Genomic DNA, 510,380 nt, shown 5'->3' on the forward strand with positions numbered 1-510,380 from the left:
GGGTGTGACTGAGAGCCACACGGTCCCTTGGAGCGAGTGTTTACAAGTGTCGAGTCCTGTGAAAGAGCTCCAGATGGAACTGTTGTTTTGTGTTTAGCTTACAATTAAAGTTGTTGCACGTCTGCCGGTTCCCGCCTCAAAATGAGTGAGCTTGAGCCACTTAAATATTAAGGTAGTGTTCAGAAAAAAACAAAACACCAGCTAAGAAACTAAACACAGAGGAACATAAAAACCTCACTGCCAGCTAGCGTTTCAGAAGTGTTATTGCAGAACAACAAAAACAGCAGAATTATAAATGCACGGCTGCATTCAAGGCATGCGCCATGGGTCACGCTGATCACTAGATGAGGAGGTATAAACCAGGATTAAATCTTACCCAATATTAACGTCTTATGATGTTATGTGCCTGCTGGACAGTAACTAGATGCACTACAGAATGTTACGTTTACAAGTATGCACAAATTACATGTAAATATGTCAGCTTTATACAGCGTAATACTCACTACTCTTGAATACTTTTGAAAGGTCTAACTCTTACTCATACTTCAAGTAATATTCACAACAGGTATTTTTACTCTACTTGCACTACATTTTAGGCAAGTAATAGCACTTTTACTTAAGTATGATTTTTAGTACTCTTTCCACCACTGGGTATATCTTTCAGATGTGCTGAAACCTGCCATTTTATTTTATGTTGCTTAAGTTTATTTTTTGATGAAAGACCACCTCTGAAATTGGCTATATTTACATAATCCCAGTCTAAAATTTATTTTAGATGAATCCACAGGACATTTGTAATCAATGTACCAACATGGAGAATGATGAAGCCCATTAAGACTTGCTGAAATCTCAGGCCAGGAAAACAAATGGATATTCCTGGGTTGGGTGTTAGTAGAAGTGAGGGCAGTGGCAGGCTATTTTAGACCATTCAGTGCATTTGTATTCGCAGTTTTCTGTGAATTATGATGATTCAAATGCATTCGCCTGGTGTCGCTGAAAGGATCATAATAACAGCTGGGTGAATGAGTCCACTAATTGCGTGTGGGCAACTCTCCAAAGAGACCCTGTTTTGCGAGAAAAAAATAATAATTACACTAGTCTTCTGGAGTGGAATCAAAGTGGTTGATGCATCTCAGGAATTAATGAGTCATGCTATGGAAACCAGAGCTTTAGCGAGTAATCATCATCGTAAATGCTGCTGTAAACACACTTTAGCATATTGCCCACACTCCTAATATTGCATAATTTGCATGACACTTAAGATTACCATTAACGTCAGTGCTTAACTAAGTTTTAAGTGGTTCTTTGTGTTTTCAGATGAAGAAGGAACTTGGTGACAACGAATCCATCTCACAGGAAATAGTCGGCAATGCTCATATTGAGAATTACGCCTTGAAAATGTTCCTCTATGCAGACAATGAAGATCGATCAGAACGTTTCCACAAGTAAGTTAATGGTCAGGGTTGGATTATTTGGCCCTTCTAAATGTTTATTTTTTTTTTGTCTTTATTCACAGTGTACTTTCGCTGAAGTGTGACACAAAATAATTCCACTGTCACTATTGCACACACAAGGAGTGAGTAGCGGGCTAAAATTAGCCACAAAGCTGGCTCTGTACAGGGCAGTTGCCTGGGAGTGAGACAGCATGGATTAGCCAGGTGTAGCATTACAGGTCACAACAGTATAATGAAACTGTTGTGGACAGTGACGTCAAAAGCAGTGCAATGCTGGTAAAAGGGTCCAGGAGCTGAATACCTGGCAGTGACTCAGGCCTCAGGTTATTCGGACTGGCACTACCCAACATATTTTAAGTAATTGTTAGTTTGGTTGTTGCATCAAAGACGAGTTTTTATTTTTTTTCCCTACTGTTAATTTGTCCCCCAATTTTTGTTTAAAGTAGAGAAGATTTTTTTCAACACATTACTAACCATGATAGTTTTAATGACTCATTTCTAATAACTGATTTATTTTATCTTTGCCATGATGACATTAAATATTATTTTACTAGATATTTTTCAAGACACTTCTATACAGCTTAGTGATATTTAAAGGCTTAACTAGGTTAATTAGGTTAACTAGGCAGGTTAGGGTAATTAGATAAGTTATTGTATAACGATGGTTTGTTATGTAGATCGAAAAAATATATAGCTTAAAGGGGCTAATAATTTTGACCTTTAAACGTTTTTTAAAAATTAAAAACTGCTTTTATTGTAGCCGAAATAAAACAATTAAGACTTTCTCCTAAAGAAAAAAATATTACCAGACATACTGTAAATGTACTTGCTCTGTTAAACATCTTATAAAAATAAGAAAAAAAATATTCAAAGGGGGCTAATAATTCTGACTTTAACTGTATATAATTGTATTTTTTATATATTTATATACATTTAAATTCTTACTGACAAAAATCATCTTTTAGTGGTTAAAGTATGGTGGCAAAGTATAAAGATATGAATTGGCAATTATTAGTAATTTGAAGCTGCATTGTGATCCTTTTAAGGGGTGCTTTCACACTAGCACTTTTGGTCCGCACCTGGGTTCGTTTGACATCAAAGTATGGTACGTTTAGCTAGTGTGAACGTGTCTTCTGAACTCGGGTGTGCACCCATGAACCATACTTCTACATGACTTCTGCAGACATTGCATGATGTTCTGAATGATTTTAATGTTTTGTTTTTTTGCCGCAGATAGACACAAGTGGCTCTCTGTTTTTTGATTTTAGTAACAAAACCAAAAGATTCAGTAAAAGCAGAATGACTGTGAGATGCGGGCGTCTCCATTTTAGAAGCCATGCAAACAAAGCGGCAAAATGGAAAGATGTACACAATTCATAATGGCATCTATTTGCTGCAAAAAAACATAAAACATGTTCAGAGCATCACACAATAGCCCCTTTCACACAGTGATACCGGTAAATATCCGGAAAATTTCCGGAACGACTTTACCGGTATATTCAAAAAAGTGCTGTTCACACAGGCGAGGACGTTACGGAAATTTTCCAGAAAAGAGCATTCACACATCCAATCCAAAATACCGGTAAATTCTGACATCATTCACCACAAATGAGCTTTAAACGGCTGCGCTTGTATTTGTAAACATTTGACTAAATTACAAACTCTGTGGATGATCAATATTGTGAACAACTTTCGCAGGATCACTTTCGCATGTCGAGATGTTAATAATATGTGCGTGTGCAGGCGCTCACAGGCTGTTTCACAGGCACACGCAAAGCTTGAAGGTAAACAAACAACGGCTTATCATAAGCATCTCATCGATGATTATTTACACAGTTGGCATTAAGAAGAACATATAAACAAGATCTGACTAACTTCTAGCAGCTAAATGTGTCTGGAAAAATATTCAAAGGTTTTTATTCTCACAAACCGCGCGGACGTAAATGCGTCTGACTGTTGTGATTGGCTAAAGCAGACGTCTCACGTCAGCACGTTCTAGACGTGCACGCGCTTATTACGGTAATCTTCCTTCTGCATTCACACAGCGCAGCATTCCGGCAAATTGCCGGTAATGTTACAACTTCTCTTTCCGGAAAAAGGCCAGAACGAATTTACCGGTATTTTCAAAAAGGACCTGTTCACACATACAACCTTTACGGAAAATTGCCGGCAATTTTCCGGAAAGGTCTGTATGTGTGAAAGGGGCTATTGTCTGCAGAAGTCGTTTTTGGTGGAGACAAGAAGACATTCTCACTGTTTGCACTGGGTCAGTCTAGCTTGTCGCCAAGGTAGGTGATACACAGACATACACACACAAATGAACCTTATGAAAATGTTCAGTTGGCGGTTCACTTCCATTATTTAATATGATTGCATTCATATTAGAAGTGAACCGTACCAGAGTTTGTGCCTGAACTGTACCCCAGACCACTTCTTTCAGGCAAACCCGAGTTCAGAAGACAATGTTCACACTAGCTAAACCTACCATTCTCTAATGTCAAACCCAAAGTGCTAGTCCGGACCTAAAGTTCTAGTGTGAATAAACCCATAATATGTCATCAAGTGATTCTTGTTCTAAACATACCTAATTATATTTACTATTTAAACTAGTGGTGGATTGAATGACATTTTAGTTGGCAAATCATGATAAAATGTCTAAAGGTCATTCTTTTTTCATCATAAATAAATCAAATTGAACAGGATTTATTTTAATGCACTTGGGAAATTTAATGCACTGTAATTTTTTTTATTTTATTTTACATTTTAATTAATTAGGTCATTGAAAACCTTTTTTTGTTATAAATTCCTAGAAGAACGCACTCCAGGATGTTATCAGATGTTTAGTACACAATGCGGTCATGCTGGAAATACCTCTGTTTTGCTTGCAAACAAAACCTTAAGTTGATACAAGAGAAACAGCAGGTTCCCTCTGAGGTCTTAAAATACATTCTGAAGTGGATGAACTCTGGCATTTTGTGCCACTTTTGGCCTTATGCTCTTTGTCCTCTTCCTGCCGATGAGGTTTAGAGTGAGGATTAGTTATACCATAGGAAGCTGTCAGACCTGCATCCACTCCCTGTCCAGAGGCCACTCTTCAGGATGTATTCGCTTATTTAGGGTTTGTTCTAACAGTGCAAAAGGTGAATCATTGTGTACTTTATGGTTTTACTTTTAATAAGGTACTTTAGATCATGACATTTATTCTCATTCTGAAAAAAAGGATGTATTGTTTGTAAGTTTAAGTTTTTTTCAGCTGTATTTGTAATAAGGATTTATTTAAAGGCTGAGTGATTTTTTTTTAATGAACAATGGGCCTGAACATGAAAATATATGAGGCACTGTAAATTATATTTGTTTAATTTTAATTTTATTATTATACATTTCTTTTTATATAAGCGGAACAAACATGGCTTCAAATTAAGGTTGAACATTATTGGAAAGATCTAACATTGCGATATTTTTTTATTTTGCAATGTATAGACCATTTCAATGTGCTTTTGTCACTGGCCCATGAACGTTTCCTGCTTGATATCAAACTATTTCATTACTCTGACAAGAGGCAATTCAATCATATCTTAATGTTAATACAGCTGTCATAACATTATTTATCAATAAGTGGACCTTTTTGGATTCTCCAAAGTTATGGAAATTTAAAATGTAAAAGGAAATGCGTTAGAACTTTTGTTATTGTTTACATTCCTTAAAATGGTCTATATTGCATTTATGAATCGATTTCATTAGATGTGTTGAATAATTATTTGGAAAGAATTTGAAATTTTAGATTGATTGGGATGATTATGTAGGGGAGTACACATGCATAAAATATAAGAAACAATCTACAAGCATATAGAAATAGTCAATGAAGAAAAATGTACAAATTATCTAGACAGCATTTTATTGAACTGTATTCAGGTATACAGTCTTGAATAATCAAATGTAAAATAAAACTACATAGTCTTCATTTTATTAGCAATTTAATAGTATTTATTGTTACTAATTTGTCAAAAAAAAGGTTAAAAACAGTAGTTTCTTAGGCCTGAATGCTTTTTTTTAATATTCTCACAGTCACAGGCCTCAAAAAACATTTCCGAAATGAGAAATTCAAATCCAGATTAATTTTGCATATACTTGCGATGTGACTATTGCAAATGTTGACATTGCGACATCGATGCTGAAGCGATATACAGTTGAAGTCAGATTTATTAGCCCCCCTGTTTATTTTTTCCCACAAATTCTGTTTAACGGAGCAAAGATTTTTTTCCAACACATTTCTAAACATAATAGTGTTAATAGCTCATTTCTAATAACTAATTTATTTTATCTTTGCCATAAATTTATTGTAAAACGATGGTTTGTTCTGTAGAATTTCAAAAATATATATAGCTTAAAGGGGCTAATAATAAGTTTGACCTTAAAATGATTTTCAAAAAATTAAAAACTGCTTTTATTCTAGCCGAAATAAAACAAATAACACTTTCTGCAGAAGAAAAAATATTATCAGACATACTGTGAAAAATTCATTGCTCTGTTAAAGATCATTTAGGAAATATTTAAAAAAGAAAAAAAATTCAAAGGGGGGCTAATAATTCTGACTTTAGCTGTATTGTGCAGCCCTAGTTCGAACTGCAGACATATAATAAGTTTATAAGAGAAAGAAATAAATGTGTCTTGGTCCTACAATCAAATCTAGAAAAAGCATTAAGCTTAAGCCTCAGAGGGGTCACTTGTCAAAAAAATGTAAAAAAAAAAAAAAACTCTCCATCTGAATAATTTTGGGTGGAAGGTTTTTTGTTTCCTACATTAGAACTACTTAAGTCATTTTGACTTTTGTAATGTAATGTAATAACTTTGTTAAAATAATACCAGCTTTTTCTAAATATATGACATTGTTATTTCTTAAAATTACAAAACATCACAAAGGAGTTCTGAGAATTTCTACCTTGAATGACCATAGAGGTCAAGTTGACCATTTGCATTTCAGCATTTGCTACTTTTTCCCCAGAGCTTTGAGTTATGCATGCCTCTGTTGCCTAGCAACTTTGTTAGCTAAAACATACTTTTTTCATGTCTTTTAAACTTTAAAAAAAGCAACATTTTCACTTCTGTGAAAAAACTTTGCTTTGCCGCTTGGCAGACAGAGTGATGTATGCACTTTCAGGGTCAGTACGTACACATTAATAGGATATATATATATATATATATATATATATATATATATATATATATATATATATAATTAATTTGGGGGAGTAATAACTTTTAATAATTTAATAATCTCAATAGAAGCTTCACAAAAAAAATTATTTGGTATTGGGGCTGCAAAATATATGGTTTCAGCATCGGTATCGCAATGTGATCACTCGCAAGTATATGCAATGTCTGGATTCTAATTTATTAATTTGTAAGTGTTTTTGGGGGCCTGTGACTGTGTGGGGATTTTAAAAGCATTCAGGCATAAGAAATGTATCTTTGCAACTTTGAAAAAATAATAACTTTTAATTAATTGGAATTGTTTGCAAAACGAAGACTAGGCAGTATTATTTTACATTTGATTTAATCAATTACTGTGTGCCTGAATACATTTTTACTCTTTGGAAAACAATAAAATGCTGTATATTTAATTAGCATATTTTCTTTATTCAATTTATATATGCTTGTAGATTGTTTATTATACAAATATTGTGCTCAATGATAAAAATATGACGCTTATTATACAAGATGTATTGTGCTTAAACTTGAATTATATTTTCACATTTTCACACATTTGTCACATCCATAACGAAGCTTTTCCCTCATAAATGCAAAAATGTCAAATCAAATGAAATCAATCATGTTTGTTCTATAGAGAGCCAACTCTTATCTTGTTGATCATCATTATTTATTTTGGGTTGTGCAGTTTAATTCACAGAATTTCTACGCAGTATGTTGTATACTGTAAACTTGCAGACTTTTTAGGTCACATTCATAATGCATGTTTATTTTCCTCATTTAAAATATAAAAAATGTTTACAGATTGATATTTTTCGGATCCCATAACTCTGTTATAAAAATATAAACAAGATGTTTCAATATAATGTTAACGTATACTATCTATGTGGATTAACATGGAGCTTTTGTATGAGAATGACTCAGTGAAATGCAAGTGAAATAATAAAAAAAAACAACCAAACATGTCTTTGATAGTTCAAAATTTAATTTGATATTTTATGTAAGAAAACTACTTTAGGTTCCATAGCAAAAAGGAACAATTATTATGTCGTCAGTGCATTTTAATGTGCCATTTGTGAACAAATAAAACAACATGTTATAAATGGAAAACTTGGGTTAAACATTAAATGCATTGTGATTTGATGTAATGATTCTTCTCTTTTAGTTTCTCGAGTTCTTTATTTTTTCAGAAATGAACACTGTTGTAGTGTTTTGATGACCAATTGGCTTTTCAGATGCATCCTCATGCGCTTATAACGGAATATAATGATCACATCACAGTGTTAACGTTTTCGTGTGTGTTTTGATTACAGGAATATGATCAAGTCCTTCTACACCTCAAGTCTCCTGTTTGATGTGTTGAGTGTCTTTGGCGAATTGTCAGAAGAGGTGAGTCACTGTGGGTCTTTTCAGCTCCTACATACACCATCAACAGACTAGCTCTGATTTTTGCCAAGACTAGTATGTTGCATGGACATAAATATCAGCCTGAGATGTGTTTCTTGACACAGTCCCCCTGTGGCACAAACACTAGCACACCTAATTTAGTGGTACGTGAAAACATCTAATGGAATCAAATACATCATAAGAGCCGAATTCTCATGTTCAAATCTGAAAACTGCTACAAAAACATGAAAACGTGGAAATTAATGGCAAACCATAAAGCTGAGCCCAAGGACAGACAACGCCTCACCAGTCTCAGTGTACACAGAGGTTTTGAGAAGCCAGTTCTTGGCCAACTTGTGCCTGGAAAGTGTTGCTAATACCACCAGTTGAATCTGTGTATTTCCAGTGCGCTTATGAGACCATCTCTACTGGTCTCCATGGCCGCAGATGTCTCTTTTATACAGAAGGGAAGTGACCTGTGTCCGAAGATGGACAATGTTTCATTGAGTGTTGTTCGCTCCCTAAGGGCCAGACATTTTCCTACTGTAGAGAGCTCATTGGGTTGACTGTTTCAACAGTGCGCCTTCTCTGTGTAACACTAACCCAGACAATGAGCCCTCAGAATCTCTCCCTCCATTACTGTGCCGTTTCTCTCTGACAATGCCGCTAGGACTTGTGCCATATTGGATTACATGAGGAAAGGGAACTTTTTTTTTTTCTTAGTGCTAGACTTAAGAGAACTCAGATCTAATGTAGGTAAAAGTAGAAGTTGAAATGTGTACGAGCTTCAAGAGTCTGCAAATCTTTTTAGGGCATGTGAGTTGGTGGTGTAATCACAGGTTTCAGCACACTTCAGGTTGTTGAGAATAAAGCTCATACACTAAAGCCATTAAAAGTAGTGCAAATGTAGTAATTAAACTCATAGTAATAACATGGTGTCACCATTGCTTTATATAGAACGATATAATAAATATATTTCTCACTAGTTATAAAAAAAAAAAAACTTAATATAAAGACTGATTAGATATTAAAAAAAAAAACTGATTTGCTCACACATGCACATCTACTACTTTGTGGAACTGATCCAGCAGTTATCATGCTACAGGCTGCAGGGAGAATGCACTCCGCCAGTCTAGTGTTGTCAAAAAAACTTTGGTATAAAGTATGGGAAAATATAGTCTTGGAAAAAAAAATTTTTTTCCTGTTGTTTTTTTTTTGTTTTTTGTTTGTTTGATGCACCTGGACACACATGTGAAGTGTGTAAGCAATGTAAACCTTCTTGTGAAATTACATTCATATATTGCAGCCAAACAAAATACCTCAATGTCAACTTTTTCCAATATCGTGCTGCCCTAATAGCTTTTTATTTTCATTTTTTAAAACTGACAGCTTAAATGGGATTTATTCGTTCTCTCTATAGCAGAAATTTTTTATTCATTAATTTTTTATTACATTTAATAATTATATAAATTTTTTATACATTTTTTTATTTACATTTTTATTATACATTTTTAAATATACTTGGATGACCTTTTAAAGCATTTTAATGATGTTTAATTTTGTTCATAAAAATAGTTTGCTGTTCATTTAGTGTATACATATTCAACTAATTTCTAAACATAATAGTTTTAATAACAAATTTTTAATAACTGATATATATATATATATATATATATATATATATATATATATATATATATATATATATATATATATATATATATATATATATAAATATATTAGTGCTGTCAAAATTAACGTGTTAACACGTGCGATTAATTTAAAATAATTAACGCGTTAAAAAAATGTACGCAATTAATGCAGTTGCAGACTGTCATGTTTTTCTCCCTAAGTGAAAGTAAGATGTTACTTTTCGGGACAGAGCAGCCATGTGACATAATCTGCAGCCCATTGTTTTTTTTCTTTATTGACATTGGGCTGACCCAATCACAAACTTCCATGTTGGGCTCTGTGTAACGTAGGTGTGTATTTGTCAAAATATTCGAGAGTCACGCCTGTTTCTCACGCGCGGCAGCTTGAGAGCTGAAGCGGAGAGCAGCCAGGCACTTGCTTTTTGCGTCTGCACTCAGCAGCGTGCAGCGGAGCACAGGTCATTATATTCCTGTCTATTCTATCTAGTTACCTATCTGTCCATATAAATATACTATTTCTTTTTTTTTTTACTTTTAATCTGTACCACGGCCCGCGACAACTTCCTCCTGTGCTGTTTCCTTAACCTGCAAGTCTTTATTTTACAAATGATAAAGAATGTCTGCTTCTCAAGCTCTATGAGGGGTGTCAATCATGTATTTTAAGATGAACTCCGTCAGAAGACAATCGCATGAGATATCATGACATTGTATTTTTGATCGTCAGCATGATGTAGGCTTATAGTGACAATAATATTTATAAGGGTTGGGCATCTAAGCTATAATGCCGATCCGATATGCATCTCGATACAAAGAATACGATCCGATATATAGCGATACATTTGTGACATATTGTGATGCAACACGATACGATTCACACCCATATCACGATACAATGCGATAATTCAGCACTAACTAATTAGATCAAGTTTATGAGATGATGTGAAAGAGGATGCTGTGCCATTGAATGAGTTTGATTATTTGTTAACCAAGCAAAACTATGACTTTTTTTTACAAACTGGCTTTTCTCTCAGAGCCAGAGTGTCAGTTTACAGTAGAGGGCCATTTTAGAACCTATAGCACATATTATTTAAGTATTTTCAAGATAAACAGAATGTATAAGTGCAATATATATTAAAAAATATATATATTTGCACTCTTTCAACATAAAGGTTTATCATTGCACAACAGGAATTGTTATTTAACTTTTCAACTATGAAAACAAGTTTTACAAAGATATATTTTGCCACTGAATATTCAAAACTTAAGGTTGTGAACTAGCAGTGTTGTGCTGCTTTGAAACATCACTGTCACTGTAAACAACAGGCTGGTAAAAATATAACAAACCAGCAATCTTCTTGCTGTGAGGTGGTCATACTACCCACTGTGCCACCGTGACACCCATTATTTTTATCATTATTATTATTAATATTATTATTATAATTAAATAAAAATTAACAGGGGGTGGTGTTTAAAACCTTCGTTCTCCGTGACACTAGGCTGAATATCTTGCAGATGAACAATGCAATAACATCCGTTATTGGCGTAGAGCGCACAAAACTGTTGCGCATGGAAAAAACTTGCAGTGCTGTTCTCACCACTTTTGGAGCTGGTAGCTACAGTTGAAGCAAAGCAGGAAGCCGGGGATGCAGGAACACTGGAAGATGCTTTCACAACAACACCGTGGCGCCGCTTCAAGTGAGTTTTCAGATTAGTCGTACTGCCCGCGTATTTTACAGATGCGCGGCTCATTTTGCAAATTGCATCTGTCCTGTCAAGTCGTCCATCTTTAAATCCATAATGTTGCCATACTTTAGATTTAAAACTCAGTGGGGAATAAAATGTTTGTTTTGCTTCTCGCGCTTTCTGAGGGCGCTCCACTAGCTTCATCCGCACACCTGATACACTGAGTTGTAGTGTAAGTGTACACATCCGCAAATCCGTTGCTAAAGCATACTTTATGTAGGTCGATTAAATTATGCGCCAAAAACAGGTTGACAACACTTGCTAATAAATAAAAAATACATTCTATGTTAAAAATATAAGCTGTATCTTGGAAAAACCGATGCATCTCTCTCGCAAAAAACGATGCATCTCGATTTGCTTCCAAAATTTCATTCATCCTCTGATGCTCTATCGATGCACTCGCATCGTGCACGCGCATGACCGCGTATCGATACATATCGATTAATCTTCCCATCCCTAATATTTATACAATATGGTTATGATGATATTTATACATGATCAAACTAGTGTGGAACTTAAGCAACTTTTTTTTTACATTTAGTTTTGTAGTTCGGGCCCAAACTAATATTTGTTGCATTTTTCAATTGTTTAAGTTGATTTGATTGACAATGTAAAATCTTTTAGCTACGTTTGATGTTTCGTTGTTGAGTTAAACATTTTTTAGGCTCTCTGACACATTGCTTTTATTATTTATCTTTATTTTATTAATTAACATTGACTGTGTTCGTCAGCAGGAGTTTTTGTCATGTTCATTATTTATTAGGCTCCCTCAAAACACACAGGCACCCACATTTCCATTTCTTTTGACATTTTTTTTTTTTTGCAGCCTACTTAGAATCCCACATGGAAATCAATGTTTTCTTTATTGGCATTGATTGTTTTGAAATTCAAATGGCATTAACATGCCTGTGTTTTAATTTCTGTATTAAATATGGCTGTCCAGGATCTTGATGGTTTATTGTGGGTATGTTGTTTACATGAAGAAATCTGTGTTACAAGTTAAACAAAAATTCTAATAATGAATTATGTTTTGAATTTAAATTGTATTTGTCTTGCGTTTACATTATTTTACATTCGAATAGCCAAAATTACAAGTATCAGTCTTTTAAATGCAATTAATCGCGATAAATTTTTTTTTAAAAAAAGTGCAATTAATTAGTTAACTTTTTTTTAATCGATTGACAGCACTAATATATATATGATCTTTGCCATGATAGTAAATAATATTTGACTAGATATTTTTCAAGACACTTCTATATAGCTTAAAGTGACATTTAAAGGCTTAACTAGGTTAATTATGTAAACCAGGCAGGTTAGGGCATTTAGGCAAATTATTGTATAATGATAGTTTGTTCTGTAGACTATTGAGAGAGAGAGAGAGAGAGAGAGAGAGAGAGAGAGAGAGAAAAAAAGAAAAAAAAATTTATATATATATATATATATATATATATATATATATATATATATATATATATATATATATATATATATATATATATATATATATAGCTTAAAGGGGCTAATAATTTTGACCTTAAAATGCTTTTTAAAAATTAAAAACTGCTTTTCTAGCCAAATTAAATTTCTAGCCAAATTAAAAATTAAAAACACAAAAGACTTTCTTCAGAAGAAATAATATTATCAGACATACTGTGAAACTTTCCTTGCTCTTAAACATCATTTGGGAAACATTTAAAAAAGGAAAAAAAATTAAAGGTGGCTGATAATTCTAACTTTCTAACTTGCTTTGGTTGTCTGGTATTGCTACTGAATACTGAAATTTTAGTATTGTGACAACCCTACGCCAGTCATTAAACTCTGATTCATTAGCAAATGCGCCATATTTATAGTCACAAGCGAATCGATCATCAGTCAAGTATTATCAGTTTCATATCCTTTATCGCCTATTGTGTGGCCAGTAAAGTTCATTAATTGAGCACATCTTATCTTAATGATTCATTGGTTGATTCTCCTCTTTCCAGAACCTCCAGCAACGGAAGTACGCCAAGTGGAAAGCAGCCTACATCCACAACTGCCTGAAGAATGGCGAGACTCCACAGCCCGGGCCTATTGGAATGGAGGGGGAAGCATATGGTAGGTGCTGATATTATATCTCCTCCCCCCAGAACAATCCTGTGACTCCTGTTAACAAAATATACACACCAACCTGGGGGTCTTTCCCTGCTGCATTACTGTGTGGCTTCCTCGATGCAGGTCTGTTGTTACTGAGTCAGTAAATGTTAGCACATTGTTTGGCTTATCAAAGTTGAGAAGAACACAGGAGATGACCGCCTCACCCCTGCGAGTCAGCACAGGCTGCTATTTATGTAGTGATTATTTGAACAATCACTGAGCGGATCAGGGTTGCCACCCTTTTTTTAATAGTGTGAAAATTATTCACTGTTAGGTAACTAAACTATTTTAAGGTCAAATGATAGTTAATAGGAAGGAAAGCGCTGAAGCATCATGTCAAGTAAGGGTTACGGACAGCTTGAGTCAGAGCTGAATTGCGTCTTTATACGCAAATAAAAGCGTTCGACAAAGTATTGCAGTGTGTTGTGTACATAGTGCTGTTCCCAGAGTAGCTGATTAAGATTAGAACTGAACAAATTGAGAAAATATTTAAAAAATGTGCAAGTGTTAGTTATGGGTGTGCCGTCTGAGATCTTAAGTAGTTTGAAAGCAGACATATCTAACATATTTTCTGTAAATAAGTCCAAAACTGTTTGTGAAGCCTGCCAGGTCAGGAAAAATCTTGAGGTGGTGTGGAAGCAATGTAAAATTTCGTTCTGAAATCGTTTAGAATAGACTGTAAATGTGTATTATTTTCATAGTTTTTTAAATCAATCAGTATTAAGTTCGAATTATCGTTTAAGTTTTATTATTTTCTTCCCCATACTGATGCTCGGTTTAAACTGCAGCAGATTGTCTTGACCATTTCTACATGCCTAATTGTCTAAATAAAGTGGCCTGTAAGTGTTTATTTATTTATATATATATATATATATATATATATATATATATATATATATATATATATATATATACAGGGCTCGAAATTAACCTTTTTGCTTGGTAGCACCGGTGCTCCTAACTTTAAGGTGCATCAGCACCCACCAATTAGGAGCACCGTTACTACAAGTTTTATACAAACATATTTATTGTATTTGAAATCGACACTTATCGAACTAACAAGCGAAAAAAAAAAAAAAATATATATATATATATATATAACATAACCGAGTGACCAAATCATACGTTGAGAGCTCACTGGCCCTGCACGTACTGCTTGAATGAATCTGTTAACGGTATAACTATGCTGTTCTCACAAGTGATATTGTGCATCTGATATTGCACTGATGCTTTTGACACATACTGTACCTTATTATATGCATATATGTTAATAGCAATACTGGTCTTTTTAGGAGTAGCGATGTTAGTTTACTCAGTGCAAGCCGGTTCGTTATGGTGTACGTGGTGTTAAATTTGACATATAGCTGCCACTTGCACGGCAGACAGCATCTGGCGATTATATGAAGGATTAAACAGAAGCTCTTGTGCTAGATGTGGCAAACAGTTACCTGAAAACTCCATCCCACAGACTTTTCATGTTCGCGCATGTGGTGAACATTTTGCAGTAAAAACTGGTCGCACACAACAATTTTAAGCACTCGCAGAAATAAGTTTATAACAAAAAGGATATATATTTATGTATCCTATAAAGCCAGTATAAGATTCTGATGTTATGATAACCTTGGATAAAAATATCACGGTTTCACGATATCACAATATTGCAATTACCTTAAATGAAAGTGTGTGTGTGTGTGTGTGTGTGTATATACATTATTTATTTTAATGAATACACTTTTAGTATATGTTTTTAGATTTAGGTTTAGTTAGTTTTAAAAATAATAGCATATCAAACTTGTCATGTGTTTTTATTTAATCTCATACCCCTCTTATTCTGCACCAGTCCAGACCTGTGCGTGCTTTACATGTTTTTATTGCTTCATGTTAATTGCGTTGTATTAGCTTTGAAATTACTAGGATCATGTAAATTGCCATACAATATGAAATTGATTTCCCAAATCATTAGTGGATCTTGACATTTTCTTTCATCTTTGATGTAATTCTGTAATCAATTCCAGCGTAATTGGGCATTTCTTGCAGCTTTGTTAATTATAGTTTGCATGTAATCAGTGTTTAGGTCAAAGATTTACTCCTAAAATATGATTTCAGAGTTATATAAATGAGGGAGCACAAATGCATTTCTTACAGCTTGCTAATGCGTCTCTTTAATAAAAAAAAAGAAAAAAAAAGAAGGGTTAATCCATTAATTTTCTCATATACAAGGCCAAGGTTTGGATTTTGAAAAGGAAAGGAAAAGGTCATTTTATCCAGAAATTGTTTACTCAACAGCAATACCAAACCCATTTCCTCTTGAGGCTTTATTTGTAATCAATTATAGCCAGTTGTCGAACAGTATGATTGTGCCAATAGCAAATAGCAGACCAAACTAAAAAATTCATTAGGGGAAAAAAAAGCTAGAAGAGACTAACGGTGCATTGCCTGATACAAGAGCTGTACGTTATTTTAAAGTGCCTTTTCACATTGTTTTCTTCATAGTATTTTTGCATAAGGAAGTACGTTTTGACAGTTAATTGCGTTCATTAAGCTGAGCAACTTTTCTTCAAGTTCAGTTTGGAACTGTTGAGTTTTCAATGATGGTGCTTTTTTCAGTTTGTATAATTTGCTGATACAGTAAAAGATGCTTCAATGATTTTAAAACTGCTGTCACTGATAGACGACACACACATACTCCACAGAGCGTGGAGCATTTTCATCACAAGGAAAGTTGACAGTGAGAAAAGGAGTGAAATAACCCCAAATAAACTAGCAACTTTTTTTTTTTTTTATCTTTTTACTTTACAGGTCAGATTGCCCTCTAGTTTAAAGGGGAAATCACCCAAAAAAGAAATTTGGCTGTTTAGTTTTAACACCTCGGGTCATCCAAGATAAAGTAGACTTTTTATTATTATTTTTTAATTCAGTGCAACATTAAAGAAGATTTTATTTTCTTTTACTTTGTCCTTGCCTGTTTGTAGAATGCAAGTCTATGCATTATAAGAGTCAAAATATGTATATACAGGCAAAACAAACAAATATCCTTTGCTCCTGATATTGATGTCTTATGAAGTGAGACAGTCTGCACAAGAAACCGAACATTATTTATTTACAACTTTGTTATAATAAAGCAGTGGTTTCTAGCGCAATTCTAGTCCTTAGACCCCCCTGCCCTGCACATTTTGTATGTCTCTCTTATTTTGCACACAAAGATTAGTTCACAGTTCACTCTGTTAAAAAGCTGTTGATCTGAATCAGGTGTGTTGAGTAAGCAAGACATACAAACTATGCAAGGTGTGGGGGTCCGGCGACCGTAATTGAGAACCACTGCATTAAATACACAATATGTAAAAAAATTTTCACTAAATATCCAAAAAATCACTAAAACAGTTTTTATCATTGTGCAAAATGTTTTGAAGAATGTTCAAATACAGAAAAGTAAGCCATTTTAACAAGTGACACATGCCATTAAGTCGCCATGCTAGTGATGACATGCACCCTCAATTTCTGGTTTGGTTTTATAGAACATGGAAACATCTATGAAACTTTTTTTCTATTTGTAAATAGGCTCATTTTATAACTCTCGTATAGTTAAACTTGAGTTTTTTTATTTATTTATTTATTTTTATTATTTTTTTTATCCATTTAGCCAATCTCTGGGTCTGCCAGGAGCACTTTTAGCTTAGCTTAGCATAGCATAAATCATTGAATCGAACCGTTAGCATCTCACTCAAAAATAACCACAGAGTTTTGTTAATTTTACTATTTAAAACTTTTAATCACATTGTGTACTAGTACAAGGGGGGAAAAAGGAAAAGTTGCAATTTTCTAGACTGATATGGCTATTAACTATATTTTCATTACTGGATAATAATTAAAATACAGCACCCGAAAAAAGTCCCCAGCACCAAGTCCTACACTTGCGCCAGCAGTAAGAAGCTGCATGATTTCATTGCTATTTTCCAGACCTATTTTAAAGTAGAATAAGCTAATTTTATGATCAGTCTACACATTTGAAAAGATTTTTGCAGTTAATCAACTGAAATTTGAAAGACTGTTTACTTATACCAGTTACATGGTGGTGATGCTTTGTTTTAATCTCATGCGACCTTTAAAGTTTTTTTTTTAGATATTACTATCAGTATTGTTAGTTTTTAGTATATCTGTTAGCTAGTGTGCTTCAAAACGGTGACAATGGGCATTTAGAAGATATACTACTAATATAAACATGTAACTAAACATTTTTATTTTGTCACTTTTCACCTCATACTTTAATTTCTCATACTTTAGTTTCTCATGACCAAACAAAAGCTCTCTAGTATCTGACATGCCCCGCCTCTTCGAGATGCTTCATATTTGATGCGCTTGACCTCAACCACTCTCAATGGCAGAGCAATGATAAAAATATATATATATATATATATATATATATATATATATATATATATATATATATATATATATATATATATATATATATATTTTTTTTTTTTTTTTTTTAATAAAGAGAGTAGCTACACTATATCCCACCTTCTCTTTGTGTTTCAGACAGTTGAGATTACATCAAACATAGAATTAAAAATGCACATTTCAAACCACATCAAGGGTTTTTAATGGTCAAATCTAACGTAGACTGTAAGAGAACATTTGACTGCAACATAATGTGTTTGAAGTAGTTTTAAGTGAAGGATTTCCTCGTTCATCTGTAGGTCAAAATAGTGCTCGGTGGTGGGGTTCAGTTAGATCACTGTTCCCTCCACATCTGCTGGGCGTGCTGCTTTTTGACCTGACCTGCTCATGTCAGAGATGAAGTCATCAGTAGGCTGAGCCGTTGGGACGTACATATGCATGAAGTGTTCATGTAGCATGTGACATTGTTATCTTTCTTATAGCATTGTTTCTTAAACACTGCTTTTTATAATGTGCTAACACTTATTATTTAATCTGTTCTTAAAGCCCATATCTTTTCTTCAAGTTAGTACGGTATTTTCACTTTTATTTCTTCAACTTTAGATCGAGCAGCTGGGCCTCTCTTTGTTATGTAGTGACCTCATGCTCGGTTATTCCCACCGATGAGCTGCATTGCCAAGAGAAAAATGATAGCATGCTTTGACTCTGAGTTGAAGTACCTTATCACAATATCTGTCTCATTCCACATGTCTGTCACACTGCCTTTTCCATGTATGTCCCTTAGAAAAATAATTACAACAATATGCCATGATCTCTCTGTGCTGTATAACGAACACCAGATATTTTGTTTGAGGTCAAACTTTCATTCGGGTCAGCTGATTAACAGGTCAACTAGTATGCTTCTTTATATCTGAGGCCATAGGATGATATTTAAAATTACATTATTTTACTTATTTAGTGTACAAGAATTGGTAATATTCTTTATTACAGTGTTTCTTAAACACAATCTTGGGGGACCACCTGCTCTGCACATTTTCCATGTCTTCTTAGCCAAACCAAGTCATTTCACTTCGCGTCCATGTTTAAAATGCCTCTTGGGCAGTATGCTCGGGCATTTTGTCTGATTAGGGAAACATAAAATTCTCCAAAACTGTTTGCCAAGCTTAGATTACATTACATATTTGGAATCACCAATAAAATTAAACAACAACTGTCTCATAAGTTTAGTTTTTAAACATTCGAAACTAAATCTGCATTTTTTTCAGGTTGCCCAACCTAAATGCGCATGTGCACTCGAAACGACCGAGATCACGACACCAACCTCATTTATGGCTGTTCTACACATTATCATCCTCTGAATAATGATCATGTGATCGTGCTGGTCTTCAGAAGTAATCCACAACTTGGTCTTGATGGCAAATCTGCTCCAGAAATGACAGTGACTCTGTTTGAGTAGTTGCTGTCATCTGACACGCATTTGACTGGACAGACTGTACCTCACGTTCATTTCATATTAATTACAAAACAAAAACTTATTTGTCAAGTGTGTTGGTTCATTTGAAAGTACAGATTTCAAGCTTTATTTGGATACATTTCCTATGTCTGTGAAGCAAGTATTCGCTGAGATTCCAGTGTGTTTGTTGACCACCAAACTGTCGTAAAAGCACACATCTGATCTGAGCTTTTCCCCTGGAGAAACGTCAGTCTATAGTGATCGATGTTTGGCTCCTGTACTAGTAGGCTGGGCTTCATTAGCTAATTAGCAGAGACTGAAAGTCCTGTAATGGATTTGACAGACAATGGAGGCATCCAAAACATGTAGGGTGGTGGTCTTCCAGGAATGTGGTTGAGAAACACTGCTTTATTATACAGCTCTCCAGAATACTTGATTTTGATTAGTCAGTAATGGCATCCAGCAGTTTGATATCCCCTGATAAAAACAGATAACATCTGGGTAACAAATGTCAGCCCTGTGCGATTGCTAGGAAACTTTTTTTAATAGTATCTTGGTCAGACTTTACAAAAAGGTTTCATTAGATAATGTTAACACATTTTTGAAATATTGAACAGTACTTGTGCAGCATTTATTAATCATGGTTTAACATTTATGCATTATTAAAATCCAAATGTATGCTTGTTAACGCTAGATAATGAACTGTGATTTAACATGAACTATTTACTTAATTTTCATTAACAGACATTAATGTAGTTGAATAAATACTGTTATAAATGCATTGCACATTGCTTGTTACTACTGATACAAACTTATTGTAGTAGAGCTGTGTGATTTAATCAAAATCGAATCACAATTTGAAGTTATTTTATCGCAAGAGGCTGCAATATAAATATGCATTATTTAATTTCCCCCAACCAGAGCAAATGCGTGACTGCTGGTGTATTGACATTTTATCCTACACGTCAGATTATGCTACCAACACTGTATTTGAATGGTTCTGAGGTTAGAGTAAGGAATTGGGTAGCTTAGTGTGATAATAATCCACATAAAAAATTTCACACGTGTAGCAAAATCTGATGGGCAGCATATTGCATCATCAAAATGTGCTCCCTACTTTTTGAATGGGAGGTAGGTTAGGACAATCTGACAAAGTAGGACAAATCAACAGAACACTGGCTGTGTGTGATAGCCTTGCTAGCCAAATGAGTGAGCACTCTTTCATTCTGCCCAATCAGAAAAAAACAAACAAACAGGAGAGCCCTGACAAATGAGATTATGGCAGCTGATGCATCAGAAGCATTATTAGATGAATTAATATCAAAGGAAAAACAGCATTTGTAATATGGGAATATTTTGGTTTTAAAGTCACAGACACCAAGCAAAAACAGGTCCTTTTTGAGCTGTCGCAGAATTGCTGCCATGGCTTACAGATTATTGAGCTGAAGCTTGACTACAAAATTAAATTGTAAATTGCAATATTTATCATAAAATCGCAATTAGATATTTTCCCCAAATCGCACAGCCCTATTGTAAATTGTTACCTGTATCTATTTTGTGAGTTAATATAAAATGTTAAAACTTTTTTATTTTATTTAGTTTTTTTTTTTTTAATAGATTATTGCATATTGAATATGGACATCATCATTAATGACAGTTCTGTCATTTCTGTGGTAATCTGTATCTGCAAGTACAACTGTTTTGTAATACTCTGTTATTGATAAAGTGCTGTCGTCTCACAGCAAGAAGGTCGCTGGTTCGTGCCACGGCTGGGCGAGTTGTTGTTTCCCTGTGGAGTTTGCATGTTCTCCTCGCATTTGTGTGGGTTTCCTCCGGGTGATCCGGTTTCCTCCACAGTCCAAATACATGCTGTTAATGTGATTTGGGTATAGGTTAAATTGTCCGTAGTGAGAGTGTGTATGGATGTTTCCCAGAAACGGGTTGCAGCTGGAAGGGCATCCGCAGTGTAGAACGTGCTGGATAAGTTGGTGGTTCATTCTGCCGGGATTAATGAAGGGACTAAGTCGAAAAGAAAATGAATGAATGTATGAATGAATGTTATTGATATAGAGATAGCAAAGAAGTAATATTGGGTGGCATTATGTTAATCAAACAGACATAGACAGTCTGGTGAGTAGGGAAGGTATGGAATTTGTTGTTTGTTAGATTGAATGCCTTTTGCAACTTTCAGATCTTATGCATGCTCAAACAAATACAATGCACACAAAAAAAGGAAAACATCAAAAAGTGAGTGGTCTTTTTAAATGAATATTCTTAGTTCAGGATTTTTCCTTTTTATTAGAAAAAAAATGAGGGATGAAACTAAATGACATTTGTGGTAATCATCAGCATGCCTGCAGCTTGAACTTAAATTGTTGAATCTGGAATATTCCTTTAAGAACCATACTAGTGGTATTGTCTCCTCGCCATATGAGTTTGGCTTTCCCACTTACGGGAATATGTGCACTGCAAGCACACCCCGGGGCATGGGAAAAGGGCTTATTTGAAGGAAAGTGAACTGATCTGTAACAACTTTCTCAATTAGTATACTATTCCAAAGACTCATCTGCAATGTTTACACCAGTAGCCGTTCGTTACCTGGAGCAGGCTTTGCACCCATGCCATGACTCCATGGAAATAAAAGGTCTCTGCTTTAGCTTATTGAGAAATTAAGGTCAAACACAAATGGACTCTGGTGTCAGGACGAGTATTACTTGGAAAAAGTGAGAGGTTTAAAAAGTCAGGGAATAACATTCTGAAATCATTGTTTGAATGACTCTTCTGTACTATTCAGGTGTAGTGCTTCATTTTGCATTAAGTAGATTATATAACCAAGGATAACCCAAATTGAGATGAATATAGCATGAATGGCCATGTACAGTATGATTATGTGTAACATTTTAACTACATGTAGCATGACTGATTGCCAAAACGTGATTTGGACGGTGCCGCAAATGTAATCATTACTGATAATGAACCTTTTTTGCCCTGGCAAACTAAATCCCCCATAACTGATTGCCGCTGGTTTTTATTAATACAGAATCTTGCGGTGTTTCCTCAAATGTTGCTTGCATGTTACGATTCCACAAATGACATTTCCCTCCAGATAAACACGACTGCATCATTCGTCTTGTGTCTTAAAACAATTCCATCTGTTAACAATTTATCCATTCCCGCCCTGTCTCCAATTAGCGCAGAATACATTTTTTCTTTTAAGTGTAAAGTAGGTCACAATTTTTGGCCAGCGGCAGTAGAGTTCAGTCAAACACACCCATTAAAACTTTTTATAAATCAGCCATCAGCAGAGATCGATAATAAATAATGAGACATTGGGAAAGCGCTTCTAAGCCTCTTGTTGACTTTCATGAATCCATAGTTTGCTAGATCTAATGTATGTCTTTCTCCATCACCATTCCACTTAAAAATAAGAGCACGTTGCTGCATTTTAATGAGTGAGAATTTTAAGGGAGTTTAAAAGTAAGTTTACAAGATCTATATTTATAACTGGACTTGACTGAGAAACATGGGTCCTATATCTCAGAACCACCAGGATTTTATAAATGTGCAGTAAGGCTTAGCCTGCAGTGCTTATAATGACTGTTTATTACATACATTTCTAATGTAGAAGAACTTTTTACTTTTTTTTTTTTCTTTGCAAGGTTTTGTTTACAAATGTCACGGGTGCTAAAATATTCTTTTTAAAGTTGAACACAATTACAGGTGAAAGTATTTCTGCAGTAAATCATTTCAGATGACAATACATTTATTTAGAGATTTATTTTTGAGTTGGAATGTGATATCAAACCCTATATATACACATCCACTCATTGGCCCCTTTATAGGTACACATTACTAGTACCGAGTTGGACCTCTTTTTGCCTTTAGAACTGGCAATACTGGAAAAATTCCCCAGAGATTTTGGTCTATATTAACATAATAGCATTACACAGTTGCTGTAGATTTGTTAGCTGCACATCCATGATGCGAGTCTCCTAGTTCAACACATCCCAAAGGTGCTCTATTGGATTTAGGTCTGGTGACTGTGGAGGCCATTTGAGTACAGTGAACTCATTGGAGACATGGACATGGGATGGTCATGGTCAGCAACAATACTCAGGTAGGCTGTGCCTTGAGATGATGCTCAATTGGTACTAATGGGCCCAAAGTGTGGCAAGAAAATATCCCCCCACCGTTGAACCACCACCACTAGCCTAAACCTTTGATACAAGGCAAGATGGATCTATGCTTTCATGTCGTTGATGCCAAATTCTGAACCTAACATCTGAATGTTGCAGCAGAAATTGAGATTCATAATACTAGGCAACAATTTTCCAAACTTTTATTGTCCAATTTTGACACCCAGTGTAATATTTTGCTGCTGTAGCCTATCCGCCTCAAGGTTGGACGTGTTGTGCATTCAGAGATGCCCTTCTGCTTACCTCAGGTGTAACGAGTGGTTGTTTAAGTTACTGTTGCCTTTCTATCAGCTCGAACCTGTTTGACCATTTTCCTTGGGCATCATCAAGGCATTTGTGCCCACAGAACTGCCGCTCACTTGATATTTTCACTTTATCGAACCATTCTCTGTAAACCCTAAAGATGGTTGTAGGTGAAAATCCCAGTAGATGAGCAGTTTCTGAAATACTCAGACCAGCCTGCCTGGCACCAACAACCATACCACGTTCAAAGTCAATTCAATCACCTTACTTCCCCATTTTGATGCTCAGTTTGAACTGCAGCATATCATCTTGACCATGTCTACATGCCTAAATGCACTGAGTTGCTGCCATGGGATTGGCTGACTAAAATTTGCATTACCGAACAGTTGGACAGGTGTACCTAATAAAGTGGCCTTTGATTTTGCATGCATGTATACATATATGTGTAGATACTGCTTGGAAATCACATCTGATCACAAAATAAATTATCTATTTTTTTTAAATAGATATGTCATCCACCTATATTTATCAGGTGTTTTTGATCCATTTAAAACCATCTGCATTAGAGCCATGAAGCACAAGTCTCCCGAATCGCAAACTGGAAAACTTATTTTTAACAGTTACTGACAAACCTTTGAAGACAGACCTGTTGTGAGCTCAGAGGTTTTTAATCAATTGTATATGCTTTTCTTGAGCCTGTCTGTTTGCATTAATTCTGCTGTGTGAAGGCACCCAGTTGCGTAATGTCTGTTGCTGTCCAGTTTTTCCCTGTGCAATTGAATCGAATCCTTGCTTAAATGAAATGAAAGCTGTACAAAGCATAGTTTTTACACAATATTATTAGTCTGTATTGCTGAAATGAGTGCATCTCTATTTTTTAACTGTCCATTGCTCACTTGTCAACAGCAGTTTGGCTTTAAATCCAGGCCCTCGATGCTCAACAATCATGTTCTCAGTGTCAATTACTCCCATGGAAAAAGAAAAGAACATACATTTTCTATGTGCTGTATAGTTTGTGTTATACATTGCTGGTATTTATTTCCATCATTGCTCATGGGGAAAGCTTGATTACGTATATATATTCAGGTGCTTTCTCCAGAGCCACAGCGTGTTCATGCATAGCTCAGCTCTTCCTCAGTGTAGATTATAGCTCTTGAGAACAGAAGGGATGGCTTATTGTGGAGCTATCATTGTGTAATCACAACCTCTCTTTTCACTATAGCGCTACAAAGCTATCTTGAGTATAGACTTTCCTGGTTGTAGCCTGACAGGGTATAGTCTTTTTCACTATTCCTCATCTTCCTGCGACATCACTTCAGGAACAAAACTCTCATTTTGGATCTGTGGCCGATCAAGCTCCTCTGTCTGCACAGAAACCATATGAAGTCCATATTTTTATAAGAGTGTAATGTTTGTTTGATTTGCCCCACCTTCTTATTTCACTGCCGATTATGAAAATACCCCCCTGACACATGTCTGGAGAAAGGAAAATCGTCAGAAAGTCACGTTTAAATCAACCAAATTTGGAATTGGGTTTGGCATATGCTTCATTTACTTTTTTCAAGAGTTGAAATGATATTTTGAAGCTTTACCTTATTAAATGTTGCTGTAATGGTTCCAACCTCTAAACTTTGTTTAACTGTAATGTAATATTTTTGCAAAATCAAATAAGCCCAGGGGTTTTTAATTACATTATGAATGTGGGGTTGTAGTTACAGTGGAAGAATCTATCCATAGTTTATTCAAACGTCTTGCCTTTTTTTTCTTACTGTATTTATTTATATTCCTCACTCATTTTGAGGTGTCTGAAAGTTCAGCTTGCAATTGATTGAAATTGGTTCCACGCAATGACTGCTCTCATTCACTTATTCCAATGTTTTAAGGTACAAAAATGTGTCAAATCAAGCTAAATGTCACTTTGTATAACCAATTCGCTGATCGAATTCCACGTTCAAACATTTTATTTAGGGTTTGTTTTTCAAGATTTTCCTTGGTTACAGGATAGTAATACATTCAGATCGAAGACATTTCATCAGAGCTTTTTACAACTTTAATCAAAGCCCTAACTAAAGTCATTGCATTTAGGAACAGATATTAGGATCTTATATATATTATAGATATATATATCTTATAGATATTAGCCACCGAGCGGCGCTTCTGGTGTGCGACCTGCTTTAGAGAAACTTGTCCATGCTTTTATCACCAGCAGAGTGGATTACTGTAATGAACTCATCACTGGCCTTCCCAAAAAGACAGTAAGAAAGTTTATCCGGAATGCTGCTGCCAGGATTCTGACCAGAACTTGAAAATCCGAGCACATCACCCCTGTCCTCAGGTCTTTACACTGGCTCCAAGTTACATTCAGAATAGATATTAAAGTTTTATTGCTTGTCTATAAATCACAAAATTGACCTCAATACATTACATATACTTACTAAATACAACCCAAACAGATTACTCAGATCTTTAAGAACAAATAAATGAGAAATTCCAAGAGTTCAGTTAAAGCATGGTGAATCCACCATCAGCTACCACACCCCCACTGCATGAATCAGCTTCCAGAAATGATCAGATGTGCTCCAACAATAAGCACATTAAAATCAAGACTGAAAACACATCTGTTTAGCTGTGCCTTTTCCAAAGGAACACTGGGATATGTCCGACAGATCGCACTATTATGTCTTTCTTATATTATCTTATCTATTTATCTTTTTATAACCTCTTTAACCTGAGATGCTCCAATTGATTGGCTGGAGATCGGTATTGGCCGATAATTAGATTTCATGATTCGATCAGTACTCGATGATCTGGCCGACCTTATGAACTGATTGCAAGTGTTTGTTTACGAGTTTACAACCTGGGTTATACATCCACAGCGCTACAACACTTGAGCAATGTTTTCAAATCGTATTGTCAGTCATTTTTCTTACCATTTTTTTCCTGTTGTATCTATTATTTTTTGTCAAGATTCTTCTGACCATTTTTATATATGCAACATCCTTAATTTATCCTCTTAGGAAAGGTGAGATTTTATACATGGAGGCAAAAAGTGTGCTCATGCAATGGCAAAATTATATCAAGCTTGAACATCAGAATGGGTTCTTGGTATCGGCTGATCACAATGACAAGGAATTGGTACTTTATATCAGCTGCAAATATGATTGGAGCTACCTAGTTTTAACACATTTTAATCTGTTTTTAATAGTTTTTAATTCTTTTAATTATTTATATTTTCTTGTATCTTTTATTGTTGTTTATGTAAAGCACTTTGAATTGCGTATGAAATGTGCTATATAAATAAACTTGCCTTGCCTTGCCTTAAACATTTGACTGGCAATTGTTCCACGATTTGTATTCATGATACAATTATGCAAGAAAATAATGCTGTGAGCATTCCGCTCTAGATGGGATAATGTGAGAAAACAGAAAAGCCTGATAAGTGCTGGCGCCCGACTGTTCAGAGCTCCATTAGCTGTGGAAAAAGGATTCTTGGAAGAACATCTTTGCATTTATTTTATCAGTTTTCTCAAAGCTACGGCTTTTTATATAGATGTCACAACTTTCTGGAATCTTTCATCACAGTAGTGTTGACAATGCATAATACTGTTTGTAAGAACATATTTGCTTATGTTTTCCCCTCTTTACTTTAGATGATGAATTTGGTGCTGAGGGTGGTGGTCCCTCACAAGCTCCTGACAATCCTCCTCATTCCCAGCCTTCTTTCCGTGGCCATCCATCAGACCAACCCCCAACCTCCAATTTCAGCAATATTCAGATACCTCCTGGGTCACACGCTCCAGCCAATACACCTGCAGAGATACCCCATCCAGAAGGTAAGCTAGCTAAGCTCTTTAGTGCAATTTAAGCATCTCTTTAGGTCTTAAAAGTATAAATATATATATATATATATATATATATATATATATATATATATATATATATATATATATATATATATATATATATATATATATATATATATATATATATATATATATATATACAGACAGACAGAAAAGCATTGGGAGCAGAGAGAGGGGAAGAATTAGCATTGGACCTCGAGCTGGGAATTGAACTCTGGTCTCCGTGAGCACCATGGTGCTATATGTTAGCGCAGTTAACCACTAGACTATTGGCACAGAATTTGTGCAGAAGGTCTTAAATTCATAAAGCTGAACATGTCATTTGCTGCAAAAATACATAGCTTCCTTAGGGGTTTTGTTTTTCAAAGTAAATTCCTAAACATAGTTGACCAAAAATATACATACTTGAGAAACAAGGCTTGTCATGTTGATTCTGAGTGAATGTATCTCAATTAAAGAATCTTTAGGCATTTGGACTATAAAAGGAGACAAAAATACTGATAATGAATGAACTTATAATGAACACTTGATTGCAGTGTGACCAGAAAGTTTGTTTTTTTTTGTCACTTTTTTGTGTTTTTGAGCTCATTTAATAAAATGTTAATCTATATTTAGCAAAATGCAATATAGATAAATACAAAATAACCACTTTGAAAACATGAAATTGTGTTGTTATTATTATTTTTTTCTGTGTGGATGCACTAAATTGATTAAACTAACAGTAAAAATATTAATAATCTCCATACGAAAATATAAACATAAATGATGAATTTCAAAAATAATAATAATTTAAATATGGACATCAGGCTCAATTGTGCGTACTTCTGATACTCATATAAATATTCTTTTGAATGACAAATAAAAATCTTACAATCCCCAGACTTTAAATCAGAAGTGTGTCAATAATAAACATATCTTTATATATATATATATATTTCATATTTTATATTTTATATTTACTTATTTAAGCTAAGCAGTAGATGATGACAGAATGGATCTCTGCAACACCGTCTACCATTCATTAGTTAATTAGTACTTTTCAGATGGCTGACAGAGAGTTGTGTGTTTGCTAGTATATTTCCCATTCAGGTTTCCTGTTTTCCTTTAAAGAGCAGAAAGTCAGGCTCAGAGTACCCACGAGGGGCATGTTCCCCCTGGTAACTGCTGTCCTCTGTGATTAGTGCTCCAGCTCCCAGACACGGAAATGACTAATCTGCGACATGGCACCCTAGAGGTGCCAACACTTAATTTGATCATGCATAGCATTCTCTCATTTCCCTGCTCCTGTGTTTGACTCTGTCAGACTCTGGTTTAAACCAAAATGAACCTTATTTCACGTAAAATGTACCTTTTTGTTAATTTTTTTTAGTTAAAAGTCATGTTAAGACATAGCTATGTGTCTACACTACCAATCAACATTTTGGATTAAAAAAAATGGTTTTATGTATTTATTTATTTTTATTTTAAAAACCCTATTCTGCTCACCAAGACTGAATTGTTTGATCAAAAATACAGAAACTTTAATGCTTCTTTAAAACAACAGTTATTTGATTGAATTTAGTTTAACTTGATTTATTCCTTTGATTTAAAGCTTAATATCCAATATCATTTCTTCTATTTTAAGTGTCTCGTGGTCTTTTAGAAATACTAATGTGATGATCTGCTTAGGGTTGAGTGATGTTTACCAATTTGGCATCGTACAATGTCTAAAGTGAAACATTGCGATGGATGATGCCACCGTCGTCGTAGGTGGAGAGTAGGAGTGGTTGTTAAATATCAATCAATTCATAACGAATTAATTAATTGTACAAAAGTTTGGTTGCAGTTTACTGTAGTGCATACTTTTTCACAGCAAAATCCTCACCGCATGCGCAGATTTAGGAGACATTTATGCAGAATGCATCTTTGCACCTAAAAACGCCTAACGCAGCACTCACAAACAGACTAAAACAGTTGTTATGTGAACTTGCTGAAGTAAAAAAACCCGCAATGCTTGCCCTGCCTTTGTGCTCTTCTTATTGGCTCACTGCTCTAGAACTCAACGCGAATGATTGGTTAATATCAGCTGTCAATCACTCAGTTAGTGCCTTCTGCCTTCAGATGACAGGAGCTACAGTCGCGAAAATGTGAAGCACTGAAGATAAGAGAATGAAAATAACACTGACAGATTTACCTAAAGTTATAATGGCACATCTGATTAGTGATCATGTGCTAATTGTTAATCCACCATTTACACGTTTCCAAGAGTGGATAAAAGACTTTCAGTGGCTTCAGGTCCACTATGAAAATGACTTAAGCCGTTAACTGTAAAGTCTGGGGGACGAGGTTTGCAGGTAACAGCATTTGTCACTGAATCTACACATTTTTAGCACGAGAGGTACTGTATAATCCTTTATTTAATCCTCACGATGCTGTCAGCCATGCAAATGGCAGCTATATGTCAGATTTAACACAGCTCATGAAAAGACTGGTACTGCTATTAAGATGACATGCAAATAATAAGTTATATATCAATATAAATGTGGGGCGGGGTGATGGATCGCGATGCCGGCTCAGCATTGTGAAGTTTGTCGGCCATCGGTGATGGACGATGGCATCGTCTATCGGCACAACCCTAGATCTGCTGCTCAAAAACATTAATTATTTAAATGCATTTATTCATTACAGTTTTATCAGTGTTGAAAACTGTTATGGAAACTTTTGATTTAAGACCATTCATACAAACTTTTAAGTTCATTTACTTTTATTCATCAAAGAAAAGTTAAATTGTTCAAGAATGAAATAAAGAAATAATTAAATTTAGACAATTAGTTTGAACTTGTTTTCATCAAAGAATCCTAAGTAAACTGCATCACAGTTTCCACAAAATTCTGAAGCACAAAAGTTTTCAGCTTTGATAATTATTAGAATCATTAATATTGATTCAGCACCAAAAAATTTTGATCATCAGCATAATGGAATACTTTCTGAAGAGTCATGTAATGCTGAAGACTTGAGTATTTTTGCTTTAAATCTGTAACAGTGATGTAAAATATATGGAATGGTAATTTTGTGCATTGCTAACACTTTGTCAGCTATGAGTGCAAATGCAGAAGAGCATTTATGGTTAGACCTAATGGATTTTTTCCCATCTTTTGAAGCAGCACAGCCTGTCAAACCAGTGCCTGTTCCTCGAACCATGCCAGTGGTCGATCCTTCACTTCTAAACAATACCCAAGAAGGTAAGCTTTGTGTGTGTGATTGTGTGTATGTGTGTGTGTGGAAAGGACTCCTCTTCACAGAAATTCAATCTCATTGAACCCAGCCAAACAATCGTGATAGAAAGGATAGAACCTCATTTCTCCAATGTGATGGAGCTCATTTTCTGAACATAAGGCCAGAGAAGGAAAAAAAACAGACATTGCACTGGCTTTTCTAAATGAATGAAGGCTTTATGGGAAGCAGATTCACGGTTTGGCTTTTCATAGTGGAAGAGAATGTCCACAGCCTTAACTACCAGTCAGAGGAATGTACCTTTAATAAAAAAAAAATTCCTGGGCGAAATCTCATACGAGATTGAGCAAAGCTGAGATTTTCATGCACATCTTGTCAGGGAAGCTTGGTTTGGTCTGTAATAAATCTTCTCAGAAACTCCAAATGCACACAAAGGAGCCCAGGAAATCCACATAGCGGTTGTTGAATAAACATAAGATTTAACGGCTTTCATTGATTCAGCATGACTAATAAACACATGACCTTGGAATCATTTCACAAAAGGATTTATTTCAAACACTCAACTGAAGTTATGCGGTGAGTTTGCAGTAAAACCATGTTATTTTATGTGGTTATTTCACATACAGCATTTACTACAAAGAGCTGTACTTCATTGAGAAGCTACGCAAACATCTGTCATTATTAAAACATGTTTATCTTAATGTTATTATTGACAGATTAAATTTGATTTTAAAACCAATTTTTATGTTGCTTATCAGTGAACTATGTAAACTCTGCTCTATTCAAAAGCATGTGTTTTACTGACAAAACTAAGGCGATCTCCTGATGAAACTTACCTATTTTATGTATTGTGCGATAAGTGGCCAACAAAACTATTTTACGTATTGTAAGAAAAGTGGCCAACGTAACTATTTTACATATTGTCAGAAAAGTGGCCATTGTAACTATTTTACATATTGTCAGAAAAGTGGCCATTGTAACTATTTTACATATTGTCAGAAAAGTGGCCAACGTAAATATTTTACGTATTGTAAGAAAAGTGGCCAACGTAACTATTTTACGTATTGTAAGAAAAGTGGCCAACGTAACTATTTTACGCATTGTCAAAAAAGTGGCCATTGTAACTAATTTAGGTATTGTAAGAAAAGTGGCAATTGTAACTATTTTATGTATTGTCAGAAAAGTGGCCAACGTAACTATTTTACGTATTGTAAGAAAAGTGGCCATTGTAACTATTTTATGTATTGTCAGAAAAGTGGCCAACGTAACTATTTTACGTATTGTAAGAAAAGTGGCCATTGTAACTATTTTACGCATTGTCAAAAAAGTGGCCATTGTAACTAATTTAGGTATTGTAAGAAAAGTGGCAATTGTAACTATTTTATGTATTGTCAGAAAAGTGGCGAAACGTAACTATTTTACGTATTGTAAGAAAAGTGGCCATTGTAACTATTTTATGTATTGTCAGAAAAGTGGCCAACGTAACTATTTTACATATTGTAAGAAAAGTGGCCATTGTAACTATTTTACATATTGTCAGAAAAGTGGCCAACGTAACTATTTTACGTATTGTAAGAAAAGTGGCCAATGTAACTATTTTACGTATTGTAAGAAAAGTGGCCAACGTAACTATTTTACGCATTGTCAAAAAAGTGGCCATTGTAACTATTTTACGTATTGTCAGAAAAGTGGCCAACGTAACTATTTTACGTATTGTAAGAAAAGTGGCCATTGTAACTATTTTATGTATTGTCAGAAAAGTGGCCAACGTAACTATTTTACGTATTGTAAGAAAAGTGGCCATTGTAATTATTTTACTTATTGTAAGAAAAGTGGCCATTGTAACTATTTTATGTATTGTCAGAAAAGTGGCCAACGTAACTATTTTACGTATTGTAAGAAAAGTGGCCATTGTAACTATTTTATGTATTGTCAGAAAAGTGGCCAACGTAACTATTTTACGTATTGTAAGAAAAGTGGCCATTGTAACTATTTTACGTATTGTAAGAAAAGTGGCCATTGTAACTATTTTATGTATTGTAAGAAAAGTGGCCAATGTAACTATTTTCTGTATTGTCAGAAAAGTGGCCAACGTAACTATTTTATGTATTGTATGAAAAGTGGCCAACATAACTATTTTACATTTTGTCAGATAAGTGACAATTGCATACATTCGTATATTTCATTCGTAGTAAATTGTAGGATTTTTAAAAGGCTGTGTGTTCCCAAACCCCACCCCTAACCCTCATTGGGCTGAATTGTACTAAAAAGTACAAATTGGGTTATACAAAATTGTAATACATAAAATGACATGATTTGTCCAGTCACAAATTCTAAGACAAAACAAAAGCTGCTTTTCTAGATAAACCAGATGTGTATACAATGAAAACAGAGTATCATTTGATATTGTTTAGACTAGTCTGTCATAATTCGTTCAGACGTGGGAAGATGACACATAAATATAAGTTGCTATTAATAAGGCTTGGAATCGCATGCCCCCCCAAAATTTAAATATGAGAAGTGCAATGTCATATGACAAATTGCTTTTTTGAGAGTTGTTCTCTCTCAGCCGTTCAAGGTCTTTTTATGACAACAGATCAGCCATGACATCGTCTAATTGGTTTGAAGGGAAAGTCTGCACCACAAAAAGGCACTAATTGGGGATGTGAAACGTGGCCCTGAAGGTGAGATGATTTTGGTTTGGGGTCGTTCTCTCAGGGTCACAGAAACTGAAAAACCTGATTGCTTGATAGCACACAGACCAAAATAAAAAGCATTCAACCAGTAAACTAAAGGTTAGAATCTGTCCAACAATTATTTTGTTTTATTTTCACAGAATGTATCAATAAAGAGGTGTTTTTAGTATGGTTTATCAATAACTATTTTGATCACTTATATACTATAATAGTGCATTTTATATATTTTTTTACCATTAAAAATTTACTGTATTTTACTATAAAATTTTACTGTACATTGGCATGAATAAATTGAATTTTTTTCAATTAAGTTTCAGTTACTGGAAACGATTGTGATTGATTTTCATTTAATTTAATAACATAGAATCTTATTCTTTTGTAAATGTTTTATAACTATTATAAAAAACTTTTAAATGAGAAATATTTTTTTATTTATTTATTTAATTGTTTGTTTTTTTTATGGTTGTTTTGTAACATTTTAATCTTTGAATATTTTATCTTTCTGAAAACATAGGGTTGATCTCTGTTTTGTTGTTGTTGTTGTTGTTTTGTAAACCAGTTAAAAGACTTAATGAATGCAATCCTTTTTCTCAACCCATGCTAAGCTAATCTACATTTTTCAGAGTAGGTAATGGTGATCAATACTTGCAGTGCAGTGATTAAGAAGGCCAGAAAACAAGCTGATACACTGACATGCCCTCGGGACAATCTCTCAACTTACACCAAACAATAACAAACCTATTACCAATTACAACAACTCCCAAGGTAGATCATGTTGCTTTAGTGCAACTCGCATATGAGTCTTGGTTAACAAACAAATGCTCATGCCAGAGACAACTTCTTAATGTCAGTCATCGTGAAAGGATTGTAAAATGTATTTTCAAAAATTTTAACTTTTTTTTTCATGGGCCAGTGAATATTTTGAAGTGAAAATCTGAGAAAGTGGCCTAACCAAGTCAGAAGTATTTTAATGTTCTTTTATTTTTTTTGTCTTTGTCTTTTCCTTTATGTACATTTGTTTTTCACTTTAGCCAGTGAACATTTTGGCAAGATAGATGAAAATATGCACAACTGTTCAGATCATACCAGCAGTAAAATATATATTTTTTAATTTATTTGTCTCTTTTTTTTTTTTTATTTTGAGGAGTGCAATTTTTTTATTTTATTTATTTATTTATTTATTTTTTGCAGAACAAGTATAAATATGGTCTCATTGTACTTTTATTAGTGCTGGCAAGAAATTCATCGCATCTAAAATAAAAGTTTTTTTACTTGCATAATATATGTGTATATATAAATACACACATGTATCCATATATTTAAGAAAATGCTTTATATTTAATTTTTTTAAAAATACACTCACCAGCCACTTTATTAGGTACACCTGTCCAACTGCTCGTTAACGCAAATTTCTAATCAACCAATCACATGGCAGCAACTCAATGCATTTAGGCATGTAGACATGGTCCTGACGATCTGCTGCAGTTCAAACAGAGCATCAGAATAGGGAAGGAAGGTGATTTAAGTGACATTAAATGTGGCATGGTTGTTGATACCAGATGGACTGGTCTGAGTGTTTCAGAAATTGCTGATCTACTGGGATTTTCACACACAACCATCTCTAGGGTTTACGGAGAATGGTCCAAAAAGTAGAAAATATCCAGTAAGCGGCAGTTCTGTGGGCGCATATGCCTTGTTAATGCCGGAGACCAAAGGAGAATTCCCAGTCTGGTTCAAGCTGATAGGAAAGCAACACTAACTCAAATAACCACTCGTTACAACAGAGATCTCTGTTCAGCATCTCTGAACACCCGACACGCCCGACCTTGAGGCGAATAGGCTACAGCAGCAAAAAACCACACTGGATGCCACACATGTCAGCTAAGAGCATGAAACTGGGGCTACAATTCACACAATTTCACCAAAATTGGACAATAGAAGATTAGAAAAAACATTGTTCGAGAATCAGATTATAATGTCTGGATGAACTGATCTGAGATCGCAGCATGTGTTGTGAAAGACAGAGCTATCGATCCTCGAAATCTTGATCAGCAATGCATCGATTGGCTGATGGCACAGCAGCGTAATCACATCATCTGATTAATATACAATTATCCATGTGAACAAAATTATATCAAAATAGCAGTAATCGGTTTGTTAAATATGACACGCAATAACTTTCCACATTTGTTGTGAGCTGCAGGCTTTACACTTTCATGTGTCAAGAGTATTTATCATGTATTTCAATGCATTTAGTTTAGCATTTAGCACTTCTCTTTATTTAGAGAAGATTTTCTTTATTATAGCAGCCTAGGCCTACTCAAATTTTAATCGGCGTAAGTAATATCTGTATAAATTAATTTTGCATCAAAAAAGCATTTTGATATCGGTAAAGGTGTCGATCATTAGCATATTAGTGATCAAAACAATTGCATGACTACAGAAATTATAATCCTTTTTTTTAAGTCGAATATTGTGCATGTACACGTATGTATCTAAAAAGATCATATCAATTAATTTTCCCTTTGAACCAGCAGGCGGCAGCCTTTGTACTTTTATTTCAGAGTCCAGATTGGATAAGTTTTATTAATATATATTTTTAACTATATATATATATATATATATATATATATATATATATATATATATATATATATATATATATATATATATATATATATATATATATATATATATATACAGTTTTCCCAAGTGTATATAACTACTGTAAGAAGTTATTAGCATTTGTTACATACTATCAGTTCTAGCTTAGCTTGAACTGACCCAGTCTAATCCTGTTTACATTAAATGAACATGCTCCCATGCAGGTTTGAGCTACCAGAACTGTTGCCATGACAACAACTCTCAGATGAGTTTTGAAGAACGAAACGATCGTGGATCATGTCAAATTGTCAATATCCAAATCCAGCTAAATGAGTAATCCATGTACGAAGAACAGACCCCAGAAGTAAAAATCTCTGTTTGTTTTTACCTTTTTTTTTTTTTTTTTTTTTTTACTTTAAGTAACAGTGACAGTTTGTAACAATATGATCAACCCACTTGATTCAACCAGTAGTAAAAATCCAAAACAATGAGCCATGCTTTAGGATTTACTCTGACATGCATAAATATTATAATTTAATTAATGCTGCTGTGGCAATATAGCAGTATATTGTGACAACATTCAAAGATATGAGTGCCCAAACTCACCTTTTCTGTTCCTCATTTCACCCCTTCAACAGCCAAAACAAATGACAACCAAGGTCTTAACATGACTATTATTATAACTTGTTGAATTTTTCTTGAAATCATGCATCTCAGTTGAGACAGAACTGTGGTTTAATTCTTCCCCGTCTGTGTGTATTTTACAGCAATGGAGGTGCAAGCAATGCTATTGAATGAGGCTGAAATGTATTCTGGTTAAATATTAATATTGGAGACGAATAGGATTTTTAGCTTCCCAGAAATGCTTTTTTTAAGGCTCACATGTGCTGCGGTGATCGTCTGTGTCCAGTTCATTACTACGTTTCCACATTATGGATTCAGCTCAAACTGTCACTCAGTGTCGTTCTGGGAGCCAGCATAGTTTACATTGTGGTAAAGGCATTCATGCACCATCACTATATTATTACAAATGCTCAGTGGCAAATGCCTGAACTTAAGTATTCATAAAGGAGCCCAAGCTCAGCTCACCCTATAATTTAATGTGCCGGTGGGCAATGGAGAGACATGCATGTGTGAAATGGGTGCTTCACTTTTCCAGAATCTTCCCATGAGGAATCATTTAAATACTAGTAGTGAATTTCTGTTGATATCTGTGTCTTATTTATATGTGGACCAACATTTTTATTATATTTTGTTAATCAGATTTTTAAATAATCACTCATATAAATATATAATATATATAATATAATATATAATACTTTTTAAAAGAATATACTTGGAAATTTACTCACTGATTCTTTAAGTGATTCTACACCTGATTTTCTTTTCTCTGTTGAGTGCAAAAGAAGATATTTTTAGGAAAGCTGAAAACCTGTAACCATCCTATAGTAAGAAAAAAAAAATATTATGCAAATCAATAGTTACAGGATTCCAGCTTTCTTGAAAATATCTTTGTGTTCAACAGAAGAAAGTCAAACAGTTTTTGGAACAAGTTGAGAGTTAGTAAACGATTTTCAGTTTTGAGTTAACTATGCCTTTAATATTTATTAGTGCTTTTGAAAGATTCTTATGCTCAAAAACACTTTATTTATTATATAGAATCCATTTTCAAATGTCTGTATACATTTTAATACATTCGTATTGTACAAAATGTTTTTTTTTCTAAAGGTAATGGCTGAGAATTTTCAGGATCATTATAATCCAGTCTTTAGTGTCTCATGATGCTTCAGAAACCATTCAAATGTGTAGATTTGCTGCTTATTAACTTTTCAGATTATGAAAACTGCTCAAAAATTAAAATAAAGTACAAAAATGTATACTCACTCAAGTGTAGGATTAAGAAGAATGTTTATAACTAAACAATTGAGTGTAGTATTGTATGAAAAAATATTGTGGAGGTCAATATATTCAGGGTTACTGCAGGGTCTTGAAAAGTCTTACATTTCAAAAACTAAATGTTAGGCCTTAAAGTCTTAAATTCATTGAAATATTGTGTTGTAGGTTTTCAATAATTTCAAACAGGTCTTATTATTGCTTTGTCCAAGTAAAACTACTCAATTGGGCTGACATCATCCTATGACCAACAACCAGTGGTGGAAAGATCATACTTGAGACATACAGGGACAGACGAGTCTTCGCTGAGGCCCAGCTTCCAGCCTCCGGTGCTTAGACTGCAGCTCTGCACAAGACGTTTCGCCATTGGAGAAATGGTCGTACCCATCTGAGTCTGGTTCTCTCGAGGTTTTTTTCTTCACTTTCGCCAATTGGTGAAATTTTTTTGGAGAAATGGTCGTACCCATCTGAGTCTGGTTCTCTCAAGGTTTTTTTCTTCACTTTCGCCAATTGGTGAAATTTTTTTCCTCGTCATTAGATTGTATGGTTTGGGATCTGTAGGAGCTGCCCATCGATGGATTTGCTCTTTAGTGTTTGGACTCTCAGTAGTGATTATTAAACCACACTGAACTGAGCTACACTGAACTGAACTTAAACTTTAAATCTGAACTACACTGTTTCAATTTACTATGATCTTTTATATGAAGCTACTTTGACACAATCTACATTGTAAAAGCGCTATAGAAATAAAGGTGAATTGAATTGAAATGTTTTGAATTGATTTGATTAAGCTGATGCATATACATGTGATTTGTGTAAACGTAACATTCTGTAGTGCATCTAGTTACTGCCTAGAAGGCACATATTGACCTTATTCTAAAATGCGGAAGTGCGCCTTTTTCGCGATTGTTTTAGATCTTCCAATTCAGTGGCCTATGGGAGAAATGACTAGGAATAATAAACGGCAGAAAACGGTCAAACTATTTGCTCTACAAACAAATGTTTGCATGACTATATAGAAAATATCAGTTTGCAATATCAAACAGCGAAACGAGCAGTTTTTAATGTCTAAAAATGTAAATGCAAACCTTGCATTCTAGCTAACAAACAAATGTTCAAAAGAAATATATTAATACAATTCAAATATATAAAATATGAATTGATGTTTACTTTAAACTTATTATAAAAATATATTTATTGTTCAATTATAATGATTAAAATATATATTTTTTGTCAAATAATTTTGTGGCTAAAAAGTAGCGGTTCAGCCACCGTTTTGGCACCAGTACCAGGGCCGTTGCGGGGGGGGGGGCTTTGGGGGCTTAAGCCCCTGATGTATTGTCAAAAGCCCCTGATCTTTTGGAATATGTTGCACTTAAATAAAAATAGGTTGTATAACATTTATTTTGTTATCAAAGTTCTGACAATTAACACGTGTATATCACGTGTATTCTACCTAAAGCAGCGTTTGTGTCGGGTATTCAAAAAGTAATCTACTCAGCAGTACCTGTTTCTACCGGCAGGTAGGAGTGGCTCTGTTGTCACATGGTTTAACAATATTCCGCCACTGCACATCATTCATTATTTTGAGCAGCTGAAGCTGATGGGGTAATAATACAACTGTTTCACAAAACTGAATAGTTCTAGCTAAGTTACAGATGAAGCTTAATATTTGTTTTTACAGCAGAAATATGATATAGCCAGTCACATCTGTTTCTGTAATAGTTAAATCACAGTGAGTTCATGTATCTAGCATATTATTTTATGGCTATATTCTACAGTAACATGCTATGTCAGTTAGCAGCGGATTATAAATCGACTTTCTCATGAAAATACCTAATGCCCCCGGGGCCCCCTGTTTATTTTTTTAACACATTTCTAAACATAATAGTTTTAATAGCTCATCTCTAATAACTGATTTATTTTCTCTTTGCCATGATGACAGTTAGTAATACTTGACTAGACATTTTTAAAGAAACTTCTATACAGCTTAAAGTGACATTTAAAGGCAGGTTAGGGTAATTTGGCAAGTCATTGTATAACGATAGTTTTTTATGCTGACTATCGGAAAAAATATAGCTTAAAAGGGCTAATTATTTTGACCCTTAAATGGTTTTTAAAAAATGTAAAACTGCTTTTATTCTAGCCTAAATAAAACAAATAAGACTTTCTCCAGAAGAAAAAGTATTATCAGACATACTGTGAAAATTTCCTTGCTCTGTTAAACATCATTTTGAAAATATTTAAAATAGGAAAAAAAATTAAAAGGGGGGCTAATAATTCTGACTTCATCTACATTTATTGTCACAGTCGTGTAAATGATCAGTTTAAGCCTTTTTTATGTTTATTCAGATCTTATTTTCATTCAACTCTAGCAATAGCTGGATTCCTTCATCCATAATATTAGGGTTTTCCTGGAATATTCTACAACTTTTGTGAGGCATATATGGAATTTGTGCTCAAGTGTGAATGAAACAAGCATTACATGCATTCATAGTGCTACAATGCCCACATCAACCTATTTTGAGGAAAACTAAAAATCTCCCTCTAAAGAAATTTGAAGTAAACACATTTCTAGCATTTAAATCTTTATTTTTTTTTGTACTAATTTTGATACAATTGTTTCAAAAAAAGCCCATTGAATATCAATATTTTGCGAGGTATTGAATTTAGTAATTCCAGTATCTTGACAATACTACACCTCAGTAAATCACTCTGTCCAAATAAACATGTGTGTAGCTTTGTATCACATTGGATAACAACTTGGTCTATAAAATAAATCATATTTTCAGATTTGAAGACATGCAGAAATTTTTATTTTCAAAAAAACAAACAGAAACTACAAATCAGGAGAGGAGATAGGAGGCTCAAGGGGCATGATATGGTTCATAACAGAATAGTAAATAAGAAGTGGGTAATTTATCAATTTTTTTTCCCTTTTGGTGTTACAAGTCACAAAGCTTGCTAAGCCCCTTATCCCTTTCGACCCTAGCAACGCCCCTGACCAGTACCGTTTTAAAAGTATTGATTTAGCACCAGTATCAAAATAACCTCAAACGATACCCAATCCTAGGCACATAACATCATAAGACATTAATATTTGGTTAGATTAAGGTTGTGATGTTAGGTGACCAAAATTCAATGACTATCCAACGTCTAAGGACTATTTTATTTTGATGTCTAATAACGATCTCAAATGACTTTGATATTTGGTTGATGCTAGGTTGTGTTGGAAATGGACCAAAATCCAATGTCGAGCCAACATCTTAAACCAATGTAAAATACTGACATTAATTCGTCAGGTGTGGCAACCAAAATCCAACTGACATCTGATAGACGTCTTAGTGGTAACATCCACACAACGCCAAGCTGTAATGTCATTAGACCTTGATATTTGGTTGATTTCAGGTTGACCGTTGGACCCTGACGTCGGCTTGATGATGAGGTCTGACGTCAACCCGATTTTCATTATAAAACAAAATGGAACATCCCCATGACATTGGGATGCAACGTTAATCTGACGTCATGTTGACGCCTTGTGCTTGCTGAGTGTTTAAAGCCAATTCAGTCATACAATAAACATCCGTCTTCCAAACAGTTTGCTGCAATTATAAATCGCCCATGTCTTGAGGTAGTTCATTATGATGCGATTTGATTGGACAGAAATCACAGGACTGATTTTTCTTAAATCCTTCTTGCTTTCATTCAACTTGTTGGAAGAAGGATTTTTAAGAATGTTGCTGACTAAATAGATGACGATAATCATTTACTAGGAAGTCAAAGGGTAATGTCTTTAAAATATCACCTCTTGTGTTCAACACTAAAAGGAAACTCATGAATTGGAACAATCCATTGAGATAATTTAACACAAACATACTCATTTGTAAGTTGTTTGGACAAAAGCGTCTGCTAAATCACTAAATGTAAATGTGTAACTATCATATTGTATACTACACAGCTAGATTACACAGAGCTTCTAGAGTGCTTCATCTATAACTCCAGTAGAAAGAAATTTGCCCACTTTTGATTGTCTTTGTTCTCAAATCTTTTTAAGCCACTAAACTCCTTTGAGGGCGACACGGTGGCTCCGTGGTTAGCACTGTTGCCTTAAAGCAAGAAGGTTGCTGGCTTGAGTCTCGGCTGGGTCAATTGGCATTTCTGGTGCTCTGATTTCCCTCACAATCCAAAGACATGCACATATAGGTGAATTGAATAATCTAAATTGGCCGTAGTGTATGTTTGTGATTGGATGTTTCCCAGTATTGGGTTTCAGCTTTAAGGGCTTCCGCTGTGTAAAACATATGCTGGATAAGTTGAGGGATCATTCCGATGTGGCAACCCATGATGAATAAAAGGACTAAGCCAAAGGAAAATCAATGAATGATTGAATGAACTCCTTTGAAAGCTTTCAGATGCATGATTTAGTTTTTTTTATTTACTCATTTAACCAGGTCTCATTACTTATTTAATTACTTATTTAACCAGTCCCATTGAGATACAATATATCTTCTAAGTTTTCAAATCCATTCAAACTGTTGGTCCAAAATGGCACTAAATTGTGACCCTGAATCACAAAACCAGGGTTAATTAAAAAAAAAAAAAAAAAAAAAAAAAAGATTTATACATGAATAAATAAGCTTTCCATTATTTTGCAGGACAATATGCAACTATTGGAAAATTGGAGAATCTAAAAATTGAGAAAATATTAAATTTAAAGTTTTGCAAGTTGTGCTTTTAGTGCTTATAGTGAGGTTTTGATTTGTTTATAACAGGAAATCAACAAAATGTCCTCATGGAATATGGTCTTTACTTAATACTTGATTTTAATAAATGATTTTCGGCATAAAAAAATTTAATAGGTTATTTTGACTTCTTTTGGTGATTTTTATTACAGTATTTTGAATCGATAGTAAATTTGATTATTTTGACAAATTGATTACTTCGACTTAAAAAATCTATTATTTATTGATTTTTATTTTGACAAGTTATTGTTCCTACAAAAATACCTACGCAACTTATAGAGAAAAATAGAGACATAGAGATATATAAATATAGTGACATAGATAAAACTAGTCTGACAAGATGCCAGAAAAAACATTGACTTTATCGATTGATTTATCTTCAGTGTTTGTTTAACTTTCACACATCGATTTGTGTAAACCGCAGGTACAATTATGCTACTCGGCTCTATAAAGCAAATTAGTTTGCTAGTAAGGTTTTGATGTATGAGATTTGTAATCAAGGTAAAGATCATTTAAATTATGTTTTATTATATACCTGGGGTGGGCAAACTCGGTCCTGGAGGGCCGATGTCCTGCACAGTTTAGCTCCAACTTTAATCACACACACCTGCTTATAGATTTCTAGTGATCTTAAACAAAGACACTGATTAGCATTTTCAGGTGTGTATGATTAGTGTTGCAGCTTAACTATGCAGGACACCGGCCCTTCAGGACCGAGTTTGCCCACTCCTTATATATATGATCTGTTATTAATGCACAAAAATGTACAGTATATACATTCTTAACGCTCAGGACATGCATTGTATCACAGATACAGTACATTGTTTACAGTCAAACGAATGTTCTTTTGCAAATAGTTAATAAAAAAATTGCTTGGTTTTTAACTACTGGACAGTTTTCACTTGTCATAAGAAATTGCACATCCATTATACAAAATGTTATTGTGTTTAATAATACTTTATTGTATTTAAGTCTGGTTATTGTTGTCTGTTTCAGTTATATAAAGATGTACAGTGTAAAAAAATGCTGGGTTCTACAAAATTCCTTCATGTTGTCCCAACACAAATAGATTAAGTTTAAACGTAATTTCTTGACAAATTTAAATGGATTGAACATGAAACAATTACGTTTTTTTTTTTTTTTTTTTTTTTTTTGAACAAGCCGCAGAAATATATATATTTTTAAAGTTCATTTTTAAATAATCCATCTTTTTTTTATTATGGAAATAATGTATTGTGTAAGTGAATATTATATTGTCTTTATGAGATGAAAATTGTCCATTATTTAAATCAAAACAATCAATGTTTTTTAATAATTGAATGCAGGGTAATTAATGATGATGTCAACTAAATTACTTATTTAAAAAGACGATGGTGGGATTTAATTACTCTACACACTGAGGAAGACTTTGAGCCTAAACATTTATGTTTGTTTCCTCATGAATGTAAACATCAAAATACAAATGTTCATATGAGTTTGGATATGACTCAAAAAATTACGCTTGCTGTTTGTTTAAAGTACCTATTTAAAAATGAGCTAAAAAACACAATTCTTGTTTTTTTTGGGGGGGGGGGGGGGTGGACAACTTAATTTTTTTATGTTTAATCCACTTAAATTTGTAAAAACTAATAAGCTTCATGTTGTCCCAACACAGATTGTTCCTAACATTTATTTTACAGTTCACTACTTGCTTGTATTAGCAGTCGAACAGATTAAAGTACCAAGTGAAACAAAACTGAGTAGGAGTGTGGTGCAAACTACAATTGTCGAAGTGCATTGTTCACACACACACACACACACACACGCAATTAGGCTTTATTTAAAATGCTTTCACATTACATACAAACAGTGAACACTTTTTTTTCTTTGCAGGTGACGTGCGGCTCACACCAGAAGACTTCACTCGGGCTCAGAAATACTGTAAATACGCAGGCAGCGCACTGCAATATGAGGACGTGGGCACCGCCGTCCAGAATCTGCAGAAGGCCCTGAAGCTACTCACCACTGGCAAAGAATGAGAGCATTGTGCCGTCCCCTTAACACCACTTTATCAGAGATCTGGCTCAGAGAAACTGAAAAAGAGCCATTTCCCCCAGTCTTGCCTGAATCAAAAAGAAGACACCCCCACATCACTCAATACAACATCTGTTTCTCACATATTAGATGTCAATAGTTATTCATTACTACACCCATGAGATAAAGATGCAACACACACACACACACAAAAGTCAGGTGCATGTGTAAAAAATCTTCTTACATTCTGAGGAGTTCATACATATTTATGGTTTGGGTGTTTGCTTTTTTTCTGGCCTTGACAAAAATTGGGTTAGATATGCATAGACATGACAGCCCGTCTGAAGATGTCTCTTAAACAAAAACTCTAATCTCACCTCAGGCTCTGTGAAACAGGAGCATTGGAGACTTTATGACCTTAACTACTTTTACTACTTTCCGTTTGCTTCTCTGTATATGCTTCAGGTGGAAGGATTCTGTTAGTTTTCAGATCTTATTATGATCAAGAATAAACCTTTTTTTGATCCACTGTTTTTGGCATTTGCTGTCCATGTTTTTTTTTTTTTTTTTTAATCGTTTTAAAAATAATTTTAGCTTTTGGTAGTAAAACGTTAAATTGTACCAGTCATGATACTGATAGTAAAGATGGCTTCTGTTTGGGATCTGGTGCCATAGACCCTTTTCACGAGACTGTTTGATATGACTGTTAACAGTCATCAGCATATTTGATCCTTAAAAGTTTTTAATATTTAGATTTTTTTTTTTTAAACATCAATTTATATGTGTTTACGCTCACCGGCCACTTTATTAGGTACAACTGCTCGTTTCTATTGACTAAGTCATTCACATTACAGCAACTCAATGCATTTAGGCTTGTAGACATGGTTAAGACGATCTGCTGAAGTTCAAACCAAGCATCAGAAGAAGAAGAAAGGTGATTTAAGTGACTTTGATTGTGGCATGGTTGTTGGTGCCAGATGGGCTGGTCTGAGTATTTCAGAAACTGCTGATATACTGGGATCCAAAAAAGAGAAAATATCTAGTGAGCAAGAGTTATGTTGGCGCAAATGCCTTGTTGATAAAAGTGGAGAATGCCCAGACTGGTTCAAGCTGATAGAAAGCCAACAGTAAGACAAATAACCACTCGATACAACTGAGTTGTGCAGAAGAGCATCTCTAAAAGCACAACACATGAAACCTTGAGGCGGATGGGCTACAGCGGCAAAAGACCACATCTGTCGGCTAAGAACAGGAAACAGGCAAGAATTCACTCAAGCTCACCAAAATTTGACAACAGAAGATTGGAATAACATTGCTTAGCTTGATGAGTCTTGATTTCTACTGTGACATTTGAATAGTAGGGTCAGAGGTTGGTGTCAACAACATGAAAGCATGGATCCATTCTGCACTGTACCAACTGTTCAGGCTGGTGGTGGTTGTGTAATGGTGTGGGGGTTATCTCTTGGCACACTTTGGGCCCATTAGTGCTAATTGAGCATCATGTCAACGCCACAGCCTACCTAAATATATATTTGTTGTTCTCTCCAATTCACTCTGCTACAAGTTTACCCATCTATGACGTCTTCCGCTACTAAGAAACCCGTAAATGTGAGAAGTGGCCATTGTGCATTTTTAATGATTGCAGCACAAGTGGTCAGCTGAAGTGGATTATCCTGTTCACCTGGTATTAACGTGCATTGAATTGTGCATGCTATTTCATCATGCTTAACTTCACTTTTGCAGGAACTATATGTATGCAAAAGAAAAATCTGATTTATATTACTTTAAGTCTACAAATAGGATTTGACACAACTAAGATGTATGTCCTGAATGCATAATTGAGGTTTATAAGAGTGTTAACTGGCTTCTGTACAAAAGGGAAAAACACTATCAATTAAAAGCCAAATCAATTGGATATTCATGGAATTTGGCTAAAATAAATTACAAAGGCTTTCAGGCATTTTCTTCTGTTGATTTTACCTTTGATAAATGCTCGAGTCTGAATAAAATGTTTATGTTTCAGGTGGCAGTACAAGAAGGTAAGATTTCTACAAGATTGAAATATGGGGGGGTACTTAAAGGTAGCGCAGTTAGCATATTATAATATATTTGGCAATTTTACCTAGTCAGTCATATGCATCAATGAACTTGACCAGTATATTGTACATAATGAGGAGTTAATTCATTATGCTGTTCACATTCCATCGCACTCTTACAGGAACGACCACATGGAGGAGTTCCTTTATTGTGTGCATTGTTATGCATCATCAATAAGGTGTGTATTGATTTCTATCTCTGTTGCAGTTGGGGTGGTAGTGTAAAATTACAGATTTTTGTATAGTTATTTGTTTAAGTAAAATATACTCACCGGCCACTTTATTAGGTACAACAGTCCAACTGCTCGTTAATGCCAATTTGTAATCGGGTAAAGTGGCCGGGCAGTGTATACACTTAAAGTCAAACTTATTAACCCTCCTGTGAACTTTTAATTATTAAAGAAGTAGTGCTGTTTAACATTTTCAACTCTATTTTAAACATAATAGTTTAACTAATCTCCTTTGTCTTTGCCAGTATGTCTAAAAGTGCATTAGGTTAATTAAGCAAGTCATAGGACAACAGTGGGTAGTTCTATAGCCACTTGGGCAAAACTATTTTTTAAGGGGACTGAAAATATTGACCTTGAAAAATAAAAAAATAAAAAAAACTTCTTTTATTCCAGCCCCCAAAAAAAAAAAAAAAAAACGACAATAAATGACTTTCTCCAGAAGAAAAATTATGTTTGTATGAAATACTGTGAAATATTCCATTAAACTGTTTTAGTGATTATAACATGCACATGACTTTCAGATGCCCAAACATTTTTTCATAAAGAGAGGTGAAAATAATAGGTTTTATGTGAATTCTGTAAATGCAATGTAAAATGTAAAAGCAAAACTCTCTACAGCATTTTGCATTTCAGGTCTCAGCAGCAGTCACATTATTATTTCATAAAACTTCTAATGATCTTGAATATACAGAATGAAGGAAAAGACAGGATGCTAATATAATCATGATGGTTAATCAATTTATTCACCCTCATGTCCTTCCACACCCATAAGACTTTTGAAAATTTAAATTAATTTTAAGAAAATGAATACAACCTGAAAGATTTAAGCATATCTGTTGAAACGTTATTTGATAGCTTTAATCCCAATTTTATGCAAATTGTTGTGTGGAAAAAATATATTTTTGAATTTGATTTATTTAATGTCTTATTAGATTCCGTTTTAAACAATGAGAAAGTCTTCTGGGCTTGGAACAGCATGAGTAAATGCTGGAGTATATATATATATATATATATATATATATATATATATATATATTTTTTTTTTTTTTTTTCCTCCAGGTGACCTATATTTATGTTATTTGTTAATAAGAATTCTTAAAAAAAGAGACCATTTCATGAATAAATCTATTATTTTTTATTATCTATTATTATTATTTTAACTTAATATAAAATATTAAGTAAAAATTTTTTAAAAGTTACGTTTTTTTTCATTTAAATATTAGTGTTAAATAACATCTATGTTTTAGAACAGTCAGTTTCATTGGCAATACAAATATGTAAACAATGAAACACATTGATTAATTAGGATTAAGTAATGTTGAATCTTTATTTAAAATAGTTTTGTTAACTAATACCGCATATTGACATTTTAAGCTAATAAAATGTGAAAATAAAATAAAAAAAGTAATCTGCAAATCCCTGTTGTTTTCTTCTCAAATCTCTGATTCCTACATTGAATTAGCAGTGCCAGTTTTCCTTTTACCACAGTATTGCCTGAAGTGTAATAGAAAAGGCTTTTGATTTATCTGGAAGCAGACTGAGCTTTATCACTGCATGCATTTGCCTGAATCCTTTCCTGCATCATTGTGGATGCAAATGATGAACATCACCAGTGATTATTTTCCGTTTCGCTCCCTTATACTCTGCTTTAATTGGCTCAAGTGAATTTACAAAGCAGTTTAGTGCTTCAGATGCAATCCATCTTGCATATGCATTTACACCACAACAGGAATAAACCACAATGACCATAACATTTTGTCATTTAACTTTTAAAAATTAACCTGGGGGATTTTGTGACTTGTAATCCCTCTTTAGTGTTTAACGTGTGTTTAAGGTATTGACTTAGACGCTCAAAGAGATAACGTTTATTACTTGATCGCTATCTGTTCTGTGGGAATCGAGAAAGCTCACCTTTTTTTCTCTATTTCTTTTTCTTTATTTTATTTTTTCTCCATTGCAAATGCAGGATTATCATTAACATTTATATTGGCTATCGAGCAGAATAATTGAGTAATTTGTGAAGAGCTAAGCATCTGGAAGGATCGTCCAAATTGTAATTTCTGGCACTTAAGTTGTTTTACATTCAAAATCTTCATCCAAGTTCCTGTGTTCTGGTGATAAAACGTCACCGTGGCTGTAAATCTCAACGCTAAACAAAACACATAAATGAAGCTAGCCTGTAATAAATGTCCATGTTATTGTGCATGGCTTCTCACACCCACAATAGATCAAAACCAAAACAATCCTCAACAGGGACGAAAAACAAAAAGGCAGATTTTCATCTGAATAAATGTGTGCTATTATCATTTATCTACCAGCTCACAGGCTTGTAAACAGCTACATAACCTGAGATTTCTGTCGAGCATGCTATTTGACCTGAATGTTGTAATGTAAATATCAGAGGTACATGCAAATTCAGCTATCCGACTTAGGAGCTATCTAACTGGAAGATCTTCTCTGACGTTGAAAACAAAGCAGCTAGCATGGCTTAATGAGGACAAAACAGTGCATACAAGTCTTTGACTAGTTTGTTTTTCATGGAATTATAGCAAATGTTTACAGTATGTTGTTTTCATTTTCTTTATAAATCTAACAGAAAAACTAATTACAAAAGGTACTTTCATCATATTAATTATATTTTTGCATATTGGTTAGTGGTGGAATTGTGTCATTTAAAATTTAAGCACAAGCTACACTATCGGTCAAACTTTTAGGGTTTTATTTTTTTCATTTATTTTTATTTATTTATTTTGCTTTTATTACTATTACCATGAATAATATTGATAATAATAATATTAATTATTATTAGAGTGATTTCTGAAGGATCATGTGACTGAAGACTGGAGTAATGAAGCTAAAATTTAATCTTTAAAATCACTGGAATAAATGATTAAATTAAATTATAAACTACTTTTGAACAGTTATTTTATAGTGTAATAACATTTCACAATATTTAATAAAAGAAATGCAGCTTTGGTGAGCAGGATAGGCTTGTTTTAAATTAGACTCAAACATCTTACTGATCCTAAACTCTCTTATAAGCAAAAAAGCTAATGTTTTATTAATAGCCTATCTGTTCTCTGTTTCTCTCTACACTTGCAGACATGCATATTTAAATGTAAGTATATAAATAAATATTTGATTTTGCATAAGCACTATTTAGAAATGTAGTTATTTTATTTTTAAGCATGAACAAAAATAAATAGCACACAATAGAAAAAAGTATTTTAATACACGATTATGATATAATATTTTGTGTGTGTTTGTGTACACCCCCCCTCCCCCACCAATATCTCATTTAAACTAATGTTTTCTAAAGGATGCATTACAATATTCTATTTTTGCAAATTCATTAGTTTATTCAGTACTGAAGCCAGATCTAAGGCTAATCTAACAAAACAACTTACAATAATGGTTCAAAAATGAGTAGCCCAAATTTATATGTTAGGGGAAAATATTAAATACATTTTTCAAAAATAGCAAAAATCAAGAGAAGCAAAAATATATACAGTTTTGTTAAAATGTTGTAGTTTGTAAATATTTATTATTATTATTTTTTGCAATATCTTTCCATTTCTAAAGATGTTTTGTGACAAAATATTATTTTTAATAAATATATCTCTTTAATAAATCTGTTTTGTTCAAATGCACCAATATGTGAAGAGTTCAGATGCAAAAACCTCTAAATCCCGTCTGAAATTTTCCTCTAAACTGAGCATTTTTATCAGGCTCCTGTGGGTATGTTCAGTAATATTACTTTTATGGGAAAGAATAAGTTATCTTCCTGGTCTTTAAAGTAAAATATCTCAACATAAACAAAGGAGGCTGATAAAATTTCTAATGATTTTTGATAGAAATTTTACACGGCACTTAGAGTTTTTTGTATCTAAACTTTTTATATATTCCCCATATTCACTGAAAACTGGATACAACTGTTCATGTTGTTCGTTCATATTGTCACTGTTCAAACTGTTCGTATGTTTTGTTCATATCAAAATAGGGTGTACTCATTTATGCTGTATATAATCCTATTATTTATATATATATATATATATATATATATATATATATATATATATATATATATATATATATATATACATTTTATATATATATATATATATACATTTTATATATATATATATATATATATATATATATACATTTTATATATATATATATATATATATATATATATATATATATATATACACATTATATATATATATATATATATATATATATTATATATATATATATATATATATATATATATATATATATATATATATATATATATATATATATATATATATTATATATATATATATATATATATATATGCCTATTGTTCACACATACATTGTTTATTTTTTGTTAAAACATGTATAAATTACATGTGTAGGTCTGTTTGTAAATAAACATAATTATACATAATCACATGTTACTTTTAACTGGCTACATTTCTATCCGCCGTTTGGCGCGACAAAGACTTTTGTTTATCTCATTTACTGCTAGGAACAATGCTTAAGAAATGTTCATAGATGTAAATATGACAAACTATTGTGAAGAATTGGTGTTTAACTGTTTAACCTACTTGTCTTCTTTTTGGGGGTCTCCTCGGGATTTCTCTGCTGAAGGGTGGGGCTCCAGTCAGAACTGCCTCCAGCGGTTGGACAAGCGCAGTATTGTCTAGTAAACTCTTGTTAACGCTTAACCCAGCATCTGTCTGCCTGGAGCGCAGGTTCATCTGTCAAAAAACCGACATTTAATTGATTTCAGAATATCTGCGATGATGATAAAGAAGATGATGGTGTGTTTTAGCTGAGCTGTGGAGAGGCTCGTGTAAATTGACGGTGAAGTGACTGACTGACGCTCAAACTTCTCTCAAGTTGTTCAAACAGAAGAGATATCATGCTTCAAGCAGACGAGCTTCAATGAAACAATGTAAGTCACTGTTTAAACTTCTAATTAGTGATATTCGAAGTAAATCTGCAGTAAACAAATAAACTCTGTTTAACTTTCGACGTCAATAAAGCGCCCTGGTTATTTAATTATTTATTTTTATTCTTCTTTTTTTTTTGAAAGTCGAGTTAGGCTAAATCATAAGAGATTTGTGTTCTTTGTATATAAGTGAACAAAATTGTATTATCGTATTCAAATTATCCGTAAAATAAAAAAATAAAAAATCTCTATAACATTTGAGAACTTTTAAAGGTATTTTCACTATAAGTAATCAACAATATGACTACAGTTGTTTGTTTGTGTTATTGGCATATTGTTCATATTCTGTTGTGTTTTTTATTTTATGTTCCTTACTTATTTTACCAACAACAGTGACATATCCATGGCCCAAAAGAATGGGTGTCACGTTACAATGTTGGTGGGCAGATGAATTGCTTTTTGGACTTTTAGATGACCGCAAATAAAACGGTAAACAACTGAATAGTGCTTAAAATGTCAACCTTTAAATTATAGCTCCCACAGAAAGGTGTCTCTAAACTATAGTGAGCTGCCTGCCTACACAGCGATTTTGGGCATCAGAGACATTTGATGCCCGACTGTTTACATGAGTTTAAGGTACAACAGTGACGTAGTTTATAAGTTTTTTTTTTCTCTTATGTGTGAGAAAAAAATAATGGATGATAAATATCTAGTTTACCTGCATGTTGTGGTGACATTTCCAAAGTTGTTGACTTGTTTTTAGGTCACCTCTAATTGCAATCCTATTGTAATGGTTTTATATTGTATATACAGTATAGCAGCACTTAAGGTTTTAATCAATTTCTGTTAACACTTATTTATTGAATATAATATTTTTATATTATAAAATATACATATTCAACACTCATTGCTTGATAAATTTGATTATGAAATCTCATTATTTTTCATTATAATTTTTTAGTCTAAGGCTTATGAATGCCAGAAGGGACTGTTTCTGCTTTTCCAACTCATTTTGGCTTGATGAATCAAGTTCTTTATGCTGCTTGCATGTAGTCGCTCCATTCATGAGTATTTACATATGCTTTCAGAACAAAATTCATATGTCCTGTAATGTCATGCATTACATGAATTTTATATAGCGGTCAAAATAAATGGCCTCATTCTGTGTCAACAAGTGCTCCACCTTATAGAGATGCTGCGAGACTTTGTTTAGGGCTGAAAAATATGTAGTAACATTATGATTTGTAACAATGATTTATTTCAGGGTGTTGACTTGCATTCCTATTAAATAAGATCTTGTTTAAAGGGATAGTGTCCTAATTAATGGATTTTATTGTATCATTGTGGCCAGCTAATGAATGCGTCTGTTGAGGATGGTTAATAAAATATGAATTCTATTCTTCTCCTGGCTGATTTTGCCATCGCCAATCTGCTTTGTTTGCTGGGCGTAGAGATCTCTATTATCTTTCCACAATCCTTGTTGAAATGAAAGAAGATCTGAGGACCTCACGCAGGATCTTGTAACTTCACACACTTCATGTCTTGGCAACAAAAGCCTACAGTCTTAGGTGTTATTAGCCATAGTATCAAATGAAGCATCGCGATAATCTCATTAAAAAATACTCGGTCTCAAATGGAGGGAATTTTCCTTCCATTTGTTATAATGAAAACATTTATCAGCCTAATCCTAATGGAGACAATCAATGCCCAATTAAACAAATCTTGTCCTCATCAGAATAACTTATGAGGTCTTCTGATGTTAACATTTCCCTCTGAAATTTTTGTTTTCCATGAACTTCAAATATTGATTCCCCAGAACTTACTTTCATGGAAGCAGATTTTAGATGTGTTTGGTGAGATCCAATTTCCTTTAGTAGATCTTCATGTGGTGTGGTGAAAAGGTACATATATGTGCAATTGGTTAATCTGAGATGGATTGATTATATATGCTCTGTTGTTGTTTTGGAATTTTTGGTCTAGCAAATAACATTTTACATTTTACAACAACCCATACACCATATACAAAAGGGTATATGCAGAAGTATACGGAAAGACTTTTAATTTGTCAGTAACCTGAGTCTAGCGCTTTCGTTGAACTGTATGTCGCTACAAAATCGGCACATTTAAGGTCTGTTTTCTTTAAAAATCAGCAATCTCCACTGCCTGATTAATATGCGATATAAAGTGGGTCTCAGAATGTACAAGACGCTCTGCATTAAATTACATTTTTCCCCGCCATGTCTTTAAAATATAAACATTTATTTTACCACAGTATATTTAATGAAGCTTCTGCTCTTGTGTGCAAATCCTGACAAGCGAGTGCAAGTAAACGGCTTTTCATCTCGTTTTACACTTGAGCAACTAAATGAATGCTGAAGTCTATTTAACTGATTATATATTAATTACGTTTCAACATCAATGCTGTAAAAGAACATAAATCAAAAAAGTCACAACCGTTCACCGGAAGTTTATCAGTATGAGTAGAAGCACCAGTTCTGCATACTGTGTACCCTATTCTAGCCCCAACAAACAGTCCCCAAAAACTCTAAAACAATCTACATCTGAATGCTTCTTCTTTAAACGAAGCTTCCATTTAGAGCCCGAACAATTTAATTGTTATTCTATAAGGTATTGAACACAATCTGCCAACCTGAATGTCATAGGAATATCTTTTAGGGATGTTTATATATTTTAGTTTTTTTTTTCTTCCTAAAATGCTACCTTAGAAAACTAAACAAAGAAATCTTGAACTAAAAGTGAGTTTGGCTTTTCCATTTCAAACCAAGCCCTAAATCATAAAGCAATAGTTCACTCAAAATATACTGTTCACTCACCAATTTTCTTTTCAGTTTCAGACCACAAAATAAGATTTAAAAAAGTTCTGCTCATACTATGCCCTATAGTTGCAGTGAATAGTGACCAACATTATTCTATAAAAATGTTTGACAACACAGTGGCATGCTGTGCAATACAATTTGGTCAAATTTAATAGGCTATTTATTAAATATTCAGACAATCCCTTCCATTTTTTTGTACTCTACTACATTAATAAAACTCTTTTGATATTACAGTTAATTCCAACTCATCCAGCAACACACACACACACAGTGAGAAATCAACAATAGAAGATAACAATAGAAACACAATATATTCTATGTGCTTTATTTTGAGGTATAATATATATCTGTTGAGTCAGCTGTCATTTTTTGCCATCTGGCAATGTTGCATTTTGATAAATCTTGAGTTTAATAAATGCAAAGTTGTGCATAAAGATGACGTGTTGTATGGGACAAGTTTGTGATACTTTTGCATTGTTTCTTTTCTTCTTGATGTTTGTCATTATGCGCTATTATTACACTGCTTTGCTGTACACCCCTCACTAATCTATCTTTTATATTCATATTTTTAATAGGAAGATATACAATATTAATTTGTGCATATACATTATAGAATTGTCAGTACTGAAGCTAGATCTGGAGCTTATCTAAAAGAAACATAGAAAACAGTCCAAAAACTAGTACACCCAAATGTATATTTTATAGAAAAATATTAAACACAAATTTACAAAAGAGGAAAAATCAAAAGAAGCTACAAAAATAAAATAAAAAAATTGTTAAAGTTTTGTAGGTTGGAATTTGTTTTTGCAATATTTTGCTTGAATTTAATTGTATTATCCTTCAATTTCTAAATATATTTGGTGACTAAAATATTATTTTAATAAATATATCTGTTTAATAAATCTGTATTGTTTAAATGTACCAAAATATATTGCCTATATTCACCGAGAAATTGATAAAAATATTCATTTTCAAAATTGGCTGTATTCAGTTATGCTGAGCACTGTATTTGGACTTGTTTTACTTCCACATCTGTTTTCCAAAAAACAAATAAAGAAGTGTAGATGATGAAATAGTTTTCATTTTAGGTTAACTATCCCTTTAAATCTCTGTTGTTTTTGCAACAGGCAAGCAAGCAATCTGTAGCAAAAACTCCTTATAACATTTGAGAACACTGGTAGCCCTAAATTCTACAATTGGTTGCACCAACACTTGATTTAGTTGGAATTCAGCTCATTAGATTATAAGAATAAATTATTATTATTATTATTATTATTATTATTATTATTATTATTATTATTATTATTATTATTATTATTATTTTTATAGCCTCAAATGTTGTAAATTTGTAAATCATGATAACTGCAAGTACAGCTAAAGTCAAAATTACCCCCCCCCCCCCCTTTGAATATTTCCCAAATTATGTTGAACAAAGCAAGGAAATTTTCTCTGTATGTCTAATTTTTTTTTTTTTTTTTGTTCTGAAGAAAGTGTTATCTTTGTTATTTCGGTTAGAATAAAAGTAGTTTTTAATTTTTTAAAAGCCATTTTTAGGTCAAAATGATTAGCCCCTTTAAGCTATATAATTTTTTCGATAATCTACAGAACAAACCATCGTTATACAAGAACTTGCCCAATTACCCTAACCTGCCTAGTTAACCTAATTAACCTAGTTAAGCCTTTAAATGTGACTTTAATCTGTACAGATCTTAAAAAATATCTACTAATGACCTTTTGTATAATCGTTCAGCCGTAATCTTCTTCATTGTTACAGAGAAGGATAACATTGTTATAAACCAGATTAATTTGTCGCTCATTTCGAAGAGCTCTGTTACAAACTCAAACAGCGCTGTTTAGTGGTCATGTTAGTAAGTGTTTTAGAGAAACACGTTCACGCTAAAACTTTCTTTAACTGAGCCAATGAATGGTTTGTGTGTGTGTGCAGTTCAAGCAGGTAGCCAGTGTTTCGTTCTGCTTTGGCTGCTTTTCAGAACAAAGTTGAAGACTGATAGCATCACAAACTTTTGCTAGAACAACGCAGTCTTTTTTTATGAAGGAATAAGAGCAAGGGACACCTGGGCAATGCTCCATACAATCCATTATTTTAGATCTGAAGTACCAACACAGTGATCCATTCTGAACAGGTTTCAGTGTGCGGTCAATGCTTTTAATATGCTGTGGAGTATGTTCTTATGTATATACATATGCTTTATAACCTCTTTTTAGACATATAAGAACATTTATATGGCTTTTTACACTGAGCTTATCCCGGTGTTATTGTCATTCTGAACACCATTTTTAAACTAGGGATTAAGTGACTTCCACACTTGCCATTTAAAATGATTTTCTGCTAAATTTATGTTATGACTAGATGTTTAGGAATCAATGCAGTCCGTGCTTCTTATTCACATGCACTCTCAGAGAAGCGCTGGGTGTTAAAAACAGTTTTTTCAGTGTTTGGAAGGAAAATAGTGATGGAAAATGTAACAATTGGAGTTAAGACAGTGTTTTATTCTTCCCCTAAATATGTGGAAAGTTTGTTTAGGAACAAAAATCAATCAGTAGCAGTCAGCAGTATGTAATTTGAAGAAGTGTTGCAAATAAAGATGCTAGCTCATGGGTTTGGGATTTACAAGGCTGAAGAAAAACAGGATTTATAATGACCCAGAGTTAACTACTTCAAGTGTGAAAAACTTTTGTGTATTGTAGGGTTAAAAAGGTGCAATACACTCAACTGTGTGCTGTTCTAAAGCTGAAAACCCTTTATTTTTAGTCCATGTAGTTTACTCTGGACAAAATGCACACATTTGCACCCCATTGACATAAAATAACTTATTTTGTATTACACACAGTCACAAGATATGAAGTTAAGTGGTTAAAGATATAAGCTACATTTTTGATGAATTATCCCTTTAAATGGCACGGGGAATGAGTTGGTAAAAGCATTTATTTTACACTGTAAAAATTGGTAAAAATACACTACAGTAAAAATGAACAGTGAATAAACGTAAATGAACTTTTCATCAATTACCTTCATGATATTTAAATTTTAATGTTTTTTTTAACAATACTATTTTTTTCTCATCTGCTTTATTCAGTAAGGTTTTATGTTACATCTGATGTTATATTAAAATACTTAATGTCAAGTTTAGTATCATAATGGTATTCAATATGTGAATGACAGTGAGCACCTTCTATTAGTATTTGTCTATGCTTGCGGATATGCTGTTGACCAGCTGATCTGCTTGTGGTTGTGTTTTTATTTTGTCTGTGTAACCAAAGTATAATGGGTTGATGCTACGTCAACACTGTATAAAGTGAAACCAATAAAATACGGTAATTTTCTGTAAATTTTAAAATTAATCTTATGTTTAGACCATATTTAAATAAAAAAATTCTGACAATACTATTTTTTCTCATCTGCTTTGTTCATTAGAGTGTGATGCTACATCTAATGTTTTATTCAAATTCTTAATGTCAAGTTTATTATCTTATTATGGTGTTCAATATGTGAATGACATTTAGCACCCTATATTAGTATTTTTCTATGCTTGCTGATATGCTGTTGACCACCATCTGCTTTTGGTGGCTTTTTTTTCTTTGTGACCAAAGTACAATGGGTAGACGTTTAACGCTGTATGAATTGAAAACCAATGATATACGGTAATTTACTGTAAATTTTCTAATCAGTTTTACATTTAGGCCATATTTTAATACAAAAAGTCTAGCAACAAAACTGCTTTTTTGTTTTACGGATTATTTTAATGATGTTGATGCTCTTTTTCTACTGTAAAAACTGATTAGTTGACTTTACTTTAAAAAGCAACTAAGCTCATAGTTTTTACAGCAGTTATTTTACTTACAAAAGTGAGTAAACCTGTCTTTAAAGTGATTAGTTGACTCTACTCAGAGTAAACCAATTGCTTTGAAATTATTAAGTGGAACTTTATAATGATTACACACAATGAATAATCTATTAAGCATTATCAAATAGTGTATTTATTATCTGTTAAGCATTAATTTTACATTAATAGACATTACTAAGCAGATACAAATGCTGTTTTTTTGACTTATGAGCACATAAATAATGTGCTTAATGATTGTATTTTCATACTTTGTTAATTAGTATTTCTCATTAATAAATTAGGTATAAATTATTTAAAAACCAGTTATTTAAGAGAATCTGCTGGTTTTTAAAGATTATTCAGAAGTAAATGATTAATAAACTATTAAAATTACATTTATAATTCTTATCATTCAGGCATATATTATGGCTCGTTTCCTCTGACTAGTACAGTACGGTACTGTTCGGGTCGGTACGGGTCACCTTTATCAGACTTGCGTTTCGACTGCCAATGGTACCCTTTTGGTGGGCGTGGTGTATAACAGAGAGTTTCAGTCGACTTCATTTTCGCTTGAGAAAATGTCTGCAGTAAAGCCATACGGGTCGCTTACATATCATATGAGAAGCACTTCTCACAAAACAGAGGCTTTATACACATAAATACTTGTGTATAAATGTTTATTACTAACTTTTCTATGAACAGGATTTGATTATAACTGCAGATCAATGATAGTGCGAAATAGCCTAATGTAACGTCTGCAATTATATAAAATAAATAATTGCAACATATATGAACACATACAGACCCTTACAGTCACCGATATGTTACCAACTACAGAAAAACTTCACACAACAGACATTTAGTCCTTCTTTAGGTTCAAAAACTACACAAAATATAACCTACAGTCTGTGAAAACCTCTCATCTGTGTCTGTAATCTTCTGTAGCACATGTAGCCTCTGTTAGAGAGTCATTCCATCATTCTGAGTTCTTATTAGTCGAAAAGGTGATGATAAATGCTAAACATGGCAGTTTGTTCTCGATTCCAAAATAATGTGCTCCTTTTTTCCAGGCTTCTCCTTAGTTTTTTCGCGCTTCACTCCCGCATTTGTCAGTTTCTAACAGGATCAGGTTTCAAAAGCATGTCAATAATCAAGCGCACGTTATTATCATCAGCTAAAGAAGTTTGTTATTTCAGATATAGACGCGCGGCAATCGCAAGCAAGAAATCGAAACTGTTGCGCTTCAGACTGGCTCGTAAAAACTATAAGTCACAGGGTAAACCTGCTCTTCTTTTATGGCATTGTGGCTGTTCATCAAGTCAACGACGGTAACACTTTACAATAAGGTTCATTAGTTAATGCATTTACTAACATGAACTAATCATGAACAACACATGTACAGCATTTATTAATCATAATTGAACATTTACTAATGCATTTTTAATATTCAAGTCTATGCTTGTTAACATAAGTTAATGCACCATGAGTTAACATGAAACCAACAATGAACAACTGTATTTTCATTAACTAACGTTTATTAAGATGAATAACTACTGTGGTAAATGTATTGTTCATTGTTTGTTCATGTTAGTAATTGCATTACTTAACATTAACTAATGAACCTTATTGTAAAGTGTGACCTCAACGACAACGTTTGTTTAAGCCCGGGTCGACCATGGCTCGTTATTATATGTAATTACGCTGTAAAAGATCTCTCGGCTGTGTATTTTAAACATGGCGGCTCTTTTGTTTTCATTCTTGCTTGTTAAGTAAGTGAATGACGTATCTCTGTAAAACAATATCGTTAAGCTGTGCGTCTAGCTCCGCCTTTTTGTACCCTTTTTTGTGTTTGGTACCCTTTTGAAAGGGTGCCAAAAAAGTGGTATGGGATGGTTCAGTTCGGTACGCTCTTTGACACTAAAAACAGCCATAAAAGCGTACCAAACCAAACCGTACCGTACCACTCAGTGGAAACGAGCCATTTTTAGGTTCTTTGTGTGTTAAATGCTTTATTAACTCAACTTCATCCAGTTTTGTGACTTAATCTGAGCACTTTGTATGCTTTATAAATCTCCAATAAATGACAAATAAAGGCTCAGTATCAAATGAAAAAAAAATCTTTGCAATCTTTTCTAAAAATTAAAGTTACTGTGAAGTTTAAACATTGCACAATAACAGAAGTATCAAAATATAACATAAAACTGGATATAACAACAATATAATAATTTAACAATATGATATTGTGAATATTGATACACCATTTTATTATTATTTAGCGAAGTTTAAACTGTACAGTAATTTTAATTTAGGTAAGACTGCAAAGATTTATTTTTCGTTTGATGCTGTTTCATTTGTATCTTCAAATTAAAAGAAATGAATAAAGTACTCACTTTATTCACAACAACTCTACGCAAGTAACGTCAACTTAATTTTTAGGGCAGCTTCCTCACTCACTTTTAATGTACAGTGATTTTGCTTTTTGCAGTACTTGCTTTTCAATGCATGTTTAAGGTATAATTTTAGCATGAACGCTGCCCAAACTGTAAAAGTGCAACAGTCTACTTTAGATAACACACTGAAAGGCTCTCTAATGCAGTTTTTCAGCCTCTGGTTTCCTGTCATTTTTAGCTGTTCTTTGCAAACCCTTTGTAAACCTCATCGTCCGTGATCTTTTTCAGCAAACCTATTATGGCTGACGTGGGAGAGTGATTAGTCATTATGTAAGGGCAGTTTTTTGCATGGCTGTGGTCACTGTTCTGACATGAAAAAATAAAAAATAAAATCGTTCCATGCCTCAAATACATCATTTAAACCTTCAAAGTTCTCTCAAATTATAGACGCATGAATAAAGATATTGTGCTCCTGTGTGTGTGAGGCAGGGTGAAAAAAAGCTCATGCGTAAAGTTTATGCCAGTTAAAGTGTTTTGAGTCAGTGACTAAGAAAACCAGATGCAACAACAGTTCAAGATGATATTCACTTTTTTTTTTTTTTAAATCAAATTCATTTTTAAAGCATCGCTTGCATCAAAATATATCCTGTGGTTCATTTAACCAAACCTCTAATGTCATTACGGTATTTGTATAATTCTACTTTGCTAAATTAGCATGTAAGTAATAAATTGAATTGTGGTTTTGTTTTGAAACCTAATTTGCTAAATTTGATTGGCAGGATTTCGTTCATCAGTGGTCGGTGGTGGAGATGGAAGTTCCAGAATACTCTTGCAGTTTTCCTGCTGCTGATCTGCCTTTCCACCTCAGGTAAAGGAGCTCTTCAGTTCGAAGTGTAAACTGTTATGATGCCAATAGCGTGTTATCTGAAAATCCATAATTATGTTCTGATCTGATATTATGTGTATGTTTGTCATCAACATTGCTTTCATTTCATCAGTGCTTCTTTTTTCACTCCTAATTTCTCATTTCATATTTTCAACTGCTTCAGTATTCTTCCTTTCATTTTATAAATGTAGTCAAGTTTTTCTTTCTCTCAGCATTCTTGTGTCTGCATTGTTGCATTTGTGTCATGCTTTTTCTCCACCATTAACATGCTTTTGTTGTCCTTGTCCTTGCATTCTGTTCACTTAGAAGTCACAACAGTTGAGCGTGAAAAATATCTCAAAGGCATAAAAAGAAACTGAAACAAATGCTTCAGTTCATTAATTAAGTAATGCTACAGTCCTGCCCTGACTCATTTGAAAAATGTGGCAGATTTTTGCAAACCGCTGTAGACACTGAAACAACAAACTTGTATTCCTTTTCATGAAAATACAATTGAGGAGGCAGATGATGCATTAATGAAGGCTCATTCTGTAGGATTCTTTCCAATGTTTTCAAGACACTTTTACTATTGTGTATGATTAGTAAGGTTATGCATTTTAATATTTTCACAAAATTTCTGTCCCTATACACTTCAGGTAAAAGTACACTCGGGTGATATACTTCCTTAAAGGCACTAGAACGTACCATTTGGTTTCTATTTTTCATACATTCATTCACCTTTGGCTTAGTCACCTTATTCATCAGGGATCGCCACAGCGGAATGCACCACCAACTTCACCAGCTTGTTTTACACAGCGGATGCCTTTCCAGCTGCAGCACAATACTGGGAACATCCATACACACTTATTCACACACACACTATGGCCAATATGGTTTATTCAATTCACCTTTACCACATGGACTTTGGGGGAAACCTGATCCCCCGGAGGAAACCCACGCCAACATGGTGAGAACATGCAAACTCCACAGAGAAATGCCAATTGACCCAGCCAGGGCTCAAACCAGTGACCGTCTTGCTGTGAGGCAACAGTGCTAACCACTGGGCCACTGCTACAGTTTAATGATAAAACCTGAATTTTATTATTTTGTAGTTCAGGTGCTAATTTCAGGTAGTAAAACGTAGTATTGACATACTAATATGTACAGGTTTAATGGAAAGAGTTAATACTGTGATTGATCTCAATTTAAACAAAGTGTATTAATTCTGTGTTTTGGCAAAGAAAACAAAGCATTGAATTGGCAACTGGAGAGATCTATTCTGCTAATCACAATCTACTATGTATGGTTTCAAATTTTAGTGTAATGAATTAGCCCTTAGTGTATCATTATTATGAAGCTAAGCTAGGCTACGTTGAGTTCACTTCAGTTGAGTTGAGTTCACTTGAGTTGAGTTGAGTTAACTTTAACTGAGTTCACTTGAGTTGAATTCACTTTAGTTGAGTTGAGTTAACTTTAGTTCACTTTTAGTTGAGTTCACTTTAGTTGTGTTGTTGAGTTGAGTTTACTTGAGAGAAGTTGTTAAGTTGAGTTCACTTGAGTTGAGTTAATTTTTGCTGTTCACTTGAGTTCACTCTAGTTTAGTGGAGTTGAGATCACTTTACTTGAGTTGAATTCACTTGCATTGAGTTCACTTGAGTTATTGAGATAAATTGAGTTCACTTTACTTATGTTGAAATCACTTGCGTTCACTTGAGTTGAGTTGAGTTCACTTTAGAGTTGAGTTGAGCTCACTTTAGTGCAGTTGAGTTTACATTACTTGGTTTGAGTTCACTTTAGTTGACTTTACTTGAGTTGAGTTGAGTTCCCTTTAGAGTTGAGTTGAGCTCACTTTAGAGCAGTTGAGTTTACATTACTTGGTTTAAGTTCACTTTAGTTGAGTTTACTTTAGTTTGGTTGAGTTTAGTTCAGTTGAGTTTACATTACTTGTTTTGAGTTCACTTTAGTTGAGTTGAGTTCACTTTAGTTGAGTTCACTTTAGTTCACTTTTAATTGAGTTGAGTTCACTTTAGTTGTGTTGAGTTCACTTAAGTTGATTTTAGTTTAATTGAGTTCACTTGAGTTGAGTCGTTGAGTTTACTTGAGTGGAGTTGTTAAGTTGAGTCCACTTTAGTTGAGTTCACTTGAGTTGAGTTGAGTTCACTTTTGTTGAATTGAGTTGAGTTCACTTTAGTTAAGTTCTCTTTATTTGAGTTCACTTGAGTTGAGTTGAGTTCACTTTTGTTGAATTGAGTTGAGTTGAGTTCACTTGAGTATAGTTAAGTTTAGTTCACTTAAGTTGAGTTGTTGAGTTCACTTGAGTTGCCTGAGTTTACTTGAGTTGAGTTCACTTTACTTGAGCTGAATTCAATTGCATTGAGTTCACTTGAGTTGTTGCGATGAATTGAGTTCACTTGAGTTGAGTTGAGTTCAATTTAGTTGAGTTCACTTGAGTTGAGTTGAGTTCCCTTTAGTTGAGTTTAGTTCACTTTAGTTATGTTGAGTTGAGTTAACTTGAGTTAAGTTGAGTTCACTTTAGTTTGGTTGAGTTTAGTTCAGTTGAGTTTACATTACTTGGTTTGAGTTCACTTTAGCTGAGTTTACTTTAGTTGAGTTTATTTTAGTTCACTTTTAGTTGAGTTGAGTTCACTTTAGTTGTGTTGAGTTCACTTTAGTTAATTCCACTTGTGTTGAGTTGAATTCAGTTAAGTTGTTGAGTTTACTTGAGAGGAGTTGTTGAGTTCCCTTTAGTTTAGTTCACTTGAGTTGAGTTGAGTTCCCTTTAGTTGAGTTGAGTTCACTTTAGTTGAATTAAGTTGAGTTTACTTTAGTTAAGTTCACTTTGAGTTCACTTTAGTTGAGTTTACTTGAGTTCACTTTAGTTGAATTCACTTGTGTTGAGTTTAGGTCACTTCTGTTGAGTTTAGTTCAATTGAGTTGAGTTGTTGAGTTGAGTTCACTTGAGTATAGTTAAGTTTAGTTCACTTGAATTCAGTTGTTGAGTTGATATGTTGAGTTGAGTTGAGTTCACTTGAGTGAACTGAGTTCACTTGAGTTGAGTTCACTTTACTCGAGCTGAATTCACTTGTGTTGAGTTGAGTTCACTGGAGTTAATATGTTGAGTTGAGTTGTAAGGTTGAGTTGTTGAGTTGAGTTTACTTGAGTTGAGTTTAGTTGAGTTATTTCAGTTGAGTTAAGTTAAGTTAAGTTTAATTGAGGTAAGTTGAGTTCACTTGGGTTAGCCTAAGTTGAGTTCACTTGGGTTGGGCTAGGTTCAGGTTAGTTTAGTTTAGCCTAGCCTAATTTAGTTAAATCAGGTACTGATTACAACTTGGGTACAAATATATATCTTTAAGATACTAAAATGTAAATTCTTCTTCTAAAATATAGAGTTTAGGTGCCAATATATACAGTTTGCATAGTGATGTGTACATTGAATGTACCTGAATATGCAGTTGGGTACTAATACAGTTTAGGCACTAATATGTACAGTTTGTGTACTAACTCAAATGTAATTTTTTGCTGATAAAAACATTTTATATACTAATATGTACATTTTGATTACTATTATACACACTAAGAACTTAATCTAACGTACATTTGCATACAGCTTACGCAAAAAAATATATAGTATAGGTAGTGATGAGAACAGTTTAGGCAATAATATACAAAATTTGGCTACTAATGTTTACATTTAATCTATTACAATGTTTAATTAATAACCGTATGTCTACTAATTTGTAGTTTCAGCAAATGCATTTTTATCTCACATTTTTGTAAGCATAGGTATATATATATATATATTTGTAGATGTACATTGATTGATTTCTAAGCTTTCAAGAGTTGTGCATAAACCAGTGTTTTTAAACTCCAGTAACCTTTATCTGTTTCTGAGAAAACGATTCACACTTTACCGACCTGTTCTTTAGACATTTTGCTTTTAAACATCCACAAAGTCATATCCTTTTTGTCAAGTTGTCACCAAAGGCATGTATTTTTCATGAGCCTGGGTTGCCACAATCAGTTGTGTAGAAAGATCCTTCATGTTCTTTTACATATAAAAATGAAACCGAACCCCGAGGTGAGATTTGAGATATTGCCAACTCTCTCAGTGGTCCAACAGTGTGCATTGGCTGACTGAATGTTTACCGTGCCTGCTTCTGTTTGTAGGCCAGTCTTATTACACCCAACATTTGTAGTTTTTTTTTTTTTTTGTGAAACTTTGAATCTTTGTCAAAACAGAGACTGACTTAGTATTCAGGTGTGTTATCAATGATTTCAGCACCAGGGAAAATATGGATGTTCTCTAGACCTTAATAGCTCTTCTGTTGCTGAATTGAAGTTCCCTGTGAGCTGCATATGAAAAGCATGTGTCTTTTTAATATTAGTGGCATACCACAGCTCGCCTGATTTGTTCGTACCGTTATATTGGTCCAAGTAGGAACGTTTACAGTCTTTGGATGCCTGTCAGAAATGGTTTCGAGCAAAGATCAGATTTAATGCTGGGAATCGGCATCAGGGAATTTTTCTTAAGCGCTTTAATCGTTTAAACTGCAGACAACCAAGAGCTAATACTCTTTCGAAACAATAAAATTCTATTAATTTGAGCCGTGGCTAAAACAAATAGCGGAATAATGTTGTGTGGAAAGAGCCAAGAGTAATTTCGCACATCATTTTATAGGACGGTACGCCTCTGGAAGGCATTCCTAACCTCATTTAAATCACGCCTAAATCAGATGTTGCTCAAACTTGGAAAATTGGTGATGAAATAACTTGTTGATTAGATGTGATTTGTCACGTTCTGTAAACAGATTTTATATTCTGGGGCTCTTCTTTACTGTCCTCGTGCAAGAGCCTATCATTAAAACCAGATGTGAATATGGTCCGTCGAGGGAACACCCCTTTGTGCTTACATACACAGTATGCTTTGGTTGTTTGTGTTTGTATTAAAACAGCAAATGTACACACAGCTTGCATACCCATACTTTACTTTTAATTTCTCTGTCTGGATCCTTATAGAACAGATGCTCTGTGTTGATCAAGAAAAATATAGAAAATACATGCTGAAGTGATAGACTGAACTCAGGCATAGTTCCCCTAAATTGAAAATGATATTGTTTACTCACCCTCATGTCATTCCAGGTCTTTTTTTTTTCTTTCATAAAGCATAAAATGTGATGCTGGGCAAAGAGTCTGAGCTGTTTTTTCCATACAGTGAAAGTTTATGGATTTAAAATGATAAAAAAGACTCATAAATCTGTCATGACAGTAGTTAAATTTAAAAGCTTTGAATTAGAAGCAGAATAAAAATGTGTTAGTCATTAAAATTAAAAAGTGATTTTATTATATATTTATTTTAATTTATTTTTATTGATTTATTTTAAATTTTTAATTTCATTTAATTTTAATTTATTTACTTATTATTATTTATTGTATTTTATTTTTTGTTTGTTTGTTTGTTTATTTAGTATGTCTCTGTATGTGACTTATTTTATTTATTTATTATTTATTTATTGTTTGTTTGTTTAGCATGCACTTAAAGATCTCTGTCCCTGGCCTATTTTTTATTTAATACTTTTTTTATTTTATTTTATTTATTTTTTATTTTTGTTTGTTTGTTTAGAATGGGTTTAAAGACCTCTGTATCTGACCTATTTTATATTTATTTATTTAAATGTTTTTTGTTTATTTTATTTTTTTGTGTGTTTGTTTGTTTAATTAGTATGGGCTTAAAGATCTCTGTATCGGATCTTTTTTATTTATTTTTTAATGTATTTTATGGTATTTATTTAAGTTTATTTTATTATTTTTTTTAATTATTTAATTTAATTTATTTATTTTTATTTTTATATTTTTTATTTTATAATTTTTTGTTTTTTATTTAGTATGGGCTTAAAGATCTCTGTATCTGACTTATTTTATTTATTTATTTTAATGTATTTTTATTTTATCATTTTATTTAATTATTTTATTTGATTCATTGTCAAAAATGTGAATACAACTGGCAACTGGTAACCATTGCAGATGACTTTTACTTCTTTATTTATATAATTTTGTACTATAATAGAATGCTTGAATAAAAAAACTCAAACACAGCTCAAACACTGAACACTTCATGAAAGGAAAAAAAATTATAATACAGAGTTCTGGAATACCAGAGAAGTGAATAAATGTTGACAAGGATTACATTTTTGAGTGAACTGTTAACTGACTCTTGGCAGATTAATACAGCACACCTGAAGTACAAAGACAGGGGAACTGCAGAGAGTGAGAGAAATGAGACACTTGAGGATTAAAGCTTTCACAGAATGTGATGCTGCTGAAAGCGCTATTTTTAATCTCCAGCTCGTCTTAGTCTGAGATCCGTGTATCTGACATTGCATCTTTTGGCATCTTTCCTTCTGCTAAAAGGACATTCTGAGATCAAAGCTGCTCTTTTCTTCTGTTTAGTCAGGCATTCATTCATTGACCTTCACTTCATCAGCAGCCACTTCACAACACTGCTCAAATCACAGCATTTTCATTTTTTATTACATTTTATTTATTAAAATTAAATTAAATTTGATTGATTTTATTTTATAATTTTATTTTAGTTTTTTGTTCATTATTTTGCCCTTGAATATCTCTTATTTATTTGTTTATTTGTTTGTTTGTTTATTATTTTTTTGTTTGTTTGTTTGTTTATTCACTATGGCCTTAAAATCCTCTTTCTCTGACAGATTTAATTTAATTAAAATAAATGTAATTTATAAAAGAAATAGTTTTGTTATATTATGTTTTATTTTTGTTGTTTGTTTATTGCCCTCGAATGTCTCTTTTTTATTATTTTGCCCTTGAATGTCTCTTATTTATTTATTTATGTTTTTATTTCAGATTTTATTTCATTTTATTACTTTTATAAGCTTTATTATTTTTGTTTTATTAAGTGTTTTAGCAAATTTCGTTTTAAGTTTTTTGGGGGGGTATCCTTTGCCTTTTCTGGTATTTATATATGATAATTATGCTATAATTAATCAATAAATCCATTCTTGCTATGTCATTAATATATATATATTTATTATATTTATTTATTTATATCTATATTTAGCACATGTGTAATGTATGTATGACTTTAAATAACATTTTTATTTGTAATTATTATGATTATTATTTTTTGGAGGCAGTTTGTAAATTTACAACATGAAGTTGTATTTTTTTAACTTGCAAAAATTTCAGTCGAAAATTTCTGATTTAGTGTGCAATTAACTTTATTTTGAGATAACCTGCAAGATTACCCCTTTACTTGCCGCAAAAATAAAGAATTTAGATGCAAAACATTGATAAACCATAAGTTGCAACAATTTACCAACTCTTTGATTTAACTTAAAGCTTGCACAAAAAAAAAGAAAAATTAAGTTGAGACAGCCAAATAGCAGCATGACAGATATATTTAAATATTTTCACTAACAGTCAAGATGATTCAAAGTACTCGGATGAGCCTATGTCGAATTTATAAGCTTATAGTATGAATTTATTAGTTTTACTGGCTGTAATCGGTGATTACCTTGGGATGTCATGATTGACCAATCACAACCAAGTATTCCACAGAGAAGTGTAATAAAAACAATAAAAAAATAATTCATATATATATATATATATATATATATATATATATATATATATATATATATATATATATATATATATACAGTTGTAGAAGTCATATTTGTTTATTAGCTCCCTCTGTATTGTTCCCCAATTTCTGTTTAAAGGAAAGAAGATTTTTTTACCATATTTCTTAGCATAATAGCATTTATAACAAATTTCTAATAACTGATTTCTTTTATATTTGCCATGAGTTTTTTTTTTTAGTTTAACTTATTTAGTTTAATTGTTTTATGGTTTACAACTTGCAGCAATGCAGCCAAAAATCATTTTGCCATGGAGTCATAACACTCAATGTGGAATACTTCATTAAATTCAGAGTTGCTCTCCAAAAAGTCGCTTTTTTATTACATATTTTGCCTTTTCCTGACTTATTTAGTTTTAAATTTGGCTTGAAAGCTGGCGCAGGCTGTGGGAAGCAAACCCTAGATTGTTTTAGTGTTATTCCATTCAAAAGTGCTGAATTTTAGCACATACAGTAGTCGCTCGTTTGTAAAAATTGTGTATCTATTGCAGTTTGTTTTTTTATTGATGTTTATACACTGTGAAAAATAATGGATCATTATTGGCATAACAGTATTTTTATATTTGATTTGATTATTATTATTTTTTTTGCAGGATACTAGTATTTAGCTTAAAGTTTAATTTAATGGCTTAACTAATTAGATTGACAAGGCAAGTTAGCGTAATTAGGCAAGTCATAACGATAGTTTGTTCTGTAGACAAAAAATCAAAAATATTGCTTAAGGGGGCTAATAATATTGACCTTAAAAAAATAACTGCTTTTATTCAAGCTAAAATAAAGCAAATAAGACTTTCTTCATAAGAAAAAATATGTTTGGAATTATTGTGAAAAATTCCTTGCACTGTTAAACCTCTTTGGGAAGAGGAAAATAATTCACTGGAGGGCTAATAATTTTAACTTTAACTGTACATGTAAAAGACAATCTGTTACTGTTTTCTAGCATGACTTCACTGGTGAGTATCTGACCTTCGAGTGGAGTGATCCGTGTCTTATTTCATTCACTTGATTCATTAAAAACGGCAGGTGACGTGTTTGGTACCCTTGACGCTGTATTGACATGAACCCTGTCCTGAATCTGCCAGGCCGGAGCTGTGCATGGCTTCAGTAGCTCAGCTGGTCGTGCTGCTTTTTACTGCAGCCCGGTCCGACATCTATAAAACAGCAGGATATTCCAGTAGCGTGATTCCGGCCAATAGTGATTTCAGCCTCACAGGCCACTTGTCAAAAGCTGATCCCATTCCTTGCTTGTTTAAACCCCAGGCATGATGGCGGAAACTGTGATCTTTTTCCCCCTTACCTCTTTCCTTGTTTTCGCTGGACAAGCGCTATGAATTTTCCAGCGTTTTCAATCCCAGGTGTGCCGATGGGATCTTGTTGTGGTGGGTTTTGTAGTGACCCAGTTTGGCCTGGTCTAACGTTGTGATTTTTCTGCAGTGTATTTGATCTCCCATGCAGGGTGAATGAGAATACAGATGTGTAAGAGCACTCCAATTAAATAGGTCTGCTTGCTGTACATTTACATTACACAGTGTTGTTTTGAAGAATGTCTGCTGTCTTTTTATCATAACAAAATAAAGCATGAACTAAAATCTATTTTGTTTAATTGTTTTACAGTTTACTTCTTGCAGCAATACAGCCAAAGATTGTATTGCCTTGGAGTCGTAACACTCAATGTGGAATACGTCATTAAATTAAGAGTTGCTCTCCAAAAAGTCGCTTTTTTATTACATATTTTGCCTTTTCCTGACTTATTTAGTTTTAAATTTGGCTTGAAAGCTGGCGCAAGCTATGAGAAGCAAACTCTAAATTGTTTTAGTGTTATTCCATTCAAAAGTGATCTGTTAGTTTTAGCACATACTCACTCGATTGTAAAAATTGTGCATCTGTTGCAGTACGTTTCTTTATGGAAGTTTAGTCATGTATTACTCCCAATACACTGTAAAAAATAAAGGATTATTATTGGTACCATGAAGAACCTTAAACATCCATGTAATGTCTTCATTCCTCAAAACGCTCGTTATAAACATAAAAAGTTCTTCAGAGAACAACAACAACAAAAGGTTTGCAAAAATATGGTTCATCTATAAGAACTGTTCACTAAATGGCTTTTGGGGAACCAAAACGGTTCTTTTATGACATCCCTGCAAACCTTTTGGAACTTTTTTGTCTTAAAGTCATAAGAATACTTGGCTTAAGATCGCTTGACATTAGGGGTGTATAATGGAATACAAAATGTATAGTAAAGTAACTTTTGTATGGTACAATACACTTTTAGGGGGGGAAACATACAGTTGTTTATGGGTCAGAGAAATGCTCAGCTAATGCTGTATACTATGTAGGGAGCTCTATTACTGGCACATTATTATTATAGTAATGGCAGCAATTGACAACAGAGCCCAAACTGTTAAATTAAGCTGATAATCATTTTCAGAAATAATAATAAACAGTCAAATAAAACAAAATGGATGAAAAAAATGTTAATTGCACACAAAACAGGTTTTAATGTCTCTAAATCTAATTATTTAAAAAAGAACCAGAGGCTCATTGTGCTTTTAAAGCAATCTAAAAAATATCTCGATGAGAAAAATATAATAGAAAAAAATGGCAGCAACATTACATGTTGACTATTTTCAATTCCAAGCTAACAAAAATATTTGCCTGTATTAAAAATCTGATTATTCAAATTATAGTCTTAGTCCAGTTTCTTGTAGAAATGTACATTTTCGTGATAATAATTAAGACATACTAAAGGCCCTATCATACACCCGCCGCAATAAGGCACAAGAAGTGTTTGGTACAATTTGTTGCTATTTTCAAACCAGCGCAACCTTAATTTTCTTTTTTTTTGGCACCACATTGTATAGCAAAACCTTTTTGAGCTACTTTGTGAACTCATGGGTGTGCCGGTCTATACAGGAAGGTGTGTTAAGGCGCATTGTTGGTGCGATGCTATTTTAAGAAACTGATCTAGATGGCGCCATTGACCAAGTAAAAGCTGGTCTAAAGTCCAGCGCAGAGCGTGTTAGTTATGTGCCTTTGCAGGTTCAAACGTTTAACACACACAGGATGTACAACAATACACAAATATCTTACATCTGAAACAATAAAGGATTAAATTGTTACAAAAATTATTATTTTCTGCATAAATATAAAAACATAAATATAAAAACTTTCTTCATGTCGGGGGCCTTTTTTTCAGTTTATTCATGACAATTTGCATTAGTATAATATTATTATTATTACAGTATTATTTGTTATATGCATATATATATATATATATATATATATATATATATATATATATATATATATATATATATATATATATATATATATATATTTGTTTTATTATAAACAAGTTTAGATTTGTCCATCTGTCGAGTTTTGGAGATGTATGCATTACTATATGAGGCATAAGAATAGGACGTGTGTCTGGGTATAACCAACACTTTTTTTTTAACACTCTTCAGTAGCTGGAAATTAGAACCGAATTTAGAAATAGTTTTGAAACTAACTTTGAGCTTAACAAACAAAATTAAATATGTAGGCTAATGGATGTCTTCAGCGGAGTGAGTTTCCACCGTTTCCCTATCCATAAAAGTAAAGAAATAAAAGTAAAAAGAAAGTAAAGAGGCCGAATGGAGAAGGCTCATTCTTTATCGTCAAGCAGATGGTCTATGTAACTGTTTTGCTCAAAAGACACCCATAACTCATTAAGAAAATAAGCACAACCCTGTTAGACCGTGCGCCAAAGCACAGAGCATATTTTTCCATCCTTAAAATAGCAAAAGTAAAATTGGGACACACCCTTGATGCTTTTGCGTCAAAGAGTATCAAAACAGATTTTATTGTTTTAAGTGAAAAACCTGTGCTAAAACCTTTTTGCATTTGCAAAAGTAGTGGTAATAGCCATTCATGGGTATCCGTAATTAGACTTCTAAGCAGAGTAAAAAAGAAGAAAAAGTGTGTCGTTTTGATTTGTTGGCAGGTTGGATCGAATTGTAAGTGGTTTGAAATCCAGCCTCAGTATCAACTGTCCACTCTGGTGAACACAAGGCATGTAATGACTCTCTGAAGACTGCACAGTCTGTGGTTAAGGTTCTGTCCCCTTAAACAAGAGATCATTTTCCCTTTCTCTGTTGGATGCCCTTTATGGTTCTATTAAAGAGCAGTTCCCACGATTAAAATATCCTAACTTTATTGTCCCCCACCTGAAACCTGTATAAAGCCATCAAATTCCAATATTCCTGTTTCTCCAGAGGAACAGTCACTGTAGATGTGAATACTCAGTTTTTTGTTTTATGATCATCAATGGACCACAATGCTTGGAAATCCTTGATGCAAAAACTTTCACAATTTCATGGATGAAAATTTAATTTGTTGTTCTCAACAGTATCATTAACAGAAGGGAAAATTTGATTCCGCAGAGAGAGAGACAGAGAGAGAGAGAGAGAGAAAAAGTCATATGAAGTATTATTTACATGGAGAACATATTGTAAATCACTGAAATGAGTTCATCCTTTGACAGTTGGAATTGGTTATGAAATATAACCCTCAGTAATGTTTGTTTACATGCATAAGATTTGTCCCGGGGAAGCCACTGCGTCTTTAGAAAGTTAAATTGCTCAGTTTGCCAAATTGTGTTGTGTTTTTTTCTTATATGCTGTTCAGGACTGAATGAACAGACGCCATTGTCTCTGAGTCAAATCTCTATGCGCAAGAGTTGCCTTGAGGAAGCTTATAGGATGTGGTTGGTGACGTAGTTCACATTTCTATCAAATAGCTAAATTACAGTTTACAAATGGCTAAGGGATTCCTATATTTTAGGGTGCCTTTACACCTAGGAATTTGTTTTGGAACCTGTCTCGTTTGCCCTGTTAGCATGGTTCGTTTGGCATAGGCTATGTGAAACCCGCAATTGCGTTTGGAATCTGCACCAAATTAATCTGTCTTAGATCACCTAAACGAACTCTGGAGCGGATTAATTGTAGTGAGAAAGCAATACGACCCAACAAACTAATGAGCCTGGCTAGCCAGTGTATTATGTCTACGTAATAGTCATATTTCTGGCTATATGAAGAGAGAATGATGAGTAGGGCGGGATGTCATTCCTACCAGTAAATTTGCGTTTCATGTCGAATACGAAAGTGAAAGCATGCTAAAATATAACTGAGTGCTGTTTATTCGTTAGGAAAATAATAATTGATAATTTGTATTATATTTAAATCTTATAATATTTTGTATTAGGCCTTGTGTTTGGTTCATTTCTGCACTGACACCTTGAAAAAAAGATCAGCATTGATCTGCTTCATGATCTGACTACAGGATCGGTTCATCTGTTATTTTTCTCTATAATTTAAGCATATAATGCATAATTCTGGCCAAGGTTTTTTTTTTTTTCTTATTTTAATAGATTGATTGATTCAATAGATAGATTTATACATCCCTTGGCAACTGAAAGGATGCTATGTATGAGAAAGTCTTATCTACCTGATTGGTGTCAAAATTAAAGTGCACCCTTTCCCTTGTAATATCTTATTGCTTATCATCATGAATTAAAATACAATGCGACAGCTGAGCGGAATTCTTGGGATTCTAAAAAATAAACCCTGAAACTCTGACCATTGTGAGGAGAGTTTACTCGCACATGACTTGTTTTAACGCACCAAGAACAAAAATAAACATAACAATTTTAATCCCTAATTAACAATTTGTTTCAGAACAAAGCAATACACAGGTGTGAAAGCACCCTTATAGTCTTTCATAACTTCAATTCTAGAGGTTGACATATACAATAATCACATTACAGGATGTGCAAATTCATAATTGAAAGGTCATAATTAGTTTGATGTGTGGATTAATTGCAAACTAAATGTCAACTCTGGTCTGCAAAATTGTATCACTTGACTACGTGAGACCAATCGAGGATCAAAACATAACCTCTCTGGACAGAAATTTAAAACATAGACCAATTGCTTGCTTTTTTAAATGTCTCATCATCTTGTTTAATCCCGCCCCTTTCCGCAGCACTGTACTACAGAATTTTGCATGCACAAACTCTATTGTGACCTCAGCATTAGGCCCAACTTAGCAAATGATCATGGAATGAGTGGGATAATCAAAGGCTTGCTGTGTGTTAAAGGGTTTTAATGCATTTCATCTCCACTTTCGCTTAGAGTGGTGCTTTGCCTCCACGTTGTGCATTAATATTCTTTAACGCACAGCAAGCCATTGATTATCCCTTACTTAATTCATAGTAAAGGTACAGATCAACAACTTCAGTATTATTAAACTGATAGTATTACTGAATATTAGGAATCTTTTGACCATGCATGAGCAAGCAAATGACCACAGTAACGAGAAACCCAAACTCTGACCAACAACATGAAAAGAAAAACTAAATAAAATCAAATAAAAAAGCCTTGTGAGAAACTAGACTCAGTCTACCAGTTCTTCTCGGGCTTATATTAAAGAACATGTGATCGGGGTGCACTCAAACACTAGCATTAGTAGGGAAACAAGAGCTGCATTTTGTCCAGCAGGTTGTAACATGAAGATACTGTAGCTTTACCAACTGCCAATTTGCTCACAGTAGGTGAATAACTAATCATAGCCATTAAAGGATTAGTTCACCCCCAAAATATAAATGAAGTCATCATTTTCTCACCCTCACTGTGTTCTAAATCCACAAGTAAATTGATCATTGGATCGTAAATGATATTTTCAATGCTACTTGAGACATTTCTGTCCTTCACTTGAAAGTCTATTCATCCAAAACACTTTTTTACTCTTCTGAGGAGACTTCAGGAGGTTCATTTAGGCTTTAATTTGTGTATAAAATGCATTGAAAACTTTTATGTGATTAACACATTTCATTTAGGCTTTTATTCATGTACATTTATTCATAGGCACTGGCGTTGATTTTAAAACTGTCAATTTTTCACTGGTATCTTACAAAAAAAATACATAAATAAATAAAAAAACAGACATAATGTGTTCAAACAGCTCCTGGGTTTAAGTATTTGCGCTCAGGTCTGATATAATCACTGCAGCCAGTTGTAATTCAACTAAAATCTCAACCAGGCTTGACATCTGTTTTCCTCTGGTTCTGTCTTTGTCTCTGTCGATGCACTAACCAAGCGGCTGTCTAAACGCATCTTCCTGTCGGCTGATTCCTCTCCTGTCCTCAGCCTCTGCTAAGACCTCCTATCCTTCACCAATGCAAGGTAAAGTGACATGTGCCCTGTTTGCTTGCAGTGGCACAGAGCTGCCAGAGTAGCACCAGCTGCAATGTGGTGCTCACCGACTCCCAGGGCTCTTTTACCTCCCCCTGCTATCCCAATGACTACCCACCCAGCCAGTCCTGCAATTGGACCATACAGGCCCCGGCTGGCTTTATAGTACAGATCACCTTCCTCGATTTCGAGCTCGAGGAAGCACAAGGCTGCATCTATGACCGCGTTGTCGTCAAGACCGGCACCAGCGATGCCAAATTTTGCGGCTTAACGGCCAACGGACTAACTCTCAACTCCACTGGAAATGTGATGGAGGTTTTCTTTAACTCCGACTTTAGTGTCCAAAAGAAAGGCTTCCATATCAGTTACAAGCAAGGTATGTTTATGATTTGGTGCGCTTTAGCACAACATGTTTGTTTACCTATTCTTTTATTAATTGATTAATTTTTTATGTTTATGAATATTTTATTGACTAGTATTTAATAATTTATAGTTATAATTATTTTGTTATATTTATTCATTTATGCTTGTGCCCCTTTGTCATTCACGGGATGCCATTTAATTATGTTCTGCTTTCTGCTTTGGAATTGTAGCTGGGAGGTGGAAAAAAGATTTATAGTCATTCAAGAAGAGTTTTAATGAACATAATATAAGTCCTCACTGACAGTATTATCTAAACTCTACCGTCCTGATTAATTTCACAGCTGCTTACAATTTTTGCTTTGCCTTTCACGCTAGTATCATCTCTACCATCAGTATCACCTCATTGTGTTTTTATGACTACAATCTCAAATTAACTATCAGTTTATTCAGGCTTTCTACTATTCTCTTAGTTTTGTCCTGTAAAATAATTTTAAATCAGTATTTTCTACTTGTTTTTAATGTGGGATATTTGGGATTATTTAATAACTTTATAAAGATTAAAATAAAATAAGCAGATTTGAGTAATACGTTTTTTTTTCTACCTAAAAGTAAAAAAAAAAAAAATAAATAAATAAAATCTAAATGTTTAAACTTGCAATTTTACAATATTTTTGAATTATGGCAAAACTTTCAGAGTAATATTTATTTATTTATTTATTTATTTATTTTACCACTAAAAGTCAGTTCATCTTTTTTATGCACTTCTGAAACATCAGTAATTTAGAGTAAATGAATCCAAAAATTAGGGATGGAACGATTCACTGTGAGTCTGTTAAAAATCGATTCAAATATGTGATGATAAAATTGTGTGTGAATGTACAAACCAGCAGACTGAGCACATTGTAAACCATTTGAAATGTTGTTTTGGTCATTCTAAAACGCCTTAGCCATCTTAGTATTAGTGTTATTATATTATTAATTACCTCCAGAACTGTTAAGAGCATCTGCGCCTCATGGCTTCAAATGCCACCATGCGTTCATTGCGTGTTGGCATCGTCTTCTGAGAAGCAAGTCATTTATTAAATGAAGAAAACATTCACATGATATTCCAGTTTCGCGCATAAATTTAATTAGCATGTTCAATGGAAACATAGCTATAGACTTCCATTTATACTGTATGCAAGCGAATGCGACAGACCAGAAACGCAAGCTGCGAAAGTGCATTACGTGATTAAGTGAGATGAAACAAAGATCCAAACATGACCTTTCTGTACAGAAATGTAAAATATGGACCGATCGTTTGCTTTTTTGAAAATGGCAAATTGTCTCATTTAATCCCGCCCCTTTTCACAGTGCCATACAACAGACTTTCATATGCTCAAACTCCAGTGTGTCTGATTGTGGTTGGAACTAAACTTTGCAGAACTCCAGCCCTCCAGGACTATGTTTGAACACCTCTGGCATTAACAGAGGTATAAGGAAAACTTGAACAGAACATATGTTACACCACACTTTCATATACAATGGAAGTCAGAATTATTAGCCCCCTGAATTATTACCCCCCCCCCTGTTTATTATTTCCCCAATTTCTGTTTAACGGAGAGCCGAATTGTTCAACACATTTCTAAACATAATAGTTTTAATAACTCATTTCTAATAACTGATGTATTGTATCTTTGCCATGATGACAGTAAATAATATTTTACTAGATATTTTTAAGACACTGCTATACAACTTAAAGTGACATTTAAATGCTTAACTAGGTTAATAAGGTTTCCTTGGCAGGTTAGGGTAATTAGAAAAGTTATTGTATGATAATGGTTTGTTCTGTAGACTATCGAAAACAAATATAGCTTAAAGGGGCTAATAATGTTGACCTTAAAATGGTTTTTAAAAATGTAAAGCTACTTTTATTCTAGCCAAAATAAAACAAATAAGACTTTCTCCAGGAAAAGAAATATATTATCAGACATACTGTGAAAATGTCCTTGCTCTGTTAAACATCATTTGGGAAATATTTAAAAAAGAAAAAAAAAATCAAAGGGGGGCTAATAGTTCTGACTTCAATGGTATGATCCAGAAACAAGAGTGCCTGGATACATTGACAGAAACACCTGCAATAAAAAAAAGCTCCAAAAGAAATAACAACTCACAATATATAACATTTTGTACTCAAGATAGACAGGTGTGAAAGTATCCATCATTACCTAACCACTTTCTTTTTTAGAGATGTAGAGAGCAACGTAATATTCTGTTATCTTCCCAGTGAATAGGTCTGAAAATGAAACCCCTTTGAGAACATGCTCATTAATGCTTAGCATTGAGCAAAGCCTTTGATGCTTCGTCAGCGTCAGACATCTGGTCATGTCAGGAAGCATCACAAATATAAAGTACAGGGATCTAATAGTGCAACTGGAGGTGTATTTTTCCATTCCAAATTGGTTGAGGTTTTTATATTAAGACGGCCAACAGACACAAACATCCGCCAGTTTAAATAAAGCATGTCAGCAAATAGGCCTCAAAAGCGGTGTTTTAAGGTGGGCAAAGGAATATGACTGTCTGGTTTGGAAGACGCTTAATATTCAAGTCTTAAGAGTGAATGCTTAATATAATGTTCCTGACAAACTTGGATGATTTCAGACATTAATGTCTCATTTGACGAAACATATTATGAAACAGTTGATTCACATTTGAATTTAGTTTGTGTTAGCAAATGTTCTGCCGGGTGCCTGACATTTTATTCTACCCATCAGATTATGCTACCAGCACTGTATGTGAATGGTTCTGAGGTTGGGGTTAGGGTTAGGTTAGGGCGATATCACAGCTTCAAATCACACTATCCCACATTACCATTTACACTGGGAGCAAAATCTGATGGGTAACCTATTGCCTCATCAAAACGTGCTAGCTACTTTTGAATGGGAGGTAGGACAATCTGACAAGGTACTGTAGGACAAATCGACAAAACAGCGGTATTATGTTTTCTACTTGCTATATATAATATTTGGTTTTATCACAATATTTAAAAAGTATACTAATTGCTTAGCATATAACTTTATTGTATATGCATATTCAGAGTAAATTTTGGATAAGTTAAATTGCAAAAGTGTCATAAAGTACTATATTTAACACATGGAATATAGTCTTATTAGTGAATGTTTGCTAATAAATGAAAATCAGCAGAGATTGCAGCATATTATAAACTGAAAAAATGATTCAGATATGATTTGTTGGATTTACTACATTTTTTGAAGTTAAGTGGTTGTAAACAATTTATTTGGGCTGAATTTAAACAAAGAAATTAAGTTGAACATCACCAGATTTAATTTGTTTGTTTAAATTCAACACATTTAATTAGATATCACAATTTTTGAATGTGTTATTAGTCACTATCAAAGAAATGAACATTAGCCAAGATTAATAAATGCTTTTGTGGTGATTACATTGAATTCAATTAAATAAACTGATGTTAACAGACACTGCAAAAAAAAAAAAATATATATATATATATATAAAAATAAATAAATGCTGGGTTTCTCACAATTTCTTCATGTTGTCAAAACAAAAATCAATTAAGTGAACTTAAATTAATCGTTTTTACAAATGTAAGTGGATTGAACTTAAAACAATAAAGTTTTCCCAAAAAACTTTAAGAATTGTATTGTTAAAACTCATTTTATATAAGTACAGTTTGAACAATCACCAATTGTCATATTTTGAGTAAATAAAGTCTTTCTGTACAGAGTTAATGAACAAAAGGCCTATAAATAATCAATGTCAATGGTGTAGGCAAGATTAACATGTGAAAATGTTAATGTTTAAAAAATAAATTGCTTATTAAGTCTTAAAACCTTTGATTCTGTGTTGATCAAACACTGCCAATACAACAATCTGAAAAAAAAAAAAAACACTCTACAAGTTAAAATAATAATTATTTATGCTAGGTTAGAAGTGTCCACAATATCATTATTATGCATGTATCATCATGATGTATTGAATTATTTGTCCCACTTTCTATTAAAACTAGTTAGAGTTAAACTGCATATTGTTGCCTTGTACTTGTACATGTGTAATGACAATAAAGTTGAATCTAATCTAATAAACTAGTATCTTGTAAACTAATGTTTTAGACAAGTTAAATTGCAAAAGTGTAATAAAGTACAGTATTTAACACATGCAATATAGTCTCATTGGTGATTGTTAGCTAATAAATTAAAATCAGCAGAAAAATAGCCATATTATAGGTATTGGGTAAAATAAAATAAGAAATAATGAATTTGATTGGGTAATGCAACTTTTGAGTGTGTTATTAGTCATTATCAAAAAAATTTTATTAGCCCAGATTAATAAATGCTTTTGTTGGGATTACATTGACCTTAAATAAAGTGATGTTATCAATTCCTTTATGTTGTCACAACAAAAATTAAGTTAACTCAAGTTAATTATTTGTACAAATTTAAGCAGATTGAACGTAAATCAACTATGTTGTCCCTAAAATACCTTAAGAATTGTATTGTTTAAACAAATTTTATGTAAGTAGTTCGAACAAGCACCAACTGTCATTTTTTGAGTGAATGAAGCCTTACTGTACTAAGTTAATGGGCAAAAGGTCTATAAATAATCAATGTCAATGGCATAGGCAAGACTAACATGTGAAAATGTTAATGTTTGAAAATAAATCGCCTATTAAGTCTCTTAACCTTTGGTTCTGTGTTGAACAACCACTGCCAATACAACAATCTGGAAAAAAAAACACTCTAAAGGTTTAATTAATAATGAATTATTTATGATTTTTTAGAAGTGTCCTCGATGTCAATATTATGCATGTTCATCATAATGATGTATTGAATTATTGATCCCACTTAATGGTAAGTAACCTTAACTATTGTGTGCATCAAAAAATGTATACAGTGTACTTATTGTGTTCATAGTGTATTGCAGAACACTTCTGAGGCTCTTGAGGTGATACTTGGTTGTGTGGGTAGGTTTAAGGGTTGGTTAAGGTGTAAGAGATGGTCAACAGTGTACTGTAATTACATGTAATTACAGAAATTATTTACAGATGATATCAATACAATGTTTTTACACAATAAGAACTTTTTATTACAGATGATTAATTTCAGTGTAAGTACATATTAGTTAAAGCCACGTAATATAAAGTTGGACCGAATTATTGAGTAATCAGCAAGTGCAATGCCAAGTTCAGATCATCAAATGGTTTGAATTTTATTAATTCCACAATAACTAAATGCTTCCAATTGTGTTATATATCGCAAAATCTAACATGTTTTTTTTTTTCTTTTGCAGTGGCAGTGACTCTGAGGAACCAGAAAGTCACAATGCCAAAAAGCAGCAAGACTATACTGAGAGTGTCTAATTCAATCTCCATTCCTGTTCTGACTGCCTTCACGGTGTGCTTTGAGATCGCCCGCACTGCACAGAAGGCCACAGAGACCATATTTACCCTAAGCGACGCTGCTGGGACGTCTATTTTGGCATTTGAGAAGACATCAAACGGCATGGAGTTGTTCATTGGCGCTTCCTACTGCTCAGTAGATAACCTTCTCACCAGCTCAGACATTACGGCCACTATGAAACCGCTCTGCCTCACCTGGACCAAGTCTTCTGGCCTCATAGGAGTGTATTTTGGAGGCCACTATTTCTCCAGCATCTGCTCGGCCTCTCAGATTTACACACTGCAGAGTGGCGGATTGCTCCAAATTGCTGGAAAAGGGTCGAGCTCGGTCAGCGTGGATGATCAGAATTTGGATGGCTTCATTTACAACTTCCGCTTGTGGGATCACGCCATGCTCAGCAGCGAGCTGTCCGCGCTCACCTGTGATACTGTGGGTAATGTCGTTGACTGGGATCATTCCTACTGGACTATCCCAGGCTCTAGCACGCAGACCGACAGCACGCTCAGCTGCAGTGAGTATACCGTATCAAATTTATTCTGGTTTATATGGGATTAATAATCAAGAGAGATTATTTTTGGAGAGTTTTGCACACCAGTAATATAATATTTGATAAATATATGAGAGTTTAGGATATATATATATATATATATATATATATATATATATATATATATATATATATATATATATATATATATATATATATATATATATATATATATATATATGATGTGGTTGTAGATAGATAGATATTTAAAATTAATTTCATAGTAAAAAAATATCCTAATAACCTTAACTCAGAACTTCAAGCTAGTGCACTGAACTTTTAGTTGCAGTTGTTACAGTAGATGTTTAAATGCACACAGGATGTAACAAAACAATATTAAACTGTGTGTTTTTGTGTATTTGTAACCCTGCAAATAATATAAGTGCTGTGCATACAGTTCTGCAGTTTTTTTTATCAAGTGTTCTGTTCACACTGGAAATGCATTGTTATCCAAGGTGTCAATGCAGTCCAACTGAAGTATTTGCAGATACTTTCCAGAAACATATTAATATTTAAACTAGATTTAAATGGGATTTTACTTTGACCGCTACTTGTTCAGTTTCTTATAATAAAAAAAATATGCTGAAAGAGTCTTGAGAACCAAATTTCTTCCCACTTAAGACAGCACTTTTAAAGTCCTTCAAATGCCCTCCAACTTTTGGGTGGAATATAGCAGAAGCAGTCATGACTCACATGCATAACAAGCCTCACCAGGGACTGCTTTCTTCCACTTTGCTAGGTTCCTGAAACTCTAGATGCCCAGCACAGCTTGGGTCAGAAGCCCATGGAAAAAAGCGTCACTTTAAACTATGGTGCCTCAGATCAAAAGCATTAACTCGCTCAGTAACTTTCTGTTTCCTAAGACAGATAAAGCTATACGTCCTGTGTGAACATTTGGTCCGTGTTAGTCTTGGAAGTTCAGTTGGAATTATTTTCCCCGGATAACCTAACCTAATAGTTTATATCCCTGTTAAAGACTCCTTGTCTGGAGAACAGAGAGAGCACTGATTCCTCATCCTTTAGATAACAGATCATATCCAAATCTTTAGTGACACTTTGTTTTTTACTGTATGTAAATTGGGTCCTATTATGTTCATAAGAAGTCATTTCAGTTTCAGGTATCTTCAGAATGAAGTTTCAGCTCAAATATATTTATGCTTTGCACTTTTATATAAAATTATGGAAGTATATCCTGGACATTTTTTTTTTTTCAAATGCAATTGCAAATAGGATTTGCTGATTTTAAATAGGATTTACAATAGCTTTTTCAGTATGTGGATGCATAAATTGTGACAACCCAAATTAGATTTCAAATCCTCCATTATCGTTCGCATTTCTGCAAATGTGCAGTGACTACCACATTTCAAATGAAAAGTCCATTTGCAAAAACACTTCCTATGTCTTACGAGCTATGAACATCTAAATAGCAATACTAATGTAACATTCCAAAACTCAAATGGAATTGCAAATCGTTTTGCATTAGAATTTCCAATGTCTACACTGAAACCTGACAATCAAACAACAGGGGTGGAACTACTTGGGTGTGTTTTGTATTCGGAAGCCGTGACATATCTGTGACATGTCTGTGTGGAATATTGTTTTCGGGTCAAAGCAGCTGCTCTATTGAATTGAGAAAATGTTCGTTATGACCACTTTTTAGTCATATCACACATTAAAGTCAATTTGATATAAAATCATGGTGTACATATCAGTCTTTGGACTTGTTGCGTCACAGATATCAAAATTTTAACATTAACAAAAAAATGTGTTGCTAATGGACACGTCGTGTTTGAAAGTGAAGAAGGTCTTGTCAGTTTAAACTCCTTTTAGGCAGTTTTCTGAGTGTCCAGACACAAAGCAATTGTACACAAAGTAGTATTTTGGATGGCATTTTACATTAAACTTAAGGTTATGTCAGTCACTCACAAAACCTATTAGTTTTTTTGTGTCTCTAATTGTAAACTGTTGCAGCAAATCATTCATTTTAAGGAGTTCAGAAACACTGCTTGCTTGAATGTAACCTAAATAGTAGACTTAAATAGTAAAAAGAAAGTCTAAATAGCATAATAGGACCCATTTAAAGACGTCTGAGTGTTGAATGTTTTATTTGATTAAAGGAAAAGGTAATTGCGACGTGACATTCCCATTGAGGCTATACAAAATTTTGTTTATTCGTTCATAATTTAAATTGGATATTGATGTTCAGTGCGGAGTCCTGCTGTATGAATGCAGTGTGATTCATGTTTTCCAAGGTTTTTTGGATTATCTTTTCATTTAAAAGAGAAGTGTTGTGTTTCTTCACCAGATGCTACTTACATATAACTGCCATTCCCTAACTTGAATTGAGTAAATTGCCTTTACTAACTGTCCTTTTTTAAAAAGCAACTAATTTCTCATCTTCTTTTGCAGTCTGTTTCCCAAATTGCATTCACTTAAAAGCTTCAACTAGTGGTGAGTTTACTGCTAACATGCCTAATACAGTATGTGTGTAACTGCTAGCTTTGCATTGTGAAGGCCATGCATGAAGAAACATATAATCAATGTTTTGCTGTACCTGCAGATGTGTTCATAATCATGTTTTCTGTAAATCTGTATTGTCCAGTGTACTTGTAGAGTGTAGTTTTGAGTTTTCAAATGTTTATGACAGTATTCCCATCAATACATTAGGCATCACTTTCATGGACGCAATCTCATCAAGCACATTTCAACTGCTTATGAAAGTGGTTTAAAGTTGACGAGCTTAAAACATTTTATTTCCCATTAGCATATGTATTTAGCATCATTCACTTGTGATCTGGGGTGCGTTTCCCAAACAATGACATAACTTGTGGCTGAACTATCATAGGACGATCCATCGTTTGGAAAAAGAATGATGTTGTGACCAGTGATTCCGTAAGCTGAAGTTTCTCTTTGGCAGATCCATCTTTTGAACCACGTTAGTTATAATGTAAAACGTCCATAATGACACTATGAACGGGGTGGAGTAACAACTTCTTTAGAAAAAATCCCAATATTTTATGTTTAACATGCACACACTTCTTTTTTAAATCCAATATTACTTTTAGTAAAAACATGCACTGGTTTTCTATATAAATTTAAATATATGTAAACATCACATATTCACCTTATTCTTCGCTGACGAGCAGGCGCAGCCATTTGAATCTTTTTGGCTCGTGACTTCCGCTCTCATTCACTTCCATTCATTTTTAGATATTAAGTGAGAGCAAGTAGTTTGACTGTTTTTTGCCGTTTATTATTCCTAGTCATTTCTCCCATAGGCGACTGAATCAGAAGTTCTAAAACAATCGCAAAAACAGGCGCACTTTCGCATTTTAGAATAAGGTCAATAGGGCCTATGTTTTTTTAATAAATATTATTAAGAATATTCCATATTCTATTCTGAAACATAAAACCACTTACAACAAGCTAACACATACTCTTATGTATAAATCATGAGGTTAATGGTTTCAATTTATAGTACTCTATCTATTAAGACAGGGGTTCCCAAACTTTTCAGCCCACGACCCCCAAAATAACAATGCTAGTGACTCCCGACCCCCAATATCCTCTGAGGTGGGTATAAATACAGAAACCTTGCATGCAATGACGCAGACACACCAATTAAATTTGTGTCAGTGCTTTAAATGTGCCAGAAAGTATAACCTGATGTTATAAAATCAAAATGCATCTGACGCTATTGCTGCCTTTAATATAATGTAATTACCCCAGGGGTCGCAATCCAATAGAACTAGTAACTATAAGCTACTATAGTAACTATATAGTATATAGTAACTATAAACGACTATTTTTATTTTCAGTATAGTTATGGATAAAATATGTTAATTCTTATGGTTTAATAACAATAAATAGATTTTTGGAAATCACCAGGCGACCCCCCTTCATTGCCCCGCGACCCCACGGGGGGTCCCGACCCCTACTTTGAGAACCACTGTATTAAGATATAAACAATATCCTACTTAATAAATAGCCTAAGCTACTATAAATTAAAACCATTAATGTAACCTATATATTTTTGTTTTCACGTAGATTCCACTTTCCATATAGTTTTTGTTGTGAGCGACGGCTGCGTTCAAAATGGCATAAATGTTTTCAAAGTGCACTACGAAAGAAGCACAATTGTCACTATGAAGATTGCTCAAACTGAAGTGTAAAAAATACTTTGAAAGCAAATTACATGTGAGAGAGATGACTTTTTTTTTATTATTCCAAGTTTAAATGTTGGAACATTCTAAAGGAATATGGCTCGGGGAATAGAACACAACTAAAAACTATGATACTAACTACAGCTCTAGAGGTATAGTTTCAATTGTACAAATTTGCAAAGCAGTTTGTAAATGTTTGTTGGAACGAAGGATTTGGGAAACACCAAATCAACAAACTGTGTTTGTAACAATGAAGTTGTGACCTTGGTTGGCTGATGATGTTTTTTGGAAACGCACCCCAGATTGACAAAAATCAAGTGTAACCAAACCAAGTGTAATCAGGCCCATGATATCAGTAAATTGAAATTGAGAACAAAAGTTTATACCTTTTTTATCCCCAATATCAGGTAAGAGTCAGGTGATTCGCTGAGGTCTAACATTAAAGAATGAATCCTTCATAAACTAGATTTTGACTAAATATTTTTGACCCTGAACCACATAAGTCAATAAGTGTCCATTTTTGGAAATTAAGATTTGTGCATTATCGGAAGTTGAAAAAATATGATTTTCATTGCAGTATACTTTGTTAGGGTAGTACAAAACTTGTCTGAGAGCCACCTATTTTTACTTGATAAAATTGTGTTTAAAATTGTTCGAATTAAGTTCTCAGCAATGCATATTATTAATAAAAAATATTGAGTACTTTAAGAAATTTACAAATATCTTAATGGAACATGATCAGAATAGTCTAATGATTTTGGTCAATGACAAATCAATAATTTTGAATTTACATTTTGAGTTTACCAATGCAAATCTTGACCAGTTTTGTGGTTCAGGGTCTCTTTTTCATTGTGTGTCTTTTATTATTTCGAAAGAAAAAAAAAAAAAGGATGAGGGATATTTTTTAAAGGTTCACTTTTTTGTTCCAGGATGATATTAGGCTCAAGAAATAGTCAATGAATGTTTTTTTTTCTTATTTGAACTACATTCCTGTTTCCATTCATTCATTAAAAATCCTTATAGTTTCAGTGCTAGACCAGTTCCTGACCAATTTGGCTTTAAGCTAGCTAGCCTTAACCTTAACAGAAACAGTGTAAGACCCCCTCAGCCCACTGCAGACAGTTAGACGCTGGAACCTATGACACATAACTATTTCCTTCACTCAGTTAAAACCAGCTGTGCTTGTGATGTTGGCATGAAGTCAAGAGGCCCGTGAAGTTGAGCCCAGAGCAAAACTAATGCTGTCACTAATAAGCATGCTTTTAAAATGCTACCCTCCCTTCTTTCCATTGGCTACTCGTGTGCTTCCCTCTCATCCTTTGACAAGAGCGGTGGGAGATGGTGATCCCACCTAGCATGAAAACACAGCAGAAGAAACTCTCCTCAGATCAGCACAGAGTTTTTTTCTCGACCTGCCTTTTAATGCAGAACTTCAAGAAGATCAGAGACTCTGCTACTGTATCATGCTCGATAGTTGCCACAATGCGATGTCTCTGTTAATATATTTAAGACTTCTACTGCTACTTCTTTCCAGTGACGTGCTATGGATTAGTTCCTTTGTGGGGTTGGACACTTGAATCCATTCATTTAAAATGAATTCACAAATACCTGTAACACTTTACAAAAAAGTAGAAGAATAATGATGAGTTAATATGTAAATTAACATTACTTTATTATGAATAATGCGTGCGCTAACCATGAAGTAACTTTACTACAACATGAGTCGCATGAGTTCATGTGTGAATAAATGGCTACCTTAATTAGTACATGCTTGTTTGTTAATTAATGTATTAATTACAACATTAGTTTATGCTTAATTTAACCATCATGAACTCATAATATGTTACTGTATAAGTGTGCCAAGACTTTACTTGAAGGGGATTATCAGCATTAATCCATTTTAACTACTCATGAACTGCGTATGCATGTCCCTCTAGTGCAGAGGTCTCAAACTGTCCTTACATTTACAGCCCGCCCTCCTCCTCCCTCCGGCTCGCAACTGATGTCAAAAATATGTGCATACTCACACTATGACATCGGAACCGTGCCCAGGCCGTTTCCTAGATTGTTTCAGAAGTGTGAGTGCTCTGAATGGGGCTCAGGCACGGTTCACTTGGCCCGCTCTGACCCAATTTGAAGAGGTGTGCCAGAGCGTGGTTCACTTGGATACGTTTGTAGTGTGAGTGCAAAGCGCACCTGAGCCCGAAACTGAAGACGAGACATGATTTTTAAGGGACTGTTTCATATGGATTTATTAATCATTCTTACTGTTCAATGAATGCAAATTGTTGTAGATTATTAAAGACGCAAACCCCTCACTACACGACAGCTGCACCTTCAGCAAATCTCCTAATTCCTGCAGCACGAGGACTTTATGATTGTTGATGAGCGTCAAAAGTGGCTGATCTTTTCAGCAAAATATTTGACTGTGTGTCAGGTTCAAGGCAACTGTACATTGTGTGAGTACGCCATAAAACAAAATTCGGCCATATATTTTTGCAATCGCATCTAGCCACTTGTGGTATTGACCCGTCACTTAATCAACATTTAAAATACTGCATTCAGATTAGTTTTACTTTCATTTTCTCTCAGTGGACGGTCAAGAGAAACACACATGCTTTTAATTCTAGGGCTGATTTAAACGTTAAAATTTATGTACGTAAATGCTCTATTTTTTACTAAAGTGCTATTTTTGTGGTCGTTTGATTATTATCAGTTATAGATCACTTGTTTTTAATTGTACAAACACTTCTTCATGGCTTACGCATTATTATGGTGTTTTTCAATTTGCTTATATTCGATTCAGATGGTCTCATTTAATAGATTTTTCTTATATACTTAAGATTTGAAAAAAAACATGTACATAAGTAAAATTGTGCTGCTAGTTGAATTGAACTTGTTAAGGTAAATGTAAATACATACCCCCCCCCCCCTTTTTTTTTTGTTCTAGTTTTACAAAAAAAAAAAAAGATATTGAGAGGAACAATTGCAAGTACAGTCAACAAAGCTACCCAAACTGCTTGCTGCTGTTCTTATGCTATTGGGACAAATAATAGGCAATTATTATGCCTATTATTTGTAGTATTTTCAGAGCAAATTTAACTACCCCTTCAATATGTACAACAAGAAACAAAAAGCTAGAATTTTGACTGCATATACTCAGTGGAAGAATGACTTAGTGTGTCTCTAATGCTCGGCCATACACACGTGCGATAAACGTGCTGATTTGCATTATCAATGTTGACAGGTACTGCTTGAAATATATAACGTCATGTCTGTTGTCCTAAGATCAATTACATATTGATTAAGATCTATTACAATTCATCAATTACATCAGGTTTCCACTTTTTTGTTGTGCTTGAATTTTAAAATCAATTGTCAGTCACTGCAATGGCCCCATGCCAGTTTGAGTTTGAGACCCCCTTGTCTAGTGCATTTACACTGAATAACAATAGAAAAGTGTTTAGTCAACATCAATATTAACAGTTAAAAACAGGAGGTAATTAAGTGTTACCCAAATAACTTGTCCTCAAAGCTTAAGCCAGAGTTATATTGTGTTTGAAAAAGAATCTTTTTCTGCCGGAACCAGTAGGTTTGCTTTTCGTTTTGAACTTCAAACCCTCAAAAATCTCATGCAAAATTGGAAACGTTGTTGGCGGGAGAGGTAAAATTTTGGTCTGTGCCGAATGCTCAGACATGCTTTGATGAGGATTTCATTGACTAAAGCTTAACCAATAGATTTTCATCGGAAGGTTTTCCTTTTTGTAGACTGTTTGGCATTTAAATTGTGTTCAAGGTTTAGTGTCACTTCATGCATTCAAGCATTTTGTTTAGACACAGTTTAAGCTTCATGTCAGAAACTAGCGGATGAATCAGGCCGATCTGAAGAGCAAAATAAGATGCAATTTGGTATTTCACACGTCCCTAATGGATTTGTGTTGAGAAAAGGTGGCATTCCTGGGCCTCGATCAAACCAGCCGGCAGAACATTTCTGTCATTCAACTGTGGCAAATTATTAAATTCCACCTTTGAGCCGTGGCTGATGTTCAAGTTTCTGTATGGACATTTTGAGGTCACATTCCGTTGTCAAAGCCCAGAGGAGTGATGGGAAATCTATGACACTTTTTACAATCCAGCTCTTGTCCTTAGTTAGACTTGAATTGCTATTTTTGGACATAAATGAGACTTCTGTCCATTTTAAACCTGGTTCTATTTATGAATGTTTTATAGCAGTATATTTATAGATATTTATAAGTATTTGTCCATAGATTTTGGCTTTAAATGGTAAAATATTATGTGTGTTTTCTCAGTGTTACCATGTTTTCATGCTAAATACAGTATTTAAATAGTTTTCATTTTTAACATTGATTAGAAAACGTCAACTATTTAAATCTTTTGTAGGTACTGCCATAACAACTCTTTCACCAGGAACCGCAGGTTGTGCTTCTGGACTTGGCTGCCCAGGTAGGAGGAAATGTCATTATTACAATTTTTTTGTATTTGTTTCCTGGATGATTAGTTGACCCATTATACAACATTTTGCTTCATCCAAGACAGTACCTCTTTTGTGGTATTTATGTGACTTTCTAATTAATTATGTCATTTACCCACTTTTTACTCTCCCTTAAGGATTTAAAAAAAAATTCATTCTGCTGAACACAAAATAAGACATTTTGAAGACTTTTGGTTATCGGTACCCATTGATATCCAGTGTTGGGGAAAGTTACTTTTAAAAATTATGCATTGCAATATTGAGTTACTCCTCAAAAAAGTAACTAGTTGCATTACTTAGTTTCTTTTTATGGTAAGTAAGGTGTTACATTACTTTTGAGTTACTTTTTACTACCTGACTGAGGATTGATCTCTTTCAGAACTGTTTCTTTCTTTTAAATAAGGAGCTCTGCAATTAACAACACACTGTATAACCTACACCTTCATTTACCTTTAAAAAAACACATTAACAATAATTTAGGATAATGTTGTCTGAGAACTTCCTGACCCCAGAGCTATACATGCAATATTTACAGTTTCTTGAAAGCTTAAAGCAATGTGTTTGCTACTTTTGTACTATTTGGCTTAATAAAATCAATGTCTATTGAGAGCTTTTCTGTTTCTTTGTTGTGTTCAGAACAATGAACTAATTCTCTCATTGACTGATTGATGACATTATTTATTATGACTACTTTAATTTTAATTAATTAAACTAAAAAGTAACTTTCATTACATTTTCAAAAAAGTAACTCGAATATTAGTACTTATTTTTTAAAAGTTAAGTGTTACTTGTTACTTAGAAAAGTATTATTACATAACTCACTTTACATGTAATGCATTCCCCCCAACACTGTTAATATCCGAAGTCAAATGCTACCAGTATCCATCATTCTTCAGAATATCTCCTTTTGTATTCAACAGAAGAAAGAAACTCAAAACAAATTAGGACAAGTGGAAGGTGGATAAATGATGACAATTTTCAATTCCCAAAAATTAAAACTCACCCTGACTTATTACATTATTCTTTTGATTCTTACTGTTGCAACTTTAACAAGAATATAATTTATATATAGCTTTTATAAAAACATGACAAACAATACTTAACTTGCATCTCTTAGACGTTGTTGGTGAGCATGCAAAACAAAAACAGCTTTCCTTTCACTCATTAAGGCATGTTAAACTGAACTGGTGGCCAATAAACGTCCACCATCAGCTGAGAGCCATGAGAATCCTCAGGCCTCCTGTCTTTAGTAATGTCCATTAAAGGACATCGTCCCATTTGAACAGTTTTGCTTCTTTCCCACCGGTTGGTTCATTGCATAATATTCATTCCCATGTAGTACCAAAATGGCACATTTATGCCCGTAGACAGTTTGAGTGAAGTTAGTTTTCCTGATTTAGAAATATCTCGTTAACCGGTTCTTCTTATCATTGAACTCTGTCAGTCATGGTTGTCTTTTCTCTTTATCATTTTATTTCAGGTTATGATTGACCTAAAATATATATTCAGATAATTCCACATTTGTGTTGTTTTAAATAGGGGTGCAATTAAATCACAACAATAGTTCAGTTTCACAAAAACAACTACATTTGTATTTTATTTTAGTTTTTGTTGTACTCGCTCATAAACTGAACATGTAATAAGCCTGCATATGACGTCGATGTTTTTAAAAGTGTTTTTGTAAATTTAATGGAGACAATAACTGTATCATGTTCAAACATGTGTGTTTTCAGACACTAAAATGCAGTTGTCATTTACAGTTGAAGTCAAAATTATAGCCTTCCAGTGATTTTTTTTTTTCAAATATTGCCAAATGATGTTTAACAGAGCAAGGATTTTTTTTCACAGTATTTCCTATAATAATTTTTATTTTTTTTTTGTTTTATTTTGGCTTGAATAAAAGCAGTTTAAAAATTGTTTTAAACCATTTAAAGATCAGTTTTTAGCTCTCTGTACCAATATTTGTTTTCAATTGCCTACAGAACAATGACTTGCCTAATTACCCTACCCTGCTTAGTTAACCTAACTCACCTAGTTAAGCCTTTAAACAGCACTTTACACATAAAATATTATATAATGTAGATAAAATGTTATCATGGCAAAGATAAAAGAGACAAGTTATTAGAAATTAGCTATTAAACTGTTATGTTTAGATGTTTGTTGAACACATCTTTTTGTTGTTGTTGTTAAAACAGAAATTGGGGAAAAATATTCAGGGGGCTGATAATTCTGACTTCAATTGTAAATGCAAGGTCAAAATGCTTACAGCTTGCTGTTTTAGTTGAAGGCAGAGTCTGAAAATGCCCTCTAAAATATAAGTTTCTATCTCTAAAGTTTGATGGGGCACTTGTAATTGCCTCCTTAAAATTCCATATTGAATATTTTTTATCTGGCTGTCATATTTGTGAGAGTATAAAGATGGAAAAAGGACATATTTGCTTAGTTTATAACAGATGGTTTACCAGGTACTACAAATTATTAGTAGTAGTAGGCCTATCCTAAAAATCAGCAGATTTCCACAGATTTTTAGCCCATTATCGAGTCTATTTATTTACTTGTATAAATGTGTGTAAATTTATATTTATTCAGTTTTTTTATTAATTTCAGTAATATTATTGACTAATATGAACGTTCACATGATTTATTTATTTATGATTTATAAATTACAGTTTGTAAAATAATATTTTCTGTAATTTGATAGATATATTATATGAGGGACTTGCTTTATCTACCAGTTAAGAGGATCTAATTGAATTTGCATTTGATAAAAAAACACTGAATAAACATTCAAATGTATTATTTTTTTATTTCATATATTCAGTTTTTAGTAATGATACTCCCAAAATCATTCCACATAAATCTGCAGATTTTGAACAAAATTCTTCGCAGAAATAGCTTAAAATGTAGCCAATTCTGTCTGGCCCTACAAGTTAGACAGAAAATAGTATGGAAAAAAAGCAGGGGAACACCTTCCTTATCAATAGTGTTAATTTCAAGGGATCGTTAACTTTCAAGGGTGACATAAAACACATTTGTTGGCCATTTTTTTTTGTCATTAAATAGTTTCCAGTCATTCTCATTATTATTATTTTTATTTTTTATTTTTGGGTTAATCGCTTGTTTCCATATCCATCTCACCCTACGCTATGCTGTTCAGTTGCTCCACCATTTTTTCTTGCATTTTTTTTTTTTGGTTTCCCCTTTTACCTTTATTTAATGCCAGTGTGCCCTTCTTCCATCCCTGCCACCAGCAACATTAACTGTTACCATCACATCCATTGCCACCACTAACATCATTCCTACTAATGCAACAACCCACGGTAAGCATTCACCTCTGCCTTTTCATCATTGTGTTCTTTTTGTTTTATGGGAGAAATGCAATTTGCCTATAATGCAGAACAGGTGGTGGTCAGCTCATTTGGAGAACTGCTAAAGTAATGTTCCATTGAAAACGGAGGATGTTATATTATCACCAGTGGCCATATTCCAGAATGTTTAGCGACTTTCAAAAGTAGATTTGAAAAAATGCCAATGTCAATGGTTTCTTTGTATGGTGAATCAGCTAAATTTTTATTATATATATTTATTGTGTATATATATATATATATATATATATATATATATATATATATATATTTATATATATATATATATATATATATATATATATATAGCTCGATTTGCCTTGTTGAAATGTTCATTTCTGTCATGTCATTTTTGTTTCCCATTAAATTAAAAGTTAGTAGGCTGCATTCATTCCTTTTTAAAGTCTTTTCTGTCTTTTCCTCTTTTATTTCTTCTGTTCTGGCATCAAATAATGCCGGGACAGTGTCTTCATTCAAACAGATGCTAGTTAAGGAAGGAACAGTGTATTCAAAATCAAATTATCCATCCTTATGTTAAGTCGTGCCATCTGCTAAACACTTTTATTCCTTATTTTTTCACCATCCCATTCCAAGTCAAATATTTTTAAAAAGTAGATTAAATCAACTAAACTTTATTTTTGAACTTTGAAGATGGATGCATATAAAACTTATTATCTCTCTGATTTTTTATCAGCTCTTACTACTACTACTATTTCACACCCATCTACTTTTAGCATGCCTCTAACCACAACTGGTAAGCACATTTCTAGGTTTCCTACTGTTTTATATTCTCTTTTAATGAGGTATGATAAATGCCCTCACTAATGCGTGTGCACGGCTCTGCCTCTTTAGCTTTACTCACACCAACTACTACTGTTAAAACAACTACTAGTGCTCATACAGAAACACCAACAACTGCTATTGCTAAAACAACAACTACTGGTAAGCTAACGTTTATTGAGTACCAAACTCCTTTTCATTTAAGCAATTAATGTGTTGTTTTATATTTACCTACTAACCAAACTTAAATATGTCTGTGTGTACTATCATTAGTACCAACTACATCTAACCTGCCACCCATCCAACCTGGTAAGATATCAGTTCTGCAGAAGATTTATTATCAATCCAGTTTTGTTATCCAAAATGCTCAATCTTGTCTAGAATTTGCCATTATGCTTCCAAGATCTGATTATTTTACCCATTTACCTTTATTTGTTGTTCTGTCAGACTTGATGTGACCCTGGACCACAAAAACAACCATAAGTGTCAATTTTCTGAAATTGAGATTTATCCCAGCAGACACACAACATTACAAGATGTTAATATTACTCTGTAAAAATAGTTGGGTTAAAAAACACCCCAACATATAACCCAACTATAGGTTACTATAGCACCTTCCCAACTACGGTTATTTTAAACCCAATGCATTGGGTAATTTAACCAATGCATTATGTTATTTTGATTAAATATTGTTATTTTTCATTCTGGTATTGCTATTGCTACTATTAATAGTACTACTATTACTTTTATAATTATGACTGTTTAAATAAACAACATACCGTTTAAAATACTTAAAATGCTGTATTTTCACATTTTAAATTCCAGACACTTTTGTTAAAATAATACAAGAATCACAAATAATGAAGAAACAAACAGTACCTTAAAGGGCCATGAAACCCCCTCGTTTCAGCAGGGTGTTTTCACACCTCTACTTTGGAAAAAGTCAGAAAAGTGGGCGTGTCCAGCTCTGTTTAGGGGGGAGTGTCGGAGGAAGAAAAGTGGGATGGTGTGGGAGTGTCTATTTGGGCACGCGCGAGTTTCAGAGTCAAAATTCACACACACAGTAGAAAGTGATGGTCTTTAACCTACATGGACATCTGTAGTCGAATTATTTGCCAAATTATTAAATGGTGGACTTTAACTGCAGTTTGGCTCTTTCATTCAGGGAATTCATTCATGCCCCTCGCGACAAAGGAGATATTTGATTCGAGGATCTGCTCTAAGCATGTATTTTCATGCAATGTTTGATACCGCACGGCGAATGAGAGAAAAAAAACCCTCCGCATTTCCCAGAAACTTAGATGCACACGGCAGGTAGTGTCAGAGAGCCGCGTGTGTTATTCCAGTCACTAAATGCGGTAAAAATCCTACACGAGGTTAAAGTTTGGTTGTGGTGCTAATGTGTTTACACTCGGTGCAATAGTTTGTTAGATACGAACAAACTGAATAAACAAAGAGCACTGGTCGCTCACTTACCAAATCTGTAGAGACAGGACAATCACCAGCAACTACTAGAGCCGCGTCTTTATGAAGAGAATACTACAAGCGAATCCGGATCTCAGCGTTTGCAGATGAGAACAGCTCTCAGGTAAACAATAATCCTCCTTAGACCCGTAAGTTTTTGTTGTCGAGCGTCGCGTACACTGTTAAACCACACGTGACTCTGAGCTCTCACAGAGAGAAAATGAAAACGAAACTTAACTGCAGCAAACAATAAAAGCAACTCTTCACGCTTGTTTTGCCAACACAACGTGGCGTCTCTGTCCTGAAAACACGTTGATAGTAATGAATATTAATGAAGTTGCACAATAGAGCGCGCTGATTGGTTTGAACCAAGCCTTACTCATGCATTAATGCATCACACTGTAAGACGTAATAAGACACACTCTGGCATAGACGCCCAGTCTGCACGCAGGAATACAGGCTATTATGTCATGACTGTGACGCAGCTTCAAAATTCGTTTCAAACCGGAAGTACAAATTTGCTTGAAATAACGCAAAAACAACCAATTTACACTTTTTAGTGAAATATAGGTGTCTTAATAGTGTTTTTAGCAGTGTGGGACACATATACGAATGTCAACAGCTCAAAAAATGTGTTTTGGTGTTTCGTGACCCTTTAAAATAGATAACAAATCCTCTCCCAAATAATGATGATAGCAAGCCACTACTCTTTTGTCCAGGATGACTTCTTCATGACTAAAGAAAAATGCATTGGGATCGTTAAGATCAAGTCATCGCCCTCTAGTGGCAAATAATAATCACTACGGTAATGCTCCGATTCTCCATTTCTTGGGAGAACTAGCAACTTCTTAAATAAAATGTAGCAAATTTATGTGTCTATTATAGTATTTAAATGTTACGATATAGTTTTTTATAGAAAGGAAATGTGTTTTTTATAAAAAGGCTACATACAGTACCTTTACCTAGACTGCACGCGCACACTGGGTTGATGTCTCCGCTGGGTCCTAAAGATGAGAATGACGACCGATTATCTCAAATATGTGTTTTAATCCCCCGAAAAATGTTGAGATGAAGACGAAAGGTAGATAAACTTTTTTTCTGTTTAATATAGATAGTTTTTTTCTACTTTAAACAAGCGTTTGTATCATTATTAATTAAGAGTACTGGTGAAACAGATATAAATATCAGCCCGTGCCTGGAGAGAGGTAAACATGATAAAAATAACTTATATTATTGCGTTAGAGCTTAAATAGACTTAATAATGCAAAAAAAAAACATTACACACGCATATCAACATATATCTGTTCTGTGTCAGTTAAAGCAGTTGAATGTTGAAATTCTCATTTTTAACCCAACTGGTTGAGTTTTTAAATAAATAACCTAATATAGGTCAAAAATACCCCACAAAGCACCAAATATTTATAACTCAACCATTGGGTTAAATAAATAACTCAATGTTTTTTAGAGTGTAGGTCAATTTTAGGTCGCCAGCATCTAAAGACAATGTTATTTTAACGTCCAATAAAGACATAAAATGACATTGGTATTTTCTTGATTTTAGGTTGTGTTGGAAAGTGACCAAAATCCAACGTCGAGCCAATATCTTAAACCAACGTCATATTGACGTCAAATACTGTTTAGTTTAGTTTATTTGTTTACAGCGTCAATGCACTTTAATAAACATTACTGTAAATTGTGTCAGAATTAGCCAAGAATGGCTATTTTTCATCTGTAGACCCCTCACAGAATTAAAAAAAGTCACACCTAAAATCGAAGCACAGAATAATAACATACAGGGTGGGCTATTTATATAGATATCTAAATAAAATGGGAATGGTTGGTGATATTAACGTTCTGTTTGTGTCACATTAGTAAACGTGAGGTGGTAAACTTTTCAAGATGTGTTGGTGACCATGTTGTCCATTTTAAAGTCGGCCATCTTGGATCCAAATTTAGTTTTTTCAATAGGAAGAGGGTCATTAGACAGATCCAACGAGTTTAGAATTTCACAAGAAAAACAGTGGTGTGCTTGGTTTTAACGTAACTTTATTCTTTCATGAGTTATTTACAATTTCTAACCACTTATAAAATGTATTCAACGTGCTGCCCATTGTGATGGATTGTCAATGCAACCCTCTTCTCCCACTCTTCACACACTGACAGCAACAACACAGGAGAAATGCCAGCACAGGCTTCCAGTATCCGTAGGTTCAGGTGCTGCACATCTTGAGAGGAATAATACAATCCCCTCTTTCACCACCTCTAGTAGTTTGGTGAGCAGTCGTTCTAACGTTCACAAACTGATTTAGTGGTGAAGTCGGATTATGTTGTCTTAAACGTTAAAAAAATGTGTACATATTTAATTCAATTTTCCCAACTAAGCAGGTTGTATTTCTTTAATATTGAACAATAAAATGATTTCTTATCAAGAGTTTTTCAGGATTGTTTGTATAATGATTCAATTAGCTTCAAAGTAGTAATGATAGCTTGGGACCAAGTGGTCAAATGATAAGTGATATGAGAAATGATCATGGAGTGATTAGGGCTGCCTCACATGACATCTGATCAGGAAAAAATTTGCTAAACTGAATCAAACCCGGTTACAAACCTTTTAAAACTGGGACTTAAATTATAGTTTTGAATCCATCAAAACACCAAGGTACTGTACTTGTACTCAGATACAACTTGTAATCTTTCCCCTGATACAAATACATCTGGTACTACACTTAACCTATCATTCTTAGAAATGAACATACACACTGTTTTAGAGAGGCTGACATTTATTTGTCAGGTATGGCAACCAAAATCCAACGTTTGATAGATGTCATATTAGTAATGTCCACACAACATCAAGCTTAGACATTGATATTTTGTTGTTTTTAGGTTGCGTTGGAAAGTAACCAAAATATAATGTCTGTCCGATGTCAGCCTGACAATGGGTTTTGACGTCAACCCAATTGGGGTACAACATCAATCATGTTGACATCCTGTGCTTGCTGGGATGTATCACCTGAAAGCTGCATAAATAGGCTTTACATTGATGTATGGTTCGTTAGAACTGGATTATATTTGGCCAAGATACAACTAATGAAAATCTAAAATCTTGAGGGTTAAAAAGAAAAACTATATTGAGAAAAAAAGCCTTTGAAATAGTTTCGATACAGTGGCATAATTCACGAAATATATTTAATTAAAACAACTTTTACTTGATATTCTGATGATTTTGCGTAAAAAAAAAACATTAATTATGACCCATACAATGTAAATTTGACATATTTGACAATTTCTACAAATAAACTCGTTCAACTTAAGACTTAAGATTTGTCGTCCAGGGTCACAAATATATGAAAAATCTTTGTAGCATTCAGAATATTGAACTGGATGAAATAGTGAAACAGGCTTGGCAGATATATTTAATGGGTTAAAAATAAATAGACAATTATACAAATATAACTAATAAACAGAAGAAAAATTTCATGGCGTTATATGGGTCTTGTCTTGTGTACCTCAAGCTTTTACTCTGTGTTTGTTTGATTACCCAAACCATCCACCAGTCACTTAATCCATTCCCTCATCTGCAGCTGCTGCTACTAACTCACCTCTGTCCATCCGCAAAACCAATGGTAAGCTAAACCTGTTATCTCACGTTACACATGGCTTGCTTCTGCTTACCAGGGGATGCTACTGTTGCTTTTTCTTAACGGGAAAAGGAATTAAACAATTGGTTTATTGCTTGGAAATTTTCTGGGTGCAGATGAAAGAAGCCATACCTTTATTTATTTAGGGTTTTATAAACAGAACTTGAATGAGTAAAGACCACTTTGATTATATTTTGGTGTCTCCTGTATCAGAAACCTGTAAAAGTATTTTTTTTTCTACTTTATCTATGTAAAAATCCACAATAGTACGTATCTGTCAAAATCATCAAAGGTTTTTGTATCTTTTTTGTTTCATGTCAGATCTTTGCTCTTCTCTTTCATTTAATATTATTACATTTCCTGAGTCTGTTCAGTTCAAAATCATTCCTGGCAGCGCATTATTTAATACAATGTAATTTATATTCATAGTCCCTTGTCTTCACTGCCAGTTCATTTAGAGAACTGAATTAATGTCTCGTTAAAGATTCTAGTATTATCTTTCTACATTCCCTTATGGGTTAACATCAATATTGCTTCCAGACAGACTTCCTGAAATCCTTAACCTGTGTTTCTGCTGTAAACCTATCTTATTTCTTTATTAATACTAGTCCTTACTTAAGTGTTACCCTTTGGTATATGTTTGTACTTTATCCATTTCAAACAATCCCTGTGTTAACTTCCGTATTGTGCCTACAATTGATTTTTCCTGTATACTGTTGTGTTTTGTTATATTGTGTGTCTGAAAGATAAGTAATAGCCTGCTCTGACCTCTTCATTTTTTATATCTGCAAAGATAAATAATAGCCTGCTCTGACCTCTTCATTTTTACCAAATCTGGGATCCTCTGCTAAATACTTGAGCCGGAGCAGAAAAAGAGAGGGCTGCATTTTTGTGGTCACTACTGCGGTTTACTCCTCACGCTGAGACTCCATCCACTAGCTCTCCCCCCGCTAGGCCTCTTGTTGCTCCTGCACCCCGGGGCCCCAAAACGTCACTCGGCTTCATCTCCACACCCCTCATCTGGCCCGTGAGGAAGAAAGTAGAAGCTGCCGTCACTCGGCCACACAAACGTCCCGTCATCCATCTGACCAAGCCGCCTTCCCAACCGACAATAAGCATGACGAATGAATCCCACTGGCTGAAAACATCCACAATGACCTCTGTTGCCAAGAAAACAGACTCTACAAGCATGAGGCCGGCCTATTCCCAGGTGAAGCCTCCATGGCAACCAGACGCTCACAATCAGACTGAAGACTTTGAGTCTTTCCAGGTGGCGTCACTCAGTAATCGTAAGAATAAGCCAATAGCTCCCCAAGTGGTTGTGAGTGACAGTGACAAAAACCTCACAGAGATACTCGATTACCCATCTGGTTTTGGACCAGAGGCGTTTTTTTATGACATTGACTTGGATGATGATGTCTTCAGCCTGTTTGACTTTGATTCCACCTACTCCCTGGATGAAAGCTTGGCCCCTGCCACCCCCCACAACATGTCTTTCCTAGAAATAGAAAGTGTGCCTACTGTCAACACTACAAGTTTTGCACCGGTGAGACAGGCTGTTAGCAAACAGGAACATTTAGAAAGTCACTCAGACCTTAGTTTACCTTGGGCTATGTCAGAGTTGGCACAGGTCTCAGAACGGCTGGAGACAGACAGCAGCTGGACACTTATCCCTTCCTCCTCAATGAGTCCGGGAGTAACAGGTGTGCAAATGATCCAGTCTGAGCTCAAGAGTCTCCCTGGCCAAACAGCAGCACCACCAGAGTGGTCGCCCACACACCTTGTGGATATAAAGCTAACAAGCACCGTGGCCTGGGGCCTGTCGAAGGAAACTGCCACCAAGGACACTGTTAAAGATGTGCAACATGATCAGAAAAAGTCCACAATGGTTACACATGGCAAGATGGAATCTTTAACAAAAGGTTACGGCAGGACAAACTTGTCAGAAACTGATTATAGTCTAACCGATACCACCCCTTTTCTTTTTTCATCAGCCTCCCAACAGAGCTCTTTCGACTATCTCCCCAATCAAACTATTTTACTCATAGAGCCTTTGGCAGCGAGCCCTCTCACTCCTCAAGGCAGCTATACCCTCACAACAGAGACACTTGTTATCTCCTCTCTCTCCCCCTCTCATAGTGTCGAGCCAGTGGCTGAACTGCTTATGGATTCAACCCACAGCGCTGCCACTCTTATTGAGCCTCAGAGTTCAATGCCTACTGAAGGGGTTCAAAGTGACTTCTTAATGACACAGGCCATCAGACCCAGTCCGTTGTCTTCCTTGCCGCACACTGATGTTTTCCCATCTCTGACACCTGGCTCAGCCCAAATTCTCTTTATCTCAGATCCCAAAAACAACACTGACCTGGTTTTACCCTCAATGAACAATCAGTTTATCCTCTCTGAAAACCCTCAAGTCGTTCACTCCAGCCAATTCCCAAATTCTAGGGTTTTCACTTTGTATCCGAGCATCGCAGGTGGCATTTCTACGTCAGTAGACGGCAGCTGGTCCAAATCAGAGTCACCTCTGGCGCTGGAGCCGTCGCTTATACACAGATTGCCAGAGACCCTTTTCAGAGGCTTAAGCAGGCAAGGCGATGTTAATCCTTCAGAGGTCGATCTGAGGGACTTGTCACATATGCCTCATATTTCTGTCAATGCTAGTTCAGAATTACCAAACAGTTCTGCGGTGGCCCTGACAGATGAACAGAGAGGCTCTCAGTCTTGGCCCGTTAATTCAGATGCCCAAACTAAAGCAGAGAGGATTAATATATCTCCCAGTTTGCCCTCCCTCAACATTTTGGACTCTGTACGTGGCATGGTCACATCGACATGGTCAGCCAACACCACAGCTGACAGGGAAAGTTCCCAAATTTCATCAACTGAAATATTTCCCTCACATTTCCTCAATTCAATAAGAAACCATAGACCAGATGAGGCCTCACCTTATGAAACCAAATTCAGATATCAGTCAGAGACAATAGACATTTCTAACTTCATAGAACCAGGCAATGTCTTTCCTTCTCGCTCTAAAGAGAAGGTTTACCATGATAGATTTATTATTTCTAGTGCTTACACTCGAATCAGCAGTACAACCCACAAATACATTGAAGCCACCCCTACCACATGGCCCTTAAAAACAACTCTGAACATCCCAGATGTCTCTAAGTCATTTAAGAAAAAGCAGATTTCGAACACTATTCAAGACTATGAATTGTTTAAAATAAATATGCACACAATTGAACCATTCCACACTCAACCTCATTTGCAAATAACTATGACTTATGCAGATCTGTCATCTCATACACCACCAAACACTCCTCTTCATCAATTTCACACTTCTATAAGCAGCATGCCATCAGTACTTGAATGGACTGCCTCCATTTCAGTCTTTCAACCATCCAAATCAATACACATCTCAAGCGGCTACAGTGAAGACCTGCTGGACGCTAAACATGTCCACTCTTCAACAACAAAGTGGCCATTTTGGGCCAAGAATGAATCAGCAAACCCCTCCAGCCACAGCCACAATGTGCTCGTTGTTCAACCCGCCACCACAGATACCAAGACGCATCCGACTCCAGCTATTGACGACCAGCCTTTTGTCCCAACAAATGGCACAGCCGCCACCCCAGCCAATGGAGTCATCCCAAGTTTTGGCTCGGTGCACGCTGGTGCCACCAATGGGACCACTACAGACCCTCATGAACTGGCCCCATGTCCATGTAAAGCTCCCTTTCATATTACATGTCTGTGTGGACTTTCAGCCGGGAACAGTATGTTTTCCAATAACGATCTAGACCTTAGAAAGAGAAATAGTTTCTTTTATTACTGAATCCTGACTTTCTGAGCAAGTGAACGAATCGTAGAATGATGGTTACCCAATTGTGGGGAAAAATGAGGGTCTTCTTGCTGTGCAGATTAAAATCCTATTTGATTTACTAGAGTATATTAACCATAGCCAGTTCTGACAATCATTGATTTTCAGCCCTCTTAATGTACTGATTTGCTCACTCAGATCGAGTGCATAGCTCTCTTGAAATTATCCAGATTTATATCATTCTTCCTTCTTAGGAGACTGCCATATTTAATCATTTATTTCACCTTGACCATTTTAGTTTTACTTCAAGAAGGATTTGCTCTCTGACAATTTTACGAGAGAATCCTTGTGTGGATTGAAAGTACAGTGTGCTATCTTAAGAAGCTGTCTCATATTTTCAATTTGTGAAGTCAGTTTTTGAAATGTTATTATATCTGGAGTCTCCTAAGAAAGCCTTGGCATGGTGTAGTACTGCATCATAAAGTAGTCCAGCACTAACAACTCAAGATACATGAGAGCCATCTTGTGGTAGAAGTGCAGCATAGCAGTAGCTCTCAAAATGCATTGCTTCATGTACCGAGAATGTGATTAATGGCAAATCCTCTATACTGAACTTGTTTATGTAAGACTTTGGGTTGATTTGGTTTAGCAGACTGATTTTAAGATCTGTTTGGTAATTACCAAGACATAGACTACTGCTATGCATCACAGAAATAAAGCAAGTGAATTAAATACCTTTTTTGACGTGCAACTAAAAATTTCTTTATCTACTATTACAGAGGATATTTTCTACAGATCAACCCTTGTGGTTACTGATGAACAAACTCCAGATAGAGATGCTACGGCGATAATATCTCAATGGGTATATTTTTACACTTTTCTTATATATTTGTTTTCTTTTACTGTTAAATGCATTTTAAATGGCTGTTACAAAGCTACTGAAAATTATTATAGACTTTTATTTTACACTTAAATTATTATACACATGTTTTTTGATGTTTTACAGCTCAATCAGACATTTCAGAACTGGATGTATAGAGTTTATGTTGATGGCATCAGGTATGGTTCTTTTAAAAATCTAATTATAACAGTAAACATTCATTTTTTCTTTAACTAATGACTTTTACCATTTGAGTTTTTAGTCTTCAGCTTATCACTGTTCTCTCAAGGATCACAACCACACGGTAAAACATTTCAGACTGCTTATTTATATTTTTATTAAAAAGATATTCCATTAGGCTAATTGGTAACACTTTATTTAATTGGTCCAGTTGAGTGTTAGACTGTCTGCTTAATATCTGTTGATACTGCTCCTTCAACAGATGTTTAACTGACTATAAGAAACTTTGCAAGTACACGTCAGCTTACACTAACCCTTATCCCTAACCCCAACCCCAACCTGACAGTCTACTTGTAATCTAATGAGAATTCGTTGGCATGTTAAACTCAACAACTTAATTTCAACAATTTAAGCTGGCAACTTAAATTCAGCAAATGGACCATCAAAATAAAGTGTTACTGCCTATTTATATGCATATATATATATATTTTTTTTTTGCTAATCTATCGAAACAGATTTGTTGTTGATGTGATATTGCATTTTTCACAGACAAATCTACTTGGCGCTACTGGTGTATAAGAATACCACCGATGTGAATCTGGCAGAGGTGGAGATTGAGAGCATGCTGAGAAGTGCCCCTGCTATTGGAAATGGCTTGACTTTAGACAGTGTTACCGTGAACTTAATGGGTATGGCATGCTTTACAGTGACAATTCAGTAACCATAAATAATGAGTATTTTTGCTTGGATATTGTTTAATAACGTGATATTTTTAGTGTTTTAATTAATATGAATTAATACAAATTAATATTACTGAGCTCTTCTTAAATATAGGTAATGTTGTATTTGTCTTGATACCTATAAGTGCATTTTGAAGTCATTAAAGATGAGATATACAGTGCTCAGCATAATTGAGCTATGCTCATAATTGAGTTATGCATTTCTCTTTTTTGAAAATGCATATTTTTATCCATTCCTCAGTGAATATAGGCAATAGATTGTAGTGAATTTAAACAAAACAGATTTGTAAAACAGATGTTGATTAAAATGTTATTTTAGTCACCAAACATATTTAGAAATTGAAAGATAATACAATAAATTTAAGCAAAATATTGCAAAAATAAATGACAACCTACAAAATTTCAACAAAATTTTTCAATTTTTCAATTTATTTATTTATTTTTTTGCTTTTTTCCTCTTTTTAAAATTTGAATTTAATATTTTTCTATAACATATAAATTTGGGTGTACTAGTTTTTGGACCAATATCATAAGTTATTTTGTTAGATAAGCTCCAGATTTCAGTACTGTTATTGTGTGTGCATTTGTTGGAGTTTCACTGACTTGAAAAGTTAATAAAAAGAGGGGATTTAAATAAATAATCCAAAAACAACTACTACGGTTCGCTTTAGTCAGTGTATTTCTCTTATATGAGCCAAAGACATGTCTTAACCAAAGGAGGGACTGTTTTGTTTTTATATTTTCTGTACCTTTATACCTTTTGCATGTTTCCCTGTTTAGTAAATATGGCATTTAAATTAACTAAGTGTGCAAAGTTCTGTCAGTAAGGCCTTGAGTGGAGCTATTTTTTGTGTAATATAAAACAGATTTTTTAATTTGAACAAACTATAAACCTGAACTCAGGGTGGCACGGTGGCTGAGTGGTTGGCACTGTCACCCAACAGCAAGAAGGTCATTGGTTTGAGTCCCGGCTGTATGAAGTTATAATATCCTTCCCTTGTTTATGTGAGTTTCCTCTGGGTGCTCCTGTTTCCTCCTCAGTCCAAAGACGTGTGCTATAGGAGAATTGAATAAACTAAATTGGCCATAGTGTATGTGTGTGTGAATGAGTTTGTATGGATGTTTCCCAGTACTGAGTTTGTCCTGAAACTTTATCCACTTTGTAAAACATATACTGGATAAATTGGTGGTTCATTCCGCTGTGGTGACCCCTGATTAATAAAAGGACTAAGCCGAAAGAAAATTAATGAATGAAAAAACTTGAACTCATCTTAACAAACTTAAATATATCATATGAATATATACTATATCATACAGTACATCTTGTTCAAGTCTGAATTTAAAAAACAGGGTTGACAGTTAAGGAGTTGTAGCCTAAATAATCAAACTATAAGTGCTAAAATGTCTCAATGGGTCAACAACAAAATGCTGTTTCTGCTTTTCCTCAGAAAATTGTCAGGCAGATGAGTTCCCAGTCCACTATAGATGGCCAGAGAGCAGACCCACAGTCACTCAGTATGTTCCCTGTTTCCCTTACAAAGATCGAAACGCATCCAGAACTTGGTGAGTAATTGTTGACATCTTCCGATCTAAATGCAAATGGGAATAGACTACTAATTGAAGCATTGAATTCAGTTATGTTTTAACATCTGTGCTCCAGTAATCAGTTCAATATTTTATATTTGTTTTTTTCCTCTCCTAAGCATGATTAACCGGGATAATTATACATCATTTTGGGCCCTGCCTGACCGTGGAAACTGCACTAATATAACCAGCATTACGGTTTCACAAGGTTGGATCTAAATACACATTTTACACATTGCTCTGAAATCAAAACTGACTTTATTAATGCTTAGTTTAATTCCAACAGAGAATGCGATGGATGTGGCTGTGCAGCTTGCCGATATCAGCAATAATGGGCTGTCCAAGGAGGAACTGACACAGGTTGTTACCAAGGTGATGGAGCTGGTGAACATAGCCAAAATCAACGCCACCCTGGCCAGCACTGTGGTCACCATCATTTCTAACGTCATGGTCAGCTCAGAGGATGCTCAGAAGGATGCCTCAGAGACGTATGTTTGATTTTGCAGGACTTGCCTTTGTAGATGGTGTATTCTATGGAATTTTTGGTTTCAAGTGTGGTCCTGAAAAATCTCAGTTTCAAAGGCTATCTAGACCTTCCCTTTAGCCTCACGCCTTCAAGCTAAAGAGAATTTGGACACCCCTTTACATGAATGTGCAAAAAGAGGGGTAATGGGAAGGGCTCTAGGGTAAAAGTAAGCCTTGGATTTCTAATTAACGTCTATGTAAAATATTTAAGAACCTTCATTTTGATGGTCTGCTTCAGATATTGACTTTTTTATGGACTCACAATGGCCATTCAACTGATGCAAGTACATCAGTAAATTCTTCTAACCCTATCAATGTACTAAACACTCATGAGAGTTAGTTGAAAAAAGTCAATAGAATATCTAAAGCAGGGGTGCTCAACCCTGTTCCTAGAGCTCAACCATCCTGCAGATTTTAGCTCAAACCCTGATCAAACACATAACTAATTAATTAGGACTTAAACAGTACTTGATAATTACAGGCAGGTGTGTTTGATCAGGGTTGGAGCTGAAATCTGCAGGAAGTAGATCTTCAGGAATATGGTTGGTCACCCCTGGTCTAAAAAAAAACCATAAAAAAAAAAAAGGTCTGTCCAATTATTCTTTTAATTTTGGTTTTAGATGTTTATTTGGCTTGCTGGTTTATTTTGGTTTATCATATTTTTTATTTCACTCTTTGAAAGCTTGTTGGTCTCAGTTTAAAACAAGTGCTTATCACGTTAGAAAATTGTTATATTACTTGGATGTTGTTGTTAAGGCTTACTAGCAAAGATTTTCAATTATAATTTAGTAGTTCTAAAAAAAAATTCAGAAGAAAGTCGGAGGAGAACCTTTGTGCATTTCCGAGTGTTTCATAGTGATATATGGAAATTAAGCTTTCTGAACCAGTGGACCGTTCAACTCAGTTGTATTGAAAAATGTTTGCTACTCAAAGCTTTCCAAAACAGAGCTCGATGAGAACCTCTGCTGGTTAAAGTGTGGGAAAGCACTGTGTTGCAAAAATGTCAAATGTTCACATCTGACCAACTCATTCATGTAGTAATACAACAATAGTAATATAAACAAATTGCTCAATTACTGTAGTTTTTTAACATATAAGGTATGTTACATTACAGTACCAATAACTGTAGTAAAATCCAAGGTGTTCAAAATGCGATCTCTGTGGAAGAGGAGGCTATGGGAGTGAAGCTTTTTGCTCTGCACTTGCCAGCTGACATCCGAAATACTATACCACAATATGCAGTGGCCTTTAAAAAAAAACTGTTGTAAATAATACCCTAATACACCCACATAGCTTTTTACTATAAATTACTATTGTATTTTAGTTATATTACTGGTGCGTGGGACCGATGCAGTGCTTTGAAACAGCAGAAATGTATGTAATTGACTCCTAATCTATTGCAACAGTATATACTTTACTAACCCATAAGGGTGTTAAAACCTTAGAATCAAAATTCGAAGCAGTCACATGGGTATAGGCGAAAATTATGCTTCAGGCGTCACTGATCATGTGATTCTGGCAAAACAAATTAAGCACTGCTATACTGCTTCACTGCGAGATTTTTTTGATACATGCTTCGAAACGTCCGCACACAATGTCACATCACTAGTGTTTCATTTCTCAATTAATATATATTTTTAACAAACTGACTGAGGCAATGATTTAATTAGCCATTCATAAGGCTCACTTGCTTCATTTCAGCCTAATAAATGAATTGTTTCAATTAATGTTTCAGCAAATCCCTCGTTACAGGCATAGTTCACACTAAACTGAATATTCTGTCATCATTTACTCATCCTTTAATTCTTTCAAACCTGTTCGACACTTTTCTGTTGAGCAAAAAAGAAAATATTTTGAACAAAGCAGGAAATCTGTAACCATTGATGTCCATAGAATTTGTTTTTCCTATATGTGAGTCAATGGTTACAGGTTAATTTAACAAAATAAAGAAACTTATAGAGATTTTAAACAAGTAAATGTTGAGTAAACGATGGCAGAACTTTCCGTTTTGAGTGACCTATCCATTTAAGACAACAACTTGTTGCTACTTCCTGGCTCCTTTAGGGTCCTTCTTATATTATTATATTATATTATATTATTATATTATATTATATTATATTATATTATATTATATTATATTATATTATATTATATTATATTATATTATATTATCCGACTCTCTCTGAAATGTCTGTATCATATTAATCCAAATGCTTAGTCTTGTATTTTCAAACAAAAGGTTTTCAATATTTTAACTGATTAAAATATAATCATCATATGTCTTGGTACAGAGCTCTCAAAGCAGTGGATGAACTGGTGCAGAAGATTGAGTTTGACGGACCCTCACTGACCATCTCGTCCAAAAATCTGGTTGTTGGAGTTTCTGCCCTCGACACAACCAATTTTAACGGCAGCACTTTAAGTGCCTTTATAGCCACTAACACAACAGACCCTCAGGTAAATGCCTCTCACGCACATTTGTGAGTGCGTTCCTGCTTAATTTTGTGCATTTTTGGTTCATTTTTGAATATGCATTAGGGATAAATGTTACTTAAGACTTCCTTAAGTGGGCTGCCCAAGCATTTCAGCTGTCTTTTTGCTGCTAAAACATTTTAGATGTAAAGTTTTAAAGTGATTTTCAGCAATTAAAGCAGTGTAATGAGAGGTGACATGTATGGACCGTGCCCACCCATTGATTAAGAGCCAGCAGTTCCTGGAAAGTCTGTGAGAGGAAAAAGAAACATTGTAGAGTCTGAGAGTGACTCAGAAAATGACACATTTTCTCTATCCTCAGTTACTATTGGGATAATGTATATGTTTAAAAGTGTATTTTCTGTATTTTAAATATGATCTCAACACTAAATTGTTGTATTTTCCGATGTTTTTGTATGTATTTAGAAGTTTAAATCAATCGTGAAAAAAAACAATCATCAAGCATTTCAAAGACATGCAGTATAGGTAAACTGAATAAGCTAAATAGTGCATGTGTGTGAATGTGAGTGTATGGGTATTTCCCAGTATTGGGTTGTGGATAGAAGGACATCCACTGCGTAAAACATATGCTGGATAAGTTGACGGTTCATTCCAATGTGGTGACCCCTGATAAAAAAAGGGACTAATAAATATAAAATATGCAAGCACAACAACAGTTTGATTATCACCTGAAGGTTTTTGGGAAGTCTTTTCTTATTATTTCTCCAGGGAAACATAATAATTTTTGCAGCCAGATGCTTTTTCAATCTATTTGTTTTTTTTTTTTTTTTTACCTTGAGGCCTTTTGATTGATTCTGGCAGAGGGCACATTAAGTTCTTCAGTTGCAGTCAACTCTCCTCTCCCTTATTATTTATGTCTGTGTAGCTCTTATAGCTTGGAAAATACACCAAAGAGATGTTATCGTTGTTACAGAAACAGAGTACATCGCTATGTTTGTTACTCATGAACTGCTCCCCCATTCCATGCATGTTCGTTTATTTAACTTTTTTACAAATATTATTATGACGTCAAGTATTGTATTCTCCACAGATTGATTTTGACTCGGAGGCACATAATGCATTGGCTGTGGTCACTCTGCCTCCAACACTGCTGCAAAACCTGAGTCTTTCACAAATTGAGAAAGTGTCCAGAATCAACTTTATGTTCTTCGGCAGGACGGGGCTCTTTCAGGTGAACATAATTTTTTTCTCTCTCTCTCTACTTACTATTTTCTTATATTTTATGGTTAATTTACTTAAAATGGCTGTATGGGTGGTCGAAGAACAAAATCAAATTGACAGTTCTGATTGATATTTTTCGTCAATAGCACTTTGGATCATTGATGGTATGTTAATTAATCTCTGGATGTTTTCTGTTAGTACTGAATAAACTAACTTCCCAGAATGTACTCAACATTAAAATTATGTTAACACAGGCTCTATGTTTACATGGGCTTTAGTAATCTATTTACCTTATTTTGTATAAGACAATATTAGAATAAAGGTTGTTTACATGGCTTGCTTTTACATATTGTAGTACATAGTTCAATTAATGGCACATACTTATGTCCACACACTTCAAAATCGAACAGTGCAACTAATTAAATGAAATGAGTTCCTTAGTAAGTTCATTGTACTTAATATCAACAAGTTACTTGAACTCAAAATTTGATCGTATTAGACGGAACTTAAACGGAATGATTTAACCTAACTATGCAAATTCCTTCCATGCTTTAACTTAAAAGTAAATGTAAAAAAGTAATTATTGTGTATTTTTAACATGATTAACAAAGGGAGACATGATTTAGACTTTAATGTTGTGATATGTTGAAATTTACAGAGGTTTCTGTATAAATATAATTGTAAAACTCTACTAACTCGCATTACAGATCCATTTAAGTCAACAAAACTTAAATGGACTAAGTAAATGACGCTCAGTATAAGTAAGGAATATTTTAATATATTAGTAAGAAATGAACACGTAATACAACGAAGTTAAAATTACTTAATTGAATTAAGTTAATTAATTATTCCTCCGGGTGCTCCGGTGTGCCCGACAGTCTAAAGACATGCGGTACAGGTGAATTGGGTTGACTAAATTGTCCGTAGTGTATGAGTGTGATTGAGTGGGTGTGGATGTTTTCTAGAGATGGGTTGCGGCTGGAAGGGCATCCGCTACGTAAAAAACGTGCTGGATAAGTTGGCGGTTCATTCCGCTGTGGTGACCCCAGATTAATAAAGGGACTAAGACGAAAAGACAATGAATTAATGAATGAATGAAATTAATTATTGATGTATTGAGTGTGTACAATTCAATTAAGTACACTTAATAAACTTATGTTTACAGTGCTTGTTACCTATCAACATGCAGTTTGTTATGGTACCATATCAAGTTTTGGATGTTACATCCTGTTGTAAAATTCGTTGAAAAGTCCCACACATAGGGTGGCCAAGAAAGCTTAACGTGCTGCAATTTAAGAAAACACGTGCAATTACAAAAAATGCCAGCAAATTGAGAAAAGATGTTAATCAGTTTGACAGCACACGTGCTGCAAATCGACAACGCAAACACGTTTTTAAAAAACGGGAGCATTTTCTTGATTAATGTTTGTCGATTTCTACACTGCATTTCAGTAATGGATCTAAAATAGGAAAACTCCACATTTTAATTCCTTTTTTGTTTACTTCTAGTATGACTTAAGCTGGATTAAAGTTATCAGGGATCAGTGTTTACGTGATGGATTCTTGATCAGTCTTAATATTATTCATAGTCTTGTGGTAGTATCGGAATTTTGTTGTCCATGTAAACATACTGCCTATGTAAACATACTGCCCTTTGTGTTGTGCTTTGCATCCCTGTTCTCAGTGTGCCACAACTCATTTATCACTATGGTTACCCTTGTTATTTGCCATAGTAATAATTTATCGGTAACACTTTACAATAACAGTACATGAATAATGATTTGTTAATATGTAAACTAAACATTACTTAAGGATGAACTAATGATAAGTTAATGGATGAGCAAATCATGAACTACCTTTATTTACAACAGGAGCCACATGAGTTCAGATGTGAGTAACAGCTACCTTAATTACTTGTTAGTACATGATTGTTTGTTAATTAATGCATTAATTACCACATTAGTTTATGCTTAATTTAACCAACATGAACTCATGATATGTTAATGTATATTTATATCATGACTTTACTTGGAGGTGCACATCAGCATTAATCCATTCATAACTACTCATGGACTCCTTCTGCATGTTCGCCTAGTGCGTTTACACTGAATAACAGGAGTTCACATGTAGTTAAGGATGAGTTAATAGTGATGTGCCCCTCCAAGTAAAGTCATGACATAATTATACATTAACAACTCATGAGTTCATGTTGGTTACATTTAGCTTAAACGTAAATGTTTATTAATACAGTAATTAGCAACATGTACCAACAAGCAACAAAGGTAACCGTTATTCACACATGCACTCTTGTGACTCATGATGTAGTTAAGGTTAGTTCATGATTAGCGCATGCCTTAAATCATCATTAATTCATAATAAAGTAATGTTATTTACATATTAACACATTATTCATGTACTGTTATTGTAAAAAGTTACCAATTTATCTCCTCCTGCTCATTCCTTTGTTAGCCCTTTTGTATTTAAACATTTATGTTTGATTTGATCATTTTAATACAACATTGTTGCATATAATGCAGCATTTACTTTGGAGCAATGGCTTTTAATCAAGCTTGATTTTTGGCCCTGTCAGAATGGGATTTTAACTACAGCGGCTCGAACTTTAGTTCAGCCGAATGACTAAAAAGTTATCAGTATAATGGTGAAAAACTGCACATTTCTTGTCAAACCATCCATCTGCAATCTTATACCAAATACGCAAATAAGGGCAGTATTAATAGCTAAAAATGTGGGAGAGCGTTGATATTATGTGATTGTGTTGTATTGCAATATGGCGCATTTAAGGGTTGATGTTTAATCTAAAGTAATTCACAAATACTTGAAAAAGAAAACATTAATGACAATAGCTTACAAAATAACTGTATAAAATGATTAAACCTTAAATGATAAAAACATATGATATAAAGTGTACCCAGCTTAAATGTAAAATAAAGTGTGAGAGAGACAGCTGGAGAAAAAGAGACAGAGCAAAGTTTACAGCATATTTTCCATCTTTCTTTACTGTGTGACCAAAGCCTTGTGACCAAATACTGAGGCTGACTAGGGCCAGACAGGATCTGTGGACATTTTTTGCTATTTCTGCTAAAAATTTTGTTAAAAAATCTGCGGATTCGTGTGAAATGATTTTGGGAGTATCATAACTAAAAACTTAATATTTAAAATAAAAAAATAAATAAAATAATAATTTTTTTAAATGTTTACAATGCAAATCCAATTAGATCCACTTCATTTGGTAAACAAAGCAAGTCTCTCATAATATATCTACTAAAAGGCAGAAAATCTTACTCTACAAACTCTGTTGTAAATAAATCATATGAACATTTTAATATTAGTCAATAATTATACTGAAATTAATTTAAAAGCTAATAAATATAAATTTACACACATTTACTCAAGTAAATAAACAGAATCAATGATGGGCTAAAAATCTTCAGAAAGCTACTGAATTCTGCATGCGCAGATTTCGTGTGGGCATAGACATGACCTGTGAAACTGACCAATCAATATGTGACCACATCGTAAAACCCTTTTAAGTCCACACACATTAACCAGCCCCTGATCTTATCAGAATCTGTCTTTGGAACCTGTATGGACCTTCTTGATAAAAAATGCATGTTTTGCCAAAAAAACAAATGCATTTAATAATTTACCTTCCTTCAGCCTTTTTTTATATATATATATATATATATATATATATATATATATATATATATATATATATATATATATATATATATATATATATATATAACACATATAAGATCACCTCTGCTCATCAAAAAAAAAAAAAAATTGCTACAGTATTTTTCATTAATAATAGAAAAAAAGTTTCCATCTTCCAGACTTTTGAATGGTGTGTCATTAATTTGATTAACATATGTATCTAATTATATGTTCTTTACCCAAAAGCACAATTTTTTATACCGCTAACAAAAGTGATATCATCTGCCCACACTTACAAAAATGACAGATTTATACAAAACAAAAAGATTGAGGAATCATTTTACATGTGTCTTACTCAACCTAAAACACAAGTGGGTTTGTCTTGACACTGTTTAATTTCTTTTTAGGATCATCAAAACAATGGCTTGACGTTAAACAGCTATGTGGTGGCCAGCAGTGTTGGCAACTTCACCATCAAAAACCTGCAGGATCCTGTCAGGATAGAGATTGCACATTTGGAGTATCAGGTATTCATATTCTGTCAGTAAAGGTACAGATTCTTTATTTAGCTTGATGATTCCATGAGGATCACCAATAGAGCATCTTTTCATTCCACAAAATGTATTTTATAAAGAAAAATGTTCTTTAAAAATGTAAAGCATTTAAAAACTGTACAAAAAACCTGTTTGGTGTGTTCCGATACCTTTATTTTTCAGATTGTGCACAGTTCTATCAATATTAAATCATCTCTGTAGTAAGCTGTACTTAGTACAGCGAAATTAGTGCAATCATTAAAGTGCAAAAACAAAAATAAATAGGATAAAATATTGCTTCAATTATAGTGAGTTTTTATACGCATAAGAATATAATTACAAATTTGTACAAAATTAATGAAGTATTGATATAATACTACACAGTGATTGAATATGAAGAGAAAGTGTTAAATGCAGTATTGCACAAAATATGGATGTGTTAAAGTGTCAAGGTCTGTTAAAAAAATCACCTTTCAAAGTTTAAACTGAAGAGTTTTGACAGAAAGCGGTACATTTTAATTATAGTAAATAATCATTTGATCAAGTTTGACTTTCTCATCAATGGAATTTTAAAGCAGACATTTTTAATAAATGATTTGTCCACGCTAATTACAAAAGTTCTACAAAATATCTAACACATCTTAATGTATCTGTCTCTCCAGAAAGATCCGAATCCTCAGTGTGTGTTTTGGGATTTCAACCTCCAAAGTAAGAGAAAGAGAAATGATATATGTAGCATTAAAACAGTCCCATAGGGGGCTGTGCATGCAGGCTTTCAGTAATCATGTAATATCTATTGGTCTCCATTAGATTACTCAGGGGGCTGGAATAGCGATGGCTGCAAGGTCGGTTCAGACTCCAACAGCAACAGGACCGTCTGCTTGTGTAATCACCTCACACACTTTGGCATCCTAATGGTGAGATTTGTGGGATTGGCAGCAGAATGACCCAACAGCGGTTTCATGCGTTAAGTCAATATGCCAGGCTGAAGCAATGTCAGTGTGTGTCTTAAGCTATATGTCAACTATGTCTGAAACAGACAGGGTCAATACTTAGGGGCTTCGCTATAAAATAATGTAGAACTGAAGTTATCAAGACACTTATACATTATTTTGCTGGAAAAGTTGCACCGGGCCAAACTTCAATAATGGGAATAAACACGGGTTAGACATAAACATGGATAAGCTTTACTGTGTAGGCCTATAATATAAGTCACATTTGATCATTTACTTCAGAAATAATGTGAAATCGTCTCTATAATAGATCTACACTCACCGGGCACTTTATTAGGTTCACCTTACTAAGGTGCATCCTGTTTGGATCCCTTTTGCCTTCAGGACTGCCTTAATCCATCAAGATTTTGGTTCATATTGACATGAGAGCATGTCAATATGGTCATGGTCATGCAATATGGTCATGCAGTTGCTGCAGATTTGATAGGTGCACATCCATGATGCGAATCTCCCGTTCTACCACATCCCAAAGGTGCTCTATTGGATTGAGATATGGTGACTGTTGAGGCCATTTGAGTACAGTGGACTAATTGTCATGTTCAAGAAACCAGTCTGAGATGATTTTTGCCTTATCACATGGCGAGTTATCCTGCTGGAAGTAGCCATCAGATGAAGGGGCACACTGTGGGATGGACATGGTCAGCAACAATACTCCGGTAGGCTGGGGCGTTAACACGATGCTCAATTGGTACAAATAGGCCCAAGGTGTGCCAAGAAAACATCCCCCACACCATTACACCACCACCACTAGCCTGAACCATTGATACAAGGCAGGATGGATCCATGCTTTTATGTAGATGATGCCAAATTCTGACCCTGCCATCTGAATATCGCAGCAGAATTTGAGACTCATCAGACCAGGCAATGTTTTTTCAATATTCTATTGTCCAATTTTGGTGAGCCTATGCAAATTGTAGCCTCAGTTTCCTGTTCTTAGGTGACAGGAGTGGCACCTGGTGTGGTCTTCTGCTGTTGTAGCTCGTCTACCTCAAAATTCAACATGTTGTGTGTTCAGAGATGCTCTTCTACATACCTCGGTTGTAACAAGTGGTTATTTGAGTTACTGTTGCCTTTTTATCAGCTGGAACCAGTCTGGCCATTTTTCTTTGACCTCTGGCATCAACAAGACATTTACGCCCACAGAACTGCTACTCACTGGATATTTTCTCTTTTTCTGACTATTCTCTGTAAACACTAAATGATTGTGCGTGAAAATCCCAGTAGATCTGTTAGTTTTTGAAATACTCAGACTAGCCCTACTGGCACCAGCAATCGTGCCACGTTCAAAGTCACTTAAATCAACTTTCTTCCCCTTTCTGATGCTCAGTTTGAACTGCAGCAGATCTTCTTGACCATGTCAACATGCCTAAATGCATTGAGTTGCTGCCATGTCATTGGCTGATTAGAAAATTTCATTAACGAGCAGTAGGACGGGTGTACCTAATAAAGTGGCCGGTGAGTGTATATAGTATGAGTAACAGCAGTAAGTCTAAAACAAACAAATTACCATGGCAATTTATTGTAGAGATCAAGCAAAACAAAAAAATAACAGCATGTGAACTGCACTATACAGATAACATCTGTCTTTTATTCAAGAATCCAAATGTATGCATACTTTGCGAATGTTTTGCTTGCCTGAGGTTGATTGCAATGTAAAAAATTGTTTAATCTAGTTTCAAAACATGATTTCTACTTCATGTTCATGTTCCGGTAAGGGTAAATGTGCACTTGTTTTATTTTGTGCTACTTTATATTGCAGTGTGATTTATAGTATAAATAACTAATGATATTATGGAATATGTTTTTTTATTCATAGGTGGTCATAATATAGCAGGAAATTTTTTTTTATTTGGTTAGATGTACTATTAATGACATTGTGCAAAATCTGTGTGTGTGTGTGTGAGCGTGCGTGCGTGCGTGCGTGGGGTTAGAATTTGAAGTCAGAATTATTAGCCCCCCTGAATTATTACCCCCCCCCACCCCGTTTATTTTTTTTCCCAGTTTTCTGTTTAATAGAGAGCAGATTTCTTCAACACATTTCTAAACATAATAGTTTTAATAACTTATCTGTAATAACTGATTTATTTTATCTTTCCCATGATGACAGTACATAATATTTTACTACGTATTTTTCAAGACACTTCTACACAGCTTATTATTGAGTGCAAAGTATTAACAGTAGTCTAGTATTACGTAGTAGTATTAACAGAGTGCAGTAGTCATACTGCTGTATTCATATATCAATGAACACAAAGCTTCCATGATGAAAGAAGTTACTAGTAAGTGTTAAAACTACTGTAGATGCTCATATAAGTAATACGATAGACACACCGTTTTTTTACATGGATTTTTAGCATATAAATAATCAGAGGACATGATATTTTGATTTCAGATTAAACCATTTTAAAATCGTACATTTTTGTCATCTTATAGTCATAGTAGATTTATAGTAAATTTTAGTGTGCAAAAATGGTCACAGAGATCAGAGAAACTCCTTAATTTGATAATTAGTAACTTTAACAGAGACAACGATTGCAGCAGCTTCGTTTGAATAAAAAAAGGAATAAATCATTCTAAATAATACTTATAATATTGTTTTATTAGTTCATCTCACGTAAAGTGTAGAGTGCTGACTTCACTTACTTGAGCTGGCGTTATCAGCTTTTATCAAGGGATATCAAAACCCTACTGACTGACCGATGAGAATGAACTATTCAGAGAGTGTGTAATAAATACTACTAAAGCAGTCTGATAAACGGCATTATTAGATAAGTCTTGCTTTTGTGTTTTAGGATGTCTCTAGAGCTGCTGAGTTGATAGATGAGAAGAACAACAGGGTACTTACCTTTATTACCTACATCGGCTGTGGGATCTCGGCCATTTTTTCAGCGGCAACACTGCTCACGTACATCGCTTTTGAGTGAGTGTCTTTCAGCATTTTTCTGAGTAAAACAGACAAAAAAATGTAAAGAAACTAAAAAATCTATTAATTACATTCAGTGCCGACCTGTAGAGTTGTGGCACCCTAAGCGAGATTATAAAAATTGGGCCCAATTGTCTAAAAACAGTGAGGAGAAAGCCCAAAAAAGACTATTCCAGTATTGAAGTGTGTAAATGTGTAACTGTAACATAACTGTAACATATTCAACTTTTTTGTCATATTTACACAAACAATTTCACAAGTACTACTGCAATGCATTGTAAAGTATTGCAATTGAGAGTGGATGTTGGATGTATTAAAAAATAGATATACGTTAATCACAAAAACATAAATATTATATTTGTAAAAGTTACATTAAATAACACATTGCACATTCATAACCTACTATATATTTGGGTTGATTTCATTTAAAATTCAATGTGCATGGCTTAGATATGAAATTAGATATATAATCTACACAAGATTAATTGTTAATCAGCTTTAACAAAGAGATCAGATCCAGGTCTGAGAAGCCAATTTAAGTTTAAAATCTCCTCAGAATCTTAAAATGATTTATTTTTCATATTTTGCGGGTTTTCTCTTCTGCCGTTTACTCCATCTGTCTGTCATAGGTGACATCACTGGCCCATTTCGCTGAGTGGTATGGTACGGGTCACCTTTATCAGGCTTGCTTTTCCACTGCCAAAAGGGTACCAATGAAATGGTGTACGACAGAATGTTTCAGTCGATGTCATTCTCTCCACGGAGGAAATGCTAAAGTAAAACTGTACAGGTCGTTCACAAATATGAGAAGCACTTTTCACAAAATATAGGCTTTATACACATAAATACTTGTGTAGAAATTTTCTTTATTAACCTTTCTAGTAACATGATTTGATTACATTGATTGCAGATCAATGATAAATAGCAAAAACTACTGTAACCTCTGCAATTTTGTAAAATAAATAAATAAATTCAACATATATGAACACATACAGCCCCTTACAGTCTCAGATATGTTACCAATTACAGAAAAACTACACACAGTATACATTTAGTCCTTATTTGGGTTCAAAAACAACATGCAATACATAGCCTACAGTCAGTGCTAACCTCTCATCTGTATCATTAATCTTCACCAGCACATGTAACCTGTGTTATAAAGTAATTCCGTCATTCCGAGTTCATGATAGTTAAACATAGCAGTTTGTTCATGTTTAAGGTTACTGAAAGTATCATTTGTTCTTTTGTTTTTTCTTGCTTCACTCACGTTTGTCCGTTTCTGAATGGATCGGATATCAGAAGCACTTTAATAATTACACACACATTATTATCATCAGCTCAAGAACAACAACAAAAACAACAGGACACATGGCAGGGTGTGTTCTTCTTGTATTTGTGGCTGTTCATCAAGATGACAACAAAGTTTGTTTGAGCTCAAGGCGACCTTGGCTCGTTATTATAGGTATATAGTATTACGATGTATTGTCTCGGCTGTGTATTTAAAAATGATTCTTCCTTTGCTTTTATTCTTCTAGCTTGTGTAGGCGCTGATTTCTCTGTAAACCAATAGCGTTCAGCTGCACATCTAGCTCTGCCTTTTGGTACCCTTTTGTTGTGCTAGGTACCCTTTGGAAAGGGTACCCAAAAAGTGGAACGGTTTGCTTTTAGGTACATTTTGACAGTGTAAACTGTCATAAAAGCGTACCAACCCATATCGTACAACTTAGTGGAAATGAGCCACAAGTAACCTTTTAATGCATTATTAATAAAGGGGTCAGCACAGGGGGAGATTTAAGACACGAGGGGGATTTAAGCGGTACTTGGCAAGATGTGGAAGCAAAATGGTTTGTAAAAGTACTTCAGTAAAAAGTGAAATGTTTTATAAGAACGCAAGAACAGATAAGAACGTATACTGAGATTCAGTCACAATAAATATGTTGAGGTGTCCATGGGGCCCTTCATGAAGGGGGGACCCCAGCGACCACCCGTATTGCCTGTTGGATGGGCCGGCACTGATTACAATAACTTACTCTTACTAACCCACTGGGGAAAACACATTGAAGTCTTGCTCAATGCTTTCCAAGAATCGCTTTTCTGACACTCTTCAGTTCTGCTTACTCAGGATTCCCAGATTGTGTTTTCAGCATACAACCTTACTCTTTAAGCTATAGTTATTTACCATAAAAAACACATTGTTGCTATTTTTTATAGTCGTGATTTGTAAGATGTATTGTAAAGAAATCTATATTTCGATTCTGCGAGTAAGTATTCATGTGATAAGGAATGAAGACTTTAAATTGTTTTTTTTTAAATAAATGTTGTCCTTTTAAAAATATATTTTCACAGAATCCTGATATATATTTTAAAAGTAAAATCTTTTTGAATATCTATTATCACTAAATCCTAAAAAAAGCTAATTAAATAAAAATGTTAACCTTTAAAACAGTATACTTGCAAAATACAAGCCTCAAACTTTGAAACAATGCTGTACATGGCAATCACTCCAATATAATTGCAAGCTCATTGTTTTCTTTGACATAAATCTGTAGGAAGCTGCGGCGAGATTATCCCTCCAAGATCTTGATGAATCTCAGCACATCACTGCTCTTCCTCAACATGGTGTTTCTTCTGGACGGCTGGTTAGCCTCTTATGAAATTAAAGAACTGTGTGTGACCGTGGCTGTGTTTCTGCACTTTTTCCTTCTCACTTCCTTCACCTGGATGGGTTTAGAGTCCATCCACATGTACATTGCCCTGGTCAAGGTCTTCAACACATACATTCGGAGATACATCCTCAAGTTTTGCATCGTGGGATGGGGTAAATACCACACTATGTGTTTTGTTTATATGTTTCTTTGTTCTACGATTCAATTTGGTGAGCATTTTCCATGAAGGAGTCGCTGAACAAAGTAGTTAGAAGATCTGGTTGTTTTTCAGGTGTCCCTGCTACAATTGTTGCAATTGTGTTGGCTGTGAGCAAAGATTCGTATGGGAAAAATTACTATGGAAAAGGAAAGGATGGGCAGGGAACATCGGAATTGTAAGTATTGCTCATGAAGTTCAAACTGACCATTCGCAGAACGTTAAATGTTCTCTGAGGTTCAGTTATGTAATGTTTTTAACATGGAAAAAATTCTGACAAGAAAAATCAGACTGTGTGTTCAATTACCTTAAAGAGAAGGATTTGAATTTTGAAACTTATAATACAATGACTTTGGTAACACCTAGTTACACACAGTCACAACTATTACACGGTCACAGTATTAACAAACCATTAACCTACACTACTAGGTTAATAAACTGTTAATTAACTGTTTATTAATAGTTAGTAAGTTGGGTACGGTTTTGGGTAGGATAAGGATGCAGTATTACAAACTATATGACTCTGGACAGCCTGACACATAAACAAGAGCTCACACAATCAATTAAATAATTCAAAAAATGAAAATTGATTAAAGAAATTTAATAATTATATACCCCTTCAGACCCGAATTATGCTCCAAGTTTCCATTTTCACTGTTCTTGGGGCTCCTATAAATGAGAAATAATTATAATAATAAGTATTCAACACCCTTTAAGTCATAAGTATCAAAGTTATATACTGGAGGACCACATGTCTACACAGTTTTGCTCCAACCCTATTCTAACACAGCTAATCCAACTGATAAAGGTGTTTAAGAGTAGTCTTAAACACCTTGATTAGTTGGATCAGGTGTGTCTGATTAGGGTTGGAGCAAAACTGTGCAGAGCTGCGGCCCTTCAGGGCTTGAGTTTAAGGGTGCTTTTACACTCCTTGCCACCTTCTTGGTTGGTTTATGTTCATACTGTCTTTTTTCCTTCTGAACCTTGGTACGCTTGCGTCATCCAGCTGCTGTTGTGTGTACAGCTGTTGCTAGGTGACAGACACGAATGCAAATCTCTAAAATGGAAATATAAACATAAATCGCAGTCGTTCTGCTTTTACTGAATCCTTTGGTTTTGGACATACAGAAACGGCTTGCGTCCATCTGCCGCAAAAATATTTTAAACGTTCAGTACATCACGCGATGTCTGCAGAAGCTGTTTTTGGAGGAGACAAGCAGACATTATCACTGTGATTGCCCTGGCTCAGTGCCGCTTATCACCAAGGTACAGTACGTGATACACAGACACACGCTATGAAAAAGATATTTGGTTGTACAGTCGGCGGGTTGCTTTTAATATTTTGTACAATTGCATACTAGCTAAAGTACCATACTCTGACGTCAAGCGAACCCAGGTCCGGACCAAAAGTGCTAGTGTGAAAGCACTCTAAGTATGTATGCTTTAAGTAAATATATATTTTTGTCCATTTCAATGTACATCAGGTCAGAACAGTTATACTTCCCGAATATTATACCAACTTAACCCCTTCAGACCTGAATTATGTTCTAAATTTCAGAAAAATGGGATGTCATGTGATGTCCATTGTAATGGATGCAGCGTCTGAAGGGGACAAAATACAAAAAAAAAGCATAGATGATTTCCCACCAAAACCACAAAAGTTAACATTATGATATTTTACTTTAATTTGAGGTTTTCGTTGTATAGATTGCATCTTGTTTATAAAAAATTGCATCTTCCACATCTGGGATATTTCCATCTGCTATATGCTCAAGAACTTCAAGATCTGTATATTCTGCATATGAAATTGTTTCAGCGATGAACTAGTACATCAATATAGTCTTTTTTATCTTAAAAATGTTAATTACTGGAGTTTTAATTTCAGTAAAATATCTTGAACCCATTGTCCATCCTAATGGACAGACGTACAGTATTTGAAAAAATCCTGATCTAAAGCAATGTTACAAAAGATTTTAAACATAAAGTAAATGCAATCCCTCTTTTTTATACAATCTATGAAATATTGATATGAATAAATCAGGATAAAAAATGTTGTAAATGTGGCTTATGTTTGTGTCTGGAGTGAAGTGATTCCATGCTGCTTTTCAGTGTAGCGGATTTTTTTTTTTTTTATTACAACATGCAAGGCTTACCACCATTAGATGAAATGCTCAGGAACCACAAAAAAATAATTAACAAATTTAAAATAAATAATCTTTCAAAAAACTAAAAGGTCTGCTGATGGAGGAAGACCGATCAAGCAGCCTAAGAAGCAAGCTCTCCCATGGAACAAAAGAGTGATCCTTTTATGATGTACTCATCATCACCAACAACGCGACTCGGTTGTAAAGCACTACAACTCTCCAAACAAGTGCGCCATCTAGTGGGTGGCCCAGCACCACCAAAAGATAAAAACACAACAAGTTAAATCTTTATAATAGGCAGGTAATAAAACAGTAGTTAATAACATGAATTGTGACTTAAATTAAAGTGTTTCCATGTACTCTTATGTCAAAAGGTCAAGCTATTTTTTTATTTCACAGTCAATTACTTTGTTATTGCAACAAATGTGTAGTATTTTCAATTCTGAATTTCCTTTATGTTTTTAATTATGTTTTACTGCATTATTCTCATTCTGTTGGTATTTCTGGTCTTTATTTCTGCAGTTGCTGGATTCTCAACCCAGTGGTGTTCTACGTGACGTGTGTGGCCTACTTCTCCATAATCTTCCTGATGAATGTTGCCATGTTCATTGTGGTAATGATCCAAATCTGTGGACGTAACGGCAAGCGCAGCAACCGGACACTGCGAGAGGATATCTTGCGTAACCTGCGCAGCGTGGTCAGCCTGACGTTCCTGTTGGGTATGACCTGGGGCTTTGCGTTTTTCGCCTGGGGTCCAGTCAGTCTGGCCTTCATGTACCTCTTCACAATTTTCAACTCACTGCAGGGTTGGTACACCGTCTTTATACTATACTTCTTGTTAATGAAAAGACACCATAGAATCACTTTATGAGTACAGTGAAAACAAATATATTTCATTTATTTCTCAGTGAAGGTGTTTTTTGTTATCCATTTCTCAGTGAAATATTTGTAGTGCATTTGAATTGCACTTTGAAATCCTCTTTTTTATTTTAATTATTTAATGAAGTATTTTAAACGTTACTAAATGTTTACTGTGTTTTTAGCACTGAATACAGTGTTTGTCAATTGTAACCACAAGATAAAAGCTTTACCTACATTTTTAACATAATACAGGTTAGTAAATGCATACTATTAAGTGAATCTATACTAAAACATTTTAAAAACATACATGCATGCATACATGCATACACACATACATACACACATGCATACATACATACATACATACATACATACATACATACATACATACATACAGTGCTCATCATAAATCAGTACACACCATTTTGAAAACAAATTTTTTGTTATCCATTTCTAGATGAAAGTAATATTTGTGGTGCATTTGAACAAAACAGATTCATTAAAAATAGATATTTATTAAAACAATGTTTTTGTCACTGAACATATTTAGAAATAGATAAACAATCCAAAAATTCAAGCTAAATATTGAGTAAAAAAATTACAAATTACAAAATTTCAATTAAAATGATCAAAATGTATATATTTTTAGTTTCTCTTGATGTTTTCTATTTTTTATTTCATTTAATAGTTAAGTATATATTCATATTTATATAATATATATTATTAATAAAATTTATTTATTTATTTATTTATTTATTCATTCATTTATTTATTGGAGTGCGATTGAAACATAAAACAATGAAGTTTTTTAAATGTTACTAAATGTTTACTTTGTTTTTAACACTGAATAATTGCAATGAGTTCATTGTAACCACAAGATAAAAGCTGTACCTACATTTTTAACATAATACAAGTTAGTAAATGCATACTTTTAAGAGTGAATCTGTTCTAAAACATGTTAAAAACACAGATCTATCGTGTTGATTTCATGAGTTTTTGACTTCTATTTAATTTTTGGTTAATTTAACTATTTTTAAACATACATTACATACATAGTTTTTAAATGTCATGCTTTCGTGTGTTTACAAACTTTCTACAACAAAATTCAGCTATTCCTTTCTCATTTAATAATAATTTGCCGAAACCCGGGATCGAACCAGGGACCTTTAGATCTTCAGTCTAACGCTCTCCCAACTGAGCTATTTCGGCGTGATGACTGTAGAGGGTAAAAACGTGTTTTTCCACTAGAGGTCGCTTTGGATTGACTGATAGAGTTGTTAGCGGTGTAACATTCGAGCATTGAAAATAGCCTGTGGGTTTATGTTCATTAAGAATTAAGAAGTATTATTCGTTTGTTTCAACAGGATTATTCATATTTGTGTTCCACTGTGCCCTGAAAGAAAACGTACAGAAACAATGGAGGAGATATTTGTGCTGTGGAAAGTTACGCTTGGCAGATAATTCAGGTAAATCTAGTTGTTGTTGGGTTTTAATTTGGTCTTAACTGATTGTATTGTATTCTATATTACTATTTTTTTCTTGAATTTTGTTAATGAGCATATGTCAGAGCTGTTTAAAGAGATTAAGCACTTTTCATGATGACTTTTATTTAAATGGATCTGTTCAAATTAGCTATTTGAATGCAGAACATTTCAATTCCAATGTTGTATTTGTGTATATACTTTTTTTTCAACTTTTTTTTATTATATTACAAAACCCAGCAAACAATACAGAATATTAACTTATAAAATTTTAGATTGTACTTTCCCACACTAACATTTGTTAGACAGAAATAACATTTAAAATAAATAATAATTATTATTAATAAAATAAAATACTATACTATACTATAAAAAACATTTAGATTGACCAATGTGTGTCCATAGATAATAATAATAATAATGATAATAATAATAATAATAATAATAATAATAATAATAATAATAATTATTATTATTATTATTATTATAAACATTATTATTTTGAATTTTTAATTACAGTCATCTTCCCAAAGACATTTATTGTATATGCATTTAATATTATCATTTTTAAACTTGCATCCTTTCTTAGTGATTTTGTTTCTCATATGTTTATTGTTTTAGGTGCTGAATTCTTCAGACCTTTAGTTGCGCTCAGAATGTGTTTCAGTAAAGCCTGGATTTGAAGACTTTCTTTTGCCTTAAGTATCACAGAATTACTGTTACTAAAATGTAGGGCCAGAGGAGACTTAGCTGTACTTTTACATCCAATTAAACCAGGAATGAAAAATTGTCAGCAGTGCTTTTTATTGAATGCCAGGACCTCATAACTTTCTCTTTTACAAAGTTATCTGTCCTGTATTCCCGATGATGGAATTGCTGTATATTATCTAATATTCCTGGATTTTCTTGTGCCGTATCTTAATGCATGGGATACACCTGTGTGATGAAAGCTGGCTGGTAGTCATAGATAACATTTAACCATGTTTTGCAGACTGGAGCAAGACTGCCACTAATAATACAAAGAAAGTGAGTTCTGATAACCTGGGAAAGTCCCTCTCCTCCAGTTCCTTTGGCTCCACTACAGCCAACTGGACGTCCAAAGCCAAAGCCACACTAAATCCATTTGCCAGGCACAGTAATGCAGGTAAGCGTAAAGGTAATGATGTGAACTGTTAGGGTTAGATTATTCGGCTTTCATTAATCCTATGATGCATGAATTAGTCAATTTAAAAAGAGTAACAAATGTTATCATTAATTTAAAATGAGAATGCTTTTGTATACTTTAAAATGAAATATTTTGCACACCGCACACTAATGTTTGATTTATATAGTTTTGCCAGATAAAACAAACATTTTCTAGCCCAAAAGCTGTCCAAAACCCACCAAAAACCACCAAAAATGCCCAAAATATTATTAATTTATTTATTTTTGAATGATTTAAATTTAAATTACTCTAGTTACTTTAACTGTCATTATTTTTAACCATACAGCAATCAACAGCAGCAGTCACAGGCCCACAACATAAGCGGATCACATTGAAATACTGCCCCCCTCTCACCCACAAACTAAACTTAATGTTGTGTAGATTATTATTAGAGTATGTTTTACTTTCGAAATGGGGTATAAATTTATCTTATTTGGCGTTTTAAATTCCTTTGAACATTATTAGGTGCTGCTTGTCAATCAGTCAATGCTTTGATATTGCTCTTGCTGTCATTTGAGAGAAAAAATTATCGCAAAAAGTTTCATGACAAACCGCTGCGAGTTTAATGCACTGGTCACTACTAACTGAAAGGAGTAGGAGCACACAGTTGGGTTTTGTTAAATAAGTTGCATATGAAATTTATGTTTCAACCACCCAAATTTTATCATCCCGCCAATGGTAATTTTTTACCCGCACAATCAAATTCAAAACAGCCCAATTAGGCTGGAAACCTCCCAATCTGGCAACACTGAATTTATAATTGATTATATATATATATATATATATATATATATATATATATATATATATATATATATATATATATATATATATATATATATATATATATATATATATATATATATATATATATATATAGTGTGTACTATCATGGATTTAAAAAATCTTTTAAATATTTAAATATTTGCATATTTTGTTCTAAAGGTGATACATGTTTTACGGATCTTTTGCACAGAATTGTTCCAAAGTTTGGTTTAATTTTTAATTCCTTTTGGATTTAAATAATGTTTATTCAGCAATAATTGAACTTTATTACAAGTGTTAGTAATAATAAGAAATGTGTATTGAAAATGGTGCCTTAGGTAGAGAAATATTACAAAACTAATATTGTATTATTATTAATTCTGAATTAAGTTATTTTTAATATAATTACTTTCAAAATATTGCTGTTTTAACTTTTAATTCAGATTATTCTCTTTAAACTTTTTGTTTTACCAACCCTAAATTGGTACATATTAGTATATACACTCACTGGTCACTTTCTTACGTACACCTTACTAGTACAAGGTTGGACCCTCTTTTGCTTTCAGAACTGCCTTAATCCTTCATGGCATAGATTCAACAAGGTACTGGAAATATTCCTCAGAGATTTTGGTCTATATTGACATAATAGCATTACACAGTTGCTGCAGATTTGTTGGCTGCACATCCATGATGCGAATCTCCTGTTCCACCACATCCCAAAGGCGCTCTATTGGATTGTGATCTTGTAACTGTGGAGGCCATTTAAGTACAGTAAATACATTGTCATGTACAAGAAACCAGACTGAGATTATTTAGCTTTACAACATGGCACAATGTCATGCTGGAAGTTGCCAACAGAAGAGGTTTACACTGTGGTCATAAATGGATGGACATGGCAGCAACAATACTCAGGTAGGCTGTGATGTTGACACGACTGGTCTCAACTGGTAGCAATGGAGCCACAGTGTGCCAAGAAAATATCCCCCACACCAGTGTTACAGTGTTCTTCCCTATTCTGATGCTCAGTTTAAACCGCAGCAGAATGTCTTGACCATGTCTACATGCCTAAATGCATTGAGTTACTGCCATGTGCCTTCTTATCTGAACATGCAGCTCAACTCCTTGTTCAAGCTCTTGTTCTCTCCAAACTGGATTACTGCAACTCTCTACTAGCTGGGCTTCCAGCTAACTCTGTCAAGCCTCTTCAACTGCTCCAGAAAGCAGCAGCACGAGTGGTCTTCAATGAACCTAAACGAGCACATGTCACTCCGCTGCTAGTCCGTTTGCACTGGCTGCCAGTTGCTGCTCGCATTAAATTCAAAGCTCTGATGTTTGCCTACAAAGTGACTTCTGGCCTTGCTCCTTCTTATCTGCTCTCACTTCTGCAGATCTATGTGCCCTCCAGAAACTTGCGTTCTGTGAATGAATGTCACCTCGTGGTTCCATCCCAAAGAGGGAAGAAATCACTTTCACGAACGCTCATGCTCAATCTGCCCAGTTGGTGGAATGAACTCCCTAACTGCATCAGAACAGCAGAGTCACTCGCTATTTTCAAGAAACGACTAAAAACTCAATTATTTAGTCTCCACTTCACATCCTAATCTGCAATTGCCTCTCTGAATATCACACTAACTGTACCCAAAAAAAAACAAAAAAAAAACTAATACTTCCCCTCTTAGACTTTACAGACCTGAAACTTGCCTACAAGCACTTATTCATTGTTTCTCTTAGTTGTGTAAATTGCTTCCTTGTCCTCATTTGTAAGTCGCTTTGGATAAACGCGTCTGCTAAATGACTAAATGTAAATGTAAAAAAATGTGATTTTCTGATTAGAATTTTGCATTAACAAGCAGTTAGACAGGTGTACCTAATAAAGTGGCCGGTGAGTGTATGGAGAACTACATATTTTCTTTTTTCCATTGGTCATATGTACCAAACCTTGCTCGCTAAAGGCTTAAGATTAAAAGTTTTATTTGGTACCAGAAATAGTGCTTGAAAGCTTTCATTAGCATGCTCTCAGTCATACATTGCTTTTATGTGTAATGCTTGCCTATTTTTAGTAATGGTATTGCCCTTCATGCCTTGTCTTACTTTGTGCTTTGCTGTACTGTGTTACTTGTTGTGTGACTGTACGCCTGGACTCAGTGGTGCTGTGTGTCTGTATTTATGTTTGTGGTATAGATAGTACCCTGCAATAATGCCATGGAGAGACTTCCTGAGGTAAAACCACACAAGCCAGCTTGAGTTTACACTGCTTTCCTCTATTCATGTGATCAGCTTCCCCTGTTGGGAGAGACTGAATTCAATCCAGCGGCCCTAGGCTTAATACCTATTCTAACTCCTAACATATGAATGCTTTTTTTGCCCCCCCCCCAAAAATTCATTAGGTGTCTGTTGTGATGGAATAGTTGCCTGTTGGATTGAATCCAAGCTGTGGAGTGACATTCAAGAACAAGAAAACACACTGTTGCTGGTTATCATTGTCAGAACTATCTGCTTGTTCAAGGGTTAGTTCACTCAAAAATAAAAAACTGTATCGTTAATTACTCACCCAAACCCCTCAAACCTTTTTTTTTTTTTTTGTCTTTGGGACACACATTAAGATATTTTATAGGAAACCCAAGAGCTCCATAGACTGCAACAAAATACCAGAATAACATCCTTAAAAACAAACTACTGGTATATGCCTTAAGTTGTTCAATTAGAATATTATGAAGTTAAAATAATACTTTTGTACACTCATAAGACAAATGCAATGACCTCATTCAATAATTTACTTTGTTTTCATCAGAGCGCAGTTCTCTTTATGCATGTCACACTGCTGACATATTAGCTCCGATGCTTTGTTTCAAACAGGAAGTCATGTGCGGGCATCTGGAGAATACATCAGTGCACCTCGCTCTTGTAAATGTGCTCCCTATACTGACACTAAAGAGAAGAGATTGTTGAATTAAGGTGTTATTTCTGTTTTATGTGCGTACAAAAGTATTCTTGTAGCGTCTTAATATTATAATTAAATGGCTGAAAGAATTGCTGTGTCTCAATTCACCTACTTATACCACATCCTAAGTATTTTTTGTGAAGCATATGCAAGCTTTGGGACATACTGCTACCTTGTTAACCATTGTTGGGGAACGTTACTTAGTTATTCATTACGATATTGAGTTACTCCCCAAAAAAGTAACTACAGTTGCGTTACTTAGTTTCTTTGTATGGCAAGCAATTTGTTACGTTACTACTGAGGTACTTTTGAGTTACTTTTTCATACCTGCCTGAGGCTTGATCTCTTTTAGATCTTGCAGGGTATTTTTATTTTTTTTTAAATAGGGAAGCTAAAAAATTATTTCTGAAAACAAGACAATATGTTTTGCTTGCCTAGAAAATGCTTCTTGATATAATGATTTTTAGATATTTGTACTAGAAAGAAGACAAAAATCTAAGAAAGAAAATAAGTTTTTGCAGTGTACCAAAGCCTTTCTTGACGATTAGTCTCGCATGATTGCTATCTTCGTAGTTTGTTAACAATTTTACCCACATTTGTTGTTCTAATCGAATTCATGTCCACTGTGCAATGTGTTGTGGAAAGTTTTAGCAGTTGGAGGATAGACAGTTCTTGGAAGCACTTGGAATTTCTACCAGAAGTAGTAGACCATCCGGTATCCTTTGGCATACTGTAGTTATTTCAACATACTATGTTTTGGGACATAACAAATGGTATTTCCGAATACTATTTAGGACAGATAGTTTGAGAATTGGGATACAGCAAATGTTTTTAGTACCTTTCTTGGACTTTGAACAAGTTAGGATTGTTGCTCTCTTGGGGATAAGGGAGCTCTTGGTTTTCATCCAAAATATCTTAATTCTGTGCCAAAGATGAATGAAGATCTCAGGGTATGAACGACATAATGGTGAGTAATTCTGTTTTGGGTTAACGATCCCTATAAGTTTTAATGTATCCCACCAAGCAATTTTTTTTTCTTTTAATAGACATTTAAGCAGAGACATCTTAGCTAAATCAAGGCTAAATTTGGGCTGTGAGTGAAATTCTGATAGATGTTTACTGTAACAATAGTCCAAAATGAAACTAGTCATCAAATAGAAAGACTAAGAGACTTCACGTATGTAGTCATACATTTCTTTCTTTTTGATGACTAGTTTAACAACACTGTAAAACCCAACAGTCAACTTTATCAAATGAAATGAGTGTAGTTCAATCAAAATTTATTAAAAGACAATTCTACTCATTTGAAAAGAGTTTTAAACTCAGTGTTGAAGGTAATGAGTTCATTGAATACCTCATTACTTCAATGGAAATATAGTAAGTTTACAGTATTCATATAGATTAGTTTTTTTAACGCAAATGGTTTGTTTCAATCAGTTTCTTCAAACGGTTTGAGTTGCCTTAACTCATTGGGTTTTACAGTACTTAGTTGGTTTGAGTTCTCATCATTCACTGGTATTTACTGTGCTCAAACGGCTTCGTTTACTCAAATAGATTAAGTTCACAGTATTCATTAATATTAGTTTTTTTAACTTTAATGGTATGTTGCAATCGATTTCGCCAAATGATTGGAGTTACCTTAACTTTGTGGGTTTTACAGTGAATTGTTAATCTATTAGATTTTTCACTGACAGCCTAAAATCAGTCTTGTTTTAGCCAAGTTATCTATGTTTAAACTTCTGTTAGACACACAAAAAATGCTTGCTGGGATGAAATATTGTTTTCTGGCGTAAACCTCTGTTCATTTGAGTTGAGAAAACTCTCCTAATAAACGTTTATGACCACTGTTTAGTCATATCACATATCAGTGCCATCTGTTGTTCACTTTTGGTATCTGACAGAGTGTTTGGACCCAGAAATTAGGACATGTGACATATAATATTGTTGCTAGCACAGTGGTGGGATACAAAAAAAAAACACCTCAATTCTGATTAAATAATTGTAAAATCTTTATAGTTTAGATTCCCACATATTTTTGACTGGACACTGATAAGCTTTAGTGTCTTTTAGGAGTTCTGAATGTCATTTGCACTCTGTTTAACATTAATTTTCCGCACGGCGGGCTGTTGTTTGTCTCCTTTGTTTTTTTTTTCTTTTTGTTTGGCAGTGTTATTGTTCCCACTGGGAAAAATACCCGGCTTGTACTGACTGCCACTAAAATATGTAAAACCTTAAACAGTAAACCCTCATTGTCGCATCAGGATCACTCAACATGCTGGCCATGCAGATGATGGATGATATGCACATGCTGTTTGACACTAATAATGTACCTAACATCCCAGATTAAAACACTCTCAGATTAGATTTTTAATAGTGTAATTGGTGCTGCTCATTACTTGGGGTCATCTGGTTGATAGTTTGTCATTGTAAGATATTGAGACATTTGAAGAGATGATAACACATTGAGTGTGTTAACTAATTACATTATTTTTTTGGTAGGGCAGTTAAATGGTTATTTATGTTTTTCAGGCCAGTGACTTTTAAGCAATTCAAACCAGGTTAAGCCATTCAGATCTTTACATTTAATCATTTAATTTATGTACTTTTAGACCCCGTTGAATGTATTACATTTTAAACTTGCTGGAACCATAAAATTTAAAAATGCTGGATCGTTCAATTACAACGTCCGATCAAATATGGGCAAACCCAACCACTGAGTATCACTGAGTAAAAAGAAAAATAGCCCAAACATTGGGTTCGTCTATATTTGATCCAACGTTGGGTTACAACAACCCACCATTTATCAAGTATATAATTGTAATTTATTAACATTGTATTAAATTGAGCTTTTTAAGGTGAAACTGTATTCATGTGTGTGATTTTTCTTTAAATCACTTGCGCATTCTCAGTAGCCATATCTGTATTTACCTATTATATTTGATGTGTATTTACGCAATACTGTATATGGCAGAACAACTGAAAGTTCTCTGGTAATTTCCTTACCCTCATGTCTTTCTTAACCCCAGTGAACTCCGTTCTTCTTCAGAACACAAATCAAGATATTTTTAGCAAATTCTGAGGGATTGTTGTCCTTCCGTTGAAAGTCTGTTCACCCAAAACTTTGACTATCTAAACGAATCTATATGAATGAAGCAATGTAATCTAGTTTCAGAATAGACATGATCACTTAAAGGGGTGGTCCACTACAATAGTATATTTGAAACTTTAGTTGATGTGTAATGTAGCTGTGTAAACATAAACAACATATCTGAATGTAAAACGCTCATAGTTCAATGAAAAGGAAGACATTGGCTTTTAGAGAGTTAGCTTAGCAAAGCCTACAGCAAACGAAGTTTGGGGACTGCAAAAAATCACATCCAGGTTAATGTCGTCATAAACCAGGTTACGTAAAATCACCCTGTGCAGTGACAGGGCATGGCCAGATGTGCTGTAATGTTATAACAGAGATGCTTCCTGGTGACGTGGAGCTGATCCCCAAATCACAGCACAAGATGCTAGCAGACCAATCAGAGCCTCTTGAGGACGGGCTTTTGAAGGAACTAGGAAATATTACAGTCAATTTCATGTTAGCGGAGTAGCTGTATATAATCAAAGTAAGATATATGACAAAATAATGTGATTTTTCACAAATGAAGCATGAGCACACATTGCTTTGCTTCTTTTGAACACAACCAAGTCTTAAAAATACACATTGGACCACCCTTTTAAAGTGATGAACAGATTTATTCTAGTGTTATATTCACATATGATAAGCTAAATGTTTTTATAATTTCAGAGTGTTCGCGGGGTCTTAAAATGTCTTCAAATATTTATTTCTTTTTTAAATATTTCCCAAATTATGTTTGACAGGAAACTTTCACAGTATGTCTGATTATATTTTTTCTTCTGGAGAAGTCTTATTTGTTTTATTTCGGCTAGAATAAATGCAGTTTATAATTTTTTAAACACCATTTTAAGGACAAAATTCATTAGCCCCTTTAAGCATTTTTTTTTTCGATAGTCTACAGAACAAACCGTCATTATACAATAATTTGCCTAATTACCCTAACCTGCCTAGTTACCCTAATTAACCTAGTTAAGCATTTAAATGTCATTTTGAGCTGTATTAAAGTGTCTTGAAAAATATCTAGTCAAATATTATTTACTGTCATCATGGCAAAGATAAAAGAAATCAGTTATTAGAAATGAGTTATTAAAACTGTCATGTTTAGAAATGTGCTGAAAAAAATATTTTCTCTGTTAAACAGAAATGGGGTGGGGGGAGGGGGATAAACAGGGCGCTAATAATTCAGGGGGGGGATGGGGGGTGAAAAATCTCAAAACTTGTGAAAAGTATTTAGCTCTGTATAAGTCTAAATTTTCATTCATAATGGTCTTAAAAGTGTCCTAAAAGTCTCATATTGGATTTGAAGAAACCTGCATAAACCCTGCATTAATACTTGGTCACAAAAGCTCAAGCATGCTTGCTTGATGAGTGAGAACCAATGAGGTTTATTCCTGTGTGTCTTCTGGAACATTTGAGCTTTTGCAAGAACTAATGATGTTTGATCTTGTAGCGATTGTTGACCAAAAATAGAAAAGCTTTGCTGTTATTTTACCTTTACGCCATTCAAGATTTAGGAGGTATTTATTAATCAGTTGAACATTAAAATAACTTTATTGAAAACTCTGACCCTTGGTAATTTGTAACATACAAGTCTCTTTGAGAGACTGTGTAAAGCTAAAAATCTTGTCTTGGATGGCGTGAGGATGGGTAAATTAACACCAGATTTATATTTTGGGGTGAACTGATCTCTTTAACTTGTTCAGATGAATGCATACTCTTATAGAAGGTGACTGAAGGTGCATGTGTATTGGAATGTTTTGCCTAAAAACTGCAAAAAGGCATGGGAAACCAACAGAATGGCATGGACAAATAACGACTCACCCTTTTTATGTGTGTGTGTGACCATAAGTTAAATAAATTGTAAACTCTAGTGTTTTTTCTATTGAGACAGCAAACATTTTTGAAAATCATTTCATTTGTATTTATCTTATACGGATACTTTGGCATCAACACTCAATTTTATGTATCATATTTAGTCCCTCACTCAAGCATTGTGACATATTTGCAGGTAAAAGTTCCTCCAATCAGAGCAGTCCCAAATGCAGCCCTTCTGACGGAGAGCCTTCCTCCTCCATTCTTCCTGTGCACCAGGTCCTGGACAAGGTAAAGGGCTATTGCTCCGTGCGCTCGGACAACTTCTACAAGAACATTATCATGTCAGACAGCTTTAGTAACAGCACTAAATTCTAAAGCGAGAAGGCCGGGATGGATATTATATTGAGTTTTAACCCTCCAAGCCCTTCCACCTTCCCTGACTGGAGTAAAGAAATGCATAGAGAGGGCAAGCTATGAAAGATGATTTTACAAACTGTGATTTTCAGCTTATACTGACTATGTGATCTGTAAATATTCATAATATATTTTACTATTTGTGCTTTTTCTAATTTCTGTTTTGCATAATTTCTCTTTTTTGCACATTGTTTTTTGAGACTTTTGTATATAAATAAATGCCTAAATTGTTGCTGCGGTGGTAAAAAACTGAAAGTGAAAAACAGAAATGGGACCATTTTACAACCAAAGACTCACTAGCGAACATGAGAAATACTAGTTAGTTCCTCTGTTGGGGGCTCAAAGAACAAGAATGGTTGGGAGCTTGCATTTTTCCCGCTTGTGAATTTTGCCTTGGTTTAGCTTTCCTCACCTTAAGCAGTACGTTGTAAATTAGTCAAACTTTAATACTTTTATTTTGTAATTATTTAAATTCTCTCTATTTTAGACTTTACATGATCTACTACTGATTAACTTTTCAGTTTTTTTACAGTGTGAGCATTGTTCAGTTCAATAGATTTGCTTTACAAGAAGGCAAAATGAAACGGAAAGCAACAGCTATACACCAAATCTAACACATTCAGACCTTCATATTGCTGTAGATTAAAGATGTTGTTCTGACTTGGTATTTATTTTAAACGCTTTTAAGAGATTTCTATGCTCACCAAGGGTTGTTTTGTGTTGCTCTGGTTATCAGTGTAGATCATCGTTGTGTAGCGTGGATGAATGCTTGATGAAAATGTGACATCCTGCATATTAAATGCACTTAAAACAGATGGTGTCTTTCTTATTTTTTAAACAGTAAGATAATTTCCTAATGAAGTGTCTGTATTGCGTCTGGACATTCAGAGCAGTCTGCTATTATGGCTGTAACGTCTGTAGGTAGGTCAGAGCAAAGGACTTGGAAAAGTAGATTATGGCCAAGAATTAAAGATATTTTATCACTCAAAAATACAAACCATCCAGGATGTACTGTTCACTCTCTGAAATAAAGGTACGTGCGCTGTCACTGGGGTGGTACCTTTTCAAAAGGTATACATTTGTACTTGAATGGTCTACACTGGTACCTCAAAAGTATATAGTAGTACATAAAAATTTAAGAGGAACACTTATAAAAATGATCCTTTTAGGTACAAATTTGCATCTTTCGAAAAGGTAGCACCCCAGTGACAGCTTGCGTACCTTTATTTCTGAGAGTGTAGGTGACAGAGTCTGTGAATCAACTCCCAATTGATGTTATTTGTTGCTAAAATAATCAGCATTTGTATAAGCATACTGTATATGTTCTGTTTCAAAGTAAAATATATATATTTTTGGTCCATGGTCTTTAAAATGTCTGCTGGTGCAAACCCAGGATAAATTCATTCATTCGTTTCATTTTTTCAAATTAATCAATTTCATTTAACTTTTTGGGGCAGAGTTTAGCACTTTTTCTTTTAAAATAGTTGGCAACACTCCTGGTCATCATCAGTGACCCTAATTGGGACATTTTGTCTTCTAATTTACATGGAAGAAATAGAGACACATTGTTATTGTATTTCTCTTTTTTAACAGTCTATTAATAAACCCCCAATTAGCACAGTTTGTTGTTCAAACACATATTTAAAGGGTCATGAAACCCTACGACATTTTTGAGATGTTTACAGTCATATATATGTCCCACGTTGCTATAAACACTATCAGGACACATATATTTCACAAAAAAGTGAAAATTGGTTGTTTTTGCATTATTTCGAGTAAATTCATTTTTTCTGGTTTGAAAAGGAATTTTGAAGCTACGTCACGACCATGAGATCCTTGTGTAAACTTCAGCGTGAAGACTGGCTGACTGTACCGGTGGGTAAAATGTGATGTCTTTGAGTTTTCAACATTAATTCATGAAAAAGACTTGGTTCAAACCAAAAAGCATGCTCTATTGTGAATGCGGCGTAACTTCATTATTATGCATGATATAGCTTCGAAGACCTGTTTTTACCTGTTACAGTGTTCAGACAGCAAAGAGATGCCATGCACGTTGTGTTGCCAACTGTAATTAAAACAAGTGGAAGAAGAAGAAATGTTTGGAGACATGGGACATCAGTGTTGCGTTTATAAATGTGCTGCAACAACGGTTTAGTTTTTATTTCTCTGCTATGAGAACGCAGCTGGATGGGGGGGTTCATGCATGAATGAAATTCAGAAATGTTCCTGTATGAGAGTGAAAGTGCCAAACTGCAGTTAAAGTTGACAAAATAATAATATGGCAAATCATTTGATCACTGATGTCCATGTAAATGTAGTCACTGTATTTCTCCTCTGCGTCTGTGTTTGTTTTGCCTCTGTGAAAAGCAGGACATGCTCGAATTGAAACTCCACTTTTTATGCAAACCCTTCCCTCTTTCGCCACTCAACACTCTCCCACCTAAGCAAAGCCTAACTCACGTTTCTGACTTTATTTTTTTTTTACAAACTAAAGGTGTGAAAACACCCTGCTGAAGCATGGGGGGGTTTATGGCCCTTTAAATGAACTATATAACCTTTATGTGAAATAATTTAGCCAATATTATTTCATTTAAATAATGAAAAGTTCCATGCACAAAAAGAGTGAATTTGGTCAAGATTGTTATGCCATTGCATTTTGTTTGTTTTAGGATTACTATTATATTTAGTCTATTAATTAATAAGCGTGTGGCACGGTGACGCAATGGGTAGCACTGTCACGTCACAGCAAGAAAGTCACTGTTTCAGGTCTCGGCTGGGTCAGTTGGCATAGAGTTTGCATGTTTTCCCCATGTTCATGTGGGTTTTCTCCAGGTGCTCTGGGTTCCCTCACAGTCCAGAGACATGGCCGTAGTGCAAGTGTGTGTATAGATGTTTCCCAGTGCTGGGTTGTGGCTGGAAGGGCATTCAATGTGAAAACATATGCTGGATAAGTTAGTGGTTCATTACGCTGTGGTCACTCTTGATTATTAAAGGGATTAAGCCAAAAAGAAAATGAATGAATGAATTACTAAGCAGCGAGTGAGTTTTATTAAGAAAATTTCAAACAACTGGCTGTTCTTTAACTTACTATACAGCTAAAAAAGAAATGTACAATGTTGCGTAATTAGCCATCATGATAAAATCGGATTATACTATAAAAAAACCAGGGTTCATTGTATTTTACTACATTTTATGGTGAATGATTGCAGTGTATATGGGCTGAATTTAAACAAACAAATTAAGTTGAACGTTGCTAAATTAAATTTGTGTTTAAATTCAGCCCATTTAAATAGTTTATAATAAATCATAATAGATAAATCACTGTTTTTCAGTGTATGTGATGCCATCATACCTGGAAAATCTTAATGATCCATTTTTAGCTCACTTTTAACCATTTGTTGGGTTTTGTCGGGGTGTTTCCCAGAACCTAACAATGCGGTCAGTGGCTGCCTCGGTGCGTCTGACTGTAACAGAGGCGACAGGAATAGAGAGTGTTTGTTCCTTTGTCCCAGTAGTAAATGAGAGCGCCACAAATTCCTTCCAGAAGTTTCTTGTGAAAGCCTTCCTGTGAGGTAAACCAGCATTCCTGATGATGCCAAAAATGAATGGAGATAAATATCTGGCCTCGTATAAAGATTCAGACTTCCACTACTATTCACCTTAACTATATGGTCGATCCTTCAATATGTGATCGCTCAGAGGGCAGACCAACCAACAATATTGTTTTGTTTATTTTTGCCAGAAAGGTTTTACACATCACATCATGGAAAACAACAACAGCAAAAGAAAGAGCGAGTGCAGCTATTCAGAAAATTGCTAGCCCCTAGCACAGTGGAAACATTTAGCTTTGCCATTAGATTCTCCCATGATGAGACTCCTGTTTGATCTCAAGGCTCGATGACAGTTTTATCGGTTTCTCTCACACTATACTGCTCTGATGTTATTTTCTGCTTAACTTGTAAGTGTATGTCTGCCACTCTTGCTCTATATATTTAACCTCACTGAAAATGGCAAGTACAGTAAAGTTGAAAGTGTTTTTGTCTTGTTGAAAGTCTGAATCACAGTATAAAATCATAAAAATAATCACCAAAAATTGTGTACTGCAGCCATATTTTGAGAAAGACTAAACAATTTCCATCATTGACATGGTTTATTATTATTATTATTATTATTATTATTATTATTATTATTATTATTATTATTATTATTATTATTATTATCATCATTTCATTTTCCTTCAGCTTAGTCCCTTTATTAATCGGGGGTCGCCACAGCGGAATGAACCAACAACTTCTCCAGCATACGTTTTACACAGCGAATGCCCTTCCAGCTGCAATCCAGTACTGCAAAACATCCATGCACATACACTACGGACAATTTTAGCTTACCCAATTCACCTGTACTGCATGTCTTTGGACTTTGAAACCGGAGTACCTGGAGGAAATCCATGTGAATCATGGGGAAAACATGCAAACTCCCCACAGAGTGAGGGGACAGTGCTTACCACTGAGCCACTGTGTTGCCATTGTAATACTCTTTAATTAAAAATAACAAAAATTGCAATTTCATTTACAGAAATTCAGTAAAACTCGGAAACCTAAATCTTATTGTGACACAAGAACAAACTAGATTCAAGAATCATTTTTAACAAAGGCAACTAACATGTTTAATGTCAAACATAAAACGCCCATAAGTCACTATTGTCCTCAATAAATAGTTAAACACAGTCATTATAAAGAAACAAAACAGAAAACAACAAAGTATATGTGCAGCTTTGGAAAGAAAATAAAATTAAGAGACCACTTTAAAAAACATGATTGGTTCTCTGGATTTGCCAGTAATATACGTTTTAAGTCAAATGTTTGTTGAAAACTGCTGATGATGTGTCCAGAATTTTAGGTTAAAATATTATAATTTGAAGGCGAATATATAATATTCCACCTTTTCAGACCTTAAAGGTGCCATAGAATGAATATCTAGATATACCAAGGCAGAGCTGAATAGTAAATGTTAAATGGAATGACATACTGTACTGTGACATCATCGTTTCCTCATTTTCATTTAAATCCCTGGACTCTGACAATCACACAGGATCATTAGTATGCATCTCCAAGGCTGCATTTGATATTTTTTTTCTAATAAGATTACAAAAATTATCATTTTTACCCCCAATTTGTATTTTTATATTAACTTGAATTATACATACTATGTATGCAGGACTCTTATTTTGAAAATGAGACCAGCATTATAGAGCTTTAGAGCTCATCTCATAGCTTGCATGCAAAACGAAGAATGGATTAGAAATATATTTAGCAGACTCTGAAGAGGCACAATGTCAATTGGTCCTTATCTTTTGTTATTTTAACATGTATATTATGAAATTTGCTGCACATGTCTGTAATATTTATTATTTATTTATTTTTAATATTTCCCTAATTAAGTTCAACAGAGCAAGGAAATTTTCACAGTATGTCTGATAATGTTTTTTTCTTGTGGAGAAAGTCTTATTTTGTCTAGAATAAAAGGTCAAAATTATCAGACCCTTTAAGCTATTTCTTTTTTCGATAGTCTACAGAGCAAACCATCGTTATACAATACCTTGCCTAATTACCCTAACCTGCCTAGTTCACCTAATTAACCTAGTTAAGCCTTTAAATATCACTTTAAACGGTATAGAAGGGTCTTGAAAAATAACTAGTCAAATATTATTTACTGTCATCGTGACAAAGATAAACTAAATCAGTTATTAGTAATGAGTTATTAAAACTATTATGTTTAGAAATGTGTTGAAAAAAATCTCTTCGTTAAACAGAAATTAGGGAAAGAAATAAACAAGGGGCCAAACATTCTGAAGGGCTAATAATTCTGACTTTGACTGTAAGTGTTTGATGCACGTTTTTGCTTCATGTCGTATTACTCATTGCATGTAGTTATTTATTTGTATTTTTTTTTCTTTTTTTGCATTTTGTGTTTATTTACGCTTTGTCAATGTCAATAAAAGTCACTTTGTTAAGATGTAGTGTAGAATTTTCATCACCAAAAGTCAACAGAGCAGAAATCTAGATCCCGTAATGTAATTCAACAAAATGTAAATAAACAAAAAATGACAAAATCCAGAAGCTGTTAATTGACAGACTTTTTTTACAGTGTGAGATTGTGTGTGCATGAGTGAAAGAGCATGCACTTCAAGTACAAGTGCTGCAGAGCTTATTAATATTCATATTTCCAAATTTGGTCGAAATCAAGCTTTTCATTCTAGGGGAACTTCCTGTGGTTATAATTGAGCATAAAAAAAACACTTCTGGAGAATTTTTGAACTTACCTAAGCCACTTACCATCTGTGTAGATATCACAGGACAATAGTACATATTGAATCAATGCACTATATGGCACCTTTTAATTTTGAGAAAAAAGAACGCACTGGATTTGCATAAGGTTTGTAAATATACTTTTTTGCTCAAAATTTTGAATGGTTGAGGAATTCCAGTTTATAGCAAATGCAGATAACCAATAATAATATTGAAGTATTTCTACCAAGAATATTATACGTCAATTAGAAGCACTATGATTTTATAGATATTCTGTCAGATCACTCCTATTTGCTTCATCTACTGTCACTATCAAGCTGCTAGCTTTTCATGACATGGAAATGATTTGTGCACTTTGTAATCCATTCACAGCACTCATATTCAGACATATGGCCAGGCTTGCCGCCCGAATAGAATAATGTACAGTAAGTTACTATGTAGCTTTTTTTTTTATCCCTCTCAGGTTGTTTGTGTTGGATTGCGTCTCCTCAACATCTGGAGGAAGCTAGACTTGAATCGCTCTTTGTAGTTTCTTGGCTGGTACTGTCTGAATGTGTCATTTTCATCTCTGCAAAAGTCACAAAGTAGAGCATCATTAGAATGTAATGAACTGACATGTTGTGTTTCAAATAGAGTGAGTTTAAAAAGAACACTCACTTTTTCTGAAGAGTCGAGTTGAAGCAAAACCGCAAACACTTTGAATCTTTCCCGTCGACGCAACGACATCGTTCAACATCCCGTCTCAGGCGTGAGCCCATGCCATAGGGAATGACCTGACTGAAAGAGAACAGCTCATATTTTAAAGTGCGTTTGATTTTATTTAATGATCAAATGTTATAAATATATTATTTTATAAAACAGTTGAAGACAATGTTATTAGCATCCTATTATTGCATTTTTATTCTTTATATATATATATATATATATATATATATATATATATATATATATATATATATATATATATATATATTTCCCAAGCTCTTTGACAGAGCAATGCTTTTTTTATCTACCATTATCAGTGATGGAAAAAAGTACTGAAAAATCATACTTAAGTACCACTACTTGCCTAAAACTGTAGTGCAAGTACAGTAAAAGTATCTGTTGTAAATATTACTTAAAGTATGAGTAAAAAGTAAACCTTTCAAAAGTACTCAAGTGTAGTGAGTATTACGCTGTAAAAAGCTGATGCATTTGCATGTAATTTGTGAATGTGTGTGTAGCCTTAACATTCTATAGTACATTTAGTTATTGCTCACCAGGCACACAACTTCCTAAGACGTTAATATTAGGTTAGATTTAGGTTGTGACGTCTGGTGACTGAAATTTAGGGCCCTATATCATACACCTGGCGGAATGTGGAGCAAGGCGCAGCGCAATAGTCTTTTGCTACTTTAATCTTGGCGCAAGGGTCATTTTGAGGTGTTGCGCCACACTGTTTAAATAGCAAATGCATTTGCGCTCAAATGTGCGCCCATAGGCGTTCTGGTCTAAAAAAGCAGGCGTGTTTTGGTGCATTGCTATTTTGAGAAACTGTATATAGTCTGATCTTTAGACCAGAACAAAGTCGGTCTGTTGATCTGTTGTCTGGCGCAAAGTGCACCTGGCGTACACACTACACACAAGATGCAATATGCAAATATCTTTACATTTGAAAAAGATATAATATATTAAAGATATATATATATATATATATATATATATATATATATATATATATATAAAATAAGGATATATATAGGATATAAATATAAATGATTAAAATATTACAAAACATAATAAAAAATATTACAAAAGCAGGTGTATTTGGAAATAACTCAGTGTTTTGACCACACTTTGTTATTATTAATCATTTAATCGTCGCTGGAAATTAGAACTGAATTTAGAAATAGTTTTGAAACAAATCTTTGCGCTTAACAAACAAAATTAATTATTTATAGGCTAATTGATGTCTGTGCGGTAAGGTTTCCCTATTCACGAGAGCAAAAGTGAAAGTGAACTTACTTTGTCATGTTAATAGCAATGCACTTATGGCACGGCGCAGCTGGCTCTTAAAGGTAATAGGAGATGAGACTCTGATTGGTTTATTCTCAAAACACACCTATAACTCATTATGAAAATAAACTCAACCCTTTTAGACCATGCGGCATGGCGCAAAGTGGATTTTCCCTTCCTTAAGTTAATGTCTAGCCAGCATCTAATGGCAATGTTGTTTTGATGTCCAGTAATAACATCTAATAACGTTGACATTTGGTTGATTTTAGGTTGTGTTAGAAAGTGACTAAAATCCAATGTCGAGCCAACATCTGAAACCAACGTCATATTGACGTCAAAATACTGACATTTATTTGTCAGGTATAGCAACCAAAATCCAACATCTGATAGACGTCAAAGTGGTAACGTCCACACAGTGTCAAACTGTAACATCATTAGATGTTGATATTTGGTTGATTTTAGGTTGGAAGTTTACTAATCCCCATGCACAAGAAAAACTTAAATTAACTGTAGGTTGAAGGAAAGTAGTGGAGTTAAAGTACTGCTACTGCACTAAAAATGTACTTAAAGGAAAGTAAAAGAACACATTTTTAAAACTACTTAGTAAATTACAATTTATAAGCAAAAAAATACTCAATTTGAGTAGTTTGAGTGTTTGTAATTAGCTACTTTACACCACAGACCATTGTATATTTTATTGTTTGGCTGAAATAAAAAATAAATAAAAGAAATTTTGAAAATACAAAGGTCAACATTATTAGCTCCTTAAGTTTTTTTTTTTCCCGATTGGCCACTGAACAAACCTGTTGTCCAGTAATTTGTTTAACTTAACCTGTTTAACCTAATTAGTTAAGCCTATTGCAACTTTAGCTTTAGCAACTAGTAAAAATATGATGTACTGTCATTATGGCAATGACAAAAGAATTTAGTACATTTTATGAGTCATTAAAATCATTAGAATATTACAGTTTTTTTCAGTCGCTTTGGTGTGTTTCTCACAACACCAGTGCATTTTTGCACAACAGTTCATGCATTTCTCAAAACAATTAGTACAAACTGCAAAACCTAGCTAATAACCTGCAAAAGCGCGTCACATGCTCAAAATGGATAGTTCATTCCTCAAAAGCAAGTATTGATGTCAATGAAAGTGTCAGTATCATCAAAATGAAAAGTCCTGACACCATTGTTTATGAACAAGTTAGTCAAATGGCTTTGTCATGTTTTCATCGTGACAGTTTACTCTGGACATTTTTTTCAATGCAAAAAAGTCTGATTTTGGTGACACGTCCTGAAAATGCTTAAGACAGCACTCTATACTGTTTGCAGTCATTTGAAAACTACAGTAAAGTTAGACATCACTGCTTAGTGAGGTATCTGAGTACAACACACTGAGTATGTATGTTTCACATTTTTACTGCAGATGCTCTTTGCAATCCTAATTTATTCCCAGCATTGTGCAAAAGAATAAACACACCCTTATTTACAACAAACATAAACTCCCTTTAGGTAGAGCTGTGCATAACTAAACACAATATTGCAGTACATATTGGAACTGAGCCTACAACATACACAGGTCATACATAGATTGAACATACATAGTTCAACATTTTTGTATGTAATGACTCAAGTAATGAAATGAGGACTATTAGTTTTATATGGAATGACTATTCAGCATTCACCATTTTAGTTAAATTTTGACTGACATGGCATAAGCAAATGATAATGTTATAAACAGCAGAGAGTTGTATGAAAGCATTTGATGCATGTCCAAAAGCATTTGCAATTTGTTGGCAAGAATGAGAAACTGCTTCTAGGATGTGCACAAATTACTAATTGTTTTGAGAAATGCATTACCTGTTGTGCAAATGTAAATAGTGTTGTGAGAAATGCACCAAAGCGACTGAGAAAAACTGCAAGACTGCATTCTATTGAGATATTTTGTAAATTACCTCCAGTTTTTTTTTTTTTTTTTTTCTAGTAATAAACATTGCTAAAAACCTAATTTGGACAACTTTAAAGGTATTTTTCTTTTTCAATCCTCAGATTCCAGATTTTCTAATAGTTGTTACTCGGCTAAATATATTTTAAAAATCTATAAATCAATGATAAGGTTAATTGACACAATTTCCTGTTGTTGCTGATGTGTGGTTTGTGTTTGGAGCTCAGTTAAGCTGATTTGAATTGGAATTGAGAACCACTGTGTTAGCATCACTAGGCTCTCTGCATCTATCACTACTGCTATTTTTGTGCTCTTTAAAGGAATAGTTCACCCAAATGTGATTGTGAAATAACCCAGAAACCCAGGATTGAGGGTCACTGGTGAGTGAATTAAGTTTGAAGTTTATTTATTAATTAATTAATTAATTTTTTTTTTTATCTGAAACAAACATTCACTGCACATTCAGAGGCACACAACCTTCGAATCAGAAGGTCTTTTTGACCTGAAACTTTGAATCTTTTTGGCTACAAATAGGTCTGATTTTCAAAACCATAACACTTGACACATTTAATAAAATTGACTTAATTGTGAGAACACCCTTCACTTAAAGATAGATAACATAGGTTATTTGTGTTATAACAATGTTATAACAATAATTATTGTTAAAGGGAGAGTTCACCCCACAAAAATAGCATCAACTTGTTGCAAACCAATTTGAGTTTTTTTTTTGTTTTGTTTTGTTTTTTCTGTTGAACACAAAAGAGGGCATTTTGAAGGATGTTGAAACCTGTATTCATTGAACTCCACAATATTTGTTTTTCCTTTGGAAGTCAGTGATTACAGGTTTCCAACATTCATGAAAATATCTTCTTTTTTTGTAACTCAAACTGGTTTGGAGCAAGTCAAGAGTGAGTATTTTTTGGGTGAACTATCCCTTTTACACTGATTATTGTTATAACATTGTTTTAAAGCAAATAACATACAGGGTTTTCCCACAATAAAGTCAATTTTATTAAATGCGTCAAGTGTTATGGCATTGAAAATATAACCTTTTATTTTTTTGCCGATTCTGATTCGAAGGTTTTGTGCCTCTGAATGTACAGTGAATGTTTGTTTCAGACAAAAAAAAAAAGCCTTCACACTCAATTCACTTCCCAAGAGCCAGACCCTCAATCTTGGGTTTCTGGGTTGTTTTTCACCAAAGGCAGTCTGCCTGTCCTCAGGTCTCCATGCGTGGGCCACATTAATGAGACCACACACTTTAACACAACCAGACACGTGCTTACAGTGTGTACAGGTTACCGACTTCAGTCCCCCCACACAACTTCTCTCTCTTCACTCAATGTGTTGCTCAAGAGAGATCCATGTAGAAACACAGATAAATCAATGCTTGACTGATGTACCTGGGTGTATCGACCCACACGATTCCTATGTGGCAAAAGTACACGCATTCCTTGTCCTTCAGGTTTTCACAGGAGCAGCGCCTTTCACGCCGGTGAGTTTGTGAAGCAGCACTCGCAGATGGACTTCTGTTTACATGGGACCCTGAGACTGACAAACAAAAGAAGTTTGAGAAACAGGTAACCAAGGATGCTTGCAAAACCAGTAGACGTTTACTATAATATTAACAACACAATACTGAAATGATTTGAAGACTGGAGCTTCCACAATGTAGTTTTTCACAGTGATGCCAAAGATCAGAGGTGCCCAAACTTTTTTATGAAGGGCTAAAAACTAAACTTTATTGTGGTTAGTTGGCCCAAGGTAATTATAGTTGCAATGAGTAATTTTCTAATTTATTTAATAATATTTTAAAATAACTAAAACCTTCCTTTATATTAACTAATGCAGCATATATATATTTTTTTTACATATTTTAATGAACTTATTACAGTAAAAACTATTTATAACAGAATGGAGTTACACTAGTTTATGCCTTGATTTGCTCACTGATGGCTTCTTCGTAGTCTTCCATCAATTGAGTGACAGTATTTACATTTTAAAAACTCCAATTTATTTACAATATTTATTTTCAGTTTGCTTTTTAATAGCTCAGCAATAAAACAAACAAAAAGGGTTACATCAAATTAAAATGATGACCATTGTTAAAGGCATTCTCCCCAACCCTCTCCATCATTCTCCCTCTCTTCTCAGATGGGATGGTGGGCCAAATTAAAGGTTATAACGTGCCTTCTTTGGGCATCTCTGCTGTAGATGCTCTTTTTGGTTTACAATGGACCATTTAGTGAATATTTTGTAAAATAACCACTTGTTCCTTAGTGTGAAGGACATTTTAAAGATCTAAAGAAGCATTTTGATTTCACTATAAAGTTAAAGTGGAATCTTTTTTTCTATGGTTTCTAAATGTTCTTCATGGAACTATTCATACGAGTAAAGAACTTATACCCTCACATTTTAAAAACAAACTACATTTTTTTTTAAATTAGAATATTGTCACCTTAGAATTTTAAGGTTCTATTTGACATTTTTGTCAAAATTGAGTTATTGACATATTCTTATTAAATGACAACTTATTTACATTATGGAATGTTTTTTCATAAGTTGTTTACATTTTAAGGCTTTCTCACAGCAAGAAGGTCGCTGGTTCAAGACCCGGCTGGGTCAGTTGGGATTTCTGTGTGAAGTTTGCATGCTCTCCCCATGTTGGCGTGGGTTTCCTCCAGGTGCTCTGGTTTCCCCCACAGTCCAAAGACATGCGCTATAGGTAAACAAGTACTGGGTTACGGCTGGAAGAGCATCCGCTGTGTAAAATATTCATTCTGCTATGAAAACTCTGATAAATTAGAGACTAAGCTGAAGAAAAGATGAATGGAAAATTGAGTAAACTCCTTCAAATTATTACTATTAATAAGTAAATGAACTAAGTGCATAATTATAAAAATTAAGTTAAATTAACCTAACAGTTATAAATTACAACAGAAATACTTAATTTTAAAGTAAAATCAACTTGTCATTTCTAAGGCAATGGGCTTAAATCACTTTTACAGTGCACACTGAAAAAATATTCAAAGATGATTCTTTGGATTTACTAAAATATTTTAGGTTAAGTGGTTGTAAACCAGGCATGTCCAAACTCCTTCCTATAGGGGGCGGTGTCTTGCAAAGTTTAGTTTTAACCCCAATCAGACACACAAGTGCTAGCTAATCAAGCTCTTACTTGGCTTTCTAGAAACATCTTTGCAGGTGTGTTGAAGCAAGCTGGTGCTAAAATCTGCAGGACACTGGTGCTCCAGGCCTGAGTTTGGACACCCCTGTTGTAAACCGTTTATTTGGGCTAAATGTAAAGAAACAAATCAAGTTGAACATCACTAAATTTAATTTGTTTAAATTCAACCCATATTAATTGTTTACAACAGTTTTGCAGACATCTTTTTTTTCAGTTTATGCGCCAGACACATTTTTCCATACAGCATCATGCAATTCATAGTGTACTTCATGCAGGTGAGTGGGCTTGACAAACCACCTGTATCAGACACTCTTTTCATCTCCATATGCACCAGACACTTTCTTAAACGCTCTCTGTATACTTCTTAGACTACATTGTGCAATTCTGAGTGTGCTGAGTGTCAGCGGGGTTGACAAACCCCCTGTAGAACACTCTAAAATCCTTAGAGAGAAATTATCGTAAATAAAATGTTTGGTCTTTTTTAAACTTGCATTTATTGTAGCATTTACTGAATATAGTGCTGCTCTTTAGGGATTTGAAATGATTCTTTTACCATCACTTGTACTGATCTGCTAAATGAATACATGAGATTATATTTAGAAGTATTACTGTCTTTATTGTGCTGTGAATCGAGGATTGAAAATGCCAGTAAAATGCAGACAACCACTATTCATTCTTTCATTTACCTTTAGCTTTGTCCTTGATTTATCAGGGGTCACCACAATGGAATGAACTGCCAACTATTCCGGCATATGTTTTACACAGCAGATGCTCTTCCAGCTGCAGCCCAGTACTGGGAAACACCCATACACTTTCACATTTGCACACGCACTAATACACTACAGCTAATTAAGTTAATCTAATTCACTTATAGCACATGCCTTTGAACTGTGGGGGAAACCGGAGCACCTTGAGGAAACCCACACAAACATGGAGAGAACTTGTAAACTCCACACAGAAATGCCAACTGGCCCAGCTGGGATTCGAACCAGAGACCTTCTCAATAGCAATTAGTATCAATACACATTACTCATAATACAGAATGAAATCTAGTTCACACATTCACAAACACTATTTTCTCATCAGACCAGGTCTAAATTGATACAAAACTTGTCAAAATATTTGTCAGCTTGACATCTTCACTTGCATTTCAGAAACATTTTCTAATACAGGCCAAGATTTCATGTAATCAATATACTGTACAGTAGTTTGAAAGCCAATCTTAAAACATAATATTTCTGGTTGGGCTTCGTTAAGGTTGTGGTGAATGAAAAGCCATGTGGAGCATGTTTAAAGAAGACAGCAAATACGAATCTGTGGCCAACCACATTTTATGCCTGTAGGATTCCAGCAGCGCATGTAGATGCTACAAAGCAAACCACCACTACAGCTTCCGATGGCTGGGGGTTTAAAAGCTGAATCAAAAACAGATCACTTACTCATTGGTAGCATGGTTAATCTTCAACAGACAAATAAATCTCAGAGGAGATGACAAAACAACAAGCAGGGACCTATGAAATCAGTTTTTATTTATTTATTTTATATATTTTTATTTTAAGCAAGGAAATTTTCACAGTATATCTGATAATATTTTTTCTTCTGGAGAAAGTCTTATTTGTTTTATTTCGGCTAGAAAGAAAGCAGTTTTTAATTTTTTAAAACCCATTTTTTGGACAAAATTATTAGCCCCTTTAAGCTATTTTTTTTCGATAATCTTTAAAACAAACCATCGTTATACAATAACTTGCCTTATTATCCTAACCTGCCTTGTTCACCTTATTAACCTAGTGAAGCCTTTAAATGTCACTTTAAGCTGTATAGAAGTGTCTTGAAAAATATCAAGTAAAATATTATTTACTGTCATCATGACAAAGAGAAAATAAATCAGTTATTAGAAATACGTTTTTAAAACTAATATGCTTAGAAATGTGCTGAAACAATCTTCCCTCTGTTAAACAGAAATTGGGAAAAAAATAAACAGGGGCGCTAATAATTCTGACTTCAACTGTTATATATATTTATATTCAGTTCAGTTTTTAACAGACTTAATTTGAGGTTAAAACATTTATATATTTACTTTGTTTTAATCAAAACGCACATCCATGAAAGTAAAAAAACAATTGCACTTTTTTTCAAATTCCATTATATTCTTGTTAAAACTGAAACATGAAAGAGCATTTATGTAATTATTTCTCAGATTATGTTTCATTTCTAATAATTAAATTATTATTATTATTATTATTACTGCTACTACTATTTTAAGTACACTCAAAAAAGATGTTTGCTGTTTGTTCAACCTATAATTTAAAATGAGCTAAAACAAAAAAAAATCTTGAGTGTATTTGGTACAGTTCAGATTAGGGGTGTCCAAACTCAGTCCTGGAGGACCAGAGTCCTGCAAAGTTTAGCTCCAACTTCCTTTAACACACTTGCCTGGAAGTTTTAGTATACCTTGAAAGAGCTTGATTAGCTGGTTTAGGTGTGTTTAATTGGGCTTGAAACTAAAATATGCAGAACACCGGCCCTCCACGACCGAGTTTGGGTACTCCTGGATTAGATGTTTATGTTCAATCCACTTTAATTTGTAAAAACTAATAAGTTAACTTAAATGCAAGGATCCACACAATTCGTGTTGGGACAACATGAAGCAGTTTTTACAGTGTACTACTACTAACTTATTAGTAAATTCTTCTGGACAATAGTAAATATTTTCTACCAACTTAATTTCTTCAAGTGAAACCAAACTTATATTTTAAAGCATTGTAGAATTTCTGTGTTTTTATATTTTACACAGTCTATGGTTTTTCCCAAGCGGCAACCTCCTGCTCTCCCTCGTGAAGCAAATATGGAACTGAAACTGCAATTCATTAAAATTCTGCTAGTCCAGGCTCCATAATAGAGCAAATTTCTATTGACCCCACTTTTAAAATAGCCGAAATAACAGAAAAAAGGGTGTTTAAAACCCGGTACAAGGAACAACTGGGAGGGGATGAATTTTTTTTTTATAACTTATCTGTTTCCTTTATTTGAGTTTAAATAAGTCTGCATCATTAAGGGCAGGGCCACTTGAGTCAACGTCACTTCACCTCAGTGGATTCCGTCTGATTAACCGATGAACGCATATACATTTTTTTTTTTATGTGGCTTTACACATTCAGTTGCTTTTTGGAATTATTTCCTACAATTATCAGATGATATGGCATGCTGTGTGCATTTAATTGTGCTCACAAACACAAACCATTCACATGGTCTCCATTTCCCAGGTAAATTATAAACACCATCTCTTTAAATAAATTTGTTTTATGTAAAATCATTCATCATTTATAATGTTCTTTAGAGCTGTAATGCACTCTGACAGCGATTACTGTATAGAATAATCATCTGAAACACTGTCATACAGTCTTATGCCTGGATTTCATCAATAGCCCAGCATTTACTAAAACTATATTTGAAGTGTTTGAAAGTAATTCGCTTTTTCCTCCTGTAGACGTGATAAGAACAATGCTTAGTAGCTCATTGTGTTACAACAGTATATCAATACAGTGTTTATTCTTTAAAAAATAGTGTACAACCAAGCCCATGTGGTCAGAACACAAACGAGTCTGTACGTATCTGCAGCTCTGCTCATGCTCCGCCTCTTTGCCCTTGTTTGGTGTTCCCAGCGCAGTGCGAGGATGCGCGAACAAAATGGTGATGGTTGGCCACGCCTACTGATAGCTTCTTTTGGGTTCTTCAGAAACCTATAGGTGACATCACATATACTACATCCATATGTTTTACAGCCTATGGTTTATCCTCACCTGAAATGGCAAAATATTCATGAAATCAATTTTCATGTGCTTTAATTTTCAAAGATGCCTGTCCACATCATATGATTAGGTGTACAGCACTTCTATTAATTAATTAAATACAGAATTTCTAAATTTTGTAATCTAGATAAAGCAAATACAGATTAGATGAATACGACATTGGGCCTTATGTATGACAGTAAGTTATTACTAGCCCTTCTGAATGATTAGCCCCCTGTATATATTTTTTCCCCAATTTCTGTTTAACAGAAAGTTTTTTTTTGTAAACACATTTCTAGACATAATAGTTTTAATAACTAATTTCTAATAACTTAACTAATTTCTACTTTCTTTTGCCATGATGAACGTACATATTATTAACTAGATATTTTTCAAGATAAATTCAGCTTAAAGTGACATTTAAAGGCTCAACTAGGTTAACTAGGCAAGTTATGGTAATTAGGCAAATCATTGTATAATGATGGTTTATTCTGTAGACAATTAAAAAATACATTGCTTAAAAGGACAAACAATTTGGACCATAAGTTTTTTTTTTTTTTTTTAAAGCTGCTTTCATTCTAGCCGAAATAAAACAAATAAGACTTTCACTAGAAGAAGAAATATTATAGGAAAATACTGTGAAAAATTCCTAGCTCTGTAAATTATTATTTGGAAAATATTTTAAAACAATTAATGGGAGGGCATTTAACAATTTTACCTTTATATTACGTATCAAAAAAGTTATTTAAAGTAGATGAGATGAAGACGGATGAAGGTCTTGCCCTCTTGAAGGCTTAGCTTCAAGAAGGTGTTTTGTTCAGGATACATTGAGTTGTTTTAACCGAAGGACCCCAGTTACCAGAATGACTCCTGAGGTGCTCAATCAAGTGAGGCCTGAGGCTTCCGGGGCCTTATAGAAACAGATGAAACCGAATGCCCAAGCTGGCGGAAAGTGATCTGGGAGTGATCGCAGTGATCCATCACAATACTATGAGGGACTAACTATGGAATACGCAACACATGAACTGACTTTTGTTTAGATGCTGGAAACCAGTTGTCCTCAAGGCGTTAGTTGGGGTAAAGCGCTGGGATTCATTGTCATATATCAGGTAAGCATAATTAATCATTATGCGTGGCTCAGATTTAGAGCTTGGAATTTGTTTCAAATCCATTGGAATGTCTGCTTAAAATTCCTGACATCATTCACATTCAACTGACTTTATACCATCCAATCATAAATCATGAGAAAGACGATCAGGAAACGTTTTCTTCATCCGTGCAATATTTTAAGGCTAGACTGCTCTAACTCCATACCAGAGCGAGACTAGATGTGAAATTCAAGACAAGCTCCGTAACACAGCTCCTTAGCACAGTTTGTTTTTCCAAGAAGAATTTAATTTAGTGACCCGTGCCCTGAAGAGAGAGATTGGACTGCCAAGGTGGATCAGCATAGAATTGTAAAGGGATTACCAAAAATTCATAACCACCAACGTTGAACCAGAACATCTCACCTCTTGGTGTTACTGTAGCAATACAATATAGACATAGAAACTCGAAACTACAGTAGAAATTGGCAAGCAAACACATAACTGTGCAATAAAGTATATTATTCCTAGCCTAAAACCCAAGACTTTTGCACTCTGAAATGAAAGATCTCAAAAGCAAGCTCTATGGAAAAGAGTCCCGAGCCAACTTGCAACCATGGTAATCGATTGAAGAAAATATCCCTTTTAAAACAGAAAATGATCACAATCTAAATTTCGAATGTATCACTGCTTAAATGAATGTTTGCAGAGAAAACTTGCACTGGCTGTGAACTCAACACACTATTAAATAAGCCTATACCCACAGGGCAAAAGCCTCGTTTCCTCCACCCAGACCATTTAGAGGCAACTTTTGCTCCAGTGTGAGGGAAGTTATATGTTCTGTGGTCCATAGAAGATGGCCTACACATGGGGAGTTTACCCCTTTACATGCTCAAACCAGATGGATTAAGCTGCATTTTACGCCAAATTGAACCCTAATTCAACAAACTCCATATTGTAACTTGCTCAAACAACATTTCAAATCTACACAGCTGATTATAATATTATCAAATATAAACTGAAACAGATATTTTCCCACAAAAAAGAAGATTATTCCTCTTTTAAACTTAAAAGAGGGCCAATTTCATTCATTTACCTTCAGCTTAGTCGATTTATTCATCAGGGTTTGCCACAGTGGAATGAACCATCAACTTATACAGCATATGTTTTACACAGCGGATGTCCTTCCAGCTGTAACCTTTAACTGGGAAACACCCATACACTCTCATTCAAACACATACACTACAGCCAATTTAGTTTAATCAATTCACCCATAGCGCATGTCTTTGGACTGTGGGGGAAACCGGAGCACCTTGAGGAAACCTACAAGAATATAGAGAGAACATGCAAACTCAACACAGAAACACCAACTGACACAGCTAGGACTCAAACCAGTGACCTCCTTGCTGTGAGGTACAAAGGATAAAAAGTAAGGCTTTTTTGGGGTGAAATGCCAATTTAACACAATCTGACAGCAATTTGTTGTAGTAGTTCAGTAGTAGTACTGTACCCAAAGAATTTTGGCCCAGATTTGGCATAAATCTGGCACAATTGACATTCATCCGACATTAGCATAAAGCATGTGGGCCAAACATGGCTCTGGTTTGGCCGAGGTGGCACCTTCTTTAAGGCGGCACACAATACTTGGCCCAGATGTTAATAACTATGTGGGCCACATAAGCTTGGCCTGTCTTGACCCACATTTAAAACACATATTTTTATTTTCATATAAAGAAAAAAATTCCATCAATCAGGTCACTTTGAGGAAAAAGCATGCCCAAGCACGCCTAAAGCACAATGATTAATGGGTTTATTAATTACATTGCAGTCATCACACACCAACCTATCTGGCCCAGTTCAGGCTCAGTTATGGGTTATTAACTTGGCTGAGACTGGGCCCAGATATGGTCCATGATTGGCCCTTCTCTGGAAGCCAGACTATGTGGGTAGTGGTAGTTAGTAAAGTTAGTTCCAATATAGAGGACATGGATCTAAAAATTAGGAGAAACAAATACTATGGAAGTTAGTGTTTACAGATTTCCAATATTCTTCTAAATATCTTCTTTGGTGTTTAACAAAAGAATGAAAAGCAAACTGAAACAAGTGGAGGATGAGTAAACGATGATAGAATTTTTACATTTGGGTGAACTATTCACTTAAATTCTTCAAATTACAAGACATCAACTAAACATTTTAAATACATAAACATTTTAACCTCTTAAAGTCAAGTGCTATTTTGGGCTTTCCGCCTGGATTTTGCCAACCCAAATTCAAAAGCGTCCCAAATCCACATGCAGAGGTGTAAATGCAAAGGGTTGGTATCGTTTTAAAGAAAACCCTTTGAATTTTCATAAAACACTGTGTGAACGTGATTAAAATAATTGTATATGTTGTCTGTGTTATATTCAACCTCTCCAAAAAAGAGGTTTGAACATTTTGAAAGTGTACCTTTTAGGTTCTTCTGTGTGGTCTAGGTTGCTGTAATTAATTTTGTTGGTTCCTTCATATGTCAGTAATCATAGGAAAAAAGACAAATTTCTCTATATCATAATCTATAAATTATTGTGTTCCAACTGATGAGAGAATTGAACCACTTATGAGGGTATTTGGGCCAGTATGGACCTTTAAAATATAAAGAATGTGGAAATAAATGATGACACAGACCCGGTACCGGGTATGCAGCACTTATAGACTAAAATGCATTCAAAGTAGAAAAAGAAACATAGCAGACTAAATCTTAAAATGACACGTATGAACATAATCTTGAGTAAACTAGATGAACAATTGAAATTTTCATCTTAAAAGCAAGACTTAAGAATATAAACATAAGGAAAATGAGAGAGGTTTACCTTGTTCCAGTATGAACACAAGAGCACTTATTAGCAATAAGAAGGAAAAATCCATGATGCACAGTTCTTTAATTGGCAAGCCAGTCTCTCTTGGTTGTCTATCCACAAGCAGAGAGGAAAACTGTGTGGAGTGAGAGCAGGTTGTGGAGTCTCTCAAAAAACTCTTGCCACTCTCTACACACCTCCAGCCCTCCACCACACCCCTATCACTGTCCCTGGATCAGTCTGCTAAGCGGCTCTTCGCAATGTTATGGACAGGTGCCGTTTGACATCATCCAATGTGAATGTCGCTAGGGAAAAAGAGGGAGAGAGAATTCTTTGGAAAGATGCTTTGAATCTAAATGATGAATTTATTTTCATCTAAATTATGCACTGTGTTTGGATTGGAGGTTTGAAGAACAAAGTCTAAACTGCAGCCTGGAGAGGAAACCCACCTTTTTCAAAGTGCAAAGCCTAGACAGACCAAGTCTTTTTCCCAAACCAAGGGAAGCCCATTGTGGTAAACCTCCATCTTAATTAAAACAATAAAAGTCAATTGAAACATCTCAATATAAGCATCTGCGTGCCAGACTCCAGTTCAAAAACAGTTCTTGCTGCCATTTTTGGAAGCAATTGCTCTAGTGATCGTTTCAAACTTTGTGAAAATTCATACGTGATATGAACGGTGGCGTGAAAGTTGTCGAGAACGGTCCTCAATGGTGCCTGTCATTTAATCACAGTGGGGGCAAACTGATGTATTCTGTGCAACACCGCAGGGGTTATTTTTTCCCACCCGTAGTTCTATTTAGCTCACTTTTTGACTTCTCATTAGTCCAGATTAGGCTTAGTTTTGCATTCAGTAGAGATAATTAAAGGCTGGGCGCAACACAAAACAACATATTTGGTCACAGAGCCCCTGGCTACGGCAATTAGATCTGTGAGGTGAGGATCTGTGGAGGAGGAAGGAGAACTTCACAGCTCCAAATGGTTTCTTCCTGCAGCTGTGGGAGAGACTTAATGAACAGTTTGACAGGCTGGAGAAAAAAAAAATGCTCAGGCTCCTGAAATTTGTGAACTAGGGACAGTGTGTACCTAAATGCAAGTTAAAATGTGAATTAATCTGTTGTTATTGTCTCGTAGCATAGTTTTTTTTTTTCTTTGTGTGGGGGGGGGGGGATCTTTGATGAGAAACTTCAAAACTTATTTTAATGGCCCCCTTCAAACATCCTTATCTATCATTAGAGTATTAGTGACCCCAGGTTCATTGTAAGTATACCATAGCCTAGATTATTGTAAAATGTTTTGCTGTTAGTTTCAGATGACAAATTTACTAGAGGGCGCTGTGTTCATATTTGTGAATCTCAAATGCATTAGTGTGTATTTTGTTTTATGTTTCACATACACATCCTTCTTGTACACGTCCACAAGAAGAACTAGACCAGTGTGCCACTAACCTAAACCCTTCCCTATAGTTTTAAATGCAAAAGTTAAACAAATAATGGCTTTATGAATAGTTTGACAGACTATTTAAAAAATAAAACGCTCAACTAGGGACACTGTGTCACTAAATGCAAGTTAAAATGTGAATTGAACTCTTGTTGTTGTCTTGTAGCCTAGATTTTTTTTTTATTAATTTTTTTTTTTTTTGGAAAATCTTTGATGAGAAATTTCAAAACTTATTTTGATGGCCCCCTTTGAGCATGGTGTTAACTACCTGTCATTAAAATATTAGTCAGCCCAGGCCCATTGTAAGTATGCCTCAACCTACATTATCGTAAAATGTAAAATCATTATGTTGCTCGTTTCAGATGACAAATCTACTAGAGAGCACTTTTGTGAATCAGAAATACTTATGGTTCTTTTTGTTGTATTTTTCAGCTACACATTCACATTCTTCTTTTACATGTCCACGAGAAGAACTAGACCAGTGAATCACTGACCTTAACCAAATCAATAGTTTCCAAAGCAAACGTTAGACAAAAGTGCTCTGCGACCACATAGTTATACATTGCGTTTATCTCTTTGGAAACCCGAGTACTCTACTGAGGAAACTGACCATGCCAGAAAATTGTCCATAAGAAATGGAACAGGTAAGGCAAATGTTTTTAGTAAAAATCTTAAACATTGTTGTATTTATTTGAAGAACATACATAAAAACTGCAAGAAAATTGTTTTAAAAAAGTTCGGTATGAGCATGCACTTTGAAATGAATGGCATTAAGCTTAGGGGCCATCCAAATGTATTATTTCCAATGTGGCCCTTTTTTACTTATTTTGTTTTTTACTATTAAAACTATTTGCTTTAGTAATGTCAGTCAATTAAAATAAAGTGGTTAAATGATAATAAAATTTAAAAAACAATTATGGACTTTATTTCTAAATGGATTGTTAAAAAATATGACGTAATATTAGATACTGAATTATATAAAACATTATATCTTGATAATTTGTTTTGCCGTATTGTCTAGCCCAGACTAAAGCATGTATTTCCAATGAGGCAGCGTTGGTATTAGCAGTCTGTTTGCTTTAAAGGTGCTAATAGGTTGCTGGATAGATGGGCTTCAAAAAAAATTCTAATGATCATTAACTTTGCAAGGACATGTCGACGATGTTCCACTAGCCCTAACCCTAACCTATCAATCTATTAATACTCTACTAAAACTCTAATGAGTGTTAGTTGATATGTAGTTGCAAAGTTACTTAGTCAACACACCGTCTAAAGAAAACCATCAAAATAAAGTTTAACCAGGTTTTGAATTCTTTGTGCCAGTCTTTGCTGTATGGAATTTTACATCATATATATAGCACAATATATTTTATTTGATAAAAGATATATATATATATATATATATATATATATATATATATATATATATATATATATATATATATATATATATATATAAATAAAACATAATAGTTTTAAAAACCTATCTCTAATAACTGATTTCTTTTATCTTTGCCATGATGACAGTAAAAACTATTTTACTAGATGTTTTTTAAGACAATTCTATACAGCTTAAAGTGACATTTAAAAGCTTAACAAAGTTAATTAGGGTAACTATACTCTATATGAATTATAGAGTAATTCGGCAAGTTATTGTATGATGATTATTTGTTCTGCAGACTATCAGTAAAAAATATACCTTAAAAGGGCTGAAAATTGTGTCCTGAAAATAGCTTTTAAAAAATTAAAAACTGCTTTTATTCTAGCCAAAGTAAAACAAATGATTTTTTTCCAAAAGAAAAAAATATTATCAGACATACTGTGAAAATTTCCTTGGTCTGTTAAACATCATTTGGGAAATATTTAAAAAAAAGAAAACCAAAATCAAATAATAATTCTGACTTCAACTGCAAATATTTTAAAAAGTTTATGCGTTATGTAAGTGTTTATTAATGTAATTAAGCAGTGAGAGTTCAGTTAATTGCTCAAAGTGTCTTATGAAAATAAGGAAGGCTTGCAGAATGGCTCACTGAATCAATCAGTAAATCAATAACTTTTCCGTTTTCTCAGAACACTGACCTCTGAAGAAGCTTTATAAAATCGACAGAATTATCATTGGAAACTAGCCTATAGTGAAACAGTTGGTTCATGATTATCCATCCTTGAACCAACCAATACAACATAAAAAAATAATAATGAATGAGAGAATATGAGGATAAAGCTATTTTTCTGTCTTGGAAAGCAGCACAGTCTCCTGCTCTCTTCGTCTGCCTCATATGCACAGGTGCAGTGTTTTAGACAATGTCCCCTGGACTCTCACTGACCCTCAGCTGCACTTTCCGCTTTAAACCTTTAATAATACATGCAAAAAGAATATTAAATCATCTTTGCTAACTGTATTACAGTAGTTTATATCCAGATGCCTCAGGTATAAAGTCTCTCCGTGTTGAAAGTAATTTTTGTAGGCCTATTAGTTAAGACTTATAGTATATAAAAAAGGCAACATCAACGCTTTAAAAATAGCTAATTTATTCACTCAAACAGCTATCACAGCGTGTAGCACACCAGATCTTCATTAGTCTATTTTTTTGTACTTATTTTTGTTTGGCTGAAATAACAGATTAATACTTGTATGAGTTTTGAGTATGACCATAGAATACTTCCAAATACTCCAGTACTACTTGAATTGAAATAGGCCAATTATTAGTTCTTAAAATACTTTAAGTGTGACAGTTGTAAACTTAATTTCTACATCTAATATTCTACATTCCACTCTATCTATCTATCTATCTATCTATCTATCTATCTATCTATCTATCTATCTATCTATCTATCTATCTATCTATCTATCTATCTATCTATCTATCTATCTATCTATCTATCTATCTGTCTGTCTGTCTGTCTGTCTGTCTGTCTGTCTGTCTGTCTGTCTGTCTGTCTGTCTGTCTGTCTGTCTGTCTGTCTGTCTGTCTGTCTGTCTGTCTGTCTGTCTGTCTATCTATCTATCTATCTATCTATCCATCCATCCACAATGAAGTTGACAACTTACCTCAATAGGCAACTGAGCAGGTTCACAAAAACAGTGCACTTTAACTCCACCTAGTGTTCATTGTTCAGATGTGGGAATCACAGGAAGTACTGTTTACTAGGCCCGTTTGTACAGGCACAGTAGGTGTTTGTTCAAGGTTACAACGCGAAATAAAAAAGTAGGGTACAGTCATGTTTTACTTATTGGGCCTGGATAACGAGCAAGATAAGGTTGCATCCCGTTTGGAGGGACGGGGAATATATATAGGTGAGATATTCCCGCTCAAACCCTCAGCACTTCAGGGTCAAATGAAAATTGCTTAAGCAATTTGGCAGCTGCACATTTGCCTAAATCTGAAAATAATACCCACATGGTTTATGCACATTGTGAATTAAATTGATGTTGGAAAGTCGGACTATTTACTGGGGTATCTGTACCTTATTGTTACTGTTTACCGTTTGTTTTGCTGCAGTCTGTTTGCAATCAGAATGAGCTGTAGAGTTATTTAGGTCTGTATCCGATTCCCGGATAGTGTTTTTTTAGTGTTTTCATGTTTTAAGACAACTTAGAGATTTTTTTTTATTATTAGTATGTGGCTTTTCATCGCCAAAAACACGTTGTGAATTGTGTATTATAGCTGCTTGCTATTAATATTATTTTGGCTTTAACAACAAAACAATTATATTTTACCTAGCAATTGGTGTATGTTAGATTTGAGTGTTTTTCAGAATAGGTCTTCTACTTCAGCAGCACTTACACATTTTTTTTCATATGAGTTTTTTTCTTTCTTTTTATAAAGGGTTATCGTTATAAATTTACAAATTTATATTGTGCATACAATTCTACAAATTCTGAAAAGAAGCATTTTTGAAAAAATGTTAAAAACAGAAAAAAGTTTGTACCTGAGATTATTCAGTGTTCAAATTTTTGTGCTAGACATACAGTTGAAGTCAGAATTATTAGCCCCTCTGAATTATTAGACCTCTTATTTATTTTTCCCCAATTTTTGTTTAATGGAGAGCAGATTTTTTTCAACATATTTCTAAACATAATGTTTTTAATAACTCATTTCTAATAACAGATTTATTTTATCTTTACCATGATGACTGTAAATAATATTTTACTAGATATTTTTCAAGACACTACTATTTAGCTTAAAGTGACATTTAAAGGCTTAACTGGGTTAATTAGGTTAACTAGACAGGTAAGGGTAATTAGGCAAGTTATTGTATAACAGTGTTTTTTTCTGTAGACTATCGAGAAAAAATATAGCTTAAAGGGAGTAATAATTTTGTCTCTAAAATGATGTTTTTTAAAAAAACTGCTTTTATTCTAGCCTAAATGAAACAAGTAAGATTTTCTCCAGAAGAAAAAATATAATCAGAAATACCGTGAAAATTTCCTTGCTCTGTTAAACATCATTTGGAAAATATTTTAAAAAGAAGAAAAAAATTCAAAGGGGGCTAATAATTCTGACTTCAACTGTACATGTAAACTAACACCTACTTCATGACCTCATTTGCATATTCAAAGATAACATTTGAGAAAGCGGGTAATACAAAAAAGATCATTTCTAATTTTATCAATCTACTGATGAAGTATGATGACAACTATTGACATTATTTGGTTTTCTTATGGCTATAGATCAGGCATGTCCAAAGTCAGTCCTGGAGGGCCTTTGTCCTGCATATTTTAGTTCCGATCTTAATTAAACACACCCGAACAAGCTAATCAAGCTCTTTCTAGGTATACTAGAAACTTCCAGGGATGTGTGTTGAACGAAGTTGGAGCTAAACCATGCAGGACACCGGCCCTTGGGGACCGAGTTTGGACACTCCTGCTATAGATGATCTGAATATGATTTCTTCACATATCCTATTGCATTTGAACATTAAGCAGTACACAAGTATTACATTACAAACATTTCCCAGCTCTGCTGTCATTTCCTGGGTTTAGATCCTGGATTTGAGGATTTCAGCTTTATGCAGCTTTTATCCAGTTTTATTTCAATGTAATCCAATGGGCCATACCAAAAATGCCTGAATCATTAGACCCTTTTAAAAGTAATCAAAAATTAACATTCTGTACTATTTTTTCACAACAAACCACCAAACATTATTTTAAAAAGTGATAATGCTTTTTTCTTTCTAGACTGAAGCATCATAATGTTCAGGCACAGGGTAATGTTGCAGAAAGTCCTGCTAAAACAAGTTCACCACATCCTGTCTCATATTCAAGCTCTGAGCTTGGACACGCATTCACAGAAAAAAATTAAATGCGATTTATTACTGATTATCCCAGCAGGGAGCCAGGGAGCCGGATACAAAGAATGAAATAAGCTTTGTTTCATTCTGAGACACTTTCTTGTGGAAAACCATACATTTTCTCTTTGATTTCAGAATAAATTCTGTTCCACAATAACCTGTTGGGTGACTGTTCCAGACATCTAATGGAGCAGCGGTGGCATTTACAAGAATTCTCTACTGAGGGTGTCAGCCATCATTTCAATCTCAGCTGAGAGCTTGTCAGGTACTGATTTTGTCTCCTGCTTAACACACACACACACACAAAAAAAAACTACTGCAACTTTTTTGTTAAGTTTCTGTGATCCTGGAGTCCAATATTTTGCTGTGCTTTTTACCAAACCTCTTACTTAAATTAAATCTTCAACCTAAATATGAATAATCTAGGGCTTCACATTAACCCCTGCCAAATGCGGGTTGGTTTCACCTGTGGCGGGTTAGACAGACACCCTCTCTAGCTACTATGGCTAGTTAAAGAAAGTTTTCTGTGCTGGCTCGTCCTACTTTTCAAGAGCTTAAGATGTAAGCAGCAGCGGTTGACGCTTTTACTTTGACCATTCTTTGAACAGATTATTAAAGAGCCTAACATAAACTGTGTGTCGTGATCATCCTTTCTCTATCACACAGAATATTTTCACCAGCTTTATTTTGCTTGCAGTTATTTTTGTTAGTATGGTTTAATTATCCTCTTTTACAATAGCATTGCTCTATCTAAATTAAATCACACATTTTTACAAAGTTGTTATTCAGAATTCAGATTTTCATTTCTGGACATATTGTTCTTTAATATCTTTATCCTTGTTTTGTGCGACATGAATTTTTTTGAAGTTGTAAATGGATTATTGGAGTGCATTTTTATACAGTTATTCTACTTTAAAAAGTCTTGTTGAATTAAGTGTGCTATTTTCCATTTTGTTGTACTTTATTAAATGTACCAGTAATTCCTGAGTGACTGATTTTGTGACTGATGCTGTTGCAGAGCTTATTTGTCACACATGCATGTGTGCATTAGTATTGCAATAGTCCTGATAAATCCAAGGGCCGCATTTGGAGGATATGAATTAGATAAGACAACAAAACTAATTAAAGGTTAAGCAAAAGATAATGATGTTATTTTTGTGCCCAATCACAGTAATTACGCAACCAGAAAAATACACGTTGGTCTACTGCAACTTGACATACCGAACAGATTTTGAGGCTATATTTGGATAATTGAGCTCAGGCAAAGGTCTTTAAGAGTTATTGGGCAATTTCTCTGAGGCAAACATTGAGAGTAGTGGTTACAAATGCAAATTTTGTCTGATGACTTACCTCTGTGGATTTCTTTCACTGTGTTTGTGCACATTTTGCTACATATGTTTTCGTTCGTTTTTTTACTTATTTTTCATTACTGAATTACTGATTTCATACCTTAAACACTGTGCTAAAATTGTAGGCACATTAGATGCACATTTCATTTTAAAAGTGGTTTAAATGTTTCCTACTTTTATATATATATATATATATATATATATATATATATATATATATATATATATATATATATAAACATATATACATATATATATATATATATATACATATATATATATATATATATATATATATATATATATATATATATATATATATATATATATATATATATATATACATATATATATATATATATATATATATATATATATATATATATATATATATATATATATATATATGTATATATATATATATATATATATATATATGTATGTATGTTTATATATACACACACACACACACACACACACACACACATTTTAAGAAATGGCATTAAATGTAAATGTGTCAGATGTTGTGTGTGAAACAATGTTTAACCTTAATCATGGGATGACAGGATGGGCAAATGACACTCAAAATGCAAGCGTCCTTACCTAAAGGTGAGTGTTTTTACTGTAAATAAAAAAGAATTAATAAAACAAAAAGAATTAATAATTGATAATTAAATAGGTCCACTATAAAATATCTGTTAATTAACAGGTTATGTATTTTGTGATTCACGTGTTGGTTTTTATGTTTATTTACTTTTGTGAATTGTATTATGGGACCTTCATCTCTGCTGTATTAAATTTTGATGCTGAAAATGTAACTCTGCAGTTTAATAAAGTGAAGTTTATTGACATTTTAATAGTGTAAAGCAGAGATGTCCAAACTAGGGCCAGGGGGCCAAAGTTGGTCCATGGTAACCTTTAATTTGGCCCATCATCTCATCTAAGAAGAGAGGGAGAACAATGGGGATGGTTTCAAGTTTGTTAATTCAAATTTAATGTAACCCTTTTTTGTTTGTTTGTTTTATTGTTAAAAGCTAACTGAAATTAAATGTTTCAATTATTTGGTGTAAATAAATCAGATTTTGTTTTATAGTGCAACCTGTCACATGACAATCCAGAGACTTTGGTGAGTAAATCAAATGTTTATGTTTTTATTGCAATTAGTTATCATGTAAAAAGTTTTACTGCATTAGTTAATACCGTTAAAAGTAAGGTTTTCTATTTATTTTGAAATGAAATAAATTTAAAAATTTGGCATGGCAATTTTAATGTAATATACTGTAGTTTGGTATATCGGCCCATGGCTATCAGTTATATTTGGCTTTTGGCTTTTCATATGATAAAGTTTGGGCACCCCTGGTGTAAAGCAATATGTTGCATAAAGAATAATATGAATTACTTCAAACTATTAAAATTGTCAATGAAAGTAAAATTTTCAAATATAAGGAAAAAAACAAGGTCTCATAATGCAAATCAAAAGCATGAAAATGAATCACAAAATATGGAAAACTGTTAAATTATGGATATATTTTTACAATGTAGTATATACACAATATATAATATGTGTGTGTTCTTGTGTAAGGAAGTCAGCAGTAGTTTGCCTTGTTGACATAATGCACATTGTAAAATATGACAAATGATGACTTACGTGTTTATTGTCCTGGACACAAGAACTGTGATGTCAAAATCTCACACACACAATAATATGTACATTGTTTATCTGTTAAGTAACAGGCTTCTTATATTTTGTTTACTGTTAATTTACAGTTGTGAGCTGCATTATGAAATGGTGATCTCTGCTCTGTCGACTTTTGATGTTGAAAATTCAACTCTGCAATTGAACAAAGTGACATTTCTTGACATTTTAGCTGTTTGGAAGAATATAATGTATAGAAAATACTATATAGAGAAAAATAAGTCTGTAAAATAACAGAAAATGTACTTGCAGTTTATTACAAGTTTTTTTTTTTTTTAGCATAATATACACCCCCAAACCAGACAATAAATCACTTTAAACTATTAAAAATGTTAATAAAAGTCACCTTTTCTAACTTTTTAAGATTAAAAGAAAGATCAAGATCCCATGATGCAATTCAAAAGCATAAATAATGTAGAAAAATAAAAACATGAATCACAAAAATCAGAAAGGTGCTAATTTACGGATATTTTATTCAGTGTAGTGCAAGCCATACATAAAATGCCTTTGCACAATACCGTACACTGTTAGAACAAGTTGTACTAAATATGCAAACAGAATGCTAAACATTCAGTAGCATGCAATTTATCAGTGGTTATCAAGATGACGACAAAGCTTTCTAATAATACTGGACTATCAGAGGGTGGGAAGCCCTGCAGAGCACCACTTGATCAAAATGCGTCAGTGCTACAAGAACAGAACCCGTGTTTGCCATGGCTTACTGGGTATGCCTTGGCTGAAGGCAGCCTGAGAGCCACTTAATAACAGCGAAGAACAGATTTTTCACCATATGCCATGTAGGTCTTGCTGGGCTCACATCTTCCCCTTCTATTCCACTGCTTGTCTGCCTGTCTGATCACTTCCTTTCTGCCACTGTGCATTACATGTCTCCATTCCAATAGGCTGTAGAATCATAACATACAAGATATGATCAAATTTAAACTTCCAGGAGAAGATTAAGCATTGCTAAACATCCTCTCCTGGCTCGTGCCCTGCAAAAACATCGCCTTTGAGGCTGTGAGTGGATTGATTTAATTGAGCGTTAATGGAAAGGTTCTCCTCCGCTTGGCCGGACTCCTGCTCCTTCTCCTTGGCCCTCGCCTGTGGATGGAAAGTAAGCTCTCTGTATGTACCTGCACGTCTTCAGCTTTTCCACAAGCCACCAAAGCAAAACTGATGTTGTTCTTTCCCCAAGTGTTTCCAAATGAATCACTTTTAAAGGTGGCACAGTTTAAGCTCCTCTGACTAGAGATCTAGCTGGATCAGCTCTCCTCTGTTTCATCCTTCTTTTGTGAGTTTTTTTTTTTTTTTTTTTGGTCAGGATCATAACCTGCCACATCATAACTAGGGATGCTCTGATCAGGATTTATGCAGCAGATACCGAGTACTGATTCTTTGTCATGGCAAATACTGAGTACTGATTCTGATGCATCAAGCTTTATAATGCATAAAGCACATTTTACCTCTAAGTATGATACTTGAGTGGAGCTTTCTCCTTATTTAAAAGAATAAAAGAAGGATGCTGCATATAATCTCCTAAACATGTCTGGTATAACCATTTAGTGTGGATTTGTAATGGTCAGAAGCAGCTTTAAAGATAGTAATTGATAAAGTATGTTGCAAATGATGTAAGAAGAATGTCTCAATGAAAAAAAAAAGTTTTGAGCATAGATTTTGTTTGATGCATAAGAAGTTAAAATGCACACCTTAATACATATACTTCTTTACTAAAAAGAAACAGCCCTATAAACTACTGTTTATATCAATAACGAGGCCTATATTAGGAAAAGTTATATTATTAAACAAGTAAAAAAATATATATTTCAGTAAAATTTCCAGCCAGATTTTAGTGAACTTGCAATATTATCAAAAACACAGAACTTTCAGTTCTTGTATGTAAAAAAATACATGCAAGGCCATTAAATTTTTTGCTCATCTCCAACTCTTGATAGCAGCTTTATGTTTGCAGCCCAAGTTACAGCAGCTTGATGAGTGAGCAGGGGTTTTCTTGATGGCACTATTCATTTAACCTAACAAATATAATGCTTAGAACAGGGATCACCAAACTTGTTCATGGAGGTCCAATGTCCTGCAGATTTTACCTCTAACCCTTATTAAACACACCTGAACAAGCTAATCAAGGTCTTACTAGGGCTGTTTCTCAATATGCGTTCTTCAGCTGTCTTGCGTCCTCGTGTTCTCGTGCAGCGTCATCATCAGCTGCCTAAGTTCAGTTCCAGTACTCGAGACCGCAAGTACGGAGGACGCGTGAAACTTCGCAGATGTGATCTTGATATCGAGGACGCACTGATGCAGACTTGAACACCGAACTCGCTCTGGAAGTCCCAGAAGTCAATGCGACTGGAGATGGGAAGTGCAGCATTTTATTTAGATTTATTATTAAAGTTTAGAGATATCATTTATTTACCTCAGGAGTTTCCCTAAATGAAACGGTGAAAGAAAACATTAACTTAAATTTCTTAATGAAGGAATAAACACATTAAGGGTGTTTGTTTTCTGAAATTCGTATTAAAATTTGTTTTATTTATATTGTGCAGAGTATATTTATAATGTTTTTATGCAAAGTATATATTTTGAAGAGGTGGGAAACAATGAATCGTTGTATGAGTGCTGTAATGTTTAAATAATTTACTATTTAAAACACGTGAAGGTCACATGACCATCAGGAAGAACGCAGCATCCCATTTCTCAAAGGACGTGTTCTCTGCCCTCGCGGTCTCCTGAGTTCGTTCTTCCGAGGACAACGAGACCTGGCACCTCCACAAGAATGCAAGTCCGTTCTCTGCGTTCTTGGAATTGAGAAACAGCCTAGTAGGTGTACTTGAAACACCCAGGCAGGTTTTTGAGGCAAGTTGGAGCTATGCAGGGCACCGCACGTCCAGGAACGAGATTGGCGACCCCTGGCCTAGAACATCACTGTGCCTCTCGTGATCTGTTCTCTTGCTCATTCACTTCCTTTGCCATGATTTCCAGGGTATTTTATGAAGTGGCCTATTCTGGAGAGGCCATATGGGCTGGATGAGACATTAGTTAGCGGTGATTACTCTGCTTGTGTCACAGCAGCTCAAAACACTGGTTGCACTTGCTCACTCACACGAGTCGTGGCAATAGACTGTATAAACTATATTTTAGCTGCTGTGACGTGAGCACAGTGGTCAATCATTTACCTCTACATGTGTTGTTGCACTGCTGATGAGCACATGTACGTTTTCCTCTGTTTGTAAACTTAAACAAACACTTGCATCAGTTCATGAAAACTGCCAGATTTGTACCGATCGAGTCATGAAATGTGATCATCATCATAACCTCTGATTAAACATACTTTAAAGATACTAAAACCACTTTCATTTTATGCCATAAAAGTATTTAGAGTAGATGTTTAATTGATAGCAAATTTTGATATTTCATTCTTTATTGATGAGCCTTGAGGATTATTTTAGTTGCATTCGTTGTGCACTTTATAAAATAGTTAAAGTTTAATTAACTATAACTTATTGGAAATAAAGTTAATGTCATACAAAAGTAGGTTTGATGGCTGATGGCAAAATTTTTGACAAATTTTTGTTTCCTAAAACTTTTTAACAGTAGAAAAACATTTGTGTGTGTGTGTGTGCGTGTGCGCGTGTGTGTGTGCTCTGCTCTGTTACATCAGTGTATGGAGAGAGAGGAAGAGAGTGTGTGTTTGTGTGTCCCATTCATTCTACACTAAGTGTGTATACGTTAAAATTTGTGTGCCCCTGTGTGTATAATAACATTAATAATTCAACAAAATTAATGATAACAACAACAACAAATATTTTTAATTCAATACTGTTTTAAATTCCCTATAAATTGATCACTGTGTCTGTGTGTCTATGTGTGTTCATGTCTGTTTGTGTGTTAGTCTGTGTGCCTCATATCTTTCTCTGTGTGTACGTGCTTGCATGCATACTTGTGTGTGTTAAAAATAAAATGTATTCTGTACAAATGAATGAATGAGTTGTAAAATCAAGTTACTTAAAGCATGCCACAAGCTATTTCTGTCAGTGCTTTAAAGATTATGTATTTTTATAACTAATGTAACATAGTTACATTTTAGAGATCTTTTTAAATACATTTAAACAATTTTAGGAAACTTTTTTCCACAATAAAACACTTTTTTTTTTTAAGTAGAAATTTTCCAGAAAAGTCTTTCACCCTTCTCTGGAGACAATTTAACATCTGCCATGGTTAATAGAGCTTACTTTTACAGAAATACAGTAACTTACAAGTCAACATTCAGTCAGGTTACAGTCATGACATGAAACGCATGATATACAGTTGAAGTCAGAATTATTAGCCATCCGCAATTTTAGCTATACTTACACACGTCTGTCCAAACAGCTTGAAAAGTAGATTTTTCACCATATGTGCCCTTTAAGGGAGTTAATAATATGGACCTTAAAATGGTTTTAAACAAAAATAAAACTGCTTTTATTATAGCTAAAATGAAACAAATAAGACTTTCTCCAAACGAAAAAATATTATAAGAAATACTGTGCAAAATTCCTTTCTCGGTTAATTTAGGAAATATTTGAAAAATAAAAATGAATCAAAAAATCACAAGAGGGCTTATATTTTTGTCTTCAAATGTATATCAGCAAAATACAATTATTTTGTTAGCAGAGAAAGAGAATTTGAGCAAATGCTTACATAATATGAGGGGAACGATCATTGCCTAATTGATTTTGGAAAGTTTTACAGAAGCCTTGCCTTCAGCACACGGGAACGCCTGAGGGAAAAGACCATAAACAGCGCTATAAGTCTGACTTTGAGACCGTCGCTGTCTCCTTTACATCTGCTTCTTATTATGACTCAGAAGTTCCAACCAGGCCATATACGTCTGTCTCTGTCCCAGACAGACCAGCCAAACAAGGGCAGTAAAGTCAACCACATCACCTGATGGACCACTCCTTTAGTGCTTATAAATGGCTTATCTGTTTTATGCACCTTCATTGACTGCCAATGGAAGACGTGGACTGTTCTATGCTTTATAACTTGATATGGCCTGTTTCACACCTAGCACACTACCTTGATTTATAGTTCTGTCAGTGCTGTGTTTCTCAAAAGCATTGCAAGACAAAATAAAACATCAAACTATTGGAATTAATAATATCCATGATCAACTTTACAATGCTTTTGTGGGGAACATGGCTCTGGCCAGTTGTTTTTCTGACATGATTGTTCAGTGATCCAATTAAAAGAAATAAATGCATTGCTTTGTGTTGTAGAAGCGGTTTTGGGATATGATGATTAGGGTTGCACGATATTGAAAAAATCTAACATTGCAATATTTCATGATTCTGTGATATATATATTTTGATATGAATACTATTTCACCAGATGACTTTATTATATCTATTTGCAAAGAATGGTTGAGATGATTCTATAGTGAAGTGCTTCTGAATAAATATAATAGACCATCTAAAAGCATAGATCAATACAATAAAAAAAGCTACAATAAAAAAAAACAATGTTTTATCGTTTTCCGAGTCTAACAGTGTTAATAAAATGTATCATTATTAAAGTTACAAACTGTATTGTAATGTAACGTGTGTATTGATTTGCATTAATACATGAAAATGATAACTTATATTTAATATAATATTACATAGGCTTACTCAACATAACATATGATGTGACTACGATGTGACTGTTGCGAATGATCAAATACGGATATCGATGCTGAAACGATGTATTGTGCAGTCATAATGATGTTTATTATATCTGTTAAATAAACAGCAGTTTTCAAAGTCATTATTGGAGTGTTTGCTACATGCAAAACTTCGGGTGACCTAAGTTGTTTGCCTAGCCTACCCAAAAAAAGGTTGCCTTTGTAATTTGCAGCCCTTTTTGGAGGAATATTGTAATAATAATAATAATAATATGCCGCAATAATTGTTTTAATAATTATAATAATATTTAAAAAACTGAAATATTAAATATTCATTCAATTCAAACACTCTCAAACATTTAAATGTTTTTTTATGTTGTGTATATATATTATTTAAAAATAATGTATTTTAAAGTGAATTTCATTCTGTAATAACAAATCAAAATTTCTAGTAGCAATGATTTATTCATTTATTCATTTATTCATTTATTTATTTATTTATTTATTTATTTATGTTTGTTTGTTTGTTTGTTTTGTGGAAAACCATTTCACTTTAACAAGATGTTCTTAGATTAATTTCAATTATTAATTTTATTTTAATTTTAAACTATTACATTTAAATAATTTTAGTGATGACAAATCAGAATTTGCAGTAGCCATGATTAATTAATTATTTTTTATTTGGTTTTGTAGAAACTAAGTTTTGGACATTGAGATTCTTCTTAAAAGAAATAGAAACTTTTGTAAATGTCTTGATCATTGTAATGTATCCACACTTTAAAAAAGCGAGGTAAAAAGTCATGACAACAAATGTTTTTGTTACTTAAACTTGTTTTTTACTTAAATCAGCTTTCAACTAATTCATTTTAGCTGCAGTATACAAACTTGACTTATGTAAGATAAAATGTGACTACAAAAACAGTTCATTTGATTCAACAAAAACAATAAAGAAGCATCCATTTTTTATGGTGCATTTAAAAATGGTATTTTTTACACCCTTTTGAACAATAGTGTGAGCAAAATGTACATAATAATGCAAATGAAATCATAGTGAATCAAATTTCTTGAGAAGTGTGATTTATAGAAAATTGTGATATATTGTAGTGCACAGATGGCCTGTGTGTTTCATGATAGGCTTCATGAACAGGGAAGACGCAGTAATACTCTTAGCCAACAGATGGCAGTATGTCTTAAAGATAAGACCAGGATACTGGCTTCGGCTTGAACTCACTGTAACAGTACAGCATGTGCTTATAACATACCGCCAATGTGAGAAGTCGGAAATTACACCAAATTTAGCTTGAAATCTCTCCCTACTTTTTTTCCAGCATGATCTCCAGATATGACATGATCTTATTCTCAGGGTCTGTCAGAGATGACATTCGGAGACCTCCAGCAGGGCCTATTTTCGCCCGTGAATATAGCTATGTAGGAACTTTGACTACACATGGAAAATGTGGGCTGTGGTTTTCTTCTCTTCTTGGCAAGAGACTGAAAAGAAAAAAATGGAAAAACAGTAACCATTCCAAACATATGTTCCCATGGAAGGGGGCAGCGCTACGGGTTGGTCCCCCAACCTATGTGTAGACCTAACACACTAATTATCCATTATTGTCCTCCGCATTCAATCTGTACAGAAGCTGTTTAGATATAAAACGGCAGAGGAAAATATGCCCGCCTGGTTAAATAGATCACAAACATTTATTGTAGCTTGTGTTGTGTCCCAGTTCAAATCAGCGTCAGTTCGAACAAAGCTCTATTATTTTAAAGAGTGCCATTACGGGTGGTATTGCCAATAGTGTTCATGCACTTGCTCATTTTATGATGGCAGTCGAGTTTCTGCTTGCCCAATAAAATGATTCAGTTGCATAAGACTATATTGTGCAATCATGCTATAGAGGGAGGCGTGGGAAGCGGTTCATTATGTAGAATAAGGGAGAGACTGTGTCACATTTTTCAGGAGTTCCTCGGATTGTTCAGGAAGGACAGTTTTTTCATCAGTTTAACAGTAATCAGTGTGTCATATGAGACTATGTAGTTCATCATAAATAGATAATGTCTTATTTTTGGAATGATTAACCGGCCAAGTTTAATCAGAAACTTACTTGTGTACGTTTACAGAAAAGCTGTCGTTTTAGATTGCTAATATAAAAATTAAAATAAAAGATTGTCCCTCTAAAATCCTAGAAGGATGGGTTATGTGTTGTGATATGAAGGTAAATTAGCTTTATAGCTTTTTTTTTAATAAGAATTATTGTGGTGATTTTGTAGGGAAGTGTGTTTGGGCGGCAAGCTATTGGAAAAATTTGACTATATATTGATTGGGATGATTTTATAGGTGAGTGAAATATAAATGTACTTTTATGTCATTTATTATATATACAGTGCTCAGCATATATAAGTACTTTACCAATCTCTCTTTTAAATTCATATTTTTAATAGGAAGATACACAATATTATATTTGTGCATATAATAGATTATTCAGTACTGAAGCCAAATCTAGAGCTTATGAAAAACTTGTACACCCAAATGTATGTTTTATACAGGGTAATGTGGGGTCTTAAAATGTCTGAAATCTCAAAATCCAAATTTTAGGCCCTAAAAAGTCTTAAATTTACTGAAATATTGTGTTGTAGGTCTTACGTCTTTTTAACGGATATTTAACTTTTTGCGTCTTTTTTAATGGATCTTAATTTTCCTTTGTTCATAAATTGCTGCCAAAACCCATACGGTTACCAACAATCCAATCCAATTAAACTTTTAACTTTTTATTTAAATGGTCATTTTTAACTCTATTTATCATAATGGTTTAAGTTTTTTCTTTACAATAACATTTGTTAAAAAGTGCTCCATGTATTTACTGCTGCGGACACCGACCTGGACAGACTGTTGTGCAAAGATTTAGTTTATGGTAGTTTTTAAAACTTAAGCATTTGTTCTTTATTTTATTTTAAAGAAAGTTTATGTTGGAAAAAAAGTGTATGGATACAAGTAGATTGTTTGTATCCAAATGTTTGTAGCTTGTTTTTACACAATATTTTTTGTATTTTGCTAAGAAATATTAGAATGCTAAAATATTTAATTTATTTATTAAATGTATTAAATTATATATTTTTTGATAATGCAAATAAAAATGTTTTCCATCTGGGTCATTTGAAAAATTCCTTAGCCTTTAGCCTTTTATGAGTGGAACTCTGTGGAACCTGCAGAAACCCTGGTTATAGAAAAATATTAAATAACAATTTAAAAAAGAGGAAAAAAACAAGAGAAGCAAAAAAAAATGAAAAATTTAGTTGAAGTTTTGTAGTTTGTAATTTGTTTTTGCAACAATTTGCTTGTATTTAATTGCATTATCCTTAAATTTCTAAATATATTTGGTGACTTAAATAATATTTTAATAAATATATCTGTTTAATAAATCTGTTTTGTTTAAATGCACCAAAATACATTGCCTAAATTTAAGGGAAATGGAAAAAAAACATTTTTAAAATAAGATGTACTTAAATATGCTGAGCACTGTATACAATAAACAAAACACAGTAACAAATAAACACAATTGAGCAAATATTAAAGTGAAATAAACAGAAGTGATTTGTGGAGAGTCTAACAGTGTTAAGTTACAGAAATTTAATAATCAAATGTAAATTAACAATTCATAGTCTTTATCATAAGAATTGTTAAATAAAGTGAATCTGTGTTAAACGTCTTAATGTTCTTTAAAAATTCTTTGGAGTCTCTTAAAATGCTTAAATAGTCACAGGCCTTAACAAATCCAGATAATCACTCTGTTATGCTTAATTTCAGCAAAGTCACCATAAATCTCATGTGTTTTGACTTGTGGTTCCTTGTCATCTATAATCCCAACTCTACATTGCATTATCTTGTGATGTGACTACTGCAGATACACTCATTGCAATATTGATGTGCAAAATATATAATGTGCAGCCCTAATTTAAATGAATGAGCAAATGGGGGAAAAAAGATAAATACAGTAAAACAAAGGTAAAACTTAATAAGCTGTGCTTTGATTTTCTGGGGAGTTCAACAGTATTGAGGTATATATTGAACAAAGAAGTTTAAAATGTGAGACATTTTCACAGGGAGCCTGTACTGTTCATTGGTACGGCAGCAACGTTCCTTGACTATTATGCTGGAATGAGTTCCTAGACATTTCAGCCTAGAAGATAGCAAATTGTTATAGAGGGAGGCGTGGGAAATGCTTCATTATGTAGAATGAGGAGGAGACCATGTCACAGTTTTTTAGGAGTTCCTCGGATTGTTCGAGAAGGACAATTTTTCTCATCAGTTTAACAGTAATTGATGTGTCATATGAGACTGTGTTGTGGATCATAAGTAGATAATGTCTTATTTTTGGAATGATTAACCTAGCTCAAACCAAAAACACAAGAACTGTAGCAAATAGTGGCATAAGTTACCAGAAGAGCTGTCATTTTAGATCGCATGTATAGAAATTCAAATAAAACAATGTCCCTCCAAAATCCTAGAAGGACTAAATGGAAAAAAAAGAAGATAAATACAGTAGAACAAAGATACAACTTAATAAGCTGTGCTTTGTTTTTCTGGAGCGTTCAACAGTATTCAAGTATATAAATTGAATAAACAAGTGTAAAAGGAAAATCGTCTAACTTCCATTAATATAACTAAGGTTAGACATTTTTACACGGAGCGTGTACTGTTCATTGGTACGGCAGCAATGTTCCTTGACTATTATGCTGGAATGAGTTCCTAGACATTTCAGCCTAGAAAATAGCAATTGTTCATTTTCTTTTAGTTTTAGTAAACAATACGACTACTGTAGAGTCAAGCTTTAAATATACGAACATTTTCAAAATTATTTTGAGCAAGATGCTATTGGTCTAATCTGATTCAATGATCTATGCTAAGCGAAGTTAAAAGTGCTCCCGCCAGACATGGAGATCAGCTGAATGGATTCAAAACTGGTCAAATTCTTTTAAAGCTACAAACCTAATTATTTAATGCACTTGAAACTCAGCTTGTATATTTACACAATAGAAGATCTACACAAATGATATCTTTATTTTACTCTATTATGGTTCAAGTTTGCAATTTATCACATGCTTTCTGAAGTTTGGTGCCTGGTCTGCTACTTGACATTATCGTGTAACGTCAATGTTGACAATGAGAAGCCTTCACAAAACCTTTTAATAAAGGATTGTTTGTCAGACATGATAAATGCAGAATAGATGTACTGTAACATCCACCTTTTTGTGTCGTTTGGGTTTTAGTGTTGCAGTTTGTCATGCAATCAAGCACTACACTGTAAAAAATACTGGGTTCACTGGTGCATCAAAACAGTACCTCCTGTTTGTTCTTTCCCAAATTTAAATAGATTCAACATAAATAAGTTGTCCCAAAGAAATCTCAAAAATTGTGTTGCTTTGGCTCATTTTAAGCAAGTAGCATGAACAAGCAGCAAAAATAATGTTTTGAATGTACTAAATTTAGCAGCTCACATCTTTGTGTACTAATATCTTCAATCTGAACATGCACCCAGTCTCTTTTCAATCAGCTTTCTTTTTACGTTGACATTTTTGTTCCAGTTTCCTGGCAAGAAAAAAAAGAAAGAAAAAGCATTAAGACATCACAGACATGCAAAGTTATCATAGTTGTATTTATTTCAAAACAGCAATCTGTATTTTTTTTCACCTGTGCTGTGATTCGTCAAAACCAATATCGTACATATTGTTTTTCCACTGAAAATCACAAAGTTCCCCTTTTATTTTGATTCTGTATTTTTAATTATGTTTATCTTTTTTTTTCTGTCAATACAATGATTTGTGCTTTTGATACCTTAGGTTTTAAAGACATGTTAATACAGTTAAGTGGATAGCAGGGACTACCGACAAAAAATGTCAAAGGAGTCAATTACATAGATCATATACACACAATACAAAATACAGATATACACACAAGAGTGCACTGGCTCCATTCTCCAGTTCAGTTAGGTTGCTTCAACTCAAAAACAAAACTGTATTTATTTCCAATCCCAGTCGTAAAAGTGATATAATTTGGGATTCTTTAGGAAGGTTTAAGAAACATAAGGTGCATTTTAGGAGTTCTCAGTACTGGAGTTTTCATATATACAGTTATAAATGTGTTTTGCGGACTGATGGCGTGGCCCACGACGAACTCCTTCAATGTATGAATATGTATGGCTATGAGCGTAGGCATCCATTATTTACATCTGTTGGAATGTTCCCCATACTAATCATCAAGTCAAGTACTTCAAGCAACATCATATTCACAGAAGATCCAAATACCTTTCACATCTACCTCAGTAAGTGGTGGAGGAAATGCAGAAGTGCGAAAGTTGATTCACTTAATGCTGAACAGTTCTACATTTCAAATGTGAACGGGTGAAATCACAACTAGTGTAGCCTATCAGCCAGTAGGAAAGAGAAGGATACAAGCACTTAGAACCAACTACCGTAGAGTATGTGGTTGTCAATCTAAAACATGTGCAGATATATATATATATATATATATATATATATATATATATATATATATATATAGTTTTTCTGTATACTAGGTATATAAACATTTACTTAAATTATATAGAATTATTCTAAATAAAGCGAGTTTACTGGGAAGTATATGCACACATACTTCTAATATATAAAGCCATATTACATGTACATAATTTTTGCTCTAATTATGCAATAGCAAAACCCATGCTTTACATAGAAAAGGCATCCACGACATTAAGAAAAATGTACAATTTATGAAACATGATACAATAAATAGTATTATAGAATTGCTGCTGTACACAAAAGCCATTTAATTTCACACATATAAAAATATGTTTTAGTGCAACCTTACATGTATTGATACTTCACATCATTCAGACCGAAAGTGTCCAAAAAGACGGTAAATTGCATTTATTACAAAGCGGGATACACAAAACTTGATATATATATTTACATGACTTCCTGTTTAATGCTTATAAGAATATAAGCAAAAAGTAAAGAAAAGGCACACACATCTGTACATTTGAAAAGTACCAGACAAAGTCCATAAGCAATTTTGGTCAGGCTCATATATAAGTTAAAATTTTATATATATATATATATATATATATATATATATATATATATATATATATATATATATATATATATATATATATATATATATTCTTTGAAACTTTAAATAAGAAAGTCATTATAGTTAAGATAGCAAACCGTCTTATAAAAGGCATGCTATAAATGTACATCGAAACCACTGAATCAGTTCACTTGTGTTTTAGACTGATCTTGTTTGCATGGATATACATGTGTAAATATAAAACCTGTGATACCACTCTCTCATTTGACCTTGTTCACCTATTGTCTTTTGAATCTTTGCTCTTCTTTATGGTTGCTGGCCTCTCTCCACGACTCTGTTGGCCAGACACTCGCTCTGCTGTCTCTGTGTTGTAGAGAGTGGGATGGCTTGCTGTGGGAGTCTTTGATGTGGCAGACACACTGCTCTCTGCTCTGGAGTGTAGGGGGTGGCTGATCTCTGAGCTGCAGTAGTGCTGCGCTCTCGCCGCACAGTCTTGCTGAGCTGCAGGTGACTGAGATAAAGTGCGCTGATGGTAAGGATCAATGGGAAGTGGCTGTCTGTCCGTCGTTTCCTCTGAGGCGATGCACAGTGACGCTATCGCCTTAGTGCATGTTTGGATGCACTCTTCTTGTTTGCTCTCCTTGTCTGACATTTCGGTGCTGTCCTCTCGTGACTTTTGTGGGGAAAGTGATGGAGCCTTGGGGGATGTGGATTTTTCCTGGGATTGGGGTGAGTCTTCTGAGCCTTTGCTGGCGGGCCCTCTGCCCTCAGAGAGGTGGAAGGACACCTCACTGGTGCTGGACTCCTCCGAGGTGCTCTTCTGTAGGGGAAGGCGCGTGGAGTGGGCATGACCTGTGACAGAAGTGGGCACAGAATGGACCATCTGGATGCCGCCGATGGGGATCATGGAGAACGGAGTGCGGATCTGTTGCTGGGAGTGCAGAGGAAGGTGGCTAAATAATCCCTGGTTGATGCTGGGAGCATCTGTGTTGCGAGGATCCCCTTGAAGATGAGACGTCTTTCGCTGATCCTAAACAGTTGGAAGACATGGTTGGTTTACATTTTTAGAAAAATTACAGAAAATCTTGAAAGTGATGACTAGTAAATAATTCTAGGACCTGTTTCACAGTTATTCAAGATCTCTTGGAAAGTTTGGAGAATTTAACAAGACCACAAAGAACAAAAATAACAGTTGCCAGTAAAAAGGTCCAAGCTTACATAATGGACATTGCTCATTTATCATATTATCCCCCTAGCACCATGGTAACAAGCCAGGTAGCACTGAAATGAATTACTATACTGCACATACTGTACAAGCACTGCAGATTCCAATTTTCTCCAGGGGACTCTTAATCAACTAGTATAGAGTAAAAATAGAAATGCTTCATCTTTTTGTATGACTACAGTTAGCTATTTAGGCCCTGGTAGACGCATATCTGAGTATCATTGCTTGTCCATGAGTGCAATTACAACTTTGTATACTTTATTAAAAGGTCAGCATATCCCCAATTCAGCTTTGTATACTTCAATAACTGTCCAACATACAGTTAAAGTCAGAATTATTAGCCCCCTTGACTTATTAGCGCCCGTTTATTTTCTTCCTCAATTTCTGTTTAATAGAGGGAAGATCGTTTCAGCACATTTCTAGGCATAATAGTTTTAGAAACCTATTTCTAATAACTGATTTATTTTGTCTTTGTCATGATAACAGTAAATATTATTTTACTTGATATTTTTCAAGACACTTCAGTACAGTTTAAAGTGACATTTAAAGGCTTAACTAGGTTAATAAGGTGAACTAGGCAGGTTAGGGGAATTAGGCAACGATGGTTTGTTCTGTAGACTATCGAAAAAAAATTAGCTTAAAGGGGCTAATAATTTTGTCCCAAAATTGTTTTTTAAAAAACGTAAAACTGCTTTTAATCTAGCCGAAATAAAACAAAAAAGACTTTCTCCAGAAGAAAAAATATTATCAGACATACTGTGAAAATTTCCTTGCTCTGTTAAACATCATTTGGGAAATATTAAAAAAAAAGAAAAAAATCAAAAGGGGGCTAATAATTCTGACTTCAACTGTATCTCCAATTCATACTCCTCCCTTTATTCTTCAAGGATAAAAATTTATTTTTGCTCACACTTAACTAAGTGAAAGCTCACCAAACTTTCCAAGCATGCCAAGTATGCAACCATTTTCACTGCAAATCTTTTAGATCGACTTAATATGGTTTCCTAGTTAGTGCACTATTTACAGCTATATTACTATTCACTAACAACTGGAGCTACTGCTTATGGAGCAAAAACAATAACTTACCATCTCTGGTTCTGCATGGCCCTTGGTCTTTTGGCTTAATGATATCATTTCTGCATGTGGACTGGGGCTGAGCGCCCATGGGCCACTTTGATAATGGAGACCCCTTCTGGGAGACACAGGTCTGATCATGCCCCTGCGGCTTCTGGGAGAAAGTCTGCCCGAGAGATCCCTTCCTGGGGATGTTGGCCGTCCTGTTTGGGAGATGGGAGAGAGATGTCCTCTTGGAGAAAGGTCCCTCCTTGGTGACAGATCTCTTCTATAAACATCCCGCCTGGGGGAGATATGCCTAAGGGGAGATGCTTCTCGCCTTGGTGACAAACGGCCACGCGGGGAGAGGTCCCTTCGAGGGGACAGATACCGCCTAGAGGAAGGTGAGCTTTCTCGAAGTGGGGAGGAATCACAGCCTGGTGAAGACAGCCGGGAGCACGAGAATTCAAAGGAGGATGAGCTGTGTTCTGGAGAGAGAGCCAGGTCTTCATCCATAGAGCTAGGCACATCCAGTCTGTTTTTGTGATCTTCACCCAGAGCCCCTTGAAGGAGCTTCTGGTATTCAGCCATCTGGATCTCTCCAGCTTTCTCACTGGGTGCCATGAGCTGAGTGATCTGAATACTGGGCAGACTGGTGAAGTAAGTGAAAATAGGCTGTTTGGAGATGGCCAAACCCTCTGGGATGGATTCCTGTGAAGCGGCAATTGCAGTGATAGCGAGTGAGGGGATGGAACATGGCTGTGGGCTTGTGCTTCGAGAGCGTGTCTTCGGTGTTGAATCACCCTCATAATCATCATCATCATCCTCATCGTCATCAACTTCATCACCATCCTCTTCAGCACCCTCCGAATCATCAGCATCAGAGAACTGGTGCTCTGCCATTATCTCTGACATGCCCTTCTTCTCTGATCCTCTTTGAACCTCCTCAGTAGTGTCTGAGAAAAGAAGAAAAAAAAAACATTTTCACAACTGACTTTGACTTTAAGTCAGGTTAACCAATAATTATTTAATAGTAAATTACATATACTTTTTAACAATAATGTAAAACTAATGTAAATAATGTAAAAACAATAATGTATCACTTGCAACAGTCCAGCTGCCTGCATACATTTAGAATAATGTGACCAGAGTCTGAATCATACCTAGTTCTTCTGCCTCTGTTTCATCCACCGAAGTCACTGATACTCCAAGCTCCAAGCACTTTTTCATGTGAGCTTTTGACTTCATGTGTTTTGTAAGATTTCCTGAAATGAGATTTTAAAATGTTTAAATTGCTTGCACTAGCATTAAAAATGATCTCTAACCCTCAATTTATTCTGTTTACACAGTACATAGATCTTCTGTACCTCAGTGTGTTACTGAAGTCAACAATAAATATCCACATTTTGGTTTTATTCAAACTATAAAATGTTGTTTCCAAGATGTTTTGAGTGTGGTTACTGGAAATATATGAGAAAACCAACCTTTTGTTTTAAAAGCAAAGTTGCAGAACTTGCAGACATATGGCCTGACATCTGTGTGTGTGCGAATATGTTTTTTCAGCATGCTTGGTTTTTTACAGCGGATCCCGCACTCCTCGCAGATGTACTTTCCCCGGCCTCGGCCACGCACATAAACATAGTCTTCATTGGATTTGTACCTGAAATAAAACATGTTTTAAATAATTATTGGAGAGTATTAAATATAGTGTCAAATGTTGATGGGGAGTGAAAACACATTTCACATTATATATTTGGAAGACATGGTTCTTTTATATATTTAAAATGATATTAAAATATTAAAACCTGGATGATAAAGTAACATCAAAACATTTTCATAGCTGCATTTACTGTTTTTTTCTCCTTGTAGAGAATGTTATTATATGAAAAATACTTGTTTCTTTTTAAACATATTAAAGTCACATGCATGTGTAGTATGTGTGTTGTACTGTATACGAAACAAAATAATTATCATGTAAGTCATACACAACTTAACCATTTTTGGTATTGTTGTGAATGATGATTAATGTTGGATTCCTAATGTTTGTTTTTTTCTAGGAGTATGTGACTTTTAACTGAATTTTTGTGAAAGGAGATTGGCATTTTCAATATGAACCATTTACTTTTTAAAAAATTACCACAATGTCACATACCCTCCTTCAAAGATTTTGATGCGAGTGGGTTCAGCCTGTTTTGAACAAGCCTCTTTTTCTCCATGGTCCTCTTTCCCCCTGTCTCTTGAGCTGATTCCCTTCATTTTCTTTGCAAACTTCCCAACATCCAACTGTATATGCTCTGGCTTCAACTGGAAATGTAAACAGAAAATAGCTAGAACCACAAATCCTTAAACTACATTTTCTTGTCATTCGTTTTTACATATAATTTGAGACCGTCAGAAATAAGCAGCTTGCAATTTCATGTTCTAACAAAAAATAAATAAATAAAAAATTTGCGGAATGAAATTAATACTGTTATTCTTAATTTAAACTGCTGAATATTCTTAAGAAAAAGTTTGGATTACCTGCTCAAACTTCTGTTTCCAGCGCAGAGATGAAACCAATTTTCCAGTGCCAGGTTGATGCATAGCAGCCATTGTGTACATCTCTGTATTCTTCCTCTGTTTGGATCGAAGAAGTGCCAGGGTGGCCTTGGTGCTGAGGTTCAGTGGGTTGGGGTTGTAGGAGCTGATGCACCAAGAACCATACACAGAGGATAAGGGAGTTGTATGGGCATAATTTGGTTTGGTATAATTTAAGAAGCACCAGCTGACACTGGTTGGTGTGCGAAGACTTGGGAACTGAAAAAACTGGTGGACATCTGCCAAGTCAGTCAGCATTAGTGTGCTACCAACGACTCCACCGCCTTGATTGGCAGCTAGCTGCACTAGCATGTTTACTGGAAACTTGTTACCCATGCTCTGTTTGGATTCTTCTTGAGTATCACTTGAGGACATCACTGATTGTGGGCTTGAGCTTGCCTCTGGTGTGGATTCATCAACATCAAGCTCCTCTGGGGAATCTGCTCTGCTGGTTACATTTGTAATAATTTGCAAGGGTGGAATGAAGTTGTCTTTTGGTGGCACATCAGGCAAACGAGGTGCAGACGGGTACCCAAGGTATTTGGATGACAAAAAGTCAGATGGTGGAGACGAGGACATCCTCTCTTGCTCATCTATTGAGTCATCTCTGTTTGAAAATTCAGCTTTAGTGGACTCATTGTCTTTTGGTGCACTGGAATTGCTCAGCTCAACTGCACTAAGCTCCTTCACAATCTGGCCATACATCTTCTCTTCCTTGACCCGTTTCTGTTGTTTGGTTTCAATAAAAAGCTCAAGACTGCTTGCTGGCGACAACATTCTCTTACTCCCCCCAATATTAGAGGAAGCATCTGTAGTAGAGATAGTCCCTGACGTCAAAGACAAAGGAATTCCTGTATTAAGGCTCCCAGGTAAATATTCAGGAACTTTCCATGTTGGAAAATTTATAGACCCTCCTGAATGTCCTAATATTTTTGATAAATTGATGCCTACTTGATGCTTTGATGCAGTGCCTGTTATTGATGCAGTTGACACATTATCTGTGCATATGACTCTGATAGAAGTTGTGCTCTGAGCATGAGTGACAAGGATTTGTGAAACACTTGTATACATAACACTACCGTAAGATGGCACATTTGTCTGGATCCTGACTGGGACCAGCATTCCAGGGAGTGATTGTGGTGAACCTACGTTTTGAGTTGCAAAAGTAGGCTGAACTTGTTGTAGGAAGCTTGTAGTCAGTACTTTAGACGACAATACCCCAAGCTGCTGTGGGGAGGCCCTTGAAGGATATGGATAGTTGTGACTTGCCCCATCAGTTTTTGAGTCTGTTTGCACTTGAATTTGATGAGAAGGTTGGTATGGTTTCTGTAGCAAAGGCTGTAGATTTGGCTGTTTGATATGTAGCTTTTGTAAATTATGTGACTGGAATGCCAGGTTATGCTTGTTTCTTTGTGTTGATTCAGGATGCCAGAGCATTGGTTGAAATGGCAAGAAAGGTGAGGATGCCATGCTGCTCTGAAGTGAAGAATGCTGAAATAAATCTTGGGTCATGTGCTCATGCACTGAATGTTCACTATCTGAAGAAAGCTGTGCAGGCAAGCGAGGGGTGTTCTGGAAATGATCCTCAGATTGACTGTCCTCACTGATGCTTTGTTGCAGCAAGAGATGTGATCCGAGAACTGACTGTGCACCTCTTCTGGGTCTAGGCAAGTCATTAGCTACACAATAGGATGTACCAGTTAAACCAGCTTGAGAAACATGGTCAGAATGCTCTTGTTTGATGGACAACTCTGAAATTGGCTCTTGAACTACTACTTCAGGATAAACACTGAGAGATGCCTGTCTAACAAGGTAACCTCGTCTACGCTCCTTCATAGCTGAAGCACTCGCATATACTTCTCCTTGTCTCGACCCAGTTGAAAGACTTCCATAGTCAAATGACTTACTACGTATTTCTGGTACTTCAGTGGGCAAAGCACTGGGTGCCTGCTCTGATGAAGAACGTCGCATTTCTCTTTGATGATGGCCTGGTATTGACAGAGAATGGCCACTTCCTGGAACAGTTAAAAACTCAGACTGCTTAGCAAATTCATCTTGTTTAGTTGGGGATACAGATTTGATGCTTTCCTCTCTGTCAAATGACATAGAAAAGCTTGAACTATGAGATAAGTTACTTTCTTGACTAGGGCTTCTTGACAGACTAGTACAAGTGGACTCAAAGCTGGACTCTCCAGAAGAGTGCTCCATATCTGCAAGACGCAAACGTTTCTTCTTTGGAGGTAGCTTTTCTGCAGGGAGCTGGGACAATGTTTCACTTCGTTGTGGCCACTGAAATTCTTCAACATGTTTCTCTGGTTCTTTTGCTGGGACCTCAGGTTCTTTTTCCGGTTTGTCAGGCTCTTCTGTAACTCTTATCTCAGGCACTTGAATGTTTGGTTGACGTACAAGTTTGTGGGGCATATGATAAAGCGTGTTAGAAGAGAAAGATCCATGTTCATTGTCACCCTGCTGCTGATGTTCCATGCTTTCTGATCTATGATGAGAATCGGGGCTTTGAACATCATCAATATTTTCTGTGTCTGATTGTTCAGAAAGATGTCCAGCATGCTTATCCGGCTGATAAAATGGGTGTTCTATTGATTCAGTCTTCTCAAATGAGTTTGGCCTGCTCAGCGAATTAGTATGTTGAATGACAGAAATTACATTTCCACCAGTCTTTGTGTCCGAATCTTGAACATGGACCACATCCTCTGGTGTCATACATGAACCTCTATCAAAACTGTCTGAAGGGCTATGTGCTCTAAACATGGATCCCTTATTAGCTGGAACAGCCTTAGAAGAATCTTGACTTCCTTGCCTTAAGTCATATTCCTCTGCCATTTCAGTAGAGCCACTACGGCTGCCATCATCTTGTCCAAGGCAGTCTTCCTCTTCACCGACACTCTTTTTCATGCGACGTTTTCTTGTGGTAAACTCTGTCATTCCCACTTTTGTACCATATGAAGTGTAAGCTGTGCGTACTTCTGGACAAGCCATCTCTGACCCAGAACCTTTCAATTCTGGCATCAAATGCCCCCTTAAACTTGAATTTGGACCCGTGATCTTCCCATAGCTTTCTGACTCTCCATGCCCTTCCTGGACAGAGTGTTCAAAGGCGCTCTGTCTCCTCAATCTTTTTAGACCTGCAGCTCCGGTGTAAAAGACATCATCTTGGGTCATCATCTCATCAAATGAGTGACTCCCTCTTAGATTTGGTGGTACATTGAGGTTGGTTGGGGAAGGTGTTGGCATTGAATTACTTCGTATAAGTGGCCCTGAATCAGAAGGTGCTTCTAGAAGACCTGTGCTGGTTTGGCAAGAGCCAGCATGATAATGCTTTGGGTCACATCCAGGGATTAAATGAGATTCTGCACAATCACTTTGATAAAATACATGACCCTCTGATATCTTTCCCATTGCCAACTCCTGCATGGCACTAGACTTGTTGATATTAGTGTCTTGACTAGCAATTGCCACCATCCCAACTGTGACTGATTGTCTAGATCTTGAGTTAGTTCTATGGTACCAAGTTCTTCCAAACATGATCTCTTCATATGTCTTTACATTGGTGTTAGGTGGACTTATCTGCTGTTCAGCACTCTCGGAGCGAGAAAAATAACCAGAATCAGTGCTACCTTTACTGTGGGGGCTCAAGAGATTTTGAGACTGCTCTGAATCCAGGTCTTTCTTCTCAGTGAGTCTTAAGGCAAGTCTCTGTTTAACCGTATGAGACTCATCTCCTCTGCCCATCTGTCCACCAATAACTGAACCTTTAATGTCTGTAAACTGGGGGCACTCAGTAGCAGGTGATGGCACCCCTTGTTTTGGAACAATTAAGATAGGCACTTTCATAGATGCCACTGACAATTCCTCTGCTGGGTCTGCATATGCTGGTCCCCTTTCCATCGGGCTCTTGTCTGACTCGAATGATATCTGAGGGCTACATTTTTCAGGAAACATTGCACCTTCTGCTGTTTCTTCATCAGTGTCAGTGCTTTGCTCCCCATCAGAGTGTGCCTCTGCTTCCCCAACTGAAGATGCTTGATCAGTGTCTGTTCGGGTTGCTAGATCAGAGAATGGAACAAGTCCTGCTTTTATGGCATGAGCATGCGATTTTCGATGTTTATACAAATTGCTCTTGGTTTTGAACGAGAAACCACATGGAACACAGGGATAAGGACGCTCCCCTGTGTGGGACCGAATGTGTTTTTTCAGCACGCTGGGTTTAGCACATGCTCTACCACAATAGTGACATATGTACTTTCCTGGCTTCTTGGGTTTTTGTTCCTTCTTATGACTTTCATCTGGCTGCTCGGGTCCGGATTGGGAAAATTGGCCAAAACCAGCAGGAGACTTATGACGAGGAAATACTCCATGAGAGCGGGAGTGTACCGGATACATATCATCTGGTGGCAGAGATTGCAGTTGACCAGAGAAAGACCAGGCATGGGCCTCTAACCCTGGTTGTGGCTTTGTACCACCAAGGAAAGGCTCCTGTGGGTAAGAATGTGGCAGCTGGTAGGGGTAAGGCCGAGGAAAGATCTGTTGAAACTGACCTTCTTGTGATGAATGTGTCACTGCAGATGACATCAGGTTTCCAGAACTGTACTTTTGAGTTGAACTAGTAAGGTTTGTACCACCTGTTAGACTTTGCTCACGATGTGAGTGTCTTTTAATATCTGGGTCTGCAAAGGTATTTCTTTTTGTTCCAGCAGATGGCTCAGAGACCCATTTTCTTTGTAAGGGGTTCTTTTCCCGTTGCTCCTTGGTGCATTTTTGGCCAACAATAGGTTCATGTGGCTCCATTTTTCTTAGTACTCCAGTAGGGTTTCTTAAGATGGCTGTTTGTCAAATTTCATTCATGAAAGCTGTCATGCCAGATAAGGTATTAAGTTACTCCTAAATAAAAGGTCCTTCCACCTCCATAGTTCAAGTGTTGCTCCACTTTAAAATACAAATTATGTTCCCTTGTGACAATCAAGGCAGTATCTTTCCATCACTCATTTCAGCAGTCCATTCACTTATTGTTTTATCCAAGCTTGTTCTTCTGATTAATGTCCTCCTTAAGTTTCACAATCTACAAGAGAGAAAAAGAAAACAAAATCATAAGTTATGAAAAAGTTTAAACAATGCAAGAAATCTGCTAAAATAAAGAAAATACTACATAACACTACTACCCTAAGATTTTCAAGCTGATGTAAAAAAGCTGGGGGAAAATACTCAGCTGTCTAAACAAAGCATGCCAGTTGATCATGTGATCTGTTGCTCATCATACTTCAATTACAGCTTGCTTTCTCATACTCTTTCAGTTTGATATCTAGGCAGCTGCACAGCTGTGTTCTTCTCGCCTAGTGTGTCAAGAGTTTTCAATGAACTGATGCAGAGGAGCTACCACCTCCTGCTCATGAGTCATCATTAACAACCTTGCCCACTCATTTCCTTAAGAGACACAAACATATAAAAATAGCCTAAGAAATGCAAATGACATTCGACGTAGTGTGTGTGTGGGTGTTTAAAGGGCAAACTCGAAGCATTTTCTTCCTTAAGAGTTTCTTTTTTTGCTTTTAAAATAATAACACTGAACACATAAGGACAAAAGTGATAACATTACCAAAATACAGCCTCAAGGTACAGTATGTACTCAACCCAGCAAACAGAACATGAATGTGTTTGTAGAGCAGAGATGCTGAACACAGTGAAAAGTGTATCTTAATCTCAGACTCATTTTGATTGCAACAGACAGCACTGCCTGAGTATGAGTGAGGAAACTGTGTGACGCTGATGTCTGGGAGGCGATGTAAGCACTAAAAATAGCTGAGCAGAAAAACCACTGGTATTTATAGCACTTGAAACATTAACTTTTCGTTCATTTTGTTTTCATAGTTCTTCCATGCTTGACACAGGAAAGTATGTGTTCACAAGACAAACTATGTCCCTAGTTGTTGTTACACTTAAGCAGCAGTTTTGAACATACAGCAGCCTTGAGTTTCCAATAGCAATATGTACAAGAAAATTTCAGCTTAAAATTATGTAAATTAGTAAGTCCTTAGAGACGCAACAACACAGGAAGTGTAGAAAGGTTGATTCAAGATACAACTGATACTACTAACAAACAACAATCTGACCTTGTTTGTTAGTGACCACAGAAGTTATATTAGGCTGCTGTCACAAAGACACTGGAAGTTCTGAATTGAGTTCTTTCTGTTGCTTATTGGACTTTATTAACGTATTAAGTAATAACATCAAACATCTAATTTTCTCATTGATGCAAGTTAATCAGTAATGGAAGTAACATGTTAGAAATGTAATGCATTAGAGTAGCGAATTACTTATTGCTAAAACATAGTGTAAGGTATTACTAATCAATTTTCACTAATATTTTAGGCAAGGCAAGTTTATTTATATAGCACATTTCATACACAATGGTAATACTGAGAATAAACACATAAAAGAAACAAAAAATACAACAAGTATAAAAAAACCTATAATAAAAATTATTGAAATGGAAAAATAAAAAATGGGTTATTCTATACATGTTCTGTAATGCTTGTTACAATACACTTTTTACCAAATATATAATTTTTCAAAGTAAGAAATTATTGCAAACCTGTGAAATATCAGAGACGCAATATTATGTTTTCAAAACATAGTCATCTGATAATGTTGTGACTGGGTATGGAATCATCGAAGTTATCATCTTTACATCCAATGGTACTTTGGTAAAAAACATTTTCATGGATTAGCTTGTTTCTCAAATAGTGGTTTGCCAAACCATATCAAGTGTGTCACGGAGTCTTCTTCTGATGTACAACTTTGATTCTAAAATATGTGTGTGTGAAAGCAGCAAATCGCGAGCAGTTTCAGTGGCTGCGTGAGGGAAGCTCACATCCGGTGCAGAAGAGATTGTCTTGCCGCTGTCATAAGCATGAAGTGTGCATGAGTGTAAACTGTGAGTCAGTTTACCAGGTATTAAATCAAACATATGCATTTGAAGTGAGAATTATTAGCGGGGCGATGCGATGGCGCAGTAGGTAGTGCTGTCGCCCCACAGCAAGAAGGTCGATGGTTCGAGCCACGGCTGAGTCAGTTGGCATTACTGTGTGGAGTGTGCATGTTCTCCCCGCATTCGCATGGGTTTCCTTTGGGTGCTCCGGTTTCCCCCACAGTCCAAATACATGCGGTATAAGTGAATTGGGTAAGCTAAAATTGACTGTAGTGTATGTGTGTGAATGAGAATGTATGAGTTTAATGGGTTGCAGCTAGAGGGGCATCCGCTGTGTGAAACATGTGCTGATAAGTTGGTGGTTCATTCCGCTGTGGCGAACCCTGATTAATAAAGGGAATAAACTGAAAAGAAAATGAATGAATGAATGAATGAACTATTAGCCCCCATTTATTTATTTCCCCAAATTCTGTTTACGGAGAGAAGATTATTTCTACTTAATTTTAAACATAGTTTTAATAACTCATTTATAATAACCAATGTATTTTATCTTTGCCATGATGACAGTAAAAAATATTTGACTAAATATTTTTCAAGACACTAGTATTCAGCTTAAAGTGACATTTAAAGGCTTAACTAGGTTAATAAGGTTAACTAGGCAAGTTAGGGGAATTAGGCAAGTTATTGTATAATGGTGGTTTGTTCTGTAGACTATCAAAAATATTGCTTAAAGGGGCTAATAAATTTGGCCTTAAAATGTTTTTTTAAAAATTTTAAAAATGCATTTATTCTAACCGAAATAAAACAAATAAGACTTTCTCAGACAGAAAAAATATTATCAGACATACATAAGACATACTCAGACATACATAAATCTGACTTCAACTGTATAAACTCTGTGTAAAATCCTGTGTCTGACATGAAAAAAAAAATACATATAGGGCTATATCTATCTACATTTTCCCTCCTTATTAACCTGCCCAGAATAAGTCTTTGTTTAATGACAAAAAACACAATAATGCGGGATAATGTCAGTACACAAGTCAGTAAAGCGTCTAGCATCGATTTGTGTTATATTTTAATTAAACATCTCACATACTTTAAGTTTTACTTCTATAGTTATTTTGGATTCATTACACATGTGGGACAGTAGTATTACAGTATAAGGTAAGGGATTACTTTTAAACAACAGTGACAAGTAATATGGAATATCTTACAGATTGGAGGTATCTTCCACAGCACTGAAGTTACTCTATTACTCTCATGTGTTGGTATATTCTGTAAGTACTATTCTGCAAATATTTTTTAATCTACCACAGTATTAACAATATCGAAAAATCTATATATTTATATATCAATAGGCAAAACATCTCCATGATACATGTGGTCACACAATTTTCTAAAACATCATTACATGATGGGTTTTTTAGGTCTTGCTGAATGAATTGTATAATATGTGTTTTTAAAGGAGGTTAAAAATACTTCGAATTTTGAAGAGGCAAATGAATGTGCTTACATTCTGAGTCCACATGTGTGGGACACACGCACACTGTGAAGAGGATAAGAGCTGTGCCTCCATTCACAGCAAATCCGTCAGAATTCAGAACAGCATGACTAAGTCATATTACATAAATCAAAGAGGTTATAAAAACCTTATTTGACACAAGTCCCTGTGCTCTTTGCCATGCTTGTCCTGTGAATCTACAGTATGCACTGTTCGAGACGCATAGCTCAAACCATCTAGTTTTGCTAGATGGTTATGAAACTTGTTTATGTCCAAAGATTATTGTGATCCTTGCATGGCTAAGATCAGTACTGCTGCCTGCTGTCCCACTCATCTTCCTGCCCCATTTCACCATACAAAGTGTAGGAGTTTCCTACCCTGGGGGCACAGCAAGGCCTCCATGCTGTATGCACAATACCAGCATAATAAAGAACATAAACACTTGTATGTGGACACTTGCTCATGAATATAAATACACCACCTAATCTAACGCAAGGATTATGCATTTTACAGTTCTGCTGTCAGATTTCAGTGAGAGGATTAACAGCAGTCTTCTCAAAGTCTGTTTGTCAATGAATACTGCATGGTGCAGCAGTCCTAAAAGGATTTAGAAAGGCATTATGTCACATTCTAAGCTATTTGGATATCCTTTTCACTTGGAGGGAGACTCCCTGTCTTTTTTAAGTTCTATCGCATTTAAAGCCATTATGCAGTGGAAGTGCCTAATCTTCCTGAAGTTCACAGCAGGACACTGTGAGATTGCAAACAAATACATATAATGAGCAACTAAATAAAGAATAAAATAGAAGCAGACCTGGAAAAAAAGATCTTTTGCCAAAGTATGTTCTTGAAATATTCTGAGTCATGCTCTTTAACACTGTGATTATCAGCTGCCTAGCTGTTTAACTCCTGCCAAAGTTACAGGGTTATGGCAATAAACAACTTGGGTAATTCAGTCAAGCTTGTCCGTTTACCGCTCCCCAGTTTTTGAAGAGATGGATTTGCAGTTCAAAGCTGCCTATGGTGTGATCTTTGGTTTTAAGTACACTTATCTGCAACTTCAGAAGTGTAAATGACTTGTCTGTGTGTGTGTGTATATAAATGCATGTGACTGAAGTTAGCATACTTAAGCTAATGGACTTTTTGGAGTCAGACAGTGATACGAGATCATGTAGTTCACTGAGGTGCACCTGGAAACACCAGGCAGTATGTTCCAGAGATTGGGTTCCATCTTTTGTCTGCTCCCCTATGACATCACTGTCATGATGCTTGGGAGGTGCACGAGCCAGATCTCATTTCCCTTGAGACCAAGTGGCACTTTTTTGTCCCTTGTAGGACAGACACTAAATAATATAACAGGCTGCTAATTGTTTCAGTGGTTCTAGAGGTTATAGTGACAAATCCCTAAGCTAAAGCAATCATGATCGATCCCTCAAACTTTATTTTAGGGCTTATTTGTACATTTCTTGTTGTTGTGCTTTTCAATTTTGCTTGCACCTTGCTTGCATGTCTCAAGAGGAAGTTTACTGCCATACGGGAATTTAAAGTGTGCACAAATACCACTATTCTTGCTGAGGAGAGGTTGCTGAGTTGATTTTCCATGGACCTTGTTCCAGCTATCCCAACTCATTAGTGATGGAGACGAACTTTTACTACTCCAACTGGCTTTATCCTCTGGCACAGAACAGATGAAATAGATTCTGTAAATAGATTAAAGTTAGGATACCACAATAAAGCCTTCTGTTTTAAGGGAACTGGCACATGTCTATCCAAAGCAATTATTTAAGCAACCTTGACTGAATGTGGGAAGGATCTCAATAGCTGTTCTTTTATTTAGCTTCCTATAACTGAAAAAGCCGTACAAATAAAGGAGACGATCCTGAATTATGGCCCACAAATGCTATCCTCACATTACCTTTCCCTTCACTCCACTCGCTCAGGACTTTTTTTCTTTGCAGTTTATCTCAACTCCCCACAAGATTCACCTTTTGCTCATCCAGCAACTTTTACGGTGTGATTTTGCTCTGTGTTAGCAGGACTGGAGGATGTATCACCCAAAATGTGTGTGAGTCAGCCCCCTTGAGTGTCATACCGACTCCTCATTAGGACTCCAAAGTTGAATCTTGGGCAGGCGACTCATCCAGCTCCACATGCAGCCGGGTGAGAGGCCAGCACAGAGACACAGGCCTGCTAAAATCATGTCCAGATGGTCAGTGTAGGGGAGTTCTACACAACAGCAATATCGCAATCACATTCCAAGGGCACAGGACTCCCATAACTTGCTACTCGACAAGAGTTACCTTGGAACGCCTTCTGGAAAGAGGAAATAGGATCGATAGGAGATCATGAAAAGACAGCCGTACTTGTTGTTCAGACAGATAAACCAGTCTTTCAAGCTATACGGCGGAGAGGAAAAAGCCATTAAAGCAAAGGGGAAGTATTTTTAACACTGTACAGGAGAGCCTGAGCATTTATGTGTGCACTGAAGAGAGAAAGCATGCGTGGGAAGTATCTACAGCCATCTCGAGACGGGGTGAGGAGAGTGGGTGACTGTTCCTGTGTGGGTGGAGAAGGCATGAATACCATGCAGGGCTATAGTGTTGATGAATTGCGTTATGAAAGGGGCTTCAGTTACACAACCCAGCCCATCCAATTCTCTGCCTGTGTGGGCCGAGAGGGATGGCAGCGCTGCCGCAATCCGTGCGCAGCCGGAAACGAGATGCATACAACCCTTCAAGAAATTTGGTCGAATGCGTAATTATCTAGCAGCTGTGATGCCAGCGACTCACTGAGAGCGAGAGAGTGAATGTACCGGAAAAATCAAACATCAACACACTGACATTCATAGAAATGATGGGCAATTCTTTCATAAGGACAATATCATGGCATAAAGAAGAGGGAGAAAAACGCTCGCTTGCTCTGATTAGTTTTGCGATACGGCAGCGGAAAGGACACATTATCCATTAGCTTGTCATTATAATCATATCAGTGGTGATTATTTAAATAACATCATCTGTCCAGGCGGCTGCTCTCTCAACAAATTGCTACGCACTAAAATTTGACTGGGCCTTGACATCAGCCATTAAATAAGACATTAGCACTGCCTCGGTTTAGGAAATGTTGAGATTTATCTCGATGAACAGTAACCGCAGATAAGAAAGTGGCCAGTTATCATGTCCGGCGTTTATATCTTAATATTGAAGAAGCTACCGATATCCATTTGCTACAATCCAACAACTATTCGGAGGGGACTGATCGGAAGCCCTAAGTAACCTATCACAGTCAAACAGGTTCTCTCTTAATTCTTTTTCTTTGTCACGGAAGAGGTCTACACTGGGTCACGGGTATCAGGTCAAAAGGCAGTGCTTGCTGACAGAAAATACAACAGCTATTGAGGAGAGAAAAAATCCTTTTCAGCATGATGTCATGTTTAATTTAACTGTCACTCCCCCAAGCACAAGATACTATTACCAATCAAATAACTGACCAAACCGGCCACTAGAGAAAAGCTAGGCCTGGACGGAAAAATGTACCCTGGTCTGGGATAGAGGTCTGGCCAGGGGCTCTGGCACACAAGCCATCCAACATGGGACAGAGCAGCGTAATTACAGGATGGCTTGATAATTGAAAACGGCACAGATGAAAACATTCTCTGTGAATAACCCATTCTCAAAACAAGAGCTGCATATTTGTGGACTGGTGCAATGCAGGAAAACGTCATGGAAGTAAATGGGGAAAAGATCAGCACCATGTATTGGTCATTAGATGGATTTATGACACATTCCTGGAGGTGGTGTTTAAAAACATGCCCGCCTTGTGGACTGTGGGAGTGAACGTGTGATTTGACACTAAATCTTCCTGTAGGTGCCTTTGCTTAGAATGCTTAGCAAACCGCCAACAATCCTAAGGGTTTTTCAGGCTCGACAGCTGTATCTGTTTTAATGTACATGTTTCCATTTAGCCTTGGCTTATACGCAGAGCACTGCCCAATGGAAAGAAAGACAAGGATAAAAAAAGTGAAAAACAGGGCTTCATGTTGGTCTTAATTGTCTATGGAAAGGCTGTCATATTTTCCACCGGGTAAGCTTGAAACCATTACAAGGCTAGCCTTCATTAAATTTTCCACAACATTTTGCAGAAATGTCAGGAAGCAGCTGTGGAGGCACTGATTAATTGTCTTCTTACTGGTTCCCCACTTACAACATTATGCCTTATTGAAATTATATCTTGTTTTTTGCACTTCCTCTCACCTACTTTAGAACCCTGTTAAGTCGTGTCACATAAAACCTGTGACCATTTCAATATCACAGAGCCCAAGGAGAAATTACAGCTCTAAAAGCAGATCTTGGCTTAGTTTTACCTTAAAAGGCTGTTGGACACACCTCGGATAATGAAGACTAATGTCAATCCTTCAATCGCAAGAAGGTTTCCACATCGCATACTGGGTGCAAGTACATCAATAAAGGTGGCGTTGAACAGCACTAGCCAAAGCAAGTGGAGCAGTATACCTCATAAGTATTTCCACTGCCAAAGTTCTATAAAGAGAACTAGGTGCAAAACAAGGAGAGCATGTGGTGGCTGTGATCCCGAGTGGAAGAGTTGAAACATCTGCCACAAGTGTGCCCTGGTCTCCTGGAGAAGAACAAATAAATGACTCCATAGTCACTGTCCAAGATTAGAAGATTAAAGCACTGGTGGCCAAATATGGATGAGTGGGATGTTTGACCACCACTAGCCTGAGAACCATTGAAAATAAATCCTGTCACTGTTCTCGGTGCAAGCTCTAAAGCACCGGCATTTGTGGTGTCTGCAAACACATGACAGAAATGTAAAAAGAAAAATAATAATTTAAAGATTCGTTCAAGACCTTTCGTTCTTTTGAAGTGGAAACGAGACTACAATACAGTACAGTGCATAAGCTTTGCCATTATCTTTTGCCACAATTAGCAGTGTGTATGCGCAAACACTAGTTGCCCAAAGTCAACTCAGAGTTGATAGATTTCACAGAAAATGGCTCAGTGTATATGTAACCCCACCGGTACTACAGCACCCAACCCACTCCGAGCTGGGATCGAACCGGTGACCTTCCACATGGGAGATGGTTGCTCTAACAAGAAGGCTAAAGACCATGGTCTCTAGCGTCTGTCTCTAGAGCCCCTTTTAGAGGTCAGAGGGGTGAGCTTTACCTGCACAGCACTTCACTAGCTGGCCTCCTTTACACTCATCCGGGTCACTGCACCAATGTAACCTCGCTGGTCCTACAGCACCAAACCCTCTCTGAGCTGAGATCGAACCAGCGACCTTCCGCATGGGAGTCGGTTGCTGTGACAAGGATGCTAATGAATATAATTATAATAAGATTTTGCGATTATTTAATGTAAATGGAATAATTTCATCTAAATAATACAATTCATCTCAAAATTGCAGTAAGCATAATTGCATTAACAAAGGTGTTGCACTCATATTTTAATCAGAGTATACAGGCATGTAAACACCTTAATTGTATTATTTCCATTCTGACCAAAGTGTACATGAGTTTGGAGGTATGGTGTGCCATCTGTGGAATGTGCTTTCAAAAGTCAGGTGCAGGAATGAAAAACTCTTGTGGACTCATTTAGAGACAAACTAGTTCACACCGCTCTATGAATGATATCCATCACATTCTGAAACTTTCCCTCCACTCAGAATCGATGAACTCTGTTAAACAACTTTCTGTGACCTCTCATCAACAAACTGTGCATAGAACGTGACGGAGGTGCGGACAAACTTAGCTGAAGTTGCATTGACATTATATTTCAAAGGCACTTAAAAAGCAGGGAATAGAACCATACAAAAAGTGTTTTGCATTAGAAGGGTGGTCAGGTTGGCGGCAAAAGCCTAGTGGTTAGTGTGTTGACAATAGCACAAATAGCACTGAGGTGCTCACGGCGACCAGAGTATGATTCTCTCTGCTCCCTATACTTTTTCATTTCCACTCTACTGTCTTTTAAAATAAAGGTTAAAAACCCCTAAACAATAAGAACCGCAGAGTAGAACAGCAGAACTAAGTCTAAGCAGAACAGCGGTCGGTAACACCTAGTCTACTCCATCATATGTGCTGTGAAGTGAAGTATGTTAATAATAGTGGTAGGAATAATAATAATAATTCTTAGGGAATAATATGATGGCTAAAAATTGCATGTAAATGAAAATAAGTGTTTTGCTACTGACATGTAAAAGTTATTGCAATTAAGCCCTTATTTTATCACATTATTTAGCCACATTATTTGTGTGCATGTAAACAATTTCATTGATCCCATCATCTCAAAGAAAATCCAACATATTTTAAACAGTGTTGTTTTAAAGAATGTCCAAAAAACGACAGACTTTCTTTGTAACTGTTTAGTCATCGCGTATATGATGCCTATTGTTTTGAAATATGTTTAATATTGTGTTTTAGTACCAAGTGTACACTACTGTCAAAAATGAACTCTAAAAAAATTAAAAACAGGAAATTATAACTAAATAAATCTTATCTTAAAACTTAGTAAATATTGATGAGCTTATATGATTACACTTACAAGCTAATTAAGAGTTTTGTCAGCCATGGTAAATCACATATAATCATCGAAGCACTTTTATCTTTCTACTGCATCTGTGATGCATGCAACCTCAGCACGCAGTCCTGCCAGATGCACAGCCCGCAGAACATGTGTCTCCCTAACCTCGCTTTTTCCATATTAAACACCTGGTTTCTTCATGAGCTTCCACATATTCCACATCCTGCTGTCTTTGCCCTTGTGTAGTGTCACATTGTGAACTCACCCAAAAGTTTTCTGTAAGTCGGCGATCGGCTTGTTTCTCAGGGTAAAGTCCTGGTGTTACTTCCTCAATAGGAGTTAAGTTAGGCAGGCGAAGACTTGGCGATGGGGTGACAAGTAAGTTCCCCTGGCCAGGGTGCTGAGATTATGCAGACCACTGTAGAGACAATGGAAGGAAACCAGTTAAATTCATGTGTGATGTTAGACTATACAGTATATGCACTATTAGAGTGGCTGAAAGTTCTTGATATCAAATAAACAACCTGAATCTGAGCAATTGCCAGAACAGTATTTCAAATTACCTTGGAGCAATCCAGCTCTATTAATATGAATACCCTGTGCTTATGAGCAAACCATATTACGAAGAGCATGTCTTTGGAATAATATATGCAAAGTGTATGCAACATGACAGTATAGAGTATTTTGCTGATTATTCTTAGTTTCTTCTAGGACTTCTTCTTTTTTACAAATGAAAAAAATACACATAAGCCATGTTCAAAACATGACATAAATATAGTGCTAATCGTAACAGTCAGAGGTTTTCATGTCATAAACAGAATAAATTTAAATGGAAAAAAAATGCCCTCAAGATATTAAAAAACAAAGAACCCAGACGACGGCCATAGGGCTCCATTGTTTGTGCCTGGACAAGACTGAAACTTGGCCAGCAGTCTGTGATGTAGAAAGACATTTGCTGTAATATTGCTTTATAAAGATCTCTTGTAATATCAGATCTAAAACATAAATCATTCAAATGGAAAACGACTATTAATTAAATCCATTTCTTAATTATATTGTACTTTAAATATGACATATGGGTGATATTATGTAATTTGGTGTACATACATATACTATAGATAAAAACAACGCCATACTGTACTCATTAAATTATACAAAATAAGTCCTCATAGTACATTTTATTATGTTTTAAATGAATAAAGACATCTTGTTGAAACGTATCTTAAAAGTAATGGTTTGAAGGATAGTATCAAAGTAGCTACTACACTGCTATCCTTAAAATATATAATCAATTTTGTTGTAAATATGCCTGACAATATTATAATATACAAGATGTGCTTAAAAATCCCTTGTCACCTTTGATCCATATCATCAAAAACACGTGTATCTTTTTATTCAACACTGAAAAAATAAGACAAAGGCCACAGCCTTATAGTGTTACAGTAGTTAACCGATTTGCTTGGCCTTTGCAGTATTATTGAGGCCTTCTCTCCAAAAGCCCATCTAGAGAGACATGCTTCACTGTTTTCATGCTCCCTGCCTTGGAGTGAATGTAGCCAAGCTGTGCTCTTCAGCCTCACAATCTAAAATGTGCCCCAGGGCTGGAGATATTACAAACACCATTATGCTGCTCTGCTGTACTAAGACAAGCTCAGCTAACCCAGAAAAACAAGACATTTCTGTGTGGTTGCATCACAATCTGCAGTGGAGCTCACCCAGGGTAAACACTTCCTCTCACCCGCAACAACAGAAAAAAAGGGCTCACAAATACCTCACACCAAATAAGACATCAGACTTAAAATGTTATAAAGATGCCATTATAATGTTATAAGGAAAACGAAACATGTTTATTAAAAAGAAACAAATCATCAACTTGCTTGATTAGCTATGGAGTGCAGCATATTTTCTTTGATGAAATGTGTTTCAGGATTTTGGTGCCAGTAAACCCACAACAGGCCCCAGAGTCTATTATTAGCAGTTAATATGTTGGACAGAGACTATTTGAAATGTTCCTCCCATCATTCTAACATAATTCCAGTTGTCAACAACTCCTTAACAATCTCTCTAAATTGAACAAATTGTAAGAATGACCATTCAAAAATAGTTTTACTAATCATATGCACATCAACTAAATGAGCACTGTGGTAAAAGGCAAGTAACAAGCTACATTTCCCAAAAGCCTTGTAAATACTAGAGGACACTGGCTCTTATGATACTTTAGGATTATGATACTCTTGGCAAACACAACCTAGATCAAAACCCTTAGGCAAGAAGCTCACCAACAAAAAGTCCTGTTGTGGGTTAATTCACAAGAGGAACTATTCTTATCACTGACATGCGCTGTGATGGGGCAATGATGAGAGCTTAATCTTTAAAAAAAAGCATCCAAAATAGAGACCCAACATAAGGCTGTTAGCTAAATGAACAGGCGATGAATTGGAGATGTACAGGGTATAAATAACTGCCTGTAATTATATGCCTCCACATTTTTCCCCTGCAAATTATCATTTGAAAGTACTTGAGGACATGTGGCACATTTTGTCAAAGCTCTCATAAACTATGCTCTGTGCCACTCCACAGTGTGTGAATTAAAATGTAAAGAGTGACAAGTGAATGCATATTTCAATCGCCCGGGTAATTTCGGCAAAACGATTTCAGTGGGAAAATGCGCCAAATGTCGTGCCATAAATGCATTTCCAACCCCCTTCACAACATCCTCACACCGTTTTCTGCCTCTTTGTCTTACCGTGAATAGGATTTCAGGAAATATATTATTATGAAGCTTTTTCTACCCTCACATTTTTTCAATTACTTCAGCGGGAGAACACAAACTCCTCATAAAAATTTGATTCTGCAGCCTGGTGAACCAGGAGGAAGTCCTAGTTGTTCAGACGGATCTTATGTAATATCCAAACTCCTAAACCGTTCTCTATTTAAACACACCGATTCTATTTTTAATGTTTGCTGCATACTATGATGTAATGCCTTATTTCTTATTTTCTTTAAATATCTGCAGCATGAGTCATAGAATTTCAGATACTCATTTATACAGGCACTTTAATGGGCACATCCTGTCCAATAACCAAGCAGCTAAGTGTACCTCAGTGCATTTAGTCTTATTTACATTGACCCGAGTCTAATGTTGCACGTGGTTAGCCACCACATCCTTTGAGTAAAACTGGTCATGACAACAAGCCTTCCTGCTTGCCTCACTTCCACAACATTATTCAGGGTGATAAAATATTGATGCAGAATAATACAGGAAAGTTAGCAAGATCATTTGAGGTGGCATTAGGTAGCTAAATGTATCACGGAGGAGGAAGGGCCCTGGGGCCAGCAGAGCTGTCATCGCACTGACTCTCAACTCATTGTACTGGTCCTGCAACCATGGGAACCAATGAGCTCTCTGTCAGGTGCACCTGCCCCAGCCTGACACCTCTATTGCACTCTCTCTCTCTCATTTCCTCTTTTAGTCATTCTCTCTTGCCCATGCATAATTTTGCATTCTCTTTTTATGTCTCACAAACCATGATGCCATCATTTCCAAAAACCAAGTCTCTTCTTACTTGAGGAAGTTGGTTTAATGAAGCCTAGCTGGGGACAAATAATAGGCTGAGTAGGAACTGTCACTGCCCAGAATAGATTGCCCCATGAGCACCAGTCAAATCGTCAGAATGCACAATATTGAAATTACATTAAAATAGCGTCCATGACCTCTGCAGCATCACAAATTCTCTTCTCGCACTCTTCCTTCTCCTCCATAATTAATATCATTCTTTTTAATAAATACTCTTAACACTCACAGCCATTGTGTCTTTTTAATAGGAGTTGTAGCTCCAGGCGCCATATAGACAATGCAATTACCTTATATTTAATGGGGCGACTTAAAAATTTATGGAAGGAACTGGAAAGGACTTTTGACAAATGACACAACCAACAAAGGCAATGGATTACTCCTTCAGCGTAGTTATATAAAAAAAGAAGGCAGAGAAAAAAAAAGGATACCGCCAAACCGTCACATGTCTCCAAGCGCAAACAAACAAATCAGTAGGCTCTGTTGTTCTCCTCCAGCCCCAGCTGCACACAATCCTCCACCGAATCCTCCCTTCCATCTTTATCTCCTTCCACCCTTTGATTCCCATGTCAGTTCATGACAGGGCGTTCTTATGGAAAGAGCACCTTTGATAGATAGTGTGCTTCAGTGAGGAATTCGGCGCATAGTTGTGGTCATGACATCAGAGTCACACATTTTATTGTTGGGCGGTGAGTGTTCCCCTGACAGCCGGGGTCCAGTGTTATGTTACTCCTTACAAGAGCTGGGAAACCGGGTTAAGTGGATTTCCTGAAGGCACATGCTAACTTGTACTCAGATCAGCTCCAATGACAGACATATCTGGTATAAAAGTTGCAAGAATGAATGCTTTTAACTATTATGTCTGGTCTTTCTAGCAGACCAGGTTCTCTTCTGGTTAGTGAGTTGGCAATACTTTGTATTTAGAGAGAAAAACATGAAAATACATTATTGTAAGACTTTAAAATAGTATTTATTTAAATGTATTGAAACTATATTCGCTTTATAGCATGGCTCCAATGTCAATTGTTTTAAATGCCCTCCAAGACCTTCACAATAATGAAAGACACATACAATTGAACCAGCCAGATACCCCTGTGGAAAATTATGTTAGGTATTCGGTGATTTACAAGTTGTCCAGTCTTAAAAGGCAAGAAATTGATTTATTGCTCACGACTAATTTGAAACATCATGAGGTGAATACCTCAAGAGGTTTACTAGTCAAACAGAACTGCTGAAACAAAAATATTTAAGTTTCATGGTTTATTGTGAGCTATAAAGCCCTGATCACACAGTGATGATTAGGCAAAATTCCAGAGGGAGTGCTGTCTCCTGGTTGCTTGTTTATCTAAAGAGTCAGTGGAATCACATGAGCAACAATTAGGCACAATGTACTTTTCCTCAATCCGGCAGGTGTAGAGCAGGCCTCTCGCACTGTAATCAGCACATTGGGAGACAGGATTTGGGTTGCAACAAATTGAAGCCACATGGTGTTTAATGGGCATTAATCATAGAGTGCCATGACCATCCTTCACAAGCCACGACAGTCGCCCCCGAACGAAGTAATCAGTGTCATCTTCTCCAACGATTCCCTTCTCTTTGCATCTGACTCCCAAGGCCCAGACTGAGGGGGAAGTGACATTTACGTCATTGGGGGATGAGTGGACCAGTTACCATCCCTGTCACCCCTTTCACAAGAGGCACTCTTTTCAGATCAGAGGCAGGCTGTAGAGAAGGAACTGTGCCAGCCTCAGCACATGGGCTGCCAATAGAATCCTCCCCTGAGATTGAAATGGGGGAAGTGTGACTTACATCGCACAAGCCGAGCACATTGAAATGGCCATGATAGTAACACAGCACCGTAACAAGCATGCAGGAAGAATGGCTTGACGGAACTGTTTGTTGAACACCCTATCCCAGCCTTCACTCTGCTGGCCTGGGACCGAAGATGAACCTCTTCCTTGAGGGCCACGGCGAGGTCACTGAGTTCAGCAGTCTTTTGCATTGTAAGGCAAGTCCGCCTACTTGTCCTTCTGTTCTCTCTCTTTTCTCTGCTAAAGAAAAACAAGAGCAGATTCTCCATGATAGCACCGTGAGTCAAGCTCGCTCTATCTGTTCCAATCTCCGCACTGTTATACAAGTCAAGAAGCTGGCGCTTAGCTGGTGTCTGAGTCAGTCTGCAAAACACATCCAGGCCCGTCTGTCCAGTTTTCACTCATTTTCTCTCTAACATGCCTTTTCACCAATTTACTTCAGCCGAGGGGGTGGGTGGTTGTTAAAAGTACCCAGGCAGTTTGGTGGGGACTTTGACACAGCAATGGCAGCTATTTGGGCTGAAATGAGAGCTTTACAGCTGTGTAATTGATGGGCTCAGACAGCACAACCACCGCGCAGTGCCATTACAATGCTAGAGACATGCACTCCTTTTATAGAAGCCCACCATATATAAACATACCAACTCAAGATTGAGGAGTCTTCAGACAGCAATGGCTATTAACACCCAATCAGCAATGACATCAGTCAGAATGAAACCTAAAATAACACATTTGCCACCTTTTTGGTTTTCACTCAAATTCCAGATGGTTGGCTAGAGAGTACTGGAATAATGTACACTGTTGAGCATCACCTCAAATAATTTAGCTGAAATTTTTTTTCTTCTTCCAGAATATTAGGTAATGCAAGGCAAGTTTCTTTATACAGCACATTTTATACACAATGGTAATTCAAAGTGGTTTACATCAACAGGAATAAAATAAACAGGTATAAGAAAAAAAACAAACTTAAAAATGATGAAAAACAGATTAAAATGTCTCAAAACAGGTTATAAAAAAATGAAATGAAAAGAAAGACATAATAGGCTGATCTGTCGGAAGTAGCACAGTTGGTAAAAGCACAGCTAAACAGATGTGTTTTAAGTCTTGATTTGAATGGACCTATTGTTGGAGCACATCTGATCATTTCCGGAAGCTGATTTCAGCAGCAGGGGGCGTAATAGCTGAAAGCGATTCACCCTGCTTTGACTGAACTCTTGGAATTTCTAGTTTATATAATCCTAAAAATCTGAGTGATCTGTGATTTATAGACAAGTAATAATACTTTAAAATCCATTCTGAATATAACTGGAAACCAGTGTAAAGACCTGAGGACAGGTGTGATGTGCTGAAATTTTCTGGTTCTGGTCAGAATCCTGCCAGCAGCGTTCTAGATGGGATGCAACTGTCTAACTGTCTTTTTGGGAAAGCCAGTGAGAAGTCCGTTACAGTAATCCACTCTGCTGCTGATAAAAGCATGAACAAGTTTCTCTCTTGAAACAAAGCATTTAATTCTTGCAATGTTTTTGAGATGATAGTATGCTGATTTACTTACTGCTTTGACATGACTACTGAAACTCATATCTGACTCTAAATTGCCACCAAGATTCTTGGCCTTATTTTTTGTTGTTTGACCCTTAGAGCCAAAGTACACACTCACATTGAGAACCTCATCTCTGTTCCCAAATGCAATGACTCTAGTTTTCTTTTTGTTTAACTAAAGAAAGGAAGAGTGTAACTGTAAGAGTGTCTCCCTGTGATGGTCTTTGGTAAAAATTTAGCAAGAAACCCGCTGCTTTCACCAGTATCCTCTAACTAATAACCTATTGCTTTCTCCTTGGGTGGTAAACAGCACTTCCTGTGCAGCAGTCTTGTAACACAGCATCACTCCTTCCACCGCTGCAAACCTTACTACAGTCTTGATTTATGATGAAATGTTATGAAATGTGCACTACACAATTCACAAGCGAAGAATGAGTATATAATATTTCTTTCTGCAGATCAGGATGAACTCATTTAGGGTGTCCGCATTTAAATGCAGCTTTATGGGACAAATTTTCAAAGCATAAATTTAAATATTTCTTTTGGTAATTCAATAATGTCCAGAATTTAACTTATGTTTGAACCTACTCTTATTCAAAATGTATCAGGGAAAAAGTGATAAAGTTAAATCTGTAACATGTACTTGATGAATGGGAAAATATATTTAGGCCCAATTCTATTCTTATACCCCTACCTCTTCTCCTTCCCCATTGGTCCTTAAAAACAAATTGTGATGAGAAGGGCTTCAAAATGTACCCCTAAGAAATGGAACACCATTACAACACCTGCACATATCATCATATGTCATCGCAATCTCTTACTACATATGAGATTGACTATCACAACTGCTGTAGTAATTTCAGTTGCGTTATTTTTTGGTATTTATCTCCAGAAAATCACAGAAGGCATTTATTATGTTGTCATAACGATATAATGTGGCAATATGATCGTAACTGTACTGTGCGTTTACACCCTGGCCCTATTCATCGATTTATACACACAAACAACATTAACATTATACATGACACTGTATAAAGGTCATTCCCAGCCCCAGGACTTTTCTGAAAAGTGTCATCGAGTGTCAGTATTTTGTGGGACTACTATACAGAAGTTATTATGGATTACAGATAGCGAAATGCAGCAGTTCTTTTTTTGTGTGTGTGTTTTTTTTTTTAAAGCATGACAGTAATACACTAACGTAGTTATAAATGTGTTCAAACATATGCTTGTTTGTTAAAAAAAATCTTAATAATGACAAAAAAAATACTAATTCGTACATCTCCTTACTTCCGTGTGCAACCATGCTGCAGTTGTAGCTCTGTATTCTGGGAAATGTTTGTACCCCTTGGTTTCAAGTGGGTTCCTGAAAAATTTCAGTTTCAAGGGGTATCTAGCCCTTCCCCTGAGACTAAGCATGTCCAAGCTCGGTCCTGGAGGGCCGGTGTCCTGCAAAGTTTAGTTCCAACCCCAATCAGACACACCTGGGCTATCTAATCAAGCTCTTACTAGGCTTTCTAGAAATATCCTTACAGAAGTGTTGAGGCCATTTGGAGCTAAAATCTGCAGGACACTGGTGCTCCAGGACCGAGTTTGGACACCCCTGCCTTAGACCTACACTTTTAAGCTAAAGAGAATTGGGACACCCCTACCCCTTCATGTGGTTAAGTGGTAGAATTGGGATTGGGCCTTAAACCCCAATGTGTGACAAGCAACTTTCAGGAAGTCAAGGAGTTTCACACTAAAGAGAAGTTGTTTTTCCATAACCCTAATGACACTTTCAATGAGCAAACCACATTCAGTGACACAAATGTATGCTTCAGTCTCGGTCAAAGATAACACTTGAGTCCAGGAATTAATGCAAGAGTTCCTCTCATATTCATTCCTCATGGTCACACTTCTAGGAAAGGGAGTATCACAGCAGTTAAAAGTAAGAAATAATTATTTTTCTACTCCAACAGTACTTTAACAAACAAACAAAAAACTGTGTATTGGATTTCCTGTTGTCTTTCTGAAAAGTGGGTCTAGTGTTGCAATACCACAAACACTGAGAAAAGCTGTTTCGAGAGGGTGAAGTGCTGATTCACCACTGCAGGGATAACAGTGCCGTGGTCATACAATTCTTTGGCCTTTTGATATCCACTCTGCTGTGTCTGCACTGGGCTGTTTTTAAACCAACACCAACGTCAAGGTGGCAATGACGCTACTGGAAGCCTTACATCAAGACAAAGAGTTTCCTGAGAAGAACCAACGGTGGTTAACGTAAAAATGAGTCACTCACACACTGCAAAGGTGAAGCAAGCAGGGCAATATGCTGATTCAACCACGACCATGCTCCATTTCCAACTACACAGGAGGATTTTACCCATGATCAGAGTGCATCACCAAACCATTAATAGAGCAGAAAGTTTGACATTTTGCGGCTCTCCCCTAAGACCCGATAGAATAATATTATTACTGGAGAGAGAGTGTCCTGCCCTCCAACCACTCCTGTAATTAAGAGTGAATACAGGCCACGGGGGAACAATCCTGGGGGCCAAGAATATCAATCAGTCACCCCGCAGTGTTTCTCTGGGCTCTGCTGGCTGGCCCACATCATAGAGAACACAAGCCTGTTTGCTCTGTGGCGCCTGTCCCTTTAACTGTCACTCTGCTGGAGACAGACATGCGCGGGAGATAATAACAGCCCCCTCCACAAGCCTCCTGATATATTAATATTGAAGTGCAAGCCTAAAGTGGCCCACTACACTCAAGTCTGGCAGCCAAGGCCACATAATCCAGTGGAAACGGAGAGGGAGGGAGAAAATTTAAGCCACTTGAATCCTAAGGACATAGTCGCATTTCCAAAAACAGGACCCTGTCTTTATGCTTTGCTTGTTGCAAGAGCTTGTAAAGTAGCTTGTGTCCCACACACGACAAAAATTGTGCCGCCTAGGTGCCAACTTGCTCAGAAAAAGAATTCTCTCTAGAGTCTCTCTCTAAAGACACCAACTGCAAACAATTCTTGATGCTAAGATCTTTATCAAAGCAAGGCCTTTTTCATAAATTGAGCCTATCTGTGTAATGCAATTAAAGCCTTTACTTCCAGGAATCTGATAGAGAGACAAAGCGTCTTTGGTGTCTGGCTCAAGCGTAGAGGGTGGAACTGTCACAGCTGTGTGAAGAAGGAGAGGAAGCCACTGTGGCATCATAATTATGGCATCTTCAGTAAAATAACAGCATCTCCATTTCCTCTACATGGCTGCTCTTTACCCCTGGCTTTGTGCCTTTAGTGCATCGGCTGGCCAAAGCAGGATGAATTTATAGCTTTTTTCAAAAACATTTTCCAGTAGTCTTGTTTATTTCTGATGTTAATTTGCACAAACTTTCTCCAGAAAATTATTTGAATTGTACACCGATAATTACAATCAACTGATCCAGTCATTTTTAGCATGTAAGAGGTGGTTCAAATAATTATTAATCATCTTTTGACCGATAATATAGGTACAACAATGTTCAATGAATATTTTATGATTTGAGTTGTAAGTCACAACTACATAATAGAGAGCTACAATTAATAAAAAAAATCCAAGGAATGAATGTTTAAACAAAATGTAGTTGAGAGAAATCAAGTTTCAAACACTGAAAGCACAAGTGTCTGACAACAATAAAATCTCATTCTATGTCTAAATCTGTCCGTCTCTATTCCTGGAAAGGCCTCAAGTGTGCACTCATTGGGGACATATTTTTCCAACATTTTTTCAAGTGGCTTTGGACATCTGTGGAGCTGCTGAAATCAGAGTGAAACTGAAGATATTACATGTAAAAAAAAAAAAAAAAAAAAGCAGGTTTTGATGCATTTACCAATCCTTTCCACAGAGTTATTCAATAATATCCAAGCTGAAACTAGGTTCATAGTATCACTAATGAAGATGCGACTATGACAATCAATGCAAAATCTTGGGTGATATTCCAAATTGCAATGCTTAAATCAACAGAATGACTACTACTGCAGATGCCAGAATTGCATCAGTGATGCTAGAGGAAGTGGTAATGTAAAAGTGTGAACTCGACTCCCCAAAGATTACAACCCAAAGATACAACACCACAACACTGCAGACTACTAACTCGCTCTCACACACGTACACATCCACCCACATGCTAGAGCAAATTGCTCTCTTTGTGTGAGGAGACAAAGGAAGTTAGGTGAAGACTGCAGAAGGACTGTTTTTCTTAGTTTGCTCTGACTAGAAGATAGGCCCTGGGTTTTCCGGCGGTGGAATTGGGGTCTGCCACATACACTTGGGTTGAGAACAAGCACTGATTAACAGTTACAGGCTTGGAAACTTTGGATACCACTGGAGGAAAAAGAAATGGAGGCCAGATTTCTCCATACCAAATATTACCCATGGAAATGCTGGGCACTGGCACACATAAACAAGCATGTTTGCATAAACAAGTACAAAGCACTTTCTGAAGGCATTGTCATTTTTTTCCTCTCTCTTGTTGTGAGTGTCTTTGAAAAATTATTTTTCCAAGCTTCTTGGAAAATGGAAAATCAAGCAGCTCTGCCGTTTTCCACATCTGTCATAATGTGACAAGTCCTCTGGTCATGTTCATTTCCAGAGACAAGTCCACAGTGTAATCTGACCGTGAATTTCCATTTCTAGAAGACACAACTACATCACAAGTGCAGCACAGTGCGAACGGAACCATTCATTCACAATTTTACAGCCTCTCCAAGCACTGGGATGAAACCCCTTAATGCAAAATTAAGATAATTGTTTTTTCAGTTCCATTGACTTGCAGCTGATGCCATGTCCCCAATACTTCCCACTCAGCTTGTTCCGTATCATGTTTGTATCATACATTCAGCTGACTCTCGTGTGAAACCAGGAACTATGAACAGCAAAAACAGATAGAGTTGAAGCAGTACTGTTAAGTTTAGGTTAGGTTAGAAAGATCCACTAGAACCCTGTGATATTACACCATCTATGTGGACTAGCATATTTAACTACAATTTCAAGGAGGGGCAATGCCAAAGACAAAATAATGAGAATATGTATTTTTTTTCATGAAGCTTCTCAACACAGTTTAAATGATTGTACATAACGTTCGAGGTTACTAAAGTAACCCTTCGTTCCCCGAGGAGGGGAACGGAAGCACTATAAGTGGATTTGATTGTAAAATCCACGCATTGGGAGGTTCGGTTCAGAAGCTACTCGTCTGAAAGAGTATTGAACGGGCCAATTAAGAATGAATTGGCAGCGCAAGCCTGCGCAGGTGAGCGGCATAAGCAATCAACTGAGTATATAAGCTCACCTGGCGCCAGCAGACGCTATCCTTTTTAAGCTGAAGAGACTTTCAACAGCTAAGGGACAGTCATTATGGCGACGGAGTATAGTGCTTCCGTTCCCCTCCTCGGGGAACGAAGGGTTACTTTAGTAACCTCGAACGTTCCCCTTCGGGGGGAACTTCAGCACTATAAGTGGATTTGATTGTAAAATCCACGCATTGGGAGCCCATTGAAAGCGCCATAATGACTGCACCTTACCAACACCCCCGATGAGGAGATAGTCAAGCAAGCGTGACGCACCCACATCATGGGGGGCGCGGTCCTCCAACGTGTCCCTGGCCCTAATTTATCCTACTTCAACAGAAGTTTTACGGATTTATATATATTTTTTGGGAAGTCGTGAGCATCTAGATAATTCTAGGAAAATACGACAGTACGTTGGGAAGCGTGCAATCCCGATAGGGAGGACGCTGCGGAGGCCATCCGTTACCCAAGGGGGGATAGATGGCAGAATTTACATATGGACTAGCCCTAAAAAGGGGGAGTACGCATAGCAAAAGAGTGGTTAGCGGGGAGGGAAGACACGGGTCCGCCCAGGGGGGGGACTTAACCGTGGCGGAATAAGCATATGGGATCGCCTAGTGGGGACCACGCATAGCAGGCACCTTTACCCAAAACGCGGGCTGACCAGCGGGCAGACCTACAACGTAGTGGGCCAGCAAGTGACTCCTCCGCTGAGTCAGTGCTGGGGGCCACGGAGGAATCTGCAGGGCTCACCTGACGGGGAACTTTACTGACAGATAAAAAGGCGCACGTATCTCCGTGTTAGGGAAAATGGCGCAGCAAGCGTGTTTCAACACCCTACCGAATTGTTTCCTCAATCACCAAGGGTTACCTAATACCCTTGAGGAAACCGGCTCCACTCGCAGATTGTAAAACCTTGCAAATGTGTTGGGTGTCACCCAGCCCGCAGCTCTACAGATGTCTGTTAGAGGGGCGCCGCGTGCGCGCGCTCGAGAGGATGCGAAGCTCCGAGTGGAGTGCGCACGCGCTCTCGGGGGACGCGGCTCATCTCGGCTCTGATAGTGAAAGAAAGGCATCCACAATCTAGTGGGAACTTATTTCGGTACGGCACTTCCCTGCTGCCGACCGCTATAACAGACGAAGAGCTGCTCAGATGATCTAAACTCTGAGTGCGGTCCGGATAATACGCAAAACGCGAACTGGACAATAAAGAAGGGCTGGGTCTGCCTCCTCCGAGGGCAGCGCTTGCAGGCTCACTACCTCGTATTAAAACGGAGTGGTAGGAACCTTGGGCACATATCGCGGACGGGGTCTCAGGACGTGAGAGAAGCCAGCCCAATTACAGGCACGAATCACTGACCGAAAAATGCCTCCGGGTCCCCGACCCTCTAATTGATATCAACGCGACCAGCAGAGCTGTCTTCAGGGACAGAAAGATACTGAGTCGAGGATCGAAGGGATCTGACGCGGCTTGTGTAGCGAGGGCGAGATCCTAAGAGGGCATGAGAGGGGGCGGGGTGGATTAATTCGCTTAACGCCCCTGAGGAACCGGATGATGAGGTTATGCGTTCCCACGGTGCTGCCAGCCACCGCGTTATGAGAGCGGAGATGGCAGCCACGTAACCTTGAGTGTGGAGGGCGACAGCCTGCTCTCCAACTTCTCTCGGCGTAAAGAAAGCACAACGCTGATCTGGCAAATTACGGGGGTCTTCTCAGCGAGAGACACACCATTCAGTGAATAGACTCCACGTCAGGGCATAGGCGCGCTCGGGGAGGGGGCTCTAGCCCGAGTGACGGTATTAGCCACCGCAAACGGAGGTTACCTATGTCTTCCTCGCGTCTAAAATCTCTTCAAAGATCGGCGAGGGTGCCAGGTGGTGCCCTGTCCCTGAGAGAGTAGGTGCTCTCTCGAAGGGACTGCCAGGGGAGGGCTATCGCGAGGGAGAGCTCTGACATCCAGGTCCGGTTGAGCCAGAGGGGCGCTTCCCCGAATCGCGCCCATATCAGCTGAACAGACTCGGGGTGGAGTCTCCATTCTCCAGGACGCAAGGCTGCCGTGAGAGCGCATCGGCTGCACGGTTGAGCTTGCCTGAATATGAATGGCGTGCAGCGATTTCAGCCGCGGATGACTCCAGAGGAGCAGACGGCGGGCGAGCTGAGACATGCGGCGAGAGCGCATACCCCCTATACGGCTGATATACGCCACCGCCACCGTACTGTCCGTCCTGACCAGCACGTGTTGCCGCTCCAGCACCGGAAAAAAACGGTGGAGAGCGAGGAACACTGCCAACAGCTCCAGGCTATATGCCAATGCAACTGGGTACCTTTCCACAGGTCCGCAGCCGCATGCCCGCAACGCACAGCCCCCCAGCCCGTGTTGGAAGTGTCTGCTGAAACGACAACAAGACTGGACGCCTGTTCTAGAGACACCCAGGCCTGTAGGAACGAGGGGTCGCTCCAAGGGCTGAGGGCGCGGCGACACAGCGCAGTAACAGAGACTCGGTGTGCGCGCGCATGCCATGCGCGTCTGGGGACTCGATCGTGAAGCCAGTGCTGAAGTGGTCTCATATAGAATAATCCGAGCGGCATGAAGCGGCTGCGGATGCCATATGCCCCAGGAGCCTCTGAAATAGTTTCAGTGGGACCACTATTTTACTGTCGAGCTCTCTCAGACAGTACAGCATCAGCTGAGCGCGCTCTCCGGAGAGGCGCGCTGCCATGGTGACCGAGTCCAGCTCCAGCCCGAGAGAAGAGATCCTCTGCACGGAGGCGAGTTTGCTCTTTTCTCGGTTGACCTGAAACCCCCACAGGTGGAAGTGCCAGAGCACTTTGTCTCTGTGCATAATCAACTGCTCCGAGAGAGGGCAAAAATCAGCCAGTCGTAAAGAATTGAGTATGCAGATGCCCGCGAGCCGAAGGGGCGCTGAGGCACCCTCCGCGGGCTTGGTGAGGACCCGCGGAGACAGAGAGAGCCCGAAGGGGAGGGCTTTGTATTGCCAAGCTCGACCTTCAAACGCAAACCGCAGAAACTGTCGGTGGCGAGGAAGAGTGGAGACATGGAAATACGCGTCCATCAGGTCTAATGCTGCAGACCAACCCAGAGGACGAACGCACCGGAGGATGCGCTTCTGCGTGAGCATTCTGAACGGCAGCTTGTGCAGGCAGCGGTTCAAAACGCGCAGATCTAGGATTGGCCGTGACCCACCGCTCTTTTTGGGCACGATGAAGCGTGGGCTGTAAAACCCGCTCTCCATCTCGGCTGGAGGGAGCGGCTCGATTGCATCCTTCGCCAGGAGGACAGCAATCTCCTCTCGCAAGACAGGGGCGGACAGGGGGCTGACCCTGGTGAATACACACCCGTGACTTGGGGGGGCCGTTTCGCGAACTGAATCGCATAGCCGAGTCTGATTGTGCGTATGAGCCACCGCGAAGAGCTGGCCCGCGCTAACCAGGCAGGCAGAGCTCTCGCTAATGGACTCATCGCTACAATCGCTGACGTACCAGTAGTGGGGCAGCGCGGAGTGGGTGTGCTGATCCGGGAAGCTCGCGGGTCCCACGGAAAAGCTGGAGGTGAGATATTTGCTCTCACTCCAAACCCGAGCTCCGGAGGGGAGGCTCGAGGGGTGGGAGAAAGGAGACCGTCCTCCCAGCGCTCGTGAGCCACTGGCGAAACGCACCGAATCTGCAAGCTAGAAAGCATAGCGTCCCAGACTGGCAGATTTCGGGCTGTCACATCTGGGGAAGTGAAAAGTGCTCTTTCATAATGTTTTCATGGCAGTAAAAAGTGCCGTTGGAAATAGGGCCCCGCCCTCCAGCGGGGAAAGAGCAAGTTTCCTCTTCTCCAGATGGCCTGTCCCAGGGGCGCTTCGCGGTCCGTTGCCGGACTTAGCGGCGTTCTGGGCAGGGGGGCTGCCTGCTTCCGAGGTGCCCGACGCGCTCGCTTCGCCGAAGGCGTGTGCGGGGGCGGAGCAGCTCTCGTAGGCGGGCGCCTTCGGCGAGGAGCAGGTATGAATGGCACGGCGGGCGGAGCGGGCTACGGACCGCCGATAAGACATCACCCACCAACTGCTCTCTCACCGCCTTGAATTCCTGGGTGAATTCACAGACAGTGTCGCTGAACCTGGCTGGGGATATGGGGAAGTCAAGAAAGCGGACTTTGTCGACTTTGCGCATATCAGCCAGGGGTGGCGCTCCTGGACCACTAATGTGGACATCGTCCTCCCCAACGCACACGCAGCGGACTCAGTAGTCCGAAGAGCTAAGTCGGCGGCGGTGCGAAGCTCGTAAGCCTGGGTTGGACCCACCCTCGTGCAGCTCGGCCAGCGCCTGCGCTTGGTAGCGCTGGTAGGTGGCTATCGCATGCAAGGCGGAAGCAGCCTGGCCCGCAGCTATGTAAGCTCTAGCTCCGAGGGAGGTAGATAACTTACAGGCTTTGGATGGGAGACAAGGCGGACCCCGCCAAGAAGAGGCGCCGCGCGGATTTACCGCCATCGCACACTCAACCTGAGGAATCGCCACATACCCCCTGGCTGTTCCACCGTCAAGAGTGGTTAGGGTGGAGGAACACGCAGCACGAGCAGAAAAAAGTGCTTTACAAGACCGCGTGAGCCTACTGTGCACCTCCGGGAAGAAGGGAACGCCCCTCTAGTCGGTCCGGCCGCGGAGCTGGGGGATAAACCATCTCCAACCCACGGCCGAAGCAGCCCGGGAAAGCACGGCTAACATGTCCGTTTCAGGATCCGTAGTGACAGCGCTCACCAGCCCGAAGGGGGCGAGCGGGTCTGGATCATCATCGGACAATGAAAGCCCACCCTCCGATGCCGCGATGGACATCTGGTCTCCGGTGTCATCGGGCGTAAGGGCTACCATCTGTTAGACGGATCGCTTCCCCCGCCCGAAGCTTGGATGGAGCGCTTAGAGGAGCGGGAGGTCCGCGGGCCCGTGGGCGACGGATTATCTCTCGTTGAAACCCTCAGATCTGCCCGAGTGCCCGCTGCAGAGCAGGGGACAACTGGGGTGGTTCGCCCTTCTGCAAAGGCTAACCGCGATCTTGCGCAACAGTCATGGCATCGCAATGACGACATGAACTGCCCGCGAGCAGCGCATTAACATGCTGGACCCCCAGACATGTAACGCAGTGCCCGCGCCCATCATCCGAGGACAGGAAACCACCGCATCCAGAAACGCACAGTCGGAGCGCCGTCCTGATAAGGACGTGCTGCACGACTGTGTTGCTCTTTCTGTGAAGTTTGCAACTTTATACGCACCGCTCTGGAGGACCGGACCCAAAGAACGCCAGGCAAGGGAGAAACCCAGCTCGACCGTCTGCCACTGCGTGTACACACTCTGGACCGGGAGAATGCTCTCGTTCGCTCAGAATCGCTGGTCACAGCAGGAGGAACCCTCATCGACTCGATCAGAAAGTCTCTGAAGCGAAAAGGATAGCGTCTGCTGGCGCCAGGTGAGCTTATATACTCAGTTGATTGCTTATGCCGCTCACCTGCGCAGGCTTGCGCTGCCAATTCATTCTTAATTGGCCCGTTCAATACTCTTTCAGACGAGTAGCTTCTGAACCGAACCTCCCAATGCGTGGATTTTACAATCAAATCCACTTATAGTGCTGAAGTTCCCCCCGAAGGGGAACTATAGTTGTCAGTGTAGCCCCTCTGATTTAACAGCAGCCCAGCCATTCCAAGCAGGGCTGAAACCGGCGATTTTTGCTCCGCTTTAGACTCCCTAACAAGAGGCTAAAGACCACAGTCTCTAGTGTCTGTCACTAGAGCACCTCTTAATATCCGAACAGTGAGGTTTACCTGCACAGCACTCACTAACTGGCCTCTGTTACATTAGCTATGGGTTTAGTGTGTGGGTCATAATCTCGTCAAGTGTTGATTGAAGAGCTGTTTTGATTAATCAATAATTTCTGATTAATTCATTAAAGAATTTAAATTGATTGACATTTAGGATTCCTTTTGGTGACCACTGGTTTTACTAGGGGTGTAACGTACAGTACATGTGTTTTTTCCGAAGCATCATGATACATGCGTCATGGTTTGGTTCATGTACTCAGTGATGAATACAGCCCAGATGTGCCAGTTATCAGAGTTAGACCAAAAAGACAGGTAGTATAACAACTTAGGAGCCACACACACAAAAAAAAACTTTTTTATAGCATTGCCTTTACAAAACAATTGCAATGCTCATTTTGATTTGCTTTTTAGTCAATTGTGAGTTTGCACTGCCGTTTTTACTTTGCACTTCACATTTCTGTGCATTTCATTTTATGTAGATGATTTGACAAGGGGGCGGAGTCAAGAGAACTTGGGCATCTATGGCAGGCCTGGACCTGCCTCCATATAAGCGATGTCATCATTTGCTTGCAAACTGCCATAAAACTTTAAAAGGAGAAGAAGCAAAAGCATGGCTGAGCAGAGGCACATGAGAGAAGTTCAGGTTTGTTTAATTGACAGTTGATAGTAGCCCCTAAAACTAAATTTTCCCTTTGCAGTTCTTTATTGTTGTTAGCAAAATACATTTTTATTTCACAAAAAATTATTTTCACTTGGCAATTTTTGGAGATTTGCATTGATTTATTTATTTTGCTCATTTTTTTTTTTTGTTTGCAAAACTTTCTTTTCTTTTGCAAGTATGTATGGCCCTAGATGTGTGTGTCCGGTGTGTTTCAAATCACATACTTATGCACTATTCTCCATCATTTTGTAGTATAAGGAGTCCATTCAAACTGAAAACTTTAAAAAGAATAAGTGTACGTTAAATATCTGGATGATGCGCTTAGTCAACCGTTAAAAAGAAGTGGAATGTTGGACACTTTACGCACTCAACGACCACAGGTTTTCTCATATAACGGAAGGGGGTGGAGCTTTCGGGCGCTCATGTTGGATTACTTTATTTATTTTGGATTGTGAAAGCAAAATTCTCCTTTGAGAGGGGAGGTATTATTTGGTAGTTTGGTCATTTGTTTAACTTATTTGCCAACCGTCAAACATGATCTGGGAAACAGTTTGAATTTCCACTTAGAAAAAAAAAAAAAAAACTTTGGTGTTCCATTTGGGATGACACTACATACAGTACATATACTATGCTGCTCAGGAAGTGCATAATAAGTACATAGTGTATAGTGTACCATTTGGGCCTCACTATATGTAATTGAGCATAAGATAATTTATAGTTTTAATTAATATTGCATATGATTTATGAAAAAAAAGGAGATTGGATTGGACTATGCTAGTCCTGTGTTATGAATCTGATTCAATCTAAAAAAGAATCACTGTTACAAACAACAGTTATTTGTTAATCATGCTTTACCTATCTTGATGAGCAGAATTTATTTTACTTTGTTTCAATTCAGACTCAAATTTGCAAAATTTATTTTTGTGCTGCTTTTTTTCAGCAGTCGATTGTGAACCCCACATATTGAAGCACAAGATTAAATCAATACTTTTACATAACTTTCAAGACAACACTGTGTGTTTCAAGAAAGTGAGTGTGTGAGTTATTCCAAAAGCCAAGGCTTGTCTATCAACACTTTCCAAGATGAAAACACCAACCATGCCCAGCCACAAATCAAATGTGCCAGTCCTAATGGCCATTGCAATTTCAACAGGCAATTTCCCCTCCAATTTCAGTCTTGAAAACACATCTGCCACACTCAAACAACCTGAACGCTCATTTCACCTGACAGACACAAAACCTTTTTTTAGCAGTCTTTGTACAAACATGTAACAGTGTATAAGAGCACAGTTCAGCTGGTCTCATAAGTTGACTCTCGAAGGGGAAGCCCTCTCTTAGAGGATCATCTCCGGACAATGAAGTGTATGCTTCAGAAAAACCGAGGTAAACGTAGAGCAAATTCAATTTGGCACAAATAAAAGGTGAAAAGCGGGATGAGCCTCCAAAATCCTAAGATGTGAGTCTGTTATGTAACACCCAGGATGTCCTCTTTTGTGTCTCTGACAATACAGACCTCCTAGTAGATGAAGGGGACGAGGTGTCACTGAGGTCCACCGTCTAACTCGGTTGAGAAACTCGCTGTGAACTCTGGCAGTGTGTATGTGACTTACATAACAGATGCTGTGCTGTCTCGCTGGGGCGTAAGGGTATACAAACCACACTCTGCGAATCTGTGTGTGTGTGTGTTTCAGAAGGGTGGAGGGGTACACTAGCTTCTCTGTTAAGAGTCTGAGGTCACTGCTGGCCCCCATCGCAAACAAGTCCTCATCATCTGGCCTGGAGCTGGAACGCACACATGAGGCCTCTTGAATGTTTAAGTGTGTATGCATGCTGTTTGTGTACGTCTCTTAAGGGTGTGTACGCATCACGAGAGAGCTTGTTTGTACGTGTGTATTTACATTTATCCCCGGAGACATGTCAGGCTAGGGTTAAGAGAAGTAAATAAACAGACAAATAAACAAACCGCATAGGGAAATCGTGGGTGTTTTTCTACGTATTTAATTTGTATTTTTCAATGTAATAAAGCAATAACGGATACTCTGTCTCACAGCTGAGGTCCTTCTGGCCCACTAAATGTATTTGCATGTGTGGCTACGATCGAGCTACAGTATAAATAATTTGGTGACATTTTATTTTGATGGTCCGTTTTTTTTTATTTAGGTTACGTTGCATATACATGGCAACTAATTTTCAATAGATTATAAGTAGACTGTAGGCTTGAGGTTAGGGTTAGTGTAAGTTGACGTGTACTTGCAAAGTTTCTTATAGTCAGTTAAATGTCTGTTGAAGGAGCAGCATCAGCAGATATTAAGCAGTTTACTAACACTCAAATGAACCATCAAAATAAAGTGTTGCCAATCATTTTATTTTACGTTACACATTGTGTGTAAATAAAAATAGATTTCAAACTATAAAGCCTATTTCAAAGTATTTGAAAAAACTGTAACAGTGTCTCCAATATCATTGAACAATCAACATATGCAAATTAAAATTAGATTAGAAATAAAAACTAAGATCAGCTGTTATAAATATGACAAGGTAATTAGGGGACCATAACATTATAATGTACAGTACAATAATAGCATATTTCATGTTATTTATGTATAATGTTATCACTGTTAAACAATAAAATATTAAGCACTAATTAATTCTAATAAATAAAACAGTAATATTACCCAATAACCAATATAATGTGCATTGCAAATTCATTTGTACCATTGAACATATGCTAATCAAAGTCTGTCTAATATGGCTACACAATTAATCAAAAAAAGACACACACACACACACACACACACACTTAATCCAGCATCTTTACAAAGTCTTTATGTTTTTTTATATACATTGTTCAGCAACGTGGACACCTCCATATTGTGTTAAAAGTGTCAAATTCTGTAGTTATAAGATATAATTTACCCAAAAATGTAATTTCTGTCTTAATGTAATGATGTCTTCCTGGCTGCGAAATCACATGTGAGCTGATGCACATGCCTACGATTGATGTAATGAACAGAACCTGCATAGGCTTTGTATAACAGGTAATAAAGTTGTAAATAACGTGATCGTTTAGTAGCTGATATTATGATTTGCATGTATGTTTGAACCACACTCTGCAGTAAAAGTGAAACCGAAAGCACGCCCATCATAACTTTATAATGTGATAAGATGATTTAAATGATTACGAAAAGCATTTGATTTGTTGTGTTATATATTTATATATATATATATATCTCATTTTACCAGTAAAAAAAAATTGTGTAATTATGTTGTCAATAATAATAATAATTCAACTTTACAATTATAAATAGTTGTATTCTGATCACTTTACTGTGCATTGATGACCAGGACATATTTTAGTCCGTCATCGCAAGTATATACAAAATTTAGCATTTTAACCAACAGTATACCTACACAAGCCTAATATTAAAAAAAAAAAAAAAACTTATGTTTGAGAATTAACAATAATAATAGCCTACTCATATTAAACTTTATTTGACATCTACAGAATCGTGAGAAAATCTTGGTCTTAACTTTAAGCAAAAAAAACAAAAATTTTGCCAGAATTGTGCAGCCCTACTGTCTAGCATCTCTTTCAGTAATCCGTTGTAAGTGGTGTGTAATATTTTCCAACCAACTGCTTAAGCCATCTACCAAAAACAATTCCTAAATATAGTTTATTATAGAACGGAACATCCTAATAATACATAATCTTTAATACTTTTGTGAAATCTGTCCCAAAAAACAACTGCTAAAATGGCCACGTCATTGCAGCACCTGACTGAGCCACATTTCATGATTAATATAGAAAGCACACCCAAACACGACATCATCTCTGACGCTTTATTAAACCCATCTGAGAGCTGCTAAAACTGCCACGTCACAGCTGCACCTGATCAGCACGTGTATAATCTAAAAGTAGTTTTGAGGTAAATTTAGAACAGAACACACAAATAATACCAAAAGTGGATTGTAACACTTCTCAAGCAAAACAACGGTGATCCCATCTGAACCCAGATTAGCCGCTCATGTACTTGTGGGGTTCTACTGTAGTGAAATGTGACTACGTCAAATCTGTTTGAGAATCTCAGATGTAGACGTCATGCATTCCAAATGTGTTGATACGGATTTCAAAAGGAGGGGTGAATTCCAAGATACCATTGTTACTGTGTAAAATATGTGCTAAATGAATTCCAGGCACGATCGCTTATTTGCTGTAAAAGCCTGATTCAATATCCACAGCCCTGTTTTGGAACTGTTCTGGTGTATTTACAGTATACCTGACCCAGATAATACAAGCATATGACTTCTAGAATGGAAAAGTTATCATTGCTAAATATATTACACTGACTACAAACAGACTGTAAAGGTGCAGGAGTAACGACCACATTTGTGGAGCTGCAAATGTGCCAAAACAATGTGAATTTGAATTTTGTTCATTTGGAATAGTTGGCGGTTCATTCTGCTGTAGCCACCCCTGATGAATAAGGGACTAAACAATTGTGATTGATTAAAACTGATTATTATATGCCATTAAAATTGTCTTAAATTATTAATTTAGTCATTCATTCATTTCCCCTTGGCTTAGTTCTTTGGCCTAGGGGTTGCCACAGCGGAATGAACCACCAACTTATCCAGCATGTGTTTTGCACAGCGGATGCCTTTCCAGCTTTAACCTACGTAGTACTGGGAAACACCCATACACCCTCTCTTATACACTATGGCCAAGTTAGTTAATTCAGTTCACCTATACCCCATGTCTTTGGACTGTGGGGGAAACTGGAGCACCCAGAGGAAACCCACGTAAACACGGGGAGAACATGCAAAAACTCCACACAGAAATGCCAACTGACCCAGCTGGGACTCGACCCGGCGACCTTCTTGCTGTGAGGCGACATCACTACCCACTGCGCCACCTTACCGCACATCCCAAATGTGCATTATTCCTAATATCTTGTATGTTCTCAGCAATACATGAAATGTGATTGGATGATACTTTTGTTATCATTCGCTACCACTGACTTTGCTATTTTTGCATAATAGAAAACTATTACTATAGACTGATTTCACACGGCCGCCATTTTAAAAACAAAAGCGAGGCTGCGATGAGAAGAAACCCAAAACTATCACCTGGAGTCACACTGAAATGGCGTCTGTGATTTGCCTATTGTTTTGTAACTGGCTGTATATCTTTTCAGCGAAAAGAAAGTGACACAAATGTATAATTTCAGTGCTTTCCCAGTGACCCAAAGGTCTGTTGTGAATGGATAGTGAAAATAAAAGGAATATCAGAAGTTAAAGGAAATGGCACTAGTAAGCTAACATTTTGATCACGCTTTATTTTGATGGTCCGTTTGTTAAATTTAAGTTATATTGCATCTACATTAGATTATAAGTAGACTGTTAAGTTGAGGTTAGGGTTAGGTGTGGTGTAAGTTGACATGTTCCTGCAAAGTTTCTTATAGTCAGTTAAATGTCTGTTAAAGGAGCAGTAGGTATCAACACATATTAAGCAGAAAGTCTACTAATACTCAAATGGACCATAAAAATAAAGTGTTACCAACATTTATTTTAGCCAAATATACATTTTACATGCCATTTATCAAACTAAACTTAATTGAACTGATCGTCATGATACTGAATTTCGTTACTGAAAAACGTACATTTTCCGCTATCATTTAAGTGCTGTTGAACGTGTTCTTAAACACAGCTTTGTTCATAGTGTTCACCAGTGCTCAACAGAAATGACTGTGATTGGCCGTGAAGGTCATCAGTTCACAGCACTTCACTTCAATGTTTACCGAGTGCAAACACAGACAAGCGATCTGCTGATGAATCGTCTGACCTTCAGCTGCTATAAAATGCTCCGGTGCTGTTTTTGCGCTTAATGCTTATTAAGAAACCAATATAATTGTGAATTATATATTATATTGTGTATTACTATTTACTGTAGCTTTTGCCATGAATATAGCCAACGCTGCTGATATGGCATTAAAACCTAATTAAATAAATAAATAAATAAAATTTCCCGGCTAGTCATCATAATTAGTTAAACTGTGTTGTTTGAAAATTACAATAAAAAAAAAAAACATTTCACATTTTTTTGTCACAACAGTAAAAAAAAATCCATGTTAACATTTCTATGATTTATTATATTAAGGTATTGTTTATTTTAAATTTGCATAAAAATAAGTTGGCCATCATCCATTAGCTGTGGGTTAATTTATTTTTTGTAATCGCATGGTAAAGAAATAAACTTCAAAGTGCAGTGTTGTGTTATAATCATAAAATAATGAAAGGAAATCTTCGATACACACTGCATAGCATTTACGTAAATGCTGTTGAATTAATTTGGTTGTTTAATGTGGTTGTCACTCCTGTAAATTAGCAAACTGTGAATGTAAAACAGGATTAAACATCATAAAATGACTTGATAGAATTTAGCTGCAATGTCTACATGCTTTTTTGCCTCTACAAGACATGATTTTCAAGTATTGCGCTTGTCAAAATACATTCAGACAACCATAAATCCACCCGTTTCAAGCGTTAACAAAAAATAACATTGAAACTGAACTTTGTCCACCCTGCATATTATACAATCGGTCCAATTCTATGACACATTAGGAATCTATCAACAGTTCCTTTTCCATTTTCCATTGCTAAAAACACCTAACCGGTCTTTAATTACTTTTGGATCAACAAGCGCTGAGCGAATGACTGCCAAATCATGAGGTCACAGTATTTGAGACACGCACACATGCAGCTATATACACACACATTATGCAGTGTTGCATGGCATGCTGATGACTGGGGAAATAGGGAAAAGGAGCAAAGCAGTTTTTTTTATATCACTATTAAACGAGCCATGAAGGGGCCACCCTAACTTGTCTCGGAAAGAGGCCCCCCAGTCAGGAATGTAGTGGCCGTGCCGCCCAGGGCATCTGCACGCTGGAGGAATTTCCAGCGTTCTTATAAAACTGATAATGGGATGTGTACACAGCAGGAGTGGAAAATCAGAGGTGCGTTACGAGGTTTTCCACATTCCACCCTCTCCATGGGCCAGACATGCATGGGCTGCATATGCTGCAGTCTGAGTGTGTGAGGATCTCAGTGTGTTTATGTCTACCTGCTGATGGGATATCCCTACAGGCTGGCCACTGGTGGGATTTTTTTTGCATGCCTTAAGAGTTTTTGGGTATACGCTGAAGAACTTGTTGTGGATGAGGAACACTGTAAACTATTTTTTTTATTTATGAAAATGCAGACTAATATATTTTATGTGCTACTATTGAAAGGTTTATGATTGATTTTTATTATTATTTATTTTGAATTTAGCTAGAAAACAAGTTTTTTTTTATTATTAGATTAAGAAAACCACATTTTACATTACTTTGTCTATAATAGTGATCGTTTACAGTTTTCAAATAAACACACTTTGGTCAGTCATTAAAATGAAAACAGTATTTTTGGGCTTTATAAATATTATATAAATATTGAAAATGATGCAGATGTTAAATTTGTGTAAACTACAATTGTGTGTAAATCCAAGCATGTTGACCACCAAAGTTCATAGCGTTTATTTGTACAACGTGACATTGCGACTATAGACCCTTTTCACATGACACATTTAACGGTCAACAAAATCTTAATTCATTGAAATTCAATTTTGTACTGTATGTACATTTATATGCATTGATGTATGTATTATATTATCTTTGCATCAAATTACAAAAAAAAAAAACGAATTACCGCTTGTGTGAGGTGTTTCTAATGCAACATCTATGGGGGCAGGACAATAAATTTGAAGTTGTTTTCTCATCTATCTGCCATTATCAGTCTCACATATTGTTTCCTTTCTCTAAAAGTCTTGATAACACCATCGTGAAGTTTATCTTTTATTATTTCAGCAAACATTATTGTAAAACTAAGTTTATCCAACTATGAGGACTTCAATGTTGAGAAACCCGGAAATGTGAAAAGGGTCCATTGGCCTTGAATGCTTAATAGAGTGTTTTTACTGTATAGTTTTACCACAGATCTGTGTAATCAGGGATGATTTTAAAATCAACACTGTTGAATGAAGAAGAAGCGTCTCAAAAAAAACAATATGCAATTTATTCCTGTTTGTTAAAGTTTGAATTACAGCAAGTATTACATTCTGTCTGACACATAATCATTCAGAAATCTATCTAAAATGCTGATTTGAGTTATTTAAAACATTCATACATCTGGAAATTCCATGAATTCTTCTGGAAACTGTAATACTGTTTTCAGGATTATTTCATAAATAAGACGTTTCAAAGAAATAGAAATCTTTTGTAACATAAATAGCTTATTCGTCCCTTTGATACATTGATTTAATACATCCTTGCAAAATGAAAGGTAATTTCTATTAAAAAAGAATATTACTAAAAATGCAAAACCCTTTATACACATTACTAATCTTTCCTATATAATAATTATGCACAATTACTAGCAATAACCATAAACCAAATCATCATATTTAAGAGAAGAGAAGAGTTCACCCAAAAATGACAATTTATTAACCCCCAAACGGCTTAAATAATTAAGATATCATTTACTGTAATCATGGCAAAGATCAAATTAATTTATTGGAAATTAGTTAAAATATTATGTTTAGAAATGTGTTGGAAAAAAAGGGGGTTAATAATTTTGAATTAGGTTTGTGATTAAAGACAGTAAATAATGACAGAATTTTTAGTTTTGGATGAGCTACCCCTTTTAACCCGCAATGAGTACGAAGTTGTTCATCAATATTACTAGGTACTCAAATGCACAATTTGCTTTTAACCAAAACCAAAATACTTACAGTACTAACCTCAAGTTTTTTGTTGTAGACAGAGGTGTTAATAGTAACTAAGGTTCATTCTTTAAGCCACATGCATCCTGACTGATGCAACCAATGGCTGGCTATATTAATACAGTCCAATAGTAAAGCCAAAAGCGGATACCCCTTTTCTCCAAGGACACCCGTATTTACTTTCAACCTGGGCAGCTTCAGTCGTCTCTACTGGTGATAAATGCAGACAGAAAGCAAATAAAGATCTAGTTTCTCCCACTGAGAATGACTTCCTGCTCGGCTTTTGTGTGGTGTGACTGTACGCAGATGGACGAGTGGCAGTCTTTTCTCCTTGCTATCGCAGAGCGACCTGCCTTAACTGGCACTGAGAGACAAACACCATGAGTGCACTGGGCATTTGGGCATATGGGGGCCTTCCCTTATACAGACTTTTGCAGCAATTTTAGAAAATGTCTTCTTGCTAATACCGTTATTTCATGTAATTTAATATAATGTGGTGGCTTAGGTCAGAAGCTGATGTCTAGATATAGATTACAGTAATATGTGAACGTTATTTTGCTCAAGTACTTGGCAGACAATGGGTTCTGTACTGTACAATGGGTGATTTCAGGTTAAGCTTAAAATTTTATAACGTAATAAAATATAATATAACATAATTCATATAATAAAATATAATAAATATTGTATTGTTTTTAGAAAATAAATTTTGTTTATTTGTTTTTTATATATATATATATATTTTAAAATATTTTTATTATATTTATAAACAAAAAATTTTTAACACACACATTACATTGAAAAGAAATAGCGAGAAAAGAAATCATGAAAATATTTATCCCAAAGTAACTATTTTGTTTTTACTAATAATCATAAAAATTAGCATAAAAACATTAGCATTAGCATAAAAATTGCATAAAATCTACATGAAAATATTAACCAACAGAAGATACAACCAACTCAATACATTCTAAAAATAAATGCATAAATAAATTACGTTTAAAATAAATTAAATTATTCATTTCAATATTCAATTATTAATTATTATTATCAAATTTAAAATTTTATTTTATTATCAAAAATAAAAACTGCACTTAAAATTAATAGTAAACATCATTTAAGTGGGGCACACGAGACATGAACATTTATATAAGTGCCAATATTGCAGCAGAAACCAAACTGTTAAACATATACTTGTCGAATGCCCTATTTTTAATGTTATCAGAAAAAAAAATATTTCTGGGAAGACTTTAAATCAAATATTTTTGAATGTGAATTCTTCTAAAATTGTACATTTCCTTATCAAAAGTAAACCTTAAAAAATGTTTTTGATTTTTATTTTATATATTATCATTATTATTATTATTATTATTTATGTATTTTATCTTGTGTATTGTTTATTGCTGTTGATAACTTTTAATTGTTAGAATATTTTTATAATTATAGAAAAGTGGTATTTATAAAATGTGGTAAACTTGATCAGTTTGTTTGCCATGACATGGCCAGAGAAGCTAATATGGTAATAAAATCAAAATTCTCTCTCTCATCATTTAAGTGTACAGTAAAATCATAAGGCATTACCAGAATCAGCCACTACTACTGAATACTGATGCAAAAAAACAAATATCTCTATATTCAGATTTGAAACATTGATGCTCACCAAGGGCAGGGGTCGAAGGTCAACGATGTCCAACCATGAACAACAGTCATGCTACAATGTCAACAGATAAGTGTCGAGCCCAGAGCACTACTGTATGTGGTCAGATCTGTGTCGCACTGTAATGAGGGCTGCAATGCTGGCGGCAGTTTTTCTATTTCCTCCTCTCTGTCCTCCCACTTACTTACACACTCCTGTCTCTCCATCTCCACACACATAACATGTACCCCACGGCAGCATTAACAAACTCCTGTGGTTTTTAAATAGAGCAGCACAATCTCAGTCACAGCAACCCACGGCTGCTGCCTCTCCATCTGCCTGCCAAATAGTTTTTTTTTTCCCTGTTTCCTTCCATTTCTTTTCTGTCTGTTCTTCCCTCTGACTCAACTCATGGCTCCTTCCATTCACAGGCTAAAAATATAAGTGAGGCCCTCACCTTGCCTCGATGTCAGCACGTCAGTAGGCTGAATAAACGTCAGCTGCTCTCTTCTCTTTAGCGGTTGAAGATTTCAGGTGCATGGCTTCCATTAGAATAACCTCTCCTTTTCTATTAATGTGAATCTATCTGTTTTTGAATCTGAAGTAAGATTCCCATAGAAAATGTCACACACTCAATGTCTCCCTAAGGCTTGAGGATCCTAAAACTCGGATAAAGAAAGATTACCATCAGATTCCTCTAATATCCTCAGAAGCAGATTCCTCAGATGCAGATTTTCAGAAGATTCCTCAGAAGCATTACCATCAGATTACTCTAATATCAATATTGTATTATTCTTAATGTTTACAATATGTTGCATTACTAAAAACATGGGTCACCAAACTTGTTCCTGGAGGGCCAGTGTCCTACAGATTTTAGCTCCAACTCTAATCAAACACACCTGAACAAGCTGATCAAGGTCTTACTATGTATACTTGAAACATCCAGAAAAGTGTGTTGAGGCAGGATGGAGCTAAACCCTGCAGGGACACCGGCCCTCTAGGACCGAGATTGGTGACCCCTGACTAAAAAGCTATGATGAAGGCACATTATTTAGCTGTGGTAAAGTAATACCTGAATAGTATCACATCATTTACACCCTGTCAAGATGTTTACGCCTAAATAGATAGAAAAGAAATAAAGAGGAATGGTTGTTGAAATTTTGAAAATTGTGTTTAGCCATCACATTAATAAATTATACAAACATTACATAAATACATATTTACAATATTTAAAACAAATGTATTATTCAGTTTAATGTTCAATCATAAAACCCGTTTACCTTATTACCTTATTTACCAAGTTCATATTCTGAGCATAAATAGATTTCAGCCCCTACATTCAAACTCTACTACCCCAACTACAAAATTGCAAGAATTTTCATTCTGAATTTGACTAACCCATCTGACCTAAATAAAATATAAGATATTTCAGTTTTAGCTATTTTAATTTGTTAAAGTGCTAATATTATACAAATTTATTGTTAACACTTTTATTCTCACTATAAACCAGTGGCTTAAACCTGTCTATTATTAGGTTATAGACAGTTTATTAATAAAGTACATATTCTGGATGATCTTATTCTACATCCCTACACTGTAATACATTCTTAGAATTTCACAACATGTTACTGTAATTCTCCACAGTTAATTACATTAGTGTCACTTTACAGGATTTGACTGTTTAATTTTTACATATTCAGATTTTTATTGTGAAATTAAGGCAGGCATCATGATTACAGCAAATTACTGTAAAATCTTTTGCACGTTATAGGTATTCAAACACTGTTTTTATTTTATTCAATTTTGAAATTAATACATATTTACTTTTATGCTAGTATACAGGCACTTTTTATATTTAGAAATATTTACAGAATTATTGTTATCATGAAGTACCTTACAGTAATATACTGTGAATTTAATGCAATTATTAGCCAGTAATTTACTGTAACTTTAAAATCAAATATTTTACAGTGTAACCCTACCCTAAAAACTATTGATGAGCAGCAAATTGGGAGTTTATTGAGGTAAAAGTTACTGTTAATAGTTTAATAATAGCAATTATGGTACCTTAAAATAAAGTCTGACCTATTTAATTGATCAAATTTGTAAGTAGACATTTAAAAGTAAAATCACAAGAAAAGTAGTACATTAAAACTACATCTCAAATTAAAATAGATAATATAAAAACAAAAAGCAATTCAAAATATGAATGGTATGAATTGCACTAAAACAAACTGGCTAGAACACCAGCAACTGAAATGCAACACACTCAATGTGCATGAGACCAGCCTTATTTTCCACGAACCTTTTAAGAAAGGTTTTGTTGAAACGATTGCCTATAAAATCTCGTGTCCAGCATAGAGTGACTCATTCGCTGGATGATACGTTTTATAGGGTACAATCCACCAGCCTGCTGTGTAAATCCAGATTTTTTCTACATTAATAATGGAGGCCACAGACTCTCAGAGAGCAGAGCGAGTCTGGGTGAGAAAAAGAAAAGAGGAATCAAATTTGATCTGTCTGACAGTGCTGTGTGAAAAGAAAAAGAGGAGATTAAAAAATACCTTACTTAGAAACAACTTTTACCTTTGAACCATGCCAGTTCAAGCAAGGTCTCCTGATAAATTTATGCCTGTGTAATAAAAACCAGTAAATATACGCTGTTAAAAGTCAAATCTGTACCTGGGAAAGATCTGCACCGTGAATTGCTTTTATGTGAATCTGGATCGTGGCAAACTGATTTTCCGGCATGAAATGGCCCTGGAATGTGGTTTATTCAGGCCAGGAGAGACAGGTGGTCTCACCTGTGATTTCCTGGAATAAACCCACCTTTTTTTCCTGGCTGTTCTTAAACATCTCCGATTTGCAGAATTTCCAAAAGCCGCCTCACCTGAGCAAGAGTCTCTGCGTGTCTTTCATCTGAGAGTCTCGCAGTGTTGTCTGTTCATCCTTTCGGGCTGAGAATGTCATGAGACTCGCTGTCTCTTTCTCTCCATATGATGTCTTATCTGACCCCAGGCCTGGGCTAATGTCAGTGGGCCATCTGTGATAGGAACCCTGGGGCCCGAGTGGCAGAGGGCCACATGCCTGCCTGCCCACTTCCTGATTCAGCCCACACACTGGGCCTGGCCACTGCTATGACTGCGCACACACATACAGTAGGATGCACACAAACACATACAGACACAGAAACGCTGCCGGCGGTACACACTCCAGCACTGAAATCTACATTAACATGCTATAAGTCCAGGGGTCAGCATGACTGAACTCACTGCCCACTCTCTGCTGCTGTACTTGGGGTTCTTCATATTTTGAATTTCAGAGCATACCTAGAAATGAATATCGGCTGTAATTTCAGGGACTAAAATTAGCAAATGAGAAGTGTAGTAAGTAAAACACACTTTTTGTCATGTACATGAATGTGTTAGTAGCAAGTTGGCCAGTAACTTTATTTTTTATTATTCCTAACAATGCCTGTGAATGTACTGTATGGTTTAGCGTGATTTTAAATTCACAAAGACTGTATTATAAACATGTAATCTAGTGGGCAGCAGTGGGGTCTTTTCACATGAGCAGAGCATGCTAACAGTGTCACTTATAATGACAATTCCATTAAATATTTTCACAAGTTTGTAGATGGAGTGCATGATTTATGTTTCTGTTATGTTTATCAACATAAAGGAATAATTAAAACACAGGATATTTCCCTGTAACTTTCAAAAGAAGTTAAAAGCTTGAAGGGTGAATAAATAATAAAAGTTTACAGCTAATGTTTATTAAATACTTTACAATTCAGTGGTACCATCAATTCATTATTGATCCATTTAATTTTAATTGTTTGATTTATTATTACTTATGCTGCTACTTGCTGCTGCTGCTGCTACTACTACAGTAGTAGTAATAATAATAACAACAAATTAATAAAAATCAAGCTTAAAACAACTTTAATACTTTTAATATTAATAGTAATAATAAAGTTAACTATTGTTAGATGGTTCATTCCGCTGTGGCGACCACTGATGATTAAAGGGATTAAGCTGATGAAAATGAATAAATAATTATTATTATATAAATTAATATATAAAATGTATTAGTTATTAAAGTGATATTTCTTTGTTAATCAGTGTAATTGTAACTAGATTCTTAAAGTTTGAGAACAAACTTTGAGGCTGGCTTGTGAAAGCCTGACGGTAATAGTTTATTTAAACAGTTTTAAAAAGTATGAAAAGATAGATAGATAGATAGATAGATGGATAGATGGATAGATGGATAGATAGATAGATAGATAGATAGATAGATAGATGTTGTTAGCATGATTCTAGCATGAATTAGCATAATGTTAGCATGATTCTAGCATGAATTAGCATGTTGTTAGCATGATTCTAGCATGAATTAGCATGTTGTTAGCATGATTCTAGCATGATTTAGCATGTTATTAGCATGATTCTAGCATGATTTAGCATGTTATTAGCACGATTCTAGCATGAATTAGCATGTTACTAGCATGATTCTAGCATGAATTAGCATGTTACTAGAATGATTCTAGCATGAATTATCATGTTACTAGCATGATTCTAGTATGAATTAGCATGTTACTAGCACGATTCTAGCATGAATTAGCATGTTACTAGCATGATTCTAGCATGATTTAGCATGTACCTAGCTTGATTTTATCAAGAATTAGCATGTTACTAGCATGATTTTAGCATGAATTAGCACGATTCTAGCATGAATTAGCATGTTGTTAGCATGATTCTAGCAAGAATTAGCATGTTACTAGCATGATTCTAGCATGAATTAGCATGTTGTTAGCATGATTCTAGCATAAATTAGTATGTTACTAGCATGATTCTAGCATGAATTAGCATGTTGTTAGCATGATTCTAGAATGAATTAGCATTTGACTAGCATGATTCTAGCATGAATTAGCATGTGACTAGCATGATTCTAGCTTAAATTAGCATGTTGTCAGCATGATTCTAGCATGAATTAGCATGTTCCTAGCATAATTCTAGCATGAATTAGCATGTTGTTAGCATGATTGTAACATGAATTAGCATGCTACTAGCATGATTCTAGTACGAATTAGCATGTTGTTAGCATGATTCTAACATGATTTAGCATGTAACTAGCATGATTCTAGCATGAATTAGCATGTTTCTAGCATGAATTAGCATGTGACTAGCATGATTCTAGCATAAATTAGCATGTGACTAGCATGATTCTAGCATGAATTAGCATGTAACTAGCATGATTCTAGCATGAATTAGCATGTTGTTAGCATGATGGATAGATAGATAGATAGATAGATAGATAGATAGATAGATAGATAGATAGATAGATAGATAGATAGATAGATAGATAGATAGATAGATAGATAGATAGATAGATAGATAGAAGCAGTTTATAGATAGATAGATAGATAGATAGATAGATAGATAGATAGATAGATAGATAGATAGATAGATAGATAGATAGATAGATAGATAGATAGATAGATAGATAGATTAAAACAGTAGATAGATAGATAGATAGATAGATAGATAGATAGATAGATAGATAGATAGATAGATAGATAGATAGATAGATAGATAGATAGATAGATAGATAGATAGATAGATAGATGGTGTGCGAGCATGAGTCAAACAAGCCAACCCCCGCCTCTCTACGATGTTCTGATGCTGAGATATAGCTGCTGTTATATCGTTGCTAGGTTAGTCTGTTTTGTTGCTATGGAGTTGATTGACAGCTTAGACTGATGATGTATCAAAGCTTCTTGCCAGTATGAACAGTTAAAAACAACCCCCATGTCTCTATCACACTGCAGCATGACAATATCAGTCTGAACCTCTTTAATGGCAGTCTATGGGACAGTTGCTAGGGTGCAGTATCTGGTTGTTAGGGTGTGGCTAGAAAGTTAAAAGGACATCAGTGATTGGCTGCTGGCTAGACTGAGTTAAATGAGCTCAATCATTAGTCTGTAGGACAGTCTGATGCAGAGTTATGAGCTCACAAAGTTTGATCCCATGCAAAGTCAATGAGAGTATTTTGCAATGGAAGTCTATGGGACGGTTTCTAGGGTCCAAAAGTGGTTGCTAGGGCGTGGCCAGAAAGTTTAAAGGTGGTCAGTCATTGGCAGTTTGATAGTCTGAGTTAAATGAGCCCAGTTAGAAGTCTGTGTGACATTCTGATGCGGAGTTATGAGGTCACAAAGTTTGATCCAATGTTACGTCTATGGGATTTTTCCGATGGTCCCGGGACGTTTTTCGGAAAACCGAAAGTCGGATCAGTCGGAAAGGATATAGCAACTCGAGTCAGAATAGTTCGGAGGTCTGACCCGAGTTTGATGGTCATAGCTTGAAAGGCCTAGGACAAGATAGAGTTTAATTTTTAGTCTCAGAAGAAGAATAATATAGAATAATAATAATAATAAGTTTAATAGGATAACAGTAGTCTGGCTTGCTACACAAGCCAGCCTAATAATTAGACATATTATTTACTGCTCCTACTAGTTATAATAATGAATAAAATATAAATATTTTAACAGTATAATATTAATAATAATAATCGTTATCATCATCATCATTATTATTATTAATAAAATTATAAAGTTACAATTACTTGTGCTTCCTCAATTAGTTCTACCTGTTTTTATTTCATTTGTTTGTTTTATTTTAAATTAAATTATGTACATAGATTTTTATAGCTCGTATAAACTAATTGCATCTTTACTCCATGTATAAAATCACTTAAGGCAGGATGCCACGTTATTATTGTACAAACCAAATCAGAAACTTAATTTCTGCATGCCATTCGAATATTTATTAAATACTTTACAATTCAGTGATATCATCAATTCATTATTGATTCATTTTTTTCCAACTGCTTATACACAAAATCATTTAATGTCCCACAATTTCTGAAACCTCTCACTCAAAATGAGAAGCTATTTCTCAGCCTTGATTTCAATTGCATAAAACACTTTAAAAAAAAAACACACACACACTACTCTCTACATAAAACACAAAAATCTTACAGGAAGACACTTGCTTTTCTTTTCCAAACACAATCAATCAAAATGCTAGGGTCACACACACGCACGCCTCAAATGCGCAAACACTAATTTCATAAATGATTACTAACCAATCATTGTAGTACAGGCCTATAAATAGGTCAAAGGTGACATGACACTGGGCTGTTCTGCTCCAAAAAAAAGTTTTGTAGCTACCACATATTAACCTTTTCTAAATTCTAAATTCCTTTAGAGGAATTCTTCTCAACCTGGCACCAGACAGTATAATGTACCTAAGTTTGTAAAGCTTCTCTAGGCAATGGACGCTTTTCTCCAAGACCCCCCACATGCATTTGTGTTCTTTACTGTGTTCTGGAGAATTTGCAGTGTTACGTACATTTTGAAGGAAATGTGAGACATTTTGTGTGTGCAGTTTTAAGAATTGTGTTTAGAATTGTGAAAAACGGTGACAGTAGCTAGTAAAAGTACTTGCATTTGTAGTCCCTGTTTACAATCACTTAAGGCAGGGCACCACATTATTATTCATTCATTCATTTTCTTTTCGCTTAGTCCCTTTATTAATCTGGAGTCCCCACAGCAGAATGAACCGCCAACTTATCCAGCATATGTTTTACACAGCATATGCCCGTCCAGCTGCAACCTATCACTGGGAAGCACGTTATTATTGTACAAATGAAATCAGGAACTTAATCTCTGCATGCCATTCGTCTTTTCCACCTTCTCTCTCTCTCTTTCTCACTGAAGTGTGATTCACTGAGTGCTTGCCCATTTGGCTCAGGCTAGATATCCAGGTCTCACTGTTTGCCACAGATATCTGGCATTAGCCTGGACCGAACAGAAGGTATAGAGAGCTTAGCCCAGCCAGAGACCAGGCCACAGACACAGAGAGGACGCAGGCAGGGTCTGTCCAACCTCCATCCACACACCTCCACACTCCTCTGGCACTCAGATCAGTGACATTTGCGTCACAAGGCACAGCTAGAGTAGGTTTGAATGAAAGCCTAAGCATTCATTATGAAAACCTGGCCATGCTGTTTCCATCAGACCCTGCTGTATTTGCCCTGTAGATGCTCATCTATGGTTTCTAATGACGAAAGCAGTGCATTTCAGCAACCATTTTTTTCTGGCTTTTATTACTGACGGTTTCGTATAAAAAGGTGAGATACTGTTTATTTTATTTTATTCTATTCATTTTCCTTCTTTGTCCCTGATTTATTGTGGGTCGCCACAGTGGAATGAACCACCTTTTGTTTTACTATTTATTTTTATTTTTTTATTTTCCTTCTGCTTTATCCCTGATTTATCATGGGTCTCCACAGTGGAATGAACCACCTTTGTTTTATTTTTTTATTTTTGTATATATTCATTTGTTTAATAATTTTCATCTTTGTTTTTGTTTTTATTTTATTTTTATTTGATTTATTTTCCTTGTACCTTTTCCCTGATGTATCATGGGTTACCACAGTGGAATGAACCACCTTTATTTTATTTGATACATTTTCCTTCTGCTTTGTCCCTGATTTTCCATTAGTCATCACAGCGGAATTAACCGCCTTTATTTTATTTTATTAATTTATTTACCTTCTGCTTTGTCCATAATTTATCATGGGTCGCCACAGCCTAATGATCTGCCTTTATTTTATTTATTTCTTTGTATAATTAATTTAATTTAAGTTATTTTATATTATTTTATTACTTTATTCTATTTATTCATTTCCTGTTTGCATTGTCTCTGATTTATCATGGGTCACCACACCAAAAAGAAATGCCTACATTTAATTTAAATTTCTTTAATTTATTAAATTTTTTGCTATTTAGCTATTTGTTTAATTGTTTTTGTTTTAAGACATTAATGTTTTACATTTAATTAATTCTATAGTTTTATTAAGAACAGCTGAACATTTCAGCTATTTTTTTGATAATATAATATAATATAATATTCTATTCTATTCTATTCTATTCTATTCTATTATATTATATTATATTATTATTATATTATATTATATTATATTATATTATATTATATTATATTATATTATATTATATTATATTATATTATATTATTATATTATATTATATTATATTATATTATATGCAAAACAGTTCAACTTGCCGATTTTTTTTATGTTTTGCCATTATAAATAATATAAATTTTTGCCAATATATAAATAACAGTTATTTTTATCAATACCCATTTCTGCAAAGAAATAAAATAATATATCCTGTTGTACAATATACAGTAATACAAAAATGTGTTCACACTAATGGTACTGATGGACATTGGAAAGTAAAACACAAATGCACTAAAACAGAGATAATTTTAAAATACATAATTAAATAAAAACTGAATAGGAAACAGCCACAAAATATGCAGACTATCTACACGTCAGCATAATTAATTCAAAGAATAGCCACATTTACTCACACAAAGGTCAGAGGAGTTAATAGGGGCAAAATGCCAGTCTTGTCACCATGGACACACGGCTTCTCTCCTGTGCATCTCTCTAATGCAGTCTTGACTTTTCACCCACACCGATGCTCACTACACATTTATTCAAGAGTACAGATGCCGAACCCGTTGTCAAGACACAACAAAACGCAAACCTATTTCATCTGTATATGTCAGCACCTGACAAAAAGTTGCCTTAGTATAAGCACAGGGATTTTTGGGATAAAAGAAAAGTGTGTTGATGTACTGATTGAAGAGTAAGGACATCATGATTCACTGATTTTGTAGATAATTCTGATTGCTGATGAGTTTTTAAAAATCTGTTTGCTTACACTGTATACTTATTTAAACTATAAAGTAACATAATGGTTTGAGTTTGTTTGAGAAACTATTAGTTAGCTTAATGTCTATGAAAAAGTGGGTTCCCCTCATATACACTTTAATAAAACCAACCTCCCCAATTCAGTTTATGATTTTTATTTAATATTTCTAGCTTCAGGAATGTGAGTCTTACAAATCCAGACATAGGTAAAATCAGCAAAAATGTAAATATACTGAATAAAGCCCATGTATATTACATTAATATTGTATTATAATAATAATAATATTGTTATAGTAATATTGCATTATTCATATTGCATGAATATAAACAGTGAAGGCGTTTACTGTTACATTTGTTCTTCTGGATAAACTCATTTCTTTTAGTTTGTCTGGAATAAAAGCAGTTTTTAATTAAGCTAATCGATCAGCTTGTATTTTGTTTATTATTTTTCGTATTTCAATATTTGAATGTGTATTGGTTTATGTTTATTTGATAAATTTACTTGTTTCCGGTTGGATTGAGTCAGAGGTCACGTGATCCTCCCTGGTTAATTTAACCTGCGAGAGTTTGTATAGACAGCATGGTGAGATCCCAATGCAGACACAGGTTAAATGCTCCTGATTATTCTGCTGCTGGTCATCAGGCCAAAACGGTAAAGGAAATATTGTTTGTATTTTCTTTTGGTTATTTTGATGTCCTTTTGATCATGTTGTGTTTGTGTGAAACATTGGTTTGTTTGTTTGTTTGTCTTTTTAGTTTTCACTGTGTTCAATAAGTGGAACGCATGGACATCAGTGTTTGGGAAGAGTAGACTTGAATAAGGTAGTTACATGGCCCCTTAAATTTTTTTTTATTTTTTTTTAGATTGGCTACAGAACAAACCAAAAACTTGCCTAATTACACTAACTTGCATATTTGACCTAAATTAACTTTCATTAAACCCTTAAATAGCACTTTTAGCTGAATACTATATCTTGCACAAACCTTGCAAAATAACTTGCGTGTAGTCAACCCAAAATTGACAAAGTTAAATTAACTCATTTGAAAAGAGTTAATTAAATGCCTCATTACTTCAACTTAAATGGAGTAAGTTCACAGTACTCAAAAAGATTATTTTTTTAAATTAAAATGATTTGTTGCAATCGGTTTCCTCAAATGGTTTGAGTTGCCTTAACTTACTGAGTTTTACAGTGCTCAATTGGTTTGAGTTCTCTTCATTTATTGTGTTTTACTGTGCTCAAATTGCTTCGTTTACTCAAATGGATTAAGTTCACAGTACTCATTAGGATTAGTTTTTGAACTTAAATGGTTTGTTACAATCAGTTTCCTCAATGGGTTTGAGTTACCTTAACTTTGTGGGTTTTACAGTGTAGATAATGTCATAATACCAAAAAACAAAGTAATAGTTATTTAATTTAGTTATTAAAACTATTATGTTTAGAAATGTGTTGAGAAACAACTTTTCCTTAAAACTTGTGAAATGTTCGAAAACAAAAAGCCATCACAGCAAAAGCGTTTATGTTACTTTAACTAATAATAAATATAATATATTAATATATAATATATAAATTTATATTTATCATATAATAGCTTATAATAGCTTAATTTCGACTTAATTGTTTTAAGTTATGCAAAGTTTAACATCATAATTTTAGTCAGTTTGACTAATGTAAGTTGAGATGACTAAAAAAATATCATTTACGACAGCAATAATTTTTTACTGTGTTTGTATAATACAAGAAAATAGGTTTTCTCTAGCTTTAGATGATTTATTTTAAATATTTAATTAAAATGGAATTAACTTTCCTAAATGCATGAAGCTCTAAGCAATCACCTAGACATGAGCTATCATGAAAACTGCCCAAACACAAAAGTCTTCTTGAAACAGTCTTATACTTCATATATATTTGTTCAATTATAAATTTAATGCAGGATATTGTGCAGTTTTCCATGCGTGTTCAGCCATTCTCATGTAGCACCTGTGCAGTATGTCTGTCTGTACATCTGTGCTCCATCTCTGGCCTCTGTAAAGACTCCGTTTACACACTGTGCAGTATAGAAATGAAGAACTGAACAGATTCTTCTCAGGTGTACAGGTGGCCTCCTGCTGCCCGTACTATTCACTTCAGAGCCGCTTTCAGCTTAGCCATTGAATGGTGGAATTTCTCATCAAAACACTATTTTATATACTTCTAAGAAATCAGGTCTTTAACTGTAAATGGCTGATTCTAATCAGCATGCAAAGACATTTAACAACCACTTCGGTCTAAAAAGGAATGAAAATGTGTCATGATTAGAAGAAAAATGCATGCTAATGTGTGGAAACGAGTGGCGAGCTTTTTTCTGCAGAGAAATCGTTTCATTCATGGAAACCGTGAAAAAAGGAAGTTTACAAAGACAGCAAATGCTGGAACAACACTGTGTAGGGCCCACAAAAGAAGACAAGGTCAGCTGCTGAATGAAGTGCAGAGCCGTTGTGCTTGAGGGTTGGTCAAATATTTATATAGCATATTCTTTTATTTCAAAGAAATACCTTCATTTTCTCTGGCCTAATGTCTTTGCAAACCTTTCTTGCTTTCATGAAATACAAAAGAAGAATTTTAAATAATGTACTCATCGCCCTTCTCCTTGTAGTTCCAATGAATTAGTACCTACGCTTTCAAGCACCAGAAAAAAACGTATATATAATAATACGATAAAAGTAGCTCTACATGACTCATGCATTCCAAGACCGCTGAAGCTATAGTGAAGCTGAAGCATCTGAAGAGGGAAATGTAAGTTGTTTTCTTCACTAGCTTACCTTTGACCATTCTTCAGTTAAGTAGTGATAAATGATTCATAAACAATCAGTGCTTTTAAACAAGATCTACTACTGTTTTCGGCAATTAATTAAAAACATAAATATTAGATATTAAAGCAGCTGAAGCAACAATACAGATTATTTATCGAATTATTTGATAAAATTAGCAAAATCTGAATGATTTGTTTGAAACTGAACCCTTTGATTTAGGTTAGTATTTCTGTGACCCATATAAAGTGGTGCGCAAGTTCACAAGTGGGTTAAGTCAGTGGTCTGCAACCACTGGTATCGGTCCGTGGATCAACTGGTCATGCAAGAAATCATTAATTATTTTTGTGGTGATAAAAATGTTGGGACAACTGGTTTAAGTCAAGGGTCCTCTTGGGATACTGTTTTCTTGAAAGACATATAGACTGCTTTTTAAATCCATTTATGATTCTTCAGTCCCATTTGATAAAATGTACATGGAAAAGAGTTTATATTAAACTAAATATATAATACTACTACAACTACTCATGATAATAATAATGATAATAACAACAATAAATCTTCCTTTGTATTCTGCTAGAAATGTCTGGAATAAGGAGTAAATAAAAGTTGACTTTTTTTCTTGAATTATTTCTTAAATTCCTTTAAATAATTCCTTTGAAATGGAATAGATTAAATTAAGGGGTCATATTGGGAACCTCCATCCAAGTCCTTAGTTAACGTTCACAAATCCAGAAAACCAAGATTTTGGGCTAATCAAATAATGGCAAGCAGAAAAGAATGCAGTGCCCCAAAGCTGGACACGATTACATCCTGTCCCATTGCCAAAACAGAGCAATTGATGAAGCGGGGTCTGTATCGAGTTGTTGTGCACAAGGGTCTGCTGTAATCCCGTGAGTGCAGCGGTGGCAGACTAACATCGCATTACGCTCACGTTCATAGCCGGACAGAGCCCCCACTCCTCTCAGTAATTGCTCTCTTTCACGCTGACAGGTCAAAAGGATCTACCGTGGCAGACTTCCCTCCATTGACACACTTGTTCGGAACCCAAGGGAGAAAGTGTGGATTCCAAACAAACAACAAACCATTTACACAAAGCAATCCATACACAAGAATTGCTCAATTCCTTGACGCACGTCAAAGAGGGCATTTTCCGAACGCCGCTACAGGGACTCATCTCCGAACTACAGTAAAGCAGACAAATCCGGAGTGTGAAGTATTTGTGAATGGAAAATGCTTTAGCACGCTTGGCAGGGAGGATCGTTCCACTGCTTATCAGACAGACTATTACAATTCTTCCTCTCTGCACAAGCAGACACACAACAGTAGGAGGAGGACGGAAGAAAACAAGGAGGATATGCTCTTTTGACCTGCTTCTCAAGGTCGCTGTTGAAGAGATTCAGCATGGTACATGCTAGGTATATGCATAGTGTTTGAAGAAATCCATGCATCTGTAAACTAGGGCTGGGATACATGTGCCCATGACATTCGCCGGGTGTTCCCCTGCGTTATCGCTGGAGCCTTCCCTCACATAATGAATTATGCCATGCTGATAAAGCAGACAGCTGTGTTGGGGGGGCGAGCGGGGGGTTGCATACACAGAGACAGATGAGACGCATTGTGCAAACAAGCATTTTTTAATAATTCCCAGTGCAACTGATGGATGATGTGAGGCATGTGAACTCAGTGGGGAATTTGGTGGGGGTATGTGAGGGGTGTCCCTGACATTCCTCTCTGCACAGACTGCGAGGATGCATTGGTATCTATGGAAGTCAAACAGCTATGTACCATCCATGCCGTAACAACAAGTGTGAGAATAAGCACAGGAGAGAACAATGAAAGTAAAGGACATGCTCAGGAACAAGATTCCTCACCAACGCAAGGCTTTAATCGCAGTGTTAATATTACTGCAACATGCAAGCTGTGCAAAGGAATAGAGCAAGTAGAGACTCTGTCACTGACAGCTTGCTGCATCCCACGGATAAACAGCTAACACACGCTCCTCCGTTCCCTTTCCAGTCCTCACGGTTCACATCATCACCCCCTTCAGTTTACAAACACACACACGGGGATATCACCTCTCCGATCAACGCTAGATGCTCTGGTAGAGACACAACACAACAAGCCGGAAAAAAAATGGATTTGTGAACCAACCTGGCTTTTCAAGGTCCTCAGTCAACCACAACATTCCGCCGATCTCAAATTCCCCTTGTCCATTCTAGGAGGTCGGTAATAAAACGACAGCCAGCCCCAGCCGAAACTCCCATCAATCAGAAGGCTCTCGCTGATAGAGCGTATACTAGGAGACCTACTGATGTAAGCTAGTCACCAGAGAAAATACCCAGTCGTGACGCATATCCAGGAACAAAAATAGCTCTGGGGCCCCAAGAGGGATTATACAACAGACTACGCTGAGAGGTACTTTTGCAGTGCCTGCTCTTCTGGGCTGTTTTTGTGCTTTATAAGTTGCAAAAAAAGCTGGACGTGAACACAAATAGATGGAACAAAGTACTTCAGACAAATCACAGACCCCCCGTTTGCACACTCGTTTGTGTTTGCATGCAGCAACACTTACGTCTTATCAGGCAGCATTTAAATTACAGTCTGGCCTCTGTGTCTTTGACCCGGGAATTGTCCATAGAGCGTGGTGTATAACTTCATGGTATCACCACTCACCCCTCCCTCTGCCACCTCCCGCAGGGCTATAAATAGCTCACCAGGCTATTTCTTACAAAATCCCTTTATAGATGTGCTTTCACCGATCACTCTCGGCCAGGCCCAGACACTGATATGATTATCGTTTAGATCGCGGCATGTACTTGTGCATCTGTGCTAGCGCGCATGCATTAAGCAAAGGGTTATCAGACAAGAACAGAACAAATGGTGACATTGCACAGGTGTGCAGTGTGACAATCCTGAAGATTTTGCAGAGGAACCGGCTGCAGAGCGGCCACCCCTTTCACCGCAGGGAACATTAATTCAAACTTATGCTAATATATTTACCTCCGCCACACTGTGTCATAAGTGACAGCAATGCAGCCCTTTTGAGGGTCACCTGAATGAGCTGTCAGCTAAAGAGTTATGACCACATTGGCCCACAGCTGTGGCGCTGTTCCAGCGGGCTTTTACTCAACCTGCAAGATGACATCAAGCTGTCAGGAGTCACCATGATAACGACCATCCCGGTTATCCCAAAGATGAATCAGTTAATCACATCTGCGAGCTAAACATGCCCAGCTATCCAGCAGACTTTTGCCCTTACCACAGAATCCAATTTACGCAGCTAAATATATTTGACCAGGTCTGACCTCTAGAGAGCATCTCTGTGACTAAACGACAATCGGGCCTACCGGGAGCCAGGATCCCTTGTGACATTGCCCACTCAGAAATACAGGGAAGTAAAAAAAAAAAAACACTAAAAAGCACTAAAAACAATTCCCTGGGGGTTCTCACTCACTGTCTGAACAAGTCCTTCTGTAAACATCTCTGCTGGTTTAGTTAACGATAATAAAATGTGTTGAATTGTTTTTGATAGACTCTGATTTGCTTTGTATTATTCAGTGCCACTGTTGGTCAATTAAATGGGATAATTCATGCAAAAATGAAAATGACCTTATTATTAAAGGTGCAGTATGTAAGTTTGCCACCCAGTGGTTGAACTAGGTATTGCATACCTGGATCAAAACAAACACAAATGCAGATTGCCAGAATGAGGACCAACAAAGCTGATTTAAATCGTTTTCTAAATAAAAGCAATGGCACCCGATAGAAGGAATATTGTCCATGTTAAAAGGAGTTTTTGTCTTAACCAACACCTCAAATCAAAATATTAGAAATGGCTTCTATTTCTTGCAGCTGAACAACAGAAAACTGACAATGATCGCCTCAGGTACACCTCATGTGCTTTATTCAGTGTTAAATGCTAATAATGAGAGTTTGAATGCCATTTTACCTGACATTTATTGTCATACTACTGAAAGCAGCGACGGATGGTTTACCCCCAGATCTTGAAAATTAAATAAACAATTTGAAATTGAACTTTAGACTCAAAACCAACACATATGAGTGATTCAGCCTGTACATTTAATAATGTTAAAGAGGTTTATCATATGTATAAATTAGATTATAAACCCTACCATTTGAGTGAGTGCATATTCTGTACTTCTGTATGACTGTATTTAAATTTCTGTCGTGTTTTGTTTGGTGCAAACAGCCATTCACTGCAAATCCCATCACGTAGCGTGTTGTTGGGACACGGGGTTACAATGTAACTTACTTACCTAATGTTTACATTGTTATTTCTATTATTTGAGAATTAATGACCTCATGTATAACTCAGAATTTACATCTCCTTTTGGAGTCTGCTACTGTCCACCGGAGGTCGCATTTCAGTCACAGACGCATGCTTTGAGAGCCTTTCTGAATGAATGAATGAATGAATGAATGGATGAATGAATGAATGAAATATGCGTTTTTCCAACAAGGCAACCCGGGGTGCTGAAATATAATTGGCTAAAGTGACAGTGGGCCAGTTAAAAGAACTAAAACAAAGACAGCATTCCAGTACAGAAAAAAACATTTTCAAAGCAGAATATCTGACGTCAGCATTGTTTTTTAGATAAACAAGTATGTCCACTTGGAATGTTTCTTAAATATCTGCAAACATATTATGGTATTTTTATGCTTTAGATGAGTCAGAAAAGTATAGCACCTTTATTTCTCCCTCATGTGGTTTGAAACCTTTAAGAGTTTTTTTTGTTTGTTTGTTTGTTTGTTTGTTTTTTTGCTTCTCCTGAACTCAAAAGAATATATTTTGAAGAATGCTAGTTGCTGGAAGCAAAATTACAATGAAATTCAATATTTGTGTTCAACAGAAGAAAGAAACTCAAACGAGTTTTGAATCAGTAAAGGGTGAGTAAATTATTAAAGAGGATGCAATTTTGGGTGAATATACTTTTAACAATCTTAAAAAATATTTAAATTGGCAGTGAACGAAATGCGTCCATATAACATTTCTTAAAACGTTCTGCCATTTAAAGTTGATTTTAACTGAAATGTTCAGGAACACATATGCTACTGTATATACAGTAAACAATGGAAAGGCATTTCCAGATGCATGTTTTGTTGAAAGATCATGTGGTTTTCACTACAGGCGTACGTGATAAAGAGGACATCTGTTCACTGTAGAGAAATACAGAGCAGTCTTCACTGTTTTGTTGCTCAAATTAATTATTCATCCAATATCTGTGGCCACAAGAATACACAAACTCTTACTAAATGCAGTAACACATAATAGTGCAATTCTTGCTAAACTAGGCAGATGACGTTTCGTTAATATTTAACTACAGAATATGTGATTGCCCTTGATCTAAAAAAAAAACAGCATCGGTCTACATTCTGCCTACACGTACTGTAGGTGTCCCTCAACCAGACAATGTGCTGAGTGTGAGAGCAAATACAAAAAAAGACTGCATTGCCATCCATGCAGACAGGTACGGGCCTGTCATGTTCACGGTAATGGTCAGAGAGGAGATAGCGGTCTAGGACGAGATCTAGGGCAGAATGGACGTCGGGCTGTTTCTTTGCATCATCCTCAGTAAGCATGCAGTCTGACAGCTCTGTGGCCAGGGGACAATAGGACAGGAACAAGATCTCAGCTGGCATTAGTGCTGAATGAACAAGTTTAATGGCGAAGGTGAGGCTCTGGACCCTTGCCAAGCTGTGAGCTCTTCTCTAATCAGCAGGGACTCGAGGGAGATGAAGGATCCTCCCATCACCACAGTAAACTCTGCTTACCTCACAACCTTCCTGCTGGGATTAGCATTTATTTTCCCCCTTCTCATGGACATTTTCCCTCAGTGACGTTAATGTTAAATCTATTGCTCTAACTACCTTGTGAAGTGTCCTCACGGTCTGAATGGCACTGGGGTGCGATTACTGTTACCGTCCTAAACCTTTGAAGTTTTTGACACTGACATATTTACAACTGACAACTGATTAGTCATGGTATTATTCATAAGAGAATTGTACTCCATCAGCAACCACAGAGAATGCAGTAAAGTTAGACGCCTTATAAAATGAGTGGCTGAAGCAAGATATGTCAACCACTCTTTCTTGCATATTTAGCATGTGTTAATTCTAAGATCAGATGGATTTGGGTGTTAAGTGGAGGATTATACTTGTGAGCAAAATCAATCACTACGTTTCCCAGGAGCATTTCGATCTGTATATCTTAAGTGTTTGTGTTTCCTTACTGATATACTAATATAGCAAACTATAATATGCAAATATGTATTTTAATGTAAAACTTGTCTATCTTTCTATCCACGCACACATAATTGTGTACAAATAGTATTACTATGCAGGAATAGTAATAAGAGTAATGTTTATAATATGTACATTTTAAAACAACAATGATAGTAAAGTATTAATAGCAACAATTACCAACAACCATAAATGTGATATGATGTATTAATTGTCTTTATTAAATATATTATTATTGTTGTTGTTGTTGTTGTTGTTGTTGTTATGCATTAAATTGAATCAATACATTGCATAATAAGAAAACAAATAAATAAACTAATATTTATTATAATTATTATTTTTATTATTATTACATTACATAAGAAAATTGATACATATACTAATATTAATATTATTTATTATTATATTAATAATAATAATAATATGGATAAAACTGAATCAAAACTGCAGTTAGGTGATCGTGCTAATCACTGCGCCACCGCGACACCCTATAATAATAATAATATTAAATAATAATAATAATAATTATTATTATTATTATTATTATTATTATTATTACTATTATTTTTATTATTATGGATAAATCGAAATCATTACATTACACAATAAGAAAACAAATAAAAAAAACTAATATTTATAAATAATATTATTATAATTATTATTCATGAAACTGAATCAATAAATTACATAACAAGAATAGAAATAAATAAAGTAATATTTATTTATTATTTTACATTGTTATTGTTATGTATGTTCTACTACTATTACAAATAGTAATATATATATATATATATATATATATATATATATATATATATATATATATATATATATATATATATATATATATACATATATATATACACACACTAAAAATATTTTTTTTAATTCTGCATATACTTAACAGCAAAACTTACATAATAAGAATAGAAATAAGTTAATTAATATTTATTTATTATTTTACATTGTTATTGTTATGTATGTTCTACTATTACAAATAGTAATATATATATATATATATATATATATATATATATATATATATATATATATATATATATATATACACTAAAATATTTTTTTAAATTCTGCATATACTTAACAGCAAATTAATATTGATTATTGAAGACTGTAATTTTTTTATTTTACTTAAAAACTTTTTTTTTTTAAAGATATTCTTAAAATATAGATTTTTTTATTTTATATTTTTTTGCATTATTATTATTATGGATAAAACTAAGTCAATACATTACACAATAAGAGAACAAAAAATGAACTAATAATTATAATAATAATGATTATTAATATGGATAAAACTGTATTAATACATTACATAAAAAGAAAACAAATAAATAAACGAATAGTTATTATTTTAATTATTATTATTTTTATTATTCACAAAACTGAATCAATACAATACATAATAAGGATACATATAAACTAACATTTCTTTATTATTATACATTGTTATTGTTATGTATGTTCTACTACAATTACAAAAAGTAATTGTATATATATATATATATATATATATATATATATATATATATATATATATATATACATACTAATAACAATAAAACACATTTTTAAAAATTCTGCATACACTTTACAGCAAAATAATTTGAATTAATAATAACAGACTGTAATTGTTTATTATTTTGTTTAACAAAAACTATAAATTTTTATTTTTTTGCATTGTTATTATTGTTGTTGTTGTTGTTATAATTGTTATTATATGTATTGTTTTAGTTTTATTATAATTTAATTGTATTTCTTTTTTGTAGTTGCAATAGTAGCATTAGCATTTGTATTAGTATTATTATGTTACAGACCCAATAATGACTAGAAACTTTAATTTCCCCAGTACACCAATTTAATTAAGTATTGCAGGAAGTATTGATTTCCCATAGACACAGACAACAGTCTAAGAAAGACAACTTCTTGTGTCTGTACCAAAGTGTTTTCTTATTAATACTGAATATTTAGAAGTTTCTCTGTTACAACATGCTTGCATCACGCGACTGCTTGTCTTTAAGTCTATTTGTCAAGCTCTAATGAAAAAGCATCTGTTTAGAACGAAAATGAGGGATGTTTTGTTTCCATGCTTTGGTGACAACAGAAGTTTGTGCCTCCAGGAACCATCAATCCTCCAGAGTGGTGATTGTCAAGAGAGCGTGCAATTGTATATAACTCTAAAAAAAGCTACCGAATCAGCAGGGTACATCCTGAAAACACTTCTCCAGGGCCTGTTTTACTTTATCAGTCATTTATTCACATTTGCTGGAAGTACCAGGGTCATGAAAAGATGCTAAAAGAGGGAAAAATCATGCAATGGTGGATAACTAGAGCAGAGAAAATTGGGAGGCAACCTGTGCAGGGTCTCATTTGTAACGCTGCACTGTATTTTCCATCAGATCCCTGAAGCGCATGAGAACAGGACACAGCCAACTGCTCCAAAACAACCAACGAAGCACACAATTAGAGCAAGTTAACAGCACAGAGAGGTTTGCAGATTCAGTGCGTGATTAACCTGAAGATGGTTTGAAACTGATGCGCAAAAAAGCACCGCAGTATCCAATTAACACAAAACATCGCACCTATCAAATATCTACACTGTGTTTCTCCGTAAAGAACGTGATAATTCAGCTGTAAATAGATGCTGATTGTGAGGAGAGAGAAAGAAATTATATTACTAGATTGTCAGATATGAAAGAAATTAATCAGTGAGAATTGAACCACAATAAACCACATCTATGTTTTTTTATATATTATTTATTATTATGATAAATGTGGCATTTTATATCTAATATGATTTGATAAAAAGATAATGAAATCTAAATCAAGCTGTAAATATTTTGCATGGCACACAAAAACGTTTTTCATTGTATTTAAATTATTAATAAATAATTTTTTTGATTTTCAGTTTGAAATGATACATTCTTTATTATATTTATTAATTCATTTGTTTGTTTATTTTATTACATAAAAAGAATGTAAAGATAATCAATGATATACGCCTTAATACAGATTCAGGTAAAATAACAGTGCTGGTATTGTTGGATCTCAGTGCTGCATTTGACACTGTCGATCACAGCATACTTCTGGATAGGCTGGAAAACTGGGTTTGGGTTTAGATCTTACCTTGAAGGTAGAGGTTACCATGTCAGTATAGGTAACCATAGGTCGAGGTGGACACCCATGACGTGTGGAGTCCCACAAGGCTCGATTCTGGCACCTCTCCTGTTCAACCTTTACATGCTCCCTCTAAGCCAAATAATGAGAAAGAACCAAATCTCCTACCACAGCTATGCTGATGACACTCAGATCTACCTAGCCTTACAGCCTAATGACTACAGCCCCATTGACACCCTCTGCCAATGCATTGATGAAATGAGCAATTGGATGTGCCAAAACTTTCTTCAGTTAAACAAAGAGAAAACTGAAATTATTGTGTTTGGAAACAAAGATGAGGTTCTCAAGGTAAATGTGTACCTTGGCACTAAAGGTCAAACGACAAAAAATAAGGTCAAGAATCTTGGTGTGACTCTGGAGTCAGATCTGAGTTTCAACAGTCATGTCAAAGCAGTCAGTAAATCAGCATACTATCATCTCAAAAACATAGCGAGAATCAGATGCTTTGTTTCTAGTGAAGATTTAGAAAAACTTGTTCATGCTTTTATCAGCAGCAGGGTGGATTACTGTATTGGACTCCTCACTGGTCTTCCTAAAAAGACAGTCAGACAGGTACAGCTCATCCAGAACGCTGCAGCCGGAATTCTAACCAGAACCAGAAAATCAGAGCACATCACACCTGTCATCAGGTCTTTACAATGGCTGCCAGTTACATTCAGAATAGATTTTGAAGTATTATTACTGGTCTATAAATCACTAAATGGCCTAGGACCTAAATACATCACAGATATGCTCACTGAATACAAACCTAACAGATCACTCAGATCTTTAGGATCTTATAAACTAGAAGTTCCAAGAGTTCAGTCAAAGCAGGGTGAATCAGCTTTTAGCCACTATGCCCCTCGCTGCTGGAATCAGCTTCCAGAAATGATCAGATGTGCTCCAACATTAGGCACATTCAAATCAAGACTGAAAACACATCTGTTTAGCTGTGCCTTTACTGAATGAGCACTGTGCTGCGTCCGACAGATCGCACTATCATGTTTTTCTCTTCTTCTTCATTCTTTCATATCACATTTTACCTGTTTTTATGTTTTGTTTTGTTTTTATGCATTTTTATTATTTGTTTTTATTTTTATTTTACTTGTTTCTTTTATTCTTGTTTATGTAAAGCACTTTGAATTGCCATTGTGTATGAAATGTGCTATATAAATAAACTTGCCTTGCCTTGCCTTGCCTAAATAGTTTCTAAATGGTTGCACAACTGTTAATTTTTATTAATATTTTTCATTTTTATATTGTTAAACTAAATGAAAATATGAACAGTATTAGACAACTAACTACACTTTATTATAATAAAATTGTATTTATTTAAAATATATAATTGTTGTTAATGTTATTATTGTTATGCACACACTTTTTAAATTATATTTACATTAACATCAAATAACTATAGTTTGTGTGTATACTACACAGCTATGCAAAATTAAGAGATAAACTGGATTTACTAGTTGTTTTCAGTATATGTTTTTTGTTGTTGTTTGTCATAGTCATTTTAACCTGTAAATTACACATTTTTTAGAAGAATTTTGTGACAATGTCAATGTCACAAACTCCATTTAGTCAAGCATGCAACTATAAATATTAAATCAGACAAAATTGTAATTTCAAAGTTGTCTTTTTTCCATATGGATCCATATTAGGGATGCAACATTTAAAGATTTTGGTTGTATAATTATAGTCTGAGAAAAAATCTTGCATTCATTCATTTTAATACATCACTAGTTAGTTATGTCAAAAACAAACAATAGTCCATTTCTCTTTGGACTTAAAAATAAGTGTAAAAAAAATGGCAAAAAAGTTTTGCCATTTAAACATAAGTAATAATTTTACACTGAAAATAAATGAGAACTATAAATAAATAATTAAATAAAAATTAGAATAAATAAAATGTATTTGTCTAATGTCCATTTTGAAGAGAACATCAAAGGCTGCTTAACTTCTGTCTGAAAGGCACTTTTGATCAACTCATTCATTCATTTTTTTTTTGGCTTAGTCCCTTTATTAATCTGAGGTCGCCACAGCAGAATGAACCACCAACTTATCCAACATATGTTTTTATATATGTCCCTTCCAGCCGCAACCCATCACTGGGAAACAACCATACACAGTCATACTATACACACATACACTATGGACAATTTAGCTTCCCCAATTCACCTGTACCGCCTGTCTTTGGACTTGTGGGGGAAACTGAAGCACCCGGAGGAGACCCACTCAAACATGGGGAGAACAAGCAAACGCCACGCATAAATGCCAACTGGGCTTGACCCATTGACCTTCTTGCTGTGAGGCGACAGCACTACCTACTGCGCCACCCCTTTTGATCAACTCATATGTATAAATGTGTATATTACATACAAAGTATGAGTATTAGTCAGTTCTTATGTGATTCACGATGCGCTTGTCGCATTCTTTCAACTAAGTGTGCCTGGAAAGCGTCAGCACATCGCAAGCTTGAACTTGCACACGCAAGAGACACGATATGTGAACAGCCCTTAGTTAAACACTCTAGCTATAGTTAATTCGGCGTGCGTGGGTATTCATCTTGATTTACAAGCTTGGAACTTTAATCTAGCGCAAAGTTAAGTTGAGAAGACTTTACGTTTAATTAACCATGACAAATAAAATTGCGGTTAATAGTGAAATTGGTTAAACGTTGCATTCCTACTCCATATCTGTGTATATATCTAAAAATTGTATATAAATCTAAATGTGCTGTGTATATATATTCCTCATAACTGAAATACATATTTATTTTATTTTTCTGTTTTAGTTTTGATTTCCATCTTACAAATTTCAGGTTAAATCTTCCTGATAATAAACCGCTGCATTCCAACAATCGCAAGGGTTTATTAAAATCCAGACTAAATTTGCTCTTTATTCAAGCAGCTGCAGGGTCACAGTCGCAGATTTGTGACATCTCACTTCAGGCCTTGATGAACCGAGCACAAATTCATGTCAGTGTTCCATTTGACCTCTCCACCCCGGTGTGACTCGCGCCAGGAGTGCTTCTCCTAGGAGGCCCGGCGGGAGTGTGTGCAGCCTGACAGGCCATGCGCAAACACTGATGAAAACAGTCACTCAGCAGCCATTCCAAAACAAACAGGCTCTCGAGCGAGGCCTGCACAATTGCTCAGTGGAGTGCAAGGCAGTGGCTCACACTCAGTGCACCGTTGGGGACCTGCTTTCTCCTGTTATGCAACCCAGGAGCGTGTTTTCCTATCTGCGCCGCTCCCCGGCAGCTGTCTCCAAATTTGCCCCAAGGAAAAAAATGTGTGTGTGTGGGGGGGGGGGGGGGGGGGGTGAAAACTTCTGGAGCGAATACCCCTCAGAGCAAACTCCCTAGAGCAACTCTCTCAGCGGTCTGTCATTCCACAGGGCTCAAGTTGCCCACTTGCACCTGTTGCGTTCAGAGGCGAGGCACGGCCACCCCCAAAAAAAGCCCCCCTGTCCGCAGTGTCACTTTACAAAAATCGCCCAGACAAGCACAACCAATTTTAGCCCTGGCCCTTAGTCAGATCAGCTGGTCAATGCTGGGAATGAAAACCGGGGGCTTCCCAAACAGAAGACCCCCTATTGAGGCCAATTCCCCTCCGCCTTCCCCGAACCAAAACACATTGCGGTGCAGGTGACTTAGCTGATGCCAGAACAAAAGTGCCATAAAAGTGCACAGCAAACACATTCGGGGCTTTGTACATATGCGCCGCCTGCCTCCTATCCAGTGCCCAGAACCAGATGTAGCCCAAGCATGGAGAAAGGGCCGCAGATGAGGGTAATTTGAGAAATTATATTTTTCCACTTCTGAATAATTACCATGAATAGAACATTAGCAGCTGAAATGAACTCAATTGCTCTGACAACACGTTTGAGCTATACGTACGGATTAAAAAGAAAATGTCAAGTGCGAAAGGCTCTGAGTGAAAAGGCTGCAGATTGTGTTTTTTTGTTTAGCTTTGTTTTGTTTTTTTCAATGTTCTTTGTTTTTTTACAGCAATTTATCATAATGTATGTGTTTCCATGATTGGATTGCTCATTTAGTGATAATCATGCATACATGAAATTTTTCTACAATAAATTGTATCATTAATAGCTACCTGTTAAGTTCAACCAGTGGCGCAACAACACATTTACTGAGGGGTATGCGAGGTCTGACAAAATGTTATGGGCAAACCTTTTTTGTAACTAAATTGAAATTGAGTTTTGAGCAAAAAATGTTACCAAAAGACCTGATGTATCATTTTGATACATAATAAATGTATAAAAACATCTATATGGGAAAAAATAGATCTTGATATAAGGATTAATAAACATCTCAGTTCTAAATAAATTGAATATTCTGACTCTTTGTTCATGTGTCAGTTTTAACAGAGTTAAGAATCATTATAATCAAGTATATAAAATTTACATAGGGGAATTTCTAATCAAATATTATTTTTTATGTTATCTGAAATATTTTGAGGTCTGTACTTACATAAACATACATTTTGTGTGACCTCTCTTTTGGCAAATTAATTAATTAGTAATAGATAATAATAAATAAAGATAAGTTTATTTGGAAAAAAAAATCTAAACATTTACATCTACTGTACATGAACACCTTACACTTGGCTGTGTGACTGCATGTTATTGTGTTAAATGATTTTGAATTAAAAGGTGTGTGCCAACTGATGCAACTCATAGTAAAAATAAATTAATAAAATACAATATTATAGTAAAAAATGCAAAAAACATTTTTTTTTTAACAAAACGCATTTATTTATTTGTATTAATTGAAACTTTTAATAAGGATCATTTTAAAAATTGTGTTGGCACAATAGCGCCCCCCGTGTGTGGCGCCCCTATGCACTGCATATACTGCATAACCCCTGCATGCGCCCCTGAGTTCAACACAAATCTTATTATAAGTGCACAGTCCTAAATACATGTAAATGGGTTCTAAAATGTTATTAGTAGTGAACAGTGTTGGGTAAGTTACTTTAAAAAGTAATAAATTACAAATGTTTTCCGGTACTACCGGAAAATTGTAATCTGATTACATTACTAATTACTTATTGTAAAAAGTAATCAGATTTTAGGTAAAACTGTCCGAGATATGAACAAAGGCAAGTAATGCATCAAAGTTTGATTTTAAAAAATCTTGAATGGTTATAAAAATCTTTATAATCATTAAAATTATTTGTAAAAATAAATAGTTTAAAAATCTTGAATGATTTAATGATATGACAGAGTTCTGGAAACTTCTACGTCTATCCATCTGATTTTCCGGTGGGTTTATTTTGACCACCCCCTGTCATTTTTAAAGAATATCCCAACGCCGAATGTGTCAAGTATAAAATCCTCATCTATTTCGTGAGGTGCAGGTGAAAGTATAAATCAGCATATATTATGTTGTTACCCCCAACACTGCAAACCTGATTGAGTTTTGTGAGACTTTTTCTGATGCAGTTGTACTTCCAGAGCATTTGTGTTCCTTCTCTGGATGTCAATGATTAAGAATTTCTAACATTATTAAAACATCTGCTTTTGTGTTCAACAGGGGAAAAAAGAAACTCGTTAAGGTTTGGAACTACTTGAGAGAGAGTAAATAGTGAATACATTTCTTTTTCCGTGAGCTATCCCTTTAAGTAAACCCTTTTAAAACATTTTTCGCACTGCATTTGCACTTCATTTGGTTAAAAAAAATAAATAGTCTCTAAACTCCTCTGTGTGGCAGGGTTATGTAATATTGCAAGCATAAAAATTGCCTTCCTTTAAATGCATGAGTTGAAACTTGAATTGAATTGCATTCACGTAGCACATGAAGCTAACAACACCAAGGCCATCAGTTCACTTCTCAGGAAATGAAGGAACTTGTAAACACTGTGTGTATGCCATGAACGTAATGTAAGTCATCTATCCATCTGTCTGCTTATCTTCTTGTCCGTTAGTGTTTTCTTGAAATACTAGACAAAATCAAGGAATTTCAATTACATATACTGTAGAAGCATTCTCAATTGACTTCTGAATGGAACCCAACCCCCCTGTGCTGCACGTCTAAACTTGGGCCTTGATCCTGGATGAACAGTAGGGCACATTTGGGCATATTGTTGGCCTCTAAAAATATGTTAGGCTGTCCTGTGGATGTCCCTGAAGAGCTCTGGAACATTCTGAGAGTAAGCGCATGAGCCACTCATATTCTCTAGTATGTCAGAGAAACAGATGTTCATAAGGGTGTACCCTGAACAACACAATTTGCCACTATTATGAACGAGTTCTGTTCCTCTAGATAAAATGCTAAAGCAATAATTATGAAAGCTGGCTGGACAGGTGGTTAAAAATGGCAAAGTTCATTTCCTCCAGTGGGAGGATTTATTCCAAAGCTATAATAGATTTGTAAGCAGAGAGGTTAGCGAACATGAATAGCGTGCTGGAGAGGAGGAATAAATGAATTTCTGTCAATGAGCCGGGTTACAGTATATCTGTCTCTCTTGAAATGCGATCCTTTATCTGAGCCGTGGCCTCATCACAAGCGCCCCCTCTGAGCCCCCCTCCCAAGATGCCACTATTATCATGCCCATCGCATGGCAATCAGTTAGCAGTTCAAGTTTGCTCCAGGAAAACCTCAACATGCCGTGACATTATTTCCTGCAGTGCGAAACAAACAAGACCGTCAAATCTGCCTCGTAAGACTTTGTGAAGGAATGACTCAGTTGGGTGTATCTGTGTTAACTCAAGTTACATTACAATATCACGGCCAGGTCATGACACGCTTAACGTTCCAGTTGTAAACTACACAAATGTTCCTCTCCTGAGGGGTTATTATGTTGCAGCCCGTTTCCAGTCAGATATTTGTAAGCTGGTGCCATGCCATGAGCTTGTTAACATCTATTGTAAACCTCTCTCGCTTTTGGGAAAAGAAATGACTCATTGAGGTTACAGCAATTACTCTAACAATCAACAAAACCTGTTCATTTACAAAGAGCGTCGCACTAGAAAACATGTTGAATTGATCTCTTATAGAGAGTTTCTGACAAGCTAATCATGGTCAACAAAGAAAAGATTGCAACTAGACAAAGACTTCTAAAACATGTTTGCTCTGGCCTGGTGTTTTAAGTTAGCAGAAGATCTTATTTACATTAGTCATTTGTCAGTCATTTCTTGCACATTCCAAAGGTATTTCAGACCATTTTGCAGAAACTTTGCCTTCTAATATTGATATGTAAATAAATAGATACTGACGGTATCCCATGCTTACATTTTTATTTGACATATTTTAAAAATATTAGTTTTTGAATTTTCTAATTTAGCTGTAATCGAGCTTAAGTTTCATAATTCGTTTTTATTCATTATATATTAAATATATATTATTTTATTATATTTTATTATATATATACATATATTTCCTGTTTTGTTTTATGTAGTTGATTTGTATTATAGTTCGCATTTTAGTTTTAGCTTTACTTCCCTGAAATCTAAAAACTTTATCACAGTATGTCTGATGATATTTTTTTTCTTCTTAGTCTTATTTGTTTTATTTCAGCTAGAATAAAAGCAGTTTTACATTTTTTTAAAACCATTTTAAGGTCAAAATTATTAGCCCCTTTAAGCAATTTTTTTCAATTGTCTACAAAACAAACCATCTTTACACAATAACTTGCCTAATTACCCTGACCTGCCTAGTTAACCTAATTAACCTAGTGAAGCCTTTAAATGACACTTTAAGCTGTACAGAAGTGTCTTGAAAAATATCTAGTCAAATATTATTTACTGTCATCATAACAAAGATAAGATAAAATAAATTATTAAAAATGAGTGATTAAAACTATTTTGTTTAGAAATGTGTTGGCAAAAATAAATAAATATATATATATATATATATACATATATATATATATATATATATATATATATATATATATATATATATATATATATATATATATATATACATGAGCAATATCACACAAGCAGCAGTGCGATATGTCTATATATTAGCATTATAGGAGGCATGCGTTGGCTCGAGGCCACAGGCTGAGTGCCGTAGGGCTCTACCTGTGACTATATACAGCCATATTGCACTGCTAATTGTGTGATATTGCATTTATACAACAATTCGATTTCCTAATCGTGTGTATAAAAAAGAAAATCAAAAAAGTCTCAAAAATCCTTTTGAACTAGGAACTACTTTCTTGCGCCATTCACATCTGCAGCTGATATCAGAACAACAGAAACCAATGCTAATTTTACCAACATCGCTTTAGATCTTGTATTAAAATGATTCTCTAGTGTAATGTCTAAAGTGGTGATAAAACAGGTAATTTTGCTCACATTTTAAGATTACAAAGCTAAACGGCATGAAATTGCCCAATGTTTCTCTGTTGCAATTGGGATATGACAATAATTAATCCCCCAAAATAACTAAGCAAAGCAAACACTACCAGATTACTATGGTATAAATACAGCACTACAACATACAAAAGAGAGAGATCGTCTTAAAGTGTCACCTACCAGTTTTCTAATGATTTGATTAGCTGTAATTGGAAATTTATGTATAGTTTTTCTCCCCTAAGTACTTATTATCCAGTCTCTGTCACTGTCTTGTGGCGAAACATCAACTGTCTTTGCTCAATGACAGACTTATGGCTACCGTATCTCCAAAATTGTAATTAGTTAAAATAGGCACTATCCTTATAAATAAACTGCATAGTTGCAATCTAATCAACTAATATATATATATATATATATATATATATATATATATATAAGGGGCTAATCATTTTGACCTTAAAATGATTTTATTTTTTAATTAAAAACTGCTTTTATTCTAGCCGAAATAAAACAAATACTTTCTTTAGAAGAAAAAATATTATCAGACATGCTGTAAAAAATTCCCTTGCTCTGTTAAACATAATTTGGGAAATATTTTAAAAAAGCAACAAAACAAATAATAAAAAATCAAAGGGGGGCTAATAATTCTGACTTCAACTGTATATATTTTTATATTTTTAATGGATTTCAACCAAATGTATTAACTAGGTTAATGAGAGCAGCAGTTCTCCTTCAGGCTGCCTCGAATCTCCAAAACTGAGCATAAGCTTGTACTTTCTTACTGACACTAGCACTAATTTTCAACTACAGGATGGGACAGCAGAGAGCCTCCCTCTCCAACATTCAACATGAAATATACATCCAATTATATAACGCATTATATAATGCATCTAAGATGTACTCTTCCATGCTGCGTTCAACAGCTAATTAAGCCATGCACAGCAAACACAACAGAGAGCACAGAGCTGCTAAATTTAGGTTTCTCCCAAAGCCCATCCGCACAACGAGAGATACATAAACGGATGCCCATTTGTTCACCTAGATCTGCATGTGACATCACACAGGGGAAAGATCCTGATCTCGATGGGGAAGAGAAATACAGACCTGCAGCCAGGATGCAGAAAGAGAGGAGGGAAAGAGAGAGAAAGAGAACATCTATCAAGGTTGCAGCATGTGCTTAAAGTACACTCACAGCCAGACGCGACAATATATTCAGAGTTAGATAGGGGGGGGAAGAGTGTCAGAAGGAAAAAAAACATGATGAAGTGTAGGAGCGACAGAGAGTGTGAGGAAAGGGAGGGAGTAGTAAACAGTAAAGGAGGAAGAAACTGGGGTTGAAAGTGGCCTTGATGCAGCACAGTGACAGAGAGAGAGAGCCAGAAAAGTGCACAGCAACCGTCTCAGTCGTCCACAAACAAATCCTGGGTCTACCCGTAGAAGAAATCAATTCACCCTGCTACTGCCAGGCCTTACAGTGCTGTGTATTTACACAAAGCAGATAGTCTAAGCCAATAAAGTGCTTCCCTCAGCAGGACACTTGTAAAAAGCCAGACTACGATTCTGTTCCACCTACACAGGTCCTGTCAATTCAAGAGTTTTATTATGTAATATTTCTTTCATGAACTTATTTAAATGACCGAATTAATGAATTATTTCCCATCCTTCCATCAATCTTCTGTTCTTCTGACCACATATTCACCCATAATCTCCCACAATCCATTCATTTTTTCATGTTTGCTTCTATTAATCACAGATCCGATGTATTCAAAGTCCATCTATGCATAAATCTATCTATAAATTGTTGATCAATCAGTCCACATATCCATCTATTCATGTATCTGTTTATCCATCCATCCATCCCTCCATCCATCCATCCATCCATCCATCCATCTACTGTATCTGTCGATCATTCTATCATTCTATCGTACTGTCTTATCTATCTATTTATCTATCTATCCATCCATCCATCCATCCTTTTATCTATCTTTCTATCTGTCTGTTGTTCTGTCTATCTATCTGTCTATCTGTCTGTCTGTCTGTTTATCTATCAAATTGTCTGTCTGTCTGTCTATCCATATCCACTCTCCATCAATAATCTATCAATTCATTCATCTAGCTTTAATAGACTGTTACTGTATGGTATTATTTAATGTTTTCAACATTTTACAAAAGTGCAATATTTGTAAACAGCCAGACTATAATTGTCTTCCCTCTGGCATCCACTCTTCCACTCTTGCCAATTCAAGATTGAATATACTGTATGCAAAGCAATACCAGAATGTTACACATGTCAACGTGCAAGATGTGTATGTATCATAGTAATTGGAAGTTCCCCAATCAAATTGGAGTGTACTGGGTACCTACATTCCCAAAGTGGTTTAGGTAGATCACCGTTGTACCTATTCAGGGCTAATTAACACAGTTAAGCTTCCCATGTTGAGCCTCAGTCTCATTGGGAGTCACATTGCTGTTTCTAATTGTCGTAAACACAGCAAAGCTTGTCCTAAATTTTCCCACATCCCTTCCTGAATCTTTAAAACATTACAAACATGCAGCCTGCGACAGTGTTAAATGTTTACTACAAAATCCTCAGTCAGCCACTGCATAAATTTATGGAGAAACCTCAGCAAAAATGCAATAACGGGATTACAGTCTGGAGCTGAAAAAAAAAATGCTGCTTCAATATTTATTTGCCCCAGGAAAGCAAAGCCAAACCTGTATTATTTTCTACACATTTTCTACTATTATTATTTACTCAAACATATTCTTAGTTCTCTTTTAATTTAATTTCATAATTTACAATAAAATAAAAAATACATGATGGTGTGGCGACAACTAAAATGACTTTCATATAAAAGACATAAATACTTATAAAATGACATAATTATTCAAATAATTAGTTCTTTTTTTCTATTTGATTTGATTTCATAGACAATTATCATTTTAGTATGATTTCAATACCACAAATTCATTCTTGGATGAGCGATCCCTTTTTAACGATTATTTTAAACCCCAGCCTGAGGACACTACATTTAAAAAATAAAGACAAGTATTTACCCGCTACAGATCCTCAACACCATGGAAACCGGCAGCATGGGAGAACGGATGCACTTGCAATTCTTGGATGGGCTGCAGGGCAAAAATTAGAAGGTGAGATAGGAGACTAGCAATGTCAGTTTAACAAGGCTGCCAAGCTCACAGATGGGATGAGGAAACCGACAGAATTGAGATAAAGTGAAACCCCCCTCCTGCCATGCTACCGGTGCAGCCCTGCCAAGATTCAGTCCTCCAGGAACAGTGCCTCGAGTCGCACTTAAAATGTTCCTGCTTTGCCACACAATTTGTTTTGGCCAGAGGCACACTGGAGGGAGAAAGTGAGCAGAGGTTGAGATATTTTGGTTCTGAGACCTTTTAGGTGGACGTAATACTTCAGTATCAATATATTGTTATATATAAGCTAGTGTGCTAGCTTAAGATTCACATACAACTAGAAAATACAAGCATTCAACATTAACAAAATCTCACTTCAGCTTCTCATCTGGTCTTCAGACCAATCAAATGCGGTCTTGTATATAAAGTGTCCCGCCCCTACAGAACACGGCTAAAATAGGTCAGATATTCACATGCTACCAAGTGTTCACACTGATGGTTTACCCAAAATGTTCCATATTTAAGGAAATAATGGTAACACTTTACAATACGGGTTACATAGTTAATGGTAGTTAAAGTATTTACTAACATGAACAAACAATGAACTATGTTTACACAGCATTTATTAATTATATTTCATCATTTAGTAATTAGTTACTAAGCATTGGTTAATGCATTAGTTAATGCACACTGAGTAAACGTGAACTAACAAGGTACAACTGTATTTTCATTAATTATCGAAGATGAATAAATACTTTAATGAATGTATAGTTCATTGTTTTTCCATGTTAGTAAATACATTAAAATGAACTATGTGCTACTTGTAGTAGAGTAACCAATATAAAAAAAATGGTAGCAGACAAATGGCTGTTTTTAAAATTTCAGTATCGATTGGTACCGAATTCCAGTATCATGACAAACCTAATACATACATGCAGTACATACTATATGCACATGCAACCAAATTCTGGTTTCATGGTAATGTTACACAGTTAATGGGCTAGAGGCATGGTAACATATCAGACCCATATGAATTCTACACCGAATGATGTATTTTAAGTGGACAGTAAAAAGTCTGTGAATTGCTATCGTAGGCTGTGGCTGTGGCTGTCATGTCAGTGTAACAACTCTGGCTGGCAGAGCTTTGATATAAACAAAATGCTTTTGGCTGTTTTTAGGGAGGAGCTATTCTATATGCCCTGCCCTGTATTTGTGTTTCAGTTGAAATAACATCACACATCAAACAAAGTTGCGCATTTCATGTATGGATGGGCAGTACTAGTGTGCTAAATTTGATGTAAAAAAAAGTAATAATTTTAATTGAACAATTTAATTAAAGTTTAAAGTAAATTCAAATTGTATATATTTGAATTGAATTGTATTAATATATTTCTTCTGATCATTTGTGTTTGTTAGTATAAATTTAAGATTTGCATTATGCGATTAACATTAGCGTGCTACAAACCTGTGAAAAGGCTGTCATCAAAATCAGGGAACCCTTTTTTTTTTGTGTTGGTTGCTTTTTGAATGTTCCTTTGATGATCCTGTTTTACATGTTAAAGCACATAGACTGATTAATGTCATTGCATCACCGCACTATCCACATTTCCTGCAGAGTTTCGTGTAAATTTGGGTGTTTCATTTTTAGTTTTTTTACTTTAACTGCAGTTCGGGACTTTCACTTTCATTCTGCAACATTTTGTTCGTGGCCCTGTGACAAACCGAGGTACTGGATGAAAATATGAAGAAAGAACTGGTGAAAGAGAGTTGTTTTAATGGAATTTGATACCGCATGCTGAATGGAAAGGAAAAACCTTCGCTTTTCATGATGCGGGTGTCTGTAGCTCTTTAAGGTAATCAAAAATCGCTGTTTACATGGTAGACTCTTATTCAGAGTATTGTCTTAATCGTATTGGTGTCCATGTAAAAATGCACTCAGTGAAAGTGCCAGATGATGTTGCAATCTGTCAAAGACTGGGTTCCTCTGCTTTTAAGCTTATTCTCTGTGCCCTCAAATGCTTCATTAAGTTTGACGTGTTTCCCTTCTTAGCTTCTGCTTCATATTGGTGTCTCAGAATCCTTGCTTGTAAAATACAGCCATACTTTAGAAAGCTTAGTTTAAGCAAATTTGATGAACATGATCATGCATGTTGATGAATCTGAAGGGAGTCGCTCACCGGATGCACTGTACTGCATGCATTGCTTGAGTGCATGCGTTCCCTGAAGCGACAAAAACAAACTTCTGACATTGCCGATGGTGTCCGTATCCCATAAAGTTGATTAGAATTAAATGTTTAGAGATGGTGTGGCACAATGCGTACCTTTGTTTGCCTTTAATGAACCCTTTGATGCTTCTTACATCCTTGTTGCAGTACCAGTGGCACAGAAAATAGGCACCGAAATTCATATGCTGATTCTGTTCTGTTCCTACTGGTTATAAAGGTAGCGGTTTCGGTACACAACCCTACGCAGTACAACATGTAAAGGGAAAACAATACCGATACTTTTTGTAAAAATGTTAACAATGCTGATACTGCTTATTATTTCAAATGTGAATGTGATTTTGTTTGACAAATAAATCCAAATCAGGGAAACTATGCTGTCTGACTGGCTAATGATCATCCTGCACAAAAAATTTGCTATTAATAATTGATTAACACAATTTTAAAAAATCGATACTTTGGAAAATATCAATACCAGAATATCAGCTGATTGATATATAGATACTGCAGCGTCATTGCGCACATCCTTAATTTCAAGGCACTTGAGGGGCCATTTAAAGTCACTTTCTTATTTTGATCTAACAAAGCCTGGTAAGTTTGTTTTAGGGAACCGATCAGTGTCTTGTGACTAACAGAGTTTTGCATTAAGACTGCACACCTGACATTTCAAAGGAACAGAATTTCACAGTGTTTGCACTTGTACGCACAAGCGCTCACACAGAAGCAGTCAGCAGAGAGCAGATTGTCGGCACAGGCAGGAAGCGGAGTATATTCAGCATGGGCTGCTGGGAGCACCAGAGACCTGACACTGTGTGCAGCTCACACTTCCTAAGCTCTCCCAGTACGGTGTGTGCATGTGCACCAGCAACACCTCCTCTCACTCAACCACCCTGCATCACACCACATGTTGAGCAGGGGAAAGCAGACATCAGTGACATCACACTGAGCAGGTGGCAACCCCTCTCTGAAGAGGAAACCAAGATCAGAGAGTCAGGGGGCTGCGCGAAACGACAGTTTAATCTTCCATCTATCTCACAACCACAAAAAAATCTCTCTATATATTTTTTTCTGAAGCTTGACAAGTGCTAAAATACTGATGTTTTAGCCACCAGGCTTTGTGCTTTTGCTATGATGGTTTCAACTGAAGCATAAAATTAGTATAACTTACGACATTAAATAAAAACTTCACTCCAAAAATGAAAATGATGTCATCATTTACTCATCGCCCTTCACTTGTTTAAAACCTATTTCAGTTTCTTTCTTCTTCTGAAAGTAGTTATTTGTGTAGAATGCTGGTAGATGGTACCTAGTATTGTTTATCTTACTATGGAAGTCAGTGAGTCCTAGCAGCCAGCATTCTTCAAAATATGGACGTACTCACACTAGGTACTAGATACGGTTGGCTTGAACAATGCTGAAGCGCGCTTGTCCCCCCTCCCATCTCCCCTAATGGTCTGCACTTACACTGCATTTTATTATTTATTCATTTTATCATAAAAGTCCTCGTCTTGCAGGTATTAGGAGGTTTGCTGAAGGCATCAGCTGTCGTGCAGCAAGGTGTTTGTATCATTTTAATAAACTATGACAATTTGTGTTCATTAAAAAGTAAGAATGATTAATAAATCTATATGAAACAGTCTCTTAAAAGTGACGTCGCATCTTCAGTCTCAGGCGCGCTTTGCACTCACACTACAAGCATACCGCACCAAAGCTCAACAGAACCATGCTTTGGCACATCTCTTCCAACTGGGTCAGGGCTGCCAACTGAATTCGAAGCACTTACACTTGTCAAACGAACCTGGAAACGCATCTGGGCACGATTTAGATAGCGTAGTGTGAGTGCACCATATCTTCTTTTGTTTACAAGAGAGTAAAGAAACTCATTAAAACCACATGAGGGAGAGTAAATGATGAGATCTTTTTATTTTTGATCTATCCCTTTAACAATATATTCATAGCCTGACCACTGACTGAGAAATATAAAATATAAAGATATAAAATTAAATCCATATTATATACACACACAAACACACACAACTTTGAAAAAATGATTGAAAAAAGATTGAAGATTTTGAAAGCATTATTTTCTTTTGCTTACAATGGTCTATTTATTAAATCAAAAACAGCGATCTTGTGAAATGTATTCAGAAAAACTGTATTCTATTTTTTTAAATATAGAACATTTTTTAGATAATTTATTGTCATTACTACCACTTTTGATTGATTTATTACAATAAAAGTATTCATTTTCTTTCCAAAAAAAGTCATACTAATCTCATTCGTTTGACATCACTTCAAAACAAAAGCAAAACATAGTTGGTCGAACAATTTCTTCCCATCTACTGTAAGTGGGCAGTTCTTGGCCAGGATTAGCCGCAATGAAGACCAGACTTTGTCATAGTCAAAAGTCTGGCATAAATACGAGTCTAGGCTGGTGTAAAGCTGTCTGGTTTTAAAACAAATCATGCTAATGGGGTCGGTTGTGAAGAAGACCAGATGGATTACAAACAAAGTAACACACTCGAATAATAGTGAAATCCTAGGCACAGGTCTTATTTTATCTCCTCACACATTTCATATCTCTGTTAAGGCATTGTTTCCTTTTTTTTTTTTTTTTGGCTGTCAATGTAAGAACGTCTCTATTTGCAATTCTTCCTGTCACACAGTGGCCCAGACAAGCTGGTTGATCATACCGCTCAAGCAAACAAAATGCCACCGTTTCTTCCACTGCACAGTCATTCAGCATTTAAAAAAGCATGTGGTGAAGTGTAGTTACCCCCCTCCTCTGTCTTACTCAAAAGACTCCGCAGTCTGCTCGGTGGGCTCTTAAAGCAGGGCATGTTTCGACACACGTCAAGTCAAGGGCTCATCTCTTTGCTAATATTGTCAGTGTTTTTATTTCTTCTTTTTAAGAGAGACTGGGATCAATGCGCCTAGGCAGACAGCTCGAGTCTTTGAAGCGGCGCGCATGCAGATACGGCAAGCGGCTGCAATCATCATATACCCCGTGACACTGCGTTTGGCGGCACGGGCTTCTGTAAAGCCTCTCAGTGTGCTGATCAAGGGATTCCGGCTCAAAGAAGGAGGAGCGGCAGCCCTTTTCCTCCCTTCCTCCGTATTCCTGTGATGAAGAGCTGCTTAACACAAATCAAATGCAAAGACTCAAAGTTGTGCGCATCAGTAGCTGCCAGTACATTGCAATGTCTCAGAAACATATGCTGGGCAGTAGAAAACTTATGCTACTTAAGTTTTCTGCAAAGTGGCATGGTGGCTCAGTGGTTAGCACTGTCGCCTCACAGCATGAAGGTCGCTGATTTGAGCCCTGTTGAATCAGTTGGCATGCATGTTCTCCCCATGTTCACATCAGTTTCTTCCGGGTGCTCCGGTTTCCCTCACAGTCCAAAGACATGCGGTATTGGATAAACTAAATTGGTTGTAGTGTATGTGTGTGTGAATGAATGTGAGAGTGTATGGTTGTTTGCGAGTACTGGGTTGCGGCTGGAAGGGCATCTGCTGCGTAAACCATATGCCGGAATGAATTTCGGTTCATTCCGCTGTGGCGACCCCTGAGACTAAGCCGAAGGAAAATGAATGAAGGGGTTTTCTGCAATGTTTGGTCACTCATAAGTCATAACTGTCTAGTTAACTTTTTGGGTGTAGGTTATTTATAAAACAACAACATTTAAAATTTGCTGAGTAGTGTCAGAAACCCAATTTAACCAAATAAATTAATTTAAAAAATCTTAGAGTACAAGGTAAAGAGTTAATCGTGTCTTAAACATTGGCAGGGACCAAAATGATTTTATTCAGTGGGGATGAGGATTTTACTTTAAATAAGTAACACCAATAAATCACTTTATTAGGTGCATGTTAACACAAATATCTAATCTGCCAATCACATCGAAGCAACTTATACAGTAAGTGTTTGTCCTCCCCAAAAATCTGTTTTAATTGTTCAACCTCATGTAATTTCAATTTTGAGACCTTTGCTCATATTTGGAACACGGTTAAGATCATTAACATAAAATCCTAAAGCTCTTGTGTCATTCGCAGACAGTAACATTTCGACAATTTTGTTCACCAACTTTGCCAGGTGCAATGGTGCATGTTTACTATAGGCAATATGTCACATTGTCATTAGAGGCAGCAGCATGCAAGTGCAAGTTAAGTGTGACGTCATGCGAAGCGGTTTCTGAGTCCAAACGCTCTATCAAACTGTATGGGGAGACTTATCAAATGTTATTAAAAAACGTTTACAAAGCAATGTAATAGTTTCGAAAATCACAATTGCAATATATATGTCCATGTTTTAGATCTGATGGTCAAAAAGTGATACATTTTTCATAAACTGCTAATTTTTAAATAAAGTTTGGTATTTGTGATGCAGGAAGTCTACATATTGTTGTGTACCCTATGATTCTATATAAAAATCACTTTAATGTGATGGGACTAAAAAGTGGCCATAAACGTGTTGGTAACGCATACCCTGACCAGACCAGGAAGACATAGGCCAGACCGGGGCATTTTATAGTCCCCAGGCCACATGTTGCTTCATCCACAAACAGGGCCTTCTGATAGGAGATCTGATATTGCAAGTAAGAAAAAGTCTTTCTCAAAGACTTTCCCTTATAGCATCTTTTGCCAGCTCAGTTTTGTTATTTCAAATGTGCAAATAGGAAGGGATGCACATGCCTATATAAAGTGGGTCTCAGATTGTACAAGAAGCACTGCATCAAATTACAATTTCCCCCACCATGTCTTTAAAATATGATCATTTATTTTACCACACTATATTCAATGGAGCTTTTGCACTAGCCTGCTAATCCTGACGGGAGTGTGCATGTAAACAGCTTTTCATCTCGTTTTTTGCTTGAGCAACTAAATGAATCCCAAAGTCTAGTTAAATGATTATATTTTAATTACATACCAACATTAATGCTGTAAAAGAAACTGTATAAAACAGAAAAAGTCACATTATGCGTTCACCAGAAGTGCAGCAGTATGGGAAGAAACACTAGATCATATACCCTATTACACAGTAACAAAGGTAGACTAACTACCTCAGATTAACGATTTAGCAAATCCAGATACAGATCCTCTCTCAGTGATTATTATTACATTACATATCCACCTCACATTTAACCTGACTTCAGTGCACTTGTTCAGCCCAACACAGGCTAGAATTATCTCACTGAACATAAAAAATATAAATAAATAAATAAAATGAAGGTGAACCAATTAAACAATCAACGCTGTGACATTTATATGAAGTAGATATTGTGATGCTGGTCTTTAAAATACTTTTTTTTTGTGTAAAATGTATCCTTTTTTAAACTTTAGAGTTATATGAATGTGTATTAAAAGCCAGTATTTCAGAATCAGCTGATCAAGATGGTCATGCTCAACCATCTTTCGGCTTTACAGAGAATGACAAAAATAAAAACTATCCAGTAAGCAGCAGTTCTGTGAATGAAAATGCCTAGCTGAGGTCAGAGGAAATAGCCAGAGTAGTTCAAGCTGATAGAAAACAGTAACTCAAAAGTCACTTGATACAACAGAAGTCTGCCGGGTCTGATAAGTTGCCATCTTAATGTTGCAACATTAAGATGGCAAGGTCAAAATTTGTCATACACAACACAAAAGCATCAATTATATTTTCTTTGGGCCAATTAGTGTTGGACATTTAAACTTATGCATAACAATAATTAGCAAAAAATGAAAAGTTCCATTCTAAAGGGCTACTGAACAATGTAAAGCTTTCATTTTTTTTTTTTTTTTATTTAAAACAGTCAAATTTGACAAATAGACTAGTTTTGTTTTATCAACAGTTGTGGAATATTATATATGTTGCACACCTTTAGCATTTTACTGTTAACGGCTTTTGGAAACCTGACATTTTTATTTGAATGGTATTCTCAGTCAATTGAAATGTAAACTGCAGAGTCAGACCAGCCTAAAATGTATTTATATTTTGGGGCACTATTTAATGGTGGCTTTAAGTCCACCATTGTTGTTTTGAGTGCCCAAAACTAAGAACTAATACACGCCTTTATAGACTGAATATGTAATACACATGTGCATGACATCGGTGTTTTCACAAAATCACATTTGTGAATTTTACAAAATAATAGTATTGTTTTCGAAACTTTCACTTTAAAACCTGTTTTAAGTTTGCATTCTTAGGGCCTTAAAACACAGTTTTTGTGTAAATGAATTAGCAAAACTAAACGTATGACCCCTTAGGGTGCACGTATATGAATTACAGTATAGTTTTTTGTTTGTCTTGCTAGAGACGATTATCAAGCTAATTTGTGAGGCAGAAAAACTCAATCCAGTGACGCTGTTGATTCCAACCTCTGTTTCCAGATTGTCTGGAGGGACTGTTATGGTGGAAAATGCAATTGTGTGACAGAGTCAGGTGAGTAATATGCTATGGGTTTTTGTCAGCACTTTGCTAGCTTTGATTCATAAGTCTGTAACTCCCTGCCTTAGCGGTGTGAAATATAGTAAGAGTTTCCTTAGTCAGAACCTTAAACAAACCTCAACAAGTCTTAAACAAATCTGTTTACCAATGAAATAACAGCAGGGGAAACTAGAAGGATGCAAGATATGAAGAGCTGACATTAAATAAGCTAAATTAAATCTGACAAATGGGTTGTTGACATGATTTTGCATTTTTAAGGTCACAGGTGACTAAAAAAATTATTATTAGTAGTATTGTCATCAGGTAAAATGCAGGTAACGGTGTTGCCAGATATGGTGGACTTTTTCCAGCCCATAAGCTGTCCATAACCCACCTGAATGCACAAAAAACTGCTTAAAATGTTAGGTTAATATTTTATTTCATTTTAAATCTAAATTAATCTAGTTGCTTTGGCTGTCATCATTTTTAACCATTCAGCAATCAACACCAGCAATCACAGAACCACAACATAATCGGATCACATCGAAACACTGCCCCTTTCTCACCCACACACTGTGTGAGATTACACTACCTAGAGTATGTTTTACTTTCAAAATGGGGCATAAATTCATCCCATTTGGTGTTTTAAATTCTTTTGAACATAATTAGGAATGTTTGTTCTTGCTGTCAATTGGGGAAAAAAATGATTGATAAAAGTGTTATGATAATCCTCTGTGTTTAACTGCAGGTGCTGCGTTATGCATGTGCATACGAAGGGGAGTCAGATTTGTCCAGGGAGTCAAATTTTGATACAACTTTCATTCACCTGGGCTCATGTGGTTTGCGCTGTGCACTGGTCACTACAAACTCAATGGAATAGGAGCACATAATTATGTTTCGTTAAATAAGTTGCATATAAAGTTTACGTTTCAAAATTGCCCAAATTTTGTCAACGAGCTAATGCCATTTTTTACAGTACCTGCAAAATCGAATTCAAAACTGCCCAATTGGGTGAGAAACCCCCCAATTTGGCAACACCGGCAGTAAATTGTTAAACATTCCGTTGTCCTCCTTGAATCTCGTGATATAAAAACTGCTGTTACTGCATATTTTACATTTTGAAAAAAAAAAAAAAAAACTTTAAAACAAAAAAAGCATTAATAAATACCTCAGGTCAAATGGCTGTTTTAATAAATGGCAATCTTTTTTTTCATCCAATTATTTTTAAAAGAATAGTAACTTGATGCATTTTGTCACTGAAACCATGTCTTCTGCTGTGACTCTACACTGTAGAAAAAAAAAAAACAGGGCTTTACACAATTCATTCATGTTGTTTCAACACAAATTGATTAACTATTAACAAACAGTTGGATTAAACATAAAACAATTAAGTTGTCCCCAAAAAATCTCAAGAATTTTGTTGTTTTAGCTTATTTTAAACAAGTATTTTGAACAGGCAGGGAAAAAAAACTTTTTTTTGAGTGTATATGCTAGTTTTAAATCAGCAATTCCACTAAAAACTTGAATAAGTTGAAGGACCCCATTCAAGATCATGCCACTATAAAGCCCATGTTGTCCACAATGCAAGTTTTTGTCTCAGAATAACACGTGACCCAAAGAGGTCAAGTAAAAGTGTATATCCACAAGGTAAAAAAAAAATCCTGGTTGCCTTACATTTTTAATCTGAATTAAATTAACCTTATAAGTCATTTGAACCTAAACTGACAAAAATAGCTTGCGTAACTTATAAAATTAAATTAGAACATGATTAACATAGTTTAACGTTGTCATGACTAATTGATCATGTAATTTTTTACAGTGTAAATATTTTAATTAATTATAACTAATTTTGATTTATTATTAATAAGTAGCTGGTTCACTACAACATACTTGACTTTTTTAGAACTTCTATAAAATTGTTAAGTTTTATTGTCCTTTGATGTGATGTTCAACAAGTCAGAAAAAAAGAAATATTATAATTTCACATAAAATAATTAGCACTATATGTAAAGTGAAGTAAAATGTAAAGTGTCCAAACAATGAAGATAAATCTATGATAAATCATGCTATTTTTATATTATAAGTGCTATTTTTCTTCATTTTTGTTATGTCACCCCATACATATGACATATGTAAGAGACAGTTCAGTAAAATATTACATAAATGAATTGATAAAATTTCAAGAAAGATTTCAAACTACGTCAATAATAAAAAATGTTCTTTAAAAATGGTGTTTTACAAAAAAGCTTTTATTTACAGTCTATTTATTCGAACATCTCAAACATGAGTTCATTTTATTGACATTTAAAACCAACATTTTTGAGTATTAGTAAAGGTGACTGAAGTGTATTTCCAAAGCAGCGATACATCGAGCTGTAGCACACCTGTAATCACCTTTCATGTAGAGGAGAACAAAGAGCTTTAATATGTGTCTCTGCTCGAATGCCGTAATTAAACGTTGGCTTCTATTAATCCCTGCAGTAAATTGGAGCAAGGGAAAGATTTAGCAGGCTATTCATCATCAGACTATGTGAAGATGGCAGTTTTAATAAAAACATTCCCATGCTAGTGTATTGGGTGATCCAAAAGCAGAGTTTTCTTATTTAGAAATAAAGAACAACATTTTATAAAAGTCATTCTATATGTGTCAAAGCAAAATCATTCATTAAGGCGAGAAATGAAGTATATGAAATGTTGGCAATCCTGCATGCAAACAAGTCAAAGGCTAAGAGGAAATTGATTATTACTTTAGACTCTGATTTAAATCTTGTCCTTCATCACAAAAGGAAGATGATCAGAACCACGTGTGTAATGCACATCCAGAAATGTTCAAGTATTTTACTCTCTCACACTTCATAAAGCTTAATTAACGTAATTAAATCCATTGACAGATTACAGATATCCTATAATGGCCAACCAATGTGTTTTTATTAATCACCTTTACTAATGTCAGAAAAGCAGGATGGCTCATATTTAATGTTGTATGCTAAAATAAAAAGGGTGTAATAAAAGTGATAGGAATCATTAAGAATCTAGTAATTCCAGTTCTGATTCCTCTAACCAATTGTTTCCATTATACTTTCATTAGCAGTTTACTACTAAAAAGAACAATTCGTTCCAAAATTAATGTTTACTCATAATTTAATCACATTCAAGTTATTACAAATCAGTATGAATTTCTGCTACTGAAGACACATGAAGATATTTTAGGAATGTTGATAACCGGACAGTTAATGCAGCTGCAGACTTGCATTAACCCAATGGAAACATTAAAAGCCATTTTTATATAGAATAGTTTGGAGCGAGTGGAGGGCAATTGATGACCGAACATTCCTTTAGTGTATATATCAGGGGTACCCAAACTTTTTCTTACGGAGTCCACAAATCCAAGCTTGATTGAAAGATGTGGGCCGAAAGTAAATATAGCAAACTGTATTATATTAAAGTTGCCATGGGTAATTTTATAATTTTTAGAAATAAAAACTACTTTAACAGTTTGTACGTACTAATGCATTCAATTTTTGTAAATGTATATTATTTAACAAATTTATTACAATAAAACCATTTTTAAAAAAAATCCTTTAATTAACTTTTCAATGGATTTTTTTTCAATAAATTTTTCAATGGAATTCAATGCCAATATTCATGCCTTAATTTGCACGCTGATGTCTACTGCTTTGTCCCCTATTCTTTAAGTGACAATATGAACATTTTTTAAAAATTTGATTAACTTACAACATTTAGTTGAAACATTAAATTTCTGTTTGCTTTTTATTTAGCTCAACAATAAAACAAACAAAAGGTTACATTAAAATAGAAATGAGCTCAGTTAAAGGCATAATCTTTAAACCTTTCCCAATCATTTTCCTTCTGACGGGTCAAATCAAAGTATACAAAATGCCTTTGACCCACTGCCCAATTTTGGGCATCTCTGATATAAATATAAAAAAATAATAATAGTAAATTATTAAAAGAGCAGTTCCCACCAATCACATTCAAGTTGTTACAAATCAATATGAATTTCTGCTACTGAACACAAATGAAGATATTTTAAGAATGTTGATAACCAGACAGTTAATGCAGCTGCTGACTTGCATAGCAGGAGTATTACAAAGAAAATACCAAGTCATTAAACCAAAGGCTACATCAACATTCTTCAAAATACCTTTTTTATGTAGAATAGTTTGCGGGAGTGGAGTGTAATTGATGACCAAATGTTCCTTTTAGTTTATAAATATATATATATATATATATATATATATATATATATATATATATATATATTGTATTGCCGAATTTTGAGAAAATTCAGTAAAAGATACAGTAATGTCAGTAGAAATGTGGTAATATAATTTAATTCTTTTATATATAATAAATCTTGTTATAATCCTTTAATATATATAAACATTACAATAATAGTGCTGTCAAATGATTAATCGTGATAAATCGCCACCAAAATAAAAGTTTGTATATACATGATGTATGTGTACTAATGAATATTGTCTATATATAAATAAAATTATTTATTCATTCATTTTCTTTTCGGCTTAGTCCCTTTATTAATCCGGGGTCGCCACAGCGGAATGAACCGCCAACTTATTCAGCAAATGCCCTTCCAACCACAACCCATCTCTGGGAAACATCCACACACACACTCATTCACACTCATACACTACGGACAATTTAGCCTACCCATTTCACCAGTACTGATGTCTTTGGACTGTGGGGGAAACCAGAGTACCTGGAGGAAACCCACGCGAACACAGGGAGAACATGCAAACTCCACACAGATACGCCAACTGACCCAGCCGAGGCTCTAACCAGTGACCTTGTTGTGAGGCGACAGCACTACCTACTGTGCCACTGCGTTGCCTAAATAAAAATATTTAAAATATAAATAATAATTAAAAATATGTATGTAAATACAGGCTTTTATTTTGTTCTGATTAAACGTGATTATCTTTTGAAAGCGTTAAATAATAATAATAACAATAATAATAATATTTTTAAGGAGTTATCTCACAACTGTTGTTCACAACATTTTTTATTCTTTTTTATTCATTTTATTCACTTTTTATTCTTGGAGGGAAATCATTACATATATATATATATATATATATATATATATATATATATATATATATATATATATATATATATATATATATATATATATGTATATATATGTATATATATATATATATATATATATATATATATATATATATATATATATATATATATATATATACTGGTCAAAAGTTTGGGGTCAGTTTTTTTTGTTGTAATTTTATAATAATTTAAAAAGAAATACTGTTTATCATTGCAGTATTTATTAAATATAGAAAGAAATTACATTGTTAAATACTTATTTATTAAATATTTATTTATTACTTATTAATATTTATTTATTATTGTATGTAGTTTATAATGAAATTATTATTTCAGTCATTTTTTTTTACTATTGCCATTTAATAATAATCATATAAATAATAATAACAATAATAATTAATATTAGAGTGATTTCTGAAAGATCATGCAAATCTGAAGACTGGAGTAATGAAGCTGAAAATGTATCTTTACAATCACTGGAATAAATGATTAAATTAAATTAAAAACTACTTATATAGTGCAACATTTTACAATTTTTCAATTTGTACTGTATTTTTAATGAAATAAATTAAGCCTTGGTGAGCAGGAGAGGCTTATTTTAAAACATTTAAAAACCCAACTGACCCCAAACTTTTGACCAGTAGTGTGTATAAAGAACATTAAAAATGAATGTCAAAAAAAAGATTTTACAGTGCTTTACGTATTCTTGTAAATCCGATGATCTTTTCTATGGCACATTCTACAAATCTTTTCTCACAGAATGACAGTTAACAAAAAGGTCTTGACCCTGGCTTAGCAAAGGGTCAAAGACGTGATCTTGCATGACCTCACTTCTGCTAACTGCCCAATTACACACAGCAATCGACTAATGGCAATAATTTCAGTTTGATGTTGCAGAAGTTATCAGATCCTGTTTGCTTAAATGAAGCAAGCGCTTCCTAATCCCCATGTGTGCTGTTGTTAGTCTCCTGACCCAAAAACAAACATCTTAGGCCCCGTTTACACTAGTGCGTTTTAGTTTTAAAACGGCGTTTTAGAATGAAAACGATCCGCGTCCACACTCGCGTTTCACCCAGCGTTTCTGAACTGCTCTCCGTCCACACCAAAACGCTGAAAACGCACATCACGTGACCACACACACACTCAGGCAAGCGCTGTAGCCAATCTACCCAGATGAGAGCTGTGCTAGTCGGACTTCTCATCAAGCATCTCCCGCTGGATCTAATCTCACTATATTTATTAAACGGAATATTTCTTTCATCTTCTTGTCTTTATTTAACGACATATTCATTGGACATTGGAATCTATTACTTGTTCTCAGGTAACGTGTTTTGGCTAAGCGCAAAGATAAGTTAATGATTAATGTAAGCACGTACATTCTGTATATTGACTGATCGCTTGCCTTTATTTCCTATAATGTATAAACTTATTGTATGTTATACTTTTATAATGGCCATTATCGATTAAAACTGATATTCAGCAAAGAGAGGGTGTGTTTCGTATTTTCACTGAAATTGAAAGGAGGCAGTTGTTGTAGGCTCCGTTTTGTTATAAATATGCACACAGTGAAGATGACGCTCATATTTGCAGCACGGCGCCTCAACATTTTTGCTGTCTGTTTAGTTGTTAATATTAAAATGAAAATAGGCAGTTCCTTATATGTTTACATTTTATTGTTGAGAAAGTAAAACAACGTAGCCAGGGTGATGTGAATGAAGTTATAAAGTACACTGTTCCCTTTGAAGATTTACCCGTGTCCTCGGTATAGTCTGTTTTCCATATCAAACTGAGAAGAAGAGACTGCAGCCATGATCAAACTTGCGAAGTTTTAACTTACACGGAGAAGATGCAGGACTGAACTGTGCGTGTTAGGCTACTTAATATTCAGGAAAAGCCCCAATCAGAGAGGCGAATGTCTGCAGCCCCGCCTCCGTTTTCAAATGTCTCCGTTTTCCATCATCCACACTGAGACGGAGCAGCTGCGTTTCAGAATGAAAACGGCCTCTCCAGCGTTTTCGAAACGCTCCGTTTTCGGCGCTCGAGAACTCCGGCGTAGTGTGGACGGATGGCGTAACCGTAGCAAAACTTATGCGTTTTCAAACTAAAACGCATTAGTGTAAACGGGGCCTTAAAGCGCCACTTGTTTGCATCTTAAGCTGGAGAGAGCACCGCTAATGAATGGCGAGCACCCTTCATGATTCCGGGGAGGCCCAGTGGTCACCCAGCGCTCGTTTGTGTCAACAGAAGCCCACCGTCCAGCCCTGTGCTCTGTTTAATAAGCACTTCAATGTACTGCGATCAAGTGTGAAGGACAGCTGCTGGGGAACAGCGTGGGTCCGCTAATGACAGAATGTTGGATTAATGACCTGGGAAGATGAGCCAACAGGCCAGTGTCGGAGGTGTTCCATTCCCAGCAGGGCACTCATCGTGCGGCCTACCCCCTCTAGACCCCTCATCACCAGCCAAATCCTCCATATGCAGGAGTGTTGGATGACAGATGACATACAGTAGGGATTACCTGCTTCATACCACACAATGGGGGGAAATACTCCATGCTTACTTATAAGTAGGTCACCTTCAGAAAGAAGTGAAAGATGAGAATGCTGTTGAAAGTAAAAGAAGAGGAATCTTGGATATGAAATCAATAATTTTATGATATTTTTAAAAAGGCCCTAAAATGTGTATGTACTGAAAAGTGTTCATTTAATGCTGAATAAATAACTAAGCATGCATAAAAAAAACTAAATATTTAATAATAGCTAGAAATAAAAATGCTTCATTTATTTTCAGAAAATTACAATATCAGTATGAACATTCCATGTTTTTAGAACTTAAATAATGTATATTATGAATAAAGTTTCCAATTTTGTGTTTGATTAAAATTTCATTTTTGAATTTTCTGTAAACTACTAATAACATTTCTTCTAAGTTTAGAATAAAACTAATTATTTAGCATATACTAAAATACTAACAACATCCTTAAAATTAAAACCCCATTTAATATCCTTTAATTTCCCATGTTTTGTGATTTTTTTTTTTTCATTTATTTATGCTTTGGAATTGCATTATGGTAACTTCATTGCATTATGGGATCAACATTTGATGTTGAAAAGTTTGAAAATGATACTTTTATTGAGATTTTATTATTTTTAAGAAGTGTTGGGCAATAACGCGCTGTTAGTAATGTGTTACTGTAATGACATTACTTTAGACAGTAACTAATACTTTAACGCATTATGTTTTAAATATATTAATTATCGTTACAACATGATGTGTTTGTCTTGGGCTGGGCGATTAATCAAAAAGTAATCGAAATCAACATTCAGAACCTATAATTGATCTAATGTTTCCAGGTCAATTTCTTCAGCCTTCACGCCCCTTGCTTACCCCTCGCTGTGAATGATACCGATAGTGACCTCTCAAAAAATTTAGCTACACGTTGTGATGATGCATGGTGCAAGCTCTGTGATTGGTCAGCAATGAAGAGTTAACGAGTGTAGGTGGTCCAGAAAGGGCAAAAATAAATAAATAAAATAACCGTTCATTAATCGAAATCGAGTTAAAATGTTCAATTAATCGTGATTTTGATTTTAGGCCAAATCACCCAGCCCAACGTTTGTCCATTACTTTGTAAATTAATTCATTTTGGCTGCAGTCTAGCCTACATCTTCCTATTTACAGCGGTGAAGCATTGTGGGATTGGTGGATGCCAACCAACCGCTGTAAAGAAGATGTATGAGGCTGTATGCACGCGAGGTAGACCAAGTGTGCGTGTGCAAGAGACTATTAACATTACTATTATTATTTACAATTACTAGTATTACTATTTTTATTGTTTCAAATAAATAAGCTCACATTTGCACACAACAGCAGATTTTGCACTTAAAAGATACACAGCTTACTTTCCATAAGTTGCTGACATACTACGTTTAATTTGTGGTTAGTTTGACAATTGCTCATAAATAAAATTTTTAGGCAGCTGTTGTATTTTTGTTTTGTTTAAAACGCATGAAATTTATGGCTGTCTGTAATAGCAGGTTTTTTGGTGCTGAGTTTCACCAAATTGATTCTGAATGATAATTTAGATTATTTTCATTTATGTATTTCATGAAGCTTTTGTGTTTGTAGTATATTGTAGCTAGTTTTCATACTCAAGCTGTGAAGGAACATGTTTAGGGGTTAGATACAAACTTTTATAAAGTTGAAGCAACTTTAGTTTTTGCTTTTTTGTTTCTGAATATATTATTCAGCTGGTTTATCACCTTGTGATATTTTATTACTATGCTGCTGGTCTGACTTACTGTAAACAAATTTGTGTTTAAAATATACTTTTGTTTAAGTCTGTCTTTTGTTTTAGTTTATGCAAACATGCAAATTAATTAAAACTGTGAAGTTGATCAACAGTGTATTCTCCATGCAGCACTTAAGTGACGTTATTAATGGGAGCATTAAAAAAGTTCTTTGGAAAAGTAACTCAAAAATTATTTTAACAGTAATGCATTACTTTTTGGTGTGCGTAATCAATAAAGTAGTTGAGTTTCTTGAATGAAGTAACTAGTAATTTTATCTAGTTAATATTTTTATAACTAGAACAACACTGGTTTTAAGTGATTAAAAGGTTAGTGTTGTAAATTACAGGACAATAAACTGCCAGTAATATACTGCTTTTTCTGTTATTTCACAAACTTAATTCTATATGTGGTATATTATTTCTTAAACAATATATTGTTTCAAACAACTAAAATATTAATTAAATTCCCTCTGTTAAACTGCACAGTTCAGTTTTCAACATCAAAGGTTGACAGAACAGCAATCAAGGTCCCACAATTAATGACCATAAATAAACAGAAAAATACATGTGAATCACAAAATACATAAACTGTTAATTATCGGATAATTTTTCCAGTAATTGTTTACAATTTAAATCAATATTTGCTGAAATATCCCAGATTTATCCCTGTTATTAAATCAAATGGAATTTCATAATAATTTAGTTGTTACCATTAACAAGAAATATATAAACAAGATTATTGTTTACGAACATTCCACTGACCTACACTAAAATCTCTCTATTGCACTGATTGCAACACCACTCTCCCCCAATCGCCCACTTAGTACACCTCATCCCGTGGCAGCGAGAGTGGGGCGAGAGCAGCTCTTTTTCGGCTGGTGGCACGTGGGTGTGCTGAAAGTGAGGCGGGGAGGGAAGGAGGGAGGGGGAAGCGCTACTTTTTGCTCAGTGCTCAACGCAGCTGCCACCTCACCAACTCAACCAACAGCCTCTGCCAACCAATGCTACTGAGCTCATCTCACCACCTGTTCTAGCAGCGCCACAGGAAAAGAGAGAGTAAAAACACAGCTCTCCTTGAATAACCCCCAATCAGGCTTTTCTTATGTTCTGACAAACCACTGCCAAAAAGTCATTTTCATGAGCAACTCGATACAGTAAATAGGATACAAACATTTTCCAGCATCAGGAATAATTACCCCCCAAAAAATAAAAATAAATCAGGAAGATGACTTAAAAATGTAGGAACAGATATCCAGGTACATAAAGTGAACTGAAAACCTGCAAGTGATTAAAACAGATTGTGTGAGTATAAAGCAATTACCGGAAATTTTAAATGACAACAGTCTTTGATTTCAAGGCCATCTGGTGCTATTTTAGTAATCTGCATACTGGGATTTAGTAATGGAATGATGTTAGTAATCCAATTATGTAGATTTTCAGGACGTGCACTTGATTTAACTAAACATGTACTTACCTATAGAAAACTATTGGGTTAAATAAGGTAATTAAATAAAATAAAAGGACAGTTTACACAAAAATGAACATTTCCTCACCATTTACTCACATTCAAGTGGTTTTAAACTACTTTTGTTAAACATATAGGATGATTTACAGAGAAATGTTGGTAAGCATCAGCCCTTGACTAATATAATTTTTCTACATTGTCAATGGCTACTGGTTTGTATGGCTATTTGGTAAGATACTTCAAAAAAGTAATTAATTACTAATTTAGAAAATTATTTAAACTACTTTTCTTGATTTCACCCAACAATTCAAATTTAATTTCTGCAGCTAGCTCTCTGCAACTCTTACATGGTCGCCCACTGAAGCTAAGCAGGACTGCTGCTAGTCAGTACCTGGATGGGAGACCACATGGGAAAGCTAGGTTGCTATGGGAGACCACATGGGAAAGCTAGGTTGCTGTTGGAAGTGGTGTTAGACCAGCAGTATGCGTTCAACCTGTGGTCTGTGTGAGTCCTAATGCCCCAGTATATTGATGGGGACTCTATACTGCTTAGTTAGTGCCATCTTTTGGATAAGATGTTTAACCGAAGTCATTAAAAATCCCACGATGTCCTTTGCAAAAGGGGAGGGGTTTAACCCCTGCATCCTGGCCAAATTTGCCCACTGGCCTCTGTCCATCATGGCCTCCTAATCATCCCCATATTATCACTCTGTCTCTTTTCCACCAATCAGCTGGGGTGTGGTGTGCGGTCTGGTGCAATATGGCAGCCGTCACATCATCCAGGTGGATGCTGCATACTGGTGGTGAATGGGGAGATTTTCCCCAAAAAATTATTATTATTATTATTATTATTAATATTAATATTATTATCATTTTGTCTGCAAAGTAGTGTAATTACTCAATAAGTAATTTATTTTATTTGGCCCAATCAACATTGCATTGACAATATAAATTAAACTTCTTTAATTCATTAATTTAAAAAAAAAAAGTTAAACATTATGTGTATCAAAACTTGAAACATTTCTTAAACTTACAGTACATTTTATTTTTACCAAATATCATTATTACTTTCTTACTTCATTCAATGTTTCATGGCAACTGTTCAGTTTTTGGACAAATGTCCGATCTTTAGTTCAAAAATAGAGTTATATTTTTGTAGAACAAAAAAGTTACCCCACTTCTCTGAATTGATATACAGTATTTAAGAAAAGCTAAAAATCAAAAGTAATCTCTTACCTTTCATTTTCATCAGAATTACAGTAACTAGTTACTTTATAAATAGTTACACCCAACAAAGCTTCAGAATATCTTTTTTTTTTTTGCGTTCAACAGAAGAAATAAATTAATAAAAACTTACAACCACAAAGTAAATAGTGAGTAAATTTTAAATTTTGAGTGAACTATCCCCTTAACCTTTTAACTGCCTGCATGGTTGACCATTTTGACCAAATCACTATTAAAGTCATTTAAAGAATGATTGCTTTAAATTTTATATATTTAAATGGTTAATTTAAATAATGGTTTACACATAATCCTGTTGCACTTCTGCACTTGATTTTGGTTTTATTATTAAAAAAAAAAACAACAACAAAAAGAAAGCATGTGTGTTAACAAGAGACATTGGGAGTTAAAAAATGGAATTCATAAAAAAAAAAAAGATTGATGGTGCAGTTAAAGGGTTAAAGTAATGTTCAATGCTAGATTAAAGGTATAGTACCTAGTTATTACCCAGTTTTCATTAACATCAGTGATGCATTCTGAGGTCATCTTTAGATAGACAGATTGATGTAAAGAGGCATCACAAAAGTGCTTCTTTGTCCAGCTTTGACACACATCCGGAGTAAGATAGCGGTTCACAGAGGGAGCCTGAGAGATACAGGGAGATACGCATCACTTGAACCCGGCTCAAATCTAATGGGTCTCTTACTGTGATGCAATGCCATGCCAGAAACAGCCATCGCCGTCTGACCTTATCGAAACAGCTGAGCGCCCGCACGCAACACTTGCATGTGGCAAACTGGTGGGCATGAAAGCCACAGGCCCGTCGTCATCTCCACACACATCCTTCCACCTTTGCAGAAGCTCTCGCTGCACCTTGTCGAACAGGAAGCGTGCTCCGTTGCAGCGGTGCAGCTTTTGGACGGTGCGCGATTTGCATTGACAAAGAGAAGGAAGCGAAAAGAGGGCGTTTTTCAAGTCTGTGCCTGCGCACAGCATGCAGCGTGCGGCGCGATGTGTGGGAGAGCAAGACAGGACAGTTCCTGCTCGCTCTCTCGCTGCTTTCCATGTGCTTTGCCTACTGACACACGCCGCTCACCTCGCCTCGCCTCTGCCCGGCTACAGGAAACAGCAGTATGCACGCTTGTTGTCCAATTCTGGCCTATTCAAATTCAAATGCTCTGTTATCTGGAAGTGGCATGAGGAAGAATAGATCAGCTGAGGGGCCTTGACCTGCTGAATGTCTACTGTACTGGCTGGCAGAAAAACAGGCCACATAAATACAATGTGCAATACAATGTTATTTAAAGGTATAGTTCATTTACATACAGTTGAAGTCAGAATTATTGGCCCTGCTGAATTATTAGCCACCCTGTATATTTTTATATACTTTTACTTTTTATTAATTTTATTTATAATCTGTTTAACAGAAAGTGCTTTTTCAACACATTTATGAACATAATAGTTTTAATAACTAATATCTAATAACTGATTTCTTTTATCTTTGCCATGATGACAGTACATAATATTTGACTAAATATTTTTCAAGACACTTCTATACAGCTTAAAGTGACATTTAAAGGCTTAACTAGGTCAATTAGGCAAATCATTGTATAACAATGATTTGTTCTGTAGCCAATCGGAAAAAAATTGTTTACGAAGGCTAATAATTTTGACCTTAAAATGTTTTTTAAAAATTAAAAACTTATTTCATTCCAGCTAAAATAAAACAAATACTGAAATTTAAAAAAAGACTTTATTCAAAAGAAAAAATATAATAGCAAATACATGTACTCTTACGAAAAATTCCTTGATCTGTTAAACATCATTTGGGAAATATATGAATAAGAATAAAAAAATCACATGAGGGCTAATCATTTTGACTTCAACTGCATGTATATTTTATATGTAATGTAAGTAAATGGGGTCCAAAATGACAGAAGTAATCTACAGAACATGCACTTTGTTACAAGTAGATCAATGTAGATTTGTTTAAAGAATGTTGTTATTCATTTTATTGTTCATGAGAATGTTTGAGACAGAAGTCCTGATTTGTGAATAAATAATTCTTTTTGTTTGGTTTTTTCTTCAATTAATTGGTTGATCCAGTTCGCAAACCCAAATTCGCTCATTCATTGGACTGATTAGCTTCTTACTGATCTGTCTGGTTCTTAGGCTTATGAGTTGGGTGTAACGTATTGCACAATAACGTGTTACTATATTCTAATTACATTTTTGAGGAACGCATTAATGTAACGAATTACATTTTAACTTTGTGTAATTTGATTACAGTCACTAAAGTCAATGTAATTGCGTTACTTTATTTAGTAATGTTAAAACTGCAGTATAAATATAGTTTTTATATTTACATTACTTTTATATATACATTACATTAGTTTTATATATACATTACTTTGATTTCATTTAGCGTAAAAACAAAGAATGCAGTCTAAAGAACTTTTGAATGCTTTTAACTCAACCAGCAACTTGTTCAGCACTAGAACTGAAACCATTCTACAACAACAATTGTCACCAAGGAGGACACCGACACCCAAAAACATAGTGGCCTAACTAAACAGGCTAAATAAAATTTTTGTGCAAGATCAGGTATGAAAGTCTCTTCTGAAAGTGAAGAGATGCGTATCTGCTTATGGGGCCATTCATATATCGCGTCTTTTGCACATGCACATATTGGGAGTGCATATACACACCCAAACACTGCAGTGTTTTTTCATACTATGGATGTCAGGGGTTACAGGTTACAGTTTTTCTTCTAAATGTCTTCGTTATTGTTAAATTAAAAAAAAAAGACAAACAGGTCTGGAACAAGTAAATGGTGAGAGAATTTTAAGTTTTGGGCGAACTCTTTTAGTCTTTTGAATATGTCAAGCTGCTGTGATCAACCCACTAAAATTGTTTCTCAGCGAATATTAAATGACTGAAAGAGCTGCAGCTTATTTTGTATTTTGATAAGTAACTTTAAAGTAATTAATAATCTGATTATTTTTTACATGAAGTAATTAGCAATGTAATCAGATTACAATTTTCCAGCAGACATCAGTTATGTGTAATTTATTACTTTTTTTAAAGTAACTTACCCAACACTGCTTATGACCACATCAAATTTTCTGATTTTACCACAGTTTACAGTTTTATCATAATTTAGTCCTTAGCTCCGAAAAAGTTACTTAAAAAAGTATCGTAACAAAAAAAAAAAAGATTGTGTATTGCTTTACTGTGTTAACAAATGTTTCAACCAAATTAAATTTGCAAAAGCAAAAGTCTCATTAGTAAATGTTAGATAGGCTAAAATCCAGGCTAAAAAGCCAGATTTACTGCATTACAATTTAACACATCATTAGTAGGCCCAGATTAAATCTGTGCATGCAGAAGTCTGCAGATTTTTAGCCAATCATTGAGTTAATTTATTAGCATGTGTAAATGTATATTTATTACGTTTTTTAAATGATGTCATAAATATTATCGACTAATATGAAAATGTTCATATGATTTAATCATAATACAGTTTGTAAAGTTATATATTTTGTCTTTTAGTAGATATATTACTTGAGACTTGCTTTGTTTACCATATAAGTGGATCTAATTGTATTTTGCATCGTAAACATTAAATAAGTTAAAAGGGTATTTTTTTTTAAGTTTTTGGTTGTGATACTCCCAATAATCATTTCACATAATTTTGTTTTACAAAATTCTGAACAGAATGTCTGCAGATTCTGTCTGGCCCTAGTTATTAAGTATTAATTAACAAATTAACATTAAAGTTTTTGTGGTTTTCCTTATTTAAGATTTTAGACTAATGTTAACTATTGTAGCCTTACTGCACAATGATGATGTACAAAAACCCTATGAATACATTCAGAATTTTCAATCAATATTGCAGCATGCAAGCAGTGTGCCAGATTAACATGTGACAATGTCAATGTATAAACTATTAGGCTAACCAAATAAGTCTCCAAGGTTGTACTAGTGTATATTTGTGGTCTGTTGTAAGGAATAGTAATTCCAAATAAATTTTGCCACACTGTTTTTTATTTTGCTTGGACGTTTTAGTTAATCAAGAATTTTATTTTTTCATAATTGAAATATAAAGTAAATGGGGTCCAAATTTGGAAAAGAGCCCCATGTCATTTAAAAGTAAAAATTAGACCTAATAAGAGAAACAATGGCTGATTTAAAAGCAAACTATTCTTTTGAATCACTTATTTTCAGTGAATTGGCTAATTCATTTCACAAAGGCAGTTTGAATCGCACTAATCTTGTTCTCCTCAGAGATTCAATGAAATTAACGAAACAAAAATCAATGAATAATATCTTCCAGTCTCAAAGACCCTAGTTTCTTAAATATGGCACATAGGTGACTACATTTATAATAGCATTTGCTGCTTATTTTTGAAGCTTGAGATGTTCCAGGCCCAATTCAGTACAATTACACAAGCAGCGACCAAAACATTAGTCAAAATAGCTCCTTTAGTGTTCCATGGAAAACAGACAGTCACACTGGTTTGGAACGATATGAGAGCTAAAAACAAAAATGACGAAAGAGTTTTCATTTTAGGGTAACAACTCTGTTAACCTATTTTCCATAACTCGATCTAACATATCACTGTGTGTCAGAGCAAGGTGCGCTCCATGCGTGGTTACTCGTAAACGGTTTAAGTGAATGAGAGTGTATGTGTGTGCTCGTCGGTGCGTACGTACGAGTTTCCGTGTGTCTTTGTATAACTGTTTGTGTGTGTGGGTGGTTGGGTGCTCTATTTCGATCAGATGAAACACCTGCACATACTATTGTTCTGCTTGGGAAAGATGAGACTGCTTTTGGTCCCTGTGCGCCGTGTCTTTCATTCTTTACGAGTGTATGTGCGAGCTGGAAACCTTTAACTGACCCAATACACTGTTGTCTTTTTTTTTTGCCGTTATCTAATTAGTCGGCTGTAATCTGGAGACATGTCAAGCAGCATAATAAATTCTTAATGTATGGAATCAATACAGACGAATCAATCAGAGCAAAAGGTGAGGGTCGAGAGTCTCCCCACTGGGTTCAAATTCACTGAAAGGCCGAGTATATGTGTGTCCATTCATTTCCACACATTCGGTTTCCTGCTTTTTATGTCTGCTTCTCTCTCTTCTAAGCTCCACTAATACAGCTTCTCTATCCATCTGATTCCGTCAAGGACAAAGCAGAGTTCTGATAGGTTCCCATAGAAACAGAGTATGCGTTGCTGCTTTAGGGGGCTTTTGTGTATTGTCTTCAGTGGGGTTCATACAAAAGCAGCAGGCTGACCGATAGTTCCTGTTTTTTTCTCGACCTTGAGTCATCTATGAGGTCTGGAACCCCTGCTGTCGTTCAGATCACAAGCGGTCATCATTGAGATTGCACTCTTGTGATGAGCAAGATCCTCCATTAACATTATACGCTCAACTGCTGACAGGGGAAAGATTCATATAATCATCATGCATAGTGATTTTGCTGTGTTGCATGTTTTACTAAGTCGATCGCTCATACTAGACCGCGTCCTCCACTTAATGGCTAATGGATGACTAAATGTATCAAGGAAGGATTTAAGTGATATCAGATAGCATAAAGGAACTATAAACAGGCAGTGCATCTGGGTAAATTATGCTGTACTACTTACACAACTACGTCTCAAAGATGGAGTTTGTTTCATAGTGCACACTATAAGACTCTGAATACATTAAATATATAGCAGTTAAGCTCCTTCAGCAAAATTTGCACCATTATGTTTTTGTGAACCACAAAAATTCATTACCATCCGCTCGTATCTTCCTTTGAAAAAAATAAAACATTGGAACCTTGGCAGTGACGGCTGGTTGTTAAACAGAAATAAATCAAATCTAATTGTAGCTAATATAGACCATTTTGATGTATGCAAACAAAAACAATGGTCCCGGCGTTTTTCCTATTTTACATTTTTTATTTCTATAGCTTTCAAGAATCCAAAAAGAGCCACATATTGATAAATAATGCTATAATAGCTCTTTTAACATGAAGTTATGATTGAATTGCCTCTTGTTACAGTTACAAATAACAAACAGAAAATGTTGATAGGCCAATGACATGACCACATTAAAATGGTGTATATATTATATACATTAAATTATACATTATTATATTTTATACATTAAAATGGCAGTGTTTGTTATTAAAATATTACGATATCAATATGTATTGTTATTATTATGACCATACTGATATGTAGAGAAACAAAAGAAAACCGGTATACATTTCTAAAGTTACAAGCTTTACAAAAAAAAGTATTATTTGCTTCCTTTATTTGCTTTACTATAATGTTGATTTTTTTTGCTTTTTTTAGGTAAAAAGAAATTACTTTATGCTTTAAATTGCCATTATCCCACTGCAATTTATAAAACCTATAACTTCTACCCAGAACATGGGCGGATTTAGTGATTTGGGGGCTCTAAGCAATTCCAGCCATGGGGGTCAATGGTCCTAAAATACATCCTTTTAATCATAAAGAAAAACAGTTTCTTATATCACTCAATCTGTTTTCTATGTTTTATTATAATGCAATATCTACATTTTAAATTAATTGTTTTCCTAAAATGAATTCACAACTAAAAATAGGCTAATAAATAAATCGAAAACAATAAATGTTTTATTAAAACTATGGGCTCTATTTTAATGATCTCAGCGCAAAGTCTAAAGCGAATGTTACAACATTTTACGGTGTTGTACACACTCCACTGAAGACATCCATTAGCCTACTGTACATATATAATTTTGTTTGTTAAGCACAAATATTTGTTTTAAAACTGATTTCAGATGGTCAATTGCGCAGTATATTTTAGTTTCTCAAAATAGCAACGTGCCAACAATGCATCTTAACACAACTTGATTCTAGCCTGGCACACGCATGAGTCCAAAAAGCGGCACAATTGGATTTGCTATTTAAACAACATGGTGCAAAACGAAAAAAATTAGGGTTGCTTTGTTCTAAAAAATAGCAACACCCTGCGCCTAACACGTCTTGTGCTTTATTGATAGGGCCCTAAATCTTTAATTGATTTGACTGCTGGACTGCTCTATGATTGCATGTGTAAGACAAATTTGCATAGATGTAATAGTTATATATAAAAACTTTTGTTAGACCCTCACCCTACAAAATATGATAGGAAATGGTAGAAAAACACAATGTCATAGGTATAATTTATATTTGTAGGTATTTATTGGGGGCCCCAAAATTTCCTTGGGGCCCAAGCGGCTGCTTACTTCACTTATTGGTTAAATTTGCCCCTGAACCAGAATTCTCCATAAAAGGTATTATTGTGTGCATGCATTTCACACATTTTGCAACAATATCAACAACCTTTTTTTGTTGTTGTTTTTATAAAAACATGTGCCAGATTGTTCAATTTCTCCCTTTTTACACACAATTTTGTTCAATTGTTTATTGCTTTCTCTCAGTCTGTGACGGAATGTTTACCTGATGACTATTCAGAGAGATTTCAAACAGCTTATGCAACAATCAAGGGCCTTTTATCAAAGACTAATTGTAGACATAAAAGATTAAAAAGCTATAGGCGGGAAACACGTCTCTCCTGAGAACTGTGGACATCATTGACAGCTCTGACCTTTTTGCCTTTGATGGAGGATCCCTGACCTGACAGCCCCTCAATAGGATGAAAGTGTCATGCACTATGTATAGAGACAAACACAGGTCAGCTGATGCCCTGACCGGGGTCATTTTTACAAAAATCCTTCATGGCCACATTTAGCTGAAAAACACTAACAGGTGCACAGGTTGCCTGTAAGTATTAGTCGAAATGCATGCTGACTTGTTATTACTGGACTGTTGTTGTTCTGAATGAATGACATCATGCTGACCCAGGTCAAAAGTTCAACCTGTATTCATAGGTGACACAAGAATGTGATGTTGAAAGAATGCTTAAAAATCTTTGCAACATTAGTCAGAAATTGACCATGAAACACCAGAGACAATACTTATGTGACCAAAAACAGTGTGCTTCCCACTCGACATTTCACTTTTACTACAATGAAAATTTTATTTTGAAAAACTGCAATGACCAAATGACACTTTTGGCACTTGCCATTGTAGTCTGACATGTTTTTGAACTGGTACTTTGTAGTGAATCAAAAAACAAATGATTCTTTTGAGCTAGTACTTTTAAGGTAATAAATTTTTATGGTTGTGCAGCATGACTAGTGTAGTTCGATTCACTAACAAATGACTCTTGCAAGCTAGTGTTTCTTTGGATGAATCAACCAATGGACAGCACTTTGATTCACTAAGAAATGACTCTTACAAGCCAGTCAGTAATTTTTAGATGAATCAAAATAAAACTGCACAACCTGTGTAGTGTGATTCACTAACAAATGACTCTTACAAACCAGCATGTTTAGGTGAATAAAAAAATAATAAAGCAGAACCAGTGTAGTTCAATTCACTTACAAATGATTCTTGCAGGCCAGTCAGTATTTTTGGATGAATCAACCAATGGACAGTACTTTGATTCACTAAGAAATGACTCTTACAAGCCATTCAGTAATTTTTAGATAAATCAACCAATGTACAGAAGTTTGATTCACTAACAAATGACTCTTACAAGCCAGTCAGTATTTTTATGTGAATTAAAAGAACACAATCAATTCGATTCACTAACAAAAGACACATATGAGTCAGTACTTTGTAGTGAATCAAAACAAAACTGTAATACAATACGAGCCTTTACTTTTCAGTAAAATTACCAATGCTTCCTGATCACTGAAACCTTTTGAGAACCCTTTGAGAATATTTCTTTAAATATTTTTTAAAATCTGTTCCATCCTTCAATAACAATATCTAGCACTCATACACTGCAAACTATATACAGTACAGTTGAAGACAGAATTATTCGCCCCCTTTGAATTTGTCTTTCTTTTTGAAATATTTCCTAAATTATGTTTAACAGAATTTTCACTGTATGTCTGAAAATATTTTTTATTTTATTTGTTTTATTTCGGCTATAATAAAACCAGTTTAAAAAAAAAAAAAAAAAAAAACATTTTAAGGGCAAAATTATTAGCCCCTTTAAGCTATACATTTTTTTAATAATCTACAGGACAAACCTTCGTTATACAGTAACTTGCCTAATTACCCTAACCTGCCTAAATAACCAAATTAACCTAGTTAGTTAACCTAGTTAAGCATTTTAATGTCACTTTAAGCTGTATAAAAGTGTCAAGAAAAATATCTAGTAAATTATTATTTACTGTCATCATGGCAAAGATAAAATAAATTAGTTATTAGAAATGAGTTATTAAAACTATTTTGCTTAGAAATGTGTTGAAAAATGTTTCTCTTCGTTAAACAGAAATTGGGGGGAAAAATAAACAGGGGGCTTAATAATTCAGGGGAGCTAATAATTCTGACTTCACATATATATATATATATATATATATATATATATATATATATATATATATATATATATATATATATATATATATACATATATATATATATATATATATATATATATATATATATATATATATATATATATTATGTTGATTTACGTTAGCATGTTGCACCGTAAGCAGTAAATCTAAATTTTGACAGCAAGTCCAAATGTAAACACACTTTTCCACACTAAAAACACTCTTACCCAGTTCCTCTCATCACCTTTGTTATTTTGACCCAAACATAAAGTCTACTTCCTATAACAAAGGATTGGCCCAATGACCTGTTGACCTCTCCCTGTCAACAATAGTCACACTCCTTGAGGTAAACAAGGGCAAACTCACATGCCACTCATAGACTGCCATACAGCTGCCTTCCTTCCAGGGGCTGCCTGTTTTTTCCAATTACCACAGTGTATAATGTCTAAAGGGCACTTCACTGTCACCTTAAATCAGCAAAGAGCATCACAACACTCCTAGCCAATAGAAGTCGAGCAATCAAGTGCCATTTAACCCAGACTGATAAACACTGGCACGACAAACCCTCTTAACCTCAAAAAAAAAAAAAAAATCAAGAATCGATTAAAAATAGTTGCTTAACATTACCTGAACTGTGCAGACTAAACACAAACAGAAAAGTTCAACGGCCCGTCTGCTTCATCACCTCGAGCAAACTGTGGTTACATCACTGAATTGCTTCAGGCATGGATCAACAACACTTGCCACCCACAATACTCTGGTCCAGACAGACATAACAGTTCACACACTACCTACGGCCTGGTGCTAAACACCGAGCTGCACATCGACAAAGACCCACCAAAACAGAAATGACTTCACCACACCCTGAATCAACCAACACACATTCAATTTACTTTTATAGTTGTACAATTTGCTCAGCGTTGCTCGTGCCTCGGTTTTTGTTGATCCACTGGCAGGCTTGTGCAGTGCCTGATGGTTATCAATGTTTTATATATCTATTTTTACAGTGCAAACTATGTAGAGTCACAAACAGCTCTTTGTATGCCGAGCATATGGTCGAGGGAAACTGAAAGAAAGAAAAACAGAAGAGGTCTGGCCTATACACAAAGAGTGGCACAGGACACATGCAGCATTTTAGGCCTACCTCAAAAATCTCCACCAAAACAACACATGCAAAATAACCGTAATCTAGAATAGATAAAAAAAAGTTGGTCAGACTTTATTTTGATGGTCCCTATTGCACATTTTGTGGTTTAAAAGTTGCATTGTAGCCATATATACAACCCATTACTTCTGATTTGAGTATTAGTAGACTGTCTGCTTAATATCTGCTCCTTTAACAGACATTTAACTGACTATAAGAAACTTTGCAAGTACATGTCAACTTTAAGCATGGGATGATAAGCGTTTTCAAGGTATACCACGGTTTGGAAAAGTCAAATTTTTAAAAACGCCAACATTTTCTGCCATACCGTTCCTAAGGTATGTGTAAAAAATTTTATTTACATTGTTTTTAGAACAACAGTATCTCCAGCAGAAAAAAAATCCAAAGATGCCATTTTAAATTGTAAATAAATCTGTGTTTTTGAAACTAATGAAGACAACAGAAGCCAATGATTCCTTTGAATTATTTAGCCTGACATGTTTACTGTTCCAAAATATTTAAAATGTTTCTCAATAAAATATATTGTGTTTAAAGGGGAAAAAAGTTCTTGTTTTTTTACCCAGACATTTAAAAAGAATATATTTTAGAGTAGTAATCACTTTACCGTGAAACCATGATATTTTTATCCGAGGTTATCATACTGTCAGAATCTTATACAAACTCATGCATAGTCAACTTACACTAACCCTAACCCCAACCTAACAGTCTACTTATAATCTAATGAGAATTATATATAGTTGGTATGTCAATGCAATGTAACTTAAATTCAACAAAATGTGTTAAAGGGACCATCAAAATAAAGTTTGTTCAACTTTTACTGTTTTCACTTCCCTTTTCAGATTTTTGGCCTACTGACTCCTTCTCTTTGTTATCTCTAACTCAGCCCTGAACAAAGTTGACTGCAAGTTCATCAAAACTGACTGAAACTAATGAGAGCAGGAGAAATACTTCCCAAATCGGTCTGTTGCGCGATATTCATCATATTCTTATAATGAATAATTATCCTAACTCAATTACCTGCTTATTAATTATTCAGTCCTATTAACAAAGCCCAGAATCTGCAGGTTTAAAAGAAGAAGCGCGGTTTCAAGTAATACACCCTTGCGCAAACGTTTCTAGAGGAGCTTTACCAAATACACAGAAACCGATGATGTCACTGCTTTACAAACTTCTGAGTAAACCCGCCATGAGCATAACATAAACACTTGTGCTTATTTATGCTAATCAACACAATTTTGCCACAGTGTACTTTAAACACAAAACAACGCATCTCAAACATACCGTGCCCAGTGTTTGGTTTTCTTTTCCTGACGGTCCCGGGAATCTAATCCAGGTACACACCCTCCTCACACACCCTGTCAGAAAAAGATAATGTCATTAGGGCATGCTACACTGGTTTTCATTAAAGCACCCCCCCACACACACACACACACACACACTAATGAAAAAAAATAAAAATGTGCAGCAGTATTCATAATGCCAAGTCATCTACTGCAAGCGGTTATCAGCATTTAATCACTTCACATCATCAGCAAAGGTATGCCAGTGGGTTAACAAACTTGTTCCCGTAGGCTACTGAACTTATGTCCAGCAGTGGTCAGATCTCCTGTCAGTGTCCGCTAGCCAGCTGTCACTTCAGCCAGACTCAAAACAGACTTAAAAACAAGCAGTGCAAAAGCACCAACCCCAACACAACCAGCAGTTCTTTACTTTCATTCTCATTCTTTTCTCACTGCTATCTCTGCCTGCCCAGGTCAGCTGCTCACCTGACATGGCATCCTTAAGATCCTCAGGGGGCTCCAAACCTCCTTCCTCTCTGTTGTGGCAGTCGCACAAGCCCGTACAATCACCATTCGCTCACGTTCTGTGCAAGAAGCTATTTCCCTACCGCTGTCTGCAGCCTTCTCTCTCTCTCTCACTCTCTCTCCCTCCTCCCTCCTCCTCTATCGCGCACTCTTTCTTTTGGTTGCTCCCACTCCAGCTACCTTCACTTGCTCAGAGAAAGGAGCAATAGAGTGAAAAAAACGATCATGTTTCTTCGGTGTAAGCAGCTGCGCTCTGATTGGCCGGATGGTCCGAAGGAGGTGTCAGCCAAGGCGAAGGCACACTGGCAATGGCTGCAGGCATTAAAATAGGTCTCGCCTTGCCCCTGCTGCTGCAGAAAACGAAAGAAAAGAAGGGCAGGAGAGTAAGCGCGAGCGAGCAAGAGAGAGACTACCTCTTTTTTTCAAAGCAGGAAGGAGGGGAGGCCGTGAGTATTTCCTGTTGTGCAGCTGAAGCGAGCGAGGACGTCACGCGCAGCATTCGCACTCTGGCGGGGTGTCAACACAGACGCCGGCTCATCTTGACACTCTCAAGACAGCCTCAGGATTACAACACACACACCTCCCAGCATCCTTACAAGATTACATTTTTTGTTAACATCAAGATGCAAGTTAGAGAGCTAGAATGAATGTTTTAATGCTATGAAACTGAGGATTAAATTAGATTGTTTTTTAATATCTCGAATTCCAGATTTTCAAACAGTTCCCAGCAGGCACACAACATCATAATATGTTAATATTAGGTTGGATTTAGATCATGACGTCTGGTGACCAAAATGTAATGTCTACCCAGTGTTTAAGGCATACCTGCCAACACTCCCGTTTTTCCCGGGAGTCTCCTGTATTTCATACCCATCTCCCGCCATCCTCCCGTTTTGTTATTTCTTGCGGAAAACTCCTGTAATTTCACCCCCCACACCCTGTCCTCAGCTTTTTGGTACAGTCTATAACAACCCCGGATCACCGACTTTGGTATAGTATCCGATCGCAGCGGCTGCCTAAAACTTTGTGCATAGTACAGCTGTGTTATTTAGACTACTCACCTACCCGACACCTAGACATTCCCACCACTTCACCAGCCTGGATTTTCAGAGACAAACGTTGGCAAGTATGGTCTAAGTACAACGTTATTTTGACGTCCAATAACGATGTCAAATTACATTGATATTTGTTTGATTTTAGGTTGTGTTGGAAAGTGACCAAAATCCAACATCTGATAGATGTCATAGTGGTAATGTCCACACAACGTCAAGGTGTATTATGATTAGACGTTGATATTTGATTGATTTTAGGTTGATTTTAGTTGGACTTTGGACATTGACGGCTTGACATTGGGTTCTGACGTCAACCTGATTTTCATTTCCAAACAAAATCCAACGTCCCCACAACGTTGGGGTACAACGTCGATATGACGTCATGCTGACGTCATGTGCCTGCAGGGTTGTATCTCGGCTTGGTGTTGTAGGGACACATTTATATGTTTTAAAATACACACAACAACTCCAAAGTCATTTTTGATGTGTCTTATTTACTTTGTAGAGCAAAAAAAATAAGTATTTTTGAGTTTTTGGTTAATCGTAGACATTATCTTCATAAAAAAAATAGAAAAATCACATTTATACAACTTCATAAGCAAAGCTCTAATGTAATGTTTTAATGCTATTCAAACTATATTATATTATATAAGATGTTTTTATTAGGTTTTATTTGGGTCATCATGTTAGGTGACCAAAATTTTGTGTAGCCAGCGTGTAAGGACAATGTTATTTTGACATCCAATAACATGTCAAATTACGTTGATATTTGGCTGATTTTAGGTTGTTTTGGAAAGTGACCAAAATCCAACGTCTGATAGAGGTCATAGTGGTTACGTCCACACAACATCTAGATGTAAAATGTTTAGACGTTGATATTTAGTTGATTGTAGGTTGGACTTTGGACATTGTTGGGTTCTGACGTCAACCTGATTTTTATTTTCAAACAAAATCTAACTTCCCCACGATATTGAAGTCTTGTGCCTGCAGAGTTGTATCTCGCCCCGGTTTTGTGGTCTAGGGACACGTTTATGTTTTTTAAAATACACACAACTCCTTCAAAGTAATTTTTGATGTTTCTAATTTACTTTGTAGTGTGAAAAATGTAAGTATTTTTAAGTTTTAAGTTTATCGCAGACATTATCTTCATAAAAAATAGGAAAACTGCATTTGTACAACTTCTTAAGCAAAGCTTTGATGTAATGTTTTAATGCTATGCAAACTTACACAATTTGAAAAAATCCACCCACCCATCACCCATCACTTATCTCTGATAGTCTTCGATAAGGAATTGACCCCATATACTGTAGCATGCACATGGCCATCCCTGATAACTATCTTCCTTCTTAACCTTGTATTCTTGTGAAGAAATCCAATTATGTAACCTGAAGCAACAGGTGGAAAAGCAGACCCCAGATGCAGGCATCCATTCTGTCACAGCGTGTGACTGCTGATATGCCTCAACTGTTTCCTTCCATACCAGAACCATGAGAACAAATCCTTCCTTTCTCATCATGCACAAGAAAAACAACAGTGGTCGCTGCACACTTAACCACAATTGGTGCATGCCAGTTTTCACGTAGTTCAAACAGCATATCCTACCACAAGCAATTCCAATATCATAGGTTTGTTAAATGTATACCTTGAACTAGGTGAGTAACAATACATTCATTTCATAATTTGGTAATTAAATTAAGTAACCAATATTTTATCACGAGTAAAACATTTATATTTTTAAATGATTACTTGAAAAACATAATGAAATGGTAGGTTCACAATATTTTTTGTGCCAATAATAAACTTTTGACCTCTAAATTGCAGTTTCATTGAGTACAAGAAACTTAATGTTTGTGCAGTCATTGAGGTAGAATTATAAACCAACTTACACTATAAAATAATTTGACAAAATTCATGACAACAATTGATTTTTATGTTACTTTTACTTTACATTTACACCCTTCATTTTCTGCAGCATGTTAATCTAAATTTCAATTTGATTAAATGTAAACTTATTTTAATAAGATAATCAGAATTCAACTATTTTAAGTTATACACAGTTTAGGATGACATTTATGATGTAAGCTGAGATGACTTGAAAGTTCATTTGGTTCAACATAAAGGTGCTGTATGTAAGTTTTTGACTCTTCTAAAGCTTAAAAATAGCATAATATGTTTGAGGACATTTAAAAAAAATGCTAAGTGGACATACTTGTTTATCTGAAAAACAATGCTGACGTCAAATACTCTGCTTTGAACATGTCTGTTATGTGCTGGAATGTTGTCTTTGTTTTGGTTCTTTTAACCTGCCCACTACCACTTTAGCCAATTTTATTTCAGCAACCCGCGTTGCCTTGTTGGAAAATCGCATATTTCATTCATTCATTTAGAAAAGCTCTCAAAGCATTCGCCCGTTACTAAAATGCGATATAAAAATATCCATTAGCAAATTGTAACCCCGTGTCCTAACAACACGTTACGTGAGGAGAATTGCAGTGATAAGCAATTTGGCTGTTTACACGAGACAAAACACAACCAAAATTTAAATACAGCCATTCAGAAACACAGCATGTGCACTCACTCACCAAATGGTAAGGTTGTTTTGTTTTCAAGATCTGATGTGAACTATCTGCTGCTGCTGTCAATAGTATGGCAGTAAATGTCACGTAAAATGGCATTTAAACTTACATTATTAGCATTTAACACTGAATAAAGCACATGAGGAGTACATTGTAGAGCACAAAGAAAAAAATACTACCAAAGTGTGGTAGTACCATATGGAAACAGAATGAAGGCATGAATATTGTTGTGATTATAACTAAATTGCATAATGCTACTAAGCAGCCCCAATACAATTTTGTACGGTTTGTATGAAAAAGCTTAGTCACATTCGTCAACGTCACAGACACCCTGATTTTATGGTGCAGAACAAAACAGTAGACTGCGTGGAAACCCCAAACATTCTTATCTAGTTACTGATTAAAAATTTGTGACCATGGACAACAAAACCGCTCTTATGCTGTGCAGCTTTATTTGTTGCAAAAATAATAGCATTTTTTCTTTTATGCCCAAAATCATTAGAATATTAAAGACATTTTGTAAATTTTCTACCATAAATATATAAAATAATTTGTGTTAAGTAATATACATGGCTAAGACTATTAGCTTAATTTGGACAACATTAAATGCAGTTTTCTCAAAATTAAATTTTTTTTTAACCCTCAGATTGCAAATTTTCAAATAGTTGTGTTTCTTCCTGGTTTTGTGTTCCAGGGTGATATTTATGTTAGAAAATACTAGGGGTGTGACGAGACGCTTACTCCACGAGACAAGACATGAGATTGAGCTTACGAGAATGAGACGAGATTTATACATGGCTTAATTTGTGCCAGAACATGCCGAATCCGGATCTGGCACCTCTGAAATCTGATCCTCATTTTACCGATCTCCCTCCTCAGTTGCCCTCCTCCCCCGTCCGCTGTTCACTTTCACTTTCTCCCTAACCCTCTTCACTTTTGTCTGCGAAAGACACCCACCAACCCCCCAACACCCCTCTGCCATCCAACGCCCCGCTCGCCCTCCCCCACTCGTCACTTTCATCCGGAACAACCAAACCCACGATACCACACGTCGAATGAAAAGAAAACTTCAATTTTTTCCAGACAGCATAAATGATGATGATAATGACGGGTGTGTGTGTGTGTGTGTGTGTCTCCATGAGTTCACTGTGTATGTGCGCACACTCGGAGGTGATGTGTGCATAACTTTTTAAGCACATCTAAAGTGCTATTGCATCGCATGGTTAATGTTTGTGGTGGCAGGTGTAGCAGCCTTTGCTTTTGGATGTGATAACCTTTGAACTCCAGTGAAAAAAGCAATTACATCACACTTGCCCAAGCTAAAGCCTGGTTTATACTTCTGCGTCAAGTCACTGGCGAAACCCACGGCGCATGTAACGCGCATAGCTGTGCATTTATACTTCAGCGCGCTGTCTCTGTAGGACTGCATTAACACTTCTGAAATCCTAGTTGGCAGTGAGGTGTTAATGCTCCTCTGTGTCGAGTTTCTTCGCTGGTGTTTTGCTTTTCCTAAACACTTTCTGAATGTACAAGTGGCTCAAACTCGCTCATTTTGGGGCAGTTACCGGCGACTAACTTTAACTATGAGGTAAACACAAAACAAAACTTTCCATCCGGAGCTCCTTCACTGGACTCCACACTTGTAAACAATCGCTCCATCAGGCTTGCGCCATCAGGCTCGCGCCATCACTCTGTGCAGCAACGCCGTAGCATACGCATGCATTTGACGCAGAAGTATAAATCAGCCTTAACGAGTGATGCGCAACACAGGGGGCAGCCCAGGTTGCCATGTGTGCAAAGCACTTGATTTGCAGTTCAAACCCAATCCTGCCTCCAATCTTAAGTACTAAATTTACCCACATGCTCCATCATAACATCACAACTCACAAGACAACTTTTCATCTCGATGAGAAATCTCATCGTGATTTAGTAGCCCGAGATCGCGTCACACTCCTAGAAAATACACATAAACTTAGGATAGAATTTGTATTAGACAATGTGCTTTTGTGTTTTATGTGTGACATGCTTGTATGCTTGCTGACTGACTGACTGGCTGACTGACTACATTTATAAATAAATATGCAGTCTTTTTGAGCGTCACATCCTTAGTGTATAAATAAAATTGCAAATATTATTTTTATTAATAAATATAAAATCATCATTTTACAAGCTCATAAGAACAGTCTGATTTAATTCCTGCACTGCTCTGCTTTCAATAAAAGCATCTGCTAAGTGCTTATATGCTACTGTCCCTCTGTGGCTAGCGACAGGGCTGTGGTTTGAGAATGTGACCTTTGCCTTCTTAAAATTGTGCAGAGGATTCTCTGCATTTAATGTTTGAGTTTGCACAGATGATCAGGCTATCACAAAGCAAGCTTATTAAAATTTCCATCAGAGGGGCACTTAAGAACTTTATGCTTCCCTTATTCCATGAATCCATTTGTTGATGTTGCCATTATGGGATGAAGGCCATTTCAAGAGGTGAAGCATAAATGTGTGTTGTTGTTGTTTGGTGTGAGAACGTAAGGTGAGACAGTTTACCTTTAAAAGTGACTTTCCACCAAAAACAATTACAAACAAATTGCCAGAAAGCCTAGATGTGTCAAAGCTCAACATGGAATCAATGTGATTGATTTTGTTTTGGAAAAAAATGTGCAAGGACATTTGTCAAACCTCCAACTCTGTCTGTTGCTCCTTGATGGATAGAACCCAGGTGATGGAAAACAAAATGATGTTTATGTATCATATGTCAGTGTCAGGAGGAGATGCTGTGGGTGTGTTTATGCATCACACTGGACATATATATCAACCAAGAGCACAAGGCACTGGCTCATCTGTTTGGCATAGGCAAATAAACTAATTTGCCTGATGGGTTGTAAATACTTGGCTACACCCTTGACCCTGCTCTACTGCTGTACTTGCAATGACAGGGTTACACGTTACATAACTCTACTGCCTATACATACCAAATGTACATCTTAAATTGATAATAAAAGATTAGAAAGAAACGTGTCTTGATAAATGCATTCTATTTTAATACAACAGAAAGCATTCAACCAAAATGGTATTCCCTAATCAGACAATCATTGTACTGTATATGTGGAAATGTCCTCTGCAAAGTGAGACATAATGTTCTGACTATATATGACCTAGCATTTATGAATAAATATTTAATGGGTATAATTCTGGCATGTAGGCAGCATAAGCTTTAATATGTAACAGGCTGCAACAGGATATGACTGCCAAAGTGAAGGATATATATATATATATATATATATATATATATATATATATATATATATATATATATATATATATATATATGATTAATTTTTGTGTGTAACTTTACCTTTACACACTGATGCATGCATTTGCAGCTAAACTATTAATTTAATATATAAATATTTGTTATAGCTTTAGAAAGTTTAAACTCTTGGGTTTAATGCAAATTACAAACACAATGTAGTGTCTGTAATACGTTCCCACTTTGTTCTAATCGATCGTATCACAACAGAGTCATTTATAGCAGGTGTCATCTGACTCCAGCAACAATCGCACATCGAGAGTCTCCCTGAAGGGCCCCTTCACTGACTGAGAGCGCGTCATGGAACATTCCCGGAACGAGCCAAAGTCCCACCCACCTTCTCTCCTGCTCGCACACATACACGCGCACAGGCGGTGTGTGTACATGGAAATACAGATCACAACATTGCCCATGCTGAAAAAAACGAACGATCTACAACAACACAAAGACCACATACCCGCATAACATTACTGACAGTCGGTCACAGCAAAGCGATAAATGTCGCTTTTCCCCGCACCCTCCGAGGCAAATTCCTTAGGATATTACGCAATATTCACTATCTGCAACCAAGCAAACTGGGTATTCCCCACATGTCCTAATAAGCGGAGGAGACCCATCCTCGCCGCATTTTTACTTGAAAGAGCTTTCCAAAGAATGTCACTCCCTGGAATGTTTAGAACAAGGTGTACAAGGGTACAACTTACCGGTAGAACGTTCTCAAATCCGCCCACAACATTCCAAAAGAATGTCAAACGCCACAGTCGCGTCCTGTTTATACTGACACAAAATAACCGTTTAAATTCGAATTGTTACGCAATGACAACGCTGCAGACATCTGGGTGTTCGAGTAAAATGTGCTGCGTCTTTTCTTCAGGAAGAGATGAAAGTGAGTTTAGTCTTCTTCTTCAACTGGGGGCTTCGGGGGGGCAGACGGGGTTATTCCTAGCGTCGCTTCCCAGAATAGAAAGGCAAGAGAGGGAGAAGAGAAGTAGAGAGAGAATCTGCGCGCGCGCGTACGTGTGTGTCAGTGTGATTCTGACGTCATCGGATCCCCCAGCGCGCGTCCCCGTGGAGCGGGAGGAGGGGGGTGTGGGGTTGACCGAGTCTACCCGCCCGGCCTCTTCCTTGTCTTGATAGGAGAAGGGAACTCCCTTGGTGAAATTTCTCCAGAACGAGCTCCTCCGGCTCCTAACCGCGACAGATGTCTTGTGCGATCTGATGCAGGGTGAGAACGCGCAATGACATTAGGTTTGCTCAGCTTACACATGACAGTAGAAGTGCAATGGAGAAAATGCCATTTCGAAAATAATTTATTAAATGACATGTTTAGTTATTATATCTGTTATATAATCAACAAGGGTGGTTAAAAATGCAGATGCATAATAGCATAAAAAGGTGAAATACAGTTCATTTGAGAAAATGCCCTTTCATGATGTTAAAGAGCCCATATGACAAAATATTATAGTACTTAATAATAATAAATATTACTTATATAATTGAATTGTATTATTATTAAATATAGTGCTTTTGAACCACAGTAAATTGTATTATACTGTTTTATTATACACAGTAAAAAATGGCTGTGATTTTAATAGTAAAAAACTGTAAAAATGCCACAGTAAAAATCTGTTACCTGGTTAACAGTATGTTACCTCAATATATACGATGAATAACCGTAAATTGAATTTCCCATAATTCCCTGCATGGCACATCACTTTTTATGCTTTTTGTTGACATTTATATAGATCTTTGTGGTTGTTTCTCCTTCAGTTATGTACATTCGAGATTTGTGTTACATCTAATGTTGATAAATAATGTTTATTTCATGACTTTAATTTTATGCGTGTTACAATACTGATGTTAAGTAGATGTGTGAATGACACTGAGCACCTTCTATAATCTGCTACATTCTTCTGTGTGTGGGAAAAGTTGTTTGTAATGAGCATTGGTTTATAATGTAACTTTCCCATCACCCCCTACAAATGGCTGTTATCTTGTCTATATTTGTAACAAAAGAAGTGAAAATGTTGGTGATTCAAAATACAGACAAAGCTATTACCATTATTGAAATATGGTATTTTACTTTATAAATGAGAAATTACTTTTACAGTTTGTAACGTATTTTTATTGGAAAAATACTGTCAACTACAGCTGTTGTTTTTTTTAACCGTAAATTTTACGCATTATTTTTTTACAATGTAGCATTTACAACACTTCATTATTAACTGTAACACTTTACAAAAACAGTACATAAATAATGATGTATTAATATGTAAACTAAACATTACTTTATTGTAGACTAATGATGAGTTTATGCATGCGCTAATCATGAGCTAACTTTATCCACAGTCACGTGGGTTCATGTGTGAATAACGACTACCTTACTTGTTAGTACATGATTGTTTGTTAATTACTTTATTAATTATCAAATTAGTTTATGCTTGATTTAACCATCATGAACTCATGATATGCTAATGAATATTTATATCATGACTTTACTTGGAGGGGCACATCTGCATTAATCCATCCTTAACTACTCATGAACTGTGTATGCACTTCCGTCTAGTGTGTTTACACTGAATAACAATAGAAAAGTGTTCTGTCAACATCAACAGTTTAAACACAGGAGTTAATTAATACATCATTAATGCATCATTATTCATGTACTGTTATTGTAAAGTGTTACCCAAATAACTTCTGTTCCTCAAAGTTATGTCAGGGTTATATTGTGTTTGAACAATAATCTTCTTCTGCTGGAACTATATAATTATATCATGACTTTACTTGAAGGGGCATACCATCGTTAATCCGTTCTTAATTACTTTGAACTCATTATGCACATCCATTTAGTAATAACAATTGAAAAGTGTTGTCGACATTAGCATGAACAGGAGTTCATGAGTAGTTAAGGATGAGATAATGGTGATGTGCCCCTCCAAGTAAAGTCATGACATAAGTATACATTAAAAGCTCATGAGTTCATGTTCGTTACATTTAGCTTAAACGTAAATGTTAATTAATAAATTAATTCAGTGGTTCTCAAAGTGGGGGTCGGGACCCCCCAATGGGTCACGGGACAATGAAGGGGGGTCGCCTGGTGATTTCCAAATATCTATTTATTTTTAATAAACCATAAGAATTACCATATTTTTTCCATAACCTACTGAAAAGAAAAAAAATAATTGTTTATAGTTACTATATAGCTACTATAGTAGCTCATAGTTACTAGTTCTATTGGACTGCGACCCCTGGGGTAATCATTATATTAAAGACTTGGCAATAGCGTTAGATGCAGCAGATTGATTTTATAATACCAGGTTTAACTTTCCGGCACATTTACAGCACTTACAAACATAAATAAACGAAGAATAGACTTGGGTCTATTGGTGTGTGTGCGCATTTGCATGCAAGTTTTCTGTATTCATAACCACCTCAGGGGATATAGGGGGTCGCGAGTCACAGGCATTGTTATTTTGGGGATCACTGGCTGAAAAGTTTGGGAACCCCTGCATTAATTAACAACATGCACTAACAAGTAATTAAGGTAGCCGTCATTCAGACATGAACTCTTGTGACTCATGTTAACATTAGTTCATGATTAGCGCATGCCTTAACTAATGATTAATTCATAATAATGTTTAGTTTACATATAATTACATCATTATTCATGTACTGTTATTGTAAAGAGTTGCCATATTAACTAGTGAAATGATAAATTGTAATGAATGTAGTATACTTTAGAATTTACTACAGTAAACTGTGGTATATTGTAGTATTACATACCCTTTAGAATCTACTTTATTGTGTAATTTGTTTTTCTTAAGACCTGTCATTTTGCAAATCCTTGACATCTCAATAGTCAAATGTGGTAAGATGTTATTTTGAAATGCCCTTTCATAATGTTAGAGGAGTTTTGGATGTAAGATGCAATCATCCATGATCTACTGCACAATATGTGACTTATTTCACCATCAGATTTTTCCATTTTCACGTCTAAAATGTCAGTGTTTCCTGAGCCTCCATGCATGACACATATTGTTTAGGAAAGAGAAACTGTAGGCTGTAAATATGCATGCTTACATGAAGAATATTTTGAGAACGTCCATATTTGATTATATAAGTGGCATGTAAACACACTACTTTGACTACAGTAGTTTAAGTACATGTAAACAGGGTCATTATTCTTGTGTATGTAGGTCTTGTTTGACCCCAAATAAACCAGCATTTCAAAAGTAAACTCTGATGATTTCTCAGCTAAAGAATGAACATAAATCAGAATTCATCCTGCTTTAAAGAGTGCATGCATAACACACATGGGAAATACCATAATTAGAAGATTCCAACTAGTAAGAAGCATTCATGTCCTCGTACATCTCGTAAATGACATATTTAGATAACAGCTCTGGGCACAGCATCACGTGTTGTCATTTAAAAATGACAGTAATTATGGCAGCATGCATGTAGCTCATTTAAAAAGGCAGATGACATTACCGCAGAACTATAATGTGCATTTGTGTGGACTAGGGTTGTCAATTTCTACAAATTCCTTGGAGCTATTGTTATTTAAATAAAATGATCAATTAACGATAAATCGATTATTTTAATAATGGAAAAATGTGACTATAGCACATTATCGTCATGACAGAATGTGCAAATGACACTCAAAATGCAAGCGTCCTTGCCCAGAGTAGATGTATTCTACTGTAAATTAATGGCTCATGAGATCGTAAAAAGAATTGGTGATTAATAATCAATATAATAATTTAATTATTATATGTAATGACTGATATAGTTCTTATTCCTACATAGCAAAATTTCTCTGGCCCACACAATCAGGTTTTGCTCAGCCCACATGCCACAGTGAATTACGTTACATGAAATGACCAACTCTGGCTTCCAGACAAGGGCCAAACATGGACCATATCTGGGTCAAGTCACAGCCAAGTTAATAACTCATAACTGGGCCACATAGGTTGGTGTGTCCCGATTGCAATGACATTGATAAACCCATGAAGCATTGCACTTTAGGCACACTATGGGCATGCTTTTTCTCAAAGCAACCTAATTGGTAGATTTTTTTTCTGTACTCAAAAATTATTGTAATATATTTTAAATTTGGGTCAAGACAGGCCAAACTTACATTGCCCACATATTAATTTTTAGCATATGGGCAAAATACTACATTTGGCATCTGGTCATCTTGTGTGCAGCCTTAAAGACGGTGCCATCTCTGCCAAACCCGGCCCATGTTTGGCCCACATGCTGAATGCCATTTCCGAATGAATGCCTGCTGTACCAGCTTTGTGCAAAATCTGGGCCAGAATTCTTTGCTATACCTGGGTTATTTGTCAAAAGCACATTCTCAGATGTACGCAAATAGTTTTTGTTATTGTGAACTAAAGTTGGATATTATGCATATTAAAGAATACCTGGAGAGTGCAAAAAGGCCGATGTTTACACAAGAATGTCCATGCATAATGCCATTTAGTTATTAGCTCACGTCATTGATTTATACTGTAGGTTCCTTACATAAGTGCAAATTTTTAATATATGTTCATGAGCAGTTAGCAGCAGTTAGATGACATTAATTAATTAATTAATTAATTAATGCTCTGAAAATCTCTCCACAATGAATGCAACACAACACAACTCCAGATGGTAAACTGATGCCCATTTCTCTTTTTTTCTCTCCAAGTCTAGTAGTGAAGAGTTAAAAAAGGCTTGTGCTTCATTTTTCCATTTATCTGCTGTATATATTTTGCACGTAAGCAGGTTGAACCTCAAAATATGCATATCAATAACACTGATGTGGTATTCAAAACTGATGCAAAACTCCAAGTTTCTGGAAAACATTGTGTAATTCTGAGTGTGCTTCATGGAGGTGTATAGGCTTGATAGACCACCTGTTGTAAACACACTCTTTTTCCTCTCCATATGCACCAGACACTGTCTTAGAAACACTCCGTGTTCTGGGAAAACATTGTGCAGTTCTGTGTGTACTTTATGCAAGTGAGTGACACCTGTTTGAGACACTCTTTCCTCTTCGTGTTTATGTGTTCATGTATATTTGTGCAGGTTTATTTATATGTGTGTGGTTTTTGAATTACTAAACTAACTGACACTAAGACGTGTAATGGCATCTATATAATGCCACTCTCTAGTGATCCGAAGTGCTTCATCCTCCTTGTAAGTTGCTTTAAAAAAAGGAATAAATGTTAAATGTAAGGTATGTATTTTAAAAAGTTCAGACAATTTTTAATTTGTTGTTTATTTATTGCTATCTTAATGGACAGTTCACGCAAAAATGAAAAGTTTACTGTTAACTCACATCAAAGGGATTTTAAACTTTTAGGAATTTCTGAAAACAATGCAAGTTATTCTAAAGAATGGAAAGGAAAACAGCAGCCACTGACATCCGTAGTCAACCCAGGCTCATTCTGAAAACGTACCCCATATAAATTTCTGAACAGCGGCAAATACGTTCCATGAGCTAAGTTTTTTTGGCAGTTTTGTTTTCGCAAATCCACTAGGGGGTGCTGTGTGCACATTTTAAGATCTCTAATTTCTCTCGCAAGTGTCATTCATGCCTGCTGTTCTCGCATAAATACATCAGAGGCAGCTGTCGACTGACTGACTGACTAATTGACTGACTGACTGATTGATCGACTGACCCACCCTCCTCCTTCCCTAAACCCAACCAATAGTGTTTTCAAAAGCACAGATTGACCTGACCACCCACTTCTCTAAAACCAACCGAGAGTTTTTAATAAGCAATTCAAAAAAGAAAAGCCCTTGCCTGATTTTACCACGTTTTCAGATTTGACCATATTCTCACCCTGTTTTTTACTTGTTTTTTATTTTTTGGCTTTTGTTTTTGTTTTACCAGCTTTCTGGAACTGTTCTTCACCAGACCTGTACCTCGTCGTCGCAGTCAACTCCTCTCTGTGTCTCAAGTCCACAGACATATGCGGCGAGGCACTGGACAAACTGATAACAGTGGGAAAGTCATCCATAAGGAGGTAAGCAGTCAGCTGGTAAGTGCGAAAAGTAACACAGTGTTATATCGCTACATAGCGTTCATTTTAAAGAAGAAATGCATTCATACGTACTTCTGGCTATATAATTTGCGACCTTTAGAAATGCACATACGGCTATGTTTTCAGAATAAGCCTATGTTGTCTATAGTAGAAACAAACAAACAAACAAAAAACATTATGGAAGTCAGTGGCTACCAACATGCTTCAAACTATCTAGCCATCTAAACTATCTCTTTACCCATTTTAAGCTTAAATTCCTCTATATTGTGCTTCTGCATAGTATTGTGGATAGCAAACCCCCTAGCTATTTAGGAAATCATTGGAAAGTCAGTTCTAGTAAGGAGTGCTGGATGTGTTCTGTATTGTGTTAAATGGATTACTAGCTAGGTTAGAATGGCTTACGGTTCATTTAAGGAGCTGGTGATCACATCGGCCATGACCTGGAGTTCCCATCGCATTGGCAATAGGGAGCTCCTCTGTAATCCTCAGCAAGGGCATCCCCGAAGAAGCACTGGCATCTGAGTCACTCCAGCATAATTGACAGCGCACAGACACAAATCAGCGTTGCCGGACAAGCTTAGACTTCACAGTCAATAGTGAAACGTCCCGCTGGAAATGAAGAGAAAATGGAAATGTCTGCACTTGATCTAAAGGGCACATTTCATCAACATTTATCTAGTCATCTCGTTTCACCGGTTGCCATTTCCCAGTCACGAGTGCCCATGCAGGTGTTTGCATGTATTCAATGTGCAAAGTCATTTGCTCAAGGACACTGAGGGTTTTCCCAGCAGCACAGAGCACTTCTCAGTTAATTATCGGTGGACCGGATAAAAACCCTGCTCCATGCTATTACAAATGTTTGAATGTCATGAATCACAGTGAACTCTAGTTTCCCAAGTGGTCGCCTCTGAACATTCCTGGAAGTGAACCATACCTCCCATGATTGCGATTAGGCGCTGAATTGTATTGTTGCTTCACCTCCTCCTCCGCATCTTCATTAATGTAGCCACATCTGATTAATGTTATACAAATACTGAAGTGTTAGATTAATTTGTTGTTCACAAGCAAGGAGATTTAGAAAGGGCCTTTATATCTGTACACGCTTTTGTTTAACAGCTCTTTGTTTATGAATGTGAGTGCGTGTATTTATTTAGACATCAGTTTGGGTATGAGTCATTGTGAACTGTTTGCTTATTATACTTTGTCACGTTTCATTTTCTAGATTTGCATGGCAACTGGGTTTCAAAAAAGATGTAAGGCTTTAAAAGATGGTTAATGTATGTTTTTTCAGTTCAAAAAAACATCATACAGGCAAAAGGGGAATGTTTTCACTTGTTGTGATTAAAAATCTGTGTTATTCCATCAAATATATATTTTTTACTTCTTATAAATTGTTTAAGTTAAAACATTTGTATTGTGTTTGTAAACCTTATGAAATAATAAGCTATACTCAAACACATAATTAGTAACCCAAATAAAGCTTCATGAGAATGTAGTTTTAAAAATTGGTCAGCTGTTTATATATATATGTACAGAACTGGTATACACAAAAAAGCAGGTTCAGATAAGTCATCAGACAATATGTTTTATTTCGGCTTGAATAAAAGCAGTTTTTAATATTTTAAAAACCATTTTAAGGTCAAATTTATTAGCCCCTTTAAGCTTTTTTTTTTTTTTTTTAACAAACCATCGTTATAGCTTGCCTAATTATCCTAATCTACCTAGTTAACCTACTTAAGCCTTTAAATGTCAATTTAAGCTGTATATAAGTGTCTTGAAAAACATCTAGTCAAATATTATTTACTGTCATCATGGCAAAGATAAAATAAATCAGTTTTTGAATGAGTTATGAGTAGAGCGCAAATAATTCTGACTTCAACTGTATATCACACATCTCTAGTTTCATTTCCAAAATAAAGCAGGCCTGAAACATTTTGCACAAAAACAGCTAATCTAGCCACATTCTTCATAATCAAGATGTCAAAACAACATCAGTGAACTTCCTCATGTTTTCTTGAAGACACAGAGGCTCGCTTTTTGTCGCACTTCAAAAATCTGAGAGATGTCACGTACACACTCTTGCCTATATATATATATATATATATATATATATATATATATATATATATATATATATATATATATATATATATATATATATATATATATATATATATATATATATATATATATATATATATATATATGAGACAGGGGAATATAGCCAAGGGCAGTCTCTGTTTCTCCAGTAGAGATGGTGTAATAGAGCTCACACAGAATGATCTGCCTCTCCCTTTTCCACTCCTAGTTTTACTCCATTAAACTGCAACCATTGTGCTGTTTTCAAATCCAAGTGATTAACATCACACTCACGGCACGTCACTCTCAGGAATCCCAGAACTTCTCTTTTTTTTCTGCTCTTTCAGCACTGGCAGGAAATATATGAATATAAGAATATAAGAATATGTTATGCTCAACAAAGGTCAGGTTGTGTCTGCGATAAGGCAGGGCACTAATGTGTGAATCCCTGCCAAAGAAGTCCTTTCATCTCATGCACCTAAGCTGTAAAAACCACCCTGTAAAGCTGAGAAAGGACTGGCAGCAACGGACACACCTAAAGTCTCGGAGTCCACGTTCAAATAGTCCTTTGTTGGGTCTGCTGGCTATAAAAGAGAATGCCGCCATGGTCCATTCGTTTCAATTACCTGACATGCTTTCTAATGAGCCGCATACTTCTTTTATCATTATGTGGTGAAAGACCATCATCAGAATTATTAAATGAATGCTTAACAGTTAGGTTGTCTTCAGATGCTGAGATTTTATATTTGAAATGTTGAACTGTTGCTGTTTGGAAGAAGGTGTTAAAGGTGTCTCTGAGTGGCAGATGTACTGTAAGTTCTCTGTGGTTGGAGAAGCTGACACAAAGACCTCTGGTGGTAGAGGGTAAAACTGCATTATTATTACATTAAATTTGGGATGAGTCAATAATGAAAGTGTATTTCATTGCAACTGTTTATGCATAAAAAAATAATGCTAAAACAGCATATTTTTTTACTAGTAAACTAAAATAGTAAACTAAGTGAAAAACAAATCTGCTCATAACATTTGGGTTCAGCTGTAAATAATTTATTGGCACTACCAACATTTTCAGAAAATAGTTTTTCAGTTTAATATAAAGAAAACATCCAAAAATACACTTCTTACAACCTGTGTATGTATATTTTAATTACATTGCCAACATTTTTTTTTAAATGTGCTTTTTTTCTCTGACACTGAGCTATAAATCTCCACTTCAGCAGAAATAGATGTGTCCTAATAGTGTTTTTAGCAGCGTGGGACACATATATGACGCTCAACATCTCAAAAAATGTGTTTTGGTGTTTCGTGACTCTTTAAGTAGACACCAACAAAATCATCAAAGACTGTTGTTTTTTTCTGAAGGTTAATTCATCCTAATCTTTTTTTTCCCAAACATAACTAATTTTGTCTTAAATGAGCATAAAAGTTAGGAAAGCAGTCGAATGCTTTCATTATAACGTTAGATGTGTGCATTTTTAAAGTGACACCTCTTATTCAATGTAATAAAAAAATCTTTATAAATGAGAGATTAATTCGTTGCTCTTTAATCAGAATGTGTAAGTTATACAGTGGAGAAACGGCTAATGACATTTGCTAGCTTGATTCTATTTCATTATAATAGCTATTAATTTATTATGGCCCTTTTTTATGTTGGGCATATCCCTTATTTTCACATCCCAATGTTGACAGGTATGCAGGAGGCGCATGAGAAACAAACAGATGGCCAACCAAAAAGTAACGCAGAATTATACAAAACCAACACAAAATACATACATTCCTGATATGTGAGTCCCATCTCACACTCAATACACGATAATTATATGGTATAAATACAGCACTACAACATACAAAAGAGAGAGATATGTCACTTACCAGTATAATAATGATTTGATCAGCTGTAAGTAGAAATTAATCAGCTGTAGTTTTTCTCCTCTAAGGGCTTATTATGCGATCTCTGTCGCCAATCAGATTCGTGAAAGACAGAACTGTTGTATATTCACTCCAACAGTGTTTTGCGTGTAAAATATATTTATTTTAATCAGGAAGGACACATTAAAGTAATCAAAAGTGACCATATATTCCATCTGATATAATTGTTAGTCACCTGGTATTATGCTACACACATTAGCATTTAGTTTGACCGCCATCATTGTGTGGTCGACCTCTAGCTCTGGAATTCATTGGTGCTTTTTAATGACTTTTTTTTTTAATAATCAATATGGCTTTCAGACTATTCAAGCTCTTCCCAGAGCAGCATGTCTATCTCATTTTCCAGGACTGTGGAAAGCGCACAGAGCCTCTGCAGAAAAGGCGGCTATCGTGTTTTCATGAGATAAAAGCACAGTGATTGTGGACTCCTCCATCCCGTGAGACCACAGCGCTGCGTTTGAAGTTGACAACTGGCAGAAAACGGTAAAACTCTGAAGCCTGGCTGTGCGCAGGTTTTTCCACAAGGGCATACATGGATTCTGCCCTCATGTTTTCCCTTTCGGATCAGGAAAGACATCATTCTCACTATCACGACTTTTGTTTTAACAGCAATTTTTTTGACTTCTACTTGTCTGCCAAATGCAGTTAGTCACAAAATATATAGACAATGAGAAAAAAGTTATCTTAATCAAGTTTTTTAATGAAAAAAAAAACAGCACAGTGAAGTGTGACTTCATGAGGAAGAGGAAAAACAACACTATTTTCTGTTTGAATAATTAATAGTCCCACATGAAAAAATGCTACAGTAATTCATAGAAAATACCATGTTTTTTTTAAACTATTGACCTTACTCTGCAATGCGGAAGTGCACTTGTTTTTGTATTTGTTTTTGGACTTCTGATTTAATTGCCTATGGGAGAAATGGTTAACTTACTGTACAAACGAATGTGTTCATGACTACACTGTAAATCCCAACTGTCAACTTTATCAAATGAAATTAGTGTAGTTAACTCAAAACTGACTGAAAGTTAATTGTACTCATTTGAAAAGAGTTTTGAACTCTGTTGAAGGTAATGAGTAAATAAAATACCTCATTACTTCAACTTAAATGGAGTAAGTTCACAGTACTCATATACAGTAGATTAGTTTTTTTAACTCAAATGGTTTGTAGCATTCGGTTTCCTCGAACGGTTTGAGTTGCCCTAACTTTTTGGGTTCTACAGACCTCAGTTGGTTTGAGTTCTCTTCATTTATTGTATTTTACTGTGTTCAAATTGCTTCGTTTACTCAAATGGATTTTTTTTTAATGGATGGAAGTAGTTTACAGTACTCATTAGGATTAGTTTTTGAACTTAAATGGTTTGTTGCAATCCGTTTCGGTTTGACTTATCTTAACTTTTTGGGTTTTACAGTGTGTTGTAAAGTGTATTGTAAAGCATTAACTATATTTAATTGATGAACTGTAATACATAAGGTGGAATACTATAGATTTTACTACAGCAAACTGTGGTGTATTGTAGTATAACACCCTATAGTTGTACAAAACTACAATATTTGGTTATTAGTTTATATTGCAATAGTTGTTGTGTTACCATAGCAATAATATGACTAACACAACAGATTAATGCAAAATTATACTAGAGTGTATATATTGTATTCCATAGTGTGGTCCAAAACACTACATTTTTGTAAAAAAAAAAAAAAAATGGGTGTGATTTTAATGGTAAACAAGTTTTCCTACAAAACAAATTACAACAAAAATATGCAACCTGGCAAAAGTAAGTGTTTCCATATTATATATAGTGAATAACCTCAAAAGGTGTATTTCCCAGAATTCCCTGCATGGCACTTTTTATGCTTTCTTGTTGACATTATATGGCTCTTTTTCATTTTTTTTTTATTTTTATTAATATTAAGTACATTAACAGTTACATTTAAGTTATAACAGTTTTCTGTTATTCATTTAACTTTGATTAGTGAAGTTTATTTTCAAACTAATTTCGAGAGGATCACATGCTTATGATTGCTCAAGGCTGCATGGTCCCGCATTATTCAATTTATGATTCACCAATCAGATGATTTATAAGTCTCTATAAGTAACCTAAGTTCCATTCTAAAGTCATCTTTATTTTAAAGAATCAAGAAGATCTCTTTCCTCCCCTACTCCTCCTTTTCCTCTTCCTAGATGGGCAGTACAGTGGCCCACAGCAAGAACGTCATTGGTTCTTGTCCTTACCAGGCCAATCGATGTTTCTGTGCGGAGTTCACATGTTCACCCCGTGCTCGCATGGGTTTACCTCAGGTCCCCCGGTTTTCTCCCACTAATTCAAATCGGCGCTACAGACGTGCTCCTAGGAAGTTATATCTTCATTGCAATCCCTAATTGCACACCAGCTTCAAACATCAGGGGAGTTCTTGAGATCTACCTGTGCTCAAACTCTCGAGGATCTTATGAGAGCTCAGGGCTTTCTCCCAGGACAGCATGCCAAACACACTTTATATTCAATCATCAGCTAAGTGTAAACTCTTGAAATAATGTTTACTGCATTATTTTACTTTCAGGTGTGTTACTATAAGAAAGTTGTGTGAATGAGATTGTGAATGAGATTGTGTTTCATTTAATATTTCTGTATAACAAAGGTACAATGTGTAGATTTTAGCACTTACTTAGTGTTAACAAAACACTTACTTAGTGTTAGATATTAACACTTACCTATTAAAACTTCTGTATTAATGCTATAAATAACTGAAATATGGCGGTTTCCCTAAAATGTAGAATTTCTTTTACAATTTCTGTATTTTTAACTGAAAAAAAAATCCAGCAATCATAGCTGCGATTTTCATGCATCATATTTACAGTATAAATGAAGTTTTAAGTAAGTTTTACTAAATTACTGTATATTTTTTTTTCATGTGGGGTGTAGGCATAGGCTGGCATAAGTTTCTAGGTATAAGTAAGATAACCTTGGATAAAAAATATTACGGTATCACGGTATTGTGTTGTATAAAAGGTTTGTTTTTTTCATCTCTGAGTAAAGAAACAATGACTTTTTTCCCCAATGAACACAATATACTTAATTTTAGGAAACATTTGTAATATTTTGGAGCAGTAAACATGTCAGGATAAATAATTAAAAATAAATTATTGATTCCACTTACTTCGTTGGTTTCAAAAACAGATTTATTTACAAAAGATGAAAAAATACATTAAAAAAACCTTACATGTACCTAAGGAAAGGTACAACAGAAAATCTTAGCGGTTTTAAGACCCTGACTTTTCCAAACCGCGGTAAACCTTGAGGTGCATTGAAGCATTTAATATTAAAAAGACAACAACAGAACCCCACGTTGGTTTCTAAAATCACAAAATGGTTTCTCCCACCCTCAAAATAATTAAATATAACAGCTGAATAATTTATTAACACCTTCAGTTTAGTCCAGGAAGTCTAAAATAAAAGCCAATAAACACAAGATTTTGTGGTTGTGAACAAGTAATGAAAATACTAAGGTGCAAAGAATTGAGAGTCATATTCATATTCCGTCATCCAATCCAAAAGCATCTGTGTGTTATTATTGCTCATAATTCTGTTTGCCCAGCTCTTATGCTGTCATGGAGGATGTTTGCCTGTTTTTACTCACTTTCTCTATCTCTAAACCAGTGAAAGTACAGTGTTTACACATCTCTCCTCAGCCATCTGTCTTTTCACACTTCTCTATTATGGATACACACACCTTGGGCTTTATATATCTCGGCAGGTGTGTGTGTGTGTGTGATCTGTGTTTGGACAGACTGTGACCGAAGACCATAAACGCTAATGATATGGAATGTGTGGTGTGACAATGAACACCCTATTGCTCTCGGTGAGCATTTCATATACACGCCGTATCATTTATTGCTTGTCACGATGATGATGAAAGTCACCGGCACCGTAAATAACACACAAATCTCAAAGTCCACATGGGACAGTTATAAACCTCTCCACATACATCATTCATTCTCAAGCAAATGGACCGTGAGGAAAGATAAAGGATGCAGACCTGCATGGTTTTGTAGATTTGATATTTCAATTGAAGGATTAACCTTTTTTTGGAGTCATAATTTTTAGTCTAAATTAGCAACACGTTACATAAAGTTGAATTAGAATTCTCCTGCATCCAGATATGCCTTTTTCTGTCCTATTTAGTAGGCAAGAAATATAATGAGCTGAATAGAATTTCTAGTTGTTATGAGTAGGTGAAAATTAAATAGTAATGTACAGTGAGGAAAATAAGTATTGAACGTGTTTTTTTCCTGGGAATAATATTTGTAAAGGACCTGTTGACAATTGAACCAGATTTTGGTTAAAAAAAAATAAAAAAAAATACAAAAGGAGAAAGTCCCAAACTACTGAAACGTATTTAATACTTCATATTAAAGACTTTTTTGGGTTATGGAAGTTTAAAAACGCCTCTCATGTGGACAATTAAGTCACATGAGTTGCTAAGGTGTGATTTTTTTTTTTTTCCACAGAATTCAACAGAGTGTTAATATCTTGATGGTTATGTGGGTCTCTTCTATCAAATCTGAACTGTATTTGTATTTAATATTGAATTCAGGTCAGGTGATTGGTTGGGCCATTCTACTGCTTAATTTTCTTTCTCTGAAAACATTTGAGAGTTTCCTTTTTTGGATCATTGTCTTGCTGAAGTGTCCTCCCTGGTTTCATCTCCATCATCCTGATAATGTAGATGTTGGATTGAAGCAGCTAATATTCACTTCCAGTGACAAAGAACAGAGGGTTGCTGAAGAACTAATGAGAGATTTCAGCTGCTGTCTGGGCTTTCACTGCCTTTTTACAACTCGCGTTCCTCATGTGATCAAAACTTTTTACCCTATGTCGTTTCATTTTCATTCATTCATTAATTTTCTTCATTCCACCGCGGAATGAACCACCAACTTATCCAGTAAGTTTGTACGCAGCGGATGCCCTTCCAGCCGCAACCCATCTCTGGGAAAGTCATTTCATTTTATTATACATAAATTCATTTGAAAGCTAATTTGATTTGTTTTCTTTGTATTTATGGATTTCTTTGGTTGCTATCAACATCCGTTGATAATTTCAAGTCAGCAACATCTTTAAAAATAGGTTTTCAACGAAAAATGGTGACATCTTTACTTATAGTACTTATTTTCCCTCCTGTACATCTGGCAAGATTTCATTATCATCTGTTACCATCTATAGATTCTGTGTCCCATCAGAACATATTATACACAAACGAACAGATAACATTCATACAATCTACAAATGTGCCTTTTTAACAGAAAACTGTGAAATAGGTTTCAAACCGAAAGCCTTATTTTTCATGAGAAAAAAAAAAAGATTTGTTTTATGAATTAAAGTTCAATACATTTCAACACAATTGATTTATTATTAAATACTGGCTTATTATCTGCCTATTATTAAGATATTGGCTGTTTATTAGTACCTAAAAAATATAATCTTTTTCTATACCCTAATCCTAACCAAAACCTAAACCTACTACTACTAATTATTAATAAGCAGTTTACTGAGCTTTTTATTAATAGAATTGTACATTTAAAATAAAGTGTAACCTGATGTTTTAATGTAATTAAAAATACATTGTTAAATAAAATAAACTGATGTTGCAAGACCATTTGGCTTTTAAAAAATTCTGTTACTACAATATTGTTTAATTTATAAAACCTCTGAACCCTGAATACAGTATGTGAGTGTTCTTAAGTAATTTTGCCTAATTTAAAAAGCGTTTAAGTTTCCCCTGAATAAATCAGTTAAGCAGTTGTACTTGTATACGTATTTGTATGTAAAACACAGTTGCTTTGTTCTGCAATTTTTGATTGCTTTATTTTACTGTATTTTTATTGTATCGGGGTGCTGCTGGAGGGGCATAAAACATATGTCAAAATAGTTGGCGGTTCATTCCGCTCTGGCGACCCCTGATGAATAAGGGACTAAGCCAAAGGAAAATGAAAGAATGAATGTATTTTTTTTTTTGTATATTTGCTTTATTTGTTGTCAGTAGTAGTCCTAAAGTTTAATTATCAAACTAATGTTCAAACGAATGCCATTTGCTAGTCATCGTCATCTTTGTAATGAGACAAAAGTATCATCACAGGTATTAATCAAAGTTTTTATGACATGACCTTTTATACCAAATCAGATGTGGATTAGTTAGATAGAAGCAGTCTTATGTTGCATGGCTATAATTTTGCGATTAGACAAAAAAGATTTGTATTGAGTCAAAAATATCTGATTTTATTTTATGCCAAAAAATATTTAAATATTAAGTATAGATCATGTTCCACAAAGCTATTTTATAATTTTATTTCTGTAAAGCTATCAAAACTTACTTTCACATCTAACACACGATCAGAAAAGTCTAGTGGCTGGTAATTACCTTTTTACATTGTATTTTATAATGTTAATGTTGTTGTGGTGGTGTGTTTACAATACATAGATGAATATGGCCACGGTGTAAATACACCGTACAATTATGATCTTATTGCCACATTATATCATCATGATAACATGATATTGTTGCCTTCAGTGATTTGCTGAAGATACAGTAAATACCAAAATATCAGTCTCGTATGAAGCAAGAGATAGTGATGACAAATGATGACGTGTGTAGGTGCTGTAGTGCTGTTCCATTTCTTAGAGGTAAAATTTGAAACCCTTCCCCTTCACACTCTGTTTCAAGGGCCAAGAGGAAAGGGGTAGGGGTACAAAAATAGAATTGAGATTGTGCCTATTTTGACAAACATTATCAGACATTAAGTAAACTCAACTAAAACTAATACTGCATCCCATTGAACTAAAGTATAATTTGAAAGAATTCTCAGTTTAGTTCTGAATAGGCTACTGCACAACAGTGAAGACTTGACGTCACTGTGCACAGCGTGACCTGCCAACCTCCGTCCAAAGATCTCATAATCTGTGTTGACATTTTTTGATTAACAATAGGACAGTTATGAAACCATATTTGAATCTGGGGGCAATTGTAATGAATGAATAATATTTCCTCATTATCTGTGGGATAAGAGTGGGAGGTTTCTGAGAAGGGACGTCTAATTGGCAGAAGCAGGACAAAGGTAAGCAGGAGGCAGACAGATGTGTGCGTCCGCTCTCTTCATTACATTGATTGGGGAGACTTTGATGTCTGCAAACAAGTCCAAACATCAGTGCCTGCACCAGTGTTTGGTCCATTGCATTGTAAACAAAACAGCATTTTAATGAGGCGCTGATAGTCTATTTATAGGTTTCTACAGTGCACTTTGCTACAATGTCATGCTGGTGTACGTACACAAAGCCAACTCGCCCTAATTACAAAGGATCTTGTTGCAGATCGGACAAGAGATTGATAAGGGAAAAGGGATTAGCGTGACTTTCCCCACAAAACCCCAATCATGACAATAAATGTATCCAAATGACAGATATATTGCTTTTTTGCGCAGTCTGTGAACTGCATTAAGACTTGTGGTTGAGTGCCTTAAGCTTTCTTTTCAAATGTGGTTGAATTACGGTTGTCATTGCACATTTATTGGCTATAAGCTACGCCATGAACTTTCTTAAGTTAACAGAAAATCGAAAGAGGCATATAGAAAGCAGCCACAGGAGCCACAAGTCCATCACCTCAGCAGGCCTCTCCACAGTCACCGCTTGTTTTTTTTCCTACTGCGTTTGTGAAAGGCAGTATTTCTTTGTTAATTCATTTTACACATGTTTGGTCTTGGGTTACTTTATGAACGTGCTTAAAACTGCTTATGTTTTAGGCTTTCTAATATGCATATTTCTGATTGGTCGATCACAACACTCAGAAATCTAGATTTATCAAAAAGCCAAAAGACCCTTTTACACAGTGATACCGGTAAATACTTTAGCCGTAAATGTAAAAAAAGCGCTGTTCACACAGGCAAAGACGTTGCAAATTTTTCCGGAAAAGACCATTTACATATCAATTCCAAAATACAGGCAAATCTGACAACATTAACCAGAAATGACCTCTAAACGGCTGCGCTGGTATTCATAAACCTATAAAGGTCAGACAGAGATGGTTTCACTTTTATTGAAAGCTTTAGCATTCATGCAGCTGCTTTGTCACAGAGACATCCAAAGGCAGAAGCACGGACTGCAGCTAAATGTTTACACATTTGACTACTTTACAAATTTTGGGGATGGATAAGTATTAACAACTTCGATAAAAACATATGGAGGAACACTTTGCATGTCAACATGTATATAAAATGTGTGTACCGGCGCTCACCAGAGCACTTCTTCACGTGCCCAGGGCTCAAGCAACTGAAGCAGAGCTTGAAAGTAAACAAACAACGGTTTATGATAAGCATTTTATCAGTAATTTGCAGATGTGAATGCATCTAAATGATCTGATTGGCTGTAATAGATGTCTCACGTCTTTCCGGTAATTTTCCTTCTGCGTTCATTTTTTTGTCAAAATTTTAATTTGAGAATTAAAATATATGTCTTTAGGTAATATATACTGTTGAAGTCAAAATTATTAGCCGTCCTTTTGAATTATTATGTTTAAAAGTATTTCACAGTATTATCGCAGTATTTCCTATAATATATATATATATATTGGCTGCCAGTTTTTAATTTTTAAAAAAAATTTGTAATGTAATGGGCAGCACAAATGTCTTGATACCTCAGGCTTTTAATGCTGCCATCCAGTCTGCAAATCTCTCGCACGCCTCCATTCTTAATGTAAGCCCAAACCATGATTTTTCCTTCACCAAACTTGACTGATTTCTGTGAGAATCTTGAGTCCATGTGGGTTCCAACTGGTCTTCTGCAGTATTTGTGATGATTGAGATGCAGTTTAATAGATGATTCATCAAACAAATCTACCTTCTGCCACTTTTCTAATTGATCAACTACAGTAGAATCAAGTAATTATTATAGTTGCTCTACATCCTCACAAGATTGGCGACAAGACTTTTGTCAAATAGTGTATATGTAAAAGCAACTTTAATCCCTAATGTCTTCTTTTCCACTGCCTCAGATCAGGGTGAGCATTTACTATGTGATGTATAATTTGTATTGCCATTCCTATTCTGGACTTTTTTTTTTTTGCTGTCAATGGACAGTCAGATAGTTCTATTTCTTTTAAAATATGACAGGGTAAGTAATTAATAACAGAATTTTTATTTTGGGGTAAACTTATTCTTTAATACAGATGCACATGGCACCATCTTAAACTCAGATCAATATTTAAATTCAATATAATTTTAACAAAAAACAAAAGTTTTTTGCATGTTTGCATTTATTCATATGAGCTATTTCGAGTAGTCATTGAATAATAGTGAAACTGAATAATTTACAGTGAGCTGATTATAATCACAGACCCTAAGAAAACCCAAATTAAATTGGCTGAGATGAGTAATTGTACACTACCCCTTATTTGCTTAGCAAACATGTTTTCCAAGTGTGAGATGGGGTGTCTAATCTGTGTTTTCAAGACATTTTGGCACTCTATCATACTAATAAACACATTTCACCGAGATCTACTATTGCACATATTTGTTAGATCTGAAATCTGAGCTTTGCATGTCAGAGAGCTTAGGGGCTAGCGGACTGAGATGAAGTTTTGGGTTGCTGGTGGGATCGCTCGTCCACAACCACACACACAAGGATCTCACTCAAGAGCACTTATACTGTGAACAAGTCTACATGGGCTCTGGAAAGTCTTGAACGCTCCCCACCGCTAACCACAAACTGCCGAGCACTCCTGCACTCTGGCAGACCCCAGCATACCCCACAGTAGGTGAAGAGCCTGCACAGCGGTCAGCGGGCCCTTATATTTTCTTTGCATTTTCTCGTTTTGCTCCTGGGGCTCAGGTCAAGTTAGATAAATACGAGGCTTTGAATATTTTAGAGAAAAAAGAAGGATCTTACACACATCAACTTTAAGATCCCGATGTGTTTAAGCCGTAAAAAAAGAAACAACACGCTGCTTATAAGTGGATTTGGCGGGTGAGTGACAGTAGGTCCAAAAACGACTTACACACCCAGTTTTTTTTTACCTATAAATTATTCATATTTATATTTTAATTATGCTTTTAGTTGAAGGCAGCAGTCTGTATTTAGTAGATTGCATTTAATACACTTTATAGTTTATGGATTTGAGGTATTAGAGGTAATTTGGTTAGTTTAGGTAACAATTCATACTATTAACTATTGGATTATTACCTGCCAATTGTTAAGATATTAACTGTTCATTAGTAGTTATAAAGTATGATCTTATTCTTCATCCCTAATTATTAATAAACAGTTATTTAGTAGTTTATTAATCTAGTAGTGTAAGTTAATAGTTTGTTTATACTGTGAATCGTCACCTAAACTAAATTGTGACCAAAACTTCTCCATTATTCAAAAAAAAAAAAAGTTTAAGTTTAAAAAAAAAAAGTTAAGTTATGAATATGTATATAATATGAATATGTATATTTCAATTATTATTATTATTTTTTACTTGAAGGCAGCAGTCTGTATTTAGATTGCACTTAATACACATTATAGTTTATGAGTTGAGGTAATTTTGTTAGTTTAGGTAACAATTCATGCTATTAACTACACTGTAACTTGACATTACTAAAAATACAAATTTTTGGCATCAAAGTGTGTTTAACTTACTCATTAGGTTGCAAAAAAACATTTAACTAATATTTTAATTCCTCTGAACTTAGTATTTTATATTCTGCAAACGATTCACCATGTCTGTTTAAAATGATTGGTTGCGCTTGAAATACTGCCTTGACAACTGCTCTGATTGGTCGATATATGTTTTATGACCCAAGGTGGTCATTTTGCTTGTGATGCTGAATTTTGCTAAAACATGTTATAGGTGTACTGGGTAAGCTAAATTGTTTGTTTATGTTCTGGTCCTCCAGGTTGGGGGTTGAGCTAATGACCCACCACAAAAAAATTAGATGTTATGAAACACCAACATGATACGGCTAAATATCAACTTCGATGTAAGCGACCCTGGGAGTAGGGGAGTAAGTAAAGTAAATAATAAAAGCAAAAAAAATTGGAAGTTTAGTCTATTAGCCGTTTTAAGTTATCTATAATTAAACATTTAAGTTATTTCAATGAAGAGACCAGATTTGGTCAACTCAGTTCATTGAGTTTTCTAGAATCACTGATCTTGAACTTTATCCCTGAAACCCAAAAGCTAAACTGGACTTCTACTTTACTAACTACTAATAAACAGTTAATAAGTAGTTTATTAATAATAATGTTAGTTTATGGTTTGTCATGGTTTTTCTCAGTTGCTTTGTTACATTACTCAGATCAGAACTGAAATTTGCAAAACAGTAGTGCATTTGTTAAAACATCGCGAAATAGCAAAACAGCATGGATTACCATCTCTTGCTCAAAACCTTTAGTTCATCTCTCAAAACTAAATTTCTGTCAATGAAAATATCAGTGCCTTCAGAATGACAAGTCCTTGTGTCATTGTGTACAGATAAGACAGTCAAATTAGTTAGTTTTCAATACAACAGTGTATACTCTAAAGGGGTTTTCTGATGTAAACTGTGGTGAAGTTAGAATTTTTGGCTGTAATTTGTTGCCAGAATATGTCATTGGGATAGAGAAAAAGAAAAATACAGCTCTGCATACCACAAAGAAAAAACTAAATAAAAGTAGAAATGTGAACTTATCTTGAGATGCACCTTCATTAGAAAAAAATAAGATTCACCAGGGGAAAATTTACCAATTTTAGACAGATTAAAAAAAAAAACATCTAACAGACATGTATAGAAAAATCCATTATGAAAAAATATGATGACTTGTTCAGTTATTTACTATAAGACTTATGCCATGAACAAAGGATTAAATGTTGTGGAATGTGAGACTACTCAACAGAGAACAAACAAATTAAAAGTTTGACCTAAAAGTCTACATTATTCAAAAAGCTGAGCTGGTATCATATCAGTTTCTGTATTGGCCATTATTCAGATTTCTGTTTTGGTTCAAGCTGGTAATAAGTGGATCTGGCTAGGATATTATGGCGTATGTGACAGACTAAACATATAACTGTCCAGTTTTATGGCTAAAGTTTTGCATGCTATAACTATTGTCCCTCGATCTTAAAAAAAATTACCTTATCTCAGGCAATATAAGGATAAACCAAGGATATAAGTTCACACGAATCATGCTGGCCCCTGCAATGTTGTGCAGTCAGTATATCTGTTTAATCCTCATTCCTCCTTCCTCTTAATGGCTAGTTCTGGGAATCATTTGTGTGCCTGTGGCAGGGGATTTTCCACTGTAAACCTCTTTGGCAGCCCCTTATTGTATCATAATGTAGGTTTTATGGGGGCAACTTTTTTGTTGGTCTGCTACTGTCTGACATCTCTCAAACAGTGATGGACTCAAATGGCCAATTATAGGTTACAGTAAAACCCTTTCGATGGGGCTTGGAGGCTTATGTTTTTGAAGGGTTATTTATATAGCCTATGCTGTATCATATTGTATTCCTGATATTGAAAATGAACTGTAATGTTTATTCGCCTTATTTTTGGACTGTCAGTTAAATGAGTAATTGTAGGAGATGCAAGTTGTCATGTCACATTTCAGGCTTTGAGTCAAAAGATACATTGGGATAGATAGACAGACAGATTAGAATAGAATAGAATAGAATAGAATAGAATAGAATAGAATAGAATAAAATAGAATAGAATAGAATAGAATAAAATAGAATAGAATAGAATAGAATAGAATAGAATAGAATAGAATAGAATAGAATAGAATAGAATAGAATAGAATAGAATAGAATAGGTATTAGTTATAGAGATTAGAGAAGGTATTCTTGATATCAAATATCTTATTATCTTAATCATTTTTAAGTAATTAATATGGTTTTGTGTCAAAACTCCAGAAAAACAATTTGGACAGTCAAATGATCAATAAAGAATAGAATATATTAGAAAAGAGACAACAGAAGAGAATAGAAGAAAATAGAATAGAAGAGAAAAAGCTTTTTTTTTTTTTACCAAATTGTGATACTAAAAATTTTATTTTTAGTATCAACAATTGTTACAACAATGCACTATTATATTATATAATATTTCATTATATTATATTTCATTATATTATATTATATTATATTATATTTCATTATATTATATTTCATTATATTATTATATTATATTATATTTCATTATATTATATTATATTATATTATTTTATAAAATTGAAGATGCGAGTTGTTACATATAATTCCTTCTTTAAAATCCACTTTTATTTTGTTCAAATAGATGCATTTTATCTTTGCTGACCACTTTTCTACACACAGAAAAGATTTAACAAATATTTTAAAACATTTATTTTGTGAAATATATCATTAACCAAATAAATTTGGATTGTTCCCCAGCAGTTGGAAAATTTTATTTTTTATTTAATTTTACATTTTTTAAGTGCAAAAAGTAAATTGTTTAAGCTGTTCTTTTTTTTTTTTACTTATTGCCAGTTGTGTTTCTCTGTTCATGTGTCACACTAATGATCAATCTACAGGTTATTTAGTGCTATAACATGCTTAGGTTTGAAGTAAATCAGGTTTAAATAGCAAACGTTTCTGTGGGGACGAAAGTAACACTGTTATTAATGTCCTGCTGCTAATAGACATACGTTATTTTTTGCTTCCATATTAGAGTTTGCAATGTTTGGATTTAGTTGCTTTAAAAAAATAATGCACATTTATAATAAAGAATAATCAAAAATTGTAGAAAATGCTGACATTTTGCATTGTTTAATTCCTTTTGAAATATTTGATAGAAGTGAAATAGCCGTTTAATGTTATTATTATTTTTTTTTGCAAAAATAAAGGGGAAACTATGTTTGTAGTGAACATTAATAAAGTCAAAGTTAGATTTGTTTAAAATGAACAAGAGTAAATAGTAAATCTAGCACATATTTTTGTGTTACTTTTTTTTTGTTTTTGTTTTTTGTTTTTTTTTTTGTTTCTTTCGTCCCTGCTCTCCCCATACAGACCTGTAGCCAGCCTGGTAAAAGAGGTGGTTCCTTTTTCTCAAAAAGTGGACCCAATTATTTGTTGTTTGCCTCATTTTCTATTTAATTATGAGGTTTAAATACTGGATTTTAAAGACATTTTAAGTACTTTTTTTGTTTAAATAGCTTGTCGGATGTTCATTAGAACCAAATTTTTTTCATGTACCAAAACATATTCTTAAAAATTTTGAAAAACATACCTCAAAATACTAATTTATTACATAATTTACCATTAAGAAAATAAATATGCTGATTTATTTGACAAATAATAATCTTCCTCAGTTAGAGTTTGGACATTTGAAAAAAAAAAACAATAATAAAGAGCTTCACAATTTTTCTATATTTTTCTTCATGTCAAAAAGTTCAATTGAAAATTCATAGATAACTGCCTGTCTATTAAAATTTACTATAGGCTGCCTTTGGTGCTTAACACCTTTTTATTGTTCATTGTTTGTTTCAAGAATAAGGTCCAAGATTTAGTTAAATGTTTTCTCTTTAAACAAAACAGTGAGTCAGTTGTCAAAGATAATTGAACTTTTGTCAGATGATGGACTTGCATTGGCCAGAGCTGATTAGCTAAATTCACAGCAGTTAACAAAGGATTCCCTTTGGTCTTAAAGCCTTCTTTGTTGGGTTATTTTCAGAATTTATGGTGGAATAGCAGTCAAAGTAGGACTAATGAGGTCTCGTATGGGACAAATTCTCGACCTTTGTCAGTGGAGAGTGGGTCTTTCGAACCACCTGAAATCTCTGTCTACGGGCCTGCCAAATAAATCAGTAGGCTATATCCCAACAAATGTTTACATTTTAAAATAAAAAAAACTAATCTCTGACACACAACAGAACTGACGTTTTTTTATTGTGTGTTTTTTTCTTAGCAACTTACATTTTAAAGCATATAATAACTTTATTCGAAAAGAAACGAAATCAATAATCTCAAACCACTGAGCATGCGTGTGTACCAATAACAGGGACAAGCGGCTCCACACACACAGAGACAGCGATGCTTGTTCCTATAGCAACAGCCTCTCGCGCACATCCGCCGCCTCCAGCCTCGTCTTTACCGGATCCGCGCGGCCTCTCCTCCTCCTCCCCACCGCACAGCAGCATCCCTCCGTCGACAGGACATTTCCTCACACGGAAATACGACGGGGGAAGGAAAATGGCGCTCATCCCATCACAGATCCTCAGAGTAGCGATCCTCCTCTCTTATTTTTCCATCCTCTGCAATTACAAAGCCATAGACATGCCCGCGCATCAAACATACGGCGGTAGCTGGAAGTTTCTTACGTTCATAGATTTGGTAAGTGCATGTGCATCGTTCCCATGCAGTGCCTGGTTATATTTCTCTCCATAATGCATTATCAGGCCCCTGTTATGCCGAAACGAGTCCAAACGCCAACACGAGTAGTCTTACGTCATGTTTACCGATCATTAAACGTTAATCGCATGACGTAACCACTTTTTTAAATCTGTGATGATGATGTCGTCATGCTTTTAATATCTCGCATTCTCGTGAATAATGAAGGTATTTCGAAGGGTTGCGCGCTGAACTGCGATCAGTTAAATAGTTATGAAGATAAATGAAGGATGCACTTGCAGTTTTGGATTTAAACGGCAGCATCCTTGTCTTTTGTTCTGGCTCCATCTGTTAGAGTGAATGCAGGTCACATTAGGCGCCAGCATCTGTACGCACGCACGCACGCACGCACATACGCTTCGACTGTTATGACAGTCTGTGAGCCAATGACTCATGTTTTCCATATAAACAGCCCATTTCTCCCCCTTTTTTTGAACAGTGATTTTTTAAATAGCAATAAAAGTTGTTTTGTTACACTTCACGTTTCCACATCTGTTCCAGTGCGCTATTTGCTTTTTTTCTTCTTCTTCTTCTTCTTCATTTATGCCTGGGAATAATCTCACACACAGATATGTTCTGTATACAGATGTGTATACGGATAGGATTATTGTGGATAAAGCTTTTTAAACTTACTTTCTGTTTTGTTTCATGATTATGTTTTCTCTCTAAATCCCTAATCTAGGACTCCAGCAACATTATTGTACATTATTATTCAAACATGTTTTTTTTATGAAATTAAAAGTATTAGTGAGCAAGGATGCACTGAATTCATCAGAATGGACAAACTATATGACACTTATTAAAACCCTTACATTATTTTAGGGTATCAGGGCATCCGCTGTGTACAACATATGCTGGATAGGTTGGCAGTTTATTCCGCTGTGGCAAACCCTGATTAATAAAGGGACTAAGTCGATAAGAAAATTAATAAATGAACGTTATTTTAAATGCATTATTTATGTATTGATCATATATCCATAATTAAAAAGATTTTACATTATAAAATGTAATAAAATAGCAAGTTATTTCAAATATTAACACTTTTTTTTAATGTAATCCAGTCTTTCCTTTTTCTAGGTATGCATGACATTATCATACTTATTTTTATATATATAAACATTTTTGGATACAAACTATTGTCACACTGAATGAAATATCAGTGTGTGTCGTCTGTAAATCAATTCAAATGTATAATAGTTATTGTTAATGTACACTCTCCGGCCAAGTGATTAGGTAAACCTGTCCAACTGCTCGTCAATGCAAATTTTTAATCAGCCAATCACGTGAGAGCATCTCAATCAATGCATTTAGGCATGTGTACATGGTCAAGATGATCTGCTGCGGTTCAAACCGAGCATCAGAGTGGTGAAGAAAGGTGATTTGAATGACTTTAAACGTGGCATGGTTGTTGGTGCCAGACGGGCTGGTCTGAGTATTGCAGAAACTGCTGATCTACTGGGATTTTCTTGCACAACCATCTCTAGGGTTTACGGAGAATGGTCAGAAAAAAAGAAAATATTAAGTAAGTGGCAGTTCTGTGGGCGCAAATGCCTTGTTGATGCCAGAGGTCAGAGGAGAATGGCCAGATTGGTTCGACTGATAGAAAGGCAGCAGTAACTCAAATAATCACTGGTTACTACCGAGGTATGCAGAAGAGCATTTATAAATGCACAACACGTCCAACCTTGAGGCGGATGGGCTACACCAGCAGAAGACCACACCAGGTGCCACTCCTGTCGGCTAAGAACAGGAAACTGAGGCTACAATTTGCACAGGCTCACCAAAATTGGACAATAGTAGATTGAAAAAACGTTGACTGGTCTGATATGTCTCAAATTCTGCTGCGATATTCAGATGGTAGGGCTAGAATTTGGGTCAAAAACATTAAAGCATGGATCCATCCTGCCTTTTTTCAACGGCTCAGGCTGGTGGTGGTGGTGTAATGGTGTGGGTTATTTTCTTGGCACACTTTGGGCCCTAATTGACCCTAATTGGGTACTAATTGAGCACTGTGTCAACGCCCAAACCTTCCTGAGTATTGTTGCTGACCATGTCCATCCCTTTATGACCACAGAGTTCCCATCGTCTGATAGCTACTTCCTGCAGGATAATGCACCATATCATAAAGCGTGAATTATCTCAGACTGGTTTCTTAAACATGACAATGAGTTCACTGTACTCAACTGGCCTTCACAGCCACCAGACTCAATCTAATAGAGCACATTTGGGATTCACATAATGGATGTGCAGCTGACAAATCCGCAGCTATATGTGATGCTATCATGTCAATATGGACCAAAATCTCTGAGGAATATTTACAGTATCTTGTTGAACCTATGCCACGAGGGCTTAAGGCAGCTCTAAAGGCAAAAGGGGATCCAATCTGTTACTATTCAGGTGTACCTAATAAAGTGGCCGGTGAGTGTATAAACAGTATGTACATTAATTTAGTCAATGTGTAACATTATAATTTTTTTGCTCAAAATAAAACATAGAAGACATTTAATGTATTTAAAAAGTAAGGTAACATATATTCTCTTTTAATAAATTTAGCTTCAATACACATATCTTTATATAAATGTAGCAATTACATAAATGTAGCCTTTCATAGTCTATAAACCCAGAAGAATTTGACTTACTTTTATCCCAAGCATAGAGAGCTAGCAAAGTGATGTATTGTTGTGCTGCTTTGTGTAATAGTATAATGATTAATTATGACAGCATTTAAGGACCTCTTGACACCGCTCATAACGCTGCTATAATGAACGTAGATGATGAGGCTGTCTGAAACTAATATTAGATCAGACGATAAACACGTCATGTTCAGAGAAGCAGATTATCTCATCCTGGCGCGAGAAATGCAAGTACGTCTGGATCAAATACTTGCCCTGTGATATCCAAAAAACTGATCTACTCCACTATAGCACAAGCTACTACATTTATTAACACTCATAGTGATACCATTGTGTTAACTGTTCCACTTTGATTCGGGGCATTTATGTTTTCACCAGGCCTCATTAATGATTAAATGTAGGGCTTCAGATTTGGATTTCCATTCCCACAATAGGACACTTGAGGAGCCTGGCGTAAAGCTGAGCTCTCTGTGTCATACAGGAAGTGCCTGGTCAAGTGTGGCCGAAAGCTTTCAGCGATCCGACAGTGAGATACCCATGGATTAATTAGCAGGGTTTAATTAGCGCAGATGCACAGGTTTTCGGAGTGTATCATTACCGTGATGAAAGGCACCCTATATTTTTGCGAATGCTTTGCAACTTTAATTATAAAATCTTTGATCTCTCGGAATGAAGAATTGCTGTTAATTTACTCACCCTCAGGCTGTCGGAGATGTAGGTGCTGTTTTTTTTTTTTTTTTTAGCAGAACATTAAAGAAGATTTTTAGCAGAAATCTTAGTCCTTGGTGATTCGTATAAGGCAAATCAACAGCTACTGGCACATACAGTATGAGAGTCAAGAAATAGATACACAGGCAACACACCGTTAATACACATGGCTTCTGATGATGCAATGAAGTCTTCTGAAGTATGTGCAAGAAATTGAAGTAAATTAAACAGACCCCTTTCACACCCTTAAACTGATTTCACCAAGCAGGACATGTTGCTGGATCAACATCTATGTTGATCCTGGAACAACATGCCAATAAGAATTAAGAGATATGTTTGCCGTTTATGTTAGGTTTGGGTATATGCACGTCTAAATGAGTGTTATCCAACTATTATTCTCCTCTGATTTTGGGAATAATTTGAGTTATGGTTGGGTTTAGTGGTAGGGAATAGGTTTAGTGGTAGGGAATGGGATTACATTTCCAAACAAAAATCATGTTCCAGGATCAACATTGATGTTAATCCACTGATTTAAAACAGCTGGGTTCATAATAACCCAACAGGTAACCCAAAAGTGGGTTGGTACAACATCGACCTGCTGTTGGATTAATTTTAACTTAATCCATTGGGTCATTAAGGCAAACCCAACAAAAAGAAATTATATCCTAACTAGGTGATTTGTTATGCGATTCAGTAAATATTTAGATTGACCCAATATAGCAATCCAATATTTTTACCCATTCTGTTGGGTAAAATTATTAAACTTCTTTTTGAGTGCAGGATCGCATCATACTTGGCAAAATCATGACGTGACTATTCACATTTCTGGGTTTCTCAGCATTGGAAGTCATCATAGTTGGGTAAATGTAGAGAGCAGTGAATGGGAGAGTGCCACAAATACATTTAGATTGTACAAATATCTCCACAATAGTGTTATCACCACTTTCAGAAAAAGAAAAATGTGTTAACTATTAAGCAAATTATTAACTATTGAGTGTTAACTATTTTTTTTGTAATTTGTGAAGTTTATTTATAAACTAATTTCAAGAGGATCACGTGCTTATGATTGCTTGCGGCTGGCCCTGCATTATCCAATTTATCATTCGCCAATCAGACGACTCATAAGCCACTATAACGGCCTTAGGTTTCATACCACAGTCATCTTCGTTTTGAAGAACTAACGGGCTCGAGGATCTTTTGAGCTCAGGGCTCTCTCCCGAGACAGCATGCCAAACAAGCTTTATAATCAATCATCAGTTAAGTGTAAACTCTTGAAGCTGCAACTATGATGTATAGCTTTATAAATGCATATGTTTTTTTTTAATCAAAAATATGTAAACTGTTCAAGGATTTAATAAGCTGATGACCACTGAAAGCATCTTCACAATCTTTCGCAAAGGATCGATTAACAGCAGTGTTTTCATTTTGAGTGAACGTTGGTTTTAAAGGCATCATTTATTCTCCCTTGTATGGTTTTAAACTGTTATAAGTATCATCTGTTGAAAACAAAAGAAGGTATTTTGAAGAATGCTGGTTAATGGCACCAATTGACTTCATTAATTAATTCATTTATTCATTTTTTTTTCATTTCATTCATTCATCATCTACTCTTTTCAGTGAAAAGGGAAGGTTGACTAATTTATGAAAGAATTTTCTATTTGGGTGAACTGTCCCTTTAAGACACAGCAGAGGAAAAGATTTATTAGAAAAAGTTGCACATTTGAGTTTGCATGTTCTCTCCATGTTTGCGTGGGTTTCCTTTGGGTGCTTCGGTTTCCCCCACAGTCCAAAGACATGCGCTATAAGTCAACTGGATGAACTAAATTGACTGTAGTGTATGAGTGTGTGTGTATGTGAGTGTGTCTGGGTATTTCCCAGTGCTAGGTTGCAGCTGAAAGGGCGTCCACTGTTTAAAACGTATTCCGGAATAGTTGGTGGTTCATTCCACTGTGGTGATCCTTGATAAATAAGAGACTAAGCTAAATGAAAATGAATGAAGTTAATCCTAATTCTTAATTTTGTAGTTTTGAAAGCCACTGTTTCTGCATTATACTATACAGCAGTTTGTTGTTTGCCAATTATTATCATTCCCAGCCTCAAACAAGCAAATACACTGCATTTCATGCAGACTTAAGTCTCGGTCCAGAAATCCTTGTGGTCGTTTATAAGCACAAAACAAGACTTTGTATAGCTTATAAATGATTTTATGCTTTTATTGGCTTCATGTGCTCGCACTATGGCTGTTTTTTAACTCTCAAATGATGTGAGAAAAGGGTGGATGTCTATTTTTAGCTGAAGATTAAAAGCATTGGTGAGGGTAGAGTAAGAAAAATAGATCATTTAGGCAGCTGGTAATAGGGATTTAAGACGGTTCCAATAAAAGATTGGTTTTGGACCAATCTAGCATTTTATATGAAGCCTTATAGTAGGGCTTCTCCTGTCTTCAGACACCAGGAAACAAATTTAGGAGCAGAAAGATAATGAGGAATGAAATATTAAACAGTGTATTAATGGGAGACTTTTTTGCATGAGGAGATATAATAAAGAAACCCTCATAATTCCATAATGTCTTCCCATCTTAAATTAATGTCAAAGCAATCTCCTAACGCTCTCATCAAGAATGTTCACTAATGGAAAATGGGCTGTATAAAAAAAGACATATTAGCTTAAGACGAGAAGTAGGTTATAAAGGAAAGGTTGTATATTAAATGATTCCAGTGGCGGTTTTCTTGCAGCCTGTCATGTGTAGAGACATTTTACAGCTTGTCAACTGTATCTGCATATTGTTCTGTTTCCTGTGATCTGAGTTTGTTTGCTCTTGGAAAATGATGGCACTTAGAAATATTCGTATGCTATTTTGAGAGGACCAAAGATGAATGCATGGCTTTCATCAAGTTTCCCTTCAACTTCTCTTTGTGTTTCTTTTAAAAGACAGCTTTGATTTGTATGTCAATGAGAGGCCTTCATAAAAAAGTAAAGAAAAGAAAATTTGATTTCTTCTAGTTATTTCACTGAACAATATGGACCTAACCGCATTTTAGATCGCTTCTGCTCTTTTCATTTAAGGCTTTAAATATAAGGTTTGATTAATAAAAAAAAATCTTAAGTGTTGCCAACAGACATTTTATTATACTCTCATAGTCTTGACTTTAAAATTGGTTAACAGGGTCATATACAGCCATTCTCAACCTTTTCTCAAGTCTTTTCTCTTTCTTTTGTCTGGTTTCTCTTGGATCCTGTGAAATATCCAGGTTTTGTAACATTTTTGTTCTGCCACTGCTCAGTTGCAAACATTACTAATAAGTAGGCCCACAAGGAATCTGCGTTCACAGAAATCCGCAGATGTTAAGCCCATTATTGAGTCTATTTATTTACTTGTGTAAATGTGTGTACATTTATATTTTGATTTGATTATGATATCTTTACAATACAGTTTTAAAAGTCATATTTTGTCTTTTAGTAAATATATTATATGATAAACTTGCTTTGTTAACGAAATAAGTGGATCTAATTGGATTAGCATTGTAAAGTAAAAAGGTATAATTTTTTATTTCCTATTTTAAGTTTTTAGTTACAATTCTCCCAAAATCCTTAAGCATAAATCCGCAAATTTTTACAAAATTCTTCGGAGAAATTTTTTTTTTTTTTTCGCAGATTCTGTCTGGCTCTAGTAATCCGTGACTAGTAAAATAATAATAATAGAAAAAATTAAGACAACGACAATTGAACTAAGATAAAATAAACAATGTTTTACATTTACGCAGGTACAATGCAAAAATATAGTTACTCCATGGCAGATTGATCTGCTTGTTTTAAGAAAATACTTACTTCATTTTGACTTAAAACAAAACAAAACGTTTTTCTTGTCTATAAAATGGCGCTAGATCAATGGTCTCAAACTCAATTCCTGGAGGGCCGCAGCTCTGCACAGTTCAGGTCCAACCACCTCCAACTCACACCTGACTTGAACACTTTGGTTAGTTTAGTTAGATTATTTGGATCAGCTGTGTTTGATTAGGCTTGGAGCAGAACTGTGCAGAGCTGCGGCCCTCCAGGAATCAAGTTTGAGACCTATGCTCTAAATTTAAGAATTTATAGATTTTTGTACTAGAAACAAGACAAAACCTCTATGTAAGAACAGTTTAATTCTTTGAAATATGAAAATTGTGGATCTGTCGTTTGTAGTTTGAAAAACAGTTGGTCACATCAGCTAATACATTTACCTAATAGACCCATTTCACATTTCCGGGTGAAAATGTCAATGGGAATCATCGATGGGAAAACGTAGAGCACAGTAAATAGGAGAATTCTAAGTCTTATTTGCTCAAATAATAAAAGAAAACTCCACAATGGTATTGTTGAGACTTTCAGAAAAAGGTAAAAAAAATTGTGCGAATGATAACAGTAGACAGAAAAGAGAAAAATCTCGAGTTTACTGTTAGCTGCATTAGAAATGCCTGACTCAAGCGGTAATATTTATTTTAATTTTTTTGTCACTTGAAGCAAAGATTATGCAATACATAAATATACATATAAATATCCATACGTTTAAAAAAAAATCTAAATATAACAAATTTTTAAGGATTTAATATGCTGATGACCGTTAAACGCGTCATTACAGGCTTGGGTCCATACGCTGATATGCAAGTTTTTTTCAACTGTTTGTTAACTCGAGATATAACAGACTACTTTTACATGAATACCTACCAACATTTTGATGCCTTTTGTATGTATTTGTCTATCCAAAAAGCTCCTAAAGACCTGAGAGAGTAAGTTAGCACCCACATTTCTTGAGACGTAAACATGCTTAGTTCCACACAGTTCCTTCGCAACACAAATCAAAGCTAATATAATCATTTTACATATTTAAGTGGAATGAACATAAAATCGCCTCACAGCAAGAAGGTTGCTGGTTCAAGTCTCGGCTGGGTCAGTTGGCATTTCTGTGTGGAGTTTGCACATTCTCCCTGTGTTCGCATGGATTTCCTCCGTGTGCTTTGGTTTCCCCTACAGTCCAAAGACATGCGGTATTGGTGAATTGTATAAACTAAATTGGCCGTAGTGTATGAGTGTGAATGAGGGTGTATGAATGTTTCCGAGTACTGGGTTGCAGAGAGTGGTTAATTTGAACATTTAACCCATGAATCTGATTAACAGTGATCTGTATTTATCATGCCAATTCAAATGTACACCTACAAAAAACACCTTGTGCTTTGATTTACTGTCTTCTAACCAGTACGTTATGATTCTCTATCTCAGGTTATTCAGGCGGTGTTTTTCGGAGTGTGTGTCCTGACTGACCTATCGAGCCTTTTGACAAAAGGCAGCGCCAGTATGGAGCAAGAGAGACAGCTGAGGAAGCTGATTGGCTTACGTGATTGGATGATGGCTGTTCTGGCCTTTCCCGTTGGGGTGGTATGTATAAATCAGATTTGTCATTTTGCGTACATAAACTAATTGAGCGAGATCAGTCAAAATACACTTTATTTGTGTTACTTGGACTCACATACAGTGATTGCGAGCAGGCCTGTCGGCTTAATGACGGTATGTTGATGTTCAGATAACATCAATGCTTAGAATCAACACTGGAAATTGGATCAAAATTGAATATAAATGCCAATAAGGCAAAGTGAAACCATGCAAAAACTAAAGATTTGAGAAGTTCTTTTACTTTACATGAGCGTTGTATGCAAACATAGGCCATTTTTTGTGCACAGAAACCCTACAAAAGCATAAGGCTGGCAGTGAGTTATTGTGCGGTTAGTTTAAAGTGTGTGAACCTACTGTAAACTCCATGAGCCATCAATTTCCATTGTTAATCTGTGGGAAAGAAAAAAAACTGTACTGCAACGCTACATGAATGCAATACTTTGTCTGAAGCTGCCCTTCCCTTCCCACAGATGTCATTGGCATTACGATGTCTGAAACCACAGAAAAAAACAGAGGCAACTATTCAAAACTTGTTTCGAGCAATCATTCAGGGGATCTAAGAAAGAGGAGGGTTGTGTGTTGAGCACATTTGTAGAGGGTGCCGAAGGTAAAATAATGCTTGCTAACGCATGTCCGATGGTTTGATTCTTTTGCAACTAAACCGTTTTCAATGACATCTTATTTCATGCACAACTGTTCAAAAGTTTGGAGTCGGTGAGGTTGTTGAAAGAAGTCTCTTATATAATCATTAAGGCTGTGCTGATTTGATTACAAATATAGTAAAGTACTTACTCAATTTCATTCATTCATAATTCATTCATTCATTTTCCTTCAGCTTAAGTATGATTTATACTTCTGTGTTGAGTGATCGGCATGAATCCTTGTGCATAGTTGTGCATTTATACTTCTGCGTGCTGTTTGTGTTGTCTGCAATAACACTTCCGAAATGCTAGTTGGCAGTAGGTTTTAATGTTCCTCTGTGTCGTGTTTCTTTGTTGGTGTTTTGTTTTTCTGAACGCTACATTAATGTACAAGTAGCTAGTAGCAGAGGAGGGAACTGGCAGATGTGCAACAACTTTAATCATAAAGTAAACACAAAACAAGTTACAAGACCCTTGTAAACGCTCGCTCCAACAGGTTTGCACGGCTTTCGGTCCCGTCCACATTGGTCACAGCTACCAAGCTGACTAATCACAGAGCTTGCGCTACACGTCATTGCGATGGCTATGCGACCACGTGCAGGCTTATAAGAATATGCATACACTTAAAGCAGAAGTTTAAAGCAGCCTTTAGTTCCTAATTATACAGGGGTTGCCACAGCGGAATGACCCACCAACTCTACGGTTTTGTTTTACCAGCCTGATCTAATGAGGAAATGTTACTGTTTGACGTTTTGTCAATTTAGTGGCTACTTTGCACAAATTCGAGTTCAGTTGTATGAAAATGTACAATTTTAAAAAGAAGGCATGTCTGGGCACAACTGTCATTGGGGGATGAGCAAATCATACTAAATTGTACTAATGAAATCCTACAATTGCATATGAATTATTCACTAAGTCAAAAAGTTATTATTACGCTGGTTTTACACAGCGAATGCACTTTCCGCCACAACCCATTAGTGAAGAAACTCACTCATTTTCTTTCAGCTTATTCTTTATCAGGGGTTGCCACAATTGAATGAACTGTCTGTAGTAAAACAGTCATTAAAAAAAGTTGAATATATTTAAAAATGTCATTTATATATTATGATGGCAATGTTGAAGTTTCCGCATAATTACTTTAGTCTTTGGTGTTACGTAATTCTAATATGCATTTTTAAAAAAATAGATTTAATTTAATTTAATAATAGTTATTTAAATAATAGTAATTTTAAATAGTAATTTGGATAATTTAAAATAGATTTTTTTGTAACAAATATATTTACTGTCACATTTAATCAATTTAATGTTCTTCACTCAAAAAATGATGTTTGTTGTTTGTTCAAGATACTTATTTAAAATTAGCTAAAACAACACAATTCTTGAGTTTTTTTTATTATTATTATTTAGAAATTTTTTTGGGGGGGGGGTTATTGTTTAATGTTCAATCCACTTAAATTAACTAATAAATAAAACTAATAAGCTAACTTAATGTCTACCTTGTTGGCACAGTTGGCAGCGCGTCAGTCTCATAATCTGAAGGTTGTGAGTTTGAGCCTCACACGGGGCAGAGTGGTACATTTTGTTTCCCAGGGATGGGTTGTGGCTGGAAGGGCATCCACTTCATAAAAACGTGCTGGATAAGTTGGCGGTTCATTCCGCTGTGGCAACCCCGGATTAATAAAGGGACTTAGCCGACAAGAAAATGAATGAATGAATGAATGAATGAATGAAAGCTAACTTAATTCCTTCATCAAATAATTAATTAAAAACTTATAAGCTAACTTAATTCCTTTATCGATTAATTAATTAATTAAATAAGGTAACTTAATTCCTTCAAATCGATTGTGTGGAATCCAGCATGTTTTTTTACTGTGCTGTTAAATAACACTAATGTTCATTCATTTACACATTTTGAACCGCCAATAAATGAACCGCCAACTTATCCAGCACATGTTTTACGCAGCGGATGCCCTTCCAGCTGCCACCCATCACTGGGAAACATCCATAAGTACATCCATCTCATTCCCACTCATACACTATGGACAATTTAGCTTAATCAATTTCCCTATACCACAAGTCTTTGCACTGTGGGGGAAACTGGAGCAGAGGAATACAAAGAAATGCCAACTGACCCAGCCGGGGCTCGAACCAGCGACCTTCTTGCTGTGAGGCGATTGTGCTACCCACTGCACCACCATGTTACCTTAAAAGTCATGTACCATCTAAAATTTAAAAGTAATCTTAAATTCCATAATTGGCTCAAAAATAACTACGTTTGTCCCTTGTAAAATGAAAGGAACTATACTTAAGAGTAATTTTTTTTTTTTCTTCTTCTTCTATTGATTATCATTCTTTTTAGCCTATGTTTAAACAGCTTGTGATGAAAAAACAAAACAAGACCTTTGCTTCTGATTTAATAATAAAAGCAGAGCAAATGTACATTATGTGTGCAAACACAAACAAGTTGGTTGCAGTTGATTTAATGATCATTATTATCACTAATATCAAGAGTTTCTGGCTTCTAAATCACCTGTAAAAGTCTCTAAATAAAGCAAGCAAACTGAACTATGCAACAAGAAACACAAGGCACACATTACATAACATTCTAAAGTTTACTATGTTGTCTTTGTAGGGCAAAGTAAACACTCGATGCCTTCAGATCTTTAAATAGAGCATCAAAGCACTAAATCTTCTGATTCCTTAAAAGGTACAACAGAAAAACTGATGGAAAAGCATGAACCTGCAGGTCAAGTCCGACAGCATCTGTATTCTTTCATACCGCTATATCAAGCCACATCCACACATGCTACTTTACATAGGGGGACTACAGACACCAATATGCATTGTTTTAAATTTACAGCCTATTTGTTTTGCAAATGTCCAGTCGTCTATCTGTCACAGTCGCAAAACCAGCTGGGCAATATAACCCCATCCCGTAAAGTTGAGAAGGAAACGCTGCGTTGTTTCTGTTTTGGGTGTTCATGATGATCATCAGATAATTGGATGGAAAATATTTAAATTGCACTCACCAATGTCTTGTTTTGTCCTGGCCGGCTAAAGATCTTTTAATGTTGCACAATGTTAGTTGGCAGTATTAGATGTCAAATGACAATGTCAAAGTGATTTAAACTTTAAGTGGAAAGAAAACTGACTCTGCTCATTTTACTTTAATGAAAAGAGACACAGGCAATACACTTAAAGGGATAGTTCACCCAAAACTGAAAATGCTGTCATCGTTTACTCATCCTTTACTTGTCACAAAGCTGTTTGAGTTAGTTTTTTTTTCTGTTGAAGACAAAAGAAGTTATTTTGAAAAATGTTGGAAACCTTTAACCATTGACTTCAATAGTATTTTTTTCCACTGTGGAAGTCAATGGTTACAGGTTTTGAACATTTTTCAAAATATCTGCTTTTGTGTTTATCAGAAAAGAGAAGCTCATAAAGATTTAGAATTGCTTGAGGGTGAGTCATTTTTCATTTTTGGGTGAACTATCTCTTTAACATTGCACTAATTAAAAGCTTTTTCTCAAGAACAACATTACTTTAAGTTTTTTACAACCGTTTTGCCACAAATTTCATAACTGTCAATTTTCAAACACAAAACTCACAACCATTGCCAAAATGACACATTTTTATAAAACTCTTAACTCAAATGCTTGGATAAACACAAAAGTCAAAGATGCTTTGTTCACTGAATTAAGATCATCTTTTCAATATAACAAAATTTAACATCAGATTGATCTCATTTCAAATTGCAACTCAAACATTATATTTGAAATAATTAAGCATTTATTTGATTAACAAAATGCAACTATCAACTGATACAAGCACTCAAAATAATAAAAAACTGCTGCAATAAATAACTGTTCCTGTGCCCAAATCCACAGGGCCAGAAACTCAGATCCCAAATAGAAATGTTATTTCACACAAGTAAAATATATACAGTATCATACATGTCAAAATAATTGAAAAAAAATGCAATTTTTTCAACAATTAGAATTACAACTATGTACATATGTTACTGAATTATATTACCTACAATTTATTTAGGTGTCCATATATGGCTGTTTATAAACACACACACACACACACACACACACACACACACACACACACACACACATACATACACAGGTATATATATATATATATATATATATATATATATATATATATATATATATATATATATATATACATTTGAAAAAAATGTAAACAGTGATTTTTGCAATACTTCGACAAATATAGTCGTATAGACAAATATAAAGTTTTATATGTCGTCATATATCATGCCATAGGTCAACCTTTCAATATGGAGGCGTACATTGAGAAAGACTTAACTGTACTTTATATATATAAATATATATATATATATATATATATATATATTTTTTTTTTTTTTACATAAATCAACGTTATGATTAAATGAATAAAACTGTAGTTCAGTGATTCCACTGTCTTATCCTTAAATTGCATAAAGAAACCTGTATCATATGTTTTAAACGGCAATATTTGATGATTGTTAATGATTGCTTATTGAAATAATGTGTGATCTTGTTTGTGGGTGATCTAAAGTTGTGTTCCTGTAGTATTTGTATGATAAAAGGATTATGTGAACCAATGATTCTGCTAATGCAAGACTTCACGAAACAAATGAACGCAACATGCAGTGTTTTGAGCACCGGAGAGCCTGCGTTAAAAGTAATGACTTCAGTTTTGTGTCTAGAGCTGAAGAAAACTGACATCATGGTTCTGAAATTTGTGGCAAAACAATTGAAAAAAACTGTAAATAAATAAAAGTGAAAAAATGTAAAACCAGTTCTGAACTGTGAAAAAACACTTCTGGTAAAAGGTTTTATTAATTTAATTTTATTTTATTTTATTTTATTTTATTTTATTTTATTTTATTTTATTTTATTTAAAAAACATAATTATTTTATGCAAGTTTTTGTACCTGTTATCTACATTTAAAAAATCTAGTTTGTAGTTGGTAAGAATTTGTTTTTAAAAATGTTTTTAACTAATGCAAGCCTTTATTGATCTGATCAAAAATAAAAATAATATATAAGTAATCACTTGTTTTAAATATAATATACATAGTGATACACTTGACCATTGCATCATTTCATGTGTATGTGCAGATTTTATGTTCGCAGATTCTCAGCTGGATTTAATGAGATGGCAGACAGTGAGGCTTCCTTGTTAGCTTGTAAAAAACTTATCAGCCAGACAGCCATGATATACAAAACACAAAATAGATGCTTGACTTGGCCCTGGGCCTCGGTCTAAGAGCTGGGTATGAGGCTCAGCTTACAGCCGTCACAATGAGCATCATTAATGCTGACGGTAATGTTGGGAAACACTGGTTGAGTGATATGCATACTTTGTTAACTTTAGCCAGGTCATTTCCTACTGGTACCCAATTTCTGAAACACTATGGGACAAAAATTTGCACTGTCTGCTTAAAGCTCTTATTCTACACTGGGGTGGGGAAATGCTAGGATTAACTTTAAAACTATTTTGAAACTTTAAATGCTACTAAATTGTTTATCAGTAATAACAAAGCAGCATCATTAAATGAGAAGTTAATTATTTAAAAGCCGAAATTGATTTGATTTGAGATAACAATTACCTCACTATTTACTTTTCCTCATGTCGTTGAACAGAAAAAATTATTTAAAAAAATGCTGGTTGATGGTACCCACTAGCTGTGTCTCATTTCAGAGGCTGCATCCTCTGAAGGATGCATTTAAAGGGCGCTGCGTTATCGGGGTCCGACGAAGGTTGTATCATTTCAAAAAGATTTGAAGGCTTTTTCAAATGCAGCCTCAAAATGCGCCCTTCACTTCCCAGGTAATGAAGGATACTACTGGTGGATCCTTTGCAGCTTTAAACATCCCAAAATTCATTGCAAACTGATATTGGCGGGACGTTTTTAAAAGAAAACTCTGAATTAAATGTATGAATTAGTTTTTATTTTACTTGGTTATCTAAACACACATTATAAAACAAAAAGAGTATTACATGTCTCACTAAAAAAGGATTTAATAGACAGATTACAATTTTATGTCTACATGTGTGGATCGAAGGAAATATATTTTCAGCTTTTGTAAAATTTTTCACTTAAAAAGAAATGTCATTACAAGTTTTATTACAGCTTTTCCAGATCTGATCACGTGATCGGAAATCAGGCCAGATCATGCGGTTTCAGACTCGATCGAGATTCGCATGTTACCTCCCGATTAGGACTCGAATGTGTATATATATCCTCATTATTTTTAAACACAATTTAACACTTCACACAGAAACAGCAACGTGTGTGGCATGACATCACTTTGTTGCAGAGACAATATTGGTTTATGGAAGTTACACCAACTAATTTTGAGTTGTTGAATATTAAAATAAGGTGAATTAAATAAAAAATAAGGAACATCTTGGATCTGTTTCTTCGCTCTTCTTTTTTCTTTTTGTATGTGTTATAGAGGTATCAAATCGGGTTTTAGTATCGGTAGATACTCAAAATCAAGTGACTCGGACTCGAGACCATAAAAAACATGATCAGGACATCCATAATAGATAGTTATATAGAATTAGTCAAAACAGCGATGCTGTGGCTTATAGTCATTAATTGAAAGTTCCTTATTTTTTGCTTTTGTATTTGCAACATTTCAGAAAAACAAAATATCGCAATGTCAGTTGTTCATATATCTTGTGTGGTTTATTTATAAACTAATTTCCAGAGGATCACGTGCTTATGAACATAGCTGATACCGCATCAGCTCCATATGTTGCACAAATCAGACGAATACTGACCCAATTACCAGAGTTTCCTACTCCACTCATCTTTGTCTTGAAGAATTCCTCCTTCAACCCCTGCTCCTCCGCTTTACTAATAGGGCGGCACGGCGGCCTAGTGGTTAGCACTGTTGCCTCACAGCAAAAACGGCGCTGGTTCTGCCTTCGAGCCGGTTGGTGTTTCTATGCAGAGTTTGCATGTTCTCCCCGTGTTCATGTGGGTTTTTCTCTGGTTTTTTGGTTTCCTCCCACCGTCCCAAGACATACACTATAAGTAAAATGACTACTTTAAAATAGCATCCTAAAGCAACTCTTAGTCAAATTTATCTCAGCAGTTCACAAGCAGGGGAGTTCTCGAGACCTACCTGAGCTCAAACTCTCCACTCACCCTTCAAACTGGAGGGAGCCCCGGGCTCAAGGATATTCTGAGCTCTGAGCTCTCTCCCAGGACAGCATGCCAAAGACGCTTTATTATCAATCATCAGCTAAGTGTGGACTCTTGACACACTCCTAGTATACAGCAAATCAGTCCACAGAAATAAAGTGTCCAGCTAGTCTGACTGAACAATAAAGAAGGTTTGCAGTGTATTATATGGGTTATCCAATGATATGCAGTGGAACGGCCAAATAAACCACCTGTCCAGCAGTAAAATTATTTAACATGAGCTTTCAATACGAAACCCAACATATACTTCAAATAGACTTCAGCATGTTGCTTTCACAAGGCCAGTTCTCAGAGTGCCTCTCATTTATTTGGGTACGACAACCATCATCCAGGCCCTTACTGGAAACAAGAGTCCTGCAAAATAATCGGAGACACCCAAGCCAAACAGAAATCTGTCACACCCATAAATGAGGCCCATTAATGCAAATACGTTGGAGCAGTTCAGGATTACAGCAGAGGAAGTGAATTCCTCCTCGGAGAGCCAAACACTTCAAACGCTCCTTCATAAGGCCTGTGTGCGCCACACCAACATGCCTGTTTTAAATAGTGTGTGATGTGTGGTGTCCTCATCATCTTAAGACTGTCCTTTTGCACACAAGGCATCTGTAGCTCCAAGTAAATGCCGGATAAAAGTGAGGAAGAAGAAGCAGTCAGCTCCATGGGATTAATTATTGTGTGCTGCTGATATGAAAATACAAGCTCCCTGCGTTGGTTCGCTGTGCTCATGGCTGGTTCTAGTGCTTGTCATGGTTTTGTGCAGAGATTGTGTCCTGTAGATGAGGGAATCAAAGAGGATATTAGAAGAGTTCAACTCTTTCGGCATAATGAGATGTGCTGGCATGAAGCAGGAGTCAGGCAGTCTGCCGGAAGACCTGCTGGGAATCTGGGAGAGAGGAATGGGCTCAATTTAAAGGCTTTGCGGGGAGTGAAAGGTCTTAAAAAGTTATGAAGTTCCTCTGAAGATAAAATGTAGCCGCAATTAACCTTTATTAAAGGGAGAGTTCAGCCAAAACCGAAAACTCTGTCATCATTTACTCACCCTTCACTTGTTGCAAACCTGTTTGAGCTGTTTTGTTCCATTGAACCCAAAAGAAGATGTTTTGAAAAATGATTATTGCTGGAACCCCTTTGCTTTGTCACAATTTGCATACTAGAATTAAACATTTATTCATTTTATTTTCGGCTTAGTTCCTTTATTTGTCAGTAAATGGACCACCAACTTATTGAGCATATGTTTTACACAGCAGATGCCCTTCCAGCTGCAACCCATTACTGGGAAACACCCATACCCTCTCATTTATACATATACACTAAGGATAATTTAGCTTACCCAATTCACCTATAGCGCATGACTTAGCACCCGGAGGAAACCCTCGCCAACACGAGAAGAACATGCAAACTCCACACCCAAATGCCAACTGAGCCAGCCGAGGCTCGAACCAACAAACTTCCTGCTGTGAGGAGACTGTGCTATACATTGAGCCACTGCTTTGCCCAACATATCATATATATTCATATTATATGATTATATAATAAGAATTCTGTGGATATACTTATTTTGTTGTTGTTGTTGTTGTTGTTGTTGTTGTTGTTGTTGTTGTTGTTGTTGTTGTTGTTGTTGTTGGGATCTGATGATTCATTATCAGTTTCTGTCTTTGTGTTTGCAGTTTGTGGTGACCATGTTCTGGACTCTTTACTTGTACGACAGAGATTTGATTTACCCAAGACTGCTGGACAACTTTATACCTCAGTGGCTAAACCATGGCATGGTGAGTAAGAATCTGATGTTTTCTTTCTTTCTTTCTTTCTTTTTTCTGCAAGACTGCAAAATATGTTTGTCAGTTTAAAATCACTGACATTATAAATGTCATTCTAAATGAGCAATGCTATTTTTATAGCGCACACACATATAGATACTTCACTCTCAGGCAGGAAGGAAAAAAAGGCACATTTTGTTCTTTTCAACATCTTGGGCCACACTGACGTCAGATGTGAAAATGACAGTTGTTGCGCAATCGTTCATTTCAATCCGATGGAACAAAAGCTGCAAGGTGGTGTCAAATACTGGCAGGTCTTGTTTTTTTTTGTGGCAGGTGATTGTTCTGATGTCTAATGTGACAGCGCTATTATCTGCAGTGTAAATACGCTTACACAGACACACTGACATGAACGCAACATAAATGTATTTTAAAATCACTGCAATTAGTCTAAAAGAGCCTCCACGAGAGATATTTAATAACCTAAACACTTCCTTATTGAATCCTTCTTTAATTTGCTGAAGTGGCCTAGACGAAAGACGTTTTGGGACCTGGAGGCTTCTGATAGATTGATAGGAAATACAACTCAAAATGAGGCTATTACTGGAAACGTGGTTGAGTGTCTCAGTCGGCGCTAATCACAGGATGTATTCAGTTGACTCGGGTAAAGCCTGGGGCCAATGACAACACACGTCGCGGTTGCTAAGGAAACATGTCTCGGTTATTAATCAACATGAATGTAACCTTTGAGCCTAATCAGAAATTGTCTCTATCTTTAATGTGCAGTGGCATTGTGAAATCACATGCAAGTGGATTTTCCGCAGGGTTTTTACACCTTTCAGCATTTGTCATTATTATACATTAGACCGTATATTAATTTTTTAGCTGTAGCTCGTAGGTATGTGCTAAAAATGTACATTTCTTTTAGTGGACTGGTGAATTGTGAGCAAAATGTGGCTTGAGAGTTTATTCTAGTCATAGATAGCAGGGGAAAACGTTTATTCATTTTCTTTCAGCTTAGTCGTTTTATTCATCAGTGGTCGCCACAGCGGAATGAACCTCCAACTTATCCAGTATAAGTTTTATGCAGAGGATGCCCTTCCATCTGCAACCCAGTACTGGGAAACATACACACTCACAAGCACACACATACACTACGGCCAATTTAGTTTATTCAATTCCCCTGTACCGCATGTCTTTGCACTATTGGGGAAACCGGAGCAACTGGACGAAACCCACGCCAACACTGCAAGAATTTGTATTTATTGAATGGGATAGCCCCTTGAGATGAACCATCTCTTTTTCGAGGGGGTACCTGAGTACATCACATCATTACAAACATACAGCTAACAAAACAAACAAGCAGTACAACTTACCTGAAACATTTCCCACAGTTTACAACCTGGGCAAACAATAACATATCATCAAAATGACAAACAATTTGATATACAATTAAATAATAAGCATTTAGATTGGAACCAATTACATTTACAAGTTGTTTTCAAAAACAAAGATAAATTAGTCCTGAAAAGTCTGTCTTAATTGATCTTAAAAAAGAAGGAAGATTGTTCCAGTTAGCAGGAGTTATGTATTAAAAGGATCTTCGGCCACTTTCTGTTGTAAATGAAATTGGGGGTTTTGGTAGAGCTATAAAGGTTTTTTTTTCCCCAATGTGAATGAAGGACACTGTATAATAGGGTGCATACAACTAAAGCATTAACAGACATTAAACAGACAGTCTACTTATACTGATCGTTGCCATGCAAATGCCATATAGTCAACAGAATGTCAGAGCATCATCTAAATATAAAATAGCATCAAAATGACCAATCATGCATTGCTAATAGCAGCAAGACAGTTTAAATTGAGCTGATGCTACCATGGGCTGCTCAAAATACAAATGGTTCCTTCTAAAATACAATTCAGAGTCGTCAATGAAGAGAACAGATTTCTTATGTGTCTCAGATAATGGTTTTCCCCAGTCAGAGAAGCAAGAGGTCTTGTGATGGAAGTACAGCCTGGCTGCTGAGGTTCACCCTTCCAGCTGAGAACGATTTGTGCTATGCAGAAATGTCCAGATGATCCCGCCTGTTACTCCACTGTAAATATTTTGAAGCATTCCATGGTACCACAGTTGTTTGTTTACCCATGTGGCCGTGGCAACTGTCTGCTGTTCACTCTGGCTGAGAAACATTGACTGAGCCTTTTCGCTTTCAAAAATCAAGTACTGAGTCTGAGCTTGTGTTGATAAACGATAATGTGACATGTTTTATCACAATGTTTTTAAAGGAGGCTCATTTAGACTCCACATAAATTCAATTCAGTTAAATTAAATTAAATTTGAATGCTTGAAATTGAAGGATATAGTTGAAAAATATATATTTTTATACACATTCAAATTGCAAAAACTTTGTATAAACAGTAGTAGTAGTAATTGCAGTAATAATAGAAAAAAATGTATATATAATAAAAATAAAATATGTTTGATAACTAACATAAATATAACAATAAAGTAGAATAAAAAATGAATAAGAATAATGGAAAAATTAGAACCATCTACTGTAGCATAATAATAATAATAATAATAATAATAATAATAATACTTTATGAAAATTATACAACTATTTTATTTAGCTAATGTTAATTATAAAAATAAAGTATCAAAATATTTTATAGTATTTATTATTATTATTATTAAAATATAAATATAACAATATAATATATCATGTAATATAACATATTATATAATAAATAATATAAAATAATATAAAAAATATAATGTAATAATTTTAATAATAAATAAAAAATAAATAATCATGGTCATTTTTGTTATTTTGTCAGAAACACAGAACCAAAACAAATAGTTTCTACAAATATTTTCAATGACTTGTATATAATCTATCACTAGTTTATGCTATGTTCTGGCAGTGAAACCCCTACAGAAGGGCCTTTATGGATCCCACACGCACTGAAAGACAAAAAAAAAAAAAAAAAGAAATGCATGTTTTTCACCACTTCCTTAAAAATCTGCCAAAAACAAACCCTAATAACACTGGACAACAGCCTCTTTTAAGTAATTTCATTTGAATACACTAGACATATTTATAGTTCTCCTTGTGCAATGTAACTCGTGGCTATAAAAGTCTTTTCAAACCTTCAGGGACTCTTTCTATAAATGCAGACACATGCAAATATTTGTGAATACTAACCACATCAAGAGAATCGGAAAACTTTGTCTCTGTAAGTGCAGATGGAAGTGACATGAAAAGCAGAATAAGACAACAAACATTACTTCCCCAAAGTGACAAGGGAAAGGACGTTTTGTCTGTTCTGAAGCTGTCAAGCCATTGCAGTGCCTATCAGGACTCATAATGTGGCGATGACAATCAAAACAGAGGCATGTCAAAAGATTTAAGGAGGTCGCTGCTAAACTTTCTGGAAATAATCAGGAGGCAGTTTACCTGCGTCAAAATATCTGTGATGATAATGGTGTCTAAGTAGTGTAAGAGACTTTCTAACATTTATGAAAACAGTTGTAATTTTAAAACTATGGAAACTTATGTGGAATTCTGGCACTGCATGTTTATATCAAGCATTATTATTTTTTTAATAACTGCAAGATTATATTTAACTGCAAGTATCTAAACTGTAAGATTATATTTTTATTACTATATTTAATATTTTTTAATAACTCCAAGATCATCTTTAGCAACAAAAAATAAATGTTTTTCACATCTAACAATACTGTTAATAAGACTTTTCAACTTAATGTTCTGCAATAAAATCAAAATTGTGGCTTTTTCTGGACATTTTTCTCATAGTATTTAAGTCAGTGTATTCTTAAACCATTGTATTTAAGAATAAGCCTTAAGTGTGTTATAGTAATTGTAAGCCAAAACTCTAAGTTTGCATTTAACAATTCAGATTTTTTTTCCACAATTTTAGGTTTAATATCAAAGTTCTGACTATTTTTGCTCAGTTGCAACTTTATATCAAGTATTTGACTCTGTGAGTCTAAAAACTGCAACTTTTTAATTTTCCTTTCTCTTAACTATAAACGTCAATCCTACCTTTTTTTTGCATTTATTTTCATATTAGTGGATTTGCATCTCTCAGTTATGACTTTTTATTCTTGGAATTTTGAATTACATTACATTTCAATTGTTTCCACCACAGAATTAAATAATAATAATAATTTTTTCTTCTCCCCTTTTCGTTTTTCGAGAGACAGTCAAATACATCACGTCACGTATGCTATCTAAAAGTTACGTAAAACAATTATTTGGAAATTTTAATAAATGTAATTTGATCATATGATTTAGAATTGGATGTTTTATGGGATAATTAGTTTTTTGCAAATATTTTGCGTTTAAATTTTGCAGGATCGCAAAAAAAGATCAACTTTGTTGTTTGTTTTGTTGATTTTGCGTTGGATTTAGCGATCACAAAAATCGCAAAAAAAACTAGGGGGTCTGTTTAGAGATGTAGAAACAACTCATAATTGTGACATAAAAGTCACTGTGCCTGTTTTATTTTTGTATTTCATGTCCAAAATAAGCTTCCATACACAACAGCTTGTCACTGGGACAAGTTACAGCGTCTTAAAGCGCAGACAGGAAACGACACCAAAAGAGGAATAACACAACAAACATTTTTTTCTCCCAAGTGACAAGGGAAAGGACATTTTCTCTGTTCTGAAGCTGTCAAGCCATTGCAGTGCCTATCAGGACTCATAATGTGGCAATAACAATCAAAACAGAGCCACTTCAATAGGACTTAAGGAGGCCGCTGCTAAACTTTCATGGCACCATCGGGAGGCAGTTTACCTGCGTCAAAGTATCCGTGACAATAATCCCGTCTCCGCTTTGTAATTACTCTGCCGCAGAGAGAGGCCTGTCAGAGGAGCCTTTCTCTACTCTAACGTTAATGCCAGTGCCCTCCTGCTGAGCAGCCACTAAATTCAAAGCGACTCGCTGTAAACGCGTACCACAAATAAACATCTTTCATCTGCTTAAAAAAAGACTATCTCGAAATAAAAGTACAGAAGAAGCAGAAAGGCCCATGTAGAGGTATTTTCTAGACGTATTGCTGATATAGTCATCTGAGCGTTTAACTTTCCTCATATTTAATTCAGCAGGCAGGTTCACGGTAGCTTTTAAACGATGCAGGTCATTGTGCACGGGGGGTTTTATGACTGATTAGCTGTGGTAAACAACCCCAAGTCCTCAGTCGCTCCATTATTCGCGCTGCTAATTGTTCACGGGGAAATAGGAACGATACAAAGCAATTCCTTTTTCACGGCGTGACCTCGAATGCACTTGGTTTTGCTTATTAATCATGCAGTAAGTTCAAAGACAATGTCATTAATATTTATGACTGACTTGCAGTTTTAGGACCTTCTAAACACCCTTTGGTTTAGAATCGAAAACTAATTTTTAAACTATTTATAGCTTCTCACAATTCATGCTTTTTATTGGAATTTTTTTATTTATTTTATGTTTCACCGGCATGGACGATGCCACTCTTTGAGCTGAACTTTATTGTAGGGAAGTAGGGATGAAGGGGACGATAAGCGAACAGTAGGGTGCAGGGGAAGGAAAGTAATAGGATAAACCGTGAACAAGTAGGTAGGTTGATCGGCATCTTACGATGATGCCCAGAGACTCAGAGTAGGGGTTGCATCTCTGTAATATTTTTAGAGTGATTGGACCCCCCAATTCAACCTAAGAGTGAACAGAGGGTTATAGGATTGTGAATGGGAAGCAAGGAAATAGAGGGTGGGTTCGAAAGAACGAGAAGAACAGTGCTAGACGGCTGGTCTGCCCTAAATAAGTTTAGGGAAGTAAGTGATTGGTTTAGAAGACAAAGTGAGGCATGGTTTAGTCGCCAAACCTTTGTTAACAAGTTAACTTCATTTTAATTATGCCATAATTCTCAACCATATTTATAAGCGAATATTAGGTTTCAAAATCCTCCACCGGCGCTACTTTGAAAAAGAACATTATTACATTTAAGAGTTCACACTTAGCTGATGATTGATTATAAGCAAGTTTGGCATGCTGCCCCGGGAGAGAGCCCTGAGCTCGAAGGTTCTTGAGCCCTGGGCTCCCTCCCGTTTGGAGGGCGAGGGGAGCCTTGAGCTCAGGTAGATCTTGACAACTCCCCTTTGATAAGAGCTAATGACTAAAAATTGAATGCTATTAAAAGATATGCTGCATTATGAGAGATTACCTGTATTGCAAAATTTAGATTTTTCAATTTACTTCTTGTGCATGTCTTTGGAATGTGGGAGGAAACCGGAGGACCCGGGGAAAACCCACGCAAGCACGAGAAGAACATGCAAACTACACACAGAAACGACCACCGGCCTGTTAAAGGACTAGAACCGGTGACGTTCTTGCTGTGAGGCAACAGTGCTAGTCACTGGGCCACCGTGCTGCCCTATGGAGGGAAAGGTGAAAAGGTAGAGGTGGAAGGGGGGATTCTTCAAATCAAAGATGACTATAGTGAAAAAACCCTGGCTCATTATAGTGGGTTAGGAATGGCCTGATTGGTGGATCATGCATGCTAATGCAGAACCAGCCGTGTTCAATCATAATCACGTGCTCCTCTCGAAATTAGTTTATGAATAAACTTCACAAAGTAGCCAATATAAATAAACTTGCGTATGTAAATTTGCATCTTAAACTTTTTCTCTTTATTTATGATATACTATAGTTATGTCAGGGGTGGCACTGAGGGTAGCGCTGTCGCCTCACAGCTAGAAGGTCAGTGGTTTGAGTCCCGGCTTGGTCATTTATGTGTGGAGTTTGCATGTTCTTCCCTTATTTGTGTGGGTTTCTTCCGGGTGCTCTGGTTTCACCCACAGTCCAAGACATGTGCTACAGGTGAATTGGGTAAGCTAAATTGTCCGTAGTGTATGTGTATATGTACTGGTCTTCAAGGTTGGGGATGGAGCATTGGGCTAACGACCCACCTCGTAAAAAATTTGGTGTTACAAAACACCGATATGGTGTGGCTAAATATAAACTTCGATATAAACTGCCCTGGGAATAAGTTAGTAAGTTAATAAAGTTATGTCATCAATGTTGACGTTTAAGTTCTCTGAAACACAGTCCCTCCCCTGCTGTCCAAAGCCATGCCTCCTGAAACACGAATACTCGCATCTTAAAGATGACAGCAGAACCCTCACTCAGCAACTAGTGGTTGGCTGGCGGTGTGCAGGAATTACACTTATTACGAAGCCATAATTACATGCTATTTCAGACCGAATATTCAGAGTAGCATGGTAAACAATATATGTAGGAAGCACGTCACAGGTTGTCATTGTTCAAAATGAACCAATGTGAATATAAAAGCAACTTCAGCTCAGTAATGCAGGCTAGGCGGAATATCGCCATTTACTGATGTTTTGTTGTTAAACTAAATAAAAATCTACATCATCGATGCTGTAAAATGTCCCTTACGAAACTGAAAGTAGTCACTTCAATCTATCACCGGAAGATTTCAGTGGCTGAACAACACTTCTGTGCATAAAACCTATTTGCAACAACAGCATCTACATCAGCTTTTAAAATAGTTTTCAAACAGAACATTACCTGTCTAAAAGAAATCCTTCCTCCAGCGTGCAAAAGTCACTCCAATATTTATTCAGGATTTTAAAAAGAATTAATTCAGCATGTTTTTACCATTCACACTCTCTCTCTCTCTTTCTCACTCTCTCTCTCTCTCGTGTGCACTTGAACCAGCAGTGTGTGTATGCAAAAACGGCGGATCTGCGTAAACGGCTATGTAGTAGTTCGAATCTGCATTTGCTGACAGGCTGTTTGAGCTACTTATCAGAATTATGCGAAATGTCGACCTGACAATATTTAATTGAATGAACATTTTTGTGTTTTATTCCTTACCCAGAATATAAAATACATATAAATACATTTAGATCATTTACTTTAATCATTTCTATTGGACAGTAAGGAGATTTTCAACCAGCACAACAAAAAATGTTTCTGAAGACAATCACCTACTGCACTTTAAGTTTGGTACCCATCAGTACTTACATTTTTAAAACCCTTTCCATTAAAAACCTAAAAAATAAAAAAAACATTTAAAAACCTTTTCCATTTCATGCTAACCTTGGAGCACTGTTGAGCATGTTCTTAAACCTGTAATGAATGTTATTGGCCATGAATTTTGCCTTTTTGCTTTTAAGGTGGCTTTGAACTGTCAACTCACATCTCAAAACTCTTTTTACGGATACGAAAAACAAACAAAAATAATCAGGTAAAATAAAAAGATCAATTTTTTTGATGGCAGGACAGTGTGTAAATGTGATTAACACAACGTGAGGTTTAAATTTTTGTTAATGTGAATTTGTTGAGGAAAAAATGAAGCACTTTAAATCATCAGAGAGCATCATTATATAGTAACTATTATTACAAGTCTAAACTTTTTTTTCTTCGCAATACTAAAAGTAGAGTGTGTCCTCTACAGGTGGTTTGTCATGCCCACTCACCTGCATGAAGCATGCTAAGCATGCTTCAGACAGAGATGAGAGAGTGTGAAATTGATTATCATCCCATCATTTGACTAATATTTCCAAAATATTGGATTTTGGTTGATATCTAATATGCCAATATTTCAAAAAAACATTTTGGCTTTTTGTGTGTGTGTGTGTGTGTGTGTGTTTTTTTTATCAAACTTTTCTTAACATTGTGCATCCTTATTCATGACTGACTTACAGTTTTGAGAATATCCTCTGCAGCTACATACAGTACACATGGTAACACTTTACAATAAGGTTGTATTAGTTTATGTTAGTTAATGCATTTACAAACATAAACAATGAATCATCTGTACATTTATCACAGCATTTGTTCATGTTAATTAATGAAAATACAGTTGATCAGTGTTAGTTCATGTTAACTCACGGTGCATAAAATAATACTATGAATTTGGAGGTTAATAATGCATTAGTAAATATTGAACTATGAATAATAAATGCTGTACAAGTATTGTTCATTATTAGTTCATGTTAGTAAATACATTAACTAACGAAAGCTACTGTAAAGTGTGACCAACATATAGACATAACAGACATAATCAACCAAGGTCAGGAGGTACACTTCCAGTATCTTTTGGCCTGTAAAGAAAAACTCACACTGAGAGGAACCAAACTTTTTTCTTTTTTAATGATCACTCAACCTGTCTGTGGCGTTTCCACCACAGTTCCTTCTGCTAGATTTGTGGGATGTTTTTTCAGAGAAAATAGCTGTGCCCACAGACCAATTTGAAGAGTGTTCTCCTCGGAAAATTGTCTCTATCTGTACGCTCCTGCTGCGACTACCAGTATGTTTAGACTGTGGGGATAAGTGTTTCACCATTTACAGTAACAGGAATCCACCCTCTGAGTGAAAGGCGAAACACATCTATGTGACTGAAATCAATGTCACCGTCCAATGCTACGCTAAACTGATCCGGGCTTTAGATACACTTCAGTGGTGTTTTCTCAGCATCTAATAACATGTTTGGTTTGCCACTGTCAGAGGAACCTCAGACAGACTAGTTTCTGCTTAACCAGCGGTGTTACTCAAACTGTCTTCAGGATGCCACCAGGATCAGAACCAGATGTCAGAGATTTTCAGGCTCTGATACACTTTACACTTTCATTAAAAAGTGCAAAGCATGAAGTGGTATGGAACTATGGAAACTTGTTTTTTAATTACAAAAAGAATTAGCAATTGTCAGTTATAAACTCATAGTTGTGAGTTTTCATCTTGAACTTTTTTTCTGAATTCTAAGCTTATAATGCACTAGTTTATAGTGTAGTTCATTAATTAAACATCTCAAAATTGTGCCATTAGTGCCTGCTCTTCTCCTGGAAATCCACCAGAGGCCGCTGTTGACTGACAGACCTACCGACTGATAACCCCACTTACCCCATCCCGATAGTGTTTTCAAAACCACAGATTGACAGATTTTACCACATTCTCACCCTGTTATTTACATGTTTATTTAATTTTTTGGCTTCTGTTTTTGTCTTACCCCTTTTCTGGAACCATTTTTCACCGAACTCGAACCCTGTCGTCGTGTTCAACTCCGCTCAGCACCTCAAGTCCGCCGACGTACGCTACAAACTGGTAACCGCGGGAAAGCCCTACATATCAAGGTAGGGTCAGATGCTAGTGCGAAAAGGAACGACATCATACTGCCCCGTAGCGTTCATTTTAAAGACAGAATGCAGTCATATGTACTTCTGGCTACATAATTCGGGATCTACAAAAATGTATATAGGGCTATGTTTTCAGAATGAGCCTATGTTGTTTAATTTAGTTTAATTTAATATTTTATTTATTTCAGAATTGTAAGATATAACTGCAGATTTTGAGGGGGAAAAAGTTTTGAGATGCAAACTAAGAATTCAGAATAAAAAAGTTCTGAGAAGTACAGTAAACTAAGAATTTTGTACAAAAAAAAATGTTCTGAAACGTAAATGGAGAATTCTGACATCTAAACTCAAAATTCTGAAAAATAAAATAAACACTGAGATGTAATGTAAACTCAGAAAAATCTGATGTAAACTCAAGAGTTGTGAGATCTCAACTCAAAACTGTGGTATTTACAGGGGCGGATTAAACCAATAAGCAAGGTAAGCAGCCGCTTAGAGCCCCGGGGAAGTAGGGGGCCCCGACCAATGCCAAGAAGCCTTATATTAATCATATAGCCCTTTAACAAATTTTGTATCATATGTTGTAAAATCTGTCTATAACCATTAATATTTTAGCGTTACTTATTTTCAAATCCGGGAACCCCCATGAATAATGGAGCATTCCTTCCATACTGCACATGCGCGAGGTGTGAGTGCCGCTGTTCAAAGACTGAGAGCTGCTGAGGTGGAGATAGGTAGAGTGTGCAGGAAGAACAAGTTTGAGAACATTTGAGGGAAAAAAGTAGAAACAAGACAAACAATGAAACAGCTAATCCCAGCGATCCTGCTTTCTGGCTGAAACACCTGTCAAGTCAGATGCTGAGTGCTATGAAGTGTTAAGAGAGATAAATAACATTTCCCAGTGAAAAGTAATGGCTGCCGATTCACAAACAGCAATAATTCATATGAAAAATGGTGACAGGATTAGTTTAATTGATTGTGAATTGAATTTGTTTAAATGTTTTTTTTATATATATATTAAAATTAAATCACAAAACTGGTTAATTAATTGTACATAGTTTGTGAACTTGTATTTTCACTTGTGAATTTATTACATATAATTTAAATTAAGACAATAAAGGTTCTTTTAAAAATTAATTATATAAAATATACTTTAAATATATTTTTAACATGTAGTTTATTTACAAAAAAAAACTAACATACTGTACATGGAAAAAAGATCGAGAAAGAGAATTTTGAGTTTCAATAGGGCCCATACATGGAATTGCTTAGGGCCCCCTAAATCACTAAGTCCACCACATGGTATTTAAACCCAGAACATAATTTGTTCATTTACTCCCTTGTATTGTTCATGGATTTACTTTACAACTATCTTTAGGACTTGTAACATTAATGACTTTAATTTTAAAAATTAAAAATACTGTTTTTGTCTAAACCAAGTCGAGTAAATGATAAAAAACACACCTACTGTAAATTTAAGCCGCTCAGCACCCTTAAACTAAATGCAAACTGTCTATCTATTATCACACTGGTCAATTATAGAAACCAGAAAGACTAAAAACCTGAAATTACAATTTATGCAGACTGGAAATCACTCAGTGGTCTGACCCTTATCCGCATGCCTATTATTGACTGTATTAGTCTCCATTAATGCACAAATACGTCAGGCTGTTGACAGATTGCCACCTGGTGGTCACTGCCAACTTTCAGTCCGGGTATTATACGGGCACAGACTGTAATTCCCCAGATTGCAGCAAGATGCAGAATCATTTTAATGACATGTTAAAACAAGGCTCCCCTTCATTATGGCCATTGAGGTTTCCCTGCAAAATCTTTTGTCCCGTGGCTTGCCATTCCTCCTATGCAATGGAGGAATCTGGAGCAAAATAAATCATCATTTTTGTGGTATTTTGCCACCGTCGTCTGCCATAGAACATTTGCCCACAAATTCTTTCATGCATCGCCGGAAAATGCAGGCTTTCATCTTATATCAGGCTGGCTGAGAAGCACAAAGCATGTCAGTATTGTTGCAGAGAGTGTAGTATAGTCAGCGGATGCACTGCTGAATAAAATGGAGAGGGCTTTATAAACTAGACAAAATATGTTAAACTAAAAATAATAATTTATGACTAACTACCTAATTTTATAATCAATATTATAATCAATAATAATGAAATACCTAAAATAATAATCAGTTATTTTAATGGTACATTTCAAAATTGGTAATAGCTATAAACCTATGATATCTATAAAAGATATCATGTTGTTAAATATGTCAAAATCTTACAAGCCTGCATATCAACTTTTCTGTATCAGCCTAAAGTAAATACAAGTACTTAAATAAAAAGTAATTTACAAACATTGTATGGAACTACTTGCTAATAGTTTTAGAGTTGCACATTAGAAATTAACAATAATACAATGCTAATAGTGCTGGGGGGATGGGGTGTTTACATGAATTATTAGAGTTATATCAGAATTATTAGCACCCCTTTTAATTTCTTATTTATTTATTTTTTTTTTGTCTTTTTAAACATTTCCCAAATGATGTTTAACAGAGCAAAACATCAAGGAAATTTTTTAACAGTATGTCTGATAATATTTTTTTTTCTTTTTCTATTTGTTTTATTTTGGCTAGAATAAAAGCAGTTTTACATTTTTTAGAAACCATTTTAAGGTAAAAATTATTAGCCCCTTTAGCCTATATATATATATTTTGATAGTCTACAGAACAAACCATCGTTATACAATAACTTGCCTAATTCCCCTAACCTGCCTAGTTACCCTTATTAACCTAGTTAAGCCTTTAAATTGCCCTTTAAGCTGTATAGAAGTCTTGAAAAATAGTAAAATATTATTCTCCCCGCGTTGGCGTGGGTTTCCCCAGGGTGCTCCGGTTTCCCCCACAGTTCAATAACATGCGCTATAGGTAAACTTTATTAACTAACGTGGCCATAGTTTATGTATGTGAAAGAGTGTCTATGGATATTTCCCAGAACAAAGTTGCAGCTGGAAGGGCACCCGCTAATGAGCTTTGTTTAAATCTGATCTAAAAAAAATAGAAAATATTTTTTAGCAGTTTATTTATTACTTCATTTTAAAAATGAAATATTAAATAGAAAGTATCTAATTTCTGTGTAAAATTTCTGTTTATTATATATAAAAACTAAATAACAAAAAGGCAATTAAATTTATAACAACATGTTACTTACTGCAGTAGTACTATACAATTTAAAAAAATACTGTATTTTATAATGTTATTAATAAAAAAAAATGCCACTAGATAGTAATAATAATACACACTGCTGTCATTTTTTATTCTAAATGATACCATCAAGCACAGTTTTCTGCTGATGTAACTAAACTAAATACACTAAAACTAGAAAGTTAAACTAAATTGAAAGTAAAATAAAAAAATATATGACCCTGGACCACAAAAACAACAGTATCATTACCGTCATCGCTTATCTGAAATTGAGATTGATATGAAAATATATTTGAACTGTTTGAAAATCTTGAATCTGATGGTGCTAAAAAAACTAAAATATTAAGACGATCACCTCTAAAATTGTTCAAATTAAGTTAAGCTTGCATATAATCAACAACAAAAAAATGTTTTGATATATTCACAGTAGGAGATTTACCAACTATCATGTATCTAATTATGTTTGGCATACAAGAAAAAAAACATGCAACAATAAATTTGTTTTGTAGTCCAGCGTCAAATAAATAAATACAAATACTGACTTAGTCCTATCACTTTAAAATAAAAAATACTGCACATCTCTGTATTTAGGGTAAAACACTGCTTTATTTATATATTTAGGCCTACTTATTTGTATTTATGTTTGTACTTTCGTTTTATCTATTTCTTTAATTTTACTTTCCAAAATGAATCCTCATTTCGCTTAACAAGTTAACAATGATAACAAAGCTTGTTAAAAAGTTTTTAATGATTAATGGAGGAATTATAATGCTTTGTTTCATTGTTTCATCTTCATTTACAAGTAGCAGGGTATTTACAGCCAAATTATATTTCTGTTCGTACGCATCCTATCCCTTTGTGCCTTCTGGCGACACAGTCGCAAACTGCGGTTTTACCTAAAAACACGTTCTTACGCCTTTAGTGTGGCGGCGGTACGACTCGCAGCATTAATGCTCCTTTTAAAGTGTCACCCACTGTATAAATATATATACATATATGAACAACATGTTCTGCAGTGAAGTTAAACACTTGAACATAGTAAAGACCGGGTTTTAGCTTTGCAAACATTCACAGAAGAACACGTTGGTGTTTCTAAACTGTGCTTGTGTATACAATCGCTGTGGTGCTCGAGTGCATGTCAGAACAGTCAAAAAAAGCAGCATTCTGTTAACATGACAGCATCTGTGTAAATTCCCCTAGAGCTGATTTAACCGTGCCGCATGCTCTTGTTTTCTCTGCCATTGTGCTGCGGTGTTAGCATTATCTCTGCTTGGCAACCACTTCACTGAGTAAAGCTCCAGATTGACAGGAGGATCTGCTTGTTTTGTCTGGCAGGCCTCCAGTCACTTACTAGGGACATAATGTGCTAAGGTTTTATGCAATGGCAGTTCGTTGCAATTGAAGTCAAACAAAGATATGATATCCTGGTATTTTATCAAAGGACCTGTTACTTTTTGGTTGAAAAGCAAAAAGACATGTCACGTCTAAGGCCTCTGACGCCTTAAGCTGGATTTTCTCAAATGCAATTTGATTATATCTGATTATAAAGGTCAGGATGAAATGTGTTTCTCCCCATAAACAAATCACACGCTTTGATTGAAAATCAGGGTTATTCCACCAAATGCTAGTTTCTTAGCACTTGAAGTAAAAGTTGTTGTGTACTATAAGAAGAGTTAGAATCTTATATTAAAGCTGCAAGCAGCGATGATAGGGACCTCGCACCCGGGCTCACCGCCGCCCGGTGGCCTCAGGATGACAGAGAACAGCGAACAGTAATAATTTAAGCCGATATATTTAAAAAATCTGAGAAAATCACAGATTTATGCCAAACTTCCTCCTCTCAGCAGGTGGCGCTATGACTGTGACTCAAGATTGGCATGTAGATGTCACCAGGAGAGGAATCTTATCAACCATGTGAAGTTTCAGGCAGATCGAACATTGTTTAGCTGAGTTATAAGCCAAACTGCCTTTTGTCAGCAGGTGGCGCTATGACAGACTCAATGTTGTTATGTAGATGTGTTCAGGAGAGGACTTTTATCAACCATGTGAACTTTCAGGCAGATTGGACTTTGTGTGGTTGAGTTATAATGCAAACTACCATCTGCCAGCAGGTGGCGCTATAACTGTGACTTAAGATTGGCATGTACATGCCTTCAGTAATGGAATTTAATCAACCATGTGAAGTTTCAGTTAGATCGGATGTTGTTTGGCTGAGTTATAAGCCTATCTACCTTCTGCCAGCAGATGGCGTTATGACTGACTCATTAATGTTTTGGGGATGTGTTCAGAAGAGGACTTTTATGAGCCATGTGAAGTTTCAGGCTGATCTAACTTTGTGTGGTTGAGATATAAGGACTTCCTGTTTCACGGCGAAGCGTTGAGGTTTGTCATGCCGCCACGGACACGCCCCTCTGCAAAAACTCTAGATCTTCACAATATATCATCACTTAAGCTTTCAGTTAACAACCCACCAAATTTGGTGCTGATACGAAAAAATTTGTGTGAGGAGTTTATAACTCTGTAAATCATGACATTTCCTGTGGCCAGCAGGTGGCGCTATAACTGTATCTGAATATCGGCATGTAAACGTGTTCTAGTCTGGACTCTTATTAAACGTGAATTTTGAGGCAAATCGGATAATGCATGCCTAAGTTATAATGACTTCCGGTTTTGTGGTGAATCGTCAAAGTTTGCGGGGCCGCCACGGACACGCCCATCGACAAAAATTATAAAGCTCCGCAATTTAACATCGCCAAGGCCTTTAGATGACAAAACCCAATTTTGGTGTCGATAGCATAAAATCCCTAGGAGGAGTTCGTTAAGATACAACGCCTGGAAATGGCAAAAATGCCACTTATTTGCAGCAGGAAGTTAAAAATATCCGACTTCCTGTTGGGTTTGAGATATGGCTCCAAGATACTTTTTCGTATGTTTTGGCGTGTTTGAGGTGTGTGCCAATTTTCGCGCATGTGCGTGATTCGTAGATCTGGGGCTCGTCCGTTTAATTTTTATAGGTGGCGCTGTCGAGTCATTTTGCCACGCCCACTTCAATATTGTTATGTGGATGTGTTCAGGAGAGAACGTTTATCAAGCATGTGAAATTTCAGGCTGATCAGACTTTGTGTGGTTGAGTTATGAGGACTTCCTGTTCCATGGCGAAGCGTTGAGGTTTGTCATGCCGCCACGGACACGCCCCTCTGCAAAAACTCTAGATCTTCACAATATATCATCGCTAGAGCTTTCAGATAACACCACTCAAATTTGGTGCTGATACGAAAAAATTTGTGGGAGGAGTTTGTTACACTGTAAAACATGTCATTTCCTGTGGCCAGCAGGTGGCGCTATAAGTATATCTGGATATGGGCATGTAAACGTGTTCAGGTCAGGACTGTTATCAAGCGTGTGAATTTTGAGGCAGATCGGATAATGCATGCCTGAGTTATAACGACTTCCTGTTTTGTGGCGAATCGCCAAAGTTTGAGAGGCCGCCACGGACACGCCCATCGACGAAAACTCTAAAGCTTCGCAATTTAACATCGCCAAGGCCTTTAGATGACAAAACCCAATTTTAGTGTCGATCGGATAAAATCCCTAGGAGGAGTTCGTTAAAATACAACGCCTGAAAATGGCAAAATCACCACTTTTTCGCCACAGGAAGTTAAAAATATCCGACTTCCTGTTGGGTTTGAGATATGGCTCCAAGAGACTTTTTCGTATGTTTTGGCATGTTTGAGGTGTGTGCTAATTTTCGTGCATGTGCGTGATTCGTGGATCGGGGGCTCGTCCGTTTAATTTTTCTAGGTGGCGCTGTCGAGTCATTTTGCCACGCCCACTTCCGAACCCCCTAAAACCCAGCCATTTACACCGCGTTTGGTGTGTGTGCAAATTTTCGTGAGTTTTCGGGCATGTTTAGACCCTCAAAAGTGCCCCGATTGGGGGCGGAATAATAATAATAATAATAATTAAAGCTGCAAGCAGCGATGATAGGGACCTCGCACCCGGGCTCACCGCCGCCCGGTGGCCTCAGGATGATGGAGAACAGCGAACAAAAATAATTTAAGCCGATATATATATAAAAAACCTGAGAAAATCACAGATTTATGCCAAACTTCCTCCTGTCAGCAGATTGCGCTAAGACTGTGAGTCAAGATTGGCATGTAGATGCCTTCAATAAAGGAATCTTATCAACCGTGTAAATTTTCAGGCAGATCGAATATTGTTTAACTTAGTTATAAGCCAAACTTCTGGTTGCCAGCAGGTGGCACTATGACTGTCAATCAATATTGACATTTAAATGTCTTCAGAAGAGGATTTTATTCAACCATGTGTAGTTTCATGCAGATAAGACATTGTGTGGCTGAGTTATAAGCCAAAATTCCTTCTGTCAGCAGGTGGCGCTATGACTGTGACTCAATATTGGCATCTAGTTGTGTTCCGGAGAGGAATTTATTCAACCATGTGAAGTTTCAGGCAGATCGGACATTGTGTGGTTGAGTTATAAGGACTTCCTGGTCAATGGCGAAGCGTTGAGGTTTGTCATGCCACTACGGACACACCCCTCAGCGAAAACTCTAAATCTTCGCAATTTAACACCACCAAGGCCTTTAAATGACAAAACCAAATTTTGGTGTTGATCGGATAAAATCCCTAGGAGGAGTTCGTTAAAATACAACACCTGGAAATGGCAAAAATGCCTCTTTTTTTCAGCAGGAAGTTAAAAATATCCGACTTCCTGTTGAGTTTGAGATATGGCACCAAGAGACTTTTTCGTATGTTTCGGCATGTTTGAGGTGTTTGCCAATTTTCGTGCATGTGAGTGATTCGTACATCAGGGGCTCGTCCGATTAATTTTTGTAGGTGGCGCTGTCGAGTCTATTTGCCACGCCCACTTCAATATTGTTATGTAGATGTGTTCAGAAGAGGACTTTTATCAACCATGTGAAGTTTCAGGCAGATCGGACATTGTGTGGTTGAGTTATAAAGCCTTCCTGTTCCATGGCGAAGCGTTGAGGTTTGTCATGCCGCCACGGACACGCCCCTCTGCAAAAACTCTAGATCTTCACAATATAACATCGCTAGAGCTTTCAGATAACACTACCCAATTTTGGTGCTGATACGATAAAATTTGTGGGAGGAGTTTGTTACTCTGTAAAACATGTAATTTCCTGTGGCCAGTTGGTGGCGCTATAACTGTATCTGGATATTGGCATGTAAACGTGTTCAGGTCAGGACTCTTATCAAACGTGTGAATTTTGAGGCAGATCGGATAATGCATGTCTGAGTTATAATGACTTCCTGTTTTGTGGCGAATCGTCAAAGTTTGCGAGGCCGCCACGGACACGCCCATCGACGAAAACTCTAAAGCTTCGCAATTTAACATCGCCAAGGCCTTTAGATGACAAAACCCAATTCTGGTGTCGATCGGATAAAATCCCTAGGAGGAGTTCGTTAAAATACAACGCCTGGAAATGGCAAAAACGCCACTTTTTCACTACAGGAAGTCAAAAATATCCGACTTCCTGTTGGGTTTGAGATATGGCTCCAAGAGACTTTTTCGTCTGTTTTGGCATGTTTGAGGTGTGTGCCAATTTTCGTGCATGTGCGTGATTCGTGGATCGGGGGCTCGTCCATTTCATTTTTCTAGGTGGCGCTGTCGAGTCATTTTGCCACGCCCACTTCCGAAGCCCATAACAAACGTAAATTTTCGCCACTTCTGAGGTGTGTGCAAAGTTGCGTGAGTTTTCGGGCATGTTTAGCCCCTCTAAATCGCGATTCATTGGAGAGAAGAATAATAATAATAATTAAAGCTGCAAGCAGCGATGATAGGGACCTCGCACCCGGGCTCACCGCCACCCGGTGGCCTCAGGATGACAGAGAACAGCGAACAGTAATACTTTAAGCCGATATGTTTAAAAAATCGGAGAAAATCACCGATTTATGCCAAACCTCCTCCTCTCAGCAGGTGGCACTATGACTGTGACTCAAGATTGGCATGTAGATGTCACCAGGAGAGGAACCTTATCAACCATGTGAAGTTTCAGGCAGATCGAACATTGTTTAGCTGAGTTATAAGCCAAACTGCCTTTTGTCAGCAGGTGGCACTACGACAGACTCAATGTTGTTATGTAGATGTGTTCAGGAGAGGACTTTTATCAACCATGTGAACTTTCAGGCAGATCGGACTTAGTGTGGTTGAGTTATAATGCAAATTAACATCTGCCAGCAGGTGGCGCTATAACTGTGATTTAAGATTGGCATGTAGATGCCTTCAGTAATGGAATTTAATCAACCATGTGAAGTTTCAGGCAGATCGGATGTTGTTTGGCTGAGTTATAAGCCTATCTACCTTCTGCCAGCAGGTGGCGTTATGACTGACTCATTACTGTTTTGGGGATGTGTTCAGGAGAGGACCTTTATCAATCATGTGAAGTTTCAGGCTGATCTGACTTTGTGTGGTTGAGATATAAGGACTTCCTGTTCCACGGCGAAGTGTTGAGGTTTGTCATGCCGCCACAGACACGCCCCTCTGCAAAAACTCTAGATCTTCACAATATATCATCGCTAGAGCTTTCAGATGACACCACTCTATTTTGGTGCTGATACGGGAAAGTTTGTGGGAGGAGTTTGTTACAGTGTGAAACATGTCATTTCCTGTGGTTAACAGGTGGTGCTATAACTGTAACTGGATATCGGCACGTAAACCTGATCAGGTCAGGACTGTTATTAAATGTGTGAAATTTGAGGCAGATCGAATATTGCATGCCAGAGTTATAAAGACTTCCTGTTTTGTGGCGAATCATCAAAGTTTGCGAGGCCGCCATGGACACGCCCATCGATGAAAACTCTAAAGCTTCGCAATTTAACATCACCAAGGCTTTTAGATGACAAAACCCAATTTTGGTGTTTATCAGATAAAATCCCTAGGAGGAGTTCGTTAAAATACAACGCCTGAAAATGGCAAAAACGGCACTTTTTCGCCACAGCAAGTTAAAAATATCTGACTTCCTATTGGGTTTGAGATATGGCTCCAAGAGACTTTTTCGTATGTTTTGGCAAGTTTGAGGTGTGTGCCAATTTTTGTGCATGTGCGTGATTCGTAGATCGGGGGCTCGTCCGTTTAATTTTTCTAGGTGGCGCTGTCGAGTCATTTTGCCACGCCCACTTCAATATTGTTATGTGGATGTGTTCAAGAGATGACATTTATCAACCATGTGAAGTTTCAGGCAGATCGGACATTGTGTGGTTGTGTTATAAGGACTTCCTGTTCCATGGCGAAGCGTTGAGGTTTGTCATGCCGCCACGGACACACCCCTCTGCGAAAACTCTAGATCTTTACAATATATCATCACTAGAGCTTTCAGATAACACCACTCAATTTTGGTGCTGATACGATAAAATTTGTGGGAGGAGTTTATAACTCCGTAAATCATGTCATTTCCTGTGGCCAGCAGGTGGCGCTGTAACTGTATCTGGATATTGGCATGTAAATGTGTTCAGGTCAGGACGCTTATCAAGCGTGTGAATTTTGAGGCAGATCAGATAATGCATGCCTGAGTTATACCGACTTCCTGTTTTGTGGCAAATCGTCAAAGTTTGCGAGGCCGCCACGGACACGCCCATCGACGAAAACTCTAAAGCTTCGCAATTTAACATCGCCAAGGCCTTTAGATGACAAAACCCAATTTTGGTGTCGATCCGATAAAATCCCTAGGAGGAGTTCGTTAAAATACAACGCTTGGAAATGGCAAAAACGCCACTTTTTCGCCGCAGGAAGTTAAAAATATCCGACTTCCTGTTGGGTTTGAGATTTGGCTCCAAGAGACTTTTTCGTATGTTTTGGCATGTTTGAGGTGTGTGCCGATTTTCACGCATGTGCGTGATTCGTGGATCGGGGGCTTGTCCGTTTAATTTTTCTAGGTGGCGCTGTCGAGTCATTTTGCCACGCCCACTTCCGAAGCCCATAACAAACGTAAATTTTCGCCACTTCTGAGGCGTGTGCAAAGTTGCGTGAGTTTTCGGGCATGTTTAGCCCCTCAAAACCGCGATTCATTCCGGACGAGAATAATAATAATAATAATAATAATAATAATAAACGGAGCAATTCCAATAGGGCCTTGCACCGTTCGGTGCTCGGTCCCTAATAATAATAATAATAATAATAATAAACGGAGCAATTCCAATAGGGCCTACGCACCGTTTCGGTGCTCGGTCCCTAATAATAATAAAAAACGGAGCAATTCCAATAGGGCCTACGCACCGTTTCGGTGCTCGGTCCCTAATTATACAATATTATGCAAGATCAGATTGTGTACAATTATTATGCTTGTTTTAAGATTATTTATCTTTTTTTTCAGAGCAGCCTTGTATTTTAAAGACTTATTTTAAATGTAATATCTTGTTTTAAGCTATTTTTAAAACTTGTTTCTTAGCACTTGAATTAAAAGGTATTGTGTACTATTTAAAAAGTCTTATTTCCAGGCAACTTTTATTGGTCTTATTTTAAGTGTTGTCAGTCTGTAGGGATGAGGAACCCTAGATGAGATTTAAAAAATGGGCCCACTGGTGTAAAAACAGTGAGAAGAAACCACAAAAAATACAATTTTAATATATTTAAGTATATACATTTTTATTAACGGTAACATATTCAACCTATAATACATATGTAAAAATATTTACTTAGATTTAAACAAATAAGTTTGCAAGTATTGCAAAGTATTGTAATGTACTACTAAATAATGTATTATGGATAGCAGAACATACCTTTACTTTGAGCTTGCTTTTCTTCCTCTGCTTTTCTTTTCTTCCTTTTTTCGTCTATGGAAAGACGCCGTTTGGACGCTATTTCATTTCAAATTAAAATTCGATTAAGGTCTATTAAAAATAGAAACGACCCTTGTGACGTTATATTACTTAAGTCTACTGGTAGGCTCAGAAGGCTGTTATCATCCATCCACATGGTTAATCAGCTATACCAGTAATGAAGACTCCAGATCTGTTTTTACATTACTTTGATGGTTGGGTTTAGAGTTGGAGTAGGGGTGGACGTTAATAAAATACAATAACTGGGAAATTTAATAAATAATATAAATAATTCTTTTTAACCTCCATCTGCAGACGTATGTGATCTACAGCTGATTAACCATGTGGATGGATGGAGGATAACAGCCTTCTAAGGCGACCAGTATTTGCATTCAATCGAGCAATGACATTTGAATCAGCTGCATTAACTTAATCGATTTGTGTTGAGACATCATAAATTCATTTTTTGGAAGCCTGCATTTTTTACAGCGTAGTTATTTTACTTGCAAAAGTGTTTAAACCTGGAAATGCTAAGTTTACTTAACAAAATTTGTAAGCAAATAGTTGATTTACTTAATCATTTTAAGTTGACCCACTTTTTTTAAATCAAGTAATTCAAGCGTTTTTACAGTGTATTAATAATCGCATTCAGGTCAAGACAGCAGTTCAAACCAGTAAATCTAATCACCGACCATGCAAAGGTTGTATATCTGATTATAATGCTCAGGTTCTAATGCGTTATGGATTAAATTAAGGCAAGGAGTGATGGAGAGCGAATTAAAGCAGGATCTGCTCTGCATTAGTGTGTTGAGGGACAAATTAAGCCTAGATAAGCATCCTGTCATGTGATATGTGATAGGCCAAAAAGCAGATACCAAACTTGGCATACGGCAATAAAAATCCCCATTGCATCAGCGCTTGCCAGAGAGCATCCCTGCAGTGGAGCCAGAATAACCTGTCATAACAAGAGATCGTCAGATGCCAGTGCCATCCAAAAACAGCCTCTTATCAAGCAGACAAATAAATAAAGGAATTACAGAAATTTACCAGAAATATTTTTTTTTAATTCTGTCATTTAATGGCCATTATTCTACGGTAAATTTTTGTAATTTAACATCTGCTATTTTACGGTAAATTTCTGTAATTTAACAGCCGTTATTCTACGGTAAATTTCTGTAATTTTACAGCTGTTATTCTATAGTAAAATTTCTGTAATTTAACAGCCGTTATTCTACGGTAAATTTTTGTAATTTAACATCTGCTATTCTACGATAAATTTCTGTAATTTAACAGCCGTTATTCTACGGTAAATTTCTGTAATTTTACAGCCGTTATTCTACGGTAAATTTTTTTGTAATTTTACAGCCGTTATTCTATAGAAAAATTTCTGTAATTTAACAGCAGTTATTCTACGGTAAATTTCTGTAATTTAACAGCCGTTATTCTATGGTAAATTTCTGTAATTTAATAGCTGTTATTCTACGGTAAATTTCTGTAATTTAACAGCCGTTATTCTACGGTAAAGTTCTGTAATTTTACAGCCGTTATTTTATAGTAAAATTTCTGTAATTTAACAGCCGTTATTCTACAGTAAATTTCTGTAATTTAATAGCTGTTATTCTACGGTAAATTTCTGTAATTTAACAGCCGTTATTCTACAGTAAAATTTCTGTAATTTAACAGCCGTTATTCTACGGTAAATTTCTGTAATTTAACAGCCGTTATTCTACAGTAAAATTTCTGTAATTTAACAGCCGTTATTCTACGGTAAATTTCTGTAATTTAACAGCCGTTATTCTACGGTAAATTTCTGTAATTTAACAGCCGTTATTCTACGGTAAAATTTCTGTAATTCAACTGTCTATTCTATATAGACGTTCTATATTTGATTTTTTTTTTTAATGAAGTGTAAGCTTTTAAATTGCACTTTAGGCTTAATACTATCCTTCAAAACAAGTAAAATATTATATATCACACCATGGCAAAGACAAAAATGGATTAGTTGTTAGAAATCAGTTATTAAAACTATGATGTGTAAAAATATGTTGGGAAAAATCCTCATCTCCATTACACAACACTTGGGAAATATTTTTTAAATATTTATAATTTCACAGAAGAGCTAATCGTTTTGTCTTTAATTGTATACTATATAAATTGGCTTCTTTGCACTTTATTTTATTAAGTAAAATAGAACAAGGTGACACAGAGATAAAGTAATTAATAATATTAAGAAATATTAGCACCCAAAACAGCATTTTAATGGGGTCACACAACACATGTGAAATGCATTGCCTCATCAAAGAACTTCACAGATATTGACATTACATGAGTGGGCAGATTTCTGAGCCTCTCTGGACCCACACTGACTGTTACTCGGGTCACTTTGAGAGCTCAGAGAACAAGACCTGCAGATGATGACATGGCAGACAATGAGCAATGACTCTTTCACCTAAACCAAGAGGTCCTATCGATACCACCCCCACTGAGGGGCCACTCGCGGACAACTATCACACAGATTAATGCTCATGAAGAGAAAAAAAAACTGCAATAAGACAGAAATCTTTTAGTAAGGGTTAAGCAAGAGGTATACCTGCGCTTTAAACTAGAAAAAAAAAATTAGCTAATAAGATTGGGAACAAAAATCAAGTTTATTTCTCTGTTTTATGCATTTAGATTTTGTTTTTATAGTTAGATTTACGATGTACGCCAACTAAAGTTATGCTGTATTTGTTTTAATTGTGTACTATTTTTAAGTTCCTAAAGATACAGTTGAAGTCAGAATTATTAGCCCTCCTGTGGATTTTTTATTCTTTTTCAAATATTTCCGAGGTGATGTTTAACAGAGCAAAGGCTTTTCCTATATCCATTTCACAAAGTATTTGCTATAATATTTTCGTTTTTTTTTTTTTTTTTTTTTTTTGCCTTGAATTAATAATTTTGAATAATTATTATTATTAATAATTTATAATTTGCTTGAAAAGTAAGAAACTCCCTACAGGTAAATCGTTTCATTTTATTTTAAGCAAAAAAACACTGTTATTGTATGCTTTTTTCCAGAAACCAACACTTTAAGTGCCACTATTATGCTATTTTTTTGTTATTTAAAGTCCTTAAATTTGTTTCGGAAGTTTCCTTCAGTAGGTTTTCACTTAACAGCACTTCATTGTTCTCAAACGATTATTTCAATGATGGTTCTTTCTAATCTGGGTGGCCATCAAAAAGTTAAATCATGCAAATTTGTTAGAAAATTGCTGGACTGAAATTATTGTTGACTCATTTCAGTAGTTCACATCTATTCTTTCTTTAGGAGACAATAACTTCATATTTCATGACTGTTTGCATGAAAGCCAGTATATTAAAAAAAGAATCTGAGGGAAATTTCAATAACCTGTGATTTTTATCAAATATGTACACTACCTGACAAAAGTCTTGTCACCTCTCCAAGTTTTAGGAACAGCAAGTAATTTGGTGTCAGAAGTGGCTTATATGAAAGGCAAAGGCCTCTAGATTGTGCTAATTTTACCAAAATAAAATATGATCATACCTTGATGTTTAATTGTTTAATTAGGGCAGTATGATCTCACTTTGGTTAGACTAAAGTCTTGTCACTTAACAGAAATAATGTACAGTATAGAATATGAAGTCAGTGGAAAAATAATTAATATTCTGTATGACTCACATGAGCTTAAAGAAGTGCATCTATACATTTCTGCAATGACTCAAATAACTTATTAATAAAGTCATCTGGAATGACAAAGAAAGCGTTCTTGCACGACTCCCAGAGTTCATCAGGATTATGTGGATTCATCTTCAATGCCTTCTTCTTCATCTTACCCCAACATGCTCAATAATTTTCATATCTGGTGACTGGGCTGGCCAATCCTGGAGCACCTTGACCTTCTTTGCTTTCAGGAACTTTGATGTGGAGGCAGAAGCTATAAGAAATTGCTAAAGAATTGCCCTCTCCTGTGGTTTGTAATGTAATGGGCACCACAAATGTCTCAGGTCTCAGATCTCTCGCACGCCCCGTACTGAATGTAACCCCAAACCATGATTTTTCCTCTACCAATTTTGACTGATTTCTATGAGAATCTTGGGTCCATACAGGAAAAAAATCTACCCTCTGACACTTTTCCAAATGATTTCTGAACTGGAAAGACTAACTGAACTCTTACAACTAAGATCAACAACAATTCTTTTGTCAAGTAATGTATATCTGTGATTAAAGAGTGTTTAAATAATTGTACTTAAGATATCTAAGCTCATTTTCATCTCAAAATGAGCTAGTAAAAATCATGAAATCTCTATAAAATCAGCAGACAGAGGCCTCACACTGACCTCTCTGTGTAAAAGCAGACACTTGGTCATCGGCGGTGAATTCTCTCAGATATTCGCCCGTGCATGTGCAGGTTTCATCTGACAGGCTGTGTGATCTTATGTGGTCTGAACTGGTTGTACGTGAAACAGAGGAAACAGATGTGCTTTTCCGCAAAGATCAAGAGACAGATTGGGTTTTCACAGAACAACCCCAAAGTCTTAAACTGGTGCAAAGTGTCCAAAAAAACAACAATGTTCAAAGATATTGAACTTCTCTGTGGGGAAATCATCTTCTCGAGCGCTTTCTGTGCAGCTATTTCCTCTGGTTTCCGTAAGTGCTGGGGGATTACTTTATGAAGATCAATAATTGCAGGTCCATTTTTCTGGATTCTAATATTTCATGGCATGGCGGTGTACGATGTCGCCCTTGTGCTCATGATTGAGTTGCCATTTCGAGCCTGGAAAAGTTACTAGGTGAAGTCCCTCCATACAAACCCCAGCATTAAAATGAGTGCATAGCTGGCTCACTAGCTCATCCTTAACAACTGGGAAAATATTTACCCATCTCAACCTAGTGAAAGACGGCTGTTTCTCGGTATGCCTTCTAGCCCATTGTTGACGAAGTTGGCGGAGAAGTTTTCAAATCGGAGGAGCTGGAAAACGTCTCCAGTTTAGAATTATTGGAGAATATTTGACAGTAGATCACCCAGTAAACCTGCCTTTAAAAGTAAAGCCAATTTTAAAAGTGCTTGCTTAATCTTTTCCATAGCATTTACTATATAAATTGGCTTCTTTACACTTAACAACGAGGGCGGCACGATGGTTAGCACTGTCGTCTTACAGCAAGAAGGTCGCTGTTTTTAGTCAAAATGGCATTTTTCTGTGAAGTTTGCATATTCTCCCTGTGTTCGCATGGGTTTTCTCCGGGTGCTCCGGTTTCCCTCACAGTCCAAAGATATGCAATATAGGTGAATTGGGTAAGTGAAGTTTTTAAACTAATTTCGAGAGGAGCACGTGATATAATTGACTGCAGCTGGCCACCTATCTACACTCATTAGTTAGCCAATCAGATCTATCCTAACTCACTATAAGTAGCCTAGCTAGCTATAACTCCCCTATCTTCGTTTTCTGAAGAAACCCCCCATCCACCCCCTTTCTCCTCCTTTCCTCCTTTAAAAAGGGGAGCTCTCGAGAACCACCTGATCTCGTACTCCCCTCACATGCTCTATGGACCTGGCGGGAGCCCTGGGCTCAACTATCTCCGAGCTCAGGGTTCTCTCCCGGGACAGCATGCCAAACCTGCTAACAGTTGTCAAGCAATATCTACAGTAAGTGTGAACTCTTGAAACAAAATTGCCTTTAGTATATGAGTGCATATGTGAATGCAAGAGTTTATGGGTGTTTCCCAGTACTGGGTTGCAGCTGGAACAACATCCGCTGCATAAGACACATGCTGGAATAGTTGGCAGTTTATTCCACTGTGGTGACCCCTGATGAATAAGGGACTAACCCCAAAGAAAATGAATTAATACACTTTATACCACACATTGATTAACAAATGTAGTACGTGTGTATGCAATAACATTCAATAACAAAATAATTTACTGAGATTAATTACACAAAAGCATTTTTCCAAAACATTTCTCCAAAAAAAGGGACATACAGCTCCATTTTGGTAAGAAATTTTCATTTACACTTTAGAATAAATGTTTAGTTTATTAGTTATGCATATACTAGCATTAACTATGAATTATATTGTAAAGCATTATTTAATAATAGTTCAACATTTACTGATGCATTATTAACATCCAAAGTTTTCCATAGTTAATGCACTGAGTTAACATGAACAAACAATATTTAACTTAAAAACATTAACTAATGTTAACAAAGAGGCATTAATGCTATAATAAATGCATTACCAATTTTCTGTTCGTGTTGGAAAATACATTATCTAACATGAACTAATGAAGCATTATTTTAAAGTGTTACCAAATTATATCGAAACCCTCACACTAATTTTTACTACAGGTTAATTGCCAACTGTTAGAATACTTTAGGATTAAAATTGAATAACTGTTGTTGCTATAGCGGTTAAAAATTATTAAAAAAATGAATGTAAAACCATGAGATGTGGGGGTTTTGGCTGTAGTACACTACTGTAAGACTGTATGTGATCTGTTAAGACAATGATGTGCTACTTCAGATCAATTGCACACTGCAAAAAAATGCTTTTCTTACTTTGATTTTTTGTTTTGTTTCTAGTCCAATATCTAAAAAATCTTTAAAAAAGAAGCATTTTCTAAACAAGCAAAACATATTGTTCTGTTTTCAGAAATAATATACCAAAAATAATTGTTTTTTCCTTCAACACGCAAAATAATCTGCCAATGGGGTAGGCAAAATAATCTTGTTTTTTGTTTTGATGTAAGATTATTTTCTTACCCTTTTGGAAACTTATTTTGCCTGTTTTAAGGAAAAGCTCACTTAATTTTTCCATGTTTCATAAAACATACCAATATTTTTGCTTTTTTAGAAAATTTCTTTATTTAGGAAATTAAATTCTTAAAAATCTTTATTTAAGAATTGTTTTAGATATTTGAGCTAGAAACAAGACAAAATAAATCTGGTTCCAGGTTTGCAGGTTTCATTAAGTGATATTTAGCTGCTGTCAAAAGCAGCTACAGTAGCTACTGTAAAAAGCTACATTGTAATCATAAGTAGATGAGCTACTGTCAAGTTATTAAAAAAATGTAGCCAAACTAGAAGCTGACCTTCTTGTAGCGAGCTACGTCCTACACTGAATTTTTGTAACTCCACTAGCATCGCATACAATTATTTAATCGCCATCACTATGCAGTAAAACAGCCACTGAATTGAGTAGGTTAGATTGGTTACCTAAACTAACACTAAAAAGCTAAGTTATATTTAAATTAACTTAATCTTAGCCTTCAGTACATGAACCGTAACAATGCTGGGTTCCACACAATCAATTTGTGTTGGGTCAACATGAAGGAATTGAGCTAACTTATAAGTTTTTACAAATGTAAGTAAATTGAACATAAACCAATGAAGTTGTCCCCCAAAAAACTCAAGATCCATGTTGTTTCAGCTCGTTTTAAATAAGTAGTTTGAACAAACACACTGTAAAACCCAACAGTCAACTTTATGAAATGAGTGTAGTAAACTCAAAATTTACAGAAAGTTAATTGTACTCATTTGAAAAGAGTTTTGAACTCGGTGTTGAAGGTATTGGGTTAATTAAATACCTCATTACTTCAACTTAAATGGAGTAAATTCACAGTACTCGTATAGATTAGTTTTTAACCCAAACGGTTTGAGTTGCCTTAACTTATTGGGTTCTACAGTACTCAGTTGGTTTGAGTTCTCTTCATTTATTTGGTCTTACTGTGCTCAAATCGCTCCATTTACTCAAATGGATTAAATTCACAGTACTCATTAAGATAAGTTTTTGAACTTAAATGGTTTGTTGCAATCGGTTTCCTCAAATGGTTTGAGTTACCTTAACTTTTTGGGTTTTACCGTGCAGCGAATGTCTTTTTTCAGTGTATAACATTACTTTACATTGTGATTTGCAAACTAGGGCTGCACAATATTAGAAAAATGTAACCTATATATTGCGATATAAATACAATTTCACCAGATGACTTAAATATTTCTATTTGGAAAGAATTTATAATTTTACAAAGATTGGAATGATTCTGTAAGGGAGTGGATCATGCATTAAATATAATCATTCATTCATAAGTCCCTTTATTCATCAGGGGTCGGCACAATGCAATGAATCACCAACTAACCCAGCACGTTTTACACAGCGGATGCCCTTTCAGCTGCAACCCAGTGCTGGGAAACACTCATACACTCTCACATGCACACATCTATGGCCAATTTAATTAATTCACCTAAAGCGCACGTCTTTGGGGAAAATCTGAGCTCTTAGAGAAAACCCATGCGAATACGGGGAGAACATGCAATCTCCACACAGAAATGCTAACTGACCTAGCCAGGACTCAAACGAGCGACCGTTTTGCTGTGAGGCAACAGTGCTCGCCACCGTGTCGCCCACATGAAATATAATACATTATAAAAATAATTAATCAATATTAAAAAAAACAATAATAAAGTTACAAATGGTGCAATTTCTCATGCCTGAATGCTTTTTTTAAACCATTATACAGTCAAAGGCATCTAAAACACATCCATATTCTAAATTGTGATACAGATTCAACATTGCATTTTCTGCAATATGTCTATTGGGAATGATCACATTGCGATACCGATGCCGAAACGACATATTGTGCAGCAAACGTTTCTTTAAAATTAAAATTCAATTATTTACATTAATCTATATTAATCTATATTTTATATTTATCTTTAAATCTTTTTAAATATCCCTCCATGGCACATTAAGTCCCTCTTAAATGCACCTTAATTCTGTGTCAAAAATGTATAAGAAACATTTTGGGATAAGGTTTTCACTATGACAGCTGTCATTATTCTTAGTTAGCAACAGTAGGTAAGGGTAGTGGGATTTACTTACAGGTCAAATGTACAAAGTGACATTGACAAAGTAAAAACATTCTAATAATTGTATTTTTAATCTAAAAAATAAAAATAAATGAGCTAAATATGCACAATACACAATCTTCTTGCCTAAGATGAAGTTATTACACCTTGACAACAATTAAGACCGACAGTCGAGAGGTTTGTCTAAGAACTCTGACCGTTTATTTGACAGTAAAGCAAACAGTAACCCTGCTTATAATTTGCGCATGGAAACATCTGTATTCACACCAGTTTTTGGTATCGCAGGCTGCCAGTGAAGTGTGATCGGCGGTGCATAATAAGCTTGTGAAATCTGGTCATGTGCCTCACACTGTGATGTACTGTAGTCTCACTCATTACGCTGGAGTCTTCTGGGCTTGGTCGTGTACAAAACTTGAGGACTCACAGCTTTCTGCAAATCTCACTATCCGTTCTGTTATCATGGAGCGCTTGTTATCGAGTGTCAACAATGGTATTTTTAAGTGAAGTAACTTATAAAATACAAATACAAATAGATATAATATTAATATTGGCTGGATACATGACAGCCAGGCCTTGTTTTCCAACTAACAAATGTCTAAAACTTAAATTTACCCAAAATGAATAATAATAATAAATTGCCATTCATAATTTGTGTTGTAACTTTATTTTTGATTGCAAAATTTATACATTTATAAATAACTTTCATTAATTACTTTGGTATATTAATATAAATGTTATTATTAAAACACCAAGTAACAATAACACCGAGATGATGATGATGATTATTATTTGATGTAATAATGATAAACTCATAATAAAGTTTTTGTGAGTGTAAATAATAATGTATTTTTAAAATAATTTGTAAAAATCGTATTATTAGAAAATGCATATCAATAATCAATATTGCTGATGCTTATATTTTATTATGAAGACAGAAACTACAATAAGATTATGATACTATTTTACTAATAATAATAATAAAAAAGTGCATGTGGATCTGTGCTTTAGTACACTCAAGATTGGGTCAAATATGGACAAACACAATTTTGGGTTATTATTATTATTATTTTTATTATTATTGTTACTATTATTATTATTAAATTTCAAGCTCCTGTGAAATCAAAAAAAGGTGTTTTTTAGATGTTAGTATCAGTATGTTAGTCTTAAAGGGGTGGTCCAGAGTGTATTTTTAAGGCTTGGTTGTGTTTATTAGATGAAAAGCAATGTGTGCTCATGCTTCATTTGTAGTAAATCACATTATTTTTTCATATATCATACTTAAATATTTTTTAAAATACTTACTTTCATAATCTTTTGATTATATACAGCTAGCTAACATGAAAATGTTATACTTCCTAGTTCCACTGAAAGTTAGCTGAGCATCTTATAAACACAACCAAGCCTCAAGAGGCTCTGATTGGTCAGCTAACTTAATGTGCCTAATGTGCTCCACTTCACCAGGAAAAGTGTCACGTCCCCACACGCATGCGCTTTTACACTGTGTAAATACTGTCAGTCAGATTATCTATTAGCCTTATCAATTTGAGCCTGATTCAGTCAGAAAATGACACAGAGGAAACTGCTGAACCTGACTCCTGCTCTCTAAAATAAAATCTGACAACTGTCTTTACACACTCTCAGAAATAAAGTTATGCGAGCTGTCACCAGGGTGGTACCTTTTCAAAAGGTACAAATTTGTATATACAAGATCCATATTAATACCTCAGAGGTACATATTAGTACCTAAAAAGTACAAAAGTGTTCCTCCTAAAATTTTAAGGTTCTACTGTATACTTTTGAGGTACCAATATGGACCCTTTAAGTACAAATGCATACCTTTTGAAAAGGTACCATCCCAGTGGTACTCACGGAAGTGTATATATTCAGAATAAGCATGTGTAAGTAATAGAAAACGTTCACATATCTTTTGGGAGTTTGTTATTCGAGATGTAGAACGCATGGAAAGCAGCCGCATAGAGAGACACTGCAGCGCTGGTGAAGACTGTAAGTGTTTATTGCGGTTTGACAGATAAATATGAATTTGTAGCTAAATTGTTAACGGTGCCAAACAGCATTTCCCATTGTTTACATCCCTGTTTACGCCCTCGCTACAACATATTGACAACACTAGACACTATGCATGTAATCAGTCAATTTTAACAAATAAAAATACTCACAGTCCACAGCTTCTGCTATTATGGTTGGAGCTGCTCCTTTGAGGAGTTTTTGCTGAATCCAGCACTGAACTGGTAGAGAATCTGGAAGCTGTCCTTTGTCAAATGCTTGCTATATATGTTTTATAATTCTCTGGAACATGATTAAAATTAAACTGTAAGCAATTCTCGCTTTGTGTTGTGTCCTTTGGAAGCTCAAACAGAAGAAGCTCTGTGGAAAGCATTTAAACACCATTTTAACTTTCTCTGCTACATTACAGCACCTTTGACCACACCCCTTTGCTGCGCAGAGTGTATGCACATGGTGTATTCGCGTAACCTGAAGTGTTTGTATTTTTTGTAGTCCCCAAACTTTGTTTGCTGTAGGCTTTGCTTAGCTAATTCTGTAAAAGCCAATGTCTCGTTTTGCACTAACCTTTGAGCAAATTACTTTCAGAGATGTTGTTTACGTTCACACATCTACATTACACATGAACTAAAGTGTAAAATATGATATCATAGTGGACCGCCCCTTTAAGAATATCTAAAACATTGATAAAATTTTGAAGATATAAACATCCAAATCTGGCAGTTTGTCATTAGTTAAACCACTAATTGTTTTGACATACCTCTCATACTACAATACTCACTAGTACACAAGTGTCAAAGCCAGTTCCTGGAGGGCCAGAGCTCTGCACTGTTTAGTTTCAACCCTAATTAAAAACACACCTGATCAAACTAATTGAGTCATTCAGGCTTGTTTGAAACCTACAAGCAAGTGTGTTGAAGCAGGGTTGGAAATAAACTGGGCAGAGCTGCAGCCCTCCAGGAACTGGCTTTGACACCTGTGCTCTAGTATCTGACATGTCCCGCACCTTTCAATATACTATTGCTATATATGCTTGACAAGGGGGAGGAGCTACTCTGTGCCCCGCCCTATTCTAATGTTTCAATTCAAATTGCGTCACACCTTAAAAAAAATGCACATTTTAACATAATTCACATGACCCTTTAAATGACATTTTTCAGCCAAACTGTTGGATTTGCCCATATTTGACCAAGCATTGTGTTATAACAGCCCAGCACTTTTTAGAGTGTTCTGACAGAGTGAATGTTTGACACTGGAGCGACATCAATCTGACATCCTGCAGCTCTCTGCCTGGAACAGGAGTCAATCCTGCGGGTGCTTGACGGGTCTGTGCTGTTTAAAGTTCAGGCTCCTCGCAGAGAGTTGTGCTGTTTTGTTGGAGGGGGTTTTCCGCAGACAGTCCATACACGCTGGCCAAAACCACAAGACTCCAAGAGCTGCTCACTGAAAGAGGGCTGCCATGTTAAATTAAAACAGGGGCCCGCAAACACAAGCTAAAATAAAACAAGCCTGGATCGCATTCAAGCTCGCCTCGGTGGCGAAAAATGCACCGTCAGGCCAATCTGCAGAGACCCGTCCAGCTGAGCGGAGACCTAAACAGGCTCTCCTTGTGGTGGCGGTTGCTCACGCTGCAGCACAGGGAGGCATTTATTGGGGATTCACGATCTGCCAAGGGAAAAAGGGCTAAGAGATCATATGAGCCCCTGTTGACTGGAAATCAGTAGCTGCATTCCCTCTGTCACTTCTAGGGTTTGATTGGGACTCTTCAGGCTTTCTCTGAGCTAATAGGTTTCAGGGCCCACAAAATACCTTAGAACGAAAACAGGCCAGTTGGAGTTTGAGTAGTGGTCATTTTCAGTGTTTCCTTAGTCTAGCTCAAAACACTTTTAGACTGCAGAGAGTGTCACACATAACTCATGATTGTGGTCTGAGGTAGATTCTAATCTCCGTACGTAGGCAGAAATACAGTAGACGTAAGTGTGCAGTGAGCATTTTACAGTTGTATCTATCTCCCTGGACCTGTGATAAGGACCTTATCTCATTATGCACATGCGCAGTTCATTAGAATCAGCAGTTTAGCTGGTGACAGGGTAAAGTCTGGACAGGATACACTGCCGGCTGGAAGTGCGATATGCTCATCAATATTGCAGCATTTTTATGACACTGTATAACAATAATTTATATTTTACAGTAGTGTTATGGTTGAGTTAGGGTAGGGGTAGAATATAACAAGATAACATAGATAATACTCGGTACAACTACTGTTTTTACAGTACATTACTGTGACAGTTGGGTTTAGGGTTGGGGTGAGGGGTGATCATTTTCAAGAGTTCACACTTAGCTGATGATTGATTATAAAGCTTGTTTGGCATGCTGTCCCGGGAGAGAGCCCTGAGCTCATAAGATTCTCGAGCCCTGGGCTCCCTCTCATTTGCAAGGCGAGAGGGGAGTTTGAGTTTAGGTAGATCTCGAGAACTCCCCTGCTGTAATAGCTAATGAACAGATTGTGATTGCTATTAAGAGATAACTACTTACTAAGAGCATATCTATGGTGCCGATTTGGAATAGTCAATTAACCTGGCAGGAGGAAACCAGGAAACCCGTGGGAAACCCACATGAGCATGGGGAGAACATGTAAACTCCACACAGGAACGTCGGCTGGCTTGGTAAGGACTAGAACCAATGACATTCTTGCTGTGAGGCAAAAGTGCTAACCACTGAGCCACCGTGCCACCCATCTAGGAAAGGAGGGGGAGAAAGGGGTGGAAGGGGGGATTCTTCAAAACAAAGATGACTATGGTATGGAACTTAGGGTATTTATAGTGGCTTAGAAATTGTCTGATTGGTGAATCCTGAATTGAATAATGCGGAGCCGGCTGCAAGCAATAATAAGCACGTGATCCTCTTAAAATTAGTTTATAAATATATTTCAATTTATTAACGTATGGCCACAACAATATCTGATCTAGCAACAACCTGGTCACAGGAAATGTTCAAAAGCAATCATGATAACTATTTAAAAAAATAAACCAAAATGTTTGCTGCTTAAGGGGCCGATCACACCGAACATGTTTTTTGCGTTAAGAGAGGCCTTTTGCTTTTTACTGTTGCTAAAATTAGTCGTATCTGGCGCATTGTACTCACAGCTGGAAGAGTAAAACACAGTGCATTCCATCATATTAATGCCATGTTGAAGCGAATGTTTTATCATATTAGAGGTACTTCCTCCCTTGCATGAAATTCTCTTATTTGACCACATGTACTGCATTTAGCAATTGTATCATCTTTTTTTCACAAAGTTGAACTAACCTTTTGAGCATGCTGATCTTTCTTTAAAAGAACTACTGATTTTCCATTTTAATCTCTCCTACGTTACTGCCTCCTATAATAGTTATTTATTATTTTCTCCCTTGTGTTACACCTAAATAATTTAGGTTTGTAATTGCTTCTTAAGGAAAGTGTATTATTTGTGTATGTGGCCAGAATAAAAGGGAAAAACTTGCCCATTTTTTCTCTCAAAAAACAAAAATCAATAAGAACTGATTTGTTGAATGGAATCTGAATTACTACAATTCAAATTATATACAAACCAACTAATGGATGACAGAGAAATGTTAAGGACTGGTTTAAGAGCATTTCCGTGAGGCCGTTGATCAGACAGTGTAGACCAGTGGTGCTCAACCCTGTTCCTGGAGATCTACCTTCCTGAAAAGTTCAGCTCCGACCCTGATCAAACACACTTGAGCCAATTAATTAGGACCTGAACAGCACTTGATAATTACAGGCTGGTGTGTTTGATATGGCTTGCAACTGAAATCTGCAGGAAGGTAGATTTTCAGAAACAAGGTTGGTCACCCCTGGTATAGACACACTTGCTTTTGGCCTCTAAAGCCTGCTTGAGCTCTGAGGCTATTGGCCCGGTGTAAGCCCGACTCGCACTGTCCCGACAGGGGAAATGCAGTTACTATGTCACAGCCAGCCTGGGAGGCTCAGCAGGGAAACCCAACACTCGACCTTGGGAGCCCTCTCTCTTGTCACCCTATACCCTCTGTGAGCCTGCTATCAGCGGCAGCAAATCTGCCATTCAGATTCCACAGGCTCCTGCCACTTTGACAGGTCAGGGCAACCTGGAGCGAGATAAGACTGAATCCTGAGCCCTAAACCAGCAGGCTCATCTGTCCCAAGAAACCCTATCCACAGTGCCAAACAAGCTGTAAGCGCTGTATTCAAATGACAAGCCATTAATCATCATTGGGTCATGTTTGCACTAAGAACAACCTTGCTCTCTTTGCACAAATAATGATCACTATTGATTTATAAAAAGAGCACTGTGATGGCCTTTTTTGCTCTGTGTTTTATTTTTGCTAGCATTTGCCATTGTAAAGATTGGTAATGACAAGAAGGGGAGTAAATATTTGCCCCATTGTGAATGACTGAAAATGATTCAGTCTGCTGATTGATCCTACAATTGTATTATTTAGAGAACATTCATTCACTTTTCGGCTTAGTCCCTTTAATTAAGCTGGGGTCGTACAACTGTAAGATCCGCCAACTTACATGTTTTACGCAGCGGATTCTCTTCCAGCTGCAACCCCTCTCTGGGAAACATCCATACACACTTATACACTACGGACAATTTAGCCTACCCAATTTACCTGTACCGCATATCTTTGGACTGTGGGGGAAATCAGAACACCCAGAGGAAACCCACGCAAATGCGAGGAGAACATGCAAGCTCCACACAGAAACGCCAACTCACCCAGCCGAGGCTTGAACCAGCGATCTTCTTGCTGTGAGGCGACAGCACTATCTACTGCGTCATCGCATCACTATCTACTGCGTCACCGCGTCGCCTATTTAGAGACTAGTGTACTGTATTTTGTATTTTTGTATATAGCAGTATGAAATTACTTCGCAGACCTTCCATCAATAGGCATATTCGATTTACCCTTTCCCCATTAAACTGACTTAGTAAACAATGTTTCATAGCAACAGCTTTTCTGCCAACCTGTTCAACTCTACCTCCTACTGTACGACTGTTCTTTTTCATTTTTGTATAAATGTTGTAGATGATTTCATACATCCTTATCACTGTATCTTATCTATTAATATTTATTTTATTACTATATTATATTATATTATTTTTATTACTATATTGTTATTAATTGTAATTTTAAATAAGTACTTTTTTAAAGAACACTGAGTTATTCCATCTAATATTGATCTCTTAACTCTTCTGAAGGTGTCTAAAATTTAGTATAAACATCTCTGAAATAATGGCATCTTTTCTGTTATTTTATACCAAATAAAAATATATATATAGGTAAATTTAGAATAAATGTCATCAGCGGTATAAAACTAAATCCTTTTTTACTCAAACACAAAACTAATAACTTAAAAACTGAAAATTTTAGGTCTTCGGGTGGTGATTTGTACCAACATAGGCTCATTCTCAAAATGTAGTCTTATATACATTTCTGAAGATTGCGAATTATGTAGCCAGAGGAACATATGGCTGCATTTGGTCTTTAAAACAAACGCTACGGGGCAGTATGACACCATTCCTTTTCCTGATAGCAGCTGACCGATTATGAACAGCTTTTCCGCTATTACCAGCAGCGTATGTCAGCGGACTTGAGATGCAGAGAAGAGTTGACCTCGTTGACAGGGTTTGAGTCTGGCGAAGAACGGTTCCAGAAAGCAGGTAAAACAAAAACAGAAGCCGAAAAATAAAACAAACTAGAAAATAACAGATTTAGAATGTGGTAAAATCTGAAAATTTGGTAGAAATCAGCCGGCTTTTCTTTTTCTGGATTGCTTTTTTTAAAACACAGTCGGTTGGGTTTAATGAAGAGGGAGGGTGGGTGAATCGGTCAGTCGGCCGGTCAGTCAGTCGACAGCTACCTCTGCTGAGAGGCTCACTTCTCAAGCGAGGAGAGCAGGCACGAATGGAACTCGCAAGAAAAATTTGAGATCTCAAAAAGCGTACACAGCGGCCTCTGGTGGATTCGCGAAAACAAATACTGCAAAAAAACATAACTCCTGGGATGTATTTGGCACTCTCCAGAAATGTATATAGGAGTACATTTTTTGAATGAGCCTGGGTTGTTTCTTTCCCATAGTCAAAAACTCAACAAAAAAAAAAAAAAAAAAGAAAATACTTTTTCTAAATGTCTTTATTGTCACTTTTGAAAAATGTCATCCTTGTTGAATAATGTTTGTTATTCTAAACACATCACTTATTTTGGTCAAAAAATTTACATTTTGGAAGAAATGTAATCAGAATAGCCGTTTCTGCAACAGTTTACTTCAAAGCATTGGTATGCATCTTGACAACCCACGCCAGCCTCTGCACAAGTGCTCAAGTGCAGCCACGAGTCTCTCATGATCAGCCTGGAGAGCTGGAGAGTGATTTTTTGATAGCGGGCCATTAATGATCACCTCTCACTGGGACTTTCTGGATGGAAGGTGTGGGTGGATGATCTCCTCAGAGAATCCTTCAGTTTTACATGCATGCTGAGACACATCTCCACACCTCCAGAAACATACGCTCTTGTATGCGGAGCTTTGGCATTATAGCAATTTAACTCTAATCACCATAATGAAAAGAATAACTATTATCCAAGTGCCAACTCTGACACCATAACTTGCTTCTGGGTACAGATGAAAGGGTTTTCTGAATCTCGCAAACTTGTCGCAAACATGTTTTGTAAATATTTGAGAGCACTGAACGATTAGGGAAAATCATTATGGTGAAGAAAGACGTACACATGTATACACAAGACGAGAGTAAAATCTAACAGCACTGCAGTTTAAAAAAAGAAGTTGGAATCTACTTTGTATCTACAAAAAAAATAGTAATTTAGATTATTCATTCAATAACCAAGTAATCTAATTTTATAATAATAATTACATCATAATATTTTAATAATTTAATCAGATTTCAACTAAATTATTTAGTTATGCAAAGTGTAAGTTAATATTTGTAGTCAGTTTGAGATGACCAGAAATGTTAGGTTTATTGAACTAAAAATAATTAATGTATTATATTTTTTACAGTGTTACTATAAATCATATTTAAATAAAAAAGTATTCAAATCATGTTTCAGCACAATCATTACATATTTCAAAAAAAAACATTTCCATTTCATACATTATTACAATCATTTAATTTGAGAATTCTTTTGAAAGGGGCAGGTATCAATTAGCTCATTTAAATTTAAAGGCGCACACCACTTCTGTTTTAATGATCTAAGTCTAAAGCGCATTTAGGGCATTAAGTGCAAAAGCATTAAGGGCATGTCCGAGTCCACTTTTATAACACTTTCTGTGCCCCGGCGCATGGTCTAACAGGGTTGTGGTTATTCTCTTAATGAGTTATGGGTGTGTTTTGAGTATAACGTGCATTAAACCAATCAATGTCTCATCTCCCATTCCCTTTAAGAGTCAGTTGCGTCGCGCCATGGCGCATTTGCTATTTATATGGAGGACTCTGTTAGAGGAAAAACTGAATGCTTCACTTGCAAAAAAAACAGTTAAAGACTATCTGCACTGTGAGGAAAAAGAGTGAGCCTCCTCCATTTGGCCTCTTTCTTTCTCTTTATTTTACTTTTACTTTTTATTTTACTCCTTTACTTTTGTGGATATGAAAACAGTATTGTACGCACTTTACTGAAGACATCCGCTAGCCTTTTTGCTCAATCAAACTAGTTATTAAAAATGAGCTGAAACAACACAATTTTTGAGATTTCATTGGGAAAACTTAATATTTTTAAGTTCAATCCACATAAATTTGTTAAAAGTGTTAAGTTGACTTATTCCATTTGTGTTGGGACATGAATGAATTGTGTGGAACCCTGCATTTTTTGTAGTGTACGTAATTAACTTTGTTAGTTAGGCGCAAAAATTTGTTTCTAAACTATTTCTAAAGTCAGTACTAATTTCCAGCAAATTAATAAATTAACACTAATAACGAAGTGTGCTTAAAAAACTGAGTTATATCTAAACACACGTCCTATTATTATGCACCATATGGTGATGCTTACGTCTTAAAATTCCGACAGGTGGACAAATCTAAACTTGTTTTTATTATAGCAAATATAAATATGCGTATAATAAATAATACTGCTAATACTAATAACATTATGCAAATTAAAATAGTTATGAATAAACTGAAGCAGGTTTCAGTTGGTCAATGCCGCGGTCAGTTCCACAAAATAGCATTGCGCCAACAATGCGCCTTAACACACCTCCTTTATAGACCAGCACACCCATCAGTCCACAAAGTAGCATAAATGGATTTGCTATTTAAGCAACATGATGCAAAACATGAAAATAGCTGCTGCGCTGGTCTGAAAAAAGCAAAACAATCGTGCCAAACACACCAAAAATTGGGCCTTGAGTCTTTCTCCTCTTACCAAAACCGGCACATTTGACATATAAGCATTATTTGCAGTTGAAATTTCACAAACACATTCTGGGGATTACATGTATTACATATTGTCAAAAGAGTCATCATATGACCCCTTAAATAGATCTGGAAATAGAAACACTTTATGTTGTAGCTTAACGTCTTTTTAGTCAGTGTAGAGTACAGCAGCTAAATGTTGTGTGCCAAACCACACTTCCAGACAGCAGATGCACAGAAAGAGTCAAGATCATGCACTCGTTTACACAGAACATGCTCATGTGTACACAAATAGCCAGACAGAAACAGGATGCAGGAACTCGAAACAAGATGTCAACCATTTTCATCTCAGCACTATAAAACTACACTGAAAAAAGCCTGATTGGATTCATTTAAATATATTGCTTCTATAACTTCTTACACCTAAAAAAATTTGCTTTTCCAATTTATTTATTACAGAAAAACTAAAATAAATTAACTAATTAATTAAGCAGTAACATGCTGAAGTACTAGTTTAAGTTTTCACTTTGTGTATGTAAAAAATGCTGCGCATGTGATGATTAAATAACGATCTGTCTGGATGTACAAAGGCACATTTTTGTAATATATATTTAAAAACATATATAAGGGATGTCCTGATTTTTGTGCTGCCAATCTGCATGACCCGAGTTATTTTCAACCCAGGCTCATTGTAAATACTCGCCAAAGTCTACATTTCTGCAAAAACTAAAATAAAGTCTGCTCTGAGTACTTTCAAAAAATGACTTTTGCTGCTTGTTCAAACTACTTATTTAAAATGAGTTAAAACAACATAATTCTTATGTTTTTTTGGAAAACCTAATTGTTTTATGTTCAATCCACTTAAATTAGTAAAAATAATTTAACTTAATTTGCGTACAGTACATTGCACATTTCAGATGACAAATACGATCCACAAATATGAATCACAATGTGATACTTGTATTTTCTTAGTTCTCAGAATGTTGTATTTGGATTTTACAGCAAGAAAGGATAAGAGATAGGGTTTAAACAAAGTTATCAACATGCTGACCTAGTCGATTAATATCATTAAAGAATTGCAAACATTTTGCAAGTTTTCTAAAATATTGTTGATATAATCAAATGAGGCACTTTAATAAAATGTATCTGCTTATTGCATTGCTAACATGTGTTCTAGTGTAAATATGCACATTGGAAGTAAGGTTAAAAACTCTTGTTTAGTTTTCTTTTTACATATTATTAGGTGCATATATAGTAGTATTAATGTACTTTAGTATTTTGTATTGTTCAAATTGACTATCCTTTCATTATGTTCATGGCAGTTTTTTCCCCATTGACTGCCATTATAACCACATTTTATTATTGCAAAGCCATCACACCAAATAATCATGCATTCCTGATAGTTGGTGGATTTCCCTGTTGAGAAGAGGTGAAATTTGTAACTTTTTTTTTTACAATTGGTTATTAGTTGGCACTGGTTGGTGCCATGGCTTTGCAAGTCAATGGAGCAAACACCGCCACAAACATACTGAAAGAGTAGTACGTTTGCCCAAAGTGTATTGTTCAGCTTTTTTAAAAATTCCAAAACGTTTCCCCAAAATATGTGTCACGCAAGAGTTAGGAAAACAGCCTTAAAATCCAACAGACACAAATTATTGAATGTTTTCTTTACACTAGGACAAAAACAAAAACTGGTAACACTTTAGTTTGAGTCACAAATCATGCTATTAACCACTGGCTTATTACCTGCCTATTATTAAGAAATTAACTGTTCATTAGAAGGGGGGAGCAGGGCTTTTTAGTTTTAGTTTTGACCAAATAGTGAACAAAGTAATGGGGTTAGACAAACTATATATTTTTTTACCAACAACACACGAGTCTCCCCTACAAATGAGCACTTATATTGTTTGCCAGACCTATGGTTTCTGTGTAGTATTACCAAAAATGCCATGAGAAAAAATTTTACTATTTACCCCACCTGCGGGGCAAGTTGTAACAGACAGAGGGTTAGTTGTATCACATGCTTAAAAATTCAGATTTCACACACTTCATTTAAATTCAGTTTAAACAAATTTCCTCAGTACTTAACACATTTTTGTTCTACATACCACAGTATATTCATTTATTTATCTATTGGATAAACACATTTGGATTTATTTGCATTACTATCCATTATAATACAATACATTTTGTTAGATTATTCACAATACAGTATAATTTTTTTTCTATAAAAATATTTCTATTACAATATATATATATATATATATATATATATATATATATATATATATATATATATATATATATATATATATAAGTGTGTTTTTTGTTTCAAAATGGTTCCATCTTCTAGCCTAAAAGACAGTACTCACAACATTATAAGATTTTATTTACATACTTGCACAGATTTGTTTTAAATTAACAAAATATCGACTAGGGTGAGGCAGTGGCGCAGTCAGTAGGTAGTGCTGTCGCCTCACAGCAAGAAGGTCGCTGGTTCAAACCTCGGCTCAGTTGGCGTTTCTGTGTGGAGTTTGCATGTTCTCCCTGCCTTCGCGTGGGTTTCCTCCGGGTGCTCCGGTTTCCCCCACATTCCAAAGACATGCGGTACAGGTGAATTGGGTAGGCTAAAATTGTCCAGTGTATGAGTGTGTGTGTGAATGTGTGTGGGGATGTTTCCCAGAGATGGGTTGCGGCTGGAAGGGCATTCGCTGCGTTAAAACATTCATTCCGCTGTGGCGACCCCGGATTAATAAAGGGACTAAGCCGACAAGAAAATGAATGAATGAATATCGACTATAATAAAAATACTTAGTACACTGCCTGATAAAAGTCTTGTTGTTGATCCCAGTTGTAAGAGCAACAAATAATAACTTGCATCCCAATCATTACAAATACTGCAGAAGACCTACTGGAACCCGCATGGACTCAAGATTCTCACAGAAATCAGTCAAGCTTGATGAAGGAAAAATCATGATTCGGGCTGAGTTACATTCAGTATGGGGCCGTGCGAGAGATCTGAAGTGTGGATGGCAACATCAAAAGCTTCATGCATTAGGCCAACTAAGACATTTGTGCTGCCCATTACATTACAAACCACAGGAGGGTAAATTCTTCAGCAAGATTGCACTCCCACTCATACTTCAGCCTCCAAACCAAAGTTCCTGAAAGCAAAAAAGGTCTAGGTGCTCCAAGATTGGCCAGCCCAGTCACCAGATATGAACACTATTAAGCATGTTAAGATTAAGATGAATCTGAAAAATCTTGATGAACTCTAAGAGTCCTGCAAGAATGCTTTGTTTGCCATTCCATATGACTTTATTAATAAGTTGTTTAAGTCATTGCAGAGATGTATGGATGCAGTCGTCCAAGCTCATGGGAGTCAAAGACAATATTAATTTGTTTTCCACCGCACCATGACTTTATAATCTATAATGCACATTATTCCTAATAAGTTACAAGACTTTTAAGAAAAGTCAGACCTTACTTAATGAAATAATTATAAATATAGGCATAAATATATTTTATTTTGGTAAAATAAGCACAATCTAGAGGCCTTTGCCTTTCATATTAGCCACTTCTGATACCAAAAAATCAACTAGAAGTCCAGTTATTTGCTATTCCTAAAACTTCGATAGGCAACAGGACTTTTACCAGGCAGTGTGTGCTGCAAAAATGTTTTTTTCTGTGTTTCTCATCCAAATTTTGCCAAACATTTTCAATAAATGACAAGAAGACATCTGTCAACACTGTGATGAAAATCTCAACCCTGAGCAAATACCTTAAAACTATTACAATTTACCCCACATTACTTTGTGCCCTGCACTCAACTAGTTATAAAGTATGATTTTATTCTACGTCCCGAATCCTACCCAAAACCTAAATCTAGCTTCTCCATTACTATTAATAAGCAGCTAACTAGTTGATTAAGCTAGTAAGGTTAAGTTAATGATTTGTTCATTCATTCATTCATTTTCTTTTTGGCTTAGTCCCTTCATTAATCCAGGGTCGCCACAGCAGAATGAACCGCCAACTTATCCAGCACGTTTTTTTTCTACGCAGCGGATGCCCTTCCAGCTGCAACCCATCTCTGGGAAACATCCACACTCATACACTACGGACAATTTGGCCTACCCAATTCACCTGTACCACATGTCTTTGGACTGTGGGGGAAATCGCAGCACCAGGAGGAAACCCCCGCGAACGCAAGGAAACCATGCAAACTCCACATAGAAATGCCAACTGAGCCAAGGCTCGAACCAGCAACCCAGCGACCTTCTTGCTGTGAGGCGACAGCACTACCTACTTTGCCACTGCGTCGCCTTAATGATTTGTTAGTACAGTAAATTGGAGAATTGTGACTTAAAATAAAGTGTTAATTTAAAAAAGTTTATAAATACCCTTCAGTCTATGCAAAATTAAAAGAAATACTTTCCAATTAATATACCCAACACACCTGAACAATACAAGTGAATACACCATAAAACTTTGTTATGATGGTGAATCAGAGTTGCTCATCCTTCATATGCCTTCTGACTGACAGAGACTGCGTTTCTCAGATGTTACACTATCTGTTTGGTTAGCAGTAAAGTGACTCATAATAACTGGTAAGCAGCACATCATGGGTTCAGTCACAGGATGACAAACACACACACACACACACACACACACACACACACACACACACACACACACACACACACACACACACACACACACACACACACAAGCTGCTTTCTCACCGACTGTACATCTTGCACTTGTCAAAAGCAAGCTAAGACCTGCTGATCTGTAGAGACGTCAACATGTGAAAGAACCAGCATCCCAGATTTTAAGCGGGCTGGCGGATTCATATCTAGGGAAAGCCCAGTAAACGTGGTCTGCTTTTCATTTAGCGTGGAAATATGATCGTCTGCTGCAGAAGGGGGTCCAGTTAGAGTTGTGGTGGCATGTTAAAAGCGCATCGGAATATTAACATGTCATGTCATTTCGGTAAGGATCGTAACTCTTTCTTCAGATGCCGTTTCTACCACAGACGTGGGGTCAAATGAGGCAAGATCAGCAAGGGAACAAGACCGCTGGCTGTCTGAAATGTTAGAAGGTCGCCATCTGGTGACCAAAAGTGGAAGTAAACATGCAAAGAAAAGTCAAACAATAACAAACAATGATAGATATATTCACCATTTGAAGAGTGCCATTTAAACTTTTAATCTAAAATAAAACCTTTTCTCAGACTCTTGTGTCTAGGTTCAGTAATTTCATTTTAATGGCGATTAATTGGTTATTTTTGTTGCCTTTAATGTGAAATAACAACACCTATATCTTTGGTTAGCCTTTGAAATGCATACTAAAATGGTTTTAGATACAGTTCTCAGCAAAAGTAAAACCAACGCATTGAAAAAAAAGGGGAAAAATATCAAAAAGCCTGCTCGTTTCTGCAAATACTTGCCTTCATCATGGTAACTAAGTAAATGCAAGTGTTTGCTAAAATGCGTAGGCACAGTTTTAAGGAATAGCCATGTGAATAAAGGCTTTTTTAATATTTTTCCACATTTTTCAAGTGCCTTAGACTTACTTTTGCTGTTTATTCTGATTAATTAATTGATTACGTGATCATATATCTTAATATATGCGTAAAACAAAGTGGACCTACATCCTACATTATAGTATGCTCCAATCGATTGGCAGGAGATTAGTATATCGGCCGATAATCACATTTAATGACTCAATCTGCAATCTGGCTGATCTTATGAACCAATCGCAAGTGTATGTTTATAAGTTTACAAGTAGATGCATGAGCGCACCTGGCTTACTGAAAAAAAATATTCAAAGATGATTCCTTGGATTTACTCTTTTTTTTTACGTTAAGTGGTTGTAAACGATTTAATTGTGTTGAAGTTAAACAAACAAATTAAGTTGAACATTATTCAATTTAATTTGTTTGTTTAAATTCAACACAAATAAATTGTTTGCAACAGTTCTGCATGGAACACTTTCACTACAACATGTGAGGAGCTAAATGATGCATGGGGGCATAAGCAATTGCTGCACGCTACACAGCAGCTTGAATATTCAATAATATAACTTTTTATAATTTATCAATCACAATAAACTAGTTTTTAGGCCTCTTTTTTAGGTAAAGATTTAAAGGTTTTAAGGTTTAAATTTAAAATTTAAAGGTTTGCATTTTATCTTCTTATCAAACTTTTTTTTCATTGAGACATGTTGAATTCCTCTTTCATCATTTGCAATGTTTCTAAATTGCAATGTTAATAATTTCTTACCCATTTTTTATCTGTTTTATCTATTGTTTTCTGTATAGCTGCTTCTGACCACACTAAATAGTTATATAAGACATGTTTAAGATTATATGCAGTATTAATAATGTATAGGATTATATGCTGCATCCTTCGTTTTATTATATTAGGTTAGGAGAGATCTCACTTAAGTATCTTACTAAGAGGGAAATGTGCTTTATGCAATAGTAAAGTTATATAAAGCTTGAAGTATCAGAATAGGTAGTTGGTATCGGTCAATTACCATGACAAGGAATCAGTACTCGGTATCAGCGGCAAAAATCCTAATTGGAGCATCTCTACATAAAAAGTTTATGGTAACATTTTATTTTGATGGTCCATTTGTCTGCTTAATGTTGACACTATTCCCTTAACAGACACATGTCAACTTACACTAACCCTAACTCTAACCTTACAGTCTACTGATAATCTAATGAGAATTAGTTGTCATGTAGATGCAATGCAACAATGTCAACAAAAGCAACCAAAATAATGTGAGACCAAGTTTACAAAATCTGTAATACACACAAAAAGTGATACAAAAAAGAGACTGCTAAAATCTATATTTATTTGTCTTTGTTAATGAGATGAAAATGTTGAGGTTCTCTAGATCAGTGGTTCTCAAACGTTTTTCATCAAGTACCACCTTAGAAAAAATTGTCTCTCCAAGTACCACCAAAATGAGCAGTATTGAAATACAGTAGCATAGTTGGCCCAGTAAAGCAGCTACAACTCTGCACAGTTAAAAAACTTGGCAGATTACCTCAGAAATTTAGGCTATATATCATATATGGCATATTATATACATAATTTTTAATCCATTTTGAAATGTATGTAGCATGTACATGACATATTTCATTCCTCCGTGTACCACTAGAAGAAAGTCCGCGTACCACTAGTGGTACACGTACCACAGTTTGAGAACCACTGCTCTAGATGTACTGGATATAGGCAAGTATTTGAGTAAAATGTTAATAATTGTTTTATTCTTTAAAGGTCTGATATCATTTCTTCCACATTTTAAATAAAAGTATTGTCATTAAAAAGTTTTGCAGAAAATGACAGTTGTAGTACAAAGATAAAAGAAATCGGTTATTAGAAATGATTTATTAAAACTATTATGTTTAGAAATGTGTTAAAATATATTTCCATTAAACAGAAATTGAGAGGAAAATATACAGGGGGGGGCTAATAATTCTGACTTCAACAGCTTGTAAAGAGTTATCTAAAGAGTTATCAGTATTATCTGAATGTCGGTGCGTTCCTGCTTTCAGATAAAAACAGAAAACATGGTCAAAGATTAATTGGTGCTTCAAATATAAACTAAATTCGCTGAAAGACATGAGGATGAGCAAACAATGACACAATTACATTTTTCTCAAAAGTACATTTCAAAGTATATTACAAACTGATTAGCTTTAAACACTGACCTAATCTAATCCCTTATGTCATCGTTCATATGTAACCAACCATCTTCTCATATCTTCTCGTGCACATGGTAGCACTCATAAAAATGAAACAGATGTTCAGCTTCACATAAAAAAAGAACCAGTAAACTAACTCTGTGTTACTATCCATGTCTTGAAGTGTTTGTATTGGCGTGCATAATGGTAATGGTTATAATGATGACAGCGCACTCATTCTCATCAAAGACACGGTTGAAGAAGGCTTGGCTCGTCCAGCAGGCCTTCATCTTTTCAGCTGCGCAAAACCATGTCAAGCACTTGGCTTCAATCCTCAACTTTCCTTTCACTTAGTGTTTATTGAGGAATTGAAAGGCTTGAGGTCGAGTAACTGTTTTATTTTCTATTCTAACACAAGAGTAAAATGGCGAGTTGATAAATACAAATAGTTTGATGCATCTATTGCATTGATGGTGTTTGGTCTATTTTTGCCATATGTTGCATTTTTAATTCTGTCATAAATACACTCTCAGAAAAAAAGGTACAAAATTGTACCTTTTAGGGTACAAATGGCCCGTCACTGGGGTGGTACCCTTAAGGGTACAAATTTGTACCTCTATTTAAAGGTACAAAATTGTACCTTCTACATTTGTACCCTTTAAGGGACAATTTTGTACCCCCACCGAAGGTACAAAAATGTACCTTTTTATATTATATAGCATTTTCAGGGTACTGACCCAGGCATTTTGATCCATTGGTGACAGAATGCACAAATAAATAAATAAAATATTTTGGTTCGCAGATGTCCATTTTTATTTATTAATGTAGAAATATTTCATTACAACTCACAACTGAATGTGTCAAGAAATAAAATTACACAGCAAGTATAAAGCAGACATGTAAAACAGTAAAAAGAACAATTTAGATAACAAATAAAAATTGTTCACTCACTGTACAGTATATAATCTACCCTTAATACAAAGACCACAAGAATACTGTTTAAGATTTATAAACACATTACACAGGCTACATCAAGTACTGCACTTTATAAAGTCCAAAGTGTTTGTCTTTAGTCAGAATACTCAGTCATAATAAATAATTTGTCATCAAAATTTTCTCTGTATTTCAGAATGAAGGCAAACTTTCTCTATAAATTGCTTCAACAGTGCAGAAAACCAAAAACATCAGTAGCCTCTTTCTCAACATCAGTAGATTACTCCTCATCATCCTCAAGTGGAGTTGTAATTTGTTGTAACACAATATGTGTTTATGCTTTTGATAAACATGACATGTAAAGCATTCATATCTGGAAAATGTTCTTTGATAGTCATTAGGACCACAAGTTATTTAAAAATTTGCTTTATGCATGAATGATAGCAGTGTGCTGGATTAACTTGATGATTGTGATTATCCCAAGAGCATGTAGAGAAACAAAAAACAAGGTAGATCCCTCTGGTAACTGGAGTAGATCCAGGCTTGTCACCGTCCACCGTTCATTCAAAACATTCCACTGCAGAAACATCAAGGTGTTCTTCTAATAAGATGGATATGTCAAAAATGTATATTCGTCCACATCATTAGCCCGGCCAATCGCAATCCCATCAACTCTGAAGACTGCCGTGACTCGTCCTGTTAACACAGTTGTCCAGTCGGTGGCCTCCTCCTGTACTTGAACTGTTGGATGTGGTGAAGATGGTTCACTGTAAATGACAAAGCAATAATTACATTAATATCAGTCACTCTATCACTGATGAAGAGAAAATCAACATGCATAGAAAGTAAAATAATTAATATTCACTGATTAAAAAAAAAAAAAAAGTATCACAGATTAAAAGACTAATATAAATTTCATTCATTCATTCAATTTCTTTTTGGCTTAGTCCCTTTATTAATCTGGGGTCGCCACAGTGGAATGAACCACCAACTTATCCAGCATGTTTTATGCAGCAGATGCCCTTCTAGCTGCAACCCAGTATTATGAAACATCCAGACACACTCATTCACACACACATTTATACACTACAGACAAATAAGCTTACCAAATTCAGCTATAGCGCATGTCTTTGGACTTGTGGGGAAACCGGAGCACTTGGAGGAAACCTTCACGAACACTGGAAGAATATGCAAACTCCTCACACAAATGCCAACTGACCCAGCCGAGGCTCGAACCAGCGACCTTCTTGCTGTAAGGTGACAGCACTACCCACTGCGTCATCCTAATATAAAGAATATCAAGCATTATAAAATGCATTTATCACAGCATATACTAAACAGAAAACAACATACGCACCTGAGCACAACGAAATGTTGAAGTGTCTCGCTCAACAAGGCTGGCAACATGAGAAGTGCTGCTGTAAAATCAATTCCTGAAACATAAGATGTGGCATACAAACAAATATGAAGGAATCCATCTAAAGCTAGAATTTAATAATATTAATCAAGTGGAGAAAGTTTAGAAAGAGTACCTTAGAGTCAGGTCCATAGCATTCTTCAGTTGATCTCTCATCTTTCGATGAAAACCTAGAAAATAATTTTAAACACGTGGGTGTACATTTATTGTTGTTTGTAAGTAAAAACCTACAAATTTAAAATAGTATGTAAGCCATTAAAACCATGGTATAGATAATGAGACATACTTACATCTTGTAACTGAGCCATGCTTTCATATGACATGCCTTCATTGGTCTGATGCTGTTAGGCTGCATTATGTTGTTCAATCTTGTCCTGAAAGACAATTGGAAACTTCATAAACTTCTGGAAAGCAATAAGATAAAGCAATAACTATTTATTTATTTTGAGATATTAATAAAATAGGTAAAATAGCTCAAGGTAAGTTACCAGTTTCAGAACAAATAAGACAAATTATTACATTAAAGAACAAAGTATAACTTAAAACGTCGATTTATACAACGTGGTATGTTAATAATTATTCTACATTAACATAAGTATAACGTTAAACAATAGTAAAGCACCAACAATTCTGGACATGAGTTTGTGGACACTCCTCAACATTAATGTAACTTAGACACTGAAACGAAGATATGTAACAAGCATACACACGCCACGTTTGTAACTAGCCACGTTTACATAATCAGTCGCTTTGCCGGTGACAAAATTGTGATTTTTCTTCACAAAATGGCGGTGTATATAACCGTCTAAAATTACATTTCAGCGGTCAACCGTGGCTAGAAAATGGCCTCAAAATATAAAACATTATCGATAATTACAAATTCCAGTATTAATAACAAAAGGTTTTATATCAAGGTATATGAAGACTTTAGTCGCGCCAGCTCCGGGCCACACCGCACATTACTCACGGCCCGATTCCGGTGCACGGTTACGGCAGCGTCGGCTCGCTTCTGCCGCCGCATCTGGCCCGAGTAACGATACAGCAGACGGACTTGGGCAGGCGAGAATCTAGCCGCAACTGGACCGAGTGTATTTTGCTATCTGGGTTGCGATTATATTCCGCCGTGGCAACACTTATTAATAAAGCAGTTACGTAAGATATAAGGCGCGAATACGTAACGTAGGCGATAAAGGGAGCTTTTACACCGAGAAAACTAACAGCATATAATACTCACCTTCTATAACATTATGTCCCTCGGTGACTTCGATATCATATTGTATTAACTTCTTTAATAAGCTGCAGACATCTTAGCAAACTCCATCCTGCAGGCCAACGTACACCAGCCAGCTCGGAGCACTTAAAGCGGGGGAAAGCCGAGACCCGAGAGTCAGACAAAATCAACAGAACACGCGGCTTCACATGTAAAAATGAGACTGAAAATATATCTTTAATACATTCTTACCTGAAAAATGTGGACTCCAAAATAGACTTTTCTTTGAAAAGCGTGCGAAGCCAGCATACTCTACCGACCGCCTCAGTAACAAACACTACTATAACGTCTCAACAAGCCAAATTCTTAAAGGGACAGCAACATCACCACCTGTATGAAGATGCTGTCACTCTGCATGGTTCTTATTCTACATCCCATATACTATAGGGTCTTAAACAGTAAGCAAAGACCAGTATTTACGTTTTTTATGATTAAAATTACATTCAATTATAAATTAAATTATTGACGATTTTGAGAATTTTTTAAATTTAAATACATGAAAAAATTTTAATTATTAAAATATTTAATTCAATCAATTTATTTATTTATTATATTTATAAATTATGTATTTTAGTATTAATGTTTAGTATTAATGCATTTAAATTAGTGTTATATAGTGTCTTGATCTTATCATGAGCTGAGGGTGCAATTTTGTTCCTATAGGGAAACAAAATATATAATTGTACCTTTAAAGGTTCCAAATTGGTCCTTTACGGTACAATTTTGTATCCAAATGTGCTATAAAAGGTACAAAAATGTACCTTTCAAACCTAAATCTGGACATTTGTACCTTTATAGCCCATTTGAGTACAAAATTGTACCCTAAGGACCAATATGGGACCTTTAAAGGTACAATTATATATTTTGTTCCCTCTAGGAACAAAATTGTACCTTCACTGTACCTTTTTTTCTGAGAGTGTACAGATTTAATTAAATTTCTAGGCTATCACATTGTAATGAACATCACTGTCCCATTCACACAATGAAATTCCCACAATTTTATATTTTATTTATTTTTTATTTTTGTAAATTCTGGGTGTGCTTCACACAGAATCAGAATCAGTTTCTTTTGCCAAGTGTGCTTCACACACACAAGGAATTTGTTTTGGCTACAGAAGCTTCCAGTGTACATAAAGTGACAAGTGACAACACAAAATAAATATGAGAAAAAAAGATGATAAACATTAAACAGAGATGCAGTTAGTCCAGAAATCTGGACAGGTGAGTGGGCCTGACAAACCACCTGTAGAAAACACACTTTTTCATCTCTCTGACACTTTAACCTATGCTAAATTTGCACCAGACACTTTCTCACAATCAACCAAAAGTGCCAGTAAGAATTTTCTTTACAGTGTACTGTATTTTACAGAAAGTAGACATAAAAATTGCAACCATGTATTGCCATTCTCACAATTATGAATGAAAAAATAGATTCATTGCCTTTTCTTTTGTCACATAATTCTGGTTTAAATACTTAAATATAGTGCATTTAGCGCACGTATATATAATCATTTCAAGCAACATTAATTAATGCAGGGAATTACTGGTATCCAATACATTGTTTGGGGAGAGAGAAAAAAAAATGTATTTGGATGGGTTTGATTCACATTCATGATGAGTGTTGACACCTTCAATGTAGTAAATCTGATTAAAACCAAAGGATTATAGCTACATTAGAATTTTTAGATTCCATTCTGTGCAGAATAATTAGCATTTGAATGTAAATAAGATCTGATTCCATTTGACAATAAATCACTTGACTATCAATTTGCAATGATTATCACTGGCTCATTCCTGATAACCAATTAGGGTTGTAACAATATACCGGTATGACGGTTTACCACGATTTAAACATGCACGATTATCATACCATGAACAATTGCATATCAACGGTTTTAACCCTTAAAGACCGAGACAGCCGCCCGCGGCTAAAAATAAGTATTGCTCTTAAATGTTTAATAACTTTTGATCCGCTGATCCGATTCATACAATTCAAAGATTGGCATAAAGAAGAGAATCTCAGCTTTCCAGTGCTGTATCACATAATCAGGAATCAGTGCGGTTACGTCATCAACATTTGACAACGCTGATTTGACAAAGAAACGCTCGTCACTGTGTCTCCGGACAAATCAGACATGATACATTGATGCATTGTCCCTCCTCCATGCCCAGATTGGTTCAAACTCGCTATATCACAACCAATAAGCATAGGTTTCGCTTTTGTTTGTGGACCAAGCTTTTTGAACAACACGGAATGAGAGATAGGCATACATTTATGCGCGGCTAAATAAAACGCAAAAAAAAAAAAGTTTTGCATGAAATAATTCTCATACTAAGTACTTTTGCATGCACAGCAGCACAGAAACATGACAAAACAGTGACACAGCAAAGACGAACTGCTGCTCTTGCTGTTTTCAAAAGACGCAAATGAAGATGCAGCTGTTTGTCTGCATTGCAGACAACCATATCCAAATCCATATCCACAGACAACCATATCCATGCTGGCACATAAAACCTAAGGATGTTCCATATTGAATCTAGTTTCGTTATGTAACTATTTATAGTATAGTAAATATTTATATCTATTTTTTTACTGAGGATTTGCACCATGTTTATTTGGACTTTATTTGGACTTTGACACATTATTTATTACTTTCTTATTTTTATTTGTTCATTGTAAGTGGTGTTGTTTATAGTAACTAAAAATATATTATTTGGAAAAAGTCAAATTTGCTTCACTGTTCTATTATTTTGTAACATACCGTATACCGCGAAACCGTCAAACCGTGGTATTGTTTTAGACGATTATCATACCGTGAAAAATTCATACCGTTACAACCCTATAACCAATTTAAAATGCATGAGCTTTATTAGGGAAAACATTCAGTAGTGTTTCTAGTTTATAATTGTATATCAACTTATATCAGAATTATGAGAAATAAACTCTTGTTTTTAGGCCATAAAGTTATTCTCACAATCGTATCCTACAATTTTAAGACTATGAGATATAACCATATACATATAGCATTTTATAGTTGTATATGTATATTATAAATACATTTTATATCTCAGACCTTATATCTCACACACTGTAAAAAGTGATTAGTTGACTTTATTTTAAAAAGTAAAAATAAAAGCCCAAAAGTAAAATTTGCAGAATTATAAAAATTAAGTCAACTTAACAGTCAACTTGTTACTTTTAAGGCAATGGACTTACTCACTTTAAGTAACTAATCACTTTTTAAAGTGCGCACTGTAAAAAACTGTTTCACACAATACATTCATGTTTTCCAAACACAAATCCATTAAGTTAACATAAATTAGATTAAACATAAAACAGTTTTCAATCCAGAATTGTGTTGCTTCAGCTTATTTTAAATAAGTTTGAACAAGCAGCAAACATCATTTGCTGAGTGCAAATTGACCTTTTTTCTGAGAATTCCATCGTTTTTGCTTGCAACTGCAACTTTGACTTTCTCACAAACACAAAACTGCTATAATTGTTAGATTAAAACTTTCTTGTTATTAGACAGGAGGTTTTAATTGCAATCAGTTTTAGGTTGCACTTTATTTTAATAAACAAAGTATATTTTACTGTATAACAGTATAACACTGCAAAATGATTGTTCTGCTTGATTGATTTACTGAAATACGTTGAAACAACACAATTCTTAATGTTTTTGGGACAACTTCATTGTTTTATGTTCAGTCCATTTAAATTGGCAAAACGTTAACCTAATCTATTTGTGCTGGGACAACATAAAGGAATTGTGTGGATGTCTGCATTTTTTACAGTGTGTAGACTCAAATTATTTTTGCTGCTTGTTTAATCTGCTTGTTTAAAATGAGCTGAATCAACAATTATTGAGTTCTCTTTTTTTGTGCAACATAATTGTTTTAAGTTCAATGCACTTAAATTTGTAAAAACAATAAGGTTAACTTAATCAATTTGTGTTGGGACATGAAGGAATTTGTGTGGAACCCTGCATTTTTTTTACAGGGTACAAATCTTGCTGTTAAGTAACCATTAACTAAGGCTTTACCTCAATATACTCCTAATTTCCCGCTTTATAATAGTTAGCTAGTAAGGTAGTAATTGAGTTTGGGTATAGGACTTGGGATGTAGAATCACCTCATATATTGTCAGTTCTAAAAAAGCCAATATCTTAAAAACAGACAGGTAAGAAACCAATAGTTAATAGTGGGAATTGGTACTTAAAGTGTTACCCAATTCCATAGCAAATCAAGAAGGCTTCACAAATTTGAATATGCTTAATCTTTCAATGGGATATCAGATCCAATTAAATAACCAAAGTCAGATGCTTCAAACAAGATTTATAATAATGCCAAGTTCAGACTGCACGATTTTTAAAGTAGTCTCGTCACAGATGTTTTCACATGACATGACTATCTGGGCTAGCGCTCTGTTGCTGTGTTTACACTGCAGGATGGATCGGCGGCAGGTGGTTTCACACTGCATGACTTTACAATTGGAGAATCGCCGACAACTTTGTCTTGGTCATCAAACTATGGGCTCTATTTTGACGATCCATGTGCAAAGTGCATAGCGCGGGGCACAAACGCATTAGGGGCGTGTAAGAATCCACTTTTGCTAATATAAGGATGGAAAAATCCGCTTTGCGCCATGGCGCATGGTCTAAAAGGTTTGAGCTTATTTTCTTAATGAGTTATAGGTGTGATTTAAGAATAAACCAATCAGAGTCTCATCTCCCATTCCCTTTAGGAGTCAGTTGCGTCGCGCCGTAGACCATTTGTTATTTGCATGACGAACTTTGTAAGTGGAAAAACTGAACCCTTCACTAGCGAGAAAACAGTTAAGCAGAGCATCTGCAGCGCGAGAATGTGAGATGAGCCTCCTCATTTTTTACTTTCGCTTTCGTGGATAGGGAAACTTCTTGTACGCACAGACATTTATTAGCCTATAAATAATTATTTTTGTTTGTTAAGCGCAAAGATTTGTTTCAAAACTATTTCTAAACTCAGTTCTAATTTCCAGCAAACGAATAAATGAACAATAATAACGAAGTGTGTTCAAAAAACTGAGTTATATCCTAAAACACCTGCTGTGCCCCATATGGTATAAAACCTGCAGGTGGGCAAATCTAAGCTTGTTTTAAATAAAACAAATATAAATATGGATATAATAAATAATACTGCTAATAATAATAACATTATACAAAAGCAAATTGTTGTGAATCAATTGAAAAAGCCTCCCCTGAGATGAAAAAAGCATGAAGGCAGTGGTTTTTATATCTATGTAGGCTAGAAAATAATATGTTTTGTAATATTTTAATCCTTTATATGTATATCCTATATATATCCATATTATAACCTAAATACATCCTTAATATTTAAAATTATTTTTCATATGTAAAGATATTGGCGTATTGCTGTACATCCGGTTTGTATTAAGCAATGTGTAACAGAGGCGCACAACTAGCGCGCTCTGCGCTGGACTTTAGACCGGCTTTGTTCTGGTCTATAGAACAGTCTATTAAATTTTCTCAAAATAGCAACAAGCCACCTTTTTCAGACCAGAACGCCTATAGGCGCACATATGAGCGCAAATGCATTTGCTATTAAAACAGCATGGTGCAAAACGTCAAAACGACTCTTGCGCCAAGCTGAAACTAGCAAACAACAATTGCGTCGCGCCTTGCGCCACATTGCACCGAGTGTATGATAGGGCCCTACGTCTCACAATCAAACACATGCGAGAAGTTACATGAAAACAACATGAAGTCACGTAGCATATAATTTGATATAAACTACATAATGATAAAGAACCTTTGGAGGGGAAGAAAAATACTTATTTTTCTCACCTGCCAAATTTCCACTAGTTTTGCCTCCATTTCTTGGGTCCAAATAGACTGAAAAGAAGCCCTTTAAACCTCTTCCCCAACCTCCTGCTGGCCTGCAGATATCTATACAAGTGGATGCTGCTCTATCATTGGCTGTAGGTGATAACCAATGTTATTTTCAATCACAGCACATTTCATACAATTTTGAATCTCAGACAGCTCCAGATATTCAGCATGCCAAATATCTTACGGATGTCGGCGACTCATCGGCGGTTCTCTCAAATCACGACTTTGATAGTTCACATTGTGTGATTGTTACTCATGTGAACAAGCACCGATTTGCCTGTGATTTCAGGCATTTGTCAGCAATTTCTCAAAACCTGTCAGCGAGTCAACAATGAGGCTAAAGTCGTACAGTCTGAACTCATCAATCTACAGTGAAACCGCATTTACATACACTTCCCAGAAAATCCAGCTTCTGCACTGATTATTGGTGATACAAGTTGTTGTTTTTTTTGGTGCTTTGAAATAATTTGTAAAGCTAACACTGTGCTCTGTTTCTGTCGTTCTTAGCACACAACAGTTCTTCCTTTCATCATAATTGAGATGAGAACAACACACCACCGGTATCCCAGCAGGCCCTGTGGACTCTTGGCGGTGTGCGCGTTTGCAGTGGGATACGTTGTATGGTAAATTTCACTATCACACCAGCTTGATTTACAAAAGCCTCTCTGCGGGTGCGTGTCTGCATTGTTTCAGCACGGTGTCAGTCGGAGGAAAGACTCCATCTGGCCACCTGATCTTCATGACCTCCAAACCGTTCCCCCTTACGTCTTTCTGCACTGTAATTCATTTGCTCCGTTTCTGGCTGTTTCCACGAACAGGAATTTAAACGTTGGTCTTACATTACACTGTTAAAGCATTAGAGGCACAAATCCCATGTAAACTATCATCTGACAAGAAGGTAGTTTTTAGCAAATCAATAACTACAATAACAGCAATTGGTTAACTAGGCTTAATCTGGAACCATGTTAGACATCCTAGACAACAACAACAATTATAATAGGTTAAGTTATTTGAACTATTTAACCCCATTACATAGTTTAGTGTATAGTAGTTTGTTTAATAAAAAAACTGTGTAGTAATAATAATAATAATAATAATAATAATAATAATAATAATAATTATTATTATTATTATTATTATTATTATTATTACATTTGTTATTATGTTTGTGTTTACAAACATAATTAATAAGCTACAATTAATAAAAGTTAGTAACAAATACTTTAATAAAAAATAATTGATTATAATATCAATTACATTTATTAATAAAAACTGTAATAAAATTATATTAATTACAATAATACAAATAATAATAATGATAATATTAATATAATTAATATTAATAACAATTAAAGGTAAAAGAAAAATAAATGTGATAAAATTATAACAATTATTATTAGTAGTAAGTTTATAATAACAGGAATGACATTTTTTAAATATATGAATATTATTATTTATAATAATAATAATTATTATTATTATACTAATAATTTAGTAATACATACTGTAATGAAATAATAATATAACAAAATTAAAATGTGCAAAAAAATAATTTATTATAATATCTATTACATTTAATAATATATACTAATAATTACAATATTATTATTATTAATAATAATAATAATAATAACAATAATATTAATAATAGTAATAATAATGATATTAATAGTTAAATGAAGAGGAAAATAAATGTGATCAAAAATTGCTAAATTTATTAATAATGATAAGTTGATGAAAACAACAGAAACATTTTTTTCTTTTTTTTCCATAAATATTAATATTATATTATATTAATATTATTATTACTACTACTACTACTACTACTACTACTACTAATGGCTTTTTACATCTATTTAGACCCAATCCTAAATTGACAACGGGGTCATATAAAATTAAGAGAAACTAAAAACAACTTTTATTAACAAAAAATGTTTAGTATATATCTTTAAGTTTCAACATGTTTTTTATATACACGTGTTATTCATGGAAAGTGCCTTATTGCAGATCCAACCCCAGTATCAATGTCCCAGAAACCTTTGGAAAATAATCATCCGAGGATTTATTTAGTCTTGCATATAACAGATTAATTGGCAATGCGAAGAAAGTCCTCGGAGCCAAACTAAACTCTTGTGACAGTGTGGAGGAGGCGTCTGTCCAAATCACCTTCAGCAGCAGATTATCAGCACACACCTCTGTCTCATTTCCCTTTCCCAAATTAAGCTGATTAGGCACTGCATTTTTATTTAGTCAGGCAATAAGACTAGCCTGCAGTTGTTAAATCCATAGGCAGCTTTAAATGAGGATTACCTTCCAGAGATACACACAATTTCACCAGTCAGAGAGAAAACAAGCCATTTGAAAAGAAGGTAGATGAGCCTCTTTTTTTTTTAAGGAGAGACAGTGCAGGCTAAAAAAAACACTGTTTCTTCATGCATCTGTCAAATTGGGGATTTTTGGCTTTTTTTAGGTTTGATGTAAAGAAAACATCAAACATACAATTTTAAGTGTTACTTTTGTTGCACTTTATTGATTTGTGTCTGTAAATTTGAATTGCAATATATATTTTAAAGGCGGTTTTCTCAAAATGAGTTTTTTTTTCTGCACTAAGCCATGAATCTTCACTCGAGGAGCTTTTACATACATTAAACTTCAAAGATTTATTTATATCTGCATTCTGAAGGTTTTTACAGATGGATTTGCTCAAAAAGAATTCATCTGATCATTTACAATTTACATTTTACATTTTATTCCCTGAAAAGCTCTACAAAGGTATTTCTTTTGATATTTGTGGTATTTTCTCAATTGCGTACACTGAAAAAAAATGGTTAATTGGATTTTTTTTAAGGTAGGTAGTTTCAAACAATTTATATGGGCTGAATTTAAACAACTAAATCACAAGCATTCATACATTCATTATCCGATTTCGGGAACCAGGTCGCAAGGGCAGCAGTCTTAGGAGAGAACCACAGACTTCTCTCTCCCTAGACACTTCCTCCAGCTCCTCTGAGGGGATCCCGCAGTGTTTCCAGGCCAGCCGAGAGATATAGTCCCTCCACCGTGTCCTGGGTCTTCTCCGAGCTCCTCACCCTATTTATTAGGGGCTGGTGCATTGTGGTGGTCGACAGTTAGGACCACAACAATAAGATCATCAGGCACAGAAACTGGCTCTTGTGACATGGAATAAAAAACATTACTACATTTAATTTGTTTGGGAAAATTCAGCCCATAGTAATTGTTTGCAACCAGTTACTAACTATTTATTATATTTTGTTTCAGTGTATGATTAAAATTTTGATTTTTCAATTATGAGACACCTAAAATATTACTATTACTATTTTTGTGTAAAATGTTATCATGAAATTTATTCAAAACACTTTTATTTTTGTCTACATCGTTGTCGTGTAAACATAGCTTTATGTTAAAAAAATGCATGACAAATTTTGAATCTGACTTCATCCAAGGTTCAGATTTCTGTACTAGACATTTAATAAAATAATGCCTTGTTTGCATTTTAAAACTAAAAGGGACAGTTCACCCAAAAATGAACAATTAAATTTCTTTATTCTGTTGAACACAATAGAAGATATTCCGGCTAAAAAACGAAAGTTGTTGAGCTCCATGGTGTTTTTTTTCCTACTATGGATGCCAATGGTTACTGGTTTACAACATTCTTCAAAACATCTTCTTTTATGTACAACAGAACAAAAAGAACTCATTAAGAAAGTTGAAAGTTAAGCTTATAAATTGGAATCATTTGAAGGTCAGTAAATACAGAGTAAATTTTAATTTTTGTGTTAACTATTAAAACTTTAATCAATGTTTGATTAAAAAAAAAAGTGATTCTTAATACAATCAATCACCTGGGGAAGTGAGGTGATAATTATAAGTTATTTTCTTAATTCTATTCACCTGCAGTGTCTTCCCTTAATATTTATCAAATATTAAAGCCAAAGATTTGAGTGCAGAAGTAGATTAAACAGACGCAATCCATTACATAAACAGACTGTCAGGCTGTAGATATAACCATGTGACTGCATTAAAATTGCTCTAGCTTTAAAAAAAAAAGGATTTTAAAGCAGCTCTGCATGGTAACAAAAAGAGCAGTGTCTAGTATTCACAGACATGAATGGTAGACACATTGACAGCGTGGTGACTGCTGGATTTAGCAGACAGAAGTATAAACACATTAGACGGGGTAACAGATTTTCTGTGTCTGGCTCTCATAGGATGTGCTGGGTGCACAGCATGACGGGGGTGTGGGTTTATCCTCTGCTGGAGCACATTGGGCCCACGGCCAGAATACTCTTCTTCTTCTGCCTCATGGCTCTGATCAATGTCTACTACGTCTTGGGAGAAATTCTGAACAACTACATCTGGGATTCCTCAAAGTGTAAGTTAAAGTGATGCTTTGTCCACAAAACAACTGTTTATTCATTCCTACACTGTAAAAATTTTTTTTACCTAAAATTCACAGTAAATTACTGGCTAATAATTGCATTACGTTCACACTAAAATACTGTAAGCAAATTCACAACAAATTACTTAATTAGTTCACAGTAATTTTTTGTTACATTAAATTACTGTAAAATTACAGATATTGTAGATAGTAAAGCCCATCACTGTGATTTAACAGTATTATCTTGTAGAATTAACTCTATTTTACTGTGAAGCAGGCCTTCCTCGGCTACTCATTCCAACATTTAACCTGATTTGAAATCATTTTGGGTGTTTAACAGTGTTTGGTTTTATAATCAATTACTTTTGTTCCAGTTTACTACGTGTTTGGCTAAGCACAAAGTTGTGTTCATTAAAAATTATTTAATATTTCTTTGTTAAACTTATAAAATTAAATAAAAGTGCAGTGCACTTAAACATGACAATTTACTATGACATTCATGTTGTTTCAAAACAGGATGATTTATTTTAGAAGATGTAACCAATTTGATGGGGCTGCAATAACATTCTGTTATTTTTAAGTATTAAAAAGTGCCAATACTAGCATAAAAGTTCATTTGTATTAACATCTGTGTTGAATGAAATAAAAAGAGTTTGAATTCCTGAAACCAACATGCAAAATGTATAGCCCTCTTTACAGTTATTTGCTGTAATCATGCTAATTTGATTAATTCCACAATGAAATTCTGAATACAACACATTACTGTATATGTATACAGTTAAATCCTGTAAAGTGATACTAATGTAATTTACTGCGAAAAATATGAATATTTGTAGATTAATTCCAAACCTCTATGACTTTCTTTCTACTGACCACACAAAAAACAAAAAGGAAGCCACTGAAATTGCTATCAAAAGTACAGTTTACTCCAATAAATGAAAATGTGTTCACTATTTACTCACCCTCAATTGGTTACCCTAACCTGTTACCCAGCAAGCAATTTTTTGTTTTTAAAAGATCTCTAATAGATGTCTAATAGACATCAAAACATAGTTGTCTTTGCTAAAACAAGGCTAAAATTGGTCTGTCAGTGAAAATCTAATAGACGTCTAAGAATAGGCCAAAACTAGACTAGTCACCAAATATACAGAAATGAATGACTACACATGTAAAGTCTATCTAATCTGTCTTTTTGACGACTAGTCTAGTTTTGGACTATTCTTAGATGTCTATAAAGACTGTCCAAGTTTAGTCTTGTTTTAGCCAAGCTGTCTACATTTAGATGTCTATAAGATGTCTATTAAACACAAAATTGTTTGCAGGATAGTTTCTTTCTTCGGTTGAATACAAAGGAAGAAATTTTGAAGAAAGCTGAGTAAATTGACTTCCAAAGGAAAAACAAGTACCATGGAAGTCAATGGTTACAGGTTTATTTATAATATCTTCTTTTGTGTTTAACATTTGAAATGTTTTAAAATTTGCAGTAATACTGAAAAATGTGACACTACTTGTTTCAACTTTAAAAGTTCTTACTGTAGTATTTCTCACAAAGGTTACATGAGATCTGCTTCCTTCATGTCTGTCACTGTGCTGTTTATCTGACGGAGATTGAAACACTCTGACAGGCATGAGGTAACAGTGGGCGTGGAGAACTAGCATTAAAGGCACAGGCAACATAAACAGCTAGTGTTCAGAGCAGATAATTTCAATATTCTGAAAAGTATAATAAATAATCTTGAGCTGAAACACATTCCGGAGACACAAAAGACTTATCTTAAATCTTGAAAAGGGGTAAAATAGATGCCCTTTAAATAGCATTTCCAGGACTACCTCTACTGTTTCTTTCAGTGAGTGTGAACCGTAATATTCTGATTTTCCATCAATGACTGCGAGTTAGATTGTGTTGAATATTTATCATGTCTAGCTACAAATGTCTTGCTCTTAAGCCCACGCCGGGAGAACAGCTAGAGACATTATATACTTCCCCTCAGGTACATACACACCCCCCACACACACACACTTCTCCACCTGTTAGCGCTGGAGACTGCAGCAGTGCATCGTGGGTGTAGTTCAGCACACAGCAGATGGGGAACCGAGCCGCAAGCAGTCTGACAGCAGCAGACGGAGAAACCTTCTCTTCCTCCCACCTGTTTGACACTGACCTGCAAATCACACACACACACACACACACTGGTTTGTGTCCATTCGTCCTCTCATGTCCAGAGCAGCAGTGTTGGAAATCTACAACAGGCCTTCCAGCTAAACCAACCATGAACACTTCCGACTCTAATGCTTTGTGCTGTTGTTCAGTCTGGTTTGAACAGCTTGTTGAAATGCACATTCAGTTGCCAAGAGATTGCAGGTCTGGAATATGTCACTGTAACATGCAATACTTTTTAAATATTAAAGAAAAATAATAATGATGTCTAATATTAAAAACAATTCCTTCATGTTGTCCCAACAAAAATACATAGGGATGTCTAGATCTGATCACGTGATAGAGAATCGAGCAAGATCACGGATAACTTGATCGGAATCGGACGTAACCTCCCGATCAGGACTCAAATATATATATGTGTATATATATATATATAATGACTATATTCTTCAATGCGAAAGTGTGAATGTTTTTGCGATTGTTTTAGAACTTCCACTTCAGTTGCCTATGATAGAAATGACTTGGAATAATAAATGTCAGAAAACCGTCAAACTACTTGCTCTACAAACAAGTGTTTGCATAACTATACAGACAAAGCAGAATAATATAATAAGAAAATATCAGTTTGTAATATCAAATAGCATAACAAGCTGTTTTTAATTCTAAAAATGAATGCACGTGAATTAAACTGGAAGTCTCGAGCCAAAAAGATTTAAATGGCTACGCCAGCTCATACATGAAGATAAAATGCAAATTCTAATTATTTTAACACACAGAAGTGCTCTGTTTGTTAACAGAGTTAATGAATGTTAAAATAAAGTGTATTAAAAAGAGAATAATTATCATCCTGGATCTGTTTCTTCAGGGTATTCTTTTTTTTATGTATTATTGAAGTATCGTATCGGGTTTTGGTAGATACTCAAAATCAAATGACTCATACTTGAGTGCAGAAAAATTTTAGGGATATCCCGATCAGGTTAAGTTAACAATGATTTTTTTACAAATTTAAGTGAATTGAACATAAAACAATTAAGTTGTCCTAAAAAAAGCCTAAGAATGGTGGTTTCAACTAATTTTGAATTTAAACAAGCAGCACAAGTCTTTTTTTAGAGCTCGTAGTATCGCAAAAAATCTGATATTGCGATATTTTATTTTTCTGCAATAAACATTGCGATATTAACACAATTTCACAAAATGGTTTGAAAGCTTCACTTGTATTCAGGTACAGAGATTGAATAATCACAATGCAAAAAATGCTTTTCTTACTGTATATTGATTTTGAGGGATTTATTGAATGTATTAAAACACCTGACCAAATGGTGGCCAGCTATAGACATGTCCAAAACACATGCAGATGGTCAGCAGGTGAATTTTGCAACGATTACAACCATAGCTCCTATATCTGGAAAGAAATTAGCCAACTGAGCATTGGGTAAATGAGCTCTAAACAATATTTACACTGTAGAGGAATGCACCTAAAATGTTATCCCATAGATCAGGGGTGGCCAACCCTGTTCCTGGAGAGCCACCTTCCTGCAGATTTCAGTTGCTACCCATATTAAACACACCTGCCTGTAATTATCACGTGGTGTTCAGGTCCTAATTAATTAGTTCAGGTGTGTTTGATATGGGTAGCAACTTAAATCTGCAGGAAGGTGGCTCTCCAGGAAAAGGGTTGGCCACCCCTGCCATAGATCCTCTGTCATAGTAACTCCTAGATCTCGCTCCCAAGTATCTTTAAATGCATCAGTAGGATCAGCAATAATTGAATTTATTAAATGATAAATAACATCAAATGTTTATGAGTGGCATTTAAATCTATATGCGTTTCAGGGGGACGTTTGGGGAAATGAGGGAACTGCTTCTGTATAACATTTCTGATTTTGGAAGAAGCGGAATAAGTACTGTATATAACCTTTTTTGTCTGATTTTTCTAGGCATTCTGGAATCAGACAAGACCAAAACTGACTGAGGATCATCACAGACTCTTTTTCTTCCTCTGAGGTCTAATCAGACTTTAACTTCAGTTTAAACCAACATAATATATTTATTTTGCTCTCCTTTTATCTCATTTTACTCACCCTCATTGATGCCCCTTAACTGAAAAATAAAGCACAGACCTGCATTGGCTTGAACATTAAGTTGAATAATTCATGTATTGAACTTCCGGTATGAATGTTACAGCGTTTCAGAATACCTCAAGCTTTGCGTGATCACTGAATTGTGTGTACTGAACACATGCTGCCGTCACGTGTCCAAAGCCAGTGTTACAAACAACCATACATATTACATATTGCATATATCACTCATGATGGGTGTTATTTACTTAAGAGATGATTTATGGGTATTCTGTCATTATTTGCCCCCTGTAAAATAAATAAGCAACACCTTTATATCCACATTGGCATATGGCAAACGACAGTGAGCACAAGGTAATTCAGTGTTTGTGGTCTTTCTGAAGCCATATATTTCTGTTTGTTTAATTTTTGGATTAAGCTGAGCTGATAATGCCACATCGTATTCAAACATTGCCAGAAGGGAACGTGACAGGCCTGCCTCAATTTGGCCACACTTTACAATAAGTTTTCATTTGTTAGCATTTGCTAACTTGAACTATATGAGCAATATATATATTTTAGGCATTCATTAAACTTTTTAAATGCTAATAAATATATTTGTTTGTTTGTTTGTTTTTTTAATGGTTAATTGTATTTTTTTATCATTATTTAAAAATGTATGTATTGTTTAAAATAAAGTCTAAGGGGTTTGTTCACTCCAAAAATAAAAATTGTCATCCCTTACTCATCCTTATGTCTTTGCAAACCTAAAGGACATTTTGGTGGGTCCCAGTTTATAATAAGTGGCCTTAACTATTATTTACTTGCATCAAAATGTAAATACAGTGTACTTAATGTCTTTATAATGTATTGTAGAACACTTCTGGTGCGATTGAGGTGGGATACAGGTCAGGTTAAGGACAGGTTTGGTTGTATGGGTCTAAGCGTGGGTTAAAGTGTAAGGGATGGTCAACAGTGTAATTAAAAATGTAATTACAGAAGTTACAGTTGTAATTATATGCATGTGTTTAATCATAAGTACAGTGTACAAAGTTATTTAAACACTTTGTACCAACTGATTCATTTCAGTGTAAGTACATATTAGTTAAGGCCACTTAATATAAAGTGGGACTCAATCTAGTACTGTATGCATTAACTCAATTTTAATGATGTAAATAGATCCTATAGTATATGCTTTCACTGAACCCATCCCTCAATCAAATCTTACTTTTAAAACAGTAATAGCGGAATATGAGAAGAAAAATAAACAAGAGGGATGTTCAGCGTAGTCTAGTGTCATGAAGCACCACAAATGACATAATCGAGCAAGTTTTCACTTTTTTGTGTTTGAGAGACAAAAAAAAAGATTACTTGAAAAACCTGATTCTCTGACTTTATGATTTATAGTTGTGTATTTTATTAAAACATATTTTTTGCTGTATTCTGTACAAGGAAATTTCTTCCAAATTTTGCCAGTGAAAATTGGCAGTGCATTAGTTTTCTGCATAAAATAAAATGTGCAACTGACAATTTTTAATTTCTCTGTATTTCTGTCATCTGCGGTGCTTCATTAAAGTTCATATATTCATTAAAGTTTATATATATATATATATATATATATATATATATATATATTTATATATATATATATATATATATATATATATATATATATATATATATATATATATATATATATATACTGTATATATATACTGTATATATATATATATATATATTTGCCCTCAATATATAATATATAATATATATATATATATATATATATATATATATATATATATATATATATATATATATATATATATATATATATATACTTTTGAGTTGATGCAAACAAACCCCCCCACCCCCCCCACCCCACCCCCCACCGCTTTTTCAGTTCGCGACACCCCACGATCTTCAAAAAATTTTATTCTGCACATGCCCCTTTAAATGTCTCTGCCCGGGCCTGAAACAAATAATGTTTTAATGTTGACAGGGTTTGCACAAGGTGCTTGAAGCTTTTCAAAATTTGAGTGCTGGAATACCTGGAAAAAATGCCTTGTTGTGTTGAAAACTGCTTAAAACTAACAAGGAGATTTTGTATGCAATTTTCAGGCTGGAAAAATAAAAATGTGTATGACCTTTTGTCACAATTTAATGCAAAAATACCTGCACATACTACAGTGATTCCGAAATGGGGATTTGACGATATGAAAAGTGGCCAACCACAGCCGACCTTATCTAGTTTTGTGTGAAACATAAGGGCGGGACAAAGGTTTTTTTGTGTTGCAGTGACAGAAAAAAACAACAACTTAAAAACAAATGTATTGTTAAAATAATGCTTTTCAGATGTTTTCACCATAGCGATGTCTGTTATTAGCAAGAGACATTAAACCGTGGACATTCTTCTTTCTGCCATTTTGACGATCTACACAACATGCAACACATTTGGACTTCTAGAGGAACCAAAAAGTTTTGTTCTCATGCAAGAAGCAGGTAAACTGTAAAACCCCAAAAGTTAAGGTAACTCAAACCACTAACCACGGTAACCACAAACAAAAAGCAATTTGAGCACAGTCAAACCCAATAAATAAGGAGAACTCAAATCAACAAAGTTGTGTAAAACCCAATAAGTTAAGGCAACTCAAACAGTTTGAAGAAACCGACTGCTACAAACCATTTTAGTTAAAAAAAAAAAAAAAAATCTATGAGTACTGCAAACCTAATTTATTTAGGTTGAAGTAATAAAGTACAGTACAGTATTTCATTAGCTCATTACCTTCAACACTGAGTCCAAAACTCTTTTCAAATGAGTAGAATTATCTTTAAGCAGATTTTGAGTTAACTACACTCATTTCATTTGATAAAGTTGACTGTTGGGTTTTACAGTGTATGGTTGAACATTTATGTTACTAATCTATGCATAAAAGCCAAAATTGCATTTACTCGTCATGCAATTGTCTTATCAGACTTTTTTAAAGTGCTAACTTCATATGGATGTAGTTGACGATCTCTCTATGATCGTTTTGTAGCTTAAGTTGAAGAAACATGAAACCTTTAAGGTGTTACCTCCTATTACAAATGACTTTTTATTACTAATTACTTTAAAATAACTTTTACTTTTTCTCAAAGGGATTTAATGCTGCCTTTTGATTTACTTCAATAAAAACCATTTTATCTTTTATTATTTAAAAAAAGTCTGAAAATTGAATTGTCATTTTTTTTTATCTGTTCTTCCAAAGCCATGGAGAAAGCCAGACAAGAGGAAGAGCGAAATGAAACCTACAGTCTGTTTTCTTTGTCCCCTAACACTCATACGCAGACGCACCACAATTCTGTGGGAAAAGCAGAGCCAACCATTCAATTACAGAGGAAAAAATTGTTGTACTTATGATTTAATGTTTGTCCTGTATTTTCTCTGGCCTTTTCGCCTCTGCCTTTTAAGACACAGATGTTGCCCAAACATAACAATTCCTTTGTGCAGAGCTGGACATTCTTTTAATGAGAAACACACATTTCAGGCCGAAGGAAAAGGAGTTCGCAAGAAAAGGAATAACAATCACCTTCTGACGGACAAGTCCAAATAGCCAGGCCCTGCTGAACCTCGTCCCCTCAAACTGCAATTTACCAGTCCAAAATGTGTCCCGAACAGCCAAGAAAAAGAATTCGGTGCAACAGAACAGTGAAATGCCATGCAATAAAAGAGGAACCGTGAGGAGCAAAACCTCTCAGACGGTTTAAAAGAAGCCATTAGTGAGAAACCTTGTATTATCACATCTAAATATTCATACAAAACTGTCAAAATACTCACCCGTTTCATGTTCACACCCTATCAGACATTATTTTTATTCTTGGTGGAATCGTTAAACAAAAAAAGAAAGTCTTCAACGCTGACTAACAACTACATGTTGTTTTATTTTTTCTGAAATATTGCATTTTAAACTTGGATATTTTTGCCTGACAACAGTCTTGTTGATAATTCTGTCTGGTGCTGTGTGTTTTGGAGGTGTGTGGAGATGGTGAAAGTGTGTGTGCGCGTGTTTAAATTCTGTCAGAGTGTTATTTTTAGATCGGCACTTCATAGTCTCCTCATTAACACTGCCTCTCCTGCATGTTGACGAACCAAAGTAAACGGCTCCCTAACGTCTATTAACAAACTTTAGAAGAAAAAAAAAGATGTAAATGAGGTGAGTACAGTCAATTTTTGCAGTGCAAATGGTTTGTGTGATGCATCTGAAGCACAGCTCAGTGATAAACAAACAGATCTGGACTATACTGCATCGTGTTAGATTCATCACTTAAAATCCTCAAAAATTATTTTAATGTGCTATGTATTCACCCTTAATTGGTAACAAAACTTTAAGATTCTTTATTCTGTTGAACACAAAAGAATATATTTTGAAGAAAGTTGAAAACCTGTAACCATTAACTTGCAAAGTAGGAAAAATAAATCACTGTGGAAGCCAATGGTTACCAGCTTTTTGTGTGTTCAATAAAAAAAAAGAACAAGTTTGGAGATAGTTAAGGGGGAGTAAATGATGACAGAATTTTCTGTTTTGGGTAAACCATGCCTTTAATGCACATTCCCTGACAAAAATTTACGATTTATGTTACTGTAGGGCAATATATCTTTAATTCGTTTGCAATAACTATGTTTACATCTAAAGTTCTGAATTTAAACTAGACACTAAATGTGAGTGTATAATATATACCGTCAAGCTGGAAATTATTCATACCCATGCCAAATACTAACTTATGGTTACTTTTATTCAATTTTTATTTTCTTTTTTTCTAACCCTAAATGACACTGGCTTCTCGCTAAGAATAATAAGACGGTGTACAAGAGGTACAAAAAAATGCAAATCAGAAAATGTTGGAACAGTATGGAAAATGTAAATAAAATAAAAAAATTCCAGGAGCAAAGATGGTCCGAGGATCACCAGTTTGCCTACAAATATGTGAGAAAATTTGTGAAATGTTTAAATACAATGTTCCTCAAAGAAAGAGAGGAAGACATGGATATTTCACCTTCAACAGTGCATAACATCATTAAAAGATTCAAGGACTTTCAATTCATATAGGACAAGGGTGCAAGCCTAAGCTGAACTACTATGATCCCTGATCCCTCAGACAACACCGTATCAAGAATCACTTATCTAGAAGCGATATCCCCACATGGGATCAAGACTACTTTAACAAACCTGCCAAGTACCACAATATGTAGTTACATCCACAAATGCCAGTTAAAACTGTGCTGTGCCAAAAGGAAGCACTATGTTTACAATGTCCCGAAGCGTCGTCAACTTCTCTGGGCTCTGAGGCATCTTGGATGGACAATCACACAGTGGAAACGTGTACTAAAGTCAGATGAATCAGTTCTTCAGGTTTTTTTATTTATTTATTTTTTCAGGACCAAATAAGAAAAGCATCATCCAGACAGTTTCCAGCAACAAGTCCAAAAGCCAGGGTCTTGTCATAGTATGGGGTTGTGTCAGTGCCCTTGGCAAAGGTAACTTGCACTTCTGTGAAAGCACCTTTAATGTTGAAAACTACATAGAGATTTTAGAGAACAACATGCTGCCTTCATTTTCAGGGATGCCCATGCATATTTCAACAAGACAATCCAAAACCACAATCTGCACACATTACAAAGTCCGGGCTGTGGAGGAAGAGGATACAGGTTCTTGACTGGCCTGTCTGCAGTTGCAACTTGTCTCTAATAGAGAATGTGTGGTGCATTTTGAAGCGCAAAATGTGACAACGAAGACCCTGTACTGTTGCCCACCTTAAGACTTGACAAAATTACACCTAAAACACTTTACACGAGTAACACATTACATAAAGTTTGTTGAAGTGTCTGCAATATAAAACAATTCAGAGTAAATTTAGAAATCACTACTGTTTTATTTGGATTTACCATACTGTAAACCAAACTTTTTCTGATATGGGGTTGTGGAATTTTATATTACCTATAGCCGTACAACCTATAATATAAAAACTGCTGGGTTATTTAAAGTATGGACTAACCCAAACAATGGGTTAAATTAGATCCTATTTGATTGTATTTTCAAAAATGAACCCAGCAGTTGGTCCGTATTACACCCAGAATTGGGTTGAAATAACCCAGCATTTTTTAGAGTGTAAGACTGGTTTGTGGTCCAGGATCAAATATCATTATAAAAACTTGGAAATACTACAATAATGTAATCTTATTGCTTACACTGATTTGCTTTTCAATGTCTTTGTGTGTTTTTGGTTTTTCTCCTGTAACATATTCAAAATTCTTTGGAGAAATGGTTTGAATCAGGGATTTAACCAAATCTGCAAATAATTGCACACCTTGCTTAGAACATACATCCACCAATCAGCATCAAGCTTTCAACATCCCCCACAGAATGCTATAATTAAAAATAAATACTTCATACTGTAACTTCCAGATTAAAATGCCATGTGTCTTTCCCAAACCCACTGTGGGTTACTCCAACCTACAATTTTCACCTCACGCTGGAAAATCCATAGCGAAATACCCTGATACCTCACACTAATCTGCAACTTCACTCCATTAAAAGCTGAATGAAGCTTTATGAAAGGCATCAATGGAATAAGAGTTGGAGAGTAAATATTGTTCTCCTCCATGTGAACGGTGAAGAGCGTAGGTGGATGCAGCTTGTTTTACAATGTTTTCTTTTTTTTTATTGGCACTGACTCATGGCGTAACGCATCCAAGGCATAACACCTGTTAAATGCTTACCAGGTGCAGAAACAGGCCTCTGTTGTTTCCAATTGGTTACTAAGATTCTACTGCTTGAACAATGAATCTAAATGATTAATTTTTCTTATTAACGACAGCTGCTGTCATTTCAACATCAAGATAGTATGTTCGTATTAAAAAAGCCAGCTGTGAGCTCTCAATTGTCTGATCATTCATCACGAAACAATAAAGCCCATGGGTTCTTTACTTACAATGGCAATAGCAGAGTTGAGGATATTTTTCATATATACGATATTGCGGCAGAACCATGTAAGACGACAGGGCTTGAGAAATGACAGACCTAAACATCTTAGACACCTCACATCTACTTCCAAAACCGCTTGATTTCTCTTTCATACGCGCCCGCAGAAAAGCCACTTCCAGCCACTAATAACATATTACATGGCAATTTAATATTGTGGGGTTTTAGAAATCATTATGGTACAGCTCATGTTATACCTTCATAACTAAAAACGTGAAATGACAGGAATATTTTTACAGCGAGTGAAAGAATGAGACGGGGTTATTACAGTCAGCTAAAACTAAAATCAAAACTGTTAATGTTAACTGGAAAAAAAAACATGTAAATGCAAAGGAAATAGGTTTTATTTCTGTTAACTTGTTGAACTAAAATAAAAAAATAAATTACAATTATTAATTTAATATAAATGAATTTGTTAAATTTAATTTATAAAAAATTGAACAAATAAAATTGAAAACAAAACTAAAAATAAAAACAAAATAGTAATTAAAAACTTAGTAATAATAAAAAATTATAGAGTGCCAAATTGAATTATTATCATGAATTATTTTGTTAACTAAAAAAATTATTTTTTAAAAAATGTAGCGTTGCCTTGGGAATTAACAGAAAGTTTAAGCTGATGTGCCAAAATTACTAACGAAAAAACAAATAACTAAAGCTAAACATATGCTAATATTTATATATAAACAAAGAAAGCTGAATATATGAATAAATAAATAATAATAAAAGAAAGAAATACAAAATCATCAGTTTCATGAACACGTCAATGAGTAGCATAATATTTGATTAATGTGCAAATGAAAACCACAATTTTAAATACAAAACCTATTCCACCACTTAAATGTTCATTTCCATTTATCCTGAGATTAATAAATAAATAAAAATTAATGTAACAATAATTCTTACATCTTAAAAAAATAGGAATATGTATCTGATTAAATCTGAAACTACTATTTAAACAATCAAAAACATTATCAAAAATGTTACCAAAATCTATAAGAGTATTTAATGAAGTAATAGTAAAAAACAGGAAAACTCTCCAAATATTTATTGAGTGAACATTTACTCACGCTCACGTTGTATGAAGCATTTGTAACTTTCAACTTTCAGTGAACACAAAAGAAATGAACACACATTTATAAATAACATCATTAAGACTTATTCAAGCGTTTTATTTACCATTTTGAAACTTGACAGCCTCGGTCTTTGTTAATCTTTGGTTCATAGGGGAGAGTGAGGACAGTTGCAAGACTTTTTGCATTTCCTTCAGTTTCTCAGAGACAGTTTTTTTGTGGAAACCCAAAATTTTAATACAATAAATCCACATCTATTGGACACCCACCCGCATTATGTCTACATATGACAATATATGCAGCAATTTAAACTTGAACAGACAAAGTAAAATGTGGCAACTGACCCCAAGCAGGGGGACGGTTGCAACAACCCACAGGGACAGTTGCAAAATTTATTAAAATGTAATATTAATAATACATGAGGTTGGATTTTTATATATATTTTTTTTTTGGTAAACAGACAATGTTACTTGGTTAAATTGGCCTTATAAATACAGACTAATAAAAAACAAGCAACAAACAATTTTCAGGCCTAAAAAAACTGAACAAACTTATTTTTTTACTGAAAATCTAGACTTAACCTTTACTAAAATACTTCTTTGAACTTTGAAAAGAATTAATTAATCTAATAATGAATTCTTTCTAATAAAAAAAAAAACTGTACATTGTTATTATGGCAAGCTTTTAAATTAATTTTGCAACTGGAACAATATGTTTCAACTGTCTCAACTCTTGTCAACCCTATGAAACTGTCCATGCTAGGGAGATACAATAGCTTTAAGGCTTGATAGCTATACCAATTTAAAACTAAGAAAACGATGATTAAAATTATTATAATTAATAATATTTCACAAAAAAAAAGATTAGACAGTGTGAGAAATTTTCTGAACATTTAAAAAAATTACCTAAAATGAGTTTTATACTGAAGGAATCTTCACATATGGCTGATTTCTCTCAGATTGAAGGAGGGTCTAACTAAAAATATGTAACAATAGTATGAATATCATTATTCTAGCTCATACCTGAATGGAGCAATAAGTCTTGTTGCAACTGCCCCATGTTTGCATCTCGCCAACTTAAAAAAAATAAGGTCAATATTCTTCAAACACTACAGCTTTTGTGCTTCACTGACAAAGGCACACAAGTAGGGTGAGAAAGTAACGTTACTGGCAGAGATGAATTTGTAAAGTTTCTGTCTATGAAGTAACTGGAAACTCCACCTGGGTCTGCCCTGCATTTGCTAGCGAGCCAAAAACTGAGATCAGCGAGAGTTCAGGGGCAGTCTTCGGGTTGTATGAGGACACAGAGAGAGCAAAAGCTGGAGAAGAACCTGTGTTTTAATGCAGAACAGACCTGGTTTTGCTTCTACTCGCTGTTAACAGACAAATCACAGCGTCCGACCGCAGAGAAGAGGAGGCCTGGAGGTTCACAAGAGACGTGGTCTGGATAATGAGGCACTGTGGTTCCTCAAATAGGAGTAGATCAAGTCAGTGATCTCAAAATCAAATGTCACTGAAATCCAGGCAGTGACAAGGTAAATGCTGGAATGTTTTTAATATTTCAGCTCAAATGAGCGATTGTTTCCGTCTCCTCATCTGGTGGTCCTCGTATTACCTGAATGACCGCAGCGCCATCTTGTGGATTGATCGAATCTTTCCTCACTTTAGGTTTGGGAGCTAAAATTGAGGTAAGCATCAGTTTCATAAACATGACATTTAGTAAAACCAGGATGCGAATTACAGGGGGGTTTGGGGATGTAAATGTAGTAATCAGAAACCTTTGTTTTAGTGGTACTTAAAAACTAGACATTTACATAAGTACCCTTAAGGAGAGCACAAACAAAAAAGCTGTTAAGTGTGTTTGTCTGACACACAAGTTATTGTGAGTTATCAAGGCCTAGCATTATTTGTATTATTTTTTTTCTTTATTATTTTATATTACCTATTGAGTTTTTGTACTTCTATAGAATTTTAATATGCTTTTCATATTTTTTTTGTACACCTCTGGCACTGTTTTGTACAGTATGTGTTGTTTATAAAAATAAATAAATAAATAAATACAGGGGGGTTTGGGGGGGATTGAACCACACTAATTAATCCTTGATCCCTCTCTGAAGGACGTCAAAACAGGAGGTATGGGGTCAGCTCTTTAATACTGAGAAATAGTTTGCTCTGATCTGTATTTTAACTAATAATATTAATAATTAAAAAAATAGATATTATAAATGCACATTTGATCACCCCTATAACGGTCCATACCAGTGTGGAAAATATTCATTTAACAGTCTGAAACTGCAGATGTAGACCACTGATAGACATCCTAAGTGTTCAAAAGACTGTTTTCTGGTAAAATAGGAGTTTGTTTCTACATAAAAGTCAAATTAGATGCATAGTTTGTATGATTTTACCTACATAAACTTATTAATTAGCTAATCAGAGGATACTGTAGGGCAGAATACACTAAATATCCATAACAAAACTTGTGCTTAAATAGGCTTTTATTAATAAATTAGATGTCATACATTCATAAGTTTGATTCAATGAAGCATGTATCACACAAACTAACACTACCAAAACAGTTAACCCCCTCGATGGTCAATGTATAATTCGCACCCTGAGTTGAATATTTGATTACTGACATACCAGTTTAACACACATATTAACACTGATTAATACAGTGGCTATAAAAAATCATACCCCTGTGAAATAATTACTTAATTTGTCATTAAGCCTGAAATCAAATCACATTCTAAATAACTTTTGCAGCTTTTGAAATGTTTTTGTAGCCTTCTCCTTTGTAACCTTTTATGGTCAAAATTATTAGCCCCTTTAAGCTATTTTTATGACTGTTTACAGAACAAACCATTGTTATACAATAACTTGCCTAATTACCCTATCCTGCCTAGTTAACCTAATTAACCTAGTTAAGCCTTTAAATGTCACTTTAAGCTTCATAGAAGTGTCTTGAAAAAGATCTAGTCAAATATTATTTACTGTCATCATGGCAAAGATAAGATAAATCAGTTATTAGAAATGAGTTATTAAAACTATCATGTTTAGAAATGTGTTTAAAAAATTATCTCCGTTAAACAGAAATTGGGGAAAAATAACCAGGGGGGCAAATAATTCTGACTTTAACTGTATATTGGCAAATGAAGGGCTTTATGGCCACAGGGGGCATTTGGCATTTATCAAAATATTTGGCTTTCAGCAGCAACACTAAACCAGAAAATAATGTTGTAATTGAGTATCAGTAACTGATTTGCTTTCATTAATATAATCAACAATTATTGGATAATTTTCTCTTTATAGATACCAGTGTTTGCATTAGGGCATGTCAATGAAAATATTAATGGGCACATACAGTATGCAATAAAAACATTTCCTGCTTACCGTTTGGGTTTTCTTGTTTATAAAAAGTCTTGAGCATTTCAACAGCTTCTTCCGCTCTATAGCCTGCGATGCACTGTAATAAGCAAATAAGCATGTGCTACAGTGAAAATATGCAATGCGGTCTGGACTAAAATCTGGGGAATGTGAAAGTTTTGACAAGAAAAATACTCTAGCCACAGTGAATGAAAGAAGACAATGCAGAATTTAAGCAACTGACTTTTTTTTTAGATCTGATCACAAGCTGCAATTTGAACTGAACTGGACAGGATTTGGAGGGAATTCTATTACCTTAAATGAAGTTCCAGTATGTGGTAAATGATCTGACGAGACGTCTAATACAGAGCCACAGCCTCCGAACCGCTCATTTTTACACCCATAAACAACAAAAGGTATGCCTGTGTAACTGTTAAGGTGCCTTTTAGTGATCGTATGAAAAAAAAAATGGGGAAAACAAAACATGTAATGACTTTTTATTTATATTAATATACAAATGTACATATTTATATTCATTTACTCATAAAAAATTTTACCAAATGTTAGGACAATTTATTTAAAAAAAATTTTAAATAAAAAAAATCAATAAATAAAGTAAAATAACATTATTATTTATAAAAGTATTCATTTATAAAAGTATTATTTATGAATAAATACATTTAAAAATATACTAAAATAGAAAACAGTTATCATTCATTCATTTTCTTTTTGGCTTAGTCCCTTTATTAATCTGGGGTTGCCACAGCGAAATAAACCGCCAATAATAATAATATTATTAATAATAATAATTCACTGTGTTTAGGCCTGTCACAATAATCAATATATTAACTTATCACCAACACATGGACATCAGAATTTTTGATGATGCAATATATATCACCCATACATAAAAACAATTCTGGCAACACTTTAGCTGATTGTGCAACATCTTTATCTTTATTGAAGGTGTCAGTGTCAGTATGGTTAAAAACACTGTAGCATTTACTATAAATGACTAAAGTATATTTTTATGTTGGTGTCTGACAACTGAAAATAGATAGGTAGCAGATTTTGCAGCCGCAGTTACATTTTACCTTGTAATTTTTTTTTTTTACATTTATTATTATTTATTTAAGGTATGTGTTTTTTTACATTCTGATTCCAATGCCTAATTATTAAATTGTTAAAATGACTATAATTAAATAAAATATTCTTAAGAAGTGTTCTTTGGAAGAGTGTACTTGCATTGTGATGATATTATATTTTCATTCTGGCATTACATAATGAGTGGCATAAAATGGTCTTAAAATCACAATTAGATTATTTATCGCAATATATTTTGGTGCAATATATCGTACAATAAGAAATAGATATTCTAACAAATCTAACAGTTTTTTTAGTCATATAAATTAACCCTCGCTGAACATAAGAAAATTTTTAAAACTCTACAAATCTTAGACAGTAATACAAAACTGAATACTTATAAGTGCATGTGTAACTTTATAAACTAATAGTAAAGGGGTTGGAAGGATACGAAGCAGGCGCAGAGCAGCAGCACACATGATACACGGCTCCACTGTCACATAAAGTACGGTCTGTTCACACACCTCCTTACAGTCCTTCTCTCTCAAACGACACCAATCCAGCACTTGATCCAAGGCCACCATTTCCGCATGCCGAGTAGCCTTGAGCAAAGCAGGCACAGATGACAGGTTGTTTCATTGTTTGCAAAGATTTTCTGTTCTCTACTAGAAAGAATCATTAATCCAAGTCTAAACATGACTGTAATATATGGGTCAACTGCAAATAAGGATGTCTGAGCAAAAAAAAAAAAAAAGAATTAATTCATGATGAACTGCAAGGCTTAACTCTTAGAAAAGTACATTACCACTAAACTAAAACATAGCAAAATATTTTATACACCTTTAAATTAATGCACATATCCGGACAAATTTGATCAATAAGATCTTTTTTATTAGATTTATTTTTAATAATCTAAAAAAAATGAGACTGTTTTGACACAAAAATAGGTCACACTTTACAATAAGGTTTCATTAGGTAATGTATTTACTAACATGAGCTAATACTGAACAATTTTAGTGACGCATTTATTAATCATAGTTCAACATTTACTAATACATTATTAAAATCCAAATTCATGCTTGCTAACATTAGATAATGTACTGGGTGAATTAACATGAAATAACAATGAACAACTTTATTTTCTTCAACTAATGTTAAAAAAAAAGATGAATAAATGCTGTAAAAAAATATTGTTTATTGTTTGTTCATGTTAGCAAATACATTAACTAATACAACTATATTGTAAAGTGTTACCAAAAAATGTGTACATTTAAAGGGACAGTTAGTTCATCATTTAAACCACACGTGTTTGTGTACACAAAAGAAGATATTTTGAAGAATGTTGGAAACAAATATTATAGAAGTCAATGGCTACCATTTTCTAACATGTAAAATTTCAACATATTTTCCATATTAAACATATCTTTTATTGTGTTCCACAGAACAAAAAAAATTGACATTGACATTTTTGGTTGTAAATTAAAAAAAAACTATTCCTTTAAATTCTGAAATCGAAAAAAAAACATGCCAATTGATACTAGGCATGGGACAATACCCGTTTCAAGGTATATTATGGTTTAGAAAAGTCAAGGTTTTAAAACCGACAAAATCTTCTGTAATACCGTTCCTAAGGTATGTGTAAGATTTTTTACTTTTTTAAGATTGTTTTTTTTTTTTAAGGACAACAGTATCTCCAACAGAAAAAAAACCCAAAAATGCCATTTTGAATTGTTAAGATTTTTTTTTTACCCAGACATTTAAAATATATATTTTAGAGCAGTAATCACAATACTGTGATATTGTGAAACCGTGATATTTTTATCCAAGGTTATCATACCATCAGAATTTTATACCGGCCCATGTCTAATTGATCCCTACTGTAAGTGAGCCACTATGTTTATGCAATTCTGATTAAACACTAAATAACTCAAAACACTAACTAATCTGAAAATTAAGTTTGATTCATTATAATCTATAGATACAAACTGAAGAACAGTTATTGTCAGACAGATTAAAATAAATGCTTTTTTCTTACAATTTCAATAACCAGAAGTCAAATTTTTTATTTTTTACAATCAGGGTTATTTTGAATCCACTTACATTTTTGGTTTCATTCACTTCATTCCTTCCCTTTCCAATAATCTCATTGTTGTAAACCATCAAACAGCCAACAGGAACCTCACCGTTTTCAAGAGCTTCAACTGCCTGTAAAGGAAATTAATGTGTTTACTATTTTCTCAGAACAATCCTAAAAACACCACAAAATTTCACAAAGAAAATTAAAATAACATGGGATATAAATAAGTTATAACAAGACGCTGTGATATAGACCATTTTGACAAAAACAATGGTCCCAGCGTATTTCCTGTTTAACATTTTTAATTTCTATTACCAACCTACGTCACCCATGACATCACACGGGTCCCCGGTTGCAAAAAAAAAAAAGGCTGCAATGGGAAAGATGTTGTGTTGTGCTGTAGGATGCCGAATTCGAGTTCAAAATCAGAAAACTAAACTTATACCATACACCAAACACTGCTTTGATGCCGAATGCAGACGTCTTTGGCTAAATGGGAGCTGAATGAAGTGAGGAGCTAATTAGAAATGCTGGACTTTGCAGTTCTCATATCATATCAGGTCAGTTCACGCTATGCTGAATCATACACATTACTCGTTTTTGATTGCAGAAATGACTTCAGCAAAAACAGTTAAATATGGTTAATTAAACTGCGTACACTGAATGCTAAGCATGAAACGTGAAAGTTATGTTTATTAAGGTAAACTTAGTTTTATATTCACGCATTCATTCAGTGACAACTTGTGACAAACTCCCTATATTGTTTACCACGGCACTCTGAATATTCGGTCTGAAATAACCTGCAAGTGTGACTTGAAAACAACATTAGCACTGTTTATTTGACTGTGAACAATGTTGTATATTGATAGTCATTGACTGCTGCTAATATGATTTCGCTATTTACAGTTTACAAATAATATTTTTATGAAATTATATTATTAAAGAGAAAGTCTGAATGTGCAAATATAAAACCAACTTTACCTTTATGTGTTCACATACCCTGCCGTACAGGTGAAGTTCACTGTCAGAATGCAGTCGTTTTGCGTGTTGGTGATTAATTACCCAGGCCTTGTATAATGTTAGCTCCGTCTTGTTTGCTTGTCTTTGGCTGAGCAGAATCTCAGTTTTTAGCTCTATACAGTGTTGAATCTGGTCATCATGGAGCATTATTTCTTGCACATGACCACAAAGAACAACATTGTTGGCATCCAAAGACTTGTAGACCTTTAACTTCTCTCTTGTAAAATCACTTGGAGCTTCAATGAGATTGTATATTTCGGGCTGGATGCTTGGTCACTTCGTCTTATCCAATATTCATTGGGAGGGTGCTATCGCAAATGGACCTGTCAGATAAACGCCTCTCACTTTAACGTTAATTTTGCCAAATCACTGTGCTTGTCACTGGGTGACGAGCTGTTATAATATACTGAAAGCATTATGTAAATAATATATATAATGTGTAAGTAATACATTTTATTTCTAAGACAACAACAAACTCTGCACCGCATCTGATGTCATTCCCTCGCTGTAAATGCTGGCAATCCCGTTTTTTTCTGCCACCTCCCTGCGTGCGCATCCTGAATGTTTACAAACATGGTAATTGGTCTATAGCTTCTGAGAATCCAAAAAGAGCCACATATTGATAAATAATGTTGTGATAGCTGTTTTACATTAAGGTTTGATTGAATTGCCTCTTGTTACAGTTATGAAATAGTTTGATAACAAGCAGGAAATGTTCACGGGCCAATGACATGAACACATTGAAATGGTCTTCATAGAAAATAAATAATAATTTGCATATAACAATACACACAATAGTTTTTCTCTTTCAAAGACAAGTGACAATAATTATTCTTTGGAAAAAAAACTATTTTAAAAACACTGTAATTAGTATTAATATCTTTCTTAAAGCATATTTTAACTTGACCAAAACAAATGCAACAAGTTAAATTATTGTGATTTCACAGTAACTATAACTTTGTACTGCAATAACTAAAAGAGGATATGACAGTAGGCATGATGAATACTGAAAAAGAAACATTAAGGGTAATGTAAAGTTGGTTTTACATTGGTACATTTGTTTAGTGCCAACTTGTGACACGATCCCTATATTGCTTACCATGGTATTTTTCTTATTCTGTGTGAAACCACATGTAAAAAGGACTTAAGAACAACATTAGCACTATTTGATCGACTGTGAGTGAGCACTGTTGTGCTCTGATAGTCATTGGCTGATGATATTCATTTATTCATTTTCTTTACAGCTTAATCCCTTTATTAATTAGGGGTCGCCACAGTGGAAGGAACCACCAACTCATCCAGCATATTTTTACGCAGGTGATGCAACCTATTGCTAGGAAACACCCATACACTCATTCACAGACAAACACTCCAGACAATTTGGCTTACCAAATTCACCTACAGCATGTCTTCTGACTTGTGGGGGAAACCAGTGTTGTGCCGAGAAATACACCGCTGACGCAAAATGCATTCCCTCATAGACTTTCATTAACATTCTCAGTCAAAATTCTTTTTTTTTTTTTTATCTAAATTGATTAAAACATAAAATTATTATTATGATGGATAAAACAAGGACAAGAAGTTAAGCAAATTTTAAATGCGCTAGGTTAACAAATAAATGTAAAATAATAGTAATGACTGTAGTGTGGCCTAAAATTAGGCTTTTTGGTGGGCTTTAAACAGACATTTAGGTAACATGGAACACATAAAATTGTTGTTGCTGGTTTAAACTAAACCACCCATTACACAATTTACTTAATCTCATCGGCATTGTATTTAAAGTGAGTTTATTGATCTATTTATCCATGTATCTTCTCTATGGGAAGGGTTCCATTAATGAAACTCAACTCAGTCACTCTCATTGTTGTCATAACTCTAGTACTATTATTGTTTTAATCAATTTTAGTTAATAGATGAACATTTCAGATGGAGTGAATTTTAGGGCAGGGGTGCGCAACCCGGTGTAGCAGTCAAGTCTGTTCCCTTCTGGAATTCCAGTTCCAAAAGCAAAGTGGTTCTAAAAGTACGTATTTTTTCCGCGAACACGGGGAGAACGTGCAAACTCCACACAGAAACGCCAACTGAACCAGCGACCTTCATGCTTGTGAGGCAACAGCACTACCCACTATAATTTATATTATAATAAATTATATTATTAAGGGAAAAATTCAGAATGTCCTAATATAAAACCAACTTTACCTCAATAAAAGAAACGTTAAACACCAAAGAAGCTTTACCATATCAAACGCCTTTGCCATCCATGTTTGTACCTCACTATCTGAGGGCTGCAGAAAATCATTCTTCTCGGGATCAACACCGACTTCTTGCATCCCTATATACGTGTCAATAACAAACTTGTAAGCGTACAAATAAAGTAAAGTCAGCACAAATATAAAAAACAACAGCGTTTTCCCTGCACGTGTTTACGGAGGACTGTAATAACCGATGGACACCTCAGGGTGGTGAACAGACCGAGTAATCGATCGACCGAATAGACTCTATCTGTTATCTGCAGTTAGCCTGTCTGCAGCTAACATGAGAACTTATTGCCATGTAGCATTGTGCTAGCTAGTGAGTTACGTCTAAACCCGCTCTTGCTTCTCTTATTTCTTTTAATTTTCGGTGTCAAGTCTGTTAAAATGTTGAGTTCTACATGGAATTTCATCAAACGCCATAAGAGGAAATTCATCTTCACTGGGGTGTTTGTTGGAGGTAACTAACGTGGGCAACTGAACCTCATCCATGCATACATATCAGTGACTGTTCACTAGCTGTAACTATTTCTTGTTTTTAATAAAATACTTGTAGCTATAGCATGTTAATATGATGTGATGTGTAGTTTAGCGTGTTATTACAGTGTTGACAACCATTATATATTTTTTCCACATTCAGCCCTTCAATCTCAGTTCACCTGTCACCTAGTTTTTCTATTGGCATAGTCAAATCAAAGTTGAAATGGACTTTGCCCTGGTATTTTTAGTCAACAGAAAGGCTTTATTTAACTGAATAGTTCTTGCTTGCAGCATATCACTTTGTTAACATGGATGCTATACTATATTGTAATCTCAAACTTTTTATTTGCAGGTGTTTATCTGCTTGGTAAATATGCACAGAGAAAAATTCAGGAGATGCAGGAGCGAGAGGCAGCTGAATACATTGCTCAAGCTCGGAGACAGTTTCATTTTGAAAGCAACCAAAGGACATGCAACATGACAGGTAAACTAAATACCGCCATAACTGATGTTTATGTTGTTATAATTATTTATGGAGTATGTAATTTGTTTTTTGTAGTGTTATCAATGCTCCCCACTCTCCGAGAGGCAATCATCCATCACCTGAACTCAGAGAGTCTCACTGCTTTGCTGAAGACTAAGTGAGTTATGCACGTGTGTGTGTGTGTGTGTGTGTGTGTGTGTGTGTGTGTGTGTGTGTGTGTGTGTGTGTTTGTGTGTGTGTTTGTGTGTGTGTGTTTGTGTTTGTGTGTGTGTGTGTGTGTGTGTGTGTGTGTGTGTGTGTGTGTGTGTGTGTGTGTTGTAGAAGCTTAACTACATTATAAACGTAAAAGAATATAAATGACGCAAGTGATCATGTCTTTCTCTACAGGCCAGCAAATAAACTTGAAATCTGGGAGGATCTAAAGATTATAAGTGAGATTATTTCTCATTTTTATGTAGTTTGTCATATATTGTTTTTTCATTCATTCATTTTCTTTTCGGCTTAGTCTCTTTATTAATTAGAGGTTGCCCCAGCAGAATGAACCGCCAACTTATCCAGCATATGTTTTACACAGTGGATGCCCTTCCGACTGCAACCCAAGACTGGAAAACATCCATACATCCTCATTCACTAGATACACTATGGCCAATTTAGTTTATGCAATCTTGCTACCCACTGCACCACTGTGTCGCCTATTGTTTTTTTTTTCATTCAGTCATTTCTTTCAGCTTAGTCCCTTTATTAATCAGGGGTTGCCCCAGCGGAATGAACCGCCAACTTATCCAGCATATGTTTTACGCAGCGGATGCACTTTCAGCAGGCAACTTAGCACTTGAAAACACTCATCATACACTCTGACATGCACACATACACTACGGCCAATTTAATTTATTCAATTCACCTATAGCACATGTCTTTAGATTGTGGGGGAAACTGGAGCACCCAGAGGAAACCCACGAGAACACGAGGAGAACATGCTACACACAGAAATGCCAACTTACCCAGCCAGGGCTCGAATCCTCAACCTTCTTGCTGTGAGATGATCATGCTACCCACTGCGCCACTGTGACGCCCTATTGTTTTTATTGAGAATAAATATTTTGTATATAGCAATTGAATTTATTTTGTTTATGAACAGTAAAATTACAGTAAAAATGTTGACATTTCAATTCACTCATTCCTTTTAAAATTTAATATAATTGAATATTTTTTTATTTTACAGAATTTCCTTTTTAACATTCTCAATCAAAAAATCTTAAAAATAATAAATAACTTTTTTCAAAGAAATTGAATATCAGAGTGAGCTGAATTGTCAATTGTATTCAAGTAGTAAACAGTTGTAGTAACAATTGAAACTTTTTTTTTTAAGTACAATGTAGCAAATTCCACTGACATCATGTGGGTTATTAAAAAATAAAACTGTGTGGCAATGACTAATAGATATTAAAGCATTGTCTAGGCTCAATTCTACTATGAAACACCCACTATTGACAATCAGAATAATTCACACCCTACAATTCTGGGAATCTTCTGTTTTACAATACATCACATTCAAGAATTAAAATAAGTCATGACCAGAAATTCTGCTGAAATCTCAACCATGCCTTTTAGCAATGTTTAAGCTTAATTTGCACAAACAATTCCAGGAGGATAGGTTCTGCTATTGTTTTCAATTAATTAATTAAAGGGTGGTGTTGGAATATTTAATCAATTCCATGCGTGTTCAATAAAAAAGGTCAGGTTTTTCTTTAAGGTTTAACATATTAGCAATTTAATGCATACAACTGAATAATTTGATTTACAGAATTCTGTTATCCTCAATGCAATGCAAAAATTACATTCAGGATGTGCGCACAGGTTTCATTTCCTGACTTCAACTTATATAGGCAGCTGATATTAACAGGTGGAGTTTAATGGAATTTTTCACTTGTCAATCATTCTCCAGTCCTCCAATTTTAGACAATCAGGCCTGTGCTTCATCTACTTCTGCAAAAATGTTTTATTGGTATGCAAAGCAAATCACACTCATAAAAAAGTTCAGGTAATATATGACCTTTAAGCAATACAAATACAATTGTTTAATGAAAAGAAAAAAAAGGCAAAAATGTTTACAATTTTTCCCAGACAGTATCCATACTCTCATCTTTTATAAGTTGAAGAGAAGTTGATTCATTAATGTATTGCAAAATTAAGTGTAACAACTTGTAACGGGGTGGCAATGTGGCTCAGTGGTTAGCACTGTCGCCTCATAGCAAGAAGTTTGCTGGTTTGAGTCACGGCTGGGCCAGTTGGCATTTCTGTGTGGAGTTTGCATGTTCTCCCTGTGTTTGCATGGGTTTCCTCCAGATCCTCCGGTTTCCCCAACAGTCCAAAGACATGCACTATAGATGAACTGAATAAGCTAAAATAGCTGTAGTGTATGTGTATGAATGGGTGTATGGCTGTTTCCCAGAACTGGGTTTCAGCTGGAAGGGCATCCGCTACGTAAAACATGTTGGAATAGTTGGCAGTTCATTCCGCTGTGGTGACCCCTGTGAAATAAGGGACTAAGCCGAATTAATGGATAAACTTGTAATGGCCACCTTTAGACCGCTTCTCATTGCCACTTTTGACTTTTAAAAATAGCCAATATTAGGCCTAGGTTCAGTCGTTTTAACAACACTAAGACTGAAATCCAATAATTATGACATTTCGGAATGCTGCTCCATTCCTTTTTCTAAAACACCCATCTCTGTGTTCAGGTTTTACCCGCAGCATTGTAGCCGTTTACAGCACCTGCATGCTGGTTGTGTTACTCAGAGTTCAGCTCAACATAATCGGTGGATATCTGTACCTAGATAACTCTGTGACGAAAAATGGAATGGTACGTCAGTTTTTTTAACAGCATAGCAATCCGATTTTATCATGTTGAAGCACATAAACATTTAATTTTTCTCATGCTCCAATTTTAGACCCCCTTAGCACCACCTGATGTTCAACAACAGTATCTTTCCAGTATCCAACATCTTCTTGGAGAAGGTGAGGACAATGTCAGATCTGTATAAGAGCGTATAATCTGTACTACAGGTTAATCCTCTGTTTGCACATATCCCCTGTAGCTGACACTGATGTTTGTTTTGTGTTTTTTAGGGCTCATGGAACTGATAACTGTGGTCAAGAAAGCTGTTCAGGAAGTTTTTGGACTGTATGTTGAGTAATTGATTTGAGAATTAATTTGAATCTACTCTATTGGCGAGTGCAGCCATCATGTGGTGACAAAATTGTATGTTTATCAAGAGAGAAAACTACTGTCCGTGTCTCCTCAGGGTGTCTCTGAAGCAGAGTTTGTCTCTACAAGAGCTGGAGCAACAGTTGACACAGATCAGACAGTTAGTGGAGGACGACTCCTCTAAATACAAAAGTCTTTCCTGGTACATGATGCCTGATGAAGAGAACACACTTGCCTCACAGGTAGATATATATGATATAATTTATACATAATTTCTTAATTGCATACAGTTGAAGTCAAAATATTTTTTTTAACAGAGCAAGAAATTTTTCATATATTTCTTATACATATAGAGATTTTTTTTTTCTGGAGAAAGTCTTATTTGTTTTATTTATTACCCTAACTTGCCTATTTAAACTAATTAGTCTAGTTGAGCCTTTAAATTGCACTTTAGGCTGAATATGTACTGTCATCATGGCAAAGATAAAATAAATCAGTTATTACAAATTAGTTATTAATCTAATGTTTAGAAATTATGTTTATTATATTAAATTAATAAATTATGTTTAGAAATGTGTTGATTTTTTTCTCCATTAAACAGAAATTGGGGGAAAAATATACAGGGGGGCTAATAATTCAGGAAAGCTTCAACTGTATATAATGCATTCATTCATTTTGTTTCTGGGTCAAAGCTGTTTGATTTTGTAATCCATGTATAATTACAATAAAAAAATGACCAATTTTAATGTAATATATACAGGAAGCATATTAAATGCAAGTAAGAGCTTTACTTAAATGTTTCTTTGATGGTGTCTACTTGCATGTCTCAAATAATTTTTGTAAAACTAAAATGTCTTTGGGTGAAATAATATTCTATTGTCATTCAGCCTAACAGATGTATTTATTAATCCCTCCAGGATTTTGCAGTGATGTATTTTCTTTTTATATCTGCAACCTAAAATTAATGGTTTTGTGATTGTAATTCAAAAAAAGCCTTAAGCATCATTTCCTTAAATATTTGTGTTTTGCTGTGAAAATATACACAAATGTTTTATTTTTTATTACATTTATTTTTCTTTTTTGATCTCAAGAACCACTGGATCTCAACATCCTGAATGCACTGATTTGTGTAAAAATAAAACGATATAATTGTTCTGACCATTAATGATTACAATGTATTATATATATATATATATATATATATATATATATATATATATATATATATATATATATATATATATATATATATATATATATATTTTGTAATCATTGAGCATCAAATTGGCACATTAGTGTAATTTCCGAATGATCGTATAACACTAAAAACTGTATTGATAATAAAAATGACATTTTATGTTTCTCTGATTATTTATTCCTGTATAATGACATTTTTTCTAGGCCTGTGGTCTCACAGAGAATGATGTCACAACGATAAAGCTACTAAATGAAACCAGAGATATGCTGGAAAGGTGAGGAAAAGGAGTACTTGCACTAATCAGAGATCACTAAAACAATCTTTTGAGCACCAGGTACTAATTGCTCCACAACTTCTACTTCTTTTTTCAGTCCAGACTTCAATATTGTTCTTCACACTTGCTTGAATCGAGGATTTGTCAGATTTCTAGACAACATGGCAGAGTTTTTCCGACCCCCGCAGAGAGACTCCACTCCCTCCAGCACACCTGACCAGTCAGTGGACATGCTTTTCATTTCATTGAGAAAAATGACTGAGTGGACATGGTTAATAATAATAATAATTATTGGGGCACTTAAAAGGTTTATTTACAAAGGTTTCAGGGAACAACATAAGCTTAAGTAAATAAATTGTAAACATTTAAAGGTAATTCTGGCTTCTCTCATAATTCTGGATTGTGAGAAAAAACATCATTACATTGTGAAAACAATTACAAGTTAGAAGCTCAAGCTTTAATTGTGCCATGCAGAATTTACATTTCACATTTTTATTCTTTATCATTTTATTTTTAACTTCACAGTCTTGGTTCTGAATTCTGAATTTGCATCTCAATTCTGACTTATTTTATTTTACACAGTTCAGATTTTTTCCGTAATTCTGAATTTACATCTCACATTATCCCATAAAAGGATTGGTCAGCCATAAATTCTGTCATTATTTACTGACTGTTTACTTGTTCCAAACCTGTTTGAGATTGTATTTGTTGTGTTGAACACAAAAAAAAAAGATTTTTTGAAGAACGTTAAAAACCTGTAACTGTTGACTTCCATAGTATTTGTTTTTCCTACTATGGAAGTCAACAGTTACAGGATTTTAGGGTGCTTTCACACCTACACTTTTGTTTCGTAACGTGTCTCGTTTGCCCAGTTACCGCGGTTCGTTTGGCATATGTGAACAGGGCAATCACGCTCTGTTCCGCGCCAAAGTAATCGCTCCGTGATCGCTTGAATGAGGTGGTCTCGGCTCGATTGAAACGAACCCTGGAGCGGTTCAATTACAGTGAGAAAGCGATTCGATCTGAGCGCGGTTTTATCAGTGTTTTATGGATATGTAATAGGCATACGGCGATATGAAGAGAGAATTATGAGTATGGCGGGAAGTTTCCCGAGTCTCCGGATGCCCGCAAACGAGTGATGATCTCCCGGTAATCTTGCATCTCCCTCCCTGTCCTCAAAGAGGCTACATTGCGCACCCTTCTCACCCCTCCCCACCGCATCTCTCCTCAGACACATCGCGCGCGCGCACCCTGTCAATCACCATCAAACCCCCACCTCTCCTGACAGCTTGGCGAATGCTGCAAAATAAACCCTGACACTCTGACCAATGTGAGGAGAGTTTACTCGAACGTGACTTGTTTTAGCTCTTTTGGTCCGATTAGAAACTTTGCAATGTGAAAGCGAACCGCTCCAAGAGCAAAGAGCAACAATGTAACATTTGTAATCTCTGTTTCGGAACAACTTAATCGATTCACAGGTGTGAAAGCACCCTAAAACTTTCTTAAAAATATTTTTGTGTTCAACAGAATAGAGAAACTCAGAGGTTGAAACCATTTGAGGATGAGTAAATTATTAGTTTTGAGTGAATTATCCCTTTAACTGTCCGTTCACACTGAAGGCGGCAAGAGCGTCAAAGTACTGGAAGTCATTCATTTTCAATGGGAGCCGGCGACGGCTTCATCAGTGTGAGTGTTGAGAAGAGTTGAAATCAAGTCAACTTTATGGTAATGAGGTATGACGCGGTTCAGCGGCAAGCAATTGGTATGTAGAAGTCCACCGCTTGAGAGGAGTCCAGAGAACACAGCCCTATGAACATTGGTTCTGACCAGAGTTCCCAAAGTTTTGATTATTGCGGTCACTGGAGTTCCAATTATTTATGATGTTTTCTTACAGGGACTTAAATATAAAAAAAGTTACTGGCGAGTTGCTGATGTGCATTAATGTTATATATGTTTTTTTAAATGGGAATCTTATGCTAACTAATGACAGTACAAAAAAGTATTGCTGCTTCAGAATATTTCAGACATATGGACATATTGGATATAGTCTATTTCTATGTATAGTGGAGCAAAGCCACAGCACACGCAACAACAGGATCTTCCGTAGGTAAATCAATTTCATAAAACTTTCACACTAAAAAGCACATTTTATGCAGAAATGTTAGTGATTTGCTGATGTGCTGCAACGGCTCCTTTAAATACAAGATCAATGTAGCAAATTTTGATGCTCTCACTGCCGGTGTGGACGCAATTTAGTTCTAAATTTAGGTCTCATATTTCTGATCTTTTTCTTTAAAATTTTCACCTCACATTTGACTTTTTCCTAAAGATTTCTTAATTTAAATCTCACATTAATTCTTAGTTTACATCCCACAATTTTTTACCTTGTTTTCTCTACATTTTGACCTTACATGTTAACAGTTCATTTATTAATCTGTTTTTAAATGACTGAAAACTGTTGTTTTATCCCTCCAGACTATCGCATGTAAGCCTCCCACTAGCCAAAATCATTCCCATTATCAACGGACAGATTCATTCAATATGCAGCGAAATTCCAAGCCACTTTGTTCAGGTGAGCACCTTCATATAAACTGACTCTTTTTCATTTAAATCATATATAAGCTTCCCATACACAACTTGTTCCTTCCTGTGTGGCTGTTTTTAGGATCTCCTGTTGATAGACCAGGTAAAAGAATTTGCCGCCAACGTATACGAAACCTTCAGCACCCCTCAGGAACTTCAGAAGTGAGCAAGACATAAAAGCAAAACTCCTAGAAATCTCTCATGCCGTACAGCACAGAATTGCTCTCCTCACGCGCCAAAAAAATCAACCTGGAGTGAAAAAAAAACTTGAATCAAGTTCTAAGTGTGTGTTAAAGGAGTTCAGATTCACTGTTGTTAGTAGGCATTCAGTTTGGAGTAGCTTTAGCTGACCCCTCTGTATGCTGTGACCCTTTTAACATTGTCCAGGGCATGCCAAGGTTTTTAGTCTATAATAAACTGTAGCACATTATTTATTTATATTTTAATAAAACAAACCCCTTTAGCATAACATTGTCATTAATATCACAAATAAAAAGGAAAACGGACTCAATTCTGACAGCCTTACATCTGCAGTATGGACTTTAATGGGTGAATTGTGGTCATTTTGTGTATTATATCAATATTATACCTGAGGTTGCAGCTTCTGGACCAAAACTCACCTTTGCACCAGTAAACTGCTAAGCAAATGGATATTTGGGAGCATTTTCGTTTGTATCGACTTACATTTTGGACGGCTCAACTACTAACTGATGGGAATCGTTTGCAAAATGGTACAGTTCGTAGTATGCTCTTCTGTTTTTTTTGTAAAATGACCCATGAATGTTAATGAATAATAATGTGAGTAATATTATCGGAACTATTCATTAAAATGAAACACTGTTTGACTCTAGAGCATGTTGTTTTGGCTTTTATAAATGTGTATACGTTATTTTAAATTGACCTTCTGCAAGTATACAGTAAAGGTCAAAATTTGAAGATTTTAATTTATGCAAGGTGTGGGTTTGGGGGGGGGATTTCTGAACACCCTAATTTACACTTGATCTCCCCTGAAGAACATCAAAACGAGATGTATGGGGGATCTGCCCTTTAAAAGTTAAGAAATAGTTTGCTCTGATCTGTATCTTTAATAATGTTATTAATTAAAATAATAGATAACGTAAATACACATTTGACAACCCTTATAATAGTTCATACCATTGTGAATGCATGTTTGAGCACCAACAGACCAACTTAAGTGAAACATGTTTCTTGTACAATAGGTATTTGTACTGTCCAATTAAACTCGTAGTTTGTGTTTTATTGTACACTTGCTCGCACATGGAAGGTAAGTGATAAAATAAAAAATACATGTAGTCATGTTATGGTCATCCATTAATAGGTGGAAGAATGCAAACCTGTCACCGTTTATCCCCCCATATTATTTTTATGTATTTACTGTGCAACAAACATTTCTGATTGTAATTGAACTAAGGGATAGTTCACCCAAAACAAATGACCAAGCACATGTTAATTTGGTCAGAAAGACTTGCAGTACACTGAAAAAAATTATTCAAAGACGATTCCTTGGATTTACTAAATCTTTTTTTTTTAATGTTAAGTGGTTGTAACCCATTTATTTGGGCTGAATTTAAACAAAACAAATTAAGTTGAACATTATTAAATTTAATTTGTTTAAATTCAACACAAATAAATTGTTTGCAACAGTTCTGCATGCAACACTTTTTTAGTGTACTTGGCATATATACAAATCTTTCATTTAAACTAATATTTAATAATTAAATTATATTTTAATCGTATAGGATTCATTAAAATATTATATTTGTGCATATACATTAATCAGTACTAAAGCCAAATCTGGAGCTAGTCTTACAAAATAACTTATGATAATAAGTTACAATTTGAGCTACAATTCCAAATGTAGCTCAAATTTATGTTAGGGAAAAATATGAAATTTTGCAGTTTGTAATTTTTATTTTTTGGCATGAATTTAAATGTATAATCTTTTTATTTCTAAAGATATTCAGTGAATAAAATATTATTTTAATTTAATATATTTGTTTATTAATACTATTTTGTTCAAATGCACCAAAATATATGACCTATATTCACCGAGAAATTGATAAAAAATATTAATTTTCAGAATCATTTATGCTTAGCACTGTCTCTATAATGTTACAAAAGATTTTATTTGAACTAACTGCTGTTATTTTTAACATTTTGAAATCATTGAAGATGAATGGAATGAACCGCCAACATGCAAAATTTACTTGGCCTGCCCTTTCTCCAGCTTACATTTGATATATTATATCTTGACATAGAGCACTGTTTCTCAAGCATGTACCTGGAGCACCACCAGCTCTGTACATTTTACAAAACGCACCTAATTCAGATCATCGGCCCATTACCAGAAACTAAAAAAACTGTAATGGGTATGACAGACAAAGGAGACATCCAAAACATGCTGTGTTGGTGGTCCTCCAGGAACGTGGTTGAGAAACAATAACAGAGGACAGAAATTTTACATTGTTATATTTCACAACGTACAGCTGTTTCCAAACTGTTGTTCCTAAAACAGTATTGAGTCAGGTCAATAGATAATTGCATGTAATTGACATAATTCACTGCTGTTATTAAGCATATATAATTATTATAACGTGTAGCAAGTATAAAAGAGTATTACCGTAAAAGAAAGCATCATCTTCCTTGTAAAGAATATCTCCTGGTTTCCTCTAGAGGGCGGTACATATTTGTAGTTGAGCGTCATGTTCTAATAATAAACGAAACAGTTCGAGTACAGAAATAAAATCAGGAAGAACAGAAGTAATATCTGACAGAAAAAGAGGCAACAAACATGAGGAAAGCATATGACGACTGCTATTACACAAATCAACACCCTTTTAACGCAACTTCCTTATAAAGCCTTTAAAAACCTGACGTTTCAGCATCTTCAAATGAGAGCTTAGGTTGCGATTTACGTAATGTAACGTGGGAGAATCAATTCCTTAACAATAACTATAATTGTTCACATCACGCCTGCAGAATCTTTTGAATCTATTTGTAACATTTGACAATGATGCATGAAAAAATACTATAGTAGAGTAGGCCTGTATTTAATCTGTTGAGGTAATCCTAGTTGCTATGCTATTACAACAACTACAACTATTTAATTGATCTGTTGTGCTAATCCTATTGTGATTGTTGCTATGCTAATACAACAACTATGCCAATAAAATTACCTAATACTGTACTGTATAATATACAAATATTGGGTATTATACTTGGGGGTGGATTTAACCAATAAGCAAGGTGGCTGCTTAGGCCCCAGGAAATTTGCGGTCCCCAAATAAATACCTATAAGTATTACTAAGTATGATAGAGAAAAGTATGATACTAATAAATTATATATAACATTGTTTTCTATATTTTGTTTGGCCAGTGTCTAAAAATTTTAATTTGAATGTAATTATTACATCTGCGCAAATGTGTTCCCCACCCTCAATCATGGACCAGTCTAGCAGTCAAATCAGTGAAGATTTATCATTTATTACGTTTAATTGTGAATTCAACTTAAGAAAACAAATCGTTTTAAAGGTTTTACAAGGTGCTTTACATGTTATTGTTATTATTTTGCATTAAGATAAAAAAGATTAAATGTAGAAAACAAGATCGAATGATATAAGAAACAAGCAGCAAAATAATAATGATAAAATTAAAGAACAAAAGGTGCATTTTAAAACTTTTGGGCCCCTTGGGTGGAATTGATTAGGGTCCCTAATTCTACTGCAATACACAACCGTTTTCTGTAGTTTCAAAAGATGAAGTATAGCAGTATTTATTCCTGTTTGTCAGTTTACTTTAGTTAATATTACAATATGATGCAGCATTCATTAAAGTGGTGGAAATGTATTATACAGCATAAAACACTTAACTAGTACGGTTAAAAGTACTGTAGTGTTCACTATAAATTACTTTATGACTTTATAATGAAAAAAAGTCAACAATTCAAAAGATTAAGATAGTAAAAATGTTTTAATGTTTTTGAAAATAAGACATTTATTATTCTGATCGATTGTTATTTTCTGAAGAGAGTTCTTAATGCCCAATGATTATTTAAAGAGTTTAGAATAGATGCAAAAACCTCTAAATGCCTCTAAGCATTTTGACCAGGCTCCTGCGTGTATGTTCAGTAATATCACTTTAAGGATAAGTCAAAAGCAAAAGAGGCTAAGAAAAATGTTCATTTTAGATGGAAATTTCAGACGGAACATAGAGGTTTTTGCATCTGAACTTTTCATATTTACATTTACATATTATGCACATCCTTTATTTAACATCTTGAAGAAATGTTATCATACTAAATCCCTTGCGATGCTTTTTAGAGTTGTCTTTTATTACAAAATGAGTATTCTATAATATAATGTAAACTCACACATTGTTAAATCAGCAATTACAATATTATTGTAGACGATACTTTCTGTGGACACACAGCAGAAGTTGTTTTGTTAAGATTTTGTTGAAAGAAAAACCTGAGCATTCCACTGTATTGACAAAACCCCCGAGACATTTTCACAGAAGAAATAAGCAATTACAAAGCAGTTTGTAACCTTTAGTTACTAAATAGTTCCTTTAGTTACTTAACTTTTCAGATGAAATCATTAAATATGTCAAATACAATCAAAGGTACTGTTCACCCAAAAGTTAAAACTCTGTCATCGTTTACTCACCCTTCACTTGTTTTAAGCCTAATTGAGTTTTCTTGTTCTGTTGAACAGAAGGAAGATATACTGAAAATATAAAGTTCCATAACATGTTTTGTTCCTACAATGGATATCAATGTCTGCTTTCTTCCAACATTCTTCAGAAAATCTTGTTTTGTGTTCATTGAATGAAATAAATTTATAAATGTTTAGAACCACTTGAGTGTGAACAAATGGTGAAGAAATTGTTGTTATGGGGTGAAATATCCCTTTAATTTTTCTATATAAATGCTTTAGTGTTTACAAATGAAAATGAACACACAGTGCATCCGGAAAGTATTCACAGCACTTCACTTTTCCACATTTTTTTGTGTTAGAGCCTTATTCCAAAAAAAAATGAATTCATTGATTTCCTCAAAATTCTTCACACAATACCCCATAATGACAATGTGAGAACTTTTTTTTTTTAAATTGTTGCTAATTTATTTAAAATAAAAAACCTGTAAAATCACATGTACATACGTATTCACAGCCTTTGCTCAATACTTTATTGATGCACCTTTGGCAGCAAAAACAGCCTCAAGTCTTTTTGATATGATGCTACAAGCTTGGCACACCTGTCTTTGGGATTTTTTGCTCATTCCTCTTTGAAGTACCTCTCAAGCTCTATCAGGTTGGATGGGAAGCGACGGTGTACAGCCATTTTAAGATCTCTTTAGAGATGATCAATAGGATTTAGGTCTGGGCTCTGGCTGGGCCACTCAAGGACATTCACCGGAGTTGTTGTGAAGCCACTCCACTGATATGTTTGGCGGCGTGTTTTGGGTCAGTGGAAACAGTATGTAACTGAGCTCAATTTGGAGCTTCATGGCAAAGGCTGTGAATACTTATGTACACGTGATTTTTTCCGTTTTTTTATTTTTAATAAATTTGCACTTTTTCACCTTGTGATTATGGTATATTGTGTGTAAAATTTTGAGGAAATAAATCAATTTAATCCATTTTTGAATAAGGCTGTAACATTTAAAAAAAAGTGGAAAAGGTGAAGCGCTGTGAATACTTTCCGGATGCACTGTACTGTATGACTGCTATAAGCTGTTATACTGTTTAAATATTTAAGGTCAGATGTTTGTTGCTTTGTGTGCAGTAGGACCAGTGGGTGACCAGCCTGATCTCACGAGAAAACGTAAGTATTTTACGTTTTTGCCAGTTTAGTGACTAATTCGTACGAATTTGTACGAGTTCAGTCGTACGAAATGGTACGATTTTAAAAAGGAGGCGTGGCACCTGACCCCACCCCTAACCCCAACCGTCATTGGGGGATAAGCAAATCGTACTAAATTGTACGAATTAGATCGTACGAATTCATACGAATTAGCCACTAAATGAAAAAGTTACAAATTGCCGTGAGATTGTGTTGTGGGTGACACGTGGAGGCTCATCCTGGATGGGAGTGAGGTAAGGGGGTGAGTAGAGGCCAGCTAGCGAAGTGCCGTGCAGGTAACTCCTTTAACCTCAAAAAGGTGCTATAGTGACAGATGCTAGAGGCCATGGTTTTTAGCCTTCCTGTTAGAGCAACCGACTCCCATGCAAAAAATCACTGGTTCAATCCCATCTCAGACAATATTAAAATAGTATGGTAAGAAATTTGACAAAATGGTTGAAAATATTTTAGGTACATCAAAAAGTGTGGTTATGATAGCAACGCAACAAGATAATCCAGCAAAAACTAGTTCCTAAAATGTCACTGAAATGCAATATTCATACCTCATAATTACCTAAAATCAGGGGAATAACTGCAAAAAGGTTCAGTTTTTCAGAAAAAAAAACACCCCTGTCAATGAGCTGACTACAGACCTGATTTAGTATTGTTAAAACAATGTTTGTTAACTGATAAAGAGAGAGTTTAATAAAAATGTCCGTTTATTTTAGCCATAGTGCAAATATAACATGTCTCATGTATCACCGATTATGCCTATTCACAGGCTGTATTTTTTCTGACAAATTGTTTTAACTGAAATCAGACATGCTACTCTGAGAGATAAGAAGAACTGGCAGGGATCATAAACTCATTCATTCAGTCATTTTCTTTTCGGCTTATATTCCCTTTTTAATCCGGGGTCACCACAGTGGAATAAACTGCTAACTTATCCAGCACGTTCTTATGCAGCGGATGCCCTATCAGCCGCAACCCATCTCTGGGAAAGGGATCAAGATGTTTATTCTGTAGTTAGTTGTCAAGGACATATTATTCACAGATTAGCCTATATCAGCAGAGGAAAACACAAGCATTAGCCGCATTATCATGATGGACTCATTTAGTAGAGAACTTGTGTTTATGTGACTCACATATTCATTAAAAAGAAGCACCTTATGTCCACCTTTTTTTTTTTTGGTTGCCATCCTCGCTTGTGTGTGTCACCCAACACACCTTATTCTTGCTCGGGGAAAAAAACAATCCATTGCATTTGGCGCTGCTTATATCAAAACGCAGCCACAGCCTCTCACATGATAGCAGGGAAAGGCTCAGCCAGTCACAATGTCCATTAGAGTTTTGGGGGTGGTGCAACTCGAGGATAGAATGTGATTTAACCCTTTCTGCGTGTTTAGGTTAATGTTGACGGCACGATTTTTTTTTTAAAGTGGATTAAATTATAGGTGGGGACATTTCAATGGGTGGTGAATATTGGTGGGGACGCGTCCCCTCCGTCCACCCTAAATCTACACCCCAGTGAAAATAATTAATTTTGTTTCAAGGCAATGTGTGTTTTAATTTTAGTTAGTTGTTCAGCGTTGATGTTCAATGAATAATCATAGATAGTAGATAGTGTGTGTTTCCTTTAATTATTTTTAAATCAAGTAATGCCTTGATTCAAAAATCTCTCATTTGTAATGCGTTAACATTTACTGTGCAAAAGTTATCAGTGAACTATGAGAGCAAAATAAATACATAAATAAATAAATCATTCATTAATCGCAGTCGAGTTAAAATGTTCAATTCATCGAGATTTTAAATGTAGGCCAAATCGCCCATCCCCAACTAGCATCTTGCAAAATAACTGGAAAAATACTGTCATCATGGCAAAGGGCAAACAAATTAGTCATTAAAACTACTACACTTAAAAAATATGTTGACAAAAAATATGTTAAACAGCCCTTGGGAAATATTTCTAAAACACGAGAGTGAGGAAATGATGTCAGAACGTTAATTTTGCTTTGGGTTTACTGTGGCATCAGTGTACTGTAAATAAGAGAGGGAAGTGGGTTCTGAGGTCAACGAGTCTTGTGAAAGTACCGTCACAATGCGAAGCAGAAGCGCTAGTAGAAAACAAGCCATCTACATTATAGACTTATAGGCTTCATGCAGACAGAAATTTAGGTCAGCATGTGGTTAATTCCACCACCGATACTGACGGTACAGTGAAACGAGATCAAAAATGCAGTGATTCAAACGTTATAAAAACATGACGTCAATCTGTCAATGATTATGGGCAGGACACCAAAAGGAGCAATGGTCACGCTTATACAGTATGATTGTTTGTTTGACGAGGGTTGAGCTATAAATAGAGCGCGCTGTATAAGAATGGACTGGTTGTTGCATAAGCTGTTTGAATGTGCTGAATAACCGTGCGGGTGTTTTCCGCTTGGCACATGCAACACCTCAGGTCACATGACTTGTTTCTGTGTCTGCATGGCCTGTGCTTTAGTGTGTATCATTCAGCAGGAAATTCCCCTTCATCACATGACATAACCTTTGGTTCTGCCCCATGACCTTTTTTTACCGAAACTGTTTACATCAAGTCCAGGAATATGAGGGAAACATCTTCTTGTAATCATTAAAGGACTGAACAACATATTATCTTTGTTTGCAGATAATACACTCCATAATGTGGCATGTCAAAGCAATTTATGGTTCATTTCAGGGTATTTTTAGTGCTCTGTAAAAGGCTAGAACTTCCCGTGTGAACAAAATAACACAAAAAAAACTTTGGTCATTTAGTTATTTATTGGAATTGGTGGTTCCACATTACAGAGGTCCTTTAACATCTAGCATTTTGTTATACAAAAAATCATATTGTACACTGTAAAACTGTGAACAGTGAAAATCACTAAATTAAATAAGTTAGTTTAACTTATAATTAACAAAAAGTTACTTTGAATTAATTAAAAAAGTAAGGCCATGCATAAACTGATCATATTAAGCAGAAATCTTTTAACTCTTCACTCAAAAAATAACGTTTGCTGTTTGTTTACTTATTTAAAGTGAGCTGAAACAACACAAATCTTGATTTTTATGGGAGAACAATTGAATTATTTTATGTTCTATCCACTTAAATTTGGATGTTAACTTAATTCCTTTATGTTGTCCCTATACAAATCGATTGAACCCATCACTTTTTACAGTGCAGAAGCAATACCAAACCATTTGAGTAGTTTATAGTTGTTTCGTTCTATTAACTGAACTTGTTAATTAACTGAAAATGTTTAAGTAACAAATCCTCTGTTAGTAATATATACCATATTACTAATAAATAGTATGATATTAACACAATTAATATACAGTTAAAGTCAGAATTATTAGCCCCATTTGAATTTGAATTGAAGTTTGTCCGTCTTTCGGATGAGACCTTAAACCGAGGTCCCGACTCTCTGTGGTTGTTAAAAATCCCAGGATGTCCTTCGAAAAAGAGTAGGGGTTTAACCCCGGCATCCTGGCCAAATCTGCCCACTGGCCTCTGTCCATCATGGCCTCCTAACCCTCCCCATATCATGATTGACATATCATCACTCTGTCTCCTCTCCACCAATCAGCTGGTGTGTGGTGTGCGGTCTGGCGCAAAATGGCTGCCGTCACGTCATCCAGGTGGATACTGCACACTGGTGGTGGATGAGAAGATTTCCCCCATTGTGTAAAGTGCTTTGAGTGCCCAGAAAAGCGCTATATAAGGAATTATTATTATTATTATTTGTTTTTCCAAATGATGTTTAACAGAGCAAGGAAATTTTCACAGTATGTCTGATAATATTTTTTCTTCTGGAGAAAGTCTTATTTTTTATTTTGGCCAGAAATAAAGCACTTTTTAAATTTATTTTAAAATACATTTTAGGGTTAAAATTATTAGCCCCTTTTAAGCTGTATTTTTTTCGATAGTCTACAGAATAAACCATCATTTTACAATAACTTGCCTAATCACCCTATCCTGCCTAGTTACCCCAATTAACCTAGTTAAGCCTTTAAATGTCACTTTAAGCTGTATAGAAGTGTCTTGAAAAATATCTAGTCAAATATTATTTACTGTCATCATGGTAAAGACAAAATAAATCAGTTATTAGAAATGAGTTATTAAACTATTATGTTAACAAATGTGCTGGTAAAAAATCTCCTCTCCATTAAACAGAAATTGGGGAAAAATAAACAGGGGGCTAATAATTCAGGGGAGCTAATAATTCTGACTTCAACTGTATGTGTATATGACTCCGTATATGTTTACAGTACTCAAACCAGTTGGTTTCAAAACTTAAATACCTCAATCAGTTTCCACAAAGAGTTTGAGTTAATTTAGTTTAGAGTGAACAAATAATCAAGATTTGCAAAAATGGTCACTATTAATTATTCAGTAGGAGATGATCTTGTGGATGCTCTGAAGTGAAATATTTGCCTGCAGGTTATAATACACAACAATGTCTTTTTTATATTGAATACTTCCTATAATCAGACAGTAGCTTAATGTCAAGTTATGGACATCAAATCAGATTGGCTGTTATTTTGAATATTGACCATTGCGCATTTAATACTTCCTCAAATCCGTGAGGTTTTCAACATTGTTACTTTTTAAGACATTACAAACTATTTAGTCTGGCAGCAATTTCGTTTATAATTCATCAGCTGGATAAAAGGAATTAGCTTTGAAGCAATTACAATAATACTCTTGCTGTGAGTAACTGTTGTTATATATGGGGAATTTGATTCTGCTGTTCTCTTAATTGAAAAAAAATTATTAATTATCTTTATCTGTATCCTCATAGTTCAAATCAAGACTCACAACGCATCTGTTGTGCTTAAAGCTGTGCCTTAACCGATTGAGCATTGTGCTACATCCGACAGGTCACATTATTATATCTTTCTTTTCTTTTTAATTCTTTTATAACCTGTTTTAACACATTTTAATCTGTCTAATCATTTTTTCAATTTTTTTTACATTTTTTATTCCTGTTTATGTTTAAAGCATTTTGAATTGCCATTGTGTATGAAACGTGCTACCTAAATAAACTTGTTTTGCCTTGCCTTAAGTCGAGAGTGTGAAAAAGTGTGAAAAAGTTTTTTTTTGATATTTAGATTGATGATACACACATCCATAACTGAACATGTTTTTGAGTTGAAAATATAGTAAATTAAATCATATGGGGAATTTAGAAATATGCACTGATTTACTGTATTTGTGTCAAGTTCAGTATTACACATTTTCTATTTAAAACAGATTTATTTATTCATTTATTTGTGTGTCATTTTTTAAGTTAATTGTTATTCTTCTAACAATTTGTGGACCCCTTTGTTATCCCTAGGACCCCAGTTTGAATAACAGATTGACAGAATTCTGTGATCAAACAATTTGTATTGTTTCTCACTATAAAAAGCTATTAGTTTTACTTTTTAAGAAGGTGAGTAAACCCATTCCCTTAAAATGATTACGTAAAAATACAATGTGGGGGTGGCACGGTGGTCAGTTGGCATTTCTGTATGGAGTTTGCATGTTCTTCCCGTGTTCACGTGGGTTTCCTCTGGGTGCCCCCACAATCCAAACACATGCGCTACAGGTGAATTGGATAAACTAAATTGGCCATATTTCCCAGAAATGGGTTGCGACTGGAAGGGCATACATTGCGTAAAAACGTGCTGGATAAGTTGGAGGTTCATTCCGCTGTGGCGACCCCAGATTGATGAAGGGAATAAGCCTAAAAGAAAACGAATGAATGAATGAATGAAATTGGCCATAGTGTACGAGTGTGAACGTGAGAATGTATGGGTGTTTCCTATACTGAGTTGCAGCTGGAAGGGCATCAACTGTGCAAAACATTTGCTGGATAAGTTGGCGGTTCATTCTCCTGTGGCGACCCCTGATGAATAAATGGTCTAAGCCGAAATGAAAATGAAAGAATAAATGAACATACTATGTGCATAATTTAAAATATATATATATGTTGCCATCTTAACAGTTCAAGGTTATAATGGGTTAATTCTTTTTTTTTTTTTTAAGTAAAGTCAACTTGTCATCACTTTTTACAGTAATTGTTGAAAAAAAGTTTAATAAAAAGTATTATACACGACTAATACTTATCCTGTAGACACCTGGTGCAGTATAGTGACAAGGAAAATTTCATGTTGTTTAATATGTTGGTCACAAAATAAACTTTTTTTTACATATTTGAAAATTGTTTGATATATATTTATTTATAACTGTGATATATCTCAAACAAAGTATATAAATATAAATATATATATATATATATATATATATATATATATATATATATATATATATATATATATATATATATATATATATATATATATATATATATATGAATAAATATACAAATACATTTACATATATCGTTTTTTATTGTATGTATGTATGTATGTATATATGTTTGTTTGTGTGTGTGTGTGTGTGTGTGTGTGTGTGTGTGTGTGTGTGTGTGTGTGTGTGTGTGTGTGTGTGTGTGTGTGTGTGTGTAATATTAAAGCACAGTGACTACAGATAAATTATTTTTGGATGTGATTAATCGCAAGTAAACCCTAAACAGCACTAGTACATATACAGTATAACATTACTTTTACAATATAAAAACTCAAAGTAATAAATAGACAATAAAAGGCTAGGTTGAATGAGTGTGCAGTTTTCTTTTGCAGAAGGATGAGGAAATGCTAGAACAGGTTGTTTTTGTTTTGCTGCTGCTGAGATTATGACTCATCTGCCTTTATACCTGCCTTTCCAGACTCCTGTTACTCTATGAGTCATCATGATGTCAGACTGCAAACACTGAACTCATCATCACGAGAGCTCCTGCAGGTTAATCTTCCACCAAACTTACTCTGCCTATGACACATAAGAGGGCTTGAAACAATATACAGTATGCTGAAATGTAATCAATGCAGAATTGGAAATTTGAGCTCGAATATTTTCAAAAGCAAATATCTAACATTTTGATATTTTACATAATTTTACCTGTGCTAAAACATTTAGTAAAGTAAGCTTGAAGTGTTATATTATATATTATATGATCAGAAGTATTATATGATCAAAATTATGACCATATAGGTTTTTAATAAAACAATAATAATAATAATTATTATAACTGTTTATAATACGCCTTTCTTCTATATAATATGACCCAACGTGCTACAAAATAATAAACAATAAATAAAAAAAAATAATAATAATCATTTTAATGAGGTAATCAGGTTTCACTTTATTTTTATTATACATTTTTTATCATAAAAATGATAACTTGATGTTTTAATTGAGTAATTTTTAACTGAAGTAAGTTGAAATAATTCATATTAATTTAATTTAACTAAAACAATTCAAGCCAGCAACACAATTATTAGTCTATACACACTAATTAAGATGTAAACATGGTATTATTATGCATTCTTGGACATTTTCTGAAGCAAATGTCACTCATTTCAATGCTTTATATCAGTTTACTACGCTAAAACACAGCTGTGATAGTAAACATGACCACACTCACCTTCATTTAGATGTAAACAAACGACTATTATGTGTGTTTAAACAATTTCAATAGCAAAAAACAAAAGCATTTTTTAACTTTTATATCATTTTAGCTGTTCTGAAACATCTATAAAAGCAAGCATGTGTCATTATATTATATATCATATGATCTAAAATTATGACCAAATATGTTTTAAATAAAACAACAACAACAATAATAATTACAATAATACTTAAGAATAATTATATTTGTTTATAATATGCTTTTCTTAGACTCAAAGTGCTACAAAATAATAAACAATGAATGTTTAAAAAATTAAATTTAAATACAAAAATTATTTTAATATGGAAATCAGGTTTCACTTTATTGTTATTTTACATTTTTTATCTTAAAAACGATAACTTGATGTTTTAATTGAGTAATTTTTAACTGAAGTAAGTTGAAATAATTCATATTTATTTGATTTAACTAAAACAATTTAAGACAGCAACACAATTATTAGTCTATACACACTAATTAAGATTATAACATGGTATTATTATGCATGCTTGGGCATTTTCTGAAGCAAATGTCACTCATTTCAATGCTTTATGTCAGTTTACTACGCTAAAACACAGCTGGGATAGTAAACATCCACACACTTACCTTGATTTAGATGTAAACAAACAACTATTATGTGTGTTTAAACAATTTCAGAAGCAAAAAACAGAAGCATTTTTATCTTTTATATCATTTCAGCTTTTCTGAAACCACTCTAAAACCACACAAACACAATAACCTTGATTCAGATACAAGCAGGTTGTTATTATGTGAGGCTAAAGACAGTGATTTGGCACTGAGCTGATGGCCGTGGACATGCCCTGACCATGTCCTTCTCCCGCGCTCTGATTGGCTGATCTCAAGGGATTATCATTAACTATTAATCCTGTGCTGCAGTGATGCGCTCTGTAGTCACACCACAGAGCGGTCAGATGATGTCACCTCACTCGAGCAAGCCGATTGGCCGTAGCCTCTCGTGCAGCTCTGCGCTCACCGTATCAATTTTATATCACTCTGGAAGATAGATCATTTACAGGCAGTCACATGACTTCTGATATATGACGTCGGCCTTAAAGAGTAAATGCAGTGATTTTTTTTTTTATGGGAGGCTTTATTGGAATTGCATCAGTCCCATATGGTGCTTTTTATTGGAATACATTTATTTCTGTTATTGATTGGAAAGAAAAGTTAATTCCACTTAATTACTGGTAAGATAAGAGAAGAAGTATCTATCATACAGTACATTTCAAGTCAATGCTTCCTTAATAAAATACACAAAAAAGGTATTGAAATGTTCTTATTATTTAAACACTGACTTTAGATTATTTATTTTGGCAATTCAATTATTCTAATTTGCTGTGGAAATACTCTTGTTTTTTTGTAATTGTGAATATTGGCAATGATTTTTCTTTACTTTGGCAATTTTGATTAAATTAAACCAGAGTGTTTATAGTTTAAAATGTATTTTCTTAATGTTCTTATTTTATTAAAACACTTTTTTAAACTTAATTGTAATTTTACAATCCATTCATTTATTTTCCTTTGGCTTAGTCCCTTTATACAGTTGAAGTCAGAATTATTAGCCCCCCTTTAAAGGACATTTTCCCAGTATGTCTGATAATATTTTTTTCTACTGGAGAAAGTCTTATTTGTTTTATTTTGGCTAGAATAAAAGCAGTGAATAATTTTTAACACCATTTTAAGAACCAAATTATTAGCCCCTTTAACCTATATATATATATTGATAGTCTACAGAACAAACCATCATTATACAATAACTTGCCTATTTACCCTAACCTGCCTAGTTAACCTAATTAACCTAGTTAAGCCTTTAAATGTCACTTTAAGCTGTATAGAAGTGTCTTAAAAATATCTAGTCAAATATTATTCACTGTCATCATGGCAAAGATAAAATAAATCAGTTATTAGAAATGAGTTATTAAAACTATTGTGATCAGAAATGTGCTGAAATAAATCTTCTCTCCATTAAACAGAAATTGGGGAAAAAATAATCAGCGGGGCTAATAATTCAGGGTGGCTATTAATTCTGACTTCAACTGTACATTAGGGGTCATGAATCGCCAACAGTGGTGCAAAGTACAAATACTCAAACTACTGTAATTGAGTAATTTTTCTCAGAAATTGTAATTTGCTAAGTAGTTTATTTATCTATTTATTTTTTATTGTATGCCCACATTCACAAATTATTAACATCAAAATGTATAAATGTGTTACAGTCTTCAAAATGGAAAGTAACAAAGAAATTAATATAAAAAAAAAACAAAATAAATAGGTAAAAATAAAGTAAAATCACACTACTTTAGAGCAGTCTTTAAGTGGAGGTTGTAACTAAATTTGTAAATGGACACAAGGATCTTGTGCCATATAAAAGAGTTAGGAGCACTCTCTTATGTATTATCAAAGGGGAGACCAAATTGACCAAAATCTGTCTGATTTTTTTGTCATAGGTAAGTTTTTCTAATGGTAGCCATGTAGCAATTTGTGATATTCACATTTTGAAAGATGGAGACTGTGATGCAGACCAAAGTAGCAAAAAACATTTTTTAGCTTAATATACCAGGACAGTAAATAATAATGCATCTTTTTTGAACAGGTTGCTCACATTAAGATTCAATAAATACAAAGCTGGGGTCATATCAAAATTTAGCTCAAGAATATCTTCCAGTACCTTGTGTATTTTCTTCCAAAATGACAAAATTTTGTCACAGTCCCAAAAACAATGAATGAATGTACCTTTATCTTTTTTACATTTGAAACACAAGTCTGTGGCATTGGCAAATGTTTTTGCTAAGTAGTTTTAAAGATGTGTACTTTTACTTTCCCTTGAGTACATTTTTAGTGCTGAATAGGTACTTTTACTTTACTACTTTCCTTCAACCTGCAGTCTACTTTATTTTTTCCTGTCTATGAGAATTAGAAAAATCAGTCCTGCGATTTTCATCCCATCAAGTCACACGTAGAAAGTAAACTGCATCATAATGACATACCTCAAGACATGCAGCAAACTGTTTGGAAGCATTAAAAGTGTCCAAGATGTCCAAAATCCTTACACGCAATGACCCAGTGGCTGTTTAGATGCATGTCACTAATGAGAAGATGGCGGATGTTTACTGTATGATGACCAAAATGGTCTTAAGCAATAACTTAATGCACTACAGAATGTTACGTTTACACACACACAAACAAATTACATGTAGAGACATCCTTTCCCAGAATAATAGTCACTACTCATGAGTACTTTTAAAAGGGCAACCCAGTACTGGGAAACATCCGTATACACTCTTATTTATACACACACTCATACACTACAGCCAATTTAGTTTATTCAATTCACCTATAGCGCATGTCTTCGGACTGTGGGGGAAGCACCTGAAGGAAACCCACGCGAACACGAGGAGAACATGCAAACTCCACACAGAAATGCCAACTGACCCAGAAGAGAACCAGCAACCTACTTGCTGTAAGGCAACAGCGCCAACCACTGATCCACTGTGTCACCCCAATTTAAGAACCAGAAGCCTTTTTTTCTAACTTTCTAAATTATATAATCAATTAGTCCTGACAGCATATGTTTTAGGTTGTTGTAACTTATTAAACTAAGTTAATCTTGTTTTAACTTAATTTTATAAGTTACGCAAGCTGTTTTAAGTCAGTTTAACATAATATAAGTTCAATGGACGCATAAGATTAATTTAATTCAGGTTAAAAATGTGAGACAACCAAGATTTTTTGTGTGTATTTCTACCTCAAAAAAATTAGTGAATTCTTTAATCTGTTCGTTTAATGAGTTATGTTTATTTATATGCCCTTTTGTATTTTTGTATTTATACTTGCTCTTCTTTCTATTGTACTATTTGACTGTATTTCTTGCATTGTTAACTAAATAAAACACAATAAAAAAATCTTAATTTCCCTACACTCAAAAAAATTCAAGATTTTTGCAGCTTTCTCAAACTATTTATTTAAAATGAGCTGAATCAACACAATTCCTGCTGATTTTTGGAGAAAACTTAATTGCTTTTTGTTCAATCCACTTTTTTTGTAAAAACAATTTAACTAGCTTGATCGATTTGCAGGGTGCGAATTACAGGGGAGTTTGGGGAGGAGTGACCCCCATGATTAATGCTTGATCCCCCCTCTGAAGGACGTCAAAACAGGAGGTATTGGGTCAGCCCTTTGAGAAATAGTTTGCTCTGATCTGTATTTTAATAATATAAAATATTAATTAATAATATTAATAATTAAAATAATAGATAATAAAAATGCACATTTGATCACCCCTAAACGGTTCATACCACTGTGGAAAATATTAATTTAACAATCTGAAACTGCAGATGTAGACCACCGATTCGTAAGTGTTCAAGTTTCTTTCTGGTAAAATAGGAGTTTGTTACATTAAAGTAAAGTCAAATTAGATGCATATAATTTAACAGTAACTTCTAAATTAGCAAATCAGAGGATACCGTAGAGTAGAATACACTAAATATCCCTCACAACAAAACTTAAATACGCTTAAATAGGTTTTTATTAATAAATTAGATGTGATTTATATAAATACAAAAATGATATTTACGTTACACAAACTAACATTACCAAAAAAGTCAACCTAATGGTCAATGAATAATTCGCATCCTGTCGATTTGTGTTGGGCATACTTGAGTTCTAGAAGAAGCTGCCAGTAAAAAGTCAAGAATCCCAATTAACCCAGTTCTTTGAAGTGAAGAAGTCAGGAATAGGAAATGAATGATGAGAATGAGGTTTACTGGCCGGATGCTGACTGGATGTGGAATAAGAGAAAAGAATACTTACTCATCTGAAAAGGCCAAATATGTAGAGCAGAAATTTACTTTCACATCTGCAGGAAGCAAAGAGTTCCGGACGTAGTTTATGTAACCATACATAGAAGTTTCTAAATGCGTTTCAAAAAATGAACGCTTTCCAAAAAAAACAAAAGGGAAGTCCTCGCTAAATTGGTTTCATTACATGTGGCGCGTTCTGAAAGTGCCTCAGTTTGGTTTCCTTATGAATTGCATAAGGCATTTACGGTTTAGCGGGGAATGACCTTCAGGTATTTGCTCCCCACCCTAAACATTGTTTGCACATACGACAAAAATAACAAAGCGCGGGAGGCCTGCTGGAGAGAGAAATGAGGTCACGGGCCAGTGACGGGGTTGGGAATCCTGGCTTTCCCTGCTTCGCCTGAGCTTAGGGCGGGAGTCCGTTTCTATGGACGCAGCCGCTGTAAACATGTACACATTGCTCTGCTGCGTGTACGGGCGGTGTGAAGGTAACTCTGAGTTAACTGGGACTTTATAAATAACTATGAGGCCTACAGCTGTCTATGTCGCATATGTAAGAGGGGAACGATACAAACTATTATTTAGAGAAAGCAGTGTCAACGTTTATACTGAGCAAGTGATGCTATGCCCATTGATGATGCCATTTGGACCAGTTGCTTCTGCTGCTGAGTCATTTAAAACCATTTGTGTAATATATTATATTATATTATATTATATTGTGCAACACTGTAAAAAATATCTCTTAATTAGGCTAAATTTCTGTATTTTGTGAATTGCAATATGGTAGGCTATATTTTGATCTCACCTGTCGTCTTTTGATGTTGAAAATTCAACCATTTAACAAAGTTACTTTAATTGACATTTTAGTGGTTTGATATAATATAATGTATAAGAAATAATATTTAGATACATTTTAGTTGCATAATATACTAATCTAATTCAGACAATACATAATTTTAAACTATTACATTCATTCATTCATTTTCTTGACGGCTTAGTCCCTTTATTAATCCGGGGTCGCCACGGTGCAATGAACCGCCAACTTATCCAGCAAGTTTTTTTTACGCAGCGGATGCCATCCAGCCGCAACCCATCTCTGGGAAACATCCACACACACACTCACGGATAATTTAGCCTACCCAATTCACCTGTACCGCATGTCTTTGGACAGTGGGGGAAACCGGAGCACCCGGAGGAAACCCACGCGAACGCAGGGAGAACATGCAAACTCCACACAGAAACGCCAACTGAGCCGAGGCTCGAACCAGTGACCCAGCGACCTTCTTGCTGTGAGCCGGCAGCACTACCTACTGCGCCACTGCTTCGCCTTAAACTATTACAAATTTTAATAAAAGTCACTTTTTCCAACTTTTCAAGGTTTAAAGTTGTTGGATGAAAGGTCCCATATCGCAATTCAAATCCATAAACAAATGAAAACAATATCACAAGTATGGAAAACTGCAACAGATATTCTTTTTACAGTTTATATTATATATATGGAACATTCTCCCAGAAACTTACAATTTATAAAAAATGAAAAAATAAACAATGTGACAGGATCTGACTTAAGCTTGTTGTCCTCAAAAGAATCATACAAAAACAATCATACAATATCATATTCAATGATAGAATGCATTCATGATCACTGTCAGCTTCTCCTCATTCTCGAGCCTTAAACATGTATTGCACACATTTTATGTTAAATTTACTGCAAATGTGAAAGGACTGACAGAAACATGGAAGCACTTGTACATTTATTTGCATTACATAAATTTGTAGTATTTATTTGTAAAATTTATTCATAATTTGATGTTTTTAATCAACTGATGTGAATGATAACAATTTAAACTTGCTATTTCTAAAGTTTTTTTTATCTCTAAATAACAATTTGGGTTTAATTGGGCTGAGGACAAGGACAATGACTGTAGAGTTTGTACAGTGTGAAGTGTCACAGAATTTCACAGAAATCAACCCTCAGTCCATTTTAGACATTTTTGGGATGAAATACGCTACTTTTTATTCACTGTATTTATGTTTTAATTTAAGGGACAGATAATGCGCATTTCTGATAAAATGTCTCTTATATAGTTTAAAAATGTTGTCCATGTTCCTTCTCTTTATGCTCAAAGGTTTTTTTTTTTTTTGCAGTGATGTAATTTTTTTGCATTTAAGAAGCATATTTGTTTTCCCATGAAGCTTTTAATCATCCTTTCTTATAAGAGGTACTTTTTTCTTACTGTGAAGAACATCATAAATAAATATTAATAACATTTTCCACTGTTAGGACTGTTCTGTGGAAACCATTAATGTAAATTAAAAACGTTATTTTAGAATGCATCGATTGACGTAGCTGTTGGAAAATATTATTGTGATGTATAATTAGCAAAGCCCACGCGAAACTCTCACTAAAAATACAGAAAGTAAACCACAAAATCTGTAAATAGAAATGCTACAAAATATCTTGTCAGACTTGAAATATTGGCTGCTATTTACTTGGTACATCGAGGAAGTCTTGGAAAGCCCTGAAACTATTTAGAGCTCGTTTTGCTTTTGGACTGAAACACTGTACACACACACACACACACACACACACACACTCGCATATATATTTTTAATATATACTATTTATTATTAATATAGGTTATTGTTATTTAGTTATAGTTATTACACTAAAATACTACTATACCTAAACAGACCAAAAAAGATTTATTGTACAAAAGTAAAAAATATTTGTAAAAAAAATAAATAAGTAAATAATAATAATAATTAATAAATAAGTAAATAAATCATATTTACCGCATAGCCATTATTACAACAGTAAAAGTGTGATTTACCAGTCAAAGACAAGGTACACACACACACACATTCATTTCTTTGCGACTTTCTCAGCTAGTCCCTCTATTATTCTGGGGTTGCCACAGCGGAACGAACCGCCAACTCATCCAGCAAATGTTTTAAGCAGTGGATCCCCTTCCAGCTGCAACCCATTGCTGGGAAACACCCATACAGTCGTATTCACAAACATACACTACGAACAATTTAGCCTACCCAATTCACCAATACCATATGTTTTTGGACTTGTCGGGAAATTGGAGCACCAGGAGAAAATGCCAAATGACCCAGCCGGAGCTCAAATAGTGACCTTCCTGGCGATTGTGCTACCCACTGCGCCACCGTGCTGCCCTATATATATATATATATATATATATATATATATATATATATATATATATATATATATATATATATATATATATATATATGTGTGTGTGTGTGTGTGTGTGTGTGTGTGTGTGTGTGTGAGCTATATACATCTACAGATATACTAATACAAAAATAACCATATGCGGTAGTAGTTCAGTATTTTTGTAAATATAAACTCTTAATTAAGATATTAATATTGAATGGGTTTTCACTGACTTGTTAGCCTAACAAGGGTATTTTTGTGAAGATGCTGAGCATGTGCCCCGTAGTAAGTGTATTAATACACAATAGACTATATTCTGTCATTTGGCTTGTAAATTGAATGTCATTTACACAAAGCAATGCGGCGTATTTGGATGACTAACGATTGACTGGAATGTGATGATGTGTCAGACCGAAAGTGGAAATCAAAATATCGATCCCGACCTTTTCTTTATTCCAGCAACAACATACGTTTCGGTTTTGCCCCGTGTTGTTTTGGGAAAAGGCTGTTTGACTTCTCACCTCCGAGCCTAGAAAACACTGTAGCGGTATTTCTCCACTTCCCGGAAAGGTGACGTCATCTTCTTGGCGAGAAAGCTCGAGTTGCTGCTTGTCTTAAAGAAACAAAGCGCGCTCTGTGCTTTCTATTAAAGTGCTTTGTGCGCGGTTTAACTGAGCCGTGAAAACACGAGAAAAAAACAGGCCTACAAATAAAGTGAAACCCAAGTGTAAAACAATATTTGAAAACGTGCTTATTCGATATATACAGTGCTCAGCATATGAGTACACCTATTTTTTTTTCTCAGTGAATATAAACAATATTATGGTGCAATTAAACAGAACAGTTTTTTTAAACTGTTATATCCATTATAATATGAGTTTGGCCATCTAACATCTTTAGCAAAATAAATATAAAAGCTACATTTATATTATATTTACATTTACATTATATTGCATTATATCTTTTTTTCATTCATTTATAACTTGTTTTAATGCATTTTAATCACTTTTTATCTGGTTTTAATAATTTTTATTAATTGTTTTTTTTTCTTATACTTGTCCGTTTTATTTCTGTTTATGTAAAGCACTTTAAATTGCCACTGTGTATAAAATGTGCTATATAAATAAACTTTCCTTGCATATAAAGTTAAATGAGTTATTGCAAAATAATAATAATAATAATACAAACTACAAAATTAACTACATTTTATATCATTTATTTCCTCTTGTTTTTCCTGTTTATTAAAACTGTAATAAAAAAATTCACCCCAACATAATAATTTGGGTCTACTAATTTGAACTGTGAACATTTACTGTATGTTTTGATTAGTTTGTTTGTTTGTTTTTGTTATATATTTTAGTAGTTCCAGTTTTGGTACTGACTAATCTAATGTATATGTAATATTGTAAAGCATTGTATAAATAATGTTACATTAAAAGATGGATCTGTGAGGGATGTACTCATTTATGCTGAGCACACATTATAAATAAATAAATAAATAAATGTCCAATTCTACAGAAATATCCAATGATACAAAGAGAACGAACATAATTTAGGACATATTTTGTAAACTATTAATTGTTATGATTATGTGTAGAATTAAATTGTTTTAAATATTAAAACAACATATTGTGTAGGTATTGTTTTTAATTTTGTGTTACTTAAACCACAAGTCTTGCTGGTTGTACTAGAAAAAGCATATAAAATATTTGTATTAGTATTTGTCCTTGTTTTACAAAAGGTGCTACAAATTCTTAAATGATACAAAGAAAACATACATAGACAAAAGATAATGTGCATACTTTTAATGGCTATATTAAGTATGTGTGAAATCAAGGTGTTTAAAATATCAAAACAACCAACTGGTATTCTTTTAATCTTAAAACTCTGCTTACTCAAAATGCTAGCATATTTGTATTTGCCAGAAAGTGCTACACGAAATATACTTATATATAAAGTACAGACACAATTAAGAAATATTTATTATAAACTTATTTATATCTCTAAAGTTTTCACTTTTGTACTTATTACAATGTACTTAGTAAATCTACAAGCCTTGCTATTGTTCACCAATATATTTTATTTCATTGTATTTTATTTTAGACAAACGTAAATGCCATAAACAGAACAGACACAGTTTGTGCATATTTTGCATACTTGGTTTCGATAATTATGATGTTTATGATGCTTGTTGAATTACACTAAAGACTTGTAAACAAAAGTAAAAGATAAACACATAAATTCCTTTTCAAAATAAAACTGAAACCAAATGCAAGACATGATAAAATCCCAACCATACAGAACTACGTAATTCTATTCATTTTAATGATTAAATTCTGAACTTGCGTCCACGTCTTTAATCTTAATAACATGCTCCCAATATTATAGAACATATCACAATGCATTAATTATACAAAGGATTAATATAATTGCAGAATATGGTGTAAGAATTTAGTGTTAAATTTAATGATCACTATGGTAGATGTGAAGATATTAATACTGGATGCACAGCTAAAATCAACTGAAAGATATGTGTGTAGATACAGTATATGAAGCAATATACACTCTAAAAAAGCAGGGTTATTTCAACCCAACTGTGGGTGTGTTACAGAACACAGCTGCTGGGTTGTTGTTTTTTTTTATTAGATTTATAGGACTAAATTAAACTCAATGTTTGAGTTTGTCCACGTTTTGGCCAATTTTAGTTTAAATAACTCAGCATTTCTTACAATGAAATGAGTGTAGTTGACTCAGAATTTACTGAATGTTAAATCGACTCATTTGAAAAGAGTTTTGAGCTCACTGTTAAAGGTAATGAGTTAATTAATTCTACATGACTACCTCATTACTTCAACTTATAGAGCTCACAGTACTCATATACATTAGATTTTTAACTCAAATGGTTTGTATGGGTTTCCTCAAATAGTTTGAGTAGGCTGAAGTTTTACAGTATAGTTTTACAGTACCCAGTTGGGTTGAGCTCTCTTCATTTATTAGGTTTTACTTTGCTCAAATTGCCTCGTTTACTCAAATGGAGTAAGTTCACAGTACTCAGTTTTTGAACTTAAATGGTTTGTTGCAATCGGTTTTCTGAAATGGTTTTAGTTACCCTAACTTTTTGGGTTTTACAGAGTAGAGTGTACATAAAACACAAATGTATCTATTGCTTCATAAATATATATGTACACATATTTGAATCAGTTAAAATGTATATTTTAATATTTACTCAAATGTATTTATTGCTTTAAACTTAAAAAAAAAATCCCATATGTTGATGGATATCAACAAAACAACAACAGCAATTTCGCTATATAGTTAATATTCATGTATATTTTTATATTTACACGAATTATTGCTTTATATAAATGTACACATATTTGAATCTTTTAAAGTGTATATTCTAATATACACTCAAATGTATTCATATACACATATTTAAATCAGTTAAAATATAATTTAAATCAATCCGTGATGCAGAAATACACTGTAAAAAAATCCTGGTTGCCTTAAATTGTTAAGCTGAATCAAATTCATGAGTCAATTGAACTGATATTATGTTAAACTGACTTAAAACAGCTTAATAACTTATACAATTAAGCTAGAACATGATTAGCTTAGTTTATGAAGTTACAATGAACTAAAAACATATGCTGTCAGGACTAATTGATCAAATGATTTTTTAAAGTTTAGCAAATGACTTCTCTTTTAAAACGTGACCATGTTTTCTTGTCGAAAATCAGATTAGACCAACAATAAAGATACAGACAGTTGAGTCAAAATGAAACAAAAAAAAATCTTTGCATCAAAAAGAAAGTGAGGGAAATGCAAACTCTGCTGTTTACACACCGTTATCTTTCTGTTCCTAAACTCAAACTTGGCACATTTTTGTTGACAGACAGACAACAATCAACAAGTAACAGATGGAAAAGTGAAATCACTTCTCCTGAAACTTCTAGTGTATTAATAGCTAACAGGTCAATATTGACATCATAACAGCTGTATCCATGTATCCCAGACAGAAAATGGCTGCGGGCATTCAAACACCTGTTTGACTTCATACGATGAACTCTATGACGTGACTCTGCCCTGCCAGATATGATAAAGAGATGATAAGATGGGTAATATACTGCTATATTAAGCTCTGTGTACTGTTTTAGATATAGATCATTCGCACGGGGCCACGTATGTCCGCTATGGCTGAACACATACAGTTGAAGTCAGAATTATTAAACCCCCTGAATTATTAGCTCCCTGTTTATTTTTTCCCCCAATTTCTTTGTAAGGGAGATAAATTTTTTTTCAACACAAACATAATAGTTTTAATAACTCCTTTATAATAACCGATTTATTTTATCTTTGCCATGATGACAGTAAATAATATTATACTAGATATTTTTCAAGACACTTCTATACAGCTAAAAGTGACATTTAAAGGGTTAACTGGGTTAATTAGGGTAACTTGGCAGGTTAGGGTAATTAGACAAGTTATTGTATAAAGATGGTTTGTGCTGTAGACTATCGAAAAAATATATCTCATAAAATGTTAGAAACTTTTGTACAAAAAATCCATGTTTAAAAAAAAATATTTGATAGTATTGGGCAATTAAAATCAAAGCATGTTGCAAATGTTGCAAGAGCTTTTCTCAGAACTAAATAACTTCCCGTTTCTTAGCCGTTTGCTTTTTCATTTTTGTTTTTTTTATGATTAATAACCAGCTAGAATCAAGGTGATTTTCTAGTTACAATAAATAAATAAATAATGAATAAAAATATAAGAAAAAATAAGAAAAGAATCTCTCTTGTACATTTTGGGGTCATTATATCATTATTTTTTATGTTTTCAGATATAAGTGTATGTGGTTTGTTGTTAATATCCATTTTTGACATTTCCTAATAGATAATAAGTAAAAATAGAAAAAAAAACTTCTTCATATAATTAAAAGTAATAAATAAATAAATAAAAATAATAAATAAAATAAGAATGGAAAATATAATAAACATATTTCTTTAGTCCTACCTTGTATTTTGGGGTCGTTATATCTTTATTTTTTAATGTTTTCAGATATTAGTATATGTGGTTTGTTGTTAATATCTATTTTTGACTTTTCCTATTAGCTAATAAGTAAAAATAGATAATAAATGAAAAACTTCTTCATATAATAAAATAAATAATATATTCTCATATGTTGGTGGATATCAACAAAACAACAACAGCAAATTTGCTATATAATAGTTCATATAGAAGTATTAACCCAGATTTAAACCAGACCTATTATTCTCTTGAGAAATACAAATACTTGTTTGGACTTTGTGTCATGTTTAGACACGACTCCTTGGTAACATTATTTAGTGTCCAAGCACAAATGTATGTAATAAAGGAGTGTTTTATTGGTGATTGCACCAGGACGGTGAGGAGAGATTACTGGAAATTTCCAGAACACATAGGAAAGAGTGTGGACTGGGCTGTGTAATAATGAACAGCTACGGCAAGAAAGCTGTGCTTCACATTGAAAAGAGGAATGCAGACACTGCTGACGACCCACTCCCTTAAAACATCACCAAATCACTGCGTTAAATATTGAATTGAAAGGAAAGTGAAATAGAAAAACATGAGAAAGATAACAAGCCTATCACTAATTTTACTATATATTTATTAAGCAAACTTTTATTTTATAGTGTTTTGTTACATATTAGATGTACCAAAACTAATTAAGAAAAAAACTTACTCATATCCACCAACTTATTAGTTTAGACAGACAGACAGACAGACAGACAGACAGACAGACAGACAGACAGACAGACAGACAGACAGACAGACAGACAGACAGACAGACAGACAGACAGACAGACAGACAGACAGACAGACAGACAGACAGACAGACAGATAGATAGATAGATAGATAGATAGATAGATAATATTTATAGATAGATTTGTTTTAGTGTTCTTTTTAGACAGAATATGCCTAAAAATAAATTAAATGCATAATTATTTGCAAATAAAATGAACCTTAAATTAATTTTACTCAGTACTTGATATAATGTATAATTAAAAGTAACAAGGATGCTCAAATAAAGTGTAATAAATCGAATTAAACTTTTAAAGTTGAATACACTCAAATATTCAACCCTCTAAAAACTGAAAACCTCTAAATGTCATGTTACAATATTACATAACAATAATTAAATTATTATTAAATGATAAAATCCTAAATTCAGTCAGAAACAAACCAACTAAATTCAAACGCCATAAAAGATATTCAAAGCTGTTTTTTCCCTGAGCCAGTGGACATTTAAAACCAAATTTAAAGCTTTTAAAAAAACAGCCATATACACACTGACCTTGGCTTCATCTCTCCATCTCTTCATAAAAATACTAATAAAAAAAAGACATAAACAAGAAAACATAGGCTAAGTGTTTTTAACTTAACAGACCAAGAGGGATTTTATATGCTCTCTTTCAAACCAAGCAGACAGTCTGTCAGTCAGTCAGTCAAACTCTCTCTCTTTCTCATATCTCTTTTTTCAAAACTATTCGGCACATGACATTAGAGCATACCAGAGATGGCCTGTCATTACACGAGTATATGTCTTTATTTGCTCATTAGGTTAACATGCCAGCTCGTCAGCTTCACTATTGTGAGGGAGGGCGGGAGTTTGCCCAGTTATGGTGCGCGGCGGAGAGGGTTGCCTGATTGCATCATCGCGAAAGGACAGCGCCGCTGATGCTATAAATAGGGTGACGTCACTCGCCCCGCCCCTAGTAGTAGTTCACGTCCTCCAGCCATAAAAAGGGGTGATGCAACGAGCCGGCGACAACTGTAACTTTAGCAGCTGAGCGCGAGAACAGTCCGGCATCAGGAGAGCATCACAAACACACGCGCCTACATTTATTTACACACAACCAGGTAAGAGACGGCATTGTAGATTTCCTATTCATCGCTATTCTGGAACACGCTGTGGGAAAACGTCTATGGTGTGCTTGGTTTGGGCTACTAAAGGGAGATTTTTGCGTTTATGGGTCAAGCGATTGTATTTAGGTTTGAGTTAACGAACTCTTTTTTAACGAACTTTTATTTAGCTATAATGTATGTGCATTACTGTTTTTTTGCGTTAATATTTGTTCGATATTTATTAAAATTGGATTAAAACTGATTGATTTAAGTTCTCCTGTTTTCAAATTGTTTAACCGACAATGTTACGTCAGTAAGTTTACTTCATCGACAATGTGTAACACGAATACAACTCATGAAATAGTTAAAGATTATGATTTCATATAGCCTACTCTGTATTGAAAACCTGTCACTTAAATGTTAAAATATTAGGACTAATAAGGTTCTTAATCAATATTTGATGGTTTAGATTATTCTGTTTGCGAGTTGTTACTGTAGGCTATAATGTATTTGTACAGTAGTACACATACATTAGCAAAACGTTTGTTGAAATGAATGTTTATGACAAAAAAAAGCGATAGCATACTGTATAAAGAGAGCAAAACGTCTATAATACGTCATTGTAAAAGCAAAATATTGACAGCTGTGGTAGCCAGAACCTATGAAAACCCCTATAAATACTGTAATAATGTAACGAGTAAGATTGCACTTTAATAATTGTAAGTTGTACAGTTTCTATCTATAATTGAATGGTAACGTTAATGTTTATTTACATTATTTATTCCTTTAAAAAGGATTAAAACCGATTGATACGAATACAACTCATTAAATAGTTAAAGATTATAACTTTACTATTTTACACTGTACTACAAACCTGTCAGTCAAATGTTTAAAATATTATTATTAATATGAAATTGTTCATTAATATTTGATGGGTTTAGATTATTCTGTTAGCTAGTCGTTACTTTATGTATTCCTGTCTAGTCATACACATAAAATAACAAAAAAGTGTGTTAAAATGAGTGTTTATGACAAAAAAAGCGATATACTGTGTAAAGAGAGTAAAACATCTATAATACGTCACTGTAAAAAAATATATATATATTGACAGCTGTGGAAGCTGGGAGCTTTTAAATTACGGTTGTCATTGTAAGATTGATTGAGAATGACATGTGGTAAAAATTGTTAGCCAAATTACTTTCTGCTCATGATATCTAGCCTTTTATTAGCCAGTTGTGTCTGTATAATATAATATAATATAATATAATATAATATAATATAATATAATATAATATAATATAATATAATATAAAAACTTTAAAAACATAAACCATAAACGTAACATAACAAAATTTAACAACACAAGAACTTGTGACTACAATATTCTCCCTTAATCAAAACTTTATCACTTTAAAATCTCTTATTACTTAAAATCACTTATCACTTTAAAATGCATATCATTTAATGAATTTAATATTATATTAATCACCTTGTTAAATGTAATATTTATATAAATATCATAAATGACAATAATATTTAACAAGGAATATATATTTTAATTACAATAACTGTATAACTATTGTTTATATAGTTTATTATTATTAACAAATTATAACTGATGGTATATAATTATAACATTATGCAATTAAACACTTTTATTTCTAAAATACAATATTTAATGATCATTTTTAAATGTTGTTTTTGTTACAATTTAATTAATGGGTCTTACTCTATAAATCTGATGTTCTTAATCATTTTCTAACTATAACACAGTTATTTCAGTAGTTTTATAGAGAAAGGTGTAACATTTTTACTTGTTTATTTATTTATCTATCTTACCATTTTCCTCGTTAACATCATGATTTAACTGTTGTTTTGTATTTTTTTAGATTTCGGCATGATGCTTCAGCACCCTGGTTTGGGTCCGTCAGAGATCAGTGCATCAGCTTTGGTTCCCTGTCTCTCTCCGCCCGGCTCCCTCACGCTGGACGACTTCACAAACTTCACTCCATTAGTGAAAGAGGAGCTGCGCTACGCCATCCAGAACAAACGCATGTCCAACGGCATGAGCACCCTGACCACTGACAGAGCCTGCATGAACACTGAGAGACCCACCGAACTACCTGGGATGAAGCGAGAGGTAAGACCCACTCATTTACTGGCACAAATGTTTTTTTTTTTTTTAAGTGTAATTTCTCATATTTCACATTGGTTATATTGAGTAACGTGGACGTAGAAAAGCCATGCTTGCACAATTCACTTGTTCATCCACTTGTGGGCATTTTAGGTAGTTTGGCTTTCCCAAATTGTTAGATGTTGTTATTTCAGGCTGTCCCAGAGGAGAACGACCGAAGGAAAAGAAGAAGGGAAAGAAACAAAATTGCAGCAGCAAAATGTCGGAACAAGAAAAAGGAGAAAACCGATAATTTACAAAAGGTATTACTTGTTATTTAGCATTTGATTAAAAAACGTAACATTTATATGAACATATATTATATCTGTTATTTTTTATTATTGATCTTTTTTGCTATTTTTAACTGTATTTGATTACATTATATCTATTACATCTACAGTTGAAGTCAGAATTATTAGGCCCCTTTAATTAATTAATGTTTTTTTAATTTTACAAATGATGTTTAACAGAGCAAGGAAATTTTTACTGTATGTCTGATAGTATTTTTTCTTCTGGAAAAAGTCTTATTTGTTTTATTTTGAGTAGAATAAAAGCATTTTTAATTTTTAAAAAAAACATTTTTAAGGTCAAAATTATTAGCCCCTTTAAGCTATATTTTTTACAGAACAAACCATCATTATACAATAACTTGCCGAATTACCCTATCCTGCCTAGTTAACCTAATTAACCTAGTTAAGCCTTTAAATGTCACTTTAAGCTGTATAGAAGTGTCTTGAAAAATATCTAGTCAAATATTATTTACTGTCATCATGGCAAAGATAAAATAAATCAGTTATTAGAAATGAGTTATTAAAACTATTATGTTTAGAAATGTGTAAACTCTCCATTAACCAGAAATTGGGGAAATATTAAACGGGGCCAATAATTCTGACTTCAACTGTACCTAGTATAGATGGAGTAAATAAAGTTAAAATAGTCTTTAAAAAAAGTTCTGAACTATAAAGTTCATTATAGAGTTTTTTATATTATGTTAATAAGTCATGCTATATATTTATTAGTGCTGTCGAAGAATTAATGGTTATTTATCACATCCAACATAGTTTATGTGTACTTGGTGTGTATAAATATTATATGAAATTAGAAGTGAAAATAATAATATTGAATAAAAACTCTGACAGCTGTTGTTAACAATAAAACTCACGTGATTCAAACATTAAAGCCAGATAAAAAAAAGTTTAATTTCTCTAATTTCTTTTCGGCTTAGTCCCTTAATTATTCATGGGTTGCCACAGCGGAATGAACCACCACCTTTTCCAGCACATGTTTTACGCAGTGGATGCCCTTCCTGCTGCAACCCATCTCTGGGAAAGGCAGTAAAAATAAAACATTAAATAAATAAATAAAATGACACAATATTTTTTTGCTTTGTCTATGACAATTACACATTTATCACACTTTCAACAGGGTTTTTACAGGTTTTATTAAGTCAAATTTAAGACTTTTTAAGACCATAATAAATGAAATTTCCGACTTACACTTACACAAAAGTTAAAACCTTAAAAAAAAAACATTAAAAACAAATGTCATTGTAAGGAAGATAATTAAACCATATTTAGTGAATTGAGTTAATAGATAAACGTTTCTTAAAACTTTTATTAATGTAAATTGTTGGTGGGTGGGTGTTGGCCCAATTAGGTATAGATTTACATAGACAAAGAAAAATTAAGACTCGTTTAAAATGATTTAAGACCTACAACACAATAATGCTAGTGGATTGAAGACTTTTAAAGGCCTAAAATTTGGGTTTTTAAATGTAAGAATTTTAAGACTTAAGACCCCGCAGATACTGTTTCAGGTTATTTTGAGTAAATAAATTAACTGGCGCCCAATTAAATTAATTAGTTTAATTATGTTTTCCTCTTTATTTTATATTAATCACAATTAAGCTCTAAAAACTCAAGAAACTCATGTATGTTCTTGTTTTGACTTTAGGAGTCTGAGAAGCTTGAGTCCATCAATGCAGAGCTGAAAGCTCAGATCGAGGAGCTGAAGAACCAAAAGCAGCAGCTTGTTTACATGCTCAACCTGCACAGGCCCACCTGCATCGTCCGCGCTCAGAACGGCCAGACCCCCGAAGACGAGAAGAAGCTTTTCATCCAACAAATCAAAGAATCCACACTCCAGGGGCTGGGTTTTGCCACCAATGGACCAACACACACCGCCATACCAACCAGCTGTGGGCATCTGTGAATCACAAACTCTCCAGGCAAACAAGCTAACGGCTCGCCAAGGAACACTGGAAGGTTTGCCCAAGTAAAAACAAAAAAGGACTAAACACGGGTGCCTGCCATGCTGCCAATTAAGGTCGGTCTGATGTACACTGAAAGAGACTAAAAGCACTAAAAGTGTTGAAGGACATTCAATGCGTTTTCACTTAGTTATTTAAATGTGTTCGTCATTGTACTGTTTAACATGATATGCTTGTTTTTCGTATGCACCACCAAAGCTTGATGTCATGTTGCTGCTGCTAGAACAGCATGATTTCATTTATTTATCAGCTTGTTTGTTGAATGAAACCCTGGCGGTGTGTGTTTGATGGCAAGTGCTGTTCTAGTGAGGGGAATATATGTGTGTTTTTGTTTTTGATTTCTTGGCAAGATATACAGGGTGATGAATGAAGTTCAGTTACATATTTATCTATGGCCTTTACCTTGTTAAAGGGATATTTCAGCTCAAAATGAACATTTTCTTACTTGTTGCTTCTGTTGAACACAAAAGAAGATATTTTGAAGAATGTATATGGCCATTTTTCCTATTAGTTCAATGGCTACTGAATTCCAACTGTCTTCAAAATGCCTTCTTAGGAGTTCAACAGAAAAAAAAAACTGCTGATCAATCTGAGGGTGAGTAAATGTACATTGTTGGGTGAACTATCCCTTTATAGTTATTATGTGTCCACATAACATGCCACAAGAAGTATTTCAAGCTGCTACTAATCTCTCAGGACTCGGTCTATATATTATACAGGAAACACAAACTGAATAAACAGATAAAATTACAGGGAAGTGGACGTGGAGATGACAAGGTGTCCTGCACGGTACTTACAAGGAAGTTCTTCGCCACTGCTACCACCTCAATGTTGTTACGATGCTGTGAGCAGGAAGGTCTGAATTTGTCAGTCCACTGTGAACACAAACACACACACACACACACACACATACTCAAAAAAAGTGTTTTTTGTTTATTTCTGATGTCACATTTTTCATGTATTGTAGTTGTGTTGTTATTGTGTAGATGCTATACTCTCAGCTAACAAGTTTATGTTAAAGCTGTGCACAAACACTCGTCGAATCACATTAATTGAATGTTCAATTTAATATGTGCTCAAATTCTTATATGCGAAAAATCTTTTCTTAAAGATTACTACCTGATGCTTGTTTCAGAATTAACGTTCTTATATGGTTTGCACTTTGAACATTCCATTAATGTTTTCTTTAACGTTTGACTAACTTCTTTAAGAAAATAGAGAACCTGAAAAACATTCTTAGGACATATTTTGTTAGCTGGGATTATTCTATAGAGAGAGAGAAACAAAAAACTTGAAGTAAAGCTCTTATTATTTGTCTGGCTTTGTTCCTAGATCATGTGTCAAGCACTTTTAGTGTCACACCACGTTGTTAGTGAAGAAACACACACCACAAGACATCTGATCAGCCCTGTGACTGCATTGCCTAATATTACAGAAAGGTGTACAGAAAGGGAAAATCAATCACTCCATTTCTACTAAACTAAGGAAAACACCAAATCTTCTCATAATATTTTCCCTTATGTTTTTGAGCATGGTCTCCGTTTATGTTCTGTCATGTACTGAAATTTTAAGTGACGCAGGCGTCATCTAGTTTGTTTGTTTCCCTTCTTTTTTGTTTGTATTTGTGCAAAACAGGCATGCCACTTAATGTGGTACTACTGACATTAAATGTATAGTTAAAAACAAAGCTATGCTTCCAATTTGTGGTTAAACCAGATTTCACCCATCATGTCAATGCTGTTGATGTCAATAAGTGCAATTGCTTCCAAAAGTCATGATTGAGAAGATGATAGCCTGTCAAATTCAATTAACTATTTATACGAAATATGTATGGCTTCATTTTGACTGTCTGTTGTTTGTTTTTGATACTTTATTAATAAAAAAGCTATACCACTTGAGTCATTTTACACTGGTTTTATTTAAGACAGCTGTGACTGAAACAATTTGATTGCATCACAAGAGGAAACACCTGCACATTGTTGCTTTATAAAGAGTATTTGACGTGTTCAAAAAGCATAACCATTTATAGTTGTCAAGTGTCAAGGAATTTGTGGTAGGGCAAGTCTACACATGCCAAACCTGAGATACGTGCTGAGTATAACCCTTAGTTCAATCGAGTTCATCCTGTCAGAGAGCAATGATTCAGCATTTTTTATTTTTTTTTGCAGATTTTTCTAGTTCTTTTTAAGCAGAGGGTTTTGAGAGGGACATTTAAGTCTTGGAAATGATTTAGGGTGAGAGTGGCATCAGGAAACGTTCCAAAATTCCTTGGGATTGTTCCAGATGTGAAATTCTGTGGAAACCACAAGGATACTACAGAACTCTTGGCAGTACCTGAGCTTTGGTAACCCCCTTTTTGTGGGAGAGGAAAACATAGAGGGAATTCTTCAGAACTCTAAAATTGTACAGGAAACAAAAGTTTGTTCAAACTGCGATGGAGTCATTGAGAAGTGGAAAACGATATATAAATAGAGACACTCTATTTGTTTCACAAACAATTACCTGGAAAATAATTTGCACTAAATATAGAATTAAAGGATTGTTTTTGCTTTTTAAAATTCCATGTGGCCTTTTTGTTTATTGTCAAATGAAAATTCCTTACTGAAGCTAACAGACAACATTGAAATAAAAAGGTTTAATGATAAACAAACTGATGGAATGAAGGATATATAGATAGATAAAATGACGGATGGATAGACAGACAGATAAACAGATGGATGGATAGATAGATAGATAGATAGATAGATAGATAGATAGATAGATAGATAGATAGATAGATAGATAGATAGATAGATAGATAGATAGATAGATAGATAGATAGATAGATAGATAGATAGATAGATAGATGGTTGATGCGACAGCAGCCACAGAGCATCAGCGCCAGTTTGTCACAACACAGCAGCTATAGGGGAAGTGGAGAGACATAAATAGAGCCATTTTAATGGATAGGGGGTGATTGGGCTACACCCCTACTCTTTACAAGAAGTGGCATGGGATTTTTAATGACCACAGAGAGTCAGGACCTTGGTTTAACCTCTCATCCGAAAGATGATTCTCACTGACAGTGGTGTCCCCTTCACTATACTGGGTCATTAGGACCCACACAGACCGCAGGTTGAACGCCTCCTGCTGGCTTCACTAACACCACTTCTAACAGCATCCTAGTTTCCCATGTGCTCTCCCATCTAGGTTCTGACCAGACTCAGTTCTGTTTAGCTTCAGTGCGTGTGAAATGGATAGATGAATGGATGGACGGATGGATAGATATGCTTTTTCATTTGTTATATATGCTCTTCAGCCTGAACTCAGGTCATTCACACACATCCATTAAAAATACACATTTATGGCCAAATCGAGTCAGAGTTGCTGCTCATTGCTTCATCATCACTGATAAGTAAACTCTCAGAAATTACTCGTAGACAACTTCCATCTTTTTCTCTGAAAACATAAAGCCTATAAAGAAAAAAGCCACCAATATTGCATTACAATACCATCACCGGGAATTGAACACTCTCTGTTCATGTCTGTTTCCCAATCTTTGTCCTAAATCACAATTTCTAAGCAAAAGCAATTTATTTTTAGAAATTATTTTTCCAGTAGTAAATAAAACAAAAACTATTTTAGTTGATTCATTTCATTCAGATATGAATCCACATCTAAATGCTCACCTTATATGAGGCACAACATGGGACATTAATATTTTTAAATCTTACCAATTAAATACCCTACTCATTTATGAATATATTTACTATTATGTTATAAATAAACTCTATTTTTCTTAATTATATCTGTATTTAAATACAAAATGCACATGTAAACGCATTCCATTGACATCATGCGTTGAATCCGAACTGACCCTGATTCCTAACACCATGACTTGAATTTCACAGTAACACAAGTGCACTTTGCCCTGTCAGAATGTGAACCAACACGGTCACGGCCCTTGGCAATCAAAATGCAATCAGTGGAAACTTCACATTCTGATGCAACCCTTGAAAACTGTTGCAATGGAATCTACAGATGTCGAATAGTGTGTTGTAATGCTATTTCAAATATCAGTTTCATAACCTCTGAACATGATTGTAATGGTTTTAGAGTTTTGATAGACCGCATTCAGACTGACTGACAGATATTTAAACCCATGACAGAGCAGGAATGATTCAGTCATTCAGCACATTAATGTCGCCTGTTTTGAATAATCACCATCTATATTACAAACCTGATGATGATGTATATTTCCTGTATAGATCAATGACGATGTATATTGAAAATTCTACACCACTTCCTTTCCAGTACAAAGAAAATGTCCCTTGTTTTTACTTAGTGGGAGCTCAAGGAAGTGTAGGTTCAATGGGAACTTCGAGGTCCACATTCTTCATTAAGTTCCTGTAAGATTTCCAAGAGTTTCAATTAGTGAGGCCAACCACCTACAGCAGCTACCAGGAACTTCAATATAAGGAAGGAAAAGTTACCATAACAGAATTTTCCGCCTTGAAGCGACGGGTTTAAGCCACGCCCATAATTTCCCAGCTCACAAAGCGAATTTGCATGCGCCTCTGGTCAGATTTGAAATCATAACTCACTTTAAAAGCAACGCTCGACAGGTCGTGATTTAAAGTTTTACTTCCTTCTGTTTAAGTGCATTTACTAGAAGAGATGTTTATTTTGGTGCAACTTGACCTTTTATGGTGTAAAACACAACATCTGTTACAAATCGAACCAAGCATATGCACAATGAAGATTGCAGTTAGCATTAGCTATATCCATTTTGGGGTAGATTAACATTTTAAAACATGTGCATTTATTCTAAAATGTTTATAAAGTGTAAATCAAATAGATATGCATGTTGAATGGTAATGTGTCCACAAGAGGGCATAACAATCAAGGAATTTTGCCCTGAAAAGAAATGCATTATCAAACACTAGAAACAACATTAGATTATGAAACACGGACTTCTCTAGGAACAGCAAATGCTTCATTCATATGGACAGGAACACAGATTTTTGTTCTCTTGGTTTGACTTTATTATAAGGTTAACTACTGAAGTTAAGAAAGGGACTAAGCCGAAAAGAAAATTAATGAATATTGAAGTTAAGATGAACAATACTACAGCATTCATAAGTAAATATTAAATTCAGCCTTTACTAAAACAACTTTCAGATTATGAAGGATGCTGGTTATTGGTTGATGATGAACACATTTTTAGCAAATAAAGGCCTTAATAAATGTTACAATAAATGTTTAGAATCATTCATTTTCTTGTCGGCTTTGTCCCTTTATTTAATCCAGGGTCGCTACAGCAGAATGAACCGCCAACTTGTCCAGCACATTTTTACGCAGCGGATGCCCTTCCAGCCGCAACCCATCTCTGGGAAACATCCACACACTCATTCATACACTACAGACAATTTAGCCTACCCAATTCACCTGTACCACATGTGGGGGAAACCGAAGCACCTGGAGGAAACCCACACAAATGCAGAGAGAACATGCAAACTCCACACAGAAACACCAAGCCAAGCCGAGGTTTGAACCAGTGACCCAGCGACCTTCTTGCTGTAAGGCGAGAGCACTACCTACTGCGCCACTGCATCACCTATTTTGATTCATCTACAGATATTAATATAAATCTTTAAGTTAGGCTGCTGATATACAACCCTTCTAAAGTGGTACCACTACACAAAAATATCCGGTAATGAGCAGTTTTCCATATTTTGTGATTCGTGTTTTTATGTTCATAAAAACACAAACGTTTTATGTTTATGTTTTTATGAACATTTTAATAGTTTGTCACCATAGAATTATAAGGTTCTATCTGACATTTTTGTCAAAATTGAGTTATTCACATTCTTATTAAATGACAACTTACTTACATTGTCATGTTTTTTTTAATAAGCTGTTTACATTTTAAGACTTCAAAAAAAAAAAGGTTTATCTACAAAGTCAAACTCTAGCTTGGCTCTATAAGGTTCTTTCTGTGCGCCAATTAGAATTTCGAATGCATGAATGAGGACCAATCAGGATCAGCTTTCTTTGTCATTTTGCCGAACTCAGGGTCGACTAAATCATGCCGCACCACACAAAATTGAGATGTGTGTATGTATATGCTGTCTTCCTTATGGTCATCTGTTCAGTCATCCTTACCCTCAGCATATGATGACAGCATAGATGATGGTAATGACCACATAGACGACATAAGGATGACAGTCGCCTATAAATGACAGCATATACAACAGTAATGATGACAGTAAAGATGAATAGACAACAATAAGGACAACAGATCAGATTCAATTCAATTTATTTGTAAAGCACTTTAAAACAACACAGTTGACCTAAGTGCTGACAACAAAGAGTAAAACAAACTTTAAAATACAAATAAATAAACATAAAATCTCAACATCTCACGCTGTGCTAAAAGCCAAATTGAACAAGTGGGTTTTAAGAAGAGATTCCCTTCTGCCCGATCCCCTCTAAGCTTTCGACTGGTCCGGGGCACACCCAGGAGGAGCTGGTCGGCTGACCAGATGACATACCCATATATGACAGTACAAAACAGGAAAAAAGCATCAGACGACATCAATAGACAACCTGTACATTAACAGTGCTGATTTTCCTGAACATGTGTCCAGTGAGAGTAGACGAAGACGAATGGGAAGTACAAAGCAGAAAGCAGGCAAGTGAATTTTGGCACAAATGGAACCCCATATGACAGGACCTGAAACATACCCGATATTGTTTGTAGATTTAAGTAAAACAGCTTTGTTGAGCATGCTCGTAAACTACTGTTATTAAAACTATTTTGACAAGAAGTAACATATTCAACTGCACATAAACAGACCTTTGTGTCAGTAAAGTTTATTTTGCTTATATTCACTGCAATTTCCATTTCCATATAGGTAGTCCTACCAGAAGATGTTGTATGCATGTATGTGATAACATTTTTATAATATTAGAAAAATGACCATGCATTTATGCAATATTGACAAAAATGTTCTTTACAAATTCATTCATTTTACTTCAGCCTTGCCACTTTTTTATCAGGGGTCACCCCAGCGTAATGAACTGCCAACTTTTCCAGAATGTCTTACGCAGCGGATGCCCTTCCAGCTGCAAACCATGAACTGGGAAACATCCTTACATTATTGCAGTCACACACTCTGGTCAATTTAGTTCATCCAATTCACTTGTAGTGCATGTCTTTGGACTGTGGGGGAAACCGGAGCACCAAGAGGAAACCCACGCCAACACAAGGAAAACTTGCAAACTTCACACAGAAATGCCAACTGACCCAGCCGGGACTCAAAACAGTGACCTTCTTGCTGTTAGGCGACAGTGCTAACCACTGAGCCACCGTGCCACCCTTCTTCACAAATATTTCCATTTATTAAAATACTTTTACTATCGAATCTACTGTATATATTATATAAAGCATTTTTGCCAAGGACGTAGATTTGCTTTTGATATTGGTGGGGACCTACTTAAACACCCCCCAATTGTAAAATTTGAATGTAACTTCACATTAAAAATGTAAAGTTAAAGGAATGTCTGACAAAAAAGGCATAGTTTATTTAAGACTTCCTTTTGCTGAGGGCTTATTTGTACATAATCACTTACCACCGCATCTGAACACTTTTTTGCAAGTATAATATTGCCGTTTATGTACTTTAAGCTAAAAGATGACTTCACATCTCCATGTTCTTTACCTTCTCTGAGTGTAAAAACAAAACAGCCCATGTTCTATTTCACAAACTTTAATAAATAAATCAAATACAATTAGTAATGAAAACAACATTAAATCATGCGTGTCTTATGGTGCAAAAGTAAATTTACAGGATTTTACTTTGACAAGAAATGAATGCAGACTTCTGGAAAGAGGGAGGCGAATGACACAATATCCATGTCATCTCGATTCTTGTTTTTTCTAATCACTGTGGAGGCCAAAATCAAAACTAATGTTTTATTAGTTGCACATCTATGGTTACTATCATGGTGGACTTGTAGCGAACTTCACTTCAAGTGACTGACACTTTTCTTTGAAATGTACAGATGAAACCAGAAGTTTACATACACTGTATAAAAAGGCACATAACCATTTTAAAAAGTCAGATGTTAATGTGACTAAACCTTTTCTCTTATAGGTAAGTTAGAATTACCACATTTGTTTTTTGTTATGCTTAATAGCAAAATAATGAGAGATATATTTTTTTGAGAAATTGTTATAACATTTCTTGAAAGTCAAGCTCAGATGGTGTCAAGGTTTTGGAAGTTTCTGACTGGCTAATTGACACCATTTGAGTTAATTGGAGGCACAACTGTAGAATAGTATTTAAGGAAAATCTCAAACACACTGAAAATCAACAAGCCAGAATCAACAGCAAAAAGCCAGATTACAATTTAATAAATTACACTGGGGAAAAGAATAATTTTCGAAGACATGTCCTGTGGTCTGATGGAACTAAGATTGAACTGTTTGGCCATAATGACCAGTGTAACATTTGGAGGACAAAGGGGAAAAGCTTACAAGCCTAGGAACACCAAATCAACTCTGAAGTATGGGCACCATCATGTTGTGGGCCTGTTTTGCTGCAGGAGGGACTGGTCCATTTCACAGCATAGATGGCATCATGAAGAAAGAACCTTATGTAGAAATACTGAAACAACATCTCAAGACATTAGACAGGAAATTAAAACTTGGCCACAAATGGGTCTTCCAAACAAACCATGACAAAGCATACTGCCAAATTAGTTAAAATGTGCTTTAAGGACAACAGAGTGAATGTTTTGGGGTGGCCATCACAAAGCCCTGATCTCAATCCTAAAAAACAAAAAATTGTGGGTAGAGTTGAAAAAGCTTGTGCGAGCAAGACAAATCTGCTCAGTTACACCAATTCTGTCAGGAGGAATGGGCCAAAATTATTTCAAACTATTGTGAGAAGCGTGTGGAAGGATACCTAAAACATTTGAACAAAGTTATACAGTTTAATAGCAAAGCTAAAAAATACCAAGGAGATGTAGAATGTATGTAAACTTTTGACTCTTTAGAAATTAATAAAAAATTCTCAAAAAAAAAAAAAAGTATTTTGTTATTCTGGCATTTAGCAAATGTAAATCATTTAGGTAATCCTAACGGACCTAAAATAGTAAACGTTTAGTATGATTTACCATCAGACATTTAAAAAAAAAAGGTTTTGTTCCTTTTTTAGAGTGTATGTAAACTTCTGGTTTCAACTGTAGCTGCTTATGTCCATGTCTCACCTGAGTCTTGCACGGTAAGCCTGACTGGAAAATTTCGACTAAGCATTATTTTATTTTGGAGGCGATTAAATTATTGATGGAGACATTTAAATAATCTGTGGATATTGATGGGGACACGTCCCCTCCGTCAATGCTAATTCTACACTCTTGATTTTGGCCAACTGCATTTGTAAGCAAACAAAGTGTTTTAAGATTAAAGTGATTTATGTTTTATTTACATTCACTAGCAAGCACTTTTTGACTTCGAAATAAAAGTTTTGAAATGAAAGTCAACAGATGTGTGTGAAGCTCTAGGACTTTTCATTAGAGAAGAGAAAACTGGAAGAGAAATGTAGAAGTGTGTTCCCTGCTGTGGTTAGGAAGGTAAGAGGAAGCGATACATTCAAACACACACACAAAAAATCTGACCACCATCTTACCGCAACCACCCCCAGATAGAGTTTCAACACATATGAAAAAAAAGGGTCCCTTTTCTGAATTCGGTGACCTCATTTTAATAGAAATTATATCACTGTTGCAGTTTCATTGATTACTGGATTTCAGTCATGGTTTGCATCACACTGTATATAATGAGTAATTCCTTTTAAATTATTCTAATACTTTCAACACACCCACAACATTAACATTCCAAGAATGTTGTTATGTTTGTTTCTATTTCATTTAATTAGTCAACACTCAAACATGCTGTCATGGAGTTTTGAAACCAATCTTTGGTGTTTTGGTTAAGACAGACTCAAAAAGCAGAAGTCGATTTTCGCTTTTCGTTCATTCACAACCTACTAAATGTGGTATAACAGATGGTTTTGTTAGTGGTTATTGACTCTATTATAGTAAATACCAAAGTGGATGTGGATGTGCACGTGAGGAATGGCCATGGGAAATGTAACATACCACTATGGAGATTTTGTATTGTGAACATTACCGAAATACAAGAGAAGTTTCAAGCAGGACTTTTGGCAATTGAACCATAACTGGAGATAACATCACCCCAATGACCAGACACATTATTGGGGATTTGTCATCTTCATATTGAAGTGACATTAGAAATCTGGGTGTCATCTTTGATAGAGCTCTGTGTTTTAACAGCCATGTTAAATCTGTTGTTCACATGCTTTTTACATCTGGGGAACCTCGCAAAAATCCGAAATATTGTTTCACAGGAAGAGATGAAGATGCATGTCCATGCCTTTGTCTCTTCATGGTTGGATTATGGTAATGTTCAGTTCACTTCTCTGAACAATTCGTCCATGGATCGATTGCAATTTGTGCAAAATGCAGCGGCGAGGCTTTTAACCAGCACCAGTATGAGGTCGCACATTACTCCTGTGCTTAAGGCACTTCACTGGCTTCCTTTTAGTTTTAGAGTAAAGTTTAGGATTCTGGTCATTACATATAGAGCTCTGCGTGGTCAAGCACCCCTGTATGTTCAAGATCTTTTACAGTCACTCATGTAGCAGGTCTCTGAGGTCTTCTGGCAAAGACTTTTAGCCATTCCCAGAACTCGTTTTAAGACTAAAGGTAACCGGGCCTTCTGTGTTGTGGCCCCAAGGCTCTGGAACTCCCTCCGAATAGCACTGAGAAGCATTTAAAGACGCATCTTTTTGGCCAAGCTTTTAATTAACAGTACTAGTTTTTCTGTACATGGATTTTTAACTTGTTTTAATATGTTTTCTTTTAAAGAGTTCACACTTAGCTGATGATTTACTATAAAGCTTGTTTGGCATGCTGTCCCTGGAGAGAGCCCTGAGCTCATAAGATCCTCAAGCCTGGGGCTCCCTCCTATTTGCAAGGTGAGAGGGGAGTTTGAGCTCAGAACTCCCCTGCTGTGGTAACTAATGAACAGATAGTGATTGCTCTTAAGAGATAACTACTTACTAGGAGCATGTCTATGGTGCTGATTTGGATTAGTCAATTTAACTTAAGTTGCATGTTTTTGGAGGGTGAGAGAAAACCGGGGAACCCAAAGGAAACCCACGTGAGCACTAGGAGAACGTCTAAACTCCAAACAAAAACATCATCTGGCTTGGTAAGGATTAGAACCAGTGATGTTCTTGCTGTGCGGCAACAGTGCTAACCACTGGGCCACGGTGCTAGTAAAGGAGGAGGAGTTGGGGTGGAAGGCAGGACTCTTTAAAACGAAGATGGTTGTTATATGGAACTTTTTGGAGTATTTATAGTGGCTTAGGAATCGTCTGATTGGTGAATCATAAATTGAATGATGTGGGACCAGCTGCAAGTGACTCGATGTCTGGTAAAGGTGCTATTTAAATAAACCTTCACTTACTTTTGATATTGCTGGGTACAGACCAAAAAATGAAAATGAAACATTTAATCCTGCTTTGTTTAACGTTAACACTGTCATATTTGCTTGCTATAAAATGTTGTTTCACAAAAAAGCTTACCAAATAAACACTCTTGTATTTGCATACATATTTTTATCAGTTGAGAATTCAAGAGCTTATACATGTATAAATGATCAAAAAATCAAAACAGCAGCAGAAATTCCCGTCACACATAAAAACTGAACACCCCCCCCTCCTACCATATAAGTATACACTGTACTCAACAGTAACAAGCAACATTGTAACTATATGTTTCCAATGTAAGCTGAGAAAATTGTATATGCTATTCTTCTATGCTAATAAAGGACTACTGAGACATTCCAAGCACAGGATGCGTCATCTTGGCATGGCATGGAGTTCCTCACAACTCCAATACACATCTCTGCCATTTGCTTACAGTAACCATGTGCTTTTCACCATACACAATTCATCAGCTCGTGATTTTCTTTCATATAACTTTGTCATGTTTGGTGTCATTTGACAGTTTATGACTTCAGCATTGTAGTGATGAAATCATCAGAGACATTGAAGTATTTCAATATACAATCTATTTACTTAACACGTCGTCCTTCAACTGCTTCCGGTTTTCGATTATTGGTTCAGAATATCAGGGCAAGCTTCAAGCCTTATGCCAACACACTGTGTATATGTTTTTATCAAGCTGTGTTTATGTGCATTTTGATGTATTGCATGAGAATGGATGGAAATGCCAAATTTTGAATAAAATAAATAAATAAATCGCCTAATTCTTAACAAAAACATTTTTTGTGCTTGAGGTGGTTTTGGACTTGTGTGACAACGTGTTAAGTGCGGTTTATTCATAAACTAATTTCAAGAGGATCACGTGCTTATAATCAACATGGCTGGCTCCTTATCAGCTCCGTAATCAGCCCTATTAGATGTTTTTTTCAATCCAATTATCTTCGTCTTGAAGCTCCCCCCTTTCCTCCCCTACTTCCTTCCCCTTTTTTTCTGATCGGGCGACATGGTGGCCCAGTGGCTAGCACTGTTGCCTCACAGCAAGAACACCGCCGGTTGGTGTTTCTGTGCGGAGTTTGTGTTTTCTTTATGTGTTCGCGTGGGTTTCCCCCGGGTTCCCCACTTTCCTCCCACTGTCCAAAAACATAAACCATAGCTTATCGACTAAAACAAATTATCACCCAATACAACCTTAGTTTACACTTCTCATGGTGACAAGCAAGGGAGTTCTCGAGACCTACCTGACCTCAAACTCCCCTCTCGCCCTTCTAACGGGAGAGAGCCCCGGGCTCGAGGATATTACGAGCTCGGGGCTCTCTCCCGGGACAGCATGCCAAATACGCTTCATTGATTATCAGCTAAGCGTGAACTCTTGAATGTGACTAATGGGTAAAGAAAATGGTTTTGCAGAATAATTTGTCATAGTAAATGTACAACCACGTTACTAATCATCTGTCTCTATTATGCTTGCCTTATTTACTGTTGGTTATTAGGTTTCCAATATTACAGTCAAGGCCAGTTTTTAAAGACTATTCAAGTCCAAACCGAGACTTTTATTTTAGTATGTTGATGTACTTCCAATTGAAACTGAATATTTAGTAGGGGTGTAGCTTTCTGTTTGCGCATCATTCCCTTGCGGCAAACTATGAGTGCTGTGTTCGCTGTGCAAACTGACATCATCTCCAAAAAGGACCACCTCCCCAAACATGAAAGCAAAAACAACAAATTAATTTGCATAAATTAATTGTTCACCAGAAGAATAACAATGTGCGATAGCGAAATGAACATTGTAAATTTTGATTTCACACATATTTGAAAGATAATGACTATATAGAAAATGATTGGGTATACCATGGGGAAGAATGGTAAAATACATGGAAGCTATTCAAGCCAGGCTAGCAAATTGAAGTATAAAAATAAACGAAGCTCAGGCATCCACTGCTAGTTTTAGCGCCTTTGTGTAGCATCCTTTGAAAATGGTTGGAAAAATAGTTTGTTGTTTTCATTCCACTACACTGACTATGATCGCTAAAGTCATTGGTTAGATTAATATATTTTAAATTAAATAAAGATTTAGTGGTCAGATGTGCTAGTAGTGGGCAATGCCAAATGAAAAGCATAAACATAAAATAAACAGATTTTTATTGTTTGTAAGTGTGGACACAAACATATTTATTATTATATTTACAGTTATCATGGTTAGTGTGAACGCTTCTTTAGCTACTCTAATGGTGCGTTCACACCAGACATGGATGAAGCGTCAAGCACGAGTGATTTGCATGTTAAGTCAATATAAAGATGCAAATAAACACATCGGTGTGATTCGCATGAATGAGGCATCACGAATGACACAAGGAATGGAGTTGAGTGTTTTGCATGCTTGACGAATCGCTGGAATTGGAAAATCTGAACTTCAGCGCAGGGGACATTTGCGCCGTGTTTACAAATCAGGAGCTTTCTCATGTAGGGGCATGATTATGATGTAGTGCCTGTTGTTGGTGTCCAGAGAGAAACATACCCTTAATAACTCAAAGTGCATATTAATAGAAAACACTGAACAGTGGACTCACAAAAGAAAAAGTTTACTGTATGTATTATATTTTGCATTGAATACAAAAATTTGTATAAAAATGTAACACTGCTGATAAGCATTTTAAGTTAAGCAAACGTGTAATTAAAATGTACATTCAGACATCATGAGCATCATATGTGAGTCTCTATCTAGACGTAAACTCAGGTGGCACTGTGCCTGTGGACCTGGTTATTGGGGTCATACCACAGGTTAAGATACGGCACAATGGCTCATGGGCTTTGAGGGCATCTGTCAAGCGTTGCTGTTCCTCTATCAAAAGCTGAACTTCCTTCCTCAGCAGGCTGTTCTCCTGTTCCAGACATTCGTACGCCTGGTTATAAGAAAAAAATGTCAAAAACCACAGTAATTACAATAACATCAGGGGGCATTTGGTGTAATGTCCTATGTCTGACTGACCACAAATATCAACATATCTCTGAACTGAAAGCAACATACATTGTTATACATTTACTGACAAGAGCAACTGCTGAAATGTATAGACATTTTATACAGTATATATAGCTAATATGCAAATGGCAAACCTCGTGTAACTCATCAGCTCGTTGCGTTTGTCTTTTGCGGCTTCTCTGTGCAGCAACTCGGTTCTTTTCTCTTCTTTTCACCCTTTTATCGTCATCATCAGAGCTCTGAATCACAATCATATATGGTATGAGTGTTATGCTAACGTTATGTTGTTTTATTTTAATACGCAGGAATATCCCATTACAAAAGTCTGTGTGGCACAAATATCAAAAAACGAAGGTGTAATTTAAGGTGGAAAGTACATTGGTCATTTTTAAAATGTATTATATGAGTCATTTTAGTTATAAACTCACTTAAATAATTTGTGCTAAAGAAAAGTAAACAGTAAAAGAAGGAACATACCTCGCTCTGTCGATACAACCGTAGAGCTGGAGCATCACTTCGAGAGAAGTTACTTGACGCACTGAAAAGTGACATGATGATCAAAACATGTCAAAACTTCCGTTAAATAAACTGTATGGACAATTAAGGTAAACTATACCGTCGTTTTAATTAGCTCATGATAAGGCATGCTTAAACTGTCAAGTCAACGACCTACGGGTGACATTAGTGATTTCTTGCAAACGCTATCGGCGGATGTTCTTTGAAGTCACGTGACGCCCTCGAGCACGCCAGTGACTCTTGTCAGTGAGGATGTTTTCGTAACCCTTTTGGGTCATTCCACCTTTTTTCCATTATGAAAAGGTATTTTTTTTGAAAGCCAAATTAAACATTCTAGCATTTAACAGTAAATAGGTACATTTAATAAGTCAAATTATGACGGGAAACTACTGTGTAAATAATTTCTGTAGTTTTAACCATTTTGGGCCATTACAGGAAATGAATGCATAATTAATAATGAAAACTGCGGTTTTAATACTTAATTTTTAGATATTTGAAACATTTAACCGGGGAAAACTTTGTATTTAAAATAAATAATTTAATTTGCTGTTTTTAATGCTGTTGGCCTATTCCAGGAAATGACTGCCTTTTTCATTATGAATGGGTGACATTTGAAAGCTACTTTCAACATTTTAACCACCCCGTCTGGCAAAAAAATTGCATTTAAAAGTATTATTAAAATGGATTAACGCAATACAAAATGATACACTTTACATTTGAAACTATACTAAGTTTATTTGAAACAGAATACAACCCTTATATTACTCTTAATCAATTTACTTTGCAGTTAAGTCAGACTATTGACAATAAATAAACCTCTTTTATCAATTTAAATATACATAATTGCCAGTTTTTATTGTTATTTACACAGAATTTTAGTTACAGTTTAAAGTTAAAGTTAAATTCGCAAACCAACACTGGTAAACCATTAACACCTTGTGGTGTAAACCTGGACCACAACAGCACAATAGTTCTCTAAAAATATAATTAAACAGATTTAATGGAAAAGGAAAGTGGTGAAACACGAATTTCCATCTGAGCTACAGACGCAACATACTTGAATATTTATATACATGAAATGAATAGGAATCAACATGCAAGATCCTCATATAATACAACACTTCCCCATTCCCACACAACAATGTACATACGCCATCAAATACACATTAAATGACATTTACATCAGTCTTTTTGGTGATTTTTGCTGCAGGAACGTAGTCTGCACTGTATTCTGAATCAGCTGCATCTCTTTTGATGATGGAAGGACAGACGTTTCCAACTGAGCTGCCCAACACTTCTCTGTAGATATCCAGTGACTCTGCTGAAGGCTGCATGACAAGCACTTGATGCAAACCCTCGGCTGCCTGTTTCAGACTTTTCAGAGACTGAACAGATTGAAGCAAAACAAGGCATGTTCATATAAATGCAGCTTTTTGTCAATGGTTATTATGAAACTTTGAGGTAATTAGTTTACTTAAAGATTTCCGAGATTTGTTAGATGAAATGGTCAAGCACAAAGCATACTATAGATTTTTACCTTCATTACAGTACTGGCTTGTTTGAACATTGAAGGTGCAGCAGCGGATATATTGCTGATGACATTGTCTGTGGAAACAGCAATTAACAGGTACTAATTAATAATGCACAGAGCACAGTTTTAATGAACATATTAAAGGGGACACGCACCTTGAGCAGGATCCGGCTTTATGTCTTGTGGCTTCACTGTCTGTTCATACAGGCCCTAAAATGAAAGAAGAACTTCAAATATACAAGCTTAATTTATACCGTGACATCAGGGGGTTTCTATCTGAGATAATCAAACTAAGCTGTTCTCCGAAATGTGCATATCCCTTGATTCATACGAGTTACAGAAAGTTCAGGTGTTGATTTGCAAATATATTATGCCATCTAGTGGACAGATTTGCAATTAGAAAATTTTAAAAACAAACCATATACTGAGTAAAATCTGTACACAGCAGGGCTGCACAATATATTGTTGTTACGATCCCCCTTGTTTGAGTTGCAATATAAAAGAGCTCAGACAACAAAAGGATCTATATGCAACTTAATTATTATACTGTTCATAAAACTAATAGAACAACAAATAAAGAAACAAACAAATATCTAGGGATAAATAAAGAAGATAAAGAACTTAAGATATAGTTCATAACTAACTTTAACTACATGATATAAATAATGCAAAACAAAACCATAAGGTTATAGAATGAAAGAGATGGTCTTGACATGAGGAGGTCCAAGTAGCCACACCGTCCTCCAGAAGCTAGCACAACCGTTTTTTTGATATGCTTTAAACCAGAGGTCACCAAACTTGTTCCTGGAGGGCCGGTGTCCTGCAGATTTTAGCTCCAACCCTAATCAAACACACCTCAACAAGCTAATCAAGGTCTTGCTAGGTATACTTGAAACATCCAGGCAGGTGTGTTGAGGCAAGTTGGAGCTAAACCCTGCAGGTGCACCGGCCCTTCAGGACCGAGATTGGTGACCCCTGCTTTAAACCAATTGGTGAGCAAGCAGGTATCCAAATCAGGATCTGCCACATCCAAACTGGAATCCTGGGGTCGACACATTATTTTAGCAATGATATCACAATGTGCACATCCACAACAGTCACATCGCAAGATATGCAATATCGACTCTGGATTACAGTTGATCAGGAGCTACAGAACACAAGATTTGTAATGTTACTGCTAAGTTTAACCATATTAGAATGAAGGTTTATTATTTGATTGTGTATTTGAGACCTATAACTGAGCATTTAAAGAAAGTTTAAAACATTTGGGCACAAAAAAAAGTATGATGTTTTGAGGAGAAAAAATATTTATTGTGTTTAATTATTTATACACAATTTTCATCTTATTTCTTGTCCAAATATCCACATTTCAAAGCAAAAACAAGATTATTTCACTTCAAACCCATTGGCAGATAATTTAGCTTGTTTTAAGGAAAAACTCTTTATTTTGACCTATAAAGAGTTATAAAGACTTTCCTCAAAAGGTGAAACAAAAACTATATTTTTTAAAACACTTTATTTCAATTGTACCTTTTTCTTGATTGTATTTATAGATTGTTATGCATGAAAATACCCACAACACATGCAAATACATAAATGCAATGCAAATACCACAGACCACAATGATAATGTGTCGGGTGACCCCAAAAATGTTACAGATACTCATTAGGTTTTATGAAAATAAAAATTTGAAACACTAAATTAGAGATGCACCCATATCATTTTTTGGAACCAGTCCGTTCCCGATACCAAAACTCTGAGTATCGACCAATACAGATCTGATCCCGATACTGTGCCTTTTTTTATAATACAGTTTCTATAGTTCTGGTGATCAACTCAAATAATATAATTTATTTCTTCAGAAGGTGAAACAAAAACTATATTTTTACTTGATCTAAGAATTTTTAGATATTTGGACTAGTAATGAGACAAAGCAAAGTAAGCAAAGCATTTTTTTGCACTGCGATCATCTCATTTGTATACCTGCATATTGGTTAGACTCCCCAGAAATCTGTGAAATAGTGCTATTCAAATTGTCTTGTGAAGCTGTATTTATATTGCAATCTTTATCGCAGAAAAAAAAAATCACAATTTAAGATTTTTCCAATATTGTGCAGCCCTACAACACAAGTTATATAACACCAGTTATTTGTGTTAGTCTTAATATTTTGGTATTTTTAACGTTAATAGATCATTCAAAGAAAATAAATGGATTTTTTATGAAGGGTCATTTTTTATTTTTGTGTTTTAAACATTCTGGTTACGTCAAGAATGCGTTTAGTAAAAAAAAAATAATTTAAGTGTGACATCTAGTGGACAAACGTGGAACATCTAATATACTGTCACATCTAAAATGTATACATATTGTACTGGTATTGTTTAAAACAGTGCAACCTTATTTTTTTTTAACTAAAACCATATTCTGATCAACAAGTTCCTGCCAATTAATTAGTAATGTGAAAGTGTTTACTGTGGTATTGCTGCTTTCCCACACTTTGGGAGCCATGCCAATTTCTTTTTTCAAAACTGGTGAGAATTTTTATGAAATATGTCATTGTAAGTCATGCATAATAATATATAATTTGAAAATTACTGGAATTTAATTAATTACTTTAATCACTAAGCATATACATGTTTACAATAACTCAGTGTTTATAGAGGGTCAAAGAGCTCTCGGATTTCATCAAAAAAATAATTTGAGAGCATGAACAAAAGAACTGTGGGGTTTGGAAAGACGTAAGGGTAAGTACGTCTGGCAAGTAAGTTGGCAATTTTCATTTTTGCCTTTTTGGGTGAACTATCCCTTTAAAGCATTTTTAAACAATGCAAAACTTACAGGTTAAAACAGACCTGATTCATTGAGATTAAGTAGCTCAGTTTAATAAAACAACTATCCTATTAGTGACTAATTCTTATATTAAAGTCTGTAACTATTATTTCATAGATGTCTGTTTTTTTCAGCACATTATACAGTTAAAGTCAGAATTATTAGCCCCCCTTTCATTTTTTTTTCTTTTTTAAATATTTCCCAAATGATGTCTAACAGAGCAAAGAATTTTTACAGCATGTCTGATAAAACTTTTTCTTGCGGATAAAGTCTTATTGGTTTTATTTTGGCTAAAATAAAAGCAGTTTTTGATTATTTTTTTAGTCCAAAAATTATTAGCCCCTTTAAGTTATATATTTTTTTCAATAGACTACAGAACAAACCATTGTTAACAATAACTTTCCTAATTACTCTAACCTGCCTTGTTAACATTGTTATGGAGTGACCATTGTTATAGAATGACTTGCCTGATTATCCTAACTTGCCTAGTTACAAACCAACTCGCTCTTTAAGATCTCAAAATTCAGGGCTTCTGGTAGTACCTAGAATAGCAAAATCAAGTAAAGGAGGTCGAGCCTTCTCTTTCATGGCTCCTACACTCTGGAATAGCCTTCCTGATAACGTCCGAGGCTCAGACACACTCTCCCAGTTCAAAACTAGATTAAAGACCTATCTGTTTAGTAAAGCATACTCTCAATGCATCACCTAGCGGGTTCCACACTGGCTCCTACATCTTGCTTATATACACTATGAACAGCAGCTACGCTAATTATTTTCTTTATTCTCTATTTTCACCTGGGGATACTCATCCCGAGGTCCTCAGATTATGCGGAGTCACTGATTGGATCCAAGACCAGCGACGTGATGATCCCAAGGATTCCATATCCGGGACCAGGCCATATCCTGAGCTGCTGCTGCGCTGATGGTCGTGGGGAGTGGAGAACATGAGTCTGATTCCAGCGACGCTCCAGGGACAGACGAGTCTTCGCTGAGGCCATCTTCCAGCCTAAACCACGACGAATGAAGTTCTGCACTAGACTTTTGGCCAGCGGAGAAATTAAAATGGTCTTGCCCAACTGAGTCTGGTTCTCTCAAGGTTTTTTTTCTTCACTCCCATCAGGTGAAGTTTTTTTCCCTCTCCGCTGTCGCCACTGCCTCGCATGGTTCAGGATTGGTAGAGCTACGCATCGATGAATTGGCTCTTCAGTGTTTGAACTCTCAGTAATGATTAAATCACACTGAACTGAGCTAAACTGAACTGAACTTAAACATTAAAAACTGAACTACACTGTTCCAGTTACTGAACCACACTGTTCCAGTTACTATGACCATTTATGTGAAGCTGCTTTGACACAATCTACATTGTAAAAGCGCTATACAAATAAAGCTGAATTGAATTGAATTGAATTGAATTAACTTAGTAACCTAGTTAATCCTTTAAATGTCACTTTAAGCTGTATAGAAGTATTTTGAAAAAGATCTAGTAAAATATTATTTACTGTCATAATGGCAAAGATAAAATACATCAGTTATTAAAAATGAGTTATTAAAACGATTAGAAATGTGTTGAAAACATTTTCTCTCCATTAAACAGAAATTGGGCAAAAAAAACAGGGGAGCTAATAATTCAAGACTTGAACTGTATATGTGTGTGTATTTGTATATGTACTAGAAATGTCTATATGCAAGAAAGATAGACGGATAAAGAGACAGACAGACAGACAGGAAAAGGAGAAAAACTGCATGTCTCACCAAAAGTTTCCTCTCTGCTTTTAATGATCGCACGACATAGTTGCGTATTTGCTTTGGGTAAGAGCTGCGTTTGGAGGCAGTCTCTACAATCTTCTCATCCAGAATGTTGTTTACTGTGCTCTCATAGTCTAAACACAAACAACAGTTGTCCAAAATTGTCATTGTTTTACAAAATAGATTAAGGTTTTAGTAAGAGTGAGAGTAACTTGCCTTCACAGTATTCCTCTGACGTCTCATCCCATGACAATCCACCAATAACTATATTTTCCTGCACTGTGAACTCAAAGTTCTAAAAGACACAAGACAAACAAGATGAACAAAAGGACTACGACAATGAAAACACATAAATGAGTTCTAAGTTTATAATGATAAAAAAAACTTAAAGTACAACAACGATTACAATGAAATTAAAAGGATAGTTCACCAAACAATCAAATGTTCATCACCATTTAGACAAACTCAAGTGTTTCTAAATGTTTATGATTTTCTTTCTTTTGATGAACACAAAACAAGTTGTTCTTAAGTATGTTTAAACTAGAATGTATAATAATATGCTAATAATCAACAGAATAAAGAAACATTCATTCAAAAAATGGAGAATAAATGATGAGAGAATGTTTATATTTGGATACTTTAAATTCCTTTTTTTGCTAACATTTAATGAATTTTAAACCCAAAGTTAAAAGGAATGGTGTTACTACAGTGTAACCATGGTAAACTTATTGTGATAAGCACACTAGTAATTCAATTGACATCTCTTACATAAACAAGACTTACCACAACCATTTCTTGCAGCAGTTTGGCCTTGTCTTCCTCGGAAATATTGCATTGGCCATCGAGTAACTTTTTAAATAGGTCTTTATACTTTTCAAGCTGATTGCGAACTATTTTTTTCGACTTGACATTTATTCTAAAATCCGGCCCGCTCTCACGATCTTCCTCCATGACTGCCGCTTATTTTTCAAAATAAACCCTGGAAACGGAAGTAGAATGTGTTACTATAAAACAAACGCGAAGGAAACGTTTGAGCGGAAGATGTGTTCCCTGCTCATACACGAGCATATTAAAAATGTTGTAAAACACCAAAACGAGATTGTTCTTCAAATGCAGCTTTAACACAGAAACGAAACGTGCTCAACATATTTTTAGATTCACTAAAACTATGGCTAGAGGGTTTATTGACTGTCACTGTCACATTTCAGCGAGTGAGTTTACCACGGTAAGAAAAGTCATTCAGTCATCAAACGCTATTGCGAAAGTCTTAACTGTTATCTTAAATAATAAACAAGGCCTTAAACTAATATGTCACATTTTTAAATAAATATGTACACTCCTGCAGAACAAATCACTTTAAACCAGCCTAAACAGGTTTCCTTGTTTCTCTTGCTACACTCAAATGAAGTCATAATAACCAAATGAAGCTTCAAAACAATTCTAATTTTATAATATAGTGTTTTATGTTAACCGTTTGTATCGTTCATTGTGTAAACTGCATACATGAATGGTTTGTTGCCATATTCTGATTGTGTACATTTTTTGTTGATACAGAACAATTTGATACAGAACCTCGTAGCCTAGTGTAGTAACGTTAATGTAACAGTTTTAGCTGGTCGACCAGCCTGGTTTTAGAGAGGTTTTCAGCCATTTTCAGCCTGATCTTAGCTAGTCAAACTGGAAAATGACAGGCTAAAACCAACTTGACCAGCCTGGTTTAAGCTGGACATAGCTGGTCATCTCCAGACCAGACTGGAAGTGGCTGGAAACCAGCCTGGAATATCCAAACACTCTTTAAAACCAGCCAATCATCCTAGGCTGCTTAAACTGGATTTTTCAGCAGGGTATTTTGTGAATATTAGTCATTTTAATTGAGGTAAAGTTGGTTTTCTAGTTACCATCATTCAGTTACAACTTTTGACACGATCCCTATATTGTTTACCACACTTCTTTGAATATTCAGTCTGAAATAGCATGTAATGACTTCAAAACAACATTAACAGTATTTAATTGACCGTGAACAATGTTTCTTTGATAGTCTTTGATAGATGCTAATAGGATTTCACTGTTTAGAATTTGCAAACAATACCATTACTTTTCTGAAATTATATTTATAAGGAGAGAAAGTCTGAATGTGCGAATATAAAGCTTTTCCTCTGTCATTTTGTGCTCTCTCCATAGGACACTGATGATGTACTTCTGATAGCTAAAAAGGTAAGCTTTAAAAAAAGCCTTACAATAAATCAATGAAAGCTGGTAACCAAAATCCAATAATGCCTCTTCTCCTCTGTTATTTCAGGCTGGAGTGAAAGCTCTTGTTGCAGTGACAGAGGGAGCCAGTGAGTTTGAGAAAGTTATTCAGTTGTCAAAAACGTAAGTTGAACTTAACTACACATACACTCTTTGGCCACCCTACTAGTATCGGGTTGAAACCCCTTTTGCCTTCAGAAATTCAACAAGGTACAGTACTGGAAACATTGGAAGGGTATTATTCTTAGCTGACAGGAGTGATTGGTGTGGTCTTCTGCTGCTGTAGCCCATCTGCCTCAATGTTGGATGTGTTCTGCGTTCAGAGATGCTCTTCTGCATACCTCGGTTGTATTTAGTGGTTATTTGAGTTACTGTTGCCTTTCTGTCAGCTCAAACCAGTCTGTCCATTCTCCTCTGACCTCTGGCATCAACAAGGCATTTGCACCTACAGAACATGCCACTTAAATCACCTTTCCTCCCCATTCTGATGCTCGGTTTGAACTGCAGCAGATCGTCTTGACCATGTCTACATGCCTAAAGGCGTTTAGTTTCTGCCATGTTATTGACCTTGTCTAGGTGACCTTTCCGTCCTAGAAGTTTCCTGAATCCCAAAGGATTTAATTTGCACATGCACATATGTGCTTACACAGCAATGAACACATGCTGCTTTAATAATATTTAATGTTTTTGATATAGTTATCCAGGTTTTGTGTTTCCTTGTTTTGGCATCCATCCCCTTCAAGGATCAGGGCAAGATTTGCACAGTGTAAGGGTTCAGGTCAGGTGAAAATAATGTTATATGAATGATTGTTTTACTGTGCTTCATGTGCTATTTTATGACTTTTTAGGTCAAATATTTTGGGTTTGTTTTAATAGGACCTGGATCCATTCCTTTATTTGTTTCAGACGTACAAGGATGATATTGTTGCAATTGGAGAGGTAATGTATATCTTTTGTTCTTTTTTTTTTTAAATAGATACTGTTTTTTGAGTGTTCTAATGTTATTTCAAACAAAATTACACATTAAGTATCAATCATTTTAATGAGGGTTACAGTCTTGTAAGTTGTTTTTAAACTATTTCTTGGGAAGTTGGAAACCTGCATATTTTAGGTAGCCTAAATTTAAAACTGCTTTCTAGACCTGGAACTACATAAAATGAATCTTAACTTTTTTTTAGAGAGATGACATCAGAAATATCCCGTTTTGGTGTCAATAAAATTCAATTTACAAAAGGGTTTTATACACATAGAAACCCATAACAGATGTACAATAAAAATCAAAAACATTCAGTCCAGTTCTTAAAGGAATAAGTTATCATATTAAATAGAATAACAACGAGGAAATAAAATCTAAATTGGACACACTATAATATGCAGCAAAAGCTGTATTCCAATTTATATTTTTATGTCTCTTTTCATCTTTGAGCCATACCCTAGCAAATGATAATAAGCCGAAGTAGTTGCAATGCCTTTAAATATTTATGTATGCAATACAATGGAGGAGCTCGGCTTGGTGTCAGAAAGACTGAGAAACACAGATCTAGTGAAATGTAAAGTGTTTTTACAAGACTCTAAGGGAGCTTAACCTCACATTCCTTAAGCTCATATGACTTGAATCTTGAGTCTCAGTATTGGTTTAGTTCATCTACTTGTTATTACATATTATTACATGGCACTGTGGAATACTTGATTCTGATTGCGTAATCATAACATTGGACAAAATGTATGTCATTCCCTATTAACAATAATAAAGAAAAATATATTAACAATTGGGGCAAATTGTATATGGCTCAAAGATGAAGAGACATACAAAATGACATACAAAATTAATTCCAAAACAAATGAATTCCAATACAATATATTCTGTATACAACAGCATGTCCAATTTGAGTTTTTATTTCTCCAAGCAAAAAATAGCGACTCATCTATGTATGTATGTATGTATGTATGTATGTATGTATATATGTATGTATGTATGTATGTATACAGTAGTCAACATTTCATCACCTTTCATCAAAGTTGTCCAAAAATTATTGAACAACACCCATTTTTGTGTTTTGAAAAACAATTTTGAACCACTTGAAATGTTAATGTTGTAAGCAGGGCAAACTGAATAATATTCAAATGCAATTATAACTGGCTTAGTTCTGTTTGATTTGCCTTTGTCTTTAGCTCCACAAAAGGGTAACTAGCATTATTGGACTACAGTACTATTATATCCTATGTACAGTAGCACTGACTTTATAAATATCTATTTTTATTTTTACTTAAAAAATGATAAGTTGGCACCTCTATCCAGTCTACTATATACAGTTAGGTCCATAAATATCTGGACATCGACACAATTCTAACTTTTTTGGCTCTAAACACTAATACAATGTTTGAAATGAGACCAACAAGATGTGATTGGACAGAATAATAATCATAAATCAAACTTTCACTTTTTAATACTTGTTTGCAAATCCTTTGCAGTCAAATGTGATTTGCCAGGACTCTACAGCAACTGTCTTCAGTTCCTGCTTTTTCTTGGGGTATTTTCCCTTCAGTTTTGTCTTCAGCGAGTGAAATGCAAGCTCAACCTGATTCAGGTCAGGTGATTGACCTGGCCATTGCGTAACATTCCACTTGTTTCCCTTCAAAAGCTCTTTGGTTGCTTTTGCAGTATGGGTCATTCTCCATCTGCACTGTGAAGCCCTGTCCAATGAGTTCTAAAGCATTTGGCTTAATATAAGCTGAAAATATTGCCTGAAACACTTCAGAATTTATCCTACTGCTTTTGTCAGCAGTCACGTCATCAATAAGAAAACTAGTTCCATGGACAGCCATACATGCCCACGCCATGTCACTACTACAACCATGCTTCACTGCTTTTTAGCATGAGCAGTTCCTTTCCTTCTCCATACTCTTCTCTTCCCATCACTCTGGTACAAGTGTATTGTTTTTGCTATCTCTCTGATGGGTTTTTGTTTTTTTCAGCTTAATGATAACTTGCCTGACTGATAGTGACAGCTCTTTGGATCTCAATTTGAAAGTTGACAGTAACCGATTCCAAATGCAAATAGCACACTTGAAATGAACTCTGGACCTTTTATCTGCTCATTGTAATTGGGATCATGAGGGATTAACACACACCTGGCCATGGAACAGCTTAGAAACCAATTGTCCAATTACTTTTGGACCCTTAACAAGTGGGAGGCACATATGCAAAGTGTTGTAATTCCTACAGCATTCACCTGATTTGGATGTAAATACCCTCACATTAAAGCTGACAGTCTGCAGTTAAAGCACATCTTGTTTGTGTGTGTGTATAGACTGCACCCAATGGTTTTTCTTTATTGCAAGCATTACTTTCAATTAAAGTATTATTAAAGAGTTAATCAGCTGATAAGCCTGTTAGGATTTATAAACTTCTCAGAAGACTGTAATGATGCATTTAAACAGTCACCAGCATCGTAAATCCTCTAATGCTTATATTTATTTAGATTTTGTTTTAAATGTATGTACATTTATACTTAATATTATATCTTTTTTTATAGCAAATTACAAAAAGTAGTTGATGCTTATGAAATGTACGCTATTCCTTTCTGTGATCTATATTCTTTTTTTTGCTTTCCACAGATTGGTCTTGACTTTACCCCATGGTACTCAAGCACTACTCAAGAGCGAGATGAACAAATGAAAGTCTTTATAAAACAACTTGAAATATCCAAAGAACTGGATTTACCCGTGTGAGTGGTAACATGACATTTTACTTAGTAATTAACAGGAAACCATAAAAGGTTACACGGTAAGCTTCATTTTAACATTAATTTGGATAGCATTTAGATCCTGAACTGAATTGTTCATTTCGTAGCTTCTGTTACGTTCTTAACTCTTAGTCTTTTCTCTTATCTTAAAGGAATGTACATTCCCGCTCGTCAGCTAAGGTCACCATAGCCACAATGAAAGAACTAGGTAAGAGCCAACAAATCATTGTGTCTCTCTGACCTTTCCAATCACAGCCAGATTGATTGGGTAATTCTAATTTTATGTCTGTAGGGATAAGACAAGCTTTATTGCATAATTTTGCTGGGAAGCCATCGGTTGCAATGGAAGGGGTTCAGGCTGGATTCTTCTTCTCTTTTCCACCTGCTGTCAGCAAAAACGAACAGGTTGGATAATGGTTCTTATTTAATTACACATCATCCTCGTCTGCCATAAAGTCATATAGAAGCATGATAAGTATGCAATAAACGCATACAGATAACCCAGTTCCACGTCATATATTCATTCAGTACAAATATTTGCACATATTGTCACTCTGTACGCATGACTGTAAGTTTGAACTGGAAATTGAGGTATTAAACCTGCACTGATCTGATGACCTGACCTGATTTGATTTTGAAGTTTCAGTTTTCTCTAATACGGTAATACTTTAAATGCAGAGAACAAAATTAATCAGACAGATTCCACTGGAGCACGTTTGCCTTGAGACAGACTCTCCAGCCTTGGGACTTGACAAACATGTAAGTCCTGAACTTTTATAGTAATCAGATTCTCTGTGTTACTGAGATGTTTTGAGTCTCACTGTCTGTGTTTTTCTTTTTCTTCCTCCTATTGCTCTAGGTTAGAAATGAGCCCAGCAATGTTACAATCTCATGTGAATACATTGCAAAGGTAAAAGGAATATCATCAGATGTAGTTATGGAAGTCACAACTCAAAATGCCCTTCGATTATTTTCCAAGTTAAAAATCTAACTTTATCCCACTTTCATTTAAACTGGGTATTTTTATGCAAAGGTGAGCACCTGTTATGTATTTTACACATTGAAAATGAACTGATCAGTAAGAAACTCTTCAATATTTGATCAATAAGAAAGTGTTTAATCTTTGAAAATGTAGTGTGTGTCATTTTTTCATCAATTGGTATTTTTGTTTCTTTTATTATTTGAACTACTGTTCGATCACCAGCGATCTAACCTTCATAGATCGCTGGAGAACATTCACTTTCACATGGATTACAATTCTACCACCATAAAGAACTACAAATCCCGTGATGCACCACAAACACACACCTGTTTCAGTTTTCTGCTGATAACACACTCAGGGCTGGAAGCTGCTGATGAACTGATTTGATGGACTATTTATACAGCACACAAACTTTGCTGAGTCTTGTTTATCTGTCAAGTAAACATTACGACGTGTTTTCCTGGTCCTGTCTTTCCGTTGCCAAACTTTGCTTTGTTTGTTTGTTTGTTTTATGTTGTTAGCCGCCTGGATTGACCACTCACCTGCTTTATGACCTTTCTTCTGTATTTGCCTGTTGCATGTTGCCGTTTGTTCTTGATTGTGATCATTGCCTACCTGACCGTTCTCTGTATAATAAATCCTGCATTTGGATCCACAATTCAGTTGACAGCCTCTCTCTCTGTGACAGAAAACTCAGCCAAGATGTGTTTGAGATCAACAGAAAACTGGAATTGGTGTGTGTGTGTGGTGCTCTACGGGATTTGTAGTTCTTTATGGTGACAGACTTGTAGTCCACCTGAAAGTGAATGTTCTTCAGCGATCTATGAGGGATGTCTTATTTCTTTGTAAATTACTTTAATTTATTTAAAAAATAGTTTAAAAATTTATTTTATTAGTGTAAGGTCCACCCAGTTGGTCCAATGGAGGTGTCCACTGGTGGATGAAGGTTCAATGCCTGTTCTGTCTTTCCAGTGAACAATGTTGATTTACTTTGAATTTAAAACATATCTGATAGATATCTATCTATCATAAAACATTAAGAAGATTATATCAATATATAATTTAGATAAATGTTCCAACCTTTTGTCTTCACTCGCAACTATTACATTTGTTCATTTGGGTACTCATGTCGCTTAAAGAGATCGCCCTGGCCGATGGAGTCCCTCACGGTCACACTTTTGTCAGTCTTGAATATTAAACAGAGGTAGATGACTATTACTTTTAGATGGCCGCTCCCATGCTTGCTCATTCTAAAGTACTTTTAATTAGTCCTTCTTATATGTACACTCTTGAGTAAAGACAATATCATTTCCAATCAGAGGTTAGGGCCATTATTATAAATGTAACCGACTACTGTACTCTATAATAATTTTGGTTTCACCAAGCCCATGGTTTCCCATATGAACTTAATTTAGAATAACATTACTTTCAAACAAAGGTAAGGTACCCAATCTAGTCGTGAAACTTCTTGTTGTCCTAGACAGAATTTAACGCCCTTTCCACCCAAGTACACTTGAATCAATATCAAGAGTCAGTCGGATCCCTAAAATACAATTAGTGTGCCAAATGCTCCATCTCAACTGGATTTTAGTCCGTCTACTGACCTGACACAGGAAGTGCGGAAACAAGGATACAGAGTAATCTACTGGAATGAATAATTACAGAGTAAGCGAATTATGTTCAAACATAATTTAATAGTCAGGTAAATGTGTATTATGCCATTCATTCAGTCAATTCATAAACGATGAACATTTTAGAAACCTTCCCTTAAGTAGTAAATCCAAGAATCCCCTCAAGGAAAGAGGTGTGTGAATAACAAAAGTCATTTGCATTTAATAAAAGAGTTTCTGCCTATAGGCACGCCCTTCACAGTGGTTCAAAAGATACCTGAAGTTATATATTTATTATTTTGATTATGTCTATTTCTGAGGGAATGAGACCATGGTACCAGTCGCACTGAGACATTTCAAATGATATCAAACATGATAGATAAAGTCACTTGGGTTGATTTAGAACATTCAGACTTTGAAATGACCATTCTGTGTGAGTTAAGAAATGTTTCAAATGTAAACTGAGGAATGGAGGGGAGCTGGTTTTTCCCGCATTCCCACCTGCTGGATTGTGGAGCTGATTGTCTCTGTTTTCAACTCATATTCAAACTGTCAAAGACATCAAAGTATTTGTGGTATCTCAAGCCTTACAATTAGTGTCTTTGATTTGTTTTTGTGAATAAATAGAATAAATAGCTCACTTGTATGATGCATTTTAATGAAAATTAGTTTTATCCATCTATTTGAATAGTTAGTTGATAAGGGTCAAAATGAACTCCTTTACAAAATCTTTCATCAGGATATTTAAAGTGCACTTTTTTGGAATTAATTTTCAGTGTGAACATAATACCTGCACTGTTCATACTTCAGAATCAGAGTAGACTAGTGCAAAAGTCCCCAAATGGGATGCACCATAACACTTGGTGCAGTCCAAACGGGATATACCACAATCCTTTGAGCAGGGAAGGTGTCACACACTGCATTCGGTTCAGAAGGACTCATCCCTCTGCTCTATCCCCTTCAAAGGGACCCTCCAAAGGGATTAGGGCATAAGGATGAGCCATTCCAAATGCATCCGCTGCGCAAAACATATGCTAAGTTGGTGGTTTATTCCACTGTGGCAACCCCTGATTAATAAGCTTAAGGGATAATATTAATTTTAATAAAGGATTAAAAAGCTGAATAGAAAATGAATGAATGATATAAAAAATGTAACTGTACATTTAACTCAAAATTGTTTTATTCACTGTATAGTATTAATTATTTACAATATTTGATATTTCATTGTATTTATAAATGTTTATTTCTGTCTGGACGACTTTATTCCACAGAGGTTGACTGCAGCTCCTCATACCAGATGAGCTCTATCTGAAAATACAGAAGTAGATAATATTCTAGTTTAATTGGTAAATCATCATGTACAAGTTTGAGTTGAAGTTAGAAATTCCAGGACGTTTAAAGCGCAATTAAAGTCATCTTACAGCTGTCCTCGAAGTGTCTCCGCTCGGGGTGTGCGGTGTTTTGTCCTCCGCTGCTCATCCAGGCGGAGCGCTGCTCGGGGCTCGCAGTCTGCAGCGCGCTGATGTCGCAGGTGTTCTGCAGGTGACAACGAAAATGTTTCCTTTCAGGCAAATTCCAGTACCTGCTCGTTGTCTCCACACGACACCACGTTTCTCTATGCATATTCAACTCGTACAGTCGCTCTTGCTTCGACATTTTATGAATTGTAGACGCGTAGTTGTTGAGCAGAAATAGTATGTGTCCATTCAGACAACTGTAACCATGGTCACACGCTTGTGGAACTGTGTAACCGGAAGTTTGTATATTCTGTTCAGGTGTTGAGGAAATGGAGTTTAGAATTTGAGTAATTTGATGTCGTGTATGGATAATTTAGGAAATATGTTAAGTTATGATGCTTTCTGTTGAAAATACTAAATAAGTTGTTTCCCTAAATGATAATTATTAAGAAGATACCTTTGCAAATGGTTAGTGAAGGAACATACAAAATATTCAGCGATAACTCCCAAACCGGTTGATCTTAAGATAGAAAATGTTAACTTTATAAATAGAAAATGGTCAAACAAAGTTTTGAGATATTGTCTAAAACAGAGTTGTTTTCCAGTATCTATTAATAGAGCTTTTAACGTTACACTCACCGGCCACTTTATTAGGTACAGCTTACTAGTACTGAACCCCCTTTTGCCTTTAGAATTAATGCCTTAATGCCTTAATTAATTAAGAATTAATTAATGCCTTAATTCTTCATGGCATACATTCAACAATTAACTGGAAATATTCTTCAGAGATTTTGGTCCATTTTGACAAAATAGCATTACACAGTTGCTGCAGATTTGTCACATCCATGATGCGAATCTCCGTTTCACCACATCCATGGGAAAACATTCTTTCTGTTAATCCTAAAGGTAAAGAAGTGCACTTTAAACTTATGAATCTATCTTGCAAAATTAAAAAGATTAAAATTTAATATTGATGACTCAAATGTATGCCGGTTTTGTAATTTAGATATTAAAACAATTGAATACTTGTTTTTCCAACGTAATTTGGGATGAAACATTTTGGGATGAAGTATTAGTTTGGATATATCTTCCATGTGAAATTATTAAGTTTGACTTAATACTTAAGGATAAAAAAAGATTTCCTATATAATTAATCAATTGTTGATAATATTATTATATTTTTATTTTAAAATTCCCTCATGACTAGTGGTGTTTAAAGAAGAATTTGTGATTTGTCTGAAGACATTAGAAGAGATGAAAAAGGAAGATTTTTATATTCACCAGATGGTTTTGGTTTCATATTTTGAGAACTTCTTCAACTTCCCTGCCATGTATTTTTCTTCATCAAATATTTTATTTGTTAATATTAGTTTTTTATGTATTTATATGTTTTATTATTATTATTAATGAGGATGGGAAGATTGTGAATGTAAATTGATTGTTTTTCTCAGTCTTTTGTGTAAAAAAAAAAAAAATTGATGTCATGTTTTTGTTTTGCTGATTATTCTATTTGAGTTAATTTGCTTACAGACTTGAGTGTCCAACATAAATGTGGAAAATTGGGCTAATGAAAATTAAGATTTTGATCTATTTCTTGTGGACGTATATTAAAAAAGACCTTTATGAACGTTTATGTCAATAACATAAGCCTATCCCTGCTGAAAAATCCAGCTTAAACCAGCCTAGGCTGGTTTGCTGGTTTTAGCTGGTTGACCAGGCTGGTTTTAGAGGGGTTTTGGCCACTTCCAGGCTGGTTTCCAGCCATTTCAAGCCTGGTCTTAGCTGGTCAGGCTGGAAAATTACCAACCAAATCCAGCTAAAACCAGCTTGACCAGCCTGGTTTAAGCTGGATATGACTGGTTTTGGCTGGACTCCCAGCTTGGCTAGGCTGGTCAAGGTGGTTTTAGCTGGTCATCTCCCAGCCTGACCAGCTAAGACCAGGCTGGAAATAGCTGGAAACCAGTCTGGAAGTGGCCAAAACCCCTCTAAAACCAGGCTGGTCGACCAGCTAAAACCGGCCAACCAGCCTAGGCTGGTTTAAGCTGGATTTTACAGCAGGGATGGCACCTAGCATTTTGGGATAAGGAAAATAACACATTTATAGTCTAATGAGGTCTGTGAAAAAATAATTACACCCTAGCAATATTTTATACTGTGTGGTTTCCTTGATTTTTTATGTTAATTGCAGTTTTATTAAGATACATATCGTCTTCTAACACATTTCTAGCTGAGTACCTACTCATTTTTGAACCACGATCTTAATATTTTGATAGGTTGCCTCTGGTATTAGAGATCTTATACAGCTTATGCAGGCTATACAGTCCCACAGGCTACGATCTCTAAATCAAAACAACACACAGGATTAAAACATTTTCTTTTTGCACATTGCACATTTACAGACCCTTATTTACATTGCACATCTGTACATTCATGCACTTCGCACTCTCCCTGGACACTTATGTACATTTATGCACATTCATGGACATTTGCACACTCCCTAGTCATATATTGTGTAGTTCTGAGTGTGCTTCATGCACATGGGTGGGCTTGACAAACAACTTTTTGGATACACTCCTTTCTCTCTATGCACCAGGCAAATTATTAGAAACACTTCTCTGTTTTCTACATTTTATATTTTTGTTATGTTTTCTGTATTCTTGATATATGATTTTTTATATTTTATATCTGGTCATATTTCTGATACAGCTATAACATATTTATATAACTAAAGTTATCTGTGTTTTTACTTATTATACTCCATAATTAAGATTTTTATTGATGATATTTTAGAGTTTTTTGTAAGATCAGTTATAATCATTTCACTGCACATCGTATGTGTATGTAACAAATTAAATTTGAAACCAAATATATAATTGTTCCAAATAAAGTATCAATCTAAGAGCTTAATGGATGTTTTTTCTGAGAAATCTGCCAGGCTGCTCTCATTAGCTGCCACTCTAAAAAGCATTGAGTTATTTATTTAACCCAGTGGTTGAGTTAAACTTATTTGGTGCTTTGTTGGTTTATTTTTAAACCTTTATTAGGTTATTTATTATTAACTCAGCCAGTTGAGTTAAACATTTGGTGCTTTGTTTGGTTATATTTAACCTTAATTTGGTTATCTATTTAGTAACTCAACCAGTTGGGTTAAAAATTTGGATTTTAACAGTCAACTAGTTTAACTGACACAAAACAGCTGTATTAATATGCGTGCACAGTGCTGTTTTGCGTTATAATGTTTATTCAAGCTCCAGCACAATAATGATTTTCTTATTTCTTTTATCAAATTACCTCTCAGTGTCGTGTTTTTATATCCATTTCACCATCCAAGACCATTTTTTATTAGATAGATGAGTGGTTAAAATGTATTGTACATTGTAGACACTGAATAAAGCCTGCTGCAGCTGCTGGACGGTCTCTACAGCACACAGAGCTCCATATTCTGCTTCATCAACAGAGGATTTTTTGCTTGCACAGTTTATATCTGTCTGCACTTTGCTGTTTCTTTATTGTTTGTGATTCTTGATTTATTTTAACAAAAGTGTCTGCAAC

General features: G+C 35.2%; 12 protein-coding genes, 3 long non-coding RNA genes and 1 other non-coding gene across 91 annotated transcripts in view; 7 read left to right on the forward strand and 9 right to left on the reverse strand.

The window, feature by feature from the left end:
- Nucleotides 1–45,426, forward strand: part of vta1 (vesicle (multivesicular body) trafficking 1) — a 76,117-nt gene extending 30,691 nt beyond the window's left edge. The window contains exons 3-8 of one of the 3 annotated variants that reach the window (XR_012395449.1): nucleotides 1,318–1,445; nucleotides 7,976–8,051; nucleotides 13,426–13,537; nucleotides 27,520–27,702; nucleotides 30,876–32,056; nucleotides 32,810–33,708. Coding sequence is in view for 2 of the 3 variants with exons in the window: in XM_005160655.4 (XP_005160712.1) it covers nucleotides 1,318–1,445; nucleotides 7,976–8,051; nucleotides 13,426–13,537; nucleotides 27,520–27,702; nucleotides 30,873–30,953; nucleotides 44,753–44,898 (726 nt within the window). In the remaining variant the exon portion in view is untranslated. 3 annotated transcript variants of the gene reach the window in all.
- Nucleotides 45,427–51,913: 6,487 nt separating this feature from the next.
- Nucleotides 51,914–139,266, forward strand: adgrg6 (adhesion G protein-coupled receptor G6). Of its 48 annotated transcripts, XM_073932790.1 has the most exons (32): nucleotides 51,914–52,166; nucleotides 62,015–62,103; nucleotides 77,024–77,377; nucleotides 82,672–83,292; nucleotides 85,738–85,779; nucleotides 91,893–91,955; nucleotides 95,235–95,303; nucleotides 96,043–96,102; nucleotides 96,201–96,290; nucleotides 96,402–96,437; nucleotides 101,174–101,215; nucleotides 105,830–105,912; nucleotides 106,057–106,109; nucleotides 106,193–106,234; nucleotides 106,660–106,799; nucleotides 108,299–108,413; nucleotides 108,554–108,642; nucleotides 108,721–108,922; nucleotides 111,251–111,416; nucleotides 112,483–112,623; nucleotides 112,760–112,777; nucleotides 116,702–116,821; nucleotides 117,490–117,535; nucleotides 117,638–117,744; nucleotides 120,633–120,760; nucleotides 123,313–123,581; nucleotides 123,701–123,803; nucleotides 126,292–126,575; nucleotides 127,995–128,096; nucleotides 129,103–129,255; nucleotides 132,262–132,300; nucleotides 138,157–139,190. In XM_073932790.1, coding segments are annotated over exons 1-31 (3,846 nt in total). In that variant the 5' UTR covers nucleotides 51,914–52,164; the 3' UTR covers nucleotides 132,279–132,300; nucleotides 138,157–139,190.
- Nucleotides 88,244–92,437, reverse strand: LOC141379389 (uncharacterized). The gene is made up of 3 exons (XR_012395982.1): nucleotides 90,330–92,437; nucleotides 89,946–90,169; nucleotides 88,244–89,727 (listed from the first exon to the last, which is right to left on the reverse strand). It is a non-coding gene; the product is annotated as an uncharacterized lncRNA (long non-coding RNA).
- trnaf-gaa (transfer RNA phenylalanine (anticodon GAA)) lies at nucleotides 127,767–127,839 on the reverse strand. Its single transcript has one exon. It is a non-coding gene; the product is annotated as a tRNA-Phe (tRNA).
- A 914-nt stretch (nucleotides 139,267–140,180) lies between the features above and the next one.
- LOC141379390 (uncharacterized) lies at nucleotides 140,181–140,703 on the forward strand. The gene is made up of 2 exons (XR_012395984.1): nucleotides 140,181–140,252; nucleotides 140,401–140,703. It is a non-coding gene; the product is annotated as an uncharacterized lncRNA (long non-coding RNA).
- Nucleotides 140,704–145,144: 4,441 nt separating this feature from the next.
- Nucleotides 145,145–159,583, reverse strand: si:ch211-202p1.5. Its single transcript, NM_001311214.1, has 4 exons — nucleotides 159,529–159,583; nucleotides 150,023–150,170; nucleotides 145,343–145,462; nucleotides 145,145–145,253 (listed from the first exon to the last, which is right to left on the reverse strand). Exons 1-4 carry the CDS (start codon nucleotides 159,581–159,583, stop codon nucleotides 145,145–145,147), a joined length of 432 nt encoding a protein of 143 aa, NP_001298143.1.
- A 4,472-nt stretch (nucleotides 159,584–164,055) lies between these two features.
- aig1 (androgen-induced 1 (H. sapiens)) lies at nucleotides 164,056–416,800 on the forward strand. 8 transcript variants are annotated; one of them, XM_073933551.1, is made up of 9 exons: nucleotides 164,056–164,248; nucleotides 166,381–166,510; nucleotides 273,040–273,167; nucleotides 311,466–311,598; nucleotides 339,633–339,788; nucleotides 349,352–349,453; nucleotides 408,616–408,731; nucleotides 412,338–412,501; nucleotides 416,603–416,800. In XM_073933551.1, exons 3-9 carry the CDS (start codon nucleotides 273,145–273,147, stop codon nucleotides 416,635–416,637), a joined length of 729 nt encoding a protein of 242 aa, XP_073789652.1. In that variant the 5' UTR covers nucleotides 164,056–164,248; nucleotides 166,381–166,510; nucleotides 273,040–273,144; the 3' UTR covers nucleotides 416,638–416,800. The 8 variants fall into 8 exon arrangements, 7 of the variants coding, with proteins under 7 accessions (XP_073789652.1, XP_068071779.1, XP_068071781.1 ...); XM_068215678.2 differs by having other exon boundaries at nucleotides 273,116–273,167; XM_068215680.2 differs by lacking the exon at nucleotides 273,040–273,167.
- On the reverse strand, nucleotides 181,220–305,549 carry hivep2a (HIVEP zinc finger 2a). Of its 10 annotated transcripts, none has more exons than XM_068215499.2 (11): nucleotides 305,284–305,549; nucleotides 297,124–297,197; nucleotides 264,435–264,506; nucleotides 262,416–262,481; nucleotides 202,140–202,292; nucleotides 186,832–191,965; nucleotides 186,464–186,615; nucleotides 185,796–185,971; nucleotides 185,475–185,576; nucleotides 184,345–185,267; nucleotides 182,176–183,063 (listed from the first exon to the last, which is right to left on the reverse strand). In XM_068215499.2, exons 6-11 carry the CDS (start codon nucleotides 191,692–191,694, stop codon nucleotides 182,308–182,310), a joined length of 6,972 nt encoding a protein of 2,323 aa, XP_068071600.1. In that variant the 5' UTR covers nucleotides 191,695–191,965; nucleotides 202,140–202,292; nucleotides 262,416–262,481; nucleotides 264,435–264,506; nucleotides 297,124–297,197; nucleotides 305,284–305,549; the 3' UTR covers nucleotides 182,176–182,307.
- LOC141379388 (uncharacterized) lies at nucleotides 399,390–402,512 on the reverse strand. The gene is made up of 7 exons (XR_012395981.1): nucleotides 402,413–402,512; nucleotides 402,185–402,306; nucleotides 401,241–401,324; nucleotides 401,066–401,120; nucleotides 400,891–400,966; nucleotides 400,640–400,816; nucleotides 399,390–400,300 (listed from the first exon to the last, which is right to left on the reverse strand). It is a non-coding gene; the product is annotated as an uncharacterized lncRNA (long non-coding RNA).
- adat2 (adenosine deaminase tRNA specific 2) lies at nucleotides 414,494–434,833 on the reverse strand. 2 transcript variants are annotated; one of them, NM_001083097.1, is given in 6 exon segments: nucleotides 414,494–414,669; nucleotides 428,204–428,276; nucleotides 428,492–428,598; nucleotides 429,711–429,861; nucleotides 431,360–431,464; nucleotides 434,594–434,769. In NM_001083097.1, coding segments are annotated over 6 exon segments (621 nt in total). In that variant the 5' UTR covers nucleotides 434,687–434,769; the 3' UTR covers nucleotides 414,494–414,577.
- A 16-nt stretch (nucleotides 434,834–434,849) lies between these two features.
- Nucleotides 434,850–443,685, forward strand: pex3 (peroxisomal biogenesis factor 3). Its single transcript, NM_200228.1, is given in 12 exon segments — nucleotides 434,850–435,068; nucleotides 435,441–435,572; nucleotides 435,648–435,729; nucleotides 435,960–436,003; nucleotides 438,314–438,435; nucleotides 438,524–438,590; nucleotides 438,702–438,756; nucleotides 438,878–439,022; nucleotides 440,182–440,252; nucleotides 440,350–440,472; nucleotides 442,728–442,824; nucleotides 442,918–443,685. Coding segments are annotated over 12 exon segments (1,095 nt in total). The 5' UTR covers nucleotides 434,850–434,995; the 3' UTR covers nucleotides 443,002–443,685.
- Nucleotides 443,686–471,086: 27,401 nt separating this feature from the next.
- Nucleotides 471,087–477,505, forward strand: atf3 (activating transcription factor 3). Of its 2 annotated transcripts, none has more exons than XM_073932235.1 (4): nucleotides 471,087–471,180; nucleotides 473,055–473,305; nucleotides 473,453–473,601; nucleotides 475,292–477,505. In XM_073932235.1, the coding sequence occupies exons 2-4, from the start codon at nucleotides 473,063–473,065 to the stop codon at nucleotides 475,326–475,328; spliced, it is 429 nt and encodes a 142-aa protein (XP_073788336.1). In that variant the 5' UTR covers nucleotides 471,087–471,180; nucleotides 473,055–473,062; the 3' UTR covers nucleotides 475,329–477,505.
- A 12,244-nt stretch (nucleotides 477,506–489,749) lies between these two features.
- batf3 (basic leucine zipper transcription factor, ATF-like 3) lies at nucleotides 489,750–490,718 on the reverse strand. The gene is given in 3 exon segments (NM_001045392.1): nucleotides 489,750–490,086; nucleotides 490,298–490,402; nucleotides 490,641–490,718. Coding segments are annotated over 3 exon segments (366 nt in total). The 5' UTR covers nucleotides 490,716–490,718; the 3' UTR covers nucleotides 489,750–489,900.
- A 795-nt stretch (nucleotides 490,719–491,513) lies between these two features.
- nsl1 (NSL1 component of MIS12 kinetochore complex) lies at nucleotides 491,514–497,757 on the reverse strand. The gene is given in 6 exon segments (NM_001025521.2): nucleotides 491,514–492,064; nucleotides 492,217–492,284; nucleotides 492,366–492,420; nucleotides 496,790–496,917; nucleotides 497,000–497,078; nucleotides 497,567–497,757. Coding segments are annotated over 6 exon segments (717 nt in total). The 5' UTR covers nucleotides 497,735–497,757; the 3' UTR covers nucleotides 491,514–491,845.
- Nucleotides 497,758–497,819: 62 nt separating this feature from the next.
- tatdn3 (TatD DNase domain containing 3) lies at nucleotides 497,820–503,909 on the forward strand. 8 transcript variants are annotated; one of them, XM_009294722.5, is made up of 10 exons: nucleotides 497,820–498,008; nucleotides 498,965–498,997; nucleotides 499,083–499,156; nucleotides 499,730–499,811; nucleotides 499,940–499,972; nucleotides 502,652–502,761; nucleotides 502,932–502,987; nucleotides 503,072–503,184; nucleotides 503,458–503,538; nucleotides 503,639–503,909. In XM_009294722.5, the coding sequence occupies exons 1-10, from the start codon at nucleotides 497,952–497,954 to the stop codon at nucleotides 503,768–503,770; spliced, it is 771 nt and encodes a 256-aa protein (XP_009292997.2). In that variant the 5' UTR covers nucleotides 497,820–497,951; the 3' UTR covers nucleotides 503,771–503,909.
- A 2,620-nt stretch (nucleotides 503,910–506,529) lies between these two features.
- Nucleotides 506,530–507,101, reverse strand: spata45 (spermatogenesis associated 45). Of its 2 annotated transcripts, none has more exon segments than NM_001423825.1 (2): nucleotides 506,530–506,675; nucleotides 506,793–507,101. In NM_001423825.1, coding segments are annotated over 2 exon segments (237 nt in total). In that variant the 5' UTR covers nucleotides 507,028–507,101; the 3' UTR covers nucleotides 506,530–506,673.
- Between the last annotated feature and the right edge of the window lie 3,279 nt (nucleotides 507,102–510,380).

This window comes from Danio rerio, chromosome 20, assembly GCF_049306965.1.
Source record: "Danio rerio strain Tuebingen ecotype United States chromosome 20, GRCz12tu, whole genome shotgun sequence".
Taxonomy (NCBI): Eukaryota; Metazoa; Chordata; class Actinopteri; order Cypriniformes; family Danionidae; genus Danio; species Danio rerio.

What these genes read in the sequence shown, in the direction of transcription:
- adgrg6 (XM_073932783.1), top strand. An exon ending in CAGCATTACGGTTTCACAAG is followed by an intron (nt 108,643 to 108,720) that starts GTTGGATCTAAA and finishes TAATTCCAACAG; the next exon opens with AGAATGCGATGGATGTGGCT. An exon ending in GGGCAGGGAACATCGGAATT is followed by an intron (nt 123,804 to 126,291) that starts GTAAGTATTGCT and finishes TTATTTCTGCAG; the next exon opens with TTGCTGGATTCTCAACCCAG.
- si:ch211-202p1.5 (NM_001311214.1), bottom strand. Translation starts at nt 159,583, where the DNA reads ATGGATTTTTCCTTCTTATTGCTAATAAGTGCTCTTGTGTTCATACTG. An exon ending in TGTGTTCATACTGGAACAAG is followed by an intron (nt 150,171 to 159,528) that starts GTAAACCTCTCT and finishes TTTGTTTGTCAG; the next exon opens with TCTCAGGGTCCCATGTAAAC. An exon ending in GTGTGGGTCGATACACCCAG is followed by an intron (nt 145,463 to 150,022) that starts GTACATCAGTCA and finishes GTTCTCTTTCAG; the next exon opens with TCAGGTCATTCCCTATGGCA.
- hivep2a (XM_005160733.6), bottom strand. Translation starts at nt 191,694, where the DNA reads ATGGAGCCACATGAACCTATTGTTGGCCAAAAATGCACCAAGGAGCAA. An exon ending in GGAAACAGAAGTTTGAGCAG is followed by an intron (nt 186,616 to 186,831) that starts GTAATCCAAACT and finishes TTACATTTCCAG; the next exon opens with TTGAAGCCAGAGCATATACA. An exon ending in ATCAAAATCTTTGAAGGAGG is followed by an intron (nt 185,972 to 186,463) that starts GTATGTGACATT and finishes GTTTTATTTCAG; the next exon opens with GTACAAATCCAATGAAGACT.
- aig1 (XM_073933551.1), top strand. Translation starts at nt 273,145, where the DNA reads ATGCAATTGTGTGACAGAGTCAG. An exon ending in CAATTGTGTGACAGAGTCAG is followed by an intron (nt 273,168 to 311,465) that starts GTGAGTAATATG and finishes TTGTTTTACCAG; the next exon opens with CTTTCTGGAACTGTTCTTCA. An exon ending in CATCTGGGATTCCTCAAAGT is followed by an intron (nt 412,502 to 416,602) that starts GTAAGTTAAAGT and finishes TGATTTTTCTAG; the next exon opens with GCATTCTGGAATCAGACAAG.
- adat2 (XM_005160618.6), bottom strand. Translation starts at nt 434,686, where the DNA reads ATGCAAGAAGTCGGTGTTGATCCCGAGAAGAATGATTTTCTGCAGCCC. An exon ending in AAGTGAATGAAACCAAAAAT is followed by an intron (nt 429,862 to 431,359) that starts GTAAGTGGATTC and finishes GCTTTGCTCAAG; the next exon opens with GCTACTCGGCATGCGGAAAT. An exon ending in ATACTGGAACTTCATTTAAG is followed by an intron (nt 428,277 to 428,491) that starts GTAATAGAATTC and finishes TGCTTATTACAG; the next exon opens with TGCATCGCAGGCTATAGAGC.
- atf3 (XM_073932235.1), top strand. Translation starts at nt 473,063, where the DNA reads ATGATGCTTCAGCACCCTGGTTTGGGTCCGTCAGAGATCAGTGCATCA. An exon ending in TACCTGGGATGAAGCGAGAG is followed by an intron (nt 473,306 to 473,452) that starts GTAAGACCCACT and finishes TGGGCATTTTAG; the next exon opens with GTAGTTTGGCTTTCCCAAAT. An exon ending in AAACCGATAATTTACAAAAG is followed by an intron (nt 473,602 to 475,291) that starts GTATTACTTGTT and finishes TTTTGACTTTAG; the next exon opens with GAGTCTGAGAAGCTTGAGTC.
- tatdn3 (XM_005160692.6), top strand. Translation starts at nt 497,952, where the DNA reads ATGGCTAGAGGGTTTATTGACTGTCACTGTCACATTTCAGCGAGTGAG. An exon ending in TACTTCTGATAGCTAAAAAG is followed by an intron (nt 498,998 to 499,082) that starts GTAAGCTTTAAA and finishes CTGTTATTTCAG; the next exon opens with GCTGGAGTGAAAGCTCTTGT. An exon ending in AGCCACAATGAAAGAACTAG is followed by an intron (nt 502,988 to 503,071) that starts GTAAGAGCCAAC and finishes TTATGTCTGTAG; the next exon opens with GGATAAGACAAGCTTTATTG.